At 45.6% G+C, this 576,716-nt stretch overlaps 5 protein-coding genes, 2 long non-coding RNA genes and 1 pseudogene across 13 annotated transcripts in view; 3 read left to right on the forward strand and 5 right to left on the reverse strand.

Annotated features, from left to right (window-relative positions):
- The first annotated feature begins 20,351 nt into the window (after positions 1–20,351).
- TNFSF10 (TNF superfamily member 10) lies at positions 20,352–37,952 on the forward strand. Its single transcript, XM_084769328.1, has 5 exons — positions 20,352–20,694; positions 27,285–27,413; positions 30,226–30,268; positions 35,866–35,970; positions 36,973–37,952. Exons 1-5 carry the CDS (start codon positions 20,548–20,550, stop codon positions 37,416–37,418), a joined length of 870 nt encoding a protein of 289 aa, XP_084625454.1. The 5' UTR covers positions 20,352–20,547; the 3' UTR covers positions 37,419–37,952.
- Positions 37,953–56,857: 18,905 nt separating this feature from the next.
- Positions 56,858–57,103, reverse strand: LOC311590223 (large ribosomal subunit protein eL36-like; the record flags this gene model as incomplete). Its single annotated transcript, XM_084769097.1, has 1 exon — positions 56,858–57,103. One exon carries the CDS (start codon positions 57,101–57,103, stop codon positions 56,858–56,860), a length of 246 nt encoding a protein of 81 aa, XP_084625223.1.
- Positions 57,104–70,174: 13,071 nt separating this feature from the next.
- GHSR (growth hormone secretagogue receptor) lies at positions 70,175–73,519 on the forward strand. Its single transcript, XM_084768826.1, is given in 3 exon segments — positions 70,175–71,024; positions 73,067–73,368; positions 73,372–73,519. Coding segments are annotated over 3 exon segments (1,233 nt in total). The 5' UTR covers positions 70,175–70,234; the 3' UTR covers positions 73,513–73,519.
- A 28,830-nt stretch (positions 73,520–102,349) lies between these two features.
- On the reverse strand, positions 102,350–392,179 carry FNDC3B (fibronectin type III domain containing 3B). 4 transcript variants are annotated; one of them, XM_084769307.1, is made up of 26 exons: positions 391,955–392,179; positions 326,833–326,971; positions 304,319–304,394; positions 241,623–241,699; positions 231,885–232,128; positions 227,988–228,278; positions 191,256–191,314; positions 183,751–183,902; positions 181,093–181,152; positions 173,516–173,654; positions 170,571–170,624; positions 153,504–153,628; positions 152,339–152,513; positions 150,759–150,845; positions 148,850–148,988; positions 146,986–147,057; positions 144,841–144,959; positions 143,035–143,140; positions 141,761–141,933; positions 140,060–140,173; positions 139,577–139,726; positions 135,879–136,159; positions 124,671–124,883; positions 113,881–114,047; positions 111,669–111,796; positions 102,350–105,834 (listed from the first exon to the last, which is right to left on the reverse strand). In XM_084769307.1, the coding sequence occupies exons 2-26, from the start codon at positions 326,941–326,943 to the stop codon at positions 105,523–105,525; spliced, it is 3,624 nt and encodes a 1,207-aa protein (XP_084625433.1). In that variant the 5' UTR covers positions 326,944–326,971; positions 391,955–392,179; the 3' UTR covers positions 102,350–105,522. The 4 variants fall into 4 exon arrangements, with proteins under 4 accessions (XP_084625433.1, XP_084625434.1, XP_084625435.1 ...); XM_084769308.1 differs by lacking the exon at positions 391,955–392,179 and adding an exon at positions 391,171–391,305; XM_084769309.1 differs by lacking the exon at positions 391,955–392,179 and adding an exon at positions 343,513–343,715.
- Positions 115,034–118,421, forward strand: LOC311590395. Its single transcript, XR_014776862.1, has 2 exons — positions 115,034–117,648; positions 118,239–118,421. It is a non-coding gene; the product is annotated as an uncharacterized lncRNA (long non-coding RNA).
- Positions 363,362–363,854, reverse strand: LOC311590657 (NADH dehydrogenase [ubiquinone] iron-sulfur protein 6, mitochondrial-like; annotated as a pseudogene). Its single transcript has one exon. The product of its transcript is annotated as an NADH dehydrogenase [ubiquinone] iron-sulfur protein 6, mitochondrial-like (transcript).
- Positions 392,180–423,770: 31,591 nt separating the features above from the next.
- Positions 423,771–436,895, reverse strand: LOC311590133. The gene is made up of 3 exons (XR_014776777.1): positions 436,407–436,895; positions 434,906–435,353; positions 423,771–425,650 (listed from the first exon to the last, which is right to left on the reverse strand). It is a non-coding gene; the product is annotated as an uncharacterized lncRNA (long non-coding RNA).
- Positions 436,896–554,635: 117,740 nt separating this feature from the next.
- TMEM212 (transmembrane protein 212) overlaps positions 554,636–576,716 on the reverse strand; it is a 34,050-nt gene continuing 11,969 nt past the window's right edge. The window contains exons 3-5 of one of the 3 annotated variants that reach the window (XM_084769329.1): positions 576,270–576,593; positions 561,987–562,060; positions 558,702–559,757 (exon numbers count right to left, since the gene is read on the reverse strand). In XM_084769329.1, coding sequence (XP_084625455.1) covers positions 562,034–562,060; positions 576,270–576,593 — 351 coding nt within the window. In that variant the 3' untranslated portion in view covers positions 558,702–559,757; positions 561,987–562,033. Of the gene's footprint in view, positions 554,751–555,008; positions 555,049–558,701; positions 559,758–561,986; positions 562,061–576,269; positions 576,594–576,716 lie in introns of those variants that run through there. The other 2 variants (XM_084769331.1, XM_084769330.1) reach the window with 2 other exon arrangements.

A 576,716-nucleotide genomic window follows, 5' to 3' on the forward strand; every position in this document is an offset into this window, starting at 1 on the left:
CATGAGCAGGTGACCTTTTCCTGCAAATAATTGTTCTTGTGTCAGAACTCTGCCTGACCCTTGTCTTTATTGTCAGGAGGAAGTCAGCATGTGGGAAGAGGAAATTTCCTTTCTTAGTTCAGTCTCGATAGCAGGCACCACCAAAAATAGCTCAATTTCTAGAATTTTCCAGCTATGTTTATCAGCTCAGAACACCCATGAAAACACTCAATGGTTGAGCTGTTTTTACATTTTGCTTTGATTCGTGGCCTCTGAGGATGACAGTGACACTGACATAACAATGAGATGTTGTTTTTCTCTTTCATCATTTTGCTCTGGACAGAGCTGAGAGACGGCAGGACTCTACTGACTCCCAGGCAGGTGCACCGGACACATTCTCAATAGGTTTGCTCATTTCCTCTGGTCATTCTCCCTAGCCTGAGGTTCTACAGTGAGAGAATTAAGTACTCACTTGGGTACACATTCAGAAAAAGTCATTTTCTCCCTTAACTTGCTAGAATTACTTTCAGCTACTTTTCCATTTATAAACCTTTTGTTCTCCAACCCATGCTGCCTAATGTTTTCCTTTTTCTCTTTTTTTCTTTCCCCTCCCACTAATACGATTGAACTCAGAACCTCATGAGTGCTGGGTAAACTGGACCACTGAGCGGTAACTCCAGCCCTCTTGTCTAAACTTCTGTTTTGTTTCTTAAGGCAGGGTCTCACGGTGTGGCCCTAACCAACCTGTAACTAGCCCTGTGGGCCAGCTGATCTTGAACTTGCAAAGATCCTCCTGTCTCTGCCTCTCTAGTGCTGGGATTAAAGGCATGCATCACCAATGATTGTGCTTGTCAGAATATTTTGCGACAGCAACAGAAAAAGTGAAGGATACAGTATGGCTTACATAACTCTGAAAAGACTCATGATGAGTATCTATTTTTTATTTTATTTTTAATATTTATTATTATTATTTATTTTTTAAAAATATTTTTTATTAATTTATTCATATTACATCTCAATGGTTATCCCATTCCTTGTATCCTCCCATTCCTCCTTCCCTCCCATTTTCCCCTACTTCCCTCCCCTATGACTGTGACTGAGGGGGACCTCCTTCCCCTATATATGCTCATAGGGTATCAAGTCTCTTCTTGGTAGCCTGCTATCCTTCCTCTGAGTGCCACTAGGCCTCCCCATCCAGGGGACATGGTCAAATATGAGGCACCAGAGTTGGTGTGAAAGTCATACCCCACTCTCCACTCAACTGTGAAGAATGCCCTGTCCATTGGCTAGATCTGGGTAGAGGGGTTCAACGTTTACTGCACATATTGTCCTTGACTGGTGCCATAGTTTGAACAGGATCCCTGGGCTCAGATCTGCCCATCATAATGTTCTTCTTGTGGTTTCTAGGACCCTCTGGATCCTTCTATTTCCCCACTCTTCCATGCTTTTCTCACCTAAAGTCCCAATAGGATGTCTTCCCCTCTATCCCAGTTTCCTGGTAAGTGAAGACTTTCATGGGACATATCCCTTGGGCTAGTGCCCAGAAATAAGTGAGTATACACCATTTGACTCTTTCTGCCTCTGGGTTAACTTACTCATTATGATCATTTCTAGTTCAATCCATTTGTCCACAAATTTCTGGAATTGAGTCTCAATTAAAAAAAAAATATTTTGTTGGCATTTAGTGAGACAGAACTTCACTCTGTACCCCAATGGGCAGATTTCAAATTCACTATGTAACCCAGGCTGGCTTTGAACTTGCAACAATCCTGACGCAACCCTCCCAAAGGACTAAGATTACAGATGTATACTGTCACATTCAGCTAAAACATGTATTTTATGTGAACAATCCATTTCTTCTACATTAAGTACCAGGTAACACAAAAGTCCAATACCTAAAGACATAGAAAACAAAGGACTAAGGCTTTGCCACCATTCCTACAGATAAAACAAGACAGGATGACTTGGTACATGTGCTTTCTTCATAAAAGAATGGTGAGCGTTGGGCCAGGCATGGTGGGGCACGCCTTTAATCCCAGAACTCAGGAGGCAGAAGCAGGTGGATTCCTGTGAGTTCGAGGCCAGCTTGGTCTACAAAATGAGTCCAGGACAGTCAAAGCTGCACAGAGAAACCCTGTCTCAAAAAACAAACAAACAAACAAAAACAAAACAAAAAAGGAGGAGGAGGAGGAGGAGACTGGTGAGTGTCCACAGTGCTCAGAGTCTCAGCCAGTCCACGCACCTCCCTGGCCTTCAGCTTTACATAGAGAGCGTGCCTTCATAGCCCGCTCTGCTACTTAGTCAGTTTTTTCATCAACAAAAAAATATTGTCTAATGTTTACCCCAAGCCAGTTAGAAAACTGGAAGGTATTTTTTCCGGGCTTTCATATGTTTATTAAAAATGCTTCAAACTGCAGGGCTTGTTTTAGATACTCATAACGCGAGTGTTTGCATTCCGTACCTCTGAAGCTGAAGCTGCCAGATGGCCTCCTGAGCTGTCTTTACCATTAGGGCCATGGGCGGAGTCTCTGTTGACGTGATTTGAAAGTACGTTAGGAATATCAGCATATTTTCAGACTGAATTACATGTCTCTCACTGGTAAAACACCATGTTAATTGACACTAGATTGAGGCTTCTTTATTCTGTATCTGTGTACAGTGCTGTCCGTGTGCACACTGGTGTTACAGTAGTGCCCATATGCACCTTGGTGTACAGTGCTGCCCACGTGCACATTGGTGTAGGTGCCTGTTTTAGTGTGTGCTTTTAATTGCTAAGACATCTCTCCAGACGCCAAAATAAAAGTTTAAATGAGCTTATTTCTGAGATAAACAGCATAACAATTCAGTATTACTTCTGACATATAACATTGGGTTGCTTGGTTATAGAAAAGGCAAGAACAAATGTGCTTATAAGGCAGAAAGACTTGCGCACGCAAGGGCATTCCACCCCTCTCTCAGTAGTGATTGAACCTGAGGCATCCTGTGCGCTAGGCAGGAAACTGGCCACTGCACTACGCCCCCAGCACCCCTCCTTCCTCTTTGTGAACACAGTCCTGCTGTTTAGCCTAGGCTGGCATGGAATTCATAGAGCCCGTGCTGTTCCCAGACTTATAATTCTCCTGCTCCAGCCTCTTTCCTCCAATATCCCTGTCATAGAGAGCTACCAGTGCTACTGAAAGCACATCCTGTTTCTTAGTGAGATGGGTCAGAGGAACCAGCACCAACTACTGTTGATTTAAAAGAGAAAATAATAGTGAAGATGCTGAGCACCAACACCTTCTATCTTTTATGACATCTGAATAATGTAGTTTTCCTCATTTCAACTCATTTAGTCTTCATAGGATCCCTTAGCTCAAGTTATTATTACCTTCGTCTTACAGGGAGAGAAAGGTGGATTCGGAGCAATTTGGCAAGGACACTTGCCTCAAACGCAAGTCTAGGATTAACTCAGGCTAGCTCTGCAGGCAGCTGCTACCAGCCGCTGAAGAAGGGGACTGTAGCTAAAATGCTCACCCAAATACAGCCCCTGTGACCAACTTAGCATCCCCGCCTTCTCCCAGTAATGCTTCCAGGCTTCTCAGCTTCCTGCTTTGTAAGACCTTCTGAAGAATCCTTCATCGTTACCACGTCAGGAATGCTGAAGTCCCAGGAAGGAGCTCATCAGGGCATTCCACAAAGTCCTTTTCAGAAAAACATACCAAATGATGACATAGCTGAATCTGTGTTTTAAGGAAGCCACGTGTGTTGGGATAAGTCTGGAAGTCGTATCTTTCACCATGTGCTCGATTCTGTAACATGCTTTTGTCCTCTGGAGTGGAGGACGGAGATCAGTTCCATTGGATTTCTCCGCGGTTGGCCTGCTGGGTGTTGGTGCTCAGGGAACAACCAAGAGTTCCCTCCAGTTCAGCCTCTAATCCTACTAGAAAATGCTATCGAAGCCCCCCACAGTGGCTTTTGTTTTTTTTTTTTTTTTTGCTTGTCTGTCATGAGCTTAATTAAGCATGTGTGTAGGAACTCCATCAACCTATTATCAGCCTTTACCGTCTTGCCCCATGCACTGGTCAGCGTGGGTGCGTGCTACCTCCCAGGCTCCCCTAGGCCTGATGGGACACAAGCCTCCTAGGGAAGAGCACCCCTTTGAAACTTTTCCCTCCACTGAGCATATTCCGGCCACCTCGGAACAAGGAGAGCCCTTCCCTAGAGGCCCAGCTCCTCACTCTACTGTCCAGCCACAGAGCCCGTGATGCAGTTACCAAGGACAGGGGACTCAGCAGAGGAATGATGAGGGGACACAGTGGGCAGGACACTGACCTCCATCCATACCAGCATTCAGCTGTGAGTGAAGAAGGGTCAATGACAAGTTTGTGAAAGGCTCCAAATAGAAGCAAAGTGACTTTTCTCTCGAGCAGACGTATGTGTGTGTGTTCTATGATTGCCAAAGCAGTGCAAGAATTATCACAGTCAATTAAATGCAAATTTGTACACAATTATGAGTACATAAAAATTCCCACACCATAGGTGATGCATGTGAGTCAAGTTATCACACAAGTATGTATCTGACTAGCCCTACAAGGACATTTTATTCACTGTGCTCTTGCAGCCTCTTTTTCTCTCTAACCAATACATTGTGATTTTATTCACTCCATTAAATAGTCTTTTACCCCACAATTCTTTAATCCATGAATCTGGTTTATAAATTATGTCCAGTCTATGTAATGCATTTGCTACACAGGCACTGAAGCAGTTGAATATAATCAGTTTTGTGTGCTTCAATCTGATATCTTTTTATTATTGGAGTCTTCAGTTATTTCTATTTTTTAATTTTATGGGCAAGGGTACAATGGATATTTTGCACATAAATCTTTCTGTAAAAGTAATTGTTTTCTTAGGATGAATTTCTGGTAGTTGGAGCTGCTGGTCCAGAGAGGGTGGACATTTTTATGGCTTTGATGCATGATGCCAATTTCCCCTCTGGATAGTGCTGACTTGTAGCTTCTTTCATGTCCTCACTGCTTTCGACTTTAGACTCAGTTATTCTGTTCAGCCAATTTTAGTGTTAACACCATATAATCACGTAAATTTTAGTTACCTCCTTAATAAAGTGTTCAGTTCATATTTTACAAAACATTGTTTTTTTTTAAAAATGTGAACAGCCTTAATACATCCTTAATTAATGTAGTTTCAAGCATAATGTGTGATGCAGTTACCAAGGACGGGGGACTCAGCAGAGGAATGATGAGGGGACACAGTGTGGGTGCGTGGGTGCAGGACTAAGCATGCACACTATATAAGAAAGTCCTGAAACCCACTGTCCTATAGGCAATGATTGCATGTCAAAGAAAAATGACATTCTTCCTAAGGCACAGCATTCTAAAACCATCTCTTAAAACAAAATGACACGAGTCAGCCACAATAGGTCATAAACTTGAAAAATCCTCCTTCCAAGGATTGATTTAAAACCTTATTGTGTTTTGGAAATTAAAGAAAGTGCCATGGTGTTGCTTGACTTGAAAAATGTTATAGAAAATATTTCTTACTGCGAGGCCATCCAGACAGCTTAGAATAGGCATCCTTATGAAGAAAGAAAACAGCTTCAATTTCTCCTCCACACGCTGTCTGGGTCAGTGGTACACAAGTCACTGCTTTCTGAAGTCCTTACCCCCACATGGTATGTGGTCTATCAGCCTCTCGCATCTTGTTTCTCCTGTAGAGCTTATCCAGTAATTGCTAGTTTTATAGCTTGCAATTGCTGTTAAGAAATTACTTTGTGGAGAAAAGACAAGGCTGCTATGATATTTAGACTCAGATAAAACTACTGAGCTTTGAGACTCCTGCAGAAAAGGGTTTACAACAGGACAGAAAATGTACACATAGGATTTACCTTCACAGTCAAAGACAGACATGCTCGTTACCGAATCATCTGGTTGTGGCTCATTGTTTGGGTTAGTAAATAAAATTAAAGGATTATAGTCAAGATAGTCCTTCTCCTTCTGGAAATAAGCTAACTAGCTCATACTAGTTATTTATCTGGTGAAGAAGTTGCATCTGTATCTTTCCATACTAAGCTGTGTGATTGTAAGTGTGAAATAACAAGTGAGTAATGGCAGGAGCAAAGTTTTTGTATGTGCGCATGTGTTCATGCCTGTGTGCATGTATGTGTGGAGGCCAGAGGTCCACACTGGGTGGCATCCTCAGTTGCTCCCCATTTATTTTGAGACAGGTCCTCTCACTGACATCCCAGCTCACTGGCTAGAGTGGCTGTCGCTGCCTCCGCAGCACTGGTAGTGCAGGCTCCACTTTGCCTGGCTTTTTACATGGGCACTAGAGGGCTGGAGCCAGGTCTTCATGGTTGCACAGTAGGCACCTTACCAACAGGACAATCCCTCCACCATGCATTTATAATATAGATGTGCTAAGCAATGCTGAAGCAGTGTTCGTTGGGTCAGGTAAGATGTTCTACACATAATGACGAGACTGACCTTGTGTAAATGCCGCAGACACTGAGCCACAACAGCCGCTCATCTTTTTCTGCTAAAATCAGACTGAAAGCGTGGGCTAGTCAAACATGACTGAAAGGAACTTCAAAATAGGCTTTTAAGGTTGTAAATGTATTTTTATTTATGTGTGTGTGTGTGTGTGTGTGTTTGTGTGAGTTTATACCACATGTGTGCTGGTGCGCAGTGAGGCCCGGAGAGGGTGTCCAGCGCTCCATCTAAAGTTACAGGTAGCTGTGAGTCACCCAACATGGCTGTTTTGGAAGAGCAGCAAGTGCTGTTAACCACTGAGCAAACCAGCCAGTCCCCCAAATGTGCTAGTAATAGACTAATAATTTTTATGTATTTTAGTTCTACTAAATTAAAAGAGTAATTAAGTCTGTGAGAAAATATTTGCCATAATTTTGTTTTGATTGTGGCATTATGTAGGCGCAATCTAATGTCAGAAAAATGGGTAAAACTGTTATATGATAGGATATGATTGTCATAAAATATGTTTAGAGAAATTTTTATAAAATGAAAAATAAAATATTAAATGGGTAAGCAGGATATATAACACAAGTGCTGTACATGTGCAAGCATATGCACTAGTACCTCTCACCATATTGTATGATGCATACAACGAGCATAAAATAATTCTTGAGCGAAGTATTCTTCAGTATGTTCTCAATGAAATGTGAGTCAAACAGGCCATTATTGTTGAGCCATAAAACGCTATCCCAGCATCTTCATCAGCTAAAACTACACAGGTGACAACCAGGAACGCCAGCTCTGCAGGTGGCTCAAGGATGGTCAAGCTGATCCCAAAAGATATATCTCCTTTGAGAGAAAAAGTGAAGTTGCCAGATTTATTTTTCCGTGCTGGGAATTGAGTTCAGGAACTTAACACATGTTAGGCAAGCCCCGCACCACTACATCTCCAGGATGGACTTTTTTTTTTAAACCCTAGAATTGTTAGCATCTCATAAATTCTCCTTAAAGATACACACACACAGAGACACACACACACACACACACACACACACACACATACACACACACACATACACATACACACACACACACACACACACACACACACACACACACACACACACACATGAGCCAGGGTCTCATATAACTCAGGCTGGCCTCAGACTCGCTGTGTAGCTGAGGATAACTGAAGTTTTGATCCTTCTACCTTCATCTCCTGAGTAATGGAATTACAGTTGAGTGACACCATTCCTGGTTTATGCAGTAGTGGGTGTAGAAAGAAGAATTATTCTTTCTATATTAATCAATAAAATAAATTATTAAGGCAATAGTTTTCTTTTTAAAGATTTGTCTGTTTATTTATTTATTATATATATAGTCCTCTGCCTGCATGTACACCTGCACACCAGAAGAGGGCACCAGATCTCAATATAGATGGTTGGGATCCACCATGTGATTGCGGCAAGTTGAACTCAGGACCTTTGGAAGAGCAGTTGGTGCATTTATCCTCACAGCCATCTCTCTAGCCCCAGCAGTAGTTTTTCTTTAAGTAGATAGTTTCCCACTGACTAACAGAGAGATTATGATTTACTTTTAAGCTGTAAGCACTATGCTGGGCAGACTCTGAGATACTCTAATCCTAGTGCCTTTAAAACCCACATAAAAACCAATCATTGCCAATCTGAAGACTACCGGGCGGCTTCTGCTCCATCAGTCTGTTCCTACAGCCTGAGGCTCAGTGCTATCTTCCCCCCCACCCCCCAACTCCCTTTCTCTCTCCTCCTTTACTCCTCTTCCTCTTCCATTCTCTCCTCCCTTGAACACAAGGCCGGGTACCTCAAACTCTACCTCCCTTTCTTCTACCCAGTCATATGGTTCAACATCTTATTTAGCCAATCAGGGATGATGGAGGGATATTCCTTATCATCACATGGTTACAGAAGACAGTTCAACATTCATAATAATGTCCATAGCAAGGCAGTAACTGGATCTCAAGGCACTGAAATCAGCATCTGAAAACACAGTTGGACCTTCCTCCAACAAGTGGCCTTTAAGCCTGGGCTTTTGTGTGTGTGTGTTTGGTGGATAAGCACTGTAGATGCTGAGCTCCGCCCTCAGCCTTCCTTAGAGATTTAATTGAGTTAAATTCTTGGTGGACAATGGAGACAGTTTCAGTGTGTAGTCCTCACATCATTGCTTCCAGAGCAATTCAGTTGAGCCTGACCATGTGACAGTGGTTCTGCTCTCTGTGCAGCAGAGCTGTAATACAGGAAAAGTCAGAGACAGCCCCAAAAAGGGACAAGAAAGTGCAAGAAAGACTCAGAGACTAACAGAGTGGTGATCATACCTTCAACCACAAAGGCCAAAACCATAATTACAGGATGAACAAAACAACCGATCTGGAGTCGTTCCCCCCTCCCCCTTACAGCTCTCAGAATGATTAACCCAACTAAATCAGACACAGTGACCTCCATTAGGTAGTTAAGGGGTGCAAACAGCTCGTGTGTCTTTATTTCCTGGCCAATTATTCTGGCCCACTTCCCTCTGAAATGAACGGGAATGGCCTAAAAGCTTTTCAGGCATCAGTCAGCAAGGTGTCTGGGAAAACAGCTCTTCAAAATTATTTTGTTCTTACATCTCCTTGTGGGGCACATATCCCACAGGCAAGGGGCCCTGCTCTGTAGTGGGGACAAGTGTGGCTTAGCTTCCTCTTCATCATGAGAGAAAATTCAGCTGTGCAATGGTAGTTTCAGCTAGATTTCCTCTTTCACAGAACAGCTATGGAGGGGTGTTGTGGTACCTGATCTAAACAGGCAAATGACTGACAGTTGGGCGGCCTTGAGTAGGATGAGTCAGTGCTTCCAAACTGAGCTGATGCTCAAGACACTGTCTCTGCCTGGTGTTACACATCAGGGGGCCAGACAATAGGTTGTGTGGGATTTCCAACATCACAGTGTCTGATCCTCCTCTGATGCCTCAGTGTCAGGCATCCTCCTCTTTACTGGGTCCAGGTGAGGGCATTGCCTCTTTCCTTGGACTGCAATGCTTGGTAAGTTCTCAAGGGTGTTTTTGACTGGTATGGTTTTAATGGCCCTGTGTACTCACATGGTCCAAAGCTCAGAGGCAGCACCTTTCCCCTGTTATGAATGAGTTGTCACTTTGTGGTGATGAACAGATGATGAAACTATTGTGTTTGCAAGGAGCAGAGTCACGTCACCTCCTCATGAACTGGAGTCAAATGTAGCTTATAAGATGCAATCACTCAAGGAAAGACACAGCCCGAAAGCCACTGTTTTGTACAATCTTAGCCTCCTCTAAACACTCCTTATGGGAACAAATAAGCTAGATACTCCTAACATCGCCCCCGCAGATGACTACAGAGAGGCCTCATAGGCTGAACACAGTCTGGAGAGTGGTCCAGGCTTCTCCCCTCTGCATTACCACACACCAGAAGCCCTGGGACCCGAGCTACTATAGCTTGATGCTGTCTTGAAGCTGGAACTGTGTATGAATGCATCCTTCCACAGACCTAGCTGACGTAGCTGCCTATTCCACCATGTTCACATGGCTTGTAGCAGCACTGTGACTCAGCAGTGAGCCCCAAGCCCTAGCTTCCATTCACAGGATGCGTCATCCTCCAGAACACATGTGGCCGTGCACAGAGTTGAGACTGACACATAGCCAGTGACCTGTGTGCACCTGTGTCTGCACCTGCACCTGCACCTGCACCTGGCTGACAGCTAGCTAGCCGAATATCAACTTATCCCCCAACCCCCAGCCCTCTTTTCATTATTTCTGCTGTCCTGAGGCACTGGGACATACTCAATCCCAGCCCAGTATTCCCCAGGCCCAGTCCTTCCACCTACTAGGGATGTCACAGAGACAGCCATCTCTCAGTGCCCATATACACCTGGTCTTAGTGAAATAATCAGCTAAGAGCAGCTGGTCTAGTGTTGATGGACTCCCCTGTTTTTCTTTTCTTTTTCCATGTCCATATACGTGTGGATATACATGTTTGCACTGGAAGTGCATGTGGGGGCATGTGAAGGCCCTAGGCTGGTATTAGGGATCATTTTTGATCCCTCTATCACTTTAGTCATTGAAGCAGGGTCTCTCAAACAAACCCAGAGTGCACCAACATGGCTAGCCTCAGTAAGGCAGCTTGCTTTGCACATCCCTGGCTCCATCTTCTGGGGATGAAATTCCAGGGGCCACCATGTCCAGCCAGCATAAGATGGATCGTGAGGGTCTGCAGCCCAGTGCTCATGCTAGGACACCAGGGCCTGTGACCACCGAGGCATCTCTCTGGCCCCAGTTTTTGCTTTTCTGAGGAAGACTTTATCTTCATTTCGGAAGGACAGTTTCTCGCTGGCCTGGCGACAGTGCTCTTGGCTGGAGTTTTGTTATTGTTTCAGTACTCTTGACTGTATCAGTCCATTATCTTTTGGTAATTTCCTCCTGAGAAGTCAGCTGGGGGTCAAATGAGGATTCTCTTAAACAAATGTCGATTCGACATTTTTCTTTCTGCCTTTGGAACGCTCTGCCTTTGACAACTTGGGAAAGGTTCTCTTGAGTTGAGTCTAACTAGGATTCTTGGACTTCCGTGGATCTGGCTGCGTGTACCATTCCTGGTTCTTGGCAAGCTTTCATATGCTCTTTTGTTAAATAAACTTTCTGTGCCTCTTTCCTTTTCTTGCCCCCTTTGAGGCTGATCTAAAGGTACCATTTGTTTGCGTGATGCCCCGTGGGGGCGTGTAGGCTTTCTTTATGCATTTTCATCCTGCCCTCACTTTTTCTCCCAGTGGGTAAAATAAAAGACCTGCCTTCTACTTGAGGAATCCATTCCTCTGCTTGGGCCAGCCTGCTGTGCTTTGGAATCTAGAGTGCCCCCCAGAGGCCCCTATGGTAAGGGCTTTTTTTCCCCAGCTCGTAGCACCAAGGAGCAGTGAGGGGAGCCTGTAGAACTTGGGGGCTAGTGGGAGGTGTTAGGTCCCTTGGGATGGTCTGCTGTCCTCCTCTCAGTTTCATGGAGTGAACGGTTCTGTTCCTCTCTGCAGTTTGCCTGATATGCTGTTACATCTGGGCAGAACCAGTAAGAGAAACGAATCGCAGGGCCAACCTTCAAAACCGTGAGCCAAGACAACCCTTGTCTTTAGATGCTCATTAGCCGAGGTAGTCACGGTAACAACATAGGCTAACATGGCACATGTTTCTGGAGAACGCTAACATAGTTCCTATGCTGAAAATGTCACATCTTAGCATGTGTTAATTTCATAGCAATAGAGAGAAAGAAGGGGAGAAGGTTGAGAAGTGAGGAAGAAGCTGTGTATGGTCCCGACTTTCAGATATGAGCTCACCCCACAGCTTCTGGTCTCTGTTGCATAAGTTTAAAGTGAGATGCTACAGGATCAGGTTAAATGATGGAGGAAGTAACGACACTGGAAGGCATATATAGATGGCATGGAATTCCCAGGCTACACTTGCCTTATGCTAGGACCCATACATGAGCAATTCATTCTCCCTGCTGTTTTCTTATTGATTGGCTAACTAGGTACAGTAAGGACTAACAACAAAGAATAGCCCAGTGCTTACTCACTGTGCAATTCTGCCCATAGTGATCTGAAGCCAATATGTCTGACAGGTATCCCACAATGCACTAATGTGCTTCCATGTGTTAGAGTGCAGCAGAAATGCATATATAGTCTCACGCCTTTTCCTAAGAGCAGCTCGGTGGTTTTGAACAGGGTCAGCTGACTAGTACAACACAGAGGGTGTTGTTCAGGGTGTACACAACCATGTTAAGTAAGGTTATTACTATGTTTTTTTCTTTGCTTTTCTTTAGAACATGGATGGAAGCTGTTAGCATGAACTTGAGGTAGATACATAATACATGCATAACTTTAAGCAAAATAGCTTTCCCAGTAGTACATACTTAAATATTGGAGCCAGTGTCTGTGCTGAGTGTAACTTAAAGTATCAAGGGTGGAACATTCAGCTTAAGGTGTGACGGGCACACAGATAGCCTCACACTAAAGTTCAAACTGCCTGCTTGTCCCTTTGTACTCACTGCAGACTATACAATGTCCCCAGAGGAAAAACTGCCACCCACAACTTGATGTACTTTGGAAGGGACGAATACGAAAGCAAATCACATAGTGTGACTCCACCTTGTCTTTAAATAAACGGTCTTACCTTTTCCTTCTTATAGAACATATTGGTTAGTTTGCCCACAAATCTGAATTACTACTGTTTACAGCTTTCAAGTAAAGTCCAGGACTTTATTGGTACAAAGTTTGTGAGAAGAGGTCAGTAGAAGCCTGTTTTACCTTCAGTGGCCACCTCTCCATGCCAGTGCATCACTTTTGCTGGTAAGAACACAGCGTGCTTGGATTTGTCACTGGTAAGCTTTGTTCTGTTTTTCAAGACAGGATTTCTCCGTGTAACCTTGGCTGTCCCGGACTTGCTTTGTAGACCAGGCTGGCCTCAAGCTCACAGCGATCCGCCTGCCTCTGCCTGTCTCTGAGTACTGGGATCACGGGCATGCGCCCCCAACGCCCAGCTGCCACTGGTAATCTTTAATAAAAGTTGTTTTTTAAAAACTGGGATGTTTCTGCTGCTGTCATGAGTTCTGTTTTTGTTTTTGTTTTTGTTTTCAAAACAGGACTCATTTGTGTAACAGCCCTGGATGCCTTGGACTTGAATTCACAGAAATCCACAGGCCTCTGCCTCCCGAAGAGCTGAGATTAAAGGTGTGCACCACCACCGCCTGGCTGTCATGAATTAGTTAACATCTTGTTTATTAGCTCAAGTCCAAAGTCCAGCTTTCCTTAGGTCCTTGTGAGCTCAAATTTTGTTGGCTTCTTCCTTATTACAGAAATCCCATTTCTACACTGTCTGCAAAAACTGCAAACTCTGTTTTAGTATAAGAAGTATTCAGTGGAGAAAGAAGTGATTGTTGGCCCTCACTACGCCCAAGTCAGGAAGCATGTATTATTGATCGTGCCTTTTTCACACAACTTCCTGTTGTAGAGGAAGCGTGTCCAAACACACTTATGGAAAATTGGCAAGGAAAGGCAGGTTCCCGGCGTTACCCACCCTGACAACTATAGCTTTGTCTTCCTGGTGACTAAATAGTCTCTAGAGCTGGGAGGGAAGGAGCCCTAGCAGGCCCTGCAGCCCTTCCAGTTGTGTGGGCTCCCTGGCTTGTCTGGCCTTGGCTAAACGGGCGTAGGGAGGGTGTCCTGAGGCCTCCATTTCAAGGAAGGCAGAAGCCTGGGGGACCCTGCATCTGGTGCTTGGGCCCCTGTGAACCTCAGTCTCACGAGTCACAAATCACCCCCAGCTCTTCCTTGCTCTCTAAGGCAGGCATTTCCTTGGACCAGTTACCATGCAACTCATTTTCTGTGCTGGGTTTTTTGTCCTGTAGGAAGCTCTGCCTCCTTATGATCAGAGCAACTAAAACCATCAGATATTCATTGCTGTCTTCCCTTGAACCTAGGCTCTGTCAATCAAGGGTGGAAACAGAAACATGCAAACAGAAACTAGCAGTGAGCTAGGAAGGCTCATGAGTCACAACAATGAAGCAGACGCTGAGCTGGTTCTGCTCAGGGGTGGGGTGGGGGGGGGGGGAGGTGGGTAGGGTGGCCAGGAGCCACTAGGCTCTATTTCCAGAAAACCAGTATGAGTATGTCTAGGTGACGGACTCTAGACTCATGTGGTGTAGTTTTGCCCATGATAGCCATATCAGAATGGTGTGTGGGCAGATTGTGGTGGTGTTCCTGACAGCTCAAATCTGTTTGTAGTCTCCTCCCTCCCTCCCTCCCAAGATTTCCACAGCCTAATTCAGAACTTGTTGTTTCTGTTTCTATTCGTTTGAATTGCTCTTGGTTTTCTAACTCTGAAACTCCCACTGCGGTTTTGTTGAAGCTATTTTCTACAGAGTTCTCTCTTCACGGGAGATCACTGAGGAAGCCTCCCTCACTAGCGTGTTTCCTGGTTCTAGTTAATGACTTACTTCAAATTACACTTAAGAGAGCACCCTTAGGTGCAGGATGAACTCTCTGACCTACATAAGGGAACTTATGCATAGAGAAGCAAGTAGGATTTTTTTTTACACTTTGCATGAGGGGGCGTAGCAACCCCACATTGGTGACTGTCTGCAGATGACAATGGCTTACCAGGGAAAGCGCCTTAAGGTTCTAGAAAGCATTATGTCTACTCAGCATATACAGTGTGCACGGTGAGCCAGGCTCTGTGAAACAGCTGCCTATGTGAGAAGAAGTCATCCTTTCGTTGCACTAACATCCTTATAGCAAGGTAACCAGGGAGAAGAAGTAGACAAAAGCATAGACAGACTATAGCAATGGAGCACGGTACTGACTTTCGGTAAGCTGACTTACAACAGCAAGTTCTCTCACCCTCACACAGGCCAAGGTCTGAATACTGATGGCCTGAAACCATGCAGTAGACGTTAAATATCCTTCTGTTCCTACCTACACTTCCAACAGGATTTAAATGACTCCCAATATTGAATTTGTTAGTTGATGGTATTATATGATTCAATTAAGTAGTTTGGAAGCCAGTTTGTTTCTCAAATCATGAAGCTGACTGCTTTGGAAAGACTGGATAAATGTAACCTTTAACCCCAAAGCCAGATAAAGTGGGTTAAAACTGGATAAAGGAAACTGAATAAAGCTTGGAAAGACTGACGTGGGCACGGTGGCTCACACCTGTAATCTCAGCACTCAAGGAGGCACGGGCAGGTGGATCTCTGTGAGTTCAAGGCCAGCCTGGTCTACAAAGTGAGCCCAGGAGAGCCAACACTACACAGAGAAGCCCTGTCTCAGAAAACCATAAACAAACAAAACAAATAAACAAACAAATGCTATAGAACATACAGTGTACAGACATTTGTTTGTAATCCCAGAGTTAGGGAAGCTGACGTAGGAGAATTGTAAGTCTGAGCCTAGGCTGGTGTACATAGTGAGACCTTGCCTCAAGAACACAAAATAAAAGGAACATGATGTATGGATGTGTGTGCCTCATTTCCTCAGCGAGTCTGGGAGAAGTGAGCCCCATCAAACCTCCTGTCTCTGCCTTGGTTGGCGCTAGGGCTATAGGCATGTGCAGCATGCCTGACTTGTTACGTGGGTGCTAGGATCTGAACTCAGGCCTTCATAATTGCACAGCAAGCATTCTTAGCTGCGGAGCCATCTTTCCAGCCCCCATCTTTTCTTTTTTAAACTATGATCTTAAACTGAGCGTCCCCAGTATCTTGACCTGAACATGTTCAGGGACATGCCTACATCCCAAGTGGTTTTCTGTGTGAATATGTATGACCTCCCCGCATAAAAACCCCATGCTTTCTTTGTTGAAAAGGACATTGCTTTGGAAGTAAAGCCCATGCCATTCTTGTAGCCAGCAACAACAGACCATTCTCCACTCTTGTCTCTTGGTCATGCTTTTTTTGGCTTTGCATCCACCATGATGCAAACCCATCATAGTTGGCTACAGAGGCCAAGATGCTTGCAACACATAGAGGCACTGCTCAGCATTCTCCATTTAACAGAAGGGTAAGACATAGGCAAAGACCACTTGAGATACTTTCAAATAATTTGAAAGTGCAGCCTAGATCGAGAATAGTGCACATGTGAGTCTCTGTATGAGTTAGTTTAAATTATCCATAGATGCAGTTTCCCTAACAAGGTATTGATACCTACTGGTGTCCTCTGGCAATCTAATTAGAAATGTAATCATTTCTGATCACTCATGTCACATCTACATTTGGAGGTTTTTCTGATTTGCACCAATGAAAGCCAGAAATTGGATTTTCATTGCTAAAATTAATAATTGTCAACAACAAATATTATGAGTGGTACCTGTTCATATTCAACCCAAGTGTTGGCTAAACAAGGTTAGGAGCATCCCCCTTGCTCCCATGAATAGCATGCAACAAGCCAGCAAAATTACTACTCAGGGGCTGACAAACTATCTATAAGGCTCCGTGTAGCAAACAGTTTCTGGCTTTATGGGATCCAAAGCAAAGTTGTCATAACCGCACTGTTAAGACTTGTGGCAAAAGTAGAAGCTGCCTTTTGTACCAGCTCCAACCTGCAGTTTCTGAAATGGTAGATCTTCATAGTGCAAACATGGCTGTCACCATCTGTGCTGTTCTCAACTTCCGGGTAGAGAATCTGTGAAATGGTGGCTAGGCTTAATGCAGAGAGCTATCGCTGGTCAAGGCGTCAAGTGTAAGTAACTCCAGGTGCCCAGCTGTGACGGCAACCTCCTGCCTTCCAAAGGCTTAGAGAACCTTCCAGGAAAAGAGGCCAGAATAAGTGTAAGAACCTGCAGATGGTCATGGTGAGGGCTGTGAAAAGCTGTCGTTTGGTTATGACACGGCAGTAGCATGCATCAGTTCACAGCAGCTATAATTACCTGCAGAAGATCAAGCCAGTCAGCGTTCCAGCAGAGAGGGGGCCGGGCTCTTAAAGTCCCACTTTGTCAGAAAAGCTATTGGCAGTCTGCTGAGGAAGGGGCTTACTCTCCTTTGAGGTTGTGGTTGCTGCCTCATGACCCACTGGATGGCCACATAGTCATGTGCATACGGACAACATTAATTGAACTCAGAGTATTATTGATGAAAAAAAAAACCCACGGTGTGAAGCTGGAAGGGAGGTGGGGGAGGGGGCAGTAGAGTGAGCTACAGAGAGATAGTGGCAGCTGGACGGTCAGTATACCTTGTCTGTCCTAGTTTGCTTTCCTTGCTGAGATCAAACACTGACCAAAAGTAACCCGAGGAGGAAAGGATTCGTCTGGTTTTTGAGTTAAAGTCCATCTCTGAGGAGAGCAAGGGCAGGAGCTGAAGCAGAGGCCATGGAAGGACACCGCCATAGCTTGCTAGGCTTCCTTTCTCAGACAGCCCCTGCCCAGCAGTCCAGGAACGGTAGCGACAACAGCGGTCTAAGTCCTTCCACGTCAGCTAACAATCAAGACAAAGCCCCACAGGTATTCCAAGAGGCTGGCCCAACGGAACCAATTCCTTAACTGAGCTTCTGTCTTTTCAGGTATGTCAAGTTGACAACTGAAACTGACTAGGTCATTATATAAACCGCCAAGGCATAAAATTACTGTTATAAAGAAAAAAGAAACAAAACAACAACAACAACAAAAAAAACATGGCTATTAACACACAAGCAAAGGAATATGATTATTTAGTTTATGTTATTTTTACATGCCATGAAGGTGACTCTTCTGATTTCCTTTCAATAATTAAAAAACGTTAACACCAAAAAGCAAAATGGAAACATCACTTTAAAGGCTGGTGTCATTTCAAACAGAGGCGATGCCTGGGGCTGGAGATGGCTCCAATGGTGAAGTGTTTGGTGTGTAAATATGGAGACCTTAGTTTGGATCCCCAGCACTCACAGGGCGGGGTGGGGGGGGTGGGTGTCACTCTATGGCTGCCATTCCAACACTGGGGAGGCAGAGACAAGAAGATGACTCAGGTGAGCTTTGGATTCAATAAGAGATAGTCTCAGAAAGAAGGTGGAAGCTTAATGACAGTGTTAGTCGCAGGTAGATACCAAGCCCCTGAGGTGTGGCTAGAACTACCAAGGAACTAACTTCTTAGTTTTATTAAATTAAATTTGTTTTTTAGATAGCCATGCGTCACAGGCTTGCTTTGAACTTGCCGTGTAGCCTAGAGCGACCTCAAACTTGTGATTCTCCAGTCTCAATTTTAATTTAAAGTCTCATATTTTATGTGGTTATTGGAATTTTTTTTTGAACGTGCCACAACTAGGAATGAAAAACTGAAAAGTCTAAATGCAGATCAAGTGTTTCTGATGAAGAGTCAGTGTCAAGATTGATGTACATTAAAGTGTAAAATAAGAGCATCTGCTGGCCGTGGTGGCTCACGCCTGTAATCCTAGCATGTGAGAGGCAGAGGCAGGAGGGTCTCTGTGAGTTTAAGGCCAGCCTGGTCTACAAGGCAAATTCTAGGATAGCAAAGGCTACACAGGGAGACCCTGTCTTGAAAGACCAACCAACCAACCAACCAACCAACCAACCAAATTAATTAATGCATACATACATAAATAGATGCACAAATAAATAAAATCCAACACACACACACACACACACACACACACACACACACACAACACACACACACACACACACACACACACACACACACACACACACACATCCCTGTTTTATTTATTTTGTAATGCTTGGGATTGAACCCAGGCCTTCAGGCTACATTCAATGCCCTCACTATTTAAAACACATTGGTTACATGTTGACATTCATAATATTTTGAACATATTAAATTATATATAGTATTAAGATTAATGCTGCTTGTTTCTGGTTACTCTTTCTCTGGTTCTTCCAGGCTCTCATGGGCTATGCTGCATGCTTTTATTATTTAATGTGTGTGTGTGTGTGTGTGTGTGTGTGTGTGTGTGTTTGCAGTTTCGTACATACCACAGAGCATGTGTGGAGGTCAGAGGACAGCTTTTGGGAGCTGGTTCTGTCCTACCCTGCGTTCCACGGATGGGATTTATGTCATTAGGTTTGCATCACAGGGCTTTGGGCAGCTGAGCCATCTCTCCGGCCCCCTGAATAGTTTTTGTCTTTTGTCTGGTCATAGTTTGGGAGTGGGTATAAGCCCTCCAATTCACTCAAATGCATGATTTTGTTTGTTTAAATTTTTTTTAGCCTATCACTGCCCATCAAATAGTAGGTAGGGTTCTTTGCCCAGTTAGTCTGTATTTACTAGTCACATTCTGAGAGCCACTTATGAATTATTCACTCACACCCTTGAAAACACATTTTCTTCTGTGTCAAGGCCTGGGACCAAGGTCCATAGTCTGGCAGAGTGACACTGGGATGGAAAGAGCAAAGTCCTGATCCAAGGAGGCAGACCATGGCTGTGTTTTGCTTGAAACCCAAGCCACAGAGGCCTTTTTTTTTCAGGTGACACTCACCCCTGCTGCATAGGAGTCACATACCTGACGGATGTTATATGGTGCCTAGGAATTGACACTGTTTCTCAAACCTGTGCCAGCCTCAAAGGATCACAGACATTGGGCAGGGAACAGGAGGTGGAATTTTTTTGTTTTATTTTTTGTTTTGTTTTTGTTTTTTGGGGTTTTTTTGTTGTTGTTGTTGTTTTGTTTTGTTTTTTGGCTTCTTGAGACAGGGTTTCTCTATGTAGCCTTGGCTATCTGGCTGGATTCATCTAGTATACCAGGCTGGCATTGAACTCACAGAGATCTGCCTGCCTCTGCCTCTCAAGTGCTGGGATTACAGGCATGTGCTACCATGCCTGGCATGGGAGGTGTTTTTTTTTTTAACTTTTTATTGATTCTTTGGGAGTTTCATACCATGTCCCCGAGTCCCACTCATCTCCCGACCCCTCATATCTGCTCTTCTGCCCTTGTGACCTCCCCTCCCCCACACACAAATAAAAAACACACAAACAGAAAAAATAAACAAAATAAAGCATAGAAAATCATCTCATTGTGGAATCTGCTTTGTGTCACAGCGTGCCCCACACTATGCCCCTCTGTCCACACATCTTCCCTTGTGAATGTTCATTGTGATGGGTCACTGGTCTGGTTCATGGTCTCTGGCTTCTGTGACACCATCAATTTTGGATCCTCACTGGGATTCCTCCCCATTTTCCTGTTGCTGCTCTGTGTCGTGAAGATCCTGCAGCTTTGGATCAGCAGGACCAGCCCTATGTACTGTTCTCCAACAGTACATAGATGATGCAGATTTTGGGGTGAGCCAACTCAAAGCCCCAGATCTGGGCGTGGGTGCTAGCTGAGCTAGTTAGTATACTAGCCCGGGCTTTCCCTTATCTGTACCAGCAGGGAGAGCTCTCTGAATTGGCAGGGTTTTTTTTATGTGCTTACTTCCTCAATCTTTGCCACGGTGGGTGCAGTCTCCATTCTGACTAGCTGTGCTAAAACTTCAGTTTCAGTTTTTCTTTCAACCGTAAAAAGAAACTACATGTGCACTCTGCTTTCTAATTGTGCCCTTCTTGAGCACTTGCTGCCGGGCTTGCAAGGCTGCCCTGGGGAAGCACACCATGGACAGCACCCCCGGGAGCCTGAAGGGTCCCAGCTTCAGTCGGCTCTTCAGGATGGTGGTGATCTACACGGTGCTGCTGCAGCTGCTCCTGCAGGCCCTGTCTATGGCTGTGACTTACGTGTACTTCACCAGCGAGATAAAGCAGGTGAGTAGCTGTGTGGTCTTGGCAGCAGCCCCATCCCTGTCTCTCCTTTGTCTCTCAGCTTGCACCTCTTTGAAACCTCAGCTGTGGATTAAAACATGCCCTTTCCAGTTGCCTGCTGTAACTGCTAATAAGGTCAGGACTTTATAAGATTGTGAGCTTGAAGACTTCCAAGCAGCTTTAGCTACAGAACAGGCTCCCGAGAGCTACCAAGGAATGCAGCACTCTCGGGAAAGCTTGTAACTGTCTTTCAAAAGTGTCTGTACTTTACATGATATAGGCATTGTCACCAGGCACAGATGCGTCCTGTGAAATGCTCTAGAGTTCCTTTTGTGTGTGAGAGACAGAGAGAAAGAGTGAGGGAGGGTGAGAAAGGGAGAGAGAGGAAGAGGGGGAGAAGAGAGAGGGGAAGAGGGAGAGAGGGAGGAAGACAGGATGAAGAGAGGAGAGAGAGGGAAAAGAAAGAGAAAGAAGAGAGAGAGGACAAGGGAGAGAGAGAGAGAGAGAGAGAGAGAGAGAGAGAGAGAGAGAGAGGAAAGAGGAGGAAGAGAGGGGAGAGGGAGACAGGCACGCGGACACACACACACACACACACACACACACACACACACACACACACACACACGGGTGAGGGAGACACACACACAGAGAGAGGGGCAGAGAGAGAGAGAGAGAGAGACAGACAGACAGACAGACAGACAGACAGACAGACAGACAGACAAGCATGTAATGTGGAGGCTAGAGATCACTGTCCGGTGTCCTCCTCAGATACTCTCTACTTAATTTCCTGAGACAGGGTCTCTCACTGCACCTTGAACTCAGTGATTTGCCTAGACTGGCCTTCAAGCAAGCCCACGAAATCTTTCTGCCTTTGCCTCTGCAGTCATCACACAGCAAACCTTTTACTGACTGAGCTATCCCTAGACCCCTGCCCTACACTTGCCTGGCCGCTGAGGTGAGGGAGTGGTGTAGAGAGCGCACCTTGACCAGCTGCGAGTCTCTGGAATAACAGCTGTCCTCTAGAGAAAGGAGTATACCTGAAAAGTTCTCACAGAGACAAGTCATACTTTGAAAAGCTGGCAGCTTGAGTAGCATTTATCTAGACTAAAATTAGGATGGAAGTTTGAAAGATCACATTTCTCAGTCCAATAAGGCTGAAGGTGGACGTAAACATAAATCAGATATTTAAAATATGTTCTGAAATGCCTTTGAGCCTGCTTACCCAGCATGCACCTGTAACCCCAGTGCTGGCAAGGAGGAGACTGAAGAATCCCTAGGGTTTGCTGCCTTAGGGGGCTATCTCATTCTATTGTTGAACTCCAGGCCCCAGTGAGGGGCCCTGCATCAAAAAATGAGGTGTATGGCTTTTGAGGGACAGTCCTGGAGGTGATCCTCTGGAATGCACGCGCATGTGCGTGCACACCCCCCACCACACACACCCCCACACACACCCACACACCTTTATTTATATTTTAAAGAAGTATGTTTTGGTTTCAGCCTGTGGAGTTCCTGTACTGACAATAGTGGGAACACAATGGTCTGGCTTCCTGCCTTTCCTCTGGCTGCAGGCGTCTCTTGACTAAGGAAGACTGTAACTGGGAAAACAGTTGGCCTATATGCCAAGTGGAAGCCAGATACAAATACAGGTGTGAGCACAGAGGACAAGAGTCAGTGTCCTTTTAGCCTGTACATTCCTCAGCTGTGTAAAGCCCCTGGCACTAGGTATGTGAAACCAATAAGAGTAAATCAACTCCACTTTAGGATCCTTATGCCCACTTTGGGCAAGCATGTATTCTAGAGAACCGAGAACCAGAAGGGACTATGAACGCCCCTCTCTCTTGTCTAGAACCTGATGGAGAAATGAATTACCCAGCTCAGCCAGCCTTTGGATTCAGGGTAGGGCTAGTGCCCAGGGCTGTGCTGCCAGGTGCTGCTCTTCCCTCCCTCTCCACCATGCCCCTCACGGACTCTGCACTTGTGCACACTGTCATGCGCAGTAGTACATCATGACAAATCCAACCTGCTGTCTTGCTCAGAAGTGCAAGGCAAGGGAGCTATGTAAATTCACAGAGAAGCAATGGTCGGCTGGGCAATGCAGTTTCTATATCCTGTGGAGTATGAACTTGATTATCCCAATCAGCTAGGGAATTCTCAAAGTGAATGAGGCACCCTCTCCTTTTATTTGAAAATAATTATGAAAATTATGGCTAATAATGATCTCTTTATTATAGGGTTTGCTGACCTAGAGTCTCTCTCTCTCCCTCTCTCTCTCTCTTCCCCCTTCTCTGTCTCTCTGTCTCTGTCTCTGTCTGTCTGTCTGTCTGTCTCTCTCTTTCTCTCTCTCTCTCTCTCTCTCTCTCTCTCTCTCTCTATCTATCTATCTATCTATCTCGCACGCGTGCGCGCGCGCGCGTGTGTGTGTGTGTGTGTGTGTGTGTGTGTGTGCTAACAAATATGCATGTGCATATGTGTGAGGCCAGAAGACAAACTCTGATATCCTTCCTTCCTTCCTTCCTTTTTTCAAGACAGGATTTATTGTTTTATAATTATCTGTATATTTGTATTATCAGCAGGCCAGGCTAGCAATCAATTAAGACACTGACACTTGTTATATTTTTAAATAGCCTCAGTTAACCTGGGGCAGGGTAGACATTAATCCTCTAAACTACTTCCCATAGTGGGGCAGGTTTGGGATCCCTGCCTCAAGCCCATGCCACCTATTTCTAGCAATTTCTATCAAGCTATTTCCCATGCATAATCCCAAATACTTGTTAGTGTTCTTCATCTGAGCCGAATTCCTCATCCATGCTAGCCATGTGCTTCTCCTCCATCTAACCCATGGCGGTCTTCCTCTCCTCCTCGGGTCTTTCTCCTTCCTTTTCGTGGCAGTCTTTCTTCTTCCCAGAATTCCTCTCTCTAAGCCCCACCTATCTCCTTTGCCCTGCTCAGGTGGGATGGCTTTTTATTAAGCAAAAGGTGGGTCACTGAGACAGCAAGTAGTAATTAGCATGAAAGTACATAAAACCATCCCCCAACAAGGGTTTCTCTGTGTAATAGCATTGGCAGTTCTGGAAGTCACTTTGTAGACCAGGCTGGTCTTGAACTCACAGATCTGCCTGTCTCTGTCTCTTGAGTGCTGGGTTACAGGTGTACACCACCAAGCCTGGTTCAGGCCTGACTTTCTTTATGTGGCCTCTCTAGATTAAACTCAAGTCTCAAGTTTGTCTGGCAAGTACTTTCTTGACCAAATCATCTCCCCATCCTAGGTATCTTTATTTAAAAAATATTTTTAAATTATCACTATTTATTTATTTATCTATTTATTTATTTATATGTGTTGGGAGGGTATGTTGTATCATATGGGAGTATCGGAGGACAATTTGGAAGGTTAGTTTTTTCATTCTACCATGTGGGTCCTGGGGCTTGAGCTCAGGTCATCACCAGGTTGGTGACAAGTACTTTGGTCCTTTGACTTGCTGTCCCCAAGTTGGTATATTTCTGAGGAAAAAAGGCACCTCTGTAGCCACTTTCTAGTTGTAAGCTTGCATGAGGTTGGAACACATCTCTGTTTACAGATTGTGGCAGCACACCCTAAAGTTCGTTAACTTTACAGCATAAACAGAGGAAGACTGTCTCCATGCACAGGTGGCTCCAGCAATTTGCGTGGGACAAGTTGGCCTTAGTCTAAGGTTGACCCAATCCTGTTGCCTCATGCAGTTGTCTGATTTTATATAAGATTCTCAAAGTTCTGCTTAAAAACCCAGTAATTTCACATAAAGCTTAGAATCTCCTCATCTAGTCACATGAGCTGAGGCAGAAAGGATGTGGTGGAGTAAGGATGTGGAGGGAGAGAGACAGCCAGCCAAGTGCTCAGCACTAGTCATCCCAGAATAACTGAGCACAATCGCTCACACAATCGCTCGAATGCGTTCTGTGGCCAGCACTGGTTTCACACCTGTTAAAGGTGCTAAAGGTGACAGCGGAGGAGCGTGGGCTGAAGCTGTCCCTCTGCAATGTCATGTCAGGATGGTAGGATAAATTAGACTCTCTTTTTTAAAATTTTCTAAATTACATGAATTTTCTGTAGTGAGTGTCATAAAAATTATCTAAGCTGTCATATATGGTTTTCTTAGAAGTTTGTAGGACTTAGAGTCCAGGGACTTGGGTAAGCAAAGCAAGAGCTCTGCCACTGAGCTGTGCCATTTCCATATAACCATAGGAGAAAACATTCGCAACGGCTCACAGAGTCTGAACTCAACCAAGTACACAGAGGCCAGCCAGAGCTTAGATGGCTGTGGGACTGTTGTTTTCAGTGTAGTATGTTGGTTTTGTCTCAGATTACTGTTCATTGGGGAGTGAATTTGCATTTACTTTTCTGAAAGTGTTCTTTACTTTTCTGTGTTTTCAGAATTGCCCTTGTCTTCTGAATGAATCTAGGCCTCCCTAAGTTTTTATTTTCTTTTTATCTCTACCACTGAGCCACACCCCTAGCGCCACGGCCATATGTGTGATAATTCGAATGCCTTGCCTGTACAGCTTCACTCAGGTCATAACTCAATGGAGCGTCCCCTCCCACCTCATGAAACCCTTGCTGGGAATTCCCAGAAGGCAGCTGGGACACCAGTCTGCTGTTAGATTTCAGTTGGGCTGCCTTACCCTCCTCCTAGGATACTTTGTCCTTCTCCCACTCCACCTCAGTGACAAGGGGACAGTTACACACCTTCTTCTCTGAATGACCACAGGAACAGCAGCTCCTTCGTGTCTTGGGCCCTAGCCTTCCAGGCCCTTAACCCTGTCCCCATGGGATAAGCCATTGCTAGGAAGGAAGGAGACAAAGTCTCTCTTCTGAGAACACTCATGATCCAGTGAGCCACAGGGGTGTCCAAGGCTACTTGTTTGGTTTAAACAGTGAAACGACTGGTAACTCTTTAACTGAGGTTTATACTTTTGCTTGGAGGTACATTGCTGAGGATAGAACTAAGTGTTTCTGGACAGGACCTCTCATGAATAATGGGATTATTTTTCTTAGTGAGATGGTTTGGGCTAGGAGTGTAACTCAGATGGTAGAATGCTTGCCGAGCAAGCCCGAAGCTCTGGTTCAATCCATAGTATCACGTAAAACCAGGAGACTTGTTGAATGCTGCTAATTCTAGAGCTTGGGAGGAGGGAGACAAAAGAATCAGAAATTCAGGGTCATCCTTGGTTATCAGGTGAGGCTGGCCTGGACTGTATGAGAACCGGTCTCAAAATCAATCAATCAATCAATCAATTAATCAATCAGTAGATTGCTTTTCTATAGAAAGTGTGGGTTTTTATATTTACCACTACCTGAATCTTTGCAGTACATCAGGTTTAAACAACAGATAAAAGTATTATATTTGGGCCAGGCATAGCAGCCCACTCCCTCAACCCCAGCATTTAGAGGACAGAGGCAGGTGGACCTCTGTGAGCCCAGCTTGTTCAGCAGTTATCCCAATTAAAGGCAAATCAACAGGTGTTATACAGCAGTGACAGGGATAAGACCAGTGGCTTGACACAGGCTAGACTCTTTATCTTTATTTCTTTTCTTCTGTTTTGTTTTGAGAGAGGGTCTCATTGATTCATGCAGGCTGGCCTTGGATGTATCCTGTACCTTAGGAAACCCTTAAACTTGTGCCCTTCCTGCATCAGCCTCCCAGTTAGCTGAGTTTACAGGCCTACGTCAGAGGCATTGAGAAGTATAAATCCAAGCTGTTAGGAAAACAAAACCAAGGAGGAAAGAAGAAGAAGAAGAAGAAGAAGAAGAAGAAGAAGAAGAAGAAGAAGAAGAAGAAGAAGAAATCTATGAGGAATTCCTCATCCTCCCTCTTTCTTCCTCCTCTCTCCTCCCCTTCCCTTCTCCTGGTTTGGTAACAGCCATAGGTCAGGAGCTTGTTCTGGGTGGCTCATGTGAGCTACGTGGTGAAGGTGATGGTCATGACAGTAAGCAGTGAACGCTGGCAAGGGTAAGGATTTTGGTGGCAGTTATGAGGCCACTATGTTGCCTTCCAGTCCTGACAAGACACCTTCAGTGGTGCTTAAAGTCTCCTTAGACCAGTCCCTCAGCGTTGTGCACAACCAACGAGGCAGGATACAGATTCCCTGTGGTGTCATGGCTCCATCCGGAGCCGAAGGCATGCCAGTAAGAGCTGTCTACTCAGCTGCCGGAGCTGTGGTGAGGGCAGAACATTTCCCACATGCCCTACTTTGTACACAGGTGGGTTTCCAGCTTCAGAGGGACAGCCACACTGTCTCAGAGCTGGTCCTTAGTCATCACCACAAAGGTGTAAGTGGGGGAAAGTAACAGTGACAAAGACTGCTAGAGATGGGACTGAGGCCAGCACTGCAAGCCAGGATGCCTGGCCTAGCCCCGCACCTTGCTACCACACCCAGGGCTTAGTTAATGCCAATGGACAATGGGTAGCATGCCTACTTTTATTCAAACCACAAAGTGCTCATGGTACCCAAACTCCTCTCAGTTTTCATTACTCTTTTTTTTGGCTTTTTTTTTTAACTTCTAAATGGGTAAAAAAGAGAAAGCATGTGCTCATTGCAGTTATATCCTATCTGCCCAGCTGCAGGACAAACACTCCGGAAGTGGAATAGCCTGCTTCTTGACAGAAGACCATGACTCCACTGACAAAGAGATCCTGAACAGATCCTGCTTGCAAGCGAAGAGGCAGCTGCACCAGCTCATTGAAAAGGTAGGGTGCTCTCAACAGCAGGGGCATGACGTCACAGGAGAAAGAATTTGCAAATGAAGAAACCAAGCCCCAGAGTGTTTAGATGGTTTCCCCCAGTGCGCAGCTCTATTTGATAGTAGACAGCAGATAGAGCACTAGCTGGCTGAAGGCCGCTGCCTCCTGTAGCTTAACCTTGGCGTTGACTCTGAACACAGGCACAGACAGGGCATGTGCTCGAAGCTGCCCAGTGGTTTTCTGTTTGTTTGTTTGTTTTTATTTAGAAGACAAAAGAGGTCAAATGATGTTTTTCTATTCTTCCCACATGACTGATCTCTAAAATTAAATACCCACTTATTTTTGTGTGTGTGCATGTAAAGAAGAAATACCTTGAGAAGATGATGGTGAGGTTATCTCAATTCATTGTCAACGAGTGACGACAAGTAAGGACCATGGATCTGGTGATGGAGGTTGCTTTGCCGAGTTCTCTGGCAGGAAGTTCGGTTGTCTAACACTTCACTTTTTTTTTAGATTAAGTCAAATCACTTCCTTCTCTGCCTGCTTCCTTCTGAGGAAGATGGTAGTTACAAATATTTGCCTTCTGTCTTCCTGAAAAGGTCAGATGGAGGGACTGATATTAAAAATACTCTTTAAACAAAGAGGCTCCATGCATGAGATCATAGGCTAAGGACATGGTGGGAAATCCCAGTGTGGGAGGAGGCTCTATGCCAGACACACTTGGGAGTCTACTGCTTGTTCATGGAAACAATGTCCTGATGATCAGGGCTCCAGTGAGTGACTTGAGCAGTGTTCACAGTCATGGCAGAGTCCAGACAGCACCTGGAATGTGGCCTCTATGTCGAATGAATTGGACTTCCATCTGGGCACTGTGTGAGCACTTCCTGCCTGGGTGCCATTACCGACAGCTGTGCAGAAGCAGCTGTGATGGTGGCTGGATCTGAACAGCTCTGGAGGAACCTCAGACACAGGACTTCCAAAGCCTTTGGCTAGATGGGTTTAGTGAGCCATCAGGAAGAGACTTGAGCAAGGGTAGCAATCTGGAGGCAGAGGAGCTGGCAGGTGCAGGGCCAACCAAGGAGAGGATATAAGGGGACAGATGATGGTGGGTTTTTCTATGTCATTTTGTACCAATTCCCTCTCATCCTCCCAGACTCACCCTGGACAACCAGGGTGGACAGAAACTAGAGCATGGGGATGTGGGGGTGTAAGTGACAAGACCTCCATATTCTGCCAGGGCACAATAAGGTCCCTCTTTCCTGTAAACAGCCGCACATTTTGAGCAGTGCCCCATCGACTTCCGAGAGCAGCCCCCAAGGAAGGGATCACCATCATGCATTTAAACACACATTTTCAAACGGATAAAGCTGCTGCAGGTCAGAGCAGCTAAGTAACTTAAGCCTTCTTAAAGAGCCTTAGTGGAGAGGCTTGACTCATGGTCACCTGACCTGCTTGTAGTCACTCATAGAATGACCCTTTCTCTGTCACTGGCTTTCTTCTTTCTTCTATCCCCAGCTCTCTTTCCTTCCCTTCCTCTGTCTCTCTTCTCTCTTTTTAAAAATCTCTTTTCTCCTCCTTTCTTCTTTCCTTCTTGTCCTAGAATATGAGAGAAAGAAAGAGAAACATAGAAAAGAGAGGTAAATGTTCAAATCCACTCTTCGTCCTTGTCTCTCCTCCAGAGCAGATGGGACCAACTCCAGTGACTGTGTCCTCACAACTGGGGGAGGTTACAGCAGAGGAGAGACGGAGAGCTCTGGGTGCAGACTCGCAGCGCCTGCGCTTCTGACATTTGCAGTGATGAGGCAGTGAGTGACGGGATGAGAGAAGAGGTTCAGCAGTCATAATGACTCAAGCCAGGCTCTGCACCCCAAAGAGAAAGACTCAGTGTTCTCTTCTGCACTTATTTTTCAATTGGTTACCACGAAATGGGGTGGGGGGGATCGTGAGATGTTTCGCAATGTATGGAGGTTGCTATCATTTCCTTGGGCATAAACTAAGCATCATCAAAGTAGAGCATAACACGGAGTGCCGAGTTAGACATTTCTAGAGTGAGCATATCTCTGGGCATCATGAGAGTGAGCATTGTGCTTTACTTACACGCTGAGCTTCAGATCTATGTAATCGCTCCAGCTGCTGGGCGCTCTCTCTCTGTCTCTCTCTGTGTGTGTCTCTTTGTCTCTCTCTCTCTCTCTCTGTCTGTATCTCTCTGTCACTTTCTCTCTGTCTCTCTCTCTGTTTCTCTCTCTATGTCTCTCTCTCTGTCTCTCTCTGTCTCCCTCTCTCTGTCTTTCTCTGTCTCTGTCTCTCTGTCTCTTTCTCTCTCTCTCTCTCTCTCTCTCTCTCTCTCTCACACACACACACACACACATGCACACACATATGCACGCACACATGCACACAGGCACTCGAGAATATGCACACGCCCATGCACATGTGTACATGCACACACACACACACACACACACACACACACACACACACACACACGCACGCACACATGCACTCACACATGCGCTCCACACAGAGAGAAGAGACATGGTTATCTTCAGCTTCTTGGAGGCCTGGAGACATGGCTGACCTAAGCGGTAGCTGTGCCCCTCCTTCTCAGCAGCCCCAACCATGCAAACTTTCAGCCTCTCCTTTGATCATGGTATCTCAAGATCCATCCCAGATCCCCGCAGACACCTATGCTTGGACAAAAGAAGTTTTGATTGATTGTAGACACGTCCTGTTCCATGTCAGAAAGAAAATTTACAAGTATGTGTATTCTGCTAAGTGCTTAGAGGCATTAACAGTCTTTATTCAATATTTTTTGTAGGTGACTTGGAGAACCATTGAGGAAAACTTTCCGGCAGTTCAAGGTAATATTATCTTCTTGTATTCTTATTGGCTACTGTCTACTTCACAAGCTGATGAGCTCGCCGGACTCTCCTCACTCCCGAACATATATACCAATAAGGACCTGCTCACTGCCCTAACCTGCTTAGTGTTTCTCTTTCTCTTTGTACCAAGACTGCTTCACGGCTTGCTCAACAGTCAGAACTTTATGCTTTCTTTATCTTATTTTTTTCCACATGAACTTTTTTACTTCATTTTCCTTACTTATTTAATTATTTTGCTTTCCAATATCCTATAAATAAACCATCTTTAACTAGAACTCAGCAGGAAGTAAAATAGATAAAAAAAAATTCCAAAAACTGCCCATCTTCTCTGCCTCTGACCACAAGCCTTTCTTCAGCTCAAAACCCCTTACGGTCAGTATTTCCTCCAACACACTTTCTACATACCCATGATCTCATCTGAGGTTTCTACTGGAGACCACATGCTCGACATCCTGTTAACTGTCAGCAGCCTTTTCTTCACTTACCCCATCCCTGATCTCATGGGATATATCCTTACCCTGGCTCATGTAGCCTTCCATCTGACTCTTCCTTTCCTGGCCCCTCTCACCCTGGCCCCTCTCTCACCCTGGCCCCTCTCACCCTGGCCCCTCTCACCCTGGCCCCTCTCACCCTGGCCCCTCTCACCCTGGCCCCATTCACCCTGGCCCTTCTCTCACCCTGGTCCCTCTCACCCTGGCCCCTCTCACCCTGGCCCCTCTCACCCTGGTCCCTCTCACCCTGGCCCCATTCACCCTAGCCCCATTCACCCTAGCCCCATTCACCCTGGCCCCATTCACCCTAGCCCCTCTCTCTCCCTGCCCCCTCTCACCCTGGCCTCTCTCAGCCTGGCCTCTCTCATGTTGCCATGGCTCTTTTGCTCACAGAAGTCTCCCCAGAGCACATTTCTAAGTAAGCTCTGCTGCATCTTGTTATTTCTAATTCCTTCTAATATATTGTATTTTTATATATAATTTTGTCCACGTGCTGTTTTCTCTTTTACCACACTGAAATAACTATGAAGAGAAAACTTGCCAGTTCTTTTTTTATTTTATTAATTTATTCATATTACATCTCAATGGTTATCCCATCCTTTGTATCTTCCCATTCCTCCCTCCCTCTCATTTTCTCCTTACTCCCCTCCCCTATGACTGTGACTGAGGGGGAACCTCCTCCTCCTATATATGATTATAGGGTATCAAGTATCTTCTTGGTAACCTGCTATCCTTCCTCTGAATGCCACCAGGTCTCCCCATCCAGGGGACGTGGTCAACTATGGGGCACCAGAGTTCGTGTGAAAGTCAGACCCCACTCTCCACTCCACTGTGGAGAATGTCCTGTCCATTGGCTAGATCTGGGTAGGGGAACTTGCCAGTTCTTAATGGCATTCTTCACAGAGGAGAAAAGATGATCTTAAAATTCACATGGAAGCATATAAGATCCCATGCAGTGAAGCCAACCTGCACATAAAGAATGACGTTGGGGACATCACCACACCTGACTTCAGATTGCGCTACAGAACCATAGCAACAGAGAACACCATGGTGCTGATGTAAGAATGGGCAGATAAAAATAGAAGAGAGGACATAGTGATAACCCACAGAGCTACAGACGCCTGACTTTTGAAAAAGATATCAAAAATACACTTTGGATGAAAGTCTCTTCAATGAACGATACACACATCCGCACCTAGAAGAGTGGAACTTGGTAAACAACTTAGGATGGATCCAAGACCTTAATGCAAAACTTGAACCTCTGCAGCTTTCAGAGATAAGAAGACACAAACACAGGTGAGGACTTTCAGAAAAGGACTCCAGTCACACAGATGCCAGAAACTCACAAATGAGACGTCATGAAATGAAAGCACCTCTGCACAGCAAAGGGTATGGTTTACTGAAGGAATAGACAGCCTACAAGAGGGAAAGAAAGCTTTGATAGCTGTACATATGGCAGAGGGTTAATACCTACAATGCACAAAAATATCCACAGCACACAACAAGAACTCACATAATAAATCTATAGTCAGTTCTCGAAAGATGAACCACAATTTCCAATGATACATGAAAGAAATATTCAACACCACTAGCCACTAGAGAGACAAATTAAAACACAGACACTTTATCCCACTCCAGTCAAATGGTAGTTATAGCAATCGCTGGTGAAGATGTGAACACAAGGGAATCCTATACACTACCGATGGAAATGTGGCCAACAGAAACAAGTATGGTGGCCCTGACAACACTGAGAACTAGTCCTCCACTGTGGCCCAATATTCATAAGGGACACTAAATCAAGACATCACAGAGACACTTGCAACGTTGGTGCTTAGTGTAGCTCTGTCTAAAATGGGTTAGTGTGGCACCAATCTCAGTGTCCTGTGACAGAGAAATGGAAGATGAAATATGTTAAACATGCAACGGAATTGTTCAACTGTAAAGAATAAAGTTCCATCGTTTGCAGGAACATGGACAGAAGTAGAAATATTAAGTGAATTAAGTCTGTCTCAGAAAGACAACTATTACATGCTTTCTTTTATGTGTAGATCTTAGATTTTATATAAATACCCAATATTTACGTATGTATATGTGACATGTAATAGAAGTAAAACTATCTCTGGAACAAAGGAGAGAACAGGGGTGGGACAATCTGTTCAATATATAGTGTACATTTGTATAAAAAATGTTCTTATGGAACACAGAACGATTGTACCATGAAAATAAATATTATAATAAGAAAATTAAAGTGTTTGTTCTCAAATATAGGCTCTTCTATAGCCTTGAGATGATCTCATGGAAATAGGATTTGTCTGATTAATATTTAAAAGCAAAGTGTTAAAGGGTTAGGAGCAGGTAAGGCATGAGTCATGTGATGGGGAGGTCAGTGTTGAATGGAGACGTCAACCTTGGCAGCTGAGCATTCTGGGACTAATTGCAATTACTGCAGCCCCACGTCACAGTTAGTCTCTAATATCCTCCCACTGTGCAGCTAATATGCCTACTCCAGCAGCCATGCTGGCATCGGAATGCCTCCACATGCATGCTGCAGAATAAATAAACACCACACACACACACACACACACACACACACACACACACACACACACACACACAGTACTTTAAAAAGCCAAGAATGCAAAGTTACCATAGCTTTAGCCCAAGCATCACACATGTTTGAGAAATGTTCAGTATTTTTAAGAATTCTGAAAGCTGGAAGAAGTGCCACATAACACACAGAGGCAAATCTGTCAGGGTAACCGCCGGCTTTTCATCAGAAACCTTGATGGCCAGCCAGGAGGTCAGAAGTCAGAGTTGATTCTTTTCAAGCCCTGAAATAAAGCAATTGCCTACCAAGACCACTACATCTAAGGCCAAAACCATGGTTCATCTAGTAAAGGTGCTGACAATCTGAGTTGAAACTCTAGAACATACTCGGTGAACCAATTAAAAAATGTGTCCTCTGACCTCTACATGCATGCTGTAGAACACACACACACACACACACACACACACACACACACACACACACACACACACACACACACACACACACACTCACAAGCAGTGCTTAACAGAAGACTACTATTTCTAGCAAAGATGTCCTTTAAATATCAAAGAGAATCTGGGCACTCCTATCACTCATGAGTTGGAAGGAGGAGGACGAGGAGTTCAGAGATGACCTCAGCTACGAAGGAAATGTGAGGCCACCTTTAACTCTATGAGACTCTGCCTCAGGAGAGCTGGAGAGCTGGCTCAGTGGCTAAGAGTGCTCACTGTGCAGGCATGGGGATCGGAACTCCAATACCGGCACTCTCATACGAAGCTGGGCATAGCCACACATTTACCTGTACTATTAAAGGGTGAGTGGAAGAGATAGGCAGCCACCAGCAAGGCTTCAGGCTCCAATGTGAAGAGGTAGACAGAGCAAGACACTTGATGTCCTCCTGTGACCTCTGCACATGGCCACATGATGCATCCTCCGTGTAAACATACACTTCCCTAATCCTCTCTCTCTCTCTCTCTCTCTCTCTCTCTCTCTCTCTCTCTCTCGCCCATCTCTCTCTCTCTCTCTTTTGCCCATTTCTCTCTCTTCCTCTTTCTCTGTCTCTGTCTCTGTCTCTCTGTCTCTCTCTGTCTCTGTCTCTGTCTCTGTCTCTCTCTCTCTCTCTCTCTCTCTCTCTTTCTCTCTCTCACACACACACACAAAGATAAACATCTTCCGTGATTATCTCTCCTCCCTCCAAGTCTGCATGAGTATCTAGTTGATCAAGTTTCTTGGAAGCTCAGGAGGTTTTGTTTTAGGAGGAGAACTTGGCACTTGGCTTCCCAAAGCAGCAAGAACACTAATTGATTCATAACCAATACCAGATAAACCGAAATTATTTCTCCTTCCTCCTTTACTACTCCCTGCTTTTGCTTCCTGACCCACTGAGCCAGAGGACAGACATTGACATCAGTCAGCCTGCAGCACGGCATGTTTCTGCACGCCTTCCAGTGTTAGGTCTTGCACAGGCAACCTAGGTCTGTGTTCTTTGTTTCCTCCAAGTCAGACCTGCACTTCTCCCAGGCTGTCTTCTGCCCTGTGCCTTGGCTTCGGCTCTCTGGAAACACTCTTCCCCCACCACAGACCTGTGGTCAGGTAAAGCCTGGCCATCTTTACTCTCCTTATCTGCACGCCTCTGTTTCTTGTCCCTGGAAGGGTGCCTGGGATAGATGTGTCGGGCACTTTGGCTTACAGGAATAAGTAACTGAACATATTAATGTCATCTCGTCGGCAAACTCCTGACCTCAGCTCTCCAATGAATAAGACTCAGTCCCTCAACTGCTTGTGTGTTACCCCTTACTACTACTTCTCCTAAATATTTATTTCATTTTATAACTGGTATCTCTCATAAAATACAGTAAGCTCCTTGAGGGCTCAGTGGAATCACTGGTTAATCTATACGTTCTATACAGTGTGGTGTGATTTCTTATCCTTGCCAATATTTGTTTGTTGGTAGAATATAATTTATCTTAACCAAATGTAAGTAGAAATGGGGATTTGAAGCTAACTTTTAAAAGACATTATTGTACAGGATTTGTTTTGTGCATGTGTGTGCACATGTGTGTGCAGGCATATGTGCGTGCTTGTACGCATGCTTTGGGAGGCCAGAAGAGGTTGTCATGAGTCTTCCTTTAACAGTGTCTGTCTTATCCCATTAGATATATGGTCTCTCACAGAGAGACGAGGCCGGCAGGAGAGCCCTAGCTAGCTCTCCTCTTGTCCCTTGTCCCACTCCCATCCCCGCTCTCCCCTGGGGACACAGCATGTGGCTGTGGTGGTGGGCTTTTAGGTGGGTGCTGAGAACCCAAACTCAGATCCTCATGTTTGACCTGGAACTGGACTCACAGAATTGTGAGCTGCCATGTGGGCGGTGGGCTCAACCACAGGTCTCTTGCAGAGCAGCCCCTGAGCCACCTCTCGAGCCCCGCTATGCTGTATGGACTGTTTGATGAACAGATCGGGAAGGCCCTGCGCTCCGGACGCCTGTGGGAGAAGTATTTTGGCAAGTGCTGATGTGTCTCTTGTTGCGTGTCTTTTAGAAAAGCAGCTGAGTGCTCCCCTGCCACCCAGAGTTGGAAGGCCGCAGAGAGTGGCGGCCCACATCACCGGGATCAGGCGGAGAAGCACCTCAGCCCTGATTCAAAGTAAGATCACAAGCGTTGGCCAGGGGCTCGCAGCAGGGTGGATGTTGGCCATGAAGCCCAGGATTTGTGAGGCTATGGAATTGTTCTGAGTTTACTGTAATTGCTTACTTTTAGCTTTTATCTGATATATTTCTATAGCTATAAGTGCTCAGTAGTGACCAGCTATTAGCCGACTGTTCTGAAAAGCAAAAGGACATGCCAGGAGCTTGCTAACTCCACCATAGCTGGCCTTGGGAATACTGTGTGTGAGGGAATGTCGCTCCCAGACTCCTTCCGGGCCACATTTGCAGCTGCTGTTGCTGCTTCCTGTATCTCCTCTATCCCTTCCTCTTCCGTTGCAGCAGTGGTTCGCGCGTGGTGCCTAGCCAGGCTTCGAACTCCAGATCCATTTGTCTCAGGCTCACAAGAGTACACTTAAAACAATAACAAAACAAACAAACAAACAAACAAAAAACCTTTTTTCCTTATCTTTAAAGCAATTCTTCCTCCACCTCCCTCCCTCAGTCCCTCCCTCCCTCAGTCTATCCCTCCCTCAGTCCCTTCCTCCCTTCCTCCCTCAGTCCCTCCCACCCTCCCTTCCTCTCTTAGTCCATCCCTCCCTCCCTCAGTCCCTCCCTCCCTCAGTCTGTCCCTCCCTCAGTCTGTCCCTCCCTTTCCATTTATCTCAACTCTTCCAACTCTTCCTTTATTTTCACCACAAGGACAAGGCACTAGAGCTCCTACCACGGGACACTGCACAGCCAACCTTTGGTGTGTGGGGGTGTGGCATAGCTGGCAAGAGAGGTAGTGAAAGGTGAGGCACTCACTGCAGGGCAAAATGGTACAGGAGCCTCCCAATTTTGATGTGACAAGGCTTTGCAATCCATGCCAGATTACAAGGGCAAGAAGTTGGATTTTGGATCTGCATTGTGAGCAAGTGCAAATAAAAATACTGGCTGTGCTGAGGGGCTGAGGGATGTCCTCACTTCGATGTAAACTGTTAACTGTTTCATTTTCATGTAGTCTCCAAGGATGGAAAGACCTTGGGCCAGAAGATAGAGAGTTGGGAGTCATCAAGGAAAGGGCATTCTTTCCTCAACCACGTGCACCTGAGGAACGGAGAGCTGGTCATCCAGGAACAGGGCCTTTATTACATCTACTCCCAAACGTACTTCCGATTTCAGGAGGCTGAAGAAACGTCCCAGACTGTCTCAAAGGACAGAAAGAGAAACAAACAGTTGGTGCAGTACATCTACAAATACACCAACTACCCAGACCCCATAATACTGATGAAGAGTGCCAGGAACAGTTGTTGGTCCAGAGACGCGGAGTACGGTCTCTACTCCATCTATCAAGGGGGACTGTTCGAGCTTAAAGAAAATGACAGGATCTTTGTCTCCGTGACGAATGAGCATCTCATAGACCTGGACCAAGAAGCCAGTTTTTTTGGAGCCTTTTTAATTAACTAAATGACCTGCAAAGATCAGACACTGCTCTCAAATGCCCAGTAATCTAGGTTGAATACACGCCCAGAAAGTGACTGAACTGCTGGGGGGCAGGGCTTGGCTGCAGAAGCCTTAGGACACATGGGACAAAGCAAGGCAGCTAGAATCAAAAGCCCAGCCACAGACACTTTCGGTGTTTATGAAAGGGACCTGACTTATTCCCAAAATGAAACCACTGCGCCCTCTCAGGATTCTACATGATACCTTTTGCAAAGATCTAGATGATGTTCAGTATCTAGGTATTTTGTAATAATTGACCAGTTTTTTTGTCCTTGTTATCTGGTTCGGGGTGTTCAACCCAGTGCTCATGGGCTGTCAGAAGACCTGGATAGCTGTGAACGTGAGCCAGCACAGAAATCATAGAATCTCTCACGAAAACATTAGAGAACGAGAGTATGTGTGTCCATTTGTGTGTGTGACTGGGGTTTTTGTTTGTTTGTGTTCTTTTTTAAATTTTGTTTTGTGTTTGACTTTTTATGACTTATTTTTTAATGCCAACTGACTAAGTGCTTCTTGAGTATGACTTCCGTAGATGACAATATCACATCCCATCATCAGTGGGTTATCTTGCCCACGCAGTGTATGAAAACTCCAGGCAATGAACGAGGGCAGCCCAAGAAAGACGCCTGCAAAGCCAACAAAGCAGGCTCAGATTCTGCCACCACATGCCCTGCCTGCCGGATGGAGGGTTGGGGGAAGTCTTGTGCAGCGGGTCCCAGTGTTTGGTGCCTCTCTCCTCCGTATGCTCCAGTCTTCCTTGGCTTGCTTGTTTGGTTTGAGGCATCACATATCCCAGGCAGCCCTCAAGCCCAATATGTAGCCAAAGATGATCTTTAACTGTGAAACCTTTTGCCTCCAGGCTATGCTACCCTGCCGGTTAGGGCAGAGCTAGGCTTCTTGTATGCCTGGCAACTACTCTACCACAGAGCTATCTCCCAGCCCCAGGCCTCTGCCCATTCCCTTTGCCAAGATGTGTCCTAAACCTTAGCTACAGGGGTGTGTCACAGATGGTCCTTTTACGATGTCTGTGCCTAAAGTTTCATTACAGCAACACAAAACTGACTAAAGCCAAACAGCAACAGACCCCCCAGACTGACCCATATGATGTGATTTAATGAAACAGATGTCCTTCCTTCCTTCCTTTCTTTCTTTCTTTCTTTCCTTCTTTCTCTTTCTTCCTTTAAGGCCTTTTTTGGGTGCTGGAGAAATGGCTCGGATGTAAATAGCACTGGTTGCTTTTCCAAAAGACCTAGGTTCAATTCTCAGCCCTCACATGATAATTAACAATAGTGACTCCAATTCCAGGGGTTCTGACTCCCTCTTCTGGCCTCTGCAGGCAATGCATGCACATGGTGCACAGGCATACATTCAGAGAAGGGATCCAAACACATCAAATAAATGCATCCTTTTAAAAAAGCGTAGTTGAATTTAAGGTTATGGCTAGCTGTCACCTCTGATGTCCCTTCTTACTTTTTATGACTCCACTCAAGGCCTTATAAACTAGCAGGTGGATTTCACTGCTATCGTTTTAAAGTTTGCCGCTTCTAACTAGAATAGAGGCATTGAAATAGTAAAACACATTTAGTCCTGCCTACAACTATACCCCTAGCACTTAGGAAAGTACTTGCTTGTAATGTCTACATAAAATACATTAATGTATAGAAATGTATAGAAATAATAAATAACCATATGGAAATGTTAAAGAGAAATAATAATGGAGAAAAATTGAAAGCTCAAGATGGAAGGTAAAAGCACTTGCCAAAAATCCTGACAACCTGAGTTTGATTCTTGGGAGTTGCACAGTGGAAGGAGAGACCCCACTCTTATAAACTGTCTATGGCCTCACGCATGTGCAGTGGCAGACACACACACACACACACACACACACACATACACACACACACACAGACACACACACACAGACACACACACTGATATAAAAACAGGAAAAGGACTATTTTATGGGGAGGGACAGGACCAGTGGGAGGAGGGGAGAGAGACAGGTGAGTGGAGGGCACTGTACACTCATAAATGAATGTATCATTTAAAAAACCTACTATTTTTCAGACTAAAACACTAACAATAAAATAATATAAACATTGCGCACTGCATGCTGAGCGACAAGATCATAACATCTTGCCATCAGATTGCTCTCTCATATCTGCCACCACAAAACAAATGACAGTGAACTCCTTTAGTCCGGAAGTGGCATTGTTGAGCCAGTTTAACTTTGGGAGAAGGCAAGGATGAGAACTAAATGCAGGGTCATGCCCCCAGTAGGCATGTACCCCACACTGAGCGACACCCCCAGCCTTAACAAAAACAACTGAGCGCTGTTTTAATTCCTGATCTCCAAGTCATCACCAAAGGGAACACTCAGAGCACTTCCTCTCGTTTGCCAGGCTGGCAAATGAAATGCTATCTGATTTCTAATTTTTGTGTTGAACACAGGCAGTCTTTGTTGGCTGTTACCATATGGTCCTCAAGCCAAGGTCCCTGGGGTCACTAGACATCAGAATCTCCTGGGGTGCATTTTATAACACTCATGCATAGACTCACCACAAACCAACAGGATCAGAATCTTGGAGTGATGCCCAGAGATCTTTTTGTGTGTGCATTTTAATTTCCTCAAGTAATTAGCAGGCAGCCTGCAGGACACATATTTAACCAAAATGTCAACTGCTGTGATTTAGAAATTAAATATTTAAGAATGCGACATATCCAGGCAATCGTGATTGGATATTTAAAGATTTAATTCATGTGCAACATGAAACTCCCATGACTTGTTTAAACAAGCATGCCTACATAATTTTTTTCTTCTGCTAAAATCTAAAGGCCATGGTTGCAGGAAGCAACGATGGAGAGAATATTTTAGAATGACAACTTTCTGGATATTGTGAGTCATGTTTTTAAAGACATGAATACTTATCTCTTAGAAAGAATCAAGTAGAGAGGGGGGGGGGGCCTGTCTTTGTTGAGTTCCAGTCCAACAGGCCATCTGACTTGAAGAATAAAGCCAAAGGTGCCACTCTGGCTTAATCAGACTGGGGAACCTGGGCAAAGCATGGTGCTTTAAGCGGCAGTGATCTCTGAGGAGAGGTCAACTCTGCTGTTTTTGGAGCAGAAGTGTCTAGGCAAAAGTGTTTTGTTTTGTTTGTTTTGTTTTCAGACCAAAAGGAGCCACCTTATTGTCACATGTCATGAGTGCCACCAGGTGGCGAGGTTCCCTTAATTTCCTCAGTCTCAAGTCTTTTAAGAGTGTGCACATTAAGTCTTCAAATCCTTCAAAACCTTCAAAGGTTTAAATAAGGCACCAACCAAGGACAATACGTGCAGTCATCATCAAACCCCTACCCAGATCTAGCCAAGGGACAAAACATTCTCCACAGTTGAGTGGAGAGTGGGGACTGACTTTCACACAATCTCTGGTGCCCCATATTTGGCCATGTCCCCTTGTTGGGGAGGCCCAATGGCACTCAGAGGAAGGATAGCAGACTACCAAGAAGAGACTTGATACCCTAGCATCATATTTAGGGGGAGGAGGTCCCCCTCAGTCACAGTCATAGGGAAGGGGAATGGGGTGAAAGCGGGAGGGAGGGAGGAATGGGAGGATGCATGGGATGGGATAGCAAATGAAATGTAATATGAATTATTTTATTTTTCAATAAAAATGTGTTTAAAAAACTAAAAAAATAAAAAACAAAAACAAAAACAAAACCCAAGAAAAGTGGCTTACCTTCGGACCATAGGCAATTGGAGTTACAGGCAAGAAATAAGCTTACATACCTTGTTGGAGCTCCAGGCTAAGGCTGGGTCTGTGAGGAATGGGGTGGTGCTTCGGATAATAAGTTTCCAACCTGGGAAGTGTTTGTTTGTGGTTTTTTTTTTTTTTTTTTTTTGTGAAAGTGTAGCCCCTGACTGTCCTGACACTCACTTTGTAGATCAGGCTGGCCTAGAACTCACAGATTTGCCTGCCCCTGCCTCCAGAGCGCTAGGACTAAAAGTGTGCACCACGCCACTGTGTCTTGTTCTAAATGTTTTTGTGTTGAATTCTAGGTCGTGCTGGCCTTTCTTTTTTAAAAGCCCCTAGAAAGCCGTACTGATGTCATCACTGAAAATGATCTAGTTATAATAGATACAGAGAAAGAAATGGGTTCTGATTCTTCCTACTTTGTGGAAAATGAGTGCACAAAACACCTGATCACAAAATATAACCTTTAGATTTTATATAATAATATTTTGAAGAGAGTTTCAACACAGGCTTCCTACAAGAGTAAGTTTTGTTTCTGTATTAAGAATTTGAGGTGTGGGGTTTGTTTGTTTGTTTCCTTGCTTGCTTTTTTGTTTTTTAAGTGAAACAGAATCTGAGTCAACATTTCTAAATTTTATTTGCTTCCAAGGCTCTGTGAAGTCAGGCGTCTTGACAACACAGCCTTTACCCTGGCTCCTGTTACTATACTCCGTGGCCTTCCCCACCCTATCACTACCTACTTTGCTTCTTTGAGACAAGGTCTCTCCCTAAAGTTAGCATTAGTGGCACCTAACAGTGCCTTGAGATTCTCCTGACACGTGTGGCCATGACAGCTTGTCACGTGGATGCTGGGGATTTGAACCCAGGTTTTCATGCTTGTGCCAAAACCACTCTTACCTGCAACCATCTCCCCAGACCAATCACTGTTGCTCTTTTTTTGGAAAATCAGTTCAGTTCTGCAGTTTCCTTCTAATTACTTTAACTACTTACTATAGTTTGGCATATAATATTTCATTACCAATGTCAGAGAGATGGTGCAGCTTTGGATCTGCAGGACAGGCATTTTCACATGCTCCAGCAGTTTACAGCTGAGGCAGATGTTGGGGTGGCCAACTCAAAGCCCTGGACCTGGGCCTGGGTGATGGCTAAGTTGGTCAGCCACCGGCTCTTCCACACCTACACTGCTAGGGAAAGCTTTCCAGCTCTGCCCCAGCTAGCTCACCCAATGCTGCAGCCGGAGAGGGACAGAGCCATCTCACCTGTGCTTTCTCCATCAGGGCCAGCCCTACTGTGTTGTCCAGGCGAGGTGCAGGGCCCTGTCTCCCAAACGCTGCAGCCAGTGAGGGCCAGGGCCAGCTTTCCCATTCTCATGACCTTGGGTCAAGCTCTCCCAACTGCCTCTGGTCATGAGGAGGGGAGGGTAAGGCTTTAAAAAAAATCTGATAATCCTATCTTACAAGACCAATACTTAAATTCATTTCTCCATATAAGTTTAAATGTTATTAATTTTTAAATCTCTGACTCTCATCTACTTCCCCAAAACAAATGATTTGGTTTTTGTGCACTTCTTGTTTTTCACTGTGGCATCTCTGTATTTCTATTGAAATCATCAATTTTAGTGCAGTTGTTTTGCTATCGGGGGTATTGTTTACTTAGACTTTAATACACGAGTTATTCCTGCAAGCCAGAGCAAAGGATTTCTGCATTGTTCTGGTCTTATGTCACCATGGAGTTCACACTGCAGATTTATTTCACTGAATTCAGAGAGAAAGAAACAACGCTGTGAGATCTTTTTCAAGTCACCTCTCATCTGTGGCCCAGTGTTCTCCTGAAACTGCTCCCCACCTGAGCTCTCATCTGTGACCCAGTGTTCCCTTGAAACTGCTCCCTCAATTGAGCTCTCATCTGTGACCCGAGGTTCTCTGAAACTGCTCCCCACCTGAGCAACCCTTTATCATGAGGAAAGCACCTCATCCTCATGCTGGTTTCTGAATATGGTTCACACCATCAGTTTATTTACTGCCCCTGACACATGGCAGTAGGGACCAGATTAGGAGGCAGAGTCAGGGATCTTAGTTGCTATCTTGTTTGAGATTGTGACTCTAGTTAATGTTCTTTACAAGCTTATTGGTGGACTCAAGAGAGACTATATGTACAAGTTCTTAAAAACAACATTACATAAATGTCTGTGATGCATTACAGAGAGCTATTTCTTTTTCTCTTAAATTTTAAATGGGTAAGAAAATTGGAGAGAAGAAAATGTTAACTATTTCATTATAGCAATTTTGAACTATTTTCAGATGGCAGACTTTAAGGTGAGAGTTATATTCATGACTAAAGTATTAGAAAAATCTTCTTCACTTCCTTCCCTATTTAAAACTGTAATTTGATTTTTTTTTTTTTAACAAATGGACAAAGAATATAACACATGAAGGCCTGGGGACTGGAGACATTCAACACCAGTGCATTTTCCTCTCCTATGTTTCATTGACAACAAACTTCAAAGAGAAAATTGCTACACATATTACTTGTACTTGAACATGAACACAGGCTTTATCAGGAAGATGATAACCAAACCTTCCTCTCCTTATGTTATCTTTTCTAGAACAGGCTGTCTTTATAATCAGGAAGAGGCTTCAAAAGATATAGGACATTCATGCTGTATTAGTTATTTTTTGTTGTTGTTGTTGCTATGATAGGACACCTGTCAAAAGCAATGTAAGAAAGGAAGGGCTTATTTGGGCTGTGAGTTGGAGGATAGGCAAGGAAGTCATGGATTTGCTTGGTTGACCAGTTGTCACATTGAGGCAGGTAGTCACATTGTTCCCAGAGTCAGGAAGAAAGGAGTTACAATGCTCCTCCCTGGAGGGGACGGGTTATATAGCCAATGTTCAGCCATCTTGTCAGAATCTAGGTTCCTATTTCTCCAGCAGTGTGCCATTTACCAGACACCAGCTGACCCTGTCATGGTTCAGTAGTTAGACTAAAGGTAAGATTTAGATGGAGCCACCCTGCTGTAGTTTAACAGTTAGATTAGATAAAGATAGCAAAATATTCTGTGTTGCAGAATGTTGTGACCTGCTTGGAATTCCTTGAGATAGCCTACAGCTGGGTTGCCATAGCAATATGCTTCCCTGCCCTCTGCCTTATAAAAACTCTGTGAAATTTCTCAATGAACGGGGTTTGATCAGAATCCAGACTTGTCCCCTTCTTCATGTCATGTGTTCTGTCCCTATACAGGAAAATTTTCCTCCTCAGCGTTAGTCAAACTCCGGCAGGCCGGGACACCTCCCTTCTTCTTATGCACCCTGGGATTCGAGCCTGTGGAATGGTGCCACCCCACAGGCCACCCTCATTCAGGGTGGACCATCCAACTTAAATTAACTTAATCTGGAAAAATCTTTCACAGCCAAGCTCAGAGATTTGTTTCCAGGGTGATTCTAAATTCTGTCAAATTATCAAGGATTTACCGTCACAGTAATAACGAAAATTTTCTATTTAATTTTAAAAATATAGAATTATTTATGTGCCCTACCTCATGTTCTTTCATTAAGGAACTAAACCAAGTAAGTATAAAAACATACTATATTTTCTAATTCTCCATAAGTTATTACTAAATAAAATGCAGGCAGTGTTTGTTGGGAAATTATGGAAGATGGTTTTCTACATTCTTCAACTTAATGAGATAACGAATACATTATTCTTTATAATAATAATATAATAGAAAATATAGATGTAATAATAGATATATTCTATAAATTATACAGATATAACAGTTTAGGGGTCTCAAAACTCTACTTCAACAACAGAAAATAAATAAATAAAAAGAAACAGTTTTTAATTTGGAGACAGACACTTTTTTTTTTTGAGACAGACACTTTCTATGTGGGTCAGGCAGGGCTTGAACTCACAGTGATCCAGCTCCCTGTTTCTTCCTTTCAAGTGTGGGATTACAGGCATGTGCCACCATGTGCAGCCTAAGCTTTTTTTTTTAAAGAACCTAGAAACTCTCTACCTTTCCCCACTCTTTATAGCATTTGAAAAAATTAACCATCATCATTATTATTACTATTATGACAGATCACAGGCTGTCAGGCAAGCAGGGCGAGCACCTTTGCTCACTGAGTCTCAGCATTAAAGACTTCTTCCTTTCTTTCCTTTCCTTTTCCTTTTTTTTTTTCCCAAGACAGGGTTTCTCTGTGCAGCCTTGGCTGTCCTGGACTCACTTTGTAGACCAAGCTGTCCTCGAACTCACAGAGGATCTGCCTGCCTCTGCCTCCAAGTGCTGGGATCATAGGCTTGCACCACTGCACCCGGCTCATTAAAGACTTAAAGAAAAACATATTAATACTTTAAATATTTTCTGTTTGAGAAGATGAGGCACAAAGAATAAGGCCTTTAGCCAAGTGGTGTGGCGCACGCCTGTAATCCCAGCATTCCGGAGGCAGAGGCAGCCGGATCTCCGAGTTCGAGGCCAGCCTGGTCTACAGAGTGAGTCCAGGACAGTCAAGGATACATAGAGAGACTTTGTCTTGAAAACAAAGCAAAGCAAAGCAAAACAAACAAACAAAGAAAGACTAAGCCATTTTACCTAGAACTTGTTCTGGCACTCCACTTAATTAAATCAAACTAAACAGGTTGGTGGGGAGTGGGCATTGAAACAAAATCTCACGTAACCAAGGCTGTGGTCAAGGGCCTAACCCTTCTACCTCAGAATTCCTCATGGCTTGGACTGTGAATTTGTACCACCGTACCTGACATTTTTAATAATCCTTGGCTCAAGTTCTAAACTGATTTAACAATCTATAGCTAATTTGTGCTAGACGTATAAAACAGCTGGCTTACTCGTTAACCGCATCTGATTCCTTAGTCTGTAGCCACCTGGTCTTCTGTAACATTCCATGGAGTTAGTCCCCTGTGCACACTGTGCATGGAGAGAGGTGGTTAGCGGGGTTGTCAGGGTCAAGGCCTCCCTGCCCCAAGCCTAACAAGCTTAGACCTGCCCTCCCATCCTCAACAGCCAAGGAGACAAGCACTGGAGAATGCAAACGTATTCAGTGTGGCCACTGAAAAGAGGGACAGATGTCTGTCTTTGGGGTCCAGAGAAAGGGTTGGGTTTAATTTAGAGAGCAAGACTTCTGCATAACTAGACAACCCTGGGCAAGCGGAGGTTCTGCGCAGCATCTCGGTCCATGCTCCAGTCTCTCCCGTCAGGTGGTCTGACACATAGTCAGAAAGTGTGAGATTTCTTCCCCAAAGACAAGCTCTTCTTCTGCCTAACTCCAGGCGCCAGTCTCTTCCTTCTCCCAGCATGAGGTTTCTTGGGAAATTCCGCTACCTTGGGGTTCATTGTCTCTATAGTCTGATTGCTAAAAGGTAAGCACAAGTGCCCCTTAGAACCGTTCTCAGTCCTGCCACGGTTGTTACAAAGGTCAGAAGTCAAGGCATCATGCCACACCTCCTGAGCCTGCTTAGACAGGTGGCGAGGCCCAGGTGCCAGCAGCTCCCAGCAGCTTAGGAGTAAGTGCTCAGTGGGTGCTATTCCAGCACACCCAGCAGATGCCTAATTCCATCTGGCACCAATAGCATGGAAAACCGGAGTTAGGACAACTGGCTTCACTATGCTCGCCAGGGCTGAGGCAGGCACTCCTCATCTCCCCATGCACATGACTCTCTCTGCCGGTTTCTGATGACTGGATGATGGCAATTGCTTCCGGAGCCTCCCTACATGAAAAAGGCTCCTTGTATACCCTTTTGGTGAAGGATATACAACTGGAGTTCAGAGTTATGCACATGCCCATTCCTAACCTTTCCTTGCCAAGGAGAGTGAGACGGGCTCACGTGGCTCAAGATGACCCTCCCTCGGGCTGAGGAAGGAGCCGAGCGTGGGTCTAGTGTGCTGACCTGGTTGCATGTCTGGTGTTGCGACAAAACGTACTCATGAAAAGCAACTTGAAAGAGTTTATTATTGCTCACAACTGCAGGTTCCCGTTCATCGTAGCAGGCAAGTCAAGGTGGAACGAACTTAAAACAGTTGAGCGCATCACATCCACAGTCAGGAGCTAAGAGAGTGGACACGGGCGTGCTTGGTACTCAGCTAGATTTCTCTACTCTTATATACTCCAGAGCCTTAAACCAAGGAACGGTGCTGCTCACGCCCGTCTCCTTCACGGTGACCAAGACAGTCCCCACGGACAGACCCACGGGCCAACCTGATCCAGGCCATCTCTAACTGTGACTCCATCCCCAGGAGATTCTAAGTTACACCAAGTCAACGAAACCACCCACCCACAGGTGTGCACTTTCTTAATAAAGGCCAAATTCGGGGCTCTGCTTGCAGGAAGGATGAGTGGATGGGAGTCCCTGCATGACAGGGCTCGGTCAGATGGAAGCCAAAGAAGAAATGGTTCCCGAAACACAGGTGCCCTTCCAGGCATCTGCCTTGTGGAAGAGAATCAAATTAAGAACAATTGTACTTTGTTTTTCCTGCTTTACTACGGCAGCTTTGAGCCCTGCTACATTTTCAAGGAAAGGTTAAACAGGGTTGTGATGCTTCTTAAAAGAGACAGGAAACTCTACCTAGAAGAGGCAGTGCTTCTGTATTAGATGGGTAACTGAAAGCAATTTTGGAGAAAATATAATTAATTGAAGCAACTCAGTGTACTCAGCTTTGATTCACAGAAGGGTCACCTCTGCTGGGTTCATGTAGGACATCGATTCATCATTAGTCACAGGAAGTCCAGAGAGAGTGACAGCTCTTCCATCCCTTGTTCCTACCTCCCTCGGTACTGGTTCCATCTTCAGGTCGGTGGCTGTAGTGACTCCAGTTACCACAACCACTGCCCGCCAAAGGGACAGCCCATTAGAGTGTCAGGACCTTCCCAGCACGCACCTCACTGCTACTGTGATTGCTGACCATTTTCCTTTCATCTCTGAACTCGGTCCATTGAGGTCAGGTGCCAGCAAACGAATCTTGCAGCATGTGAAAATTGTTTTCATCCAAGTATATATTGTTTGTTCACTGTGCTCCCTTTGCTCGCCTCCCTCCCAGCCCATAGTCCCTTTGTTTCCTTAGACATTTTCACGAATGCATGCCCGCGCACACACACACACACGCACGCGCAAGCGAACACACAGTGGGGGCTGAGTGAAGGAGGGAGGGAGAGTTATCTTCAGCATTTCCTTTATTTACCTTTAATTGCCGTCTGAAAACAGATCTTTTGGTTGTATTACTATTGGAGGCAGCCAGTTCTGTATTTATCATCAGTGTGTGAGTAGAGATTTTCCATTTATTTCTCTGGAGCACTTCCACACTGAAGAAGCCTAGTGCACATAGTACAAGATACCTACACAAGCCAAGTCACTCCTCTTTCTCCAACAGATTCATGCTATGTATCTGTTGCTGTGGCAAGTCCAGAGCGGAGAGCACCTGAGAGCACCCGAGAGTATACGAGAGCATCCGAGAGCACACGAGCGCACCCGAGAGTACATGAAAGTACCCGAGAGCACCCGAGACTTGCTGGTGCCGCCTTCCCGCTCTACCATCAGTAACCTCGAGGCACTGTGAAATTGACCACTGTGTACTGAGTAGTTACATCACAAAATAATGTTTTGTTTCTTTTGCATTTGAAGACCCGGTTAATTTGCCAGGATACCATGGCTTTGATGGTTATGAATATATCTTGTACACAGGTTCTGTTGTTTAACTGCATAACAGACACTGTCTGCAAAGCATCACAGCATGATCAAAAAACTTCTAAAGCCTGAAATAAATTTTTAGTCTGAAATGCATCCTTCTGCGAAGTAACCCAATTTAGGTTTCAAATGCTGCAGGGTTTGGTTTACCTCAGTTTCTTTTAGAGGTAAAATATTTATCTCAGATTATAGAGGTGAAATCAATAACAGAAAAACATTTCCCTTTATACTAGCTGAAACCACAGCATATTTATATCACGCAACCTGAGAAAAGCACCTGTATATGAATAGGGCAGGGGTATAGCCATCAGTACAAAAGGCTCCTCTGAGAGGAAGTGACGTATGGGGCTTGGTGAGATGGCTCTGATACCAGAAGGGAATTCTCTTAGTTAACAAGTGTCTATTAAGAGTCTATAAGCCCTAGATACTAATGATGTAAAGCAATACTGATGCCTGGCGACAGATGTAGCTCAGCTGGAAAAGTGTTCACCTAGCATGCTCGAAGCTCTGTGTTCAATCCCCAGCACTACATAAAATGGGCACGACAGCACATGTCTGTAATCCCAGAACCTGGAAGGTGGCGGCAGAACGGTCAAAGTTCAAGGTCATCTTTTCTGCCTAGGAAATTTGAGGCCAGCCTGGGCTACATGAGTCCTTGTCTCAATAAGATAAAATAATTTAATATAGGAAAGATACAGATCACAGAAAGATATTTGAACGTTCAGTTTCGACTTGTGAAGTTAAGTAGGCGGAGAATGTGCTTTGCCAGGGACCAACTGGAACACTTCACCTGGGAGTGAGAGGCGCATGCTTAGGAACGTCAGTAGGTCCAAGATTTGCTTTAGGAATATGAAGATCTGGCAACGACGAGGTGTTTTCCAGGAACAGCAATGCAACAGGTGCGTCAGACCAGATGGATGGTTTGACCGCATCCCTGTGCCATGTGTGGTCCTTGCTGTCTTTCCTCTCTCACCTTCCCACAAGGACTAGTCCATGATTTTCACAAACGGAAATTCTGGTTTCTAAAGCTGCTCTGATTTTATGGAATGAAATGGTTTGAGACACCATCTCAACCTAATATAGAATAATAATTTACACAATAAAATAAAATTGCTTAAGCAGTCATAGTTATGTGGAATTCTTTATCCATTCTGCTAAATAGCGGCTGCATTTTAGAAAAATCTGACAGCCATCACTTTTTAAAGGATGTAAATCTCCATTCTAATGACACTTGTGAGACAATAAATATTTTATAATACTTCCATTAAAATTGCAATCTGTAGCTATAATCTGGGTTGCTCTGTTGACATTCATAAAGAAGCTTATATTTACAAATGTTTTCTGTTTATTAACAACCCATTCTCCGTAGTGCCTTATTGTCAGAGGTTAAAAGCACTGACTGTCTGTCTGTCTGTCCACCTTCATAACTTCTCAACTTGTCTAAGAATTCCATTGCAGCGTTTTGTGAGACACCTCAAGCTTGAAAGACCCAAACATACTACAGATGACTACAAAAGAATAATGCCTCCGCTGCAGATTAGCTTCCGAGGACACCAACTGTCGACGGCGTCTGCGAAGTGGGAGTTTTAATTGGATGGAATGTGTTGTGATTCCATCAGCGAGGCCCTTTCTCTCTGCACCATCTGTTGGGCAGTCTGAAATTGCCTTGCCTACGTAGACAGATGTACTGACTGTATCCACGGAAGCTGTTTACCACTTTAACTTTCCGGATTTGTACTTATTGTTTTTGTGTTTTCAAAGTCATTAAAGATAAACTGATGAGGGAAAAATATGATCCTAAACACCAAAGAAACTCAGTGACAAAACCAGCAACTTGGTTTTTAGAACCGGACAAAGAATTTAAATGAGAATTCTCCAAAAAGCATGTGAATGGCTAACAAGCACCAAAAATATGCTCAATGCCACTAGTCATTATGAAAATGCAAATTAAGACCACAATGTGACACCGTCTCCCACCTGTTTGCATGGCTGTTTTGTTGTTGTTGTTTTGCTTTGTTTTGTTTTGGAGACAAGCAAAATGAAACAAACAACAATAAGACTTTGTGGAGACTGGACACGGCTGTTGGCCGTGTAAAGTTGTCCGCTAAGAAAACCTGCAGGGTGGGTCCTGAAAATTAAAGACCGAGTTTTCTTTTAGTCATTTGGTCTAGCAGTTCCACATCTCAGCCTGTGCTGGAAAGAACTCAAAACAAAAACAAGGATGGACATTTCTGACAGTATTCAGCACAACAGTGTCCACTAAACCAGAGGAAGAAGCACTCTACCATCTAATGACAGCTGGGTACAGACCATGATAAATAATGACAGTTACATGTAGTATGTAGCACATACACTGGTAAATACAGAGAGGTGCTTAGGTGCAGGCTTATAAGCATTTATACTATTTTTAGTGCATTATAGTCAATGCTATTGTATACTAGTGGAAGAGTGCTTTTTCTTCTGCACAGTTAATTCTTGTTACTAAGGATTATTTTTAAATTGTACATATTTTCAAGTAGAGCATGACAATTTAATGTTTGTGTACAATGTGGAATGTCAACTCCCTCTTCCTGTGCATAATTCCCAAGCTTATTGACCCAGGCCACATGTTCCTGTGTAGGAGGCTGGTGAGCACCACAGGAAAGACACTGTCACCTCTTCTGGACTAAGGCCACCATGTCGGCTTGGGCATCACTGCACTCTGGACCACCATCAGCTGCTCTTCAAAATGGAGGAGTCAGGCTTCCATGTGTTCTTAGCTTGTTGTTGGTTTTTTTTTTTTTTACGTATATAATATTTTTATTTATTCTTTGAGAATTTCATGCATGCATACATATTTTTATCACTACCTCCCTCTATGAACTCACATCCAACTTCTTCTGGGCCCACGCCCCCCCCTTCCAACATGTCTTTTCCCCTCATTTTCCCCCAAAGATATTTTAGTGATCACAGGCTCTGCCGGCATGGTTGAACCATAATTTATGCAATAGTTTCCTGTCATTTAACGGGTGAGAATATTTATTACCAACTGCCTTCTGTGTTGTGGGGATTCTATCTCAACACAACCGTGGCTGGCTGGAAGGCTCTCCTCTGTTCTAGACAAGTAAGACTCCAAAGCCTTGTCCTCCAGACACCTTGCAGCTAGAAGAGAGAGAAATTCCTTGTAAATATGAGACACCTACTGCAGAATGCATCAGGGTTGACAGTTCTTCAGACCTAAGGAAGTGAGCTGATGGAGAGGCTGTCAGACCTCAGTGGCAAATGCTGTAGTCACATCAGCTTCCAATGGCCGCCCAGTCACCAATTGAGTGGCAGGTTGGGTGGCCACATTGGTGAGGCCCATGCCAAATTGACTCTGGGGACCCAGTTTTGACCACAGTGCTCCCTCATGCCCTTTCTTTCCTCATTTCTAAACTGGGTTTTCTTCTCTTTCTGGAAATCCTACAAGTTGTTCTTTCTATTGTTTTACTTGACTAAAATTAATGTAAATAATTTAAATTATTTATTATGCTTTAATTAACAATTAAAATTTAATTATTTATTTTATGTCACATGGAGCCTAAGCTGGTGGTGAATTCCTGACCTTTCTGCCTCTACCTCACAAATCCTGGGATTGCAGGTAGTGCCACCACCAGCTTCAGGAATAAATACATTCCCTTTGCCTTAGATTAGCTGCAGTTTTATTTTTTTGTTAAGAATTAAAACCCTGCCAAAAAGAACTGTTGGCAGGTTCTTGGAATTATTATGAATTGTATGGTCATCATCTTTGCATTTTAATGAAAATTCCATTTCCTTGACCTTATTCTCAGACAAATAGCAAATGAAAATTGGAACAACAGCATCAACTGATTGACAAAAAAAAAAAAATGCAGCATAATCTGTAGGCCTCAAAAAGTGCTGAGTTTGAGAGTGACCACCTATGCCAACGAATATGGGATTTGCTTCATTTTACATGTAGTCTAAAATTGTAAAAATATAATTTTTAGTTTCTGAGATGATGATGATGATGATGATTATTATTATTATTATGATGATGATGATGTTTGTTTGTGTAAAGGTCAAGGACAGCTTTCTGGAATTGCTTCTCCTTCCACCTTTTTGTAGGTTCTGGTGGGGGGTCAAACTCATGTTGTCAGGTTTGGCAGCAACATCTGTACAGGCTGGACCCTCACCTGCCCCAAACTACATTGTCTGGTGATTCTCTCACACAGCCGTTTTCTTTACATTCTTCCCAACACTCTCTCAGCACAGTTAGAGAATTTGTCATAGTCTGCCCATGTTGGAGTTTTAGGGAAAAAAAATACAAATACTGCTCATGGATTCCTTCACAATCATGTGTATTCAGCACAATCTGTATGTTGGGTGTGGCTCAGAGGATAGAGTTAGCAGGAGCTAACACAAGACACGCCCTGGTCAGGGAAGGCCATGTGAGTGATACAGACACATGGGAAGCACAGGCTGACTTGACTGAGTCAGAGAAAGCTTCTTTGTGGAGATGGGCACCAAGGCAGGGGTGGGGACAACGGAGGAGAGTGCCTGAGCAATGGGGCCAGGTGATTGGTTGTCCCAGACAGAGGAAATGGCTTTGGCCCAGTGCCAAGAACCTGTCAAGGATTTAAATGACCATCATGCTATGCCATAAGGCCACAAATACAACTGAGACCAGGCGGGTGGCTTCATCTCTTACAGGGCACCGTAAGATTTAAGGTCCTTTCTCTCTTACGAGGCTGATATAGAGCCACCGAGTGTGCTTGGGTTAAGGGGGAGGCCTGACAGGATCAAACTCTTTCTTCCTGCGATGTGTAGAACAAACTGTCAGAGCTGAGCGTGAACACAGGGCCCTGGATGGGGAATGGTGCTGGCTGTGGGCGGAAGAGAGGATGAGGTAGGCAACGCCGAGTGTGAGTCGGGGCCCCAGTCAGCACCTGCTGGTGATGCGCCAGATGTGGCTATGATAACAGAGAAGAGGCGTCAGGCACAAAGAGGAGCTCTTCATCCTCAGCTCGCTCAGCTGGATGGATATTGCTGTCACAGGGAAGACATCACAGTTCGGCCTGGGAGCACGCGGTTTTATGATTTGTGCAGGCCACGAGTTTAGTTTCGGATACGTTGGTGTTTGGGTACCTTTGGGATACACATACGATGGTGTTGAATAGTTTTGATATTATTAGTACTTGGACGAGCTCTAACATACTGCGGGGGCGTTTGTAACGATGGCTTGAGCAAGAGTTTGGTGAGGTTGGGACAGAAGTGAGGTTCGCGGAGTCGGGTTTCAGTAGATTTTGTGGGAAGGGGTGGAATGGATGGGGATTGAAGGGAAAGCCATCTGCTTATTTTTACACTTGAAAGTTCTTTAAATATTTTAAAACATACAGGAAGGATTCCATTGAAAGACAGTGTATCTGCTAGGTGTGTGATGGCAGGCATAATTTAAAAATGAGGGAGGGGTGGGCTATAACAGCTCAGCAGACAAGTGTTTGCCTGTGACCTAAATTTGGTCACAACCTGAGTTCAGTCCCCGAACCCAGGTAAAGGTGGAAGAAAAAGCCCAATTCCACGGAGCTGTCACCTAACCTCCACACACAAGCTATGGCACGTACATACTATAGATGCAAAGTGGTCACCTGCCCCACCAGTTCACCTTCCCAGCCATGAGACATTGTATTCCCTCATAAACTGTAAGCCAAGTAAACCTTTTCAGGTTGATTTTGTCTAGTGTTTTGCCATGGAAAAGAGAAAGATCTTTTAAACATTAAAAAAAAACTTTTTTAAATAAAAGATTTATTTATTTACTATGTATACAATGTTCTTGTATTCTGCCAGAAGAGGGCACTGGATCTCATTATAGATGGGTGTGAGCCACCATGTGGGTGCTGCGGATTGAACTCAGGTCCTCTGGAAGAGCAGACAGTACTCTTAACCTCTGAGCCATTTCTCCAGCCCCTAAAAAGACTTTTTTAAAAAAGTCTTTAATTTAATGTTATTTATTATTAGTGTGTGTGCTATGATGCATGCATGTAAGCACACGCATGTTGTGTGTGTGTGTTTGTGTGTGTGTTAGCAGAAAGTGGGGATCCAGTGGAGAAGCATCACCCTAAAGCCTACTTCTAATCAACCTTCAAAACTAAAGAACTGTATGATCTCTGAAGTGCCAACATATGAACAAGACGTTTCAAAAGAGAGAGGCGAGAAAGTAGAGAGAAGGGCAAATAGCAAAGGCACAATTCAATAAAACTTCCTGGTATGGAAGGACACCAACTGAAAGTCAAAAGAGCATCAAACCACTCAAATGGGAAAAGAACAGGCCAAGGCTCATCTGGAGATGCAGGGACCATCAGAAACACAGCGAACATCCCTGACCTTGGTGATTTTCCTCTGCTCCTCGCCTTACCTGTGTCCACTTCTCTAGCCTCCAGTGTAAATAATTCTAATTAATCTCTTGGATAGAACCTTCCTGTCTGTGTCCATCTTATGCTTTGTTGTCCATTCTGGGCAAAACTACAACCCATTGCATGTTCCTTCGATCCCATTTCCACATCTGTGCAGCCGAACATAAAAACAAAGAAGGAGTCCTACTTATTGATGCTATTTTTAATCCGTGGTCCTTAACTTCAGGTGGGCATTTCCTTCTACCCAGTAATTAGTATCGCTTGTTGGCTACCCTCTATTTCACAGTGTTTTTTATCCCCCAGCAGCCCCCCAGCACAGCCTCAGCTTTTCTCAGCAGAAAACAGAAGCCACCAGAGAGAATTCCCACAGTCCTAATGCCCTGTTTCTACACGCCCCTGTACCTGCGCCACAGAGTCGGTCTCCTATGCCTCAGGATGCACCAGCTCTTTGACAATACTACTGCAACCATCACCATTGGTCCCACTATCAACACCACGCCCTTCTCTGGTCACTATCCCACTGTTGTCTGTGCCCAGTCTTCAAATTGCCTGGCCCTATGCCCATGTGAAATGAGGTTAACTTCCCACAGGCCACCACGATCATCAGTTAACAATCCGCATGTAGCTCTGAAGGTCACCATGCACGTACTGACCTGTAGAAGAATCTGGTCTGACATCTTGTGGGCTGTCTGCTGCCGAGCAATCACACATCATCCAATTGGCTCTTGGCATACCATTTCCTGGGAGACCAGGCAGGACTCTATCCTTTCTGCCACACTCTCCTGGGGTTGGTTCTAATCCTCTGCCTGCTCACTGCCTTTATCTGCATTTTGCGTGTGAGTAGGGTTCAAATCTCAAGGCCTTTGGGCCACTTTTCTTTCCTAACCATACTCACTTGTTAAGTCATCTAAATAGGCATCTTGACATTCACACCTGACCACTCCCTGGTTGAATCTCTAGCTTTGATCTCTGTACCACTATAGACAGCTGCCTTCCCGAGTTCTCTTACCAAGTCTCTAATTTAATGCCTCTGAAATTAGGCTCTTCTACACTTTCCATATTAATGGCAAGTTCATCCTTTGTTGCAAAGGACAAACGACTCACACAATGGGGCAAACACAGCACATCCGTTCTATCCTTCAGATGTACAGACTTTAGTGAATCTCCTCATCACTTCCGTGACACTATCTGAAGTAAGCCATGAAGGCCTCTTAATCACCACAATATCTTGGCTAGGCTTAAAATTGCTTCTTTGAGAGGCCGCGCCCTTCTATACGCTTTCAACCTCTCTAAACCACCACCACAAGAATGCTACAATAGAAGTCAGACTGTGCAACGTTTCTGTCTCTAATCTTCCAGTAACTTTCCCTATCAGTAACAGAGAAACAAAATCATAGCTGGGACCATGGAAACCTATTTGTTCCCATCACCCCTCCTGTCTTAGCTCCTTACCACTTTCTCATTTGATCACCCCACTGAGGCCACACTGGATTTCTTACAGCTTCCTCCCTCACCCCCCCACCCCCACCTCCCCACCCCCGCACAAACATTTATTGAGGGAAGGGGCATCAGTCCTTCTTGGCTGCTGCCTTCCTCATGGCTGCCAGCACGTTGCTAAGCTCCTCTCTCTTCCTCTTGGCCGGGATGTGCGTGCCCACCCTCTTCTTGATGAACTTGAGCCCCTGCTTGTCCCTGGACACCTTGAACAGCTCCATGTCCCACACAAACTTGATGTCCTGTCTCGGCTTGCTGACTTTCTTCGTTACCTTGTGTCCTTTGTTGAGGCCCATGGCCATGGGGTAGTGCAGGGCCATGGCTGCTGCTCTCTGATGGTGGCCGCGACAGGAAGCTGGTGTTAAGCTTTACAAGGTGAGGTCATTGCCATAGAGTCCAGTTTACAGATGCCTTTCCTTTTGCATGTCATGTTAACTCTAAGGCCAACAGGGTGTGTTGGCTCTGTTTCTTAACAATTAAACTTTATTATACAACCCAACTAGCTTACACAAGAAGGAAAAAAGGTTAAAGGGACAAAAGAGTGAACCTTCCGGTATCCGTTCCACGGGACGGGTCCTTAGGTGTCTCTCTGGCCTGCGTGCTGGTCCAGCCTGTTCGCTGCTCCACACTCGCTCAAGCCTGGTCTGAACCTGTTGTTCTCTCCTCCCCACCTGCCTGAGTCACGTGGGAAGGGCGGTCTCCTTCTCCTGTTGAGGGTCAATTAGAAAAACAATAGCCCAAGTGGGGTTCCCAGGTCTGCTTCCAGAATTCCAGACCCAGGATGGCTCCACTCAGTCTGTCACAAGGTATTCATGGGGTGCCCCACGGGTAAAGCCTGCCAAGACTGCTTCCACCTGTGACAAAGCTTAATCTTTGCCCACAGAGTGGGAGTTCAGAAAGCCAGATCTAAGATGGAGAATATTAAATGTAACATTTAATAGTGATTCTCAAGGAGAAGCTAGAATCAAGAACTGACTGGAACCCAGGGTCTTTCTCCAGAGTTGATGGTGACCTCACACACCTCCCACACCCAGCCTTGGACTGGACAAGAAGATGATGCCCTTCCTTATGGAGCCAAATGTGGGTCTAGCTTAGCAGCCCGGGGAAACTGAAGGGGATGTGTGTGTAACAGGACCTGGTGTCAGCTCACAGGGATCTGCCAGCCAATCTGATCTGCTTCTAGGTAGCTTAGCAACCTCTGACATCATCACCTGCCCGCCGCTAGCTGTGTGCCAGGGGCTCAGGATAAAAAGGACAGACCCACTCTACCTCTCTTACTTCTCTTTCTCTGAGAGCCCCTTTTCCCTTTTCTCTCTCTCTGTCTCTCCCACTGTCTCTTCCCCCCCCCCCCCATGGCCCACTCAGGCCCTAACTTCTCTCCAAAAAATAAATCTCTCCATATCAGTCCTACTGTGTGTCTCACTATTTAGTCTTAAGCCCTCATGTCAGCAGAGATGGCCTGTATAGAGCTGTGATAACGGCGTGTACCACCGACCTCCAGAACTTTTTGAGCAAAAGTGACTGCTAATTCACTTGAACACCAGCAATTTTGGACGCATTTCTCCTGTCCAAGCCTATGCAAGGCCCAGAGGAGGAGGCTGTCTGAAAGCAGCTGGCTAAGCCTCCCTTCCCCCCTCAGAGCCTCTCATTTTTTTCTGCCTGGCATGCAAGCAGCCTCCCTCACCACGAGTATTCACATATTCTTCAAGGCTTTCCTGAAAAGCAATCTTTTCTGGCTATTTTTTTAAAAGTTTTTAATTTATCTTCATATTTTCCACTGATGGAACGATTCCTTTGAAAGTCTGTGGAGGAAAGGCTGAGCATGGTGGCAAACACAGTGGAGGCAAGAGATTGCAGGTCTGAAGCCGGCACTTGGTTCTCTCCGCCCCCCCCCCCCCCAGACAGGGTTTCTCTGTGTAGCCTTGGTTGTCCTGAACTCACTTTGTAGACCAGGCTGGCCTCGAACTCACGAACTCACAGCGATCCACCAGCCTCTGCCTCCCAAGTGCTAGGATTAAAGGCATGCACCACCATCTGGCCAGCACTTGGTTCTATGTCCATCCTAGGAATATGGGGAATGGGATTCTCTAGGGAAAATGATGTTTAAACTAAAACTCTGTAACTGTTGTAGACTTTGCCCACCACCTCATTCACTAATAACAATTAATTAATAGCATGAGTGTGAGAGTCCCAGTGGTTGGTGAGGGTTTGCCCATGAGACTGAGCTCTTTACAAAGGGCCTGAATAGCTCCCTTGCCCTCCTCCTGTGGGGACAGCAGGAACACAGGCCTCTCAATGAGGCAGAATTCTGAGAGTAACTTGAGAAAGACACAAAAGGGAATCACTGGGAAGACTAGTGAGTTACCGAGGAAACATCATCCTCGGTACATCAAAGAAAGCAAAAGGTATTTCAAGAACAGAAAATGTGACCACTTTAGAACGAACATGTGGCCTGGATATGCTGAGGCTACAGTGGTGTAAAATGTTGAGGGTGACCCTGACCTCAGAGTTGGAGTTGACAGTGTGGCTGCACTGGCACATGGAGGAAGAGGATGTGTGCACCTGTTCGTGTGTGTACACACATCCATACGGTGTTGCATGGATCAAGTACGCAAAAGAAGTAAAAACTTTTATTTATTTTTATTAGTTTTCTTTCAATAGAAAATAATGAATGAGTCAGCCTCCTTATTTAATAAGCTAGTGTACCTATGTGAAAACCTACTCACGGAATTTAAATATCTATCTTTAGTTTTTGTTTATGTGTCTGGGTGTGAGTGTGCACATAGGTGGGAGTTCCCACAGAGGCCAGAAGAGGGCGTCAGATGACCTGGAGTCGGACTCACAGGTGGTTGGTTGTGACCCACCTAACCCACCTAACTTGGGTGCTGGTAACCAAACTCTGGTTCTCTATGAGAGCAGCAAGGATTCTTAACTGCTGAACCATCTCCCTGGCCATACATGTAGGTTTGGATGGATAACTATTAATAGTGAATCATGGTTATTAGTCAAAGTGTTACCACAATGGTTACTTTTCATGGTCAGTTTACAGGCTTTAGAATCACCCAAGGGACACAGTTCTGGGCATGTCTGTGAGGATCTTTCCAGAGAGGTTTATCTGAGGATGGAAGACCTATGGATGCGTGACAGCTTCTAGGATTCCACATGGAATAAAATAAGAGGGAAAGGAAAAAGCCAGCTAAACCGGTACTCATTTCTCTCCGTTTCCTTGGTGACGCCAGTCACTCTTGGCCCCCTTTCTGCCTTGCTTATTGAAGCAGAATCTCACTCAGCTCACCTGGGCAGCTTGCTTTAGGGATCCTGGCCCCGCCTTCTGAGGCTGGAATTACAGGTTGACCACCACTCACCCTGAACTTGCTTTGGTGCGGGGAATCCAGACTCTAGCCCCCATGCTTGCCCAGTGCTAAAACCGTGGAGCCATCTCCCAGGCTTTAATATGCTCAGATTTTAAGACATATGTTACTCCTCTGATTAGAGAATCATAAATATTTTTAAATGAATTTCTAAATAGTGTAATTAATTATCTAAAATATTTTCTGGTGCTAATATATCTCATTTGCTAAGTAAGAACACTATTTCATGTACTGGAATTAAAAGTTTCTATACATATAATCTTGTATCCATGTAATTGATATTAAATTTGGATTCTTACAGTTTGCTGGGTCTGGAAAAATATGTGGTTTTTTTTTTACTCTAAAATATGTGCATGAGATTATTTAAATGAGGCTATAAGATATGGTAGAGAGAGTACAAGAGGCAAAGCCAAATGTGTTAGTACATTATGTCCAAAGGTTGAATCAAACGTTAAGGCAAATGATGTGTTCTATGTGAGACACAACACTTAAGTTTCCTGAGTTTTCTTCTGTGTCCTATGTCTAAACATGTAATTTAAATAAAATATAAATGTAATCAAATTAGTAAACATTTATTTTTGGTGCGTACTAGATCTCATGGGGCATGTAAATTTCACAGATAATCTTTGCTTTCAAATCATTTGTAATCTGGCTTTGAGAAATGTAGCAAAAAAACTCCACTTGTTTTTTCCAACATTAGAATCCCGTGCCCCTTTAGGCACATACCCCGCCGTAGCATAGGGACTCCAAGTTCCTGGGATATGGCTGTTGTGGATGGCCCCTCACCCAGGTGGGTGCAAGTGATAGAGCACAGTATGATTTCACCAAAGTCTATCCTGGTGAGATAGATGAGTTTACTGGCCTTGTGTACCGAGCAGGGATGAGGTCATGCATACATGAGTGGGTGACCCACCAAGCGGTTTCATCATTGCCAAATCTCACCCCGTGTGGATGGCAACCCCGCTGACGCAGTGTCATAGAGCGCCTCCTTTAATCAACCTCTTCTCCCATATGCCAGTGTTTACCAAGCTCACGTGCAGCTGGGAAGAGACTAGTAGCTGGAATGCCAAGCGAGGGTCTCTTGACCTTCACTGGGAGGGTGAGAGCTTCACCACCATCATCATTGCCAGAGGCCTGGCTAACACTGCTTTGCTGTTCTCTAGTTGCCATGGCCACACACAAGAATGTCTGAGGTGACATCTTGTTATGTTCACTGGAAAAGAGGTCATGCAAAAGCTTCCTAGTCCCCTCTTAGATATGTGGTTGGCTAATGTAATGTAGGGGAGAGATTTGAGTTGGGTTTTTAAGAACACCGTCTATCCCTTCCTCTTCTGCTCCTTCTTGCCCAGAATTTATTTGGATGACTAGACCTCCGAGTATCAACCTTGAGCCACTAAGCAAGCTTGACATTGGAAGCCACTGTCGAGAGCTGGCAGAACAGGAACAAAGGCACCCAGACTTCCTACTATCACCAGGGACAGTCTATGTTCTGCTTGATAAACTTCCGTCTTCTTTCTGCCTCTTTTTAGAATTCATATCCCTAATTAATATGGAATATGATAAATGGGAAGATTAAAAAAACAAATTAAAGAGAATTAGTATTTGGGGGACTGAAGAGATGGCTCAGCAGTTAAGGGGGCTGGCTGCTCTTAAGGAAGACCAAAGTTTGGTTCCTACCTCCCACATTTGGATGGCTCACAACTGTCTGCAACTCCTGCTACAGGAGCTCCTCTTTTAGCTTCTGAAGGCACTTGTGCATGTACACACACACACACACACACACTTAAATAAAAATAAAAATTAAAAAATAAACATAGCAATTGTGCATGTGTGAAAATACATATGGAGAGCAGAGGCCAAAGGGTAGGTATTATTTCTTGGGTTCCATTCACTTGAATTTTTCATTTTGAAAAAAAAATCTCTCATTGACCTGGGGATTACCTATTCGGCTGGACTGGCTGGCCAGTGAGCCCCAGGAATTTGCCTGTCTCTGCATTCCCAGTGCTGGCATTACAAATGTGTGCAACTACGCATGTCTTTTAAAAAGTGGGTTCTAGGCAAGACTGACTGAGCTATTTCTCCAGTCTGCTATTAGCGTTTAGTGGAAGAAATGTTGCCCGAGAACAAACAGTTCACTGAATGTACAAATGAAACCTACAAAGAACCCACGGGTTGAGCTTGGGCTCCGAAAACACATAGAGAAATGTGATATATGACAAAAACACACATCTAATCAACATAGAAAAATGAATGTTTAAATAAGTGATGCTGAAAGAACTGCATAGTCAGTGGGGGGAAAATAAAATTGGATCCATATGACACTTCATATATTAAGGTAAACTGAAAATAAATTGAGGAATGTCAGTGTCAAAAAATAAAACATCAAAACAATAGAATAAACTGGTGGGTTCTTTTTTTATAAATTGACAAAGAAAATAGCTTTCCCAATGTGAATAAAATCCAGGGGCAACAACAAATATGATGAAATAGATATGTCAATAAAAAGTGGGAAAGAATATAAGCAGAACTGAAATAATGAAACAAATAAAAATTTGAGGAAATGTTTTTAACATCCACATTTCCAAGAAGCTCTTCAACACAGCAAACCAAGAAGAACAATGTTCCCCTGGGAAAACAGGCTCGAGTCATTGCCCAGTAGCTCACAGGATAATCGGTATATTTTTCTTAAGTATATGAAATTATGTCCGGTCTCACTAAAAATGAAAGAACACACATTTAAAACACACTGGGAAACCATATCTCCTCTAATGAACCATCAAAAGTTCTAGAGTTGACAATCCTGTGTTCATATCCATCACTAGCAAAGATATAATCTGATACAAATCCAAGGGGAGAAATGCAGAAATGTACACTACAATTGTAGCTAGTTTGCTTTCATCCTGTGATTCAAAGGTCTCACTCCTCAGAGTATAATGTGGCATTCTACCTGTTGCTTTATGCTGAAGTTGCCTCAGTGTTCTTGAAGCTCAGGCACCTCATGTTTTACCTGGCCTTATTTGTACAATTTGAAAGATCACATGCTACCATTTGTCACTGTTGTTAAATTAAACTCTTAATGTCATTTTACTATATCTGTATATGTATAAGCTATCTTATGCAGCAGTAAAAGATTATCAAAAGACACAACATACACCCACACTTGTATATGTGTACTTGGACACTCATGGATACTCATATAATAATAACTGAAATGAAATTTTTAAAAAGAAAACACATCAATAGTAGCCAATAGTAAATAATATATTATTATAGAAAAAGCCCTTTAACTTTCTGTAAATGAAAGTCAACAAACCTGTTTAAAAACAATATAAACATAAGAGATTCTAAGATACAATATTAAGATTAAAAGGACAGCATAAAGGCTACAATATATTGTATATACTCACCCCTCATCCACAAATTTTTTTCAAGACCTCCCATAGCTTAAACTTGTAGATTCTCAAGTACCTTACATATATGGGCACAGAATCTGCTCATAATGTATGTGTACCCTTTCATGCATAGAACATTTTTTCTAGATTACTGACAACATTGAATACAATATAAAATACTATATAAATATTTACTATACTGTATTGTGTTGGGAACATTAAAAAACCTTACACACAGAATGTGATTTTATTTTAAAGAATGGACTGAATCTTCTTATATAAAACTGTAGTGAGAATTTTTATTTAAAAATTCAGTTATGTGACTATGTTTTTGTTTTAATCCCAGGTGTGGGGTATGGAGATACTTCAAATTGTCACAACAGCTGATTATAATTTGACTTGTGCTCTAACAGGAACATGATTTTGCCAGTTTACGTTTGGAATTCTGGGGACTCTTGAGAAGGTATAAATGCACGAGCCCTGAGAGAGCCTGCAGAGGCTGCTGCTGCTGTTCCTGTTGCTGCTGGTTCCTGCTGCTTCTTTTGCTGTGGCTGGGTTGCTGGTTGCTGTTATTTTGACTATGCTGATTGAACTACACCCCTTTCCCCTCTAACTTCCTTACTCCCTTACCTAGTGTTGAAGGGTTGGAGGGATTGGAGAGGAGAAGGATGGTAGCTATAGGAACCAAAATAAAGTAGCCAAAAGGCCCAGCTACAGAAATCTACAGAGATGGAGGCCTGAATGCACTATTTTTTATGTGGCTATACATACACACATACTCAAATATATACCCAAAAGGTGCTCCACCATATCACAAGGACACTTGCTCAGTTCTGTTTATAGCAGCTTTATTCATAATAGCCAGAATATGGAAAACACCTAGATGACCAAAGAATGGATAAAAAGAATGTGGTGCATTTGCACCATGGAGTATTACTCAGTTATTAAAAACAATGACATCATAAAATCTGCAGGCAAATTGATGGAATAATATCATCCTGAGTGAGGTAACCCAGACCTAGAAAGACACACATGGTATATGCTCACTTATACGTGGATACTAGCCATAAAGTACAGGATAACCATGCTACGACCCACAGGCCCAAAGAAGCTAAGTAACAAGGAGGGTCCAGGGAGGGGGGCACTTGAATGTCATTGCAAAGGGGAAATAGGATATACATCAGGCATGGATGAATGGAGGGAACTTGGTGAAGGAGGAGTAAAGAGAGGAGAAGGAGGGATCAAGTGGGAGGAAGACAGAGGGAGAGAGTACTGGGAGAGAGAATTGTGGGGGTGATCATCTCTGGGATGACCTAGAAACCTAGGACAATAGAAATTCCCAGGAATCCTTGAGAGTGACCCTAGCTAAGACTCCTAGCAATGGAGGATATGGAACCTGAATCTGGCATCCCCTATAACCAGGCAAGACTTCCAGTGGAGGGATTGGACACCAACCCAGCCACAAAACTGTCAATCTATGATTTGTCCTGCCTACAAGATGTGCTGGGGTGAGGGGAACAGAAATTGTGGGAGGGACCAACTGGTCCAGCTTGAGACTCATGCCATGAGAGGGAGCCCAAGCCTGACACTGCCAGGACAGAACCAAGACACAGAGGCTGGATATTCCAGAGACCTAAGAGAGAACCACACATCACTGGCTTTAAAAAAGTCAATGAAATGATTCCTAATACTCTTAGGTTGGTGCCTAGCCCAATTGTCATCAGAGAGTCTTCATCCAGCAATTGATAGAAACAGATACAAAGACTCACAGGAAAATATTAGGTGCAGCTTGGGAATCCTGCCAAAGAGGGGGAGAAAGGATTTTAGGAGCCAAAGGGGTCAAGGACACACCCACGCACAAAACAAAGCAAAACAAAATAAACAACAACAACAATAAGCCCTCATAGGGGTTCACAGAGACTGAACCATAACCAGGGAGCCTATGTGGGAATGACGCAGGCCCTCTGCACATAGGTACAGTTGTATAGCTTGATCTCCTTGTGGGTCTCCCAAGAGTAGGAGTGGAGCCTGTCTCTGATGCTTTCTTCCCTATTTTTATTATATTTATTTTTTTACATATACATTTGTATTATTACACATAAATAAAATAAACTACACACAGAAAGAAGAACCACAAATCAATCAGGAATTATATAAATGTTACATTCATAGTGTTTTGGCTAGTTGTACTTGGCAACCTTGAAGAAAATGTCTCTCCTATCTTGCTGAGTCTAAAATTCTGAATGTAAATCAATATTATCTATCTCATCTCTATCAACTTAAAACATCTATCTAGACCTATAAGCATCTCAACCCCTAAACAACTAAGCTTAATTGTATGACTAAACTATCTGGTCTTCAACTCCACCAGAGACTTGAGAAGGAATAAAACTTAATTATCTGAGTAAACTGGAAGTGCAGGTGAGCAGCTTCCAAAACGAAAAAATGACAGAGACAGTTTACTGCCTGAACAGTCATCTTCTGACTCTTCTGTCTGCTTTTGGGACCCTTTTCCTCCTTTTGGGTCTCCTCATCCTGGTCCAGTCTGGGATGAAGGGAAGAACCCAGCCTGGCAATCTGATCTGTGTGTTTGGTTGATATCCATGGGAGGCCTGCCGTCTTTTGAAAGGAAAGGGAGAAGGAGTGGACGAGGAGGGCGCAAAAGGAAGATGGCGGTGGGGGAATGGGGGGGACTGAGTGGAGAAGGATGGGAAACTACAGTCGGCATGTGAAAAAAAAAACACAACAAAATGTGAATGGGTTTTAACAAAGCAAATTTAAAAATTATGTTTATGTTGTTAGATACCAAGCTGTTGAATGATGTAAAATGCAACATCAAAGAAGTATATAATTGCAAATTGAGTTGGGAGTGTCTACACAAACACGGCTTTCAAGTCTCTTATTAGAATATGATTTTAGATAGAGAAAAGCTATAAGATACAAGTAAATACAAGCTATAAATGCGAGTAAAATTAATCTACCATTTTAAAGATTAGTCTTGTGTTTGTGTATGCATGTGTTGTGTGTTTGTGTGGTATATTCACATGGGTGTGCAAGTTTGTACACCTGCCCCCACAGGCATATCCAGGCCAGAGAAGAATGTCTGCCTCATTGCCTTGAGACAAGGCCTCTCACTGAATTACAAGCTTGCCTTATATGCTAGATTTGCTGGTTAGTGACCTCTTAAGATTTGCCTGTATCCACCCCACTCCAGAGCTGGGGTGGGTCACAGACATGTACAAAAGCACCTAGCTTTTCACTTCAATGCTAAGGGTTTGAACTCACGTCTGCATAATTTCTGAGCAATAATTCTTGTCTCCTGAGCCCCAGATTGAATCATCATAAACATTTTACAGTTCTCTGCCTCATCATTTGTTCTATCTATCCATAAATGTGAACCCACACACATGCATGAGTACACACTCACACAGCACACAATTTTCTTAAACAATTGAGAGTGAGTTACATATGTAACAGTTGAGTGTGTACTTCTAAGTATCAAACAATTGTTTGCCATAGTGTTATCAAGCTCAGAAACTTGATGTTGATCTAATAATTCTACTCATCCTCTATTCACATCTAAGTGTGTCAATTGGCACAAGAATTTTCTTTCAGGTAGCTCTGATTCTGTGGCAAAGGAGGAGCAGCATTTAGTCAATTTGCCTCTTTGGAACTTGAGTGCTTTGTAATTCACAACGATGGCCAAGAATGACTTCCTCTTCCTGTGCATGTTTGTTTTGTGTCTACCACTTATGAAATGCTGGCCTTTAGTTTTTATTTGTCTTTAAGGAATTGTTAAATCAATTATTTCTTATTTGGAGTTTGATTCCTTGGGATTACATTTAAGATTTTGCATTTCTGGCTAGAATATCAAACACACACATATATTTATATATATATATCTCAGCAGAAAGTGCCAGTCTATAAAGCTTCAGGGACAATACAAATGACTCTCTCTGTCCAAATAGATCCCCCCATCACAAGTACCAGAGAGTTTCTGGGTACTGTTTCCTTCCCATCACTAAATGCACAAGGTGAGCTCTCACCTGCTGCTGCTGCCCAGCACAACAGAGTTCTCAAAATCTGAGCCATGTAAGAAAGACTCTGGATGAGGGCGAAGGAGAACCTATTGGCACAGCTTTCATGCCAAAAGAAAAAGACCCGTGGTTTCTTCCAGTTCGTTAACCATAAGGATCCATGGCCCATAACATCACTTATCTCCCCATTCCAACACAGCACATTGTGGGGTACTCTTTTAGGTCCAATGTGTTTTGTGCCCCTTTTCTGAACAGTTGAGTAAAATTTGCTTTTCTGAAAGAACTCAGCCCCTTCAAGATTCAATTCGGATGCCTGAACCTCTGAGAAGTCTTTTCACACAATTCTCTTTATTATAGGCTCATTGTAAATGCCTCTTAAACACACCTGCCAATATTATGCTAAGATGGCTTGCCTAACTGTGTTTTCATCTCTATATTAAAGGTTTATACAAACAGAAACTGTCTGGGGTATATCTATTTTGTTATTAGAAGGGTTTGATATGCATTTACAAACAGTCTTATGTAGGTTATGAATAATGAAGAACTGGACCAATTTCAATAAAACCCTCTACTGTTTTCTGATAACACAATCCAGATTTATTTATATGTTGTCTGTTTTTTCATTTATTCATTGGGTGTCACTTGGAGGCCATTCACATGCACAGGTGGGCTCCGAGGCTGAAACTCTGGACATCAGGTTTGGAGGCTAGCCATTTTACCTGCTGAGCTATTTTGTTAGCTCTGGATTTGCCAAAGTCATTTGGTCCAAAGTCTGTAATGCATCAGTGCAACTAAACCACAGTGTGGTGCATTCACAGGCAAAGTGTGAGTTAAACTTCTCTCACACAGCCTCTCTTTCATTGTGAATCTCTTAGGTATGCGTGCATACACCCAGCTTCCTGTCTTGTAGACTTGTGCACTAACAATATAGGTAATACAGAAGGCAGTAAGCCATCTAGCAGACATGCGGTATTGTACTCCGGTATGGAAAAAATAACTCTCTCAATTGTAGTTAATGGATCGTTTTATCCAAGGGTAGAGGAACTTGGTGATACTGGGCCTTAGTAGTTGATCTGTATTTTGGTGGGTGGTCTCCCTCCCTCTTCACCAAGGCCACAGGACTGAGCTGTTGGGAAAGGGTTCAGGCTTAAAGAGGCCAATAAGAGCTTTTTAGCTACAGTCCTGAAGGGCCTGGCGCTGGCCGAGGTGCTGAACAGGTTCCTGTTAGCGCGCGGGAAGCATCCAGAGGAGCTTAGAAGCTCTCCGAGGATCTTCTCAGTTTTTCAGGTGTGGATTCCCAGATCCGGACAGGGGATGCGCAGGAAGTTCTCGGAAGATTCTTCTTGCTAGTACTGGGATGCCCTGAGATCCAGTCCCACTCGATGAAACTTCCCCATCTCACCAGTGACCACGAAGCAACACAGCCCTGATTAATTTATCAAATGGCTCGTGTATCTCTGAAGCTTGGCTTCCACCCCCAATGATCTTCACGCTGTCTACGGTTTTACAAAGAAACAACAGCATACTAAAGTTCTGAAGGTTGAAGCTCTTGCCTGGAAAAAAAAATGGCAGCTTCTAAATAGCTGATCTCTACAAATCAAGCTTTTAAAAAGCTTAAGTTTACTGGTCACCCATGACATGCACCAGCCTCACAGACTTTCCCCTGTGCCGGGTAGAGGGGGGTTAGCTTAGTGGTGCTCTCTCTGGCCCCCAGTTTAGACCAAGTAAAGGTAACTCTTAGCTCATCCAGCATATCCCTTAACCCACACCAAACCAGAGGGTTGGGATTTAGGACAGGGCTTTTGCACACTTGTGGAGTGAACCAGTGAACTTGCTCTGTGACCTTAGTAGGGAACATGCTTCTGGCTTTAAAATCCGCCAGAACCCACGGAGTACTCTGAGATTTCGAGAAACTCTTCCCAGGGGCTCAGTGTCTCCTCTGATTTAAATACAAATAGAAGCGTCTGTTTCCACCCCCCCCCCTTCTTTCTCCACCGAGAGGCACACTTGCGTTTTCTCCCCACTAGGTACGTAACTAATTTGACCCCTTTTGGAGGAAGAGCTTGATCCTGCTGCTGAAGGCAGCCTTCTCTACGATATCCACCCTTTGCTACTCTACTCTAACGACCTATTCTTCGCGGCCACCCTAGTGCCCAAGGCTGGAGAAAGGAGACCGCACACGCCCTCTTTGCAGCGCCTGCCTTCTGCAGAGCCCACGCACTCCACTCGGACGCTGTGGGGAGTACGACGACATGCTGCTGGGGCGAGATCTCCAGTGCCAGGCAGTGCTGGTGGCGCTGCTCCGGTGATAACGGTGACAGGGTGACAGGTAAGTGAGTGCGTGCACGGTCTGAGGCTGATTGGGTGACAGGGGCTGTGGGGAAGAGAGTGGGTAGGAAAAGAAAGAGAGATGGGGAGGGAGGGAGAGAGGGGAGAACGTCAAGGGAATAGGGAGAGCCCAGCAAAGGGTCACTTTCTTCTTCACCACTAACGTCCCCACCCCATTCCACCCTCTTCCTAGGCTTCTCACACCTCTCTTTCCTCACCAAGCATCCTTCCTGGCGCCCATTCCTTCTTCCCACTTTCCCGTGACTAAAAGAACCTCCTGGCGGACCCGATTTCCTCGCTGTTGAGACCTCAGACCTGGCAATATGTGGAACGCGACGCCCAGCGAGGAGCCAGAACCTAACGTCACACAGGACCTGGACTGGGACGCTTTCCCCGCTAACGACTCGCTGACCGACGAGCTGCTACCGCTGTTCCCCGCGCCGCTGCTGGCGGGTGTCACCGCTACCTGCGTGGCGCTCTTCGTAGTGGGCATCTCCGGCAACCTACTCACCATGCTCGTGGTGTCCCGCTTCCGCGAGCTGCGCACCACCACCAACCTCTACCTGTCCAGCATGGCCTTCTCCGACCTGCTCATCTTCCTGTGCATGCCGCTGGACCTCGTCCGTCTTTGGCAGTACCGGCCCTGGAACTTTGGCGACCTGCTCTGCAAACTCTTCCAGTTCGTCAGCGAGAGCTGCACCTACGCCACGGTCCTCAGCATCACCGCGCTGAGCGTCGAGCGCTACTTCGCCATCTGCTTCCCGCTGCGGGCCAAGGTGGTGGTCACCAAGGGCCGCGTGAAGCTGGTCATCCTTGTCATCTGGGCCGTAGCCTTCTGCAGCGCGGGGCCCATCTTCGTGCTGGTGGGCGTGGAGCACGAGAACGGTACAGACCCCCGGGACACCAACGAGTGCCGCGCCACCGAATTCGCGGTGCGCTCTGGGCTGCTGACGGTCATGGTGTGGGTGTCTAGCGTCTTCTTCTTCCTACCGGTCTTCTGCCTCACTGTGCTCTACAGTCTCATCGGGAGGAAGCTGTGGCGGAGGCGCGGCGACGCTGCGGTGGGCGCCTCACTCAGGGACCAGAACCATAAGCAGACAGTGAAGATGCTTGGTGAGTCCTGGCACCAGGCAGCCTTCCTCCCCGGCTTGCCCCTCTCCAGGAGCCTCTATTTCTGTTTCTTGCCTCAGTCTCCCCATGTCTCTCCAGTCTCTCTGTCTCTCTCTGCCCCTCTCGCCTAGGTTCTTGGTATCACCACTTTCCCCTTTCTTCCTCTGTCTCTTCCTCTATCTCTTACAAAAAAGGTTTCTCACGTTGTCAAGTCTTTAAAATAAGTATTATCTGGGAAACTTGCTTCAAGATGGAAACACCTCATCACGGTTTTTTGAGGTGTTTCACATAGAATTTGTGATTATCAAAGTAACATTAAGGCAAGCAGGCAGGCATTTCATTTAGAAATTACTCCATAGTAAATTTAACCACAAATTTGGATCCCTCTGTTGAAGATGATTTATGGATGTATTTTTGTTTGTTTTCAATATTGAGATTTGTTTTCTGCCCTGCATCTTTCTCAGATAATCACATCAACTCTGTTTATTCCATGGCTTTGTAAGGGGGTCGGTGTTAGGGTCTCCAGTGCTGGGTTCAGTGCTTGGTTTCATATCTGCCTCCCCAGTAGCATGGGCAGGGTTGTGTAGAGAAGCCATCTTTTCCTCAAATTGTACCTTGGGAAGCTCTGGGTACAAGGTCACAGCTGGGTGTACTGAATGGTTACTGCATGAAGGCAGCTTCCTTAAAGGCATGTGCTTGCTGCAGTGAGCCAATGAGTCCCGTGCTCATATTCAAGAGGAACATCTGCTCTCACTTTTCCAAGGCAGTTCATGCTTATCAACATGTAATACTTCTTAGGATTTGCAGGATGATTTCCAATTTGCAACTATATTTTTTCTCAAACCCTGCGTATCAAAATAGTAAGGATTTCCCCCAGGTATGTCAAATTTTTGTGTCTGAGACCAGTGATGGCTCTGTGTCCTCCATGGGGCTGTGAGCTCACACTCACCAAAGAGAGGACCTCATTGCTGCTGGGGCATGTCAGTTCTTCCTGTGTGCCTTCCTCCTAATCCACTGTAAGTTACTTACTCTCCCATGGACCTCTTGGTGCCACCAGCCATCCATTGTCTTCTTCCATGAACAATCCCAGGGGAACATGGAAATGGCACAAGGACCAGGACATGTAAGATAACTTTCTTCAGGAATTAAAAAAAAATTAGATTAAGCTTTTAAAATTCAGAAATGAGAGAAAAACAATCTTCCATGTGTAAAATGACAACTAGCATGGGTGGTAATTAATGTTGGCTGGCTTAGCTGCCCCTTACACTTCATTTATATCTATTACAGATGACACAGAATTGTCTTCTCAGTGGTTACTAATTTCAATTGCATATTCAGCCTCCTGTAAAACTTACTTTAAAAATCTGGGCACAGTGGTCCACTAAACAGAACAACGATCTGCCCTTAAAAAAATTAAAAATTAATAAAAAAAAGAGAAAGAAAGAGAAAAGAAGAAGGAAGCTAGGAAAAAGAAAAGACAGGCATCTTTCCCCTTCCTCTCACCTAGAGAATTTAAATTAATGAGTCTATATTATAGGCAATGAATCTGCATTTCTTGAGCATGCCCAAGACTTGCTGGGGCTATCGCTCAGAGGTAGAGTACTTACTGGGCATGCTTGGCCCCAGCATGTTGGAATTCTGATCAGCTGCTGTGGCAGAACACACCCACTTGGCCTCGCTTACATTTGTGTTCTGTGTAGTGCATATAATGAAGGATAATATTTATGAATCATTTAGTTGAGTTATTGTGTCAAGTCAGTCACAAAGCCACGGAGTTATTGAGTTGAAGGACTGGGAAATCGGTGACGATAACCCAGCTGTCAATCTAACAATCTCACTGTGTGCTAGCGTGTCAGAGTGACGGAGGCAGAGCAGTCTGTGTGTGTGCAGTGCAGGACATCATGCTTGCCGCGTTGTTAGAGAGCAAGACACGGTGCCTGTCAGTGGACATGCCACTCATGGAGGAAGCAAAGCCGAGACTTAGCAGTGTAAAGCGGTTTGTGGCGTGCCTTGCGTTGACAGTCTGTCTCGTTCTTGTGCTCTAGCTGTCGTTGTGTTTGCCTTCATCCTCTGCTGGCTGCCCTTCCACGTGGGAAGATACCTGTTTTCCAAGTCCTTCGAGCCTGGTTCTCTGGAGATTGCGCAGATCAGCCAGTACTGCAACCTGGTGTCATTCGTGCTCTTCTACCTCAGCGCCGCCATCAACCCCATTCTGTACAACATCATGTCCAAGAAGTACCGCGTGGCGGTGTTCAAACTCCTAGGATTTGAATCCTTCTCCCAGAGAAAACTTTCCACCCTGAAAGATGAAAGTTCTCGGGCCTGGACAAAGTCAAGCGTCAACACATGACCGATCACATCGCAGCACCCAGTCATCATCGCTTACTACTCCACACCAGAAGCCATAGCCAAGCAGAACTTGGGAGGAAGCAGAAAGTCTGTTTGGGTATTGGAGAGAAAAGAATCTAGACGCAGTTGTGGGCGGGGATAACGCCGGAGGGGCGGGGTCTGTGCAGTTTGACCACGCATTCCTCACAGCGCTCGGGGCGGCCACCCCTGCACGTTTGTGTCTATGGTTTTTGCATTTGGAGCTACAGGCAGCTTTGCTGCTCAGGGGAAGGAGGGGGCAGAGTGGGCAATGGGCTTTCCTTCTTGGTGGGGAACACTAAACCCCATTCGCTTTTCTCATCATAATACAAATGAATTGACATTACAAGCGACAACTTATAACATGACCTTTCCAAGCTAGCGATTCCCACAAAACGCCATCACAAGCACCCCAGGGCACCATAGCGTTAGGCACACATATAACCAACACGAAGCGATTGATGAGAACTTTCCATGGTAATTCTGAAGTCTAGTATGTTCCTTGTACTTGCAGCCACGTTGAAGTTGGACAGTCAGTTTCATTCGTAACATTGGATTCCATGAGAGCATGGAAACAAACATTCAGCAGCTTGAATTTCCATGAGTACACGCAAAGCTTTTACATAAACTACTTTACAGCTTTTTAACATTCAGAATTAAATTGCTTAGTTAAAACAAACAATTCCGTTCTTCAATAGCCAGTGTGGATAGTAATTATTATGCCACGCAGATACTCTAGAGCACACGCAACACCATTATTAATCTCATATAAAACTTTAAAAGATAAGTCCCTATTCCTTTCAAATGTTTTTAATAGTACATCAGTATAGTGGAATTTTAGAGCAGTAAATCCTGAGGTCACACCTCAATGCCCTCTCTTCATGCAGGGAGGAGAGTGGAATACATCTTAAAATCAAGTTTAATAGCACGTATCTATTCAGGAAGTGAAATTAAAAAACCATAACTAGTCACAGACTGCCTTTTTTTAACTTAATATGTAAACTAACTATAAGCCTTTAATTTGTGAACTTAATTATTATTTAATCTGGTCAGCTTATAGCAACCTAAGGAATATTAGAAAGGTTCTAATGGTTACGGCAGGCAGGCTCAGAATTTGCCCCAACATTTCTGCCTATTGCTGTTTAAAACTTTTTTAAAAAATCGCAGCCATGATTTCACCTTGTCTCATTGCTATTCACATGCCACCACGCCCAGCTGTCAACACGGTCAATAGAGCTATAATCGCATTCTTAGCCATAATTATGGACTTGTACATCTTTCAATAAATACTGTTCATTTTGGCTATAAAAATTAAAATTTCATTTATAAAGTCACCACTCTGTCTATATTCAACAGGATGATCTAAACGTGTCAGTCCAAAATGATGGCTTCCCTTCTGTGCTCTGCAGTCAAGTGAGCTGCTCCTGGTGAGAGGGCTGTTTACACCATTAAAGGAAGTTAATGTCATGATTGTTTTGCGCCTACTTAAAGGGAAAGATTGTTATGCTGAAGTGATGGATTACCTATTTACTTTGGAAACACCAAAGGCCAATCGTGACCAGGATTACTTTTAAAAGGAATATTTTTGAAATCCATTTGACATGAAAGTCTATACAGTCAATGTTAACAGACTAACTGTTCAGCTGCTTCTTAGCCATGTGTCAGCAGGCACGCCCAAGCCCTCGGTCCCAGGAGATACTTATGAGACGTTTAGCACCCCTCTCCCAAGTAGTGCTCAGAAAATTAAAAAGAGGTATCCCAGTTTCCTGAGGCTTTAGAGTTTTGTCTACAAATACATCACACTTGAGAGGAAAGAAATGTTTAAGATATAATGCTTATCACTGTTTTGGAGAGAAACAAGCCCAACTTTTAATTAGTTGCTTAATCTCTTCATTGGTCTCGTCTCTTGTGGTCCATGCCAGTAGTCCTGAACTCGCATCCTAAGAATAGATTACAGAGAAAAGGCCTCCCTCTTCCCCTTGGTTAACCTGGGAAGGAAAAGGATGTGTTAAGAGAAAGGAATCTCTAATTTGTCCCCTCCAATCATTGGTTTCTTTTATTGCTTGCAGGATCTTTATGTTATTACATTCCCTGCATTATTTAAGACTCAGGGCAAAAGAAAATTAGGCTGAAGAAAATAATTTGGGAAAGCCTACCTTTCCTCAACAGTTCATATGTGCCCGCTATGTTCTGAGCTCTGAGAAATTAATGAGCCAAAGGTTTTCATTTATTCTTTGGGATCTCACAGTGCTCTGTGTGCTGTGTTGTTGTACATAGTGGATAAAGATGTGTGAATTAGGAAGCAGACATCTCCAATGGGCACTTACGTCAAGTGCCCCCACTCCAGGGCTGCCATGAGCCATTCAGCCCACTAGTGTGTTGTGCTCTTGGTTGTAAATATGTTTGTATGGGTGTCACTGCAATATTTGTAGACAGAGCTAATATGTCTTCAAGTGGGAATCACACTGAGGGGATTCAAAAAGGAAAGAAGGCAGCTTCTCTTTCCCTCCTTGTCTCCATTACTCTGGAAGCCACCAGTCAGGCAGGTTCCTGTCCCAGTTTAGGCAGTCTCAAAGTCAAGGTCATGGTCTCCAAAATAGAAAGTAACTGTTATACGAACAGGGTCTTTTTGAATAATCACTTTAAATGCTCATGCCTATTAATTATTTTACATCGAAAATTGTACCTGGGTATGGTGATACGTGCTTGTGACTCCAGCTATGGGAAAGTGAGGCAGGGGGATTACAAATGCAAGGCCTACCTGAGTTGTGTAGTGTGTTTCACCATAGCCTGGGATGCAGAGTGAGATCCAATTTCAACAAACAAGCAAACCATTAATTTAAAAATCTGTGACAAGGAAATAAACACTTCTAGTACTGTCTAGGCCTAGAAAAATCCCTCTATAGTGACCTTTTAGCTGCAGTGCAGGTGGCTGTGATGAGACTGGACTTACTCTAGTTTTTTTTTCATGCAAATGCTTGTCTTAACTACCTAATATTATTACAATTTTGGATTCAACATGAACAGTTTTAGCTCGTTTTTTCTATTTCATTTATCCACATACTTGAATTTAATATTAAAAAAGAAAAACTGTGAGATTTTGTGCAAGACTGGTGCCTATACTTTTGTCTTTTAAAGAACAGTATGTACCTCTTTTAAAATTGCATAATATTTACATATACAAAATGTTCTTGTCACAATGTGTAAGCTAATAGAGTCATCCTGTTTTCAGAAACACTGTAGCTGGTGTAAATAATGGCATTAAAAGAAAAAGACGAGGTCTTCGAAGATACATCACATTTAACATAATTTTTAGCTACTGACTTCTCTGAAATTTAAACAGTGAGAGTAGCTGGCATGTACAATAGTAAACTGAACGGATGATCAGTAACAAATGGTAGTTTAGTAAATCGGGAACATAATTTTATTTATTTATTTATTTTTTATTTTAACAGAAAACAAACTTCTATTCAAAGTCAACAGAAAGCTACACAGTAGCAACACAGACCCCCAACATTTTGCTCATGCCAGGTCCTCATTCATATTCCTCGGACCCAGCATCTGATTCTTTGCAGTAATATAAACGTGACTTAGTTGGGGAGGGAGGAGGACTCTGATGGGCATGCTCTGTGGGTTGCCCTCTGAATATAAATGTTTTCAGGATCCTGGAAGTTAACTATTTACCGACAACATTGTCACCTTGCTTCTCACTGCTGCCTGTTTATGTCCCTGCTACTATTTGGGCATTAGAGGAATTTCCATTAATGCTTTATGCCTTTATTGTACATACCTTTGCTCAAAAGACTGCTAGCTACTCTCAAAACTTGCAAAAGGGGGGGGGGGGGAAAGTCGGCTTTCAGCAAACATGTCTCAGGAAGATAGCCAGAAAGTTCTGCCAAAATAGTCACAAATACCCTCTCTAGGTTCCTCTTCTCCCCCAGACACAGAGAGAAAGCATGTTGGGGAAAAACATGCTTGAAAGAGTTCCATGGTCTTTCTTAACAATTCAAGCCCAAATCACATATATAGCTCAAACAGTAAATGTTTAAGTCAATGTTTATGTCCTTCACGTTTAGCGTTGTGGGTTTAATGCACTAGAAAACATTTGTCCACGCGAACTTCTCTAAACAATGTAGCTTCATCACCGATACATGGTGTAGCTTGGCACTACTGATCAGTTCATTTGTGTTACCACCATGTGTCAGAAATGTCGTTGGTATTTTGGTTTCTTTCCTTGAAGGTTTTTATTGATTTAACTAGGACTTTGCTACAGCCTTCATGTACCCGTCTCACAATTTGCATTCCTTTTCCTTGAATATAGTAACCAAATAGTTGCTTAATAAATATCTTTTTAAAGCATGCAGTCTGTTTGCTGAGTGAGCAAGTGAGTTACTCTCCTGCCCTCTCTCATCCTGGTTTTAGTCCTGTTTTGTCCTTTGCAATTCTAAGATTGGCAACTTTAAGGAGGTGCCAGCTGCAGTGGGCTGTGTTTCTCTGGGGTCCTCGGGGTTTGGCAAGAGGCCTTGCACCCACTTTCTGTATGAGAAGAGGACCACGTGAAGGGCTGTGACCCCACACACTTTTCAGACTCTTCCACTTGTCCCCCAAAGCCATGTACATGCCAGTGTGGTGGTGGCCTGTGAACCAAAGACCCCAAGCCTTTCCAGCCAGGGACAGAGCATCAGATCCTCTTTCACTGGACAGCTACTCACATATGCTGGTCAGATGGAAATGCAAAGGTTGAATTTGACCCAGCCAGGCCCTGGATTCCAGACATGAGGATTCCAGGGGCCAGGGAACTGAGAGCTACAATTAGAGAATTCATGGTCACCATCAGTCTTCATCTGAGAATTAAAAGGCATTAGTCGCTACCCAGAGAGTGACTTTCTTAGTTTGCGTCTTTCTCCAGAGAAGATGCTAGCGACAAACCTCAAGTGCTAGGGGTCCCTTGCTTCCTGGCTTATAGCTCCTGACTTCGTAGCTAGTTTCCGACAAGAAGCCATAAAATACAACACAGAGCAGTACACAGCACACAGCTCCTAGAACTGCTTGAGGGTATGTATGACAAGACAAGATTCCAAACTGTGCATAGCCCTCTGACAGTCATTTCTCATCAGCACAAGATTGTGGAGAAACACAAAAATTCACTGTAGAGGAAGCATTAGGGAGGAATGAACCTGAGGACCCAGAAAGCCCATCTGTCTGCAAACAGGAATTAATAATGTAGAGCAACGATTAATGCCATTATTTATGGCATACTATGCTAAAGACCTGCATTAATTTTGTCATAATTCCCCCAACATACACAGGAAAAAATCTTCTCTTATCCCTATTAGGAGGAGAAGGGGAGGGTGGTGTGGGTAGTTGTGTACCATGCCTGGGTGCAGTGCAAGCACTCTTAACTGCTGAGGCGTCTCTCAAGCCCAACATTTCCCTCAGTCTAGAGGATTGCATAGACATAGAAAAAAACAATATTGAAGGATAATTTTCACAACATGAGTAAGAATATTATCTTAAAAAAATATGCTTGAAGAACAAAAGTGTTGAAAAATATACCTACATGTTAATAAGTTCTATGAGATTTGGAGAATGTTTTTTCTCTTTTCCTATTATTCCTGACATTTCTTTCTTTTTTATTTTCCCCATCAGAAATGTTCTTACTGGATTTGAATCCCATGAAATAGACAACAAAGCTTAGAAATTAGTAATGGGAACCTATATAATTTCTAACGTATGTATATTAGTCAGGGTTCTCAAGACAAACAGAACACACACACACACACACACACACACACACACACACACACACACACACACACACAGTGTTACAATGGCCTACAGGTTACAGTCTGACTATTCTGACAACGGCTGTCTCCTCATCTCCTGATCCAATACAATAGCTGTTCAGTCCAGGAGGCTGGATGTCTCAGCTCATCTTCAGTATATCCTGGAGTCCCAAAGAATTAGGTTCGGATGCCAGTGAAGTGATGAATTTTCCACTCAGCATCAGAGAAAGCAGGCAAAGAGAGCTTCTTCCGTTTCTTCTTCCGTGCCCTTCATATAAGCTGCCAGCAGAAGGTGTGGCCCAGATCTAAGGTGTATCTTCTCACCTCAAAAGATACAGATTTATGTAGGAGACAGAAGAGACAAGGACTCAAGAAAAACCACAGAGTCAATTAACCTGGGCCTACAGGGGCTCACAGAGACTGAAATGGCAATCATGGAGACTGCCTGGGTCTACCTAGGCCTTCTGCGTATATTTTTTTTAAACTTTTTATTCTTTGTGAATTTAATTTCATGTACCCCCATCCCACTCATCCCCCCATCCCTCCGTATCCACCCTCCTCCCTTGCAACCTCCTGCTCAAAAAAAAAAACAAGAGACAAAAAATAAAAATAAAACCCCAAACAAAACAAAAACCAACCAAACAAAAACTGTCTTGTGGAAGCTAAGGTGTGTCACAGTGTGTCACACAGTACGTCCTTTTGCCCACACAGCTTTACTTGCAAATGTCCATTGCAATGAGTCATTGGCTTAGTTGGAGGCCTCCGGCTTCTCCTACTCTATCAATATTATATCCTCATCAGGGGCTCCTCCCATAGCCTGCTGTTGCCCTGAGTCATGGAGACCTTGCAGCTTTGAATCTGCAGAACTGAGCCCTTCACGGGCTCCATTGGTTCAGAGATGGGGTAGATGTTGGGATGGACCGACTCAAAGACCTGGATCTGTGCTGGGTAGTGGCTGTGTTGTTCACCCCCCAGCTCTCCTGTGTCTGCCCCACCAGGACCAGCACTACTGTACTGGGCAGGCTAGGTGCAGGTCCACTCCCCCGAGTGCTGCAGCAGGTGAGGGGTGGGGCCTCTGCGTACACGGTACAGTCTTCCTGTGAGACTCCTAACAGTGGGAGCAGGAGCTGCCTCTGACTCTTTTACTTGCTTCTGGGACCCCTTTTCCTCCTTCTGGGTTACTTCCCCACCCATTATATGAGAGGAAGAGCCTAGTCTTATTGCAACTTGACATGCCGTGTTTGGTTGACATCCCTGGGAGGCCTGGCCTGTTTTGAAGGGAAACAGAGGAGGTGTGGATGGGGGAGGGGGTGGGACTGGGAGTAGAGAAGGGAGAGGAAACTGCATTTGGGATGTAATATGTGAGAATAAATAAACAGTTAAAAAGAGAGGTAATTTAAAAATGACCTGGATTTAGGGTAGATCTTCTCACCTCAAATTATTCTGTCAAGAAAACTGCCCAGATACTTGTGTTTTAGTTTATTTCAATATGTAGTCAAGTTGACAGCCAAAATAGCAATCACATTATGAATTTTCTTGTGGTTTTATTACAAGATAGTATTCTTATAGGGTCAATTCACCTATATTTTTATTATTTCAAAGCTGCATTTCCCCACACTTTACAAAAGCCAGTAAATATAACACAGTGGCTGATTTATCCAGTACTAGATGCTATGACTTCCCACCTCCAAGAAATCAAAGCTTTTTTCTTCATGAACTAATACTGTGAGGAGGCAAAAACTAACAACAGTACACAGGGGAGGGGCTCAAAAGGGACAACGTGGCATAAACCAAGTGGTTACAGCAGTCGGTTAAATACAGCACCAGGACTCACATGGTCAGACCTGCTGGCACGTCCTGATTCCTCACCAGAGTGGAAGACATCGTCCTAGGTTCTTCACTGGGGTCAGGGATTGCAAGACCTTGGTGGGGAACTACTAGGGCCATTTCATAGATGAACATGAGGAAGCCGTGTATGCGTTGTTCAAGGTTGTGATTGCTAGAGCTAAGCGATGCAGCAGAGATTCGAGCTACTTCTACTCTAAATGCTTTAATTACCCCTTTCCCTGTTACAAACAGGACAGCTTGCCATAGACACCAAAAGAGCAGTCACCAGATACCAGAATGCAAACTCAGGCTATCAGAAGGCACATCTGCCTGCAAGAGTGTGACCAGACATCTGAGCTAATTATCGCTTCCTAGCAAAACACAAAGATAAATCTTTCAACGCCACCCTACCAAGGCACGGAGGCAAAATGTGAGAATAGCCCGGAGGTGTTAAGATTTCGAAGAGATATCCTGACTGCATGGTACCAATGGGCTTCCAGGCTGCTCTTGACCTCATTAGTTGCAGATTTAGTGCTGAATAAAACAGTGCACAAAGATTCAATCTTAGCCCTTTAACTAACAGTGGACAGGAAGGAAGACACACAAAAAGATGTCTTAATATTATATTCTATGGTGGGAATGCTGAGAATGTAGTGTATAGAGGAGGAGAGCTGTCATCTAAAGAGAGTTAAGGTTGTGTCTTTATTTAAAAGTGATCATCTTTATAAAAAGTGATCAGCTCACAGCACAAGTGAGGTCTTAATGAGCTGGTTAGAATTTGGCGGGTAAGGAGAAATAGGCAGAAGACAGAGGGAGCAACACAAGCAGGGATATTGTTGCAGGCACAAGTACTAGTCTACGGCAGTGATAAAGTAAGATGCGCAAGCTGGCCCAGGAAGACTGCAGAAGATCTTACAGTGCTACATAGAGATAGTCTCTTTCCTCCATTGTCACTACTATCATTATTTCACCATCGTCACCACTACCATCATCACCACCACTGTCACCATCATCACCACCACTGTCACCACCACCAACATCATCACCACCATTAACATCATCACCATCACCACCACCATCAACATCACCACCACTGTCACCACCACCAGCATCATTACCATCACCACCACCGTCACCATCACCACCACTATCACTACCACCAACATCATCACCACCACTGTCACCACCATCATCACCATCACCACCTCTGTTACCATCACCATCATCACCACCACTGCCACCACTATAATCAACACCACCACCATCATCACCATCACCACCACTGTCACCACCACCATCATCTGCCATCACTGTCACTGTCACCACCACCAGTCTATTCGTGATGTCTGTTCTGAATGATGGAGTGTCTGGGGCATTTCACAATCTTAACAGTTCTCAATAAAGACATTATTTACTACAATTATTAACTCCAAGCTCTTCTTTAGGAGAAGCATTCATGAGGCAGTTTTGGCAGTGGCTGGTTCCCAGGGGGTATTTTCCCCTAAACCAGTTGCCACAAAGCAGAGATTTCCATTTCATCTCAGGAGCCACAGGTATCAGATAATGCCACCTGTCACCTGTGGGTTTGGTAGTTCCTGGCACTATTTGTTATCATGGCTTGCTTCCCCTATCTTTTTCTCCCTTCCAAGTACTAGCCAGGCCTGACCCTGCTTAGTTTCTGAGATCAGACAAGATTGGCGTGTTCAGGGTGGTATCGCTCTGACTTCCCTACCTTTTTCTATCTTTGTTTCTGTCCCAAGCAGCTTCTAGATATGAAGTCTTGATAGGAGGAGAGAGAGAGAGAGGAGAGAAGAGTGAGAAACTGGCCCTTTTCCCTGGCTCTTCTGAATCAGTGCTGGAGTATAAGAAACCCAGGCTGGCAGGGTCAGCTCTGTTAACCACAAACTTGTAAGAGAGGCATATTACCAGGCTCAACACATCCTCAGGTCTACCAGGATGGGTCCGTCCTTCTGATATTAAGACATAAAGTTGCCACCCACAAATGTGTTAAGGCTACCTTCATAGCTATCCTGGGATGTGTGTAGATTCGACATGCCTAGGTAGCCAGACTCTTGAGGTGGTTTAGCATCCCGTCTTGTTTTCTGTGTTCAGGCACTTCCCACCACTTCACATCAGTACCCATGCCTGTGTGATACATGGTGGCTTCACCGGAAACAGCTCTTCTTCTGAATGTTTGCATTCAAAAATCCCATTTCTAGGACCACAACTTTCTCTCATTCCAGAGCTTTCAATCATCCCTCCTTCAATCTAAACTCCTTTTTGTATATACAGAAGGCTGTACTTAGTTGAACTTTTAGATGATGCTCCAATGACTCTCCTACCTTCTGTGAGAAGCCATCAACAGGCCTACTCTTGTTGAGGGTACTTGATTGCCCATGGGCGATCAATGCTGCACTGACTAAGATGGCAACGGCTGCCGCATGTCCACAGTACAGTGTCTCAGAGGCAGGCTCCACTCTCTCATCCCTTTGAACTCCTACAGTTACCACCTCTCTCCTGACACTTTCTATTTCCCCCTTTCTCATCATTGTTTAAACCTGCTCAGGGCCTCCCACCATAAGAAACGTGTTTAAGGCCAGCTGTGGACTGAGCTGTAACTGTGACACCCACGCCCACCATGTATGAAGTGCTAACGCCCCGTGTCTTGGCATTCAGAAATGTGAGTCTGAAGTGGTAATTACGTTTCGCTGAGGGCATGAGAATGGGCCTCACAGGATGGGGTTAGTGCCATTGGTAAGAAAAGGAACAGGGGATAAAGGCATGTGTTAGTAAGCCTGGGCCTGCATTAAGTCCCTGCACCATCACGGTAGAGGAAGAAAACTGACTCAAAACAAATGTAATTTAGGAAAAAGGAGGAGGAGGAAAGACAAGAGCCCTCCCACCCAAGGTGAGGGGACAGGAGAAAGTGATCATCTATGACTTGAAAGGCGCTCTCATGAGGGCTAGTCACACTGGCATGTGCTCGGGGCCATAGGGCCTCCAGAGTGAGAACCATATTTCTTTGGTTTGGTCCAGACAACTTTGTTATTTATTACATCAGCACATGTTTGCTAGTATAACCCCCAGATCCCTCCAACTTCCAACCAAACTCTCATTACCTTTTATAAATAAACCAGTTGAGATATACATTTTCCTCTGTCACCCCACACACATATAATCCCCCCATACTGTAACATAAAAATAGTCCTGAAGAAAATGTAAGAAAGTTACAGCAGCCATCACAGTCCTATGACTGATGTGGTCTACTGAGGAAAATAATGTCACACAAATAATTGCTGAATAATTTTTTAGTTATAACTGAATTATGTGGCATAATAGAAAAGTGGTAGGGAAATGTTGAGAGAAATGTTTACAGTATCCAGTGTACTGGCTTGTTTTTATATCAACTTAAAACAAGCCAGACCCATCAGAGAGGAGAAAGCCTCAATTAAGAAAATGCCTCCATAAGATCAGGCTGTAGGTAACCTGTGATATATTTTATTAACTAATGATTGATGTCAGAGGGCCCAGCCTATGTGGATGGTGCCATCCCTGGGCTGGAGGTCCTGAGCTCTAAAAGAAAGCAGGCTGAGCAAGCCGGTAAGCAGCGCCCCTCCATGGCTTCTGCATCAGCCCCTGCCTGCAGATCCCTGCCCTGCTGGAGTTCCCGGGATGGACTACAATATGGACTCATAAGCCAGATAGATGCTTCCCTCCCTATGCTTTTGTTCACAGTGTCTCATCACACCAGCAGTAACCTACGACACCCAGCTTGGTTAGAGCTCAAAACAGAGAAGGGACACTCTACCACAATGAGAGCTCTGAACGACTGAGGGCAACTCCAGAATTGACCCACAGTGTGAAAGGCTTGAGTTGGAAGGGGGCGTATTCCTGAGCTGTTGAGAAAGGCTAAGAAGCTGGAGCAAGGCGGGTGTGGACACTACCCCAGAAATGGGCAGAGCCTAAAAGAGAATGCCATCTACTTTGGTGCTCCCCCTTTTTTTGGAAACAGAATCTCACTATGTTCTGGCAGGTCTGGAACTCACTATTTAGGCTGGAGCGATCTACACTTATGGAGATCCTCCTGCCTCTGCCTCCCAAGTGCTGGGATGAGAGTGCTGCTCTGTCCACTATGTTGGGTTCAGTGTAGAGCCAGCTAACAAAGGTTGAGAACAGGAGTCACGCGATAACATTTGCACGTAAGGCTCCCCTCCATCAATGGGGTTCGGTTGAGATAATGGAGCAGGTGATAAAAAGTCTCTTAACAATAATTAGGGACTTCTTTTTAAAAAATATATTTTATTAATTTATTCATATTACATCTCAATTGTTATCCCATCCCTTGTATCCTCCCATTCCTCCCTCCCTCCCATTTTCCCCTTACTCCTCTCCCCTATAACTGAATGAGGGGGACCTCTTCCCCCTGTATATGCTCATAGGGTATCAAGTCTCTTCTTGGTAGCCTGCTATCCTTCCTCTGAGTGCCACCAGACGTCCCCATCCAGGGGACGTAGTCAAATATGGGGCACCAGAGTTCTTATGAAAGTCAGACCCCACTCTCCAATCAACTGTGGAGAATGTGCTGTCTATTGGCTAGATCTGGGTAGGGGTTCGATGTTTACTGCACATATTGTCTTGGCTGGTGCCATAGTTTGAGCAGGATCCCTGGGCCCAGATCCACCTGTCATGATGTTCTTGTAGGTTTCTAGGACCCTCTGGATCCTTCTATTTCCCCATTCTCTCATGCATCTCTCACCTAGAGTCCATTTACACTATGGAATACTACTCAGCTATTAAAAACAAGGAATTCCCGAAATTTGTGGACAAATGGATTGAACTAGAAATTATCATAATGCGTGAGTTAAACCAGAAGTAGAAAGAGTCAAATGGTATATACTCACTTATATCTGGGCACTAGCCCAAGGGGCATATCCCATGAACGTCTTCACTTACCAGGAAAGTGGGACAGAGGGGAGGACATCCAATTAAGGACTTCTTTAAGGAAGTCTTTGAAACAACAAAACCATGATGCATCCACAGATGGTGTGACAGAAGGTTTGGGCAATGGAAGTGATTTAGCAGCCCGAGCTTGCGTACATGACCCCACAGCATGCAGACTGAAAAGTCGCAGCCTTGCTGAAGACAAACGATCAGAGATGCTTCCTCCTTTTGTGCGTCTCTCAATCTGTCTTATGCTGCTGTAAGTGAGTCTCTGGCTTCCTGGGACATCCTTATTGAAGCCTTTCCCCTGGCAGCCACCACAGGAGTCGGCACAGCAGATGGTGGCACACAGACTGCAACAGGAAAGTGGAAGCCTTTCTTTCTGGACCTCCATCAACCAGAAAGCGAAGTTTATACCTTAGAGCAGTGGTTCTCAACCTTCCTACTGCTGCAGCCTTTTAATACAGTTCCTCATGTTACAGTCATCCCTCAACCATAGATTATTTTTGTTGCTACCTCATAATTGTAAGTTTGTTACTGTTATGAGTTGTAGTGCAAATATCTGTGTTTTCTGATGGTCTTAGGTGACCCATGTGAAAAGGTCATATGACCCTGGCAGGGGTCATGACTCATAGGTTGAGAATCACAGCCCAAAAGTCTTAGCTGATCTGAAACCTCACATTAGGAACCTGTGGAACGATGCATGCATATCTTGTTTATTCATGGGTAGCACTGTCACTGTTATCTACCACAGTTATCGTACTGAGAAGTACAGAAAAGCATCCCCCAGCAGTGTGAAATCACATGATGTTCATCATCCACTGTCATCGTAAGCAATGGCTTACTGAAGAAACCCATCCTGGCTACTGAAGAAAGATGTCTGCCTTTATGCTGAGATGCAAGGCAGTGCACATTCACACCTGCTCAGACAGCTTGCACCCCTGACAGGCCAGGCCTTCGTGGAACTGAACCGTGACTTAGTCCTGCATCGACTCTGTACATCTTTCTTTTGCTCATTTACTCATTCATTAAAAAAAAAAAGGTATATTGAGTGAATACTCACCTGGATAGGAATGAAGTTCCTGCTTGTGTAACATGTACATTCTCCTGGGATAGGCAATACACACCAGCCAGTTACACTTACTTTACGTCTGCCTGAAAACCCACCACTGTGAAGGTTCTGTGACCACCATTATAGACATTCGTCTCTAAGCACATTGCTCCTCCACACATACGCTTATATCAATAAAATTGTACATTTGTCCATTTCAACTCAAGAAGTGACTAAAGAAATCTCCCCAGTGCCTGAGGGCTATCAGAAATTAATCTAATGCCAAGCATATTTCTCTCTAATGTGCATGTGAGTCCATTGTCTGTGCTATTAGGTGAGGTAGTCAGGTCTGGGGTGGGTCAGAGAACCTACATTTCTGACAAGAGCCCTGAGCTATTCATGACTGCCAGTAATAGACTATTTGGGAGGTGGTAAGGGTTTCTAGATGGGTAAAATGTTAGATAAATACCTCCAACTCCAGCAACAGCACATGGCCTGGGCCAACTACTTGTTCTTCCATCAAAACAAGAAAAAATTATTTCAGCATTGACTGAGCTGAGGCTGGCCTCTCATGTTGTGTGGTACCAAACTAGCTCCAACCCTCAGCTGTGTGTGCGTGCGTGTGTGTGTGTGTGTGTGTGTGTGTGTGTGTGTGTGTGTGTGTGTGCATCTCTTTCTCTTCTCCATAGCTCCTTGACTTGCTTTCTTTCCTTCACCTCAGAGTTTTCTCTGTCCATTTAAGTGGCTTCTACTCCCAGGGTCAGAGTTTGCGCCTACGTGTCCTTTCCAGAAATGTCCATTTGTAACAAAATCTTATCTGCAACTATAGGTTTCAGCCACAGCCTCACAGCAGTATCACGTGGAGGTGAACGTCTTTGATGCCAGTGTCATGTGCCAAACCAATTAAACTACAATCTCTGAAGGTGGAGCCAGGGCGTAAGTATTTCAAGTTACCCAGGGACTCTCTTACACAATGGAGAGTTCTAATTCTAGCTGGGTCACCAGGTCCAGCCGAAGCATCTCACATATGAACTTCTTTGAAGTTACAAGCCAGTAATATAGAAGTTGATCTATTTTAATTCTCATATAGCTTCCAAGACTACATCAATTTCTTCTTCCTTAAGAAAAAACTAAATAACTAGAAAGTCTGCATGCTAATTTATAAAATCTTAATGCTACCTTATAATTTATGAACTACCATTATATAGTATACATTGAAACAATGCTACATAATTGTACTTAAGTATACAAAAATGAGACAATAATGCTCTTCTTGGGAGATAATTCAATTTTTCTTGCCATACAAAGTAATTCAAATGACACAGTAGAAGCGTATCATAGAGTCTCTACCTGTGTTAAGTGTATAGGTTGCTGTATGCTCACTTGATCTACAAATGCTTATTCTCATCAGGAGGTGGTCATAAGTCATTATTGGTCTTATATAGAGAAAAAATTAGGGGAAACACAGAAATGTTTCTCATTGCCTTTATCTTGCATATTTAGGCAAGGAGATGGGAGCTGAAAAGAAAGAAAGGGAGATTTAGGAACATAAAGGGAGGATAGAACAAAAGCTAGGTGACTGACCTTCTCCTTAACTCAAGGCCTTGTTACTTATAATGAAGGTTATGTCTAAGTCATTGCTATAGAATTTAGTATATTGATAAAAAAAATGGGCATGTCAAACACTTGTCAGATGTTAACACAAGAATATATATCCTAAGTTTAACAGATAGATATGACTCTAATGATATATGATGTAAAGTAGTTGAATAAGGTCATCAAAAGCCTCAGAGACACACAGAATATGGCATTTAAAGTTGTTCTTACAATCCTAAATTTCTTTGACAACAAGACAAGTTAACTCCTGACAACACCCAGCCAACCTCAAAGAAGATGATGAGCATCAAAGAGCCTACTTACGGACATGGCTTCAAAGGTGGCAAAATAACCACTGGGCAAAATGTCCTCATTCCTGCCACAAACAGAATCTGCCTAAAAATGGGCAACTTAGATACAGGCAGAGTCAACAGCCACACTCTGCCAAGTCAGGGTAAGCAAGTCCTCAGTAGTTCCCGCCCTGCAAACAAGTCTGGCAGAAATATTAGGCCAGAAAGCTGAAGATGAGGTTCCAACGTTATAAAGTGTATTGGGTGACTGGTCAGGCAGTAAACTGTCTTAAGTCAATTTGTACATTTTGGAAGCTGCTAACCCACACTGCTGGTTCACTCAGGAATTTAAGTTTTATTCCTTCTCAAGTCTCTGAGGGGCGTTGAAGACAAGATAGTATAGTTTTATAACCAAGGTTAGCTGGTTAGGGGACAAGACTGTTTTAGATCAAGATAAAGAAGTTAAGCTATTAGAGTTGAGATAGGGTAGATATTGAATCTCATTCGGAAATCTAGACCCAACAAGACAGGAAAAACACTAACTTCAAACGAGACGTATGCAGATGGCCAAGTCACTATGAATGTAACCTATATAGAACTCATTATTCTCATGATTGTCACATGGTTCTCCTTGCTGTATGTAGTTTGTTTTATACATGTGTAATAAAATAAAAGTATATAAAAAATAAGAATGGTGCTTCGCACAATGAAAGTGCTTCACCTGTGTTTGTGAAATGTCCCAGGCTGGCTTGAACCTACTATGTAGCCAAAGATAATATTGAATGTCTTGCTCTTTTGTATCTTCCAGAGTTACAGGCTTGCACCATCATGGCTCATATGACACTAATATGGCACTGGGGATTGAACCTATAGTCTCATTCATAGTGGGTAGGCAGCTAGTATCTAGCAACTGAACACACATGCCGAGTCAGGATGTTTAAACAATTCAAAAGTACTATAAGCATCTGCGATAGACCCTGTAGTACAATCCAAGATTGCCTAGTAATGGCTGGCCATCACTGCTGTAACCAAAACCTCATCACGAACGAGTCTCTAGTTTCATCTCTTAATTAAAAATTGAGCGTTGCTACCTACGTCATCCTTTTCACAGCACTGTCAAGCTTCCTCTCTGTTCCACAGTGACCTGGGGAAGCAGGATGCCTCCTTACAGTGAAAGTGACACAGTCTGCTAAGGCAAGGTGACCTACAGGTGTGGAGCCGAGGAGCCGGCTAGCACCCGGGATTAGAGTGCAGCTGTTAAGAAGGGTGCTCATCATCCTGGGTCAGTTCGACAGACTTGGAAGCAGGTTATTCAGGGGGAAACAAGCCCAGGCTAGGAACGAAATCTAGAAACACTCAGGGTAACAGCAAGGGAGGGAGCTGGGGCTACTGCCCTGCCAGGCTTTGCTGCCGACCCCTGTGACTCTTGTCCGCTCCCCACAAAGGAATCAAAAGTTTCTGGTGTCCAGTGCTGTGCGGCAGTCCAAGGCCTCCCAAACTCATAACCCTTGATGACGGTACCTCAGTCCAAAAGCTAGAAATGGAGCGAGTAAGAGGGAGCATTCTCTGTCGACCTGGATCTCAATATTTATAAAGAGAGTTGGTAATTAGATGCATAAATAATATCACACAAGAATCAATGCTCATATATAAATTTACTTAGCTACCGAGTGTCCACTGTGCTCCAGGCCGTGTTCTGAATATAGAACATACAGTGATCAAAAACATGTTTTGTCCCTGCCTTTCCTTTGTGGCACTTCTATTTTATGGGAAAAGATAAAAACACATGTGATGTATAATGCATCCTTAGGTAATTTTATGTGCCATTCATAATGACACTTGCCTGTCATCCTATCGCTTAGAAAGTGGAAGCACAGAGAACTGAGCAGCTGGGTCAGCCTGGGGTCACGGTACACTGCAGCCCAGGCTGGCCTTAAACTCTAGATCCTCCTGCCTCAGCCTTCCACGTAGCAGTATTACAAGGTGGGTGCCACCATGTCTGGCTGCACGGAAATAGGTCATGAAGAAGGAAAAACTGTGAGATTAAAATGACATCATACAAACAAGTTATTACCTATGATGTAATTAATGAGAAGTAAAATCACAGCATGGGAGTTTGAGAAAGCCACAAACCACACCAATGAGATAAAAGGTTCTTAAACAAACACTGGGCAGAAGAAGAGATCACAGAATAATCTAGGAAGTCCTTGGAAAGGAATGAAAATGAAAACACAATCTATGAAGAATTCAAGTTGCATGGAGGCTGCTTTGTATCCCAATGGCAATAAACTAGGAATCGATTGCATAATGCTACCCAGAAATGTCCCAGATATGTGTAACAAAATATATACATCTGAATAACTCATTATTTCAAAGAAGGAAGAAGAACAAAATGTTTTAAACTAAATAAAAATCAAGGCACATTGGATGTAGGAGAGGGGGCCTGGTGGGTAAAGAGCACTTGCTGCTCTTGCAGAAGACCTAGGCTTAGTTCCCCACACCCACACAGCAGCTCAATACCACCTGTAATTCCACTCCTAGGGGCTCTGGTTCCTTCTTTTGGCCTCCATCGGCACCAGGCACATATGTGGTGCACAGAAATACATGCAGGTTAAAGAAAAACCACCCAAACACATAAATAAAAATGGGTAAATATTTTAAAAACATCCAAGGCACGCTTAATGTTACTAGGGTGCCACTATAGCAGTGCCCAGGGGAAAGCTTAAGTCACCGAAATTCACAGGCTAGACCAGCAAATTCGAAATTGTAACCTTTGCTTTAAGAACCAGAACAAAAGGCAAATGAAATCCAAAGTCAGTAGAAGAAATCATACACAAAGATCCCAATGGATGATAATGAGACAGAAATCAGAAAAAAAAAAAAGATAAACCATGAGAAAAAGAAAATAACAAAAAGCTAGAGGCCATGCTGACTAGAAGAAAAGAATCTGAGATAAGAAATTACCAATGTTAAGGACAAGAGAGACGGCACCATTACGGGGGGGGGGGGGTAATAGCAAGGCATTATGGGTGTCTTTATGCCAGTAACTTCATCTTAGATACATTAAACAAAACTCTCAAAGGACATTTCATTTAAGATCACTAGATAAGAAACAAGCAGAACAGACACATCTTTGTTAAAGAAAGCTAGAGTTAAACACCACTGAAGAAGAAATTTGCAGGTACAAATGCTTTCAACTAAATACTCAAGTAATATTTAACAAAAACCATCTTTATGCCGTTTCTTCCAGAGGACAAGAGGACAGGATACTTCTCTGTCATAGTCTGCGCTATTCAATTCTAATGGAAGGCAAAAGCATTTTAAGAGAAAACAGAAGCCCAGTATCTCCCTTGCATATTACTGCTGAGGTCTTGGTTTTCAGCCAGTTGAATCCACCAAGGACAGCTGCAAGCAGGTGGCACCTGTCTGAAGGGATGCTAAGCTGGACTGAGGTTGACAGTGAACCAGTTTTAACCGAGAAACTCTGGGGTGGGTGTGGGAGTACCCACCTTGAATCCCAGCACTCTGAGGCAGAATCAAGGAGTTATTTGTGAGTTTGAGGTGTAAGTTGTGAGTCCCAGATCAGGTAGGGGTCCATAGTGAAACCCATATGAGGGGAGAGAGAGAAAGAGAGACAGAGGCAGGGGGGGCGGAGGGAGAGGGAGACCGTGATCATCTTAACAGACATTAGAAAGATAAAAAGAACTTTATCAACTTTATTACAGAACCTATCTTTGAAAAAACCTATGTATAACTTTAAATGTTTTAGTGAAATATTGATGATTAACCCTCATTATTAGAACAGGGACAGGGCTGTCTTCTCTCATGACATCTTTGGACATCAGTGTCTCAAAACGGCAGCAACATCAACAACAAAACCCCCCAAACACCAAAAATGCACAACTGGGCATGAAAAAGAGACTGTTCAGACTTGAGAGTGTAAATCATGCATTAGTTAAGTCCTCGGGCTGTGTCGTATCAGACACACGGGAGCTGGGAGGGGAGGGCCCCAGGAGGGCCCCCCCCCTCCACGAGCACATATGGGAGCTGGGAGGGCCTCCCCTCCTCCACGCACACACGATGTGAGTTGAAGTTTGGGTACTCTTTCCTAGACACCGCGGTAAGGGCTTTTCAGGCCCCAGCTCACGGTTGCCATGCGAGGAGCTATTATCATTTATCTCTGCCATTGTAATTAGGGTCTGGAAGTGGCCATGAGGCATTAATTAGGGCTCTAATTGTCAGCTGATATCATAAGTGAGCTTCATTGAACCGTGAGCATAATCAGCCAGAGAGCTCGCTGCCATTTACTCAAAACTGTGGGACTGGAGTTTTCATTTGGTCAGTGTCCCCAGATGGGCAAGGGAGCTAAGGACAAACTGCAGACTTTAAAGTAAGAGGAATAATCTAAAATAATCCCATCACCAGTCACAGGATAACAGAACACTACAACTCTCAAGTCGAATGAAGGCTGCAGGAATGGTCCCCTCCGAGCAGCAGTAATGACAAGACCCGCCCCTCTGCCATGACTGACCATGTGTGTAACCCTGGATGCTTGCCCTCTGCCGATCATGAGCCACCAATGGACTTGTGTCTGTCTCAGCTTCTATCGTTACTGTTTTCTGCAACACAACACATGCCTCGGCCTGATGGAGTGTCAAGTACATCTGAACTCACAGAGATCATCAGAGAGTCAACAACCTGCAAGTTTCAGTGGCATGCTAAGATAAAACTTTACTGTTTCCATACAAAAATCCCATTGTTTGTTTTCCATCTCACTGCTGCTTGCTGGCTTTCCTTGAAAAGATAGCACAAAAATGCTGTTTCTGAGAGGAACATTAACCAGCACCCCTTCCTTGTAGCCAACCGTCAGCGAAAGAGCGGTCAATAGGTTTCTGTGTCAAACGTCACTGCCAGACATGGCAGTGATCCATCACTTACCACCTCTGAGTGTCCAGTCTCAGGATTCCAGCTGCTGGCAACATTGCCAGGAAAGCAGCAGCAGGGTTGGTGTGGCCCTCTCTGCCCTAACCCATCTTCCCACGGAACAAAGAGCAGTGTGACTCTGTGCCTGGCCCTTCACTGTCACCCATTCTCCTAAAGCCTCCATTACAGAAGAAAATAGGAAAAAATAGGAAAATGCCTTTGGAGAAATGGAAGCAAGATCAAGAGTGGTCTCAACATAAGTGAAATTTATATGAAAAATAATGCATTATCCTAAGCTCCAGAATTCACATCGTGGTATTCTCTCCCCAGGAAAAGAAGAAATATCAGATGGTACAAATGTGAGGTTTACAATTGTATGGCACCCTGAGACCTGCTTTGTTGATGGTTGCCACATGTGTGCTTGTTATCTTGTAAACTGTGACATGGCTCTGCCAGCCCCTCTGCAAATCTACTATTATCTTCTATTATCTTAGGACCTGATACTGTCTTCTGGCATGCACAGGTACTCACACATGCGGCACATGGACACACAGACACACACCCATTGAGGAAAAAAAAACCAAAAAACAAAAAACCCCAAAAGGTGAGCCGCCAGGTCACACAGCTTTCATGTATCTCGGCTTGGGTTTTTTTTTTTTAAACAAAGTTATTCATTCATATTATTTTTACTTTCACGTATCATGTGTACTTGAGCATGTGTATATGTGTGTTCCATCAGTGCCGTTTGCCTTGGAGTCCAGAGGCAACAGGTAGTTGTGTGCTGCCTGACATGGGTGCTGGAGCCCAAGCTTAGATCAGTACACTCAGCCATCTCTCCAGCTGAGCTGGTTGGTACCCGCTGACCCATTTTGCCAGCCCTTGGGTATTTCTTCCCTGTTGGTATGAGGCTATTCTGCACGAATTTGCTCAAGCATATTCATGTTAGTTACTCTTCCTTATTGCGACAAGATACCAGACAAAGGCAATCTAAGAAAGAATGGTTTTATTTTACCTGAGGATTTGAGCCCAGTGTCAGGGAAGGTGTGGTGGGCGGAGCTAGAGGCAGCTGCTTATATTTTATCCGTACTAGTGACCATCCTTTCTCCTTCCCCCCTGTATTCCACCTGAGCTCTGAGCACATGCAATGGTGCTGCCCATATTCAGGCTAGGTCTGCCCTTCTTAGCTAAACCTCTCTTCAAATGCTATCCCATCCACCATGTCAAGAGGGCTGTGTCTCCTAAGTTATTTTAAATCCAGTCTGGATGACAGAAAAGAGTCGAACTCAAAATGATGCAAAGGAATGACTAAGTAATTTCACTGCTGCTGTGGATTCAAATCTCAGGATGGTCTGAACCTCCCCCCTCAACTGGGGGCACTTCCTCAGGGGTCTGCAATTAGATGCCATAAGCTGGGCTGAACCAGAGGTAGGAGTCACTGTGCACCCATATTTAGGCTGGGCTCCATCATGATGGCCTTAGGTATGCCAAAATTCCCATATGGCAGTTATGAGAGAGCAGTGTCCAACAAAAACCAGGTGGCAGACACATGGCATTTCATGACAGTCTTACAATCAAGAGATATTTCAGACACATTCTATTGGCCAAGGCCACCCACAATGAAGGGTAGGAGAATCTGACTCTGAGAGAGGGTGGGCGGGCCACATAGTACAGGATCCGATAGGAGATGTATCTTTGGAAAATACGAGCCGCAGTGACCTTGAGGAAATGACTTGTCAGGCTGGAGAGATGGCTTAGCTCTTCAAGGTTAGGATCACAACCCAAACACCTGGAGGAGATGACTTCTGTGGACTCAGTTTCCCTGTCTGTACAATGAGAATGACCAAGCTATAAAGGATGGCTATGACAAAGGAAATCATGCTCACAAGAGGCGTGGCCCCATAGGAACGCAACTAGCACCTTCATACCTGCTTGCTATGAACAGTTCTAGGTCTGAGACAGCCTGCTTTTGTTCCTACTGTGTAGGCATGGCATTCAAAATCATGTCAGGTCTGCTTGGAGTCTTCACATTGTATCCCTGACTCCCCTCCTGCATATCTTTCGTTTGTTTGTTTGTTTGTTTTTCCTGCTAATGTTAAACCTGTCACTAAGTCTTGGTCACTCACTCCATCCTGCTTGCCAGCCGCATCTTTGCTAAAGGCTATTGTCATGGCTGATTGGCATGTTGTCAAAGGCTGTATTGCCCTTTCAAAGATGGCGTTTCCTCTTCTAAAACCCTGTCCTCTCTCCCCAAGTCTCAAGCCTTCTGCTGTTCTGGGATGACTCAACAACTCATCCATTCCCCCCTTGGAAGAGCCAAGGCCCTTTAGGGGTGCAATTTCTCATCACTCTCTCCATTTTTGCTAAGCAGTCATTGTTTTCTTCTCATCTATTTCAACAGGACACTGACAGAGTCTTCTCCTGTATCTTCAGTGGCCTCCTCAAGAGTCTACCAATGCCTATTCATTTTGTGGTTTACTGAATAAAGACCAACCAATAACCAACCAACCAACCAACTACTGTATATTTCTTCTCTCACCTAGGGAACACCCAGGGGTTGAGTGTGGTGTGCCTGTGAAGGTATCTTCAAAGAGGTTTGGCTCAGAAAGGGAAGGCTTGCCTTGAATGTGGTAAACCCCACCCTGTAGGCAGGGGTGGGAGGGGCCCAAGTAGCATAGGAAGAGAAAAGGAGAAAGGCCAGGAGTGCTAGCATTCTTCCTTTGCTTCTCAGTCCACTGGGATGAGGGGCCTGGATCACACTCTCCTGCGGCCATGAACTCGACCATGCTAGACCAACCCTTGATCCTACCACAGCCCTTGAGACAAGTCCACAAGCGGGCAAGGTTGAAACTACAGTGTAAGTGATTCTATAATGAAGTCAGGGTCAGCTGAAGATGCAGATGCTTCATTCGTGCGTACATGGGGCAATTGAGAAGGTGCCCCAACACCTTAATTTCTGATATGGAGGTGCAGCCCCATGTAGTTCCAGGGTGTTTAACCACCAAGGGGCGTTCTGACCGTCAGGAGACAGAGCTTCTCCTTTTCTCGGTTATGTCTAACTTTGCTTCTATCTGGATGTATACAGAAAGCATACACTCCTGTGGTTTTATAGATCCACAAGGCATGTTTTTTTTTTCAGAGTGAACAGGTGTATTTATATATTTGTAAATATATGTATATAGACATCTGTATTAAATGTCTATATACAAACAGCAATTAATGTAAAGACTATGAATTTAAAAGAGATCAATGAGGGGTATATTAGCACATTTGGAGGGAGGAAAGCAAATGAAGAAATGATGTAATGATAATTATAATCTTTAAATTTAAAGTTTGATTTTAGTTTTTGTCTTGAGACAGAGTTTCTCTCTATAGCCTTGGCTGTCCTGGATTTGCTTTGTAGACCAGGCTGTCTGGGAACTCAGAGAGATCTCACAAGGCATGTTTTAATCACCCCCAAAGAAGCCATGTACCTGCTTAGCACCCACTCAGTTTGTATCCCCATTTAGCTCCTGGCAACCCATCTTTTTGTTTCTTGAGTTTCCCATTCTAAACATTTCATATGGATGAGATTACAAAATCTGTAGCTTTTTAATCCAGAGTCTTTTATTTAGCACACTGTTTTCAAGATTCAGTGGCACTGTAGCATGTTGGGTATTATGACTGATGAACCTTAGTCTTTTTGTCTATAAATGTATTTTGCATTTATAAATGATCTCGTCCGGAGATATTTGGGTGATAATGATGTGATTGATGCTTTTAAGATTTGTTCAATTATTTTCCAAAGCAATGGCTCTATTCGACACTCCCATTAACAAGGGATGAGGGTACCAGTGCACATTTTCATGAAATTATTGTCTTTTTGAATATTAGTATTCTGGAGCTTTAGCTTATATATGCTAATGTCTTTGATCCACTCTGAATTGATTCTTTTGTGTATGGTATAAGGTATGGATTGAGGTTCTTTTTCAAGGGGCTATCTGGTTGGCCCAACATCATTGAATGCTGTCCTTTCTTTTTGTCTCTTCTTGGCAACCTTACAAAAAGCAATTGAGTTTGATAAACCCTCCATTACACGGTTCATTTCCAGACTCCCGGCTCCATTCCAGGCACCTAAGTTTCTCTTCTTGTGACAGCACCAGGCTGTCCCCATTATTGTATCATGGTAGCAAGTTGTGGAACTAGCAAATGTCACTCTTCCAACTTCACTGGTCTTTTCCAAGATGCTTTTGGCTTCTTTGAGGTTCATGAACATCCAAAGGATTGTAAAAATAGGTTAGCGGTTTTCGATAAGCACCTGGCTTCCTCGAGGGGACTCTGTTTGGATCAGTTTGGAAAGCATCATCACAATTTTTAGGATTCTAGCTTCTGAACAAACATTTCCATACAGCTGTACTCTCTCCCCTCAGTTTTGGGTGCGTTGGTGAAGATATCTTACATTTCTTTTGCCACTATTGTAAATGCATTTATTTCCTTAGCTTCACATTTCTGTATGGCTTATTACTAGCCTGGAGAAAAGAAATTCTTGTCTATCAGTATCATTTTGAAACCCTTGCACAACTTGAGATGATGATGATGATGATGATAATTTTGGTACACTCCTTAAGATTTTTACATTCAAAATTATGTATACTGTCTCTGTATCCCTGCCTCTTCAGTCTGTGCCCTTTTCCTTTTTCTTTTCTTTTTATTGGTGATGCTATGGGTTGAACTCATGCGTGCTAACATGTGCTGTTTACTTCTTTTTGCTGTTTAATCACCTCCTTTAGAACACATGATTTTGAGTAGGAAGGAAGGGTATCCCTGACTTTTTTTGGGAGGGGGAGGGGCTTTCAGTTTTTCTTTTGTACCATGGTTGTTGTGGGTATCAGAGAGATTTTTTTTTAAACCAAGTTAAGTATAAAAGTCTTCTAGCTTGATAAATATTTGAAGTTTTGTCAAATTCTCTGTGCCTGTGGAGGTGACCATATTTTTAAAACAAATAATTCATTCTTATAATATGGCACAGCATTCCTTGGGAGATGTACAAAACCCATCTTCTTCCCTCTGAGACAGGGTTTCTCTGTGTTGTAGCCTTGGCTGTCCTGGACTCACTTTGTAGTCCAGGCTGGCCTCGAACTCACAGGGATCCGACCGCCTCTGCCTCCTGAGTGCTGGGATTAAAGGCGTGCACCACCACATCCAGCTCAAAAGCCATCTATTGACCCTGTGATGGCTGATCTTCTTGTCAAGCTGCTGGGACTTAGGATCCCTGTGGGCACATGTGGAAGGGGTCTCCAGAGAGCTTTTTAAAAAATTTTTAATTTTATTAATTTATTCACATTACAACTCAATTGTTATCCCATCACTTGTATCCTCCCTCCTGTTTTCACCCTATTCCCCTCCCCTAGGTCTATGACTGAGGGGGATTTCCTCCCCCACTATATGGTCACAGATTATTAAGTCTCATCTTGGTAGCCTGCCTATCCTTTCTTTGAGTGCCATCAGGCCTCCCCACCAAGGGGAGGTGGTCAAATTCGGAGCACCAGAGTTTATGTCAGAGTCAGTCCCCGCTCTCCACATAACTGTGGAGAATGTCCTGTCCATTGGCTAGATCAGAGTAGGGGTTCAATGTTTACTACTTTGTGTTAAGGCTTGCCCTGAATGTGGGCAGCACCAGGCCATGGGCCGGAGTCCCTGACTGCATGAAGGGGACAAAGCCAGCCGAGCACCAGCATCCACCTCTGCTTCCTGACTGCAGATGCAAAGTGACCTGCAGCTTCCTGCCTGCTGCCTTGCCTTCCCTGCTACTAGGGAATTCCTCATGCTGTGTGAGCTTAAATAAACCCTTCTTTCACTAGGCTGCTTTTGTTAGGAATTCCATCACAGTAATGAGAAATGTAACTAGTATAAGCAGTTGTTTTCAGTCAAATCTGAAATTACACTAAAAATACTAAAGAAAAAAAAATCCTTTTACTGAAAGACAAACAAAAAACAAACAAGCTCCCCAAATAATAAATACACCATGGCAAGGCAATATAGATTATGTTAGAAAACCGTATGGGCCATGTCAGTGCCATGTAAACTCTTCCTCATCAAATTAAATTCAAGTCAACCCCTTGTGCCTTCTATTACCTGGCCAGATACCAAGCCATGTGCTGCAGATAGCAGGAGACTCCATGCCCTGTGCACTCCTCTCCAGCGCTCAGTGCACCTGCAGCCTCCAGTGGCCATGGATCTCTGACCTTGCTGCCCACATCTCGAAGTCAACGTGTTGGCATTACAGCAATGCCTCTCTGCCTACTGCTAGCTACAGCTTTTAGTTTGCATAAGTCCCAAGGCAAGATATTCTGGAGGCTTGTTTAAAAGTGTCACTTACAGTCACACTGTGGGTGTCGGGGAAATAGGACAGGGTAGGAAAGTGAAAGTTGTATAAATCCATTTATAGCAAAGGCCAGAGCGCCAAGGATGGGCTTTGAGAAGAGGTACAGAGTGGGATCCCACAGGCCTTCTTTCTGCTGTAGTCACTTACAGGGCAGAGCATATGGCTGCAGAGGCTTCCAGGGGAGGCACACTGTGAGCAGCCGGGGGCAGGGGTGGGGTGGGGGAGAGGCCTTCATTTCTAAAGAGCTATCTCCCTACTGTTTAAGGTGGGGCATCCTACAGTCTTGAAGTAGCTGCCAGCAGCATTCTGGGGAAGTCTAAAGCACTCAGGCCCTAATCCCTCTGTGTGGCCATATATTCTGCATTGTTAGGTTTTTCTGGCACTAGAGTTCTGGTATTTCTGGACGCCAGTTAGACGGACGTCGTCTCCCTTGCCACCATTGTGATGAGGGCCTTGTGTCCCACTCTGAAAGAGTGCCTTCACTGCCTCTTCCTCTTTCTGGAGACTGAGATGTGCACCTGGAATGTCTTGGTCTGATCCTTGCTCTATTTTTTTTTTTTGAGGTCTTTAAATTTTCTTTCTCCCTCCTCGAAATTTAATTCCCAAGAACATTTTTCCTACTGTTTTTCAGTTTTTGTTGGTGTTCCTCTTCATTGTGTATCTTTATTTTCTCCTCTCCCTGGAGATAGTAGTTTCGTTTTTCAGTCTTCTCCCTAATTGGTTCTTTGAGTTGCTGTTTTTGGGTTTGCACATGCTACAAGCTTCTATTAACTATCAGGTTGTTCTTGATTAAGACAGAGAGCTAAGCAGGGTGTGGTGGTGCACACCTGTGTTCCCAGCACTCAGGGAGGCAGAGGCCAGCCTGGTGGTCTACAAAGCAAGTCCAGGACAGCCAAGGCTACACAGAGAATCCCTGTCTCAAGAAATCAAAACCAAACTAACCAACCACCCACCCCAGAGAACTAATAAAGCAGACACACCTGGCAGCTGAAATGAGGAAGGCTCCCAGTCTTAGCGCTTTGGGAATCACCTGGTGATGTTGGAAACCACTGGTGCTCCAGCAATGTCACTTTTTCACCTGTGATGGCAGAGGTAGGCTTCCCAGGCAATGGCGTCATGCAGGTAAGATTGAAAAGGCACAAGATCTCCCAGAGATGCTGTCACCCTCCTATATAGCTCTGCTCACCAGATGTCATCTTCCCTTGGAGCTCAGGATTTTTGACTCCAAGTTAGGGAGTTCCAAGTTTAGTGTCCTAGGACACACTTATCGGCTTGGTTGCTAAGGGTGAAGAAGGGGCAGTGTAAAGGGGTGGGGATACTATAGCTCTGGCAGCTTTTAACCCATTCTGTGCTTCACTCTCACTTCCGGGGGACATGCAGCCATCAGCTTTTCAGGCTTCAGAACTTTTCTGCATTGAGAATTCTCACTGATTTTTCCATTGGTGCTCACTTTCCCTCTACACTCCCCAGTCAGGTTTCCAAAATCCTAGCATCAATAACCTTTTTATCTATCTCCGTGTTCTTATGACTAAAAAGTGAAAAAAAAAAATCCTTTACTGTATTTCAGCTGTGTCAGGTCCATGTAAAATGTGATGCTTGTTCAACTTGTCAGTTTTTAGTCATGGCATACAAGGAAGGCAGGTTTGCGTTCCAGACAGCTTCTGTACTTGTACAGTCTCCCCACCCAGGACAGGGAGGATGGATTACCAGTGAAGCAACCCACCCAGGTCGTTGGCAGGAAACACTGGCCCCTGCTCAACCTACAGGTCTATGGTAGCCTCGTCTACCCCGCTGCCTTCTGAAGGAGAAAGACCCAGAGGAGGAAGGAGTTCAAAAGTGCCTGAGTTCATCATGGGATGGGAAGCAGCCAGTGATGGGTGGCAGAGCGATGCCTGCACTCCTGACTTCTGGCAGCACATAACATATCAAACTGAAAAATACACAATATACAGAGATGGACTAGAGGAGCCTGGGAGTGAGTTACTGTAGAACAGCAGGGATGAGGCTGAGGGAGGTGGTCCTGCAAGACGTCAACCAGCATGAGGCCAGTGCCAGCCAGCATCATGTCCTGTGCCACCTGCCTGTCCTCTCAAGACGCTCTACCTGGAACCTTCTGGGGCTGTTCAGTATTTCAAAGGAGCAACAATAAAAGTAATCCTATTCAAGGCTGAAAAACCCTACTGAAGTCAGAAAGAATTAAAACATTTATTGGGCATAAATATATTACATATACACTACAGATATAGTTAGGTATTACATATAGCATAGTATTTGCAAAATCTATACATTAAAATTGATATGGCAGTTTTAATACAATGTATATGAAATAATCTAAAATTTACAAGACAGAAAAACATATGATTATTATTTTTTCTCCTAAAGTTGAAAAGCTTGGAATGTATGTCCAACAGTGAGGTAAAACATTTTGTCTTTCAATTTAAAGAATTGTGCAAGGATAACATTCAAACACATTCTATTAGGGCACTTTTCAATTTTGACACAGATACTGAATGATTGTAGCCGAAGAAACAGGATTAGAAAATGTCAACATCTCAAGTTTGGTAAGAACAAGGCAGACAATATGCAAAATATCCTTTTAAAAAGTTCTCTTTCTAAACATTTTCTCTGAGGACAAAGGGCAGTGTGCTCCAGATGAGTGGTGTTTCTTGTGTCAGGGATGCATCTGACACCCAGAGAAGCATCAGAGCACCAGAAAGCCACTCACTCACGCCTACATATGGCAAAGGGCAGAGAGGGGGTTAATAGAACACTTTATTTTACTGTTCCTTTGTAATGGAAATACATAAGAGAGTTATATATTCATAGCACATATGCAGATTCGTGATAGAGGACAGTGCCATGTGGAGGACTAATGTCTCGACTGAAGAGATTATAACGAATACCAAATAATGCAGGGCAACAGAATGTAGTGCTGTCTGCTTGTGTGTCACACACTTCAACTGTCTGATGGTCATAGAGCTTGAAGTCTCCGGAAGACCAAACGTTTGAAGAGATTTTCACCTGAAATATTATTTCCTTGAAAACAATTCCACCAATTCAGAGAAATCTTTGCAGCGGCAGCGGCAGCAGCAGCAGCAGCAGCAGCAGTGCTGAAGTGTTTCAAAACAAGACTCTCCCCTCAAAGAGCGCTAAACATTATTCCACTGAATTTGCCCTCACCAGCTTACAACTGTCTCAGGGAATGCAGATGTGACGTCACGGTGAGTCAAACGACACACTTCGGTGAAAGGATGAGTTGCTGAAGGCCAGAGCTTTGGCAAAAATATATTTACCTTGATACCATCAGTTTACAAGTCTAATTACACTATTATAGTCAATAACAAAATACAGAACTCTCTAGTACTCGACTACATCAATATAGGCACACAATAATGCATTGATCTTAGCACTCTTCCAAGAGATGATTATGGTTTTCTGGGTACATGTAAACCTTTCAATCACTGATAATGGAATTTTTTTTGGCATTTAATGAGTTAGATGCTCTTATCTTTAAAAACACAAAATGTCAGAAGGCTAATACTACAGATGTTGCCAAGGAACAAAACTGACTTAAAATTACAAAAGTATAAAACACATGAAATATAACATGCTACGAGGGCAAATTAGTACATAAGTACATTTAAAATTTTTTACAATAAATAAAGATTGCACTGTAATTGGCATTTAAAGTACTGTATGCAGAATATAGTATAAATAAACCCAAAACAAAATAATGTTGGTTTCCCCATGACTTTGGTATGGGAATATTATAAGCCAGTACAGGGTACTTACTGCATCATAGACAACATAGACCAAGCACAAAAGAGCTATGATCAAGAAAAACCAAGGAGCAAAAATATACAAAAAAAAAAAAAAACCAAACCAGGAACAGGGGGATCGGCTGTGTCTGTTGCACCCTTTTGGAATACAGTTGCACCTCCAGCTCTTAGTGTCCCTGAGGTACTCGAACGTTGTGGACTTCATTGAGTGATCCAATGACTTTGGGTTAGAACTGATTATCTCCTGACTCTTGAGTGAACCTGGGAGGGGAACACCCCGCACTCCATTAGCACCGATGGAGCCAAGCTCGCAAAGCACTTACAGGTGTTGAATCCCCATTGGGTTTGATTTCTCATGCATGTGAAAACAGGCACAGAGAGGTTACAAAACAAGTGGGTGACAGATCTGGGGAGACAATCTAGTAGGCTCCTTGGCCCCCCAAAATCTTGTGCTTACAGCCAGTTACCACACCCTCTCTACACGCGGCCAGATCAAGTCCCCGGAGACAGAAGGACAGGTGTAGATGGTTCCCTTGTGGGCTTTCTCAGGAAGATTTGTATCTACTGCTACATTAGTACTATGGGCACTGAAATACACTATTGAACTTCATTCACACCACTGATACCCCAAAGAATAGCCAAGGGCAAATCTTTCAAAAACAAGGGCCAACATGTAAGAAGACAGCTCACAACTGTGAGGTACTCAACTGCCATGAGCTCTCATCACATAATTCCGGTCAAACGTAACAGAATATAATAACTCTAGTGATTAGATTAGAAGTAGTTATATACAAAGACAGACAGGCAAAGTTAAAGCAGCTTTTAAAGTAGCTGAACAAGGAAACAACTAACTATTGCACAATGCCCTCTTAAGGTTACTGCTATGGACCAACGTGGAGATCTACAATGCTCCATCATGTACAGGAGCATTTGGTTATGTGGCTTCTTAGACAGGAAACTCATAGTGTTAAAATCATAAGGGATACCGAGTAGTTACACACTTTAGATGAAGGTACACACTTTGACTTATGAGCTAAACACAGTTACATAAGCGAGTGACGACAGCATGGTCTCAGTGGCCGCCGCGGAAGGCGTGCACGTCCTCTGTGTTCTCATGTGGTAACACTCTGACAACACCGGAATCCCAGCCCTGAACTACACACACTGCGATTCTGTTTACAGATATACATGATCAAGAAGTGACTGTGAATATAAATTACTGAACGGTAACAAAAAGATCAAAGGCTTGCAAAAGACATCAGTGGAAACAGAAATAAAAGCATACTGGAAGGCTTGAAAAACGCAAGCTCACTGGGCACACTGGCTCTTGGTGCCTGTGCTTTCCTGCTGCGACCTTCTCCTCTTATTTATTCCTTTATTATTTTTTTTAAAAATCCAGTTTAACCTCTTCCTAGTTTTGCATCTCAAATAGGTGCAGCCAAGCACTGTTTCCCCTCGCTAAATCTGTAATGCAAGAGAAGTATATAAATCAAAGAACAAAACTGCTTAAAAAGGGAAGGATCTGAATAAATGTGTATTAAAATGCGTAGCATTCCACTCCTCCCTCTAGCCTGCTGGATTTACTTCATTAAGAAGTATTGTAATATAAAGGCAAATAAAACGGACAAGGTGGCGAAGCCGAGCACGATGAGGGCGGCGAACTGCTCATCCGTGGGCATCATGCCCTTCATTTTGGCATCGTCCATGCTCCCCATGTCCCCTGTCAGCATGACCTCACGTTGTTGTAGCACAAAAGCCACCGAGGGGCTGAACGCTCCACTGAGCTCCTGAGAGGTGTCCGCACAACGGCGACACGCGCACACGCGGAACCTGTAGTCTGTGTTGCTCTGGAGGCCTGAGATTTGGAAGGTGGCTTCTTCTCCCTTGTACACCTTTGAAAAAGAAAAAGGAGGTCATGGGTGAGTAACTGAGGACCCTGCGGCTGCCACAGGGACGACCAGCACACCTGGAGCCTTATGGACGTTGCTTCAAAGAAACCCAGAACAGCAGCACATTGTTGATATGAAACACCCTGTGAAGTGGATGCAGCTAATGTGTTAAGTAACTCAGAGACACAGAGCTAAATGTCTACAGTGCAGGCTGCCTGCTAGAAGAGGCCCAATACAAATAGGTCTATGGTTTCATCTCCAGGACAGATCAGTGTTTTAAAACTGAAGCAATAACCACTGATACTGGTATAAAACACAAAGTTTCTCATTAACTTAAAAAACAAAAACAAACAAACAAACAAACAAAAACCAACAACTGGCTATCAGGCATACCCAATCGTCTGACACTGTGACATCTTATCTAAGAAATTTATGCTTGAGAACCCTACAGTCAAGCTACAAAAAACAAAACAAAACAAAAAGCCACCCTCCGCCCCCAACTCTTACAATGTATTAAGAAAGTCTGTAAGCTGGTGCTGCACCTCACTCTTGGCTATCCTCAGTTCTGAACCACTGGTTCAATTCATCTGTCACTCACACACACACATGCAATATGGCCCTAGTTAAGACAGCCTACTCCACCCCAAGGTAAGCATCACTTTTGCAACTTGTTCTGCTTGTAGTTAAGTTCACACACACACACACACACACACACACACACACACACACACACACACACACAGAGAGAGAGAGAGAGAGAGAGAGAGAGAGAGACAGAGAGACAGACAGAGAGAGAGAGACACAGAGAGAGAGAGAGAGAGAGAGAGAGAGAGAGAGAGACAGAGACAGAGACAGAGACAGAGACAGAGACAGAGACAGACAGACAGACAGAGAAAGGGGGGGCAGGCAGACAGATGATTCTTTCTTTTCAATTTTCTTTTTCATGGACATTTGGAGGTTTGTACTAGGATGTCATGGACGTGTTTGTGCACACCTCTGAGGACCTTTCTTAGTGAGTGATGGGACATTTTTAAAATTGGGGCAGAGCCCAGCTCAGGTGGGGCAGGAGATCCTGAGTCCTATAAGAAAGCAGGCTGAGCAAGCCATGGGGAGCAAGCCAGTAAGCAGCACCCCTCCATGGCCTCTGCACCAGCTCCTGCCTCCAGATTCCAGCCCTGTTAAGAGTTCCTGTCCTGACTTCCTTTGATGATGAACAGCAGTACAAAAGTGTAAGCCAAATAAACCCTTTCCTCCCCAACTTGCTTTTTGGTCATGGTGTTTGGTTTCAGCAAAACCAAACCAAAGCAACAACAAAACATCCCCTAAGATCCTTACTATTACAGGGATCTGAAACCATCAGGAGCTGACAGGAGTCTGAAGGCAGCCGAGGAAGGTGGCTGTGTGGAGATGCATTCTTGTGGTACTGACTCTTAGAAAACTTCAAGTAATAATACATTCAACGTGTAAAAAAAGTTGTGGTTTGCATTAGATTTAACTACTACAGACAGGGTTAGGGGGTGGATAGCTGTAACTAAATCAGATAAGGAGAGGGTTTTCTAATGGTGATGTACAAAGGGACTTTAGCTGACTTTTCATGAGTGACCTTGTGTCTCTCTGATCTTCGCGAAGGACAATCACTTGCCACAGGGAACTTCAGGGGATCTGGCATATACCACGTGCAGTCATTAGCAGAAAGCTAGCTCACACTGGCTTCAGGTTCACAGCATGTCTGTGGCATCAACCCCAGCCGTTCTTAAGAGCTGCCAGGAAGTCACCAGGGCCTCAGGCTGTGCCTGCTCGGGGTGATTCCCCAAGGGGCTATGAGACTTCACACAGGTGGCACTGGCTGCTTGTGCCTCATGTCCCTTTGTCCTCATTCATTCTGACAGGAGCCCCATTATGGGCCTCTTCTCCTGCCTCAACTCAATTTAAGAGGTGGCGCTCCATTTAAGATTTTCTTATTGAAGTCACCAATCATAATATTGCAAAAATAAGTACACATGTGAAAGTATTTTTTTTAACAAGGTTATTTTTGTTCTTGATTTGGTGCTATGTTTTAAACTCATTTGAAATGTTTACTCCAAACAGGAGGACACAGAGTAATACTCAGACAACTGAAGATCTGAGTCTTATTCCTAGGAATAAGCCGCACAGCTGAAATCTCTTTTAGGGGAGGGGTGTGAGTGCAGTGCATGCTGGGTAGGGGAGGGGCACTGACTGCAGTGCATGCTGGGTTGCCACAGGCTTGCTTCAATACCTTTGCCTATGTTGTTTCTCCTTCATGGTATAGCCATACACTTCCCTATCATGACTGGGTGGATGTGACTGTGTGGATGTGAGGTACACTGTAGCAATCTGAGTTGCCAGGCTGGGCAAAATAAATTAATTCTCTTAAATCCTAGGACCATGGGAGGCAGATCTGCTCTCAAGACATCCTGCAGCTCAGGTAGGAACATGCGAACCTGCAGGCATCGCCTGTGGAGGGAGCAGCAGTGGGTGAACACTGTGCCACTAAGTAGGCGAGGCCCAGCTAGGGTGCTGCGCATTCCCACCTCTTTCCACTCAACAGGCCTAGCAACCGTGGTGACTAATGAGGCACCTCCACAATGCAGAGCTACGAAGGGTGTAGGGTCCCATGTCTGCATTCCAGGAACTCGAAGACAAATTCAGTTCATATGAAAGTCTACGTAGAAGCTTATGCAAGAATTTTTCTTCATGAGACACTAAAAAGGAACTATGAACTTGAAAATTAGTAAAATACACAACAGTTTTGAAAGATTTCTATTTGGCTCTATTTTATTTTTGTTTTGGATTTGAAACATGGTAAGTGATTAAGGCAGCTTCACAGTTATGTGTTCCAAATCATTGAGAAATATGTTGGCTCTAGAATTTGCCTTAAAATGGCCTAGCCAACAGAAGACCCTTCCTCACAATGCCTTTTGTGATATGCTGAAGGATCACTATTTATGCCAGTTCTGTGTTCTGAAGACGACACAAGATAAACACACATTTATAGAGATGTGCTGACTAATTCCCGATGGGCCCCAAAGAGTCCAGGCTGGGCTGAAGGCTTTCTAACTGCAATTAATCTGAGCAACAATTATCAATAGAAAATGTTTTCTTGTAATTTGTCAAGGCTATTCTTGTCTTCAATGTTTATTTCAATACTGTTTGGTAAAGATTACTGATGTCTGAACAAAGATCTTGAATTAATTCTGCTTCATTATTTTTTGTGCTTTGTAAAAAACAAAAACAAGCTCCACGTATATAGAAAAGCATTCAGCCTTTCAAGAATGTTCTGCAGTAACGTCATTTGAAAAAAAACGAAGGCTCTTGAGAAAGTTTGATCTTGTCACGGTCATCAAGTGGCAGAAAAGACAGATATATACACACACTGAATGCAGAGAGAGGAGTTAGGAAAGGCATGGCACCTTGCTAATCAATGCTTGTGTAATTATCAAAACAGGCTGCTTGTTCCACACCATAATGACAACAAACCTAAGTCAGAGCTTCAGGAAAGGCACTGGACTCACCTGCCAGTGGAATCGACGTCACTGTTCTTCCCATGGCAAGGAAACTCAGCCCTGAGCGTGTAAATTACCCAGCCACCTGGCAACTGCCTTCTCCACACAGTGCTTCTAACGAAGCACGGACTGAGTGCCGAACCGCGTGCCAGTCCCAGGAAAAAAAAACCGAATGATCACCCAGGTGCCACCATTAGTGGATCCCGTGAGCAGCGCTGAGACGGAGGGCTGTGCAGTGCAGCGCGGGTTCCTGGCTCTGCGGCGGCTGCTATGCAGCAGCCATTACTTCCCATTTGCTCTGGCTTTGCTGTTACCAATTCAAGCCTGCTGCCTGTCATCCTACACATAATAAAAATGACCTTCCTTCGTTCCCTATCTCACGGTGTCAGGACAAGGGAGGGCAATACTCAAAACATCACATTCAAGTTAATGCTTACTGATTAGAGAAAGGAAAGGGGGAGAGAGTGAAAAACCAACATAAATACCCCAAACCCAGCACAGACTGTCCCTTATCGGCGGTGTCATCTGTGGCTTCTCATGCGTTACTACTGCCCTCACCCATTTCTTGGTAAATGTGGGAAATATGTGGACATCTCTATTTATGAAGCCTGTCCTAAAATGCTCTGTTCTTGATAATAAACGACTGTCTATAGCCATTTATGGTAAGAAAAATGTTCTTTACCAAATTTATGACTGAACATTATATCAGTACTTAGAACTTATATCCATGGGTCTAAATACATAGCACGGAACAGTGGGTTCAAAAAGGCCAATCTGATAAAAATCTAAAATGCTGCATAGATCATCTTTATTTTGACAATGGGGGACGTGTGCAGAAACTGAGCACACAGTGCTTTCTCCATGAAGCTGCACTCACTGCGCTGTGAGAGGCACAGCGTTTTTCCAAGAACAGTTAGAAATGCATGGTTTTAGAAGCACAGCAACGGCCATGTGATGACTATCCTGTTGTTAATATCAGGAGAAAGCGAGCCATTTCCTAGCACCCTCGAAACCATGCGGAATGGGATGAGGCTTCTGACTAAAGCCAGTCAGGGAGACCTCTTTTCTGCTAAGCCGCACAGCGGCACGTGTGAAGTGACTAACTTCTCGAGGGCAGCAGATTAGCGACAGGAGAGGGAAGGCCCGTGCCTGTCCCCTTGTGAGGAGAATGGCAGAGGCTTTGGTGGCGTCACCTGCTCACAGGAATCAATACTGCAGATGCCAGACCTAAGATAAAACTTTCCCAAGACTTGCTTAAAACAATCCAGTCATTATCTGATGCTCTTACTAATAAAGTGTATCAAAACGCCCAATAACTTCCTGGATATTTTATGCACCTTTTGTTTACAGGCATTTAAAAAATTATTACACGAAACACGAGCAAGAAATTTGGGTAAAACTGAGTCATACTTTCTTCCCTTGTATTTGAAGACTTGAAGGCTAAAACAGAATCTTTTACAAACAATGCCAGCATTTCCTAGGACAGGTGACATTGCTCAGCACCCCTACGAGTTCAATACAAATGGATTATGAAGAGTGTCAAGCGAAGGCGGTCTCGCTTTCCTAATGGAATAAACAGTCTTTGGTCCCAATCTCACCAAGCAGGTGCTATGCTCCAGGGGATGTCACAGAAACCCCACGGTCTCTGAATCCATTACTGCCAGTGGCCCGATGAGGGGTTACTCCGGAAGAAATTAAGGATCAAGAGGTATGAAAATGGTTAAAACCAAATTCGTTATCTGGTGATGCAAGGACCGTATCTTCCCTTGAGTAGGTTTAGCTGTGATCTATCTGACACAGTGGCTAGCCCATGTCCCCGGGGGCCTGACTCCCCAGATAACCATCTCAAACCAGAATCTGCACTCTAACAGGCTCCCAGGTGACAGATAGGTATATTAAAGGATGACCAAAAGTAACCAGGAGCTTCTGAGCCACAGGCCTGAAGGGTCGCCGGTCACCTCGCTTATCCTCCCATTGTCACTTCTGTGACAAAGGCAGAGAGGACACAGGCCTTGGTGACTAGGTTAAGATGCCTTCCTCTCTGGGGTCACTTCCGTTTTCAGTCACACAAAGACTGCTAAGTGCAGATTATACACCACCTGAAAGGCTTCACAAGCTTATGCTTGGGGACTGAAAAGCTAGGAAGAATACCAGCAGACAGGAAATGAAATGCAAATGATACAAGCTGGTGTCAGGCTGTGTCAACCACCATCCTAGCAAATACATAGCTCACTGCATCACATATGGCTTTGCTCCGGGCAGGAAGCCAGCCAGATGCCAGAGAGCTGCACATGTGCAGACACTGGTCCTTACCTGCTTGTACTCAGATTCTCTTCCGACCAAGACCTGCAGAATGTAGTTCACAGGGTCGCCTTTCATCGGTGGTACTGTGTCCCACAAGATTTCACACGCATTTCCTTCTAACTGTGTCACTCGAGGTGCTGCAACACAAAACCACACACCCACGCTCAGAATGCAAAGTCTCAACTCAGCAATCTTTATTCTAACACTGTTAGGGAGACCCAGAGAGAGTGTGGTCATGCTTAAGTCCCCCTGAGAGGGAACTTTATTTACCCAGCTTCCTGCTAACCCTGCTCAGTAACCCTCAAGAAAAGGAAGTTATCCTAGTACCAGAAATCCCACTCACGACACATCTTCTCACTAGCTCACTAATGAATAGGTGGCCTGGGTCACAGCTTGCCCATCTATCTGTCCACCCACCCACCCACCCATCCATCCACCCACCCACCCATCCATCCACCCACCTATCCATCCATCCACCACCTGCCAATCCATCCATCCATCTATCCATCCACCCATCCTCTGTCTATCTTTTATGGCTGTTGATCACCTTCTACAAGGTTTAGGGCACTTTCCATGTGGTAGGTACTTAAGGGGTGTGGAAATAAAGATCAAGTCTGTTTCTAAGGACGCTAAAGCTTAGGTAAAGGAAGGGGTCTGCCCACAGTATGGGGTGGGCACAGGGAAGGAGGCATAGGTACTTCCAAGCAAAGACCTGAAGAAACTGAAGGAAGAAATTGAAGAAACTGAAGGAAGAAACACAGGAGGCATAGGTACTTCCAAGCAAAGACCCAAACAACAGGCAGCACTGAGGGGATTAACAGTGCTATTCTATGCTTATATCTTACTTCCCCTATCTGTTGTATTTATCATTCATATTTAAAGCTAATTTATATTAGTCTGCAGTAAGGTACTTAGAACCAAGTCCCTCCAGTGTATGTGTGTATGTGTGTGTGTGTGTGTGTGTGTGTGTGTGTGTGTGTGTGTGTGTGTGTGTATGTGTGTGTGTGTGTGTGTATGTGTGTGTGTGTGTATATGTGTGTGTGTGTGTGTATGTGTGTGTGTGTGTGTGTGTATGTGTGTGTGTGTATGTGCTGGAGATGGAACTTGTGCTAGTGCTAGGCAAGTATCCTGCCAGTGAGCTGCATCCCTGGCCCGTAAGATGCTATGCATTTTAAGAAGGATTTTCTCATATCTTATGTCCTATTTACAGCCTAGCTCAAGGCCTCTTACATTTCCATTTTATAACGAGAATGTCCATTTCCACTCTCCCAATCCACTTCGACTTTAATTTCTAATCATATGCCATTATTTATTTAAAGGCAGTCATTTCTACTTGCCATTCTGTGAGATATGACATTATTTCAGAAAATCAAAAACTTAAAAAAAAAAAAAAACAAGAGCCGCCTATACTGGAACTACTGGGCTAAAACTACAAGCAACTTATGGGAAATTAAATAATCTTACTGGACTAAGCAGATCTCCAGCTGAGGCATCAATTTCCTGAAGCTAAGCGCCAGAGGAAGAGCCTGGTCATGTGGGGTTCAAGGACACGAGGGCAAAGCTCCATATAGACTTAAGGCTGGTAGCGCCTGCCTTGAGTAGAAATGGCTTTCATGACTCCTTTCCTAAAGTGTAGAACACTTGCTAGGCACCCCACAAAATAAGCCATAGCACACTCACGTTCTGTCTTTCTTAAAGCCTGGAGATAATGCTGCACCCAAGGCCTGGCCATTTATTGTTGAAATGGCCCAGCACCACATGCATAAAGGCACATACCATACAGAGAAACAGCTAAGTGGGGCAGGGGAGTTGGGTGAAGGCACGTGCCGGGAAGTAGCCCTGGAAACTGCTGCATCATACCTGGTGGATCCTAGTGACCCCCCCCCCCCACCCACCCAAGGGCCAGGAGGCCAAGTGCAAGCTCTGGCTCCTGTCACTATCAGTCCTGAAATGCATGTCTGCCCCTCACTCATAACTCTGTGACTGGAGACATGGCAGGCTTGGAGGGCTGGCCCGGCAAGATTAGTCTATCTATCCTGCTTGCTGCTGTGAGTTTCCAACAGCGCCCTCCATGGGGGTGGGGGTGGGGGTGGGGGGAGGGTGTGTGCCCACACAGGGAAATGCCGTCGGAGCCAGAATCATCGCTATGTACAAGCGTTCCACTTGTACATTCCCGGCATCTTCCCCCTCGCAGGATGGCACAGCGGGGTCTGCTACGCACCTTTGAGAGGGGGAGGGACACTTTTGGTTGTGCTGAAGGTGTAAGTCTCTGAGAAAGGCCCCTCCCCTGCCTCACTCGCCGCCTGGATTCTGAAGGAGTAGCAGGTGAACTCGGTCAGTCTCTGGACCTTGTAGGTGTGGCTGGGTCCTCTGTAGATTGAAATGAACCTACACAGAGAAAGGAACAGAAGCCATTAGCCACTGAGTGATGCCATCACCAGCCATCTCCTGGTCATGAACTGTGATGCGGACTCCTGGAAAGCTCCGGCTGACTGACGAATGCTTCTGGCGATCGGAAGCAACCGGCTGCTATGTGACGGCTGTCTACTGTTCAAGGAATATTTATACGAAAGAAAACACACAGTGAAGCGCATGCAAAGAGCAGAATGAAGTTTCAGACACACTAGTTTTCATGTTTTTACTAAAAGAAACAGAATTTTCAAAGTGTCATTACGGCCAGTGGTAACTCGCCTTCTGTTATGTATCTGGCAATGGAGTTACTGTTCAGTGGGCACTGATTGCCCAAATCACAGAAATTTAGGAAATCCTTTAAATGCTGCTCTTTATTTATACATGACCTCACAAAGCCCTTTCCTAAGTTAGCAAAAAGGCATCTGTGATTATGCATGTTTGAGAAAATACATAAAAAGACAAAAAGTACCAGGTTGAAAATTAACTGTGAGGTAATTCAAATAAGAGGGGGAAAAAGGCAGTTTTGACTGGCAGATCTGGGGTTCTTTTTACCATTTGGTTCAACATTCTTTAATATTGCTTTACTAGTTAAAATATTTTAAAACTTTAATTTATTATTTGTGTGTGGCCTCATGTGTATGGGGGTGTACACAGACACCAAAGGACAATTTGGCAGTGTTGGTTCTTAAGTCTCCCTCCGTGTGTGTAGGCTCAGCCAGTTTGTCTACCCACAGAGCCGTCCTTCTGACGCTTAACAGTCTTATGAGACATAATTACATAAAGCATGAAGTAAAAAATAATGCCTTGTACTTTAGGTATTTTCTCAGCTTATCTCAAAAACCCCCTTCACCCCAGTGAAACTGGAGTACCTAGAGCTGCAAATACACTTTTATCATTTAATAACGATTAGCTTGAAAACAATGTACTTTCCTGCAAGTTTTTCAGTATTTAAACCTCATTTGACCAAACACATGGTCCTGGTCCACACAGGCCATGCCTGGGTACTCAAGCCTACAGTTGCTCCAGCATCTGAGCAGAAGCCCTGTCTTCAGAAACTACTGGAAGGTGGTCAGTGACAGAATCCACAGTCAAATTGTCCGAGTGGTGTTGGTTTGGTCCAGAAACGGGGAATTCCTGCATTTACTTAGCAGTCACTCTTGACCGTCTGCTGTGCGCTGGGAGGCTCTGTGGATTTGGAGGTGAACCAGGCTCACCCCGAGGGTGCACTGGCCCTGTGTGAGCGTAGGGAGTTCTGGAGGGCAGCTACAGCTTAGCTGTGTGGAACAATCCTGGATGTGGGGTGGGGTGGCTTATGGGCAGTGAAATACGGATAGACTGATTGAACAACTGGACGAGAAAACAAAGTCAGTCAACACCACTCTCCAACACCCAGGCACCCATCAGCCTCTGTAACTGAGTCCCTAAGCTCTGCAGCTCCACTTACTGTTCTTGGTGTTTGCTTCAGGAGCGAGCGCCTCATACCGAAGGCTGAACACCGTTCATTTCAAGGAAAGCCAGAGTCCAGGCTGAAACCCACAAATAACCATGGCAACCTGCTTAGCATGCTCCACACATTACTGCCTTAATGAAGACTCCCAGCTAATGTAGAGGCAAGTGGCTACTTATTAACTCAACTCACCTGGGCTAAACTGGCCAGCGGGAGTAATTGCCCTTAATTGTGTCACAGCTTAAGAAGTGACACGGTTAAATCTCCATCACCTCCATCACTGGGGCCAGCAAGCTCAGTTTGTTTCCAGCCCTCCCTGCTCCAAGGACAGTATTTCCCTTAGACGATCAGTTTTGATACATAGCTGTGCCAATGTTTAACTAGCGGTGCTCAAAGCCACTAAGACATTCACTGAAGCAAATTCAGGCATCTGATTTCATATAACGATCCAAACTGAGTGAGTAGCACACACAACGTCTCAAACACATCAAAACGTGCTGTTTCTAGCCTATTTGGTCCCTTGTGTTTCTTGTATTGCTCGTGTAACCAGCATATTTAACTGTTCTCCAACTTATAAGAAAGCAAGACAGAATGGCTAATAGTGACGACAAGGTGACAAATGTGTTGTTAACGCATCTATTTACTTAGGTTCTGAGACAGTGTAGGGGAAATGACTGCAGACTGAGGAGGGTTTGGAGCCTGGAGTGTCGCAGGTATGACATCGATGCATCTTGCTTGCAGTGATGGCACACTCAGGGAGCCACAAGAGGTCAGTTTGGGACGCCAGCCTTGCTGAGAGGGCGAGTTGGGTTCTGGCAGCCTACAAGTCCCAGTGGAGGAGAGCAGAGAATGTCAGAAAAGCAGCCAGCTCTTCCTTCTTCCAAACTCCAAAACCGACACGCTTCTGGTCAGCCCTGCTTAGCACCACTGCCTACTCTGACAGCAATACACCTCGATTAGCTTGTTTCAGTGAGCGCCATCGCTGCTTTGTCTCATCTTCATCCCCACAAAATGGTAAAGGGTTCTCCTCCTCAGTTTTAAAATGTATATGGGAATGGCTGAACCAGACAGCAACTAGCGCCCAGTAGCTAGTGCCCATGCCACACACTGAACCAGTTACAGAGCGGCTGGTGCCGGAGGCAGATGCCTGACACAGCCCAGGCTTGCTCCGCAGTGAAGTGGGGGATGGCCCAGGGTTTGAGGCAAAACAGACAAACATTAACAGCATTGGGATCAACTGAGGAAGCAGATGTACCCTGTCCTATAGGGACGTGAATCATAAGAGAGACAAACAGATCCAAGGTCAGGAGGCATGGCTAATGAAGCAGGGCGGGGCAGCCAATGCCTTCTGAGGACTCTTCTGCTTAACCTCACTAGGGAGGTATGGCCACATGGGGCCACGTGGTTTTATTTCTTCATACCTCTAGGACTTAGGCACCTGAGAAGATCCAGTTAGTACAGGCTGAGGCAAGAACTGCTCCTGTGCACTATGAAACGCCTGCGTGTCCTGCAGCATCTCTGAGCCCCTGGCTTCTCACCTGCACCAGGTAAGGCCTGAACTTACAGAGCTCCTGTAAGGTCTAAGTGGGTTATGGAAGGCGTTATGCTAGTAGCAACTGTGTGCACACGAATACACATACCACCTACGTGTGCCAGGGGCTGAGGTTGGTGCTCTCTGCTCCTGTCCTCCTGGCTCTTTGGAGCAGGTCACCTCACTGACCCAGAGCTCGTCATTATAGCTAGATGGGCTAAGACGACAGGGGCTTAGTTCTGTTATTTTGAGTCATTTTCTTCTACTGCTGGGACCAAACCTGGGGCCTTCACCACGGAGGTAAAGAGATTTAGAAATGGCTGTTTTACCTCCTAAGAGACCACTTTGTCACTGCGGGCAGCCACAGAATGACTTCCCTTTCTCTGAGTGGAAAGCTGGCTATGTGGGCAGAGAGGAGACTGCAGGCCAGGACACTGTGCTAGCCTCAGACGTGACCGTGGGGCTTCATCGGCGACGCTGTACCTCTCCTCGTGTGCAGGTCTTCTAGAGAACGTGGGCAGGGGCACTGTAACACTGTGGTAGCATTAAACTTGAGCAGCCACATCGAATGACAGTGCCTGACACACATGGGGTCTTGGGTAAGTGGCTCGCTCAGATCCTGAGTGTCTTTCCTGAAACACAGCCGACATGGGTGGACTTATGGTTGCCAGGGTTCCAATGACCTAAAGATGGCTCATCTCTCTGTGCTTAGGGCAATGACACACCTCTGTAATGGTATACTGATGGATGCATGTCCTCGCTATCCAAACTCAAGGATATACGACAGTGAGAGCAAACCCAACAGCAAGCTAGGCTTCCTTGTGGCCTGCCAACTGTAGCCATTGTGGTGGGCTGAAAATGGGGGGCGGGCGGGGGGAGGCTATGGAAGTCAGGAGGGAGGACTTGGGGGATCTCTACACCTTCTCAATTTTACAGGGAACCTAAAACAGTTCTAAAAATAAAGACTACAAAAAAGCACTCTGAGAAAGTTCTCCATTTCTGTGAATATAAACTACCTTTGCTTGTTCTTTTTGTCATAGTCCCTTAGGGACTCAGGGTGGGAGAATGGCAGTTCTGAGAGCACAGAGACATGGAGAAACCATAGCCGAGTACAAAACTGGTGATCTTCAGTGCGGAGGCAGACAAGGTCAAGTTCCAGCCCATCCTAACAATCGTGACTCCTCGACAGGGTTCTTATGCGACCTCAATGGCAGAAACAAGTAAAGTCTGATGGAAACACGCTGTGAGGACAGTGTCAGGACGGCCCAGGGAGAGCTGCCACCCTCATCGCAGTATTTTAGACTTTAACACTCACCGTGAAAGGTGATGTGTTTGCTGCTGATAGAATAAATTTAGCCATATTACACACTGATGTGCTCTTTGACTTTAAATCATTGGTGGGCAAAAGAAAATGATACAGAAATAATTTAGTTTTAAATATTTTCTTAAAACAGTTTTCTTTTGAAAGAATTTTTTCTGAATAACTTAGATCTTAAAGTCTTAGTGGGAAACAAGACAATGTTAGAGGTTTGTTCTTAGCCCTGCTGCACCACAGCTCATGGATATTAACGACTCGACATGACGAACCTGCTGGCCTAACGTGGCCTGCGGTTCACAAAAGGCTTCGAGTGGTCCCTTCAAAACAGGTTTCACAATACCGTAAGTCAACAGCTGTTCACAGATCCAGTACAGCTGTATTTATTAGCATTATATCATCACCTGCCCCCCAGGCTTCATGGAAGGAGGGAGGGCGGCAGGGAGTGTGTGTGTGTGTGTGTGTGTGTGTGTGTGTGTGTGTGTGTGTGTGTGTGTGTGTGTGTGTGTGTGTGTGTGTGTGTGTGTTCGTTCCTATGACACTCAAGTGGTGTTTGGAGATAGAAGATATTAAAAACATGAACAGTAAATGCCCCCGCTGTGGCAGGAACACAAAGTCCCACCATCTCTATGTAGAAGCAGATGGACACAGATGGCACTGCGTGGGGCACCTCAGTCACGGAATCCATTTCCTAGACTAATGCTGCTGTTGCTGGAGTCCCTGCTTATATCAAAGTGCCAGAAGCTATTTCCGAGAGGACTAATAGGAAAAGGGTTAATTAACTTCCTACCTTCTGTTCCTGGTTGTCTACTGTCTTCTGACTTGTGAGTTAATTAGGCTATAACAATTTTTGGTTAGTGAGCTGGGTTTTTATGCTTTCCCCCACGAGAAATAACATTTCATTATACCTAATAGTGTTTTCAACTTCATCTTTTCAGACTTATTTATTGTATGCTTGCTATATGAAGGAATGTGCACTACATCCATGCTTGGTGTCCAGAGTCCAGAAGAGGGCACGAGATCCCCTGGAAGTGGGACTTTGGATGGTTGTGACCTGCCGTGTGGATGCTGAAGTCAAAGCCGGGTCCTCTAGAAGACGAGCTAGTACTTTTAACTGCTGAGCCGCCTTTCAGGCCCCATGCTAGCTAACTTTTTACAAGGAACAAACAGAACCCACGCCTACTTTTTACTGCATTTTAGACACTGATATAGTAAAAAAGAAACTCATTTGCATTCACAGAAAGTGCACCCTCCCTGTTTTTAAGGTTCCTCTGAGACACTTGGAGCTTCCCTGTTTCTATGCATGTTTCAAATATACGGAGTGAATATTGTCTCTGAAGATGAATCCAGAGTTCTCAAGATGTTTGTCCGCTTCCACTGCAGTGGCCTTGCCTCATGCAGGGAAATGCTCTGGATTTATTTCTGAAGTAAATCAGAGGAAAAACCCATTATTAGATTCTACTCCGGGTCCAATTAGATCTCCAGTCATTTACCACCCTCAGCCTAATTGTTTCAAGGCAGTTTGGCCTCAAATTGAGCAAGCTATCAATGATTTTTATTTTTTCTGATCAATCTTTATGCTTTTATTCCAAGACACTGAACTGTCTCTAAAACATTTTTCCTCTATTAATTAGGGAGTGGAGTGCCAGGCAAAGTTGTGTATACTTTGTGGCCTGGGAGACTCGGGCAAAAAGCAGTCCAGGCATACATCTCTGGTCATGCAAGGATTCAATAGCAAGTTTAGGATTGAGAGAAAGATCTGGCCAGGGTGCCGAGAGCGGCAGCTGCCATCTGGGGACTGAAGGGGCACACACAAGCCGTTTCCCCAGCGAGGCTGATCACACATGCCAGAGATGAGACGCAAGGGAACACTGAGAACATGCGCTGGGGTCTTGACCCTCAAAGCCAATCCTTTACATTAGGAATGCATTTTGAGAATGGAAGCAGGAGTTTGCTCCGTGACAGAGAAACACGGAGACAATTCATTTACGCACTCTGGCCCCTTTTTCGTTCCCTACAGTGTATTCTTTTGGAGTTTAAAGAAACCCCGAAGCTAAAAGATACGTGTGTGCGTGTGTGCGTAGCACCAGAAGCAGAAGTGCCACAGAGCTCCGCAGTGCCCCTAGCTGCTGAGGCAAAGTGCCACAGATACGAAGGCTGACGAGGGGAGCAAGCAGTGACTCATCGTCCCATTCGCTAGCTCTCCTCAGGCCCAATCTCTCTGGAGCCTCACTCTGGGAACACTCACTGTCTGATCAAAACCCTGAGCAACAGATTAGCCATAAATACATTCCCGGAATGTACTGTGCCTCAGTACCGTGCACAGCTACCAAGAACACGGACCTACGAGGGTCAGGCTCAACATTCACTCCAATTCCATTACAGCAGGCAACATTTCATTTCAGAAACACAGACAAATGCATCTTCTGCATTGTCAGCCCAGCGCTATGACCTGGAGCCGACGAGCTGTTCCTGTGCCTACTGTGTGTATTAGGTTAGCTCGGCTTTATGAGAATGTTTACGCAGGATGGTTTTTTTTTTCCTCTTTTCTTTTCCTTGCCTAATGTGGGAACCAGAAACATTCACATCGTCTCTGCTGGATCTGTTAAGAATAATAGATCTAATCATTGCAAGGCCAACCTAATCTAATCTTTGCTTTTCTGCTGAAATTAAAATCTCTTGTACTGTCTGTCCACTGTTTAGAGCTAATTCGTTTTCTCAGCAAGATGAGCTCTTCCGATATGCCACATACCTCAAGAGGCCTAGCACACAGTCATAAGTCAAGACACACGTTTGCTAGTTGAATAATCATAATCCAAACACTAGGTATAAACTTGGTCCTCCAGACACAAGGCAGTGCTGTAAGGCTGTTTCCGGGATATGGACTGGGAATCTTGCACCCCAAAGGCGTGAATCCACAGGAAAGAAATGCCCTACCTGAGACAAATAGACTTTCAACATAGTAAGTCAGGCGAGCTGCATGGACTCTTGATGTTTCTTTAGGAGGCAAAGGGTTTATCATTTGGGCCAAGCTGACCTGCAGGATTCGTACTGTTTACAAGAAAGAAGCCCACATGGGGAGTAGGAAAGTGGGGGGGAGGGGGGGTGAAGGGGACTGAGGGGACATACTAACCTATTTCACTTTCCAGTCAAAGAACTACATGTAAGCGAAGTTCCTAGTGCCTGCCACTTTGCTCTCAATACACAGATTTTTCCTTCAGAGAGCTTAAAATATATTTGAGTCCCTGGGTCATTTGACATGTACATGCATGTCTGTGTATGTGCGTGCTTACGTGTATGTGTGCGCGCGTATGTGTATGTGTGCACGTTGGTACAGGTGTATGTGTGGAGGCCAGGAGTCAACACTGGCTCTGTGCTCAGGACGGCTGCCAGCCTTCTTGCTTCGCCGCAGGGCCTGTCACTGGGACCTGATGATGCTAGACTTGCCAGGTAGTGAGCTCAAGAGACTTTCCTGTCTCTACCTCCTCAGTGCTGCACGAAGCCAAGTGCGCACAGTCCTAGAATCTCAGCTCTTGGGAGGTTGAAACAGGAGGATTCAGAATTTTAGGGTCATCCTTGGCCACACAGTGGGATCAACCTGGGATACATGGAACTATCTTAAAGACAAAGAGGGGCAGAGAGGAAAAAAGGGGGGGGGGCCAGGGAGGCAGACGAACAATGCTAACAGGGCTGTGACATATTCAAGCCCAGTGTTTTCTCCTTGATCAGGAGTCAAGAGCTGAGGTTGATGGCTTGGCTTCAAAGGACTGTTCATGGGCTCTTACTTCCAGATACTGAGGAAGGTCATCTTCAAACCAAAGTCAGGCTGTCCTCATCCTGTAAAATCCCAGGAAAACTTCCACAAATAGAATAAGAATGCATTACGCTCAGGACTCACATCACTTTAATAACTTTCTGAGAGCACTGACAAATTTAATTTAGAAAAGATAAATCTGGACTCCAGCTCATAAAATTAAGAAAAATATTGTTCCTAATGTCAAATTTCTTAAATTGCCAGCTCTATTTAGGCAAGTGATTTATTTGATGAACAAGGCGAGCCTTAGTATCTCTGCCTCCCTCCCTCCCTCTGCCTGCCCCTCTGTCTTCTCTCAAAGGAGCAAGCACACACTGACTCCTAGCTCAGGCACTACTTCCTGTCATATCTGAACTTCTCATGACAGCCACACTCACTTGTACAAATGCTTCTAGAACTTTTGCTCCATCCAGAGGAGCCACTCTCAATGACGGCAAGGCCACCATATACAGTTCTCCACGAGGCACCCTTGGGGGCTGTACCAACAGGACAGGGCTGCAGAAGAACAGGGAGCCTCACTGTGCAGGCGCTCCAGCATTAGGAACATGTGATGTGACAGCATTGCCCCTTCTGTGCTTTGTGTTTAGAGAGAACTAGAAAATATCCCCAAGGAAGGTTTGTTCTAGTCCCAAGAGAAACAAAGGCCCGGAAGAGAGTGTAAAGGCTGGGAAGATCCCCTACTCCTGGCTCTCAAGCGTATCATGACTTTTGCTAGTTCAGAATGCTTATTCTTGCTGGTCCTCTGTGGCTGAGAACTTCCTCCCAGGAAGAACGATGATCCAAAGACAGGATGGATGCTTTTGCATATAAAAGATGTCTTTGATCTCCAACACACTGGCAAGGGTCCCCACAGGATAATGGGCGCTTTATTTTCGTCCCACCTGGTTGCCCAGGCCAGTCAAGGTCAAGTTCAAACAGGATCACCCCTGAGAAAGCTGGTTTGTGTGCACATGGTGCAAACTCCCAGAACATGGCCCCTGTGCACTGAATTGGAGGATTTTCCATGGTTACTACTATGTACTAGTGAGTTTTCCCTCTCTCCTTCACTTCTTTCTATGAATATTGTGTTTACTTCCACTCAGACATCAACAAAACAGCTGTAACTCTTGATGTTCGGTCCCTACCTGCTGCAGGCGTGGCTGGCATACCCTGCCCTCTACCCTGAACCCTCCAGCCCCGAGGCAGGGATTCCCCTCTCCCAGAGGCTTTTCACTATAAAATCCAGACATTTTGGTTCCCTCCCTCTCTCCTCCTCCCCCACTGCTCCCAATAAACCTGCATTTCTATAACTTTGTCTTGCCATTAGCTTATTCCGTTATAACCTATGACTTAACCTTTAAAAACAAACATCAACAATATTTTTTTTCTTTGTCATTAAAAGCTGACAAAAGCACCCGGTGCCTTTCTGTGCCCCTCCTGGCAGCCCCGCATATTAGATGCACATGGCAGCATTTGCCCCTCGGAATCTCAGAGTCTGCTGGTCCAGCTTTGGTGGTTTTCCTCAGCCCAGTACTCACTCAGTGCCTATCTGGTTGTCACTGGGCCTGATACTGTTTCCACAGAGCCCAGTGGATCGCTATGCTGCCTTCTCCCTGGTGTTTCTCTGGACTTTGGTCTCCACGGAAGGCCAACAGAACTCAACTGCAGGAAAGCCAGTCTACCCTCCTGACTACAGGGTGAGCCAAGAATGTGTGCGGGGTGGGGGTGGGGTGGGGGGGCTGGGAAAGCCCATGCACTGGAACAGAATGTGGTAATGCACACTGGGATACCACACTCTGTGTAGTTCAGGTGTGCCCATCCTGCAGCATACACACATCCCGTGGTAGCTATGAATGTGGCTCAACACACGTGTACACCAGCATCATGTCACACTGTCAACAGGCTGCACACACCTGTAGTCATCACTGGCTTGGTTTTATAATATTCCCCACTTCTACCCAATTCTGATCAGAACCTTTGCTAATAACTTCCACTGAGCTCCTAATTATTCCTAGATACCACTGGCTCCTGTCACCTGATTAGCCATTTTCTAAGGAAATCAAGTTAGGTTAAGTAAACACGATGTGGAAGCTTGGATTTGATTTCTACATCTCCAAGTGTCTCTGATTTGATCTGGTTCATTTGATATCACAGCACCCATAGTTAGAGAGCACAGTTGCCATCTGTGCATCACCCACGGCGGTGGCGACGGCAGGCTGGTAAACATGCCTGCCTTGGTGGTTACTGAATATTTAAAGAGGCACCATTTCTCCGAGGTCCTATTTTCCTTTGCACTCGTGACTAATATCATGTTATTATACAGTGGGGACTGGAATCTGACAATGGTTTGTTTTGATAATTTCTCTCCATCATCTGACTTTAAAAAGGGGGAAACGCGTATCCATCCTCACATCAGGGTTTTGCGAATGCTTAAGAACTCCCGAAGGGGGAGGTTTCCGAGCAGGAGTGAGGCAGAGTGAGCCCAGAAGCTGTGACACGAGTGTCCTCCTCACCTCTTGTTCCTGTCCTCCCACTGCAGCGTGTACACGATGTCATCGGCCGTGTGCGTCTTGGAGTTGCCGTCTCCCCACTTTAACTTCAGGCTCTGAGGACCAGACGCCGCACACTCCAGCCTGGGAGGCAAGGGCGGCAGCGGCCGAGTTTTTACTTTAATGAACTGACTAAATGGTCCGACTCCAATGTCATTGACAGCCTGGATTCTGATCCTAGAGACGGGGAGAGAAAGACAATGCAGGTTTAAGTTGAATTTCCTCTATTCAAAAGGAACATTTGCTGGACTATTTTCTTCCTGCCCCTAAAACAAAGCTTTAGAAGAACAAGTGAGCACTGGGCCGCACAGAGGAGAAGTTATGTGCTGTTTCTAAACAGAGTGAAACGGCGGATTAACAAATACTCCTTAGGATTCCACCTGGGAAAAAGTAAGTTTTTGTCTGAAGGACTTGGGCAAACAAGGTCACTCTGGTCCAGCCATTGACAAGTAACTTAAAGCCAGCTTTGGAATTAGACGATGAGTAAAGAATTTATTAAAAACAAACAAACAAACAAATTCCCACAATCCTTCAACAGGACATCTGGACTCTCCCCTCAGCAGTAACTCTGCAAATCCTTAGCTGGAGCTGAAAAAGCACCTGCTGGCAGTGGCAAGTGTACGTAGGTGTACTAAACTCTCAGCTGGGTGCTGACTGTGTGCAGTAAAGACGTATCCACCCTGCCCCCCACGACTAGGAACTTAAAATCTAGTAGATTATCTCCATATACTCTGAGGACACTGTTCCTGTTGTCCTTTTCCTTCTAAGTCCCAACTGTCCATGATCCACAGCTTGCTAATCACCTGGTGCTGCATGCCCTGCCCTGCACACCCACCTCTCCCCACCGCAGAGGCATTTCTCCTCTGACGTTCTGAACACATGACTTCCCTTCTCCTTTCTTCTACATGAAACAAGTGTCTACTGCAATGCCACTTGATGAACAGAACTCTCAAGATAACCTCATGTGTGCCCAGCTTCTCCACGATGCCCTACAGAGCTCCAGCGGGACCCTCTCTCGGGATCCCTCCAGGAATCTGAACTCAAAAATCACTGGGTTTGCTGAACTGTTAACAGCTCAAAGAGTTTCAATAGTTAAACTTGACTTGAATTTACAACATAGCTTTTCAAAACAGACGGAACTGAAGAAGGTAGTCCAAGAAGAACTATCATTTTTATACATTTCTAGGATTTACTTTTATGTGATTCTCACGTATAGTTTTTAGTGCTCATACTTAAGCAGAAAGTACCACATAAGCATCACAATAGTAAAGCATAACGCACGAGGCAAAGTCTTTAACCCTAAGGAGTGCACAGGTCAACCTAGAGTAGCTGCAATTTTAGAAAAGAAAGGTTCCTTCTGCGCGAGACAGGGCACAACCCCTGCTCCCCTCATTCCTCTTGAGCAAAAGGCCTCTGAGAGGTAAGGCCCAGCTGGCAGAGGGCAGGAAGTCCAGATGGACTTCTCACAAACCAACAGTGAGGTTTTATTTTCCCCTTTATCATTCCAGGGGCTGAACTAAGGTTAGGCACGGGCCTCCGTGTGGGAAGAGCTGCAGAGATGGCCAGTTCCCAGGGCGTGCATGGCTCAGAGTGGGCAGGAAATCTCCTTTCTCCATGCCCTCATTGCCTACACACCTTCAGCAACACAACCTTGCTTCCAGCCTACAACAGAAAAAGCAGATGATTATATTGATTGATCATACTGATTGATCATACTGATTGACCTAACAACCCAGTGCCTACTTGCAGGCAAAACGCTCTACAAACTAGGAGCACAGAGCCTCTTTGGTCTGAAAAGGGAACTCTAAGGAAAAGGTCCATAGCTACCACGAGTGACCGAGGACATACTTTCCCTTTAAGACTGGGAGCCAGATTAGCAAGGCCAGACCACAGCAAGGGCGAGCCTGCTGCTCTCACCCTCCTATTTAGCAGCATTTGTTAGGAATACCAACCAGCGCTGCTAACAAAGCCACAGAGATTTAAAAAAAAAAAAAAAAGACTCCACAAGATGGTGCTGAAGAGAGTACAGAGCGCCTACTGAATGGAGACAAAAAGCAGCCACGAAAGGGAGGAGTCACAGGAACAGTGGCCGCTCTGCCAGAACTGGCTACAGGCATGACGTAATCCCGGCACTGGGGAAGCGGAAGCAGGGGGAATGAGCACTCAAGGCCAGCCTGGGCCGCCATGTAAGGTTTTGTATCCAAAACTAAATAAATACATACAAGAAGAAATCAACAAGTCCCGGCAGGGTTCTTAGGAGGTAAAGACGAGCTAATTCTAAAGTTATATGGAAAGGCAGTGACCTAGGCCACACCAATGTGAAAAACAGAGGAAATGCGGAAGAACAGGGCCACCTGACTGCAGGAGTGACTATAAGCTCCAGTATGAGGACAGTGCCGGAGGGACAGAGGCCTAGATCAATGGGACAGAATAGGGGCTCCAGAAATAGACCTACACAAATACGGCCAATTGATTTTTGGCAAAGGTGTGAAGGCAACTCAATGGAAGAAGGACAGTCTTCTCAACAACTGGCTCTGGTAGCAATTGGATGGCAACGGGGAAAAAATAAAAATGTCAACTTAAACGTCACAACCTTAAAAAAAAAAAAAAACTTGGCACAGACATTGACCTAAGATCTAAATGTAGAATATAAACTTTTAGAAAATAAAACACTGGAGAAGATTTCCTTTACCTAGAACTGGAAAAAGGTTTTCATATGTGACATGAAAGTCATGTGTGTGACAAGAGAGAGAGAGAAAATAACATCTGGGTTTTATTTGGATTTAAACCATTTTCCATGTTAAGAGATTGAAGGCGAGTTAAAGACTGGGAGAGAAGACCCCACATTGGGCATTTGACAAAGAATTTGTATTCAGAATACACAGTGTCCTCTTCAGAGCTCAAAAGGGTGGATGATGTACTTCAGGGTGGAGACCCAGAAGCTCACATTCATCCCCCCGCCCCATCCCCCACCCCCCGCCCCATCCATCCACACACACAGACTAGGGAGCTAGGGAGGGAGATGTTGGGAGGAGCAGAAAGAAGAGAGAGGGAGAGGAAAGGAGGGAGGGAGGAAGGGAGGGAAGAGAGATAGAGAGAGAGGGGAGAGAGGGGGAGGGGGTGAGAGAGAAAGAGAGAGAGAGACAGAGACAGAGAGACACAGAAAGACCCAGAGAGAAAGGGGTGGGGGAGAACATCATTAAACGAGCAAGGAAATGCTCCATACTTGTCATTAGAAAACATGTGAATTAAAAACCCCATGATATCATTATAATTTTCTTATTTATACTTACATGTATGTACATTTGTGTATATATAAAATTTGTACATGAATGAAACAAGCTACACTGCTTCTTAAAAACTCCAAACACATGTCAAACATCTGTTCTACTCTGAGGTATTCACTCTAGAGAAATTAATGCCAACAGTCCACGCAGATGCTCACACCAGCTTTATCCATAACACCTGAAATTAAATACTTATCCTCAGTAGATGACAAAAAGGCCATCAGCTATCACGAAGAGCCTTACTTTCCCTATTTGTCCCCCTCCCCTTTTTTTGAGACAGGGTTTATCTGTGTAGAGTCAGCTGTCCTGAACTCGCTTTGTAGACCAGGCTGGCCTCGAACTCACAGAGATCTGCCTGCCTCTGCCTCCCAAGTGCTGGGATTACCGGTGTGCACCACCATGCCCAGCTTACTTTTCCTACTTCTATTGTACAAGGAGAGTCACCTAAAACAACAATGAAAGGCTAAAACTTCTTTGCCTCACACAGGAGCCTTAGAAACGGTTCACTGTACTCACAGCGGACCCCTTCTCCACACCCAGGTCTAAAGGGCGACAAATGCCTTCACAACCAGAGAGGGGAAATCCTCAGAAAGCAAACCAACATGGTGCTGCAGCAACAATGACCCATCTCCTCTCAGCAGAGGGGAAGCCAGAAAGTAAACCTACCTCTTCATCAACGGCACAACCAACATCTTCACCTACAAGACTGGATGGTCTTTGCAGTGACTAAGCCAGCATCTCTTCCCATCATTTAGGACGGGGTACACCTCCAGCCTCAGGCCAGGATGCTTCCTGCCACTGCTTGTCCACAGCTCTTACCTTGTGTCCCAGGAGGCCCTTCGTGTGCTCTATGCAGCCCAGCAGTCCTCAATATCCGCATTGTGCTACTTAGGACTGCTGCTCTGCTGTGCTCAATACCACAGGATGAGGAGAAACAAAACCTCGGGGATGGAGTTATTTGTAAGAATAAATGACAACAACAACAACAAAAATCCAAGTTTTAGACAGTTTAATTAAATTCATTTATGTCCCCAAAGGCTCAAGAGCAGCGTTTCTCATGGTGGTTTTTGACTGCCCCCCCCCATGACCTTTTCACAGGGGTTGCATATCAGATATTTACATTACGATTTATAACAGTAGCAAAATTACAGTTATGAAGTAGCAATGAAAATCAATTTATGGCCGGGGTCACTGCAACATAAGAAACACAGCACCAGGAAGGTTGGGAACCACTGCCCTATAGTATTTAGGTGCGGCTGGGCTCTTGACATCTCTGAGCCTATGGCTCTTTATCTGGCTACATTTGCTGGCACTTTATCTTTTACGTGGTATTGTAGCATCAGCCACCAATGTCAGCAAGAATCCTGTGGTGCCACAGCTCCATCCTTTTGCAGGCTCTTTAGAGGTCATCAACACCTTTAAGCAACAGTTTCCTCATTGATGAGGATGGTACCACCTTTGCTGAACTGACAAATGGAACAACTAAGTAAGATGAAGGAATTGGGGCATATTTAGAATTTTCAATATCTGTCAGTCTGATTCAATCAGGAAAGAATTTGAAGTGGCCAAAAGCATGTTGGTGAACTCCAAAATGATGCTTTATGGAGTTCTTGAGCGGTTACAAAGGCAGAGGCAGGGCCTCACATCACGGTACCAGGTCGCATTTCTAACCACAAGGCCAGAACGGTTGTCTACCAGACAGTGGAGGGACCTGGAGCCCAGCTCTGTTCAGTGGGTCACGCTGGCCTGCATGTGGAACGAGCTCAGATGCGAGAGAGAGTGCACTGCGTTCCTTTTGGGTCAGACTCTTCCTGCATTCTTACACTCTGTGTTTTCTTATCAAAGCTTGGACCTAACATGGCTGTGAATCCATTTGAGGAATGATTTTTATTTAAATCACAGCCAGGTCTCTAACTGTTCTCTGCCAGTCAGAGCCAACAATTTTATTTTCACTTTATTCAGCATTTGATTCTGAAACCATAGAGTTAGACTTGAGAACCCTCGCTCCGACTATCCCTCACCTTTACAAACACACACTGTCTCAGTGACAGCAGCTATCCGTGCCACCGAGGCATGGAGCAAACACTAATTAGTGCTAATGACAAAATAACACTTGATGTTGAAACTGAGCTGAGAGCTGGTAACACAAAGCTGTCTTACTCGCTAGGAGAATTGCAGATCTGGAGCAGAGGAGGTTCGGAGGGCTGGAGAGGACTAAGGGGAGTAATTCCCAATTTCTAAGTCTCTGTGACAGGGACAGAATGGTGAACAGGACACACTAACCCGAATAACAACTAGGAATCCACTTCAGAGAATAAAAAAGAAAAACAAGCCGTTTCATTAAAGTATTACGATCTGTTCCAATTCTTAAGTTGAAATATTTCCTCTTTAGCTGAAGTACATATTGACCCTAAAACTCAGGTAGGATCTATACATTTATCCTTAAAACACGTGCATTATATCAGTTTTTGAAATGTAAAGGAATTCAACTGAAATACAAGGGAAGCAGAATATTGTTTTCAACTTAAGAAAGTGATGTAATCCTGAGCTAAGAATATCTTGGCCAGATTACTGTGAAAAAAAAAAAATTTAACTTTCCACAAGTTCTGCAATATTCATCAGTATGCTAATATTACTGATTGAGTCTAACCGGGAAGTGTGCCTTTCAGTCTGGATAGGAAATCCACTATTATAATATCTTTCTTCTAGATGCCGAGTATTTTTTTGCTTCAGAAGGTCACACATCCTTCCACAGTGTATTTTCTACGTACACAGTCAAACTTCCGATAGTAACTGGATTAAAAGAATGACAGTCAAAACAAATTGTCCTGCAGGGAGTGTCCTTAATAGGTCACCACCTCGTGCTGCTGTGAGCAGGATGAGGTGACTGAGGTCCGGACCCAGGAAGGCTTGCTTCCCCTACCACCTACCCTCTAACTAAGAAACAAAGACTACGGCTAGAGAGAATCTTCTGGAAAGGAACAAGAGAGTAAATGTGGAAAGTTCCTTTTATGAGAAAAAATGCTCAGAGGCAGCTGTTTGGTGAGCTCTCTCTTGTATAGAAGATAGACTAGCCTAAGCCAAGCCTCTCCTGGGTGACAGCAATGCCACAAGCCCACCTGTGACACCATAACTGCCTGGTTCCTGGGCTCAACTACTTCCTACCAAAACCATGAACAGCCAGTAACGTACTGTATGCGTATGCGTCTAACCCAAGGATGTAGTTGAAACCTCAGGCTTGCTAACACAGGAAACTGGGTGATTGGCAACTTTAGCCCCATTTCACAGATGAGGCAACAGAGGCATGGAGACAGTGAGCTGCCTCCACAGGTGGCAGAGACGCAAGCGAGGGGCTGAGCCAGGAGTAATGACTCAGAACTTGGCTCTTCCTACCAACCGCACCGAATCTCACTATGGCGAGGTGGTCTATGATTCATTCCAGCAGCAAACAGGGCGCTTATTACATAGTAAGAACTCAATAAACGTTATTTTCACCCCTCTTTTACTTAGCGGATGTGGGCCTAAGTGAGCGCAACAAACAAAGCTATTTTAATTTTTTTGTTGTTGGGAAGCTCATGTGAGTCAGACACGTAATGAGGCTGTGATCGTAGGTGACCTCGGTAACAGAGCAAGATGGAGAGAGGCCGAGGGAGCCGCACTGTCAGAGAGGGGAAGGGGAAGTCTCGCTAGGCAGGCGTAAGATGACAGGGTGCTGTGGCTCCCCAAGGGCACCTAAGCCACAGCTCACAGAAGTGTGTGCGCTGATATTCCAGGACAGGGTTTCACACGTGACATGCTTCTCCTGGAAGGCTAATTAAACTAGGGCTCCACGTCCCACCCGGGACTGTTTCTTTTTAAACAGGATATTGTTGTCAATAATACCTGCCACCAAGTGTCACCCATGACCCACCACCAACCAGTCCTGAGACCTGAGTTTGCCATAAAGGGTTGTACGACAGGGGAGTTTCTGCACGTGGGAGAAAGGAGGGTGGGTTTCAGTTTCAAGTCAGCTTCTGCCTCCTGCAGCCAGGGGTCTGTGATGACAACAAGGCCACTTACTCTGCAGACTCCAAATGATGGCGTTCCGATTCAGCTCCAAAGCCTCAGGACTAAGACATTTTTCTCTCTCCTTATACTGTTTTATCTAAATAATTGTTACCTTTATTTATCACTCTGTGTGTGTGTGTGTGTGTGTGTGTGTGTTTGCAAACGTGCTTTGGTAGAGGTCAGAGGGCCATTGACTAGTGTCGGGTCCCTTCTCCCCCCATGTCACTTCTGGGGCTCGAGCTCAGGTCGGCAGCCTTGGCAGCAGGCATTTTTACTTGTTGAGCCATATTGCTGGCCCTAAGTTTTATTTGCAATTCTTAACTTGCGAGTGTATGTGTGTATGCCGTATGCCTGAGGGGGCATGCAGAGGGCAGAAGAGCACATCGGATCCTCTACGACTGAATCCTACAGGACAACTGGTGGGGAGCCAAGCATGTGGGTGCTGGACCTGAGCTTCAGTCCTTTGCAAGAGTAGTATATACTGTATCTATTGTTGCGGAGTCATTTCTTGAGCATGGTAAAATATTTTACTTTGATTGTTTGTTTTAGGCCCTGCCTGGTCTGGAGGTTGCTGTGTAGACCACACCGGCCTATAAGTCACAGAGATCCACTTGTCTCTACCTCTAGACTTCAGGGATAAAAGGCATGTGCTATCCTGCCTAGCCTTTTTTTTTTTTTTTTTTTTTTTGGCATGCAAAGTAGCAGGTTTCCTGTGGCATTTTCATGTACACTTACTATTGCTTGACCCTGACTCCATCTCCTTCCCACGAACTTTTGTATTCCCAGTGTCTTCCCTTGCACTTTTATCACGGATCCTATTTCCTTCCGTGATAAGGCTACTTTCCCCTTTTATCATCGGCTCCTTTCTACCGTCCTGGCATCTACCCACTCACTCCCATGTAAAAATTAGAAGCTAAGATCCACACACGAGTGATTGAGAGTGTCCTGTATTTACTTTTTAAAGCCTGGGGCACCTCCTTTACTTCTGAGGTCTGGAGGCGAGGAGGCCTGATCCTTTGCCTCTTCTGATGTAAGCCTCCAGGGGGCACTAGTGCTGCTACAACTTGGGAAGGCACTCTGAGAGGACTGCTTTGAAAGCCCCAGAGGTTTTGACAAAGCTCTAGGATGCTCTGGACTGCCTGGAGAGCCAAAGCTGGACCACTGCCCTGGCCATGGAGCTGCTCAGGCCTGAGACAGCACGGGTGATCCCAGGTGGCCAAGCTTCTCCCAGCTTTCCGACTGGGACTCTACTTGGCAGGGTATGTGTAAAGGAAAGCCTGTTCCGTTTTTCTCTTCCATCCAAAACACAAATTTAATTTCAGACAGAGTTCTAAGCTTAAATGTAATACTTTTAAAAATTGCTTTTTAATTCCAGTCAAAATTCAAATGCAGGTTGTGCCAGCAAACCCTTAATGGGTAGTTCTGACAACACCAATGGGGAAAAGACAGATCTGTTGAAATTCCTCTGTCAGGCCGGTTTACTACAGACATACATCTAGTCCAGCAAAAATACTGTGTAACTCCTATACTAAACAAACAGAATAAAGAGGGTTGAAGGGGTGCCTTATGGTTAAGAGCACTCACTGCTCTTCCAAAGGACCGAGGTTCAATTCTTTGCACCTACACGGAGGGCTACACAGTCTGAATTTGCAGGGGGATATTTGGGCACTCCGTGCACATGGTATACAAACATACATGCAAGCAAAACATTAAATGAAAATATTAAAACCATTAAAGACACAAGTTCTTTAGCTAGGACTCATAGATGGTGGTCTTTTTTACTGGTATTTTAACTAATTTATGGGGCAGGAAAAGGTGAGGTACAAGTTAACCAGACTAAAATTAGGTCCCGAGATTTTTTTGGAAGCAGCCATTCCCAGGCCTCACTGTAACTGCTACACTTGTTTCTGGAACATAAAATCACAAAGCCACCTTTGACTAGATTTCTCTACACAGTATTCAAATGTACCCCAGAGGTAAGCGCTTTCAGCTGAGCCTTCTCACAGCCATATCCTCCTCCATCAGTTCTGACTTGAGGTCCTACTGTGTGTCTACGGATTAAGCATGGGGCCCATGGCTGCATGCATGCTAAGCAAGGACTCCATCCGAGTTCATGGGTACTACCTATTCAATTATTGTGACTCTACTTCCTCTTTCAAACTCCAGGCAGTCTTTGTGTACAACGCCCCTTTCACTGCCAGTCACCTGATCTCCAAAGTTGTCACATCAGAGTCCTTGACATCTTCGAGAGCTCTCTAAACCTGCCAGGCAGACTGTGGCTAAGAGGATGCACAATACAATGAAAGTATATAAAATGAACAAGGAAAATTCTTGTCCAAATACAGAGAAGTATTTGGAAAAAGAGAGATGGGCAACATGGAGGCGAGCATGGCACGCCTGGACCTCACAGCTGCTGAGCACCCTCTTCCTCGGCATCTGGGGATGAGAGGTAGACTGGGGTGTGCTCAGCAAACGGCTTGCTCTGTCCACATGAGAATGAGCGTTCCCAAGTGTATGGCACGATCTTGTAATCCCAGCAATGGGGAGGCGGGGAAAGGAGTGGACTTGGAGGCAGTCTAGACTAAGTAGCCAGCCCCAGACCAGGGGGAGGAGGCCTTTAATCCCAGCAGCTGTGAATTCAAAGCCAGTCGGGTCTGCACATTGAAGCCAGGCCAGCTAGGACTATATAGTCTCAAACCAAACCAAACCAACCAAAACCAAAGCAACAATAACAACAACAACAACAACAAAAATAAACCAACCAACAACCAACTAAACAAAAACCCAAGGCAGAGATCACTGAGGAAAAACAACATCAAAGGTCCCTCTGGTTTCTATAAGCATGTACACACTATGAACACATGCACACACACAGACACACACAGACACACACACACACTTGGTCTAGGAAATGAGAAAGCATTGCAGAAAACATGAAGGAAATGACAGTTTGTAAAGCAGCAATCCTGTCTGCTTTCCTTTCAGCAGCCCCAGCCTGGCCCCAGCCCTAGGAAGTGTAAGTTTTGTTGGAAGAGGATTTTGACATAACCAGATTGTTGGAACTTGTTGTTACTGCTGCTCAGTTATAAGTACTGATACTTACTTAATCCTTACTAGATACCTGCCTAGGAAATCATCTTGTTTTCCTCTTTTACCTGCATGTAACAAGTAGCAGAGCCCAAGCTGATGTTCCCCAAACCCAAAAGTGTACAGACACACTGATGTACACGCTGAAAACTGCACCGGGCGCTGGGTCACACCAGATTATCAAGAGATGCTTTTCGTCTTTCCCTGGGAACTGTCCTACTGGCTGCGGGCCTTTTAGCTTTGCCTGTGTTATGGTGACTTGGAGAGAGAGTGAACTGCTTTTCAAGTCTGAAGGGCCAAGTAGCACAAACAGGTGTGCACAGTGGAAGGGGCCCAGATGAGGCTGTCTGAGGGAGAAGACATCACCCAGGCTAGCTGTGCTTACCTGGTGGTAAGTGATGTCACTTTTCTCTGTGCTATTGTGAAATCTTGAAGGAAATGATGTCCTGTGACCCCTGTACCTGGCTCTGGGGGAATCACCAGAATGAAGGGGTCCTGCTCTGAGGCTGTTAGGTATATGGCATGGATAGAGCATGTAGTGAAAGGAATCTCAGAGAAAATACATGAAGAAAAAGGGAAGAGCAAGGTATGGGAGGGAAAGAGCCAAGTATTAAGCTATATTTCATTTAGTATATTTAAATATGTTTAAAAAAAAAAAAGGAATGACTAGACTACAGTAACCTAGGAAGCACTTTTCAGCCTTGGAACTGACACTGTAGACCAGTTTTTGACACCAGCTTTGTGCACTCACCGGTATGTCGTTTCTGGAAGGAGGTCCTTCATCACGTGAGTGGTAATATTGCCCACAGTCATGCTAGTGTCTCCGAGGTCGATGTTGTAAGCAACGATTTCAGATCCATTATTGCACGGCTCTTCCCAGTTCAGTACAAGGCACACAGACGGTGAGTCCGGGTGGGCTCCGAGGGGCTCCTCCTCCAAAACACACAGAGTGGAGACAGGGTCGGGGGCAGAGGCTGGCGTCTGGCAATGGACAAGCTCACTATATGGTCCTGCACCTGCTGGATTAAAGGCCTGAAAAACAGAGGAGTGGGGCCAAGTCAGACCACGCCATCAGTACATGCTAGGAACGCCAAAAATAGCAAATGTTAAGGTTTTTTTTTTTTAAATGTGTGTACATGTACATCACAGTGACGTAAAGAAATAAGATACAGTGGCAGCCAGGGGTTCTCTCGGCAGGGAAGGGAAGGAAGATGGCTTTTAGAGTGAGAATTCAGCTCGGGTCTTAAATGCACCATTTACCAGGTACATTCGCCGTGCCAGCCCGTTCCCTCAGTGATCATGGGTTAGTGACGCTGAGCCACTGAATGGCTGTCCAGACTGTACCGGTTAACAGGCAAAGTATTGGTAAAGCTGCACAGACCGACAGTAGGCACCTAAACTCCCAACTGGGAAAACCGTAAACAGAACAGCAGTTCCCCAACTTTTTCTAAACTATTTCGAGCTCGTTTTAGATTCACAGAAGAGCTACAGGAAAAGTAAGCGCCCCCTAATACGCACATTTCATATGCCCAAGCATAATGATAAACCGGGGCTGGGAAGACTGGCTGCACTTCCAGAGGACCCGGGTTCAACTGCCAGGCTCCCTGGGGCAGCTCGCAACCATCCGTAACTAGAGTCCCTCTGCACGCCTGTGTGGGTGCTGCATGCACATGGTACAGACAGGCGTTCAGGAAAATACCCATGCACACAAGATAAAATACAATAAAATCTAAAAAGAAAAAAGTTAAAAAACAGAAATAACCCGGGAAGTATCCTGGGTATCGTATATGAGTCACATGAGACCTAATTCAAATCTTGCCCTGTTTCCCAGAAATGTTCTTTTTGCATCCCAGGATTCTGTCCACTGCCCCACTTCCCTCTGCAGGCTTGGTGGTCGAAAAAACTCTCAATTTATACATTTCTAACTCAGAGTTTTCAAGGGAAACTTAAAAGTATCCTTTACTAAGCAATACTATTATCTATTATATACAAATGCCTCTTGCAAATACTTACTCTGGTAATTCTTTTGTGTGTGTCCATGGTCAGGGGAGGCCGGGGATTGAACCCAAGGACTAGAGGGGTTATTTCTACCACTGACCTATGACACGTCTTATTAAACTATCCCAAGAAACAAGAACACACTCTCTGAGCAAAACAAGGAATGTTTTAAACCACCTTTTAGAAAAGAGTAAAGTTATAAAAGTGAATTATTATTATTATTATTTTTTTTTTTATTTTATTTTATTTTATTTTTTTTGGAATCTCAAATATTCAGAAGACTATTCAGGGTTGGCTTGGCCACAAAGTAATGTCAAGTGTCCACAATCTGCAATTTCTATGTAGTCCAGGAGTACCAAGAAGTCAGGGGGGATGGAAGAGACTGGCAGCATTTCTTCAGTGCGGTGGTGATGGTATGAGAGGTGCTGACCTCGTGTCAAAGGGTCTGATTCATTTCATGACAAGCACAGACGTTAAAAAAACACTTAAAAAACAAAACAACAACAAAAAAACCCCACTTTCTACCCCTGACTGCCAACACAGAGAAACAGGGCTATTGTATTGCAGGCTCTACTCTGACCCACTGTGTCTTTTAAAACAGTCTGGGGAAGCCAACCCTGAGGGACAACATACACGTTACAGGAAAAAACGGAGGCAGAGGACATATTAACAAGGCAGCAGAGAGTAAGAAGCACAGGGCAGGAAGCTCGGATGGGACAGCAGGCAGCTGTGTTAGAATCCCGCCCTGCTCCACAAGTCGTGTGACACTCAAAGTGTCCCTGATTCCAGTGACTCAGCCTCCCTGACAGAGATCAGATAATGTGCATTGACAAAGGGCTAATGACATGGTGAGTGGCCCATTCACAAAGGGAGGGCACTGCCCAACAAAGGCATTTAATGAGACATGCTGAAGATATAGCAGGCTCCCAAATGCAAGAGAAAAGGCTTTGGTTAATCTGGGAAGTTACTTTTCGAAGGGATTATCTGTGTAACAAGGCTGGGATGTCACGTGCACTTCTACAGCAGCGCTCGCTGCAGGGCTGAGCACAGCCTGACACCTGCGCTGGGCAGCTTTGCTTCTTTACCTGCTGGAATCTAAATGCACTGGAAGACAGGCTGCCTCCGGGCAGCAAGTGCAGCTCAGGAGCCTTCTCTCTCTCCTGAGCATCCTTCCACCCCAAGGAAAACAGTGGGAAGAAACGGAGACTAAGGGCTCTGGAGTCTCAGTATGTTGAGCGTTTATAAAGCAAAGTTGATAAAGCAAAGGAAAGCAGTGGTGATTGGTATTCGTGGGGCCAAGCTATGAAACAGTGCTCCTGATGTTACTGTTCGTGCTTGCAACAGGAGCTCAAAGGTGAGCAGCCTCCTATGGCCTTGATATGATGGTTAGGGTCAACTGTCTACCTCACCTGGGAAGTGGCCTCTGGGCATGTCTATGAGGATTGTCTGGATTTGTGGTAAGGAGGTGGGAGACCTGGGTGGTGCTATCCCCTGGCTGGGATCTTAGACTGTGGGAGTGGAGAAAGGGAACAGACCGTCAGCGTGCACCCATTGCCGTCAGCTCTCTGACGGCCATGTGATAAGACAGTGGCTTTAAGGTCCTTCATTGCCTGCCACACTGCACTCCCTGTATCTTTAAAGTATGAGCCAGAAGAAGCCCTTTCCCCTTACACTGCCTTAAACACTTTTTAAAAAGCAGTTGCTTTTATTAGAGTATTCTGTCACAGGAACAGGAAAGAAACTAAGGCACCAACCTTCAGTCAATGACTGAAATATTTGACTTTTGGTTTTAGTGCAGTTTAATAGCTGGTATGTGAATTTCCTTTGCGCCAGTTCCAAGCTGCTTTCCACAGAAGTGGAATTAGAACGCATCTTTCCTAAGGAGTCGACAGACCTTCCCCTTGAGCCTAGCCACTTGTCCAGTGCTCCGGAAAACAATACGAAATATACTACTGCTGGAAAGAGCTGGGCAGAGCCTGGCTTTGCTCATACAAGCTATGACCTCTTAGAATCGTCAACGGTAAAACACCAAAGCAAGCACCGTGTGTGTGTGTGTGTGTGTGTGTGTGTGTGTGTGTGTGTGTGTGTGTGACACAGGTCAACACCTTTTCCTCTGTTCTCCATCTTATTTTCAAAGACAAAGCCTTTCAGTGAAGGTGGATCTCACCAGTTTGGCCCCTAGCTGCCCAACAAGCTCTCTGGAACCCACCTGCATATATACTACCCACCCCCAATGCTGGGCTTACAGACCAGAGCTAGAGCACCCGGCTGTTATGTGTCTGCTTTGAGTCAGAAGTCAGGTCTTCTTGTTTGTGAAATAAACACTGTTCCAAGGGAGCCATCTCATCTCTCCAGCCGCACAGAGGAGTCTTTTTCCTCGTGATCCCTCCTCTACAGCCGTCAGCTGCTTTTCTGAAGTGCCTGTCAGGCTTAGCCTGAATATTCACCTACCTGTAGTCTGCAGCAGTACTGGGCAGCAGGTAACAGATCCCGTATCTCAAAGCAGGTGTCTGGACCGTGATAAATAAGGTCTAAGGATTCTTCATCTTCTCCCCACTCCAACCTGTACTCGGAGATGTCGGCACCGGGGCTTTCAGGGCTCTGCAGGGCAGACGCCTGTAGTTAGTCATTTCACTAAGACGTGGGTAGCATGCTCCAGGCTTTGCCCAGCACGGAGAGGCAAAAGGGTGACATCCAGCCTCCTCTAACTCTGACATCTCCACAACGGGAAATGATACAATCATTTAAAGGGAGATTTCCTTACACACAGACAAAAAGTCAGCCACGCACATACATGCATGCATGACGCAGGCATGCATGACACAGACCCGTCAGCACGTAGGTACGCAAGGCACACGGGCTTTGTGGCATCCACACAGCTTGTACTTGAGCATAAAGGAACAGAACTGGGTGGACAGCATGTACGCAACTCACCTCCCAACCCACCAAGACGCATCCGTCAGGCGTGAAGGAAACACATGGTGCTCTGCACTGCCCAGGGGGCCCTGCAGCAGTGGTGATTTCTGACACATCAGAGTATGGACCGTACTGAAAGAGAAGAACATGTGTTTGCATGCCCGCATGTGTGTGAATATAAAAGCTTATCATTAAAGGTGAGGTCAACAGTATCATTAATATAACTGAATATCTGGTCTAGTTGCTGGCAGGTCCCCCACGCTTGACCCTTTGAGACAGTATCTTGGCACGGAGCCTATGTTAGCCTTGAATCCACGATGCTCCTGCCTCAGTCTCCTGACGTTGGGAGTTATAGGTCCCTCCACCATACCCAGCTAGTTACTTGTTTCCATTTTGAAAACTAACACCTAGGTAACATATTTTCAGAATGTTCTTGAGCCTCACAGGACATGTCTTTCCTTTATATTGTCAACTGGCTTTTGTTTTCTTCTTTTTAAAATAAATCTCATCAAGTAGTGAAATGTAGTAATTTTCAGGGAACTTATCTATACAAACCCCTGGGCTCCAGGAGACTTTGGCATTAGCGTGTTCTATGTTTCTGCCCACCTCTGACACTCTTTGAGGCCACCCTGTCCTCACTTCCAACCTCTTGCATATATATATATATCCCTTAAAATCCATGCCACTCTACCAAGTCAAACAACAACAACAACAACAACAACATACACACACACACAAACAGAAAACAATGAGCAATCCCTCTGTGAATCTAATATCAACACTTGTCTTCCCAACTTCTGACTGTCCTCTAGATACCAGACAAGGAAGAAAGAGTCAGAGACCTGCAGAATTTTCAGATGACTCGAACAAAAACCAAGCGGCCTCCTCCTCAGCCCCACCCTACTTGTCTGAAACAAAGCAGCCTGAGGCACAGATAACAAGCTACAATACTTTTGGGGGGGTGTGTGCATTCATGCATGTACACAGGTGTGTGCACATGTGTGTACATGTGGAAGACGGAAGACCACCTCTGTTTCTCAGCCCCTTTCCACCTCTTTTCTGAGACAGGGCTGGGCCATACTAAATAGACTAGGCTGGCTGGCCTAGCAGCCCCAGGGACCCTCCTGTCTCTACCATCCCAGGGCTGAGAGATGACAAGTGGGTTGCCCCATGTCTAGCTTTTTAAAACGTAGGCGTTGGGCTCTAACGCAGAGTGCTTTCTTGACTCATGCAGTCCCATCCTCTAGAGAACTTTTACTAGGACTAATAAAAAGCCTTAATTCTTACAACTGTTGAAATTACTGGGAACAGGAAATTCTTTCATGAATTATCTGAAGCAAACTCGCGCGTGCGTCCATGCGCGCACGCACACACACAACAAACACACCACATACACAACACACATCACACACACACAAACACATACCACATATATACATACAAGCAACATACACACACACACACACACACACACACACACACACACACACACACACACAAACACACACACCCCAGGCTACCTTCATGGAAAAAAGAAAAAGAGATGTGAAACTTCATAGTGCTGGGCCTACAGAAAATCATGACAGCACTGATTAACAATTAGGGCTTTACTGTATATGCTTTAATGGTTGTCATGATGGGGCTCACACAACTTAGGAATTTCAGCAGGACTGAAGAAGGCACCTTGCACTCTAATCATGTGGGTAACCTCGTACTCACCCCTCCGTCATTCAGAGCCCGCACCCTGAAGCGATACACCGTTCCAGGAAGCAGGTTGCCGACAGTGCACTCCAGCCCGGGCCCATGGTACACCTCAGAAGCTACATCCTCCGGTTCTGTCATCTCCACACTGTACTCTGAGACCTCACAGCCACTTTCAGAGGCAGGGACATCTGAGGATGTAAAAATGTTTTCATTTTGAGCATTTATTTTAGATTTCTTTTTATTTTATTTTACTTTTATTTGGGTACATGAGTGTACGGGCCTGTGTACCACGACTGTACCATGTGTAGAGGTAAAGAGGGCACTGACAGTCCTGAGACAGGAGTTATAGATGGCCATGAGACACCGTGTAGGTGCTGGGAACCGAACCTGGGCCCTCTGCAATAGCAGCAAGTGCTCTTAACCACAGAGCCACCTCTCCAGCTCTCATTCTCTGGATGTCTAGTTGACTGAGTTACACTTGATTTCCTGTTGTTATTTTCCAAAATGCGTAGGTGGTGTGCCCTGTAGTTTCTACTACAAGAGGAGCTTCCCAGTCAGCAATGTAAAAAAGCTCCTGAGTCATCTAAACTATCCAAAGCAAATACATTTCAACATGTCTGATTGTGTAAGTAAAATAGTTAAAAATAGTTCAGGAAAAATAGGAGCACTGGGCAAACATTCACATTCCAACAGAGTAAAGGGAAGGAAGGAGGGAAGGAAAAAAAAAATCACCTTAAAGTCAGACATCGTGCTAAGTCTACATGACCATGGGCTGGCACAGTGTGTCCTTACACTGTTGGTCTAAGTGATGGCCTGCTCTACACATCTGCACTGCAATGTGCACACTGGAGGCTGTTGGCCCAACTGGAAGCAGTGGAAGGCAATTCAATGAAAATACCAGAACCCGCTGAGACAAGGCACGAGGGAGGCTACACATGGAGGAGGAATTTGATGCTACCCTTTCTTGGTTTAATCTCTAAATTATGCACATGTTTTCTTCACATGTTTAACAGTCCCTGGACAAGGCAGGCTATTCTGGAATCTTCTCTAGAAACATGACCTCTAAAGAGAGTGCAGCAGTGGAATGTGCAGCACCCTCAGGGATGGGGTCATGCGCAGTAGAAGGCTGTGGGATCAGAGAAACCCACGGTGCCAGGTTATGGAGAACACAGACATGGCAACGGGGCGGCCCAGCCTCTGCAGGAAGCCCTGGAGCCGAGGACAAAGCACTGTCTTAATCTCCTCCCATTTGTCCTGGTCTACGCCAACATGAAGATTTGTTCACTCACCCCACTCTAAGTGGACTTCTTTGTGCTTTGGTCTACCCAAAACCCTCGGTGGTCGGCACTGACCTGGCGCAAGGCTTAGTGTGCGAACAGGGAGACTTTCAGAACACTGTAGGAGAAACACCGGAGAGACCGTTGCTTAGTTACTGTGAAGTGCTCACACCTTATCTATCAGGCTAAGTCTATCCCACAACAGTAAATGGGACCAAAAGGGAGTTACACACTAGCTATGTGTGCCTGTCACGTACTAAGCTCTTCAGGAGGTTCCATGCCTGTCTGCATATGTAAGTGTGGGCTCTCTCTGACGTCAGACCTGTATTGATATCTGTGGGTTCCCACTGCATACAATGTCTGTTCTAACAGGAGCGGCTCTCTCTGAGGTCGGGTTACTAGAGCTGAGAACTGTCCGCTCTAAGCACACTTATTTTCCTTTATGGCAACACTAGAAAGACCCTTCACAAGGATGGGAGAGGACACAAAACAACAGCTGGATCACAACAGTAAGCATGATACGCTGAATGGCCAGCCAGCCACAGAAACAGCAGAACGGCAGGTAAAGGGACCATCTACCCACCAAGCCTGACTCTTACAGAGGCTCTGGTAGTGCTCAAGTAACTAGGCCTCCTTTCTGTGGGATCTGAGTGTGCGAGGCTGCTGGTGTGAAAGTTGACCATCTTAACAAGGTGGAGCTTGACAGCCCCAGTCCTTCTAGAGCATTGATGTGCAGGAAATGGTCTGTATGCTTCAGCTAATGCACACACAGCCTTGCACAACCCCTCATGGGAGGTTGCACAACCCCTCATGGGAAGTACCAAGGATGCTCTACGGCCGTGATCTGGGTATACTCCAAAAGGAGACATTCCAGCGGCCCCTGAGACTTTGTAAGACTATAACTGGACCATTACGTGTGTGTGTGTGTGTGTGTGTGTGTGTGTGTGTGTGTGTGTATGTGTGTTTGTCTAGACTTAACACTGCACAGTAAAGAACTGCTATGATACACATGGGCAGAGTATGTGTGCACATGTGTAAAATTTTGGAAAATGTTAGAAACTGCAAGCATTATATTTAATAATCGATCTGCTACTGGGTCACTAGGTACCATCCCTAGCTCGCTCTCTTCATCATTAATGGCTTCATGTAATCTACAGTGAGAACACTTTTATCACCATGCCTCTCTCATGATGTCAACATGACACCAGACTCTTCTTCTGGAGTACTTTCCATGCATTTATTAGACAAACTGAGCCTGGGAGCACTGTGTGTGGTAGAAACTGAGTCTCCTGACATGCAACCCGGCTGGTCTGCAGTCCATAGGAGAAGCCATGGCTGCTGCCTGCAGACCCTACACTGGGGGTTACTCAACTGCAGAAGTTAGACTGTTTTTACAACAGTCTGCCAGCAGGTGGCAGTAAAGGACCTTCAGAGTTGTGCTACCATGCCAGCACACCCATGCAGGTCTTATCTTGACTCTACACTTTTCCCTCCTTGAAATGACTGACGTCTCCCTTAGTTAGTGCAAATCCTAACCAGTTTCCTCTCCCACGTGTAACAATATCAAAGTCGTCTATGGGATGAATCAGTGACAAGTAACTTAAACACATCAGGATGCTGCCGAGTATGATTTGGGCCTATCGCTTCTGCCCTGTTTGTATAAATCAAATGACGATTTTTCATCTCCAGATATGATACTAAGGCAGGCTGACTCGACAAGATACACTGAAAAACTGCAACACATTCTCCTGCTAGCAACACGGCACTTCCCGATCGGCTCGAGAGGCCCGCTGTCATGTCACGCACTGATGAACCAACCTGACTGTGCCCACCGGTACTGATGCAGCACGCACGCAGTTTGTACAAAGTGCCTGGTTTCAAGTGGGTAAAGACATACTCCGTAGCTGATCCACTGTAGGCCACTTCCCACTGACTGGCTGCAAGATGAGATGTGTAAGTTTAAGCCTTTTGTAACAGCACACGCAGCCCCCATTAGAAACATATCTGAGGCAAACACACCAGGTGGCTTCCACAGAACCCGGGCGTAACCACTGATGCGCCACTGACTATGAGGGTGAGATGTGGGAGCCACACGGCATCGGTTGGCATAGGAGGAGGCTGTTGAACAGCTGTGCGATGCCGTGGTGAGGCTGCCACACGGCCAGCTGTGCAGGCGCAGTGCACACGGCACAGGCTTCTGGAAAGTCTGGGTGATGCTAAGGGTGGCAGGGAGTCACACTGTCCCTTGACAGACCAAGATCTTTTGGTAAAGGCCTGCTGTCTTCAGGATGTGCCTGCTGTGGAGAAGCCACCACTGCTGGCTTGGTCACCAGGCTGCAGGGATACTGTCTCTGCTTTGTTCCCACTAATGCGGTTTCCACGTAACCGCTCCACATAAGCCTTTTCCCAGTCCTAGTTACAAAGTGACTTCCACAGATCCCGTCACCTGTCTGTTATGCTGATATGTGGCTCTGCACCTTACTGGGTCAGAGTTAGGTTATAGCTCCACAGGACCTGGGAACGCAGACAGTAGTGCTTGTATTATGGGCAGACAACGTATACAACCAGGACAATGACAGAGGAAATAATTCTAAGAATTACACCCATTCACTGGCCAAGGTATAATGTAAAATAGCGCCTACTCTTGCACTGCCTCAGGACCTGGGAGAGCCAGGACGTCTCAAAGCGGACTTACACCTCCTCAGTAAGCACCAGGGAGGTGCTAACTTCATCCCTAGCCTTAACTTAAACACTAACTAAGCCCTTTAGCTGTGCCCATCTCAAAGAATTCTCCTATTTTCAGCCTATACAAAAGCACAAAGACAAAATACCCAACTCCAGGTGGTTGTGGCGTACAGAGCAAAAGCCAAAACAAAGACCATCACCACTTGCTCCCAGCGACTCTCTCTTTTGCCATATGATGCACACTTTTAAAAAAAAAGGGCAACTATTGCAGCAGCCATATTAGTAAAAGTAGGTTATGCTTTAAAGTTTTGATGACTGTACCTTTTTCTACTGAAGCCCAGTGAGTTTTTTTAGAATGATGCTCACTTCTCACACCACCCTGCTGTGTGTGTGCTGAGGGTGCGCGTGCACATTCATGTATGCCACAGCACACATAGGGCGATCAGAGGACCACTTTGCAGTGTTGGCTCTCTCCATCCGTTTTCACATGGGTTTCAGGAACTGAACTCAGACCACTAGACCTGGTGGCAAGCCCCGTGGCCCCACTTTAGACCTTGCAGTGTCACTACTGATAAGAGCTCTAACTCAGGAGTCACGATGGAGACCAATGTGTTCTGAAAGTCTGACCCTTGTCCCTCGCCACACTATGATGTGGCTGTCACTGGGCTCGGGAAGGATGCCAGGCAGACTGCTCCTGACATGCTGCTTACCATTTCCAGAGAAACAGCAGCAGGTTAGAGGAGACTGACTCAAATTTAATGACCTTATTAATGAGTGACCATGGTTTCAAAATTGACATAGAAAATAGAAGAAAAAAAAACACACACAAAAAAAACCCAAAAAACAAACTACCCAAACAAAACAAAACAACAACAACAAAAACCCCAACACGTCAAAAATGGGCACCTCAAAAGCAAAATGAACTGTGGTGTCTGAAAGAGAAAAACTGTACTCAGGGTACAGTCTGGTGTAGAGAGCTTGCCGAGGGCGCTTAAGAGAGACCTAACTGAAGATCAAAGTCCAGTGAGAGGGAGGAAAAGGGAGGGAGGGAGGGAGGGAGGAAGGGAAGGAGGGAGGGGGAGGGAGGAACGATAAATAGACTGACAGACAGACAGACAGACAGACAGACATGCCAATGCTTGGTTGGCTTGGCCACACCACTAGCTCTGTCGTTGGAACTGGTGGCCACCTGCTGCCGTTACTACAAAGCGTGTGGCTACGTCAGGGTTGGGTACTCAGGACAGCATGCATGGTGCAAAAGAGGTTCCAAAGTGTCACCTTCAGAAGTTCCTTCTGTGATCTCCAGCAGGTACTTCAGGATTTCTGAGCCGCCGTTGTCCCGTGGAGCATCTGAAGAGCAGGCAAACATTAGTGAGGACAGGGCTGGGGGTGACAGGGGACATCACTGCAGAGTGCAAAGGAACGTCCACTATAAGGCCCCTTACGTGTTCCCAACATCAAGAAAGTGTCAGTTTGTCAGGCTGCTATTTAAGGGTGTTGAAATGCAAGAGTTGCATTTATTTAGTGAAACATGCACAGAACTTGGCAAATGCAATGGTTTCCATAAAAAAACGACATTATACTGGGAAATTCTGAAGCGGCTCTTTTAAGAACTGGTGATTTTTGTGCAAAGTTGAAATATTCAGGTATTTATCTTGTTTACTATTTTCACTTCATCTATTTTATAAGCAACTAGATTATTTTGGAAAAATGAGAGGGGAAAGAAAAATGCATTGACAAAATAAATAAAATGTTGGAATGGGATAAATTCACCCCACCTCAGTTTTCTCCCAAGTAAGCCTTACAACCCTGTGAACTGGAAGCCACACCACGTGCACCAGGCAGCTTGGGGGAGGGAGGGCTCTGTCTACTACTGAGCCCCTACGCCACCTACTGAGCCCCTACGCCACCTACTGAGCCCCCACGCCACCTACTGAGCCCCGATGCCACCTACTGAGCCCCTACGCCCCCTACTGAGCCCCTACGCCACCTACTGAGCCCCTTCGCCACCTACTGAGCCCCTATGCCACTGTGGAAAAATGGTCCACAGACATCTCTGCCTGTAAGAGCTTTGTTTTGTGAGTATGAAAACACCAGGCAGAATCATTTTGCCAAATTGTGAAGAACTCATGTCTGCCAGCAGCCTCTGTATCCTTGCACAGGAAGGGACTTTCCAAGGACACGTGGACACAGGAAACTAACTTTCCCAGGTCTCTGCGGAGCCACAGACACTTCGGTGGTGACATTTACAATAATAACTGTAAGGACAGATACAGCATAGAGCTGAGGGGACAAGGATGGGACTCAGGGGTCTCCTGAGAGGCAGGCTGCCGGAAGGACCCATAAGCGGGCCGAGACTCCCCCACTTTCTCTTGACTATGCCCGCCAGGGAAACAGGCCTCAGAACTCTTTGATGACTCGATGCAGCGTGCTTGAGCTTGGTTTCCAGCCACAACCCAGGCTTTAAACTGCACCCCACATACATTACCTTTACAACTCTAAAACTTTTCTGTTTTTGCCTTTCACTTGCTATTTATATGCATTCTTACATGACATTAGTGCAGAACACACAGGTCTTTCTTAACAACTTTACATGTAATATGCATTTCCCTGTAATGGCCTGCACGGGGGGGGGGGGGGGGGGGGCTGAACATCAATGTCCTCCCAGGTGACCTAGGCCCCATGTGAAAACACTGCAGCTCAGGGCGGGGCCACAAAAAACAGCACAAAAACCAAAGCTCCCCTACTTTATTACAACTTAAACACTTTGCAGGTTAAAAAAAGATCTACTTAGGATTACATATCTAACTTTAAAACCCAACCTCAATATTAATTTTAAAATATTTTCTACTAAATTTCATTAAAAATTTAAAAGTAAGCCATAAACTCAAACTCAAACTAACAAAGCATCTAAAATAAAGGAGGAAATGTAATACACAAAAATTACAAGATAAATGAGATATTCTTACAATTGTCCACTAAACTCTGAAAGTCTAAAATTCTCAGGCTGCTTGCTACTCACACATGTCTAACAAATGCACAAAGCCCTCACAGAGGACACTGTACACGTGTGTCTGGTTTGTCACTACTGAAGTCAAATTCAGTCGAAAAAGAAACAGCAGTAGCAGACCAGGAGACCTACCCCACTTGACACTGAAGCCGTGAGATGTGACTGGTCCTTTAATGAGGGGTCTGGTCGGAGGCCCAGGTCTGTCAGGACTGGTTGTACAAACTAGCACTTCACTTGGGCAGCTCTTCCCTTCCATATTAGAAGCAGTCAGCTGCAGTACAACAGAGCACACGTTAGTTAGGGAGCGATTAAGTCGACAGTGACTTTTGTAACATTGCAAGGTCAGACCTGTACAGACGGACACATAGCCACCCTGTCACGTGTGTCCTTTCTTCACACTGTTGCTTTAAGGGGTTGTGATCACTTACTTTGCTTACATTTTGGTTATTTACAATTAAAAATAAAACCATAAGGTAAGTGTCAGCTAAATATATTTGTTTATCCGTACAAGAAGAAATACAAGCCTAGGACTGCGGTGAGTTTGAGACCATCCCAGCATATGCAGCAAGTCCCAGGCAATCCTGGAATAGAGAGTAAGACCGTGTTTCAATGAAGGAGGAGGAGGAGGAGGAGGCTGCACTGGCATTACATGTAAAATCAGTATGTTTCCATTGATTCTGTGTTCATTGATGAAAACAGGGATAAACCAGATGAAAATGACATTTGGAGGAGTCAGACAGTGCCACCTTGTGGAGAACATCAGCAATACAGCTATGCTCTGGGAACCAAGAGCAGTATTTTTAGCATACCAGAAAACAATTATATTCCTCAAATAGTCAGTCACAACATTCTGCTTGATAATTTGACAAATGCTGGCGAGACTAAGTGCCAAATTAAATTACTTCACCCTGAAATTAGATAAGGGAGGGCAGAGAGCCCGCAGGGCACATGTAGAAGTAGGGTGCCACGCACCGGGCCCACTGAGACTGAGAACGCTGCAGCGGCACAGCAGGCGGCACTGACAGAGCTACACAGAGCAGTAGCTTTCACCTGTGTAGCTGCGACAGAGATCCTGTTCACAAACAAAGCCAGCGGTTCTCAGCCCGTTGGAGATCAAACGACCCATTTAGAAGGGGTCTCCTAAGACCACCAGAAAACTCAGATACGTATAATTCATAACAGTAGCAAAATTATAGTTATGAAGTAGCACTGAAACTAATTTTATGGTTCGAGGTCGCCACAACATGACGAACTGCATTAAAGGGCGGCGGCATCAGGAAGGTTGAGAGCCACTGGCCTAAGAATAAAATAGAAGCCGTCGAGGAAAGCCAGAGCATGGGATGAGAAGGAGCCCAGTGGAGCAGTGAATCACCAGTGAGAGCAGGGACCCAGGGCATCAGCTTAGGGCCTTGCCAGCGGGCAGTGAGAGCAGGGACGCAGGGCATCAGCTCAGCGGGCAGTGAGAGCAGGGACCCAGGGCATCAGCTTAGGGCCTTGCCAGCGGGCAGTGAGAACAGGGACCCAGGGCATCAGCTCAGCGGGCAGTGAGAGCAGGGACTCAGGGCATCAGCTCAGCGGGCAGTGAGAGCAGGGACTCAGGGCATCAGCTCAGCGGGCAGTGAGAGCAGGGACTCAGGGCATCAGCCCAGCGGGCAGTGAGAGCAGGGACACAGGGCATCAGCTCAGCGGGCAGTGAGAGCAGGGACACAGGGCATCAGCTCAGAGGGCAGTGAGAGCAGGGACACAGGGCATCAGCTCAGCGGGCAGTGAGAGCAGGGACACAGGGCATCAGCTTAGGGCTTTGCCAGCGGGCAGTGAGAGCAGGGACGCAGGGCATCAGCTTAGGGCCTTGCCAGCGGGGCACTGGCCCTTGCTGTAAGGCAACCCATTACAGCATCTTCTTACATGCCCTTCTGCTTACAAACTACGGTGGGTACTTGAAAGTGCTGTCCGTTTTAGCATCTTTATGGTCTGCAGACGCCACTTGAAAGGTGGAAAGGCATGGAAGGGTGGGCATAAGCACTCGCATGGTAAGACTCACCCTGAATTTATACTGTGTGCTTCTTTTGAGATTCTTCACAGTGCAGGTTAAGTCCTCTCCAGTGTATTTTGGGTGGAAATGGTTATCCTGAAAAGGCAAAGCCAGAAGGAGGCATCAGAATCATATAGTCTGGGCCTCACATTCCTAAGGACCCAGGGCTTTCTACTGGGGTCCTGCTTCTCCCAAGAGAGCCAGGAGTCTGGCAGGCACGTATCGGGGGCCCATGGTGCCTTGCGCAGCACTCAAGCTGCAATGCTGGTGTCACTCTTCATGCTGCAGTTTAGCCTGACTCTGGTCAACTGCGCTATGACAAAGCAGTAAGCACTTTCAATATTTTTATTTAACAATAAAACTGTCATGTCAGGCAAAGCCTGTTGACTAGGAAGCTGACACATTCCAACAGAGCTGTGTGACAGTGGAACAGGCAAGGTTCCTGAGTTCACAGTGCCTCTTCTGGTTGAGGGAGAAAGGACAGGTTGGATGGGGATGGACATACTCCTTTAAGGGTGGACCTTACCTTTCTGGTGAACACACTGAATTCACTCCATAGTGTTCTCTACCCTCCCTCCCTCCCTCCCTCCCTCCCTCCCTCCTCCAAGGCAACCTTCTGTGCATCAGCTTCCCACAGGCTCAAGAGAACCACCCCCACTAAAAGACACATAGGGTCTGGTTCACAAGATGCTTACAGGCAATTTAACAAAGGAAACCCCGCCCATGACAGAAGGTGTGCCTGTGGTGGTGTGGGCTGTAAGCGCAGGTGAAGGCAAGAGGCAGGCTGGCGGAGGGCGCCTAAGGGCCAGTCACAGCAGCATGGGCTGATGAAATACAGCAGACATGCGTGGCTCTGGGGAGTCGAAGTTAATCACTTAAAAACTCAGCGCCTTAGGTCAGCAGCCGCCTTAGGTCAGCAGCCATATCTCAAACGCTCACAGCCACACGTCCAGCATGAACTATAGGCCATGTCTACCACCCTAGAGAATCCTACGTGACAGAGATGGTCCAGAGTGGCCGGGAAAGGGCTGTCCTAGGGGGACGTTTGCTGAGATGAGAGAGGAGAGCCAAAGGAAACCCAGGAAGCGAGAACGGTCTCTTCATGGACCTTCTTGCCGGAGGCCATTGGAAAGGCGCACCCACAAGGCCAAGCAGAGTGGTCCAAGCAACAAGACCCAAACGTGTGGGGCCCAAGTGGAGTGGGGAAGGCATTACAAGAGTTGTGAGTCCCCTGCAAGGTGGAGGGGTGACAGAGGCTCTATGACAGTGTGGCTGGGATCACACCCCAGCACACTACGGTTGGTTGCATTAGGGACATGGATGACGGGCCACTGCACTCATTCAAGGCAAGAGGAATGTGGTGCCTAAGAGGCCGCCTTAGCTGTGCGAAGGTGAAAGTTCGTTAGCTTCTTGGGTAATTTTGAATGAGGGCTTTAAAAGTTTTGCTGTTTGGTTGTATCTAGGGGGTCAATGGATGAAGCCATTTGCTGAGATTGGGAGGGGCAGTTTGACATGGGCAGTGACAGGTACAGAGAGTGGTCTTGAATGTAGGTAGTTAGTAAGAGGCCACGGTGCTCCACAAGACTCACGTTTTCATCCTCCTGAATGTCCAGGGTGTAGGTGATCACTTCCTCAGGCGAGCAGCCTTCCGGCCTGTTCCACTGCAGTGTGACCCAGGTGACGCCAGCTCGGACAAGCCTGGGTGCCGACGGCATCTGTGGGATATTTCCCAGAGTATAGCACACCACCTCCTGGCTGTAACCGCTGCAGAGAAATGAACCCGGGAGACATTGGAGGACCAAGTCAGGAGTGCTGGCATTTTACAAAAGGAAAGGTATGTGTCTACCCAGCCCCACTGGTGTGTGGCAGGAAAGGGTCCTACACACAGGGCGTTTCCCACCAGTCTTCAACTACTCTATTGGGCCCCTATAGTTTGTACTTGCAAGAGCACACCAGGTTATAAAGGAATCGACTTGTGATTTTATTTCCCTCAAAAGCACAGCATGGCACCATATTTGTCAAGGTGAGGGCAGTGGCTACCAAGAGACTTCAAATGAATGTGGGTGCCAACAAGTAACTCTGTTGATGGAACGTGAGTTTTACAAATAGTTTTCCAAGTCTGTGGGTGCTTCTAACTCACTGAACAATTCCTGAGCCACAGCCACCTTTACCATTTTCCTGGCTTCCAGGCACCAGGGAGGGAGGCAGCTGTAGAGCTCTGTGATGTTTCACAGTAGGTTGCTCTCCAGGTGTGGGCCGCTGAAGGCCTTCTGTCTCTAAGGTATGTCATGAAAGGAAGAGGTTTCTCTCCTGATCAACAGGCTCCTTGGTTGGGAGTGGTTTCCGCAGCCTAGAGAGTCAGCCAGGCTTTCCCTGGCTCTATGACTTGCTGAGAATGGCTGCTGAGCAGCCACACAAATGCAAAAGAAAAGGCCCATTAAAGTAATACAGAATAAGGAAGAGGTGCTGGAGACGGGGTGCGGGTGGGGTGGGAGAGGCAGGCTTCCTTTTCTTTACAAAGCTCTACTGCCACCTTCCTCTGGTGCCCAGGACCTCTAGTTAGTGTCCCAGCACAGCTGTGAGGCTGAGAAAAGACCAGAGTGGCGTGTCACCTCAGAGGCCTCCTCCCTCCTTAGGACTTCCTGTTTGAGGATTGCTCTGTGTGGAGGCAGCTTCCTCAGACCTTCAGGCAACGTGAGAGGCAAAAATCATGCCAGGAAGGTTGGAGGGCAGGAAGAAAAGGAGATGCCGTACCTGGTGCCAATGTCATTGCGAGCAGCAAGCCTAAACGTGTAGCCCATGGCCGGACAGAGCTTTGTCAACTTGCAGTGCTTCTGGCTCCCAAAGAAGCATTGTCTGAAACCGCTGTTTCTCTTCCCCTGGAAGTACAGAGACATTTATTCATGCAGCTGGCTCACGTGCACACTGCACCCTGACATTTCCTCTTTATGCTCGTTAGGCTTAGTAAATGGGGGGTTGCAGTGACATTTCCAAATGGACCCAATTGTAAAAAAACAAACAAACAAACAAACAAAAAAACAGGTTACCGTAAGAAAAGGAAAAAGCATTTTACACAACGGCTGTACTTTCTAGTTTGGATGAACTGACACAACAGAAGGAAGGCGTCTAGAGAGGGACCCGCGCCGAACACAGGGAAGCCTCATCCTGACCACAGAAGCCACGCAGATCTGCAGCCTAGGCCAGAGCCCTCTGGACTTGCATTTCTAAGAGGGTTTTAGTTGACGATATAGGAAAGGTCCTTTCAGACACAGGGCGGTGTGGCTAAGAACTGTGATGACCTGGGGTGGGCGGTCATGGGCAGCTGAGCATGGGAGAGTCTGAGTGAGCCAAGCATCACCTCAGCAGTGGCCTGGCCTTTCTCAGGAATCCTCGTCCAGCCCCAGGACCCATGCATGCAGCTCAACACCAAGCAGGTGGTTCTCATCTCTCCTGTCACCGTGGGCCCAAACCCTGATACGTGCACCACAGCGATGGTGAGCTGTTTGTCTACAGATTCCTAAAGACTGGTCACAAGCCTTTGAGTCACCCTGTCCACATCTGTTTTCTTCCCAAAGGAGCTCAGCCAGTGCATGTGGACTTGAGCTTCGTTGTTTGGATAAACCTTGGAACATTGGTTGAATGCTTATATTAACACCCTGCCCCCCTTCACACCCGGACCCAGACCCACAGCAGACAGACAAACAGACACAGCATTCATTCTGTTTCGTAGGAAGGTTTCAAGTTCTTCTATGTCAAAAGAAAAGCACTCGTGGAGGGGGTCTGTCCGTCTGTCTGTCTTTTGTCCTGGGGTCTGAACCCAGGTTTTCATACATTATACGTACACATTCTAATTGCTGACTCACTTCCAGCCCCCTCACACGACTGTATTTAAGACAAGCTCGCCATAGCTCCCCAAGCCGGCCTTGAACTTGTGATTCTGCCTCAGCAGGCTCCCGAGCATCTGGGTTACAGTCTGAGGCACTATGCTCAGTCCTGGGGGGGTCTCATAGTTTTACATTTAAGGGGAAAGACCATTTAAGTGGGGCCATCTTCAGGGACATCAACTTTTAGATAAGCAGTTTGCTGGACACTCTTTCCACTCCAAATGTATATTATCTTATTAATCAATTATTAAAACAAACAAGCACACACACCAGCCAGGCGCGGTGGTGCACACCCGCAATTCCAGCCCCCATGAGGCACAGGCAAGATGATCACCATAAATCTGGGTCCAACCAGTCTGGTCTACATATTGAGTTTGAGGCCAGCTAGGGCTACGCAGTAAGACCCGTTTAAAACAAAACTGAACTACCTCACGTCTTAACTAACAAAGCCACAACAGGGTGGATGTTCTTGTCAGGCCCAGGGACTCCAGGAGTATGTTTGAATCTCTCAAATTACTTCCTAAAGCAGGAAGCTAGCAGTTTTCTTCTAAGCCAATTTAAGCATCTCTTTTCTGTAAGCCGGCTCTCAATACAGACTGCTAGAACACATTCCAGGTGACATGTAATTAAAAGCAAACACACTGGGGTAGACAGACTAAACACAAACACACAGTATCCCAAAAGGGTAAACCCAGCTAACCCTACTGCCGGGGCCCCCCCCGCCCCAACCCTGGCCAGGTGGCAAGGTCTTCAATGATAGACTTCCCTCCCCACTCCCCCGCCCCCAGCTAGGTGGCTCGGTCTTCAATGGCAGACTTTAAGATTCAAAGTTATTTTCTGATGGTCTTAAAGATTCAGAGTTCATTTTGTCAAGGGTTCAAAGTACCTTCAGGTGCAACTACAGACAGGTGGAGGGTAAAAAGCTGAGTATTTTCCATCCTGACAGAGAAAAGTCATTGTGTGGCTGGTACACTGCTGATATAGATTTATTTATTCATAGGAGAACTGTGCAAATATGTGCACAGTTGCAGCCAGAGTCTGATTACCCTACACACGCATCCTGCTGTGTCTGTGTCCACTTCAGCAGTAGTGAAGTCTGCCTTTCTTCCCTCCATTTCTGAACTCAGTGTGAGAAAGGTACTCCCTGCCCATGAAGCTCTCCTCCCTTCCAGACCTGTCTTGGCCCCCTTCAGTGCTCCGTTTTCCCTCCTCCTGTGTTTGGCCTCCAGTGCCCATTTCTGCTCCTTAGAACTACAGCCAGTAAATGAAAGTCCGACTTCCCCTTACTTTACTTTAATGTGTAGAAGCCACACTGCCTGATGTAGGGTGGAGCGGAGAGTAACAACGGCAGAAGGTAGAGTCCTCTTTCCAGAGGCGGGGCAGGCATGGGGCTTGCTGGAGAACTGGAGATGGGAACACTCCAGCTCCTACAAGACATCTCTCAGGCTTTAAAGAGCAGCAACTCAGCCTCTTTAGACACAGTATCCAAACTTTCCTTCTTGTTTTTCCCTTTCTGCCTGTTTGTGTGTATGTTTGTGACGGTGGGCTTGTGTATGAATGCACTTCTTGTTAATGCCAGAAGAGGGCGACAGATCTCCTGGGACAGGAGTTAGAAGCAGATGTGAGGCATCTGTGTGGGTGCCGGGACTCAAACTCAGGTCTTCTGCAAGAGCTCTTACCTGCTGAGCTTTCTCTTCCCCACCCCCTGCTCCCTCCCTCTTTCCCCCCAACCTTTCTTTTATAAGAAACCCTGAGATGTGCTATGATGTAGGTAGAACATAGGACTTTGTAGAAAGATTGAGAGCTGGCTGAACCTTGGAACTAAATTTTAGAAACAGTATTTGTTGAGTTTGATGAGGTAATTAAGCTTTTCAGGGTTAAAGAACTAAAGGTTTTTAGAAGTCACTGAGTGTAAGGCAATCCAAGAGTAGACAGGCTATCAAAATATTTCAGACAATAGAAAAGTTTTTGAATAAAAGAAAATATTCATACACAACAGGCTTCGGATTAGGGAGGTATTGGAAAGGAAAAAAATGTCATTTAGAAAAGCTCCTGCAGTTCCAAAAGAGAGCACAGCTGAGAGGTTAGGGAGCACAGCTGAGAGGTTAGGGAGCACAGCTGAGAGGTTAGGGAGCACAGCTGAGTGGGTAGGGAGCACAGCTGAGGGGGTAGGGAGCACAGCTTAGAGCTCAGGGAGCACTGAGAGGGTATAGAGCACCACTGAGAGGATAGGGAGCACAGATGAGAGGTTAGGAAGCACAGCCGAGACAGTAGGGAGCACAGCTGACTAACTGCAGTGACATGCAGGTCCTGCTGGCCTGTCCACCCTGGCGGCTCCAGGTGGCTTCCATGCACAAGAAGTGGAGTAAGAAATGCTGAAAAGTGTAGGAGATGAAGCAAAATAATAAATGGCATTCATAAAGCCCTTCCCTCCAAAAGTATATAGAAAGTTTGGGGATGTTTATAAGTCAAGTAGGGCCTCGGTTAGTAACAAGTAGCATCTACAAGTCAAATATTCCTATTTTCTGTTGGCAGGCAGAGGGGATAAAAACAAAGCAAAACAGAACAGCTGATGCTTTGGACAGAAGATTGGCAGGTTCCCACGAACTGACAGGAATGAAAATATGAATGCCTATATATTTTTTTGTTTTGTTTTGTTTTGTTTTTTCAGACAGGGTTTCTCTGTGTAACCTTGGCTGTCCTGGACTCGCTTTGTAGACCAGGCTGGCCTTGAACTCACAGCGATCCACCTGCCTCTGCCTCCTGAGTGCTGGGATTAAAGGTGTGCGCCACCACGCCTGGTGAATGTCTATAATTTTAAAATCAGAAATTATATATGTACAAGCTTTCACTGTCAGTGAAGGCTTATATAGTGTAGCTCATGGCTTCATTTAATAGAAATGCTGAGAGATAAAAGCTATGCCGTGTTCTAACTAACTAAAGTGACGTATGTAGGTTGCTGAGTGTTTTACCTAGACAACTTGTGTTCATATATGTCGAGCTGCACATATGTGAATGTGAGCGTACCTATAGAGCCAGCGGGTAGCCTTAGGCACCGCCCACCTGTTTTTCAGACAGTTTCTCACTGGGCCTAGGTCTCACTGATTTGACAAGGTTCTCCACCTGCCTATGCCGGGAATGTGTAAGTCATGTTTTTAACAATCATTTTAGGGAGTTGAACTCACGTCCTTACAGCAACCACTTAACATCTTTGGCCCAGAAAACTTTTTTTTTTCTTTTTCGTAACTAAAGTTAGCTTACACAAAGTTCTCTGCTAAAACAGCCTTAACAGAAATGGGTAACGTCCCTAGGTATCTTAGCCCTGCCTTCATCAATAATCTGGTCAATCATAGGCAGCAGGGCAGCTGCGGCCAGGCCTAGTTCTGATCTGGGCCAGCTGTGGTGTGCTGCGCAGAGGAGCATCAAGGAGACAGCCCACAGCACCACTGGACCTGAGGTATGGGGCGCCAGCTACGATGAACATGTAATCTGGACCAGCAGACTTGAAGACAGGCTCTGTCCTGTTCAGGTTAAAAGTGAAAGATGAGTGAATGTATTTGCATTGGAGAAATGACTAGGAGGAGCCAAGCCCACATCCCTGGTCATTTCTGAGGCAGACCTGGCTATTAGGCTGCTGACCTACTTTGACATGAACTAAAATAACCCTGCCATGTCCTGACAGGGCCCGTGAGTCAATAAGAAAGGCTGTCTTTCAGGGTTCACACTGGCTTGCTTCCGTTCGTAAGCCTGGGCATGCTCCACGCTTGCTTCCACAGCTCACTCCGAGTTCATCTGAGGGCAGCGCTAATCTTTACTAGAATGTGAAACAGTCTCGGCGTGCAAGCTGTGCAGGCCAGCCTTGAGGTGCTTTGCTTGGCTCAGGGCAGGACATGCCACGCCTGGCCTGCGGCTTCCTCTTCCACGGTTCAGGGTTCCCGCGCCTTCTAGACCAATGGTACCAATTCATCACCCCAGGACCTGTTCTCCAAGCAGGGCCCAGGTGCTGCCCCCGCCCCACAAACTCCTGGTCAAAACCGCTCTCGAGGAAAAGGATGTGGACCTGCCAGCTGGCTGGCTCGTGGTCATGGCATCGTGGGACCTTTCTAATCCTGAGATACCATCCATAGCACTCGGTTAACCCTCTCAAGCCTGCAGTGTGCTTTTAGAAGCCTGGTCACCACGAGGGCATCTGCGTGGCTCACCTGGCCTGTGCTGCACACCTTGCTATCTGAATCCCGGCAAGCAATTGCTTCTCTCTGTTTCTGCATCCCCATTCTAAAGGAGCCACCACCTTTGGGAGCACAGCATTACCTCTTGCATTTGCTTGCAAGTCTTGATGGTGGTGTGCGGTTACGCTGTGTTCTATGGGGCTCCTGCTCTCTGAGGAATGCAGCCTTTCCTGGCCTGTAAAAGGGCTCAAGTAGGCAAAGGTAGGGGTGAGGGAAGGGAACTCAAGGAGGGTACAATGTGGCCAGCAAGCAGGGTCTACTTCCGCAAGTCAGATGTGATGGTTGCTCTGGGGACAAAGATTTTTCTCTCCAGAGAGTACAATTGCCTTACTATGCACTTTAACTTAAAATGAAATTTGGGGGGTAAATTACACATGAAAAAGATTTTATGAATTGTATTACACTTTTCCCTCTTACTCCTTTACTGTCTATTTAAATATTTCAATCTTTCTAATTTATAGTTGAAAATTAAAGTTGGTTATTAAGAAAGTTTATCCCTTTAGAATTTATTCTTCCTCCAAATGAGAAGAAAAAAACAAAACATCCTCACTTTGCAGAACTGTGCCAAGCAATCTGAGGGAGGCGCCACAGGGCCCCGCTTCCCTGAGACAGCAGAGTGGCAGAACCTGGCTCCCCCAGAGAAAAGACAGCGTGCCTTCCTTCCTGGGGACTGAGAAGAACCACAGAGGGAGGGAGGGAGAGCCCTGGTCTTGTTCCTCCAGCTGAGCTGCGCTGTGGATCATGTCTGGGGCCCGCCCTCTTACCCAGTCCACCCTTCCCTCTTCTCCCGTCTCTTCCTGGCAGCATGGGTGCCCTCCCTGCTTTCTGGGTTCTCTGACTATATTTCTGATACTTCTTTCTCCTGTTCCTCCTGCTCCCCCAAATACACAACAGAAAAGCAGGAGTAGAAAAACCATTTGGTGTTGGAAAGTCTGTGATCCTGTGTCTAACATCTGAGGGCATAGTAGGAAACTTCTGGTGGTGTTTGTCAAGACTCACAGCGGTCAGGAAGCCTAGGACACAAGGGAGGGATTTTGGACATGGAATTCTTTCATTCCCTACCTGTGGAAAAAGTCATTCTCAAGGCCTTAGCTGCACACAGGCTCACGCCTCTTGAAAACCAAGGTGAAGGAGTGACAGACGAGGCTGCTGCAGTGATGACAGACTGTCTGTCTCTTTCCTGGAAAATCCACTTTGCAATCATGAGCCCTCCCAACTGAAACTCAGGATTTCACAGTGCTGCCTAGCCATCCCCAAGCCAGTCCACCCTACTGCAGGGCCCATGAACAGAAGGAAGTGACTGAGCGCTCAAAAGACCTAGGTCTGATGCCCAGCCCTAGAGAAACGGAGAATTCCCACCCATCTGTGACCCCTGCATATGGAGGCGAAGGCAAGAAGACCAGGAGTTTAAAGACAAATGTGAGGCCGGCTTGTGACACATGGGTTGGTGTCTCTCTCCCTCCCCGCTGCCTCTCAAAAATAGACCGCTAAAACATGTGATTACTGCAAGCCATTGTCGGCATCATCTGGTCTATAATTTCACACTCATCCATTTGATATTCCTTGCTTAACTTCAGGAAGCTTTCAGCATCTCTGTGCACCACCCAGATAGAACGCCTGCAGAAGACCGCAGGACTCACACAACAGGTGCTTGAGCCGAAGGTCCTGCTCTTGTATGCCCTAGCTACGTGCATTTCCGCTCAAAGTCATATAATAAAGGACCTTTCTAATGGCTTTCAAAAAATTACTGCAGATACTAAAAACATAGCCAAACTTCTAGACAATAATAATTAATCCAAACTGCCTGTAGTTACTTCATCTTACAGAATTACAATTTAGACCAAGTAAAAATTTTGCTTTGTTTATTATTATTATTATTATTATTATTATTATTATTATTATTATTATTGTTCTGAGGATGGAAACCAGAGGCTTACACAATATAGACAAACACTGTATTACTGAGCTACACCCCCAGTCCCTGGGTTAAGACTTTGTGGCATGCCATTCCAAGGTTTGGGCACAAATAAAACAGCTTTTCCCAGGACCTCCATTCCCAAGCAGGCTTCTAGCTTTTAGAGAGCACACAGTGGAGAAGAGTTCCAGGAGAAAAGCCAAATTATAGGAGGGTCAGCCTGCTCAAAAGCTGGTAGGGAGGTTCATTTAAAAAAAAAAAAAAAGAACTTGATCCTGTTTATAGGACCTGACTAATTTTTAAAGTTAAAAAATGTGTTTAAAAACAGCATATTACTGTTTGTGTTAATTTGACAAAGAATGTAACAGAAAGATTGAAAACAGTGAAAGATACTTTTTCAAGTAGGTTTTCCTCTACTGCACCTCCTTGGAGCAGCTGTCCTCAGTACGTGAGAAGACGGACCTTCTAGAAGAGCTGGCTTCTGCTGCAGGAACTTAACACTGCTGGGCTAACTCCACACGCACACTTCGAGGGCTTTCCAATTAATTCTGGCTGGTGTTTGCTGCCAGAGTGATTCTGTACACTGCGGGGGCTGTGCTGCCCTGGCTAACCCTCCCCACTAGCTTGGCACTGGCAATGCTGGAAGACAGTATGCCCAACGAAACTGGCACCGGCAGATGAAGCTGGCTGGTATTTTCAACTGCCTCAAAATTAATAGATTAGAAATGTCCCCGTGTTTATTTTCCACAGCATCTTCGTTCTTGGCACACAGGAATGGAGTGGGGGGGGGGCGGCGAGTTGGTAAAGTGCCTGCCATGCAAGCATGAGGCCCAGAGCTGTGTCTCAGGATCCATGTAGGAACACAGGGTGTGGTGGCACATACTTTCTATCCCAGAGATTTCCCAGGACTGCCTGGCCTAACTTGTCTCAAAAACACAAAACAAAACAACAAGGCAGATAGTGCCCGAGGAATGCCACTTCCTCCACACACACCCATATGAACAACACAACCAAGAATGGCCAAGCTGAAGGCGCTAGACCCTGTGGTGAACGAGCTCTCTCTGGGCCACGTGCTTGCATCCTTTCTCCCTCTCCACTATCCTGACTGCAGTTTCCAGGGTGGCTAACTGCCCTCTATGTAAGGTACCTGAAGGTGACTGTAGAGTGTCACCTACTTCGGACTATGGCTATTGGGTACAGATACGGGTGAAGTTAAGTGGGCTGGGCACTTTCTGCAGCAGCACAGCTTCATGTGATAAAATACAATAGAAAATCCAAGAAGAAATAAGGGCTGCACCGGCCAAATGAACTGCTGCCAGGGTCTATGCTATGGTTTAGTCTGCTCATGCATCTATATTTAGACGTCCTTCCAGTACTGGCTGACCCTAGGCAACATCAAAGGCAAAGACTGGCTTGAGATGTGCTCAGCAAGCTGTAGAGTATGTGAGGCTCATAAGGGGGAGCAGCAGACACTCCACATCGGGGCAGATTTGTAGTTTCCAGTGCCAGGCGGCCCCATTCTACCCTTATATTGGCACAGGGTGTGTAGAGGCGGGGTGTGTAGTGGTGGGGTGGCTTGAGGCTGCACACACAGAATAAACACAGCATCCCTTTCCACCTCGGGGACACTAGATGCCTGTTTTACATGAGAGGTGTGGTTACCTGCTATGGGCAGGGATGGTCACAGGGCCTTGGTTTAGAGAAGCTGACATGGCTTTGCTACAGAGTCCTCCAGATACCGGCATGCACCTGAGGTCCAGGGCTTTGACGAGTGCTGGAAACGTGCTGAGAATGTTTCAGCGAAAGAAGAAGGGAAGGAGCAGAGGCAGCTGCCCGAAGCTGGGAACGGCGCGTCCTAGAGCTCTTCAGCGGTAGCATGTGCCTGGAATACCAGTGCTGGGGAGGTGGGGCAGGGACTGCCTGGGGCACGCTCAAGTCCAGAGAGCTAATGGCTCAAAAAGTAAGGTGAAGAGGATCAAGGAAGATATTTGGTATCAACCTCTGGCCTCCATATGCTTAACACACATGCACGCACGCACGCACGCACGCACACGGGGCGGGGCCAGGGACAGAGACAGACAGACAGAAGGAAGTTGTCTGTGTACCTGACAGATGAACTGAAAGGTGAACTGTCAGGCGTACAGTGGCTGCCTTCCACCTGACAACCAGTAAGCACAACTGATACATATTGATAAAGCAGCTGCTAGGGACTGCGATGAATAGCTGTGATTTCAGACAGAGACTTCACCAAGTCTGAGTCTCAATCCACGGCCCCAGTCTGTACATGCAACATATAAAGAGAGAATTCGCTTCTGGTACCCAGGTCCTAAAAGAGGGGCTCCCATGCTCCTGAGTTCTTAAGGCCTCTGTGCTGGCTAGTCTCATGTCAACCTGACACAGGCTAAAGTCATTTGAGAGGAGGGAAGCCTCGATTGAGAAAATGTCTCCCGAAGATCCAGCATCCAGCATTTTCTTAATTAGTAGTTGGTGGGGAAGAGCCCAGCCCCTTTGAGTGGTACCAATCCTAGGCTGGTGGTCCTGAGTTCTGTAAGAGTAGAGGGTGAGCAAGACAGTAAGCAGCACTCCTCCATGGCCTCTGCATCAGTTCCTGCCTCCAGGTTCCTGCCCTGCGTGAGTTCCTGTCCTGACTTCCTTTGAGGATGAACTGTGTGACCTCGAGGCCTAAGCCAAATAAACCCTTTTCCTCCCCAAGTAGCTTTGTTCAAGGTGTTTCAACAAAGCAACACTAACAGTAAGGCAGCCTCCTTGGCTGGGTTGCCCTCATCTGCATCCCTGGCTGGGGGCAGGCTGGATGCACTCCCAGGCTCTCTGACAGCTCAAGCACTCGTGACATGGTGAAACACTGCCACTTCACCAGGTGAGGTCCAGCTACCACACGAGGCTAAAGATGAACTCGGACGGATGCATGCCACACGGGCACACAACCCCATGCCATCTCCACAGGCACAGCCCGAGGAATGACCCGCAATCACGCGGGCTTGGACAAGCAGAGCCTTCCCTTGACATTGTAGCTGGGTGATAGAATGTGTGTGTGTGTGTGTGTGTGTGTGTGTGAGAGAGAGAGAGAGAGAGAGAAAGAGAGAGAGAGAGAGAGAGAGAGAGAGAGAGAGAGAGAGAGAGAATGAATAAATGAGTGAATATGACTATGAATGAATGAATGAATGAATGAATGAATGAATGAATGTGAGTATCAAGACCTTTATGATTACACTAGGAAGCCGAGAGAGCTAGACCAGACCCACGGGTAAGGTACAACCTTCGAAGGTTCAGCACCTATGTCCACCAGCTAGGCCCTGCAGCCTGGCTCCACAGCCTTAGCCTCACCATAAGTGGGAGACGCAGTGTTCAAAACAGCAGCCTGTGGAGGCCACAGATTCAAACCATAAGCTCTCCTCATGGGTTCTGTAGAACTCAGCCAGTCGCTCTGCCCGGTGGTGCATTCCTGTGATAGTTGTCATGCCCAGAAGAGTCACATTCAAATTCATTCATGACAAGCGGCACGCTGAGCCACACAAGACACTGGCTGACCACAGAGAAGTTACCAAACTCCTTCTGTGGCGCCATCTCAATCCTTCAGTGAGCTGGGGGCTGCTCCGACCCGCCATGCTGAAGAGCCGCTCTGTGGGTCTGGACACACCCCAGGTGGTTAGTGCAACGTGACTGTGGGCACAGCATGGCTCACGGCCCTACCTGCTGCCAGCAGCTTCTGCTCTCTTGCCTTAGTGCTACGTGTCCCTGGGTGTCTGAGCCGGGTCCATTCTTAGTTTCAGAGCTGGGGAGGCTCCTTAGTCACTGGCACCCCAGATGTGAGCTTCCTTTCTCAGCCAGCTCAGTCACATGTGAGGAAGAATCTTGTCAACTTCAGTCATTTCAACTGACAGAACTGTTATTCTGGTTGTTGTTCATTTATTGCCTACAAGTCCCAGGCAGAAGCTACGCTAACAGCACTTGAGCATGCGTCTATGCATGGCCCGACAGCGGGATCCTATTGACATGCCCGGCAGGAGATGGTACGTTCCCTCTCATCCAGTCCTCCTCACTGCTGGCTTTCCTTCTTGGATCCCCAAATCAGCTAAGAGCTTCCATTAACATGGAGGGATCAGGAGCCTGAACTGGATAAGTCACCTTATCCAATCATAACGTATCAGTGCTGTGAGATAACAGATATTATCTTTCCTGGGCAGACACTGAGGCTCAGGGACACAGTGCTTGCGAGGTACCATGAGCCACAATCAGGCGACACAGACCATAAAACATCTCTATCCAGGGCACTACCTTCTCGTTGGCAAACACGGCCACAGCAATCTTAGGAGATGAGCAATTGCTCTGGTAGCCAGCACATGGGCAGTGTCTAACAGTAGACATTAGAAGCTAAGTTTCCATTGGTGTTTCCTCTACAGAACTCTTTCTGAAGTAGAAGAAGATTTTATTTAACACAAAATATACAACTGGGCCTTTAAAGAAAAGGCCAGATCTCTGTCCATTTAGAAACCTTAAGGTTGAGAAGGCATGCACCGAGTTTGAATCCAAAGGCTCTCAGTGTTGTGTTCTCTAACCCAGAGACCTCTGTGATATATTACTCTATAGTCGGTTACTCTGCCTGGGTTTAAACTTACGGAGTACTCTTGTTAGCTATCTGTGGATAGATGCAGACTACCACGGCTAAGTCTGTCCTGGACCAATTCTAGGGAACTTCCTCCCACCTCTACTACAGGATGCTGGGAACTCCTCAAGCAGGAAACCGCAGGAGCCCAAGGAGCATGGATGGGCACAGGACGTCACAAATTACAGTGATTCACCTGGGGAGGCCAAAGGAACTGCAAACCTAGCACTACCTCCCCTCTGCCACCGTGCAGAGAAAGCTTTGTGCTGACAGAACCAACGCTCTGCCTGCTGTTTAATACATAGGCTGAGGGACCTGAGGAGATGGCTCAGTAGGTGAAATACCTATCGTACAAGCATGAGGACCTGAGTCAGGATTCCCGAAACCACGTGAAAATCCAGGTGCTGGCCTGGGAAGAGGTGCAAGGGAAAGCAATCGGCAGGTCTTGGAAGCTCGTCGCCAACCATCCAATAGAAACCTGCCTTGAAAATGACCTTCTGCCTTCACAGTCCTGACGGGGAGTCCCTGAGGTGGATGGAGTCTCTGGCCATACATTTGTCTGTCAAGCCTCAGAGGTCACATAAACCACAGTGGCAGGGACCCTTGTTTGGTCAGGAGGCACAACAGCACTTCAAGTAATGACAACCAACCTGTGTCAAGTGAAAAACTGGTCTCATAGCTAGAAGACAAGGATTCCAGAAGATTCCGTTCTTAGTGCTCCTTTCTCATTGCATAGTTGGTTACTCCACATGGGTTTAAAAACTAAGGAGTTAGCAAGTTAGTCCCTCAGAAAAGCCCCACGAGTTACTTTCAAGTGAACCATACGCAGCAAGAAGGGGACGGCCTCAGGCTTGAAGGTGAGCTGTCTGTCAGAGGCTCTGTTCTGTTTCTGCTCCTCACTGGAGCCTTCCCCAGCACTGTGGACCCAGCAGAGCCAAAAACCTGACATGTTTTTCAGGAAGAGGTCCTGCACTTGAAATTCACCAGCACTTTTAAACTGTTACATCCATCACCTTACTGGACTGGAGATTAGGAACTCAGTTTCCTAGAGCAGGAACCACTGCTACAGTGCCCTGTCTTAGAGCCTGGGGCTCTAGAGGACAGCCAGAAACATGGTTACAACCTCCCTTCGAAGTTATGACCCTCGGCCCCGGGGGTCGGGGGGTGGGGGCAGACATGTAGGGAGGGCGCTTTTCCTCGGCTCAGCCTTCTTTGAGCCTCTTGCATTTGCTGTGGCTCTGGTGTATATCTCTGAGAGTATGGCATATGGAAAGCAGAGGACGCACTGAGGGACTCACTTTTCTCCTTCTACCTGCGGGATCCAGGGATTGAGTTCCCATCTTCAGGCTGGGCAGAATAACTTTACTCCTCGCTACCTTAATTTTCTATCTTTCTTTCTTTTTCCTGTTTTTTTTTTTTAATAACATTTTTCATTCATCTTATTCAAGGGCAGTGATCTATTCCTCCACATTCCCCACAAGTTTCCTGGACCCAGGTTTATTTCTGCAGTCCCTGGACAGCCAGGAGGTTCTGGGTGTATGGCCGAGGCAGACAAGTGTGGAGAAGTGATGGGAGGTACTGTTCAGGGGCAGCCTCAGTAGGCAGTGGCTCAGCATGAAGTACTAGGGCAGAGTCGAGAACAGGCGCTGCACTAGGAGCACTGGCTCTAGGAACTGAAGAAGGTTTCAGAGCAGCACCCAGGGCTTCCCGTGTTCTCACTTCCTACAGGCCAGATGCTGGGATCTCTCTGTGAACACCTGCCTGGGCAACATGGGAATACAGACTCAAGTGAACTGCACAGAGGGGCTGCTAATTCTTTGGTCCCGTTTAGAAACAAAACGACTAGATTAATTTGCTCAAAATCTCACTTATAAAATGACAAGCTGGGCAAGAATGAACTAGTTACTATTGCATGTAGTCTCACCGTCACGAACCCTATGGAACCACTTTTTTAACCTTTTTAGGTGAATCGAAAGTGAAAGAAGTGGGGTATAAAACAAAGACCTGGATGGAAAAATAGGAAGCGCTCATGACCAGCGTTGCTTCATTTGCATATTGTTTGCATATGTTCAAAAAAGCCATATGGAGAAACATCATAAGCCTGTTGAGCTACCATGGAGGAGGGCGCTAGCTTACTTATCATTCTTCCCTCATAGGACAGTATTCCATGGATGCAGTCAGGGGGGTGCACCAAGAATACTTAAGTAATAAATGAATACATCAAGTAATACTGAGAACAATGCCGAAACACTCTGATCAGAGGTGAGCACCGATTTCTGTGACAGCGTGGATGCTTGCAAGCTGCTGGCTGTCCTTGCTGCCACATCACAGATGGGAAAACCGAAGAGCTGCAAGGTACACTGCATAGTATAAAGTTGGGACAGAGACTTCACCTCCTAATCTGGCTGCTTTTTATGATCCTCGGCTGCCAGGGATTCTGACAGCCGTTCAAGGCAACTAGTAAGCTGCGGGGCACAAGAACCACCCTTTGTTGGCTTGTAGGTAAGAGGCAGCCTGGCATCTCCAGTAGGAGTCACAGAGTCGGCACCAGCTGGAGTCTGAAAGTGGGAGAGGAGAGACAAAGAAGCTGGAAGGCAAGCTGGGTGTGGTGGCACACGCCTTTAATCCCAGCACTCGGGGGCACAGGCAGGTGGCCAGCCTGGTCTACAAAGTGAGTCTAAGACAGCCATGACTATATAGAGAAATCCTGTCTTGAAGAAAGAAGAAAGAAGAAAGAAGAAGAAGAAGAAGAAGAGGAAGAAGAGGAGGAGGAGGAGGAGGAAGAGGAGGAGGAGGAGGAGGAGGAGGAGGAGGAAGAAGAAGAAGAAGAAGAAGAAGAAGAAGAAGAAGAAGAAGAAGAAGAAGAAGAAGAAGAAGAAGCAGCAGCAGCAGCAGCAGCAGCAGCAGCAGCAGCAGCTCGAAGGCAGTAAAGGAACAGGGAGAGAAAAAGCCAGAAGGAGATGGAGACCACGAAGGGAAGCACAAGGGCCCAGGCTGACCACTCAGATCCTCATGTTGCCTGGTCCAGGTGGGTGCCACACCTACACGCTCCTAAATCAATCCTACAAGGAGCTGCCCTTCCACTCTGGCTCCCACTGCAACACTAAGTTTCTTTGAATTTTCTGACCCAAGAAGACAAGCAACAGAAAGCACAGGACCAAAACCCACGCTTGGGGCTCAGGAGACAGCTGAGTTGGTACAGTGCTTCCAGCATAACCATGAAGACCTAAGTTTGATCACCAGAACTCACATAAAAAACCCGCCACAGTGGTACAGGCTTGCAATCTCAGCACTGGGGAGGCGGAGCAGCTGGTCCCTGGGGTTGAGGGCCATCGATTTAGCCCTTGGTAAGCCCAAGACAGTGAGATGACCTGTCTGTAAAAGCAGGGCGGACAGTCCCTGAGGAACAGCACCTGAGGTTGGTGTAGTCTCAGCTGGCACACAGTTGCACATACACACATGAACATGTATGCAAACACACACACACAAATTAGACACATACACACAGATGCAGACAGACACGCAAATTAGACACATACACACAGGTACAGACACACACATGCAACACACACAAATTAGACATACACAGATGCAGTAACACACAGACATATACAAACAAATGCAGACATACACATGCACACACACATATTAGACACACACAGATGCAGACACACACATGCACACACACAAATTAGATACACACAGATGCAGTAACATACAATTAGACATATACACACAAATGCAGACATACACACGCACACACAAATTAGACACATACACACAGATACTGACACACATACACACAGAGAGATATTAGCCACATACAACAGACACAGACACACACACACACCCTCTGAGATCCTAAACGACGCTCAGTAAAGCCCTACTTCCTCTCAGGGGCTCCACTGACCACTAGCACCGTTCAATCTCTGCTGTGTGTAGGATGCATTCTTGGGGGTTCTAAAGCCATTGTGGTGGTTGTCTTTGGCTACTCAAAGCTGTTAAGATGCAACCCAAGAGGAAATACACTCTGCAGAAAGCAGCGAAGGCCCACCTGCCACTTCAAAATTTCAAGGTGAACTATTTCAATCACGTAAAATGTTTCATTTTTAACAGTTTCCATACCTGACAAGTCATGTTTTTGCTTATAAACACATTCTGAATTTTTTAAATTTTTAAAAAATTTATTTTCTTTTTTTTCTTTTCTTTTCTTTTTTTTAAATTTTATTTTATGTGCATTGGTATGGGGGCAAGGAGGTCAGATTCCTTGGAACTGGAATCACAGACAGTTGTGAGCTGCCATGTGGGTGCTGGGAATTGAACCCAGGTCCTCTGGAAGAGCAGACAGTGCTCTTAACCACTGAGCCATCTCTCCAGCCTCCTTTATTTTATTTTCATTCTGAACTTTTTTAACCTCTTTAAATTTGTGTCACAGAGATTAGTTAACGTGAACTAGTGCCCAATTTTTTACACCTTGTATTTTTTTTTTTTTACATCCTTAGCCCCTTTTCCCAGCCAGAAAACAGGAGAATAAAGCAATGACTGATTGAATGCAGCGGAGATGTACAGGTACAAAAGGCACAGGAACCCGCTCCGCACAGCGCATCCTCCACGAGGTGCTGGGTGTGGGTGTGTGCATGAGGACAGCTGCCAGAGCAGCCCTGAGGACAGGCTCACTCCGCCATGGGCACTGTCCCCGTCCCGGGATGGGCTAATCCACAGGGACGCATGCATGGCATGAACGAGACGCCACATGCCACCCCATGTGCTGCCTGCTCCCCGACAACCACAAAGCAGCCCACCACATAATACGTCAAAAAAGAAAGACATGCTTCCCCACCACCAGGCTTTGCCTTATCAAAACCACGTACGCAGTGGTCATAGGACAGCAACCCACTCCTGACACGCATGAACTTAGCTTGGGGAGGCGGTGGGACGCGGGATAGATAAAGCTGTCTGTTCTCAGCAGCACTGCTTGCATGTCAGCAGGCAAATCTATATTAAATCACACAACTCACTGCACTACCTCACTCCAACTGCGTTTCCACAGTTAACAGCCACTGAGTTTACATGTGTGTACTCGAGTATTTCCCGTGTTTGGTACTTCTCAGGAAAGACCAGCATCTTTGGAATGCCGGTTTAGATGGGCGGATATAGAAAGGAGCTTACCTCGTCCCATTCTAAAAGGTAGCCGGTGATTTTTGAACCATTGTCAATGGGAGCCTAAAAAAGAAGATAATGAAATGAGGTTGGAGAAAGCTGTTCAGTGACAAGCTAGCACTCTGATTAAAGACAGAGGTTGCCATGGCTCTGGGCTGTCCCCTTAAGAGTGGGAACCAGCAGCGGATACAGGGCCTTGGTAGACACATTTACCTATTGATTTTATACAACTCAGCTTTAGAGAGGCCTCGCCACTGGCAGGCCTCCCTCTTCCACCTCTGCCCACACCCCTGCCCTGTGCGTCCCCCACTTCCTCAGGGGGAAAACGCTGAACAGTCACTTTAAGTTCAGGTACAGCAGGAGACAAAAGAGCTGCTGGGGCTGGGGGCAGCCACAATCAAGTCTGCCTTTCACTTCCTCTCCCAGCTTTGGGTTGTTGTTTTGTTCTACTTTTTCCTTCAGGGACTTCTTCAGATTAGAAAGCCAGCTATGGCTTTACTCCACCCCACCCACCCCATCCAGCTCCCCATCCTATCCCTAACTCCCCAGTCTACCTTACCCTTTATATGCTGAAAAATAATTGAAAAAAAAATAAACAAGAAAAAATTCCATCCTCTGGGTAGACTACCAGAGGGTATCAGCCATTTACATGTCAGCAACAGGAGGCTTTTATCTTGTCCTGGTCTCATAAAAGAAAGCTCTACCAATGCCACTGAGCAGACGGGATCAACAAGGCAAGGAGGAAGTTTCTAGAAAAGAGCCCTCTACTGAACCTGAGCTATGAGAAGGGGAGACCCAGTGGAGTTACTGGTAGAAAGTTCTAGAAAGACAGAGGAAACATGAGGCAAGTAGTAGGAGCCTATCTTGTCTCAAAATATGCTTGGGTTCAGTTCTTCCTTGGAGAGAGATAGAGAGGAGGCCAGAGAACTGCACTGCAGCCAGGCAGACAGAAACTCTGATTCCCACAGTTGCAAACGAATCGCAGCATCACCCTAGCCAATGGTCTGTTGCCAGCTGTTTAACTTCAACATGGAATTTCTTATTCCAAGAAGGAAGACACAGGAGGGAGAACTGGGAGACTGTATGTAAATCACCCATTAAACTCCCCAGTTTTATAAGAAGCACTCAGCAGACAGCACCTATTGCTTTATCATACTAATAACTAGTACAACATCATCACAGTCTTGTAAGTGCCACAGCCCTGTCTTTCCCTCCCTCTCTCCCTCCCTCTCTCCCTCCCTCTCTCCCTCCCTGCTGCTGGGCCTCCTGCAGGTGAGTGCTGTAAGTGGAGACCTTTTGAGCTTTGCTGGGTCTGGGCTGAAGAGCAGGCTACAGCTGGACGCACATGAACGGTTAGGTAACTGGGAAAGCGCTCAGGACAATCCAGCTCCATAGAACTCTTTTCATAAAAAGAGCCACATGGACCACAGCTCACAATGTCTGCTGTGTCCTTCCTCAGGCTACCCACCATTGCTCCCCCAACCCCAGGGTGGAGTCTGGGGCCATTGCTTACTCATAGGAGGCCAGAAAGCCTTTGGCTCTCTCAGTTTCTTTGTGGAATCCAGGAGCGCCAAGAGGCAGGGGCGGTCTCTAGCGCATACGCCTTTACCCCGTGTGCTACCAAGGAGCCTGTACCAGCACATTTAAATGCAAGCTGAGCTGATCTTCATGGGCTTACAGGCAGCTGAATGGAACAAGTGGGTATTTCTGGTCCCCAAGTGACCCCTCTCAAAGCTGCTGGTCCACCTGAGACCTGAATGCCACCCACGCACAGGGTGGAGACATATCAGTGATTCCCAACTTTAACTTTGTAAGACCCCAGGGACCTTCTGGTAAGCTTCAGTTTTGTTGTATTTTACCAAAAGCAACATATTTTAATTCTTTCCTTTGGAAAAGAAAGATTTATATTAGCTTAAGTGAACTGATTTTTGAAATGGATATATATCTTCCAAGGAACTAACCAATGATGAGCAGTTGGTGCTAAAACTCTGAAAAGGTGGGAAGTCACTGACCTGTATTATCCCTGGAAGCCAGGAAGGAAAATAAAAAAGTTCAGATTCTAAGCCAGTTGTAACTTTGCCTTTTGTCCCAGTAACACAGTCAGCCACTGACTATGAGTACCTGGCTCCATCCACCAGGGCGGAGTGCAGAGAGAAGCCTCACTGCACTCTGAAGTCACTAGCTCCGCTCCCCCAAGCCCTCTCACCCCTCCACAGCTGGAACTCTAAGCTGCCATCACCTCCTCCTACTTGATACTTTCTTGCTGCACTGAACCTAGACAATAGACATAGAAACAGTGACTGTAGACTGTGCCCATGATCAGCTTCTTGAAAACATGAAACTGGGAGTAACAGGTTCATGGCACAGTACACAGCAGGAATGCGTCCTAGGCTCGACTGCAGGGCAATGGTTATTTTTAGACAGTATGCTGCATCTTATACCTTATGGAAATTACTACATGGAGTTCGGGCTGCTAAAAATAGGAATCCTGATTGAGCTAATGACTAATTAGTGAAAATTAATCAAGTCTAATTAGAGCATAGAGCACACTCTATTCTGCAAAGCTTTAGCTATTAAGTATTTCAGCTTTACGTAGGAAGAAGCCAAAAGAACACAAACATGCTTTATCTCTACCCCTTCAATCTATGTGCTCAAGTTTATAAATGTGTACACAAGTGAACCAAGCTGGTAGAAAGTGATGAAACTGAGGTATTTTAAGTATTCATATCACTTATGATGCATCGGGACATTTGCCAAGTTCTGGAGAAAGTGCTCACACTGGATCTGGCAGGCCCTGCCCCCACCTCTGTCTGACTTTCTTATGGATACATCGTAACTGGGTCCACATAGTTGTTACACAGGAAGCCACCCCACTGCAAAAGAGAATACTTGACATGGCCACTGACTGTCTCGGCATGAATGTGAACTTGTTGTTGGAGCTTTGAGCTACCCACCTTCCACTGCAAGGTTAGCGAACTTTTGCTCCTGTGTGCCAGCTTGGGAGGGAAGGGGCACTCGGGTGCACAGCTGTGGGTGGTGAAGCTAACTGGCTCGGAGCAGGAGCCCTTGACGGAATTGTACATGGCGTACACCCTGCAAAGGAAACAGACAGAGAGTGAGCACCGGCAGCTGGGACCCCAGAGCAAGCTTCTCGTCCCCACTTCATCCATGGCCTTCAAAGCTGAGCACAATGCCTCCCCAAGAGAACACTGTGCTCCCGCCCTGCCCTAGCCCTCCTCAGCAATGCCAGGGACAACCATCTCATCAGGCATTCTGTTCAGTGAGGCCTCCTCGCTCAGCCCCACTGCAATAGGCATAACTCTACTGACTGGAGAAGAGCATTCTACACAAGAAAGTGGTCCCTCGCTCCCAGAACGGCCTCCATCGCTATGGTCTAAAAACCAGCAGGCTTGACTTGGCTGCCTAGGAAAAGGTGCAAAGTACAGTAGCGAGGAGTTAGTGGAAAGGGGTGTGATGCGGCGATCGGAGTTCACAGGCTGCACAGAGTGTACAAAAGACCAATAGGGTAGACGCCACCTCAGATCTACTCAGAGCATGGTGTATATTTAGCTAAAAATATGGATGCTTTACCTTAGAAACCTGCTGGCTACTGCCAAACGCACCTTTTCCCAATTCAGTAAAGACAGTTTCCCAGCACAGTCCATCCACATGCACATTTAATGCCTACATACAGCACCAAGATTAATGACTTTCTCCCTGCACTCTGGAGCACTTGGCTCAGCATTCAACATGTGCGCCTGATTTTAGGATATGTAGATCAAAGTATTAAGCCCCAATGCACTCTGTCCTGCAAGGCTTCCTAAGAAGCCATCTTATATTTGTGTTATTTACCGTCGGGGAGGACGTGATAACATCTGAGGCAAACAAATGGTTGAGAGGATGCTCCCTGCTCAAGCCAGCTGAGAGACGGCTCCTCTGTGCACATAGTACAAGGAGGAATGTGATGACACAAAACCAGATGACAGCGAGCTGGCAAGATCACGTCTGTGTGTCAGGATGGACTGGAGTGAGCCGTACACGGTCAGGCTCAAGCTCAGTTATCATTATCAGATTTAAGGGTCGCACCTAGACCAGGATACATGCGTGCTGGGGGAAGCCACCTCTCAAGCTGGGTTCTAGACTCCCAGCATCACAGAAGGAGACAATCAGACGCTGGGTACCCCCAAGGGTCCAGGCCAGAACACTACAGTGCACGCCTGTGATTCTCGCACGGAGAAGGCAGAAGGAGGACTGAGCGAGTCTGAAGGCTGCTGTCCTAGTCACTTTTTTTTTTGTCAACTTAACACAAGCTAGAGTCACATTCATAGAGAAAATCCTAGCATCAGACTGACCTGCAGACAAGCCTGCGGGGTTATTTGCTTGGTTGAAGACTGTGGGAGAATCCCAATAAGTAATAATGAAGGTTGCATGGCAGTGCCATGTCTGGGCTGCTGAGTCCCTACGTGGGTATAAGAAACAGGCGGAGCAAGCCAGGAGGTGCAACCCGTAAGCGGCCCTCATCCATGGCCTCTGCATCAGTGCCTGACTCCAGGTTGCTGCCATGAGTTCCTGCCTTGACTTCTCTCAGTGATGGAGGGACCTAAGAGTTGTAAGCTTGAAGCAGGTGTGGTAGTGCCCACCTTTTTCGCCAGCGCTAGGGAGCCAGAGGTAGGCAGACGTTCCTAGTTCAATGCCAAGTTCCAGGACAGCTGGGTCTACACAGAAAAACACTATCTTGACTTACCCTCCTCCCCCCTAAAAAAGATGTAAACTGAAACAAACTCTTTCCTTTCCGAGTTGCCTTTGGACCATGCCATTATCTATGACCCTAAGTGTAGAGCTGATGACACATCAGTGCCATGTCCCTGGACATTCAGAGGACAGGGACATATATTAAGCAATCCAAGAAGGCTCTGCCACCTAAAGTGACAAGTATGGAACACTCCACAGGACAGAAAAAATGATCCCAATAATACGCAGTCCTGACAAGGCTGGATAGGCTAGGGTAGGTGGTAGGAGAGGAGGGCTCCCCCTTTCTGAGCTCTAGGGAAGGGGGACAGAGGGGAAGAGGAATGTAAAGTGAATACAAATTTAAAAATAAATTTAATTAATATAAAAAATGAAGCACTAAAGGAAAACCTGTGGAGTTAAAAAAATTTAAGAGACGTTAACCAAATAGCATATTCAGGGTACATTTGAATTTCCATAACAATGAACTGTAGGGGGAAACCCTTCATGTTTAGGACAACTGAGGAAAAGAGAAAAGTCTCTGAATTTTGAAGACGTTAAGAATTACCATAGTGTATTAGGGAGCCTGTAATGATGGTAACGTTATTTCAAAGTGAAATGTATAATATTTTAACTTGACTTCAGGATCTTTGCTAGAACAGAGTCTGGCAGAGTTTGGTGGGCGTAAACGTCTGAGGTAGTCATCTGAGCCATGCGGAGCCATGTTGCTCATCTTTAATTGTGGAGGCTGTTAAGTTTGGAGGGGGTGTAACTTGGAGGTAGAGCATGCACTCAGCCTACAAGGCCCTGGGTTTACTCTCCAGCAAACCCCTTTCCAGCAAGTTGGTCAGCAAGGAAAACTAGGTTAAATTTCAAGCGTACTATAAATGTGCTGTCAATGGTAAAATTTGATGCATTATCCAATCACACCAGGATTATTTATTAACCAAAACTGTTCAGTAGATAAATAACAACTAATTCTAATTGTAACCATGGAACCCTGGAACTCATTCCTGCAACTTGTCCTCTGATCTCCATACGCAACCTTCCTCAAATCAATCAATCAATCAACCAATCAATCAGGTAATCCAGAGTTTCCCACAGGAGGTGATGAGTTTGCCTTAAGACCCTGTTCCGAGAAGAGCTACAGCATAGGGCCATTTTCCTCGGTTAAATTAATCAGTTGATTTTGTTCTGCATGGATCTCCTCACAGCAGAACATTTTCCTGCATAGTTAATTTTGTGTTGGGGTTCCACATCGGTTTCCATGTCACTACCAGCTAGACACTCAGGAAGCAGGTACTCCAAAAATGGCATCAAAAGGCTTGCAACTCCTCCCCACATGTTGGGGACATCCCAGGGCCACAGTCCAGGAAGCATCAGCTATTTTATAACCGCACCCTGGACTGGTCAACTGGGGTTTTGGAAATGGATCAGTACATCATTTTTTTTCTGGGAAATGTCATTCCGTGATGTCACTTCTGGGCACCACCGCTTATGTTAGTGACTGGAAAAGTGCCGCTAAGTCTGTCTCAGGCTTGTGGGCCACTACGTCACTTAAGTCTCAGCGGGACCACTCCTGATACAAATAGCAGCTCTTGTGTTTTTTAAAGAAAAGTGAGAATTTTTTTTTAAAGAGGTTTTAATATACACTGAAGCACAGGCATTAAGAAAGGGTCAAGGACAGTGATGACAACAGTCCACAGCCCTAGAGTGGACACACTCTTAAGAGCCAGTCTCTTCGGTCTAAGTCCCGGGCTCCCAAACTGAACAGTCATCTTAATACCATTGTTAACTTTATAAAACTGGCAAATAAAGGAGGAAGACACTTCTCTGAGAAATGCCTGAAAAATGTAAATATGTAAATATTTATATAGAGAACTATGTATCTATATAGTTAAGTATAAGTATTTAAAAGGTATGAATTTATATGATGTACATTCCTTTAAATAATTTGTGTGTGGCTGAGGCATGTGTGCATGTGTGCAGGTGCATGTGTGTGGGTATGTGTGTAGAGGCTAGCACAAACTTTGGCGTCTTTCCTCTGGACCTCGATCTCCCTTATCTTTGAGACAGCCTCCCGCCGGCCTGGCACTCACCATTGGGCTAGGCTGGCTGCCAGTGAGCCCCAGGGATGCTGTCAGAGCCTTCTCAGTCCTGGGATCGGAGCATGTGCTATGGCTGCTGGTTTTGCAATGTGTCTTCTGGGGTCACACTGAGGACCTTCCTCACTGAACCATCTCAGATTATTTCCTCTCACTCCAACATAATCTCAGTGCCTTTGTTTCCCCTTCTCCTCAGCTTCCCTCAGTAACTATTCTAGATTTCATTTTAATGGTTTTATACAACACACAACATTATATCCCTAGTGCAAGTACTAATTATACTTTGATAATTATAAATTGATTGTTTTTAAACATTACTTCAGTTAATTAAAAATCTAAGAAAAGACCTAAATGTTACAAATCAATGCATGTATTATACATAGAAGCATTTTTGCTTCAATCACATAACAATATGGTGGAAAAGATCTGTGGAATAGAAATAACCACATGTGTGTGTATAGGAAAAAAATAAAGAAGAAGAAATAGTCTTTTAAAATTGAGATGACTCTGGACATAATACTCCACACAGCATATGGCAGATGTGAGTAAAAACAGCTACAGGCGCATGATCAATAGCACTGCCTACAGGACGCCCTGGTCTCAGTAAACCCCACTGATTTGAGGTAAGAGCAAAAAAGTCAAGAGCGAGGCAGGCAAGCACGGCCACGCAGCAGGCAGTTTTTGCTGGGGCTCCCCGAAGAGGAGCTTGCTACTTACAAAAATAGGTTTGCTGCTTCCTATCAGTAGATTCACATATTACTAACACAACAGGGGGGGGGGGGCTCATGCAAAGCTATCAGACAATCTGCGGATAGGATAAAAGGAAGTCCGAGGCAGGGGAACACTGAGACGAGTGGGGAACCAGGGAAGGGAACAGAACTGAATATGAACAAAGTACAGTGATGGATGAGTGAAAATATCACAGCAAAGCATGTTCCTCTGCATGCTAACTAAAGGAAATTCAGTCACTAAAAACACAGTAACTAGAAAGCCTACATGTGACTTCAGTATATAGTTTAAGAAGGAAATCGTTAAGTGCCAAGATTTCTTTCCGTAGGTCTCAATCAAATCATGAAATACTGAGAATTTGAAGGGGGCTGAGGTGTAGTTTAGTAGTGCTCGCCTGGCCCTGCCTAAGCCAGGATGGTGGCACACACTTGGAATCCCAGCATTTGCGAGGCAGAGGCTGGAAGACCACTCCTGGCTACAGAGACCCTTTCTCCAAAAAACTGACACAAAAGAGAACAACAGAAAGAGAAGATCGTGGCTTATTTTGTGCTCCTAAAAGAAACATCCTGGTTGCCTCAGCTCTGTGGGCTTGTAGCAGGGTGCCATTTCAAATTCTTAATTAAAGGGGCAGTGGGCTTCGCTGCCCTTTTTGTGGCTGCTGGGTGGCTCTGGTCTTCCATAGCAAATGGTGTTTCCACACAGCCCCCTGCAGCCTCACTGATGACTAGTGAATCTGTGATTAACTCTTACATTCCCAGAACGTTGAAAGTTCTCTGTATAATTCCAGAGCATCACAGAACACCACAACTCATCAAAATGCTGAGAAGAGATCAGGCGATGCCTAGGCCCAGCTGACACATCTACAACAGAGCTCCTGAACCTAAGGGCAGGGGTCAGGTCGGAAGGGCAGGGTGGGGCCAGCATAAGAGCCAACTGGACAGGGAGTTTCCCATGAGACTGTCTCCTCAAAAAGTCAGGAAAGCTACACACCTGCACTCACCACAGGACTGCATGAGCAAGGATGACACCGACAGACATGCTAGTGTGGAAGCGGGAAAGTTCAAGCCACATCAACCCTGGACAAAGACCTACAGGCAGCTGAAAAGGAGCGCAGAGAACTGGGGAACCAGCCTGCCATCCCATTCGTTAATATGCAATTAAAGAAAAAGAGGCCAGGTACAGGAGGGACTGGAAGGTAGAAGTGGAAGGGAGAAATGATGTGATTATAATAATAATAATAAAAAAATACTATTATAAAAAGATCCAGCAACCAAACAATCTCAAAGCTTCCACTGTATTAAGGAATCAAGAGACAAGATGGCAAGAGAGAAAGGGCAGATTTGTCACGACATCCAACTTTCTTGAGATGAGACTTAAGGGAACAGGAAATTAACAAAGTACCCCTTTGTAAAGCACTGACAATAAACGGTTACAACACAGAGCAAAGGAAACGTGTTCACCAAGAAATGGGCTGCATTTCTGAGGCTGCTCAGATGTTGAACATCTGAGGAGACTGGTTAAGTGAGTTCTGCTATCGTCTTAGCTTACAAATTACCTACACTTGTGTGACGCTTAAAGTATCTGAGTGGAAGCAGCATGACTCACATCCACAAGGTTCTGGTTTAAACAAGAGCAGCTCATTGCAGTAGATGAATCTGCACCATCACACTGCCAGACAGATGTTCACTACGATGATGTAAAATAACCAAGTTTAGAGCACACGCAGCACTGATGAGCGAGCACACTGCAGCCGCAACTCAAACGCTTCCCACCTTTTCCCATGGGAAATGGGGTCTCATGCCAGGCTGGCCTCCAGCTCCCTGTATCTATCGCCCAGGATGCCCTGACTTCCTCTTTCCCCTCTACCTATACTTCTTAAGTGCTGGCATTGCACGTGTGTAACATAGTGCTTCCCCTCTTTATGTTTTCACATTTAATTAATTAACTCATTAGTCTCCTTGTATACGAGTGCTCACATGCACATGCACCTGCGTGGGAGTCAGGTCCCTTCTCCTTCCAGCCTGTGGGACTGAATTCAGGTTGTCACGCTTGGCGGTAAGTGGTCCCCTGGATGACCACATTCACAAAATTTTTGTTCGCAAAGAAGCTCTGGAGTAGAACTTTTACTGATGCTCAAATGCAAACAGCCAACTTACGGCAAAACTAAACTATGGTGTGTATGTTGTGTGTGCAGGTTGTGTGTATGGGGGGCATGCACAGGGTGTGTGGGGTGTTGAGTGTGTGTGTGTGTGTGTGTGTACTGTGTAAGGGTGCATGTTGCATGTGCGCCGGGTGTGAGTGTGTGTGTGTATGGGTTGTATGTTATGTGTGTTTGTGTGTATGTCTGTGCTGTGTATGGTGTGTGTTGGGTGTGTGTATGGATTGTGTATATGTGTATGTGGTATGTGCTGTGTCAGTGTGGTGTGTGTGTGTATGTGTATGCTGTGTATGGGTGTGTGGGATGTGAGTATGTGGCTCTGAGTGAGTGTGTCTGTGAATGAGTGTGTGAGTAAGTGTGCATGCACATCCCCAGAGATGCTGCTCCACCATCCTGAGACAAGGTAGTTCCCTCAACCTGGAGCATGCCCACTGAGCCTGAAGTACACAGATCCATCTGGACTGGCCTGTCAGCAAGGCCTAGGATCCTCCTGGCCCTACCTCGCTGCACTGGGATTACAGGCGCCTGCCATCTCCCATGTCACTTTACTGACTGAGCTGTCTCCCTAGCCCTAGAAATTATACTTTAAAATAAAAGGCTGTCATGACACCTCCTTTTCGGTCCCAGAAGCAGTTTCTGGTCGTTAAAATTGCTATTCCCTGCACACAGAATGTGATCGGATGGCCATGGCTCTGGGGCCACAGCTTCTGAGAGGGAAGTATCACTCCACACCGGCTTTTGAAAGGAGCTGTGACACAGAGGGCAGTGTCCCCAGGTTTGCAGCTACTTCCACGGCTGAGTTCTAACTCACCTCACGTGGTAGTCAGTGGCAGGCCTGAGATCTTTCAGGTTACACTCCAACTCTTCTCCACTGAAAAGACAAAGTGTTTGTTAGTTTAAGACTGCTGTCGAAGGCAAAGCAGCTTTGGGGCTGGGTTTCTCAGTTATTCGCCAATAGTAACTCAAATACTACTATGTCTGTACTCACGAAAACTCAGACATAAACTTGATTTTGGTGGGCTTTTGTTTTGTTTTGTTTGTTTGTTTTAAATTGAAAAACTGACTCCTTTGAATGACAGCATTCAGAGCTAAAAAACAGAGTCAAATAAAATTTTAAAGATATACACTGTCTTAGGCCTTCCTAAACCAAGACATTAAAGCAGATACATATGTGAACAAGTAGATCTGTAGGAAAACACACCATCTGTGTGACAGAGGTGGACCCCAATCCTACCCTGGTAGGAGCCCCAATATCCTCAGCACAGGACTCCCCTAATGAACCTGCAGTCCATGCCAGGCCACCAAGAAACAGCTCTCTGACATAAAGGAAAACCACTTCCATGAGCAGAAGGAGAAACTGAGCCTCAGCCTCAGAGGTAAAGAAACAAGCCATCCAAAGCGAGATACACTGTTTGGCCACGACAAAGAGGCATCCAGAACTCGGGGTGCCGAGGTAGGATTACTTCAAGTTCGAGGACAGGCAGGAGGACTTCATGGACAGACCCTGACTTCATTTTGATTAAAGATAGAGGATATGCGTGTCCATAACTTGTTTCCCATTCTTCAAAATTATCAAATGACACATTGAAGAGACCAAAGTCAGTGCATTACCTCACCCTACCCGGAAGGGATAAAAGAACCACCACACTTGTCTTCAAAACAAGAGACATAGTCTTCAAAATAAGAGACTCATCAGGTCAGTTTGCAATGCTAGAGTCAGGACAATGCGGTACATGAAAGTTCTGTGGCTTCCATGCGGCTATTTACAAAAACATCCTTGTGCGCAGAAAGCATATCGCAACAGTGGTAAGGGACTATAAAGTATAAAACTTATGAAATAAATACATGCAGAAAAAGACACGGCCAGCAAGATAACAGGGTAAAAGGTCAGTGACAGAAGATGATGTACAGCCTACACCTGCAATCGCAGCTATACCAGATGTTTGGTATGTTGGAACTTCTCCCAAAGGACGTTGATGTAGATTTCAAACCAGAAACTATGTCCACACCTAGCCCACAGCTGCACAGCTTGGCCTGCATTGCAACTTAAAGTATTTTGTTATCTGTTAAACTAGGCTGATATAGGAAGACAGCATAGTCATTGAGAGTTTTAGTATTTCTTGGAGAAAACCCTGCTCCCTGAAGTTGAGGGGCAGTCATCCCTGTAGGTCAGGCTTCTGGCTGTGGGCAGCAGGGTATCGCTGACCGAGCAGCCTCAGGCAGTGCTGCACACCTGTACTGAGGTGTGGGGGTACTTGAGGACCACATGAAGTCTTGGCCTGCCTGGCAACAAAGCCACACCCCCTCCCATCTCTAAGGCGTGGAAACTCCATATTTTCCCAATCTATCTCTAATTGTTGGGGTTTTTTCCCCTCCAAAATAGAGTAAAATAATTAAGAGCCAGAGCACCAAGTTGAAGATTTATTCCATGCCCACGAGGCAATCTCTTGCACAGGAGTGATGACATGGCCTCTGGTGTGGCTCTGCAGTGAAGTGCTTTGATGGGGCCAGGTGAGAGCACTGGAAAGTCAGGGGACACAGTGGGGAGCAGAGTGGGAGGGAAGAGGAGGACCCACATTGGTGTGGTTCTTCTCTTAGATCTTTTTTTCTTTACTAGCCCATAAATCCACTGCCTGGGGCAGCACAGCAGGACAGTAGGACAGAAGTGGGCAGAGTTGGGGAGGTGAGAACAGCGGGGCTCCTGGGAGCGAGTTGCCCTGCTGTGACCAGTCAGTCCATCCAACAAGTAGTCAAGGACCCTGGCGTTCTGATTCTCACTCTGTAAATGTGAGCTGTACGAAGGAGAAAGGACTTGACCCGAATGCTTTTAGCACACTTCGAAAACAGGTGTAAGTCACCCCACCAACTGATACATGGGACTCCATAAAACGGAGGGGCTAATCTTCCTCTGTGCCCTGAACTCAGAGCTGTTTAATAAGGCCCCATAGGGAAATGTAAAGTAGCCTTCTGTATGGGATAGAGGGCAAGAGGTAGAGTGAAGTGGAAACAAAAAATATTGTAGCTTTCAAAACAGGCTGAGGAAAAGGATCTGCTCTAGCATAATTCACTCTACAGCACTTAATATATGTAGCCACTGAGACATTTAGTCACATCCGGGCCTGAAAGACCTTGGTGGAAATTTTTTATTAATACTATATTGATAACTAGCATATAATTGAGAGGTTTGTTTTACCAAATAGTCCTATATTACTAATTTATGATTAATAATTACTTGGACAAAATTAATTAATTCCTGACTTTACAATTTCTAACACCCCCTCTTCCCGCACTACTGAGAATTAAACCCAGAGCCTCCAGCACGCTAGATGAGTGCTCTGCCCTGGGCTAGCTCAGCAACTTTTAAAATTAGTAACTTTTAAAAGGAGATTAGCATAGTGTGAATTCCCCATTTTTTTCTCTTCAGTGATGCAGTTTAGTAGCAGAGAGGCCCCGTGTGGAGACACACTACCTGTAAATGGTCTTGTACTTCCCGTCACGCCCCTTGTCGGATAAAGCGACCTCGTAGCTGTAAGGGAAGGAGAGACCGCCATGGGGGCCACAGGACAGTCCAACAGGGGGTGCCCACGACAGCACAACTGCTCTCGCCTGGATATTAGATACCTGAAAAGAGAAGGGGGTGGGGTCAGAAGTGTCCACCTGCATCCCATGGGGGTTCAGGCTCAGCAGCCTTGGGTCATGGCATTTTCATCAACAGAGGTGACATAAAAGTTAATCCAAGGCAGTTTCGATTTTAACAAGAGGTTCTCTCTAATGCTTTCTAGGAAGGCATGATGTCCGAGGACACGGCTCTTGTAGCACCATCCTCAATGCCCAGGCTAAGTCTGACCACACTCAGGCTTCTCTGCGCCTGGCAATTTCAAAGTAAACACAGGTACTTCCTAGAAGCTTTGCTGGGTGTTGAGTCACCCCACCAAGACCCGGAAGTCCTGTGGATTCCGAGGGGAAGCAATGGGCAGGAAAAGAGAAGCCAGGAGCAGGCTGACGGGAGGTGCCACATCCCCACTGTCCGGGCACAGCAAGAGCCCCATCTCTCCACTCACTCTCCTCCCACTGCTGGGTCTGCTACGTGCTCTCCTTGGGTACCTGGATCCTCCCTGCTGCCATAGCATTCATCTGCTCATTTTAAAATAGGTCTAGCCTTGGCTTCCTGCCCTGCCTGGCGTCAGCTGCCCCTCTACCTGAGGCTCTCTAAGTCATCTGGCCCACGTAACATCTCTGTTTTAGAGCCTGTTCCTGAGAAACCCAACCTGACGCACAAGGCTTAATCCTTTAAGACAAACCTAACCTTCTTTCAAAAAGCTTTCTTGAAAAAGCTTGCAAACTAACTTTCTAAAGACTACTTATTGCAACCTGGTTCCTGGTGTGGATAACTCGTTAAAATGAACAACGGAGTAAGACTCAATCCAAGTGCTGAAGCTTAGTGTTCATAGACCGCACAGTTGACTGTGTCACCTCTAGGAGGAAATACAGACCCATTAAGTCCCTGTTGCTTTCTCCTATTTTTGGCACTATCTGATCAAGATAGATTATGGACATCTATATGTTCAAAATAACTTAAAAGCACAAATGATTAATAGAAACAAATTAAATTTTTTTTATTTTATGCACATCGGTGTTTAGCTTGCATGTATGCCTTTGTGTGGATATCAGATTCCCTGAAACTGGAGTTCCAGACAGCTCTGAGCTGCCATGTGGGTGCTGGGAATAGAACCCAGGACCTCTGGAAGAGTAGCCAGTGCTTTTAACCACTGAGCCATCTCTCCAGCCCCTGGGACATAAATGTTGAGCATCTTTTTTACTCTGACACTTATATCAATTTTTTGAGGTATTTCCTTCATATAATTTCTGTTTTATATAGATAAAGCACGGTGACACATTTAGCCAGACTCCTATTCATCCTTCAAGACCTCAGATGGACCTCACCTCTCTACTACCTCAAAGTTTCAGAAGTGGCCCGCTCACCGTCACACCTCTGTGCTCTATGGTACCTAGAGGGGATTGCTACCACTATTAATCTCAGTCGTGCCCTTTGTCTGGGACCTCTGACAGACTGTGGCACTCCATAAGAGCACAACCAAAGTCATATTCAAGGATAAGCAGTGGCTGCTAAATAAATGTTAAACAAAAGCTAAATCAGAGGTAATATGGTACATTCCATTTTGGTAGAGGCAGCAGGAGTAGAGATGTCCCGCCTAGGTAGACACAGGAGAGATTGTCAGAGGACCAATCTCCAGCCCTCCAGCTGGGGCTACACACTGGCAGCTCCGCTTGGGCTATGCTGTCATTTAATGGGCAAGAACGCAGGACCAAGAACCACTCAGCCCTCTCTTACCTGCCAACTGACCATCCACACCTCAAAAGGGGACAGACCCATCTCCTGCCCAGAGCCTTAGGGCTTTCCCACTGCCTACGGCTTAACAGACTTCTGATGCCGGCCAAATGCTGCCTTTGTAGGGGCTTTGGGTAGAGATAAGGACACAGTTTCCAGGCTCACGGGGCCTGAGGAGTGTACAGTTAACACAGATTATGAATGTGACAGGGTCTATGGTCATCAAAGGGACAAACAAGCCTCTGGAACATTCATGAAGGATTGTCTAGGTCATGTTCACCGAGGTGACAAGTCCTCCCTGAATATGGGCGGCACGAGTCAATGGGCTGAGGTCCTAGACTGCACAAAAATGAGAAATAAGCCAAGTGCCAGCACCTCTCCTTGCTTTCTGACTGGGACAGCACTGTGACCAGGAGCCTCACTTCTCCTGGCCCCTCCATGTCCCACCCTGATAGACTAAAGTACTTCAAACTCTTCCTCCCTATGTCACCTTTGCCAGGTTACTTTGTCACAGCCACAAGACAAGGAACTAATACGAGGATCACACAGAGCACCAGGGACGGACCAGGAACAGGCTACAGCTGGCCTCCCAGGTCTGCTGATCAGCCCCGAGGGCGCTCCGGTCACATTTTCGCTGCTGGGCGTCAATCCCTTGGTTTGTTTCTCTGATCAGCTTCTCAGACAGTTTCTCATGCAGGCCAGAGTATACGCTGAATTCTTGCACACACCTGCGTGAGTAATCCTGCGCTCCTGAGTATTTTATATGGTTTTAATTTCAAAGATTCTGTTTTGCTATTAAAACGGGAGGCTGCCTGCCCTGGGAGACCTCTGCTGGGGTGATGAGCAGCTGCCTGGCACCATTCCAAGACCCAAGTGGGTAGTGACACTGAGTCCATGATTGGTGGTGTGAGCTAGCACGTCTCAGAATAGCCCAGTGAAAGCCTGTGCTCCAGATACCAAGCACATGCCAGAAATTCACACCCTTCCAACTTTACCTTTTCTAGCAACTTCCACAAACAGCCTGAGTTGTTTAAATGAGCAGCCGTGTATGATGCTAGAAGCGGCCGCTAAACTGGTGCTTACTTCCCCTCTAGACTGTGAGGTTGGCTGGAGGAGACGTAGGCAGCCGTGGAGGTGCGTTCCTGCCAAGGACCTTCCCGACACAAGTGCACCCTGGGAACACAGCACTGTTTCCCAAGGGCAGACGTCCCTGTGAACTCCTCCCTTAAGCTCTGATGGCAGCTGGCTTCCGGCTTCCATTCTTTAGCCCCTGGCATCCTGTGGGAAAGAGTGCTGGACCTCTTTTTGGACTCGGAAGTCACTTCCACCTCAGGGTGGACTCCAGCGAACTATAATAGATCTCTGAGGACTATGCCACCCAGGGGGTGGTCAATCCTCAAGCCCAGACACTTCAAGTGGGTCAGGGGACGAGTCTGTAAGGTTAGGCTGGAACTGTGGGATCAGGTCCACCTCTAAGTGACAGCACATGTGCACCTGAACCTCACATTGGGACTTCTCTCGCTAAGCCCAAACTTTCTCACCATGCTGATGAGTGATAGCCTAAGACGCAGCTCCTCTGTTCACTACAGTGACCACCATGGCTAGACAAATCTCAAAGCACACTGCTTTATGGCTGTGTAAGGGATCTGTCACCACTGAAGCAGACACCCTTAGAACGGGTGACAAGTGATGTCCAGGTCTCAGCCAGAAGGCAGGGTACCATCTGGCATCGCTAGCGCTGGTTTAAAGGGGTCTTTGGAAAGTGTATGAGCACAGGAATTAGTAACTGGTTAAAAGCACCAGCCAAGGACAATACAGGCCGTAAACTTCTAACCCCTACCCAGATCTAGCCAATGGACAGGACATTCTCCACAGCTGAGTGGAGAGTGGGGTATGACTTTCACACGTACTCTGGTGCCTCATATTTGACCACGTCCCCTGAATGGGGAGACCTGGTGGCACTCAGAGGAAGGATAGCAGGCTACCAAGAAGAGACTTGATACCCTATGAGCATATACAGGGGGAGGAAGTCCCCCTCAGTCACAGTCATAGGGGAGGGGAGTAAGGGGAAAATGGGAGGGAGGGAGGAATGGGAGGATACAAGGGAGGGGATAACCATTTAGATGTAATATGAATAAATTAATAAAATAAAATAAAATGCCTTGGGGGCCTATAAAACTACTATCTACTTTTAATGCCCACACACAATGCTTAGAACTCAGTCTTTCCTAAGTATTTAAAAGTACAGATCCCAACTCGAGAGCAGCTGTGTGTGTGGAGAGTAAAGTTTATTAGCTTGCAGCAATCCTTATTCCCGTTCTCTCTGCCCGTTCCATCCAGTGTTTGAACTAGCCTGTAAAACTGTACTCATTTATTTTTGTATTCTCAGAATTTAGGCCCATGGGAGGCTCATCAGTCTGATGAAGGAATATGCTAAGGAAATATCACCATAGAAGTATTGGCTTAACTTCTACAGTGGTCTTCATGATGAATAACCCAAAAGAAAAAGACACAGGAAAGGAGGGTGAAAGACGGACACGTAAGTCCACAGCTTGAGGCTCATCTGTTTTCCCAGCTCCTGATGTGCTGCAAGTGTCTGCTCTATCACCTGACACCAGGCCATGCATCTCTCAAGGAAGTTCTTCCTACCACGGGTCCTTCTGCCCAGGTTGTTCCTGCTGACAAATCAACTGTTTCTGCAAACTAAATGCTGGCGACGCACAAGCACAGCTCCAGTTTACGTGTCTCTATCCAGAAAGCAGGCAGCCCACCAGGTCATGGGAAGCTGTGTTGGGCACCGCCATCCAAGGGGCTCCGGAGCAAGGCTGTGAATTCCCAAGTCACAGAGGGCAGCTCTTGAGCTCCTGCAGTGGGCAGAGCAGTGGCCTTGTCAGCCAAGTCCCTCTGGCGCATCGTTCCAGGACACTGACCTAGTCTTTGGAACTCTTTTAGGGAACAGGAAATGAGTTATACTCAGTTTGGGGTGCTCAAGGTTACAGGGAGATGACTGGGATCCACAACCTTAGATAGCACTTCTGCACTTGAACCATTAGCAGAAATCCCAAAGAAAAATCACTGCTGCTAATTTAGAGTTGGTATAAAATGCAGTTGAAGGGGAAAGGAGTGAGGAGTTGCCCTTCCCAACTACGCGCCCAGTGTTCTTCTGCAGCTCGGGTGCAGCCCCTGGAGGGCAGCCTGGTGTGCCTCCTCATGCCTGCACCTACTATGGGGCTGCCTCTCGCTTAACGCCACACTACAAACTAAGGGAGGTCTCTTCAAAGTATTCTCACAAAGCATGTGACTCTCTCCTCAGATCCCCATGTAGTTTTTGTTGCACTAACCTTCAAAGACGCCGAGGCATCTCAATGTATACCAGGGAAGAGCTGCCACTGGCCCACCTAACCACCACGCCCTCCCAGCTGCTGCCTGGCACTCCACATCCTCTGCCTCTGCCTTCCTCCATGCTGGCCAGTCTGTGGGCATCTGTCCTACCTACCCTCCAGAATCCAGATATGTCTGTCAGACAATTTGTCAGCAAACATTTGCTAAGGGTTCAGTTATGCGTCAAGGACAGTCATAGCTAGGTCTTGGGGACAGAAAGACTATGGGATAGATGTGCACAAGAACTTTAGGAAGAAGGGAAGAGGAAGAGGAAGAGGAAGAGGAAGAGGAAGGGAGAGAGAACACTATGCAAACGACTGACTGGGCTGGGAAAATGACTGACTATTACCAGGCAGAGGAGGTTTAGCAGGAATAAGGTAAGTGTGAGTGCAGAATGTGTCCCTCCTCAGTCCGGGAAGCCACCTGGGACTCTGCAAGAGCAGCAAGTACCCTTCATGGCTCAGCCATATCTCCAGCCCTTACCTTATTTTTCTGAGACAGGATCGCTCACTGAGTCGAGAGCTTACTGTTCAGTTATGTGTATTAGTCTGCCAGCTCTGGGAACCCATCTCTGTTGCTCTGTGTTTGAGCTCCATCACCCGTGTCTTCTGCTTTTTAGGTGGGTGCTGAGATCCAAGCCCAGGTCCTCCTGCTTGCACATCAGGCGTTTACCTACCGAGTTGTCTCGCAGCCCCTCGCCCTTTCTCAGTCTCTCCCTGTACTTGGCCTCGAGTCCTCCAGTCTGCTGTCGTGTCTACAACGTGAACTTTCATTTCGATGCTCAGCCTCCCACTCCTGCTCTTGGTCCCTCCCCTTTGCACAGCACTGAGGCTACCACACACTTCCAACTGTGTGCCATCCTTATTTTTCTGGATGCTCTGCGAGTGAAACAGACTTGATATGTCTAGGAATGGCCATGAAGACACAAAAAGAGCCTAAAATGAACTTACCCTAAAGGAATTAGAGGCAACTGGAAGAGACCTTCCGAGACACCCTTGAGTGCACCGTGCTATGAGCAACAGCAGGATGCACGCAGGCCAAGATGGCGCTGGCAGAGGTCTCCTGCAGCCCAAGAGGGGCAGCCACCTAGTGGCTCAGGCAGCCCACTCAACAGTCTGGAAGCTGTTGGATTGAATGTTCTGAAGCTAAAAGTCCAGCTACCCAAGCTGGGTAATAATTTAGTCAATTTATCTTTAGAATGGGACTAGTATCCAGCCATCCTTGCCATATTGGACACAGGCACTCCTGTGCCTGCTCATGTGGTGACCAAGTGTGGGAGAGTTTTAACACCCTCCTCTAAAACCGTACAGACTTTCTATGTCCATCCCAGCTCTGACTAAGGACATGGAGACATATTTATTTACAAGAGCTTTAGGCCTTAACTTATTGTTGCTCCCAACTAGCTCTTACAACCAATGTTAATGTGTTTATATTAACTTATGTTTTGCCATGTGGTTCTTTACCTCTCCTCAGTTTCTTATGTTGGACTTCCTCCATGTCTCATAGGTGACTTTTTTCATGCTTCTTTCTTTCTCACAGTGCCTATCTTTCCTATAGGTGGTCAGCTCTTTATTCAACCAATCAGAAGGTGATGGAGAACAGTGTTTACAAAACACTGAGACAAGAGCCCTTTGATTTTATCCAATTGTGTTGCTGAGGTCTAGTTGGGAGTCTGCTGCTTTGTAACACTCGAAGAATCAAGATTTTTAAATTCAGCCAGAAAAGCATTCCACCAAACTTTGGCTCTCTAATCTCAAACAAAAGGTTGAATTAACATTATGAATTTCTAGCTGAATTTCAAAACACCTGGCAAACGAAACTGAAATTCCACAACATAACCGCTCTAACCCTCCTTTTCTTGCCATGGTGCACACAAACCTCTCGTATATAAATGCTGTTCTGAAATCTACCTACCTGGGATTTCTGAGGTTTTCAGAATGTATTCTTCCTCTATTTACAAAGGTAACAAGGAATGACCAAGAACAAACTGCTCTGTGTACCCAAGAAAAGTCTAGATGCATCTAAGTACATTCAGAATATCTGCACAAAGGTGGCGTTTCAGGGGTGACTATACAGAATCGCTTTCTAAATCTTCATGGTCCATTAATAACTAACTACCATCCCATAGTTTATTACAGTCTGTAATGGGATAAGGCCCTCCTGCTTACCGATGGTGTGGCAAACGAAAAGCACATCAGGAAGACAGGAACATGGTGTTCCTGCAGAGGGGTCCGGAGACATACCTGTGGTTTCTCTATTCCCGAAAGAATGTCTTGCACTCGCTTTACTTCCAACTCATACTCTGCATTGAAAAGACAAGAAAAAGGAAAAACAAACCTGTTAGAAGGAAGTAAGGTGGTCAGTTTCTTTCCCCAATGCCCTCGTGCAGGAGATCCAGTCAGTCAGCTGCCTGTTACTATGCATGGTGCTACCACTGGGCTAGGGTCTCAGTGTGGTCCTGCTGCCGTGCCAGGGTATGGCTCTACGTACTCACTGGCCAGCTAGACTCAGTCCTACTCCATTCGACACAGTAGGGTACGATGGTCATAAGGGCAAGCAGGGGACCCTAGGTACCAGAGGTGCACATAATACCTAAGGTGAGATGAAGTGAGCTAGCACACAGCTGTAATCCCAGCACTCGGGAGGCAGAGGCAGACAGATCACTGTGGGTTGAAGGCCAGCCTGGTCTACAAAGTGAGTCCAGGACAGCCAGGGCTACACAGAGAGACCCCACTTCAAAAAACAAGCAAGCAAGCAAACAAACAAGTAAAAACAAAAGAAAGAACAAAAAGGAAAGATGAAGTCGAGTGACAATGACTAGTGAGTTCAAAATTTTCTTCTGTATGTGTGTGTGTGTGTGTGTGTGTGTGTGTGTGTGTGTATGTATGCATGTATGCATGTATGTATATACAGGTGTAGCCATGTATTCACTTATAGTTTGGGTGTTACATCTGAACTGCAGTATTTACGAGGGAGGCCTTACACAACTTAGCTGGGTTTGAAGAGACATCAGACTTTGCATGAATAAGGCACATAAGGGTGGTGCGTGCGGTAAGCTCCACATCAGTACACATCAGCTCCACTACCGCAGCACTGGGAAGGACAGAGCTGCCTTTGGCTACAGCCGCTGGTGAATGGTGGGAACATGAGTGGGAGGCACAGGTGCTACAGAATTGGATGTGATGCACAGTGAGGGAGCAGGGCTAAGTCTAGTCTTCATGTGAAGGATGATGGTGCCTTTAATAACAAGGAAAGGGACATTTTCACAGGGTAGTAAAACCTGCACTTTAGAAATGCAAGGAGAGAGAAAAAAAATCTTGGCATGTAGGAAGGCTATAGAGCCAAATAAAAATAAATAAGTACTGTATTTTTTGGACCATAGGATGCATTTCCCCCCAAAGTGGGGGGTGGGGATTAGGGTGTGCCTTATAGTCCGATTGCTGGTTTTGCTGTTATTTCTTGTTTTATTGCTGTAAAAACTAGGTGTGTCTTATGGTCAGGTACATCTTATAGTCCCCAAAATATGGTAAACAGAATTCAATCTGCTTCTTTTGGAGTGGCCATGGAATCGAACTCTGAGTTGTGGTGGATTCCATAACTGTTTATCCTGATTTATAAGCGTAATATTAGAGAGGTGATTGCCAAGGCAGGAGTCCTTGTCCCCAAGTTATTTACAGGTTAGTGGGGAGAAGGATGGCAGAAAATCCAACACTATTGCAACATCAGAGGCTAAAGCTGTCCTCACGGCTCTCCACGCAAGAGCAAGCTGAGGCCTTAGGGCAGCAGATATGTGCAGACAAAACTGGAGGCAATGGTGGGCTAGCAAGCTCTGCACTTCACACGGCTGCGTGCTCCCTCCCGGGCTGGTCCTAGTCAGCTGCTCACGGCTGTCTGCTAGCTCCGACTCTTGTCACTCAGATCCCACGGCTTTGTTTTATCTAAGGCATCTGGACAGTTGCCCTGCAGACTTCTGTCCACGTTCTTGTTTGGTCTTTCCTCCTACAGTGTGTCTGGAAGGCACCAATACTACAGGCCTAGAGTATGGAGTTTATTTCTTATAAAGAACAAACAAACAAAACCCAGATATCCGGCCACGGCGATGCACACCTGCAATCTCAACACTCAGGAGGTGGAGAGATGAGAACCTGGAGTTTCGGGCTAGCCTTGGCTACACAGCACAAGCAAACGGGAGTTTCGGGCTAGCCTCAATTACACAGCACAAGAAAACATGCTCCTGACTGAGAACACAAACAGCTGACTGAAATAAAGAAAGCGATGCCAGATATGAGTGGTGGTGAGGGAAGGATGGGGGCGGGTAGGCGTAGAGGGACACGGGAAAAAAAACCAATGTGAAATGCTGGAAACGGAGACACAGGAGTCTAGCAAAAGCTCCACGGGATGTCTCAGTGACAGACCAGATCAAGGAGAGGGCAGGAGATCGGAGAGCAGAGACAAGGTGGAGGAACAAGATAATCAAGGGCACAGCAGGCAAAGTAAGACGGTGCCAGTGGGAACCTCAAGTGTGGCACTCTGGGAAGACCAAACCTATTACTAAAAGATACAAAAGGAAAAGGAACTAATTTTAAAAGCACAGAAACATCTTCATGGAATCACAACAGATACTTTTGTTGTTGTTTTGTCGAGGTAAGTCTCACCTTCCCTAGAGCATCTCCCTTCCCAAGAACATCTTTAGCAAAGGGAAGGTTACAATAGAAACATACAACCATACAATAAAGTGAAGTATTAAAAAAAAAAAAAGACCACCCCACCCACAGAAGGAGTGCGTGTTATGTGAAATTTTAAAACATTCCATAAATAACGGCTGTCAGGTTTGCTCCAAAAATTGGGAGTTCAGACTGTTTCAATAACTGTATGAGCTAACCTAATTTAAACATCCCCTATATAAACACAATTTACTCTTTGGTTTGTTTCACCTTTTTTTCCACGCTCAGCTGTAGCTGTGGAGCGTTTGTGTTGTCCCAGCACTGTCACGGCAGCAGGAGACCAACGTCAGCACCGGCTCCCCCCACACTCCTCCCTCCCAGCCCAGCTCGTGCGCAGACGCAACTCTGGACATCAGAGTCCTCCTGGTTTGCCAAGGGGCTGGTATGGCTGACCTTTACATAAGCTATGCCTATTGAAAATATAGGGTTTAATTATGTCCATTTAAGGGCTAATAATCTAAGAACTAGATGAACAAACATTTTTGGATGAAAAGAAAATTATTCATCAATAATAAGAGTAAACTACACAGGCCTGTAATCCCAGCACTCAGGCAAGCAGAGGCAGGTGGATCTCTGTGAGTTCGAGACCACCCTATATAAAAAAATAAAAAAAAAAAAAGGTAAACTACACACCTAGTAGAGGTCTGCTAATCCCTATGACAAAAGAAAATACTATAATGCTCACAGATAATTATTTATGTATAAAGTCAAACTAGCCATTAGCAACTTAAAAATATTACTTGTAAGAGAAAAAACAGGACAAGTACATAAAAAAAAGTTATTTATCTAAGGACTGCCATACAGTGGTTAGGTTTTCCAGGTCGTGGTCTTAGGTATGCATACTGAGGCTGGTGCTCCAGCCCTCTTTAGTGCTTGGAGACAACGCTGTTAGTGCATACTGCCAGGCATGTGGGCTCGAGTTCCAATCCTAGCACCCGCATAAAAGACAGTATGCATCTCATGTACCCATCATAGAGGTGGGTGGAAACAGGAGCATTGCGGGGGCTTGCTGGCTGCCAGCCTAGGCCCCCAAAATACAAGGGGGAGCCCTTGCTTCAGCAGAGACCAGATCTCAAAGGAAAAGACAGAGAGTGGTAAAAAGGGCACCCAATCCCTTCATCTGGCCTCCACGCATGTGCACACAAACATGTGTACATAACACACACATACACACACACACACACACACACATACGCTAAGTAAGATACTGAAGAACAAACACATGTCCATAATATAAGGAGAGCAGAGTTAAACCCTACAGAGCATCCTTGAGGTGGTTGCGGAGAGAACACAGTGCGTAATGTGCTTGCCTTAGGACCTAAGTCTAAGTTCCCAGCAACCATGGAGACGCTGGGCACAGCAGTGTGTAATCCCAGTGCTAGGGAAGTGGTCTGGCTGGGTCGGTGAGCTCTAGTTCAGTGGGTTACCCTGTCTCAAAAACATAAGGAGAATGATTGAGGAAGACATCAAACGCAGCCTCCGGCCTTCGCCCATGCACCCCACATATGCATGTGCGCACATGTGAACATGGGTGGGCACACGTTTGTCATCCACAATATTGTCATCAAATATTTTGATACAAAAAGTGCAAGACAGAAATCTCTCTAAGTATTTAGTTGAGAAAATTAGAAATTCTGAAAGAAGGACGAACACTAGTCCATAAACAACAATAACAAAAAAGGAAAAAGAAAAAAACACGCCATCAAGTTTTATTCCAGGATATGAGAAGTTGTATTTTGGTCTAGGAAAGTATTTTCTAGGGTAGACTGGGTTCCAGGTAGATTCTGGAACCTGAGAGGAAAAGGGAAGGAGAGACGAGGTCCCCCGTGCAGGTGGTGCGCCCAGCTGGCCGGGAGGCCTAGCCACAGAATGCAGGTGGGATGGCAGGACCTAGTTTCCTCTTAGCGTCAGCTGCCATTTGTGTAGTTCAGGAGGAAGAACAGTTTCCTTTGCTGGAGCAAGCTCTGAGACAAAGTCCTTCCAGAAACTGTGACACTGATCTACCCTCAAGCCAATGGGCCCCTTTCTGCAAAAACTGCACCCCTGTGGAATCAGAGGAGCGACGTGCAGGGCTGGGCTTGGGTCTTTAATGAGAAGCTGGGGAACAGGAAGTACCAGATAGCCTTTTGCACCTAAACGCTACACATGCCATGCAAGTGTCTGTTGCCAAGTAAATCGCACCCTGCCTGCCTATCAGACGATTCTATTTGCACGTCTGTCTAATTCTCTAAGAAATAAACCTGTGTTTCTTCTCAGAGAACCCTATGTACGCACACAACCACACAGAAGCAACTCGCATTTCTAAGTACCTCAGATTGAGCAGCAACAAAAATCTCACAAAAGTGGATAAAGGTACCAGATAACTGCATGCCTGGTGAGCTAACTCTACCACCAGCCGTTGTCCCTATGTCCCTGTGCATGGCCAAACTCTTACAGTGGGCTGAGCCTGCCCTGTGCCCCATGTAGGTCATATTTGGGGGGAAGCCTAAACTCCATGTTTACCCAGCCAGGCTGTTGCCCTTGCTTTGGACATGTGACAGGAAGGGAGTTGCTTAAGTGCAGGACAGAACTTAGGTACTAAGGGTTAGCTGCACTTTTGACAGCAGCATCTAGAAGCTTCCCTCACATGATTTTTCATTAAGACTTACTTGGTGGGACGCAAATAAAGGTTTTCAATTAGCTTAGTTGGTACTTCAGCAAAACCAAGGATGGACGGGCAGAATTCACACCGCACAGCTCTTTAATAAAACAATCCAAGAAAGATTGCCAATAATTGCATTATTTACACAGCAAACTTTGAGCTGTTTTACAGCAGCATTTCCTTAATTATGTCTCATATAGTTAATTTATGTGGGGATAAGGCTAGACATTCAGTCTGCTGCTCAAACACAAGCTCAGCCGCTGCTCTGGGATCTCAGGGGTCGGATCTACAGAAGCGGCAGAGTCTAGCACATCGAGAGCTTTCACACTCTAGAGGACGCACCATCTCGCTCAGGACATCGCCCAGCATGACAGGGCAACTTCCCCCAGTCGCCAGCAGGGCCATGAGCAATGTGAGGAAGAGGAAGGAAAGAACTGGACGCGCTGCAATGGGGGAGCTGGCGTACACGGTGCACATGGCGTACTCATGGAGTAACCACCTGGATTCTCACTGTTCCCAGAGAATATGAAAACGCAATGTCTAATAGGAAATTGCCCAAATGTGTAACAATATATACATGAACAGCAGTGTGAGGACAGGGTAGCAAGGTGTGCTCCAGGAAGCAGGAAGCTACGTGAGGACAGGGTAGCAAGGTAAGCTCCAGGAAGCAGGAAGCTGTGTGAGGACAGGGTAGCAAGGTGAGCTCCAGGAAGCAGGAAGCTGTGTCAGGACAGGGTTGCAAGGTGAGCTCCAGGAAGTAGGAAGCTACGTGAGGACAGGGTTGCAAGGTGAGCTCCAGGAAGCAGGAAGCTGCGTGAGGACAGAGTAGCAAGGTGAGCTCCAGGAAGCAGGAAGCTACGTGAGGACAGGTTGCAAGGTGAGCTCCAGGAAGCAGGAAGCTACGTGAGGACAGGGTAGCAAGGTGAGCTCCAGGAAGCAGGAAGCTGCGTGAGGACAGAGTAGCAAGGTGAGCTCCAGGAAGCAGGAAGCTGTGTGAGGACAGGGTAGCAAGGTGAGCTCCAGGAAGCAGGAAGCTACGTGAGGACAGGGTAGCAAGGTGAGCTCCAGGAAGCAGGAAGCTGTGTGAGGACAGGGTAGCAAGCTGTACTCTAGGAAGCAGGAAGCTGCGTGAGGACAGGGTAGCAAGCTGTACTCTAGGAAGCAGGAAGCTGCGTGAGGACAGGGTAGCAAGCTGTACTCCAGGAAGCAGGAAGCTGCGTGAGGACAGGGTAGTAAGGTGTGCTCCAGGAAGCAGGAAACTGCGTGAAGACAGGATAGCAAGGTGTGCTCCAGGAAGTAGGAAGCTGTGTCAGGACAGGGTAGCAAGGTGAGCTCCAGGAAGCAGGAAGCTGTGTCAGGACAGGGTAGCAAGGTGAGCTCCAGGAAGCAGGAAGCTGTGTCAGGACAGGGTAGCAAAGTGAGCTCCAGGAAGCAGGAAGCTGTGTCAGGACAGGGTAGCAAAGTGAGCTCCAGGAAGCAGGAAGCTGTGTGAGGACAGGGCAGCAAGGTGTGCTCCAGGAAGCAGGAAGTTGTGTGAGGACAGGGTAGCAAGGTGTGCTCCAGGAAGCAGGAAGCCAGACACTGAATCTGCCCACACCTGGACCCTGGGCTTTCCAGCCTACACAACTTTCACAGTAAAAGTTAGTTCTTTCAGCCTCCTGGGTTGTGATGGTTTTGTTTTGTGTGCATGTGGAGGACAAATTTCAAACCTGGTTATCACTGCTCAGGGTGCTACTCTCCTTTTTTCTTTCTTCCTTCCTTCCTTCCTTCCTTCCTTCCTTCCTTCCTTTTTTCTTTTTTGAGGCAACATGTCTCAGTGGCCTGGCTCACCTATAAACATGGCTGACCAGAGTCCCCGAGATCTGCCTGTTTATGCAGCCCCAGGGCTGGGGTTCCATGTACCAGTGTATACCACCATATCTAGTTTTTTTTCATGGGTGCTGGGGGCCAAACTTGGGTGCTCATGGATGCTGCATCACTTCGCACCCTGAGCTCCCTCTTCGGCCTCATATCTTCTCCTTTAACTATGCTTGCAGTGAACAAGGATGAGACTCGCTGGACTGTGATGTTACGTCGGTGCCTCCTGGGACTCCAACCACCTATGTGAATGGGCAGTTCTTTTCCTTCTTAAAGTATCAATGAGTTCAGATGCTTTATTTTAATTTCAATTTTAAAATCTGCTTTCTTAGCATACACAATTATTAGGTCTCCTGGCAGCATTTTCAAGCTAGGTTTGTTGTTTCTGTGGGTTTCCCTCACCCTCTTTCTCTAAAGAATTCAGCCAGCCAGAGTTAGCAGAATGTAGCCATGCTAAACCTTTATTAAATATCTACGCCAAGCTGAGACAAGTTAAAAAAATTTTTTCCACTGCTGCACCCCATTGCTTCTGCCCTACCCTACTTGGAACCTGCTAGCTCAAGATAGTTCCTAGAATAACCACACCTCCATGCCCACCTCTATCTCACCCTGACATATGCTAAGGCCAATGGCCTCTGGGCTGCCCACCTCCCCTCTAGGCTGCTCCCTCACTCCTTCCCGTGCTCCATGCAATCTATGCAATGCCCTTAGAGGTTACTTTTGTTAGTCAGTTAGGTTTGTACTAATTGCTGTTGCTGAATTATGCTTCTGTAAAGGGTATTTAAACCCACTGCTTTGGCTACTAAGGGTCCCTCGACTCTTCTGAGCTCAGTGGATCCCGTGGCGTAGGCTCAATTAAAATTCCTTTGCTTTTACATCGACTCTGGACTCTGACTCTCAGTGGGTTTCCAGGAACAGACTCTGAGGACCTGAGACTAGCACCTCCTTCTCCCTAAGCCCCTTGAGCCCTTCTCCTCCTGCGCTGTCAGCTTGCGCACTTTCCCTCACCTGTGCATCCTACTGACGTCTTCCTCAACGCCTCTTTTCCACTCCTGCACTTTCCTTTCTGGTTTCATAGTCTGTACCCACAACTGCCCCCACTTACACAACATGAACATTAGAAGTGAGGCTGTGCATTTGAGAGAGACTTTTTACTTTCTGTTTCTGCCTCCCTTAAATAGGACACGTCTCAGAACATAGCTTTTAAAGTCAGTGTGTTCATGCCGGGCATGGCTGCACAGGCCTTTAATCCCAGCACTCAGGAGGCAGAGGCAGGTAGATCTCTGTAAACTCGAGGCCAGCCTAGTCTACAAAGTCGGTCCCGGACAGCCAAGGTTACACAGAGAAACCCTGTCCGATTGAAAACAAAAAACAAAAAACAAAAAACAAAACCTTGGTGTGTTCAAACTGGCAGCATTCCATCAGCATCATTAATCTTTGAGGTGATAAATTTGCCACCTAGTCTCTGGTCTTCGTTGTCCCGTGCTAATGGCCTTTACTGTGGAGCACTGTTAACACTCTGGTTTAACATGAAGTGACCCGCACACTACAAAATAAAAATGCCACCAGACCAGGGCTGTTCAAAGCTTTTCTATTCACGAAGCCTTTCAAAAGACTCACGCCTGCAGGCATACAAATCAAACACAAACATACTAATTCACAGAGCAATGTCTTTGAACACAATTCAAAAAAACCCCAGCTTTTACTACTTACTAATCAAGAAAGCAAAATTGTATACTAATAAGATGGCTACATAAAGAATTAAAGCTAGCTGACTATTGCATGCGGCAGGACAAGCACACCTTAAGTGCTTTTCATAGTTCATCACTATTTTTATTTTACAATCATCAATGTTGAGAATGCTGATTTGCCTAAATTCATAGTATAAAATGGCAGAAGTATATGTTTAGAGTCATTTCAGAAATTTTATCTTCATCCCAAATCAAATTTCACGGAATGATTTTTTTTTTTTAAAGAAAATGAAATGCCAAGTCAGCACTCATGTAGTCACCTTTAAAGTCAAGCATTCTAAATCAGAGCCCAGCCCAGAGATATATTCCTTTGTAACTTACATGGAGAGGAATAGCAAGGGCATGTGAAGAGTCTGTTTTCTCTAAATAAACCATCGTATTTGCATGGGAGCAGATGAAGTTTACACGGCACAGTGCAGTCTCCAGGCTGAGCTCAGACACTCCAGGCAGCAGTGGCTCTTGTGGTGCAGCAGGACAGCACCGGCAATGCAAACTGTGCTCAGAATGAAGGAGCTACAGCCGGATGTGGTGGCACTCACCAACTGGATCTTTGTGAGTTCGAGGCCAGCCTGGTCTATAAATTAAGTCAAGGCTACATGGAGAAACCCTGTCTGGAAAAACCAAACCAAACCAAACCAAACAAGAAGGAAGGAGCCACGAAATCACACAATGCAACACAGTCAGCTCTGCTAGGCACACCTCAGATTCATTATGAGTTTAACTTTGAATTAGCTAATGGCTAGTTGTTGAGTGCTGTTGAGTCCCTTACTGTTGACACACTTTATCTGACTCCCACATCCAGTTATATGACCGGTCATGTGGGCACTAGACTACAGATGAGCCACTTCAATGGCACAAACCTGAGCGTACCCAAGCATTTTGATTTGTCAAAAGCCACTCCTATTTAACTGTGATTACAAAGAAAATCTTCAACAGTAAATGTTTCCCCTGTTTTTTCACAGTACTGGGATTAAGCCTCAAGCTTCATACATGAGGGGCAAACATCCTACTACTAAGTTAGACCCCAGCCCGAGCGCCATCGGAGCACCCTGAGTTACACCCCAGCCCAAGAGCCATCATGGTAGCCTTAGTTACACCCCAACCTGAGCACCATCTAAGCACCCTGAGTTACACCCCAGCCCGAGAGCCATCCGGGCACCCCTGAGTTATACCCCAGCCTGAAAGCCATCCAGGCACGCTTGAGTTACACGCCATCCCAAGAGCCATCCAGGTACCAGCCCAAGAGCCATCATGGCAGCCTGAGTAACACCCCAACCCAAGAGCCATCAGGGCACCCCTGAGTTATACCCCAGCCCAAAAGCCATCCGGGCACCCCTGAGTTACAACTCAGCCCGAAAGCCATCGGGCACCCCTGAGTTACACCCCAGTCCAAGAGCCATCCAGGCACCCCTGCCTCCAGACCTTTTAGAAAACAAAGTTGGGGCTGGAGAGATGGCTCAGAGGTTAAGAGCACTGACTGCTCTTCCAAAGGTCCTGAGTTCAATTCCCAGCAACCACATGGTGGCTCACACCCATCTATAAAGAGATCTGGTGGTGCCCTCTTCTGGTGGGCAGGTGTACACGCAGGCAAACACTGTATACATAATAAATAAATAAATCTTAAAAAAAAAAAAAAAGAAAAGAAAAAGAAAACAAAGTTGAAAGTAAATAAACTAATAACCCAAACTCCACCACAAGTGACATGTTGGGATATGCCAAGCTCCAACTCCTGGCCCTCAGATAGGAACTAGACTTTTCTTCACGTAGACAACACGGAGCACATGCAGTTGTTCTCATGTGGTTCCATTTCCGCTTCACCGGCTTGTGCTTCCTAATCAACATCTTTTTAAGAAAAAGATAATCAAAAGAGACAGCGCCACCTGCCTCACACCCAAGTGAAAATGGACCATCTTCTGAAAGCACTGAAGCGGAAAAATGAAGGAAAATGAAGTTAAGCTTTGCCTAGCAGGAAGGGATGTCCACACACACAGTGCTAACGAGAGAGCTGGGTCCAGGGTAGCACCACCATGTGCAGCAGAAGCCCCTTCTCTTATGGTTTTCCAAAATAGATGAGATAGAGACACCTGCAAATCCAAGTTACCATGAAAGATGTGGTGACTTGTTCTCAACCTCCTCCTCTCCTCCGCCTTCTCCTCCTCCTCCACATCCACCACCTCCTCCTCCTACTCCATTTACTGCCTCCTCCTCCACCACCTCCTCTCCCTCCTCCACCTCCTCCTCATCCACCTCCTCCTCCATCTCCTCCTCTCCCTCCTCCACCTCCTCCTCATCATCATCCACCTCCTCCTCCTTCACCTCCTCCTCCATCTCCTCCTCTCCCTCCTCCACCTCCTCCTCTCCCTCCTCCACCTCTTCCATATCATTCCTGCTGTCTCATTCTACATTTATCATAAAAGCAAGTTACTTGGAACTTGGCTTTCTATATAAAGGATTCATCCTGACTTATGGAGACAGATCTCTGATGCCTAAACGGGGTGCTCTTGTTGTTTGAAAACATAATAGATGGCAAAATTTTTCATTTACATACACATCCAATCCCATGACCAAGACAATAGCATGCTGCTAAGATACCCAAGAACTGAATACAACATTTTAACTCCATATCCACCACATAATTGGCATCATCTACATTAGCCACATGTTACAGTTTACAGATGCTGAGCCACATACATTTGGTCACTGTATCCTAATAATGGAGGTAGCTGCATCCTGCACTCACTAGATCTAAAGGGTCCTCACAAGCACAGATACTATTTGGACCACAGCCTAGGCTGGATGAGAAGTAAAAATGTCAAAGAGGAAAATACCAAAGGTAAGATAGAAAAGTATGAAAGGATGCCCTCAAGGTGGGCGAGAGCAGGGAGAAATGGGAATGGTTGACAGATGAAGTTTCAAAATATAGCTCTCAATGACTATCCTAAACCAACAACCTCTAAAACAGGTTATTTAATTAACTTTAAAATAATTTCTTTGGGTCTAATATCCAAAATATATAAAGAACTCAAGAAATTAAACACCACGAAACCAAATAACTCAATTGAGAAATGAGGCTCAGAACTAAAGAGAGAATTCTCAACAGAGGAATATCAAATGGCTGAGAAACACTTAAAGAAATGCTCAATGTCATCAGAGAAATGCAAATCGAAATGACTCTGATCTTACACCCATCAGAATGGCTAAGATCAAAAATTAAAGTGACAGCACATGCTGGTGAGGATGTGGAGAAAGAGGAACACTCCTTCATTGCTGGTGGGAATGCAAACTTGTACAACCACTTTGGAAATCTATCTGGCGCTTTCTCAGAAAACTGGGAATAGGGCTTCCTCAAGACCAAGCTATTCCACTCCTTGGAATATACCCAGAAAATGCTCCACCACACAACATGGATATATGCTCAACCACATTTATAGCAGCCTTACTCATAATAGCCAGAATCTGGAAACAGCCTAAATGTCCCTCAGCTGAAGAATGGATAAAGAAACTGTGGTACATTTACACTATGGAATCCTACTCAGCTATTAAAAACAAGGAAATCCCAAAATTTGTGGACAAATGGATGGAACTAGAAATGAACATACTGAGTGAGTTAACCCAGAAGCAGAAAGACTCACATGGTATATACTCACTTATAATTGGACACTAGCCCAAAAGGCATGTCCCATGAAAGTCTTCACTTACCAGGAGATTGGAATAGAGGTGAGGACATCCTACTGGGACTCTAGGTAAGAGAAATATAGGAAATGGGAAAATAGAAGGATACAGAGGGTCCTAGAAACCTACAAGAAAAACATCGTGAAGGGTGGATCTGGGCCCAGGGGGCTCTGCTCAAACTACTGTACTAACCAAGGACAATACAAGCAGTAAACATCGAACCCCTACTCTGATCTACCCAATGGACAGGACATTCTCCACAGTTATGTGGAGAGCGGGGTCCAACTATGACATGAACTCTGGTGCCCCATATTTGACTACCTCCCCTTGGTGGGGAGGCCTGATAACACTCAAAGAAAGAATCAGCAGGCTACCAAGATGAGACTTGGTAGCCTATGACCATATAGGGGGGAGGAGGTCACCCTCAGTCATAGACCTAGGGGAGGGGAATAGGGTGAAAGCGGGAGGGAAGGAGGAATGGGAGGATACAAGTGATGGGATAACAATTGAGTTGTAATCTGAATAAATTAATTGAATTTAAAAAAGAATTTTTATTTTTAACGCATTTTTATTATTAATATAAAACTGCACAAAACAAAAGGCAACAGACACACTTCAAATTAACTAGGGTAGAGGACAGTGTAGAGTGTGAATTTAGGGTAACTGCCTCTCCTCTCCTACCATAGTGGAACCTGCCCCTATCACACAGCTCACAGCTCTGACAAATGTCAGTGCTCCCAGAAAGCACTGCCCTTAGCTGAAGGGCTACAGTGGCCCTGTCTGTAGGTGTCCTCTAACATTGTCTTCCTCTCCTCACATTAATATGCATCACCCTTGTATTTCACCTCCTTTTCCAGAGCAATCTTCTAGCCCTCCAGTGAATTCAAGCTTCATGAGTGTAGTCATTAAATCTCTTCTGCAGATCACTAGCTCCCCAGGTCCTAATTGAGCGTTTGGCACAGGAATTCTAAACAAAACTCCCAACGCAGACACTGAACTTTATTTTCTCATTGTAAGTAAACAAGCATGTGATGGAGTAAGCTGTAAAGGAACGGACCTGAGGAAATCACGACATTGCATCAAATATCACTCAGATAGAACTGTTCTAGAAATCTACAGATCTACACTGTCACACGAGATACAAGCACGCACCATCTGAATATATCCAGTAGCAATCTTAGATTTCATGCAGACCACAAACATTTCCCCAGCCAAGGCGAAGTCCCTCCAAGGCCACCATGCCTGCCATCACGCTAGAAGGCTAGAATGTAATTTGGGGAATTACTGATGTAATGGAGAATCCCCACATCTCTAGGACCCCTAGCCTAAGAGAGGACAGCCTCTTAAAACTGTGGGTTACAACCACAGCTGAGGTTGCATAACCGAATGCGGGTGCTTTGAAAAATAGGACCACAGTAAAAGTTTCTGATTCAGTAATGGCCAAAACTTAACTCAAGATCCAGCTAGCAACTGCTCTGAAGGTACATCTGGCGGTGCTGCCCTCTGCTGCCTCACGTGACTTCATGTTAGCCCCGTGCTGAACACACACGGACGGCCCCACAGGCTTGGGTGCCTGAGCATCCTGTCTCCAGCTGGTGACTGCTTTAGAAGGCTGTGGAGTCTTTAGCAAGCAGACCCTGGAGGGAAGAGCCTGGTGGGAGTGGTGGGGGCAGGAAGGTTTTATAACCTCGCCCCACTTCCTGTGCACGCTCTGCTTTCTAATTGCAGATGCAATGTGACCAGCGTCCTCACACTTCTGCCACCACCCTTCCCTTCCACAATGACTGTATCCCATCCAACTGTAAGCCAAAATAAATCTTTCACATCTGAGGTTACTTCTTGTCAGGCATTTGATCACATCGAGGCATTGAGAAAGGTAACTCACTCTCTCTCTTCCTCTCTCTCTCTCTCTCTCTCTCTCTCTCTCTCTCTCACACACACACACACACACACACACACACACACACACACATATTTCACATGCTTAGAACTGATTGGCCTCCTACCATTCACTACCAATAAACACCTCAGCCTGACACTATGAACTATTTGCTTGTTTGTTTATTGGTTTTTAACTGTGGGTACATAGTTTTCTGCTCTTACAGAAATAATGGCAACATTATGAAAAACAGATGCTCCATTTTCCCACTTTCATTTTTTCATTTTTCACCATGTAAATATCAAATTAGTATATCTTTAGGTTGTATTATGTCAAAATGTTCGATTTAAAATTTTTATTTTTGAGTTGCTGACCAGAAATGATTTTTGGCTTGGGATAAAGACAGGATGACTTACAATTTCTGAAATGGTCCTAAAATATATTTCAGCCATTCTGTACTAAGTATTTACGCAAAGTGCTGTTCTTAGCATTGATTGTTAGAAAATTGAAATATTGAACAGTTGTGAAAAATAAAGATGTCCTATATCCCACAGTATAACAGCTACCAAGATTTGATTTTTTACATGAAAATTAAAAACATATCTGCCTCATGTGTATGCAAATATACATTTGATTTTATTAAATGGTACAATCTTATTTCCTGAAGAATTGCACTAAAAGTCTTTATCATTTGTTATTATTGGATACATTTGACTTATAAGTCTATTTTTACATACCTATATATCTGGGACTGTACAAAAATGTCTCAGAAGAAAAAGGGTCAAGGGACAGAAACAACTTAAGAAGCCCCCTGCTCTAGCGACTATCCTGGTCAGGCTGGAGAGATGGCTCAGTGGATAAGAGCAACGGCTACTCTTCCAGAGAACCTGGGTTCAATTCCCAGCAACTATCCAGAGCGCTAGTTCCAGGGGACCCAATACCCTCACAAGGATATACAAGCAAGCAAAACACCAATGCACCTAAAATAAAAACAAATAAATCACTTTTAATAAATGAAAAGAGAGCCAGTCATGGTGGCACATGCCTGTAATCCCAGGATTTTGGGAAACAGAGGGAAGGGGATCTTTGTTAAGTTCGAGGCCAGCCTGGTCTACAAAGTGAGTCCAGGGTAGCCAAGGCTACACAGAGAAACACTGTCTCAGGGAAAAAGAGAGAGAGAATATCCTGGGAAGACTGGAACATTTAACTAGATATAGGTAAAATATTATTTATATATGCACATTATATATACACACAAATAATTTTCTTATATGGCACTGTGTTATACAAGGACATTATCATATAAACATACTATATATTGAGTACATTTTAAATTGGCTATGTGGGAGTCATATTTTAGAAAGTTAATTTACAATATAGAGTTGTTCTGAGACGCTAACGATCCTATTTAACAACGGGGAACTCAGACAAGATTTCAAGCCTATGAAATAGTGTCCCTGTTGCCGCCCTCACGCCTGTGGATACTGGCCTGGCTGCCTTCCTCTCTCCTCCTTAGTGGATGTGACAGATGGTGTGGTGCCCTTGCTCCCACTGACAGCAGGCTCCAGCCTGTAACCCTGATGAGTGTAAAGGTTCACCGGCTTCATTCAGAGGTGTCGGTTCCCCATTTCCCTACTCCAGACCCGCCAACGTTCTACCCGACTTGGCGTTGGGACCCAAGTGAGACCTTTAGCGTAACACCCAGCAGCCCGTTCAGTACAGAATATTTACAGCAGGAGTTAAAGCATGTTTGCACTGTTCTTGTGCCACATTCAATTACAGAAGCTCAACTTAGAAATTCACACAGAATCTATCTAAACTTACTTCAAAAGCTGGTTGCCAAAAAGACCATTTCCTGGGATAATTCTGCCCAGCATTTTGTGCTAATGTGCTGGAAACACAGTATTCTTCCCTTCAAGCATAGAAATATATGACAGCCAGAAGCTAGAGCACTCAGTGTCGGGCAATACTTGCATGTTAGAGTGTTTTTGCAGCTGACTGTGGGTTGAGAAAAAAGTGCACACTGGTTCCAACAGAACAGAAAGTTGGTTGGCCATAAACTACAGTGTTTGGTGTGCTGTGTTGCCCAGAATGCCCTAGTGTTCTTTTCTTGAGCAGCGAGCACAGAGTGTATCAGAACTACACAATTTATTTATGACCCCAGCTGTTTTCCTGCATTTTCAGACACTTAACATGTGCATAAGAGAGCAGCTATTTCTATGAAGTCTTTCAGCAAAGACAAAGGAAGGAAAAAGCCACGTAGCAGACTGATTCTGTTCTTATGGAAAACACCAGCCATCAAAATAGGAATTAATCTACATTATTCCTAAGGTGACCTCAGCAGCTGCTGGGCATTAGTTTTTCTGTGGAGAAAACACAAACATCACACTTGACCCAGGCCTCTGCTTTTGAGGATGCAAATAGTTGTTGTGTGTCAACTCAAAGGCACATGTCATTTCAGGTCAGAACCCAGAAGGCAATGCGGAAGTGGGGGCATACCAGGGGGAGGCAAGGCACACAGGGAAAAGGGAGCCTGGGATGTGGCAGCAAAGCCACTGCAGTGGCCTGTGTATGCAGCACTGCCCTTAGCAGACAGGCACACACAGCTGGAGTCAGGGATGGAAGGCAGCACTCAGAACAACAGGCCGAAAGGTCTAGCTATAGCTAACTAGTCTCTACTTCCAAACTTGAAAAAGGCACCTCTTCGTTTGGAATGAAGCGTAAAAGTCTTACTTTCGTTTCCCTACCTTCTGTAGGATTAGCACGTTATCAAGAATTCGCTACCAAGTTGCGATTCTGAGCAGGGAACTCCATCAATTATAACACTGTGGCCCAACTGAAAGACCTGCTAAGATTTATCACATCCAGCAATGTGAAGATCACACAGGACCAATCAGGGTTACACTCCAGCAGAAGCAAGTGGAACAACCTGAAGGAGATGCTCAGAACCTCTGAGCACAAATCCGACCACCTTCAGCAGACACGGTGCAGGCCGTCCATCTGCTCACCAGCTGCGGGTCCTAATTCCCTCTACTAACTTGGGTTTGCGCAAGGCCAGGGGAATCAAGATGTCTTCCAATTTCATTTCACATTGGTTGCCAGGATTGATTTTTTAGGCACCCGCCTCCAGTAGAAAGCAGCGTAAACTAGATGTGAGCAGCAGGTGTTAATTTTTGGAACAGTGAAAGGAAACAAGAAGACCGCCTAGGTCGGGAGAAAGGAACAAAGAGGCTGCAAGATGACCCAGGCTTTGTAGGGGACATGGCTCTTTAGCGGAGGCCCAGAGGCTTCGATTTAAAAAAAAAAAAAAAAAAAGGCCCCCTCCCTGAAATACAAAAATAAAATTTACCTAGGTAAAAAACAGCCTTTGCAGTTAAAAGGTGCTGTCTCATTGTGTCTAGCAGGAGGCTATGTCCCCTCCCGCGTGTCCCCTCTGCTGTGTTGGAGCTCTGAGGACACACACACATTCCAGCCCTGTCCTCCGAGATGCTCAGTTTCCAACGCTTAAGTTTACAGTACCTGCTTTCTCAGTAAACATATTTGTATTTGTTTACTTACTTTTAGTTTCAAGCTCTTGTACTTTTAGTTTATACTGCTAGGATTTTTTTTTTCCCCCAAAGACAGAATTACAAGTCTCTGTTTAAAGCCAGTGCTGGCCTAGGCCCAGTGACAACACATAAGCACAGGCCACAGGCCTCGCTTCTGCTCAGATGTACGCACTCAGAAGCAAGCTTACAGGCCAGGCTGCAGCTCTCTCAAGTTTCCTCTTCCTAGATGTTATTGTCGAAGGGATGTCTGCACTGAGATGACAGAGTCGCTCCTCTCAAAACACCATGCACACACTGACCGGGTGGAGACTGCTTTCTCAGAGTTTCCATAAATTATTCTGCTTCTTGCACTCTTGCTAACATCTGGAAGGTGATGGCTCCCCATTTTTACTGCTGGCTTAGAGGTAACCTTTACTTTGTGAACACTCTCGTAAGGACGGAGTGACCAGTTATGCTGCCCTCGCCAGCAGAGCCAAATAGGCAGAGACTCTAGTGTTAGGACGAAGTAACACTCTCCAGATTCTCTGTGGGTAGAAGCTAATGGTGCTGGGAGAAACAATACTGGGCAACCAGAAGTAACCACGGCCACCAAGGGAGCCTCATTCTTCCTTAGAAAACGCAAAGGACTGGTGATGAAAATGTGCCACGTTCATTTAGCGAAAGAAAATGCAAGGCTTATAGGAGGGAAGGCCACCGTCCATGGGAAGGGATCATGTCACCAAGGGAAGGCCGCTGTCCATGGGGAGGGAAGGTCACCATCCACAGGGAGGAAAGGTCACCATCCATAGGGAGGGAAGGTCGCCATCCATGGGGAGGGAAGGCCGCTGTCCATGGGGAGGGAAGGCCGCCGTCCATGGGGAGGGAAGGCCGCCGTCCATGGGAAGGGAAGGCCGCTGTCCATGGGGAGGGAAGGCCGCCGTCCATGGGGAGGGAAGACTGCTGTCCATGGGGAGGGAAGGCCGCTGTCCATGGGGAGGGAAGGCCGCCGTCCATGGGGAGGGAAGACTGCTGTCCATGGGGAAGGAAGGCCACCGTCCATGGGGAGGGAAGGCCGCCGTCCATGGGGAGGGAAGGCCACCGTCTATGGGGAGGGAAGGCCGCTGTCCACGAGGAGGGATCAGGCTTAACATTGAACTTTTACCCAGCATTCAGTTTGTCAAGAAAGTCCATTTCATCTCGGCTGTCCCTTGTGCCGCTCAATCTTGGTGTTTGGATTGATAAGCTAACTGATGATTCTTCCCAGCTACAATGGAATCCTGTATTTTAATCCCAGCTTTATAAACTGAAAAGCAACACTCTAAATAAATAGCAAATTCAGCAATTTACAGTATCTGTAAAAGATGTTTGGCAGTGCCCTTGGGTGAGCTTTGCTCTTGAACTCTGGCCAGCTCAGTCTGCTGAAGGACTGTAGGCAACATGCACATAGACAAGGGCAGCTGGGGCGGGAGTCAGGAAGGTCACATGGCTGGAGGGTTTGGTCTAAGAGAGGAAGGTCAAACCCCACCCCACCCCCCCAAAAAAACCAAACCAACCAACAACAACAAAAAAAACACCAAACCAAACAAACAAACAAAAAGAAAGCACTGAACAAAGAAGTGTAGGGACTGTCAAGCAAAGAGAAAGGCACAGGGCAGCATGGGTGGGTGGTAAGGGGAGGATTGCAGGGGTGAGGGGGTGAGGGGTGGAGGCCCACAGAGTTCCCTGTTGGGAAGAGGTGTCCTTTATGCTAAGTTTGAAAGGAAAATATGGGAGCGGGCTTAAGCAAGCTCTCTCTGGCTGCTGTGTGTAGAATAAATTAGCAGCGGAGAGACTGACTGGATGAGAAAAATAACAATTCCATTTATACATGTAAGCTCTACACACACACACACACACACACACACACACACACACACACACACACACACACACACGTCCAAAACAAAGACAGTAAGAAAAATTTAGGAAAAGTCCCATTTTCTGAAGTACGTTTTGGATATCTAGAAACTTGTTACTTGCTTAACAGTAATGACATTTCAGCATCTAAGTTTTCATATGTGGTAGTAATAGACAGGAAGACCCTCGAGAGTGTAATGTCTGATGAAATGTTCTGGGAAAGAGCACGAAGGAGCTGCAGAAGGAGCGAAGGTGGGCCTAGCCGACCAGCTCCTGCCACCGCAGGCTCAAACCGTTCTTGTTTCTACTGCTGACAGTCAGCAAGACCCCAGAGCAGAACATCCCGCCCGACAGCAGGCAACACCAAAGGCAGTAAACCATACTGCCTACATTAAGATTTCAACATATTTCCACAAATGTGGCCCACAAGAAAAGGCAAATTCTACTAAATGGAAAATACGTTTCTGTCTCCAAAGTTGCGCTCAAATAGGAAAATGACTTACCAGACACACTTACAGTTTTCTCCAACGCCCTTTATTTCTCTCTCATCTAAATTGGTTCCAAAAGGCACTGGCAGGGCATCATATATGCCGTGATTGATGTTCTTCTGGAAAGAACATGCTAAGTACCAAAAACTACAGGCTCACAGGGAGGGAGGAGCACAACAGCTTAGACGGAGCTCTAGGTTCATGGAAATGCTATTCCAGAGGGGCCACAGGGTGCGATGGCCCAGCTGTTCCTCCCCTTCTGCTTTCTCTAAGGTGCTAGCAGCATCCTAAGCAACCCAGTGGGCTGACCTGGAGCTGGGCTGCAGCGGCCTCAGGACTGTGCTTTCTCCTTCCCCACTGCAGACAGCCATGGTTATGTAGCTGCAGACCCGACACTATCTGTCATGGCTGGTAACCGTACAATCTAGCTGAGTCCTCAGGTCTGGTCAAAACCTTTTCCTCCAGATAGTTGCTTCTTGCCTGATTTGCACAATCCTGGCTCTGCAAGGACCTCCATCACCCTCCTCAACCTCTCGTTTTCGAACGCTCTGTAGTTCTGCAGACTCCCATAGAAGAGAGCACTGGCTAACTTGATTACCCATTTGATGATGCAGAGACAATATACTGATACCTGCCAGACAGTAATGTGTATGTACAGACCCAAGCACATTTACGCATACACACACATCCCTCCAAATGAGACATATTTATATAACTCTGGAAGAAAGAGGTGTAACAGGTATCAAATACTCCCTCGTATAGTGTAAAGATTTCTGTTTTTCCATATTAGGCAAAATACCTGCCAAGTGGTGAAAAGTGAAAGTCTGTGAGGCCTAAGATCATTTTAATAAACAATAATTATTAAAACCACCAGCATCCACAAGACTCAAGTATACTGCCCAGATGACACTTAAAGCCTGAGGGGCTGATAACGCTCTTACAAGATCAGGACAAATAGCTGTTTTGTAGGTGGCAGTTGTCATGGAGAAGACACCAGGACCCATTCATAATGTCACCAAGACTAAGCAGCTGTGGGTTGTCTAGAAAGTATTAAACATGTAACAACTATTAGATCACTAAGCACTTAAGAAAAACTATAGTGAGTCTTGTGCTAAGTGAAAACAGATTTAGCTCCTTTTAAAAGAGAATGTATATCCCAAATTCGACAGATTTGTCACTTCTTGAGAAACGGCATTAATTACATCTGCTGCTGCACTGTCTCCCGGCTGACCCGAGGTGAGCAGCTTTCCCAGGCTGCAGCCTTCAACACGTGGCTTCTGCTTTCCCTGGGCCTGACAGCGGCAGAGCCCGCTGATCCTGGACTGAAACCCAGGGCCAAACCAGACCTTCCTCCTTTTTCAATTGCTTCTCTCAGGTAATAAATGCTGACCATAAAAATACCCAAGGGGAAAGTGTTGCCTGTGCACGGCTTTCCCTAAGGCACTGCCTCCCTCAGGGAGGAGAGCTCTGCCAATGGCTCCTGGCCTGTGTTGGCACTACATATTATACCTCAAATCCTACAGCCAATGCTGAGAGAGTGAATTTATCAATCAGACCTAGAGAGAACATGAGGTCAAGAGGTCATTCTGGTTCAGCTCTTAACGCAGAGATGCTGGAAGTAACCTGGGGTGGGTTGAAATGGCCTCTGAAAGAATGTCCAGAAACTAACCCTCCAAATGCATGGGTTAGCTGACATGGTCCTGTCTGGGGAACGTGATGAGGGGTTTTCAGATGAGAACACTTCCCTGGGCTTTCTTGGTGGACCCTAGATAAAACCACATGCATGATTTCAAGGAGGGAGCAGAGAGAGACTCCATACACAGGAGAAAAAGCTACATGAAGGCAGAGCTGGAGACCAGAAGATGGCTGTGATGAAGATGCCCATGAAGATGCCCGTGATGAAGATGACCATGAAGATGCCCGTGATGAAGATGCCTGTGATGAAGATGCCTGTGATGCGGCTATTCTCCCACCTGTGGCTAGAAAAGGTGAGCACCTGTTTCTTCCACTGAGCTTCAGGAGGGAGCCTGGCCCTACAAGCTGGCTGGCTGCAGTCTAATGATACAACCTAGGACCTCCAATCTCTCAAGTGTAATCCACAAGTTCTCAGCACAAGGAAATAAGGCTGGCTTCCTGTTGCTTTAAGCCATCAGCTTTGCAGTGATTTGCTAGTCACAGGAAACCAACAACATACCCATTTGTGATCTATTGTGTTAAAGTTCTCTGTGGATGGTAGCCAGCATAATTTGACAGGAGGCAGCAGAGAAAACTGGGCCCAGGAAAAGTGAGGGGGCTCGGGTCTGCCGTGACTGCATAGAGTTTCTCTCTACCTCATTCGCCCACCTGGACAGAACTCAGATTTGCTCTTTAATGCTGTGCATCTGGTAACAGCAGAGAGGTGCTCAGAATTACCCAAAATCAAGGCGGTGCCAACATTCATTAATTTTGAGTGGCCCTCTTTGCTATTGCCAGGTGCTCAACATTAAATGGCACACCTGAGTTCTGTCCAGGTGGGGACTTCCTAACTCAAAGGAGACACTGCTGCCTTCAAGCAGGAGATCATAGCGGTCAGAGGTTGAAATACTACAACAGTGCTTTGCATGCACGTGATCCCTCTCTGAGCTGAAAACACCATCTTCAAATCAAATGGCAGCCTGCAAACTTGAGACATCGTCCGTGGTGTAAGTGATAAATACTGTAAATTATACTTAAAATACACTTCAAAAAAACAAACAGCTTGATGGTTTAATAACTCAGGCACCAATAGCCCCCATTTCACTTAAGTGACTTAATTTTCTCAAGAGAGTACCTAAGAGATCCTGATCTCTTATGAGGCTCTTCGGCGTAATACTGCACCAAAGGAAAATCTCCCCAAAGGACTACATATTAATTTTTAAAATGTGCTTGGCAAGGCGCTCAAATAGTTTTGAGGAACTCAGTGAGCCTAAACTATGGCAGTCTCCCTAGCCCTCTTGGTCTAAGAATCTTACTGTTCCGTCTCATTTGTCTTTTCAAGCACTGGGGAAGAGGTGAATGGAAGTTCACCATGTGAATGAGGTCATAAATGCACTTATGAAAGACTGTTTGAGAAATCATTGGTTGATCTGGGTCTTTCACGCAGCTTTCACGTGTCCTTTCATGGGGTGGTTCTGATAAATCTACAAAGCAAGAATGGGGGTTCACAGAAGTACTACACACATTCTTTGCACTCTACGTAGAGGTGACCTGAGAGTGACTTCAGTTTGTCAGAGTAATCTTAAGAGAGTGACACCAACTAAGGACGGAGAGTGTGTCTAAGAAGAGGCGAACCGCCCAGAAGTAAAGGCGATCTGGCCACTCCCTCTCCCTTAAGTCTAATTTTCAACTTAAAACCAGAAATTAGAAAACTTCTGATTCTAGATTTTAAACATATCAGGACTCTAGAACAGGATGGAAACAATGGGGAGGGGGCGAGGGGGGGGAGAATGCCGCTCTGGCGCGCTGCTCCTCTGCTAAGTTCTGCTGAAGGATTGGCTATTTCTTTGGGACCGGGTCTCAGCAGTCCAGTCTGGCTCTTAACTCACTACATATCTAATCTTAAACTTCTGCTCTCGCCATGTCTGCCTGAGAGCTGGGCTACAGGCATACACCCCCATGCTCCCCTAATGCTGGGGCTCCAACCAAGAGCATCAGGCGCGCTAATTTGATGTGCAGCTCCCGCCCTAAGAACTGATTGTGAATTTGATTGTGAAATCAATGTGAGCTGGAACTCAAAACAGCCAGGAAAGCCCAGGAGAGACACGAAGGAGTGTCCCAAGGAAACTTTCTGGTAAAAGGCTCTTGGGTTAGACCGGGCCAAAAGGTCTCCCACTATCTTCCCAGCCTACCCCACCCCTCAGTGGGAAGAAGGAACACACAACACAGCATGGGACTATAAAAACTCTAGTCCAAAGCACGTTTTCTCCACACTCTAACCTTCCGGCCACTCCCACTTGCAGAACTTCCTCTCGGTTCAACTGTGCTGCTCTGGGGCCGGGCCCTCTCCTTCCTCCTGAGTCAGCCATTTTCTTTTGTGCTTAGGACACACCATGCCCACCACAATCAACACATGATTATCTCCAAGACAAATCCTCCAAGACTGGAAAGCCCCGCTCTTCTGGAGCAGCTACGGGAGAAGCAATTCCAGAGCAACTGAGACAGCTCAGCGATGTACCTGCCTTGGGCTTTACTGGAGCTTGCGTTGAATCACTAGGGTACACATCACACACAAAAATGCAGCTAATGGCCCACGCTTGAAGTGCCAGAACTGGGGAGCCAGAGCTATGCAGACTCCTGGAGCCTGTCTAGCCAAAGCAGTGAGTTCTGGGCCTGTGGGAGACCCTGTCACAACAAAGCAAACACACCCCAAAAGTTTAACAAAAACAAAAGTAGATAGCCGGATGACACTTGAGAAACAGCACCCAAGGCTGCGCTCTGTCCTCTACCAGCATATGTATGCCTGTGTGCGTACACACACACACACACACACACACACACACACACACACACACACACACACACACACACACACGCAGTTACTACCTAGAAGGATTGAGGGGAAAGAAAGGTGCACTTCTAAAATGCAAGTTTCAAACCAAAGGGAAAACTGGAGATTCTAGTGTCAAACTGCTGGGCCTCAGAACTCTTCACTTTGCAAAATTCACACATTAAGGGTGCACTGCTGTTGTTTTTCAGAGACCCCTTCTAAGCTGATACCTTGTGTTGTCTAACTTCATGGAATTTTAAGGCCTTACTACAGCACCAAAACTTGAGGCAAAGTAACACAGCCTGCTTGCACTGCACGTCTGGCTGGACAAATTCAATTTAAGACGAAAGCCAAGGCTGATGACGGCAGGAAACGTGACTCCCAGGGCATATCTACAATATTCACGGCAGTTGTCGCATTGTGATACTCATCATCAACATGCGGCCTTTTCAGTGGGCTGAGCTTCTGTGGTGATCCCACAGCACCACACAATGCAAGGATCCAGTGACAATGACACTGTTGGCTAACACTGGAAACCTGCCAGAATGCCGAGACTGCTTCACAAGAGGTAGTAATATGAACAGCTTCTGGGTCTACATGGAACATGCTCCTCAGCCTTCATGGCACTGCACCCCACCTGTGTAGGCCCCACCCACGGTGCACTCCACCTGTGCAGGCCCCACCCATGGTGCTCCCTACCTGTGCAGGCCCCACCCACAGTGCGCCCCACCTGTGCAGGCCCTACCCACGGCGCTCCCCACCTGTGCAGGCTCCACCCATGGCACACCCCACCTGTGCAGGCCCCACCCACGGTGCTCCCCACCTGTGCAGGCCCCACCCATGGCACACCCCACCTGTGCAGGCCCCACCCACGGCGCTCCCCACCTGTGCAGGCCCCACCCACGGTGCTCCCCACCTGTGCAGGCCCCACCCATGGCACACCCCACCTGTGCAGGCCCCACCCACGGCGCTCCCCACCTGTGCAGGCCCCACCCATGGCACACCCCACCTGTGCAGGCCCCACCCACGGCGCTCCCCACCTGTGCAGGCCCCACCCACGGTGCTCCCCACCTGTGCAGGCCCCACCCATGGCACACCCCACCTGTGCAGGCCCCACCCACGGCGCTCCCCACCTGTGCAGGCCCCACCCACGGTGCTCCCCACCTGTGCAGGCCCCACCCATGGCGCACCCCACCTGTGTAGGTCCCACCCACAGCGCACTCAGAAGTTGCTACTGCAGAATGTCAAGTCGCCTTTGAGATTTAACTATCCGGTTACCTTATGGCCCTAGAGCCTCTCAGGTGCCACAGCCATATGCTCAACTGCACTAGAGGGACTAAAGGAGAGGTGCTGTCTACTCAGGTCCCCGCCTGTTAACCGTCCTTCCAGCATGTCCAAGAAAACAGCAAAGTCATCTAGAGTGTTCAACAGGCTGAGTGTACTTAAACACAGAGTCCAAGTGGCCTGGCCTAGCTCACTGCTCAGGCCCCAGGCAAGCCAGATAGTCAGGAAGCACACGTCAGAGGAAGGGTCTGGAGTGTTAACCACCGTCTGGGCCGTGCGTGATGCCCCTGGGGATCTCTTCCCCTCACTAGGCCTTGACCCTCCCTCTCATATCACCCTGACCCAGACAGCAGGAGGCCTGGCCCCTCCATTTGCTGACAAGGAGCAGTTCTCACAGCCAGGAAAATGTCATGGTCTTTCTTCCATAATACTTAAACATTTCCAAGCCCTTGCTAAGTGTCTACAGTCACACAGAGATGTGACAGCCCTCTGAGCTGCTGCTGTCACTCACTGAGAAGAAAATGAAGCCACCAGAGATCAGTTTACGTGCTCAAAGGTCCATGGCTCGCACGTGACAGTGACGGGCGGTGAAAATCTTCGGCATACCAACGGTGAGCGACTCTGCTTCCAGGTATAGCACACTGATGACGGTGACGACTCAGAGTTTACTTTAGCAGAAGAAATGCTTTAGGCAGTCACACTGAATGCTGTACGGGTACCAGAAACATACCATAGCACTGCAGCATCTTCGTGCTGTTTAAAGAGCTCTTGGGAATGACACACACTTTGCCAAAGCGGGCTGTGACATCACCTGAATGCTGCGCTGCTCAGTGCCCACGGAAGCACAAAGGCAGAGGAAATAACACAGGCCTGCAGGGCTAAGTACTATGTGCAGGGCTCTCTGGCCTACACTTCTGCAAACTCTGGCTTCTAAAGAAAAATCAGAGTCTCTTTTGCATCCTGTCTTCCTGTACTTACGTTAAAAACTGTCAAGCTCCAAGCATGGTCTAAGGGTCATGCTTCTGAAAGTGACATGACAAAGATTGAGAGTCACATGCTGAGGATCTTGACACTTTTACTCGCTATAACAAAAATACAGGGAGGAGGCTGATGGCAGAGGGACAGGATACAGTGTGACAAGGACAACACGCTGGTCCTCTTCCCTGAGCTGCCAAGACTGTCTCTACAGCAGCGAAGAAACACCACAGTGAGGGGTGGGGGAGGGCATGCGGCAGCCTTACAAAGTTCTTCACAGTTTTGATTCCTCTGCTCTTAGAACTCAGAGACGAGCAGCCAATTAGAGAGCTCACAGCTACGCTGTGTGAGCGTCCTCTGTCCCCCAGTCTTCTCCCCCACCCCACAAAGATGAGGCCTAAGTCAGCCTGGCCCCCACCACAGTCTCTCAGGGGCAGCCCGGGCTGAGTAGCTAGAGCTGGCAGCCACGCTGGATGGAAGTGGGGGTGTTAACTGCCTGGTTTCCTGCCAAGGACAATGCCTTTCACCTTCTGATCCAGGGGCCCACACTGTCCTCTGAAAAACTAAAACTATACACCAGCTTCTTCGGACCATTTTCACCTTCCAGACTGTACTTGGCAGAAGGAATGGGTGAATTCCAGGGACTTGAGCTCACTTTTAGTGGTTTTTTTTTTCCTCCGTGTTTTCTTGATATTTTTGCCATGTTCAAGATTTCCAGGCAGCAGAAGGCAAGCAAACAACGCAGGATTTAGAGCTATGCATGAAGCAATGCTAAAAAGCTCTAATACCAATCCAGAGGGGCCCCTGCCCTGCATTCAAGGTCTCCTGCCTCCCAGGTGCCCGGGCTGGACATGGCTACGAGGGTGTGTGGTCAAAAGACAGAAAAGTCTTTGAGAAAAGAAGAAATGAGCCACCAGAGAGGTGCGCGAGCTCCGCTAACTTTTCCACTTGAAATAGAAGGCGCCAGAATTACCTCTTACAGGGGACAAGCACAGACATCCCAGAACTTACTAAGTCAGGTACGGTGTCCATGCAACAGAGGAGGTCACTGTACATCCTCACGAGAGGGTGTCGCCAGGCCCTGCAGAATCTATGCCATTCAGCAAAAGGACAGATTCAAGGACCCACAGGTGTGTGAGATTTTCCATGCCAAGTGGAAAGAAAGTCATGACAAACTTCACAGCAACTACCCCACCCACCCCTGGTCTCTTTCTCTCCTCTCCTCCCACCGTGCGTGTGTGTGTGTGTGTGTGTGTGTGTGTGTGTGTGTGTGTGTGTGTGTGTGTGTTACACATGTGTATGTACATCCACATGTATAGAGGAGGCCCAAGGCTAACATTAATGCCTTCCTCAGTTGTTCTCTATTTTCTGTCTTGAGGAAGTGTTTCTCAGTTGAGCCCAGAGCTCACAGGCTGGTCTACTAGTCCTCTTGGGAAAGCCGGTCTCTGTCCCCTCACCTCCCACTGTAGCTCTGAGCTGACAGGTGGCAGCCGCACATGTCTGACTTTTTTCACATGGTGTCTGGAAACAAACTTCTGCAGCAAGTACCTTATCTGCTGAGCCATTCTTCCTGCCCTTGATAAAATAAAATACTTGCTATTATGAATCAACTTTCATGGTAATTGAGGTTTCCCCTCTCCTTGCCACCCCTGGTGTGTGTGTGTGTGTGTGTGTGTGTGTGTGTGTGTGTGTGTGTGTATGTGTATGGAGGGAGAGAGAGAAACACAGAGAAAGAGAGAAAGAAACACAGGGAGAGAGCGGGAGAGAGAGGGAGAGGGAGGGAGAGGGAGGGAGAGAGGGAGAGATGGAGACACAGAGACAGACTTCATTTGAGACAGGCTCTCTTGCTGTCCATCTCTGTGCATGCCCGGCTAGCTGGTCCATGAGCTTCTGGAGATGCTTCTGCTATAGCTGAGTCCCAGGCAAGTGTTACTCTACCCAGATTCCAACGGGTTCTAACAACTTGACTTCAGGTGCTCACACTTACTTGGCAAGTGCATGTACCCACTGAGCCATCTCTCAGCCCTTATATTACTTTCTGAGCAGTGATTTCAAAAAAATAGGAAAAGAAAAAAGTCTCAAAGAGGATTCCCCACTAAACAGTTGAAATCTCAGCAGTAGGTAATTGGGGTGGGGGTGGGGGGTACTGTGGGTCAGAAGGCCTGTGTCATTGCTGAAGGAGGAAGGCCTTGGTGTTCCATGGTACCTCAGAAGCCAGCACACACACACACACACACACACACACTCACTCTCTCTCTCCCCCTCTCTCCCTCTCCTTCTCCTTTCTGTCTCCCCTCCCTCTCTCTCTCTCTCTCTCTCTCTCTCTCTCTCCCTCCTTCCTCCCCCTCTGGTGGAATCTGCTCTGAAGTGTGGCTGAGTCTTTGGATTCTTAACTATTCCAAAGTTCAGATGCCAAAAGCATAAGGCCTGTGGTTTTACTCCTATATTTGGAATTCTTACCATTGTGTCTCAGTCTTCCCCAGAGACACTGTAAGTGCTAGAGGTCACAGTGTCAGCTGCCACTTCTACATCAGCAACACAAAAGGCACTCTCCCCACCAGTGCATCATTGAGGCTGGATCATTACACAGAACATATTTCGGTTCAAGCCAGGAATTTTAACTGAAAGCCTCCCACCTGTCTCACCTAATCCCCACTTTCCTACCCTCACCACTTAAAAAAAAAATCATGATTCAAACTCAGATGGCATTCAAAAGGCTACTGCTTGTCAAATGCTGCAGTGCTGACTGTCACTGGGAGTGTCCACCAAGCACAGTGAGGCCAAGGGCAGGTGACCACTGGTGCAGTCTACATACTGAGTTCCAGACAGCCAGGGAGGGCTACATAATATAAGACCCTATACAAAAGGGAAGGTGCACTGGTAAGAGCTACCGTCATACCCTACCCTCACTACCGCACACTCTGCCACACAAGAGACACCACACTTGGCATCGCCTTCCATTTTTCTTTCTGATTACCTCCTTCCTACTCAGCTGTGCTGGAATTATTTTTTTAAATTATGGGTATCTATTTTTATGTATGCAAGAGTTCTTCTGCATGTATGTGCATCATATGTATGCAGTGCCCACAGAGGCTATAAGTCGGTGCTGGATGCCCTACAACGCGATTTACAGGGAGTTGTGAGTGCTGGAAACTGAACCTGGGACCCCTGGCAAGAGTAGCGAGTGTTTTTACCCACTGAGCCACTTTTCCAGCCCCCACAATTTTTTTTTAAAGACAAAGCTGGCCTTGAATAGGCAACTGTCCTGTCACAACCTTATTAGTCTTGGGATTAGAAAGAGATGCCCAAACCTGGTGGGTATTTTTATGTCATTGATGCCAGATCTACATCAATGCTTTAGCTTTTTACTTTATTTTTATTTGTCTTTGTTTGCTTGGTTTTTTGTTTGTTTGTTTGTATGTTTTGGTATGGGCTTGCCTACATGTGTGTCTGTGCAGCACCCATACAGGCAGGAAGAGGGAGTTTTATCCTCCCAGAACTGGAGTTACAGATGTCTGTGAGCCATTATATGGGTGATGGGGAATCAAGCCTGGGTTCTCTAAAAGAGTAACCAATGCTTTTAACCACTGAGTCCAAAGCTTTTATTTTTTTAACTGTTAATTTGCAGAATCACTCCTAGACCCACCCAAGTAGATCCCCTTGCTTTGGAAGGACACACACCAACCCTGGCTGTGAACTGACTCCCACTGGGAAGCAGCTCAATATCTTAATGCATCACTCTTGCTTCCAGCTTCTGCTGGGAACGCAATGGGTAGAATGGGGCTACGCTCACTGAAGAGGGAGCAGCCGCGACTGCTACAGCAGGCTCAAGGCCCTCACTCTCTCACAACAGCCTGCACAGAAGAGCAAACTTTTCCTACTCTTACTCTTGAAGATCTGTAGTCAGCATCCAAGCACCAAGCTAAAATCAAATGCTGGAAGAAGAGAAAAGGGGGAGGCAACGTAGCCCTGTGCTGTTTGTTTTTACTAATCTAGCTGCCACCTCAGCCCCTGAGAAGAGAGGCTTCACACTAACTTACCTGCCACCTGCCACCTTGACCAGAGAGGCTTCACACTAAAGCATCTGCTACCTCAGCCCCTGAGAAGAGAGGCTTCACACTAACTTACCTGCTGCCTGCCACCTCGACTAGAGAGGCTTCACACTAAAGCATCTGCTACCTCAGCCCCTGAGGAGAGAGGCTTCACACTAACTTACCTGCTGCCTGCCACCTCGACTAGAGAGGCTTCACACTAAAGCATCTGCTACCTAAGCCCCTGAGGAGAGAGGCTTCACACTAAAGCATCTGCTACCTAAGCCCCTGAGGAGAGAGGCTTCACACAGAAGGGGATGTCTGAGCTGGTTCTGAAGGACTGAGCGGGACTGTACTAGCTAGAGGAGCTTGAAAACAGGGCAGAAAAGGATTGTGAAGCACATCCATGGAATGGGATAAAGCACAGGGTGTCTATGGGACGCTACACATAACAGGGACTGCACTTCAGGCCGTTTAGACACTGCAGACAATGAGGGTGCCCCAGAAGCTCAGGAGGGAAACACATGCTCAGCTCTGATTTACTGCAGCCATTCAAGGAGATTGAGACAACCAAGACCTTAAGATGGGAGGGATCCCTTCTGAACAGAAGGAGACAGAAGAATCCTAAGTGAAGCTTAAGAAACACGCGCGCGCACGGCACTGGAGAGATGGCTCAGAGGTTAGGAGCACTGACTGCTCTTCCAGAGGTCCTGAGTTCAATTCCCAGCAATTCCCAGCAATATCGGTGGCTCACAACCATCGATAATGAGATCTGATGCCCTCTTCTGGCCTGCAGATGTACATGCAGGCAGAGCACTGTACACATAATAAATAAATAAATCAATCAATCAATCAATCAATCAATCAATCAATCTTTAAAAAAAAAACATATCCAGAAACCCCAAGGACAGGGCATACGAGAAAAGAGGTCAAGAGTTATTCAAACTAAGACCCACGAGATACTTACAAGTCTTCCTACCATCTCTACCACTGGCCCGAGGGCGTGGGGTGGGGGGCGCTTCTCTACCCCAGCAGCAATGTCTTAGGACAGCCTGGAAGCAAGTTTTAGGGTGAGCCCCCCAATAGCAAGGGTGCAAGCTAAGGCCATTCCCCAGTCACAGGATGCAAGGGAGGAGATGCGGAGAGGGAAACGGAGCTAAAGATCAGCTGGCAGAGAGCCTGCCTAGCAGACATGACGATCTGGGCTCAATGTCTAGCACCCCACAAACCGGGAGCCAGGACGCCCATCTGCAATCTTAGTATTGCAGAGGCAGGGTAGAAGGATCGGGAATTGGAGAGAGGAGTTGGAGGGAAAGATCATCAGAGAAGGTGGCGGCAAACACGCCTTGATGAAAGGTGATCTTATGAAATAAAGGGTCCTGAGCATGTGGGGAAAATGAGCACTTAGGCCCTAAGAGCTACCGTTATGGAGGTGACAAACTCTGAGTCAGGCTATTTTTAACTCATGGGAATTAAAGTATCCATTGTACAGATGAGGGCAGAGAAACGCTGGGAATGCTAAGGGAAACAATTAGTGAGTGACCAGAAAGCCTAGCACGTCTAATGCTAACGTCACAACTGTTCTCTGCTCAAGTCAGACATCAGCTCCAAGGACTGCAAGGAAACAGGATCTGACAGTCTCTGAAGGTATGATGGCTTAGGGACCACTGAACTGTTTTCCTGCTGGCAAAGTCAAAGGCCGGAGGATGAATTCATGAGCTCAGAGTGATCCGTGAGCAGGGCAGCAATTAGGTTCAGGAAAGGGAAATAAATGGTTGTAGGGCTGCACCTGACCAAAGAGAAGCTCGCTCTGAAGAACAAAGCTCAGAGCTCCGAGTTCTTTTACAAAAATGTGAACTTACACTGGCTGCCTTCTATGAGCTAAGCACAGTGCTGGCCAGGAGGGAAATGAAGCAGACAAGGATGCTCCCACAGGCCGCATTTACGTGGTGAGATGCCTGTTCTCTAGCAGTCCCGCACATGACAACTGCTGCTGTCTGTATTGACGAGTATTAGCCCGATTTGAAATGGGGTCCGGGCAGCTCTGGTTCCAGGTCCTGTTGGTGCTTCTGGAACAGTTATCTGAGAACCTGGCTGCCTGCAGCTGGTGTTTGCTACTCTGTGGATTGCTCTTTCTTCCACTCCCTTCACGCCTTTTCTTCTCCCCTTTCTACTCCCTAACACTAGATATGAGAGAAGAAAGGATAACAAAGAAAGGAAAGGAATCTCTGAATAAAGTCAGAGGTCGGAAAGGGGACAATGTTATTGTTAGATTCTACTGTCTGCTGACTAGGGGCAGCAAGCTCCTTGTGGGGAAGGTTGATCTTTGCCATCAGGAGATCTAATTTCTCCTTTGTGCACAGCTACTTAACAGACTTCAGTCAACAACAACCAACAACCCAGCACACACACTCCACTTGGGGTCAGGGCAGCATTTATATAATCTTCTGATATCACACAATCACAGAAACTATGTGCAGCGGGCAAAACTATGCCTCTGCTAGAGCACGAGGCAAGTCATAGTCAGCTGCTGCAAAGCAGCCCATGTCCCCACCTGGGATTAAAGCAAAAAAAACAAAAAACAAAAAACAAAAAAAACACTTTTATAATATTTCTATTTCTAAGGAAGCCAAAATCCCAAAACTCTCACTACAGCTGCCAGCCACCTCCATGTGTTTTTATGGCAATACCAGTTGTTAATGTTTTAGGGGTAGTTTCAATTGCACAAATTGAAATTTTACCCCTCTCATTGTTACCCTGCTCCAGTTCTAAGACTGAACTGGGGCCATAAGCATGCTTAGGCACACACTCTGCTGCTGAGTTACACCCTAGTTCCTATCCACCCCTTTCAAATCCACTTGTGCACTGACAGCAGCAGCCAAGAGGCAAATGACGAAAGCTGTCTCCCTGAAGACTGAGAAAACTGTGGTATCTGGCAATGCAGACAACACAAAGAGAAGCAGAGTATGAAAAGACACCACAACCCATGTGCTGAGAGTAGGGACACATCCTGGTCTTGAGTGAGCCACATATGTAAATCATAACCATATTAACATAATTTAATATTAATTAGGTGGTGCTGAGAGCTTAAGAGTGATCAATAACACTCATGGTGGGATTACCTGCTGAGCCATCTCACCAGCCCCATCTGATTTTTATTTCATGGTTTAACCATGTGCAGAGAAGGACTGGGTGACTCTGAAGGCAAAAATAAAAGTGATGAGCAAAGGCTAACTAAACAGAACAAGTGTACTGACCTCATTCTGACTCTCTGCCTTGTGAAGCACTGGGTTCCTCAGGTCCAGAGCCAACGTGAGCTCACCACCACCTCATACGCCAGACAAGGCCTTATGCCTCCCGAAGCTCTACCCTCCTTCTCTCATATGAGGTCAAACATGAGAACACCTGAAGACCCAGGCATGTCTGTTGCTAGTCATGTCACTGATGTGCCATTAAAATAAAGCACAGAGAACACACTTAGGTACGTGAGTTCCAAAACGGCCGCGCACAGAGGACAGCTGTTTGTTTTGCTTAAGTGCATGGGCAGCTGCATTCATTTTGAGCTAACTCCAGCACGGCTTCACCTGATCCACCTTCCTGTGGAACCTCTGCCCATGACCCTTCCTTGCATTTACTTTATTTGCTACATTACTGGCCTTAAGTACAGACAACATGAACATTCCTTTTTCGTATCTGGGTGGAAAATCTCCCTTTGAATAATCTATGCCTAAACAAACATAAACACACACACACACGGGGGTGGGGGGACAAAACTCCAATATTGCTAATAAAATCCTCCTTCTTATACTCAGTATGACACATCACGTCACAAGAATGACCAAATAACGTGTCAATCAAAACACAAAATATTTTAAGTAGAAACCAATTTCAAACAGCCACTGTGTGTGATTTGACTGAAATCCTTTTTACACAGTTGTCTGAGCATAATACCAGAAACCTGAGTGAAGGAGGTGGGAAGAGAGCTTATGCCGTAGGCGATCCAAGTACTGCTTGAGCAACGTGGGAAGACCCGTACCTCAGAGAAAAAGATGCTTCTCCGCCAGACACAGCACCTCTCAGCTCTGCTTCTCTTTCGCACACTATCTGCTTTGCTTAACAACTGTCAGAGTGCAAAGACTGCATGAAATAGGGAAGAAATAACAGGGCGACAAAGGACGAAATCAAAAGAAGCCACCATACCATCACATGTCACTGTTTCACCGCTGCCCTTTCTTACGCTACAATCTGCCAACTGCAAATGGCCTGCTGGGAAATGATGCCTACGGGATTTCTTCCTGGCAAATGCCAGTCTTCCACAGACACGCACATATGCACAGCTTCTACCTTCCTCACTCACAAGTGTTGCCAAAGCCAGAGGCACTATTTTATGAACCGTAACAAGGAATGCTTGGGGCTGGAAAGATAAGTTGAGTGCAGCGGTTCTCAACCTGAGGGCGGATCGACCCTTCCACAGGAATTGTCTAAGACCATCGAAAATCACAGATACTTATAAGTCATTATAGTAGCAAAATTATGCAGTTATGAGGTAGCAATGAAAATAATGCTGTAGTTGAGGGTCACCACAGTCTGATGAAGTGTGGTGAAGGGTCACAGCACTACACTGGGTGAATCTGAGTCCAGGTATCTCCATAAAAAGACAGGCACGGGCAGACATGAACAGATGGACACAAACACACACATACACCTAACTCCAGCTCTGTTGAGAATGGGGACAAGAGAGATGTCACTGGGACTTCCTGGCTGCCAAGCTAGCCCCTGGTGGAGGGAACGGCCCTCTCTGAAAGGACTAAGGTAGAGAGAGAGGACACTCAATATCCTCCTCGGCCTCCGTATGCAGTTACAGAAGCAAGCAGCCACATTGACATGACACATATTCTGACCTCCCCCACCACACTCACAAACATGTACACACAAGTCCCCTCCACACATACACACAAAAGGCTGGGTGTCAAGTCAGTAATCTGCGTCTGATGCTTGTTCTTTGCCTGCCAGCATATATTTCTACTTATAAATTCATAAGTATAAACTCATACACCTTTTATATGTCTATGTTTTTTAGCCACACATATGCATGTCTATATGTCTACAGGAAAAACCTTTTTTCTCCTGTTGCAGTGAAAATGACTTCCTCTAAGATTCACCTACAAATGTAATTAGAAGTAGGCATGCCCCTCCCCCCACATCTCTCCTCACAAGATTAAGCTACAAAGTGCACACACCCTTCTGAGCTGCTGTCTCTGCTAATGGCGAGCCTGATTCTGCACCTCATTTCGGTCTGTGAAAGGCTCAGCGAGGACGCCAAAGGACATCCAGGGACACCCTTACGTGACACTCAACAAGAATGTTCTCCTGCCATGCATGGTCAACTTCGCTACAGCATCAAATAACTACTGCTGCTTTGTGTAATTACTTGGAGTTAGAATTAGCCCATGCTTGCTAGAAAGAGATTCAATTTGATTTCTTCCATCTCTCTCAACATAGCATGAAACAGCAGAAGCAGGCCAATGTGAAAACAATTTCCAATACTGTTTCTGAGATGAAGTCAAAAGTTGCATGGCAGAGTAATTTTTAAAAAAAAAATCACATAAAAAATAAACACTACAGTAGTCTTTACTTACTAAGAAAGGGTTAAGGTTCCACCTGTTCCCAGAAAAAAACTACCCGCCATGAAATAAAGGTAGCCCATGAAAAATGGCGCCCTCAAAATGCCCGTGTCTGCAATTACCTTGCAAGTCCGAATCACTGGACTTTGGGCTGCTTCTTGCTCTTCGCTCGGCCTTCTTGATCCCGGGCCCGCCGCCGCTGCCACCTCCCCCTCCTCCACTGCTCCCGGCACTGTGGCCTTTTCCATAGCCATTGTACACTGTGGCACAGTTGCTCTTGTAGATGGTAGAAGGTGGGCTGTTGAGGCGGTTCTGACGGTCAAGCTGGCGGTCCTTGAGTTTTTTGTGTGGTGGTTTGTTATACTGGTCTTCTCGCGTGATGTAGCTCGACATTCCGTACAGTGGGATAATTTCTAGAGTGAACATGTGTGATAAATACAAGCTCAGTCTATATCCACCATAGTGAGGGACCGAAAGGTCAAATAACCTGACCCCAGGAGGAAGCAACGCAAAGCATTATTGCATACATTATAAAACATGCTTTAAACATTGCTGGATACATTATGTTTTTATAGTATTTGTATTCCTTTCCAACTATTCAAGAGGATATATTAAAAACAGTGCAGTGTGTTTAGAATTTCCTGTACGTTGTGGAGAAAAAATGAAGACCAGGTTATGCGAATACTTTATGGGCTGGTGAATTTGTAACTAAATCTGATCTTGTCTTTCTCAGTGTCTTTAGTAGGTGCAATACATCTAAGGGAACAAGTGAAATACCCTTTGCATGTATGCATAGACTCAAAACATTTAAAAGCAAGCTGTGCTTGGAGATACAGCAATGTTTCTATTGCAAAGTCCAGAGGTAACCATGGTCTAAAGAACTTATTTGGGGCATTAAAAAAACAGCAACAATTGGAGAGAAGTATTAAAGAAAATAAAATGATATAATGTGGCTAAATGTAACCAGACACAAAATGAGAGGAGAAGGGCTGTAACAAAGAACAACCATCTCAGGCTGGAGAGATGGCTCAGTGGTTTAGAGCACCGCCTGCGCCTCCAGAGGTCATGAGTTCAATTCCTAGCAACCACATGGTGGCTCACAACCATCTATAATGTGATCTGATGCCCTCTTCTGTAGATAAAGCGCTCATATACAATAAATAATAAATAAATAAATCTTTAAAAAAAAAAGAACAACCATCTTTGAGTCTGGAGCTAAACTAACAGCTATCATTTTAAACTTTTCTCTTAGAGGGACAGGTGGAGGACAAAAGTGAGTGGCTTTCTGCTTCACTGTGTGCACTTCAAACAAGCAAAGGAGAAGAGAGGAAACTCAACATTTCTTATGGTCTTAGGGAAGCCATTTTATTTTACTCAGATAAATTTGTAAAAATTTTTATGCTTACTAGCATTTTGCCTGCACATATGTTTGTGCACCACATGTGTGCCAATGGGGTCCAGAAGATTGTTGGGCCCCTGGAACTGGAAGTACAGACAACTGGTGAGTTACCACTCAGGTGATGGGAAGCAACTCTAGGGCCTTTAGAAGAGCAGCCAGCTCTCTTTCCCTTACTGGGTTTTTAAAAGATGCATTTACTTTTGTGTGTGCCGCCTGTGTGCCACAAGAGGCCAGGAGACAGTGCTGGACCACTGGAACTTACCCCAGTGAAGAACCTGGGAACTAAACTCTGGTCCTCTGTGAGAGCAGGAAGTGCACTTAACCACTGAGCCTCCTTCCAGCCAAGAAACTTAAGTGTGATCATTTCAAAAAGATTATAGAACATTACATATTACATAAAACATAACTTATATAATATAAAAATAATATTTAAAATAAATAATTCCTTATAACTATATTTAGGCATCAGTAATAGGACTTCTCAAATATTCAGTAACTGTATAAGTTTTATGTCACTTGTGAGCATAAAAACGAGAGGAATAACTATAATTTCTAAGGATGAGCAACCTAAGGCAAGACAGTGCCTGGCAGGAAAGCATAGGAAACTATATAATTTACCTAATAATCAATTCTTCAAACATAAAACCCCACTATTCATTTCCTTTCTGTCCACACAGCTCATTTACATTTCTACAAGACAGCCAGTGCGGACTAGGGAATGTGAGAAAACAAGTACAGCCATACTCAGAAAGGACGCGATTAAATGACTACGCTAACATATGTCGGCAGCTAGCAAGCACTCAAGCAGCACAAGGCTTGAGAGTTACAGCAGTCACCATGGACACGAATATAAGAACCATTTAAGGCATGGTGAGAATTTTCTAAACTTTCATGGTTCCAGGAGTTAATGTCTAATTGCTTTTAGGTACAGAAATCAGGAGGAGACTCAACAGATGTTTCTGGAAAATGCAAATTTTGTTTTATTACAACCATTACTTTGAAGCAAAAGATGGCACGTTCATTATTTGTATGTTACCGACCAGTGTCATTTTAATGAGATTGGATAAAATACACTACACTGTCAAGGGAAGAGTGAACAATGCTTATTTAATTCTAATGATGGTTTGAGTCACAGTTTTACGTGCCGTAAGACTACAAAGGCCATCACTTAGACAGGAGTACCGTCTAGGCATCCCAGAGAATGACTGCTAAAATAAGGCAGGTCGGAGAACATCATCAGACTGTGAGTCAGGAGCCAGAACTGTCAGGGCCATCACAGCCAACCAGACACTCTGTCCAACTCTCAAGTACTTAATATGGATTCTGCTCAGCACTAAATACATTTTCACAAATTAATTAACTGACTGGGATACATGCCTATAATCTCAACACCTGGGAGGAAGAGGCAGGAATTTAAGATACTTTACATTTAAGATGAATCTGGGCTCCACAGTGAGACCATATCTCAAAAAAACAAAACAAAACAAACCCCCCCCCAAAACAAAAAGAAACATTTTTTCTATTTGTCTTTATATGATGCTTGATGGGGGGGGGGGTGCTTATGTCACTAAGATGAAAAAAGATATCAAATTAATAAATGATTGACGTGGCTGGTGATATTAACTCATGTTTTCCTATGACCCTCCCACGTCCTTTTATGAAAGCATGTTAAATTTCTTATGACTATCAAAACAAACAAAATAATAAAATTGTATTCCTATGTTACAATAGGATACTTCATTTAAAATATTCATCTCTGATTTCTCTTTTGTTAATGAGAAAAAAAAAAGACAGGGAGAAAGGAGAAGTAAAAAGAAACAAGTGGGAAACTCACACAGAAACCCTGTAGGAATTCCTCCGAGCCAGTGTAATAAACGTTTACAGCAGTAAAAAGCTGCACTTGAGAGTGAGAAGTGCCTTCTGCAAAGACTGAGCTGAAGGCTAGCCCACCTCACTCACTACCTGGCTTCCGAGCATCCACTCGGATAGTCAAGAACTTCAGGCTAAACCAACACCAAGGTCAGAACGTTAAAACACCGCGCCAAGAACCCTGAGAGTCTCTTCCTTTCTAGGTGAGTATTTGTCTAACAACCAGTGACACTGTGGCTAAAGTAATGGCTGGCTCAAACTAAACACCGCTGCAGGAGGGCCACACCATGGCAAGATGACTGTTGAGCTCTGCCAAGATGGATCTTTTGGAAACCCTGAAGGGCACTGAGACTTCATAATCTTCTAACGTTTGAAAGGGGCCACAAATCATTTCAATTTCCCTTCTCCTGGCAGACCGTAATGGTGCCAAAGAAATAATGGGCCCAGCTCTGCCTCGGGCCACTGTTACATAAACACATATCAACGGGCATAGGAACACAGGGCAAATGGCTGTCTCGCTTCTAGAACAAAGATGAGCTATGCTATGGCTTGCTCTTGGTGAGGTGGAAGCAGGAAGTGCCATTACCCACCCACGATGCCAAAGGATTCCTAGGGGGCAGAATCCAAGATGACGGATGGTTCCAGTTAGGTCGCTTTCCACCTCGCTTTTTCCACAGGAGATAAAGGGGAGAGGGAGGGCTCCCGAATTCCTGCAGGGTAGCCAGTTACAACACATTTGTAACCTACTCACCTTGCTCACTATATATGGTGGGGGGCAGGTGATGCTGAGGGAAGAACTGTGGTGGCATATCTCCAGGCACGGTGACAGGTGGATAGTAAGCTGTGTGCGAGTTCTGAATGAAGTGCGGGTGATGAGTCAGGTAAGGGGGCAGGTGGTGAGTTGGAGACATGGCTGAGGGATAGCTCGGTGGGTAACACTCAGGAGACTGGGGTGTGACCACCACCCGGCGGACTCCGGTACTGTCTTCAATCACCTGCGGAAGGAAGCAAAAGGATTGGCCATAGCATATCCTATTAGCAAGAACACCCATGGATACCAAAGTATTACAACTTCCCTGTTAACTATACAGAGGAATTAGTAACTTGCCCATTGATTGAATGATTGTGACTCCATGAAACATTTTGGAAAACCATTATCTTGCTAGTAAATCTTGGATTTGTCATTAAATTTTTATGGCCATAAAAATTTTACTGGACAAGTAAATTGAATATGTGTTTAAACTGATGGTGGGAGTAACTTTGTATATAACCATAAACTCAGTGGTTTTGCAGAGAGAGACGCTAGGGGTCATGTAATGCTTCCAGGGCTGGCCTTCAAGACCTGTCTGACATTTACTCTATTTCTGCCTTTGTCCACACAAGTCCGTGGATATTAGAAAACAAAGGGAACGCTGATGTCAAAAGCTACTGAAGTACCATTTACATGGACTATGAATGTGGACAAAATGAAAGGCTTCTGACCAGTGAAAACTTGAGCAATCTCAAGTCAAGATGGTCAAATTTGTACCAGGTTGTCCTCATTTCAACCAAGAACCCTGGCGTAGATAGTAACAGGCAGGACAACATGTCCAATCAAACCTCTCGCCTGTGCTTTTCCGAAACACTGGGCAGTTCTCTCAAGGAAGGCAAACAGGACAGAACAATGCGATAGTTAGTGCTCGCCTGGCCAAACAGCCTTAATACACAGAAGCAAAGACACAGTGCAAATGGTGGACACCACAGTGAAAAGCAAAGCTGTGAGGTGCTGTACAAAGTGAAAGCGTGTGACAGGGATACAGGGGCTTCAGAGAACTGCAGCACTGAAACGGCTGATGGGATGGGCTCTAGGTTGGGGGCCTGTGAGGAAGCAGACCATAGAATAAACTAAGGAGGCAGAGGGTGTGGCTCAGTTGTAGAGGAAAGGGGCCTGGCTTTGGTCAAATTAAAGAGAAGCACATACTCTCCCATATACACGTTAAACCAGGGACCCAGGACCAGGCTCACCAGGGACCCAGGACCAGGCTCACCAGGGACCCAGGACCAGGCTCACCAGGGACCCAGGACCAGGCTTACTAGGGACCCAGGACCAGGCTCACCAGGAACCCAGGACCAGGCTCACCAGGGATGCAGGACCAGGCTCATCAGGGACCCAGGACCAGGATCACCAGGGACCCAGGACCAGGATCACCAAAACTTGGTTGAGCCAATCATTTAAGACAATGAGGCACACATTCTGACAGGCTTTATTTTTGGTTTCTTTTTCTTTTGAATGCTTGGAATTGAATCTATATATTGATAATAATTATTTTCATTGCATTTCGGGAGGTTGATAACAGGACAAAATAAAATAATTTGTCTCTAACAAAAACATACCCTAAGTTTAGTTTCATTAAGACAAACAAAAACCAGTATTGCTAAAACCAAACTGGCAAGTCTAAAGGTATTCTGACTTGAATTAACAGCCATTGGTTAATTTTTTAAAAAACGGGGCTGGAGAGACAGCCCGGTGGTTAAGAGCACTGGCTGCTCTTCCAGAGGATCCACATGGCAGCCAACAACAGCCCAGACCTCCAGCTCCAGGGATTCAATGCTGTCCGTGAACCCTGTGGGCAACCTACACACATGATGAACATAAACACACATAGGTGTGCATAAATTAACATAAAATCCTCTACTGTGCTAACATGTCATCACACTCAGCATTCGGTCCCTGAAATGAAGGCTCTGACTCATCCTCCCACCTCACCTCAGGGCGACCTGCCCTGCCCTGAGGTCTGGAATAAAGGTAACCGCTTCTGGGGCTCGGCCAGCTGATCGTGTAAGCGCCTTATGAACCTGCAGCTGGTGTTTACAAGCAGTACAGCAGGGTTTGGAGCAGGCGCAGACTGAGGGTGTCTCCCCGTCTGTCTCACACTTGGGGCATGAGCACACTTGCCTAGAGCACGCTTCCTACAACTGCAACCGGATGCTGCAGATGCTTCTTAGCAGTGACACAGAAATGGCTACCCCAGTGCTCTCCTTCCCTCTCTGCCTTCTACAAGCTAGGAGACAAAAGGAAGGCAGAGTCCAGGTGCTCCAGCTTCCTAAGACGTTCTTTCCACCTACAAGGTCCAGAGAGGCAAAGAATTCCCGGAGGGAGGTTCTTCTACTCTTCCCCCAGGAGCAGCAATGTGGACGTCACTGATGGAATAGAGGAGACAGGGGGCCCTTACCAAGAATGACACGCTCGACAGTGGTAGTTGTAATTTAAATAATTTATTCTCATTTATTATAATTTCTGGCTTGATGTAAGCATATTACTTTTTTAAAGTTCATCAAAAAAACTCTAACAGAAGTAATCCTAATGGGCAAACAAAAATAAATGACACACAGAGCTAAAAAACTGTCTTCCTATTCCCGTTATAAGAACATCTGTCCTTTGAAAATTGTTTCTAATAATTTATAAAATAAATTTACACTAAAGAATAAATTATCTTTATATATACACAACAGGTTTCTAGCCAAAAAATAAGTAGTGTTATAAAGCCTCAAACTGATGCATATATTAAAAAGTGCCTGAAGCCTATTCTAATTATCCTGAATTATTCTGTGGTAGTTGTGAAAGATATTTACATGTACACACAGTGTAAGACACCTTCAGAAACCCACTCTTGCCCAAACCAAGCCTGTCTTTCATCCTCCCAAAAGGAAGTATTAATTCTAAAGTAAGTATAAAAAACAAAACTACATAATGATAATTCCCTTACTGCTGTCTTATTACACAAATTACAGCACACTTTGCTAATCAAATTCAGTCACGAACTCTACCTAAGGAAATGCTTCTCAAGTTTCCCTAAAGAATAAGCAAAGGCAGAGGAGCTTAGTGAGAAGGCAACTTCAGAAATGGTGCTAGTATCGTCTCTGTTTAATAAAAGTAATTCAGAAATGCATATATCATCCTAGTAGAAGAAATCAAACATCTGAGAGAATTTAGCTCAAAATTCCCAAGGCAAGAAAATATACCTTCAATCTCCTTAGATAACTCCTGAAAAACAGTCCTTTCCTTTTGGGGTGAATGAAATTACAGCGATGTCTGGAGGCAGACAAGCACATATTCAAGTCAATGCCAACTTGCTGATGCTGCCGCTGCTAAAGCTAAATATGCAAAGGTGAAGGAAGAACTAGCCTGGGTTTCAGGAAGTACTACTACAAAACCCTAAATAGGATGACGCGAGAAAGCAAAGAGTGCTTCATCCAAACTTATCCCCAACTCTGTGGCTCAGCATCTCTAGGGACGCACAGAACTCTGGGAAAGGTGATTATGCCCTCAGATGACCACATACCATGAGCTGCCCTGTGCACCCCTCCAAGGCCCCTCTCAAGTTCCTACACTTAGGTGTCAAGGCTCAAGGCCTCAGATTGTGTGTGCAGGTGGACTCGAACCCAAAGCGAGATGAGGACACAAGGCCGACCTCAGATGTGACCTAAGGATACACTCATTTATTGGGCAGAAACAGGTGCCTTGGAAAACATTCTGCCACCAGCCAGAGCATTGGTGGCTACTTTGGCATTGTTACTTATCAAAGCCTGTATGTTCCCATATCATAACAGTGTTGCAGAAATATTAACTATATTTAGGCTCAACACAACTACAAAGCGATTCTGGTGAACGGTACCATACTCACATTGTTATTGAATTTGTTGAGACGGCAACAGAACTTAGGAAATCATTGTTTTAAAAAAATGCCTGGCCCTTCTATTTTGGAATAGCTTGTCTTCATATCTGCAAGTCTTATATTTTGCATTTTAAAATGCTTCAGCACACTGCCAACACATTCCTTAGCTCATGAAGTGGTTGAGATCCCTCAGGGGCTAGTGAGATGGCTCGGCAGGAAAAGGAGTCTGAGGATCTCAACGGCAGACGGAGAAAACGGACTCCCATGGGCTGCCCTACGGTCTCCACACACATGCCACACGTAAGTGTACACTGCTTAAGAAATCCACTCTGGGACGTATCCCTTGGACTAATGTCTCGATATCAGTGAGTATATACCATTTGTCTCTTTTTGCTTCTGGGTGAACTCACTTACTATGATAATTTCTAGTTCAATCCATTTGTCCACAAATTTCAAGAATTCCTTGTTTTTAATAGCTGAGTAGTATTCCATAGTGTAAATGTACCACAGTTTCTTAGTCCATTCTTCTACTGAGGGACACTTAGGCTGTTTCCATGTTCTGGCTATTATGAATAAAGCAGCTATGAACATGGTTGAGCATATGTCCCTGTTGTGTGGTAGGGCATTTTCTGGGTATATTCCAAGGAGTGGGATAGCTAGATCTTGAGGAAGCCCTATTCCCAGTTTTCTGAGAAAGCATCAGATAGCTTTCCAAAGTGGTTGTACTAGTTTGCATTCCCACCAGCAATGAAGGAGTGTTCCTCTCTCTCCACATCCTCGCCAACATGTGGTGTCACATGAGTTTTGGAAAGTGGATCAGAGGAGAGGGCATCCTATTGAGACTTTAGGTGAGAGTAGCATGGAAGGATCCACAGGGTCCTGGAAACCTACAAGAAGAACTTTATGACAGGCAGATCTGGGTCGTGGGGTCCTCCTCAAACTAAGGCACCAGCCAAGGTGAATATAGGCAGTAAACTTCGAACCCCTACCCAGACCCAGCCAATGAAAGGGATATTCTCCACCGTTGAGTGGAGAGTGAGATCTGACTCTCACACAAACTCTGATGCCCCTTTTCTGACCACGTCCCCTGGAAGGGGAAACCTCGCAGCACTCAGAAGAAGGATAGCAAGCTACCAAGAAGAACTCGATACTCTAAGAGCATATATAGGGGGAGGAGGTCTCCCTCAATCACAGACATAGGGGAGGGGAGAAGAGGGGAAGTGGGAGGGAGGGAGGAATAGGAGGATACAAGGGAAGGGCTAACAATTGAGATGTAATATGAATAAATTAATGAAAAAATGAAAAAAAATCCACTCTGATGCTACTCAGTCAACACCTATCACATACTAAGGTCAGTATAGGTCATGGACGTCTGTTCATGAAACCAGCTTCAAAGACTGTGTAAAACAAGAGTCTCTTTAACTATCAAATATTGTAACTCAAAAGGTTGAGGAAGTTTATTTTTTTCCTTTAAAAAATTATCAGATGAGCTGTGGAGACGGCTTGGTGGTTAAGAACATGTGCTGCTCTTCCCAGAGGACCAGGATTTGATTGCCATCGAGCACACAGCATCTCACAATCATCTCATTCTAGTTCCAGGACACCTGATGCCCTCTTACGGCCTCTGCGGGCACTTGACAGATAAGCAAGGACACACTGGTACACATAAGTAAAAATAATTTTTAAAAAACAAAGTGATGTTATTACTTTGTAAATAAATGCTGTATCAACTAATAAAGTCAAATGTACTGAGCACAGTGTAGATCAAATACTTGAGAAACCATTTCTGGATGTAACACTGTTCCAATTCTACCATGAACATGAACCATCGCTCTTGTATGTAAGTGAAGAACAGGATTCTAACCAAGAGAATAGTCAATGCCAAACGGCTGGGCCCTGTTGTAGCTTAGGATGGCTTTGGAGATGTAATCACATCACATCGTGGTAACGTACAAAACCAACAGAATTGCCTGGTCTGGATTAGAATAGACTCAAGAGGCCCTCAAGTTCCTTCCTTCCTCTGTAAGATAGAAGTGGCCCCACCATGCAGCAAGTGTTGATAAACGCCTGTGATGTGCCAGGCCCCTTTCAGAGAACTGGGCAGCAATCCACTGATGAACGGTAACGGAAATGCCCCACCTCTATTGAGCTCCAGTGTTAAAACACAGCAATGGCTCATATTCTGACAAGAGATGCGCCCAAATAAATAACCGGCTGGCACAGGGCTCCTCCACCTGGGTCTGTGTGCCCTCCTGCTGACCCCGTATTCTGTAATCCGATGATGCCACCACCACAGAAACTAAACCAAGAATACTGACCAAAACATTGTAAGGTGTGCCTGTTACTGACAAAGCTGCCTCCCCAGCCCCAAATTTCATTTATACACTCATTAAGAACTTTGTGTATACCAGCTAATATACTATGTGTTAAAATACAATTCACACAATGTAATGACAGCTCTTGGGGATACATATGAGATGTTTTATCTTCTGTGACAGAGACAGGACAAAGCACCCTTTGGTGTTGGAATAACAGAATGGCTATTTTCGATTGGCCATTCTTAAAGGACTGCCTCTACCAGGGCGGCCATGGAGCAGAAAGAGTGGCTGAACTGGAAGATAGACAGGAGCTCTGAGTATTTCAAATGGCAAAATAAGGGTACAAATACACCCGAGAAAAGTTATTTTCTAGAAACAAATCTTTGCCATGCTGAAACGTGGTTGACCGAACAGCATGAAGGTGAGCAAGGCTCATGACAATGCTTCACCCACAAGCTACACGACTCTACTTGTAAGTGAACTATGGACCCAAGTAAGAGACGCATGTGTGCTTCAGGGCTGGACACTGGGGAGGAAACGGAACTGACCGGTTCTAAGCACTCCTGACAAGCATCCAGTGGAACTGAGGCTTCTCTTTTGTTTTTAAGGTTGTGGTTCTTTCTGGACTGGCTGGTCTTATACCAATTGACACACAAACTAGGGTTATCTGAAAGGAGGGAGCCCCAACTGAGAAAATGCTTCCATAAGATCTGGCTGTAAGGCATGTTCTTAATGGGGGGGGGGCCATTGTGGGTGGGATCACCCCTGGCCTGGCAGTCCTGGGTTCTATAAGAAGCAGGCTGAGCAAGCCAGTAAGCAGCACCCCTCTATGGCCTCTGCATCAGCTCCTGCCTCCAGGTTCCTGTCCTGTTTGAGTTCCTGCCCTGACCTCCTTCAATGATGAACAGTGCTAAGGAAGTGTAAGCCAAATAAACCTCTCCCTCCCCAACTTGTTTTTGGTCATGGTGTTTCAATACAGCAATAGTAACCATAACATTTTCTTTCCACAACTTCATGGCAACTATGTTTCTTGCTCCTTAGATAGCTTAGTCATGACAAACTTCCCTAGACCTTCTTCACTGGGTTCCAGCTTTGAACTGTGAAATTTGTACAGCCCTAGAAGAGTCACATGCATTCTACTGCCTTCTAAATTCAATTACATATTAACTTATTTTCTCAGACACTTCACTGTGATATTTTGTTAGGTACAATCTGTTAGATGGCCACGGGGATGCACATCTTTTAATCTCAGCACTTGGGAGGCAGAGGAAGGAGGAGGACTGAGTTCGAGGCCAGCCTCGTCCACAAAGTGAGTCCAGGATAGCCAGAGAAACCCTGTCTCAAAAAATAAACAAACAAACAAAAAAGATACAATCTATTGCTGAAGGTTAGTAAAGGCTCAAGCCCACCCTGTGCTCTACAGCCCACCTGAAACAGAGCTTCAGGCTGAGGAGGAAGTCAGGGACAGAGACTTGCCCTTGCTGGCTTCCACTCCTAGCCCAGAAAGGTCATCTACCAAACACAGGTGGCCACAGCCTCATAGATTGCTTCCTCAGAGTCCCTTTTCAATTCTAAATCAAGTACTCCGTTCCTCCTATACACTTACGGATGCTCTATCCCTTTCTAGCAGGACTGTCTGTCACCTGGGAAGGACTGAGAGTGTGCTTCAATCATGAGGGTACAGCTCTCTACTTAAAAATTTTAATAAGAATTCTTTCAGAATCAGAAATATCCTAAGGTAGAAAGTTCCTCCCCCCTCCCCCTCCCCACCCCCAGGACTACCAATAAATGCTCTGTGTTTAATATAACAACAGCAACACCACTAGCAAGAGGCACAGCTTTGCCCCCATTAGAGTGTCCAATTTTAACTGGTATTCCTTAATGGCCTTTAGCATAAAGGGAGGTGTTATTTTTGCTGTCATAATGGTGAGAACCATACTGTGTTCAATGGAACGAAACACTTTCCCAAAATCAATGAGCATGGGACAGAGCAGAGCTCTGACCTCCCTTGTTCCTTTCTCTTAACTGACTGGTGACAGGAATGCCCTCCATCTCCTTCCCCACCTCACCACCGCCCGCCCCATCCCCCTCACGCCCCTCCCATCAGGAACCTGGTCTGTACCTTTCTTTTCCTCTAGTGATTCTTACATACAAGGACTTGTGTGAAACAAGTCACTTATTTACAACAGCTGGAAAACTGGCCAACAATCTGGCAACTCAAAAATGTCAAATTGGCTCACATGAAAGTAAGGGTGGAAAAAAGATGAAATTATAGTGTTTGCAGTATGCCTTGCATGGTGAAGAAATGGCTCTGTTTTTCACATCAAAGGAAGAGAAATCTTTGTTGATTCTTGCCTGAGCTTCAACAATTTTCCTAAGTAGGTGCCAATTTTTTCTTTCTATAAAAAACAATAACAAAACAAAACCCCAAACCCCAAAAACATTAATAAAAGAAAACTGATTTTTCAGTACTTTTAAGATATAGGCAGAGGTGCCAAGAAAAAAAATTTCAAAGGAGGGCAGTTTGGGGTATGACCTAAAAAATACTAATAGTGATTATCATGGTGTTATCACAAAATTAAGCACTGTAATGGGTTTTTTTTCCTGCCCTTCTGAGGTTTTTCTCCCAATTTTCCCAATGCATGTATGATGTCATTGCAGTTGGAGAACAACCAGTCAATGAAGAAGGAAGAAACTTAATTAGTGAGAGATGACAAGGTGTAAGGATTGGCTGAGCCTTGGGCAAAAATTCAGACCATGCAGATATCCCCTAAATCTCAGGCACCCCAACCCTGGCTCCAACTGACTGCCTCTTATCCAGGCACCTATGTAAGATTTCCCCTTTAAAATTTTATCTTGAGCTGAATGTGGCAACGGGTCCCTGGAACCCAACATTTAAGAGATAGACACAAGAGGATCTGGCTACATGACGTGTTTGATGCCAACATGAGATATTTGAGTCATAGGACAGATGTGAGGAGCAGAACTGATCCTGGCACTTCAGTTTGCAAGACCTGGGAAGCATCAAGCAGCATCATAAACATGACAGCAATCTCTCCTGGTCATACTTATAGTCAACTGACACACTGAGAGTAGAGGATTTCAGCTGAAGACGTGCGGCCATCAGATGGCCCATGGCATGTCTGATTACTGACTGATACAGGAGGGCCCAGCTCACTGGGAGGCACCAAGCACTAAGTAGGCAGGCCTGAGATACATAAGAAAGGCAGGTGAGTGTGAGACAGGAAGCAAGCCAGTAAGCAGCATGCTGTGCTTCTGCTGTAGTCCCTTCAACTCCATGACAGACTGTAAGAACTTTTAGGCTAAAATAAACCTTTTCTTTGCCAAGTTGCTTTGGGCGGTGTTTTTGATGGCAACGGAAAGCAAACAAGGACACAGTCCTAGTGCTAGGGTAACCACATTAGCTCCTGAAGGATGTTTGTTAAGCCTTGACATATGTTTTGCTGGAACACTAACAGTGTATTGGTGAGGAGAGATGCCAGTCACATGTCATACCTGTGAGATATAACCTGGAGGCACATGGATGGGAGGAATGGACCCATTGGGTGACATCATGGGAACTTCAGCAGGCCCTGAAAGATAGAAGAGCAAAATATTAATAGATAAGAGACATGCATCATTCAACATAATTACTGGGGTATTTAATATGTGCAGTCTCTCTGCAATAATTGACATGCCATAACTACCTGAAGCCATGGGTGAAAAATCTTCCTGACTATACAACTCAAGGAAACAAAGAAAACACATACAAAAACACCAGCAACAAGAAGGTTATAACGACCTCTAGTAATATTTAACAACTCCCTATGGCCACAAATTCCATGAACCAAAAGTATGTTGTTGAAGCCAGCCTAACAGAATGGAACTGAAGCTTTTATTCCCCCTTTTAACAGTAAAAAAATATATCAGAATAGTTCAAACCTCTTTCTAACAAACTTCAACTCTACTTTTAAAAAATGAGTGTTATAATTATATATATAAACAAAATTTGAAATGAACACTCTTCAGGTTCAAATAGTTCCTATAAGCTTTGGATTTAAGGTTTTATAGCTATTTAATATAAATTATATATTATTTTTATTTTCAATAATTTATTAGAACATACCATTAATGTAAAAGGTATATCATCTTTAAGACACTCCAAACAAGCTAGATCGGTTATGCAGTCCTTTAATCCCAGCTAACTGAGAAGCTAAGTCTGGAACATCTCAAATTCAAGGCCTGTCTGGGCAGCTTTATAAAACCCTACTTCAAAATAAAAGGTTGGGGTGTTTTTAAAACGCTTTGGGGTTTAGCTCAGTGGTAGAACACTTGTTTAATATGTACAAGATCCTAGGTTCAATCCCCAATATCATAAATAAAAATAAAACAAAGTCAACCAGCTGTTTGGTCTGTCTCTCATTAACTAGGGAGAAAAATACATCATCTGCTAAAGTTAGGCATCAATAAGAATACTCATGCTAAATTAATTTCTACTTTTTCAAAGTAAAGCATTAAACTAACAGGAGTTAATTCATGAATGCATTTTCACTGTTGTTGTAGTTGCCCACCTACCCACCCTACTGGCTTTGGAAACAGGGTCTCATATAGTCCAGGGCCAGTCTGGGGCTCCCACCATGTCCAGGGCTTTGTGCCCTCTACAATGAATGCTAATCACATGAGCAAGGCAAACTAAGCAATGGCAAGGCTAACAGTCACCTGCAATATAGTTTGAGTTAATATTTCACTACAGAGTAACTGTCATATACCAACAACAGGCTCTACAGTTCAACAAATTTCCATACAAGTGGAGGAAACTTTGAACTTGCCTTCAGTAGCTCCTTCACAAAGAGTTACAGCCCACCCCCATGTCAGCCTAAAGCTGTGGGTTTCAATGAGAGATGTGACTTCCTGGCTCCAGGCACCATGCTGTTTGTTTGCTTTCTCCTGATGGGTGTTGTGTTGCAGGCAGTAAAACTGCCCAGCTGGAACCAAACCCAAGAGAAACACACCAGTTCACTTGGCAGAAGAAGACAGACTCTGTCACCCAGGCACTGCACTTACAAGTAAGCATAATACACTTTTCACATCACAGTGTGGCAACCTTGATAGGAGAGGGCGCAGTGGGGGGTGGGGGGTTGGCCTGACCGTGAATGAGCAGGCCTCCAAGTTTACAAAAAAACAGCACAAGCGCAGAAAGGGTGCAGAACATGAAGGAAAATTCCAAACGAGAGTTCCCTGCAACTTCATGGACAACACATCAAGTCACTGAACTAACTGACCACCTTGACACTTACAAACCAGTGACCTGATGTGGGTATGTAATCAAAATCAAAAAGTGTGACACACATCGCAGCTCAGTGTGGCAGCACAGACAGGGCTTTGCATTTTCTACTGTGCCCCCCTTACCAATACGGCGGGTCATTGCATGACACCTATTTATTTTTAAGTAGAGTTAAACTTACATGCCAACCACTAAAGATGTTGGTTTCCAAGTCCATGTTCCTCATCGGCTTGGGCATCTTTTTGCTTTGTTTTGTTTTGTTTTTGTTTTTTGTTTGTTTGTTTGTTTTTCAAGACAGGGTTTCTCTGTGTAGCCTTTGCTGTCCTGGACTCACTTTGTAGACCAGGCTGGCCTCGAACTCACAGCGATCCGCCTGCCTCTGCCTCCCAAGTGCTGGGATTAAAGGCGTGCGCCACCACGCCCGGCTCGGCTTGGGCATCTTTAACAAAGCCACATCTTTAGCAAGACAAACATGCATTTCCTTTATATCCTTACTTGATTCACTTAAAAAGAAACGTACTGTCTTTGAAATCCAAAACTCAGTGCACTCCCCAGTCTCATACCTCTGTGCACCCTTGAACAATGAACTTATTTAGTCTCTCTGAGCCTCACTTCTCGACAGTTGAAGGTGAAAATTAAAATGCCTACTTCATAAGGTCAGGCTTGGAGATTAAAGTCATGAATACCTGCCAAAGTGGCATGCGCACAATGAGCATTACTCTACAATGCTTTTGATCATCTTAACACCTTTGTTATTTTATATGTATAGGTGTTTTGTCTACATCTAAGACTGTGTACTATGTGTACATAAGGAGGGCAGAAGAGAGTATAATCTGCTAGGTCTCAAGTTACAGTTAGCTAACATGTAGACACTGGGACTTGAACCTGGGTCTTCTAGAAGAGCAACCAGTGCTTTTAACGACTAAGCCACCTCTCCAGCCCCAATACTCTTCTTGGTTGCTATTTGTTGCATTCTCTTTTTTGTTGTAATTATGCTATAAGGAATATGTTTTAAAAATACCATATACTCTTAGAATACATAAAGTCAACATGCGTACACAACACACACTATGTACTTAATGGGCAACCCTTCCTCAACACGTAAAATATCAAGTATTTCATGGCACAGGGAGTCAATGAAGTATGACTTTTTACTTATCAAAATGTATACAAAGCTAATACAAATACAAAGTCTCTTCATCCCAAGTATGACTGTAAAAACTGTTAAGGCCGTTTATGTAAAATGCTTTAAGGAGTGTGGGGCAAGCAAATGCTTTACAGCTGGGAATGTCTTCCTCCAGGCCTTGATCTCAAAGCGCTGCTAAAGGACAGACTCCGCATGCTTGGTTATCACCGTCATCAGAGCCATTTCAGCTTCTGAAACTCAACTGTGCTGCGCAACCTCAAGGTTGTTCTAGCTGCTGAAGTAAAACTGGCTCCCACAGGCTCTCTGGAGTTCACAAGCTAAGGAAACAAGGCCGCCTGCCTTCCTCACTAGTCCCCAGGGAGTGAGCTTTCCCTTCATCATCTAGGGATGCACTTCCCCTACTATGGCATATACATGCTCACCAAAACAAAACCCAAAGGGTTAGGGTTAGGGAGGAGTGGGGGTGAGGGGACTGGTCAAGCCACCAACACTGGCTAAATCCATAGTGGGGACATGGCTTTCAAACAAACTGACTTGTCTCTTGCCTATATAGGGAAATCATTAACCTATGAGACCTTTCAAATATTTTGAAACAATCTTGTAAAATGTCTGAAGTCTTACTTAAACACACTGGTTATATGCAGGTGGGTCTATGCAGTCATACAGAGATATGCACACATAAAATAAGGCAGAAGCTTACACAGTACAGCAAGGCTTTGGTTTGTTTGTAAGAACCGAGAAGTCTAGCTAGAGAGACAGAAACTATAACGCAGACAAATGGAAGCTGTCACACGTACAGCGTCTAGAACTGGAACCAGAATGTTTATTGAACCAAGCAGCTACATTTAAAAACAAAAACAAAAGCAAACCTTTGGGAAATCTGATAGAGTTCAGGGTTAGGCTGCGACTTCAGGAGCAAAAGTTCTTTATTCTCACTGAGTATCATGAGCTCTCAGATTGGTTTCAAAGCACTGTAGCTTCTAACTTCGCCAAAGCACTACCTCATCTGAGTGCTTCAACGTCGGCCATCGTTTGTTAATGAGTTCTCACTTATGTGTAGCAAACCTTGACACTGAAAAGTTAGAGAACAGCTTAGCTACCCACTCGGCTTAGCTACCCACTCGTATCACAGAAACTAAAGAAAGGCTCCAGCTCCAATACCCCTTCAGGGGCAACCCAACCACGGAGAGCTCCAGAGCTCCCCTCCAAGAACTTAGCACCACTGACTCCATGGCGGCAGTACCACTCAGCACACAGCACCGCCTGCCAAAACTAAAGCAAAGGCCTGATCCATCAAAGTCCATAGTTCTGGGAAAGTCTCTAAGTGTACCAGCCTTGCTTTTTAGTTCTGGTATTTCTGCTTCTGGCTAACTCTTCCGGTTGACTTTAGTATGTCAGCCCAGGACATGAGTTTTGTGCTTAAAAGCTCACCCTGCCTCAAACACCCAGTACAGTCACCAGGTAACTAATAAAGACTTTCTATTGGCTTAGACCCCTGGGCAAGCAGTCTTCTCTGGTGATTGCTTGACACTATCTTCAGAAGCCCCAGCTCTGAAGGAAGTAAACATAGCTCTTCTGACCATCCTAGTGACACTGAGGAATTCAGTAAAGGGAACTCTTGGACGAATCACTACTCAAATCAGCCTCAGATAAAATCAGTCATAAACAAATTACTTGTACGGATTTTGAGTCAAGTGGTCACCTTATATAAGTACCAAACATCTCACTGTTGTACTTTTCTCTAAATTGGTACTTGGACTTCCATATGACTATTTATGAATAATAGGGATACTACATGTGACAGTTATTCTTGGCTGTCAGCCCGACTACACTTTTAATTAACTAAAACCCAAAAATGTGCACTTGCTAGTTTTATGCCAACTTGACACAAACTAAAGTTACTGGAAAGGAGGAAGCCTCAATTGAAAAAATACCTCCCTAAGATTGGACTGCAGGCTATAGGGCATTTTCTTAATTAGTTATTGACAGGGGAGGACATAAACCCTGGTGGGTGGCACCACCCCTGGGCGGTGGTCCTGGGTTCTATGAGAAGCAGGCTGAGCAAGCCAGTAAGGAAGCAGCACCCTCCATGGCCTCTGCATCAGCTCCTGCCTCCAGCTTCCTGTCCTGCTTGATTCCCACCCTGACTTCAGGATGTGGAAGTGCAAGCCTTTCGTCCTCAACGTGCTCTTGGTCATGGTGTTTGAACACAGTATTAGTCACCTTAACTGAGAGAGAGGGTAGGTGCTAAAAATGCCTTAAGGAAATGTGTTGTTCTGTATGGGACTTTAAAAAAATTTAAACACAAAAAAGTCCAAGAATTGCACACCCATGCATGGTAGCGGCTAATACCCAGCCCTTGGGCAGAGGCAGTGGTGGGATGGCTGGACTACTCCAAGCTCCAGAACACCCTGGTTTACACAACGAGTTACCGCCAACCACAGCTACCTAGCATGACTGTCCCAGGAGAGAAAATCTAAAAACCTCAAAGAGGCAAGAAGAATAAACTTGGGCTTCTGTGTGAGATCATATGTAATGATCGACTTAAAACTGGACACAGATGTAAATAGATTCATGGAGGAAAACGGAAGTTCATCTTCATGACACTGCACGTGGTGAGAGAGACAAGTACAAGGAATACAAGAAAACCTGGACTCCATCAAAATTAAGACCTTTCTGCATTAATGCCATTGCTAAAGAAAAGAAAAAGCAAAGCAAAGCAAAACAAAACAAACAAACAAAAAAAACACACTGAGAGGACAAAGTGCAAATCCCATCTGATAAGAAACTTCTATCTAGAACATAAAGACTTCTTATACTTCAACAAAAAGGGGGAAAAAATACCTAATTTAAAGATGGACAAGGGATCAAACAGACATTTCTCAGAAGAATAGATCAAAAGAGTCCTAAGCAGCTCCCCAGAACAGCTCCACATCAAGTCAGGGGGAGATGGGAATTGAACCTATGGCCCAGGAGAAGAGCTACTGAGGCAGAGAAGGTGTGTGTCGGTAAGGACAGGGAGAAACTGGAGCTTTGTATATTGCCGTGAGGACTGGAAAACTATTTCCTCATGCTGTTGAACACAATACTATCTTATGGAACTGATGTTTATTTGAGGCTGACTTGGTTTATATGTGGTGAGTTCCAAGCCAGCCAGAGGGGCTAACATGTCTATGGATTCCACTATCGAGTATATATCCCAAAAGAATGGAAGCAGGCACTCAAATAAATGCATGCGTGGGCATGCTCACTTCCTCACTGTTCACAACCAAAATATCCCCTAGAGGATGAATAGGCCAGCAAATGTGCTGTGTACAAATAACGCAACAGTGTAATCCATAACAGCGAACACAGCGCAGACATGCTATGGCGGATCAACCTCAGAAATATCACACTGAATTCACCACCGTCACTCTACCTGTGATTCTACTCACATGAAGCAGTAGGAAGGAAGCCAATCCATAGAGGGCCATTGGTTGTAGTTCAGTGGGTGACCGCTGGCTGACCAGGTGTGAACCTCTGGGTGTGATCCCAGTACGTAAGAACAGAACACTAATAATTAATCCACACAGGCAGAACAGATGGGAGCGGAAAGGGACTGTAGCTTAGAGAACACCTGCTCTTCTCGGGTCATGAAAACGCTCTAACACTAGATGGGGATGGTGGTTACACAACCCAGTAAATGCCAAGAATCTAACAACAACTTGCAAATGCATTCACTTCACTGAATAAAGGAGGAATAATAATGACGATGATGATGATACATTATGAATATAACCTGTGAACAGTAAGACAACAGACCTCAACATTAAAGACCTAGTGTACATTGGGACAATGTTATCTCCAAACATTTGTATGCAGAGCTCAGTAGACGCACTCCATCTGCAAGCAGCTACGGTTTTAACAGAGGGATACAGATATGCAAACACGGCCTCCAGGGGTCACTTCAGGTGCTAGGCACTAAGCATATCCCTTGGGTCCTGGCAAAATGAGGAAGGACATCCTGCTCTCTCTCCAAACTATGATTTCTCCCCCAAAGACTAAAAGGCGGCTTGAAGGACACAGCCCTGTCCTCACAGGAGCCTAGGTTTGCATTGGGCCACGGCTAGCGCAGTTACTGACGAGAGGAGCACAGGCTAATTACAAGGGTTGCTCAGAGGAAGGCATGGTGGGACACACACAGATTGACATTTTCCAACAGCACCTCCTCACCATGGACTCGATGACTTTAACCTTCCCTCTGAGAGAGAGAGGAATGATGGGAAGGAAGAGATCCCAGCAGAACCACTGGCCAGAGAGTCCAGAGAGCAGGAACCTGTTTTGCCCCCCCCACGGTCTTTTCTCCCAATATTTCTATCTTTTAGCTGCAAAATTCTACCCTGTTTTTAATTATACAAAATATACAAATATATAAGTTACAATTTACACAACAAGAAATGAAAAAAGGAAGCAGCAGTTTTCCTTTCGTTTACCATCTACTCCTGTGGGACTCTGCTGGATGACATTGAAGCCTGCCATCTCCGGAAAGCCATTTTGTGCTCCATCTCTGAAGGCAGACTCCCTTTTCTCGGGGGTGGGGGTCCTCTCTCCACCTGACCTGGTAATCCCAGCTCTTACAAAGAGTGCCACACAGCCCTCAAGAGACATTACAGGCCCGACCCTTTCCTGATTAAGAACTTCTACAAGCACAGGGGAAGTATCCCTCCCTATGCTGAGATCTTAACCTCCTGAAAATAACCTTTAATTGTACCTGGAAGTCATCCCCACAGAATGGTCGTTGCACATAGGTGTTGGGTAGTCAGGGCAGCAATGGCAAAACTGCCTTTGAATCTGCTGGAGCCTTGTCCACCACTGCTGCTAGCTCAGTGCTGACCCCCAGTGTGCCTGGGAAACTGGTCTAGCACCTAGGTGATGGGCCTCACCCTAAAGTGCTCTGGCTGCCCCTGAGCAAGAAACAGGCCCTTGGGACCTTTGATCCCTCTGTTGTCCTGTGGAGGCAAGCAGCACCTGGACCAACCCACTGGATGCAGAACCCAGGCCAAGCCACCAGGCACTGAACGACAATCCCCACATCCCTAATCTTCTCTCTCCAAATTCCTTTTTCACAGGCCAGTTTCTAGGAAACCTCAAACGTTGAGTACGCCTAACTTTCTCAGTGTGCTGGGACAGCAGATGTCAAAGCACCAGCCCTTGCTCAGAGTAGGTCTCCGATATTGGACACTGGCTTTAGTACCAGAATTTCTAGTATGGCCCAACCATTGCTCTTAAAAGCACATGACCCTAATAATGAAGCCTTCTAGAAGCATAGGCCTAAAGTGAACCAAGAACCAAAGCTGAGTCGGACAGAGATTTCAAAAACAGCCTACTGCCACCTTCTAATTTCAGAAGTTAGGGCTCAGGATCTGTCTGCCCCATCAGTTTAAAATGTAAGTTTTCTTCCAAGGCGCTTCTCTAAGAACTGAATTGCAAAACAAGTCAAAAGGTAACAAAAGCCCAGGGTTTCGTTCTCACGTAAGACCTGAAGCTGAAATCTCAACTTCCTTTAGTTTAAATAAACTCAAGACATCTACGTAAATAATCTACTGTCAAGTGGCCTTAGATTTCAATGTTTTAGAGCTAGCTACATAGTGACTGTGTGATTATATAGTGCTATAATATAATACATTACTTCATATTTTATTGATTTCAATTGAATAAGCATCTATTATGCAAGATGTGGAGAGAAATGAAAAATTACCAGGATTTCACAACAGATCCATAAAAACAACCATGTACCACATAGGGCCCAGCAATTTTTTAAAAGAGGCAAATGGCTTTGGGCTACATGTAGCAATTACTTTTATGGTACTTAAGGAATATTTAAACCCTTCACACTGGCAGTGAATGATAAAGGAATTGGTGAGCCACTCGCTGCATGCACACTGTGCTAGCACAGGTTTGAAAGAATTGGATTTATATTCAGAACTACGGATGCAAGCTTTGAAACTGTCAAAGAGAACAGGCCCCAGGCAGGAGCCTGTAAGTGAAATCTTGAACTCCAGTTTTTAAAACTCTTAGTTGCTGCTCTGCTGAACTCAACACACCTTTGTTATAACCAGTGTGGGCGTCAGACTGTGCAGGAAGCCAAGGACGCAGTGACATTACAGAGAAAAACCGCAAAATAGCAGTGCATCGGTGCCAGGAGCCATGCAAGGAGGGAGATGCCTTTATCCTGAGGCTTCTGACAGATGCTGTGTCTCATCATAGACTCGGGCTAACAGTGTAGGTTTCTCAAGCAGCATAGGTTCTTGGTGTGTCTCGTCAACAGAAATGACAGAAGAGTGAGGTAGAAAAGCCATGTGAACAGATACAGGTCGATTTTTGGAAACATGAAAGACAAGGAGTTCCTTCTCACTTCCAATCTGAAGCTCAAGTTGGTTTCTGAGATCTCGGGGCTCTGCCCTTCATACTCTCAGAATCCAAGTTAGGAACACGATTTCCCCCGCACTATACATGAAAAATATCTGGCAACACCCTGTCAGCGATGGTTGTCAATAATCCTCACATTCAGACTTCCTGGGTTGGTCTTCCACGTTAGACTAGGGATGGCATATGCATGGATGCACCTGTTCGCACATGAGCCAGGACCCCGTAAGTGTCAAATCTCTAATGAGCAACACGAACACAACGCTGTAGTACTGAGCAAGGGTTTCTGATGGCTACTTCACGTCTAAATCCCCAGGAGTAGCAACTGTACTGTAGACAAAAGCACTGAGCGAACACTAGGGTTTCAAGGCCGTGCGCATGCGCATCCATCTGCTTTTGCATGGGGTGTGTGCATATAGTAGTGCACACGGCTATGTGGGCACACACATGTGGAGGCTGGAGACTGTCGTTACGTGCATTCCCTAATCACCCTCCACCTTACATACTGAGTCATGGTCTCTCATAATCAGTTATGGTTGATTTGGCTAGTCTAGCTTGACATGGAATTCCCTAACTCTACTGTGGGACCCTCATGGTAAGTATCCGACAAGCCTCAGAGTAAAATCTAGTTCTTCCCAAGGTGTTCTGTCGGGTCCCTATTTGGGAGTCAGTAGATAGATGCTCCCAATACCTCATGTAGTATAGATGACCATTCAATGCTCAGTCAATAGCAAACTCAAGGGAGGATTCTAGGAAAGGTGGGAAGAAACTGGTGCCCATAATTCCTAGTGCAACTCTCTAGTGGTCTTACACAATGTAAAATACACCCCAACATTGTCCCTACTAAATAAGGGTATTTAAATTACATTTGAGTCACACCTTGAGATAAAATGCAACAATAAAAACACTTAAAGAATACTGTTCAAGTTTATAATTTGTGTAGTAATGAGTCAAAAAGTTGATTGTTCCTCATAGGGCAACTCAAGAAAGCTGAGGCAGACCATCCTGGCAGCAGAATTCACCACGGCTCTGAGTGTTTGGGGACGTTGAGGGAGTTAGGTGTCACACTCTCTCACCAGCTTTCTCCACTCTCAGGGCTTGTGGCTCACGTGGCAGAGTGCTTGCCTAGCCCGCAAGAAGCAACTGAGTTTGACCCCAGTGCTGCAAATACAAGGCATAGTGGCCCATACCTGTAGTCTCACAACTCACGAGGTAGAGGCAAGAAGGTTAGGAGTTCAAGGTTACCCTTGACTACATACTAAGTTCCAGGTGAGCAAGGGTTATAGGAAACTTTGTATCCAAAGAGAGAGGGAAAGAGGATGAGAGGAAGGGAGAGAAGGAGGGGGAGCGAAAGGCAGAGAAAGAAGAGGATAAAGAATTGGTGCCATTTTAAACCATAACTGCTCTTCCTGGCTAGACTCCTGTGCCCGCCCTGCCCCGACACTTGATTGTTCATGAAGCCCCCTTCTTTCAAGATGAGCAGAGACATGAGCAAAAGCTGGGATATCTGGAAGCCTTGGGGTGCATGTGCATTGGGCTACTTTTTCCATGGTCATGACCCAGGGGTCAAGTTTGAAAATAGTACCGAAATTATTAGCTAGAAAGCAACATGTGATTGCGTTCCTTGTTCCACATTACTTATCTATGGCGAATGAAAGAAAATTAAAACCATCACCCATCTGAAAGGAAATTATTATAACGTATAGCTTTGCCAAGACATCATTCCCTCAGTGTGTAACCCAACTTTCATGAGGTTACAAAGCAAACCACACAGGCTTGCTAACAAAAATTCTCTGTGCAGCACCGGATGAGAATGGACGAGGGAGTGATGACGCAGCCAGCAAGAAAATAATAGTCAGACCATGTTTACTCTGAGTGTGCAGAGGGTGGCAGAAGGCACCAGAAGACCCAGAAGTCTGTGTCAGAATTTGAGGCCTTTAGAAAATGTTGACTAGCAGACATCTGGGTCTGCTCCCTCTTTTCCATAAATTACCCATCTATGCCTTCACCCCACCATGACCACAGGTTCTACTCGTTCTGCTGAAGATGGTCCTGCACCAAGGAAGGCAACAAAGAAAAACACAATGAACTACAGACAGCTTGGTGGGTACAGTGCTTTCCCGACGACACAGGTCTGGATTCTCTGGCACCTGTAGCAAGAGCATCTGTACTCCCAGAGCTCTGGAGGGAAATGTAAGGCAGAGGCAGGAGAGACTCTAGAGCTTTGGGGCTAGACAGCCTGGCTGAGGTGATGGCCAAAAACCTTGTCCCCAAACAAGGTGGAATGGTGAAAGCCGACACCTGGAAGATGTCCTCAGGCCTACACACATTATTATAGAATATATACCCACACACTTGCATATCACACACATAACAATGCACACACAAAAGAACAACAAACACATACATATTATAGAAAAAAGAAGCACATTCAAGACCCTTTGAGTACAGTTTATTTGTAGTTTAAGCCAATAAGCTGAGGCTTAATTTCAGTATAATATTTTAAAACAGGAAAAAGTAGTAAGACATTAGCAGAGTGCCATATATTTAATTGAATATACTTCAACTGACAGAGATGAGTAAAATTTGTCTAAAAATAGTGCTCCACCTTTTCTCATCATCATAGCAACAGAGTGATCATAGGATTTTATATAATACAGAATAATAAGCACTATATTAAGAAGCAGTTTATATAATAATTGCATTTCCATTATTATTAGCTCCTTGTGACAGTTTATACAAAATACTATGTGCCTAAGTGCCTAACAAACAGGTGATAAAATCTTTCAGAAAACTATCCGTGCATGTATGAACATGCATGTCTGTAGGATGTATGATATACTCATGTGGTTCTGTTTACAAGCACGTGTGCTCCTACAGATGCCAGTTAATCATCCGGAGTCTCTTTCTCCATTGCTTACATCTGAATTTCTGAAAAAGTGTATCATGGAACTTGATGATCTCCAACTGGCTGGATCAGCAAGCCAGCGAGTTTCAGGAATCCTGCTGTTGTCAATCCACAGGCATATGTCACAAACCTTGGCTATTATGGAGTGCTGAGGACGTGAACACAGTCTTTTATGCTTATAAGACAGGGACTTTACTAAGTCTTGCAAGTACTGGATCAGTTAATAGAATCATGATAAATATTGTTCTGTCAATAGCCAAGAACTCACATAGAAGTCTCTCGGGGAACACATGGCCATCCAGACAAGTCCCATTTAAAAGTGTAAACTGTTGAACAGACTCTCCAGTCAACACTTCAGACTACTTCAGGTAATGCCAAGGTCGATCTCTCAAAATGCAAAAAATTCCATTGTTTAATAATCCAAATTTCCTTTTTAAAAAGCAGCAATCTGAAACTCTAACAGGCATGCAAACTATCGGGTACTTCCGTCACATAAAGCAAGCCTTCAGCTTCCTGGGCAGCTGGAGCCTACAAAGAGGCAGCAATGAAACTGCTTAGGACATCTTTCTTCCCACCTTCCATGATGTGGCTGGCACTGTGGGCATCCTCATGGGCATATCCAATAATCTGCATGACTTCTGAAACTGGGTTCTAAAAATATCGCACACTGTCAATCCCTGTATGTTCAATATATGAGGAATCATTACAGCCCTGGTGTCTCAAACTTAAGTTGGATCAAAAGCAAACCCACCAGTGTCTTTGCCACACAATCGCTACCTGGCCACTGAGAAATAAAACACTGCTTCCAGTTCTGGGCTCGTGAACCACTGCAGCTGATAACTCAGTCTATTTCAGAGTTAGACCCTGGCAACATGATCCTCTGACTCCAGAGCAAAGGAGACCATATTATGTACTATTGCTTCCTCCCAAATTAGATCTCAGGTCTGTGGTATTCAAATTAAAGCCTTTTCTGGGGGCTGGAGAAATGGCTCAGTAATTAAGAGCACTGACTGCTCTTCCAGAGGACCCTGGTTCAATTCCCAGCACACACATGGAAGCTCACAACTGCCTATATTGTAACTCCTGTTCCAGGGGATCTGACACCCTCACACAGACATAGATAAAGTCAAACACCACTGTACATTTTTTTAAATTAAGCCTTTTTTGAGTAAATATCTACATATATTTTTAAGTAATTCAATAATTCCATGCACAATCCTTAAAATATTATATCTATGTTCCAGAAAATTACTAAATTATTTTCAAAATAATTCCTTTATCATAAATCTAGTCCAGTGGCAGAATAATACGGCTTTAAATGACAGGTTTTTTAAAAATAAAATAGTACTATTAAGAAAAATTTAATTATTCATTGTACCAAAATATGTCAATAACTTGATCAGTGTTATCCACAACTTGCCTAAGGACAAGAAAAAGAATGTGATAGGAGCTTATGACGTGGAAAGTATATATAGAATAAACAATTCAGAGAACTTTTACATTTCCTCTTTATATCTCAGTCAAGTTTCATGACTTTGGTTTCAAAGGCTTTTCTTAGAAATGCTTGCTTCTAGATGACCTTTCATTTATTACAATTGTTTCCTCTTGTTGTCCTACTCTGCAGGTTCTTTATGGGGATAGCCGTGGTAGAATCCTGTTGCTCGACATTTCTCAATTAATAATGTTCCCAGAAGGATTAACATTGAAAGAAGAAAGAAAGAAAGAAAGAAAGAAAGAAAGAAAGAAAGAAAGAAAGAAAGAAGGAAGGAAAAAAAAAACAGGGGTCATTTGTGTTTATTAGGAAGATCCACAGCCCCAAAAAAATCCTCTTGTGTTCCAACAGAAGACAAGAAGCTTAGGCATATGTGTGTGCACATGCATGAATAGTGTTCATTTGTATGTACCTACTCCTACCACAACTTAACTATTTCCATAGGCCAGAGACTGGCCAGTTAACTACACTAGACTTACTCTGCTCTAGTAGTGAGGTTGACCAGTTGTCCATCTTCCCAGTTTAGGCTGGCATGCTCACCTGAAATATCACTGTGTTCCTACGGTAGTCAAAGGACAAACTGTAAAGAGTCCAAATTCTTGCTCTCCATCTACTATGTGGAACCTAGGGAATTGAACTCACATTGCGAGACTCGGTCTTTACTTTCCATATCCAAGACCAATCAACATATATTTTGGTTAGGTCTATCTCTCCACCAGTCCTCAGATTTCCCTGGAAGTCACAATAGTGCACAGGCTGGGCTGGAGTAGCACGACAGCACTACATGCAGCCCAGCTCTCACGACCCTACTCTCCGATGAGAACTAGAAGTTACACTCACTATGGCTCCTGCTACAATTAACTTCCTAGGGTTGTACACCAGCCAATCTGGACTGCTCCACTTCCCCACAACATGAATTAAACACTCAAGAGCTACACACACAGAGGGGGGAAACGACATCATCATCTGAATATAGGAAGACATCCTTACCCTATGTGGTCCACTGACTTAACTTTCTGGTGGTACTCTACCTGTAGCCCAGCCCATTTGCCCTCTTCCAGTGTACTCAATAAGAAAAACATTTTTTTTTCATTTAAAATTAAAAGAACAAATGCTACCTAACTGGACCCAAATGACAATTATTGTGTGTAACTCAATTTGAAAGATGCCACAATAGGAGTAGAAGTATGTCATTCAGAATTCTTGAAATACAGTGTGTATTTTTAGAAGAAGAAGAAGAAGAAGAAGAAGAAGAAGAAGAAGAAGAAGAAGAAGAAGAAGAAGAGAGGGAGAAGGACAGAGTCCCAGTCTGTACATAATGCCCATGGGGCCAGTGAAGACTAGTGGGCATCCAAAGATACTGTAGATAGTCACCAAATGCTCATTACTTGGGGCTACAAAGATGGGTTAGCAGTTAAGGGCATTTGGTGCTCTTGTATACGACCTGGATTCAGATCCCAGTACTCCCGTGGTGGCTCACAATCATTATTGACTCTAGCTCCAGGAGATCCCACACCCTCTTCTGACTTCCACAGGTACCAAACATATACACGGTGCACAGACAGACAGACAGACAGACAGACAGACCGACACAAAGCACTCATACACATTAAACAAACAAAAAAACAAACAAACAAAAGAGTAAACAAACAGGCAATAAAACAAAACAAAACAATAAATTTAAGTCCCCATTACCAAACCAGTGAGGAACTGTTTTCAGGCCCAGCATTAGGTCTTACACATTAGAAACTATGTCCACTTTCTATTACAACCCTGAAGAGAACCAGAAGAGATTAAAGAAGGGTACCCTACTCCCTCCCTCACAGAACCTCAAGCTCTGAATTCAGTGTTGCCATAATCCTGACATGGTCTCACTTTAGTTAAACCTAATACAAAGCATTCTGAAATTAAGCCTTTTGACTTCCCTTGGAAACATTTAGAATTTATAAAAGCCAGGCCCCGTATCCCTAAACAAGCCTCGAAACTGCAGGCAAGAGTAGCTTCTTCATATCCTGAAAGCACACACAGCTTCTCTTACCACAATTACTTGGCAAAAGAGGCTGATACCTCTGGATAGATTAGGTGCAAATAATGTTGGGAAAATAGGTTTCCCCCAGGAGCCTGCAATAGGCCCAACTAGCAACAAAAATGTTGAAAAGAGTTAGTTACACTATGATCATGAATGTTTTCTCCTCTCCTCCCTCCCTCCTTCCCTCCCTCCCTATCCCCCCCCCTCTCACACACACACACACACACACACACACACACACACACACACATACACACACACACTGACTTAGTATACTCTCAGACACTTTATAATGATTAACTGAAGTTCTAATCAAGCTGCCAATTAGCTCTGAGCAAAATGAAATGGAGAGCTTTACCTATCAGACAACACAATTCATTAATTGTGTTAACAAAAGACCAAAAATGAGTTAAGCAGGAAACTTATTTCCATAATAAAAACAGATCGTTTTTATTGTTTCATGTACTGAACACAGTATTTAAAGTTATCTTAGCTTCATAGATGTTGGATTTTAAGTATTACCGGGTGCTTCTACTACAAACCTCTAATGTGATACACACTCCAAGAAACTAGGAGAGAAGGAATAAACTCCAGAGAAAGAAAACTCCAGTCCCCCACTGCACAGCCACACCAGAGATGTCGAGACTGCATCCCTACAAATTTTACTGCAAACTCCACCAGTTACAGGCTATGTGATCCAAGCATGTTACTAACCCTCTCTGTGTGCCTCAGTCTCCCCTTAAAATGAAGAAATGGACACAGGCTGAGTATACCTAATCCAAAGGGTTCTGAAATCTAAAATGCTCCAAATTTGAACATGTGTGAGCAGTGATGGTGCTTTCAAAGCCCTGGCTTTTCTATTTTCAGATTAGGGGTACTCAGTTAATAAAGTGTACACAAATACTTAACATTCAGACATTTAAACACTATGGTCCCGGGCATTTTGGATGAATATCCCAGCTGTAGTATAAGCCTCACAAGATTGGTGCTGATGGATGGAATGTGTTGGCATGCATCAAATGCTCACAAGAGGGCCTCGCGGATGCTTAGCTGGCCGGATAAGCTGGTGACGTCATCATGGCACCACAGCCAGAGCTGCCCTTAACTCCTGGTCTAAATGGTGTAGTCCAGATGTGAACCGTCAGGATTTTGGAACTGCACATTTCCAGGTACAGATGTACTAGATGAGTGTTAAGACAGACAAACAAGAAAGTAAATACTGCATCTACGGAGTGAGCCAAGAACTCATTTACAGCAGCGGGGCTCCTCAACAGCGCGGACTCGCTGATGAGGACCAGGCACTATATTTTATTGCTGAATGACACTCTCCCCTTCAACTCACACAACCATTGGGCTCTAGCAGTCAATTGTGTATTTTCTCCACAATGCCAAGCAAAGCTTGCATGGTATATAACAGGTACTTACTAGCCTATTCTGGTCAAAATAAGTAAGCAGCTTGCTATATGTTTCCAGAGACAGTCTATAAATGGGATGGTTGCTCCCTCCAAACTCAACAAAGACCTTTCAACATTAAAACCCAGAACAATGATTAAACCATCAGGGATGGCTACATTTTCCCACAAACCAAGATCTCAACGTATATAAGCAAACTCTAGACTTCGCCAGAACATACAATTAACAGACTTCAGTACAGACAATTTATTTTTTTGTCACTCTTTTGTATACTATAAGTTTGGAACTCTAAAGTATAAAGGAGGAATTTACAAAGCAACAGGAACTCCCGCACATCAGTTAACCTTGAGAATTATTCAGGCGTGAAGAATCCCTATCGCCTACACAGCAGTACATTGTGAGCGTGCTCCACGCTGCCGTAGGGTACTACTGTACCTTGAGGTGCGCACTTGATACGAGTGGGCGGAAGTGTACTATCCCATGGAAGATCCCTGAAGGAAGTTTTATTTTACTTAGGAGAAATTGGGAGGATTCTCACAATTCTATTTGCCAAAAGAGCCTGTTTATTTCCAAAAGCTGGTTACAGGGGGGCTAGAAGAAAGGCCTTTCAATGGAGCTGTCTCTCCTGTCTGCCTCCCCGTCCACTCCTTTCTCACTGCCCTTGAGAAGAGCCTCTGCTCCATGTTTGCCTTCTGAGAACCTGGTAAGACCCTAGATGCTACAGTGAATGCCGAGGCCTGAAAGAAATATTTCTCTCTCCCTCTCTTTGAGTCAGAAATTCTCAACACAAGAGGATCCATTCAAGGCGTGATGGAGTGCCTCACAGAGGCGGCAATATGTTCCCAGTTGGCAAACAGAGAGCTGTTTGGACAGTGAGCACAGCCATCCACTCAGCAAACATCAGCTCCCCGAGAGCTCACAGGAGAAAGCGGGAAGCACTGTAGGCCCCTTTCTTCACACTCCGGCTCCAATTTGGGACAATCTTTCTAAACAAAGTGTCTTTGTTCTCAAAGGCACAATTCAGCGGGTCCCAATTGCTTTCCTAGAAACCACGGCCATCTATCACAACTGCATTTGAGCCAAAAAATCATTTGTAAAGACCTGAAAGTCCAGGAAAGGGATGGGAAACACCCGATTTCCATGTCTAATCATAGACAAGAATGACAACACCGTGCTGTATCAGTCAGCTAGCTTGGCAGCTAGACAAGAAGACAGCACAGTGGCTTCTCAGGAGCTATCTGGCCCTGTATCGTGCTTTTCAGAGCAGAGGTGCTGCTACCGCCACATCTGAAAAACATGAGCAAAGATCCTGCAAAGGTCAGAGTGAAAACTGAGTAAGTGAAGGCCTGGTCAGGTTATGTTCCTCTGTGGATGGAATTCCTCTCTCTCCATAGGATTTCAGAAGAAAATGTTACATGGTTTCATTAAAATGGTCACTTTTGAAAGGTAGCAACACTGAGTACCCAACACTGAACAGCAACACTGTTCAGCCAATTCCTTCTTTATCTTTTTATTTACTTATTTAGTATTTTTTGTTTTATTTATTTTTTTTTTTTTGAGACAGGGTATCTCTGTGTAGCCTTGGCTATCCTGGACTTACTTTGTAGACCAGGCTGGCCTCAAACTCAAAGTAATCCTCCTGTCTCTGCCTCATTGAGTTCTGGATTATAGGCGTGTGTCACCACACCTAGCTTATTCAGCCAAATTTTTACCCAAGTCTCCATGACACAGGAAATGAACATAGAGCAGACATGCTTGCCTTGGCTGTCTCTGCTCTCTGGGCATGACTTGCTACCATGACCAATGTACTCAATGACAGAAATCTGCCACAAAGACATTTTGTTACCATAAATGCAAGATCTGAGTACACCAGACTACCTGACCTGTTAGCATCCGGGATCCAGGGACTCTCCTGTCTCTGCCTCCCATCTACCTGTACAAGCCCTGAGATACAACTTTTGTGGGGGCCCTGGGATTTCAAACTCTGTCCTCTATAAATGCAGTCAAATATTTTTACCCACTGAAGTAGCTCTTCACCCTGAACAGTCACCATTTTAGAAGCTAATCATATATATGTGTGTATACATATGTATGTATGTATGCATGTATGAAATTCTAAATGTAACTTCTAGCTAAGAAACTAAATCATAAAAAGACTTAGGGAGGGCGACCAGACACAAGACAGGTCATACCCAGGTGCCACCAAGCTTCCAATACAGTACAACTAATTCACACCAGGATGTTCAAAACACTACATGAGAAATACACTAAAATGATAGACAGATTGGATAGATAGATAGATAGATAGATAGATAGATAGATAGATAGATAGATAGGCAGATAGATAGATACTTATAAATATGAATGTCAACTTTATCTGGGCATTTTGTGAATTTGTTGGCTAAATCTGGCACCTCTACCACAGACACAAAAAGGACATCAACATCTGTTAAACAGCTGCCAGCACACAGCACTCCCTAGACAGTAGGGTGAGAGACTTTGAAGAAAGAGACAGCTCATGTCATCAGAACTTTGTGCAGAGAATAGTACAGCGTGAGTGTCCATGACCCAGGTGGAGGTTATTGCTGCCCACTCACAGGGAGGGAAGGAGGCCAGAGCAGAGGATGCTGAGCAGGGGAGGAGTCACTCAAGGACAGCTGTTCCTTTCTGTGAGGTTACTTACAAGATAACAGTGAAGCGAAGGGCCCACCCATTGCATACCTTCTAAGCTGTCTTTATCCCTAGTATGGCTAAGTGTGGGTATTAGTAGGTGTTCTTTTCTTCTCTTTTCTTTTCAGAGAAAAAGAAAAGAGGGTTGGGAGATGGCTTGGTCAGTAAAGTACCTGCCTCGCAAGCCTGGGGCTCTAGATTGAACCCCCAGAAATTACGGTAAAGTCTCTGTGGTGATATACGATTGTTATCCCAGGGCTCAGAAGATGAGGGCGGGCAGGTTGGCCTTGAAGTTGCTACATAACCAAGAATGATCTGATGATCATCCTGCCTCTATCTGTCAAGTGTCAGGATCACAGAACTGTGACAAAGCACTTGTCTAAAATGTGAGTTTTTATGCATATGTACATCTGTGATTGTACAAGGAACATCGCAGTCAACTGGTTATCCAGCGCCGAACAATCACATATGGTGTGCGTGCGTGCGTGCGTGCGTGCGTGCGTGCGTGCGTGCGTGCATGCATGTGTCTGTTACGTCATATGGATTCAACAGGTTACATTTGAGAATATATATGTATATACATACAGTAATAATGGGTTAAAAAAAAGCCATGAATTTGAAGGAAAGCAGGAAGGGGTATATGAGGAGGTTTGGAGAAAAGAAAGGGAAGTGAGAAATGTTGTGATTAAAAATAAACTACGGGGGTAGGGGGGAGAGCGTCGATTTTTAAAAAGTACTCAACCCTACTCGCTCTGTGTCTTAGGTACAACCCAGATGAGTGTCTGGTATACTTACCGCCAACCTTGGTTCCCAGTTCCTACAGACATCAAGGATTCCTGAGAGAGTGGCCACCTCAGGGACAGGACAGTGAACAAACAAAAAGGTCTAACATCAGAGCAGAGGCCAACAGGCCGTCTAGGTGGCACTCTGACTTCACCCACAGGAAAATGGATGGTGCAGAGAGGCCAAGCTTACAGCTCCCACCTCTTCACCCAGTTCTGAAATCGCAAAGATGCCATGGGACAAGTGGAAATGCGACATGAGGAACTGAAAATAAATAGAGAGGTAGGAGACAGTGCCATGAAGCTTGGCAACTGGGGTCTGACCTCCAGCGCCAAGCGATGGAAGAAAGAACTGAATCCCACAGGCTGGCCTCTGACCTCCACATGCCACACGCATCCCCGACAAAATAAATAAGTGTAGTTGTTTTATTTTTAAAGAACTGTTTCTCAAAATATAAGTCATTGACCATAACCAACTTCAATACATGTGTGGGCATTAGGAGAAAGCCGGCAGAGATCTAAGTAACAATTATAAGCTGTCTGAAGCAACCTCGGAACCCTTCATTTGCTTACGAGCAGTGCAGAGCCCTGGAAACCTAGAGTGGCAGCATCTGCCTTCGCAGAAACCTTCTGCCATAGTGCTGATGTAGGGAAAGCCAGGCCCTTCGCAGCAGAAGTCTTAGTCTAAAGTCACGCTTGGCACAGGAACAATAAGAAGGAAACACTGAGCAGCGCAGCATTTGTTCCCTTCAGAGGGCTGAATCATTTCATACAGACTGATATCAACTGACAGGAGTAATGTTGCACTTTCTTCCTCGCCACTTTTATCTGAACATTTCTCTGTGTACCCCAAATGTGCTGCCAAGAGCCACTAATAAAAGCAGACTGTGGGGGCGGGGAACACACAAGGCTCTGCACACAAGTCATTGGAACTTATCACTCGCAAGAATGGCTTTGTCTTGTGTAGCACAACTCTTCTATCACTGTGAGTCATAATTTGACTTAAAATAACTTGGACCTTGCTTTATGTCAGTTTTCCCCAAACTAAGGTTGGTTTCTCTTCCTGAATATAATTTATTTGTGACCTGGGAAACAAATTCTGTAAGGGTCTTCATAGCTCTGATTAACAGCCACCCAGCTAAGGAGTCTAAAGAAACCATTACTTCACCAAGGCAACTTGATAGCATTAAACAGGTCTCTTAGCAACAAGGTAGTCACAGAAACCATTCACCATGGTGTAAGAATTAGGTTACCCACTCTGAGTTGAGGCCAGAGTAATATTTCAAACCCATTAAATCTATAAGCTCAAGGTAGCCCCGGAACTGGCAGCGTTCCACACGCTCCATCTATGAGTTTACGCTGTTCCCTGATGCATGGATGCACGCTTAGCTGAGCGTCTGCAAACAGTTCTAGTTCCCCCAAATGTTCCTAGCACCGTTCTCTTAACATGAAGCCAGGTCTAAAGTTATATTCCCTCCAATAAAGTATTTCCTCCTACAAGTTCCAAGTACCACAGATAATTTGGATGCGAGGGCTTTCTAGAACCTGGGAGGCATCCTTCACACACACACAAAATCTTTAAGATGTGTACCAAGGACTCTAAATTCCATTTCACAAGTCAGTTTAAAAAAAAAAAGTTTCAAATTCCCTCCAAACACCTGGGAAACAAAAGAATGGCAATTTGTTATGAAGACAAATCTGTAGAGGCATTTGTTTACATATTACAGAAGACTAGTAAATGTCCTCTGTTAAAAAAAAAAAAAACACACAAATCCAGAATTTGTATAAGCGACAGTGCCCAAAATAAACAGCACATATTGAGTGAGCTCAAAAACATGTATTTTTTCATTTCGATCAGGAGTTATATGAGCTGTGGGCCTAGCACAGCTCCGGGACCGAGCACTTGCCATCCCCACCATAGCTAAAAGGAAATGCAAGAAGGGGGCTAAATATCATGAGATCTATAATTCATAAAAACACTGTTTCCACGAACGTTACTATTTCGGGCCGGGAGCTTCTCAGTCGCATCCCACACTGTGACATAATATTCCTAAGGACGGACAGGACTGATGAGTCACGGTGACCATCATCATCTTGTGTGCCGCCACCCCTGCCCGTGCCTTCCTGCTTGAAGTTAAGCCTGCTGAGACAGGAACTCACATTACATTTACATTACTCTTACATGGTTCTCCAGTAGCCTCTGGAGCGCCTGGCAAACCATGACCCTTCAGCAATGGCTGCTGGTTACTTAGACAGAAGTCTGATGCCATAATGAAACCCATTATTTTATATGCTAAGTAAAGATAAAAAAAAAAAAAACAATTTACAGAGTAACACAGAGAATTTCCGAGCCTAACTTATGAGAAACTAGGCTGTCCTGCTGACATGATGGGGACAAGGATGCTGATGGTGTCACATCTGATGATGATTAGTGAAGACAACGAAGTCCTCCCCAGACAGAACAAATGTTAGATATGCACTGATACTAGCTAAACTAAAAACAAGCCCCTACTCTCCCTCCCTCCTTTTCCACCCCCGCCACCCCCCCACCCCCGTCTCTTTGACAGAGGCTCCAAGTCTCCCTCGGACGAGTCATCTGGCTTCCCCTGGCCTTTTCTCCCTCAACCTTGAGCACAGGGACAGCTGGTTTTACTCTAAGGTGTCATTGTCATCTCAGGCCAGATGGCACCTTAGGTACCTCGAGATAATCTGTGGTAAAAGCTATAAATTCACCAACAGCTTTCTTACACTAAAGAAGCAAGGGTTAATCAAACCAGAGCAAGGCTGTAAATATTCTCACCAGCCCCTCCCTCTCGGATGCCACACTAGACAAGCTTTCACTGTTCCTGGTGAACTAAATTGTCTATTTCTACGTTTACCAGCACAAGGTTTGAAAACAGACACACGGTGAGAGGAGAGCATCCCTCTGGAACCTGTGAAGACCCTGCAGCAGGCACATTCCCACTGTCTGGGAGACTGACTGACTTCCCTCACCCTCTGAGCGCTCCCCTAAGACTGACCAGTATGCAGTCTGCACTAGGAACACTGAACCGATGGACAAATGGCTGGTTGACTGTTGGCATTTCTACCTTGTGTACTCCTTCCATACCAGCATGGTGGTCATCTACATGGGCATGTATCTTATAATCCCCTTTTTGAAGGGTCAGAAATTCTCAGAGCTGGGCCTCCTCAGAGGAGTCTGTCCTAACAAGATTGACAGGAAGGGGGGCACCGTTTAATGTGGCGACCTAAAAGCGGGTCAGTGGCATGATTTAACTTGGCTGCCCAAAGGTGGGATGGTGTCATGATTTAATACGGGGACTTAAAGCCAGGACAGAAGAGCGGCACAGTTTAACACAGGGACCCAATGGCAGGCTGCCTGGTCAGACTTCAATCCTCGTCGCTGCAAGCTCTGACAACCGGTTCAAGCTACTTAGCTTGACTACGTTTTCTCCCTGCACTGCAGGAGTACAGCTAGTGAACAGAGCTCAGACCACCACTTAGTCGTGTTTGTGAACAACGAAAAGATTCCAACCGTCAGGAACAGAAGTGTAGTGCAGCAGTGTTAGAGAAGCAAAGAAAAAAAATGAATCTTCAAAGCTCTGGTTTTTCTGGAACTATCACTTATTATTAGGGACAAGAAGGCACTATTTTCATGCTCCAAAAATAGAAGAGAGTGTCTTGTTGCCATGGTGATCACTGGTGAAGATAAGAGCACCCTGCCATTGAACATTTGGAATGGAAAGCAGCCAATTACCTGTGAAGGGCATTGCAGGGGACAGAGCCGAGCTGGAAGCCCCTTCCAACTTTATCGCAAGTACAAAGCATTTCTTCCTCATCCTGAAAACTAAATACTGTTACCATGACAATATTGGAATTAAACATTTCTGCAGGATAAAGTAAATTATGTTTAAAAAATTAGAAACAACTGTGAACATCATGTTGTTATGTCCAAATGTAGTATTTAGATGAGGTCACTGTTTCTCCAGAGCAAGTATTAGTGTTGTGGGAAAGACGGCGTTTCCCCAGCTGTAAAGCACTATGAATGTGTTCTAAACACTTCCCTGTTCTGCACGGCCCTCACTCCTGAGGTCGCTCTTCCAGTAGGCAAGGAAAACACGCAGCAGAGAAACAGTGGTAAATAGAATAAAACCATGTGAGAAAGCAAAGGAGCACTCTGTTCAAAGTGTTGTGATGGAAGGAGGTGTGCGAAGACTTTCACACTAAGAGGATGCACTGGACATACGGGATTGAGAACGTATGCCTGAGGGCAAACTACCTTCGTCCAGGCATGTCTAGGGATATATCTCCATACCAAAGCTCATCAGAGTCAACTGAAGAATTATAAAAAGTCTTCATTTAACCAAGAATCACTGTTGTTTCTATGATAGTATACTTGAGAGAGCCAGCCAGTGCTAGTTAACATCCACTTCTCTATCATTTACCTATGCCTGAGTGTGCCAAACACAGCACACAACATCCCTACTCAAGTGAGCCTCAATATGCTCGTGAATAAAGCAATTCTTTTATGCATATTATCAATGCTGACTGCACATTGAGAGGTCGAGTTCTCTGTAACACATTTTCACTTTTCAGAAGGATTTTTAAATAAGAAAAACATGACCCAGTTTTCTGAGTATGTCTAGCCAGGACTGGAGTACAGTGCTAGTGCACATCTTTCATCCCAGGACCAGACGGGGCTGAGGCAGGAACGTGGGATGCTCTGAACACAGAATAAGACTCTGTCTTAGATAAAATAAAGTAGAATCGCAGTACTGATTACTTTCCCAAGAAGACATTTATAAATTGATAAACACAGGAACATGCAACAACTTCAGGACTGACGCTGTTCATAAGATGTACGAACAAGAAGGCAGGCCTGGGTTCCCGCTTTTTGCCACGGTTGTCTGTTACAGCTGACACCAGCTCTAGGCAGGGCTATCTCAGTGGCAAGCCAGGGGCAGGGCCAATGCTCCTGGAAGGGTTCTCTGCATGGGGGCAGGTGCCACACCTGGACTCCCTAAGTGACAAGGCCTACGTTTCACTGCCCCTCTCCCTGCTCTGCTAGAAGCTGGGCCGAATGTGCTTGAAGATCAGGTCACAGAAGCTGGTGACTTGATCCACTCTAGTCACTGACACTGAAAAGCCACAGCCAAGTGCTGATTAGGAAGATGCATCATCTCTACTGTGACCCACTCACAGGAAGTGAGAGGACAGGACAGGGGAAGCTGCAGAGATGCAGACTTGTGCACCTCAGCCCACTCCACCTTCCCTGAGGAAGAAGCAATGTACAGAGGATGACACTGGACTTTGCGCTCATTCCCCGGACTTCTTAGTCTCTCGCTAGTGTAGGATTGAAGGCCAGGAAACATCATGTTCCCAAACAAAGATCAGGAAAGAGGGGCAAAGGCATCCTCCCCTACGGTCAGGCCTCACGCACCTTGCCAGGCCTTTGCAAGGCTATCAGGGCAGCCAAGGCGTCTGGGGACAGTTTCCTGTGAGGTCACTCCGCATGTATCCTACCCATAAATCTTTAAATTCTTAACCGAACCAATAAGATGAATATTTGGGATGTTTTTATAAGGATGTCATCAACAGCTCAAATTCCAAATTTGGAGGGTTTTGTTTTGTTTTGTTTTTAAAGTGTTATCATGACAGTGACAAGAAAAGCACTTCAATCTCCGATTTACTTGGATCGAAAAAGACACAGACTCAATTGTTTACTTTTTGCAGTTTCCATAAACAAACAAAGCAAACTGACTCTGTACCTCAAGAGAAATCACTGCCCTTTTGGGAAGGGAAGAAGGAACAAGATGAAGTAATTTCAAGAATGCTAAAGGCATGTTAATTCTTTAAGCTCTCCCAACCCTTACACTTCAGCTTTCACTTCTTCCACTCCTAGTGTTTCACCTGAGATGTATATAAGATGTACAATCTTTTTTTATACCAATTATTTGTCCTCTCCCTCCCTCCCTAGCACCCCCCCTTCTCTCTCTCTCTCTCTCTCTCTCTCTCTCTCTCTCTCTCTCTCTCTCCTTTTCACATCTTAGTTCCCAGGTGAAATAAAAGGCATGCATGTCAAAACAGTTCCATATATGTTTATGCCTTAAATTTTTGAGAATCAAAGACAAGAAATTCCTACTAAATTCACCTAGTATGATATTTTCCTTATAAATTAAAACATAAAAATACACTGAATGGGCTGCCTTTGTAAATAAATAAATCAAAGCTCATAAACTCTTTTGTTCCTTTGCATAACAATTGTTAAATTTTCTCATAACTAGGATAAATATGTTCAAAGTAAAAGTGATACTATAAACTCAAGGAATTAAGTTTTGTTTATAAGTTGTTAATAGGAATGCATTCCTTTTCAAATCTCAATTAAAAGTAAAAAACACAGATCACCACAAAAAGATCTAAATCTCTAAATACTTGAAAACAGGTAAATAAACTTTGCAGCTCTGAGTGTCTCTAGCTTCTCAACAGAAGAAGTTAGGTTTACAATAATACTGTTTAAAACACAAATGACTTCAGAGGTGAGGCCCGCTGAAGGAGAGGGTACCTTCCACGTCTATGTGGACTGTTTGTCTCTAATCAATCGAAGTTATCTTTCCAATTAATGGATATGGTACAGGAAAGGTGAAAGGTGGAAAGAGGTGAGGATAGTTTTTGGAAAAGAATAGTACATTCTTTCTTCAGCCTGTTAAGAATGAAAAAGTTGTAGGCTGTGTGAACATTTTACAAAACCTTGTGGAGAGCGAGGGAGCTGATGGAGTTCTGTGCTCAAATAATGGCCATGACAGGGTCCTGGATGAAATCTCACACAGTCTACCACCTTCTCATCCGCCCGCCTGTGTGTGTGTGTGTGTGTGTGTGTGTGTGTGTGTGTGTGTGTGAGAGAGAGAGAGAGAGAGAGAGAGAGAGAGAGAGAGAGAGAGAGAGAGAGAAAGAGAGAGAGAGAGAGACAGACACAGGGACAGACAGAACAGACAGAGACACACAGAGAGAGACAGAGAGAGAGAATATGTGTGGGCAATGTATACAGCCATGCATATGTACAAGCCTATGCACATGAGTAGAAGTCAAAGGAGGAAGTTGGGTAGGCCACTCCAGTATTCCTTGCTTAAACAATTTTCTTAGGCCTTGTCTAACTTGGCAGCTGCCAGGCTACAGGGAATTCCTCTGTTTTCCACAGCTTTAGGGGTTCAGGCTCACGGTCACACTAGACTTTCTAACATGGGTACTGGGGCCCAAGCTTAGACAGAAAGCACTCTTACACATTAATTCTCCATCTCTCCAGGCTCCTGTGTTTGAATTTTGAGTATTTAAGTATTTTCTAAAGGAAAGAAAATAGCCACATGAAAATTCTTCACAATTGCTACCTGACAGACTGGTTTATAACTCATGAATCCTGGCATGCTAGTGCTCCCTCAGGAATCCTGGCATGCTAGTGCTCCCACCATCTACACTTTCAGCTCTAGGCCCCCACCAGTCAGCTGAGAATACTACCTGTGAGTCATTCCATCAATTAGTTCGTTGAGTTTTCCAGCTGGCCTTCTTTTTGCTAGTAAAGACATCATTAGAAGTACAATGTGAAATAATACAGGTCTTGGCTTAGGGTTGTCTTTTCCTTTAGATTTTATAATTGATTTATTTTTAATTATGTCTGTGTGCACATGAAGGTGGGGGAGGAGGGGCAGGCAGGGTGCCTGCTGAGCCAAGAGACATAAAATCCCCTTGATCTGGAGTTGGAGGCAGCTGTGAATTGCCTGACATGGATGCTAGGGACCAATATCTCTGCAATAGCAGCAAGAGTTCTTAGTCATCAGGATTTTTAGATCATGGTTTCAAAGGATTTGGTCCATAGCTGCTTAGCACCAAGTGATTGTTTGGCATCTGTGCACTTGAGAACACCGTGCTGGAGAGATGTGGAGGGGCTCTGTTCACCTTGTGGCAGACAGGAGTCAGGGAGACACAGGAAGTGAGTGAGCATCATAGACCTTTCAGGTTCCCACCACCAGCACCATGACCTATTTCTTCAATCTAGGCCCCATTTCCATTTCCAGTACTACCAGGTGGGAAGGAAACATCAGTAGACGACATTTCATATCCAAATCTGCCTCCATTAAAGGAAATTACCACCAATATCTAATGACAAAACATTGATTCTATTTTCTTATAAAGCAAGTGAGCAGAAGAAGGCTGAAATATTTCCAAGGAAAAGGAAATGTGGGTTGAAGTCTCTCTCTCTCTCTCTCTCTCTCTCTCTCTCTCTCTCTCTCACACACACACACACACACACACACAGTTGCTTCTCTTTTTTCTCTCTTTCTCTTTCTATCATTAAACATAATTAAGCAAAGTAAGTCACCTTAATTGTACAGAATAAAAACTAGTCTTTTCATATATTCATAAAGTAGAGGAGAAGTTACAAATTTTCATGCATGGTAAACATAAAACTCTAATACTGAAAGAGAAAAAGATGTTGATGCTCTTTTTAAAAACTGTTTTCTTGGGGGCATTGAAGCCTCTATCACCCTTCCATCAACCCTTTAACCATGGATAGTGAGGAGAGAGAGCACAGACCCCTTTACTTCTCCTGGCTGTTTAGGGTCAATGAGCTCTTTGGGGGCAATACCAATCTCTGCCAACAGCAAATGCACCAAGCAGTCTCCTCTGAACTGCTGCATTAAAATGTTTCTCTCCGTCTATCTCCAAGTCACCATATCAACTGCCTCTGGTCTCCCTAAACTGCTACACACCACAGGCCACCACCGCATACCACACTTTCTCTCTCCAGGCTCTCCTATTTATCTCCCTCAGAGTCCTAGACCACACTCCTCTCTGTCTCGCAGGCAAAGACCATGCCCTGCAGGAGGCAGCTCTCAGTTGTGGACAAACTAAAGCCCAAACTAAAATCCCACACCTGGAATTAAAACAAAAACATAATTACATAACACTGCTGAGGTTCTAAAGAAACCAAAACTCCCATTACAAAAAGAGAGCACTTTCTGTTGTCTATTTCATAAGAAATTATCCATTAAAATTTATATATGAAAGCAAGTCTTTCACACAGCCAAACTTTAGAGTTCCCTAGCAGGAGTGGTGATTCATAGAGCAGAATGTCTTACTTCTTAAAAGGCAAAAAGTACAGGGATGACTTGGTTCTGTGCACACAAATTCCAGAGAACGGCCGCCCCAGGCTTCTGACTCCTTACTCTGGAGCCTTCCTGTCACATACATGACAGCATTCAAGGACACTCATCCTGCAGCTGCTGTTACTCGCTTTAACTTGTCAAATCAAACACAAGATCAACTTCCTATAATTCCCAACTGCTAGGCAGGCAAAAGGGCTGTGTTCTCTAGCAGGAAGTTTTGTGCAAAGTTCAGAGTTCCTTTTCAATTCGTTTTCCAAACTAACTAAACACAGCATCTCCATTTCTCCTTTACATTGTCCCCTCCCTTCTTTTTTTTTTTTAAACTTAGTTTTTGTTTTTGTCAGCTTCATACTTGCATGTAATGCACTATGGAAACTGTTTTAGGATTTTGTTGTTGTTTTAGTGGTATTGGGAATTGAACTCAAAGCCCCACAGTTGCTGGTCAAGCACTCTACCACTGAGCTTGACATATGGTTAGCTCATTACAGTCCAATGCCAAATCAAACAGACTTTCCTGTAAGAACAGTGAAAGAACACTACAAATATCACATTTTTACTTCTACTAGCATGAAAGGCATGGATGGAAATCTAAAGTGGAGAAACCCGTTCAAATTCCATGTTGGACTGCCCTGCCCACAGCGAGTTCTTGGGTTTGTTCATGGCCACAATGGAAGAGCTCTGCTGGACTGAGTACTATGTCAAAGCCAAATGCATTCATGCTAGAAATGTCAGGGCAAGTGTGAGCAGTGCGGCTGCCACAGCCCTTGCAGGGATGACACCGTGGATGAGGAGTGAGGCATCTTCTGCTAAGGTCTGTCCTCAAATCCAACAAGAGCTCAGGAGCTTCCTGACCCCAAGGACCACGCAGAGGCTCACTGAAGCACAAGTGCCTCAAACAGTGTATGCAGGGCCCAGAACCTTAAGAGCCCGTATCTGGAAAGCTTGTGGCCAGCTGGACAGACCACATGATCATGATACGGACAATGGGATAATAACCACTAGAGTACCCATTTCCCAACTCCAAAGACTGAATCTCTACATCTATACCAACAAGAAGAGAAAGGAGTGAAATGGTTCCAAATGTCAACAAGTAAGATTTGGTCTGGCCAGGGTGACAACAGAACTACCATATTTTTCAGACCATAAGACACACCCAGTTTTTAGAGCAGTTAAACAAGAAAAAAATATTCTGAACCAAATTAGTACTATTATAATAAAATATTTATTAAAATATAACAAAGTATTTCCCCATTTTCCCATACTTCTCTCACCTAGAGTCCCAATAGAATGTCCTCACATCTCTTCCAATCACCTGGTAAGACTCTGACATGAACTCTGGTGCTCCATATTGGATCACGTCCCCTTGGTGGAGAGACCCGGTGGCACTCAGAGGAAGGATAAGCAGGCTACCAAGATGAGACTTGATACCCTATGACCATATAGTGGGAGAGGAGGTCCCCCTCAGTCACATACATAGGGGAGGGGAATAGGGCGAAAGTGGGAGGGAGAGAGGGAGGGAGGAACGAGAGGATACAAGGAATGGGATAACAACTGAGATGTAATCTGAATAAATTAATTAAATAAAAAATAAAATAAAAATATATAAAATACAGTAATATTAAATAGTGTCAATTCAACAAGAGGAAAGAGTTAGAGACTCAAGTACTTTTCTAGTTTTCTGGAAACCCCAAAAACTTATCATCACGATTTCCTCCTTCACTGACTGTCATGATGTTTTAACTCATTCACAACCTTGAGTGACAGTGGGCCTCTTCATTCGTCCTGTTGGAGTCAGATGATGATTCCCAGCAGCCATCCATTTGTTCCACTCTTCTCTCATAAAGACTTTAAATGGTTTGTTGATTTGAACATTGAGAGGTTGCAACTGGCTGGTAGACCTCCCAGGAATTACAGCTAGATGAGTCTTTGCCTCTTTAAATCTGTTTTTTTGTTTTGCTAATATGTGCTTTGAACTGGTCAAGCACTAACAAAGCAGATTTTTTTCAGAAGCCCTCCAGGACGTTTAGACCACACTTTTTCAATCCATCTGTCTTCTCACATATGCAGAATGAACAATTTCATCTTCTCCCATACGCCCAGTAATGATTTCTGCATAGCAATGTGGGCCCACTGGAGTCAAGGAAAGACAAACAGTAGCTGGAGCTTCCTTATTCCTACACATTTTACTGCACTCACCCTGCCCCACTCCCTGCAGCAACCTAGCACACGCCTGCTTACCCGGCAGCTTAAGATCTGCATTCAGCTCAGACCATCATGATGGAGGAAGGGACACCAAGCTCTGTGTGAGAAGGGATTTCAGCGATACTGCCCATGCCTCTTCCTGTTCCCTCAGACACACTGAGCCCTGCGTTCGTTCCTCGGCTAGCACACTGAACACACTGGTGATGCCCGATGGAAAACAATCAGACTATAAGGCACACCCTAATTCTACCCACACACTTTTGGGGGTAAAAAGTGCACTTTATGGTTCGAAAAATATGGTATGCAGGAAGACTGCAAAATCGAAAAACCACATAGTTATGTGCAGAGATAGCAAATCAAAGCCAAGCAAGTACAATTTCCTGTTTCAATTATTGAAAATAAGAGTGAGTGGTGTGTGTGTGTGTGTGTGTGTGTGTGTGTGTGTGTGTGCGCGCGCGCGCAGCGTGTATGCGTGCGTGCTTGCATGCGTGTGTGTAGCAAGAAGGCATATATGACAGGAGACATAGTGTTCCAATTCAAGCCAGCTATGCTGCAAAATTGAAAGGACCATTTTGGGATCACATGCTATGTCACACACCTTTAATCCCAGAACTAGAAAAGCAGGCAGGTGGAACTCAATGAGTTCAAGGCCACTCTGGTCTACATAGCAAGTTCCAGGCCAGTCAGAGCTATATAGTGTGATCCTGTCTTATACATACATACATACATACATACATACATACATACATACATACATACATACTGCATACTTGCGTACAGTGCATATTTGAAGATTCAGGACATACTGCAGAAGTCAGGTCTCTCCATCTGACAACAGGCATGTTACCCACTCAGCCACCTCACTGTCCCCTCCAGTGGATGACTTAATTTACTGTCCTTCCTGCACATCCTCCCCATGCTATACTCACCTTGGTCACCAGGGCTATGCAGAGCTTCTGTGTCAACTTACTGTACAGAAGAGTGTTAACACAAGGAGAAACTTCTCAAAGCCATATACTGGAAGACCATCTGACTCTCTGGTCAATATGGTGTTAATGTTTGGCCACAAGGCAAAAGTAGGACAAAAAAAAAAAAAAAACCCAAGTGTGTTCTCACTGACAAATGAAACTCAATAAGCTAAAGGCTGGTTGAAAGAAGAGACTGAAGGTATTCTTCACTGCTGCGGCTATAGGCTGCAGTGCTTTGCCAAAGCTGGCCTTCCTCAGGCACACAATGGCCTCTTTCTAATAATTTGCCTTTCAGCAACGGAGAACAGCATCCAAGTGCAAGCAAAACAAAGACACAAAGGATGAAAAGAATAATTAAGCATTTCCCTGTAATATTTCCTCTACCACCCATGATGCAAGGGGCTGCAGAGTCCTGAAGAAGTCATTTAAACGAGCAGCTTGGACATGTTTCACAGAAGAAACCTTCCACTCCACAGTCTGGGGCCCAAGGACCAGTAGGCATCCTGTACAGCTGTGCTGGGACCATCAGCTATGTGACAACAAGTGGCAGCGGGGGACAAGAACTCCAGGCTGTCCATCCCCTAAAGTGAGAAAGCAAGGCAGTGGTAGGTAAGACAGCAAAAGGTGACAAGGAGTCTAGCAGCTGGACACCACACCCACCCTGCCTCCATGAGGAAGGATGGGCAGAGAGGATGGGGAGGAATGAGGGAGGCGCCTGGGGTCCAGGAAAGATCAGCAATTTGGCTGAAGCACAGTATGAAGGGTTAGGAATTAACTAGAAACTCAAGAGTTCGCTGCTCACCACACCAGCTAGATAAACACGGGCTTGAGAGACTGCTCAGCCACAACCAAACCATCTGTCTTCATTCCTCACCCTCCCCAAGGTGCCTGGATGAGTGCTTGCTTGTCTGTCTGTCTGTCTGTCTGTCTGTCTGTCTGTCTGTCTGTCTGTCCATCCGTCTGTCTGTCCGTCCATCTGTCTACCTGAAGAGCACAATCTCCCATCACAAGACTGATGTGTGAGCGGGACAGATAAGCCCCTATGCTCTTGCTAAAACTCCTTCATGTTCTGAGATTCCAGACACCCATATACACGTACTCAGGAGCCAGCTGTTGCAATTAGCAAACTGTTTAGATTTTTCTCTTCCTTTGGCTTCAAATTCTAGAAGGAATCTCAAGCAAGAGGAAATTACCATTTAGACTTGGGAGTTGGTAAATAAATTGAGTTTTTGTGTTTCTAAGGCTAAAAATAATAGTCTGCACATTCAACTCCATGCTGCATAAGTAAGCATCAATTCACAAGACTCTGCCATGTGGGGTCTGAGAGGCAGCAGAAAATACAGCTATGACAGGACTGTTTCTGGAATAAGGCTCAGTGTTTGGGGGACCTCTGGTGTTGAGAGCCCCCCAGGAGAAAAAAAGGTACAGTCTTCCAAACTCACTCCAGGGCTCTGGATGCTGTGGTTGCGGAAAAAGGGCACCATTCTGCGCCCTGGAGTGTGAACGTGGCACCTTGCTCCCAGCTCCCAGCCAGAGGAGCCCACATTCCTCTGGTCTGAGGAGGTGCCTAAGTGTGGAAACATTTCCCCAATGGGCATCTTCTACTGCACCATGAATGGATGCTCAGTTCGCTGGTGGATTCCACATTTCGAGGGTAAATAACACATTCCTGAGACTTACTAGATCAACAGGCTTCACCGGAGGCTCCGCCCAAGCTGTTTCAGCTCTCCTGCCACAGAAAGGGCCTCTAGTCTAGACTGACGGGGCAAGGGGGGCACCTAAGCCTTTCTAACATAACTCAAATGGAAGCTCCAATAACTATGCAGCACCTTCTCCCAGAAGCAGTGAAACAGCTCATCCGAAAACGAGCACTGATGCTTACCTCTTAGAAGTTTTGAGACTGTCTCAGTATGTAGTCCTGGTTGCCTAAAACACAGAGATCTGCTGCTTCTGCCTCCCCACTGCTGGGATTAAAGGTGCGTGCTGCCCTGCCCTGCCCTGCCCTCTAATGTCACCTGTGGACTTTAATTTTAAACAGTCATAATCAAATTTAAAGAAAAGAGAAACAGAAAAAGTAACTGGAGAAACAAGGCTGGCTTCTAGAAGACAGCAGCAGATGACACGTTGAACAGAAAAGAGAATTCTACAACGTCCTTCAACCTATGCCAAACAACAAGCCCCGCCCACCTATTACTAATTTTATTTATTTATTTATTACTACTTTTAGCTTCTTTTTCCCTCACCTCTGAAAAAGAGAATGGAAAATTCTTCAACTCCCTCAGAAATGCTTTTCTGTAAGTGGTCTTACTGGAATTCTCTCTAAACAGCTTAAAGAATATTATATAGACAAGAAACATGGGCCTAAGATTACTAGGCAGAGGAGATGAAGTAGAAAGCTGGGGGAAAGGCCAGACAAAGACGACCCCTCTAGAGGAAGTGGGAAGTGGAGATGGGCGTGAGAGCATCCTTTGACCTACACATGCATACACAGGCACACACACATAGCGCTCATTCACAGATGCACGCGTGTATGTGCAGTCCATATGTGCATAAACATTGCACAAACACACAAGATAAACTATACCCATAGTAAAACTTGTATTACTCAGAACAGAAAACATACTCATCAACTTCTGAACTTTATCTTTTGTTGGAGAATATCTGAAGGGGGGTGGTTTAGGTTTCTTACACTTAAATTGTGACCAATTGGAAAGCCATGATAGCATGGCGAACATGTGACACAGACTATGTACTGTAATCCACCCAGGGCACAGGAGCCAGCCTGCATCTACAGCAAGCTGCCTCCCCTGAAGGGTTCAAATGGTCTGAGGATTCTCCAGAGAAGTTCTTGAGAACAATTTTTCACCGTGTTTTCCTCAATACAAATTCTTCATCATTTCTTCCTCCAGATCAATCAGAAATGTTCCTTCCCTCAGGAAAATATATTGCTTTGGATAACATCATCATCAACGGCATCAAGGACAACACTCCTCCTCCTCCCCCTCCACTTCCCCCCTCCCCTCCCCCTCACCTTCCTATGCTTCTTCGGTTTGTCATTTCAGAGAGGAAATCCTTACTTCATCAAACAAAAAAATTCCATAAATTGATATAGCTAATTCTAGATCTACTTTTGGGGGAAGGATGTATGTGAGGTTGTGTGTCTGTCTGACTGTCTGTCTGACTGTCTGTGTGTATCCTCAATCACTCTCTACCTTCTTTTGGGGACAGGGTATCGAACTGACCCTGGAACTCCTAATCTTGTTAGGCTGGCCGGCCAGCGAATCCTCCCTCTGTTTATACCGTGGTTCTGGTAACTGAACTCAGGCCCTTGTGCACTGCAACAGCTGAGCCACCTCCCCAGCCAGCCCTACTTCTAATATTAGCTATTCCTTACTTTGTCTCCATAAAAAGAAAAATCCAGAACTTGACATCTAAGTGATTCGGGGCCATGATAAAGGATAGATACACTTTAAAAAATAAAATAAATGAAGCTCTCCTTTAAGCAAGAAAAGGAAGATGCCACTAAGATCTGCTCAGTGGCATGGGTTGCCAAGGTCAGAACACTGAGAGCAGACCACGTGTTTGCAGGCACACCGAGTTTCCTTTTATGAGAAGTTAAGGAGAAGGCACGCAATGGCTGACGGAGCACAAAGGCTCTCTTAAAAAAAAAAAGTAAACCCTAAATGCTTCTTGTTGACCACAACACACCTACTATGCTACAACCGAGCCTGTTTCACCACAGGTGCTCACTTTCATTAGCATCTGGGTAAAATGGCACCACAGCACCAGGCAGACATGGGTAAGACCACCACATATACTTGGTGCTCGTGGGTGAAATCTCTCTGTGGGGTTTCCTTTTCTTTTTTGATTTTCTAGTCCTTTCATTAGTACATAACAATCTGTTTTCTACTGGCTAATTGTCAGAAAGACAAAAGTCATGCCTGCTCACAAGTATGCCAAGCTATTTGTACTGAGCTGCAAGAGCAGGCACTGTGAGTCTGAGAAGATGCCCTATGCTTTGGGAAAAAATTAATACATCTGTTTTCCTTTAGGTGTCAAAAGAATTCAATTCCCAATTCCTCCTTTTAGGCCTCCCCCAAAGCCACCTCGCCATGACGGCATCGCTTGTCTATGGTGACGTATCAACAAACTGTGACAAAGCTACTTTTATTCTCTAATAAAACGCATGAGAAGAGGAATGTTGTCAGCACCAAAGTTTCCATTCCCAATGTGTGTCACATCTAAAACCAAAGACAACGGAGGGGAATGTTCTGTTGAGTCGGCAATATGACAAAGCCCGGCTAATGCCAGAGACGATGAAGCTGAGAGTCTGAACCAGGTGGGTTTGAAGTGTCCATCAGCGCCTTCTAGGCATATCTTAAAATAATTAGCCAGCCTGTCTGTGTTCTTGTCCAGGGTTGTTTCTTAATAAAGAAGTAGCTTCATTGTGCACTTGGTGCCCCACTTAGGGTCCATCCCCTCAGCCTCTGCAGGGTGACAGAGATACATCTACTTCCTCCAAGGACCCCAAGGACCCCCTTTCTTCTCTGACTGCCCACCAAGGTTTTATCTCACAGTGAACAGAGAAGACATTTAACACTGGAGTAACACTATAGCTGGGGTGCTGTAAATCGGCCCCCAAATTTGCATAACAAACTCCTAATGTCTTTGTTTGAACTCAAAAACTAGCTCTTTAGCAAAAGAAACGAGTGGGGAAGAGGCTCGGTGGGTAAAAATAGGGATCTGAGCTTGAATTCCCAGCCCCCTTGTGAAAAAGTGTCCTTGGGGGGTGGGGGGCAGCGTCATGGGAGGAGCCCTAGGCTCTGTGGCCAGCTCTCACTGTAGCCCAGTCAGCAGGTAAGGGACTCCTGTCTCAAAAAAAAAAAAAGGGAAGAGAGCAATGGACCACTAACCTACATACAAACATGCACATGCACCCCATGACACTTGTGAGCACAGACAGGAACAGGAACACACACGCACATGCACATACACACAGAGCACACACATGTGAGAGTGCCTGCAAAATGATGGATCTGGGCTCTTTCACAGGCCTCTTGAGAAACTAACAAAAGGCAGTAGATGAAAGGACCAGAAGCCACAGGAAGCTCCTTCTGTGTGATGTGTGTGGCTCCGGGGCTTCACGTTCTCCAAGCTTACATGGATAAGGGAAGGGTCCATAAACTAGGAACCTCTCCTTCCCCCTCCCCATCAGTTTGGGGGATCCTAGCAGGGAAAGAAGGCCAGGGCAAACAAGAAACAACTCATCCATAAGCAATGAGTCCCATCGTGGCTTGATTCTCTGACTCAGCCACTGCCACAGCACAGGCAACTTTTAGTACTTGCCCTGCCCACTGAGCACCTCTGTTCTATGTCCAGGCAAGAGAAAGGCCGGGAAGAAGCCACAAGCACCCAGTTCATCAGCGACCGCAGCTTGTACACCCACTTAGATGACAGAGAAGTGCTGAAAGGTCCCAGGAAGGACAACCTGTAAATCCTTACAGGAATCAGAAATAATTCTGTCCCCATGGGCATGGGGGGGGGGGTGTGGAGAGACCCTTGCTAATGGGTTACAGGAATCAGAAATGATTCTGTCCCCATGGGGAGGGCAGGGGGACCCTTGCTAACAGGTTTTAATGTATCATTTAAGTAACTGATAAATGAAATTTAAATTTAAAAACTGAGATCTGAATGTTAGGAGCTCTACCTGGAGTAAAGAAGACGGCAAACCGTGGTATGCAGCCAGGCCCGTTGGAAGCAGCAAAGGGACAGGGCTGAAAGGGCAGGTGCAGTGGCTTCACCGATGTGTGAGAACTAGCAGGGCTCTGCAGTTACCTCGGTTTGGTTTTGCTTGTTTTGTTGCTGTTGCTTTCATGTGCTGGGGATTAAACCAAAAGACAAATGCTCTACCACTAGGCTACATCCCAACACCCGCCCCCTTCAGTTTCTAAAACTCCCACTTGGAGTGTAGTTAAGTAATGAATCTCCTTCTTTGTGGTAAGAAAAAAAACAAAAAAAACAACCTTATGCACTATTTAAGTGAAATTTCAGTGGAAGAACAAGGTAGGACATTTTTAACTGTCCCCTACAGGCTCAACATTTGGTCCCCAGATGGCAGTGCTGCTTTGCAAAGCCATGGACCATTTAGGAGGTGGGACATTGCTGGAGGAAGTAGGTCACTGGGTGCGGGTCTACTTCCTGATCCACTGAAGTGTGAGCAAGCGGTCACCATCAGAGCAGCTTGTCACTTCTATCATCACACAATCCTCATGCCCACCACGGTGGACTGTTTACCCTTCAACTGGGAGCCACCACCTCCCAGCAACTGGTTCACCCGGGTATTTTTATCCCAGGGATGAAGGAAGTAACTAATACAGTTAGTCACACAGCAGGGCACCCACTGCACACATTCTGTGATCCTCATCCACCGGTGGCACATGCCCCAGGGAACCCAGAGGCCGCAGAGAGCTTTTCTGGCTGGTGGTCTTATCTATGTAATGTTTTCTAAGTATTTGATATTAGCTCAACAGCCAGGAAACTTATGAGTCATCTCCACTGTTCTCAGTGTTGTTCTCCCACTTAGTTACCCAATCCCTGAAGTAAACAGAATGGGCCTGCTGGAAAACGGCCTCTTAGAAGCAGTTAACCCAGAGTCATTTTAACTACTACTTTCCCACCCTGCCACCGCCAAGTTACCAGATGGTTTGACTCCACAGGCAGGCCTGGTTCTGGGTACTGATCCTCCAACAGATCACTGCATAGCATATCAAACCCTGTGCAGGCAACCCCAATGCGGCTGCCCCAAAGGCCTATGGGACATCAGCACAATATTTTATAACTCCAAGGCTGCAAGATATCGGTGGAGCGGAACAACCTGGTGTGCGGACAGGCCTGCCGACAGTGATACTTCTAAGGTTCTATGTGAGAACACGATGTCCATAAGCCACTAAACCAAGACAGACGCGCAAAGCCGAGCAGTCTATCCTGACTGCTACAGTGAGAAAAGCACCAAATCATATCGGCAAATGGACCTAAGTTATCACATGCTGTTATCAGCTATACACATGAGCAAACAGTAGCCAGCTAACCAGAACAGGAGCGAGGGGCCACACCTTTACTCTCAAAAGCAATCCTGGCTTCCTGAAGAATAAAAATCTAAAATTTATGCTAGAATTTTTTTTTAAAGGAAGGTTATAAAATTATGCTAGAACTGTCTGTATACAGATAACTGAGTATTACAAGTCACCTTTTAAGTCAGTTTTTAAAAAAAAAAAAAAAAAAGGACACTGGGTTATCACTGGGTTGTTGTTGTTGTTTTGTTTTGTTTTGTTTTTAAGCTGTATAAGCTTGAAAAACAACTAAAGGCTCACCACACGCCGAGTTTCATTTGGTTCTTTGCTAAAGCATGTCTGTCGCTGAACTTTTTCTCCCTCACTGTTCTCTTCCTATCTCCTAGCTATTTTGTCGCTGCTCCCCTGTCTTGTTATTTCGTCCCTCTGCTCGAAGCAGATACTGTAAACAGAAGATGGTAAGATTCAACCCGCCCCACCGAGCACATGGCGGTAAGTAACACCAGCTCTGCAGGGAGATGGGATGCGGAGGGATGGCTTCACAGGTGACAGCGTTCACTGGTTTCCTTGGTACAAACATTTCCACTCAAGCCACTTCCTGCCATCAGCATGACATCACTAATCACAAGAAAAAAGCAAATGGCACTAAGATTTTCAACCCTTTTTTAAAATTTCTCTGATAAATTTGTCTAGAAAGAAGACCAGATACCCTGAGCGCTGAACCACCTGACACACGTAAGACTTGTACAGAAACTGCCAGGAGTTCTGGACTCCGATTCTTCAGCTACTATCTTTGACAGCCATTGTTATTTTTACCAGAAAAATGGACATAAGATCCCATGGACCAAGGTCCCAGAGAGGCTGGATAAAGCCAGCACATGCATATTTCGCATGTGTCATTTCTAAACACGATGACAAGGGTCAATGGCAGAAGGCCAACACCACCACATGTCACATTTGCTGTCAAACAGTCCCATAAGAATGAACGGTCACTCACTCGCTCATTCATCCACTGCATGAACTCATGCTGTTATCGTAGCACAAAGGCCAGAGCCCTGTGAAGCCCTTTACAGAAAGCTATTACCTCCTAGCCGGAAGAACAGAATCTACCTCCGGGTGGAAACATGCCACTGCTGCCTCCTTACGAATTAATCCAGTTGGCCCAGCCAATCATCTGGACAAGGCACCACCCCTTAGGAATATGGATTCACCTAATATCATGCAAAATAATTGGAAACAATAATTATCCTTTTATTATGATGTGTTTACATTTCCTTCTGCAGTCCTCCGCCCTCTGTGCACCAGGTTATGGAGCCCAGCCATGTAGCTGTGCTAAGCCTGTCCACTGTCTCTTTCCTAAGCATGCTTTCCTGACACTTGGGAGCTTCCTCACTCTTTCTCTGAAGGCTCCCACCTCACACCTCTTGCCTGCCCTGCAACTGCTTGCCTGCCATGCAGCCGACTACTATAAAGGAACACAAAACACAAACACCACTGACCACCAACAGCATGGCTTCCTCACTTCCTCTTCCCCATCCTCCTCATCTGAGCAGCTGCCAACATTACAGCTTGCCTGCCATGGGAGCCTTTCCTTCAAACTTTAATACAACCGTCTTTGAGCTTTCTTCTGAGCCTGTTATGAAATTTTATGAGACTAAGAACTCTGAGAGCCAATCCCAAAACTGCTGGTAACAGTTCCCTAAAACTCAGGGGGGCAGATCTTACCTAAGGCATTAGGAACTGTAACAGCAAACAGAATCGTCCGGCATACAGTGGAAGAGCCTGGAGATTCGCAAACTGAGACCTGACTGCTCATGTAATGTCACAACAAAATGGGCAGCTTTGTGATGACCTTTTCCACTGAGGTGAAACACATTTGGAAAGACTCTTCTTTACGTTAGAAAATGTGAGTGCTAGAGAGATGACTCCGAGGTGAAAGACACTGCCTGCTCCTCTAGAGGACCTGGGTTCAAATCCCACCACCCACATGGTAGCTCGCAACTGTCCGTAACTCCAAACTCTGACACTTTCACATAGACATGCACATGGACAAAAGGCAAAAAAGGCAAAAACATCAACGCACATAAAATAAAGGTAAATACATTTTGGGGGGGAAAAAGCCAGGTGCATAACTTTAATCCCAGCACTTGGGAGGCAGAAGCAAGTGGATGTCCGAGTTTGAGGCCACCCTGATCTACAGAGAGTGTTCTCGGAAAAAAAAAAAACAGAGGGGGAGGGGGGCAGAGGGAGAGAGAAAGGGGGGGGGAGAGAAGGGAGGAGTGAGTGAGTGAGCGAGTGAGTGGGTGGCTGGGAGTTTCCTAAAGTGTCAATATGTTTATTAACAGAAATCAAAGTTGTTTGCTTATGTTTCCCCTGAAACCAATATTCTTGACATTCATAGTATTCACACACCAACGATACAGAAAGAGCCCTAAAGAACAAACACCAGAGTTCCTTAAAGGGACAGAATGAGGGCCTGGAGAGATGGCTCAGCAGTTAAGTGCACTGTTTGCTCCTCCAGAGGTCCTGAGTTCAATTCCCAGTAACCACATGGTGGCTCACAACCATCTATAAAGGGAACTGATGCCCTCTTCTGACCTGCAGGTGTACAAGAAGACAACACTCATATACATAAACTAAATACAATCTTTAAACTTAAAAAAAGGGGGGGGGTGGCACAGAATAAAACAATCTGTCCTGCTAACTGAGGTCTCTCTAGCTGATGTGCTTGTATGGTGGAGACCCCTGGGTTTTTGGACCTCAAGCAATTCATGAAACTACAGCAAAACTTGGGTTAGCAACCACCCGGATAAGGAAGCAGCATCTCAAGGTCCTCTTGATTTCCAACTATCACGCATCACTTTACAATACAGACAACTGTCAGAAACCATCATTAAAATGATGGAGAAGACACCTAGCGAGTTTCTGTGATCTTAGAACTGAAATTTAATCTTTGTATGCACGTATTTATTTTGAGTATGCATGGGGGACAATCAGGGAGGGAGTGTGCCATGACACGTGTGCAGACCAGAACTTACGAGCGTCATTTTTTTCCTTCAGCCCTGTGGGATGAAGGGAGCAAGCCCAAGTCATCGAGTTGGTGGCAATGCACCTGCACCTGCTGGGCCATTCTGCTGGCCCCAAACTGCAATTCAATGCAACAAAAGTAAGAGATTTACCTTTCCACACAGCACAGTACAACACAATAAAACTCAATTTACAATTAAGTTTATAAGACACTGCAATTATATTTATAAGGAAGCAAACCATACATAATTTGATATGAAACATTCAAATACAGAAACAAAACAGTGTAACACTATTCAACAGGTTCACGTTACATTTCCAGTATCAACTGTAGACTCTTCTGCCACCTTCCTCTTTGACATCGCTCACCTCTGAATGAAGTAAATAATTCACAGAATTCACTCAGAGGGTCGATATCCTTATAGCAACTAAAGAGTAAATAGTCCTGTGATAGCAATAAAGCCCTAACTACCAAGAGCCGGGCAGGCCAACCCTCTGAGCTGGAGACTCTAATGGACAGTTATCATCCTTGGGAGACAGAATACATAGCCCACCACAGCTCTCCCCCAGAACCAAAAGCAAAGGCAGTAAGTGATCTGTTCATTTTCAACTCTTAAATAACATTACAATAGTAGATTAGGGTTAAAACAAAGGCCAACGGCTCACCTAGCAAGAGGGGTTTGATTCTCCATGCAACAAATCAATAAGTAAATGGCAAATAAATAAATGAATAAATGAATCCAAATGTGAAAATATGGCTACCCTTAATTATGTTAGGCCTATCCTAATTAAAAACCAATAAGTGTGTTTAAGTAATAATTTGCTACTGTGTGGCTTAGCATTTAAAACTGAGTAAAAATAACCCAGAGCAAACATGATAAAAAACAAAAGCTCTGCAGGGTGTGGTGGCTCACGCCTTTAATCCCAGCACTCGGGAGGCAGAGGCAGGTGAATCGATGTGAGTTCAAGGCCAGCCTGGTCTACAAAGTGACTCTAGGACAGCCAGGGATACACAGAGAAACCCTGTCTCAAAAAAACCAAAAAAAAAAAAAAAAAAAAAGCCAACCCCCAAACAAAACAAAAGCTCAAATTTATTCTTTACAGGTAATGAAGATAGTTTTAGACAGTTCTGTAGACTTTCCAGTCAATCCTGCTGCACACTGTGCATCAGCCATCTGATGGGGGGATGGGGAATCCTGATTCTTCACTGGCCTTTCCAGTTCCTTCTACGGGACAGCTAGAAGGATGTGACCACTAGCAGTAAATGTGGAGGGCAGCTTTCCTGCCTTCTGTGCTTAGTATCTCCTCTATAGGTTTTCCTGACTTGTTAGAGGTGAGCTCTGCTGTCTAGAAGATGCTAAAGTGAACTACAGTAAGGAGCTATTGGTGGTACTGAAGATGGTTAAAGCCTTAGGTACAAGAGCCAGCACTGCAAAGCCAGCCCCCAGGTGGGTGGGAGTCACGGAGGGCCAAGCCTTCTCCATCAGATGACTAACTACAGACTCAGTGACTGCATCCGGTCTGACTCCAGCACGGACCTACGACTACCAGGTCTTCTACAGGAGAACCGATGGGGTGCGATTATGTGCAGTAAGGGGTTGAGCACTAGAGAGGCACCCTGCTCAGCTTGGTTTCTGGATCATGGTATATGAAAAGAGTAATAGCAGGCTTATGGGAAGGCAGAAGGCCGGCAGTCTCCTTCACTACTGCCCATCCCCCCAACTCCACTTTGGTCTACCACATCAGTGGTAGAAGCTTTGCTTAGAAAAGTTCAGCCCTTAGGTTCAATGTGAAGAGTGGAAGGAGGCAGGAAGAGGAAGATGGAAAGAAAAAAATGTTTATTTTTTAAGAGTGAGTGTGTGTGTGTGTGTGTGTGTGTGTGTGTGTGTGTGTGTGTGTGTGTGTAGGCCATAGGACAACTTGCAAGAGCTCTCTTTTTTTAAAAGATTTATTATGTATACAGTGCTATGCCTGCATGTACTCCTGCAAGCCAGAAGAGGGCACCATATCACATTACAGATGGTTGTGAGCCACCTTGTGGTTGCTGGGAATTGAACTCAGGACCTCTGGAAGAGCAGTCAGTGCTCTTAACCGCTGAGCCATCTCTCCAGCCCCAGTTCTCCTCTTACAACATGGGTCCCAAGGATAAAACTTAGGCTGTCGGTTGTGGAGAGCGCACCCACCCCCACTCTTGCCAGCTTTGATACTTCTTTTGGTATTTCTTCACACTTCACTGGCAGCGCGGGTAGTTCAACACAGGTGCCTTGTGGAACGCCACAGATGTGAAGCAACTCTGTACAAGCTGCTTGTAAATGGACTTTTCTTGTTTGTGGACAAAATAGCACCGACAGGTAAGAGCACTGTTATAAGAGCAATGGCGAAGCCTCCGGGTAGGCTACTGAGCACAAGTGAACGTTTTATAGTCTATAATCTGATGAAATATACCTATAAAGGATAAGCAAACACTCTATGAGGGAAAGTGCTTTGACCCAGATTTTGATAGGGTTCATTTCCCTATCAAGATCAAACAGATTAATTAACTGCTTTTTAACCAAATGAATTCCAGTTTGCTCTGTAGTGTGAGCACCTCAGAAAAGCTTCAAACGGCGACCAAGCCACTTTTCTGTAGATCTGTGCACAGTCGGGCCCTCCCTCCCTATGTGGAAACAAGAAGACAAAGAAATCTTCCTTTGGTTGGCAGTCTGAAGCCCTCGGGCCTACCTGCAATCCTCTAGCATATTAACGGAAATTCTTGTGCCCAACTCTTGCCAGCCAACAGAAGGCCACAGCTATCCTTGGGGACAATGATTTGCCTACAACATTCTGCGCTCAGCTCTAACTTCCGGCTTGCCTTCAACCAAAACCAGGATGAACTGCTGCTGGGCAGCCAGAGGGAGGGCGGCACTTGGAATGAGCTACACCTAATGCTGGGAACAGAACTTCTGGACCAGCCTTGGTCAAACTGCATTTGAGAGAAAAGAAAAACAATTTTAAAGCAAACCAAACAAACGATGCCCTAAGTTCCTTTATGCAAAACAATTGTATTCGTTTATTCAATTGATGATGGGAAAACATATGAAACCAATAAAAAACGTTTTTAAAAAACGTAAGGCCAAGAGATGCAGTAATGTGGCTAAGGGAGGGCTCTGAAGTTTCATTTCAACAAAGAGTCCCCTAAAAAGTCTGCAATGCAGAAATTATCTCATTAACATTACACAAAAGAATGGCCACCCTCCACAGCTGCGGCTTCCTACTCACAGCTGCACTGGAAAAAGAGATGCACCAAGAACACTTGGGGAAAAAAAGAGTCTCAAGGCATTTTTCTTCCAGTATGAGTTCAGAAAATAAAGAGGGGGGGACAGGGTAGCACCTCTGCCACTGAGAAAGGAATACCAAACGAGGCCACTGCTCCCCTCCTAACCAGCACGAAGTACAGCCGCTTCTCCAACGACAACACAGCATTAAAAAATAACAACAGATTTGTGTTGAGTCACACATGTGAAAGTTATTCAACATCTTCCTGAAAATGTAATTAGACCAACTACTGCCCGTTTCCAATCTCACTCTCCTCATCTCATTACTATTTTTCAGGATTTTGCTGAAATTTTGATGTGCATGTGTGTGTTGCACATACATGGGCAAGTGCATGCTTCCACGTGTAGAGCACAGCACAGCCTTGAGTGTTGTTCCTCTGGCACACTCTCCTCCTCTTCCTTTCCTTTCTTTCTTTTTTGTTTCTTTTTTTTTTTTTTTTTTTTTTTTTTTTAGAGAGGATCTAAAGCTAAGCGAGTAGACTAGACTGGCTGGCCAGGAAACCCCAGGGATCAATTTGTCTCTAGCTCCCCAGGCCTGAGATTGCACCATATCTATTTTTCTTTCTTTCTTTTTTTTTTAAACACAGGGTCTCATTCCATAACTCAGGCTAGACTGAAATTCACTATGAAGACCAAGCTGGCCCAGAACCCAGAGAGAGCCGTGTCCTTCTGCCTGTGAGTGCTAGCGTTAGAAATGTGTGTTGCCACAGCTGGCCCAGTCCCTACCTTCTTATGTGGATTCTAGTCAGGTGCTCTTGCTTGTAAGGCCTTTTACAGGGCTGGTCCCCCAGCCCTGGAATTTGATTTCTACAAATAGGCTTCTGTCGCCTAAGAGAGAGTGTGATGTGGAGAGCAACAGAGGAAAATGGCTGACAGACAAGGGGAAACACTGGACGCTCTGGTCACTATGAACCACGTCTCAAGTCTAGCTGTACAAACCCAGAAATGTTGCAGTGGGAGGTGCTCTGCCCTCGAAAGCCCTGTCTGATGGCCTGCACTGCCCTCCCTCAGCCCTCCCTCCTCCCTCTCTCTTGTCTAGGTACAAATGCACTGCCATTTCCTAGAAAGGTTCCGATTCAATTTCTGTAATGTCTTCCTTTCTTTTGGGGTGGGGGTGGGGGGAGGGCTTCACAATGCTATCTGTGCTGGGCTGGAACTCACAGAGCTCCTCCTGCCTCTGCCTCTTGAGTGCAGAGATTGCAGGGTGTGCTCCACCACAGCCAGCATCAGTCATAATTTCAAAGTACTGATGGCTCTTCCTCTCAGATATTCACCTTCACTGTTTATATTTGTATGTGTGTGAATTATGTTGATGTGTGTGCATGCATGTGGAGGCCAGAGGCTGACATCAGCTTCTTCCTCAAGATCATTTTCCACTTTTTTTTTTTTTTAAAGACAGCATCTCTCACTGAACCTGAAGCTCACTGTATCGGTAAACTCAGCTAGGTAGCAATCTTCAGGGAAGAAGTGCACATGTGCGTGCGTGCGCGCACACACACAAACACACACACACACACACACACACACACACACACACACACACACACGCCCGCCCTCGCACTCCACCTCACGCCCAGTTCTAGAGTGACCTGCGCATTGCTGCATCGGCTTGTCCCATGAGTATTGTGGACTGGAAGCTATGCTCACATCATGTTTGCACTGCAAGCACCTTAGTGACTGGGCTGTCTCCCCAGTCTCTTCATCTCAAACCCTGGGTTCCTGAAAACATCGAGATGGTTCTCTCTGTTCTGAACCACACTATGCCAAAACTGTGCCAGAGAATCTACAAAGCTTTCAGTCTGAGGCCCACAGAAGTCACTGCAATAGTATATGACCCTGCCCAGGCAGTCATCTCACCCGCAAGACGAAAAAAAAGTGGCTCACACCAGTAGTTTCCCAGTATTGTAGGCTGTGAGCTCGGGAGAGAAATGCCACAGGTCACCACAGGAGCAAGAGAAGCAGGGTAACCTCAGGGCCCCCAAGCGTCCAGCTAGACCTTCCACGGGCATCAGGGTGAGAGCAACTGAAGAAAAGAGCTCCGTATTAGCTCTCTATAAACAGAGGAAACCAGACAAAGAATTATCACTGGATTTGTTCAAATAAACATAGTCGAAGGTATTAAAGGACAGCCGAAACAAAAGGACGTAAAAAGCAGTTAATTGGAAGCTGCTGCCATGCATGGAGAAGGCACGCCAAGAGACCTGCGCCTCTGCGGTTTCTGAATCCTCCACGAGACCTGCGCCTGCGCGGTTTCTGAATCCTCCACGAGACCTGCGCCTCTGCGGTTTCTGAATCCTCCACGAGACCTGCGCCTGCGCGGTTTCTGATCCTCCCCTTGAGTTCTACTAACCAAGACACAAACTTCATTTGTTAGCTTTGCTGTGTGTTCATCTACTTTGTTAGCCTCTTCTTTTCTTTCTTCCTCCAGTATCTGTCTGCACACTGTCTGTAGGGAATGGCTGAGCACTCCGACGGACTCGGTCGGCCTCAGCAATGTAGCTTTCTGTGGCATCTCTCGGGGCCGACTGGGTATCACCCCATCCCGGAAGTTTGCTGCTACTGATAAGAACCCTCCCTAGAGCCGAACAAATCACAGATTCTTGTGGCAGCCTTTACCCCTCTCCAGAGTTTCTCCCTCCTCCTCCCTTCCTATAAGAAAGGTGTCTTTCAAGTCTATCTACAGGGAAACCTGAACAGTTAGGCGCTTTCCTCTCCCTGTTTGCTCCTTGTCCGGCTGGAGACGCCCACCTTCCTGGCTCCCTGCTCAGCACACTGAGATGCTCTGTTCTGCTCAGTGGCAGGAGGCCACGTCAGCAGGAAACGGCATTGGCTGCCAGGTCACATTCAAGGCTGTCTGGAGCAGGGCAGCCCGCAGCCTAGGACAGAGGCCGCCTCTGTGGACTATCTCCAGCCTGGAGAAAGGCAGCCTTGGAACACTACAGTGACAAGAGCTTAAGGGAGACACCAGACACCTTCGTTCTGTCTCCCCATTTCTAAATGTTCCCCCAAATAGCTGTAGTTACAGTAATCCTCGCCCCCCCCCCACCCCTTTCTCAGAGTACACACTGCGCTGCTTCCAAATTCATATTTGGAAAAGGCTGCCACAAGCCAAATCAAACTTCATCGTGGCTTTCTGGCTCCTGAGTGGGACAGAGGAAATTCTACAAGCCCAACCAACCAATCTCAGCAGCCCTGATAGGCATGAGTCAGGCCGGAAAACTTGACCTAAGGGGCTGATGCAGAACAGTGGTCAGTACGGGTCTTTTTTTTTTTTCTTTCTTCTGAACTCACACAGTAAATACAGTATACAAAGAAGCTATGTCAGATGCCAGGTGACACCTCACAGGATGGATTCATTACAGGCAGCAAGTAAGCCTGGGTGTTCAGACATCCTGAACCAAGGACAATCCTGCATTCATGAAGCTGCCTCACCAAACGCAAAATCAAACCCATCTGTGCTGACCAACACGATGGAGGCTAGTGTGTGCTAGAAGCAGCAGATGCAGAGGAGAGCAACGTTAGTCTCTGCAAGTTTTAAAACAAAAAGGTTTTACCTAGCGTTTTCATAAAACCACAGAAAAGCCTGATCTTGAAAAATGAAAAGGGTTGACAAAAAGGCTACATGAAACAGGATACAACAGTAATACTGGCCAACATGCACACTCACATATATAGTGCACTAAGTGACGTTGTGACTATATGCCAACAGGCACGCATCCATACACTTATAAAACAGTAAGACTCCTGGGGCTGGAGAGATGACTCCGTGAGTAAACTACCTACTGTGCAAGCATGAGGGCCTGTGTTCAGATCCCTAACATTCACAGAAAAGGCTTGGCTTGCAGTGTATGTCTCCCTCCAGGGCAGAGTGGGAGGGACACAGGCACCTATCAATTCCTCAGGCTCTGTGGTTTACTCAATGGGACTCTACCTCAAGAAACGAGGTGGAAAGCAAGAAAGGATGTCACCGAGAGTATGCCCATGGATGCATGATGCACGCACACACAAGCACACAGACACACAGGCACTCACACACGCATGTACACTAAGCATTTTGACAAGAGACAGACTAGTGAGAAGCCAAAGCTAACAAAGACCGGCATCGGGTTGTGATTTCTGACCTTCTAGCATGTATGCCAATTTGATGACGTTTATACACACCAGTCCTATTTCCCCAACGTAATGGAGAAAGAATCAAAAACAATTCTAAATTTCTTTTACAAATACATGCACGTGAAATGGCAATGCAAACACTAAATTAGGAAAAGACACACACCACTTGTGACTTCTGAGGTCTAACCAAATGTAGGTGAGAAACTGAAAACCAACTAGCTTATTTTCTTGACACCAAGGAATCATTCTTCTCGGTTTCACATCCTCTGCGAGGGACGCTTACTACAGGCGATGGCTGGTCAACAGCTGGTCTTCTGTCCTTAATGGTGTAGAAGGGTTGCTTGGTTTGGTTTGGCTTGGGTTTTTCAAGATACGGTTTTTCTGGACAGTTCAGGTTGTCCTGGAACTTGCTCTGTGGAGCAGGCTGGCCTTGAACTCACAGAGATCTACCTGCCTCTGCTTCCCAAGTGCTGGGATTAAAGGCATGCACCGCCGCTGCCACCACACTGCAGTGGTGTGTTTTTAAATCAGTGGCATGCTGGATTTGCTGAAACAATCCTATGGAATCAAACAGGAAAGAGACAATGGCATGTCCTATTCTACAGATGAGGCACAGATGGTAAACTAATCCAGCCTAAAACAAGAGTTGACAAGAGGACATATATTCCTACTCTTGGCATTTAGGAAGGTACCACTTCATGCCACAGTTCTTAAAAGACATAAAAATAAAATCCACTATTTTTTGAGGTACAATATAAATTAAATATATGTGGCAATACTATCTAAAAATACATGTGGGCAGGGGACAGAAAGATGGCTCAGGAGATAGGCATCTGCTGAGCAAGAACACCAGGATTTGGATCCCATAACCCATATAAACACCAGCTCGGCTTCATTACCATGTGTACACCACACACACACACACACATGCACGCACACACTACATACACATGCGTGCACACACATACATAGATGCGTGCGCCCATATCCATGTACAAAGAGAAGAAAATAAAGATAATTTAAAATATAATATCCATATCTACTAGGTACAAATTACACGCAATTTCTCAGACAGTGAGCCTCAGCATTCGGTACTGTCTTGTGTTGTTTTGTGGATTTGTGTGTGTGTGTGTGTGTGTGTGTGTGTGTGTGTGTGTGTGTGTGTGTGTATTTGTGTGTATGTGTTTGTGTACACATATGTGGAGGCCAAAGGTGAACATCAGGTGTGATTCTTCAGGAACTGTCCAGGAATTCTCCTAATAGGCTAAGAAGGCTGGCTGGCTGGCGGGCCCCAGAGAGCTGCCTATATCCACCTCCCAGGTCTGTCCACCACGCCCACCTTCTACGGGTGATTCAAACCTACAGCTGGAACGGATGGTAAGTGGCATAGAGCTGTGAGGTGGGGTAGGGAGAAAACTGCCATGAGAAACTGTAGGCTAACTAAAAACTAGACACTGAAGAAAAATACTGGGTTTGCTTTATTTCTGCTACTAGTCCAGGTTAAATACATTAATACAAGTTCAGAGAAATGCATTTATTACCAAAAACAGGAGTCTCAAGCAATAACTGAATCCCAAATAGAAAAAAGCATTTGAGCCTTGAGATCAGCCCACATTAGAACTTATTCAAACTGTAAGATTTTTATGAAAGCAAAAAATTTTAAAGTAGGAGTAGAAAGATAAGTAGGTGATTAGCAGAATATGAAAAATCAACCGGCTGGCTCCCTCACTGCACTGTGGGGAATTGTCCAGGGCCAATCTGGTCAGGACAGAAGTCAGCCCGGCCTGAGAGGACCCAACTGCCTCTCCCGGGGAGCTGCAAGTTTGTGTTTTCTTATTTTTTATAAAAAAGATCTGTTTATTTTGTATATATGAGTGCTCTATCTGCATGTACACCTACATCCCAGAAGAGGCATAAAATCCCAGTTTAGATGGTTGTGAGCCACCATATGGTTTCTGGGAACTGAACTCAGGACCTTTGGAAGAGCAGACAGTGCTCTTAGCCACTGAGCCATCTCTCTAACCCCTGTGTTTTCTTATTTAAAAGGAAGGAGAAAATTATAACTATAATCAACTGATTTTTATGGCATGAGTTCAAGTCCAATGACCTTTGATGTAAATCTGTCTTTAAAAAAAAAAACCTGCACAAAGCAGAGAAGGTGGAAGGTCCACAGTTTGCAAGATTTGTGGCGATAAAGGGAAATTGCCTGGCTGCTTCGCTTTCCTGCTGAACCACTTCCTCTCTCTCATCCATATGGTTTCCAAAGCTGCTTTTCAGCACTCTGGCTCCAATTCTATAGACTCTAATTTTCCCTCAGTCTGTCCTCTAGTGAATTACTTGCCTGCCGATTGCTCCGGAGAGCGCCAAGAAGCAGGTAGAACACACCTGTTGTTCTCTGGTTACAACTGAGCTGGAGGCTGGCTTTTTCTGGGTTTCTGAAGAACGTTAATTGCGGATACCAGCATGGCAGGTACAATAAGAAGTCGAAAAATGATCAATAAACTCCAATCAAAAAGCAGCCAGAAAACATCCCCCGCCCCTTCCCCTACACACACCCTGCTTCCCCACCCCCACCGCTGAGCTCATCTGACTGGGGACTCTCCTTGGTGGGTTGATTATTGTACACAGCTGCGCTGGAAATAAACAAGTTGAGCCTGAAACAGGTCGTTAAAAGTAGGCCCAGCGGTCTACATTTCTACAATGGCCCTCTGTCTACCTCCTGTGATCCATGCTACCCCAGAGCCCCCCCCCATCAACCAGCCCCTCACAGGCTGCTCCCCTCTCCTGCAGCCAGTGCTCTGAGATGCAGAGTCCTGCCTCTTCTCACTTCCTTTCCCCCTACTTTTATGCACGAATCCTTTCCTGTTTCTTTAGACAATTTTCTATGTCAGACCTCCTACTTTTGAGTCTCCCCTCTGGGGGTTTCCTGAACTGTGACCAGCTGGTTGAGACCTGTACTTGCTTCTTACAAACATTCGGACTGTGTTTCGTATCTGTTACCTACTTCCTATCTCAGAAATCTCAAAATACTAGGGTTTAAAATATCACTAGACTGTCTTTTCTAATCCTATTTATTCTCATTAATAAAAGTGGGAACTGAGGCAGAGAAGAAAAGTACATCTCCAAAGGAACAAATGAGCTAAACAGACTGAACAACAAAGCCTTCCAAACCTGAATCCTGGTTCAAACTTCAGTTCGCTAGAACTAAATAAAATATGAGAAAGGAAGAATTCAGACACACAAACAGAAAGCAAGTCTTAAGAAATCTGGGTGTGCACGAGCGTAGTAAGGCATGTGTATGTATGTGACTGAGTGTGCAGGTGCATGCAAGTACACACATGCATGTGCGTGCATGTGGATGCCAGAGGTTGACACTGGATGTTTTCCTTATTAGTTCTTTAAGATTTAGTCTTCTTTTTATTTATATATATATGTATGAGAGATTGCGGAGGGAGGGGCAGTTACCCATGAAGGCACGAAGAGGGTATTGGATTGCCTGAAGCTGGGGTTACAGTTGCTTGTGGGAGTCCCAGCAAGGGCTCTAGGAGCTAACCTCCCTAGCCTTCTGTAAAAACAGCAAGCACTGTTAACTGCTGAGCCGTCTCCCGTGCCCCTACCTTAGTTTTGAGACACGGTCTCTCATGAATCTGAGGCTTACCAATTAATTAGCCTGACTTGACAGTGATGTTCAGGGAGCTGCCTCTGATGGCCTCTCAGTGTTGGATGTGTGTGCATGTACCCGCAAGCCTGGCTTTCCTATTTCAAATTGCAAGTACAGGAGTCAAGTATTTTATATTTTTAAAATAATTAAGCAAACCTACGAGCCGGGAAGCTAACTATGACAGACAGCTGGGTAATGTGGCGCTGTTTGCTCTTTTGAGCCGCCTGACACGGGAGGATCTGTGATATTTAAGCACTCCGAACAGCAGTGCCACCTTCAGAGGTGACATTTTAATTGCTGACTAGCAAGCATGAGAAGCAGGAGGGTTCGGAAGGTGAGCGCCTGTTGTGTAATTTTTTGGCACATCGTTTTGAAGTGTTAGGGCTAAAATGTGAAAGCGTCAAAACAGATCCCCGTAACTCAAGTGTGTTCTCTGTAATGACGTAGCGCACGGAGCAATGATGGCGAAAGGCTGTTCAGCGCCTACTCATGACCTGGAGTTCAAATGCCCTCATTTCTGGTGGTCTCACTGTTACTCAAAAGCTGTTTTCTTTTTTCTTTTCTTTCTCACGGGAAGTGCACGTGATGTGAGTGCTTGCAAGTGTTCCTGTTCACAGGTGTGTGGCACGCAACGTGAGGAAGCCAGGGGTGTTTCCTCTGTCACTTTTCACCTCAATTTTTTGAGACAGTGGCTCTCATTGAACCTGGAGTTCACCGATACTGTACAATCTGTAACAAACTTCCTTTTAATACTTTTTTATTTTTAATTACACACACACACACACACACACACACACACACACACGGAGGCACGCCATGTAGGTACATGAACATCAGCTCCCTGGACACGCCAGATGAGAATGTCATATTCCCAACAGATGGACTCATCAGTGTGGCCCGTTTGCATGGCTGCTGGGACCGGGAATTTGGTACCTGCTGACGCATCTCTCCAGGCCCCACGAAGAGGTTTCTAAGGCAGGCAATATCACTTCAGAACCTTCCCAATTACTCATTACTGTAATTTTCATTGTCAACACTGATTGACCTTAGAATCACCCAGGAGACACAGCACTGGGTCCGTCTATTAGAATATTTCCAGACAGGGTCACCCTAAATGTGGATAAAAAGAAGAAAGCAGGCCGAACCCCAGCACTGTCTGCTGACTGCAGGTGCATTATAACCAACCTCAACGCTCCCCTGCTACAACTTCCTGCCATGGCATTGATGGACTTCCAACCGTTCTCATGGTATGAGCCAACATCAACTCCTCTTTCCTTAAATGGCTTTTGTGACATGTGTAAGGAAAACATAATGCAAGAACAAGACATATTATATTAAATAAAGATGTCAGGACCTATAAGAGGGCTGGAGAGATGGCTCAGCGGTTAAGAGCACTGACTGCTCTTCCAGAGGTCCTGAGTTCAATTCCCTGCAACCACAAGGTGGCTCACAGCCATCTATAATGTGATCTGATGCCCTCTTCTGGCCTGCAGATGTACATGCAGGCAGAGCATTGTATACATAATAATAAATAAGTTAATCTTAAAAACAAAAAACAAAAAGACTCTAAGAGTTGATGCCAATACCTACGGATGAGGGGGCACACTGAAAAAAAAACCTGATTTCTCAGGTGTAATAAGAGGTTCTAAAAGCCTGTGTGTAGATGGCTGCCCAGGCTTTCTGTGAGACTGAACAGCTATGTGCAAAAAAAGAACAACACCCAAGGCTCCAAGAAGAGCTACTTTGCATGGGAACAACAGGGAGCTCGCTGTGCTCCATACAAGCCTGTAGCTGCGCAGTGTGCACGGGCCTGTGAGGCGGCAGCAGGAAGCTGTCAGCAGGTGCCATCATTAGCAAGTGCAGAGAAGCAAGCCTATTGTAAAACAAGCAGAGAATCGGAGGCTGGGCCTTCACTTGATTTCCACAGTTGGACAGTAAGTCACTCTCAACAATAAATCATACAGATACTTTAAGAAAACAATTAACACTGTGTATATTACTAGATAATAATGATGGCAATGATGATGACAACGATGGTGATATGTCAATAGTCATAACCTGATCATAGCACTTATAACCAATTCTCTCACTATCCTGTCAGAGAGTCACAATCACTGGCCACATGTTCAGCCACTAGGCACTAGGTATCTCCACTGGGAGGGACTCAACATCTGCCCGGGAAGGTATCAGGCGCTAGAACCCAGTCCTGGGGTATCACTTAGTCCCCATGTTGCAACATGGAGCAACATGCACAATCATCTCTCTTGTCGCCCAGTCCACACACTGGACTAGCTGCTCTGCATCCCTTGGTATGTGCCAGCCATGAGAGGAGCCCCTGCTAGTGAGTTTTCAGCTGCAAAGCAGAAAGCCAGTTGCTCTGCAGGAGTGTATCAATCAGGTCTGCATACGGGAGGCATGTGGCAAGGACAGCTGTGCATGAGCCACTCCATGTTTAGACACGAGGCTCCATGAAGTATAAAATAAAGCTAGGGAGCATCTCAGGAATATGGTGTGCTTCAACACTGAAGCTGGGTTTTTCTATTTCATGAGAACATACACATCTAAGACAGAAGAAGAAAGAAGGAGGAGGAGGGGAGGAGGAGGAGGAGGAGGAAGAGGAGGAGGAGGAGGAGGAGGAGGAGGAGGAGGAGGAGGAGAAGAAGAAGAAGAAGAAGAAGAAGAAGAAGAAGAAGAAGAAGAAGAAGAAGAAGAAAGAGGAGGAGGAGGAGGAAGAAGAAGAACTAGAAAAGCAAACCCACAAACAAGTGAAAGAATAATTTGTCATGAGGCTGGCATTTAAGTCGCAGGAGTTATGGTGGTACAGCGGGGAGGTGGAGTATTGACCTGGCTCCCTTGAGCGTGGGTCTGATACCCACTGTAGCCCATTCCCCTGAGAGCTCAGCTCATCTTGGCTTGGACTCTCCCTGGAGGAATGAATACATTCTCATGAATGACAGCTCTAGGTCATTCAGAAAGATGGCAAGGCATTGGGGCTAGCCTGGGCAAAGGACCTACGTGTTTCAATGGAAAGATTTTCAGATCACAGAATACTTCAGCTGATTAGAAATCCCTTACCAAGAAAGAAGCTCTCATGTAGAAAACTGGGCCCCTCTGCCTAACCCTAGATAGAATCATTTCTAATACGGGGTACTTCACAAATAGTGAAATACCACCAAATAATCAACATAATGAAATAGGTGGAAGTACTAGGTATACTCGCGCTCCACGGTCAACCCAAAAATGTGGGTTCAGGTGGGCCCAGACAAAGTTCACTTTTAAAGCACTAAAGGGAGATTGTTCTCTTTCTTGGGTTTGAAGTTAGTCAGAGAACAGTATCTTGTTCCTGCACAGTTAACATTTAAGAAGTGGAAATTATAGTCTGGCCAGCTTGTGAAACCCAGCTATACACTGTTCATAGCAGGAGGCAACCTGAGTTCCTTGGAACACCATGAAGTTGTCGGGGAAAGTGACAGCCACTGTTTCCATCCATCCAAATCTAACAACAACACGGAAAGGACAAAATGGTTTTCAAGAACATTGGGCAGCCTGTGCCATTCTGCGTGCGGGATCACATGCTGGGGGAAGGGGACAAACGAGGAAATTCAACATGAATTCCTCTCAATGGTGTCATTCACAGAGCTATGGAGCAGAAGGCAGTGTCCATCAATAACGCAGCCCCCACACTCTCTGCTTAAGGAGGAGAATGACACAGAGCTAAGGCAGGAAGAACAAGAGAGAACAGAAGTTGCACACTGTACGGGAGTCAACACCTCAATATCTTGGTGTAGCTCTAGTTAGGTCTCATGTGTCCTTCCACGTGCTGCTGTCATTTCAGAGCCTTGATCCACTTAACACAAGGGAGCTGAATAATGCTGCTGTAAAAAGAGATGGGAGTTATTCTGGGCCAAATCATTAGCCTTGGGGTGCCTTTAGATAGTGTATTTATAAAAAAAAAATAATAATGTTTTTCAAGAAATTCAATCTGGTTTTGCTCCAACTGTCATGATATTCGCCTATTTTTTTCAGGTCTTAAAACTTTTTTTTTTTTTTTAAAGCATCATTAACAGAGGGTCATTGTAACAGTTCTTCCAAGTTTAAAGCTGCTTCGTTGGGAATGTTGGTCAATGGCAGAGTGTTTGTGTAAATAGATTCAAGGCCCAATCCCCATAGACATCGGATCAGGAAGGCGGGGATGGAGAGGGGGAAAGGTGCAGGAGAGGCAAAGAAGAAACACTCAGGAGTGATAAAGGATGAGGAAGAAGTGACTCAATGTTTCTTCTCTGAAGCAAGCGAGTAGCTTCAAGTATCAGTGTGACTGAAATCTTAAAATTCTGGGGAGATTTCTGCGAGCGCGGAGGGTTTGTTAACTCACATCATTAAGCTCCTCACTAAAGTGGCCAAATGTAAAGGAATCACACTTGGCACAGCAGACTAGCGTGAGTCTGCTGGGGAGCCAAGCTGCCCCGCTGGCAGCAGGGCGGAGGGCGCTGCTTCCTGTCTCTGCTGACTTCCTAGTCTCACCCAAGGGCTAGAGAAGGGTTCCTTCCCAAACCAACGTGCCAGCGTGGGAGGTGCTCCCTCCACCTGCTCCTCCCCAGCCCAGAGCAAAGGCAAGGTGGACAGGCAGTGCTCCAGAAGGCCTCTAGGAACAGACAGGCCTGAGGCCTTCCGGGAGGCAGGGTGTTTGCTTTGGCAGGAGGTGCCTCCGCAGCAAGCAAAGAAATGGCCCAGATAAAGCGATGGCATGTGTGGACGGGAAGGAAGGCTTACCCTGCCAGCGCCCCGGCTCAGACAGGGACACGAAAATAATGAGGCCCGTACTGGCCTCTATTAATCCCTGACTGTAAGCAGCGGCCAAAATTCATATTGATTACTAAGACCTGTTCTTCTACAATTCTGTCTGGCCAAAGAAGGAAGAATCTTTGGTCCCTGCCGCACCAGGCACAGTACAGGCTCCAAGTGACTGAACCGCTGTGCTCTTTCGTTGGTGGCTCCTCCAACACTTAATGATTCATATTCCAGAGAAACTATTAAGAAATACTCCATCAGAAATGAATCTGCTTTCACAGCATATTGTATGTTTCCTCTGTTTTTCTTCCTTCATTATCACTAAGAACATTCCCATAAAAACCAATTTTTTTTCCAAAGCCACCATATTCTTCAACATTCGTCTGCTCTCAACTTCCAAGCTGCTGTGTAATGGCATCATGCTGGGCTTCTGGGGTCTTCTTCAGTGACGCCATAATGACGCCATAATGATGTACAGTTGAAAGTCATGTGGCAAACCAATTAAAGAACAAACAAAAGGGCTGACCGCAGCTTCACTTCAAAGTTTCCAGAAAGGGCCAGCAAGCTAGTCTAGTTTTTTTTTCATCACTAAGAAGCACAGAGGTTCACACTCAATCCTCGAACCCACATTGAAAAGCAAGGTGCTGTCGTATGCACCGCACCTGAAAGCCCAGTGTTAGGAGAAGACCTTAGCTCCCTGGGGCTCACCTGAAAGACAGCCTAGCCTACCAGGAAGCTCCAGGATGACAAGGTGAAGAGTGCCTGCAGCTCACCTGAGCTTGTCCCAATGCCTCTCAACAGTCGCACACACAGCCACCCACAGGAATATGCAAACATGTAAACACACACACACTCACTCACAGATGATGGGAAACCTGTCCCTCCTTGCTCCCAGTACACTGTTACTGTACCCCTCTTTTCTCAGTAATGAGAGAAAAGTACCAACTTGGAACCCAAGTCTAATTGTGAGACTGGGCAAAATAATTTCAGTTCTAGACCAGTATTTCGCCTTCACATCATGTGCTTGTCCTGAACCAATAGGTGCACCATGGTTCCGCTAGCAAAGTGACAATCTTCAGCTCTGCAAAGTGGCTCTGCCTCATCCTGTCCCAAGTCCTTCTCCTCCTGGATAACCCTTGTAACGTGCCTGACAGAAAACCGTAAAGCAGGACGATGAAGAAGTCAGGCTACAGAGTTGGCATCACCAGGGATGACGAGCCGACTTCGGCGATCTCAGGACAGCACCTCTCGGAATATGAAGCAGCTGCCATGGGCCTCCACTTCCTCACGTGTCTGCCACACTCACTAAAGGAGACTGTGCACACAGTACAGCCCAAGAATGGAATAAACGTCACAGCGACAGGTACGAAATCACGGTGAATGGAAGGAAACCCTGTGCCAGAAGTTGTAATGGACAGCCAGTCCCCATATCCGACACGAGGTGGGGGGGAAACAGTTCACGGTGGCACTCGGGTGAAGGCTGTTGACGTTTCTGCCTGGGTGCACGCCTGAGCTGCCTTAGCGCTGGACCTGGGGGAGGCTTATGGTTCTGCCTGGCAGCAACTTTCCTTCCAGTTTCTACAGGCCCAGAGCTGCCCTGCCCTCCTGCAAACCCTAGCACAGCATGTGGTTCCTGCAATTAACTGGGCCAGGGACCACCATGCCTCAAAGGCAGATAAGGGTAGAGTCTGGACTCGAGTGAAGAGCAAAGACTAGGAAGGCTGAGGCGGCCAAGGATAAACAGAGTCCATCCTGCTGCTTCAGTCAGAGGCATTTCTAAGTCGCTGGGAGGGTGTCCCTACCACTTGTCGCCAAGAAGCATCATGACTAAAGACAAAAGTCCCTTTGTACAGAGCAATATACTTGCAGTGCAGCCCTTGGAGTGCACCAGTTACTGACATGGACTCAGACTCTTTCAGGAAAAGGTCACCTCCATGAATATGCATGTGCATGTCCGTGCACAAACACTACACAGACACATTCATGTCCACACAACACGCATTCCTCTGAAATAAACTACAAGGATCTACGGCCATCCATACAGCAATTTGCTTTTACATTCTCAGTGGTGAGGTGGACGCTGGCGTTCTGAAGCTTCATGGGGCTCCAGTGAGAACCAAAACCAGAAAGTCAATTGCTCTGTTGTTTACTTGAGATGGAACTTCACTGTAGCCCAGGCTGGCCTTAAGTTCTTACTATATAGCTGAGGGATGACCTTATCTCCAAAACTTCCTGGCTCCACCTCCCAACTTTGGCGATTCTAAACTGCTTCTTCCTGAACTGCAAATCTCACTCCAAGAAGCGAGTTTCCATAGATCTCCTTTTTGATTTTCAACTGCAGACAAGGACCCTTCCTGACAGTACTGTAGGCAGGGAGAAGACCCTACGCCCCCCACCATCCCCAAATGTTTAGCTCTCTTCTCTCTTCCTTGACCTGAAGTTTCATTCTACTTTTTGTCAACAAGACTAAGTCTATAATGCTAAATATAATTCCAACAGCAACGGCTAGAAGTACAGTCAGCAAAAAGTCATTTATAAAATCATTAAACTAGTCCAGCTTCGTTCCTATTAAAATTCATTAGGCTTAAATCTTTAACATATGCTCAGTTTTTAAGATGCAAATTATTGTTCTTACAGATCCGAGGCAGTCTTGAATGACAAAGCAGTCTGCTGGTTTCTCACAATGAAATACAAAAGGCAACGGTTTCTAGGAAGCCCTTTGCAGTAGAGCAAAACTGACATGCATTTCCTCTCACTGATATGTGTTGGTAAACATGGTAATAAGTCTTCTGATTAGATTGCAGTCTAACCAATAGCCTAACACTGGCCTCAACCGCACCGCAATTTACCTTGTCCCACAATCCCAGTCACTAACAAGAACTGTCCGTGACTTACACCTTCCAACACTGCAATGTTCACAGACCAGGTGCAGGTCTGACGTCACCATTCCAACACAGACCTCCACAGGGGACAGGCGCCTGAGACAGCTCTCTCCAGAGACCCCCTGCGGGAGGTGTCTTTCAAAGCCCAGCAGGAGCCAGGGCCATCTTAGCCATAGTGCTTTAAGACCTGTCTCCACTGTGTCTCACTCATATGTGGAACTTGTTTAGAGACAAGACTGACAGTATTCTGGATTCTGTAGAAAGTGTATTAGGGTAAGCCTTTTGGAGAGCCTGGGAGGAGCCTTTGACCTGTGCAAAAGGGATGAGCCATCAGTGGTAAACACTGCTTGGCAGCTGCCACCTATATCCCTAACCATGATGCCCCTTCTGAAGTGGACGGGAGGGACTTCTGACTCGCCCTTACCTTCAAGTTGGTCACTCTAAGGAAGCTAGCTGCCATGCAGGTCCCCCAGCACATCTGCACAGAGAGGCCCATGTAACAAGGAAGCGGGAAATGTTCTGCCAGTAGTCTTTCAAAACCAAATGTCACTAACAGCCATCTGAGTGTCCCTGGATGTATTCCTAGCCCTGCGAGAGGACTAAGAGGAGGCTGCAGCGAAACCTCTCCCTGGTCCACAGAGCCAGAGGTTATGACTGTGCTGTACTGAGCCAGGCAGCAATGGGTAGCTCGCAGGTATCCAATACAAAAGACTACTGAAATTGTATAGTGAGAATGTGAAGAGAACCACCATTTATATTTGACACCATATGACAGAAAAAACAAAGAGAAGATATATTTGCTTCAAGAAAACTGTATGTAAACACAAGGGAGAAACTTACTTCCCTCATAAGGAAGAGGAAATCCTTTAATTAGAATGTTTACCAAGAAGCTTCCTTACCTTGGATGCACTGCAGTGTCCCGTCCTCAGCTCTTATGGTAAAGGTCTCACCTGGGTTAACTTGAACAAGAATAACCTGTGAGAGAATGGAGACTTCCAGTTAAACCAACGCACTGGGCATCCTGACTCCTTCCTAATGAGAGAGAGGCTCTGGACTGGGCAGGAAGCACATGACACCAAATCTTGTATCAGCATAAAATTAGCAAATACAGGAATGTGCCTAGTGTACTGTCCCATATTGTTTATATAACTTAAAAACTCGACTGTACTACACTTTTTATTTGGAAAACACAATATCCTTTTCTCTTTCATGAGTTTAAACACCAACTTAAATTAGAAAAACAATGCACACACACACACACAAAGAACCTTACAAAGAAAAGCTGCTCAATAAATAAATATTTAACCTACCACTATTGGGAGATGTGACTATATTAAGGAACAATAGAAGGCAATTATAAAATTAAAAAGGTTGGAAAAGAATATCTGCATGTAAACCCTTAAAGTAATAATAAATAAAGCTCAGCAAACACTCCTATGTTTCAATATACAACCTAGAATTAGTGTTTTCTTCACGTCTACAGAGGTTTAATATTAAGATAACTTTCAAAACACAAATTGGGAGGCAGCTGTGAAGCAAGCTCCCTTCAACTGCTTTAGCTGAATTTAGTTCTAATCAAAGGATAACAAAAAGGAAATCGCCGATTTAAAACTAAGTATTTAACTGCAGCTGACTGACAGCAGGGAGAAGACCAGGCCTGTCTGCAGACAAGATGCACTGTCCTTCCTCCTGGTCCCTGCAACTCTATCACCCTCTAAGCACGCTGCCTCTTCTCCCGCGAGATCTGTCCTCCACACACAACTGTGCTTCTGCTAAGAGCTAGCATCCACTCCTCTCTAGAACTTACAACTGCAATTAATTAATTACATCAATCCTTGTTTTTAGTGGTCATTTTCTTCTTTAGCTGAGGAGCATAAGACTAAGATCTGACTGTCTAACCCCCACCCCCATGCCTGACAGTACTTTTACTAATGGCAGGAAAACTGCCTCACGACATTATTTTAGCTCAAGAATCAATATTACCTAAGATTAGAGACTGGAGAGACAACTCAGTGTTTAAGAGCTTACTGTTTTTGCTGAGGGACCTGAGTTCAGTTCCCAGCACCCACATAGTGGTTCAGAACCTCCTGCAACTCCACTCCCAGGGGGCCCAACGCCCTTTTCTTGCCTCTGCGGAAACATGTGGCACAATACATTCATGCAGGACCACACACAAACACATAAATTAAAAAATACTTTTTAAGAGAGCTCCTGAGATGCAATTTAGATACCAACTTCTTTATCTGCTTTGTAACACTATCAGATCAAAGGCATGTCATTTATAGTATAAATCTTTAACATCCACATATTTTTTTTCCAAATACTAACTCACAGCAGGGGAGGCATAAATTTCATTTAATTAGGAGATGCATTCACTGAAGAACCACGAGCATCACTCAGGGGAAAGTAGTCTAAGCCCCATCTCAGATGCTTCACATTATGTGTGGGAGAGACAATATGCTACACACACACACACACACACACACACACACACACACACACACAAAATAACCATGATAATCCTTCAGGCTTCCTCGGTCCATTTCTCACCAATGTGAAGATGGCAAGCCATTTTAAGAACTGAAAAGGAAATCCCTTTAGATCTCCAGAGTGATTAAAGCATCCCCATAGCCGTCGCCAGCTGGAGGTCTTAGTCATCCCTTTAACGCGGAAATCGTCTGAGTCAGCTTTGTTTTTACATAAACATACATCACAGCGCTATTACACTACACCCAGGAAAACAGTACTTCAATAAAGAAGGGGGGGAAACGAACCCAAGGGGGGAGGGACAGCGAACTTAAGTGTAATGAAGGCGAAAGGGGGAATATTAGGGAGGGAGGCCTAAGTGGGGAGAAGGTTGGGAAGATGAAGACCATGGAGGACGGAAGGATAGACACAGTAAGGATGATAAAGAAAGCCGTGTGGAAATCTAGAACTTTATAAGCTTCCGAAATTTTTGTTTATATACAAGAGTTTAATTGGAGTTACCCTACACAGGGGATAATGTTTACCCCAGAAGCACAGGTTGACAAATGAAAACTCAGTGTTGGGTGTGAGGTAATCTCCCCTGGAATTGTTGGACAGGGCTCCCCGCCTCAGAACAATACAAGCTACTGCCATTGCTCTGGATTGCCCACTACACGGTTCAGACCCTATTGCTAAAGACACCACAAACTCTGGTCACAGAACACAGAGAAATCAAGTTGGTACTGCCTCAAAAGCTTCCTCACTGCTGGCGAACTGTCATAGTACCACAAGATGCAGTCCACATCAGCTGCTGGAGGGGAATGTCATCACCAGTCTTACTGAACCATGAACCCAGTGAGCCACAATGACAACTAGCATGACAAAACAGATATGCCCACTGCTGCAACGCTGGTACAAATGTCATCGGAGTAACCAACCACGTTCTAATTCGGAAAGTATTTGTCTTGCCTGGGACTTTCCATAATACAGCTGCTGGGTTGTATTCTCAGGACCATGGCTGATGACTGTATAGAAGAAGAGAGGCCATGAATCTGAGGTTGTCAAAGAAAACCAAGGAGGCAGAGTCTGGGTGTCCACTGACTTTTTTTCTCTGCCCTAACTGTGCAGGCATACATTATAAGCTTATCCTTAGAGGTTTAAACCTAAAGCAGCTGATTTTGATTCCATCACAGTGATGCTAAAATTTGTCTAAGGACTTATAAAAATAAAATTATCACTCTCTTTTTTAAAAATACTTTTATTTTTGCAACTTTTAAAATGTCGTGTGACGGTGTCAGTGCCATTGGATCTAGAGTTACAGACAGTTACTCTTAACTGCTGAGCCATCTCCCCAGGCCCTTTGTGAGACTTCTATACATATACAATGTATTTGATCACATTCATTCCTCACTAACTCCTCCTAGACCCACGGATCACTTCCCTGCCCTCCAAGAATATACTGTGCTGCCCGACTACTAATGGGTGTGAGAGCATCCATACACTGGAGGATGCTCAACATACCAGAGGCCACAGACTCCTCTAACTGCCATTGGCTATCACTAGATCTTCAACTAGAGGGACATGGTGAGCCTCTTCTCTTTTTAGGCAAGAATGTTCACTGGCTTGATCTTATATAGACATCCACAGCTGCTGTGAGCACATGAGTGTGGTTCTGCCATGGCCAAAAGATGCTGTGTCAGTCCAGTCCTCCCTGACCTCGGCTTGTAGCATCTTGCTGCCCCATCATCTAGCATGGGCCCCAAACCTTGGGGGAGAGGAAGTGTGATAGTCGTCCCACTTACGTACAGAGACTTACAGTCTACATCTTGAATGGTTGTGAGCTTGCTAACCGCCATCCACTGCTCATAAAAGCTTCTCTGATGAGGTCTGCACACTAATCGGTAAAGAGGGCTTTTTGATACTATGTCCATTTAGCAAAATACAGTAGTAGATTTTCCCCCCTGGGAAGCCTCTCAACTAAGGATTCTTGGTCAGAATTTATAGTATCAGGCATGTGTTTGCTTATGGAGTAAACCTTACTCCTCCTTGACAACTTCAAAACCATATACTGTCTTCTCCCACACAATTTTCAGCAGTGGCCCTGAAAATACCACCCAGCGATATTATGGAATGTCCCAGGCAAGAAAAAGGATTTCTGAATTGATGTCACACTCTCGGCCTACAACACTACGTGAAAAGAGTCTGTGACAGTCTTCTGTATTCAAAGCACAGTCTGGAAGCACCCACCTCCTCCAAAGTCTATGTGTAAAGTGTGCATGCCTTGTGTGTACGTACACACACACACACACACACACACACACACACACACACACACACACACCAGCTTTCACAGTTCAATTCCTAATCCATTCTACCTCATTTCTTCAAGGAGAAAGATGATAGATAAATAGCTTTTAAGCACCATACCAACACACCTCTCATCAAATGTTTAGTCCATGCAATTTTCACTGCTGCTAAGTTGCTATGGAAACCAGATTGTAATCTATCAAGCTACCTTAGAAAAAGCAATCTGTCTTCTCATAAGCGCAAAAGTCACAACTGGAACAAACTAGACCAAACAGGTATTTTTAGGAAAAAGCATTTTATTTTACTGGGAGAAACTGACCACTGCGCTGCGGTCACTATCAATGACAGAGATAAAAATAAAGCTTTTGCCGCAGCAGTCCAGCGGCCTGTCCTGACAACAGGCATGAATGAGCCGCCAGCACCAGGCTTTGCATCACACAGCCTGGAGGGGCGTGAGTCACATCCTGGCAGATGGAGGGCACTGAACCTTCTGTACCATGCAAGTCCGTTCTCCTCTGCCTCCCCACAACATAGCTGCTATGAGTTCCCTTTAGGACACCATGTCCACTGAGCAAAAAACAGTAGTAGATTCACCCCTGGCCGGCCTCTCAGCCCCATCATTTTCTGTTCGTTCACTGGCCATTTTCTGCTTTTCAAAGTTAACATTAAAACAAATTCATGATGTGCTGTCCCCTGTCAAATTGGAAAAAAGAAGGGTCTTAATCGCAGATGTTTCTTTCCCAGAGATACCGACACAGAGCCAAGCTGTCCCAGCAGGAAGCAGGCCTGCTTCAAACGTCAGGCCAGGCTAGCTCACATCATCAGATCTGCTTCAGCTGAGCCAAGAAGCCTGAATGAAGTAAGCGTGAGGCAGGTGAGCGAGGTGCAATGAAAGAAACTGACCACTCTACCTAATGTGGAAGAAGCAGAAAACAGGACTCAGAATACAACTGGGCCAAAGTAAACGCAGCAGCACTGGAGAAACAGTGCTTCAGGACTGGAGCCAGGCACTGCAGCTCTTTCTTCATGGGGTAACTCTGCACCTAACTGTTCCTTACTCATTAGCAAAGAAAAGGGACAGCAAGTAGCCAAGGCTAGCTCTAGGCAATTCTGTCCCACAGGCTAGCTCCTGTTCACATCTCAGATGAAGAACAGCATCAGAAGGAGGCAAACTGCTTTGGGTTTGGGGACAACCAGGTCTCTAGAGCCAAGTTCCAGGCTTGCTGGGCTACACTGGGAGACTCTGCCTCAGAAATAAATTCATAACATAAAGAAAACTAAAAGCAGTGAGCCTGGGGTGGTGGCTCAGCGGGTAAAGTGTTGCCCTTGCAAGCCCAAAAAACCTGAGTAGAATCCTCAGAGCTCAAGTCTATGAAAAAGTCTAGGTGTGGTGGTGTATGCTTGTAAGAGGTGTGGGGGGGGGGGGGGCGCACGTCAAGTACATGCCGAGTAGATGTGGCAAATGCCAGGCCAATGAGTGACACTGCCTCAAAAAGAAGGGGTGGGGGTAGGGGAATAAAAGAAAGGGATCGGGAGAGGTGGACGATGCTTGGGGCCTAACACCAAGCTTTTCTACTAACATACCACCCCACCATCACCTAAGCAAATTCCTGCAGAGAATCAGTCCCTTGGGAGAAGCTTCTGTGGGAGAGCAGTCCTGCCTGACCAAAGATGAACATTAATTACCTCTGCAGCTTCCTGCAAGCTCCGTTTGGTACCCAGAAGATCAAGAGCCAAAGCAGGAGAGGAGGCCCTCTGCCACTTGTGCAGCGGTTCTCCACTCAGCACACGGCGAGACCTGCTTGGCTCTGAGCCAACAGTTCTAACTGCCCAATGGTTACCTCGAGGGAGACACAGAAAGCCTGAGAGCTGCAGACGGGTTCCCCGTGAACAGTGCTCTGTAGCCTAAGAGCATTTTTCCCATTTCATTTGACCTTTTCATGGTGCTAAGGATTGAACCCAGGGCCTCAGATAAACCAAGCAAGCACACTACCACCACACCAACCTCTAGCACCATAAAAGTGCTTAAAACTAACCATTGACTGCATGAAGGGAGCAGCAGCTTCTATTCCTGCAAGTTTTTTTCATGATTACACACTTGTGCTTGTATGCATGTGCACCCGTGTACATATATGTACACATAGATAGCCCCCACACCTGTTTGTATATATAACTGCATTTGCACAACATAAATACACACCTGTACACATTCATGCCTCCCACACCTATACATACACAGTTGTACACTTACAACACACATACACTTTTATACACATACACACGCCTGAATATGCACATACACAGTACACACACACCACACACCTGTACACACACACCAACCCCTTCAGACTCTCAAAACTCATACCTTTCGATACACATCTGTGACACACACATGTCTCTGGCACAGAGCACAACAGCCCTTGGGTATAACTGAAATGCCCACATCTGTTTACTGAGTCCAGTTTCTTTCTCCACAAAGGAAGTAATGGTTTGCAATGACCGAAACTCACCTTCTTGGTAACAATCACTCAAAGAAAACATCCCCAAGGTAACGAAGCAAGCAAGTAAACCTCAGAGATGCCACAGGGAAGACCAGGGCACACCCCTGACCTTACCCTGGTGGCCAATGCTCCCTGCAGCCCGATTCCAAAGCTGACAGGCGTGTAAGCAAGCGCTAAGGAAGGCAGGTGGGGGCTGCAACGCTGGCTCACACAGCGGTGACGACAGCACAGCTGGCAGGACCACATTCCTACTCGGTTTCTTCCTTAGGACTCTTTGCAAAGGGCCCTAGATAGTTTAATATCTGATTTCTTCCAAAGATCAGCGGTTCACATGGCTGACAAAGCAGTTCAGCAGTTAGAGCGCTTGCTGCTCCTGCCAAGAAAGCGTTACAATTCAGTTCCCAGCACCCACACCGGTTGGCTCACAACTGCCTGTACCTCCAGCTCTAGGGAACCAGATGCACTCCTCTGGCCATTGCTAGTACTCACATACACGTGCTTACTAACATGCACACAAATATAAAATAAAAATAAATCCTTAACAAAATAAGAGATGGAAAGCTCTCTCAACAGTCTATTTAACATCTGTAAAGTTAATTTCATGTGATGCAGGCTACTTCAGCAACATCTTGTCCTAGATTATTTTTCCTTACAGTGACTCTAAAGAGTTAACTATTTATCAAGCCCATATGGTATTCCAAGTAGGAATTATTAACTGAATTTTATAGATGAGAAACTGAAGCTTAAAGAACACAAGAGAAACTGGTCCAGTGTCGCCTGAGCTAGGCTGGAATTCAGCTCGATCAGGACAAAGTGTATGTATGCCTTACTCAGTGACACCACTGCCACGTCCACCTCCAAGGAGCATGGACGGCACAGTCTCTCTGCAGCGCCACTTCCCTGCTTGCTGTCACTAACTCTGCCATCAATAAGGCATCTTCCTTTCTACTGCTACTGCTCATGTGCATCTGCAGGTGCCGCCGCCTCCTGCTGCCATAGCTGCCTAGTGTGCACCTGCCTCCTCCTGCTGCCACTGCTGCCACAGCTGCCAAGTGTGCACCCGCCTCCTCCTGCTGCCACAGCTGCCGAGTGTGCACCCGCCACCTCCTGCTGCCACAGCTGCCATGTGTGCACCCAATGCGCCCTTCATCTAGACTTTTTCTCTTTTTTATTTCTTTGGATTCCTGGCTTATGCTCTAAAAAAACTGGCCAGAAAAGCCCTCAGCAGTCACAGGGACAATCTCTGTACTACTACTTCTGTGCAGACCCAAAAGAAAAGATTTATTGGGAAACAAACCTAACTATGAATCTAAGGGGAATCATCACACTGTTTCTTCTGTCCAAAGTTAGTCATATCTCTAGAAAATCTACTTTGATTCCAAAATAATTTCATTTTAAACTAGTTAGGTGACTTTGCTTTCTCATTTCTTGACATTATAATTTTACCTTTATCATATTATACATACTCAAAACGGTCTTTAAAAAAATAGGAATCCAAATTACATATAAGAAGCATCTCCTAAGCGGAGAAACACACACACACACACACACACACACACACACACACACACACACACACACACACACACATCACAGTGGTGGGAGGATATCTCAAAACTCAATCTTCCAACTGAAAATTAAAAATAACCTAAAAACAAGCTCTCACGAACATAAGGTTCATCGCTTGTAGGTGGGGCCCAGGCCAGGACTGCTTTCCAAGGGGAATTTTAGGATGTAAATATCGAGTTGTTAGGCCAGACTCTGCAACCTAGTGGTTTTCCTCTGAGCTGCTCAAAAACCAACCTAGAGATAGTCATGTGTCAAAGCATACCAGGATACAGTGAAATGAGCCAGTGTAAAAGATGGAGGCTTCGTCCAAAGCAGGAGGCTCTGCCAGGTGGCCCACTTGACCTCCAAGTCTGTATCTCCTCCTTATAAAAAGCAGAAACAGGCCTTATCTGGTTAGTAGCCATAATAATACTTCTTACCACCCACAAGTGTGTGTTACGTGAGGGAGACCAAAAAAAAAAAACACCCCAAATTTGCCATGTTTCACATTCTCCACAAAACCTAAACCCAGCAGCTCCTCACTTGGACCGTTTCTACTCAGTCACTCTGGCTCTCAAGGGGGCACCTCTTATGCATGCGCATTCCAGGCTCTGTTCAGCCTCAATGGATCCTGGCAACTGGTGATCTGGAATCCACTTGCAGGTTCTGAAATCTAAGCTCCTTAGAGTGTTGAAACAATGCCACCTGCCTGGAAACAATTCTAATTAAGAGTGTCATAATCTTGTGAACTGTGAATCCAAGAGAGGGTCCTGTCTGGATGTTCTGTGTTAGAGTTCTTAATTTCAGATATTTGCTATTCTTATCGTTATTGAGATTTAAGCAACATGCCACAGAGTTGGTTCATGAACATGAAGTAATTTTGGTATATCCACATAGCTGGTACCCGGGACACAGAACATAATAGGAAATTTCAATGCCCCGTCCTCACTCCCATCCTCACTCAGTTCCTCTGATGTGCTTCTGCCCTGTGATTGGCTCATGATGGGCAAAAGTAATAAAGACAAAAAACTACAATGAGAGTGAATCCTTTCAATTAGCAAACGCTTGTCCTGGCTGTCTATGCCATCTCTTGTCACTAATTCATCCTTTCCTTTTCTTTCTTCTAAGTAATATTCCATTTCTGAATGCAGTACATTTGGTTCATCTATCAGTTAATTCACTGTTGACTTGTCTCTAAAACTCTTGACTGTTTTGCATCATCATGCTCTGAATATTTATAGTCAAGTTTCTGTGAGAAACTCACTCCTGTTTCACACATACATACATACATACATACATACATACACATACACACACATACATACACACACACACATACACACACACACATACATACATACATACACACACATATACATACATACATACATACACACACACATACATACATACACACACACTCAGGAGTAAAATTTCTAGATAACATGATAAGTCTAAAATTATTTTTTTTTTTTTTTGTGGAAGAACTCATACAGGCAAAGCTCATTCTGGGTGTTTTCTCACCCAAAAAGCCTTCCTTTCAAAGCACACTGAAGCTGTAAACTCAAGACAGATCGCTCAGGATGCTTCAAGTGTTTGGCTTTCTAGATACGTACACAACTCATTGTAGCTTACCCACCACGCACAGATGAAATGGCTAAACGGCTGCACAAATGGATAATCCAGAGCAAAACGCTACACAAATAGGTACTCAGGACCATTACAAAGTTTCAGGCAATTGTCTTCCTTCACAGCATCAAGGCAAAACGACTGGAAGCTATCTTCAAAACTGTCAGGCCTTGGGGAGAACAGCCAGGCACGCATGCTGCCAAGTCCAGCACTTGGAAGGTGGAGGCAGGACCAGGAGGCAGTCAAAGGCAGCCTTGGCTACAAAGTGAGTTTAAAGCTAGACTGTGCTACATGAAACCCTGTTGGAGACAGGGAGAGGGAGAGAAATACTTGGTCTTACAAAACAAAAAAGAGGTAACACTTTGAGAATGAGGATATGCCTTAGCAGTTGAAATTCATTCAACAGGTTCAAGCCTGTCACCGTAGGGGTGGGGGTGGATAGAATACTTTCCAGTTTTCCCGTTTGTATCCGCGTGCAGGAGCCGCTTACTAAGAACTGCTGGAGAGGCAGCCGTAGCTCGCTCCTAGCCTCAGAAGAGCAGGGACCTTGAGCTCAGGCAAATGCCAATTTCTACGTCACCGGCCCTTCCCGTTCTTCCCTCTTTCTGCACTAAGGCCAAATTCAGGACAGACACTAGTCCCTGCAGAGCGCAAAGGGAAAAAAAAATGTGACAAAGATTTTCCAGCCTGCCCTGCCCCTCCTCCCTACAAGGCCTCGGTGCATGCGCGCACACAGCTGAATCTCTGCACATCTACTTTGGAGCCAGCTGATGCACCATGACATCAGTGCGGTAGAGGGAGCCAAGTCTAAACTCCATCTGGGACAAATAACGTCCAGGCACACTGTGACTTCTTTTGTTTACATACACTGACTTAACTATGTCTTGGTGGTAAATGAACTAACTCTGGAGATTTCTTTCCCAGGGCCTCCAGAACAATATTCTGCACCCTGAAGCAACTCCTTGCTCAGAGTTCTTTCCAAGGCTATGCGTAAGTGATTTTTAACAGAACACGTGACTGGGGAACATGCAATTAACATCTTGAAGGAAGTCAAAGTCCCAGCATCCCTTTCTCAACCTGGAACAAAGAAAAGGAGGAACTCGCTGGCAAGTGGGTGTGGTTGGGAGAGCACTGTTCACTCAAACCGTGCAAGACACCCAAACCTACCCTTCTTGGAAGACCTGTGACCTCCCTCAAGACCAGTGAAAGCTTTAAGATGTGACCTAGTGGCTGAAGAGCCATTTTCCTTCCTTCTGAAGAGTAAAACCCAGTTTGTGTTTTTTTTTTTTACCCTGGCATTATATAAGAGAAATAATTACAAATTCAGAAAGAAAAACAAACCACTAAATGGCTTCAAGTCTTTAAGAGACGGGAGGTGTGGGGCTCAGAACAGAAGACAGGGTTTCTTTGTGTAGCCCTGACTGTCCTGGAACTCCGCAGACCAGGCTGGCCTCGAACTCAGACATCTGCCAAAAACCTGACCTGTTGCATGTCTTACAACATGGCTTTTTGTGTCCAAACATCTGCCTCTGTAGTGATGTAGCTTTTGAATAGAGATGAAGGGTGGTTTGGAAGGGAAGGAGCGTCAAGAAGCCCTCGCCTACTCTCCACATCTCCACAAGGAAGAATCCCAGCTACCCCTCTCTGTTCATCAGAACTCTCACCGGTACTGACCCCAGAACGGAACTGCTGCCCATCTCAGGGGAAGAGTCGGACTCCTGGGACCTAGGCTGGGATCTGAAAAACTTGACTCCAAAGGAAAATCAGACCTCCAAACACCCCATTGTCACCTGGTTCTCACGGCTCTGAGGCAGTCACTTGCCAAGCTTTGCAAATAATATGGGAATTGTAATCACAAACTAGTGATGGGGGAAGGGGGTGTGTGCATGCGTGCGCGCACACGTGTGTGTGTGTGTGTGTGTGTGTGTGTGTGTGTGTGTTTGAAGAGGGAGAGAGAATACTCTCTTTGCACACATACACTTGTGAAGACCAGAAGTCAGTATAGTAGGTGCCTTCCTCTACTGTGTTCTACCTTATTTTTTGAGATAGGGTCTCTCCCTGAACCCAGAGCTCACCAACTGGACAGCACAGCAAGCCAACAAGCTCTATAGATCCACTTATTTCAACTCCCCAACTCCCAAATACGAGCACTGCCGATGTGACCATGCCTGTGGAGAGATTATGAGCATTGCAGATGTGACCATGCCTGTGAAGAGATTATTACGAGCATTGCAGATGTGACCATGCCTGTGGAGAGATTATTACGAGCATTGCAGATGTGGCCATGCCTGTGGAGAGATTTTGAGCATTGCAGATGTGACCATGCCTGTGGAGAGATTATTACGAGCATTGCAGATGTGGCCATGCCTGTGGAGAGATTATTACGAGCACTGCAGATGTGGCCATGCCTGTGGAGTGAAACAAGTCCTCACGCTTGTGGGACACAGCCAGTGTTCTACTCACTGAGCCACCTCCCCAGCCCCAAGAGGAACAATCCTGTGTGTAACCTGTGTAATGTACTACCATGCAGAATTCGCCCTAACTGCCTATCTGCACACTGCAAACAAAGAAAGGCCCAAGCCAGGCAAGTCTACCTTCTCAGAAGAAGCAAAGAAAGCAAACTTTGAACTAAAATCCATTCTTTCCAACAGTTCACCTCACTGTCCACAAGTAACCATGGAACTAAAAGGTGCTGAGGCTACAAGTTTCCCAGTGACTTGCTAGCTTAGGGGATCACACTTTACCTTGAAGGAAAATCAAAAGTCTAGTCAAACACATCTGACTTTTACCTTCTCTGCTACATTGTTAAAGCAAGGAAATATAATGTGAGAGTCAAAGTCACTGTTTGTCCTAAATATCCCGAGGGTATAGAGTAACCCACCCAGAACCAGCCACTGTCCCCACTCTAGAAAGTGTTCACTCCTGGTGAGATACCGTCCTCAGGACACGTTCACTGAGGGGCTGAAGGAGCATGGGGTGGAAGGGCAGTTATTTTAAGCAGCAGGGTTCGAAGCACGTTACAAATACAGACGAGTATAAGAAGGAAAGTGAGTAAGAGTACCCACAATTGGTGAAAAGTGTCCTCCACCATCCCAGCCTGCACCCCACCAACAGCTGGGGTCCTCCAAAAAAATGCCATAGCTTATATAAGGCTTATAAAAATGTAACTATATCTACCAATAGATATAATTTGCAGACAGGTGCTAGGAAAATACGCTGTCTGGTTCCTTTACTTCTGGTGTAGAGGATGGCAAGGCTACAGTACTTGGACAGTGAACGGGAGACAGAAAAAAAAAACAAACAAGAGATAACTGTAGTCTCGTTTCAGGCAGAGGTTGGCCTGTATCTATGCCACATGCTATTAGATAGCCCCATTCCTAACATCTTCAATCAATCAGTCAATGGAAATCAATGTTGTGTGCCAGACATCAGACTTTAAGAATGGGACTAGTGCAATCAAAGAAATAGGCTGTGTGGATCCTACCATTGTGTGTGTGGGGGGGGGGGAGCTTTTTGAATGTGTAAGTAAGTTAACCCCAAGATCAGACCACAATTGCTTCTGGATTTTTTGTGGTGTGCATTTGCCCAATTATTTGCAAAGCAGAAGACCTTCTAAGGTCTGTCCATTTTATCTAAAGATCTCCGTAATCCATGCCCGGAGGTGGGAACAGGCAGCCCAGAGCAGGGCTAGGGAGACAGGAGACTGCTCGGGTGAACAGACAGCATGTCCCCTCTTTCTGATAATCTGATCTGATGGTTGTCACTTGAAAAAAATAAATAAAAACCTGGAGGCTGAGAAGCAATGACCAGCAGGCAAGAGGGCCGAAACAGGACAGAATTCTGCTGCTCGAGGGGTCCTCAAGTTTTAACACTACGGCTGAGAGGGAAATGACTAGAGGCCAATGGCAGCTTAACCAGGGCAAGTGGTGTAACCCGAAAGGAGCTGAACCCAGTTACATGGATGTAGATGGTATGTTAGCGCATCCTCCTTAGAAGGCTGCACTTTACATCTGGACATGCAGAAGGATGGAAGGAAGATGAATCTCTACATTTGGAGTGTGGCTTGCTTGCTACGGTCATGTCTGGCATACAACAGATCTATTTACATAGTCAGATTTTTATGTCAATCACGTAGCCACTAAATGCCTACCAGAAACAATGATGTACTAGCATACTGTCTTAAAATATTCTGTATATAGGAAGTCTCATCTTCCAGCACATATAAAATTATTTTTACTATATGATGATACATCAAAAGCCATTATATCACATCCAACATGACAAATAGGTATTTTCAAAACAAAAGGATTAGAGGTCAGAAATCTAGTGTACCCTATGCTGTTCAAAGAAACACAAACATGTGTGTGGTGGTTAGTGTTCTTAACCTGGCATGATTTAGAGCATCTGGGGGCCCGGCCTCTGGGCATGCCGGGGGTGGAGGACAGGAGGGGCACGGGAGTGGGGGAGGGGTTACGCTGCTTACACTAACTGATCTCAGAAGACCCACCCTGTGTCTGGAGCATTCCCTACACTGGGACCATGTAATGTGTAAGTGGAGCCCACAAGCTGAGCCCTTGTATGTGTTCACCCCACTGTTCTCCGACTGGGGATGCCACGTGACGGGTGCTTCCCGCGCCTGCTGTCTGGACTTCCCGGCCATGGTGGGCAGCACCACAAACTGTGAGCTAAGGCAGAGCCTTTCTCCCTTCAGGTGCTTCTGTCAGACTATCTCACCACCACGACAGGAAAACTAAGGCACGCGGGCCACGGAAAAAAGCTTCATCTAGGCAATAGCAGAAGGTTTACTTGTTGAAAGACTCCCAATGAAGATCTCACATCTTTTCCTGTGGAACAACTGAACCGTTATGGAGAGCTGTGAGGTGCCGCCAAACTGTTCGCTGTCCCCCAGCTGGACAGTTAACAGAAGAACCACTTCATCAGGCAGGTCTGGTAAGTGCTCAGTACAGAAGCTCACATTATTCATTGGTAGGGGCCAAAACCAATACATGAGCCCTAGCTTCCTCCAAAGCCAGTCACCCCAGGCCTCCTGATTCACAACCTACATCACCAAGCGAGTCCAACAGGGAGAGGCTACACCTGTGTGTGCACAGTAAGTGTGCCTAAGAATGGGAGCGAGCTGGGAGTGCTGGGAGCGCTGCCACACATCTTTGGTCCCAGCACTCGGGAAGCAGAGGCAGGCAGGTCTCTATGAGTTCAAGACCAGGCTGCTCTACAAATCAAGTTCCAGGACAGCTAAAGCTTCACAGAGAAGCCCTGTCTCAAAAAATAACAAAAATAAAACAACAAGAAATGAGGCCAGGTGTGGTGGCACACAACTTTAATCCCAGCACTCAGGAGGCAGAGGCAGATGGATCTCAGTGAGTTTGAGGGCAGCCTGTTTTACAAAGCGAGGCCAGGCCAGCCAAGGCTACACAGAGAAACCCTGTCTCAAAAAAAAAAAAAAAGAACAAAAAAAATGTGTGTTGTGTTCACGGTCATTCTCAGTCACAGGCTAGTGGGGAGTACATAAGATCCTGTCCTGAAAAGCCAAAACAAACAACAGAAGACAAAAGGTTGTATCTGCATATAACCTTGGTACATATTCCTGAAGACTTTGCAACATCTCTAGATGCAAATGCTATGTAAATATATTACATTATATTATTACTTAGACTGTGATGACAAAGGAAAGTGTGCAGTGCAGACAGCACTTGCCTTCATTTCTGCAAATATTTTAAATCCTCAGCAGTTAGGTGAATCTGAGAGTAAGAGACCCGAGGATAAAGGAGGCCAACCATTTGGCAAATTAATCTCTTTTTCTTTCTTTTAACTATTACCCAAGAGGTAATAGAAATAATAACAACATAATAATGAAAGAGGTCAGTGAAATGGCACAGCAGGTAAAGGTGTTTGCCACCCAACTCAACAACCTGAGCTCAGTTCTTGTCACCACAAACCTAACAACCTGAGCTCAGTTCCTGTCACTACAAATCTAACAACCTGAGTTCACTTCCTGTCACCACAAACCTAACAACCTGAGTTCACTTCCTGTCACCACAAACCTAACAACCTGAGTTCACTTCCTGTCACCACAAACCTAACAACCTGAGCTCAGTTCCTGTCACCACAAACCTAACAACCTGAGCTCACTTCCTATTACCATAACCCTAACAACTTGAGCTCAGTTCCCGTCACTCAAACCTAACAACCTGAGCTCAGTGCCTGCCACCACATAAAACTGGAGGAGGAACTGGCTTCACAGGAGTTGTACTCCATACACACTCAAGACATGCATGCACCACACACGTATGCACATGCACACATATACAGAGAGGGGGGAATAAATAAAGGGTTTTATTTTTAAAGGCTTATGGCAAATTTGTACAGTGGTCAGTTTTTCAAACTCTGTTCTAAATGAATTAAATTTGTTCACTTCTCTCATCCTCCATCCATTCAAGAAGATCTCCTTCATGCAACCAGATGTGGGCCACAGCACGGACAAGAGAGACAGGATTCCTTTCTCCCTAACAGAATGAAATCGGGTGAAGACTGCAGGCAGTAAGTTGCAAACACTGGCGATGCTGGAACTGTCACAGGGCCCCGCCCTGCCTCTGCTGTGTGAGTAGTGCAGCCCGGCCAGGTCAGTGGTTTTCCTTCATCCCCTCTTTTTTGAAGGTGGCTCACGTGCTTCACTTGCAGGTTACTGAGACTACTGTTGCCTTTGGCTAATTCAATTCTAAAGTGTCTCTCAAGCCAGACAGCTCAGAACTGTTATAATAACATGCTGTGTGCCCTAATTACTGTGGGTGCTACATATAACAACGCCCTCACATAATACACATCAACATTTGCCTTCTTGAGGCTGAGAGTCTGCTCTGGCGGGGCCTTCGCAGTGAGAAGAACTGGCAATCCTAACGTAAAAGGGCTGAGATATCAGACCAAAGACTGGATAAACTCACACCTTTTTTAAGGATCCAAGGAGGTCCCGGCAGTAAAGGGTGGCTACCCTGCAGCTGGGGAACCGCTCTGACTGAGGGATGCTTGCTATCCGCAATCCCATGGAGTCAGAGATGGCAGGACAGACACACAGCACAGCGCCAAGGGGGACCAACCACCAGACCAGACTCAAACACTGAGGGTCAAGCAGAACTCCTAACAACAATAACAACACCTGAAAGCAAAGGCTGGAGGAAAGATATCAGATATTTTTGTGGGGGCGAGGAGGACGTGCTGCTCAGTGGGTATAGGCACTTGCCTTTGAAAGCACAAAGACCTGACTTCAATCCCTATAATCAACTAAAAGTTGCCCTGGAGTGATGGGGGAAAAGAGGATCCCTGGGGCTCACTGAGCATCCAGCCTAGCCTAACAGGTAAGCTCCAAGCCAGTAAGAGATCATTTCAAAGAATTAGGCAGTGTTCTTGGGGTAACATGTAAAATGTCAGCCTCCATGTGCACATGCACAGATGTGTACTTGGCACACAAACTTGCATACAAGAGCACTCACCAATGAGAAACGAAAATCTACTCAGAAGAGATTTGCTCATGGCGAACGTAAAACACTACCTCTCCCCTGAACAGACAATCCTTACACAGCCATCTCACAGTCGATGAGACTGAAGCTGGTCACCGGGCTCGAAAAGCCCAGGAGCCAGAGGCTACAGGGAAGCTCTCGGGCAAGGCCAGCATCCCCAGTGCCCAGCTCGCTGGTCCCATTCCTCAGCCCCTCCTCTATGCTCTGGTGCATCTTCTAAGCACCAGTGTAGTCTGCATCCCAAGCTTATGCGGCTCAACGTGTGAGTAAATACAGCATATGGGGTTATATTTATCTAACTAAACTGCTCATTCCTTTCAGGCAAGGGCTGCATTTATTCATCTTCGTGTCTCCAGCCCCTAAGATGGTGCTGCCACAGCAGACACTTGTAAATACTTATTAAAATGAATGTACCTATTAGCCAGTCAATCCATACGCCATCCCATAAATTCTGCCCTCTAACTCCTTGCCACTCCCAGCCTCCACAGAGAGCAATCTCTCCGAACTTGAATAGCAGAAAGATGCTGGGTCAAATGTTAAACATCTGCACCAGCTGTGCATTTCTTATGCATCAGGATGCTGGAGACTGTGAGTTCCAGCCTAAGACCCAGGTTGAAAGGTACATGTGGTGTTATTCACCAACAAGGCAGCAGCCTCACTCTACTGGCTGGTCTCGTTCTCATCTGAATAAGCAAAAGATGTTGATGCATTTGTATCCACTGCATTAGTTATAAGACTTCCTTTCCCCTGGATTTTAAGTAGAAAAAGACCCATTGTATATGTACGACTCTGCGTGAGGCCAAACCTGTGCTATACGAGGCTGTAAGTGCTGGAAGCAGGAAGAAAGGTGCCAGGGGAATGCTGTTAAGAACATCTCAAACAAAAGGAAAGGTCACGGAACTAGAAGAGAGCAGTAGATATCAGAGACGCTGGTGGTTGAGTGCCGTGGGAAACACGGGAAGTTCTCAGCCTGACGTGCGCGTACAAGTGAGTATTCAAAAGAATGTCAGGAAAACTCAGGCTAGACAATCTGTCCTAGGGAAACAGAGTTCAAAAATCAAACAGGAAAATCAGAAGAGAAGTTCATTCTCGATAAAATGGAGAGCTACAGGCCAGCCCTCGGGAATGAACCAAGTCAAGAGAAACAGTATGAGGTCTTGCCGGGCACGGTGGCGCGCGCCTTTAGTCCCAGCACTCGGGAGGCAGAGGCAGGTGGATCGATGCTCTGAGTTCCAGGCCAGACTGCTCGACAGAGCGAGTTCCAGGCCAGCCAGGGCTACAGGGAGAAACCCTGTTTTGAAAAAACAAACAAGCAAACAACATCAAGAAAAAGGCAAGGAGGAAAAACAAAAGAAATGAGGTCTCTTTAGTAGCTTAGAGCCAGAGCACGTCAGAAGGCGGGTTACCCTGGACGGCTAGACTCACGCAGTTCTTTTTACATCTCAGAAGATTAACTTCTTGAAAAAGCTTTTGAAAAAATGAAATTTGGGGGGGAACTGCTTAAAATGAAGGAATATTCTAAAAGTTTAAAAAGGAAACTGAAAAGAAGGCAGAGATAAGATGTGTGATAGACAAACAGCCACATGCGCTGTGCCCAGCGGCACACAATGTAAAGGCTATGCAGTCCGGATCCTGCCCCCCAGGGACTGACCCTCAATGAAACCATGGATCTGCAGCCATCACCTTCTCTACAGGTGTACGTCATAGGTTCTGAAGACACCTTAGCAAGTGTGTGCATATATACACATACATACATATATGTGTACATACGTACGTATGTATGTATGAGGGGGTTGTGAGATCCCCTGGAACTTGAGTTACAGACAGTTGTGAGCTGTGAGCTGCCATGTAGGTGCTGGGAATTGAACTCAGGACCTATGGAAGAACAGCCAGTGCTCTTAACCACTGAGCCATCTCTCCAGCCCCTTGAGCCATTTCTTAAGAGACACCTTTGTTTCTTGTCTACTTAAGTGACATTGCTGTGCTCCCAGATCCTAATCATCTGGTATTTCTGTGCCACCCTTGGCTTCTCTGGCTCCTTCAGTCTGTGCTTTCATTTGCACCTTAGCTTACGTCAAACACCCAGGATCCAGGATTCTGCTCTTCTCACCCAGCCCAACACAGAAGTAAGGACTGAAAGGAAGGAGCCCAGGCTCAAGGGAGAAGGAAGCACAGGCCGGGGATGTTCAGGACACAAGAGGAAAGAAAACTGGCCATGGAGGCCACTGCCTGCAATGAGCCTCAGTGAGAGATGGAGACGCAACATCCAGGTGCGGTATGTCTTTGTCTGAACCTCATGAATAAAATATCTCAAACTGTCTCCAACAGGGTGTACACTGAACCATGCTCACACCAAATCGTTAACTGCAAAATGTCAATGCTTCCAGAAAAATCTAAGTTAGGTTTAAAAAACAGAAATACTCTGTATCATATTGTGTGCATGCATATGCAGATGTTTATGCACGTGCATGTGTGTGAGCACATGTACATATGCATGTTCATACATACACACATGTGGGAGGTGTGCACATGTCTACACATGCATGTGAAGGTCAGGTCAACCTCTGCTGCTATTACTCAGACCCAGGCAATTTTACTTTGAGACAGTCTTTCCTGGCTTGGAACTGGCCAGGACGCCCCCTAGATCCTCCCGTCCCACCACTCCAGTGTTGGGATCACAAGCACACACACCCATTCCTGTATTTTACATGGGTTCTGGGGATTGAACTGAAGCTCCTCCTAACTCCCATCCCAACCCCTGTGGTATTTTTTAAGCACAGCCTCCATTTGGAAAAAGCTTGGTATCTACAGATAAAATAGACAAATTAGTAAATTTTCCACTTTTAGCTTTATAGAACGCTTCCCAATGGACCATTTACTGAGGCAACTTCTACTTAGAGACTAGTCAAAGGCACAGGGTAGGGAAATGCCATGTGGCCTTCCGGGAACACCCAGTCTTTTCAGTCATGGTTTCTCTGCAAAGGAGTTCACTTTCGAAGGGAAGACTGGAAAATTCTGGAACTGAGGGCTCTTTATGCTGCTAATAAGCTACAAAGGGCTGCTCTGGGCAAATTGAATCACAGAAACAAGGACAAAATCACCAAAACACAAAACTGCGACGCAGCGACAAGGAAAGGTGGCTTCGGGAAGCCTGGCTACATGAGCCAATGGGAGTCACATTTCAATACCTTGGATTTTACAATTCTTTAATTAGCTAAAAGAAAAGGAAAGACAGCATTTTGCAACCTGAAACCTCTCACAACCTTACCAGAGCTTTCCACAAACAGCTGAGGCGGGGAGAGAAAGGGCTGTGAGGCAGGCTTTGAACCAGGTGCTATGGGGGTGGGGTGGGGGGCTTTGAGAGAGAGATGAGCATCAAACAGTTTATATTTGGGAAGATAGCTCCGGTTTCTGTATGGAGAACTGGTGGAGGGTTGGGGGACCGGGGAGCAGAGGCAGACAGACACCAGTGAAAACAACCACCAGGCACTGACAAGGCATAGGCATGGGGCCCAGGTCGTCACAGAAGTGAAACAGACCTGGCAAGTTATGAACCCAGCAGGCACTGCCAACGGAAAGCCCGCAGGACAGAATGAAATACCAGAAGTGGACGGTGAGAAGACAGCTGTGGTGACTGCATAGCTGAAGACCAGGAAGGGGGTGGGGAGTGTCGCCCAACAGATGTCAGCTAGAAGGAGGAGAGGAGGTGGATGGAGAAGAGGGCAGCAGAGAGCCAGCCTTGTATGGCTGGCTGGGGTGTGGCTGTTTAACTATATAAAACAGAAGATGCTGCGCGGCATAATGGAGTCCAAACCAGACAGAAAGAGACACCACAACAGAGGTGGGAAGGGTTAACTCTACCCAACCAGCCAGTGCTTATAAGCCACTGTATACGGAAAAGGCTTTTTGTTTTTTAAGATTTGGTTCATTTGTATTTGATGTTAGTAGGGGTGTGCGTGTGTGCGTGCGTGCGTGCGTGCGTGCGTGCGTGCGTGCGTGCATGCGTGCGTGCGTGCGTGTACGTACACTCATATGCAGTACCCATGAAGGCCAGATGAGGGTGGTAGAGTCCCCATAACTGGAGTAACAGGTAGCTCATCCTCTATGGCTGTTAGGAATCAAATGGTAGATAAACGGTACAAGAGCAGCAAACGCTCTTACTGGCTGAGCCATCTCTCCAGCCCCAGTTAGATATATTTTGTCCTTAAGAGACTCACAATCTAATACAGAAGGAAATACTAAGTGATTGCGCAGCAATGTCAGACGCACCAGCAGTACACACAGACTGCCTCTGTTACATCCCTGACAGGGTGCCAGTGGCAGATCGTGCTATGGAGAGGAGGCATCTATTCCTGTAAGATGACTGTCCAACTTACTTCAATTATTAATATATTCTGGATAACTACTTTTCAGTTATCCAGTTTAAAGTAATTACCCCCAACTCTACTATTTAAAAATCAAGCACGCTTATGCTGCTTAAGAAACCTATAGTTAGCTGGGCGGTGTTGGAGAACACCTTTAATCCCAGCACTCGGCCAACAGAGGCAGGAGGATCGCTGTGAGTTTGAGGCCAGCCTGGTCTACAAAATAAAGTAAGTTTAGGACAGCCAAGGCTACACAGAGAAACCCTCTCTCGAAAAACCAATAAAACAAGACAAAACAAAACAAAAAGAAAACCTATACTTACGAGATAAAACAAACACCATTTTGTAGTCACTTTTTGGAAAACGTAATGTTATTAGGGATAATTCCATCCCAGTAATATAAACAAAGTAACCCCTACAGTTTAGTCTTCCTTTATGTGTTACAGTCGACTCTCCAAGTGGCTACTGTATGTCCTGATGGTACCTGTGAGTGACACAGGAGTGGCTGCTGTGTGTGGTGACGGTACCTGTGAGTGACACAGGAGTGGCTGCTGTGTGTGGTGACGGTACCTGTGAGTGACACAGGAGTGGCTGCTGTGTGTGGTGACGGTACCTGTGAGTGACACAGGAGTGGCTGCTGTGTGTGGTGACGGTACCTGTGAGTGACACAGGAGTGGCATCTGAGAGTGCCCTCATAAGGAAATCTTCTGAGTTCCATGGAAAGTAAGTTTACCTTGACTTGGGAAGCCTCTTATCAAAGCCACATAGATTTGCAGAGCACAGAGATGAATGAATGAATGAATGAATGAATGAATGAACGGTCTCACAATGAACCACTCTTAAGCTTATTTCTTGATTTTTTTTTTAAGCATACTAGCTGAATAGGGTAAGAGTTTCTTGATCCCCCCCCAAAAAAAATGCTTTCAGGTATTTTAAAAATAATACAGTAATTGTACAACAACAACAAAAAAGAACCTATAGAACAACAAAGTTCAGAAAGCAAAGGCCTCATATCCTCAAATAAATCAAACATTCAGCTGTTTCCCATGGGACGAGGGCCACCGACCTGCTGAGCTGCGTCTCCATTCACCAAGTGGGGCATCATGGCCACCTCCCCATTGAGCAGGGGTGGCAGCTCCAGGGGAATCTGGTCGGTCATCATCATGGTGACGTACATTCATGGAGAACTGCCCTCAACTGGCTTCCTGCAAGAGAAACACCGTGTTTACAAAAAGACAAGTGACCCATAACAACAGAAGCTACATAGCGTGGGCGATCGAAGCGTTCCGCCCTGCTGAAGCCTGTCTGACTCTCCTCACAGAGAACGTGACTCAGAACTCACGGACCAAAACCAGGCTCCAAGCATTTGAGTAACGATAACCACCCCACCCCAGGAATCTGAGGGTAAAATGAGATTGCATTTCCTAAAATAATGGTTTATGAGCAGGTCACATGGGTGCGGGTACCCACAGAGGCCAAGAGTCTCAGATCCAATGAAGCTGGGGCTAGAGGCAATATGGGTGCTGGGAACTGCACCCAGGTCCTCTGCGAAAGCAACAAGTGCCTTTAACAACTGAGCCGTCTCTCCAGGATCCTGAGATCACGCTTTGAGTTGGCAAAAACAATGAATAGAAACTAGGGTGGTCATATTTAAAGCAATGACCAAGGCCAAAGATAAATCACGGAAGAACTACATGTGCCACTCATTAAAATCAAAATAAGACTTGGAAGCACTTAACACAAGAAGCAAACATAGATGAATGCATACACCAGTCTCCGACTTAGCCATTAACTTGATAATCATTGTGGTGGTTTAAATAGGCCAGCCTGGTCTACAAAGAGAGTTCCAGGACAGTCAGGGCTATTACACAGAGAAACTCTGTGAAGAAAGAAAGAAAGAAAGAAAGAAAGAAAGAAAGAAAGAAAGAAAGAAAGAAAGAAAGGAGGGAGGGAGGGAGGGAGGGAGGGAGGGAGGGAGGGAGGGAGGGAGGGAGAGAGAGAAAAAGAGGATGCTATCAACACCATTAAGTAGCATTCTTACACCCAAAATAGAGTTAGATTCCAAGTTCACCAAGAATGGGATAAGGTACAGACCACAAAGCAACTCCTGCAAGATGTCCTCCAACCTCCACATGTCCGGGGAGGGGAGGGAGAGAGGGGGAGAGGGAGAGATCTCATACATAAAACATACGATTTTAGAAAAAATATCAGACTATCAACAGAATATAAGGTAGCAAATTGATGTAGATGAGGCATCCATGCACCCAACATTTAAATAGCCATTTCTGTGCTCTGTGAGCATACACAGGACACTGCTCATTTGATCAGAATGCAAGGGAAATGCAGAAACGGCAGCCAGTCATCTCCAGCAACCACCTATCAAGTTGTCCCTAAAACAGAAATAGCCTCACACCATAAACCAGAGATAAAGAGAGAGGTGAGTAGGGGCTGGAAAGGAGGGAAAGCATAGGTATGAACAGAAAAGATGGGGGCACTCAGTGGCATCTCTGTGGTGGAAGGATGCTACCCAGCAGGAGTAACTTGGATTTGAGGTGGGAATTACGGATTCTTTTTATTACACAGAGAGCAGATCATACACTGTTGAATAAAATGGATCTAGAGCCATTGTTTACAGCAGTAAGCTGAGCCAGAAGCCTCCCTAGAAGTTCCTGTAGCATTCTGGTCTTTGGTACCCAAAGACACTCATCTCTGCTTTGAGGTGTTTTGTTAGTTTGTTACTCTGTCTGTCCGTCCGCCCATCCGTCTTATATAGATGGATTCTGGCTATGTAGCTAGCACAAGCTGGCCCAAACTGTGAATTACAAACATTCAACTTAGCTCCTTTGAGTTATACACCCAGTCTCTCTGTGCCCTACATCCCAGGCCCACTCTCCTTTACACACACACACTGCAAACCCAACTGTCCCTTACCTTACATATATAAAGGAGGAATGGTCACTGGATGAGGCCTCAGAAACTCCCTTATAGACCTTAAAACCCCATCTTTCTCAGCCAGTGCTCCCTTATCAGCGTCAAGAGCAGCTAAGGGCCAACGTGCACTCTCTGGGTAAAGCAGCTAGGATGATGTACACCTCAGTGAAGAGTCTGAGGAGCAGCCACACTGAGGAAGCACTCTGTTACTTGGCCTTCTGCCCAAGAGATGTGGATCTGAGCTAGGCAAATCTACCTCAGGTCTCACGGGTTGGAGACAGAGGCACCACCTCCATAGGATGTGTCCACAGGAGAACCCACAGTCCATGAGACCATTCGCTTTCACCGGCTACAAAACCAACCAGATAAATAAACACAATGGATCGGGTGTGCAGTTCGCTCTTCTGGTCTGCTCAAGTCACCCCACAGGCACTCACAGCTCCCGAAGCTTCCTTCCTGCACTGTACTCTTTATCTAGACTTCCAGCTCTAAGAATCTGGTAACAGCCACAGGCTCCCACAAACTCCCCGTGACCACACATGAAAACACTGAAGTTGCAGGTGCTTTGTCCCCAACTAGTTCTGTTCTGGATGAGAGGGGCAGATGCCACAAAAGCCCTTGTGGCTCACAGCCGTTCTCCACTGAGCGCAAATCCCTGGTTCACTGCTGGCCATTAGCTCCTGAGCTACAAGACCAGAGTGGGGGAGGAGGGAGGAGGTATTCTAGAAATGAAAGGAGAAGATCTCCACTATTAATTAATTTCTTTTTTTAAAAAAGAACTTATTTTAAAATAATCTCAAAAAGGGGGAGCCAGTCTCTCCATCTCTGTAAGCATTTGGTTTGGTACGTGCATCAGTCCCTCCATCACTGTACACATTTGGTTTGGTACTTGCATCAGTCTCTCCATCTCTGTAAGCATTTGGTTTGGTACGTGCATCAGTCCCTCTATCTCTGTACATATTTGGTTTGGTACTTGCATCAGTCCCTCCATCACTGTACACATTTGGTTTGGTACGTGCATCAGTCTCTCCATCTCTGTAAGCATTTGGTTTGGTACGTGCATCAGTCCCTCCATCTCTGTACATATTTGGTTTAGTACTTTTACTTCTTTCTTTGCTTGCCTTCCTCCAAGTCTGGAAAGATAGTTTGGCCCTGGCCTATTCTCTGAAACATCTGACTTGCAGGCAAAAACTGCTGATCCATCTCCAGAGGCCAGAGGAGAGCAGCTATATACTAGAAAGAATGTCCTTCTCAGAAGCCAAGGCCCTAATCACTGCAGAGTTCTTACGTCTGTGAACCTGGCCTTCAACTTAGTAACAAAATGTCCTGATCCTCCCTCGGCAAGCCAATGACCCAAATTTCCTTGCATTAATTCAAGATGTGACTTAGCTGTACAGTACACAAATTAGTTTCAGATGACAAGAGAAGGAGCAACAGGATGGCACCAAAAGGAACGAAGCAAGCCCATCAGAACCCCAGAAGCAGGGAACATTAAAAGACACGAATGAGCTAGCACAGCCCAGCAAAGGCTCAGGCCCCAACGCTCGCCTCACCAACATCCACAGTGGGCACAGTACACGAACCAGACGTCTATGCCAGGGAGTACGGGGCAGCTAAGAATCACACGTCAGTCTGAACGTTTGCTTTCACAGCCCAATTTAAATGCATTTCTTTGCATTGTAAATGCATGTGTGATGTATGTGCATGTGTGAATACATGTGTGTAGGCACACATGTACAAGTGCATGTACACGTGTGTAGGTTGTACGGAGGCTATTTATTGAGTCAGGGTTTCTTACTGAACATGTAGCTTGAGTATTCCAGCTAGTCTATCTAGCCAAGTTACCCGAGGCATGCCGCCGGTCTCCCCACCCCACAAACGCATTTTCTAAACCCGTCAAGCACCGGGACCTAAGAGGAACTTGCAAATAATCTCAAAGTTGGTCCTTCAAACGTCAATAATGCTGGCCTAGAGTCCACACAACCCACAGAGCCTTTTCCAATCAAAACAGATTAGCTAGCACTGAGACAAGCTAAACAGCATGAGAATGCTTGAATTCTACACGCTTGTTCTGTAGTCTAAAACAGATATTGCCATGGACTGGCTGGAAAACTCCCAGCGTGATTCGGGTTTCAGGAAAGCCACCTTCTCTGCTAACACCACCAACCGAAGCCAAGTGAGGGGGTACGCGCCTGCAGTCCCAGCCACTCGGTAACAGCCAGCACACTGGTACAGAATTTACAACAAACAAACAAACCAGTTTCTAATAGTGAGACTAGCGCAGGTCAAATTTCTGAAAACTATTAATGCTATACCAGAAAAAAAAAAAACATTCTGGCTATTCAACACTAAAAGTGGCTTTTCTAGTGGTTCTGGGAAATCAGAAGAAGCATACATAGAGTCAAATGACACTTGGAAACTGTGACGTCATCAGAAGCTGGGGAGAGGGTTGTACCATGGGGGTGGGGGAGGGCTGTGCCATGGGGGATGGGGGAGGGCTGTGCCATGGGGGATGGGGGAGGGCTGTGCCATGAGGGATGGGGGAAGGCTATGCCAGGGGGTGGGGGAGGGCTGTGCCATGGGGGATGGGGGAAGGCTATGCCAGGGGGTGGGGGAGGGCTGTGCCATGGGGGATGGGGGAAGGCTATGCCATGGGGGATGGGGGAAGGCTATGCCAGGGGATGGGGGAGGGCTGTGCCATGGGGGATGGGGGAAGGCTATGCCAGGGGGTGGGGGAGGGCTGTGCCATGGGGGATGGGGGAAGGCTATGCCAAGGGGTAGGGGAGGGCTGTGCCATGAGGGATGGGGGAAGGCTATGCCAGGGGGTAGGGGAGGGCTGTGCCATGAGGGATGGGGGAAGGCTATGCCAGGGGGTGGGGGAGGGCTATGCCAGGGGGTGGGGGAGGGTTGTGCCATGGGAGGTGAGGGAGTTCTGTGCTGTTGGGATGGGGGAGGGCTGTGCTGTTGCTGGTGGAGATGTTATTAAGGAATTACTATATTGTGTACTTTCTTTTAAACTAATTTAACCAGGAGATGGCCGAGGTTTTTACAAGGGATTGCAAGACTGGCCTCTAAATCATTTCTAACAGAAAAAAGCAAAACCTAATAAAACCTGAGTTATGACAGACATTTGTGCAGCTGATTTATGTGTTTGTGTTGTAGTTGTAGTAAAAAAGAAAAAGAAAAAAAAAACCTGACAGAATCACATGGCAGAGAGTAAAGAAAAGGCTGCACCCGAAAGCCTCCCCCACCCAGCTGGCCACTCCTGCTGTCAGTCACAAAGACTGACAGCTTCCTAAGAGCACACTTCCTTCCTCCTCTTTATTAGCAAGCTTCAGAAAGAAGGTGGCCAGCAAACCAGCAAGACAGCCCACCGGGAGCGCGTGAGCAAGTGGTCCTGCAAGAGATGCTATTAGGCACTGTCTGCTACTCCACTTCCCTCTTCCCTCCTCTCCCTGATACTGGTTTTGAAAAGCAGCCCCTGGACTGCTAATTCCAAACCATCAGTAGTAGCTAGCCTTAGCAGCAAAGCTAACCAGAATTTTAGGGGTGTGGTTTTTTTATGTTATGAGTGTTTTGTCTGCGTGTATGTTTGTGTGCCACGTGTGCCTGGTGCCTGAAGGAGGGCAGAAGAGGGCAGAACTGGGTTTTGAATGGCCATGAGCCAGCATATGGTTGCTGGGAATAAAAATCGGGTCTTCTGCAAGCACAGGTGCTCTTAATCACCAAGCCACCTCGCCAATCCCCTAACCAGCGTTTTTTAGTGTAACAACTATGGAAACAGCAACAGAACTGATGGAGAGAAAGAGGGATCAAAACAACATGGAAACAAACCGAAATTCCCATTACCTCCCAAATCCTAAGAAAATTGCTCATCCATGCGCACACAGCTGTTTTGTCCACTGCCCTGCAACTGTAAAAATGGGGCTGTTCTACTTTGGGGGGCTGCTTTTTGAGACAGGGTTTCTCTGTGTAGCCTTAACTGTCCTGGACTCGCTTTGCAGACCAGGTTGCCCTCGAACTCACAATGATCCACCTGCCTCGGCCTCCCAAGTGCTAGGATTACAGGCACGCTGGGCACCACCACGCTCAGCTAAAAATGGGGTTTTTCACTCCCTTTCCAGGAACACTACACTCTATCAGCACTGTGGCCACCGTGAGCTTGATGTGCAGACACAGCCATTGAATATAAAAGCTGGGGGGGGGGGTGTTAGGTGAATTTCCTTGCACTAAATCTCTCCTGTACACTTAGTGTGACCATGAGGAAAGGTACTTGGTACAGGTAAATGTACCCTTTGCTGTTTCAGGAACCAAATTACATAGCTGGAGGGAAGGGCGGAGGGAGGGAGGGAAGGAGGGGAAGGGAGACCTGCTGGAGAGGCTGCCCCAACCCTGACTACTAGAAAATATGAGTTCTAATCTGGGGCTTATCAGTAACTGACTCTAAAGGTGAGCAAATATATAAATATATATATACATACATACATACACATATATATACATACATATATATATACACACACAGAATTTGAGATGAGCCTTCACATTCCTTTCTGTTCTTAAGAGATTGTTTTTTAAACATCAGTTCCCTACCATGTTTGCTTAATACAGATTAAACTTACTGTCTCTCTTACTCGTTTGGGAGTGGCTCCAGCCTCCTTATTAAGAGGGAGAAGAACTCCAGTAGAGTAATGAAAAACCAAACCGCACTGAGCACATTGTGCTGGCGGATGCTGTGTTTTTATGCCAATGAAATCTAATTTTACAGCTGGGCTCTACGCGGTGCAAGAAAGACACTTGCCATGGCTTGCCACCTGAATGAACGAAGGGAGGTGATAATTGTTCATGCAGAAAAGCCTCCTGAGACATGAGCAGCACCTTGAGGTATGTGCCCAGCTGGCTGGTGGAGGCAGCACGGATGGTCTGGAATTCGCCTCCTTGTCTGATATGTGCTCAGTGAAGTCAAATCACAGCTGTCTGGGAAAAATCTGAACCTTAGAAACATTCTGGATGCTTTTTGCATCCAATTAGAAGCACAGGAGTTTTTGACAGAAATCCTGTGAGGTGCAGTTCTTTCCACTAACAATAACGCTATAGCATATCAGAATGAATGTCAAGCCCCAGAGGATGGCCCTCTATGCTGCTGAGAGAAACGGAGGGAAACCAGCTAGCTGGCTGTGCAGGCCCTGCCTCCCACAGCTCCTCAGGTGTGGGCTTCAGACAGAGCCTAACAGGCTCAATGTCCTGGGTCCAAGCCTGGGCACTGAGCGGTCAAGACAGTGTCCACAGGTGCTTTCTTGTAACTTCACTTTAAATACTTCTACGCAACTTGGATTAAATCATTCACAGTGTAGTCATGGGAGAATCCATAGAGTTACTTGAAAAGCATTACTTTCAGGAGGAAAAATAGGCCAAAAAGAAGTCTCCATTAATATTCAGAGGTGACACTCATAGCACCCTGCACACACCAAACCTTTACAGAACAAAAGGAAAAAATGACATCACTATAAACACACAGTAAGTATCAACGCAGTTCTGCAAATATTAACTGAAAGGGGGCAAGGAAGGGGCTTATCTACAGAAAAAGTTTACAAAGGTTTGTTTATTTTATTCGTTGTTCTTGAACAGTGTTTAAGCAAGGATGCTGGGTATTGGAACACCTAGATTCCAGGGCTCCTCGGGCCACAGTGAAGTCTCACACGCCTCCTGGACATCCTGAGGATGACAGATAGCCTAGCATCACAAGAGAACAATCCAGAACTGTGAGCCCTCCATGCATGCATGCTCTGAGCCAGCCTTGTTGCATACTTTTTCTAAGGGTGACAGTAACTGAAAACATGAATTTTCAGTGAAATGTGAAATTTCATGCTTATGTCCTTACACTCTCTTCCAGGGTCAGTGTAAGGAAAGGCAAATGAAGGCAGTCTGAGAGCCACTTCAGGGGGAGGGGGGTTAAGAACCTCTGCATTACCTCCCAGGCCCCAGCACATGGCCTAGCCAGCCTGTAGACCCAGCATTCCCGGCACCCTGAAGGCAGCCCCCACTGTATTTCAGATCTGAGTACTTCTCCACAGGTTTGGTTTTTTGAGACAGGGTTTCTCTGTGTAGCCTTGGTTGTCCTGGACCTCCCTCTGTAGACCAGGCTGGCCTCGAACTCACAACGATTCACCCACCTCCACCTCCCAAGAGCTGGGATTAAAGGTATGCGCCACTACCGCCTGGCTTTTTAACTTTTTTATGAATGAAGCCCGCGTGTAAATCATCTCTGTCTTCCTGGGTACTGCCGACCAAACACAGCATCCTTTCACAGGGACGGAAGGTCCCTTGTGAGCACCACTGCAAGGGCCCCTCGGCCTGCTGTCTGAGCACCTCTCCCTCTAGTTCCACGGGGCCTCACCACACCGAAGTGAACGGTGAGCATCACTGACTGACAACTGCATCCTGGCCAGGAGGAGCAGATGAAGTACAAGCAGCACAGAGCCAGGGCTCGCAGGGCACTCTGGGAACACTGACAAAACTGATGTGCAGATGGCAGAATGTGTAGGCTGCTGAGTATGGACAATAAGATGAAATGAGCCCAGAACACAAAAAGGGGTGTCAAAGGTAAACCCCAAGGAGGCCCTCAGAGAGCCCGAGCATCTCCACCCAGACACACCCTATCTTCTAGTACAGCAAATGACTTTCAGACTTGGTGAACCTTACTAAGACAGATTTTATAGGTTCATGTCACACTTTAAGACACCTGAAGGAAAGTTAAGCAACTCCATCACAGGATTGATCACTCAGCCCCGGTGGCTGCGATGTAGAGCAGAAGATGGAGAGAAAGGACTCAAGGCTAAGGTACCTGTCTTTACCTGAAGTCAATCCCTACGACCAACACGGAGGAAGGAGAGAGGGAGGACCAAATCTAACCTCTGTCTCACACACACACACACACACACACACACACACACACACACACACTCACACACACACACACACACACACACTCACACACCACACACACAAACACTCACACCACACAGCACACTCACACACACTCATACACACACTCACAACACACCCACCTACTTGCACATTCACACACACACACTCATACACTCACACACAAAATAAAATGTAATAAAACTTTTAAAAACTTAAGAGCAGAAAAAATAAAAGGCAGAAATCAATTATAAGGGACTACAGTGGCCCCTGTGCTGAGCAGCAAGTGAGCTGTCATTAAACACAGAAGTGAACTGACTTCAAGGAGGGGGCAGCTTGGCCAGTAACTGCCTGCCGGGGATGGTTGTCAGAGCTCTGCTACAGCAGTTTTCCAAGATTCTGTTATTTTTTAAGACCTTTTATCTAGAACATAAAATTTAAAAAATTAAAAATAAAAACCTTTGGATGCTTCTCTCTGTAATAAACAAACAAAATACTAACCATATTCCAAAAAGAACTCAGCCAAAAAGCACACTCTAACATAACACCAGTGAGCCTGACCGAAGACAATGAGGCAGTGCTGAACGCGCACCACTGTGTGCCAGGCCCTGCTGCAGGAGTCTAAAATAAAGGCAAGAGGTAAAAAGGCTTTATGGTGAAACACTATATGGGATTAGGTAGGAGCAAATCCATGCTAGACACTTCTGGCAAAAATCCACGCATGCCTGCAGCCCTCCACTCTGTCTCAGGCCTTTCGTCTGTAAGCCCCATTGTCTAAATTTGGCATCCCAGCTGTGGCCTCTTTACTATCTTTGAAATTTGACAGGTGGTGAAAAGGTAAATGTCTTTAGAACATGCCCCTGCCTTAATCTTCACTTTAAAATAATATTTATTATTTGTAAGTGTGTGTGTGTGTGTGTGTGTGTGTGTGTGTGTGTGTGTGTGTGTGTGTTCGGATGTGTGCACATGAGCACTAGTGCCTGTGACTTTGGGTCTTCTGGAGTTGAAGGAGGTGAGCCACTCCACATGGGCGCTGGGAACTGAACTCGGGTCCTCCTCAGGACCACTGTGTACTCTTAACCACTGAGGCATCTCTCCCTCTGGCACCACAGAAACCACTGTTCAGTGGGGCCCAACTTCAGCCCCACAGCGTTTGCACCCACCAGCCTGGCTAATGAGGCTCCCATCCCTCACCACAGAGGCTTCTTTTGCAGCAGATTGGGGCCACTACAGAGAGCCACAACTGGTCAGGCTGGAGAGCGCTTGTGGAGTGCTCAAGCTCAGCTGGTCCATCCACAAACTCCGATCCCTATCCCCTGCCCCCTCCATCACCTCGCCTGCCATTAAAAGCAAAGATCACCATCAGGATGTCAAGACAATCAATATCGTGTGATCATGCCTAGGTCGGAGCCTCACCTGGTCGATCACTGTGCCCTCGCCAGCTGTTCACTTGAGCCCATGTGAAATCCCACAGTGATTTCATTAAACATTGTCTAGGGTCACTCTTCTATTTATATCTTTCAAGAACAAAAAAAAAAATTTTTTTTCCCCTGAGGCATAAAGAGAACACTTCAGACCAGAACCTCAAGCTTCAAACACAGACAGAGTGATCAGGAAGACACTGAAATTCACTTCCTAAAGCAGTGAACTAACAAAATCAAAATACACCACGGCAAACAGACTTGCATTCAGCGAACGCACTGGGGACGAGAGACTTCCCTTTCATTTTTAAAAATAGATTTAACAGGCATATTCATTTTCCACTGGCCACTATAAATAAGTGGAACTCCAAAATATCTGTCTTTGCAAGGGGCTTCTGGCCAGCCACTGTGAACAGCCTGACCCCAAGTGGAATGCGTATTTACGTTGCCAGAGGCTGCAGCATTGTGAGCTGTGGGAACCACTTGTCACAGGCATCCCCATTCAGAGGAGGGCCGGCTCCACAATAGGTGCTCACACAGGAAGCAGGCCTCGGCCCAGGGCACCTCTGCAGTGCCACAGAACTTCTCAAGGTCGCCAAGATGGTGAGCCACTCCAAATGCCATGTTCACAGGCCCCGGCTGCCTACACTGCCGGGGCCAACAAAGCTGGTGTTGTTCGCTGCAGTTCTCCGGAATCCCTCCCAAGGTGAAAGCAAAACTGTTAAAAAGGTTCCGTTTCATCTTTCTAGATAAATCTCTCAAGGCATCATTTTGCTTAATTGCACACACATGCACGCACGCACGCGCACACACACACACCAGACCTAGTAAGATAACTCAGTCAATAAAATGCTTGCCTTGCAAGTATAAGGACCTAGGCTCCATCCCAGTGGCTACTCTAGTTAGTGAGTTGTAAGCAATGAGAGACCTTGTCTCAAAGAAGGTGGACAGCCTCTGAGGGACATCACCCAAGGTCACCTCAGGCTTCCACGTGCATGTGCACACGAACAGGCACAAAAATTAAAATAAAATTTAATTTAGAAATTAAAGTCCTAAGCCATGAAATTAGTTTCTCAAATACAACAAATAGAACACTCTCAAGAAGCTATTCCTTTTCAGAAATGTTTCAACAAGTAATATGAAGTTTCAAAAACAGGATAGGGACGACTGAGAAGTGTGGCCTCGCAAGCCCTGGCCACCACTATTTGACTGCCCAGCAAAAATAACAAACATCACGTTACAAACATAGTGTTACTTCAGGGAGGAAAGCACATGTTTTCAGTAATATCAACAGAACTAATGATAACGGTGGCCACGCAAACATAACCATCCAATGGATGTACCAGTTGGTGAGAAAACAAACAACTAGTAAATCCGGTTAGTTTGTGTGAAATTGCCAGCCGCTGTCACGACTCTTCCCTCTACACAGGCAAGCAAACAGTCTCCTTCTGTAAGAAACATTTTGATTCCACTCTCCATACCTCAATTTCTCAATCTCCAAAGGAGAAGTAATGGCCACTCCCTAACAGTAACATTCTGAGGCCACTAGGCAAAGGACAGTCCATCTGGCTTCCTTTTCTCACTTCTCAAATTAAAGCACTGGATTGCTTGCCAGCCTCAATAAACGACAGTCCTAGGAGAGCAACCAGATCACAATTAGCACACACATAGCTGCCATATTTTATAGAAAACTGCTTCCGGACACTGCTCTATTCGTGTCAATCAGAAATCATGCCTCTGTGTGTGTGTCTGTATATATATGCACATAAACGAGTGTGTGTGTGTATGTGTATGTGTGTGTGTGTGTGTGTGTGTGTGTGTGTGTGTGTGTGTGTGTGTGTGTGTGTGTACACATCCAGGTAGACCAAGGGACAACCTATGGTGTCCCTCTTTAGGTGCAATCCACCTGGAGTCAGGACTGACTGGCCTTGACTGGGTGGCCTGGTGGCCCCCCAAAGCTCCACCCACCTCTGCCTCCCAGGACTGGGATTTCAGGCACACCCACCACTTCCTGCTTTGCTTATGTGAGTTCTGGAGCTCAAACTCTGGCTTTTAAGCTGCGCGCCCAGTACTTTACCAATAGACCCATCTCTCCAGCCCAGAAATCCGACCTCTATTGTGCAACGGGAAGAAAGCAAACCAGAAACGTCATGAGGAGGTGCTCAGAGTGCAATGCTCAGGGAGCTGCACAGGGTCAGTTATAGAGATTATGTAAAACACCAAATGGAATTAGAACCAAACGATGTGCTAGCCTATTGGCTAATGCAGCAATAAATGAGGTAGGGTTTCCTTTTCTAGTTAACTTTTAAAATAACCTATAATGCATATCTATAATTTATATAACGATAAAAACTTAACTCTGAAAAACCCACAAAAGTCAAGTACTTTCTACCAGGTGACTGTTGGAATTTTAGGAATAAAATACTCGGAAACTATCATAGCACAGAAAGACCCGAAGGATCTCACAGAACTAATTGCCACCATTCAACTCTGACTGTGGGACCCAACAACGGCAGAACATCTGTGGTTAAGTAATAGCTTGGAAACAGTCACAAAACCAGCCCTTGGGTCATCTTGCTGAGTAATGCCTAGATTAGGCATGCTCACTAGGACCCGCCCAAACATCTAAAAAAGGGGAGGGGGGGAGCCTGTTCCCCAGGCTTACTTTTTTTAGATAACCTGCCCCATAAAAGCCTCCTCTTTTTGCCAAAATAAAGCAGACTTTTTGGGTGGAGTACACTCTGTCAATCACGTGAGCACCAGCTAGGGCAAACCTAAGAATAGAAGCAGCCGCATACTTTAGGGGCAGCAACTATGCCGGTCCCTAACTGGCACAGACGTGTTCAAAAGCTCTGGCTGAGAGACACACAAGGGTGGGGTCAGAGACGCACCTGAAGTAGAGTAGTCCTAGTCTCCCAACACTCAAGAAGCCACTACCCACGCCGTTCTCAGCAGGTCCACTCCACCCCACCAGCCCTCTTTCAAAGCCTTGTGAAGTATTTGTCCCACATTTTAGTCCCGTGTTCCCGTATGGTGTAACAGAAAATAGCGGTTCGATCTTCAAATAAAGGAACATATGAAGGATGTAACTGTTCATAACCACACACTCAGAAACAGTCCCAACTAAAATGATGACGTGAGCAAGTCACTCTGGTGTGTGTGTCTGTCTGTCTGTCTGTCTGTCTGTGTCTGTGTGTCTGTGTGTGTGTGTGTGCGTGTTTGTCTGTCTGCATCTGTGTGTGTCTGTGTGTGTGTCTGTCTGTGTCTGTGTGTCTATGTGTGTGTCTGTCTGTGTGTCTGTGTGTGTGTGTCTGTCTGTGTGTCTGTGTGTGTCTGTATCTGTGGTCCATGCCCATTAGTGTGGAAGTACATGCACATGCACACATATATAATACAAGCATATAGAGTAAAAGCAAGCAGTCTGTGCCTTCCGCCATTGCTCCCGACCTTACCACCCACATATAGAGCATCTCACTGACGTGAGCCCCGCCTTTTTGACTACACTGGCTAAGCAGCTCCAGTCCCCGATGCTAGGGTTACAGGCACATGTACCCATGCCTGGCTTTCAACATGGGTGCTAGGACCTTGAACTTAGGGTTCATATGCTTGCATAGTAAGTGCTCTTACCCATTAGGCCTACTCTTCAACCTGTGTCTTTTATTTTTGATGCTTATGATAACAACAGTGACAACATTTGAAAACTAAGATGGAGCTCAGTTTGTGGGATACTTGCCCCGCAGGAACAAAGCCCGGGTCCACCCTTACCACCATTTACACCAGGCGAGGTGGGGCATGGATGCAGTCCCAGCACTCAGAAGGTAGAGGCAAGATCATTGCAAGGACATCCTTGCCTACACACTGAGTTTAAGGGCAGTCTAGACTCCAAGAGACTCTGTCTTTCAAAAAAAAAAAAAAAGACCTAAGCAGGTACTGGTTCCTAATCTTGACAGAAAAATGGAAGACAAAAGTAGGAAAACAGATAATAGTCTGACAGACCCTACCCCCTCCCCAACACCCCCCCCCCAAGTGCACACTAAAAGACATGCTTGTTTTCTTTGGAAAAGATACTCCACTGGAATGCCACAGCACTCAGATGTATGCATCTCTTAAAGAGAATTATGAATGAACTCTGAATTAATTAGAATACAATTATGCATCTATCTGTGTCTATCATGTATGCAAGTTTCTAGAAAGCCAAAAGGTTTCTTCACAACCTCTCTAGAGCAAAAAAAAAAAAGGGCATTTCTCACTGTCCACACCCCCTTCACAACCAGCACATACCAACAACCAAACGCAAGGACACTTGGCCCAAAAACACTTAACATTGAGCAACTAGGTATAATCTTGCCAGTAAAATTAATAGAGAACCAGGCTGGCAAAATGCATGGCGTGACTCCAAATACCTTGTGTGTATAAAGGAAAACACGTAGGCTAAACAACTGGAAGCTGGGGGTGGGGGGGCAGGGACACTTCACCCATGCAATGAAACACTACGGCAACTGGGAGGGCTGTAGAAAGGCATCTGCTACCGTGGCACAGCCGTTCCGGGACGGGTGGCTCAGCTGTGCAAAAGAGTGAGAACGCTTCTGACTTTCTCGTGGAATGCGGGAAGGACACTAGGGAGGGTGACTCCACACCTACGGTCCCATCACCTTAGATGTACAAGCAGAGGGCCACAAGGTCTCGGTCAGCCTGAACATGTAAGGACACCCTGTCGGGAAATCAAAGAGGTTAGAAGAGAGGAAGAAACAAACAAGAGTCGGGGGGCTGTGGGCGGGGGGAGGGGGGGAACAAAGAGGAGGAGGAAATGAAACAGGAATAGGTAAGTCTTCACACTGAGGGAGTAGGTGGAGTGATGCTCTCTGACCTACACTAATGCTTCCTGTTCTCTTCCTTACAGCACCAGGGCACCTAGGGCCTCCGCACGCCACAGAGCCAGATTCTCAGCCATGGAAACAGGGTACCAAACCAGATCCTCAGCCCTCTTTTGACTTTTCATTTTGAAACAGGGTCTCCATTCAGTCGCCCAGGCTAAGCTGGAACTCACATTTCAGCCAAGGCAGGCCTTGAACTTGTGATCCTCTTGTCTCAATGTCCTAAGTAGCTGCATATCCTTACCACATCCAGCTTTAAATTTAAAAGGGGGTGTGGGGGGGCTCAGTAATTAAGAGCACTTATCGTTGGAAAGCCCTGAGTTCCATTTCCAGCAACCGCATGTTGGTACACCACCCCCTAGGGCACTAGGCACGCAAGTGGTACACTGATGTTCATGCAGGCAAAAAACTCACATGCATAAAATAATGAAAATCTTGTTTTAATGTAAATAATAATGAAATAAAATAGGAAAAGTTTTCAATGGTACTTTGTAGGAAGAGGAAGAGAATACACTGCTCAGCCAAGGCAACACTCTGAGAAACTGGTCCCTATACAGCATTGTGCTTTGGTCACAGTGCACTCACACAAACCCAGGTAGCACAACTGACTTTATATAACCACACAGAAACAAACCTGGATAGCTCATCCCTGGACCGACTGCTATGGGCAATTCAGACACACTGGTAAATACCTGTTTTCTGTTATTTTGTGGTGTTTGTTTGTTTGTTTTGGGTAATCTGAGAGAGTTTTGTACAGGGGCAGGGCAGGTGTCTGTCCTTACCTTCCCTCTTGTTTGAGACAAGAGTCTCCTGTTCCTAATTTGCATCTGCAAGTCTAACTGGCTGGTGAGCTTCTGGGGAGCTCCATCTCAACACAGGAACCCGGGGGTAACGGCTGCATGCCAGCACAGCTAGCTTGCCTGCCACGGGTCCTAGAAATTCAAATCTCAGGGCCTTGTGTTTGTGTTTTCCCAACAAGCACCTGTCTTACTTACTGAGCCACCTCTCCAGCCAAGCATTGCTTCTAACGTATCTAGCCTAGCATATCTAGCGACAAGAAAAGGGAACTGAAAATACAGTAGGAAAAGAGTGAAACCTGGACAGCTGTTTGGAACAGTGGCCATGCATTGAGCTTCCAGACCAGACGCTGCTCAAGAGTGTACCAGATGGAGGCAGAAGTGATGGCTCAGCATCCATGTGCACTGTGGCTCGCAGTAAGCAGGGCCATGAAGTAGCACACATATTAGCTGCAGCTCCGAGTGAGCAGGTCCATGCTGGTAGTTCACTTAGCTTTTTCCCCTTTCCTCAGTAAATTAACTCGAGTTTAGTACAAATTTTTACTTTACAGTGTCTTTAAGTTTCTACTCTTTTGTCATAATAGCATAAAATACAAGCGTATTAGCCACTGTACAAAAACCATGCTGTGACCACAGCACAATAGGAGAGTACTTCGCTAACAACTGTCAGGCCCTGGGTTCAATCCCTAGTTCTGCCACAAAACAAAACAGGGTTTTCTTTCTTCATACCCTTATCTTGTTTTAAAATCCATTTGAACTTAACTTTTTTGTTCAGGGTACCAGGAACAAAGGTACTTACTCGTGACTACTGAGCCAGCCAGCACTTCTCATCTTCAAGTTTTTGTTAAAATTTAGGTCACAAGCACGCCTAGCCCCCTAGGCCCACACAGGGCCTGGATCAGCAATAACACCATCATCTACTTCTACGTTTCCCAGCAGGGCAGGGGACCTTCGGGGCAGTAAGCCTCCCAGGACTGTCCTCTCCTGGGACGAAATGGTCTTCTGGAACAACTCTAGAATGATCGTATGGGTTTGTTTACATCTCATCACCATGGAAAGTGTTTGCCATTCCGGTGGCTCACGGATCTCTAGGCAGTAGGAATTGTCCCGTGAAATGTTCTGGTGAAAAGGTGAGAAGTGAAGAACAGACATCCAGGGAAAGACAGCCCTATTACAAAAACCAGCCCCACAACTCCCAATACCAAGCCACTGGCTATGACAGCCCACCTCCCTCACAGCCCACCTCCCACACTGCCCAACTCCCACACAGCCCACCTCCCTCACAGCCCACCTCCCACACAGCCCACCTCCCCACACAGCCCACCTCCCACACAGCCCACCTCCCACATAGTCCAACATCCCACAGAGTCTACCTCCCCACATACCCTACACAGCCCACCTTGCCACACAACCCATCATCCCACAGAGCCCACTGCTGTTGGTGAGACAGCTCACCGGGGAAGAGGAGGATATAAGAGGAATACGCAGCACTTCACTGCAGGGTAACCTGAACAACCAGGCAAAGACCAAGGGGTTTGTGAACCTCCAAAAACTACTTTAAATTTCAAAACACACCACAAAATCCAGTCTAAAAAGGAACTCTGCAAATTTCAGTTCTGACTCAGACTTGCAGGATATATAAACATCCCCCATACACCAGAGCTTCAAAATATCACGACCCAGAATTTTCTTTTATTACAGCACATCCTCCAGTTAGTTAGCCCAGGATTTCCTTTCTCGGATAGTAAAATGTACTTACATGGAATAACAGGAAGATGGGACTAGTTACGGTCAGAATTAGAACTGTGCCTGAGTCAATGAGGAGCAGAGACTGGCGGGTGGTTTTAAGTCAGGCTTGCTGGACAGAGTCTTGCTTTGAAGCCGTGTGTCTACTCAACTCCTTCCTTCCCAGCACAGGACCACTTTATCCTATCTACTGTCTCTCCATCCTTCCCCTTTGGCCCACTTTGTCCAGCAAAATGCAGGGCATGTAACTCCTTTCCAGAACGTTCCCGCACTGAGCTCTCCACACTCACTGAGACTGGGAAGTCAGAAGAGCACCGTGGGGGATGGAGCTGCTGAGGACAGAGTTCCACAACACAACTATTTTGGCTGGGGTCTGTCCAGGTATGATACTGGGTCTGTCACCAACCGAACCAAAGATGGCTGCCGGTTTGAAATGCAGACCGGGTATTCTAAGAGGTGCCCTAAGTCCCTCGCAGTCCCTATCCCTCCACAAACAGCACACGGTTAGTAAAACAGCTATTCCTGGAAAGGTGACTAGGCACCACACAACACGGAAAATGTGTGGCTGTTCTCATCAAAATATATAAGATATATAATCCTAGCGTTCACAAGGCAGAGGCAGGTACATAGCTGTAAGTTTATGTTTATGACCAGCCTGGTCTACACAGCCAGATCTACACAGAAAGACCATCCTTCTCCCTGGCCAAAAACACGCACATTTGACATTAAATGAATATTTAAATATTTCCTACTAATGAAATTTTTTGAAGAAATTGATGCTTGTATACTAAATTTCAGATACAAATATGTTTTCTTATATTCCCAGCACCTCAGCCACAGAACAAATATACACTAGCGCACATATGCGCATATGCATATACTGAAGTATGTGCTTACTGTACTGTGCACTAAAATACCCATTTCTTAATCAGTTCTACACATCTGATTTTTATAATCCCTTGTCACAAATGACCAGGACCCTCTAGAGGGGTGTTTGACTTTAGAGTTTTCCCAGAATATTTCCGTCAATTTTGCCAATTAAGCATCCCTAACTGAAAATATGTAACCGAAAATGTTCCAAAATCATCATTTTTGGGAGTATGAGACAAGCACTTCAAAGTCACAGGTTCCAGAATGACTTGGATTCCCTGGATGGGGCTACTCAGCTGGGAATTGTGGGAAATTCTGCCTATCGGAGCGTGGCAGCTCTTTCACAGCTTACCATTCGTGCACTAATCTTGGTAATTCATGTGATTTAAAGGAAGCAGCAGCCAAAACAACTTAACACAGCCAAAGCTTTGAAGAGTCAAAGAAACTCCTATGCGCTGCACCAGCAAAGACAGAGCAGGCCTTACAGCATTGTTATTTAACAACAAATCCTTCCAACGCTGCCGTACCCATCTGCCTCTGTTGCTCTCGAGGCAGCCTTCTCCTTCTCACAGGCCAGGAAGACCTCTGAGGTGACAGCTTAGCTTAGTTGTGTAACGTCAGTACCAGATCCTACAGAGAACAACAGCATCATGTAAGCTGGAGCCCAGGCAAGGCTATCAATTCAGTCCACCCTTACAACCTCATCCTGCTACAAGACCAAGCAAAAGGATGCACAGCCCTCGTGGGGAAAGAAGGATGCCTTCATCTCTGGGATCCCACCAGGAACTCCTTCTGGGTTCCCCAGCGCCATCCAGAACCTGCTTCCTAGCACGCACTGTTTGGTGACTGCCCTAGGTTTTCCCTCACACGTCCAGACCTATCGATCGGGTGCTCGCCCGGAGTGCAATGTTGCAAAAGATTAACTGCCCCAGTTCAGCGGTCATCAGAGATGACTGTCCAAGGTCATGGGATTAAAGAGCACTGAGATCCATGTCATCTTATCCAGTAGTGTGAAAACACTGTCTGTCCTTGGAGTCAACCCCGCTGGAGCTGACACGGGCACACAACGCTGAACGAGTCACACTCACAGAGTGTCAGCCTCCACTTTGGATTATTTGACACTGAATCCAAAAATGCCTTAAAATTTTTGAAAGCATCTGATAATTAAGGTACTAGAACTGCATCTGGGAGACAGAGCTTGGTTGCTAGAATGCTGGCCTCGCTTGCATAAAGCCCTGGGTTTGCTTCTCAGCATAAAATTAGGTGTGGAATACATGCCTGCCATCCTAGCACTATGGAACTCAGGGTCATCCTTGGCTATATAGGAAATTTAACACCAGCCTGGGCTACATGAGACCCTGTCTCCAAAACAAATTAGATATTGATAGATGGATGGTGGGTGGGTGGGGGGATGGATGATAGATAGATAGATAGACAGACAGACAGACAATAGATACTAAGATATATGGTAGACACAGACAGAAGAGATAGTTCATCTAACAGACACCACATCTAAGAGCTGTCACACTGACAACAGTGATACAAATATATAATAAATGCTGAAATTATACTTGTAACTGAAGTCTAAGGGATGAGATGGCTGACCTGTGAATTCATCCCTCTGTTGTTCAAACACCCACTGTGCAGACCCTGGAAATCCAGCTTTGCATTATGAGCAGTAGCAGTGCTTTAAAGCTAAGACTTGAAGAGACCCTGAAAGAACTCATCCAAACTAGGATTCGTGAAAGTCTCAACCCCTTGACTTCACAGAACAGCCCTATTGAGATCTTTGTTTTCAATGTTCCAGGACCCTCTATGCAAGATTAAGCCAGTGCTGTGCCCGCCGCTACTGCTTAATACGTCCATACTGTGGAGGGCGTGATAAAGCTCTCATTCAAATTGTGTGTGGCACAAACTCTGTTCTCTCTGTCAATACCTACTCTACCCCGTAAGAAAGATAATGTCCTTACCACTTAAGGCACTGAGTACCATCTGCCCACTATCTATACATCTTCAGGTTTTGATTAATTAAATCATTACTTTTTCTATCTTCAGTACAGGCTTATCACCTTCGATTAGCACACACATCATAGTACACTGCTAGCACAAACAAGGTCACACAGAAGCCACTTTCCTAGAGTTATTTTTAAAGTGCTTCTTAGCAATCAATTACACTTCTAAACATAATTGTGATGAAACAGGCTTCAGCAATCAACCGAATAGGAACAATACCTAAACTGAAAAGAGACAATTCTCCACAGTTCCAAGCGCAGGCCTTGTTGCTTGAGTCGATCCACCTGATGCTGAGGAAGAAGTGGCAAGCTTGAGATCCCAGCTGGATCTGAGTTCTGCCCTGAATGGCTCAATTGCTTAGACCTCCATTTGTGTGCAGCCCAGGTGATAGACAGAGTCCCTCTTACTGTGGGGGTCTGGGATTAGAATCACCAAGAAAGGAAAAACTCTCCCTACAAAGGACCTCAGCTAGACATGTACTAAAGAAAAGTGTAGGATTGCCCCGCAACCATTGCTCAGGTCACACCTTACAAAATAAGGATTTCTGAACTGCCAGCTGTTCTGGGGACAAGACATGGCAAGCAGTTTCCTGGTTGTAAGTCTTTCTTTACTCTCTCAGAGGTGTCAGGGTTGGGCGGAGTCAGGGGTGGGCGGGGTCATAGTGAGGGAGTGGTCAGGGGGTGGGGTCAGGTGGGTGGGGTCAGGGTGGGCGGGGTCAGGGTAGGCAGGGAGTGAGAGATCCCCGCAGAGCCCCACACTCTGCTCTCTCGCTTATTTTACTAACTAGGCTGGCCCTGCTACCCATGTCTAATTGTTTTGAGGGAGGGGGCTCCTGGATTTCCTCTGTGTGACACAGGAACCCTTTGGAATACCAGAGATCTCAAGTCATATTTTCACGTCGCCACCACCGTTCTACCACAGGGTGTGACTCCCCTCTTCCAGCACATTACTACCGGCGCTAATTTGTAACTTCAGCGTTGAAAATTTGCAATGGAAATTTTAAAAATATTCCTTCATCAGTAACCCCTTAGGGATCGTCTGTACGCTGCTTCTCATTTTTAAGGATAAATGACAAGGAAAGGCCTCCTGCTTCTCAGATCACTTTGCACTTATAAATATTCCATCTAAGTCTATAAAATTTCTATTTTCCACACAATGAAGCTATGATCTCTTTATAACGCCCACTCCACTATAGACTCATGTTACTTACCAAACTCCCCAGATGACACCCCATGACAGCCCAGCTTCTGCAGGCAGCGTCCTAACATGGCAGCCAGTGCAAAGACTCACTTCGGTTCTACCTGAATGACAGCAGCTCCCCAGGAGCAGCAGAGCCAGCCACAGCTACGGAAAGCTAGGTACCCCACCCACAAGCTGGAGGACAACAACGCCTTTCAACATAGCATCTTCTGGACCCCAAATAAAGACTCCATAATAATCCTCTCCATTCTGTCTGGATTCTACGCTAAGTTAATCATGTTGCCAAAAGTACATCCCTGAGAGTGTGCTAAAGAAATCTCACTATAAACCCAGATTAACGGTAAGGAAAACAGCTGGGCAGTGGTGCGTGCCTTTACTCCCAGCACTTGAGAAGCAGAGCGAGATGGAGAGGCAGAGGCAGGAGGATCTCTGTGAGGAAGCCAGCATGGTCTACATAGTAAGTTCCAGAACAGCCAGGGCTACACAAAGAAACCCTGTCTTTAAAAAAAAAAAAAATTAAGCAAAACAAAGAAAACGGTACGCAGACCAAGAGTGTAGTACAGGTGTTTTCTTTTTTCTCCTGATTCCATCGAGGTGAAAACTGTCAATGGGCTATGGGACAAATACAGTCAACTACATCCCACGTGAAAAGGAATCCCATTAGCAAGTCAGCTGAGACACGGCAGAAGGTTCCTGAACACTAGGCCTGCACAGAGAACTACCTCAGGACTGAACACTGCCGAGTATAAACATGCCTCATGCCCCAGTGTTCACAGGAGAATGTTCTGGATAATGGTGATCTACAACAGTGTAAATCTCTATTTTCCTAATGAAATCTAAATGTTATAGAGACTATAAGATATATAAGATGTCACTAGCACGTCACCTACATTATCCCCTCAAGTAAGAACTTTGTTCAATCTTCAGGTAAAGAGCTGAATAAAATTGGCTCTGCTAGCTAAGCCCGTAATTAAGTACGCAGTCCATGGCGCTAAAGGAATCGTCGTATACGTGGTATATGTCACATTCATGCAGTTACTATCAGCATATAAGGCACTGCAGTTTCTACTTCAGCACAGTTTGAAACCCCCCAATCTAGCACACCCTGGGAACTACTGCCATTTATACTGACCAGGAAACTGAACTCCAACATCAAGATTTCAAGGCAATGACAAATCTAACTGTTCATCCTGATAAACTTTCACTTGCCTAAGCCATTGTTTTTAAGCGTTTGCATTTCATAGCACCACTACACATAGGAATACTGACTGTCCGTCCAACAAGAGGTATGTGTTACACCGTTAGGGAGTCTGAAGTGTTATATCTGGCTGCCACCCGATGCAGCCACGCCCTTTTAACACCTAAACTCACTGTTCATTAACAGTTACCAAGGACGATCTTTCCGAGAGAGAGCACTGAGGTGGTCTCCTTTAGGTGACTGTCTCTTGCCTTTGCATACCACCAGCAATCCAAACCACACACTGCAAAAGGACGGAGCGCTCAGTTATGCAGGGCACATATACACCAAGTGTTGTGGGGCTCACGCGCCTGCCATGACCTCCGTCATAAAGTCTACCTTCACTGTTCACCCTTCGCAAAGGATGTCTAGACAGGTAGTTTGCTACAGCTAATCGTTTAGTCAAAAGATTACATGGTGGCAAAAATACACTTACAAACGCTTACGTCATTTTCCAGAGTAAAGAGAGATGGGACTGTGCCACACCAAGCAACGGCCCTTTCTGAACACCAGCCCTACAGCTTCACTGCCATGGAAACAGGTGACAGGGCCAGTCTCTCAGTTTCTCAAAAGAAACTAGAAATCTTTTCCACAGATTCTCCTAAGTACTTAAATGCCACTTGCAATTTTCCATAACCCAAACCAAATCTGTAGGTTCCCTCTTGTCATGCAAGGTTGTAAGTTCCACCTCAGAAGCCGGTGAGGCAATCCAGGGTATCCAAAGACATCCAAGGCCTGGCTCAGGGCTGAGGGCATGATCTAAGATGGGTCTTGTCGCCCTGCGGCAGCACGTAGACGCAGCACACCGAGCTGCAGAACCAGCCAACAAGCAGCAGGATGCATGCTGCTGGCACAGGCACGGAAGAAAGGACCAAGCCCGCCCATTCGCACGGAGCTCAGATCCTGGTACGAGTTAATGATTAAAGAAATAACTAAATCATGAAGATACAAGGAAGTAACACGTAAGATTCAAAACCAAACGGGGTCAGTGGAATAGTGAATTCTTCATACATAGGCTCCTGCTTTTCTAAGATTTGTTTTATTTGGGGAATGCTGTATGTATGAGAGACGAGGGGAGGGGAGAAGCACAGAGGCCAGAGAAGGCGTCAGGTCCCCTGGAGCTGGAGTCGCAGGTGATTTCTAAGCCACCTGGCACAGGTGCGGGGAACGACGCCAGCTCATATAGTAGAGAAGTGTCACTTGAGGAAAGGCTCTGTGCGCCAGGCATCTGCTTCATAAGCATGAAGATTCCCAGAGCCCACATCAAAAGCCTGGCAGGAGTGGTGGCCCAACCTTAATCCAAGCTCTGGAGATGGCGACAAGAAATCCCCAGGGCAAATAGGCTAGATGGATGCGCTGAGTCAGCGAGCCCCAGCTCAGCTCCGGTTCAGCAAGAGACTCAGAAAATAAAGTGGAGAGAGGCTGAAGACACCAGATGCCAACCTCTGGCCACCACACACGTGTGCACAGGTGCATCTACACCTGGGTGAACACATATATGCACTGAAGACACCAGATGCCAACCTCTGGCCGCCACACACCTGTGCACAGGTGCATCCACACACCAGTGAACATGTATACACACCACAAACATGCAAAAAGCACATAAATGACAAAAACAAAGTTTTATCTGAGCAAAAGGTGTTTTTAAAAGATAAGCAGCTAGGGCTGCAGAGACGGCTCAGCAGATTAGAGCAGTGGCTGCTCAGCCAAAAATCTTGGGTTCAATTCCCAGCACTCATGTGGCAGGTCAGAACCATCTGAACCTCCAGTTCCAGAGGGTCTGACACCCTCTTCTGGTTTCTACAGACACTACACATATGTGGTACACAAAAATACATGCAGGCCAAACACTTCAACACATAAAATAAGTAAATAAAAAAAGAAGAGGAGGAGGAGGAGCCTAACTTGTCAACTGTACTGGTAAGTAATTAACTTGTACGATCCTCAGTTGTTCTAACCACAAGGTATACTGGTGCCTGGCCTACGTAACCCTTCCTATCCTCAAGAAAACCACCCCAGTGAGTAGAATGTTTGGAGTGTTTTTGTGGTAAATCTCAGCATTCTTCGTGACTGTCCTGGGGCCTTGTGGACCCTGACTTTGCCCAAGCAAGGAGCAGCCACTGCGATCAGCGCCCTTCCCCCCCGCCCCTCCACTGTGCCCTCCATGCTCACACACACAGAAGCCTTGGTGGCAAGGACAGGGCCTGCCTTTCCTACCTCTACTCTAAAAATATTTTTATAAAGAATATGAAGAAATTTCATACTTTAAAAACAAAAAAGGTCATAATATGCTTGAGAAACAGTCAACCAAATGTGTGCATCCAAAGGGCTGTTTTAACTTCACAAAAAGATGAGTATATGTTAACTTTTAGTGTTATATGACCACCTCCTGAGGTTATAGTAATGCCAATTTATGGAGGGAAAAAAAATCAAGCGAACGTCTTTGCATTTTCCTTCCATTTCCAATCTTCAGAGTATCCAACATTTAAACTCTCTATGGGATCTGCTTCTCAATAGTCGCCCGACCTTTTCTCACTATAAAGTTGCTGGTACTATTGTACTTGCTCATCTCTTTCTCTTTTAAAACTTCTTGTATTACATTTTGTGCGCATGTGCATTCCCTTAGAGCAAGAAGCACCCTTACCTACTAACCATGCTATAAAAGCAGAGAGGTCCCCAAGTTCACCATTGCTGGTCACAAACTCAGTGGTGGGTGAGATGAAGCCATCTGGATAACTCTCACCATCCCATGGAGACCAATGTGCAAGGACTAACCAATGTGCTGATGTGTATCTTATCTGGCAACTCAAGCAATAAGGTCCTCTCCCCATGAGGCACTAGTTGCTCCGCTTCTACAGGACTGTGGACCACCAGAAACCACAGTCCCCGGACAAGACAGAACAAAACCCAAGACTCAAGGTGGAGCTAAAGGAGCACATATTTGCGCGGAAACATCCACCTATCTTTACAAGGTCATGTGCATTTGTCAAGCTCTCAGGCCTAATGGCACGCCTAACTTCTTATGTATTTTATCATCAGAACATCACCATAAGTAATACACATATGATGAAATCTCTCACTCCGCATTAAGTTTCAGAGACAATTATGACACTCCAATGGAATCCAGCTGTCCCAAACCCATCACCTCACATATAAACAAGGAGCTAGAGGCTACATTCCTGCTTGTGAATCCTGCACTGCCAACCAAGTCTTCCAGCCTGTCTCCCTTAGCACAGAAGACTTCAGCAAAAAGCACTGCAAGTTCTAGGCAGAGACCTAAAAGTGCAGCCAAATGAAGCCAAACTTTTCTGGGCCTGCCTGACTCTGCGTTCCCACGTCACAAGAAAGCCAGGGCAGAGGGAACCTCTGTGTGTCTCCCCAGTTGTAATGCCGACACCCCGAGTGCATCTATCCATGAGGGGAGCGTTCCTACCGCTTTGTTCACTGCTGAAGTGGTTTATGAAGTGCGGCCCCGCTGAAAGGCTGGAGAATGAACGAGATGTCCTCTCAGGATGCCTCGCGGCCCGACAATCCCATGATGTGCTCATAATGGAATTTGGCTGTTCTCATAATTAGAAATGGAGCTTGCTAGTCACACATCTGGATCAGATAAAGCCGCACAAATAGCATTTCACCAGAAGCAAAAATGCCAAGCACTCAGCAGCTGCGCTGCTACATCAGCCTCACAAATAACAAGGAATACTATGTATCCATGGAAAGGCAACAATCAGGAAAGGCCAGTATAGAGCTGAGTTTACTCAAGACTATTTTTGTGCAAGAAAAATGTTTATAAAAGAAAAATATGTGGTAGACCAATTTTCATATTAACTCATATAAAAAAAAATTCCCATGCATAAAGGGCCCCAAATACCAAAATACTTTTTATTTCCTGTACTCTTAGTGAATAGTGAGTCTCTACACAAGCTATGAACTGGCTGTGATGAACTAGGATCAAAGCGTTATGTGCACTCAAGAAGTATTCACACCCATGTGCCATGGGCTGCAAGTAACAGCATCACTGACCCAGGATGAATGAAAAAACTGCTGCACTAAACAGAACAAAAGTTCTTCTCAGCTAATCAGGTGGCCACCTTAAAGCACAGCTCTGAAGTCTGGACACTTAATGCCCTAATCTACTTGCTCTGAGAAATAGTGACAAAAAAGGTATGAATGGGGAAGTTGTCACCTATTGGTACCCTCACCTCCACAGTCACTGGGCCTTCTGATTTACAAGGCTGTTCATTTAATTTTGGGTTCCCTGCATGCACTCACGGTAGTTTTAAGATGAAAGAAACTTATACCAAGTCAACTCTGTATTTTAAAAATCTATGTGTGGAATAAGATGTTTTATTATAAATGTACATGTATGTGTGACGTGCCTTCATGTATATATGGGCACCTCATGATTGCTTCGTGCCCTCGGAAGCCAGAAGAGGGTGTCAGATTCCCTGGAACTGAAGTTATGGGAGATCGTGGAACATCATGGGGGTTCTGAAAGTTGAACCTGGGTTCTTGAAAGAGTAGCAAACACTCGTAACTACTGTGCCTTCTCTCCAGCCCTAAACATTAGGGATTTTAACCTATAACCATTTTTGACCTATAAAATCCTAGGAGGCGGGGTGCAGTATCTTGGTAGAGACCACATAGTAAGCATATCCAAGACCTTTGGCTCATCCTCGGGGGAGGAGTACCTGGTTCCATCCTGGGGAAGGGGCACCTATAGAGTCTGTATATACAGTACAAATGGAAAAATCCTGAACAATCATAATTACCCAGAACTGGAGACTTCTAGATCTAGGTTAATAATTTTTGTACAGTGGCAAGAAAGCGGAAAATGGGGAGCTTGCTATGGCTGGGCGGTAGAGTGCTTGCTTAGCATGAGTAAGACCCAGGTTCAACTCTCAGCACTGAAAAAGAGGAGGGGGGAAAGAGCACAAACGGTAAAATGCCAATGAGAAAGACCACAGGGGTTCAACTACTGATTGATGAAAAAAATAACTACTCTTACCCAAGACAGAAAAGCAAAACAGAGGTAAATGTCTATGGTCGCTACATAGGAGAGCCCGAAAGGTAATTAAAACCTCATTTCACGCATCCTACAAGCACTGGGAAGGATCAAGGTCTCAGCCAATTCTAAAAGGACACAAGAGGAAACAGTAAACAGGCCCGATACCTCTGAGAAACAGAGCAAATGAGCCGGTTCCAGTCTTTACATCTCAAGTTTTAAATGAACAGATCGTTGACTCAAATGGCCCCCTGATGATCAGCTTATCAGTTTGCAAAGGAACATTAATTATTCCCAAGTGCTGGGAAACCACGTAAGCAGTGGCGTTCTTAGCTGCCGTACTCAGGAGGGCGAGTTGGTCAGGCCCTTCAAAAGATCCAACACCCAGATTCGAGGACTCTAACTAATGCCAACCTTGTGTAGCACGTGAGGTGCCCTAAATACATGCAAACAATGGACTCACCACCTGTATGCTCCTTGGGGGTGAGCAGGTTTCTATTTAAATGAACTTCTGAAGCCATGATATGCCAATGCGTCTATCAAATTACAGGGGAGAGCTGGACTCTCAGCTCCATCCCAGAATGAGCTCCAGACGCACAGCTCTGCTCCACTCAAGCTAGCCACAATCCCAGATCCCAAGATTTGAAGGGATGTTTTCATCCTGAAAACTCCCAAGGTAGTTACTGGCAAACTTCCAAGAGTCACCCCCACGGGTGTCCTCAGCCTCCTCCTGAAGCTCTGGGTGACCGACCAGGGACCCCCCTACTTTAGCAAGTTCACTAGGGACATAAGTGTGAAGTCGCAGCATTCTATAAAGTAATTCTTATTCTTCTGCTTTGAGTTTGTACATGAATGCTCTTTTCCTGATAAGGACCAACTCCTCGATGGCACCTGAGAATCCTCACAGCCACAGGCCAAGCAGAGGACCGACTGCGGGAGTGATGCTCTGCTTTCCTGCTGCTCCCTGCTAGGAGCCATAGCATCCGTGATGAGTAGACACTGGCCAAACGAGACAAGAGCACTCAGAAACCAGCCTGACTCCTCCCCACACCCAGCATCTTCCTGAAAGGGCACTGGCAATTTCTCAGCTTATGGTCATCTAGGAATTATTTCTCAGCTCCAGGAAGCCCATGTGAAAAACCTGAGCACCAAGTGAGACCTCCCCAAAACAAGCAACACTGGTTAAAAAACAAAGAGGCTTCCACACAGGCCCTTTCCATCACACACACACACACACACACACACACACTCTCTCTCTCTCTCTCTCTCTCTCTCTCTCTCTCTCTCTCTCTCTCTCACACACACACACACACACACACACACACACACACACACACACACATTCTCACAAACTCCCTACCTATGGAAAAGGGCACAGCCTATTCAGGATGTTAACAAGCAAGAGGACCACGGAGACTCCTAGAACCCTCATCTATTTCCCACTTCTCTTCAGTTAGAAGATGCTTGCGGAGTCTGTGCTGACTGCACAACTTCTGTCCAGTCCTTAAAAGAATCCACAAATTCCTATTTTTAAGGCCATGGCTTCTCGATTCTGGTATAAAACTGACTTAGCAAGATACAAACTGGGTCAACCCACACAGATCAATTCCTCCCCCCAAAACCTGGGAAATGCTGATGTTTCTGTAAGTGCGAGTGAATTGCCACCCTTGTCACACATTAGCAGAACAAATACTAGAAAGAGCAGTGCTCCCCATCACCTGTATCAGTGTCAACCAAGCACTGGCCATCACAACCATGTGGCTCTTCTTTAAAAAGCTGTTTGGCAGGACCTAATGCCATCCACCACACAACTCCCGTTTCAGAACTGGCCCTCAAATCAATGAAAATCAGGAGGCCTCCCTGGGTGGCAGCCAAAAGACACCTACCACTAAAGGCCTAAGTGTTTAGCACGCACTTCCCTCAGCCATGGACAATGTTTTCATGTAAAGCAACCCAAATAGTCCCATACATTTACTCAGCAGGCAGCCTGCTCATGTCATATGTGCCAGGATAAAAGGCAGAGGTCAGCTTTGTCACACGCTGACACTAACGCTTCCAAACAAACAAAAAGGAGCATGACACACGCGGTCCACTGGTCAGGTGCTCACCCCACCTCCAACAGATTCAGAGATCCACATTCCATTGCCAGAAGCACCAGCCTGCAGCGGCCTCCTGAACTCCGAGACTCTAGAGACACTGGCAGGTTATCATATAGTGACTTCCGTCTAGTAAACCACGGGGAAGATGCATTTTAAAACTGAAAAAAACAAGTTAGTGGGGATGCCTGAGCTCCTGTGGAGGGGTATGGTTTATTCATGGGGCACGCGTATGTGCACATGTCTGTGCACACTGGGGCCCACCTCAGGGGTCTTCCTTGTCACCTTACTCCTTGAGGCAATGGTCTCTCAGTCAGCTGTACGGCTTCCAATCCAGCAGCTTGCTCTAGGCACCTCACCTCTACCACCCAGGTGCTGTGATTACAGGTGGCCATGACACCCACCTGGCATCTTCACAGGTGCCAAGCCCCACCTGAAGGGACCCTGCTCCTCAAGTTTTCATTGTAAGTGCCTTATCCACTGAGCTATCTCCCAAGCCCAAAGAATAAACTCTTTATGAAAACTGTTCCAAAGAAAATTTAAATTTTGTTAAAAAAAAAATGTTAAGAAGTTGAGAATATGACCTCTTTCTTGGGCATTCATTCTACTTCTCTGTATGTGTTATTTTAGATAATATTTCTGGTTTGCTTCAAAACAAAAAGCATGACACCGTACAGAGATTGCAGTATCTTCTGCCCACATTCCATTTCAGTCCATCTTCATGGACTTAAACTGCTAGGCAACTTAACCTACTCATGTTGTGGACTTTCACTCACAATACCACAACAGTATGGCTGCCTAAACAAGACCAGGACAAGTGCAACACAATAGACAGGCTACTTGTAAGGGGGAAATCTCACAGGGCCATAGACGCGCACACGCGCACACACACACACACACACACATTTTTTTTTAAGTATTCAAGTTTCCTTCTTTGGTAGGGGGAGTCAAATATTTCTGTAGTGAGGCCCTTTCTTTCTCCATGAGATCACAGAAAAGAATTCACTAATTTTCTCTCAGGAACCACACAGGAGGCCAAAGTCTTTGTTCCCGGGAGGGAGTGTGTGCTCCTGAGTTAAGCCCAGTGGTGTGGCTAACCCTGATGTAAGCTGCTCTCTGTTAACTTGGGCTAGAGAGCTGTAATTGATAGCTGCATCCTTCAGAATAAGGGAAAAACATGGCCTTGTGTGATAAGCACGACTCCAGGATGATGTCTGCACTCCTGGACGACACGACCACCCCTATGGCATACAGCCACAGCTAGCTTCCCACGCCCCTGTGTCATCGAAACAGCAGTTACTCCTGTCTGCTATGACAAAAAATTCCTAATGTGAGAACTTTTCAAAAGATGTAAGATTCAGATAATTTTTTAGAGATAAAGAAACTGCAACTTCTCCTACGCAGATGTTTAGGGTGTACCAGATTTCTTAAATTACCTTCCTAAAACAACCATGGCCGTTTTGTTTCATTTGACTATTTTCTTTTAGCCAGTCAAATGTTAGACCTTTGGTTATTCTTTCATGTCCACTTGTCCATAGTCGCCCTAAGGTTGTACGGGCTCTCTGTGGATTTGACCAGTGCTGTAGATAGTTTTACATGTACAGATTTTGTTTTCTAACTCAGGTGTACCCTTTAAAGATAGGGACATCATCATTTATTTAATCCGTCTGTTACAACTTCTTTCCAGTACAACAGATATTTTTAAAGTAATTTCAACCTCTAAGACTCTCACTGGCTCAAATCTACTCCAGGACAGTTAGAATTTGTTTTCGAAGGACATGTCATGTTCCCAAAGAGCTAAAGACTATCTTGCTGTCCCTGGGACCCAATTTATAAGGAAAAAAAAAAAAATACCTCCTTCTAGCAAACTCCACAGGAAACAACCCACCAACTTCCATGAAACCAACAACCACCATGTAACATTCATATTATTCGATACTCTCAGCTATACTGTATGTTTTCAATGTCCACCTAGTCCTATAATTCCCTTTAGAAAGAAAGCACAAACTAAATTGCCATGGTTTACGACAATCTTTCTCTCTTCCTCCTAATCCACTTAGTAAGAAGAAACCCACAAGTCTCCTAAATACAAGGATGAGGGAAAGACGGTATCTTGGCATTCAGGAGCTCCGGCTCACTCGCTGGCACTTGTCTGGCACCACACAGGCCTGGGGTTCCGCGCAGGCATGGCACTGGGAAGGGGGCAGGGGTGCTGGGGGGAGGGGGCACGGGTGCTGGGGGGAGGGGGCACGGGTGTTGATTGCATCGTGTTCTAAACTGCAGTTAGTTCTACACAAGGAAAGCAAGAAATTGTTGTTTCTGGAAGGAAGTTGGCAGAATGGGATGGGCGACAACATCAATTATGCCAGATGCAGTTCTGCACGAAGCTAAGCATGGGTCCCCAACTGGCCGTCAAGCCTGTGACTGTGACCACTAATGAGCTTAGGGCCTGCCAGGCGTCATGTGACTGATGGTTATGAAATCGTTTCCTTTCCATGTGTCTCAAAACAGACTTAAAATTACCTTGTTTTTTAGCCTTAAAAGCATGACCAGTGCTACAAAATAGCAAGCTAAGATACCCACAGCCACCGTGAAATCATGCTCTACATCCAGACGGTTCCATAGTGCAAGCAGCAGATAGGGCTGGCTGTAGAACACGTTATGACATACAAACATGAAGTATCAATTTGTTCTGAACTGCAGCCAGCTAAGGTCTTAGGGACAGATTTAACCTTACGCTATTTCCTTTCCTTTTTAAAAAAAAAACGGTCAAGGCTGGGGAGTTGGCTCAGGAGATAAATTTCTTGCCTCAGAAGCTTAAGAACCAAAATTCAGACATACAGAACCTATGTCGAAGCCAGGTGAGCGTGGCAGCCTGGAATCCCAGCAGTCAGTAAGCAGAGAGACAGAGGAGAGAGAGGCATCAGGCACAAGCTGGCCAGATACACTACCCAAACCAGAACATGGCAATCAGCCAGAGACCTTGCCTCCAGAAACAAAGTATAACACATGCACACGTGTGAATGAATACAACATGTGAAAAAATGTAAGTAATGCAATTTAATAAAAAAAAAAATCAAGGATCAAAAGTCATTATGAATCCTTGTCCGATGTATTTATGGGAGGGGTTGATCTCATGTGACCACTCGAATGTGAGTCTGCTTGGCACCTCAGTGATGGAAGCCACAGACCCTGCAAAGAGAACCGTGGTTTTCACTTCGTGCCTGGTGGGAAACATCTAGAAGGTCCCCTCAGAAGCAATCACAATGGCCACAAGGCAGAGTGTGCATAAACACCTCCCTCGGGGCAGAAGTACCCTTTCCACTAGCTGACTGCAAAGATGATGTCTAATGGGGTTGAGTCCATCCACGGGCCACTTCCAGCTAATGTTCCCAAGGTCAAAACCAAAGCCATCCATGCGATATGCCTCCTGCTTGAAGAGATCCTCAACAGTCACAAGAATTCATGTCAGAAGCCCTGGCTTTCAAGAAAAGAACAGTTCTAAAAGGCAGAGTAATGGAGGAAGACTCAAGAGTCCAAGAGGGAAAAAACACACAGTAGAAAAGAAATTTTGTTTGTTCACTCACTCCCCATGTTTGGAGAGAAACAAGTTCTCTGTTAAAGGAAAAAAGAACTTTCAAAGCAAAATTCTAGACCCTAGGCTGAACACATGAGTGGGAAGGGCACCTGGCTAGGGTACTCACGGCTAATGTTACAGTTCAACCCCGTGACATAAAGTGTCTGTGCTAGCACTGCTAAAGGAGGGGACTGGGGGCATGTCTAAGTTCAGTCAGCCGAGGGCTAGCATCCAAAACCCACCACCATCTGGGGCTCTGCCGGCCTCAGAGCTCCACCACGGCCAGTGGCACAACCACCCAGGCCCTTTTCATCAGCATGGAGAACAGATTAAAATCATCAGAGTTAAGTGCCTCATAAAGCTGAGACGAGAGTGCATTATAAGCAGCTCCGTCCATAGTTAATGTGATCGTATTTGAAAGAATACGAGGCTTCATTACCAACAAATTACCTGGTGCACCTCCATGGGCAGGAACTTGGTCAACATGATGCTGCAGAGGGAAGACACACCGCACACGCCAGCTTTGGGGGGGGGGGGGGGGCGGGATGCCGTTAGCCCACAGAGTCAGCTTTAGTGTCTTATCATGATCAGTCATTTTTGTCAAGCTTGACCCAAATGCTCAACTCCTTACAAAGTGAGCACTGCTCTACAAGGCTGGAAAGGATAAAGAAGTGCCAAAGCAACTTTCACTGAGCCACAAAGGAATTAATGAGGGGACACTTCCAGATGTTGGAGGCTGGCAATCTCTGATGTGAGTGATCAAACAGAATTTACTTCTGAGGCATTATCACTTCAAACATTCAATTATCTCATTTGTAAACCCCTCATCACTCTCATTAACATCACTACTATGTAATCATACAATCGCAGACTACGCTAATAAGGCCAATACACTGACAGTCCCAAAATCACCCAGATATGGCCATCACCCCAAGAAAGGACACAGTCTACACAGTCTTCTAGGCTCCACTCTAAACTCTGCCTGTCAAGTTTAAAAGTTCATTGAGACTAAATGTAATCTTCCAATCTGTTGCTGGGCCTCAGTAGCCACACGGCAAGTGCTCTGTGGCCGTGGGTGACCAGTTTTATTAGATAAAACAGACTTGGGTATTCCATGATTTCAGAGGGTCTACTCGGCACCCAACGCTGTGGCTGCCATGGGTCTTTGCTTGGTTTGGCTGATGGTCCTGTTCTGACAGAGGGTGCTATGTGGGCCCAGGCTGGCCTCACACTCCCCACGTGACCAAAGATGCTCTTGCTCCTCTGTCCCTCCTCTGCCACCTCAATGCCGGGACTCCAGGCGCGATGATCATAGCCGGTCTGGGAAGCGCGAGAGAAGAAGCCAGAGTGCCTGCATGCCAGGAGAGCACTCTGAGCTACCTCAGACCCAATGCCATGCTCTCACTAAACAGAGCACCAGATGACTTCCTATGGGGTGAAATGTGAGTATTTCACCATATAGGCAAGTGAGGCACTGCAGCAGAGCTGTTACTGATAAATCCTCACCCCTGCTCAGCCACTTCCGTTAGACCAATGGGATTAGGGCCAGTGACTTCCGCTTCTAACCCTCAGTTGCTGACTCTGAAACAAAGGCAATTAAGAGACCTATCTACATTTGGCCAACAAACTGGCTTATCAGTAAAGAGGCTTGCCACTCAGCTGGATGACATTAATTCAAGAGAAATTCTGGATTCCTACGGCTTATCTCCTGACCTTCATTAGAATATACTGGCTTACATGAGCATCTACCTTGCACTACCAAAACCACTACACATAGTAAATAAAACGATACTTTTTTAAAAGACTTACTCTCAAGGTACTGTGAATGAATTCATTAACACACTTTTTTTTTCTTTTTGGTTATTTTTCATTTTTCAAGACAGGGTTTTTCTGCATAGCCTTGACTGTCCTGGATCGCTTTGTAGACCAGGCTGGCCTTGAGCTCACAGAGATCCACCTGCCTCTGCTTCCCGAGTGCTGGCATTGAAGGTGTGCACCACCACCGCCGGGCAACATTAATCTGCTTAATGTCTACTTCTTTACTGTTATTGTGGGTTAGGTGGAGATCAGAAGGCAAATAACTTCACAAAGTCGGTTCTCTCCTCCCACCTTCGGGACTCAGATGCCCCAGGCTTACATGGCGAGTGCTTCTACCCACAGCCGCCTCTCACCAGGCACCTGTGCCCTTACTCCACAGTAAGTTCTCAAAGCCTTTTAAAGACGCACACACCCTCTTCTACCTACTAACTGCTCCTTCTTAGACATGCACCTACTGTGACAGCAACTCTCCGTGGATTCCAACAGACCTTCAGGAAAAACTCCAGATTCCTTATCCAAAGCTAAGGAGACTATTTGATTAGCACCTCTGAGGCCCTGGGGCTGGACCCCAGCAGGAGTCACTAGCCAACATTGCCCCCCCCCAAGCCTGATGACTTTTCACAAATTACATTTTTCACCAAGAACGAGGAAAAAAACAAAAACCTCAACTCTGATTTTATTATTTTATTATTTAGAATAAGCCGGGTAGGCACTCTTTTAATCCCAGCACTTGGGGTGCAGAAGCAAGTAGATCTCCAAGAGTTCAAGGCCAGGCTGGTCTATGAAGTGAGTCCAGGACAGCCAGGGCTCTGTTACACAGAGAAACCCTGTGTCAAAAGAAACCAAAAAACAAACAAAAGGACTGCAACCCAGGCATGAGGGAAAGTTAAGGCCAAAGGATCAAGAGCTCAAGGCTTAGGCTATAGACCACACAAGACCCTGTCTTTAAAAAAAGTAAGTTTTTAATGAATCACTTAATTAATTAAATGCATATATAAAGTTACAGCATTAGTTTTTTTTTCAAAGCAGCCTAAACTCACAGCATTCAAATATACTTTTTCTTTTTCTTTTTTTTTTTTCCCATGGCGGCAGCATCCTTTATTCATAACAAGGGACACCATCCACAGAGCAGTGATCTCACACCAAAACACCAATGTGGAGATGCTCCACGGACGTCAGAGGACCAGGACACAGCCCACACTAGTGATGGTGCTGCTTGAATTGCAGGCCACAGTAGCCACATGTCCCTGTTTTTGTTTCTTTGTCCAAGTTTATGTACACCTTGGGGTGGCCCAGGGCACCACCCCCGCCATCACAGGATATGATCCGATGGTCCACCTTATTCACTGGCTGTTCTGCTATCAAATCAATGGCAAAGTTCTCATTCACCTCTTTCTGACGATCTACAAACCGAATCCTCCTGTAGTCTTTTTCATCATAAACCCGGCCGGTGTGGGTGACCTTTTCCCCGGACGGCGACACTCGCACCCCGAAACCCCGTGCAGCCCTGGGGAGAGCCAGCAGCCGGCGGAAGGTCAGCGCCACCGCCATCTTGCCCCAAATATACTTTTTCTTGTTAGCTGTCTATTTTATATATACATTTGTCACATACATATGCATGTGTTTCTGTGTGCACATATAGCTCCATGGAGCATTTCCTGTCTGTTTTATATATATGTACATCACATACATGTGCATATGTGTCTCTGTGTGTGCATGTAGGTGCAGGAAGCATTTCCTTAAATCCTACAAATACCTACTTCAGTGAAAAGTGTAGTAGAGCTTATGTTCAACTTACTAACTCTTTAAAGTGAGTGTAGTCTGAACAGACAACAGTGTGCACTTCAGGGACACCCTAGGGGATCCATGAAAACAGCTGGGACACGTCAGTACCGTAAATATCTAAGTCTGCAGAGCATTATGGTCCTGCGCAACAGTTGAAAACTTTATAAACCATATTTTTTTTTCAATAAAAATGACAAGTCTCAGAAGTCCTCACACTCAGTCTTCCTCAGCAATCCATCTACCAGCTGGGACAAGAGGGTGAACATGATGCCCACATGACCTTAAAGCCCAAAGGAGTGGACATTCTTTCATGTGACTTGGTTTGGGATTTTCATCTCACTCTTCACCAATTCCAAAGTAAACCACAGAGTAAATTAGCTAACCCAGTACACAAATAGTTAAGGGTCTTGCTTTGATATCGTAATTCCTGCATTCATTCAGAATGTGCCCTTTTTGCTCAAAAAACAAACAAGAAAAAAACAAACAAACAAACAAAAAACTCGGGTTGAGGTGGCAGACCCAGTTTGGCACTAGAACATCTGACAGTTACAGCTATGTGGCCTCCCTCCTGGGTTTTTAACTGCTGTCCCACTTATAAAGATGTCAATATACTCTATTGACAGTCAGGAAAGTGTCAGCAGGCTGAAACATTTCCACCTATGTCAAACAAAGTAGAAGCTATGTGCCTACACAGTTTCAGTTACAGATTAGCAATTTCAAGACATTGTGTCCTAGAAAGAAAAGGAGTGGGGACTTAAAACTGTTTTGTTGCTCAATGTCCCCTTCTGTGTTTTACGGGAAGGGCACGCTCTCTCAGACTGGTTTTTCTTACCTGTTAACTGGGACAACAATAACTACTTTGTTTACTTCAGAGAGTCGCCATGAGAACACAACACGTAATATACAGGAAACTGTGTTGTAAACAGTGTCACTGCGGCATCAGGCATCAATGCGCAAGCTCCTTTAGTGGCCTCTCTGGAAATGGTTTGAGGCCAGTCTCTTATTTCCATTCAAAAAGAAGAAAATAGCCTGTGTGGACATTGTCAGCAGATGCCAGGACTCTTCATGGAGACAATGACATAAAAGCCACTTGGCCAATACATCGCTAATGTCCCTTGAGAAATCAGCCTGCAGAGTTGGGCCTTACAAGAGCTGGGAGGCAGGACACAACCATGAGGCCGAGGCATCCAACAGTGATTCGCACAATCCACTGATGGAGCAAGGTGCTCGTTCTAGTCACACGGAAGACAGCAAACATTTCCCAAGATTCTTTCTATCAAACTAAACTAAGCAAACACCCAAGAGCCTCTGAGTGGATCACATGATGTTCGATGCAGGGGCCCATGTGGTACAAGGAGACCATCGACCCCCTCAGGCTATCCTCTGACCTCCATGGGCACTGGTTTTGGCATGGGTACACCCCACACTCTCGCTCGCGCGCGCGCGCGCGCACACACACACACACACACACACACACACAATCAATAAGGAAAAATATGGCTTAAAAAAAGATCTTAAACAAGGGCTAGAAATACAGTTAGGTGGCAGACATTTGCCCAGCAGGTATGCAGCTCGTAGGTTCATTCTCTTAGTTCCCCGACAACAATTAAAAAGGATACTCAAAACTGTCTCCTGCAATGATGGGAACAGGACCATCTCCTGCAGTGCACTGCGCTCACTTCCCCTCCCTCTCCCCCACATCCTCTGGCCAAGGCAGAATGGACACATCTCACGGGGCAGTGACCCGGTCAAAGAAGCCGGCAGTAACGTGCTATAGCAACAGTCCAAGGAGCTGACCCAAACCACCACATTTAACAAGGAAATGTGCAACAGAACAGGTTCACAGAGGAAGAGACCGTGCGGTGTCCCATCTCACACCGTCAGGAGCCCACCTCCACTCTGTAAACAACTAGTGCTGGCCTCAGGCAAGGTAGCCCAGAGCTTGGGTTTCTCTACTCACCAGGTGGAGGTGACGAGGACAAGCGCCTGGTGAAGCTGTGACCGTTCCACACAGAGCACTTAGAACCTGGTAGGTCCTAAAAAGCACCCCCAGCCGCGCTGTTACTAAGGTCCCCCACAAAACACTCTTATGCTTGTATAAACTACTACTCTGCAAACAAAACTTTTACAGTAGGTTCTGGTCCAAACACTTGGTCAGCAGTTCTAAAGAAAACACATTAATTCAAGATAGCGTCTCAGGACATGAGGCTGATAGTCAGGGAGCTGGCTTTGTGTCTGTCTCTTGTTTTGTTTTCCCCTTTCTTCTCTGTGTTCAGCATTACATCCTACAACAAATGGCCATGGTCCTGGGAATATAAAAGGAACCCTACATTCCCTCTGAAGGAGCCCAGCATCAAGACACTAGTGGGAGCTAAGACACCTTCTAACAAATGACAACCACCTGAAGGACAAAAGAGGAGGCCCTGAAAATGCTATGGGGGCTGTTACATCTTGGGTTTGAAACCCATTCAAAGGCTTTGTCTCTGGTCTGTGGTGCTACTGGCAAGTGACAGATCACCCAAGCCAACAGGGGCCTGTGAAGATGGGGTCACTGGGCTCCTCCCACAAACATCCCTTTCCTTTCTAGTCCAGGATGGGATGTGCACCTTTGCTACTCTGACCTGCTGCGATCCCAGAAACAATAAAGCCACTGCTACTGACATGCCACAGGCCCAGAAGAAACCACAGAGCCCCCAGAACGTGGTAACACCTCTGATCTGGAAGCCAAATAAATCTCTCCCGCTTTAAATTTCTTTCCTATAAGTACTGTCACAATGAGGCAGAAAGCTAAGAGGAGGGGCACAGGGTGACTTCCATCATATGGTCCTGGAAGCGAGGACTTGAACACAGAAACTAAGGCAACAGCCCTGCGACCAAAGAGGAAGAGCTGAGCAGACATCCTGGACAGCACTGTAGGCGGCAAGCTGTCTGTGATCAGGAAGGCCACAAAAAGGTAGCAAGATGCCCTAATTACTGTGTTTGGGGGGGAGGGGGGACAAGAATCCTGGACCACCAATTCCAGGAATTCTATTCAAAACAAACAGAACAGGAAAAGGGAGAGAGCTACTCACAGCAGTAAGGGAGTAAAGGGTCCCCCCTCCAGACTCTAATGGGCCTATCAGTAACTTTGTTTCAAGGATGATGATGTCACATTCTATGAACGCAAGAAAGAACAAAAAGTATACCAAAAATCACACCACAGACTTTGTCTCCAAGGATACACTGTCCTTGAAACTACACCTCTGACTCACAGTAGTAGTTTGTCTTTTTTTCTAAATACATTTTTAAAAATTTAAGGAAACGTTCCTTTCGCTTTAGTCTTTTTATAATGTTTCATTCATAATTACAATACAGTAACAAGAAAGAAAACAGCCTGACTCTGGTGCCATTATGGAGACAAACTGATTAGACTGACAAACTCACCTCTACTGTCTTTTCTCATTCTCATCAAAAAGGGACTGGGGAGGGGGGGGGCAGGGGAGGAGGGGATACTTTCAAAAAGTATACAGGGCAGCTCCTCCTACAGTTTAGAACTTAGACCCAGAAGAATTCAAGAACTAATTCTGAGGCCAGGTATTGGGCACAAAGCTGCCAGAACGGGACACAAATGGTGCAAGGTGTGACAAGTGAAGCAGAGCACTAATGGCTCCAGGCTAGCTATGAAGGAGTAGTGAGCTTAGGACGGGTGCCCACCTAGGAAAGTGCTCTGTCCAGAGCAGAAACCCAAGGAAGAGGAAAGGGGAGCTGGTTCAAATCCCAAGAGCCCAGAGGATCTTGTGTCTGTTACGTGGCAACCACAACATAGCTCGGGACACTTTTCAGTAACGGCGTGTCACGCTTCAAAGCAGCACCCCCACCCCGGACCTTTGCAATCTCTTCAAGGAAATAGTCAAACGGCTGTTTAAAAAAAAAAAAAGTTATCTAAGTATCTATCAAAATCTCAAGCACGATAAACACTGTTGTCTGAAGTATGCAATATACCATCCCCTCCCCCATCAGCCGCTGTTTCTTCGAAAACACTAAACGGTGTTAATGGTTTTCAACCTCCCCAGGTTACTCAATAACCGCAGAAGTGGCTGAAAGCTGCTGGAGCAACAGATCAGTCTGGAACTTAATTGGGGTCTTGTGACCAAGCTTTACTTAAAAGGCTCGACTCGGGAGAGCCTCGTGTTTCATGAACCTGTGGCAGCCCACCTGAATGAACGGAACCTTCCACGGTTTCACCAAGGCTGAATGAGGGCAGGTGCAGGGAGGTCCCCAGGCCTTAGCCCAGGTAGATGCTATGCCCTGAGTCTCACCGTTCCCATCCGCAAAGTAAGAATCACAATGCTCCCCCTCTAGGGCTAATGAGAAGGACTGTAGCTGGGCGGTGGTGGCGCACGCCTTTACACCCAGCACTCAGGAGGCAGAGGCAGGTGGATCTCTGAGTTCGAGGCCAGCCTGGTCTACAGTGAGTTTCAACATGGCCAGGGCAACACAGAGAACTGGTTTTTCAGTTTCAAAAACCAAAAAAAGAAAAAAAAAAGAAAAAGAGGAGGGGAAGGAGGAAGAGGAGGAGAGGGAGATAAAACAAAGAGTTAGATGCACTTTTTAATTTTTAGGCTAGTGTTTTGTTACAGTATTTTTTTAAGGATATATTTATTTTATGTATAAGTGCTCTATCTGCAAGTACACCTGTATGCCAAAAGAGGGCATCAGATCCCAGTACAGATGGTTGTAAGCTACCATGTAGGCGCTGGGAATTGAACTCAGGACCTCTGGAAGAGCAAACAGTGCTCTTAACCACTGAGCCATCTCAGTGTTATAGTATTTTCATACTTCAATGTGATTAAAGGAAGTTCTTGTGCCTAGAACAGCAAATAGTGGTGACCACTGCATAGTGAGTGCCCTGACCCCTTGCACTGTTCATCTCCCAAGACTACAGCAAAACTTCATCGTTGCCATAGTGACCACAGAATCCTTCGGAAACAAGAGAGATGAAGTACAGAAAAACTACCTAATAACCAGGGGGAGCTAAGAGTCCGCCTATCAGAGCAGCACCAGCAACCGCAATGAAGCTTCCTACACCTCTACTAGAGCAGCGAGCAGCAGTGGTCTAGCTCCAAATTCCAAATCTTGGAGCATTGTAAATATGCAACCACTAAAGACAGAGAATGCATATTAGCCATACACCACACTGCCACCCCACTTTCACCAAGAATGAAGGTATCTGGACTGTTAGATTCCCGAAGCCCACAGCCACAGTTTGCCCTCTGGTGGGGGGGGGGTGTCTTGTGCAGCAGGAGAGAGCAGGAAGGCAGTGGTGTTTTCATATAAACACGACCAGCCCAGGTCCAGCGCTGCAATACACTTTTTGACTTTAGTCTTTTCTGACCATCTGGAGCTACTCCAGGCACAGTGCCAAAACTTCATAATTCCTTTGCAAAGTAAATGACAGGTCAGTAACTGCCACGTCTCCAGCAGCAGCCAACGAGAGCGCCTCATATCCTCTGTGCTCCCTGGAGCTTCATACATGTAGTAAAAACAACGTGCTTCCAGCCAGACCTGTGAGCAGTGCAGCCACAGTGATACTTCGAACAAAGACGACATTTTGTGTGTGTTTATTACACCACTGCATAGACAGAAGTAGGACATTTGTGAGTTTTACTGAAAAGGGCCACCTCTGAACTACACTGGTACCCTGTGGGGACCAAGCATCACAGTCAGGCGGGTCACAGGACACACCAGGCAACAGTGGTGACCTTTGGGGTTGATGGTAACCTGTATGTACATTGGCAGGAACTTCTTTCTAAACCCAGAGGTCAACAACATCCCTTTCTTCACCAGGGTAGCAAATGATCAGCCATCATGTGCCAGGCACAGGAACCAAGATGAATCAAACAACAGTGCTCATGACCTCAGCGCATAGACGTAAGTCTGCAACATCCAGCCAGTGTCATGGTCTATGCCAGTGACAGGCACCTGAACGGCCCAGAGTTTCAACTTGATAATCAACACTAGGAGGTACCTCAGGAGGTGCTTGCCCCTGAACATGATGCTGGGTCACAACGTGCATTAAAAATATTACATAGAGAGCCGGGCGTGGTGGCGCACGCCTTTAATCCCAGCACTCGGGAGGCAGAGGCAGGCGGATCGCTGTGAGTTCGAGGCCAGCCTGGTCTACAAAGCGAGTCCAGGACAGCCAAGGCTACACAGAGAGACCCTGTCTCGAAAAAAAAAAAATATATTACATAGAAAATCAACTCTGCCAAAATTACCGGGTTGTGGTAAAATCACCAGATTCTGCCTAGAATCACCAGGGACGAATGAAAATGGAGCTTTCAAGGAGAAAAGTAGCTGACAGCTGGGGTACAGGAGGCAGGCATGGACACAGGTGGGGACAGGGGAAGCTACTTGTCAGCCTTAGAAAAGGAAAGTGGCTGATGTGTCAACAGCCTTCAAGAGGACTTGGGCAAGGACAGTGTAGAGCTGACCCCTTCAGGACCAGGCTGCCAGGAACCAGCATCAGGCCATCTTCACCCCCACAGGAGTCACACCCCACTTCTCAGTATCCCTACCCAGGTGGGGACCATGCTGACGAGGTCACACTCTAGCACACATCCCGGTGCCATGGATCACGCTCACGGGGAACTGAAAGGTTAACGCTGCAGAAGCAGCAGAGGTCTCCCTGGCTCTCTGCCCTGCCTTCGGTACGATTGTGCAACTTGTACAAATAGAACCATTTCCTGTCCGCTGCACAAAGCAGCTAATGGACTGGCACAATCTGGGGGATGACTTAACGGAAGAACTCAGCCCGGGGGTGTCTTGCTGCACTCCGCTTTAAACAGGAACAAAGGGAAAGGACAGCTCTGGTCACCAGTGTCTGGCCAAACAGCGCTCTGCCCCTCTTTCTGTTGTCTTCCCACACAGACTGCAAATGGCAAAGCCAAAAGAAAACAGACATGAAGCATCAGCCGTCCTTCAACATTCATTAGTAACAATATACATTATAAGCAATGTACAGCCGGGCGTGGCAGAGCTCGTCTTAAATCCCAGCACTCGAAAGGCAGAAGCAGGCAGATCTCTGTGAGTTTGAGGCCAACCTGGTCTACAAAGTGAGTCCAGGATAGCCAAGGCTACAGAGAGAAACCCTGTCTCAAAAAAACCAAAAAAGTTATATACAGGATTGGCAGGCCTGGCTCAGCAGGTAAAGGCACTTGGCTGTACAGACCTGATGACCCAAGTTCAATCCCCAGACCCCCACATGGTGGGAGGACAGAACCAGCTCCCCGGCTGCCACATGAACGAACATTATGTATATGAGCACCCACACCTAATACCCACACAATAATAATACAATTTTTTATTTTTAATGTAATACACAAACCAGGTCATTTTGGATGGAAAAAGTGAAACTTGACCTAGCTGTAGCTTGGTGGTAGCTTAGCTGGTAGAGTGCTTGCCCAGCATGCATGAAGGCCTGGGGTTGGAAACCTGTAGCCCATAAGACATGTACATGCCTATACACCTAGCGTTTGGGAGGCTGAAACAGGAGGATGAGAAATCCAAAGTCATCCTCTGCTACACAGTGAGTTCAAGGCCAGCCTGGACTACATAAGGCCTTGGCTCTAAAAACACCTGATACAACTTAGCTTTACAAGTTCAGGGGCATCCAGTCCCCACATGGTATAAATCTAATTCTAAAGGACAGGAAGAAAAGGAAGAAGGGGGCAGGAAGAGGGAACACAGCCTGGGCTCCCTCCAGCAAGCAAAGCCCTTCGGAGTTAGCTAGGTGGAGGGCGATTTATTATCTGCAAACACAATAAACTTTGCCTGAACATACAATTCTTTCTATTTGTACACACATTCAAGGAGCAGAGTTGCCCTCTTTAGTTGAAATTCTCTTCTAGTTCCAAGAATACAGAACTAGAACACCGCTTTCAAGTGAACTCTAACAGAAGTGTCCTACCGGTTCAAACGGCGGCCCTATGTCAAAACAACAGATGTGTAGTCCGTTGGTTATTAAGTCTCTCATTCAATAAGCACTGACGGGGCATTCATTGTTTGCCAGACACTATGTATACAGGCACAAGAAACACACTACGTGCCTTCAATGAATTCATCTTCTCAGGGGAAGCTATTAAGAAGGAGGAAGCAGAAGTCTGTTCCATCCCCGACACGGCCTTGTCACACTCAAGAACCTGAGCAGACAACAGACACCCTGGACATCAGGTCAGGCCATGTGACTCATCTGCTCCTGTCATCTTCCTCCTCTTTCAAAGAGCAAATGGAGTGCATGGTGTGGACCACAGTTAAAGCTGTTCTCCCCACTGCGGGGGAAATCAGCTTTATAAAGGGTACAGAGGAAAACCTAAAAAATGAGTTCAGGAGTATCCAGCATCCAGGCAGACAGGGGCTTACGGAAGATTTGGGGTGGGACTGGCTGACAAAAGGCTTCACCACTGCCCTAGCACCAGCACCCCAAAAAGCAAAGGGACTGACTCCCAGAAGACAATGCCCCTGGCCTGAATGGAAATCCCATCTGGAACTGGAGAGATAGCTCAGCAGCGAAGAGCACAGACTGCTCCTGCAGAAGACCCATGCCTGGGTCCCAGCAGCTCAATCGGGAGGCTCACAACGGCAGTAACTCCAGTTCCAAGTGACCTCTCCCCCTCTTCTGGCTGCCACAGGCACCTGGACTCTCACAACTTAAAAAACAAAAACAAACCAACAAAACCCTTTTCTAAAAGTCTCCATCTGTCAGTCATACCTTTTGGGGGGCCTACCATAAGACTGAGTCATAAGTATTTCAAGAAAGAAAATTCAAGAAATATCAGTTGGTCTCACTGTCCACTGTGGGTATCTTTCATGATGGTAATAATTCTACAGAAATGAGGCATTTACTAAGAAGGAGACACTGGTCATTTAGAACAAAGACCTCTTACTCTCTCTAGCAAGTGACCACCTGGCTAAATTGCCATTCCTAGAAAAACAAAATATAAACTCCCTAAACGCTAAAGATCACAGGATGGCTAATTGGTTTGAAACACTCCTAAATGAAGGTTCTTAATAGTCAAATACATCAAAAGGACAGGAATATTTGCTAAATAGCTTTGACTGACTGGACGATAAACATCCTTCTGTGTAAGCATTACGTCTGAATCCTGGAAAAAAAAAAAACATAAGACGGCATTATGCTCAGGGTTAAGCAAGTTTATACAAGTTATCAAGTAAAACGTGTTCAATGATTGCTTTTCCATGGCAAAACGATTTGCATTATAGACTAAGAAAAAATAAACAACCCCACCTAAGCTGTATCTGTAATTTCTTGCCACACCAAAGTACATTAGATACAATCAAATACATGCATCACTCTACCCTGTCCAGAGTTAATCCATACATCCACTATTAAGCAAAAATACTCCACCAAGTAAGTTTTCAAATCCAAAATTCTACTCCCAAATCTTTGGCTAGCAAGAGAAAAAATGCTAAAGCCTTTGTAACTCTCTTGCTATGTAGAAATCTCAACGTCTCCATGTCATGGGCTGTAATTAGTCAAGAGTTCTGAGAACTGATGGCCGAGATACCAAAGTGGTCTGTGGGCCTGTGGTCCCTGGTATGGGAAAGTCACAAAGGAAGCCTGAGCATCTTATAAATGAAATGTAAAATGTGGAGGTGGATAGAGAAGCCCTTCCTCTGCCATCACATCAGGTGCTATCATCCAACGCAGACGGCCATGATGCTGGGCAGGCATTTGACTTCTTGTATGCACTTGTACTAAATGAGGCAAATAAGCATGGAAAACACGGGCAGCCGTGACACCTGTAACAGCATTAATTAACTCGAACAACTTGTCAAAGGTACAGGGGCCAACAGTGTACGCAGCCTTGTACCCAACGCTTTATTAGCTAAGACAAATGGAAGAAAACTGCAGACCAAACAAACCACCCTCAGTCCACGCTGGAAGGTCCTTGCTTTCCAATGTACCACCTCAGAAAGCAACATAAAGCTCTGGGTGAACGGATGCCCTGAGCTACAGTGCTAGCACAAGGTTTTCTGCAGTGTGAACTCCAGAGCCATCTCCTGTTGACAGCAGCAGCTGCGCGTTCTAGTGGGTTTCCTCATGATTTTAGTCATGAGTCCTTGTGGCCCAAGAGCTTCCTCTGGTGAGGTTATTTCATAGATACCAAGTGTCCCAGGATGAATTAGACAACTGTGAAGCCATAATAAAACGGCTCAATAAATTAAAGAATCTATCAAAATAGCAATAAGGAATCTCTTGGCTTATAAGTAAAGCCAAGATTTAAAAAACAGTTATCAAACTAAAAGAAAAAAAAAATCTTCTTAAACACAGCACATATAATCAGTGGATACAGATCCCAAGTCACCCATGAGACTAACCCTCAAGGCAGCATGGCGGCCACATGTGACAATAGGTGCTATCTTTTTTCTTGTTACTGAAACCACAAAGGAACAGCTTGCCCTAATGAATATGCAGATTGTCTGCAACATCAATGTTGTGCACTCGCACACGACTGTGAAAGGGTCTGTGAAAGGGTCTCATGTAACCCAGGCTGACCTCAGCCTCAGTCCGCAGCCTGAGGATGGCCTTGAACTCTTAAGCCCTCGGCTGAGAAATCAGATGTGTCCTACCATGGCCGTTCAATGTAGTGTGGAGATGCAAGCCAGGGTCTCATGCATGCGCCCCAAGCACCCTACCAGCTGAGCCACTTCCCCCACCAGGAGGGCGGCTTTAAATCTGCAAAGTGATCTCTGAGAAGTAGGGTGCCAACTATAAGAGTAACCTGGAGCCAAGAGGCGACTTGCAAATAAGATTGGGGGGGTGGGGGGGGGAGAAAAGGCAAGAAAAAAAAAATAAGAAAAGCCAGCCAGCCAGCAAATTGGGTCATTTCTGACACACATCGGGAAAGGCTGTCTACACACCTACCTTGCACATAAACCTGTTCATGATTTCCATGTGGGAGAGGGCCTAATGTCCCAATAATTAAAAGGAAAAACTTTCAATTTTTAAAATGACTCCTCTTTCTCTAACAGTGAGTCTCTGTAGTATGCTGTTGAGTTGGGTTCCCCCCCCCCCCCCACTTTTTCTTCTTCCTCCTTGCAAGTCAGAAAATTAAATTTTCTTCATTTCCAGCCAGGGGCCACTCAAACAGATGTAATGGGTGTAGACAGCACTTCCTGCCTACTGTAAGAAAATAATGGGATTGCCATTATTAACATGGCCTCGGGCTTGCACTGAGGTGGGGCTCGGGAGAAACTGACCTTTCATTTTCATCAGTTTGCCTGAACGACTTTCTGGCTTTAAAAGGAAAAGGGGATGTTATTTTTTCCCCAGCAGGAAAGGCTAACGCTAGCTTGCTCACCCTCCTGAAGCAAGGCAGGCTCCAGCCCCTCCCAGGCTTCCCAGTTCTGGGTGTTTCTGTCTATGGAAGACCCTGCCGGAAACAGCTAGCTGGGACAGAGTGCCATTTTCATCTTTTACTTTTGTGAAGCCAAGTTTCTCATTTCCAAGAGGACAGTGAGGATTAGGCGCCTCGCACACCTGAAGCTACTCTAGGTTAGTCACAAGCACACACTGTGTCTATCATCATCATCATCATCATCGTGAGTGTGTGTGTGCACGTTCCCATGCGTGTGACAGTGCACATGTGTCGGTCAGATGACAACCAGCTAGATTCAGCTCTCTTGTACATCTGGTGATAAACGGAGGTTGCCAGGCCTGCACTGAGACTACCTTTAACCTGCTGAGCCATCTTGCAGTCCCTCTGGGTCACTTTAATAAAAAGGACATCCATACACAAGTAGCCAGAAACAACAAAACCAAAAAAAAAAAAGGTGGCGAAGTTACTTCCATGTCTTCGCTGTTTCTTGCCAAGGTATTCTGATGCTAGAGAGAGAGAGAGACAGAGACAGACACAGAGAGAATCTGAGGTGTTAACTCAGAGATGAAAGGCCGATTCTGGGATTCCCCACAGTTTCACCCACTCAAGTCAAAGCTGGATCTGTCTTTAAAAATGAAAAGACATCCACAAAAAGGCAGGAAGGCAGGAGAGAGGGCTTTTCTCTCAAATGTCCTTTGATCCTGGATTGGGAAGAAGAGGAAGCTGACCGGCCATATATATCTACTTAAAAAGGAACAACCTCTCTACATAGCAGCAGGAGAAAGAAAGATGCTAGAAACCAAGCCATCCTCAGCAACCCGTGGCCATCAGCAATGCCCTCCCAATGTACCCCACCCCATGCCCAGAGCATCATATGTGCTCTGTGTCAGGAGTGAGTGCAGCTCCTTGAACAGGGCCACTGGGGGGGGGGGGGGGAGTCAGAGTTCAGAGGCAGGCTGATCACAGACTAAACTGCATAAGTAACTATCACCCCATATTGAAATGCACCTCACCAATCTCTGAGGGCCCAGAAGACAGCAATGAAATAATAAGATGGCAGCCATCACTTTCTGAGCAGGTGACAGTCTGAAGGCATCCTCCTGACAGATGAGACACATACAGGCTGGACAAAACAGGACCTCAAGCCCAAATCCTCCAGGGCAAACTCAAGCTCAGCCAGACCACAAATCGTATAGGTTGGGGCTTCTCTTCTTACCAAAGCATGAATTCCAAACTAAGTGAGTAATTTCACATGGCCCCCAAGTATGAAAACTATGTGATAATCAGCCATTATTTATGCACTAGGGCTCAAGAATGCCAAAGAAATGGTTTCCTTAAATCTAACAGAGCCTAGAATTTAACTTTCTAGAAAATCATTCTGTATTTTCCTTAATGAAAAAAAAAAAATATATATATATATATATATATTAGCTGTGATTTCTTGAAAAATGCTATAAAAGATACTTCTCGGCTAGAAATAAAAAGTACTGAAGACATAACAAAAACCTCCATCAGTTTCATTGTTTCATTTTGTTTTAAGGAAGGGAGGGGGGAGTTCTTCCTCAGTCTTCTAAGAACTTGTCACAGGAGGGCAGGACTGTCACTCTACCAAACTGACCCATGACTCAGGGGATGGAAAGATTAGTCATCCCACAGGAAATGCAATAGGAACAAACTCACTCACCTTGCTCAAGTGCCTGCCCACCCACCAGTCCTTGCCACCAGTCCTCTGGAATAGTAGGCAGGGCTCTTAACTGCTGAGCCGTCTATCCAGCCCTTAAGTAAGCTCTTAAGAAGCATCAAGTAATTTAAAAGAATTAGCTGGTAATACATAAATAGAAAGCACCACTGCTTCCATGTTAACCTTGAATCTAAAAAGCAAGTGAAAAAAAATTAGAATAGTTGCATTCTAAGATCTCTCAAATGTCCACAGGTACCACTAGAATCTAAGGACAAAAAATGGATAACAGAACAGGTTAAAATCATGTCCAAAAATCTAATAAACCTGTAAGTAACTGCCAGGGCTGCTGCTGGTTGTTGGTGCATCCTTCATGCCATAAGGAAGATAAGTTATGAAATGTTGTGGGGATTTTAAAATACTGTTAAATATAGTCTGAAATAAAACTTTGTACATTTCTTCCACCATCATCACAGACCAGCCCTTACCAAAAAAATAAAAATAAATAAAATAAAAGATTTCTAAGAATGAATTTACTTCCTAAAAGAATAATAAATTCCTCAGATATAAGTGTAGAGGGCAGAGTGCTGTGGTATAGACCTGTAATCGCCACACTTCAAGACTCAAGACAATCACCAGAACTTGAAGCCAGCCTGGTCTACACAGTGAGTTGAAGGGCTACACAGCCAGCCTTGGTTCAAAACAAGGGGTGGGGAGTTGGGAGGAGAGTCAGAAAAAAATCCTGGTGACCCTTATCCAAAATTAATTAACTAAATCTCCACTTTAGTGATGGTGGTAAAGTGTTTGAGAATCAAGTCCAAGTGATTAAACACACAAACAAATAGAACTGGAGAGAAGGCTCAGTGGGGAAGAGTGCTTTCCACGCAAGCCTGAGGCCTTGAGTTCAAATCCCCAGACCCACTTAAAAAGCTGGCACCACCGCATGCTCCTGTTACCACAGCACAGTGTGAAGTGAGACAGGAGGACTGTTGGGGCTGTGGCTGCCAAGCTAGTTCTGGGTTCAGGGAGGGACCCCCGCTGTCTCAAGAGAACAGGGCAGTGACAGAATAGGCTCTGGCTTCCACACCTGAACACACATGTGTGCGCACATTCACAAAGGAAACATTCAACCCCTAAAGTTAACATGTATTTCTTGTCTTTGTATCTTTCAGGTAAAATGCTTTTTACAAATTTAACACTCTTACACATAACTTATCTTCCTGATGGCATGAAAGATGCACCAACAACCAGCAGCCCTGGCAGCTAGGACGAGGGCCCTCTGAGGAGGGGACACGAAGGCAACATGGCTTTAGGGACTACTTCTGTGGGGAGCTGCCTGTCTCAACCATACTCAGCCAAACAGGAAGGTGATCTGAACCACTCACACCAGTCCAAGGAGTCAGCACGGATGTCCTTTTGAGCCATGACCACATTACTGTGAAGGGCACAAAAATGCCCTTGTGCAGTGGTGGTCATTAGGACATCTTTACATGTTCTCTTTGTCCACACAAACTTTACCAGGATGGAAACCTGTGAGGCCTCTCTTCAGACACTGTCCTTAACTCACCTTGAAGGACCTCACTTTCTAAAGACAGAATAGAAAGCTAAGTGACTTCTAACAAGGAAGCTCTTATGGGTGCCAGCTAGCCAGGGTTAGCCTCGGCTGGCCAGAAAGGCGCAGGCTCCAGGCTCCTCCGAATCTTGAGGTCATTTTTAATTAACTGCAGAAGCCTCTCTCCAGCAATAAGGAGCCCTGTATGTCTCAGACCTGTGGCTGCTTTGGTACAACTGACCCTAGCACACAGCTCGCTGTGAAAACAGAGACAGGCCAGTCATCGGAATGTGTTTGCTTTTCCAGGTGCAAATTAGAGGGAGAACGTCTCACTCCACAAAGCAGTTTAATGCAAAGACACAGAGATGAACTTCCTCAGTGAAGCATCTCTCTGGGGTAGCATGCAACATGTCTGTATTCTGCGATGCTTCGCCATCGCCTAAGCATCAGCCTCACATCTTCCCCATGTGCCACATTCAGCGTCTTACACATTGCCTTCTGGAACTCACCCTAACTTAAGTCAGTATTACAGAAAACAATCCAGGAAAAAAAATTTCCCTCTTGGGATAGTTCCAGAATATTATTATTGTATAAAATAAAATAAAATTTAGACAAGTTAAGCACATGAGAGGCATTCAATTTCGCTTGACCTTAATATTCAGCTACCTGAGAATACAAGCATGCGTTATTCCAAGCCCATAATAACATGCAAGATACTGAATGTGAGGCCAAGCATTTACAATGATGCACTGGCACATCCTGATGATAGGCACAGAATGGCACATCATTTCCCCTTCATCGTTCTGTAAGCAGAGCGTGGCTGTTGTTCACACTCTTCCTCAACACGAGACCATGACCTTTCCTATCGCTTGGGAATTAAATCAGCTCTCCTCTTGAAAAGGAAGGTCACAAAGAGGACCGACCATGACATAAACACTCACATAGTGGCATTTTGCCAAGTAACTTTACACATATGGTAAAATTTATAACTATATACATAGAATATACAATGGGTAGCCATCCACGGTTGTAGTCAAAAGAAAATATACCCCACGTAGAGAATACACATGCAAACTCCTGCCACATCCATACAGGGTCACTATTTCCCAAAAGTCAGGAATATATGGAAAATGCCTTCTGGCTTTGTGTGTGTGTGTGTGTGTGTGTGTGTGTGTGTGTGTGTGTGTGTGAGAGAGAGGGGGGGGGTGAGAGGAGACAGGGTCTCTCTGTGTTAGCCTTGGCTGTCCTGGACTTTGTAGATCAGGCTGGCCTCGAACTCACAGCGATCCGCCTGCCTCTGCCTCCCGAGTGCTGGGCTTGCAGGCGTGCGCCACACACCTGGCTTCCACTGGCATTTTCATGTGTCAGTTCCAGCATCTCAGGCGTGTGATGTACCCACGGTGCTCAGGCTTCTCCTCCCATCACTTAAGAGACGACTTCCAATAGGACTATAAGCGCCTTGGATTCGCTCTCCTAGACAGAAATCCCGACACGCTGCTTACAAGCAGAGTGTTAAGGGTCCAACAGTGGAACTGCACATCTAGTTCCAACTTCTCCATGGCTCACCATGCATGTCAGAAAAGACATGTTCTTGCACACAAACAGGCTACCTGATTCAGGTAAGCACTAAGGAGGCGGCTTTCACCTTCAGAGATCTACAACTTTTATACCACTTCTTCTTTACTTGAAGCCAGTTAAAAGTGAGAAAATACACCTTTAAAAGGGGAAAGGGAGCTGGGAGTGTTGCGCTGGTAGAGCTTGCCTAGCACGCAGACACCCTGCAGAAACCCTGGGTTTGATCGCTAGCCCCACATAAAACGCGACGCCTGTGAATCCTGAAAGCAGGAGGAGCAGAAGGACAGGGGCATCCTGAGCTACACAGCGAGCTAGAGGCTAGCCTAGGCTACCTAGATGAAAGAAGAGTCTGCTGTACCAGAACACATCTTCAATTTTTCTCACACCAAATACAATTAACAAGTCCACAGTTTAATCGCGTTTAAGCATGCAATTTCATAGGGTAACGTACACTCACAGCGGCAACCATCATCACTACGCACTTTTAGTTTCCGCCATTCCAAACACAGACTCTCTGGATAGATCCATCCCACACTACCTCCCCCGGGACCCCTGCCACTTTGGCTCTCCAACCTTACTATTATTGGCACTTTGTACAAGTAGGAACTTATGTTCGTTTACATTAGATACTTAGGTTCGCTGGTTTGAATGAGAAACCTCTCCCCAGCTGTGGTGCAGTTTGGGAAGGTTGTAGAACATTTAGGTGGTGGACCTTTGCTAGAGGAAATGCGTCACTAGATGCGGGCTTTGAAGGTTTATGGCCTTGCCCACTTCCTGTTCCCTCCTCCCTCCTCCTCTCTTCACTGCTCTCCTTCCTCCCTCCTCCTCTCTTCACTGCTCTCCCTCCTCCCTCCTCCTCTCTTCACTGCTCTCCCTCCTCCCCCCTCCTCTCTTCACTGCTCTCCCTCCCCCCCACCCTCCTCTCTTCACTGCTCGCTCTCCTGCCTCCACTACTTTTGCTTTCTCCGTATGGATGAGAATGTGATCTGCCAGCTTCTCTCTCCAGCCTGTGGCTGCACCTTCCCCACCATGAAGGACTTTTATCCGTCTGGGCCCAGAAGCCAAAATACGCTCCTCATTCCCTGAGTTGCTGTCTTCAGGCACCTGCTCACAGCAGCGACTACACTATCCTCCTGTCTTTCAAAGTCCATCTATGTTATAGGTAGCATGTCGCCCCTTCTCCTGCCTGCATACTCACGGAAAACACCATACTTGTTTACTCGTTCATCTGGAGATGGACATGGATTATGTCAAGTTCTGGCCTGCTTTGAATAATGCTATCGTAACCCATGGCTTAAACATAGCTGAGGCCCCACTTTCTTCTGGGCCCAAAACTTCAGAATGAAGGTAATTCAGGTTGAATATCTTTACGAACTACCAAACTTTTCCACAGAAAATATAGCATTTTACAAGCCCAGTAGCAACACACAAGTGTTCTAATTCAATGTATTTTTAGGTATTTTCCAATTCAATAATGCAGACTGTTACTCTAAAGCAGAATTATTTTTCCTGGGATAAGAAAATAGAAAATAAACTGGGTGTGGTGCCTTTAATCCCAGCACTCAGGAGGCAGAGGCAGGTAGATCCCTGTGAGTTCAAGGCCAGCCTGGTCTACAAAGCAAGTCTAGGACAGCCAGGGATACACACAGAGAGAAAATAGAAAATAGAAAAAAAAAAAGAGACAGCAATATTTATCACGTTCATTCCTTTCCTCAATTGATTTAAACAACAGAGGGCTACCAGTTGGCTTTCACTGTTGTCTGCGATTAAGTGCCGTGCAGGAATTCAAACCAAGAGCCTTGGACACTAGGCAAGTGCTGTGTCTTACATGTCCTCCACGAACCCCCAGAAAACCTTTTAAAACCTGAGAGAAAATGGAGTACAGATCCTAAGGACGCATTAAAGGTTTTACACTACTGTAAAGAGTTGGCAAATCTCATGTGGCTTCACCACTAGTGGAAGAGCGATTGGCAGCTGGTGGCTGCGGGAAGGGTCAGGTGGCTGCGGGAGTGTGGTCACTAGTGAGTTCCTCACACCCGGCGGTGACAGCATGACATGCACATGGAGACAGGAAGAGCAAATTCAGTGGGTTAAATACACAATAAATGATTTGGGTTTTTTTGTTGTTGTTGTTTTTTGAGACAGAGTTCTCTGTGTAGCCCTGGCTACCCTGGAACTCACTCTGGAGACCAGGCTAACCTAGAACTCAGAGATCTGCCTGCCTCTGCCTCCGGAGTGCTGAGACTAAAAGAGTGAGCCACCAACTCGCAGCAAATAAATAATTGTTTTAAGTTGATAAATCTAGCTCTGCAGTCGTCATGTCCTAACACACCTTCATGCCTGAGCAATGGGGTGTATTACAATTTGCTTTTTGTTACTATTATAGAACACTGACTAAAACCAAGTTATGGAGGAAAGGGGTTATTTAACTTGCAGGTTACAGTCTATCGTGGAGAAGCCAAGGCAGGAGCAGCGAAGACAAGACCTGAAACACGGAAGACTGCTGCTCACTGGCGTGCTTCCTACGCAGGCCGGGATGACCAGCCTAGGGAATGGTACCACCTACAGTGGGCTGGGCCCACCTACATCAATTATCAATCAAGAAAATGCCTCATTAGATGAAGGTAATTCTTCAACTGGCGTCCCTCTTGCCAGGTGTGTCAAGTTGACACCCAAGATCGGTCGTCGCAGACATGTTGACGATACTTATTTCTGGGAAGTTCCTCCTGTTACTAAGCGTGTCCTCCTTTAATAGAAATATGAACAGAATGCATGCCTAACCTATCTAAATACATAATTCATGAACTCTTACAACTAAGCCCAAAGGCAGAGGTACCAGCTCAAAACAACAGTCGAGTTAGAGAGGCAGCTCAGTTAGCTGATGCCCGCTTAGCAAATGTAAGGCTAGCACATACCTACAATTCCAGCACACTACCCGAGGCCTCAGTCTCAGCACCTGGGAGGCACAGGCAGAAGGAGCAGGCATCAAGGCATCTGCAGCTCGGAGTGATGGAGGTCAGCCTGCGCTAAATGAGACCCTGGTTAAAAGAAACAGACACAGCAAGATCCCTAAAGCCTTTAGGGGCCGGCAAGATGGCTCAGCCCTGGAAAGGTGCTTGCCAGGCCCACTTTTGTGACCTGAGTTCAAACCCCAGAATCCATAGAAAGACAGAAGAACCAACCCCACAAATTTATAGTCTGCCCTCACACACGAATAGGAGTGCACAGGTGGGCGGGCGGGCGGGCGGGCGTGAGCGCCCATACACGATTTTTTTAAAGGCTGGAATTCTTCATCTTACCAATGTATCATCAAGTACTTACACATGAGAAGAGAAATTAACAAAGGCAAAACAAATGTCACCAGATGTTCCAAAACAAAGAAGCTGGCAGAGTTGTGCTCAACTTGAGAGAGACAGGGAAGCTGCAACTGTGGCCAGGGTACTGGGTCAAGTTCACGGAGAGCACGGAGAAGGAAGCAGCCAGTCTGTGGCATCCACAGCAGCACCGAGAAGAAAGCATTCTCGGACCACGGCGCGCTCTCAGGCTGTTTTTATGGACACTCGTTTTCCCATCATGCTACAGTGGTTTCTTCTCTTCATTAGATAAATATTTCTCCACTGATGGATTTAAACTTTTTGATATTTATACTCAACCCTTCTTAAACATTCTTTTCTTGAGGGGAGGACTTGCACGTGCCACTGCATGTTTGGAGGTCAGAGACTGTTACAGGAGTCCGCTCACACTTTCCACCAGGCAGGCCCTGAGGTTCAAATTGCGGGCATAAGGCTTGGCAGCAAGTGCCTTTACCTGATGAGCCCTTTTGATGACCCTAGAACTTTTTCATTGGCAACAGGAGGCCAATCGTCACTCTAACTTGGCCTGGAATAGTTAAAAACGTCTAAGTAGTTATGCCTAGAACAGCGATCTCTTTCTGGGACCACGGAGAGCCCAAGCTCCTAACAGATAAATAAGTTGTTTCCTAGGGTTTTACTGTGTAAGAATGTTGGGGGGTCTACACTGGGTGTCTTCCTCAAGCACTCTCCCCCTTATTTTTTGAGACACTGTGAGGGTCTCACAGTGAACCTGGAGCCTGTGGCTTCAGCTGACCTGGATGACCAGTGAGCCAGTGGGACCCTCTCATCTGCGCCTGCAGCTCTGGAGTTAGCGCACGTGCCCGACCCTGCTCAGCTTTTCACACGCATGCTAGGATCAGAACTCGGGTTCTCAGGCTCGCACCACAAGCACGTTACTGAGTCACCCCAAGTCCCTAAACTTACTAAGCTGAAGGTACCCCCCGTCTAGCTATTTTTCAAATTTTGAAAGGCAGAGAAGAACTGGGGTGACCACTGCCTGCTCTAGGGGTTACAGTGTTCCCTACACTCTCTAAAACTGTGAGCCAAGTAATTTAGCATGTGAAAGGAAAAAACGCTTGGCCTTTATCCAAAGAAACAACAACCACAACAAAAAAGCAGAACATTCCAGTAACAAAGGGCCTAGTCTGGATGCCAATGCCTTCTCCATCAATAAGGGTATGACGTAAAATTACACTCTCCGCTCGGGCACAGCCATTTAACGCAAGACACACTAAACACTGGCGCCAATTCAACCCACACTGTCTTTAGCTCAACATCATCTCACAACACCCAACACCCACAACCCACACACACACACCCCACACACTCACATCACACAACACACACACACACACACATACATATACACCACACCACACCCCACACAACACACACATATATACCACACACACACAAAACACACCACACACACATACATACCATACACCACACACACACACACACACACACACACACACACACACACTTAAAAGTCACAGGGAGGTTAAATGACACTACAATCATGAGATATAATTGAGCTCCGATTAGGAACTGTGCTCAATTTGACAGTATTGCCAAGACCATTGGAACTTACAAATGCAAAGCTGGGGCAAAGAAAAGAAATTCAAAGATTGATCTAAGTTCACAGGAGGAAATGTCCTCCCTAGCAGATGGCTGCCTAGGGGATCTCAGAGAATGTTAAAAGTTGTACTTTTAAAGCTCCTCCCCCTCGTATCTGCAACTCCCGCCCCACATACCTCTGGGTCTCCAAGGACTGATCCTTGTTACTAAAGCTACTACCAACAACTGTCCCCAGGTGAGCCGGGACTTGGAGCTGGCTTCTTTTTCCTTGGCTGGACCTCGCAAAGGGCTCAGGTAATCCCAAGCCACCCTCCCATGTGCATCTGTGCTCAGTCTGATGAAGTGGCCCTTCCTAGCCACCAGGACCCACGCCATGTTCCGCCTGCCCAAAAACAGAGCACACCACCTCCTTCAGACCTGAAGCTAAGCATATGTTTATGGGCGTGTCACTGCTCAAATAGCATCCAGGTAAGCTGAGGAAAAAAGCTGCTCCTCCACCACCCACAAGCGTTCCCGACAACAGGGAGCTAAGCTTTACCTGGAAATGAAGTTAGTTCTACCAGGAAACACTCTCCAGTTCCAGGACACTGACACCAACATGAAAAGCAACAGCAGGGACTCCAGCGAGGAAGGCAGGGGGCTGCAAAGATCGGCCTGCACTGAAAACAGGACTCTGCCCTCAGCCTCAAGTGTTGAAAGCTCAAAGAATGGGCTCAGATAACAGAAGGGTAAAGCCCTGCCTATCGGTTAGTAGTGGAAGCTCTTCTCAGAAACTGCACTTCCCGCTTCATCTGGACAATGACCCTGAACCGAGAAAGCCACACTAGCCTGGCCATGCAGGCGACCTGCTGCTGGCCCAGCCGAAGCCCAACCTGACCAACAGGCACAGAGAGAGTGACTCAGGGCAGGGACCAGCTTTGGAGGCATCCCTTATCGGCAACTCCGTCCGGAATGAGGAGTAAATAAGGAAACATCTAAAGCTGTATTTACTGACCACAAAAAGAAAACTAAATGATTTCTCAAACCAGCGCAGCACAGGTGTAAGGTCTCTAAAGCATGCAAGTCCCACAGGACCAGCTCCAGGGGAGACTCTGATATAATCAACTGCTGAGTTTACAGAAAGCTTTGTCAAAGCCTTTTAAAGACACAGACTAATGCCTATGATAACCGTTTAAAAAAAGATTCACGTGACTTTTATTAAGATGGGGAAACCCAGGTTAGGAGAGGTTCAAAAGTTTACCAGAGACACACAGCTGAAAAGGAAAATGATTCCTTGACAAACTAGGTTTGCTGACACCAAACTGACGCTAAGATTTAGCCCTCAACCTTTGCCTGCCACCCAACATCTTTAAGATTACAGTCAGTCTCTAACTTGTACCTTGATGTCCTAACAAATTGAACTGTGCATATATCATGGTTAAATCTTGTTTTCATATTTGGCACGCTCCTTAGGACGTTGTATTTCTATTTATAACAGTTCTTACCCTGCTCCTGTGAAAATGGTGTGATGCTCCTCACGGCCAGGAATGAGTATGAAAAAGACATCTGAACGCCTCAATGTTCCCCCCTAACCAATGCCTTACCTGTGGCTGAATTTATAACGCCCCATAGCTAGAGGCAATGTGATTTACATCCACATTAAATTAATACCGCAATTTAAGACTGATTCCTTGACAAGCATCTTTGGGATTCTACTGTTCTGTTCTGGATTATAATTATAACCTGTGATTTTCCCTGTGACTTTGAAGGATACAGATCCAGGTGTCTTTATACTGAACATGGAAACTTTCTTTCTTTTTTAAGAATTATTTATTAGGTATACAGTGTTCTGCCTGCATGTACACCTCCACACCAGAAGAGGACACGAGATCTTTTTACAACGGTTGTGAGCCACCATGTGGTTGCTGGGAACTGAACTCAGGACCTTTAGGAAAGCAGCCAGTGCTCTTAACCTCTGAGTCATCTCTCCACCTGGAGGTTGTTTCTTAAAATTCCTAGTAAAGTGTGGGCTGGAAAGTTGTCTGGGCAACTAGGAGCTTGTACTGTTCCTGCAGAAAGGCTGAGTTCAGTTCCCAGCACTAACATGAGACAGCTCTCAGCTCCAGGGGACCCGGCCTCCAAGAGCACCCCCATTCACAGGCACATACCCACAAACGTACACACATAATTAGAAGTAAATTTTCTTTTAAATCCTAATAAAAAGACATTCTTTCTCCTTTCTCTTTTCCTGAAGTGTTTGAGAATCAAGTCCAAGTGATTAAACACACAAACAAATAGAACTGGAGAGAAGGCTCAGTGGGGAAGAGAGCTTTTCACGCAAGCCTGAGGCCTTGAGTTCAAATCCCCAGACCCACTTAAAAAGCTGGCACCACCGTATGCTCCTGTTACCACAGCACAGTGTGAAGTGGGACAGGAGGACTGTTGGGGCTGTGGCTGCCAAGCTAGTTCTGGGTTCAGGGAGGGACGCCCCTGTCTTAAGAGAACAGGGCAGTGACAGAATAGGCTCTGGCTTCCACACCTGAACACACATGTGTGCGCACACTCACAAAGGAAACATTCAACCCCTAAAGTTAACATGTGTTTCTTGTCTTTATATCTTTCGGGGAAAATACTTTTTACAAATTAAACCCTCTTCCACATTAGTTTATCTTCCTGCTATCCTGAAGTATAAAGACACTCACTCCCACCTTCAACCCTCCTCCCCTCCTCAAAACAAAAAACAAAAGGTATTGGGTTCTGAGATATCTGCAGATAGAATCTAGTCGGATGAATGATCTTGGATTTCCACTACTGGGAAGTTTTTGGAATTTCTTTTACCAAATCAAACTCCAAAAGTGCAGCAGATATAAATTAAATCATCTTATCAAAAAATAAAAAGTCTCTAACCATTTTCTCGTTGCTATACAAAGGGTCATTCCTGCTGTTTTAGTCTAACACAATTTGTGACTAAATCTATTGTTTGGTAGCTGGGGGGGGGGGGGAGGGGGAATAGTGTCTTACTATACAGCCTTGGCTGGAGCTCCATATATAGACCAGGTTTGCCTCAAACTTAGAGATCCACTTGCCTCCTGAGTGCAGGCCTAAAGGCATGGGCCACTGCACCCTGCTTGATTGCTTAATTTTACAATTTGAGTAATAAGACTACTTAAATTCTTCAGGCAGTTGCCGCAACTCCATAAAGACTAACTCAGAAAGTCACTTTAAGAGAGCTGCTCTGTGAGCAGGTGGTGTGGGCGTGAGAAGCGTGGTTTTGTTTCTTCCAACTCTATGAAGGGCTTTCATCTTCCTTTCTAATATTTACGATCTTTGGGGGAGGGAGGAGTAAGACACGCTGTCTGCGCAGACAAACTGATCTGGCTTCACTATGTAAGCCAGGCTAGCATCAAACTCACCTGATCTTCCTGCCTCTGCCTCCTGAATGCCAGGATTACAGGTGTGCGCCACCATGCCTGGCTATGCTAGCTTATTACAACAAAATGTAAGAATTGGGCAGTTTACCAGCAATTCCTATACACAATCATCCCAACTCAACTAGTTAAAGATCTGCCCACAGTTTTGACTATGACAGATATGTTTTTAAAATGTAAGTAGCTATTTTTCCACTTATTGGAAAGGCGGACCGTGGTACCCCCATCCCAGTCCTTAGACCATGAATTCCAGCACCATGGTAGAACATTTGCCTCTAGCACACACACAAGGCCCTAGGTTCAATCCCGAGGTGGGCGGAGCTAAAGCATCTGTGGCTATAAAGAAAGAAAGAACACTTGACTTGGTGACTCAAAAGCAACACAGCTCAGTTGAAGCCAACAGACTTCAGAGTCTGAGAGTTCTGTGTTTCACATGGAAGTTCAAAATCATTTCCAGAAAATGAAGTTCAAAAGACAGTTCTTGAGCCACACAGCCACATCTCAGACAGTTAATTCCACGTGCCTCCAGCCTGCAGTAGGACCATCTCTATCCCTGGAGAACTCTGTTGGACGTTATTCAGAATTAGTAAAACCATGGTTTCTGTGAACTTAGATGTCCTTGTTTGTAAAATGTACTTTTACTATATAACCTAAATTGAAATACTCACATTTTAATCAAGTAATGTATAAGATGCAGAAATAGTGTTTATCTAAGAAGGAACAAACTTCTAATACGATCTTGAACAGGCATGATGGTTCCTAACTCTCATCTAGTGTCTAGAATGCAAGGCTGGGGGGACAGCTCTGAGAGGCCAGCCTGGACCAGAGAACAAGAGCCTGTCTCAAAATATCATACACCCAAAAAGTGTGTAAGTGCAATCCTCTGTTTTGGTCTGCGACAGTAAACCTTAACCTATGGATCACAGAAGGTTTAAGAGTCGAGCACCGAGGTCCATGGAATAAACACACAGCCCAGCTCCTGGTGGTAGCCCCCAGCATTGCCTCAGAAGACCCAGCAAACCGGCTCCCCAACACAGCTCTGGCTCTGATGACAGCTATTTTTAAAGGGTCTTAAAAGACTGCCAGAACGTCATTCTGAAACTGTATATACTGTCATGAGCTACTGCAGCCCCACCCCCACAAGATCTCAACGTGTTAACAGAGCCTAAAGGAACCTTATCTCAGACACGTGATTGTTTTCTCTCACAAACATTCAAACCAAAATGCTTGAAGAGCACGTGTGAGTTTAAAATTATCAGGACAGCAATTCAAAAAAGAAATATATATATCAACTATGCCTCCTCCTTTAGCCCGGCTGCCAGTGTATTTCCAGGGTCTCACCAAGTTAAGAACTGCTGTTAAGAACTGAGCCCTCCAGGGCAGAGCCTGCCTAGTCTTTACCCTTTTCAACAGCTGCCCCTAGGGAGCCAGGAAATTTACTGAGAGCAGTCTTTACTGCGTCAGCCTCCAAAGAGGAGTGAACCAACAGCCCCCACAAGTCACAAAACCAGGTCAGAGTTGCCATGGGCTGTGTACCATAAACCCAAGTTCCCAGGGTCCCAGCCTAACCAGGAGGTTCGAGAGAGCCAGGGACTCAAATCTCAACAGCTGAGTGACATTTAGGACTCAAATCTCAACAGAGCAGTGACATTTTGCCCCCAAAACCTGACTTTTTAAATTCTTGTTGCTCTTGTTGTTTAAAAAAAAAAATAAAAGAAGAAGAATGGTATTCCAATTCGGATTCCTTTTCTTCCGGGTCTGTCTGCTCCCTACTGACTCTGCCACAACCACGGTGCCTCCCCTTTTCCAATGCCCCACCTCTTGCCACATTTATAAAAAAGAAAAAAGAAAAAAAAGAACGAAAAAGAAAAGTCTCCTCTAGCTTTTCCTAGTAAGGCCTGGAAACTGGAGGAAATTCAAATCAAATTAGTTGCACATTAAAAAATAAACAGACAAGCAATCAAGGGTGCCCACCCAACAAAAGCCCTCACCAGTTCCAAAATATGATTAAGCCTGGGAGGGAAGAGGGGGAGGGGGGGTCTAACCGGGATGGAGATAAACGTGTGCATTTTTGGCCCCAGAGTCAGCCTCATCGCGGCCAAATTCTACATTTTGTTTAAAGAAAACGCCGGGCCTGAGAGAAAAGAAAATAAAAAGTTGTAACTTTTAAGGAAGTCTGCAATCCGCACTGTCTGGATAAAATGCCAGCGCTTCCTTCGTCTGGGACCGCTGGGTAGGAGCAGAGATTCGAAAAATCTCCAACCCAAGCCGCTCACTCCGGGAAGGCGCCCGGCCAGCGGCGCCGCCCGGCGGCCCAGCCAGGTCTCCCGGGACGCTCAGAGTCCCCTGGGCTCCCGCGGCCCAGCGCTGGGGACGCTAGGCGGGCACAGCCCCGGGCTCCGCTTTCCGTGAGGAATGACAGGCCCTTCCCACGGCTGCCCGTCCCTGCCTGCCATCCGAACCAGACGGTCCCCGCGGCCCGCCCGGCCCGCCCGCCGCCTCGGGGCGCGGATTCCACCCGCCCGGTCTCCCGGCCGCCCCACCCCCGGCAGGGGCGCCCCTCGAAGCTGACCGACTGACCCGCGCTCCGCTGGCCCACACGCACGGGGTCCTCCTCTGCTTCCCGCCGCGCCCCGCTCCCCCGCCCGAGGCTGCAGCCGCCTGGCTCGCCCAGTCCAGCCGCGGCCGCCGGTTCCCGCCCCCAGCCCGGGGGGAGCCCAGGGGGCAGGACAGGGAGGGAGGACGTGGCGCGCAGAGGTGGCCAGCGGCGGGCGGGGAGTGTCCCCAAGAGGCCCTGGCGGGGGCAGGGGCGGCCGGCCGCCGGGGGACCCTCCCCGCGAGCATCCAGGGTCCGGGGTCGCAGCCCGGAGCCCCCGAGGGGGCAGAGGCAGTCCAGACTCCCAGCTCCGCGCGCACGCACGCCCTCCTCCCTCCACCATATGGAAATCTACAGCCTCCTAAAGTGACACGTCGAAGATTCCTCGGCCTGGCCGCGCGCCCTCCCACCCCCCCTCCCGGGCAGCGGTCCTGCCGCGGGGATCTGGGCGGGGGAGCGGATTCCTCCGAGCGACCGGCCGGGGAGGAGGGGAGCCCGGAGCCCCGCATCCTCCGCTTTCTTCCCGGGCGAGCGGGGCAGGCGGGGCCGCCCCCTACCCGGCCGAGAGCTTCGGGTAGCCGAGCGGTCGCGGGGCGACCGGGACTCCTCAGCCAAGTTTTCCTCTAGCATCCCCGAGTGCTCCGGGGCCCCGAGCGCACTCGGGAAGACTCGGTGTCCCGCCCGGGCTCCGAAGCGCGGGGACCCGAGGGCTACGGTGGGTGGCACGTCCCCCCCCCCCGGGTACCCCGCCGCGCTCGCACGCCTTACCTCCCCTCGGGCTGAAACGGGGCTCCGGGCGCCCGCAATCCGGGTCGCCCACGCCGTCCCAGCCAGCCGCCCGCGGGATCCCCGCCGCCTCCTGCGCTGCTCCCGCCGCTCCCGCCGCCGCACTCCGCCGCCTCCTCGGGCCGCCGCTGCTGCTCAAATAACTACCAGGAGGGTTTGATGGGGGATTCCGCCATGTCAATGATGTCGGGACCACATGGGGACTCGGGGCCCGCCCACTGCCGTAAGCCTCCCAGTACACGCGCAGCCACAAATGCAAGCTCACTGTAGCTTGGCGAGGCCTCCCTTTTCCAGAAGTCAGGCCTGGCTACACCTAACTCTGGTTCAGTGGGACGTCTCTGACCTGAACTAGAGGGAACTAGAAGAGGCTGAACGAGATGCTAATGGCAGAAACATCACTATAAATACACTATATGCTCAGTAATTATTAAGGCGGACTTGTTATTTTTCACTTATAACACATATTTCCTTTTCCAGTTGTAATCCCCAGAGGAATCCTCTAGTGATTCTGTTGCTCCTGTCGCTCCTTTAACCTCCCACAACATTTTCTTCACACAGCTACTAAAGCATGAACAGATTGTGTCATACCAAAATGTAAATGCCTGTTTTCTCTTTCAGTACCGGTTAAGTGCCTTTACTCTTAAGAAACTGGGTCCTTTTAGTTTTTATTAACACTTAGTTTGGGCATACTTTATTTCTGTTGTATTGTGAATATCTATCTGTATGTATATGTGTGTGTGGCTTCAGGTACATACATGCCATGGCTTTTGTGTGATTAAGAATCTTGAAAGTCCTGTCTACCTTACATGGCGTTTATCTGGATTTTATGTGTCAAATGCAAATGGACCCCACTAACTGTCGATTGTGTTTGAATTAAATATGTAATATATTTACATATTGCACAAGCTCTGTCAAAGGGTAAGGGGCTGTGGCATTTTGCCCTGGAAGCAGGGCCTTTAGTTAGCTCAGACATGCAAGTATCCTCTGTGACTCGGAAGTTCTGGATAACTCCACCCAGCATCTACCAAAAAGGATGTAATCTCTCATTGTCTTAAAAAAAAAAAAAAGAAATACTACTTTATTAAAACTCAAGGAAGCAGGACTGGAGAGATGGCACAGAGGTTAACAGCACTGACTGCTCTTCCAGAGGTCCTGAGTTCAATTCCCAGCAACCACATGGTGGCTCATAACCATCTGTAATGAGATCTGGTGTCCTCTTCTGGCCTGCAGGTGTACATGCAGGCAGAGCATCTATACATAATAATAATAAATAAATAAATAAATGTTTTTTAAAAACTCAAGGAAACATATGAACCCTAAGAAACAGCTCTTTGCCTTGTCGAATTTGCAGTTAAGATAGAATAAGCAAGCTGCACCTTTTCTCCTAAGTGACTAATTTCACATCGGCAACCCCAAAGGGCCCTTGAGCCCATCTTTATAAACTACACCTCTCCCCTATGCTGTAAAAGCAGTGCTTTCCCCAGAGCCCACAGAGCTCAGTGCCAACGTGTCAAGCTCTGGCCATGCATTCAGAGTTTGGGCCAATGCCTTCGCCATCTTCCCTTAGCCATGCCATTCAGCCCAGTTTAGCTCCCCAGGCTCCCAGAGACATTTCTGACCGAGTCAGTGCATGCCTTCTTCTTCCTCTTTGTCCAAGGCCATCTCACTCATCCTGGAGTTCCAACCAAAAGCCCTTGGCCCTGCCACCCTCCAGCCCACGGCTCTTTTCTCCAGAATTTCAGTTCTCATGTTGCTCAGAAGTTGTTGTTTATCTCTTCTACTAGGCTGAGCCGTGTTCGTTTCTTCCTCTCGCTATCAACCTAGAACTGTCCTTTGAATATAGATTTCCCCCTTTTGTTTGTTGAATATATTGATTATAAAGTATGTGGGAGAGCTTGAAGGATTGGATAAATGTGCAAACCTCAGCAAGAAAGGTTGAAAGACATGCTTGGCAAAGATCAGAAGACAAGAAAAATTAAGAGGACAGACTTATTTCTTCCCGCAGACCTACTGGATTGCTCTTCCTTAGGAAGAGTCAACATAGCCAGGTGTGGTGGCACCTTCCGGGTTACCCAGCCCTGTGGAGGCTGATGGAAGAGCATCAGTTCAGGGCCAGCTAGAGAAAAAGGGCTTGTCTCCAGTCTCACCTCTCAAGAAAGGTCAATGGATACGTGATGCCTTTAGTCATCCTCTCAGCCCAACCTCTGAGACCAGTTCAGTATGAGGGAAAAAACAAACACAGTAAATGCTTGCAAACTGTAGCAAATACACGGGATAGGGAAGAGCAGAGGCATTGTAACTTCGCACAAGTCACCAAAGTCCCCTGAGCCTGAATTTTCTTATAAAATTATGCTATTGTTTCATGCTGAAATCACAGTCGGAAGCACCTAGTACTCAATAAGCAAATAAAAATTCCCCCATGAGGGGTGAATGAACGGCTGGGGGAATGAAGTTGTCTCTCCTCGAGGTATTAATGAGACAGAAAATTAGGAGCTTCAAAGAAAAAGAGGGACTTTTGATCAAGGCTCCCGGCTACTGGGACTTAGCTTTCCTACAGTGGGAAACATTGGGGTTATTGAGGCATGAACTGAGTGAAATGGGTTTCAAGCTTGATTGTTTCCACAGTGGGATACAGAACAAAGCCTGAGGCAGAGAGGCATATTCTGCACCTAGTTGGGCAAGTTGGGAAATGATGAAGGCCGGGCCCAGAGTCGTGTTTCTAGAAATGGGAAGAAAGGCCTCAGTCTAGGGATGCTCTCCACTGCCCAGTGTCAGCCGTCTGGACCACTGGCCACCCTGCATCCAAAGTCAGGAAGCCGCCATGCTTACAATTAAACTCCCAGAGAGTTTAGATTTTAGTTAAATCCAAAAATAACATCCAAATGAAGACGGTTCAAATTAATGATGATAACACAGTACAAAGACTGCAAAACATCCTGTTACCCATGGGGAGTGCTGGGGACCTGGCACAAAGCGAAAGGAAGTAAAGTTAAGACTTCTCTGATCTGGATTTACAAAGTAACGAATGGAAGGCAACACTAACACAAACTGGTGGGGCCCTGCAGTTTAGTAATCTGCAGCATATGGGTCTGGGAGGCTTTCAAAAGTGTATGTGGTTAGTGTGCAAAGCTTCCACAAGCTTCCACTGTTGCCCAGCCTCGGCTCCTTCCTTCCACAGTAGCCCAGGCTACCCTGTGCATAGACAGGCACAGGCCTTGTTCTAATTTTCAAACCTAATCTTAACTTTAAATCGAAAACATTGGCTCTTCCCTTCTACAATTTATTGTGGTGTTGACTTTTGGATGAATGCTGACCAAATACTGATTAATCTTTTTTGAAGAATTTACGAGAAGACTGACTAAAGAACGCTCGGCTGGGTTCACTGTACAACCTAAGAGGAACACCACAACTCCAGCGAAGCAGATCCCTCAAGGACAATTTAGCTAGGTGAAGCTGTGGTTCCACCTTCTTTCCTGTTGTTCAAGGCAAAACATGGACAAATTTTAGACAAATGTTAAAAGAGAAAGAAAGAATAAACAAAACGTCTCCAAAGTGATCTGCCGCCTTAAATCCCAGCACTCGGGAGGCAGAGGCAGACTGCTTGAGTTTCAGGCCAGCCTGGTCTATACCGCTGAGTCCAGGACTGCCAAAGCTACACAGAGGAACCCTGTCTTGAAAAAACAAAAAAAAGGAAGAAGCAAAATTGTTGCCAGGTCTCACGGTTTTGAGCCCAGAGTTAGCCTCCTCAGGAATTACCCATATTGTTTTATGACAGGTTCTCTCAACGGCCTAGAACTTCCCAAGTAGGCCAGGCTGGCGGGCCGCTGAGTCCCAGGCATCTTCCTGTCTCTTCCTTCCCTGAACTAGGATGACAAATATACACCATCAAACACAGCTTTCTGTGCTAGGGTGCTAGAGACCAAGCCCAGCTTTTCACAATACAGGGCAAACTCGTTATCAAGTGAGTTATCTCTCTCCCCAGCCCTCAGGCCTTCCTCTCCGTCCCAAAGCAACATCTTTTCACCCACATCCTATGACCTGAGAAGCCAGCCTAGGACCAAATACCACCAAAGAAAAGGAAAGTGCTTCTTGAGACAGCAGCTCTCATCATCAGCTCCAAAGGAGGCTGCTAAAGCCAGGTCTCTGCAGTGCCCCTCCTGGTTCTGCCCCGGGTGGGCACCGGTCTCTGCAGCACCCCTCCTGCTTCTGCCCCCAGTGGGCACACTGACAAGACTCACCTTCCACCCACCTGCCATTATGCCCAAATCATTAGTCTCCTAAATACATATCTGGGACACACAGAAGTTTTCAAAAACTTCAAAGTTTCCGGGGACCCACTTGTTCACTTCTGAAAGTTCAGTGTCCGGTTTCTGTTCTTCATATTTCAGGCATGATCAGAATATATCCATGAATAGTGGCTTCTATTCTGGCCCAAGTTTGGACAAAAACATCACATATGATGTTAATTTTGTTAGTAAATGTCTCATCCTAGTAACTCAGGTTTTTGTGCCACAAAACGTGTCAAGATATATATTGTATATTCAACTGATATGTCCTTAATGTTAACTTGCTAATTGAGGAGGTACTTAATTGTATTGTATTTATGTTGCATCCTCCCATTTCAGCTAATAAAGACTTTTGGAGTCCAGCCACATAATGGCTGCCGCTAGTTATCAACTTGACAGAATGTGGAATCACCTGAGAGATGCCTCTTATCCCGATTATGTTAACTGACCAGGGAAAATCTGTCTTTACTGTGGGTGGGATCTTTTCCTGGGTAGAGGATCCCAAATCCTACAAAACACAGAAAGCAAGCTGACTCTAACAAGCATCCATTGCTCTGGTTTTTAACTGAGGGAGCCCTGCAAGTAGCTGCCGCAAGCTCCTGCTGCGCTCGCTTTCCTGCCATGACGGGTTACCCTTGAACTGTGAGCCAAAACAAGCTGCATTTGTTAGGGTATTTTATCCCAGCAACAGACACAGAAATGAAGGCAACCAGCAAACATCCTTTCTTAGTGTTTCGACATTGCTCAACATGAGAGGAATGCTTTCCGTGTGGCCATCCAAGTCACTGACAAGATCACAAGGTCGAGGACCCACGAGGACAAATTGTTTCGGTATTTTAAGAATCTGACTGCATCCATCATGATGACTTGCTCTGAGCTGTATCACCTCAGGAAAGCAGGTTGGTTCAATCCTGTCTGCACGGTGATTGGCATCTTTCCTGCCCATCTGCTTTGCTGCTATAGTCATTTTCTCTTCCTACAGAATCCAGCTACTAAATGGCATGTCTATACATTCCTCCCCAGCTGGTGTGGACTCAGAATGCTTTGGGAGAGAGGGAGCCCACTCTGATAGTCTGTAAAAGAATACCATCCACTGGGCGGCTTTCCACATCAGCAATGGATCTCTGCCAGCCATGAATGCAGAATCCAACATCACTGTACTGACTTAACTTCTGTAGGGTGAAGACTGGACTCCAACTTGTGTCCAATGAGAGGAAGGGAAGGAGGGCACATCATATCAATGGAAGTTCTTCATGCTCGTGAACTAATCACCTGTACGCCCCACCTCCAAGTCCTGTCACGTGAGAGACTGAGATTTGGGGGGGAGACACAAACATTTAGTCCCTTCACAGAGAAATTTTTAAAAAGAGAGAGGGAAGTATTTAGTTCAAGCCATATGGCTCTAATCTAAATGGTTTTTGTCAAGGAAAGAGTCTGAGATTTGACCTGAAAACAACAAACTGAACTGCAGAGACAACTGGGCTACTCTGGCTTGTGAAGGGTAGGAAACAATAGTTAACCATTGTTAAAATGGTTTCTTGTCTTTTAAGAAAATTGTTTATTTTGTTGTTGTTGTTGTTGTTGTTGTATGTATGTATGTATGTGTGATGTATGCACATGAGTGTTTGAGGGGTGGAGGATGCAGGTGCCCCACAGTGGACAAAGCTCAGAGGGCAGTCATGAGAAAGATCAAGCTTGGCTGCCTGTGCCTTTATGCACCCATCTTGCAAGGCTCTTCATCTTTTGTGTAGTCACTACAATATTTCTCTTAGTTCTTATAAGGATAGACTCTGATATCTCCTAATAATTCCTGTGTCTCCAATCTTACAAACCAGGATGCTAAGTTGAACAGATTAACACCAGTAAATAATCTTTCTCTGATTTAGTAACTACCATTATTATAGAACTTTAGAAGTACTACAAGAATTTCCCAATTCTTTCTAGAAGTTTCTCGTGTGTTCATGGGCAACCTTTTCAGTTCACTGATGCCTGAGAAATAGTATAAGATGATTTAGGAGTCCATCCAGAGGTCTCTTCCACATTGCTCGATGGGGTCACACCATCTTCTGACATACTCATTTCTCCATGCCATGTTTAGTTATACTGATAACCAATGAAAGAGCCCTGGGCTTCAGATGTCTGTGGCCACTGTTCATTAACTCACTGAGCACCCCCACAATGCAGATGCTACTTACGGATTGTGGCTATAAGCTGGGTCCCTACCACTAAGTCTTATGGTCCTAGAGAGACAATACGTCAACAAATGTGTAACTCCAATTGAGAAAAAGAACTACAAGAGAAGAGAACTAGGAAAGGGCAGGAAACTGCTTAGACAGAAAACTCTCTCCATAGAAATTATGCATAAGCTAAAACCTGTCAAAGTGGAGAAAGATGAGGTAGATCTGACACTCAAGCAAGTGCAAAGTAAAAGCAGAAAGCAGTGCAGAACGAAGGAAGAGGTTGAAGTGGAGAACTTAGCAGTTATACACCTTGAATTCTATCAGCTCTCAGATTGGTGACATTGGACTGCTGAACAGAAGAGATGATGTAAGGCTTTGCAGTACAGGGTGGAGGCTCAAGTGCTCTCAGAAAAGCAAGCGCACATGTTGCCTGCTTGCTTGCTTGTTGCTTGCTTGCTTGTTGCCTGCTTGCTTGCTTGCTTGCTTGCTTGTGTTTGAAGCAGTCTCATGTAGCTCAGGCTAGCCTTGAACTCACTACATAGATGAAGATGACATTGAACTTCTGACCCTCCCACCTCCACCTCTCAAATGCTAGGCAAGCACTGTGACAGCTAAGCTACACTCCTAGCTCCCAAGGTAGATTTTAGAAAGGTGCGTCACATGACTTGACTTACTACTACAAAATTATTGCTCTGCCCAGGCACCTGGACACCAGGCAGAGTTTCACATCGAACCAAGTAAGAGATGACCTCTCAGTTTGGACTAAGGCAGTTGTGCTAAAGATAGACAGGGATAAATGAACTAGGGATAGCTGACAGGCTAGACCTAAACTCACTGGTTTGTTATTGGAGGTGAAAGACATGTGAATAAATTACTCTTTCGAGTTTCCTTGGAATGTAGACACTAATTCCTGAAAGCTAAATAGATAAAGAACAGTCCAAGCTGTGGCATAACCCCAGCCACGCCTCCCTTCTCAGACCGTGATCCATGACTGATAAGGACAGCTGTGATTCACTCCACCACAGTGTCCCGTAGGCTCTCAGCACATGGAGCATCTGGAGGGACAGGACTGTTCACCATCTTTTCAGAGACCCTCCACACCAACCTTCCAAAGGCCTTCAGACATTCGACCCCAACCTTAGACCCAGTCAGTCCTCCGAACAAATGCCAAACAAACGCCAAACACACACAAGCGTTCCCACTTGCATTCCATCCTAGTTAGAGAAAAACTTGATACTGTTAATCTTATCAAGTGGAAAGGGCACTGGCAGACAGTCCAGCAGCTTAGCTGTTGCCATAACAACCTTATTTCTGTGCCACACAGACTGTATCTGCTATGTCTGCCGAGCTGAACATCAGAAGTCATTTGCTTCTAATGTCTGGGATCCTATGGGTGAGTGGATGAGCTTCTTCGGTAGCCCAAACATGTCTGTATTTTGTCCTTAAAGATATAAGACTTATCTCTTGAGCGTTCTCCTACCTCAGTAACACTATCAGTTGGATGAACCTGATATCTGAGGGGACTTGCTGAGTATATGTGGCCCTAGTGACTCATTCTCCTCTGTCCCTGCAGAATGACAACTATTCACAAGTTTTCAAGTGGTACAGGAGATTACTACACTGCTGGCCCGATGTCACTGAATCCTATGATATTTTAAAGATGACATTTCTCTCATCAAGAATCATTCTCTTGTATCCGAGTTCACCATTGTCAGGGGTTAGCCTATGGGATGACCAGGGAGTCAAATAATTTGGCCATCTTCGGTTTATAGTCATGGGGTCATGGAATCAACATTGAAGGCACAGTCTTATTAAGACATTATATTCAACGTGGTGACAGATTTGTGAGCTGGTTATAAATTGCTGTTGATGTCTGTCATGTAGAGAGGCTAGTCTTAATAGAGACACTGACAAAGTTCAGTAAATATTACATTCTCTCAATGATCCTTAGGAAGCAGTCCCTACCAACTTACTTTGTTCTCTGAAGTTTGGTTCAGGAAACAGTTTCTTTCCTGATGAAGTGACATGCTCTCTTCATTGAACAGGAATAAGGTAATTGTTTTGCTTCCTTTTTTGTCTTGGCAGCTAAGAAATCCAGAGATGAGATGAATTTTGTTCCCCAATTACAGCAATTATCCTTAGCTTTGGGTTTCTGGAGAGACCACTCTTCCTCAGTCTTTATAACATAATTCCTAGCCATTCTTATTCATTGGCTCTTTGTTTTAATAAACTGCTTTATCTCAGTGTGTGTTGTTCTATCCTTAGGAGAAGTAGGTATATTACTGTGGGCTATTTTGGTTTCAAGGGGAAAGAATCTATTTCAAAGAAAGGCCAAATAAACTTAAATTGTGTGTGTGTATGGTTGTGTGTGTATGTACACGTGCATATGTGTGTGTAACATGCTATGCTAAGCCTGGCTTAGAACTCCTGAGTCATAACAACATGATACTACAAGAAACTAATTGTAGTCATTTTTAAAGTTCTTTAGTTTATATATAAAAGTATATATTGTATATTTTTACTTTATTGTTGAGGTTATAATATAATTACATTTCTTCCTTCCCTGTCCTCACTCCAAGCCCTCTTGTGTATCACTACACACTCTTCTACAAATTCATGGCCTCTTTTTTCACTAATGATTATTGCATGCAAATAAGTGTATACATATAGATTCCCAATATTCCTAAATTAGGACTAATCCTAATTCCTAAATAGAGCCTGCTCAGTCCATATATTGTTACTTCTACGCATGCCTTCAGGGCTGACCATTTGCTACTAGACAGCCAGTCGGTGTGTTCTTCCCTGCAGAAGGCCACTCTTTGGCTCGCAGCTTTCCTCAGTTGCCTATAGGTCTTTGTGTAAGGTTGAGGCCTTGTGGCCTTTGGTCTGTCATTGGTGTTGTCATTGTTCAGCTCCGTTTTGAGCAGTCAGGGAGGTGACACTTTCTAGGAGACACAATCTCACAGCGACCTCCCTCATCCATCTTCCCAAATGTCCCCTGAGCCTTAGTGTCGGGAGTGTTCTGTCAGTATATTGAGGAGGAGCTCCAGTATCTCAAGCAGACCTTGCCTCTTTATATAGCCACAGATGATCACGTACTTCTTATTCTCCCGACTCCACCTCCCAGGTGCTGATGCTACAGGTGGGTCACACTACACCTGCCCTGCTGGAGCGGAAATCCAGGGCCATGTGCACTCCACCAACTGAGCTGCCTCCCAGGCCCCAGCTCCATCATTTATACCATCAATTCTTTTTGTCTGTTTTTGGTTTTCTTTTCTTTTTTTTTTTTTTTCCCCAAGACAGGGTTTCTCTGTGTAGCCTTGGCTGGCCTGGACTCACTTTGTAGACCAGGCTGGCCTCGAACTCACAGCAATCCGCCTGCCTATGCCTCCCGAGTGCTGGGATTAAAGGCGTGTGCCACCACGCCCAGCTGTTTTTGTTTTTCAAGAGAAGGTTTCTCTGTGTAGGCCTGGCTGTCCTGACGGTCTCTATGTAGACCAGGCCAGTCTCAAATTCACAGAGATCTGCCTGCCTCTACCTCCTGAGTTAGGCGTGCACCACCACTGCCTGCCTGGCTATTTATTATTAGGGTAATGTTTACTTATTTGGCATACCTAACTTGCTGGCATACCAGCATTTACTCCCTGGCCTTACGGACATTGTCTCAAAGAAGAATAAACTTCAACACTATGTTTCTCATCGGGTAATTTGTAACCTAAGTAAGATTATCTTGAAGATTGTATTGAAAAGTAAATATAAAGTTTGATCATGTGCTATATTCAGGGTCTTCAGAATCGACTAACAGTACATGTTGAAAGAATGACAGAGCATGAGGAGAGATTTTTTAAAAAGATATATTTATTTATTGCATATATAGTGTTCTGCCTGCATTTATCCCTGCATGCCAGAAGATCTCATTATAGGTGGTTGTAAGCCACCATGTGGTTCCTGGGAATTGAACTCAGCACCTTTGGAAAAGCAGCCAATGCTCTTAACCTCTGAGCCGTCTCTCCAGCCCAAGGGGAGAGACTATTAAGACATAAATAAACACAAGCCATAGAAGAGCATAGCAGGCTGGAGCCCCAGAGAAGCCTCAAGTCTCAACTGCAGAGACAGTTCATGGAAATCCTTCTGTGAGGAGAGCAGCCTTTTCTGGTGAGTTCAGCTGAGTGAATGGCGCTCACTTACGTTGTGTAGGGCAAGCTGCTCTACTCAGAGTACTGATTTAAATGTTAATGTGATCGGAAGAAAGATCTGAGGGCCTCCGTACTGCGTTCCTTCCTTCCTAGGAAAAAAAAAACCCTACTTCAGAGAACAGAGCTCTCATTAATCATTTCAACCAGTACCCAGGGGCTGGCTTACCTGGACCCCCTCCCCCTCCCGTCAACACACACACACACACACACACACACACACACACACACACCTTGTCTCTCCTCCCTCATGAGTAATAGGAATCAACCAGTTGCCAGGTATGAGACTGTATCAACCATCTCCCCCTAGAGATGAAAACTCCACAGCTTACCTTAAAGCCAGTGCTTGCTTGACTTACAGGAATCTCTCAGGAGACTGGTGTACCACCATCACAGCTCTGTTGGCTCACCAAATAAATCCTTGTCCTTGTCTCAATAACTGATCCTTGGTTCACTGGGCCTTTTTTTCAAGCAGTTAATGGACTCGGTCTCCTTGGTAGCGGTTTCAGAGAGTTCTACACTCTTCATGGTTTCAGTTTGTACTGCACTCTTACCACTTGAACCTAGGGACTTGAACCTAGCTACAAGGCTAGAAGCAAAGAAGCGTGTTAGCATTGCCTTGCATAGTAATTGACTCATGGGAGGCCACTGCTGTTTCCTCAACAACGTAGGGCTAGCAGCTTTAGCTATGGCAGGAAAACACTATTCCTTGAGTGGAAAGAATACTTATACTGAGAATTTCTCCAAAGAAATCAGTTAATGTGATTCTGAAAGCTGCAAAAGACATCCTATCTGCAGCAGGAAGCTGGGAAGCAGGTAGCTCCAAGGCTGAGGCCCAGGAGAGCTGAAGGGATGTCTCTGTCATGTCGCATCGTTACCTGTTGTTGTACTTTATACTATGAACATATATTCAACATACAAAATGCTGAGTTTCTCTCTGACATTTTCATATAACTGTATCCTGTGCCGTGAGCACTTCCATCCCTCTGTCCTCTGAGGTACATTTTAATGTAAAAGGAAGAGCTGCTGTACCAGTTCGAGTGTGAAGGCAGGAGACCGATAGCAATAGGCCTTTTTATACAGGCTGACTGTAGGGTAATCTCCTTTGTCCCATCTATAGATTCTTACTCATCTCATCCAAAAACACCCTCATGGACACTCACAGAGTAATACTATGAGCAATACCAATACAGAGCAATACCAATATTGAATACTTGGATAGCTTGTGGCCATGTAGTGTTCTTAAGTCCTCATCTGGTCAAGACTATGTAAAGGGATCAGGAAGAGCATCCACTTCTTACCCTAGCTGCTCCACCCCTGGTAGCAAAATGCTCTAGGAACTCCAATCTTAAATATTTGTATCGAGTTGCCTGTGGAAGGAAAGTGGCTTCTGGTAGGCTAGGATAAAAAGCCTGGAGGTATCTATTTTCCAGAAGCCTTGGTCAGCCTTTGGCTGGGTGTGACTCTGCTACATGGAAGTTTCTAGGCCAACTGTAGTCACTCTGGTGAAGAGGTGCAGTGACTCCCTTAGCCCAGCTAGACCTATCTCTGAAGTGTGGCGCAGGGTCAAACTACACCAGGGATAAATGAGAGGGGAGACCCTTCTCGAAGAAAACCTAGGAATGCATTTCCAGAGCAGAGTAGGTGACAAGGGGTATTGGGCTCAGGAGAATGTGGAGGGGACCATGGTGACAGGTAACTGTGAAGACAGCACTACTGTGGGGATGGGAGCAAAGACCCAGGTAGACCTATTGTCCTCATACAGAGGCACTTTCCACACAGAGAGCCATGGTCTTTCTTTCTGGGAGGGTGGCAGCTGTGAGATTGCTCAGGGGTTAACAGCGCTTGCAACCAAGCCTGGTCCCCTGAGTCTAGTCCCTAGATGCCACATGATAGAAGGAGAGACCTGACCCCTGCAAGTTATCCTCTGACCTCCACACACAGGATGTGACATAATAAGTTTCCATTGCGTAGCAGCGATTGAGTAATCACCTAACACATGATGTAGCGCGCGCGCACACACACACACACAGAAACATAGACATAAAAATAAAAAAACAACTCCAGACATTTTCCAATCCCCGCCCCCGCCCCCACAAAACAAACAAACAACCAAAACAACACAGTGTGCTCTTAGAGCCATGGCCTCCAGGGTCTCCACCCTTCTCAGACTCGATTTGCTACCACCAGGCTTACCTTCTTTGACCAGTGAATGCAAATCTCTTTAGCCAGCCAAGGCAGTCCAGAAGGCAGGGGATGTTTTAGCAGGGGAGCCTTAGGGGTGGGCATGGGTGAGAATGCACAGACAGGGGTGGGCATGGGTGAGGATGCACAGGCAGGGGTGGGCATGGGTGAGGATGCACAGGCAGGGGTGGGCATGGGTGAGGATGCACAGACAGGGGTGGGCATGGGTGAGGATGCACAGGCAGGGGTGGGCATGGGTGAGGATGCACAGACAGGGGTGGGCATGGTGAGGATGCACAGGCAGGGGTGGGCATGGTGAGGATGCACACGCAGGGGTGGGCATGGTGAGGATGCACAGGCAGGGGTGGGTATGGGTGAGGATGCACAGACAGGGGTGGGCATGGGTGAGGATGCACAGACAGGGGTGGGCATGGGTGAGGATGCACAGACAGGGGTGGGCATGGGTGAGGATGCACAGACAGGGGTGGGCATGGGTGAGGATGCACAGGCAGGGGTGGGCATGGGTGAGGATGCACAGACAGGGGTGGGCATGGTGAGGATGCACAGGCAGGGGTGGGCATGGTGAGGATGCACACGCAGGGGTGGGCATGGTGAGGATGCACAGACAGGGGTGGGTATGGGTGAGGATGCACAGACAGGGGTGGGCATGGGTGAGGATGCACACACAGGGGTGGGCATGGGTGAGGATGCACAGGCAGGGGTGGGCATGGGTGAGGATGCACAGACAGGGGTGGGCATGGTGAGGATGCACAGGCAGGGGTGGGCATGGTGAGGATGCACAGGCAGGGGTGGGCATGGGTGAGGATGCACAGACAGGGGTGGGCATGGGTGAGGATGCACAGGCAGGGGTGGGCATGGGTGAGGATGCACAGGCAGGGGTGGGCATGGGTGAGGATGCACAGACAGGGGTGGGCATGGGTGAGGATGCACAGACAGGGGTGGGCATGGGTGAGGATGCACAGACAGGGGTGGGCATGGGTGAGGATGCACAGACAGGGGTGGGCATGGGTGAGGATGCACAAGAACAGTGATTTGCACAGCAGCCAGTGACTGGCTGAGTTTGAGCAACTGGGGTAGGGGTTGAGAACATTAAAGGTGGGAGGGGCAGGGGGAGGTGGCTCACACCTTTAATCCCATCACTCAGTAGGCATAGGCAAGTTCCAGGCTGCCTCCTCTACATAGTGAGACCTGGTCTCAAAATAAATAAATAAAGGAGCCACTAAATACTATAGGGTATTTTATTTACTTACAATTAACAAGCAATGCTTTCCCACACTTAAAATACTTATGTGTTATAAGGCATGTAAGTCCTCGATTTTGCTGAGCCCATCCACAAATCCTTCCCAAAGCTCTGCTGCTTTGTGGTGTCTGATGATATGCATCCGAACTCTTTCTCAAACTCACTCTTTGCTCCCTCAATTTCACTCTCATCTGTTGGTTTTTCTACCTACCATGTGCAGGGAATGGCACCGAAAAGTTAAAATCCACCTGAACAGGCACACTCCAGTCATGCTCCAATACCCCAAACCCGTCCCACCTGGGACTACTTGACAAACATACCTAAGGAGGAGGGGTTTATTTTGGCTCACAGTTGCAGGGGATATAGTCGGTCGTGGTAGGAATGTCAGGGAGCTGGTCCCCTTACACCCACAGTCAGGAGGCAGAAACGAACAGCTGGTGCTGTAATAAATGCTCCTTATAAAACTGTTGGAAAAACTTGAAGCACTTTACAGAAGAGAAAAAGGACTGTGCTAAGCCTTATATACAGAAACAACCACAGACGGCTTAGTGGTTAAGAGCACTGACTGCTCTTCCAAAGGACCTGGGTTCAATTCCCAGCACCATCATGGCTGCTCATAACTGTCTATAACTCCAAGATCTGACACCCTCACACAGACATACATGCAGGCAAAACACTAATGCACAAAAAATTATTTAAAGAAGAAGCCCAGTTTTTTGGCTTTTGGTTTTTTAATTTTTTGAGACAGAGTTTCTCTGTGTAGCCTTGACTGTCCTGGACTCGCTTTGCAGACCAGGCTGACCTCGAAGAAGCCCAGTTTTGTTTTGTTTTTGTTTGTTTGTTTTTGTTTTTTGTTGTTGGTTTGTGTTTGTTTGTTTGTTTTGGTTTTTTGAGACAGGGTTTCTCTGCATAGCCTTGGATGTCCTGGACTCACTTTGTAGACCAGGCTGGCCTTGAACTCACAGAGATCTGCCTGCCTCTGCCTCCCGAGTGCTAGGATTAAAGGTGTGTGCCACTACCGCACAGCATAGAAGGCCAGTTTTTAATGGCTATAATGTTGCTTTCTTTCCAGAAATATAATTTAAATGGTTTAAGTTAATGTAAAAAATAATGAACGTCATCGTGGCATTTTCTGTATTTCGTGCCTCTCCTCTTCTCCCCAGCACGGATCTTCCAAAAGTTTATTTTATCTTTCTCTCAAAAATAACCCTGTCAGAGCTGGAGACGGAGTGTGTGGGTTAGGTTCCCTCGGCTCCCTGCACTCACACCGGGTGACCCCAGCTCCACGGGATCTGACATCCTCTTCCAGCCTCCATAGGCACGTAAATATGCATGCGTGCCCCACCCCCAACACAGAGAGAAATGGGGGAAAAATTGAAAGTAACTATGTTGGCTTTTGGTACAAAGTTCCAGAATTGGTCTTTGCATGTGCTAAGTGAGATTCTATCAACTTGTTTCATCAATGGGCTCATATTGCCATACTGCTGCATTGATTCTTGGACGTCTCGTGACTTTCATTAATGAATCTATCCCAATCCCAAAGCCTTTTTTTTTCTCACTCTCAAACCTTTCATCACACTCCTAGTCAATTTTATTTTCTTAATACATTTTTCCCCCGTCTGGTGCCTCCTGTCCGTATGTAAGTTGAACCAGACTATCTGCTCCAAGGTGACCAGGTCAAAAATACAGACCCACCTAAATACCTGCTTCCATTCTGGGTTGAGTCTCCCCAAAGGCTTGATCTTCCCCTCTTACACGTGCACACTTGAGCTCCACAGCTTTCCCCCTGCACCATAAACTCACATCTACATTTTTTTTTGCTATATAATTTCATCTTTTAAAAAAACTTGGCAGTTTATTTCCAACTATGTTTCATTAAGCTGCACAAACTTTTACATCCTTCCCACCCAGACCATTGACTCTGCTAGCCACAGGCCCTGAAGCAATTTCCAGTTTGCATTTGTTTTGTTATTTTGTTCTACAACTTATTCTGCATTAGTTTAACAGTGTTTTTGGCCAATCTAGATGGGCAGAACAATTTAACAGATACTTAAGGAGAGAAACTGAGACTTTCTATGCGCTGCCTGGAATGCACTAAAAAAGATTCACTGTTTCAACTTCATTGCCTTCTTCCTGCTGTTTATCCTTAAAATGTAAACAACCCGAGGCAGAGTAACACATCGCTGAGCAATGCTGTAGTGAAGAGGTTTGCTCGAATTAGGTTAATTAATAACTTCATTTATAGAGAGCCGCCACCTTCATCAGAGTGGCTGTGGACTCCTGGCCAGACCCGTGACACCAGGACTGTATACTGCAGACATCCCACAGAGAAGAAAGGGAAGGGGAGGGTCACTGGACCCTCACCTGGGAATCCAGCCGCTCTGTCCCGGACCTCCCAGCCAGCTGTTTGTAATTCTGCCCTAAGTGCAAGTGGTGGCATGGTCTGGGGTAGGGGTGGCGTGTGGGGGCAGGGAGGAGGGTAGGGCAGGGTTGGGGTGGGGGGGGATAGCATCGAGGGTGGGAGGTTAACTGGAAAGGGACTCCATTTGTGCAGCTATGGGGAGTCAACATCCACACCCGGGTGTGACTTTTCCATGGTCTGGCTGCTTTGGGCTCACCTATGCTTTTGCAAGTAACCCCCACCCACGCTCTGTCAGTAGACACAAGAAACTCATTTGTTCCCCCAGTTTGATGTTGCTGGAATCCTGCTTTTGTTTGTATTTTGGTGCCCTTTAAGGGTGGTGTTGCTTTGCTTCTGTCTCCCCAGGGAAAGAGTTTTCAGACACACTCCACAGGACCATTCCGAATAGACTAGCACAAGTTGGAAGGGGTCTGCCCAGAAAAGTGGGAGCAGAACTGGCTGGACGGAATGCTGGCTTTTGCACGGTGCTTTCTAATTAGCCTTGCTGTAGGTTCAGAGTTAGGAGTTCCGACTGAGCTTCTCTCCTCGCCTTGGAGAGCTTCTGTCATACCCGGAAGACACTGACAATCAGTAAAAAGCACAGTAAGTGGACAATGTACTGCATTAGAAGGTGAAGCGTTCTAAAAAAACTAAGAGGACACTTTTTAAATCAAAGGCAAATTTACCTGCAGGTGGAATCCTTCCTCTCTTCCCTTCTAAGTGGTCTTATGTAGTCCAGGCCTTGAGCTCTTGAATTTCAGATCCCCCTGCCTCCACTTCCTAAATGCTTGGATTACAGGGCCATGTCACCACACCTGCTTAGATGTAGCATAGGGGCTCAAACCCAGGACCTCAGGCATGCTAGGCTGGTAATCTGCCTACTGAGCTAGAGTCCCAGCCCTATGGTGCCCAGTCATTGTAGTGCACCGACTGGGCAACGTCCCCCACGGGCTTGGGCATTTGAACACTTGGTTCCTAGGTGGTGGTGCTGTTTGAAGAGGTTCTGGAACCCCTAGGAGGTCCAGTCTTGCTACCGGAAGTACGTACTGGTGATACGGTTTGAGAGTGTATAGCCTGCCCCACTTCCAGTTCACTCTCTGTTTTCTGTGCGTGGTCTCAGCTACCAGCTTGGGAGACCTACTGCCGTGCCTCCCCTGCCGTTATGAACCGGCAGCAAAAGGAAACCCTCTCTTCCGTAAGTCACGTTTGAGCATGGTGTTTATCACAGCAACGGAAGGCAACTCATGCACGCGGCGAGGCTGCAGCACTTCGGGAAAGTGGAGGCCTGCGGCAAGGACGGCCACAAGTGGCTTAACTTAGAAGTGGTCACACCGGATGCTGCCTGGAAAAGAGGAGAGCGGGAGATGCTGGCACATTCTGGGAGTCACATGAGGGCACCCTGGACAAGTATGGCCACAGAGCATGGTGGGAAGTGGCGGGGTTGCAGATTCAATCTGAAGCTAGAGTAAAGAGGACGACCAACCTATTAGACGGGGTGGGGGAGGGGGTGCGGGGGGACCCCAGAACAAGGGAGTGAGCACCTGAGGAGCTGCTCAGCCAGGCCGGGAGCCATGGAGGAGCAGCTGGAGGAGCTGGAGGAGCTGGAGGAGCTGCTCAGCCGGGGAGCCACGGAGGAGTAGGCTGGGACAACAGGAATCTATGGGGTCCTGGGCTCACATGTTGAGTGTGAGACACACTCTTCTTGTGATCTGAGAGACACCACTTAGCTTCTTTAGACGTCCGTAAAGTGAGATGTTGGCATTAGATGCACTACAAGTTTACTTTCATTATTTTTTACTATTTTGTTTTGTGTTCAGACAGTGTTTCATTATGTAGCCCACACTAGCCTTAAACCAGTAATAGTCTGGCTCAGCCTAGTAAGATTACAAGTTTGTTCTACCATGTCCAGGCCTTGAAGTTTTTTGTTCAGCTTTTTTCAGTGTGTGTGTGTATGTATGTATGTATGTTATGTGTGTGCTATGTGTGTATGTGTTATATGTTTGTGTGTTATGTTAGGTATGTATATGTGTGCTATGTTTATGTGTGTTATGTATATATATGTTACGTGTGTATGTATGTATTTGTGGTAAGTGTATATATGTGTATGCATGTATATATACATGCATGTTTGTGTGTATATTTATGTTGTGTGTGTATGCATGTGTGTTATGTGTGTGTTCATATGTGAGTGTTATATGATGTGTATTTTATATGTGAGTGTTCTTTTTTGAGACAAGGTCCCTCATTCACTCCACATGGAGCCTTTCCACTTGGCTGGCTGGCCAGCAAGCTTGGAGGCCACCTGTCTGTGCCCCCATCACTGGTGTCAGAAGTGCTCACAAGCATTTCACATTGATAACAAGGTTCTACATTCAGATCCCAATGCTCGCCCAGCCAGCACTTTCCACACAGCACTGTCTCTCTAGCCAGCTCAGTTACTTGGGGTTGATACACAAGGTGACTCACTCCTTTACTAAGAGGGTGGCACATGTAGGCTGCTTTGAGAAGATGACATTTAAAGAATGGAGACAAGGAAGTAAAGGATTGAGTGCCTCAGGCAGAGAAAAGAAAATAGTCAAAGCCTGGAGAAAGCCGACTTGTGACTTGTTCTCGTAACAGGCCCATTTGATATGTGTGGGTTACCCACAAGTGGGTAAACATGCAAAGAGAAACAACATTACAAAGGTTTAAAGATTTAAAACCCAGTAGATCACCAAATAGCTTTTGTAAAACTGTTTGATGATGCAGGCACAAATAAGTCAGAAATGTAAGAATTTTTTCCCCCTAAATTTCTATGGTCAGGCATAAAATTCTTGGCAAATATGCCTTGGAAAGCTTTTTAATGTTTTTCTCTTCTTCAACAAGTCAGAATTTGTAAATTTCAAATTGCAGCATTGTAAACATTCTAAAAGTTGGGCATTTATGAAATAACATTTCAAACTAGTGCTGGGGTAGGAGGCGGGACATCTGCAAAGGAAGGTCAGTTGTCAGAGTGCTTGCCCAGGGTGCACAAGGCACTGGCTTCGTCCCCAGCACTGTACAAAACCAGTGTGGGGCTCCACACTTGTATTTTTAGAACTCTAAAGGAAGGAGGAAGAGAATCAAGAATTCAAAGAATTTCAAAGTCAGCCTGGGCTAGAATACTAACTCAAAATCAAAATAATAATAATAATAATAATAATAATAACAAAAATAATAATAACAACAACAACAACAATATAATTGGATAATTGAGTAATATTGAAATAATGAGTGGTCTGTGAGAAAAATAAAGATCATGGTACAAGAAAGGTATGTGTATGTGTGTGTGAGATTATGAGTTTTTATCTATATGTGTGAATGTGTATATGTGTGTATATATTATATGTGTATGTTTGTGAGTGTAACAATATGTATATATGAATGTGAGTGCATATGTATGTTTATGCGTGTGAGTGTATGTATGTGTGTGTGTGAATGTGACTGTATATGTACCTGTGTGAGAGTGTGAGTGTGTATGTGAGAGTGCGTGTCTATGCATTTGTATGTGTGTGTGTGAGAATGTGTATGAGTGGGTGAGAGTGTACATATGTGTGCTTCTGTGGATAGAACACAGAGAAAGCACAGAACTTTTAGACTATGGTAGGAGTTTAAACATTAAAGGAAAGCAAGTTTCCTTACGAAACCAGCAAAACCCTTTTCAGGTTTTGGTGTCTTCCAGGATTCTCGCATGTGCTACGGTTTGAGACAGACCACGTGTAATCTCTTCTTTTCAACTGCCCTAACTGGAATCTGTCCCGTCTGACAACACTGGAACACTGCGATAGCTAAGCCAGAAACTTAGAAAAAGAAGAGAACTTTTCTGCTAGCCCTGGGCTGAAAAAGCACAGTGTAAAGTGGGAAAGAACCGAGGAGGAGTCTGGTTGGGAGGAGGGAAGACGGATGGCACGTGTGGAATGCAAGCGGAAGGCTGTTGTCCAAGAAGGTAGATTAGCGAGTCTCCCTCTCCTCAAAAACCTCTGCGACCTTTACTCTGAGCCGAGAAACACATTCACTCCCAAGAAACAACATCTGTACCGTACCCGATGAGTCACACCGGTAGCATCTCACTGGTCAGGAGGGCTTTAGATGACAGAATTCTTTAAGGCCATAAAGAAGACTTTTCTCCCCTCGTGCAAAGCACTTCTTATTCTAATGCTGTGTGGAAGTTTGCAAGACTTTTCCCTTCCTCCTTGAGTAAATAGTAGGGAACTCTTGACACCGAAAGGGTCCCACATGGCTTAATCACCACAGTGAGGCCTGAAACCAACTGTTGCTCTCCCGTTATAGCTGAAAAAGAGGTTCAGAGAAAAAGTGCGTCGTTGAATCTAAATCAAATACTGGCCACGGATTGTTAGGACAGCCAACAGGAAGAGGCCACAAGAGCTAAGGAAACAGTCAAAGGTGTTGCAAAGACACTGTGCTTACAGAACACAGCATATCCAAAAAAGGAAACTGAGTCAAGGACAGTGGTGCAGTTCAGGTACTGCTTTTGTTGCACAGGGCAAAGTTAATCAAGGGACATTCTCGGGCTTAACAGCAGGAGGCTGGCCTAGTCCAGGTCACATTCTGTCTTGCACAGTAATTGACAGGGGATAAATTTTTTCCTGTGGTCTCAGTGGCCTGTCCTGTGTGTGACTCCGTTTACTTGAGTTTCTTTTCGCTTGGGCCACTCAGCCTCGCCATAGCCTCTGAGGTTTGGGAACTCTACAACCCTTCCGGATCTTGGCTCCCTGCTGTAAAGCACGTAGCTTTAACAGCTCTGCTTATCGGCAGTGGAAAGACACCCTCTCCACCCCCCCACCCCACCCCCACCCCACCCCACCCCATCCACCCCATGGAAGGCTGAAGAGCTGGCAATGTTTAACCCAGAGCCAAGGAGACTTTGGTGGGGGTGGGCGGGTGAAGGCCACCATTGATAGAGACCTCTTCAAATATTTGGAGAGCTGGGCAAATGAAAGAAAGCCATGACTGAGGAGCACAGGCGGGGCTGGGTGGGGGTGGAGGGGCGGAGGGATGGGGGTAAAAAAGAAAATCAAGAGAGAGAAAGAGGGAGGGAGGAAGAGAGGGGGAGAGAGAGAGAGGCTAGGGCACGCAATCAGTTCTAAGCATCTTTTCCCAAATTATTCCTGTCTCTGCAACTTTTAAAAAGCAATGAAGGCAGGTGAGATGGCTCTGAGTAAACGTGCCTGTCCCCAAGCCTGGTGACCCAATTTCGTGATGACCTGCAACCTACAAAGTGGAAGAAGAAAACTGTCTCTCGAAAGTTGTCCTCTTACCTTACATGGTGTGCATACGTAAGCGCACAAGTCACCACTCACCCCTCCACACCCACACAGAGTCACACACAAATAGCTAGTTTAAAAAAGCAACTTTATAAGCAATAAAGTGCATGTCTTTTACATTTTCATAAACTCTGCCAAAGGGTGTGATCAGCCAGCTGTGCCATCTTCGTCACTTTACAGAGTTCCACGGCAGCAGTCCCACCTCTAGCCAGACTGCTGTTCTGACTTGGGCCTTGGTTGGTTGGTTTGTTTTTGTTTTTTTGAGACAGGGTCTCTCTATGCAGCCTTGGCTGTCCTGGACTCACTTTGTAGACCAGGCTGGCCTCGAACTCACAGAGATTCGCCTGCCTCTGCCTCCTGAGTGCTGGGATTAAAGGCATGTGCCAACCAAGTCCCCCTTCTGACTTGGGCCTTGGAAGATTACTGTGGGCTTTTCCCAGTCTCCATGCATTCTGCAGCTGCTTCCTTCCCATTGCTGGTATTGCTGAGTCCATCTCTGTTAAGGAGCGCACCAGTCCTAGTCTGTCTGTCTGTCTGTCTGTCTGTCTGTCTGTCTGTCTGTCTGTCCAGTGGTTGCCCGTTGAATAGAGATGACAGATCTTCTTCTTACTCTTTCATTTGCGGATGAGTACTTGGCTTGTCCCAAGTTCTTACCATGTTTTTTGTTTGTTTGTTTGTTTGTTTGTTTTAATTGTTAGCCAGGCATCGTGGTGCATGCCTTTAATCCCAGCACTCGGGAGGCAGAGGCAGGCGAATCTCTGAGTTCGAGGCCAGCCAGGTCTACAAAGCGAGTCCAGGACAGCCAAGGTTACACAGAGAGACCCTGTCTCAAAAGACAAAAACAAGAACAAAACAAAACAAAAAACCCACAACAACAACAGCAAAAAAAAAAAAATTGCTAAAATTACTATGTGTTAGTTCCTTATTTCCTTTGAGCGTGGATGGGGAGGCACAGTGCCGTAGTCTAGGTGCAGCGGTCAGGGGGCAGCTTTTAAGAGCTGGTACACTCTTCACCACATGAGTTGTGGGATTGAATCAGATCATCAGGTTTAGCGCTGTCTTTACTCGCTGAGCCACAGCAGCACTGGCCCATCTGTATTTTCTCGAGTCTCCCAGCATAACCCAGAACAGACCACCAGGTCCCCCGCCCAGCCACACCTAGCTTGAGATAAAGCTTTTTTTTTTTTAAGATTTATTTATTTATTTATTATGTATATAGTGTTCTGCTCACATGTGTGCCTGCACACCAGAAGAGGGTATCAGACCACATTAGAGATGGCTGTGAGCCACCATGTGGTTGCTTGGAATTGAACTCAGGACCTCTGGAAGAGCAGCCAGTGGTCTTTTTTTTTTTCCCCCTCTGAGCCATCTCTCCTCTCTGTGAGATTCAGTGTAATCCATTGTTTCCTCTTAATGGTTTGTGCTTTTTTAATTTAGTAAGCCAAAAGCTGCTAACTAAGTGTCACAAGGAGTAATTTATTGATTTTTAGAATTTTATATAAGCTTTTATACTTAGGCTAGATCTATTTGGAAGTAAATGTATTCATTTAGTTGTGTGTGGGGTGTGTGTGTGTGTATGTGTATGTGTGTGCATGTACATGTATACGTGTATATGTGTACACATGTGCCACCTGTGCGTGTAAAGGTCATGAAACAACATTTTTGGAAGTCAAGCCTCACCTTTCACCTTGTTTTGAATTGGAGTCTCTCCTCTTTTCCTCATGCTCTCAATCCTCCGGGTTAGCTGACAGGCCAGCTTCCCACTGCCTCTCTTCCCACTATGGGAATGCTGAGATCACATATGCATTTGTGTGTCCTCCTAGACGGAAACTCAGGCAATTAAGCTTGTTTGGCTGGTGATTTTACCTGCTGAGCCATTTCTCCAACCTAGAACTAAAATATGGCATAAAGTTGACACTTGCTTCCTCTCTCTGTCTGTCCCTCTGTCTCTCTCTGTGTCTCTGACCCTATCTATCTATCTATCTATCTATCTATCTATCTATCTTTTCACAGGGACTCATGCAGCCCAGGCTGGCTTTGAACCTGTGATCTTCCTGCTTCTATCTCCCAAGTGCTGGGGTTAGGATTATAAGCCTATGTTGTACCTCTTTTTTGTTTCTTTTCCTTTTCTTTTTTTAATTTGATGCTTGTGTTGAACCCAAGACTTCATGTGTGTAGGCAAGTATCTACCAACTAGCTACACTCCCAAACCCTGCAATTCATTGTTTCATCCTTTTTTTGGAAATACTATTATTGAGTTTTGTTGGTACCTTTTTCAAATTCCATTGCTAGCCTGTGTTTGGTTTCTCTGGGCTCTACATCAAACACTTGATCAGTATTTCTATCCTGACACAGCCATTTGATTAGTGTAGACTAAACCAACTAAACCAGAAATTAATTAATTAATTAATTCTTTCTTTCTTTCTTTCTTTATTTTTGGTTTTTTGAGACAGGGTTTCTCTGTGTAGCCTTGGCTGTCCTGGACTCACTCTATAGACCAGGCTGGCCTGGAACACACAGCCATCCACCTGCCTCTGCCTCCAGAGTGCTGGGATTAAAGGCCTGGGCCACAATACCCAGCAACTAAACCAATTCTTGGAAATAGCAAGCACAGCTTGTGGGCAGGGTGATGCACAAGGCAGAGGACTTGTGAGTTCGAGGCCAGCCTGGTCTACAAAGTGAGTCCAGGACAGTCAGGGATACAAAGAGAGACCCTGTCTCAAAAAACAAAAGCCAAGCAAACAAATAAAAGAAAGAAAATAGGAAGCACGCGTCCCTCAACTTTTTTTTCTTTTTCAATACTGGAGTCTTTGTAGTTTTCGTAAATTTTATAATGGTATTGTCAAGCTTAACAAAAACAACAAAAGCCTCCTGAGGTTTTATTGGTATTGGTATTATGTTACGGAGGTTAACTTAGTGAAAATTGACATCCTTCAACAATGTTAAACACATAAATTCTTAATTTTTTTCAGTAGCCTTTGTAAGATTAATGTACTTTTTTGTCAAAATTATCATTTTATGTTATTTTGATGCCACTGTTAATGATGTTTAATTTCTAATCATTTCTAGTATAAATATCAATTTACTTCTTAGATCTGATTGTAGCTTTGGGGATTTCTAACACTTTCTGTGTATGTTATCACGTCCTCTTTTAATAAAGATAGGTTTACATTTTCTTTTGAAATTTGCCCACTTTTATTTCTTTTCCTTGTTTTATTCTACTAATTAGTATTTCCAGAACAACAGTGAGGGCCAGTGACAGTAAGTGAAACCTTATATGTTTTATCCAGACTTAAGGGGAAAGCATTCCACCATCCACTCCACCATCCACATCAGCCATAGTTGGTGCTAGCAATAGTGTTTTGATTTGTTCGTTTACATTCTAGCAGTAGGGATTTATGGGTAATCTTTTCAAAGACAGTTTTAAATGTCATTGTTTTTTTTTTGAAAGTATCATTTATTTCATCTCTAAGATTTATCACTTATCCTTTTTATTTCTAATTGAATTACTTCTTTCTCTAGTTTCCCAAAGTAATCTTATATTTGAGCATTTTAAAGCTGTAAGTTTCCTTCTGAATACTTCATTAGCTGCTCTCCCTAAATTTCAACATGTTGTTCTCAGAAACAAAAACTAAAAAGAGGTTTTATTATGTACATTGTATTACTATACACAAAATAAAGTGTGTTTTACATGGTTTTTAAGGTGCCGAGTGAAAGAACCTCAACACAAAAGGCCATGCGCTATATGTCTCCATTTACATGAAAATACAGAATTCGTAACTGAGGAAGCCTGACGCAGTGTGGCAGCTGGCGGCGGCTGGACAAAGGGTGGGTGGTGGGGAACTCTCGGACAGGTAGGAACTCTCGGACAGGTAGGGGTTTGTTTGGGGGTGGTAAGCACTCAGAGCGTGGTACAGGCAATTGTCCATCAGTCGTGTGAACTTTGTCACCCATGTACTACCTCACCTCAGCGTGCTTAATTTGAGGGCCTGTGAGATGGTTTATTGGGTACAGGTGACGGCTGTGCAAGCCTGGGGACCTGAGCTTGTTCCCTGGCACTCACATAAAGGTAGAGAGGTGACTCCACAAAGCTGTCCTCTGGCCTGCACAGCCATGCTGCTGGAAGTACATCCATACACGCGCACACACACACACACACACACACACATACACACACACACACCTGTGCTGCTGGAAGTACACCCATACACACATGCACACATACACCCATACACACACACACCCATACACACACACACACACATGCTGCTGGAAGTACACCCATACACACATGCACACACACCCCCATATACACACACACCCGCGCACACACACACCCATGCTGCTGGAAGTATACCCATACAGCGCGCGCGTGCACACACACACACACACACACACACTTCATGTTTTTTGTAAGGGCCCAGTAGTGGATATTCTGAGAAAGTTGTAAGAAGAACCATAATCTAACAAAAACACCCCCCATTACTCTTCACCTGTGAAATAAGTAAGAAACAGTGCTACCTTAAAGTGTTAAGAACAAGGCTGCAGATACGGCCCAGAATGACGCTCTTATGTTTCCCTCATGGTCCTTCTGTAAATTGCAGGACTATTATGGACTCTACCGTCAAAGTCTATGAGCTTTGTGTAATAGTTGTATTAAATCAATTCATATAATATAAACTCAAGATCTCTTATCAAACTACATCCCCTCACAGCAAACCAAAAGCTTTCCCAGGAAAATCTCCTCCCTCTCCTCAGTTTTATTAAAAGTAAATTGAAATTCTACTATAGTTTTCCTTCTTTTTACATTTATTTAAATTATATTTATTTAATGGGTGTTTGTGTATGGGGGGGGGGTGAGTGCACAGGTGTGCCCTGTGGATTGAACTCAGGTGGCCAGGCTTAGAGGCAAGAGACTGACTTCACCTGGATGCGGCAGCTTGTCAGCCTCTTCCCCTCCCCTCTCTCCCTCTGACAAGTTCTCACGAAGATGTAGGCCAGGCTGTGCTCGAACTTACTCTCCCCTACCACAGATTCCCAGGAACTGGGATTACAGGCACGTTGCTGTGTCCTTGCTGTGATAAAGCATTCAGATAGAAAACAGTTGGAAAAGGAGAGGATTTGTTTGGCTCACATTTCCCCACTACAGCCCATCAGTGAGGGAAGCAGGCAGGAACTCAAAGCAACAACCTGAAGTCAGAAACCGAAGCACAGGCCATGGAAGAATGCTGCTTACTGGCTTGCTCTCCATGGCTACCTGAGCTTGCTTTTTTTTTTTTTTTTTTTGGTTTTTCGAGACAGGGTTTCTCTATGTAGCCTTGGCTGTCCTGGACTCGCTTTGTAGACCAGGCTGGCCTCGAACTCACATCGATCCGCCTGCCTCTGCCTCCTGAGTGCTGGGATTAAAGGCGTGCGCCACCACGCCCAGCTCCTGAGCTTGCTTTTGAATACACCTCTGGACCACCTGGCTAGGGGTGGTGCCACTCACAATGGGCTATGCCCCGCCCTCTTCAATCATTAATCAAGACAATGTCCCATAGACTTGCCTACAGGGCAATCTGATGGCAGTATATATCTCTTCCTAGATAACCCTGACTTGTGTCAAGGTGACAAAAACCTAACAAAACGTTTATAACACTATGCCCAGCTCCGTCTTGAGAAAGACCTTAAGAAAAGGGAAGCAGAATTTAAAATCACACACACATACAATACATACATACACATGCACACATATTCATTAATGCATATCATTATGTTTGTCCAAGTTGAAGCATTACAATTTTACATAAATAAAATATAGGTACATACACCAAGGAAACAACAAAACCGATAGAAAAGGGTGTGTCCGTGTTGCTCTCATTCAGCAATCATGTGTGTGTGTGTGTGTGTGTATGTGTGTCCTTTCTGGCCTCAGGAGGGATGACAAAGGAAGATGAAGTGGTCCTTAGCTGGTAGAGTGTGAGTGGGCAAGGGTGGCAGGAATCTTTCCTGCTGCCTCCAGGGTACCATTAGCGTGGTGACAACCCTTGGGTAGGCACCAGCCCTGGACTGTCGTGACTTGAGGGAAACTGGACTGAGAATAAAAGTGCAAGTGGTCAAGAAAGAGGAGTAAAGCCAGCATTCGGAACAGGTCAGCGCTGCTGGGTGACCTAGAATGCCCACCTGAATAGAAAGACATTAAGAAGAAAGAAACTGATGCAGGAGCCAACACAGAAGATGTTCTGGGTTAAAAAGAATACAGAATTTTTTTTTTCTGAGACAGGGTCTCTCTGTGTAGCCTTGGCTGTCCTGGACTCACTTTGTAGATCAGGCTGGCCTGGAACTCACAGCGATCCACCTGCCTCTGCTTCCAGAGTGCTGGGATTAAAGGTGTGTGGCACCACACCTGGCTAAATGTTACATTTTTAAATTTACCACTAGATAGGTAGATGATGGATAGATAGATAGATAGATAGATAGATAGATAGATAGATAGATAAAGGCTAAGATTAAGACACAACTAAGAGACTGGACACTGGCCAGAGAAGTATTCCAAGGCCTGGGGTCATGGTTCAGTTAGCAGAGTGCTTGGCTAGTATGCACAAAGCATCCTGGGTTCAATTTCCAGTATGGCGTAAAATGGGCGTGGAGGTGCACACCTGTAATTTAGGGCTCTGCAGGTGGAGGCTGGAGGATAAGACGTTCTAGGTAATCCTGAGCCACAAAGTGATTTGGAGGCCTGCCTGAGCTACCAAACAGCCCATCTCCACAAAATAAAAATAACAGTAATTTTAAAACCTTGGAACAGTAAAAAAAAAAAAAAAAAAAAGGGGGGGGGCGGGGATGCCATAGGAAGCAACACGGAGCGATGCGTGGAGGTTTAAGAGAACAGATGTGGGCATCCATAGGAGCTCTACAAGGAGAAACGGTGCTGGCCAGGAGAATGAGAATAGATACACACATATTTAATACACAGATTTTGAAATTCCAGAGATTAAAAAACAAAATTATATTCTTTCTGCATAGCCACTCACAAAAAAAAAAAAAGCATTACTTCCGCCCTGGAATTCATCTTTTCAGTGTCGGCGCCAAGAACACTGTGACTTGTATTTTCAACTAAGATTTGCTTTTCTTACTGGGGTGAAGAAGGTGTTTGCATCTCTGTAAGGATTCAGTGCGGTGACACGCCTGCCCTGCGTGGACAGCAGACTACTTGAAAATTCTTTCTCTCTAGAAAGAATAACAAACGCAACAGATGTAAAGAGACGGCGAGGAGGATGTCAAGGCGGGCGACAGATGTTTGTAAGGCTGAGTTGGGGGACACAGCTGAAGGAAGACACAGGAGTAGGAGGCCTGGGAGAGGAAGCGTTTAATCACGCCTGGAATGTGAAGAGCTACCTAGCTCAGCTGACGTGTGGCGGGGGAGGGGCAGGAGAAGAAAGGAGGCCCAAACTGCCCCAGGCTGCATCTCTTAGGAGAAGAGGGAGGAGGGAAGGACCATGAATGTCTCTTCTTCGGATGGGCGGGCACTGTGCGCTGTGGGTGGACGGAGTAATGAAAGCTCTCACTGGGGGAAAGTGGATGTCTCGTTTTCATGTAATAATAGGGAAATTCTCCATTTGATTACATAGGAGAACTGGTAAAGGGTGGGCAACAATAAAATGTGAAAGAACAGCAGAATCTCAGGGGCCATGTGGTGCTGCTAAGAATGTAGAGCAGCAAATAACCAAAAAAAAAAAAAAAAAAAAAAAAAAAGAATTCCGAACCCGGCAGGCCAGCCAGCAAGACTCTGACAGTAGCCAGCAAGCCTGGTGAAGGGACCAACCAGAAGTTCAAAACCAGGAGCCCTCATGGTAGAAACAGAGAAAGCACTCTTCAACAGTAGTTGTCCAATAACCACCACATGAACACTGTGGTATGACAGAGCGTGTGTGTGTGTGTGTGTGTGTGTGTGTGTGTGTGTGTGTGTGTAAGAGAGACAGAGAGACAGAGAGACAGAGAGGTGTATGAACACAGAATTTAAGCTTAAAAGCTGTAAACCAAAAAAAGAGGGACGCTACTAATACAAATAATGATCGGTGAAGGAAATAGAAGTCATAAGATTTTCCCTTTTCGTGCATACAAATTAATAGCAGAACAAAGTTTTAAATTATATTTTTAACTATATTTAAACTATATTTAAATTTATTAAAACTATAACTTTTAGGGCTAGAGACACAGCTCTCAGGATAGGGCCTCTCAGGCCCTGGTTCTGCCCTCAGCCACTGTGTAAACCAGAGATGGTGATACATGCTGTCATCCCAGTTCCTGAGAGCTGGAGGCAGGAGGATCAGAAGTTCAGGGTCGTTACACAGTGAGTTGGAGGCCTTAGTTTCCAATCACCTGACAACTTTCTCTGATATAAGGCGTTTTCTTTCCCTTCGTTGTCGTCGGTGCTTTCGCATTTTGATACTGGTCAGTGCGTCACTTCCGGCCTGCCTCTCACTCACTCGCTTTCCACATGGAGCTTTTGGCCTCCATTCATTGCTGTTACCATGGTTGCACAATACCGATACCCAGCTGCCTTAGCGGTTGACGTCACGCCACAAGAAAGAACTTTCTTATCTAGTTTATTAACGTCCAGTGTGGACTAAGAGTTACTCGGGGAACACAATCCTTTTGTGTTGTTACTTACTTCATATCTACCTTGGCTCATGGAGGGCCTAAAACTTTGTTTCTGAGTTCCTTTTTGTACGTCTCTTTCTCTCTCTCTATGGTCATATTGTTATACAGTGTCACACGTAGCAAGGCGGGCCACATTTATCCTTTACTTTTTCAGTCTGGCCTTGAGATCAACTGTATTAGTTGAGATTCCCTAAAGCAGCGCTTCTAAAACCTCTATCTCAAAAGATATTTACATTACCCTTCACAACAGTCATAACAGTAGCAAAATTACAGTTGTAAAGTAGCAATGAAGATAATTTTATGTTTGCTGGTCACCACAGCACGGACTGTGTTAAAGGGTCGCGGCGTTAGACAGGTTGAGAACCGCTCGCTGCTCCAGAGCTACAGAAACAACGCAAGAAGAGTAGAAAGCTGCGAGGCTGCCTGGGAAGTCCAACAGTGGTTATCCACCTGCACACGAAAGAGAACCCAGCAACCACCCAGTCAAAGACATGGAAGCCCCAGGAAAGCGGGGAGCCCTAGCCAGCTGTGGAAGGACAGCTGGAGAGCTCCCCGTGAGACAGACTAGAAATTGGAAAATGCTGCCTCAGAGGAATCCGTAAGCGCAGATGCTGACCACTGGCTTTTTTCTTCTTTCACCTTTGTTCTGTCCAAGTTCCCAGCTTATTGGATGGTAGGTACTGCCCACACTCAGAGCACATCTTTCCTCATCAGTCCTGTTGTTCCCATGCATCAGTTATCCTGGAAACGCCCTCACAGATGCACACCCAGAACTAGATTAGCGACAACGGAGGAGCGCAGATCCAGGGCTTTCTCTCATCTCCTGGACAGATCTGCCTCAGCTGACAAGCAGCATTCCTGATTGACCACTCTCCCGCCATGTCACTAAGGACCTCGTCTTTGCTTAAGAGAAAGTGCATTTAGAAACCAAGATGAGGAGGTCCCCCTGGGTCATAGACAGAGGGGAGGGGAATAGGGTGAAAGTGGGAGGGAGAACCGGGAGGATACAAGTGATAGGATAACAATTGAGTAGTAATCTGAATAAATTAGTTAAATAAAAAGAAAGAAAGAAACAAAGAAACAAAGAAACCAACATGGGTGGGCTGGAACTCAGTTGGGAGAGGGCTTGGTGAGCTTTCACAGGGAACCCACTGGGTTGGCAGCACCAGGAACCCAGCACTCACTGTGGAGGTGGAGTTGGGAGGAGCAGAAGTTCAAGGTCATCCTAGGCAACGAATCTCATTTGAGGCCAGCCTGCACACAAGAGACTATGTTTTGAAGATGAAAGAGAAGACCCTTAAGCCTGGTGAGGCCGGCCTGAGCCACAGAAACACTATATGCCCAAAATAAAAAGAGGAAGGGAGGAAGAAAAAAGGGAGAATGGAGAGGAAGGAAGAGCAAAGAAGGAAGTGTAGGGAAGCCCATCCAGGTTCCTGGAGTGCTGTTTACTATTAAGGTGTCACAGTTTCCTGGCTCTCTATGTAGACAGAGCTAGAAATATATGTAATTTAAAATTACAAGAAGTACCTCAGGCTCGTTAGCATAACTATGGGGAGACAGAACGAACACTCCAGCAATGCCAATACCAGTGTGTTCTCACTTCAGAAAACTGCTTGGCAGCATTTAGAAAGGTTAGACACACAACGTCCACGTGACCCAGTGACTCCCCTTTTAAATCCATATCTAAAAGAAGTAAAGTGTCCACGTGACATCTTGGATTTGGGAATGTTCAGGGAAGGATTATTGTTATAGTTGAAACAACTCAGATGTCCAGGAGGTCAACATAAACAAAGTGTGGCATCGCCATACAATGGAATGTTATTTGGTGCCGAAGAGTAATGCAACACTGATGCACGCTTAAGCATAGATAAATGGCTGTGATGGATTGACTGGCAGCCGCCCACAAGATGCTCCATACCGTAGTTTCTAGAATGTGTTAAAGTCACTCTACTTGGAAAAAATAGTCTTTGCAGGTGTAAGTCAGTGATGGATGCTGCAAGGAGATTGGCCTAGACTGTCAAGGCTGGACCAGTCTTCCTTCATTATTTGCTATTATAGGGCTAAAAGGAATCTGGGGGAAAGGGTTTGTTCAGCTTGTGGGTTAGAGTCCATCACTAAGGGAAGCCAGAGCAGGGCTGCCCTGCACCATCCCGGAGTCAGGAACTAAGTCAGCCGGTGGAGAAGTGCTGCTTCTGGGCTTGTTTTTTCCAGCTTGTTCAGCTGCCATTCTTATTCTTCCTCAGACAGCCCACCTGACCCAGGGTGATGCTGACCAGAGTGGCCGTGCACCCCTCATCAGTTAGCAATTGGGAAAAGGCCTCAAAGACACAACCACAGGTTCATCTGACCCGGCCCCGGGCCGTTCTTCAGTGGAGAATCCTTCTTCCCAGATGACTTCAGTTTGCATCACGTTGACAAAATTAACCAGCCCAGGCTGTGAATGCAGCAGTCAGCATCCATGTAAGGGAAAGGTGTGCAGGTGGAGACGTGAGAGGCAGACGAGGGAAGGAGACGGGAGACGTCCTTGTGATGTGACTGCTGTCCTGGTTTCCTTTCCTGTTCCTGTGATAAGAGATGTAACAGTTGGGGCCAAAGAGGCGGCACAGCACGTAAAGCACTCTTACTGCTCTTGCAGAGGACCCAAGTTCAGTTCCGAGCACCCACACACTGGCTCACAACTGCCCACGTTCTAGCCTTCTTCTGGCTTCCACAGACTGGTGGTGTACATAAACCCATGCAGGTATACATAGACACAAATATATAATAACAAAAGTCTTTTAAAAAAATACCCTGACCAAAGCAGCTTAGGGGAGAAAAGGCTGACTTGGGCCACAAGTCCAGATTCTAGTCCATCACAGCAGGAAAGTCACAGCGGCAGGAGTCCGGAGCAATGACTCATATCCACAGTCAAGAGCAGAGAGTACATGCGTGCTTATGCTCAGCTAGCGCCCGACTCTTATGCAGTTCCTAACCAGAACTCAGCGAGGAGTGTCACTCACTTTTAGGCTGGGTCTCCCCACAGGGTAAGACAACTCCTTAAGACGTTCCTGCGGGCCAAGTCAACCCAAGTAGTTCTTCACCAATGGTGACAGGAGAGGAACCATCCGCCCTCAGGCCTCCAGGGAATGTCACCCAGTGGCACCTCAAGTCTGGCCTCTGTCTTCCAGAGAATCATACAGTACATGTCTGTTCTTTCAGCCACTCAGCTTTGAGAATACGCTGTGATCCTGTCAGAAAACAAATACAACTTTAAAACATTAATCTAGGAGAATAAAGCTGGACACCGAAAGCTGTATATTAAATTGCATACAAGGTGGACTAAAGTGTCGGAAGGGAACACGGTGGGTATTGGAGAGTCTTTAAAAAACCTTGTGAGAAACATTCACTCTACATTTGCATTGAGGTGTTTTGTGGGGAGTGTGTTCCACATCAATGTGATTATAAAAGTTAATATTCAAGATATACAGCAGTTTGCTTGACAAAAATCCCAAGAACTTCCGTAAAAAACTGTAAAATAATCTTTTTTTGGGTATAGGTAATATAAAAATGGAAGGCATTCTTTACTAAGGAAATCCTTATGTGATAGTATTTATTAAATATGGACACATATACCTAAAAGCTAAATAGCTTTTATAGCCAAAATACCATAAACAAGTTCCATTTCAAAAGTAGTCTATTTGAGGAAACCTTTTCAGATGACAAAATATACCTAATACTATTACATCTCATATTACTAGGGTCTTTAAACAGCAACAAGAAAAATGACAGGAAGCAGATAAGAAAAATATGAGGAGTATGAAGAGCAAAGACAACTGAGAGAAAATAAATTTTTGGATTTACCAACCAACACATCCTGAAAGGATGTAAGCATCCAAGAAGCAGTGAAAAGGTTAAGGGAAGAAAGGGTCCACTGTGTCTCTCCAGTCCAGGGTACAGCACACTGCAGTTGACTCATCCGACTAAGCGGAACAGCCGTTGAGCAATAACATTTACTGTTGGTGAGAATGAGGTTGGGGACCAAGGATGATTTCATAATTCCTGTAGAAATGTGTGTGCTATTATCAGCCAATTTGAAAAGATATTTTTTAAAACATGCTTATGTGCAGTGTGTGTGTGTGTGTGTGTGTGTGTGTGTGTGTGTGTGTGTGTGTGCGCGTGCGCGTGCTCATGTGTGTCCAAGGAATCTGGAAGAGGACACCAAATATCCTGTTCTATCACTCTCCACTGTATTGAGACAGAGTCTCTCTCTGGACTCTCAGCTAGGCTGGCCAGCAGTGATATTCTGGGATCTTTTTGTCTCTACCCATCCCATTAAGGGGGCTATAGGCAATCCTGGACATGCCCTGCTTTTTCTGTGGGTCATGGAGGAGTTGAATTCAAATCCTCAGGTTTGTACAGCTAGTGCTCTTACATACTGACCCATGCCCCCGGCTCTTGAAAAGCAATCTTGTGATATGTACTAATATTGTAATATGTACTAATATCAGTGGCATACATACATTGGATCTACTCTTGAATGCCAAGAGTCAGCCGGTGTATCATATTTGCAAGAATGATTATTTCATATTATCATCCACAGAGGCAGCAAGTTGGGTTGGGAAATGGCTGGATCAATGCTGTACCCATTACCATATGCCATGCGGTGTGCCAATGCTGTACCCACTACCGTATGCCATGCGGTGTGTCAATGCTGTATTTATTACCATAGGATGTTGTTCAGTATTTAAGTGGTTAGAATTAAAGGTATGGTGGTACACGCCTTTTATCCTAGTACCCAGAGGCAGGTGGATCACTGTGAGCTCGAGGCCAGCCTGGTCTACAAAGTGAGTCTGGGACAGCCAAGGCTACACAGAGAAACCTTGTCTTGAAAAAAATAAATATAAATATAAATAAATAAATAAATGCTTAGAATTATCTAGCTGACTCAAAAGTCCTACAGGTTCTATTGCACTAGGACTGCAAGTTTCAGGGAAGTATATCCTCATATGTGTGTGTACGAACGGGTGTGTCTTCTGTAATCCTCTACTGTTACGGCTCTGTCACCCTTTGTAGCTAACAAGCCACCTACGGATTGCCTTCCTGAAGTCAAATCAGCATTTTGTTCCCCAGTTACCTTCCATACTGTGAGCCCCCACCAAAGATCCTGGCCCAAACCAAGTCCTTGAGTGGTGGTCCTGGAAGAGTCTTTTTCTTATTTAAAATAAACTCTATTGAAGGCTAGCCAAACATTTCTAAAACTCCCGTTTATTCACAGCAAGCTTCAAGGGCTGCTCGATCTACAGTAGAGATAGACTTCCTTTCTCTTTAACTTGCCCTATAGGCTAAAAATAAAGAGGCTTACCTCATGCCTGCTCGTTTTCACCCAGCCAACTGAATACGGCTGGCATTTTTTTTTCCTTTGAGATGATCTTACAATTGGGAGGAAACATATTAGTGAAAGAGACAAGTAAATTGTTCTTACGTTTTTGGCAACTGCATCAGTGGTATAGATTAATAAAACCAGAATAAAATTATTCATCTTCTCTACCATTTCTGCAGTTGACAGTTGCTTTTTGAAGTTTCTGCCAAAGTTAGCTGTGAGTAGTATTTTTCTGAGTACAGCATTAAAAAAAAAAGTCTGTCTCTATAAAATAAATTAAGAAACTTCACAATACTGCACTTTATTTTTTCTTTTTTTTATTAATTTATTCATATTACATCTCAATTGTTAGCCCTTCCCTTGTATCCTCCTATTCCTCCCTCCCTCCCGCTTCCCAATACTGCACTTTTAAAAACTGTTTTTTTATGTAAACTACTTGGACTCTGAAAATAAGCTAGATCCTTTTGAGTATAGGGGACTAAAAATACAAATTGTTCTTAGCTCACATTGCGTTGTCGAAAGTTGCTTTTTGTTAAGCCCACCACAGGCTGAAGGTTGGGTTCTATGGTAGAGCAGGCCTGGCTTGTATAAGGCTGTGGTTCTGAGGTAGAGCAGGCCTGGCTTGTATAAGGCTATAGTTCTGAGGTAGAGCAGGCCTGGCTTGTATAAGGCTATAGTTCTGAGGTAGAGCAGGCCTGGCTTGTATAAGGCTATAGTTCTGAGGTAGAGCAGGCCTGGCTTGTATGAGGCTGTGGTTCTGAGGTAGAGCAGGCCTGGCTTGTATGAGGCCGTCATCCAATTCTGAGACAGGACTTTGTTCCAGGGATGATGATGATGAAGCTCCACAGCTCCATTCAAGACTGAACTGGGAAGAATCAAGCAAGTGAATCTTTTGCTGGAAAACGGAATAAAAGCCGAACAAATCCTGCACTGCCCCATTCAGAGTTGCTGGAGAAGTAGTATGGACACTCATAGTGACCTACATTTTCAGGATTCTATCAATGAAAGCATACAGTTTAAAAGTCAGGGTTTGAGGCTTTGAATATAGTGCACTCACCTGACACACAGGAGGCCTCTGGGGGCTTGGTTCCCAACACTGAACAAAAAGACGTGTAAATCTTAAGCAGAAGGTTCCCCCACTTTAGTCTATGCAGAGTTATTTTCATATTATGACATCCTTCACCCCCCCCCCCAATTTATCTCTACCTGAAACTGATGGTAATTCTAGGTTTATAAAGTTATATAAAGCAAAAGCTTCATTCATATATCATGATATTTTAGCTAAAATGAAGATGGGTTGTGGTCCCTACTCTGTTGTGTGGTAACTGTCCTAGGCTGTGGGATTCTACACTGCTACACTGTAAAAAGATGCCGTGTGTGTGTGTGTGTGTGTGTGTGTGTGTGTGTGTGTGTGTATGTGTATGTGTGTGTGTAATCTCTTTTCTTGTTTAAAATTCCATATTGTTAGGCCAGCAATGCCTCTGTACCTAACAAAAATGGAGTTCTTCATTCATCCATTGAGACATGTGTACCAGACCCAATCATGTGTCTAGTGTTGTTCTAGACTCAGGGAACACAGTAAGTACCAGCTCCAATATGGAAGAAGGAAAGATCTAGCTTGCGTCAATGTCATCCACATTCTTTCTTGTGTTAGGCTTGTCCACAGAATTCTCTTGCCTTGTAATCTATATACGGCTGCTCCTCATCAGTTCATAGTTTCACCACCTTGACTTGTCAGCAGTGTGTGACCTAGTTCATTTCATCGTCCTTCGAGGTCAGGTTTCTTGGTGGCTACAACAGCCCCACTGTCTTAGTGGCTGCATCTTTTCCATCTTACAAATTCCTGGCATTTGCTAATTTGTAAATGCCAGAGGGGCTCCGAAACGTCACTCTTGGGTCTCTTGCATTCCCTTTCTACTCCTGGTGCCATTTATGTAGGTCTATGGCTTTGAGATTTGCTGCCACTCCCAAATTCCTCTCTTGAGCTCCACTCCTTCCCAGAATTCCAGAGTCACGTGCCACCCTCTCCTTTGCTCCTGCGCAGGCCCTGGTCCTTGCTGAGATTTACTGCTGATGGACGAGAAGAACAGCAGAGAGCAATGGAAACTGAACCATAGCTGTGGTCAAAGTGGAGGTTTGGCTGGCCAACCAATCAGCTACGGTGTTGAGGGAACCCTCACAATCATTGCAGTTGAGGCTAGAGAGATCTCCATCTGTGTGAACCAGTTTTATGGATGCATGCTTCCCTCAGAGAGGGGGAAGCCTCAGGTAACGTAGCTCCCTTCCATGGAGAACAACTCCTAGCTAAGATCCAGTTGGGAGCTCTTGGCAGACATTTGTAGCCTCTCACCCTGCGGGGTCATCCAGGTGACACCACAAAGCTTCTGCTGCCACCCAGTATCAGCTAGCAGCTACCATTCCCTTATTTACATAGTTTCCCCTTCAAAGTATATATTTCTTGTCTAGTTATTGATTTGCTTTTCGTTTCTTTCTAGAATGTAGCAGCACATGAGGACAGACACTTCCCCTCTTTCAATTTGTTTTATGTAACCAGCACCTGCGGATACTAGCCAAGACGTAGCAAATGAGCATTCTCCAATATACTGTGTGCTTACTAAATGCTAGGAGCTATTTTACATTCAAGGAAGGTGGAAACAAACCAGACAAAGACTCTGTCCTCATGGAGCTGAGGTTCAAGCAGAAGCAAGTTGCATACACAGCACATGGGGCAAAGGAGTGCATCTATACTGCACAGTGTAAAGTGGGGTCGTGGGGTCTGAGCATGTGTCTCAGTGGGGAGAGCACTCGCAAAGCATGCCCAAAGCCCTGGGTTCCATCCCCGGCACCGTGTAAACCCAGCACAGTGGCATGCACCTGTGATGCCAGCACATGGGAGGTAGAGGCAAGAGGACCAGAAGTTCAAAGGTCATTCTTGAGTGTATAGTGAGTTTGGGGGCAGCCTAAGATACGCAAAAATCTCATCTCAAACAAAACATGGAATTCCAGCTAAATTAGGCTGGTTAGTATTTCACTAACCTGTCTCCATTAAGCAGTCTGCCATGCAAAATCTTTCACTGAGTTTCAGGAAAGCAGTGCAGACTAGACTTAAGAGTTATTTATTTGCTTGGAAAAAAAAAATCCCATATCACTGGGATATGTGTGTTTTGCCTAGCTTAAGAGTAAAGCATGTGTGTGGGGGGGAATAAGAGACCCCAGTCTTAGTCCCCCCAAAACAAAAAGAAATGCTTACTTAACTGGAATTTTTATCAGTCCACATTCCTTTCCTTGCACTAAAGAGCAAGGCTGTAATTACATTTGAATAGATAAGGGATAAAGTGTTTTTTGCACTGAATGGATAATTTACGGTTACTTTGCACATACAAATATAATTTTTCCATTACTTTAGTTTCAGTGACAGTTAAGATGTAATAAAGACCAGGAAATAACACTTTAGCTTTTATGTCATTATCATTGAGCCACAGATGCGTCTTTTAATAGCAGCCATCTCTTTAAAAGCTGTGTTTTCTATGGCATGTTTGATCTGATCCAGAGCCAACTGGAGTTTCGCATTACAGAGCTTTGGTGGGACAGTGGCTTCCCCCTTGCCTATTTGCCAACAACGTGAGCATCTCTCACTGTATTTTCTCTGTGACAGTGAACGCGACCACCAACATTATTGTCAAAGGCACGCAAACTAGTCGGGGAGAGAGAATTTCCCATCTCTGCCTTCTACAAATCATTTCAGCCTAGCAATGAAGGAAGCGTGGGGAAGGCCCAAGAATATTTACATCAGGGCCAGCAAGATGGCTCAGTGGGCAAAGGCACTTGCCTCCATGTCGGGTTACCCGAGATCAATCCTCAGACCCACCTGCTGGGAGGAGAAAACTGACTCCTGTAACTTGTCCTCAGATTTATATGCAAATGGGATGTGTGTCTGCTCACCAGTGCAAAATGAATAGAAAACTGTAAAAGAAGGTTGAAAAGATTGTCCGCCATTCATCAGGGTCTCAAAGGGTCAGTGCTAACTGTCAGCTTTGTGGGATCTATGGTCCCTTCCGGGGTGGTTCTCTGGGCCTGCCTGTGAGGGTTATCTGGATTGCATTAATTCACGTGGGAAGGCCCCACTTAACTGTGGGCAAGAACAGCTCCTGGACAGAGACCCTGAGCTGCAGAGAACCAAGCAGGCTGGTGGTGTATGCAGTCATTGGTCCCTGCTTCCTGAAGGCGGGTGTTATGTGGTGAGCAGCTGCTTCGCGTCCCAGCTGCCCTGACTTCCCCACCACAAAGGACTTGATGTACCTTGAACTGTGAGCCAAAATGAACCTGTTCTTTCTTAAGGTTTGTTTAAAGGGCGTGTGTGTCAGTTTTTGTTTGTTTTTGAGACAAGGTTTCTCTGTGTAGCTCCAAGAATGTCAAAATGAAAACTGGAAAAAAAAAAGACTAGATTTTTTGTGTGTGTGTTTTCATATGTGTACACATGTACATGGATATGCTTTCCTGTGTGCATGTGTGGAGGCAGGAAGTTGAGTTTGATTATCTTTTTCTATTGCTCTCGACCTTACTATTTTCCTACGGGGTCTCTGATTGAGCTTAAGTATGCTGAGTAGTCTGAACGCACTGGTTGTCAAGCCTTCGGGAGCTAGCGCTCTCTGCACATTGGGGCATGAGTTACAGCACACACTACCGCCCCCGGCTTTTTATGTTGATGCTCGGGACCCAAACTCGAGCCTTCAAACTTGAGCAGAAAACGCTTTAACCACTTAGTCATAGCAAAAGCAATAGGCTAGCCCCTCTCCTCTCCCTCCCTTCCTGGCCCCCAAGTTTCACTTTTAACAATGTGAAGTAATGAAGTCACTGGGTCACACTGTTCTCTACTTAAGCGGCTCTGTTCCTTTACACAGATAACTCTTTTTTTTTTTTGGTTTTTTGAGACAGAGTTTCTCTGTTTAGCCTTGGCTGTCCTGGACTCGCTTTGTAGGCCAGGGTGGCCTCGAACTCACAGCGATCCTCCTGCCTCTGCCTCCCAAGTGCTGGGATTACAGGCGTGCGCCACCACGCCCGGCTTACACAGATAACTCTTACTTTTCTAGTGAATACCAATACCAAGTCAACATTAATTGGCTGTGAGGTCACTTCCATTTTCGATTTCCAAGGCAAGGTCTTAGATATTGCAGCTTGCCTAAATCTCACTAAGTAGACTCCGTACGTAGCAGAGGATGACCCTAGGACAGCTCATCCTCCTGTCTCCATCTCCTGAGTGCTGGAATTACAGGCGTGTGCTGCGCATCTTGCCACCGGATGGTTAGGAGCAGTTTCTCAGCCCTGGGAACAACCGTTTTGGATGCTGATTCCCACAGTTGTGTCCTCTGCTGCTTCTCTGTGCTTGCTGTGTGAGCTGTGCAGCACCATCACAAGCCCATGCAATGTAAATGGTGGCTGGGGCATTGCTCTCAAGTTGCTCTGGCCTCACATGATGCTTCTCCACTGCACTCTCACACAACCTCTGGGTTGTATGCATGTTTTTGAAAATAATTTTATTTATTCTTTGAAATTTCACCAACCGGTGGTGAAAATTCAGGCCTTTAATCCCAGCATTTGGGGATCAGAGGCAAGCAGATCGTTGAGTTTTGAGACCAGGCTGGTCGATAAAGTGAGTTCCAGGATAGCTAGGGTTATATAAAGAAACCCTGTTTTGAAAAACAAAACACAATTTTTTTATACATGTATACAATGTTTCTTGATTCTATCTACCCCACTTACTCTGTCTCTCCAGATCCCTCTGGGATTCCACAAACACATATCCCTTCCAACGTCATGTCATTGTTATTATTGTTGTTGTTGTTGTTGTTTTTATTAACTATAACTATGATAATACCAATGCACTGTAGTTCATCAGATAGCTCCTCAACTAGGGGCGGGGCCTCAGTAGACCCTCCCCAATCCCTGCTGGAATTTGTACTTAGTTTCATTTTTTTGTAGCTTCCCAGGCCTGGCTAGCAAGGCTAGTTTTGCTATGCACTAAGACAGATAAAGACAAAAAGACAGGTAATTAAGCTGAGCTAAGAGTTAATTGTTCATATTGATTGATCTATTGTTACATAAGAAATCCCTCTCTCCTCTACCTAAGCAACTTTAAACAAATACAATGTCCCGGTGTCTGAGGGCTGGGAATGCAGGGTAGCTAGGCTGACTAAAGGTCTCGCCTGAGGTCATGGTCAAGCTTTTTGCAGTGAGGTCTTTGGAGCTGTGACTGGACCTCCAAAGCTCATGGAGATGACCGTTGAAAAGAGGTTTTATTTCCTTGCAAGGTACCTTTTCATAGGTCTGTCCATGACAAGGATTTCCCCAGAGCAAGTGACCAAAGGGCAGTGATCAAGATAGCTACGATCCTTCAAAAATTAATCTGGGACATCACATATCATTCCTTGTGGTCACCCAGACCAGCTTTAGTGTACAGTGTGAGGGAACTCACACAGATCGAAGCACCCGGTTGTGAGGATGGTGGAGCGCCATCTTGAAGGCTGTTTATCATATTGTCTGTCAGTGTCTTTAGGAAGAACAGCATGGCCATGAGCTCAGGACTCCCACCGACCTTGTTGGACATTTCACACTGCTGCCCAGGGTTCCTCCGTCACCACTTTCCTATGTACCTTCATCCCTGCTTGCTTTACACATGATTCAGAAATACCTTGGCTGGAGACTAATGCAAATTTAAGGTCAGTTTATATTTTCAAAGACATTAAAACCTATGGTTTGAAGTCACTAAAGGCTGACTGTCCTGTAATATGGAGGGTTGAAGTCACTAAAGGTGTCCCATAACATGAAGGGTTGGAGTTGTAGCTAGGAAACGAACTTTGTCCCACTTCTATCACTCCTTAGCAAAGGCCTGGAGCCACTGAAGGTGTTAACGCTTCACCTTCTGTGAATGGGGGATGGGGGATGGTATTTCCTGCTTCGTTTGACCTCCTAAGAGTCAAGGTTCTCCAATAAAGTTGGGCCAATAATCTGGAGAAAGATGTTGGACCCATATATGAGCTCGCTCCTTCCAAAACACTTGAGTCCCCGGCCCTAGAGGCACAACATTTCTGCTGGAAAGGCCACAGAGGCCACTGAACCCTTTTACCTTAAGTGATGAGCCAGGTCTTTCGTAGGACTTCTGGACTGTGTTGTGGGGCCATCTATGAATTCCTCTGCCTCGCGGCCTTCCTGGATTGCTGGACAAGGTCTGGCTTTCCCGGGATGACCGCTTCTTCTTATCACTGCTGTGTTTTGGCATTACTTTGCTTTGACCCAGACCTGTGTTCCCTACTCTTCCGGGTCATATTCATTTTTCCTTTGGGAAGGGGGAACATCCCAGCTACCACATTCCTCTGGACATTGTCTCCACTTCCCTGATGTCTGGTTCTCTCCAGAATATGGTGATTCCTCTCAGCTTTGATTTTTGTTACTGTTGCATACGTTGTCTTTATTTTGAGACAGGGTCACATTTAATGGCAGCTGGTCTTGGACTCATTGTACATAGCCAAGTGTGCTGGCTGGTCTTATGGCAACTTGACACAAGTTAGAGTTATCTGAAAAGGAGGGAGCCTCAGTTGAGAAAGTGCTGCCATAAAATCAAGCTGTGATTGATGGGGGAGGGCCCAGCCCATTGTGTGTGTGTTTGTGTGTGTGTGTGCGTGTGTGTTGTCACTATTGGGCTGGTGGTCTTGAGTTCTATAAGAAAGCAAGATGAGCAAACCATGGGGAGCAAGCCAGTAAGCAGCATCCCTCCACAGCCTCTGCATCAGCTCCTGCCTCCAGGTTCCAGCCCAGTTTGGTTTTCTGTCCTTACGTCTTTAGATGATGAACAGTGATATGGAAGTGTAAGCCAAATAAACTTTAGTCTCCTGTTCCAAAAAAGTGCTTTTTGGTTATGGTATTTCTGTGGCAGCAATAGAAATCCTAACTAAGACACCAAGGATGACCTTGGCCTTCTGAGCCTTTGGCCTCTACCTCCTAAGTGCTGGGAGTATACATGTGTACCTGTGGTGATACCCAGATGATGAAGTGCTAGGGCCCCGAGCCAGGCCCTCATGCGAGCGAGGCTGGCACCCCACTGACTGAGCGGTATCCCCAGCACTTTCTGCAGCTTTGTCTTTCCATCAGAACTTCTAGAGGAACCCTTCTGCTCACAATGGCCTTCCTTCCCTACGCTTCCTGTTCGGGGAGTTGGAGAAATACAACTTTCCTTGGGAAAGGGTGTGGCCATTACTTTCCTTTTACCGAAGAGATCAGCAGCACGGAAGGACTCTAGTTTCCTGTCTTCATTTGTTGTAAGATTTTTTTTCCTCTACTTTATTCCTTGATGCTTGCTCATCCTTTCTCTCAGATGACCTTTACCTGATTCACAAGCAAGCCACAGATAAGAGTACATGTAATTTCCTCTCTACCCTGTCTACCCCCTTCCTGTCTCTGCATCTAGGTTTATCTTGCCCATGACTAGGTCTGATGAATTAGGCTTCCTTGGGTTTTTTTCCAATACCAACCCCTCTGTCTTAGTTAGGGTTTCTCTTACTGTGATGAAACACCAAAATGAAAAGCAAGTTTGGGCGGTGGGGGGGTGGGGGTGGGGTCATTTGACTTACACTTCCATTTCACTTCATTACCAAAGGAAGTCAGGACAGGAACTCAAACACGGCTGGAACCAGGAAGGAGGAGCTGGTGCAGAGGACAGGGAGAGGGAGTGGTGCTGCTTACTGGCTTGATTTCCATGCTTGCTCAGCCTACTTTCTTCTAGAACCCAGGATAATGCTAGCTTGTGTTAAGTTGACATAAAACTAGCCAGCAGACCCTTTATTTTATACTTTAATCTCTACATCTCCCCTAGTCCTTTCTTATCTCAGTACGCTCAAGAGTCTTTTATGTTGAGACATCTTTCCTCCACATCTATACTACAGCTCATGAACACCCCGCACAAGGCCAGCTTGATGGAAAAACTGTCCACATTCTCACTGGCTTCCTAATTTCCTGACTCTACTAACTACAGTCACATTTTGGTCATACAACTAGTTACAAACTGCTTTCTTCTGGTCAGCAACTGTCCTCATCCTGGTCACCAACTGTCCTCATCACCAACTATCCTTATCACCAACTGTCCTCATCCTGGTTAGCAATTGGCCTCATCCTCATCACTAACTGTCCTTATCACCAACTGTCCTCATCCTGGTCACCAACTGTCCTCCTCACCAACTGTCATCCTGGCCAGCAACTGTCTTCATCTAACTGGAAGCAGTAAAGTTTCTTTTTCTTTCTTTTTTTTAATTTTTTTATTTTTTTAGTTTTAGGGGTGTGTGTGTGTGTGTGTGTGTGTGTGTGTGTGTGTGTGTGTGTGTGTGTGTGTGTGTGTGTTTCAACACAGGGCTCATCTGTGTAGCCTTGGCTGTCCTGGACTCACTTTGTAGACCATTTGTTGAACTCACGTTGATCCTCCTGCCTCTGCCTCCCTGTGTGCTAGGATTACAGGTGTGCTCCCCCTCACAGACTCCCCTTCTTTGCATCACAAGCTGTTTGTAGCTCAGTCTCTAATGCAGTTTTTTTTTTTTACTCTTCTGAGCACCTGGCAGGGCTTCGTGTTGCCCTGTCTTTCTGCTTGCTCTCTGCAGTTTCCTGGTGTCCCTGTACCCTGGCTGACTCCTCTCTTTTCTTTTCTTTTTTCTTTTTTAAAGATTTCTTTATTTATTATGTATACAGTTTCCTGCCTGCAAGCCAGAAGAGGACACCAGATCTCATTATAGATGGTTGTGAGCCACCATGTGGTTGCTGGGAATTGAACTCATAACCTTTGGAAGAGCAATCGGCGCTCTTAACCTCTGAGCCATCTCTCAGCGCCCAACTCATCTCTTTTCTGATAGCTCTCTTCTGCCCTTCTGTATAACCCACTGCTCTCAGTATCTGACCTTGTCTGTCTTCCTCTGTGCACACTCTCTAGGTGACCTTATCCATTTCCCTGAGTACAACTTATGTTCATGCACCCATCACGCTGGAAAATGTGCCATAGCCTGAGCTTTGGTCTTGGAGTTCTACAGCTCTCCCACATGGCTGCACCTAGAGGCACCACAGAAAGGTGGCGCGCTGGGCAGCATTGGCACTCTCCTCTTTGTTCTCCCAGGAGCCCATCCTCTCTCCTGGGCATCTTTCTGCCCTGACTCCTGTGTCCAGTCAGTGACCAGCCCTGGAAGGCCACAACTCTCTTACCTCTTGTACCTCTAAGGGTTTACCTCTGCTTACACCTGCCTTAACTTAGCTGCCATTTTCAGATCGCTGCCATGGTTCTCAGTATGCCTCTAGGTTTCTGATTTTATGAACCACACAGTGATCTTTCTCAAGCCCCAGTCATGTCCCTCCCATTGCCCCATTCGCTCTTGCGGGCAGGGCATAAGACTTTGCAGTGAAGTGGTCCCTAGGCATCCCTCTCTTTTACCTCCCATTTACCATTCCACTTCCTGGAACTACTTGAACTTCTATAAAGCTGTCTACTGGGTCTCACTCTTGGACTCTTGAATATGCTTTAAAACTTTTTCCTTCCTTCTCTGTAACTTGCTTCATTTATCATTCCCAACATGTCCTCCCAATTTCTTGTCATCTTTCTCTATTTTCTTTCTTTTAATCTCACTAAGCCCAATGGTGCTATCCATATGTGCATGGGTGTAGGGCCATCCACCAGGGCACAGGCAACTTACCGGTAGAAGAATTCCCCCACAGAAGAACTCTCCCCTGGCTCCAGTAGCTAAAAACTGCTAATTATTTCTCTGTTAGGGGTGGGGCTTCCCTGGCTCCTCCCACACCATGCTGGAATTTTGGCTGAGTTGATCTTGCTCAGATGTTATGGAGGTAACCACAGATGCTGTTAGTTCATGACTATGGCCGCCACGTCACGTCCATACCACAGCGTTTCACTCCTCCACATCCTCCAAGCCCCCTTAACATGTGTCTTAGCTACTAGTAAGTTGCTAGGAAGAGGCACCATGACCAAGGCAACTCTTATAAATAAATATAAACGAGCATCGCTTACAGTATCAGAGGGTTAGTGCATTATCGTCATGGTGAGAAGCACACAGGCATGGCACTGGAGCAGCAGCTGAGATCACTACATCCTGATCCACAGGCCTAAGGCAGAGAAAGAGAATGGGTCTTGCATGGGCATATGAAACTCTAAAGCCCACCCTCAGCGACATGTCTCCTCCAACAAGGCCATTTCCGCTTTACTATGGCCACACCTCCTAATCCTTCTAGTCCTATCAAAGAGTTCCACACATTCAAATCTATGAGCCAATGGGAGCTGTTCTCATTTCAAACCACCGCAGCATGGTGCTCCCCAAAGCTCCTTTCTTGTTTCCTGGCTTTCACTTGTACTCCACCCTAAGTACAGGAAGCAAAAGACTTGAAGCAAGGAAAACTCTTTTTTTGCCCCCCGCCGAGACAGGGTTTCTCTGTGTAGCCTTGGCTGTCCTGGACTCACTCGGTAGACCAGGCTGGCCTCGAACTCACAGTGATCCGCCTGCCTCTGCTCTGAGTGCTGGGAGCAAAGCTACCATGCCCGGCTTTGCAAAGAAAACTTATATCAGAAAATATACAGTACTTGTCTTTGTGCTCTGGGGTTCCTGCACTCAGTATAAAATTCCCAGCTCCATGCATTTTCCTGTAACAGATAAATAATATTCCATTGTGCATATGCACCACACTTTTCATATCAGTTCATCTGTTGATGGACATCTAGGTTGACAGCGTTTCCTAGCAACCATGAAGAAAGTATTAATGAACAGGGATGTGGCAGTGTCTCTGTAGTAGAATATGCTCCTACAGGCACTGTATGAGAGATTTGAGACCGTCTCATGTGTTCCAGGCTGGCCTCCAATATGGAGCTGAGAACGACCTTGAACTCCTGATCCTCCTGAGTCTGCCTCCTAAGTGCTAGGATTACAGGGAGGAGTCATCGTGCTCAGTGTACGGCATGCTCAGTGTATGGCGTGCAAGCTAGGCAAGCACTCTACCAACTGAGCTAAGCCACCTGCCCCATGTGGTACCTTGTTAAAGCTGCTTCATCAGAGCAAGATTATATGATGTTGTTTTAACAAATGCCCAAAAATGTGGAAGCAGCTGTGGAGCAGGGAGATAGGTAAAACTTTGAGGTACATGGAGAGAAACCTGCAGGCTGTCACAAATGGGAGTCTAAGCCCTATTCTAAGAGTATGGGATGACTTGGTGGCTCAAGGGAGGAACAATTATTATTGGTTTTTGAATACTTTTTTTTTTTGAGACAAGTTTTCTCTGTGTAGCCCTTGCTGTTCTGGACTCACTTTGTAGACCAAGCTGGCCTCGTACTCACAGAGATCTGCCTGCCTCTGCCTCTCAGAGTGGGATTACAGGCTTGTGCTGCCCCATCTGGCTGGAATAGTATTTTTTATAAGGCTGAGAGAAGGCTCAGTGATTAAGACCACTTGCTGCTCTTGCAGAGAACTTGAACTTGGTTTTTTAACACCCACATGCTGGCTCACAACCATTTGTAACTCCGGTTCCAGGGTATCCAATGCCTTCTTCTGGCTTCTGTGTCCACTAAGCTTGTACATGGTGCACATGCATGCATGCTGACAAAATACCCCTTACGTAGAATAAAATCAATCTTTATATATATTAATTTATTCATTGGAAATATTATACATTTACACAGCATTATTAAACCCACCCACCATTATGTCCTTTCGACTCCTTCTAGTACTTTCGACCCTCCCTCCCAACTATATTTCTTCTTTTCTTTGTTGTTATAAATAACCCCCAAAATCCAATCAGTGCTCCGCATGTGCACATGAGGGTGGGACCATCCACTGGGACATGGCAGCCTATCAGCCACATCCCCAAGGAGAGTGACTCTTCCTCCCTCAGCATCCATTAGCTACCTAAAGCTCCTCTGCCAAGGGTAGGACCTCTGTTCTCCAGTGCACTGGGGAATGTTGGCTGGTTTGATATTGTACAGGTCTTATTCAGGTAACCACACTGGTGTAAGTTGATGTGAGCAACAGTCATGTCATACACAGAAGTTAGCATTTCAACTCTTCTCCTCATCTTCCAGCTCTTTCCAGCTTCTTTCTGCCCATTCCTGATGGCGTCTCCTGAGTTTTGGATGGGGGAGGTTAACGTAGATGATGAACCAGAGATGAGCACTTGCAGTTACTTATACTTGACTATGACCACTTCTGCCTTTCTGCATTAATTGCTACTGACTGGGAAAAAAGGGAGGGGGGGTTTCTCTGATTAAAGTTGAGAGCAGCACCACATTGGGAGTATAAACATATTTAGAAAATATGTTGACACCGTGACCATTTGCATAACAATAACAGTAGGTTCCCCCTAGTGCCTATGTTCTCTTCAGCCATAAGCTTTGCACTAGGTTAATGGTACCAGGCATGAAATCCTTCCCATTCTATAAGCCTCATATTCAATCTGAAATTGGTTACGCTGATAACTATACATGTCGCTATTGCACTAGCAGACACATAGGACCAGGCAAGTTGATACTGTAGTAGGAAAGGTGCAGCTTTGGGTGAGGTCAGTCATGTTTTATCTCTATCAGAGCAGCCTGCAATGTATCTCCCTGCCATATGTAAGCTAGCCAGCACTGAGAGAATTTCTTGGTCAGTCAAGGTCTTCTGTCCAAGGAACTGGTACCTACATTGTGCCAACTATTGCATCAAATGCTTTGTGTACATCATTGGTCAGTCTCTCAAACAAGGAGACCACCTGCATGGTGAAAAGCATAGCTCAATAGATTAATTTGTCTTCCAAGTTTCAGGACAGTTTCACCAAACCAACTATCCTTTTTTTTTTCTTCTTCTTCTTTTTTGCAAGCTGGCCATCTTCCCCAACCCCACTTCTTTCTTAACTAAAATGTTTTTTTCCCCCTCAACACCAAGAAAAGTATGAGGGAGCCAGGATGTGCATTGTAAAACATTTAATGATTAAATGATTTTGACCTTAATATTTTGTTTTCATGTCCCTGCACAGTTCATGCTAGCAGATCCTGTAATTGAGTCCTGGGAACAAAATGATCGCTTTAAACATTTGCATGTGAAGAACACATTCTTTTTGCTGTAAATAAACCTCAAGCGTCTCTCCCCAGTGGCCCGACTTCACAGGTGTACATCCGGAGAACCGAGAACAGCTGGGTGAGGACAGGGGAGCTCTCCAGTGCTCCAGCCCCACAAAGTATGCCTTAAGAGAGAAAAGTGAGAGAAAGCACTAAGAACAGCCAAGGCCTTCTGCCCAGAGAACTCCCTGGTGGGATGAGGGAAAAGTCTGGAACTGAGGTTTCCCTGGGGCTGGAAGTGTTATTGGCCTCAAGGCTTGAACTAATAACATGTCTCCAATGGGTGTGGGTTCCAAAGAGCAGCGCCTGCCAAATCCAGGATTCCTCTCCCTAGCCCCGAAGACAAACCAGATAGAAAGGAAATCTGCTGGAGAGCTGGGGTGCTGTGGAAAGTACATGTTGCTGTGACCAAAAGAGATTGTTTCTGTTTATTTTTGAATACCAGGCTGGCTTTTCATTGGCGTTCCTTGGATTCTTGCATAATGGTGTTTCTGTAACTAGTATGTGGGTATGAGCAGCAATAGGGCATTTCTTCTTCATAAATAAGGCAGATGAAAGACATGAGCCTAGAGGTGTCAATTCTCTCTCTCTCTCTCTCTCTCTCTCTCTCTCTCTCTCTCTCTCTCTCTCTCTCTCCCCCCCCCTCTCTCTCTTCTCATAACTTTCAAGCTTTCAAGACAAAACTGTTTGTTTATAGATATTCACCACTTGAAAAAAAAAAAAGAAAGTCCTAAACACTACATAATTCTTAACCTTCTCCCCAGGAGACTGTCACTCATCCATCATATACACAGGCTGCCATAGTTCCTAGGCTGGCCTCACTCGTGCTCAGTTTGTAGTCTGGAATGACCTTCCCTTCCCTGCCTCCTGAGGACTTAGATTAGAGATGTGCACTAGCACATCTGGTTTACGCAGTACTGGTTGTGGGGATGTGGGGACTGAACCCAGGGCATGGCACATTGTAGATAAGTTCTCCACAAATTGAGCTACATCCCCCATGGTATTGTTTTTTAAGCATTAGTGTGTGTGTGTGTGTGTGTGTGTGTGTGTGTGTGTATGGCATATTTTGCTTCCACATATGTCTGCTCCCCACACGTGTGACTGCTGACCACAGAGACCAGAAGAAGGAATCAGATTGTTTGGTATTGAAGATATCAGATGGTTCTGGGCCATCATGTTGGTCCTAGGAATTGAGCCCAGGGCCTCTGGAAGAGCTCTTAACTACTGAGCCATCTCTCCAGCATCTCCATCTCATTTTAAAAGAGCATTTTCTGATCTTATCTTGGGTCTTTTATTTATGCACCTATATTATGAAAGGAGAAGCAGACTTTCTTCCTGGCCCATCCTTTGTGTTCAATGCCGTCTTTGAAAGGACAACTCCAAGATCAGAGTGTATTTCTCTAGAGTGGAAGATGCCTTTTCCCTGCCAAGGACACAGAGTGAGGAGAAGGGAACATCTGGTCTTCTGGCTCCAGCATATAATGGAAAGAGGAAACTGGTGAGCTTTTTGTAAATTCACGTCTTATCTCTGAACATTCCCTCCACCTAAAGGTCATATTTGACTAGTACCGACACACACAGCCTATTCCTTGTCTGCAATAAAGTCATTCCTTCTCTTAAGAAATAGCCACTGAAGCTATACTGTCAGGCTGCCTTCTGGATGTTTTCTACCCTCAGAACTGAGCTGGCTCATCTTGGTCAGAGAAGTCTTGGTCAGCTCTAGTGGGCAGCAGTCAAGGTAGAAGCTTGCAATTAGTCAAAGTTCTGTGCAGGGACCGGGAGCACTCGGCTCTAAATGAGTCACCTATATCCTCACCCCGAAAGGATGAGGGAATACTACAGAAGAGGGAGATGGGCGGAGTACATAGGCTGAAGGGTGGGGAGGGGGGCTGTGAAGTGCAGTCTTTTGGTGTGCTTCTACAGTAGGGTTCCCATGCCCATGCATATATGGGTAGCACTAACTTGACTTGGTGGATTATAAGGCAATCAAACAAAAAATTTTTAAAAATAAAAATAAATAAATACATAAATAAATGACTGGATAAATTGTAGACAGAATTAACGTGGGGGCAGTTGGAGAAGGGGATGATAGGAAATATCGAATTTATGTAAGAGAAACAAACACACACACCCGAAAAAACAAAAACAAAAACAAAAACAAAACCCAGGGGCCAGGGAAGTGTCTTAGTCATTAATAAACTTCCTAAACAATCATGAGGACCTGAGCTGGGGTCCTAACGCTCATATAAAGTCAAGCATAGCAGTGCAGACCTGTACTTCCAGGGCTAGCGACGTGGTGACAGGAGGGTCCCTGAAGCTCGCTGGCCAGGCAGTCTAGCCAATCCTGAGCTCTGCAGTCAGTGAAAGGCTCTGTCTCAAAGGAAGGATGTAAAGAGCAGTGGGGGGCGGGGGGGAGGGGGGAGGGAGGAAGACCTCTGTTATCCATGCCCAGTGTTCTGCTCTAGTCGCCACATGCATGTGCACACATGCCACACACAAGAACATGCATGAACGTGGACACACACACACAAACAAAACAATGTGCCACAGACTTAGAGGTTTATAAATACATATTTCTTTTCAGCTGTCGTAGCCCATATCAAGAACCAGCACAGTCAGCGTCAGTCACAGGCCTCTGCTGGATTGTAGAATGTTATCCTGTTGCTCCCTCACTTAGTACAACAATCTCAAGAAAGCACTTTGTACTGGTGAAGGTGCCGATAATGTCTGCGGAGTGCGCAGCTGTAAGACCATATTCCTTCCTCTCCCTTAAGGCTTAGGGATCATCAAGGAAGAAGGAGAAGAAAGAATGTGTAAGCCAGAGGTCACGGAGGACCAGAAGAAAACAGTGACTTCTGGACATGACAGAACTCATGAATTCCAGGCAGCTATGGTTGCCTGCATAAGTCCTGGACAAAACCAAGTCAGTCAGCCTTCCGTCATGGAGAGGGAGGGGTCGGGAGCCCCACTTCTATCTGAGGACTTATGAACTGGTGACTTCTGAGAGAAGGAAAGTCAGTTTTCTTTAAGGATGTGGCCCCTGGAGGTTGAGTAGTGGATGGCCCCACACCCATGAGCATATGGGCAGCGCGAAGTAGACTTGGTGGATTATAAAAAAAAAATGGCACGAAGTTGGGAGGATTTTGGGGGTCGGAGCTGAATGTGGGAGAAGGTGTGCACAGGCAATGTTGGGGAAATGATGAAAATACATTGTAGGCACTTTACCCACCAAGTCATCTGCCCATTCTGAGACATGACTCTTCTCAACCACTCTTTGAATAGTATTTTGTACCACCAGGTCTTTATATGGTCCTTGTCCACTTGCTGCTTTATGTTAATTTGGTTGGAAGTTTGACAAAGACTGACAATGGGGTTTGACAACGACAATGGAGGTTCGGTTTGACTTTTTTTTTTTCTGAGAATGTTTCCAGATAGGAGGCCTTTTCTTTTATGTGGTAGTTTCAGGATCCTGGCAGGCTAGGGTAACAGTTCAGTTGGAGAACTGAGTTCCATCCCCAGGGTCCCTGTATAAAGCCAGGAATAATGGTGCATAGTTGTAATGCCTGCCCTGGAGAGGAATGGACAAGCGGACCCCTGGGCTCACTGGCTGTCAGCCTAGCCAGGTCAGCAAGTTCCAGGCCGGTGAAAGGCCTGTCTCAGGAAGAAAAAAAAAAAGGAATGACATCTGTGGTTGTCTATGACCTCCATACATACATGCACATAACCACCTGTACACACACAGCACACACACACACACACACACACACACACACACACAGACACAGACACACAGACACACACTTGCAGGGACGGTATGGCAAAGAAGAGGGGAAGGGGGGAGGGAGAGAGGGAGAGCATTTCAAGGGCCCCTGGAAGGATGCACCTTTAAGATGCATCTTTAAATGGCAACATACGAATCCAAGACTTGGCAAGGATACACATTCCCACACACAAAGATTCCAAGATTTAAAATACTTCTTAAGAAGGGGCAGTGCATTTGTGTCTCGGGATTATATTAAAAGCAGACAGGAAAGGTGGGTTTTCAATCCAATAAGCAAGGAGGGGCAAGTCCCAAGAAGAAACTGCCTTGGGGAACTGAGCCAGATGGAAGGATTTGAGACAAATTTCTGAGAACTAACCATGTAATATTCGGAGTATTCGGAACGTGAGTGTCAAACAGCAAAACGGTGGAGTCAGGAGGTAGGCCTAAGTAATCGGCCTTTTTCTGCTTCTGACAATGTCCTGGTTCCACCTGAGGAGGTCTTCTTGGAGGAGGCAGGCCTTGCACAGTCATGACGAGAAGGGCAACAGCGGAGAGCCCTTGCTTTAGACATGTGAACACGGGAGCGGTGTGCATCTGTGTCCTAGGCAGAACTTTGTAGAAGCATCTGCTTTCAAGCCCGGGCGGGGAGTGGGTACGTGCAGGATGCTGATGTGGGCACCTTTCCCAGTTCTAGGTAGTCTGTCTGCATGGCTCACACCCCCCTGCCGGGTTCTAGAGTGAGGCTATGGGAATGCTGTCTGCCAGGGAGGTGTCTCTTCTTAGGACTTCCTGGGCCCTAGTTGGAGTAACCGCAATGGTTGAGAGCCATGCTGTTCTGCCCGATCCTGTGTTTTTCTCGGAGAACTGTGTTCTGCATGCGATTTGCATGATCCCAACAATGAGCTTTCCCCCTTCCTTACGTGTGTGTGTGTGTGTGTGTGTGTGTGTGTGTGTGTGTGCGCGTGTGTGTTTGCACTTGTCTATGTATAGAATTGCCTTTGTCAGTCCCACCTGAAAAATGCCAGTTTCCTCTAGGTAAGGGCTCTAGTCACCTGTTAGGTTACCGATGACACAAAGATCAAAATAAACTGTCTGCCCCAGGCTGGGGAAGGCCTCCTGGTGCACTCCTGCCAAGCACATATGTTTTAACCGTGATGAAATTACATCTTTCAGATGCGCCTTCTTTCTCCCATGATGAAGAAATTTCATTATATTCTTAAAGCAACTTGACATGAAATTTTTTTTTCTTCAAAAGTCTCCTCTTAATGTCAATTCACAACCTAAATTAAAATGGATTGGTGAGTGATTACACAGCTCTTCTAGAAATGACTATTACTGGATTAGGCAGTAGCAAGTATTTTATAGAAGAGTCAATATGTGCTGTGTGTTTTCAGACTTGCCATCTGGTTCTTGTGTCTGTTTGGCAACAGGGTTTTATACGTGGCTTGGTTCGTGCAGCCAAGAAGCCTCTCATACTTTGCAATTTGCCACTCTTTTCAAAGACCTACTTAGAGTCTCAAGCTTATAGGAGAGGCTGCCGGATTTAGGTGTCTTAAGTTAGACTCTCAGAGCCCGAAATATCTCTTGTACCCACACATTTCCTGGTAGGCCAAACTTCACAAAATAAACACAGATGACCTCTCTCCCATCCAGGCTTCCGGAAAGTTTAGAAATGATGCAACCACTTGGCAATATGATATGACACATTGCTTTGCTAGCGCCGAATGTGACCCTCTTCCATCCTGCACTGGCGTGGACAAACAAGCTACTTTGGCCTTGCTGGGGACTCAGGATCTCACGGACTCCAACAAAGCTGGGTGCGGAGTAAAGGATCTCTGCTTGGCATAGAAGGAACCAGTCTGTGGCCACAGGGGAAGTCTCCTGCTCGCTTCAAGGCAGATGAGAAAATAAAACTTAGTTTCCCCAACAGTACCTCAGTTTCCCTTCCTGTCTCCACCTCCCTGTGTGCAGGAATAAATGTCTGGAGTTTATTTAGGGTTCTTTATTCAGAGTGGCTGAGAGGGTGTTTCCACACGTGGTGCTGCCTTTGCTTTTACTCTTTGCAGGAGTATGAGCTCTGGCATTTCTGCCTTGTCCCATACCTGTCCTGCTGTCATTCTGCCATTAACTGGGCTCTCAGCCCAACTTTCTCCCCAAGGTGATTTATTCTGATTTCTCTCATTCAATAAGTGTAAATAGATGCCTGAGTGCTGATTGGCGTGTTCTGTGTCTGTTCTAATCCCTTTTGATGAGTCCATATGTTATTTTCAGGTTCCCAGTTGGAGTACATAGGCCTTTACTTATTTCCTTGAAGTTTTGTTTTATTTTCATTAGGATTGTCTTTTTGCTTCAGCTTCCATCTTCTCTAGGCTCCAAAAGGCAATTCATACTTGTAAGTATTAAAACACTCAGCTATAGACCTAGGCATACCCTAATTAAGGATGCTTAAGCATTAATGATAAAGATGGGTTGTTGTGGTTTGTACCTGAAGTGCCACCCACAGCCTGAAGCTTTGGATGCCTGTCTCCTGTCTCCGTTTTGAAGGTTATGGAGGGCGGATAGCAGTTGTTGAACGTTAGGGTTGGGCCTTTGAAACCTATGCCTGCCATGTTTTCCAGCCGTGCTCTCTGCTTGCCGGCCTGTTGCATGAGCAGCCACAAGCAGCATGGACTGAGACGTGATCTTACCATGATGCACTGAGAGCCCCTGAAACGAGGGGCTATAAAAAAATCTTTACTCTCTTGTTTCTGTCTGAAATGTTGGTCAGAGCAACAAGACAAGTGACTGACCTTGAGCGCTTGTTAGAGAAGTGGGGACACTGCTGAGTTTGTGGTTCTTGGGCCTGGAGACCTGGTTGACAGAAGGGCTGGGGAGGAGCTGGAATGGAGGCAAGAGAAGACCTAGGCTCTCGTAAGCAGAGCTTAACGAGCCGTTCTGATGGGTGTTTGGAAGACCACAATGCCAGTAGGAAGGTGGCCAGGAAAGATTGGGACCATAAGGTGTCAGCATGAGGTCAAAGCAAAACAGAACAAAACAAAGAAAAACTGTCTCAGGGGCTGCACTAGAAGCCGTTGGTGTTATGTTCTGGAAAAAAAAAAGAGCTTGTGTACTCTCTGCTGTCCTCAAGATGTGAGCGGTGCGGAATGAATTTGGTGGGAGAAATTTCAAGATAGCATGGCGCGCAGGCTTTGAAATTTATTGTGTGATGCTTTCAGTCAGATTTACAGTGAGAAATGGGGGGCAAAGAATGACGCAGAAGGTGTGTGTGTGTGTGTGTGTGTGTGTGTGTGTGTAGTTTAGAGTGCTGGTGAGATGGTTCAGCAGGTAAAGGCAGTTGTTGACTAGTTGAGTTGAGTTTGCTCCTTACAACCCACATAAAGGAGGGAAAGGAGAACAGACTCTGAAAAGTTGTCCTCTGACCTGGACATGTGTGCTGTGTCACCATAGTCCCTTATATGCACACCTCCTGCACATACATACTAATACTCTATAAATGTTTTTAAATGCTCAGTTTAGAGATAAAAGGAATGCACCCCTGGTTAAAGTTAGTGACAAAACAAATCTGGACAATTCCTAAAGAGATTAGTGTTATTAAAACTACAAAGGACCCCATGGGACAGTAGGAAGGGCGTCTTGAAGGACAGACCCAACCTAAGGGCTCCAAAGCATAAAAGCACAAACCCATTTCAAAATGTTCACTTCAAAGAAACAGCTGAAGGCTTCCCTGATGGACAATGACAAGCTAAGGAAATCTTTTCTCGGATTTGTCACACAGACACTCAGTCTAGTGCAGCAGCAGTGCAGGGGCTGTGAGCTAGCCGCGGAACCTGGCATCATTTATATGGTGGTGGTCCACAGATGTGCTGATTCATGGAGTCCTTGAGACTTGTATCAAGGTTCCCAAGGTCCAGCGGAAAAGCCGGGCAATGTGCAAATCGGTCAGAGTGCTTGCAGGGCACCACCTGATAGAGCTATGCACGGAAGCTAAGAAAGTGATGCCTGCATGACAACGGAGGCTGGAGATGCCAGGGAAGTCTGCCGATGGCACTGATAGCACTTGCTGCCACAGGTGGGTCTTTAGGGGCAGAGCTTTGAGGCTCTAACCTGTCTCTCACTGTAGCCTCTGTTCTCTCCTTCTTCCTCTGCACATGTGAACTGCTGTCACCACATCCCCCCACTGCCACAGACGGAGTCTCTCCCACCACCATGCCCTCTCCATCATGAGGACGCAGTCTCTCTAGAACTGACAGCCAAAAGAACGCCCCACCACCTCCCCCCAAGTCTAACCTTTTGTCCACAGCAGTGAGAAAGGTAACAACATAAGACCCCAAAGTTTTTTTTTTAAATTAAGGTCTTCAATGTAGTTTTCCAGCTTGATGCTCTGGAGTATATTTCATTTGATTCTCAAGCCATAAAAAGTAAAGAGCCAGCTCTTCATTTGTGCTTTGCCAAGTTCCCTTTGTGGTCCTACTGTGCGTGTCTAGTAGCTACATTACCAGAAGCTTTGTGTGGTTCTTACTCTGTCGTACGTGTCCAGCTGCCGGTGTTTCCGTGCTCGTCCTCAGCTTTTCTTCTTATATGGTCAACAGAATGTTGCAAACAAGCCATAGTCCACTGGCCCTAGGGCTCTGTCTTTATCAGATTGTCACTGTTTTCAGCAAAACTGTTACTGCTTCTGAGCTTTGTCCCACCGAGCTCCCTCAGCCTGTGTCTCAAATCCTTTTCTTGTCTTTTGTGAGTCCTTAACTTTTTTTTTTTTAGAAATATTTTACCTAACGTACTCTTGGCAATTCACAGTGTAAATGCTGGGGATTTAGTACCTCCATAGTGTTCAGCAAGTGTCCCCAGTATGTTCTAGAATGTTCTAGAACATATCTGTCATCCACTTAACAATGATTGTATCCTTCGGCTGTCATTTCCCTTCCCTTTCTTTCCTGGGTCACTGCAAGGCTGTCATTTTAGCCCTCATGGATTTCCCCATTTTGGATACTTCATGACAATGAAATCATTTATAGTGGTCTTTTGTGATAGCATAGCACTTTCAAGGTTGATCCATTAGCTCATGTCACTTTTAATTCCTTTTGTGGATGAATAGTAATCCATTGTATGGACAAGCTACTTTTTTCAAGTGGCACTGCTAGCAACTTGTACCTACTTTAAAATGCCATTAAATAAGGAACATGATTTAGCATGTTGCTTATGCCTTCTGTTTTCTTAATTTCTAGAAGTAGTTTTTTTTTCTTTTCTTTTTCTCTTTTTCCTTTTTTTCTTCCAAGACAGGCTTTCTTTGTGTAGCCCTGGCTGTCCTGGACTTGCTCTGTAGACCAAGCTGGCCTCGAACTCATAGAGATCTGCCTGCCTCTGCCTCTCAAGTGCTGGGATTAAAGGTATGGGCCACCACACCCAGCCTAGAAATAGTTTTTAAGCGGACAGATATTTAATAAAGTGGAAATGTTCCCAAGTAATACTACTTAAAAACATTTTATTATTGTGTGTTTTTGTTCATGTGTGCATATGTGCACAAAAGCAGTGTAAGTGCTGTACCCTGTGTGCAGGTCAGAGGCCAAGTGTTGGGAGTTGCTCCTCACCTTCCAACTTGCTGAGGTCAGGCCTCTTGTTTTGTTCCTAAGCTACCGTCATCGGGACAGCTTCAGGGCGGAGCCTGTCTCCCCTCCCATCTGCCAGAGATGTGCATAGCAATGTCCAACTTTCCGGGTTCTGAGTGTCCACATTCAAGTCATAAGGTTTGTGACGCTTTTACCCTCAGGGCTGTCTCTCTGGCCCAGTGCATTTCTTTCACATGACCAGTCTCTAGTCTCTGTGTATGCTTCTCCCAGGCATATACAGTGAGTCAGGCTGCACCATACTGTACACCATGATTGACTTTTTGAGACATTCACTCTGTTTTCTAAAGAGGCTGCACATTCCTGCTGGCAGTGTGTGAGGCTTTAATCTTTACATCCTTGTCAACATTTTTCCTTGTAAAGAAAAAATATACCCTGCAATCCCAGAATTTAAAGGATGAGGACTTGGAGGAGTTTAGGAGTTCAAGGCCAGCCTCTGCCACCTAGTCAGTTTCAAACAAGCCTAAGTTACCTGAGACACCGCCTTCATAAAACTGAACCAGGAGCTGGAGAGGTGGCTCTGCTGTTAAGAACACAGGCTCCTCTTCCAGATGACCTGGGTTCGATTCCCAGGACACACATAGTAGCTTACAACTCTCTGCAATTCCAATTCCAGGGGCTCTGAGTCTCCTGGCCTCTGTGCATACCAGGCATGTATGAGGTGTATGGATACATGTGCAGAAAAAAACACTCAGACATATAAAATAAAAATAAAATGAAAAACACATGAAAGCAAAAAGCAAGCCATAGTTATTTAAGTGGGTTAGAGAAATATTTTTCTTCTCTGACACTTTCTTCTCTCAAAGCAAATCAATATACTCGTCCTTTCTGCTCTTAGCAGAACGTGCAGTCAGGGACTATAGAGGCTTTGCTTTTCTGAGGATTTATGCTACACTCAGTACATATGTCAGATACTCATGCTATGTGCTTTACATGTGAGGCATCGGATCTACATATTGTCTTTGAGAGGCTGGTGTTAACATCTTGACTTGACAGTGAGGGCACAGAGAAACAAACTGTCTAAATCAGGCATCCACAGAAGCCATGGCTGGGATCGGAACTCCCAGGCAAGCCTCTGACCCCAGAGGTACTATTCTTTCCAAAATGGTTATGAGTGTTTTGCCTGCATGTATGTCTATGGACTGCATGTGTGCCGGGTGCCAGAGGAGGCCAGGAAAGGGCATCAGAGTCCTGAGACTGGAGTTGTAGCCAGTCGTGAGCTGCCACTGGCACTGGGTGAACCCACGTCCCTGCAAGTGCAGCCAGTGTTCTTAACCACCAAGCCTCTCTCCAGCTTTCAATGCCACCATTCTTTTTTTGTTTCTTTGTTTGTTTTTGATTATATTTCTTTTTTTTTTACATGTACATTGACATTACTACACATAAATAAAATAAACTACATGTGGCAAGAAGAACCAAGAAAAAATCAGGAATTATATAAATGTTACAGTCATAGCAATTTGGTTATTTGTATTTGGAAACCTTGAAGAAAACATCTTACCTATCTTGGTGAGTCTAAAATTCTGAATCTAAATCAGTATCTATGATATTCTATGATATATCTATCAATTTAAGATATCTATCTAGGCCTAAACACATCTTAACCCCTAAACAACTGAACTTAATTGTAAGACTAAACTATCTGGTCTTCAACTCCATCAGAGACTTGAGAAGGAATAAAACTTAGTTATCTGAGTGAATTGGAAGTACAGGTTAGCAGCTTCCCAAATGAAAAAATGACAGAGATGGTTAGCTGCCTGAGCAGTCACCTGAAACTCAGTATAATGTTGGAGCATCATCTTCAGCCTTCTGGCCCAATATATCTAACAGACATATTTGTGAGGCAGGAACCATTGAGGACTTGCTTACTCTGTTTTGTCAGAGTTTGGCCATCGACTCCACCTGCATCTAAGCTTGCCCATTTTTAGGCAGAATTCTGTCTGTGGTAGGAACAAGGACATTTTTTCCCAGTAGCTTGTTTGCCACATTTGAAGCCATCTCCATAAGGAGGCTCTTTGATGCTCATCATCTTCTAAGGTAGTCTGGGTGTTGTCAGGAGTTAACCTGTCTTGTTGTCAAAGAATCTTTTACAATTCTTCACACACATTATATATACTTCTACTCTAATATGAGGTTTTGTACCCATACAACTCAATTATAATACAAGGTTTACTTCCAGTACCTTGAAAGTGCTATTGCAGGCTGTTTAGGATAATTAAGTTATACAAGCTAATTGTTCGTTGATCAAGTCACGATCATGTCAACTACTAGTCTATATTTTATCACAAGAATATACATCCTAGGTTTAACAGATAAGTCTATAGATCTACAAGGTAAAATAGTTAGATAATATCTTCCAAAGCCTCAGAGACCTACACAATATGGCACTTAAAGATGTTTTTAATTATTCCAAAGCAACTACTCTTAAGCTTCAGGTTTTCAGTAAACAGAAGCCATTGGTACTGGCATCTCACTAACTGGCCTCTTGTGTGGTGATGGGCACTGTTTCATGCCTGGAGACTGAGTGGGCTCTTACCCTTGATTCACTTCAGAATGTTGATGAGACACTCGGGCAGTGGTTCTAATGGTTTCCTTTGGATGTGCCCGAGCTTCAGCAGAGTGTCCTGGAACCCACCTCTTCCACAGCATTAAAAACTCACAACAATTTCATTTGCTTCTCTTCAGACCCCGACAGGTCCTGACTAGGAAGGGGTGTGCCCATTGCCTCTGTGTTTGAGTTTCGTCACGAAGGAAAGCATTTAGAATTCACATGTGTCTTTATTTGCATCTCTTCCATTGCTGTGCGCGATGAAGGCTTTCTCTTCTCTCTGTTGATTTCCTCATTCCCTTTGGCAAATGAGAAGATCCAAGTCCCCTCTGCTAGGAAACATTGCCATTTCTATCCTAGCTCTTTCATAACATCGCAGCCCCAGTTATTATCTTACTGGGTGTCTGCCTATACATCGGCACAGGCTGTACCATTCGTTAGTGCTGTGTCTTAGGCCAGTTTAATCTCTCTATACATCATTTCTAATCTGTAGGATGGGGTAGTAAAACACGTGTAACATTAGGGTGATAACTGCAAGAAGTATCTGTAGCTGTAGATAAATGTGTGTTTTCAAAGTAATAAAAAAGATAAATGGTAAAAATTAATTCTGCAATAAAGATCTGGGTTTTTTGTTTTTTGTTTTTTTTTAAACCAGAACATTTATTTTATGGCTGATCACTGAAATCCTCAAGATGAATAGAAAGAATGCTGCAGCTCCGCCCTTGTGGTTCAGCTTCTTTCACGGAAGCCACATCTGAACCAGAGACAGTTTTTAGGTGCCACACACACTGGCCTTGTCCTGGCAATGGTTCACCTCTTACCCTTAGTTCCCCAGTTATACCTTCCTGGGGGCCTTGGCAGGACAGCCACATTTAGCACAGGTCATTGACTTCTGCAGGCCTTGGAGCCACAGCATGGCCCAAGGTGTATGTAGCACAGCCATGCATTCCAGGTGATGATGGTCACGCATCTTCTGCTCTGAGGCCAGAGCTATTTAAATAACTGAGGACAGAATGCTTCCTCCCCACATTTTAAAAAACAACACTTCTATAAATAATTGAGGAGTCTGTGTAATGCAGTCTTCCCTCCCCCAGCCTTTGTCATCCTGGTGACACATTCCCAGAAGGAGTTAATCACTTCCTCCTCCTTCCTGCTTAGGCCTCTGTGTCAGGGCTTTGAGGATGCTGTATTGTAATTTATTTGTTTACTTGTCTTCCTTTCTTGGAGGTAAAGCCCTGTCTTATTTATCTTCATTTCTCCAATGTGATGCTTAAAAACTAACAAGGACCTGCTCCTGCCTTTGGCAAGAGAGTGCTACCTGGAGCTTCCTGCACAGAAACCAGGAAAATTCAAAAACAAAAACAAAAACCAAACAAAGAGCAGCAAATACCAAATGAAACAGCAACAAGCAAACCAACCAAAATGAACCAACCAAAAACCAAAACAAAACAAAACAAGGAAATCCCTCAGAAAACAAAATCAACCAAACAACATCCACCCACCCTACCCCCCAAAAAACCCCAAACCAAAAGCCCTAAATCAAAACTCATCACTTGGCATCAGGATTGCAAATCTACAGCTGAGTGTGCTGAGGGTCCTTGTGAGCCTCAGACTGGGGCTGCTGGCCAGGCAAATCTCCTGGGATTTATTTGAAGGCTCTGGTGTCAGTATAACTTCAAAAAAAGATGGTATCATGCCATCCCTGTGGATACTTTAAAAAAAAAGTTGTGCTGTAATGCTGCATTTACTTCCCATCCCTTGATCTAACAGCTGCTCCAGATTGCTTATTCTGGTTCTGCATAGAGCTGGGCAAAAGTGGGTTGGATGCCATCTGTCTTACATCCCCAGCTAGCAGTCCTAACATGGCATGCTTTCTTCAGGCTGCGTTCTGTTCTCCTGTTTCTCCTAGCTCTCTGGTAGCTTATCTCTACTTCGTGTGTGGTGGCTTATCTCTACTTTGAGTGTGTGTGTGTGTGTGTGTGTGTGTGTGTGTGTGTGTGTGTTTGTTTTGTTCTGTGACAGGGTTTCTCTGTGTAGCCTTGGCTGTCCTGGACTCACTTTGCAGACCAGGCTGGCCTCGAACTCACAGAGATCTGCGTGCCTCTGCCTCCCGAGTGCTGGGATTACAGGCATGCACCACCGCTCCTGGCTTCCTTATTTTCATTTCAGTGTTGGATACTGTTCCAGTTTCATTTCTGTTATTGTAATAACATTTCCTCACGAAAAGCAACTTAGAGGAGAAAAGCTTTTCCAGTTTATAATCCTAGCTTCAAGTCTATCACTGCAGGGAAGTCAAGGTAGCAGCAACTGGAAACAGCTGGTCATACCAGGTTCAAGGGGAAGGGAAGGAGGGAAGGGAAGGAGGGAGGGAGGGAGGGAGGGAGGGAGAGAGAGAGAGAGAGAGAGAGAGAGAGAGAGAGAGAGAGAGAGAGAGAGAGAGAGAACCGCTTGCTTGTTTGTGCTCAGTTTGGTTTCTTGGCTCTTTTTTTAAAAAAAGTTGTTTCCTTTTATTATTTCCTTTTTTTCTTTAACTTTGTATTGATTCTTTCTGAGTTTTACACCATGCAACCCAATCCCAGTCAACACTCCATTCTTTCTTCTCAGCCCTCTGTCCTTGCAACTTCCAAAAAACAAAATTGTGGAAGCTGTAGTGTGTCACACAGTATAACCTTTTGTCCACACATCTTTACTTGCAAATGTTCATTGCAATGAGTCATTGGTCTGTCCCGAGGCCTCTGGCTTCTACTACACTCTTTATACTACATCTTCACAAGGACTCCTCTCAGACAGTCTGCTGTTGCCCTGTGTCATGGAGTTCTTGCAGCTTTGGATCAGCAGGACCAGCCCTTTCGTGAATTCCAGCAGATTGTAGATAGAGATGTTGGGGTGAGCCAACTCAAAGCCCTGAGCCTGGGCCTGAGAGGTACTAAGTTGATCAGCTATCAGCTCAGCTGGGCCCACACCACCAAGATGAGCTCTCCAGCACTGTCCCAGCTACCTCACCCAATGCTGCAGCCAGGAAGGGGCAGGGTCAGCTCTCCTGCTCTCATGGCCTGGGGCCAGTTTACCTACTCCCCTTCCCCTCCTGTTAGAGTCAGCTCTACTGTACTTCTCAGGCAAGGGGCAGGCTCAGTATGATGCCAGGGAGGGGCAGGGCCAGCTCAGCACATACCTCAGGTGGAAGTCCAGACCAGGGACATCTGCATGGCCTTTCATGGGAACATGGGGCCTGGAACATCAACACAGACCCTTGCTGCCATAGAACCACAGACTCAGACATGGCCCTGGCACTAACCAGGCCTCAGGTGGTAGTGCATCCACTCAGATTAGCATGCCCCTCCTTGGCAGCATAGCCCTCAGACATCCACATGGCTTCTGGTGGCAGCTCAGACCTCAGACAATGGCTTTGGTTTTGATGGTAACTTGGGCCACAGTTGGTAACACAGACCCCAGCTGCACCACAGGCATGGCCCCTGGTGGTAGCCCACGGCCTCCTCATATCTGTCTGTTCCTCACCTCTGTCCAGTCTCCAGTGCCACCTTTCTCCACAGTGTACAAATGTCTGGGCTTTGCTTTCTCTTCCATCTCTCTACAGCTTGCTACGTCTTTCCCATCTCTCCATTACACACACATCCCTTATAGTGGCACCCACGGCAGGTGCTTGGGTGTCTTCCTTCCCACTGTCTGGGTCGGTGTGGCCAGGGTGGACACTTAGGTGTCTTTCTTCCAGGTACTGCAGGCTGAAGTGGGTGACATTTCTTCACCCTTAGTTCAGGACTCCTGTCTTGGGAACAGAGCCACTCAGTTGTAATTTCACATGCATTAACTTAATTAAGATAATCCCTCAGCAGGGTGTGGTGCTGCACATCTGTAATCCCAGCACTCAGAGAGGTAGAGGCAGGCGGATCTATCTGTAAAGAGAGTCCAGGACAGCCAAGGCTACATAGAGAAACCCTGTCTCAGAAAAAACCCAAAAAACTAAACCAAAAACCTTTTTCTTGAGTTGTGTTCTTCATAGGGGATGACAGTAGCCTTTGGTGACCTGGATAGTTGGTTTGTTTTTTGAGACAGTGATTTATTGCTCTTGTTGTTGTTGTTGTTGTTGTTGTTGTTGTTGTTTGTTTGTTTGTGTGTGTGTGTGTGTGTATGTGTGTGTGTGTGTGTGTGTAGCCCTGGTTGTCCTGGAACTCCCAGACATCTGCCTGCCTCTGCCTCCCAAGTGCTGAGATTAAAGTGTGCACCACCATGCCCCGCTGGTAGACTGCTTACAGCCTGGGCTACAATGTGAGAACCTGCCTCAAAACAATCAGTCACTTAAAAAAAAAAAAGCTAAAAAAGAAAAAATAAATAAACAAGGCTATTTCACTGAAGAAATTGATTTTTCTTAGGTTTCACAGGACATTCAAAGCTGAATTCAGAAACCAGATTTCCTGTCCTGTTTCCACCCATTTTCACCAGTGGCTGTCTTTTTATTGTTATTGCTGAGGTTTAGAGCTTTGCCCTCGGCAATGCACTGGAGAGGGAAGCATGGAGTTCTTCTTCCACAAGCCTGGATAAGCTGTGAGGACCCTTCAAGTCAGACCCAGAATCTGTCCACAGGATAGGCAAAGAGCAGGAAAGGATGGGGTCCCATCTTCCAGGGTGGACCAGCCTTCCTGAGCAGGCCTTTCTCTGGCCAGGCCTTAAGAGTAGGCAGGAGGTGACTTCACCTTTCTCTGGACATCTGTGGTTGGTTCAGAGGAGACGGCCACTCCTTGGGGAGCAGGTTGAAGGGCCAGGATGTGGAAAGGGTGAGTCAGCAGGTCACAGGATTCCTCCTGGCCTTCTCCGCCCTGCAGAACCATGCGCGAAGCTTCTTCCCTCCCTGACGTGATACAGACGCGAGAATGAAAACTCCCAGCTGCTCTCCTACGTCCTCAAGATGGGCTCTGTGCTGTGTGCTTCGGGAGAAAACTATCATCTCCCGATTCACACAAACTTTATGAACTGGATTGTTGTGGTTTTGGCTTTGGGCGTGTGAGTGTGCAGGGGTACCTGTGTGAGGACACACACACACACACACACACACACACACACACACACACACACCTGTGTGTAGAGACCAGAAGCCAAGCTCACCTTGTGCCTTGAGACTGGGCGCTCTTCCTAAGCTGCACTGGATGTGCACCGAGCCACCGGGTCCTCCTGTCTCTGCCTCCGAAGAGCTGGGATTACACATTCGTTCCACCGCACACGCCTTTTTATATGCACACCAGGACTTGAACTCACATCCGAATCCTTGTGCTCCAGGCAGGCACTTGACCCACTGCACCATCTCCCGAGGCGCTTTTCTTTTTTAATGATAAAGATTAGAAATGACACACAGGCGACCTTGATTTCAACCCCCGCAGTAGAGGAGCTACACCTTAGCATCCCGACATCCTGTATGGTCTGTTGTCAGCTTCAGATTTCAGGACACAAGGCTGAGATCCACTTTCTGGGTGTAGGGATTTTTGAGATAAATCTCTTTTTGGACTTCCTTGTTATCCTCGGGATAAATAAGCATGTAAATACAATGTTTTGACTGAAACTTTAATAGAACGTGATATCTGAAACAGAATAAAATCAAACGTGAATTGATTTTTTTTTTTTCCTTCCCTACTTGGCACTTGCATCCTAAAAACTGAAATGTTGAAACATATTCTCAAGTCTGTTTTTTTTTCCATGCCCAGAAGATATTTTTAGGACAAACACTGACACACAAATTACATGGTTAAATCCCCTCCCCTTCACATTGGTTTCTTAAAAGTCAGACTGCAAAGACAGAGAGATATCATTGCGCTGAACATTTGGAGAAGGCAAAAGCCGGGTGGTTCAGAAGCTACTGGGTCTTTAACAAAAACAAAAAGCCAAAACAACAACAACAACAACCAGAACCACAACAGCAACGGCCACCCCATACCTGTAGCTGAGAACAGTCCAGACAGCTAACTCCTGTGCACACATACCACGGTGCCTTTTGGACTTTACCATGGAGATGGCTTAGAATTAATGACATAGATGGGGAAGAACAAAGAGAAGGGAAAAGAGTTTTCTGAGATGCCAGGAGGTCCCTCCTCCTGGCTGTCTCCCAACAACTTGTCAGGGGCTCCCCAACCCCAGGGGGGGCATGAGGGGTGTGGTTGTCCTGAAGCTGAGTTTCCCACAGATGAGCAGGCAGTCACTTGGGGCTCCCTCCTTCTGGGAAATCCTAGGTTGTAATCAGAACCAGCTAGGGCGTGGGGTACACCTGCAGTTGGTGACCCCAGGAGGACAGCTCTGGCTTGACACTGCCTGCCTGTAACTGAGCAGTTTGGCATTCCAGAAGTTCAGTCAGTCCCCTGCTTTGGAAGCAATGTTGGGGCCAACAAGATGGCTCAGCCAGTAAAGGCACTTGTCACCAAGCCTGATGACCTGAGTTCAACTCCTGGTATTTCGATAGTAAAATGAACAAGGCAATTTTCAAAAGTTGTCCTCTGATCTTTATGGGCTCACCTTGATATGTGCATGTGCGTGCGTGCAAGCACGCACACACACACACACACACACACACACACACACACACACACACATACATATGCACACACAGTACACACACATATATGATTTTTAAAATTAAATATTTATCACTTATATACATATATAAGTATTTTGTCTGCAACTATGTCTGTGCACCACACATTTTCCTCGAGCACTTGGTGTGTATAGAAGGCTGGAAGTCAACCTCGGGTGTTGGTCCTCTGGAGCCATCCACTTTGTTTTTTGCCTGAGTCGGTTGGCTATCAAGCCCTGGAGATCTACCTGTCTCCATCTCTGCAGCCCGGAGATTATAAACATAAGCCACTACATCTGGCTTTTTAGGTGATTTTGAGGGATCACACTCAGATGTTCACATTCCGTGCAGCAAATGCTTTATCAGCAAAGTCATTCCCCCAGTCCCCGTTTAGTGCTTTGGTCTCTAGGACCTGACACAACAGCCATGCCAGCCCACTGTCAGCCTCCAGAGCATAGACTCTCATCCTGGACCGAACTGTTCCAGTAAAATACTCAGTTAACTCACATTTGGAGACCATTCAACTGCCAGGCACCTTAGCCTCCTCCTGACACATTAAACAATTTGTACTGAGATGCTTATTATAGTAGTGGGATTAATTTCTTCTATAAGGCTTTGAACTCCCTGAAGACAGACTGTATCCATTTCTCTCTGGATTTTTCATCAGCTATACTAGTCTTGGCAAAGACACAGTTATTCAAGAGAGGTGTACCAACTACTCTGGACCCTATGCAACCTTCTGTAGTCCTGGGAGAAATAAACAAGATGAGGCAACACCCCAGGGAGTGGTCCAGGCAAAGCCTGTCAGCTCTCCTAATTGCTCTACTTGGGAAGGAGGAGGGCTTACCGAAATTGACAGCAGGGAGTTAAGAGAAGAGGGACCCATACCTTCACCTATATTCCTCAGGGTCTCACAGAAACTGGGCTCTGTAGAGGAATTTTAATTCAGAACATGGCTTCTCTGGCAAGAGATCACATCCAAAGACGTTCTAGGTCTGTGTGATCTGGCTGGAATACAGACACACCTTCAATCCCAGGAGACAGGGGCAAGCAGATCTGAGTTCTAGTCAGTTCTGTTCAGGAAGTTCCATTGAGTCAGGGCAGGGCAGCGGAGTTGAGTTCATGGCAGTTTAGTTTGTGGGATTCAGAGGCAGTTTTACCAGGAGAGTTTTACAGAGACAGGTAGAAGAAAGAACAAGCCAGATACAGGTGAAGACAGAACAAGCCAGAGACTGGGAAGGAGCCAGAAGATTAGAACAGATTGCTACAGTTAGTTTGAGGCCAAACTGAACAATTCAGTCATAAGCTGAGAGAGAAGCCAGATTGGATCAGTCAGCTTGGAGAGGAGTTTGAGCCAGAACAGCTGAGTTGAGCCAGCCAGCCAGAGTTCAGAAAGAACTAGAAAGAGTGAGCTTACTCAGCAGTAAGTCTCAGAGGCGGAAAGCATAATTCTAGGCCTACACTAGATTGTACAGAGGCTAAAAGTTTTCAAGACTAGGCCTCAGTTAGCTGACAGAGGCAGTAAGTCTCCAAAGATGACAATTACCTCAGGTGAATAAAAGTTCCTCTTCCAGGGTTTATCTAGTTTATCCCGTGACTGTGAGAGTTCCTCCCTTGCTGTTCTGCGGTGGATTTCCTGTCAGTAAGCCATCACGTGGCACTTGGCAGTGCTCTGCAAGCTGAGGTAGGCCCCAGGTTGAGTTATATCATGCCCTGAATAGTTTTCTTTTCTTTTCAAGACAGGGTTTCCTCTGTGTAGCCTTGGCTGTCCTGGAATCAGTTTGTCGACCAGGCTGGCCTTGAACTCACAGAGATCCCCTTGCCTCTGCCTCCAAGAGTGTTGGGATTACAGGCCTGTGTCACTGTGACATGCTTGCCCTGAAGGCTTTAAAAATAATCTGTGTGTGTGTGTGTGTGTGTGCGCGCGTGCATGTTCTGGGGCCCAAAGGTTGTCAAACTTCGCACAATTGCCTTTCCCTGCTGAACCCTATCACTGGCTCCACTCACAATGTATGTTTAAAACCTAACTTTTTTTTTTTTTTAGCTAAGAATGTAATCTTATGCGGAAACGGGTTCATTACACAGGCAATCAAGTTATAAGCTCCCATCTTATACAGCTAGTTCCTGATAAAAGAGGGAATTTGACACAGAGACAATCGGTATACTCAGGGAAGCTGAGAAGGAGACACCAAGAGAGAAGGTGACCATAACACAGGGGGAAGGCGTCTGTGAGCCAGCGCTGCTGAGAATCGCTGCCAAGAGCATCGACTAGAGGAGGCAAGAGAGCGTTCTCCCCAAGAGTGGACAGAGAGCCAGGTCCTGCCAGGGTTGTGATGTCGGATCTCCACTTCTAGAGTTACGAGGTAACAAGTCTCTGTAGCTGTAAAGAACCTGCTCTTTTGATGGTTTATTACAGCAGCCTTAAGGAAGAGAAACGGCTGAGCCCACTGCCAGTCCAAGTACTGAGCAGGTTCCATCCTGATTAGCTTCTGAGGGCAGCGGATTGGCCTGCCTATGTTGCCACTGTGATGACTGCAGCTGAGTTTTGTTGGACGGATGTGTGGTGGTGGTGGTGGTGGTGATGGTGGTGTGGTGATGGTAGTGGTGGTGGTGGAGTGTTGTTGTGGTTGTTGTTGTGGTGTGGTGTGGTGTTGTTTTGTTGTTGTTGTTGTTGTGTTGTTGTTGGGGTGGTGTTGGTGTAGTGGTGGTGGTGGAGTGTTGTTGTTGTTGTTGGTGGTGGTGGTGGTTGTGGTGTTAGTACGGTGGTGGTGGTGAGTGGTGGTCGTATGGTGGTGGTGGGGTGTTGTAGTCATTGTTGTTGTTGGTGGTGGTGGTGAAGGTGGTGGGGTGGTTAGTAGTGTTGGTATTTGTTTTTAGAAGGGAATTTACCTCAGGGCAGGCCACATGTATCACATCTGTTTGTTGTAAAAGACCTATAGTCATCATTAACAACCTCTTTCTTTTCTGGCTTTGCCTTGTGGCAGTGAAAATCTTCCCCGCCCTCACTCCATCCCTGTATGGCCTCCTTCAGAAGGGGCATTTTATTCAGGGGTTTACTTAGAAATGTTAGCATTACAGTGTGGTTGGAGAGCGCTCTGAGTGAGGAGACTTACCAAAGCCTCCAGCTTGGGGGCTGTTTGGGGAGGCTCAACCCCAGCTGGGTGGCACCAGTGAAAGGAAGCCAAGCCCGGTGAACTGTGCCTCCCTTCAGTGTGTAGGTCCTTGTGACACGGGCATAATGGATGCTGTATAAGAAGTGTGCTGAGTTCTCCCCTCTGGAATCTCTCAGGCGCCTGACATAGCCCTCACCATCCGCAGGGTGGGGGGCCGAGGGCCAAGGGGCCCCCTCTGTGCCTCTGTTCCAGCTTTCTGCTGCATCTGGGTTGGGGCTGCCTGCTCTCAATGAAGGATTGTTCTCTTGCCGTCAGTGGCCAGCAGAGCCGCCAACTCCAACATTAAAAACAGCACCGCTTTTTAAAGTAGAGCAGAAGGGCGCGGAATCAAGGATGCAGGGGTTCCTTCTTAAACACACTACAGGTCTGTCCTGCCTCTCCCTCAGAAAGGAAGCTTCCAGAAGGCTGAGTCCCTCAGGCTCCACCTCCAGACTAAAAGAAAGTGGGCGTCTCCCGCCTGGGTTCTGGAACAGAGTTTGCATTGGGCAGGCTCAAGGCTCAATCTTTTCTTTCCCAACAGCACACCCTGAAAGCTGTATTTGACCCACTGCCTGCAAAAGGCACCGTGTGGACATCTGGGATGTCCTCCCATGGAGGGTTCCAGAAGAAATGGCAGGGAACCTTGCACAGGGGACTGAGGAGATGGCTTGGCTAGGAAGTACAAGCCTGGTGACTTGATTTGATCCCTGGAAGGAGACCACAGATTTCTTGAGACCTACACACAAATGCCTGGTCATGCGTGTTCCCTCCCACTCCAATCATGCATGAACACACAATAGTAAGAAACATTTAAAGCATGTAGAAATTATACACATACATCTTCCTATTAAGATGAAATTAAGTACCTGGTCAAATACTCACATTTAATTGTTGGGAAGAAACTCTTTAAGAAGAAAGTATTAAAATATTTTTCACATAGTGCCATGTAGGAAAACCTAAGGAATTAATTTGCTACAAGCAGCAATTAAAGAAAGGAAGGGAAGAAGGAAGAAAGGAGGGAAGGAAGGAGGGAGGGAGGAAGAGGGGGAGGGAGGAACGGAAGGAGGGAGGGAGGGAGAGGGGGAGGGAAGGCAGGCATCAAAATTCCAAAGCCTTTTGAGTAACTGGAGAATTATCAATATAGCTCTGCTCTAAAGCTGAGGTTAACACTACTGGCCGTGGGCTGCTTCAGAAGGTCATGACTGCTTGGATACAGAGAAAATAGAGATTAAAAGAAAAATCACATTTTCTGTTGGCATGAGGAGGAGGTGAAATGGGACAGCTTCTGGTGGTCTCTGGTGATTCAGACGAATCATTTTTATTTGAAAAACAAACAACAAAAAAACGAAAGCATTTCTCTTTCTTTGCCTTCGTGAAGTGCTTGGGAGGGTTCCCCGTGTTTGGAGCCCACCTCTTCTGACTACTGTTAACATGTCTTCCTTGAAATAGCTTCAAACACAAGAATGTCTCTTTTGTCAGCCTGGAGGGCAAATAAATTGAATATAGATACAATAACTATATGGTCTTTCTAGATGAACCCCCAGAGGGATTAAAAATAGCAATCACAGCACGGAAGGGTCTGGAAAAGGCAAACTGGTAAGACCACAGGTACACACTTTTGAAAAGAAGGGCAGCCCCTCGGCTCCTGCAAGGCAAACTGGTAAGACCACAGGTACACACTTTTGAAAAGAAGGGCAGCCCCTCGGCTCCTGCCGGATCCTGGAGTGTAATAGCTAGTGGGTCTGCAAAGGAAAGGCTTCAAAACTTGCTTTATTTGGACCTTGGTTTAAAAGGCCACCTGTCTAGTTTACCAAATAAGTATACTTACCCATCTCTTTTACAAGATCAAGCCCCGATGCTCTGATGCAGGAATCTGAGACTTGAGTTTGCTGTTAAAAAAAAAAAACCAACAACAACAACAAACAAAAACCTGATTGATTTGCCATTTTCTTCCATTATCCAATTAGAAAGGGGGCAACAATAGGATTTCAAATCCAGTTCTCATTGTTTTATTGATTGTATTTGAAAACTGACTGTGTTTTCACTAAAGAAACAATGTTATGTTCTCAGAGTCTTAGAATGGGCCAGCCAGATTACCTAATCAAATCTATAGCAGGAAGCTCAGAGCTGAACAATGTGCTAGCTGCTGTGTTTTGACTCTGCTGTCTCCATGGTAATAAGCATGAACAAATTAAGGAAAATATGAACAATTTGTCTTAGGGTTAGGACTTTGTCAGAGCTTATTTAGTTTAATTAAATTTTAAATTAACGATACTTCAACTGATTAAAATGTTTTTTCCCCAGAAATTCTCATGCAAAAATCTATTATATTTACTGACTTTGTTACAATTGAATGGATGAGTTGTTAGGGTAGACTGGCTATAGAGTGAGAATTATAAACTTCCCTAAAATAAAGTGACAAGCAATTTGACAAAAGCTATGTTGGTAAGAAGTCAGAACAGCTGCAAAACATTAAGACCTTTAGATTATTAAACAAACTGTACATCATGCTTCTTTTTAGGTTTATTTTTTATTTTATGCAAGTAAGTGTTTTCTCTGTATGTATACTGGCCTCATGCCTGCAGAGTCAGAAGAGGATATTGAATTCTCTAGAACTGGAACCTGAGTCCTCTGCAAGAGCACCAAGTGTGCTTAGTGGCTGAGCCACTTATAGATGCACACATTACCAAGACGGGTGCTGTTGAAGACGTTAGCTATGCAGTTTTATATGTAATCTTTACCTTAGTGGAGAGAAAAGACTGGGAAAGAAAGAACTCAGCATTTTAAGTGGACTTAAAGACTCTATAGCTCTAAATCACATTTTTAAAAAGCGTATGCGCTGCCAGGCAGTAGTGACACACACCTTTAGTCCCAACACTGGGGAGGCAGAGGCAGGGGGATCTCTCTGAGTTCGAGGCCAGCCTGGTCTACAGGATGAGTTCCAGGACAGCCAGAGCTACACAGAGAATCCCTGCCTCACAGAGCAAAACAAAACAACCATAACACACACACACACACACACAGACACACACACACACACACACAGACACACACACACACACTTTTTAAGAAAAGGTTTCTCTGTGCAACACAGTTTGATCTCAGACCTGACATCCTTTTGTCTCAGACTCCTTAAAAGCCATGTGCCTCCATACACAACTTAAATACGTTAAAAAATTATAAGAGTGTGTGTGTGTGTGTGTGTTGTTACAGTATTTTGTATCTGTTCGGTCTGCAAAGCAAATAACTGACACAGAGAGACTAAACCGTACTTTAAAGCAGCCAGCATTTCGCCGGGCAGAGTCTGAACTGATTCTAATCTACTCGTAAACTAAAGAAACTACTTTAAACCTTATAACACATATATTCCAATCACTTGCCACTATGACCCCTGGGCCGGTCCACGTCCAGTTCCCACCGTCCTCCTCCAACCGTCCAAAAATCCTCTCCTCTCTCCAACCATCAAACTTTTCTCCTCCCTTCCAGGAAGTCCCGCCTTCCACTTCCTGTCCTTCTGCCCAGCTGATTGGCTAAACAGCACTTTATTGATGGTTGATACATTGACTTAGCATTGTGTGTGTGTGTGTGTGTGTGTGTGTGTGTGTGTGGGTGTGCGCGCGCGCGCACGTGCATGTATGTGAAGGTACCTTGGAGGTCAGAAGGGCATGTCAGATGCCCTGGAGCTGGAGTTACAGGTGGCTGTGGACTTCTTGATGTGAGTTCTGGGATCTGGACTCCAATTTGCTGCAAGATCTGCAAATGCTCTGAACAAATGAATTAAGCTTAACTACTAAACTAAGATTACCTCCTCCAGCACCATTAACTATATTTTCAATGCAGATTATTTTTAGAGGTAGGGCCTATATCCTGTTCTAGTCTGACTGTGTTCTCAGGACGAAGCAAAGCACAACGGAGGAAAGCTTCTGGAGCCTAGGGGGACATGAAAAGGGACCCCAGATATGCCAAAGTACAAGGGGCTCCCAGTTCACATTAAATCCACAATATTAGAAATCACTGTCTCCTACAGAAGACCAGAGAGACAGTTCTCACTTTGATGCCTCCAAGAGGCCGCAGAATGCATCAGGAAACAACCGGGCCAGGCCGTAGCTCAGTTGGGAGGATCTCGCCTGGCACACACAGATGCTTGGGTCCCATGCCGCCTGCTGCACCAACCCAATGTGGCGGCTCACTCTTGTAATACAAGCACTTTGGGAGGTGGAGCTGGATGGTCAGGAGTTCAAAGTCATCACCGACTACATGGCCACCTTGAGCTATGTGACACTGTCTTAACGACAGTAGCAGCCAGACATAGTGGTGCACGCCTTTAATCCCAGCACTCAGGGAGGTAGGCGGCTTGCTGTGAGTTCGAGTCCAGGACAGCCAAGGCTACACATAAAGACCATGTCTTGAAAAATAGAAGAAAAACGACAGTAGCAGTGGCGACAGTGGTGGCAGGAGCATGCTTTCTTTGTCCTTTTAGGGTTATTTCAAGAGTGGCTTCTAGATAAAGAGGTTTGTGTGGTTGTTTTTTTTTTTCCTTTCTTTCTTTCTTTTTTTTTCTTTTCATGAAAAGCCTGAGCTTTGTGCACCTGCATACAGGTCACAAGAGCTCTCTCTGCCATAGTGTTAAATAACTTAACACAAGGGAGCAATTGATCTTTCTTCATCCCACAGAAGGGGCGACAGACAACACAGATCCATGGGATGGAGCAGGGAAATGTGCAGGGGAGGAAGAGTGGGAGAGGAAAGGGCTGGAGATCCTAGTGAACACGTGTGTTTTGTTATCATTTTCCTTCTGGCTTCCCTTTCCTCTCTCTCTCTCTCCTGTTGTGCTCTTCCCCTTCATGCCCCCGTGTGTGTGTGTGTGTGTGTGTGTGTGTGTGTGTGTGTGTGTGTGTGTTTACAAATCATATCTGTAACATACTGCATTACCAGGAAAACTTTATAAGGTTCCGAATTTTGGAACAGTATTGTTGGGGAGGACGCAGCTGATCCAGGAGGCCAATTGACAATTAGTCATCACCCCACACAGACTGAAAATTAATGAAGCGACATTGTGCTGCCCTCTTTTTGATTTTCTGAGAAAGAATTTCGCCATGTCGTCCAGTCTGGACGGGAGCTTACCATGTAGGCTTGTGATCTTTCTGTCTCTAGCCCTTGAGTGTTGGGACCACAGGCCTGTGTGGCACCCAGAGGTACAACAATCTCTTTTGCCTTGGGTTGTGTCTGAGGACATTGCCTGATATGCTGACCTTGGGCTTGGTGGCCTTTCAGAGAAGATTCACAGTCTGAACTGAAATGGCCTTCATTGGCAGAGGGACGGATGTTCACATTGTGTTATATTTATGTATCGGAGAACTATCCAACCATTCAAAGAGAAGAAATGCGCCTCTGACACATGCTGAGCATTTATTTTCCCCACAACCTCTTATGGTCCAAATAGTCAGAGACAAACTTTAGCAGGAGACAGAACTGTGAGTCTTCGAGGGCTGGGGATGGACGGGAGGAGGAAGAGGGTGCTCAGGAGTGACGCTGTGTTGATAGCAGCTCTGGAGTGATGGATTCGTAGGTGTGCACATTTTCAAGCTGAGTGCAACAGAACACTCCATCTGCACATTTTTAATACGTAAAACCTGCATGTATTTTATGTGTACATTTTACCTTAGTGGAGAGATAAGGCCGGGAAAGAAAGAACTCAATATTTTAAATGGACTTGTCTTTCTGCATGATTGTAGTTGATGAATCGAAGGCCATAATGAGCCTTGAGTAGGAGGCAGAGCAACAGACCCAACTCTAATTAATAGGGTAGGTCTATTCTTCAGCCTGTCCTGAAGAAAGAAGAGCCACCCAGCATTTACTGGTTAGATGAGAGACAAAATGGCAACAGGTTAGTCAATTTGTGACAATATGGACCTCAGGCCCAAGTTCAACTGGGTGGGACCAAAGCTACACTGTGCAGATTAAGTTTCAGTAGGGAAACCTCGTGTCAAGTTGATGGACTGAAACGGCTACCCTTTCCTCAGAGCCGGATCTCCCAGGCCTCCTCACAGAGTCGATTTTTCTACACGAGGTGAAGAAGGTGAGCTGCCTGCTTTGTTTCTGCACCCTCAGCGGGTTGGAAGCAGCAAATTAGCAACTGGAAACAGGCAACGAAATAGCTTGAGGCCAGCCACTTAGAAGGCAAGCGACAGATCACAGCAGGCAGACTGATGAAAGGCGGGGAGACTAGGAGAAAGCGAACTAAGCACCCAAGAACCCAGGGCGGGAGATGGTACTCTGTGCATGCAGCATTCCACAGGCCAGTCTCTTTCATGCCTCTAAAGAACCTGGTGCTGAATAGCATGCATTCTGCATTGTTGAAGAGGTCACAGAAATGTGATATTCCCCGGCGGCCCCCTCCCCAAATGTTAATGCAGTAGGATTAGGATAATAGTTCAGGATTTCTTGATCTGAGAGATAAACTTTATTAATCTAAGTTAAAAAAAAAAAAACTCCAACAGGTCAGAGATATAGCTCGCTGGGTTAGAGGCATTTGTTGAGAGAGTCTGGCAACAAGACTTTGGCTCCTGGTGCTGCCATAAAGGTGGGCAGAGAGCACCGATTCTTGCAAATTGTCCTCTGGGCTCCAGGTGTACAGCATGGTGTGTGAGCCCCAGCCCCACGTTAGTGACAGAAGAAATAAAACATGTGTTCCCTAACAACACTAAATAGTGGATTTTCAGTTTTAAAGGATTCCTGGGGAAGATTGGCTCATCAAGACAATATATTAGGGGCGAGGGAGATGACTGAGGGCCTGAGTTTGATTTCTAGAATGCAGGAGAAAAAAGCTGGGCACAGTAGGATGAGTTTGTAATCCTAGCTCAGGGGAGGCGAAGGCAGCAGATCCCTGGGGCTCACTCAACAGCCAGCCCAGCCTACTTGGAGAGCTCTAGATAAAGGGCTTCTCCACCCATGCTTGCACACACACACACACACACACACACACACACACACACACACACATGACTGTATGCTAGAGCTTGTGTGCACACACACATACACACACACATGCACACACATATGCCTGTATGCTAGAGCTTTCGTGCACACACAGACACATAGACACACACACAATCCTGCATGCTAGAGCATGCATGCACACACACACACACACACACATTCCTGCATGCTAGAGCGTGCATGCATACACACACACACATAAACACACACACATGCCTGTGTGCTAGAGCGTGAACACATACACACATGACTGCATGCTAAAGCATACATGCATATACACACCTGCATGAGAGTGTACACACACACACACACACACACACACACACACACACACACACACATGACTTTTTTTTAAAGGGAAAATAGAATGGTAACAGCCGCTCTATTGATAGAACCCTTTGCTTGCACTTTGCTTTCTAGAAATTTATGGAATGTCATCCTCACTGTACTCCGAGGGCTTCTGGTGTTGAGAAGTGCTGTGGAATTCCTTTCCTCTAGACTTTTATCAGATCAGACCGAGTTGATTTTGAGCATTTGTGTCATATTTTCCTGAGTGCAGTAACAGAGTCAGCACAGCCAGTCACCAGACTCATTGTAGCATTCCTCCCAACTCCATGTTCTGTGACTTCCAGTCATCAGCTGTAGACAGAGCCTGATGGCATAAAAACCCCAAACCTTGTAGGTCATGGCTCCTCTCTTTTCTTAGAAAGCACACGCCTTGGGGGTGCATCAGACGCCATGAAGACACTGGACAGTCTTAGATTCAGTTACCAGTATCTGAGCCTCTCCCTTCAACGAGAAATTCCGACTTAGTGACTGTTGGGCCATTCTCAGCCCAACCCTATTTTCTAAGTCAGACTTTGTTAGGTTCCAGATAATCTAGTCCAATTATTAGGTTGTTCAAGTATCAATGACAAATAGATGGGAACTTGCAGAATAAAAAAGAAAATAAATACTGAGGGTCAGTACTGTCATAAAATATGACCCTAGTAATACTTAGGTTAAAAAAAATTAAAACATTATGTGTGATGTTATGTATGCATGTGCATAACCACACATGAGTATGGAGGCCAGAGGTCAGTGTCAGATGTCTTGCTCAGTTACTATCCACCTTACTTATTGAGACATGATCTTCTCTGACCTTGGAGCTGGCAAGTTTTCCTAGTCTGACTGGCCAACCCTCTCCAGGGATCCTTTGTGCCCGCCTCCCCAGTGCCGGGGCTCCAGGTGTGTGCCACTGCACCCAGCTGTTTCTGTGGGTTCAGGAGATTGAGCTCAGGCCCACAGCTTATCGTGCCTGTACTGTGAGCACTTTATGGCGCTGCCCTGAGGCTCCTCACCTTGTCCCTCTGACCCGACCCCACCCCCGGCCCCAGCCCTGTGTCACAGGTCTTAGAAGAAACTGACAAGCCACACAAGTAAACCCTTCCCCTACCGTAGGCTCCATGGTGATTTGAACACTGAAAATGTCCTCCTCCATAGGTTCTGATGTCTGAATGCTTGGTTCCCGGTGGGTGGGGCTGTAGAGGTGTGACATTGCTGGAGGAAGTAAGTCACCGGTAGAAGGCTGCGAAGTTTCCAGTCATTCCTGGTTCACTATCTCTGCTTCCTGTTGGTGATGTAAGTTGTGAGTGCTCAGCTTGCTAGTCTACCAACAATATCAATTGACTACTGCCGTGCTCCCCACTGTGATGTCAAATAGACTCTTGTTCTTTTCTTAAAGATTTATTAGTATGCCCACAATACTGTGCTTGCAAGTACACCTGCAGGCCAGTAGAGGGCACCAGATCTCATTGTAGATGGTTGTGAGCCACCATGTGGTTGCTGAGAATTGAATTCAGGACCTTTGGAAGAGGAGCCAGTGCTCTTAACCTCTGAGGCATCTCTCCAGCCTCATTGGGTTTCTCTGTAGCCCTGGCTGTCCCGGAACTAGTTCTGTAGACCAGGCTGGCCTCGAACTCACAGAGACCCACCTGCCTCTGCCTTCCCAGTGCTGGGATTACAGGCTGGTAGACTCTTAACAGTCTGGAATCATCAGTCCAAAGGCCTTCTGACCGTGAGATAGTCCGTTCATATCTTTGGAGTTGAAAATGTTTGGAACTTATTACTAAATTATAAAATGGTAAGTTTCAGCCCTGCACTGTGTGTGAAGGCCCTGAAGATGAGGAAGATAACTTTCATTGCAGTCACTTTCAGCATAGCTCTTGGCTCATGATAGTCACTCAATGAGCATTTACGAATTCACGCTTCTGGTGAATTATTCAGAAAACCTGGTAAATTGACTGCATAAGGAAATAATAGAGTTTACTAGAAAAGTACTTATTTTTTAAGTCTCAAGTCCTCTTGCTTTGTGGCATTAAATATAAAACTGGTTGAGGAGACAACCCATCCTTTTGAAAGCATGCATGTACTACTCTGCAGCCTTCCAGAAGAAGTATGTAATAGTTTTTGAGCATTCTAACCTTGTCATGAGGGCTCTGGCTTATGTGAGTGTTCACAGTTGTAAGAAAGCAAAAAAAAAAAAAAAAAAACAAAAAAACAAAAAACAAAACAAAAAACAAAACAAAAAAACCCAAAACCAAACCAAAACCAAAACAACAACAACAACAACAACAACAAACAAACCAAAACAAACAAACAAAACCTTCATGAAAACTGTGTAGTGACTACAGGATGGCACCTGTCCCTGCTGAAATCCCCAATAGGCTCTTAAGAACTATGGGTTTAGATTTAAATAAGCAATGAAATTCCCTAAAATCACAAGTATTTCCCACTAGTTGTAGTGTACACACCTTTATTCTCACTAGTTGTAGTGTTCGCACCTGTACTCTCACTAATTGTAGTGTTCGCACCTTTATCCACAGCTTGGGAGACAGAGGTCAGGCGGATCTGTTTAGATATGGGCAAGAAAAGGGAATTCTGACTTTCGTATAGGTATTTCAATCATTTGCCAAATTTCTTTAAATTGCAGAATTAGCCGAGAATGGAAGGTAGGGTAAAAAGGCAACACATATTAAATCAAGAAAAACACTGGATGAATCCCCCAAAACTCAGCTTGCAAATTTGTCAGGACATTTTGAAAATAAACATGTGCGTCTTAGTCTGTATCTAGTGTGGTTCCTTTAACTCCAGCCCAACAGCTGTCACCAAAAGCACAAGGACAAAATCTTGAACCACAGTTGACCAGAAGGCAAAAGACCTTTTCCAGTCTTAGCGTTTCCCTTGCCCCAGCCTCCTCCCCCATCTCCACTTTTGTTCCCACCCCTCTTCCATCCTTGTCAAAATAAAACAAAACAAAAAATACTGGGGCAGCCCCTATGGACTGACCTGCTTTTGGTACTTGACAATTTTTGACAAATGACGTCACCTCACCCCCTTTAGGCCTAACCTTGCACCTGACTTTCCCATCACAGTTTTTAGGAGCCTCAAACAACGTGGTGTATGAGACCAGTGAAGTGGTAAACTCTGCAAGTACAGCTATTGCTTACTTTCACATGCTGTACTCCCAAGCATCTTCACAAACGCTTGGGCTGCCGGGAGAGCGGCTCAGTGGGCAGAAGGGCTTGCTGTACAATTCTGAGGACCTGAGTTCAGATCCCAGCACGTAAAAAACCTGGTACGATCGGATGCCCCTGTAGACCTAGCACTACCTAGAAGGACTAGGAGCCAGGAGGATCACTAGGGTTTGTGAGCACAGCCCAGCTCCAGGTTCAGTGAGAGACACTCTCAAGGGAATAAGGTGGACAGTGATAGGGTGGGACACCGGATGGGGTCCTCTGGACTCCACACGCAGAGACACATGAACTCCTGCAAACATGTCCTACCTCCCCCACCTCCAAACACACAAGGAAAAAAATAAAGTTGGGTTTGTGAACTTGCAGGGTTGCAGGCTCCTTTCTCTTGGCTGTAGGGAAGTTCCAAAATTGCCCAGGCAGGCTTCTCTGAGCCACCAGTGACATTACCTCATTAAGGAAAAGGCTGAGTGGATTAGTGGTTTGTATGGCAAAATACTTCCTGTGTTCTTATCTGACTTGGCCATTGTGTGGTTATGGCCCCAGGGAGCAGCTTAATGCCTTAATTTGCTGTAAAAACAACTGCATATCGGGGATTTTCACTTGGAAAGGGGTCATGAGGCACGGTGGATCCAGAGCTTGCTGAGCAAATTTTGTCCTCTGGAACCAACTTTATTTTCAAAAGCAATTATATATTGTGTATTCAAAATCGAGAGGAAGGGAACTACTTTGGATCCAGGTTTTCCGTCCTCTGGAGCCCTGTGTGCACCTTCTCCTTCTGCCCCTGTGAGTTGTAAGGCATTTGACATCAGGCTGGTTTGAGATCCCCGCCTTTGGGAAACAGCAGAACGCGAACTTCCTTTTCTCTGCTGGGAAGTTCTTACTCCACGTACTGGACCAGTATTCCTCAGCGAGTGTATCATGTAGGATCTAGTTACAAACACAAATGTTCTGAACCTGCTCACCGACTCAGCTGCGTTTTAACAGGATACACACATTCAACTTTGAGAATCTTGTACCAGATCTGCCATGTGGCTTCCTGGGTTGCTGACACAATGCTGAACTATTCTTGAAATAGCCCCAAACAGCCACACACATCAATCACCAGAAAGTCCCAGGTGAAGCAGGCTACTACTTTTCTTTAACTGGCTTATTCTAACACTATTACCTCTTCGTAAAGTGATATCATTCGTTTCATGTGATGTTTTTATGTTCTAAAGTATACATTTTATGAGCCAGGAACCAGTCATATTCACCTGTGAATTCTTTGTGGCTATAGCTGAGATAATGTTTGAGTGTGTGTATAAGAAAGTGATTCTGAATCACAGAAAATGGAGGGAGCAACATAAATATTAACATATAAAAGAAGCTAGTTAGCAGCCTGGACCAGAAGCCCTTCTCCTCCTGGGCTTCCTTGAAAAGAAAAGGGGGGGAAAAACCCAAACCAAACCAAAACAAACCTGAGCATGCTCAAGAAAAGCCTTTGTGCCCTCTGGGGAGAAAACTTATCAACAGTCCTTTGTAGCTGTATGTAAATCCTGTGACCTACAATAAAAACCGGCCTGGCAAGATATGCCCAATGGTGCACCAGTGGCACTAATATCTTGGGAGTAACCAACAGCTGTCTGATTGGACCCATGGTCTGCTCAGTAGAGAGGTCATAGATTCTAGAGAAGAACGTACTATGATGCTTCTGCTATGTTGATGTGGTAGCCAACTAACTGTCTTTAAGATAACCGGTCTACCTGTAGATTACTACAATTCTCATCCTCCATCAAAGGGTCTTTGTGTAGCAGACAAGTTGTTGCAGAGGTTCCCAACTTGTTAAAATGAGGAGAGCAAGTGACTCTGGAGAGCGTGGTACAAAATCTAGCACACATAATACAACCCCTTACCCAAGAGGAAGGGAGCATCGTGGAAGAGGGCCAATAAGAATGTAAGAGCCAGAGAGGGTTTGGAGGATTGCCGCAAAGTAGTGTCTTCTGGGCTTGACAGGGAGGCCGCCCCCAGGAATTATCAACAGCTATGGGTGTCTACATAAGGCTTGCCCAAGACCAAGTCAACATTCTGCATGGATAGTGGGAGGGCTCACAAGGCTCTGCTCCTAGGTGAGGAGTGTTGGGCAGGGCTGCTGGAGGAGGAAGAGCCCACCACCCAGTGGCCTTTCCCCAAACATTTAAGTTAAAGAGGAAAACCAAGTAACTAAACAACCAAAAAGCAAGAGAACCCAAATGTGATGCTGAACCTTCACTTTGAGCTTGATTGGATTTGGAGTCACTGAAGAATGACACTCTCTGCGTGTGCCCAAAGTATTTCCTAAAAGACCTAACTGAAACAGAGAAAAGCACCCTGAACGTGGGTGACACCATGCCATGGACTGGCGTCCCAGAATAAAGAAAATGGAAAGCAAAACAAAACAAAAACACACAAAAAAACTCAAAAACAGAAGACAGTTGAGCACATCTCTGTGGGTCACTGTTTCCTGGCTTCAGACACAGTGTGATCTGTGGCTATCTGCCCTAGCCACCATGGCTTCCCAGCCCTAATGGCTTGCATTCCCTTAGAACTGATGGGCTAAGTTTAATTCTTCCTTCCTTAGGTTGCTTCTTGACATGCATTTTGCCATATCAATGAAAAAAAAATACCTAATATAACAAAGAAAAATGAGGTAAACATATAGTTTATGAATGCCTTTTTTTTTAAAGACAGGGTTTCTCTGTGAAACAGCTCTGAGACTCGCTCTGTAGACCAGGCTGGCCTCAAACTCACAGAGATCTGCTCCCTCTGCCTCTCAAGGGCTGTGATTAGAAGCATGTGCCAGCACCGCCTGGCTTGGCAGGATTTCTTAATCTGGTAGCTCTGATGTGTTTTTGTTTTTGTTTTTGTTTTGTTTTTTGTTTTGGATCCTCTGGAAAAGACTCTGATTTAGGCAGTTGTATATAAAACTACTTTCATTTCTGGAAGTGGGAGATCTAAACATGAGGCATTCCTTGAGACACTCTTCGCGTTGTCTCGAGGCACAGCTGGGAAGTGTGTCACGACTCTTGTAAACATTTCAGTGTAAAGCTGAGTCTACCCTGACTGCCATGTGCTGGTTGTTAACTTTGATTACCAACTTGATTAGAATGGGAAATAACCTAAAAAAAAAAAAAAAAAAGATCATCAGTGCAGCACACCTCTGGTACACCTGGTAGAGTGTTTCCTGAGGTGATCAACTGAAGATGAGCCCTCAAAGTGGGTTGTACCATCCCCAAGGCTGGAGGCCTGAGTGGAAGCAGAGGGGAAAGAGGTCAACTCCTTGGCCCCCGAGTCCTGCTTCTTTCTGTCAGCCACGAAGAGAGCAGCCCCTGCCACGTCCTCCCATCGCTACGATGCTCGGCTCAGAGTTAAGAGAACCAAAGACTATAGAGGCGGAAACCCTGAGCCTTGCACCCTTCCTCCTGTAAGTCCTTTGTCAGATGTTCTCAAAAGCACAATGAATATGTGGTCGCTTCTGTCATTCCCTGCGCACCTGAGTGGATGAAAGAGGTGATGTTAGAGACAAACTCAGGAAATTTCTCACAACCAAGGGTTTAACTGTCTCTGCGATAGCTCTGAAGTCTGGGTGCGGCCATAGCATTGTATAGTGAACGCCATTTCTATGCGTGTTCTAGAGTTAACAGGGTGGGTCTGGGGACTCAAGTTTCCCTATGTGACTTTCATGGGTTGTTGAAGATAGAAATAGTCTTGTAAGGCAATCCAAGACTGAAGATAGGAAATATTTTCCATTGGTGTCTGAGGATTTGGTGACTGTGGTTTTTCTCCACTACTATTAAAGAGGTGGCTTTTAAATTATTTTGACTGAATTGCAGAAAGAAATACATCATTATAAGTATTCATGAGACTGAGACGAGGAAAATTGCTTACTTGGTAGAATGCTTGCCATGCATGCATGAGGCCCAACTTCTCACCACCAAGAAAGAAAGAAAGGAAGAAAGAAAGAAAGAAAGAAAGAAGTGAATCATGGTATGCAGATGTGTGTATGTAAACACACACACATATACTATTTACAACTATAAAGATTTAATATTATATAATAATATAAATTAAACTTAAAAGTTCACAAGATTATAATTATTCTTGCTTTGTTTTAATTTTGTTTTTTTGAGCTAGGGTTTCTCTGTGTCACCTTGGCAGTCTTGGACTTGCTTTGTAGACCAGGCTGGCCTCACATTCACAGAGATCTGCTTGACTCTGCCCTCCTGAGTGTTGGTATAGGCGTGTGCCGCTGTACCTGGCTACAAACACTGTAATTATTCTTACTGTTTGTAACTCACTAAAAAGCTCTATTCTAGCTTTTTAAAGCACTGCATACAACCTAAATTGATTTCATGTCCATTGATATGTTGCAAACCAGAAGACATTGCTTCAGAGTATCCATCTTTCAACCTTGAGCAGTTTAGTGTCCAGTAGTGGAAAGAGAGCACTCTAGTGTCCTTTTCATGGACGGGCAGAGGGCTCTGGCCTGCAGAGCAAACCAGCTGCCTCAGAAGCAGAACAGAACAAAGCCGCTGTGTCTTGTGAATTGTATTAAGCATATAGCCAGCTAAGCTGCTGCATAGCTGTTCACAAACATGCTGTCTTGTTTTGTACATTTTAAAATCACTTTGCCATGGTGTTGACCGGCCCACAGAGATAGAAGCCTTAAGTTATCACTGCACTGTCTCAGTTCCCTAGAGTGTTAGCTACCCCTTGGCTGTATCTTTCATATTATTCTCCTCTGGCATCTGAGAAAGTTCAGTGTGAGGGCGCCTGAACTTCTTCAAACTTCCCTTGTCTCTTTTTGCATTGAAGGAATTCCAAATTGTAGCCTAAAAGCTTTGTTTTTGAGTTTTAAAAATTTCAAATTCTACATCAACAAGCCAGGTTTTTAATGTGGTAAATATTTTTTCTTTTACTGCTGATATGTCTATACACACACACACACACACACACACACACACACACACACACACACACACACACACCCCAAACAAATCTAAAAAAACCTTCCTCTCAATTTTAATTTTTGGTGATGTTAACTGTTCTGATTACACTTTTCTTAAACAATAAAAAATAAGGAAAGGAAAAAAGAAGCACCACTTCTGTTTATTCAAAGTAAGTGTGTTTCTTTTCTGGTAGTTCCTTTAAAATCTGTTCTGAGACGAGCCTGTGCTGCCATATACCTGTCACAAGGGTGACCTGAGAGAGGAAAACACTTCCAGGCCTCACAGGGAGCTGAATCACTTTCTATGAATGCAACAAAGAGTTTTAGGGGGACAAAGCAACTAGGGTGTTGGGGCAGGGCCCAGGTCAAACTTCAGTGTATTTCGTAATTGTTTGCCATCTTATTTTGAGACAGTGTGAGACAAGGGTCTCACAGGACCCATAGCTTGCTGGTTGTTAGAGCACACAGGTGCCCGGTGAGGCCAGAAGGTGTCACACCGTGGAACTGGCATTCTGGGCAGTCATGAGCCCCTCACTGTGGGGCTTCTGGGATGCAAACTCTCTGATCCTGTATAAAAGCAGCAAGCACTCTTAATTGATGAGCTATTTCTCAGTCTTAAAGCACTCTTTTATTTTGTTTGTTTCTTAGGTTTGTTTGTTTTTTGAGACAGGGTTTTCTCCTTTGTGTAACCTTGGCTGTCCTGGACTCGCTTTGTAGACCAGGCTGGCTTCGAACTCACAGCGATCTGCCTGCCTCTGCCTCCTGAGTGCTGGGATGACAGGTGTGTACCACCATCGGACTTGAGGCCCTCTTTCAAACCAATATCTGAGGGTAGAAATACCTCAGTGTGTGAAAAGATAAGTTATTGCTTGCATATGATTACTTTCTCACTTCTCTGATAACCATAGAGATGATTCCAAGGTTTGAGTGTATGAAAGGCTAACTAGATCTAGTCTCAGGTGGAATAAATCAAGAACGATAATCTGAGCAGGAATTTGAAACAAGCTTGATCCAGACTGTAGAGTCTATCTCAGTCTGCCTGTGGTTGAATTCCCATGGTCAGTAAGTGAGTGCGCACCAGGGACAGGATGAACCTCGGAGGAGACTCTCTATCCTACTGGTTTGGTATGGCTGTGACTTGTCTCCTAAAGAGTCATGTGTTGGAAGCTTGGTTCACAGAACAATGGCACTGACAGGTGGTGGACCTCTTAAAAGGTGAGGCTCAGGGCAAGCTAACTTATCCTAAGGATATATTATTGTTTGTTTGTGGTGTAATTTTACTTTCAGGAGCATTGAGTTGTTATAAAAGAACAAGCAGGCCCCTAGCTTTCCGCTTCAGACCTCCAGCCTCCCCATGTACTCTCTCCTAGGCTCGCCCTGATATATGCAGTGTCAAGACGCTGAGGAGGTCCCTCCTGGGGCTCAGAGTGATGAGCTCGCCCAATCGTCAGTCTCCCAAGCTGTAAGGTAAATAAAGTTCTTCTCAGCGTGCGCCATCTTGGGTGGATTGGTAAGGTCATTAGTTACAACTCCAGGTGACAAAACACCTGACAACAGCAATTTAAAGAACGAAGACCTTCTTGTGACTCACAGTCCGTGGAGACACCGTCTAGCAGAGAAGGGAAAGCATTATGGCAGGCCCACAGGCAGGGGGTTCCATTGTGTGCAGTTGGGAAGCCCAGAGCAGTGAGTGCTGGTACTCGGTTTCCCCCTTCTGTTTATTCAATCTAGGACAGTAGAATTTCTCACCTCGATTAATCTAATCTAGGAACTACCCACAGACATAGAAGTGATTCTACATCCTGTCTGGTTGGTAATATTAACCACCATAGTTCAGCAGCAGCAGCAGCACCATCACCACCACCAGATTAAAACGCCCAGAGTCAATCACTCCCCAAGTAGCATCTGGGTTGCTGAAGCTCTACGCTGGCACACCTAGTGGCTGTCAAAAATTATGTGTCCACTGTTTGTGCTACACACACACACACACACACACACACACACAGAGAGAGAGAGAGAGAGAGAGAGAGAGAGAGAGAGAGAGAGAGAGAGAGAGAGGGGTGGGAATGAGATCTGCCTTTTAAATTTTTAAAATGATTTTTAATTTTCATCTTATATATTTTATGTATTTCTGGGTGAAGCTATCACTTGGAGCTGAAGCTACAGACAGTTTTGCACCACCATGTCTTTGCTGGGAATTGAACCTGGGTCCTCTGTAAGAGCAGCCAGTGCTCTTAACCATTGAGCCATCTCTCCAGCCCTGAGTGCTGCCTTTTAAAAATTTGTCTATATTCAAAGTTTAGCGGTGTTCTCAGCCTTAATCAGAGAAGCTTAATTTTACGGTGGGCAGCGGTTAGTGGAGGGGTTCAGAGCTGGTCGCAGGAGACGGAGTAACTAACTGAGTGTTCAGCCCCAAATCGGACGTCTGTATTACTCCCTCCAAAGCTTCGGAAACATTGGCAAGGGAGCAGAAAAAGCAGAAAAAGCGAGATACCGTCTTCCGTACGACATGGCTGTTACACTCAAGGATCCACAGCAGCCGTGGCTGGCTGCGCAAGACTAGGCCAGACACCATTCTTTCAAGAAGGGGAAAGGGGACCTGAGGTCCTCTCTCTCTGGGGACCCTGAGATCCTCTCTCTCTGAGGAGCCAGAGGCAGCTAGAGGTTGCGGAAGGTGAGGAGTCCTCATGGCTCAGTGGTGTAGACACAGGTAAGTTACCCCTGCTCACATAAATAAGCCCCACCCCCATGCTCATGCAAGCAACTCTAATTAAATGCAGGGTGGGGGTGGGGTGAGGGTGAGGGCGGGGGTGGGGGGTGGAGTGGGGGTGAGGGTGGGATGGGGCACACATTCAATAGACCTGAGAAGGAAAGGGGTTTTAGTGGGAGAAGGGTAAAGGCAGGCAAGATCAAAGAACATTAGTGAAAGAATAACTAAAAATACAGGTTTTAAAGAAGGAAACGGAGTATTGCTGCATCTGGAGCACAGTCTGATTCATACGCATACAGTGTCATCTGTTAACAGAAAAAGGAGAGGCAGTCGGTTCATCTGCCTGCATTAAAAATCGCCGTGCTCGCTTCTAGGCGAATGTATGCAATCCTAACCCGAAGTATCTCCCAGGCGCCATGTGAAGGAGAAATGCTTCTATAATGACACATAAGCAGTTTCTTCTCTAAAAACTTGTTTCAGAAGTGTGGGCTAAGCTGCTTTCCATGGGTGAGCTGGGTGTCTTATGTATTTACATATTATTCTCATCAAGAGGAGAGAAAAACTTTAGGTTATAGACCTGTAAACGGTGACCTGGAAAATACTCTTCCAGGGTAGAAAATGACACCAATTAGAGCCCTTTAATTAGTTTTAAAATAACATTGAATTGAGCTACAGGTTATAAGTTTGTGGAACCTTGTGAGCATTTGTAATTCTTTCCTCACTAGCTCCTTAGTGACAATTAAAAGAAGTTCACTCAGAGTTCAGCAGTCAGGACATTTTAAAAATTATTATTGTGCAATCTCTATGCTATCATAGCTGAAGGAAATAAGAGAAATAAAAAGATTGTCTCCAGTTTCTTTCTCTCCCTCCCTCCCTCCCTCCTTTCCTCTTCCTTCCTTCCTTCCTTCCTTCCTTCCTTCCTTCCTTCCAGAAGAGCTGAAACTCAAGTCCTCACCGGTGACAGCCTTGAGAAAGAAATGGGGCAGATATTGCGCATGCACCAGGCCCTGCCTTCAACTGCTAGCTTGGAATACAGCAGCTGTGAAGCCTCACGCCTGTTTCCCAGTGCTGGAGGGGTGGGGCTCTGGGTTGTCCTCACACAGTGAGTTTGAGGCCAGCCTGGCTGACTTGAGACCTTGTCTCAGAAAGAAGACAAAAGAAAAGATAAGACAAAGAAATAAACAGAAGACTAACACAGGGCCTAGCTACAGAGAGGCAGACCTGTGCTTGTGACTTGGAAATTTTAGGGAAGTCTCTGTAAGGATAAAAATCGTGAGTCTTAGCTGGACATGGTGGCACACGCCTGTGATCCCAGGACTTGAGGAGACAGAGGCAGGTGGATCTCTGTGAGTTCGAGGCCAGCCTGGTCTACAAGCGAGTCTAGGATAGCCAATGCTAACAGAGAAACCCCATCTCAAAAACAAAACAAAAAGTGAGTCTTCTTCTGGATAAATATGTTCATTAGTAAAGATTAGACTTTAAAAATGTCAAAGGGGCATTAGGCATGTGGCTCAGTTCAAACAGGGTTTGCTGCACAAGCTCAAGGGACAGAGTTCAAGGCTTGGAGCCCACATACAAACTAAAACAAACACATGGGTGACAGGCCCTGTGCCCTTGTGCTCTCTGTGCAGAGAGGTGGGCAGAGAAAGATCCCTGAGGCTTACTGGCCAGCCAGTCAAGTCTACTTGGTGAGCTTCAAGTTGGTGAGAGACCCTGTCCCAAACAAAACACAAGGTGATCATCACCTTAGGGACAGACGGAATGACACCAGAGGTTGTCCCTCAGGCTTTTATATGCATGCCAACATATGCCCATACACTATAGCACCACACACACACACACACACACACACACACACACACACACACACACACACAGGCACACACACAAGATAAGGGCATAGGGCAGACCTTACCACATGTAGAACCGGGCATCTGGACTCTCTCTCTCTCTCTCTCTCTCTCTCTCTCTCTCTCTCTCTCTCTCTCTCTCTGTGTGTGTGTGTGTGTGTGTGTGTGTGTGTGTAGCTTATCCTTGTTGCCAGAGAGGAAAACATGCTTGTCTGTCTTACTCAAGAGAAATTATTCCTTTTACACCTACTTCACTTAGGAACATGTGCTATGTCCGAATAGCATCCAAAAGTCCAGAAACTGCAGCCAATGGGTGGGGGCAGGGAGGAGGAGAAGAACTGGATGAGGAAAGAAAACTCAGATTGACAGAAACGTCAGTTGAAGAACTTGTCTGTGCCAACCTTGGCCTCGAATATACTCCACCCTCTTGAAGTTGCTCACTGGCTGCCACCACCTCCCCAGACAAATGGGTCCTCTCACCACCAGCCACAGGAAACTTCTAGATGCGCATTCACTTGCAAACTTCTGTGAACACTGGACACATGTTCCTATGTACTGAGGCCAGGCCCATGGGCTGTCACTTGCTGTGTAATTTGAAAGAAACCAGGAAGATTAGGTTTCCTCTGAGTGACAGTTTAAGGGAATAAACCCAATGGCTCTCGGCTTAGTCACTCCTTTATAGGAAGGATTACCTCTTCCCATCTTAGATTGTTTTAACAGGAGAATGGCACTGGCAAGATGACTCATTAAGGGTTCTAGTGTTCTTGCTGTTGCTGTGATGAAATACTGAGCCAAAACCAAAACCAAACCAAACCAAACCAACCAACCAACCAACAAAAAAACCAGAAACACTTCCTGGTCACAGTCCATCAGTGAGGGAACTCCGGGCAGGAACACTGCCCCAGGCTGAAGGACACAGCTTGGAAGGAAGGAAAGAAAACTCAGTAGCTGGAGATGAACTATGGCGACCACCAACAGCTTGTGGGGTTTGTTTAGCTCAGTCTTGGAGGAGAATCTGGACCAATGATTACCCACCCACATGGTTGCATGAATGCACACATGTACACACGCATGCTCTGGAATCTCAATTTGTACATCAATTCACATCTGATCTTGCCAGGCTTTCTACCACAGATTTCTGCACTGCGCTTCTGATGGTCTCTTCACTGTCAGCTTGACAGGGTTCAGAGTAGTTCTCACCCCGTGAGTGGATACGCCTTCGGGGTCTCATTGCAGATCAGATATTTACATTATGATTAATAATAGCAGCAACATTACAGTTATGAAGTAGCAACAAGATAATTTTATGGTTGGGGTCACAACCATACTATTGCATTAGATGTATTTAAGAGTCACAGCAGTAAGGAAGACTGAGAACCCCCTAAACCCAATTCTGGGCCTGTCTTTGAGGGAGTTTTAGTGGTTTTGACTGAACATGGGGGAGCCACGCTGCATGTGGGTGATTTCATCCCCATGGGCTGTGTATTGGACTGAGTAACTAGAAGGAAGCAATATGAGCACCAGCAGTCACTTCTTTCTGCTTCCTAACTGAGGATGCAATGTGACCAGCTGCCTAATGCTGCTGCTGACATGCCTTTCCAGTCATGATGGACTGTGCCCTTAAGAGCACCCCCCCACCAAACGAATAAACAAATCAAAGCCCAACCCCCACTGACATTGTTCTGTCACAGCAACAAGAAAAATCACTGATACAGTACTCAGTGTGTCATTCCAGGGATGAGTGAGGACTTTTGAAGATCTTCTAGAACATTCCATAAATTCAGAATCTGTGAATCTGTGTAGAGAAAGCATTTGGTACTATTCCTGTTCCTCCAGGCTCCTCCGCTATTTTCTGGTGATGCGTTATCTGTCCTTTCTTTACAATGATACTTTTCTCTCTCACCCTCCCATGCCCGCTCCCACAATCTTGAGACCCTCTTCTCAATGTGCTTTATCCTTATCCCATCTCGCCCTGAACTTCCTTCCAATTCATCCCCAGAGACAATATTATTATGACAGTACCTTGACACTTGCGATTACAAATACATAGTCAGTTGCATTGCGCCCAAACAACCTGTCAGGATGATTTCATCCTCCTAATTTACCATAGTAACAAGTGCAAGGCTTGGAGCTTCATTGGTTTGTTGAGTGTTGTGGGCTCCACCATCACCCTGACAGGCAATGTGACTGCCCGGGCTGTGCCTTTCTTCCTGACTCAGTGTACTCAGGCTTCCCCGAAGGCCAAAGGCCTCAAAGAGGTGAGAGAAAGAGACTTTGTTAGATCCTACTTTTGAGGTTAAGAAAGAGCAATTCTTTGGGAACTATGCAAATGAGGCAATGGTTCTTAGAATGTTTCATCGCTTTTTTTTTCCTTCCCAAGATAGCCTTACTCTGTTAGCAATATGTCCCCTGCCATAATTTTTATGTCTGTTTATTAGAGAAGCTCATGTCTGGACAAAGTCTTATTCCCCCATTGGGAGAAGTACCTCCTTGGATGAGTTCACACTAGAGAAGGAGAAAGATCTCCTGGGAGCTGGTGTCAGGGAGGGAGATTGAATAAGAAGGATGAAGAATCCTAGGGTTTGTTCCTGCCAGAGCTCCTAGGGCAGAGAGGATCCAGCTGGAGGGTGGTGATTTTCACAAGTGATTCCATGAGGCAGGAGCGTACTGGTTCTGGGCCCAGCTGGTGAGCTGTGAGGGCGAAGAGCAGGAAGACAAGCATCCCATGTGAGAGAACAGCTCCAGGTGTGGCAGAAAAACCTGAAAGGAGTCCAGTTGCTGTGTGCCTTTGAGTGAGGCAGCACAAGGTAAGTGAAAGCAGCTCTCTCCTAGGCAGCCAAGGCACAGCTCTACGTTCTAGAAGCCTGAGAAGAAGAGGGCTCTCAGGAAACAGTAGATGCATGCTGGCCTCCCACAAAACACCTGGGGCACTTGGGCTGTCGGGGAAGGCCTTGCATTTGGCAAGCTCTTGGGAGGCAGAGCTACAAATGCTGAAAACTCTGAATGTAAGCAGTGTGCAGTTCTGGCGTTGAGGCATGGAGGCTGAGCTCAGTGATTAGAGAGTGCTTGTCAAGGATGCATGAAGGCGTGGCTTCTATCGCCAGCACCACAGAAACTAGGTGTCGTGGCACATGCCTGTGATCCTAGCGCTTTGGGAGGTAGAGGCAGAAAGAGCAGAAGCTCACAACCATCCTCAGTTTGAGATTAGCCTAGGCCAGAGACCCTGTCTCCAAAGAGAGGGAAAAAGAAAATTGTCTTAAAGGGAGGAATTGTGGTATAATAAAGGAAAACAATGAACATATAAAATATTCCCACTTTCAAATGGTTAGTTTGGGAATAGAGTATTTGAAACTGTGCACAGTGGTTCACCCCATAAATGCCAGGTCTTGTTGGTCTAATGCAAACATTATTGTGAGTTCTAGGGGAGTCTAGAATGAGACTCTGTGAAGAGGCGGTAAAAGTAAGAAAAGGAAGGGGGAAAGGAATGAAAGAAAAAGAGAAAAAGAAAGAATTGTTCCTCAGAACTATTCACTGAGGCCCTAGCCCATCAGGCCACGCCCAGGTCTGCGACAGTAGATGGCTCATGTGACGAGTCAGCTCCACCAGCCACCATCTCTGCCCCAGGCCCAGGAACGTCCGACAGAGTCTTCTGTAAAACGGAGGCTTGTAGGCAGGAGGTAAAAATTGGATCATTCTATAAGAATTGAGGCAAAGAAGAAAATGAAGGGAAGTGTTCTTTCCTTGTCCATTTTTTCATTATTTTCTTCCATGGTAAGTATATATTGAACCCAAAGTCTTAGTTAAATGAGAGGGCAGAGCCATGGGGCACATTGAGTTGAACCTCAGTTCAGGCTATGTAAGACTTTGGACAAGTCTCATCAGTACTGTGGAGGAGTGACTGGTAGACCAGATGGCACTAACTGTGGAAGATAGGGGTCACATTGCAACCAGGAACACTGCCTTTGGGCTGTCTAGATGCAAGTCCCTTCTGGGAATATTCTATAACCTCTTTGAACCTCAGTTTTCTTGTCAATGGAATTACAAGGATAGTACTGGTCCCTAACTAGTATGAGAATGAAGCTAAAAATACCTAAGACTCAAACCCCCTGGTGGAAGTTATCTTTCAGTAATAGGGCCTCTTGCATGCTAGGCAAGCACTCTATCAATGGAACTACATCTCTACTTTGTGATATTTTTTATACATTTATTCCACTTTTTACTTAGGGTTAGAAATCTGCTTTTCACTTGTTTTTTTAATTGACATATGTTATAGGTACAGTTGTTTTAATCTGTATGTATGTCTGTGTACCAGATGTATTCGATACCCAAGGAGGCCAGAAGAGGGTGTTGGATCCCTGTGGACTAGAGTTATAGACAATTGTGAGCCACCATGTGGTACCAGGAATTGAATCTGGGTTCCCTGAAAGATCAGTTAGTGCTCTCAACTAATGAGACATCTCTCCAGCCAGAGTCTCTGTTTTATAGGGTTTTTTTTAATAGATGCTTCTATTAGAATGCTTAATATATTTTTATTGTTATTTGTATTTTCTCTTGTTTCTTTCATCAAATTCCAGATGGAGGTCTATAGCTCTTTCCCCAGGGCCTAGCAGATAAATGACCTTTACTAAATACTCGGAGGTGAACTCAAGTGTTATTAGACTTCCTTCCTTAAGAGATATTTTTATGAAAAATGAGATAAAGGTTTTTAACTCTTCCCTTGCCATGCACATTAGAAGAAGAATCCTTATAGCTAGTTAGAAGGCTAAAATCCAAGAAACCTGGTCTATGTTTTGATTGGGTCTTTCTGGAGTGTATGTGCCTGTGTGGGTGTATGCATGTGTGTATGCCTGTTCATATGTGTAAGGGTGAGTGTGTATAGATGTGTGTATAGCAGTATTATAGGCCAGAGGAGAATGAGGAGCTATGTTCACAAGAGTTGGGGGAACAGGAGGGGAGAGGGCTGGAATGGGGTGAGATTGAGCTTAACTCCTTCCTTTGCCTTTTTCTTTCAGGTAACTTTACAGTTCACCCAGTTCTCTGTTCTCATAATCCCAGATGTAGTTTAATTTCTTAAAGTTTACTGTTTGAGTTACATAATGGGTCAGCTTACAGGTCTCTTCCATTCTTCTCTTCACGGTGCTTTTTGGTTGAGTGTTCTAGAACGCAGGACTGCTTTGTGCCTTGCTCCCTCCACTCTTTGTCATGACACGTAGTCTACCATGTTGTCTTTGTCAGTGTTGCATTGCTGTGAAGATCAGGTTCTATGATAAAGAGTGGTTTTCTGCTTTCATTCTTTTACTCTCATTCACTCTCTCCTCACAGCTTTTACAACACGTGAATCTAGGGACACATACTCCCCAAGGCAGAATGGGTGCGAATCCTGGTCCTCAAGGACCTTACAGCTCTTATTCCAATAGAAGCATGCTAAACATTTAAAAGGAAATGAGGCAGATGAGCTGATGGTTAGAGAGCCAGGGATGAGAGGAAAGCCACCTGAAGCTGAGATAGGAGTTTGGGCTCCTGTCTCACAGGGAGGGCTAAATTGGTGCACTGGAGGTAGAAGCAATGTTTTATTTTATTGCAGGTCTGTGGTTTCCTGAGTCAGTATCTTACAGCATTTTTCATCACAGAGTCTAGCCTGATGTCCAAATATAGTAGCGTTAACAAGTATTTGACTGTGTTAATATAATTTGAAAATGATAGTTTTCTTTTAAGAAGCCTTAAAAACTAAAAGAAGGCTTTGTAGTTTGGAGATCCTTATATTAGGACCTGTAGTAAAATAATCTTGTCTTGGGCTGGAGAGATGGCTCAGCCGTTAAGAGCACCACCTGCTCTTCCAAAGGTCCTGAGTTCAATTCCCAGCAACCTCATGGTGGCTCACAACCATCTATAATATAACCTGGTACCCTCTTCTGGCCTGCATGTAAACAAGCAGACAACACTGTATACATAATAATAAAATAAATCTTTAAAAAAATCTTGTCTCTACCAAAAGGTAGTATGCAGTCTTTCTTTAGACCTGCTTTTCTCTCTGTTAACTGCTGTGGTGGTTTGAATAGATTTGGCCCCCATAGACTCATGAATTTGGATGCAATGCTTGGTCCATAGGGAGTAGCGCCATTAGGAGAAGTGGCTTTATTGGAGAACATGTGGCCTTGTCAGAGGAAAGGAACCGGCTAAAGGAATGTGGCTACTTTTTAACCTTGTCTGCCTGAGGCTAAAATGATGAGGTTTAGATTAATTGCACTACAAAGAAAATCTCAAAACAGCCTAGCATAGACTCTGTCCTGTGGTTCACTCTTATGAAGAGTGTTCTGATGAAAGAGAGCAAGCTAAGCAAGGAAAAATGCAAAATGTATGGTTCAAGGATTAAAGGGGCACCAGGAAGTGTGATGGAGCTAAATCCTGTGTTCAAGGAGATAAAGAGACTGAAGATGTTAAATGGAATTAAGGGAGTGGTGACCTTGGGAGGGGAGGGGGGATCTCACCCATCTAAGCTTCCATCTTGTGAAAAGGATGTTAAAAAGGGGACGTTGTCACCTATTCTAAATTTACACTGTTTTTGCAGTTGTACAAGGGATAGTTATATCATGTTAGGAGTTATTATGACCTAGTTATTGTTTGCAACTGGACATAGAGAGATATGATTGTGTGCCAAGTTGACAAGTGGTGGATTATTATTATCATGGCTGTACTTGGCTGTCAACTTGACTACATCTGGAATGAACTATAATCCAGGAATGGAGATTATACCTGTGATTCTGATCTTGAGGCAAGAAGACAATATGCCTTTGAATCTGGGTCTTGAGGCTGGATGGCGCATGCTTTTGATGCAGATTGACACGTGCCTTTAGTTTAGATCTTGAAGCATACTGGCCATGCTTATAAACATCTATAATGCCAGGTGTGGTGGTTATATGCCTTTAATCCCAGAACTAAGGAGACAGGGGCATATAGATTTCTGACTTCAAGGCCAGTCTGGTCTATAGAGAAAGTTCCAGAACAGCCATGGTTAGGTAGTGAAGAAAACCATTGAAAACAGAAAGCTGGTAACTGAACAAGAGGACAGGGGAGGGGGCATGTTCCAGCCTCAAAGAGCAGCAGAACTTGGGAGCTTTGGCCACATGGTTCTGGCTTTAGAACCAAGGATAGAATTTCTGTCTGCAATTAAGAAAAGCCTCTGAGGCCATGAGTATGAGATGGCCAAGGTTGTATCTTGTGTTTGCAGCTGGGTTTGGTAACATGTAAGAGTTACTCAGGTTGTACTGGTTTTGAAGGCATGAGGGGACATGGAGAACAACTGATGCTTGGCACTGTGAGAGGCTGTGAGAGGCCAGGAGAGGCGACTGGTGAACGTGCAGCCTCATGCCATTTGTAGGCCCAAGACTGGAAAGAAGTTGAGGCTAGCACCATGAAGAGAGCTTATGAGAGGGTACTGGTGAACGTGCAGCCCAATTGCAGCAGAAGACCTCATTATTTGGAGATGCCAGTACCATGGGGGTGATCACAAAGAACAGCAGCAGCAGAAGCTGTCTTGCAGAAGCTGTGAAGCTGAAGTTGCCTTGGCGACCCCGTGAGGTTAGAGATGCCAGGGCCATGGAAGACCTGCCGAGGAAAGCTTACAGAAAGTGGAACCAGCCCAAGAGAAGTGTGCTGCAGTCAACAAAGCTGAAAGGAGTTGGAGCTCTGAAGAGCACTTTGACATCAGACATAGAGATGTTATGTTTCTCTTGGGGCTGGGGAAAGATGGCTCAGCAGTGAAGAGCACCTGCTCTTAGAGAGGACTCCATTTTCATGTCCAGCACCCACATCACTCACTGCCGTCTGTAACTCCGGCTGCAGGGAGTTTGAAACCCTTTTCTGGCCTCTGTGGGCAGCTCTCCCACCCCAACATATGCACAAATTTAAAAAAAAAGGATTTTTTTTTAAAAAAATAAAAAAATTAATTCAAATGGCTCTGGTCTTTTCTAAGTACATCTTTCAGATGTCTTCTAATTGGTCACGTGATTACTTCTGCGTGGACAGGATGCCAAGCCCACACAGCTGTCAGTACTTGGCTCTTGCTTGTTCCTTGAGTTCCAAGGTGGCCATATTTTTCTTCCCAGAAAGCATTCTCCTTCTGAAGCATTTTTTTTTCCTCCTAATGGGAACCAAGCTTTCCTGAATGTTCTGCGATTTTAATCTTAAAAACTTCCTCCCACCAAACTTTTTTTTTTTACTGAAATAGTTTTCAAATTTGCTCTTAATAGTCTTTCTCCTTTCCTTTGACTCACAATAGACATTTCTCCAGAATCACTGTCATATAATGGAGATTGAGGGAAGGCATCTCCAAAGCAGGCAGCCATCTCCTGAGCTGAAGGTGCGTGCCACCAAAACTAACAACTGATTTGATCCTTGGGACCCACACGTGGCAGCGGAGAGTTGACTCCAAAGGTTGTCCTCTGACCTTCCCGTGTTTGCCATGGCATAAGTGAACCTGCTCCATCCATCCACCCTCCATCCACTCACACAGTAAATCAAAGTGTAATAGTTCTTTTTTTTTTTTTTTTCCTTCCAGAGCTGCCTTCCTTCTTCCATCAGATTTCCCTGATTGGTCCACCTAGAGACATGTTTCCATTGTTAGGTGACTCTTCCTTCTTTAGTCAAATCCTTCGGGAAATATTCTCCTACGTCCACCCAGAGATGTGCTTCCGCGGACAACCAAGATTAACCTCTGAAGTCTCTTTGAATACGAGTGCCCAGCTTGACTCTAACTAAGCAACTATAGGCATGTCTCCCCAGCATGGTGGCTTATGCCAGGAAACCCACCCATTGGAGTGCTGAGGCAGGAGGATTGCTACAAGTTCAAGGCAAGTTTGAATTATAGTGAATTCTCTGCCAGGCTGGATTATAAACTGAGACTGTTTCAAAAACAAGCAGAGCGGTACCTTAAATGTATCCTGCTGAAGCAGGCAGCATCCGCACTGTGGAATGCGGACTCATCCTAGCAGTGTTTTCAGGCTATTCAAGTTTAGGAAGTCAGGTATGACGGGTTCGTGCAGAACACCTGAACTGACATTAAAGGGCTATTGGCTTTGTGTTGTTGTTGTTTTAAATAATAAAATTGATTAGTGAGATGAAAATGTGTTTTGACCGCAATCTAGCTTTTATGTTTTTTCCTTAATTGCGTAAAGAAGGACAAATTTCAGATGTGTACCGTTGATCCAGTCTGCTCAAAAAATTAGCAAAAATAAATAAACAAACAAATAAAAGGTCTCAAAATAAAATAAAATAGAAGTTCTCATTCATGTTTCCAAGTGTCTAAAAGGGCCTGGTATTGTACTGCCAAGAAATCTGCAAATCTCCATAAATCACCTTAGAAACAGAAGTTAGGACAGAGCTCACAAAGTGTTCAAGCCGTGGAGGGACGAAGCGGGGGAGACACATTCGCCTGTTGTCATTTCATGTATGTGCATGTGTGCCTGCATTTATGTATGTACAGCATGTGGCAGTGGATGTAAGAGGAAATACAGACTGCCGAGAGCTGCCTTGTGGGTCCTGGGAATTGAACCTGGGTCCTTACCAGCTGAGCCATCTCTCCATCCTCAGGAAAAAAATTTTTTTTTGAGACAGGGTCTCTCTGTATAGCCTTGGCTGTCCTGGACTCGCTTTGTAGACCAGGCTGGCCTCGAACTCAGTGATCCTTCTGCCTCTGCCTCCCAAGTGCTGGGATTAAAGGCGTGCGCCAGAAAATGTTTTTTATGGCCACCATGGTTCAAGCTTGGGAGCTCCCTGGACACAGTGCCTCCAAGGCTCCATCTGCACACTAAAGACTTTATAGTTGTGAGCACGTTTTCCTGAGCCCCGCTGGCTTTCTGTTGTGGTTTTACTGCTAAATCTTGTTAACTGCGAATGCATTATGATATAAATCCCTTCTTAGTCTAGAACACATTTAATATTCTTGCTTTGGCATGACATTGCATAACAAGTCACTTTTAGAAAGTGACTTGGTAAAAGGGTCCATAGAAAAGCCTTTATAGGATTCATAGGTGTTTATTCCTTTAAATGTCATTATGTCAGATCACATAAAGAAAACCTCATAATTGCTCAAATGAGCCCACTTAGAGTCTTCACTTTTATTATTTAATGTAAGTAAGTACCATGGAAATTAAAAAAAAAGATAAATAAGATGAACATTAACTTTAAATGTCAAAATTCAAAATTTTCATTTTATAAAAAAGCATTACTAATTATAGAATATTTAGAAAAAGTTAGAAGATAGTAGCAAGAAAACAAGCCACGAACTCTATGATTTCAATCTGAAGTCAATCACTGGAAGAATTCTGGGGGTATTTTCTCCATAATTATCTTTTCATGTTTATAACATGTATTATATACCAATACATAATCATATTTTATAATAGTTTTATGTGCCTTTATGTTTTTCTTAACTGAATTTTATTAGTCCTTTTGTCTCTATAGTTTAGAAGCTATAATCATATTTATTTCTAATAGTGATTTTAAAATCTTTTTTCTTTTTTTTTTAGAATTATGTATTTTTTTTTTGTATGTGTGCATGTTTGCCTTCATGTGTGTGCACTGTGTGCTTGCCTAGTGTCCTCAGAGGTCAGAAGAGGACATCTGATCCCCTGGATGGGAGTTGTGGGCTGTAATGTGGGTTCTGGGAATTGAACCCAGTTCCACTACAAGAGCAAGTCTGGGGCTGGAGAGATGGCTTGGTGGTTAAGAGCGGTTATTCTCTCAGAAGACCCGGATTTGATTCTAAGCCCCCACACAGTGGCTGACAACCATCTATAGTTCCAGTAACAGGAGATCTGGTGCCATCTTTTGATCGCCAAGGGCACCAGGCATGCATATGGTACTGATATACATGCAAGTGAAACATCCATGCACATAAAATACAATAAATAAACAAATATAAAAGGGCGAAGGAACAAGCGCTTGTACTCGCTGAGCTGCCTCTCCAGCTTCAACCTTTAGTGGTTTTGTTGTTGTTAAAAAAAATTCTTAAATTCAGCTGGGCCGTGGTGGTGCACGCCTTTAACGTCACCACTCGGGAGGCAGAGGCAGGCAGATCTCTGAGTTCAAGGCCAGGTTGGTCTACAGAGTGAGGTCCAGGACAACCAAGGCTACACAGAGAAACCAAATCTTGAAAAACCAAGCCAAACTAAACTAAACCAACCAAACCAAACCAAACCAAACCAAACCAAACCAAACCAAACCAAGCTAAACCAACCCGACCCAACCGACCAACCAAGCAAAACAAACAAACAAACAAAACAAAAACAAAGAAATACCAAGAACAAAAACAAAACTTAAATTCTTAAAAGATTTTTAAAATACTTTTTTATTTTGAGTGTACTGGTGGTTTGCCTTCATGTACGTCTTTTACCTCACAGGCACAATAGTTATAGACATCAGAAAAGGATGTGACATTCCCCCCGGAACGGAGTTACTGACCAGTATGAACAGCCATGTGGGTTCTGGGAATCAAACCCAGGTCCTCAGTAATGGCACCCACTGTTCTTAACCAATGAGCCATCTCCCCAGCTCCCCTTTTCCCCCATCATAATATTTTTATTAATTATTAAGGAATATCATACAATGTACCCCCATTAACTCGATTTCCACTCCTCCCAGGTCCACCCTCCCACCCTTGTGCTCCCTCAGCCCCCCCACCCCCCAAATAGAAAACCAACAGAAAAACCCACCAAGTCCTGCTGTGTTGCCCATTTACTCATAGGAGCATGGTCAATCTCTCAGTTGCGCTCAAAACAAAACATGTTTACATCCATTACACCGAGTGGCCAGCACCTTAAAGAAAACTAGAGCCAGGGTGGTTGTGCGGTTGGTCAGTGCGTCTGGGAGCAGGCCCTGCTGGAGCTCCCATAAATATATACAGCTTTATTTCTGTGCCTCTGGCTAGTCTCAGACTCACAGGGATTTTCTTGTCTGCCTCTACGAACTGGTTCTGGGATTAAAGTCCAGCACCTGGCAAGAGAATTTTGAAATGCTGTTTTATCTCTGCTAATCAAAATGAAGACTATATTTGTTGTATCTGTAAAATGAAGATCTTTCTGAATTTTACTGTGCTTACTGTCTCTTCCTGCTTAATTCTGACTGACTTAATTTGAGATTCAGACCCAAGTTGCTTTAGTTTTATTTTTGACACTAAGTTTTTGTAATTATATTAATGACCCAGTGTTCTTAATTATATTAATTACTTACATATTACTTATATTTATTAATCAAATATATTAATGGCCAGTGTTAAATGGTTTAACTTGTCTCCATTGCTTTCTTTTTTAGATGTCGATTTTTATTTTATTTTTACCTGTCTGATTGTTTTGCCTGTATGCATGAGTGTACGCTACGGTGTACTCAGTTAGAACAGAGGTCACATGCCCTGAACCTGGACTTATGATAGGTTGTGAGCCGCCAGCCCCATGGGTGCTGAGCACCAAACCTAGAACTGAACTCTGCAAGGTCAGAGCGTGCTTTTAATCCCTGAACAGCCACTGCAGCCCTTCTCCACTGCTTCTAATAGTTCTTTGTTCCTGGCACCCCGTTCTTGGATTCTTAATTTTCCCCATTGTTACTTACTTGGGCTGTACTGTGTCCTTAACCTGGGAGCATGGCACTGGCTCTGAGTGTGGTACTTTTTGAGTAATGTCTTGAGTGTGGTCACTTCTGAGTACTGGCCCGAGTGTAGTACTTTCTGAGTACTGTCTTGAGTGCGGTACTTTCTGTGTACTGGTCTGAGTGTGGTACTTTCTGAGTGCTGTCTTGAGTGTAGTCACTTCTGAGTACTGGCCCGAGTGTGGTACTGAGTACTGCTCTGAGTGTGGTACTTTCTGTGTCCTGGCCTGAGTGTGGTACTTTCTGTGTACCAGCTTGGAGGAGAATGTTGGGTTTTCCTACAAATGACCTGTTGACTTAAGTACATGTTTTTTTTCCCCCTCCCTAGATTGGACAAAATTCTCCCCTGACTGATGCTGTTTGGGTTTCTGGAAACGTCTATGTTTTTTATTTCCTCGAGGCAATGGTGTTCCAAGTCTGGCTGCACATTTAAATTACGAAGGGAATGTTTTTTAGAAATGTCTGTGCCTGAGATCCAACTCACAATGATTCTAAGATGGGGCCTGGACACTGCTGTTACTTTTTACCAGGCTTACCATGTGATTTCAATGCAAAACCAGAGTTGAGAACCGGTACTAAGAAATGACTTAAGATACCTGCCCGAAGCTCCCAGAACTGTTTACACACTCCTTTACTCTTGAAAACCTCAGACAGGGTTTGCCAAGGTGCCGAGATCTCACCATAAAGTCTACCAGATGTTTTCTGATTCTATAAACTCATGGGTTCTCTAATTTGGTTTAGAGTGTTGCGTAGTCCATATTTACTCCATAATCTCGTATTGTTACGTCATGTTGGTTGGATAAGCTACTCCATCCGGGCTGCTGTGACGCATGTAATAAGCTGTGTGGCTTATTAAGAAGGGAAATTATTTCTTAAATTACAGAGGCTGGTAAGTCCAAGGTTAAAATATCACGCATGGGGCTTCCTCCTTGCTCATGGTCAGCTGACTGCTTCCTCATGCAGCAGGACGAACAGTGTTCTTTCTGGAGCTTTCTCCATAGGGATTTTAATCTCAGGAAGGCTTTGTCCTCTTGATTGCTGACACCCCAACTCTCCACTTCCTAAGACCATCACTTGAATTAAGTTTTTTAAAAAATTTATTTACTTATTCATTTATTTTTACATCTCTCTCCCTCTCTTCTCTCTCTCTCTCTCTCTCTCTCTCTCTCTCTCTCTCTCTCTCTTTGTGTGTTTGTGTGTGTGTGTGTGTGTGTGTGTGTGTGTGTGTGTGTGTGTGTGTAGGCAAGAACAGACGTCAGATCCTTTGGTGCTGGAGTTACGGGTGGTCATGAACCATTTGACAGGGGTCCTAGGAACTGAACTCCCGACCTCTGCAAGAGCTGTCATTGCTCTTAACCACTGAGCTGTCTCCCCAGGCCTCCAGCTGTATTATTGCTGCCTGGGAAATCTTTCTGTAGTCTGGACTTGAGTCCTTCACCAGTTACATCTGTTGAGATCTTTCTTTGTTTGTTTTTCTCAGTTCAATCAAATTCAAAAGTTCAACCTTCCCTTTTCAGAAGAATGTTTTGGTGCCTTATGTGAGATATTGCACCCAAGCAAAGACCACAAAGAGGGCTGTTTCCCAGTGAGCCCCCTTGGCTCATGTCTCTCATGAGCGTCAGAGATCCGTCTCAAATTAATTCCAATGATTTACGTAAAGAGGCCAATTGTTTTGGAAATATATTTACCTAAACTTCACCTTTAGGGTTTTTGTTTGTTTGTTTGTTTGTAGACTCACTGTGTCGTATAGCTAGAGCTGGCCTGAACTCAGCTCTCTCTGTGCATGTAGCTGTGGAAGACGTCATCCTGAACTTCTGATCCCCCTTCGTCAGGGTCCTAAGTGCTGGCAAGGCAGGCATGGACACTAGTCTGGGTCTTTGCTGCACAAGGAATCAAACATTGCGTGGGCTCTGCAAGCATTGGTGGTGGGCTTCCTGTGCTGGGCATCCCAGCTCACTGCTGGTGTATCTTATACCGAGCTTCCGGGCTATGGTCTCTGGTCAGGTGTCCGTGGCATCACCCAAGATGGCTGCTGTTACCAATAGCACAAGTGTCTTTCTTTTGCTCAGCTCTACTGAGACTGCAAAACTCTCTGGGCCTAGAGGAGCCAAAAAAATTCAAGTTCTGCTGCCAAGGCCAGGTTTCTGCTGCAAATGCTTGCCCTGCATGCCAACCTGGCCACCTTCTGAAGAGCCTGAGGAATCAGATGGACCCTGCTGTCGGCGTCCTGTCTCTGTGCGGGCTGTGCAGTTAGTCCTGGTTGCTCTTCTTTAATCTGGCCCCAACTGCAAAGGATTTCAAAGAAATTCTTTGAAGTTCTTGGCAGTTGTATGGCTTCCTTCCTTAGCTTATATGCCCAATTCAGGGTTTTACATATTTTAAAATTTTTTTCTGGGTCATTTCGGATGGAACATGGAAGCAGGTGGTTCAAATATGTGCCTTCAGCCTCCACTGTTTGCGGTGGAAGTCAGAATGTTGCTTTTAGTATCAGCTTTATGAGGATGGTCTAGAGAAAAATAGTGCTGTTATTGATAGTGAAGATTACTTACTAGTACTAATGACATTTATTGTTTACTTACAAACTTGTTTATTATATGCATTTTTAGTACTTTAGCCTTTTTAGAGAAAGCTTTGAAATGTAATCGAGATCTTGTTTATATCAAGTTTTGTGTTACATATAAAACTTGTTATTGACATATAAACACATAAAACAGTCATTCATATGATTGATACTTTAGGAAAAACATATTTAAGTTCAATGTAAAAACATGCATATGCTATGTGTGGCGGTAGATGACTGTAATCCCGGCACTTAAGAGGTAACAGAGGGTAGATTTCTGTGAGGTCTAGGCAATCTAGATCGATCAGTCTACACAGTGGATTCTCGGTCACCCAGGACTACGTGGTGAGATCCTGTTTCAAAAATGAAAATCTAGTATGTATGCATAGAAATATGTACATTATTCAGACAAAGGAAACATTATGGAAAGACATATCAGGCATAGGCGAGTGGTGCCTGGACTTGAGGTACAGGCCGTAAAGAGCCATTTCTAGTACCACAGACTCCTATACTGCTATCATCGTTACCACAAAATGCTTTCCACATAAAAATGCCATTAGTTTCTTTAGTTCCTTTTTTTTCTGGTTAAGGCTGGGTAACCGAGTTAGGCCTGAAACCCAACAGGTATCCCAGACTGGCCTCCGTACTTGTGGCAATCCCCTTGTCTCATGCCCTGAAGTTCTGAATTATACAGATAAAGCACTGTGCCTAGCTTTTTAAAAATTCAATTGTTATATCATATTTTTCAGTGTTTCTTTTTTTTTACTTTTATCAATTCCTTGTGAGTTGCACATCACGCACCCAGTTGCATTTATCTTCCCGTCCCCTTGCATCTGCTTTGCCCTTGCAGTGCCCCCCCCCCCCCGCCCCTGCGGCCATAACAGTGAACAAGCAGACAAAAGAAAGCATGAAAAACATCTAATCGTAGAAGCTGCAGTGTGCCACAGTGTGTCCCACAGTATACCCCTCTGTCCACACATCTTCATGTGCAAATGTCCATTGCCATGGTTACTGGTCTGGTCTAAGGTCTTTGGCTCCTGTGACACCGTCAATATTGGATCTTCACTGGGATTTCCCCTGGTTATCCTGTGGTTGCCCTGTGCCATGGAGTTCCTGCAGCTTTGGATCAGCAGGACGGGTCCTTTCACTCGCTCTAACAGTTCACACATGATGCAGATTTGAGGTGGGCCAACTCAAAGGCCTGGATCTGCGTCTAGGTAGCAGCTGAGCCCATGAGCCTGCCAGCTCTCCTGACTCCCCAAGGCAAGCTCTCCACCCAAAGCCGCCATGGGCAGCAGACAGGGTCAGCACGCCTGCTCTCATACCCCACCACGCCCCCTGCAACCCGAGCCACTGTGCTGCCCAGTTGAGGCAAGTGACCTAATCTCCTGAGTGGGGCAGCAGCAAGTGAGGGGCTGGGCTAGCCCTCTGGCTCTCACGCCCTCTCATACCCTCAGGGCCAGCTCCACTGTGTAGCCCTGTTGAGGTTCAAGGCCCTGCTCCCCTGTAGCACTGGGGTGCTACAGCTAGTGAGGGGCAAGGACAGCGCTCTCTCAGGCTTATGACCTTGGAACCCGTCTATTGCAGGTAAGGGGAGGGAGGGGGACTGCATCACCCTTGCTCCCATGGCCACTTCATGGCAGATGAGTGGTGCGGTCAGCTTTCCCACACTCATGGCCTTGGGTTGGCTCACCTGGGCCCTCACCAACTTTATTGTGCTGCTCAGGAGAGGTGCAGAGCCCACCTCCTCTGGTGAGAGGTGGGGCCAGCTCTGCACAGCCCTTGGACGTACACGTGGTTCCAGGCAGCTGCCCAGACCAGGGACATTCCCATGGTCTCTAGTTGTAAAATGAGCCACGGTCATCAACACTGACCCCTGCCACTGCATGGCCACGGACCCAGACAAGGCCTTCAGTGGCAGCATGGGCCAGGACTTCACTATGGCCTTAGGGGGCAGGGGCTACTCACACCAACCTCGTCCTCTCCATCCTCAACTCTACTTCCATTGCCCTTCACAATGCTCAAACTGTTCCACTTCTTTTTCTCTCCCATTTGCCCACCACATACTTATACAGTATAGTGGCTCCCACTATGGGCTGGCCACATAGCTGATGCCCTTTCTGCCGTGGCTGTTCGTGGAAGCAAGCAGGCCTCTGTGTGTCTATGGCTCACCCATGTTGTGCAGCCGAGGGCAGGTCTCTGGGCATCTTTCCCTGTCCGCCTTGAGTGGCATCCTGGTAAGGAGCTGTACAGCTCCCACAGGAAGACGCTGTTATATCATAGTTTTAATGAATATTATGTGACATATTTAGAGACAATTTCTATTTTTCTAAAATTGTGTGTTAGTAAAATTATCCACACATTTGTTTACTACTGTTGTAATTTATTTTTTGATGTAGAACTACTCAAAAGGAACATCACGAGCCAAATGCTTAATCATTTTCCAAAGCATATTTTTACTTTTTCTTTTACCAGTAGAATATAACATTGTCCATTTGTTTAAATTATAATTAGGTTTGGCAGCTTATAATACCTTTTTTTTAAAGCTTTTATTATTACTTATTAGTTTCAGGTTTTGTACAATGTGTTTTGATCACAATCACCCCCCGAGTTCTTCTCAGACTCACCCCCACTTCCCTATCCACCCAAATTTGTCCCTGGCCCTTTAAAAAAAAAAACCTTTCAAGACCAATCCGTGATACCCAAATATTATTGGATGTGTGTGTGTAGTGAGAATTTTGGTTTATTTAAAACACATAGCAACATTATAAGACTATGTTTTCCTTTAATCCTAGGTGTGGGGATATGGAGCTTCTTTGCAGCAGCTGACTATGATTTGCCTTGTGCTCTGTCAGGGGAGTGGTTTTTCCAGCTGCAGGTAGTTTCTGCAATAGTGTGATGTTTGGAATTCTGGGGACTTTTGAGAGGATATATAAATGTTAGGGCCCCATGGGGTGTGGCTGGTTGCTGGTTGGCTGCTGCTGGCTACTGTTGGTTGTGGTTTGTCAAGCAGTCCTGTGGATAGAGATGAGAAGAAGAAATGAGGCATCCTGACAGCAAAGTTCAAACTTGCCCCAAGGAAGTCGACACCCCTCACCAGCAGGAAGTAATCTAAGAATAATGACACCCTCTTCCCCTTTGTCCCTTTTTCTCTCCTATCTAGTGTTGGGGGTTGAAAGGGAGGTGGGAAGGTGGAGAAGGGTACAAGAGAGAAAGGAAGCCAGAAAGTTGTAAAAGTCTGGCTACCTGTGTGCTCTTCCCATTGGAGTACAATAATTTGTTTTAAAGACGGTCTCCCCTGTAGCCCAGGCTGGTCTCTCGGTCTCTGTGTTAGTTATTTCCCATTGCTGTGAGGAGAAACAATGGCCAGAGAAACCTGTAAAAGAAAACATTTTGGGGGCGTGTGCTTCCAGAGGGCCAGAGTCCATCATTGTCCTGGTGAGGACCACGGTGACAGGCAGGCAGGCATGGCACTGGAGCAGGAGCTGAGAGCTACATTCTGATCTGTAACTCGGAGGCTGAGAGAAAGCTAACGGGGGATGGATGGCACAGGATTTTGAAACTGCAAAGTCCACCACCCTCAGTGACACACCTCCTCCAACAAGGCCAAACAGTTCTGCCAAGTGGGGACCAAGTATTCCAATATAAGAGTCTATGGGGGAATCGTTCCCATTCCCAGGCAAACCACCACAGTAGCTGAGAATGACCTTAAAGTCCCCATCTTCCTGTTTCTACTTCCCAAGTGGCGGCCTCCATTCCCTCTGGCTCTTGCACTCTTTCTGCCTCCTCTGCCTAGGGGTCCCAACTTAGGACTAAGTGTCCCAAGGTCTCTCTCTCCCTCTCTCTCTCTAGTGTCTGGCTGTGGGTCTCTCTATTTGTTCTCACTGCTGCAGGAGGAAGCTTCTCTGATGATGGCTGAATAAGGCCGTCGTCGGTGAATGTAGCAGGATTTCATTAGGAGTAATTTTATCACTTTTTTAAAATTTGTTTTGTATTTTTAAGACCAGTGCTATTTGGTTTTAATCTAGATCCCTGAGCTATCTAGTCTCTAGTTCTTGCTCACCCAAGTGGTGTTGGGTACTGGTTCTATCTCATGGAGTGGTTGTTACTGACTGGTTGCTCTCATAAGCTTTATGCCACAATTACCCTAGCGTATCTTGCAGACATTTCAGATCAAAGGGTGTGTGGCTGGATTGGTGTTTACTTTTCTCTTTTGGTAGTTTGCAAATACCTTCTTGTATCAAAGCTGCTAGAACAAAGGGATGAAGGCTCTGCACGGGTGCCATTCAACAGTTCCACATCCAATGAGTTGTGTAGGTGTTTTATTCAGCAGTGGGACCTAGCTCTTTCTTGAAAGTCCAATTGAATTCTGTGCTATAACCGTCTAGCTTTGGGCTTTTGTTTGTTTGTTGGGAGAAGTTTTAATGATTGCTTCTATTTCACTAGGGGTTATTGGTTTCCTTAAATTGTTTCCCTAATCTTGATTCAACTTTGGTAAGTGGTGTGTATAGAAAAAAATTTATTTTAGATTTTATAGTTTGAAGGGGTACAGGTTTTTAAAAAATATGTCCTCATGATGCTGAACTTCCTTGGTGTTTGTTGTTGTAGCCCCCTTTTTAGTTCTGCTTTCAATAATTTGGATATTCTTTCTCTATCTTTTACTTAATTTCAATAATGGTTTGTCAATTTTACTGATTTTCTCGAAGAACCAACTCTGTTTCATTGTTGGGTTTTTTTTTTTTTTTGTATTTGTTTTCTTTTTATTTTATTGATTTCAGCCCTGAGTTTATTTCTTGCTCTCTACTCCTTTTGGGTATTATTTCTTCTTCTTCTTCCTTTCCCTAACGCTTTCAGTGTGCTTGTTAGTTGCTAGGATGAGCTCTCACCCATGTTTTTAAATGTAGGTACTTAGTGCTGTGAACTTGCCACTTGGAACCACCTTCATTGTGTTGCATAAGTTTGGGTGTGTTGTGTATTCATTTTTATTCAATTCTAGAAAGTCTTAACTTCTTGCTTCATTTCTGTCTTGATCCATTTTTTATTCAGTAGAGAATTGTTCAGAGTCCATGAGTTTGTAAGCTTCTGTTGTTTTTGTTGTTATTAGCCAGTTTTAATTCATGATGAGCACATAGGATGGAGCAGAGGGTGTTGTGTCTCTTTTCTTCTATCTGTTGAGATTTCCTTTGTGTGTGAGCACATGGTCACTTTTGGAGAAGGTTCAATGAGGTGCTGAGAAGAAGGTATATACTTTTGTTTCGTGAAATGTTCTGTACATATGTTAGGTTCATTTGTTTTATAACTTCACTTAGCTCCAGATATTTTCTGTTTAGTTTTTGTCTGGATGGCCTGTCTATTGGTGAAAGTGGGGTACTGAATTCTCCCACTATTGCTGTATGAAGATCAATATGTGACTTAGGCCATCATAGTGTTTCTTTTACACACTTGGGTGTCTTTCTGTTTAGGGCATATATGTTAAGAATTGAAATTTCAACTTGGTGGATTTTTCCTTTGATGACTACATTTCCTTCCATATCTCTTCGGATTAGTTTTTGGTTTGAAGTCTATATTGTCAGATATTAAAATGGCTTCATTTTAGGCCCATTTGGTTGGAATACCATTTACCAACCCTTTACTCTGAGGTGATGTCTATCCTTGATATTAAGATGTATTTCTTGGATGCAGCTAAAGGATGGATCCTGTTTTCCTATCCATTTTCTTAGTCTGTGTCTTTTTAATTTGATAATTGAGACTATTGATGTTGAGCAATATCAATAATCAATTATTGCTGATTCTTATAATTTTGTTGTTATTGCTGGTGGTGGTGGTGGTGGTGGTGGTGGTGGTGGTGGTGTGTGTGTGTGTGTGTGTGTGTGTGTGTGTGTGTGTTCTGGGATTAATTATTCCCTCTTTCTTTCTGTCTTTCTTACTGTCTTTCTTTCTTTCTTTCTTTCTTTCTTTGAATGTAGTTAACCTCTTTACATTGGAGTTTAACTTCTAGCACCTTCTTTAGGGCTAAATTTGTTGATAGATTTTTTTTAAAATTATGAAATGACTTACTTTTTATCTATGGTGATTGAAAGTTTTTCTGGGTATAGTAGTCTGGGTTGACATCTGTGTTCTCTTAGTGCTGTAGCACATCTGTCCAGACCCTTCTGGCTTTTAGAGTCCATTGATAAGTCAGGTGTTATTCTGATAGGTCTGCCTTTATATGTTACTTGGTCTTTTTCACCTTGTAGCTTTTAATATTCTTTCTCATGTACGTTTAGATTTTTTTTTTTATTATTATGTGGCAGAGGAACTTTGTTTTTTCTGGTCTGGTCTATTTGGTGTTCTGTATCTTCTTGATCTTTGATAACTATCCCCTTCTTTAGGTTAGGGAAATTTTCTTCTATGATTTTGTTGAAAATATTTTCTGTGCCTTTGACCAGTGTTTCTTCTTCTTCCTATATTCCTATTATTCTTAGATTTGGTTTTTTTCATCGTGTTCCAGATTTCCCAAATGTTCTACGCCAGGAGATTTTAGATTTAACATTTTCTTTGACTAATGTATTTGGTTCTTCACTGCGTCTTCAATGTCTGAGAATCTCTCTTCTATCTCTTATATATGTGCTTCCTGTTTGAGTTCCTAATTTTATTTATTTATTTATTTATTTCCAGGTATAACTCAGTTTGGGATTTCTTTATTGATTCTATTTCTACTTTCAGGTCTTAAATGCTTTTACTCACTTTCTTCCACTGTTTGTGTTTTCATAGATTTCTTCAATGGACTCATTAATTCTTGGTTATGGAGCTCTATCATAGCCATAAAGCCTGTTTTAAGGTCTCTTTCTTGTGTTTCAACTATGTTGGAATGTTCGGGGCCTGATGTTTTAAGGTTGCTGGGCTTTAGAGGAGAGTTATTTTTCCTGCTGTTATTGGTTGTATTTTTATGTCAAAGTCTGTGCATCTGGGGTTGGGAAGATTGCTGTTCTCTTTGCTGGGCAGGTGTTCTGTTCCTTGATTTCTGTTTCCTCTCTAGCTCTCAGCAGACTGTGGTAGCTGTGTATAGCCTCATAGGAAATGCTTTGGGGATCCTAATAAGTGTGACCACTGGAGGGTTCAGGCAAAACGTGTTTCTGGGTATCTGGAGCTGACACTTAGGAATGATGATGGGCTGGAAGGGTAGAGGAGATTTATAGGAGAAAGAAATACAAGTGCTCGCCAGGATCTGCTTCAAGAGGCCTCTGGGAATGGTAGCCCCGATTGAGGAGAGGCCATAGCAGAAGGCCTGCTGCAGAGTTGAGGATAAGTCTGGGCCACCGGACTTAGAGGACTAGAAGGAGAGGTGAACATCTGCAGATAACCTACCTGCTTTCCTGGCCAGAGGGGCTGTGGCTTCCCAGGAAGGGTTTCCTGGAGTTGGGGCTGCGGCAAAGCAATGGGTACATGTGTGTGGTGGGGGTGGGGGGGTGGGGGTTGGGGGGGTGGGGCAGGAGTGGGGCAAGCTTGAAGGGGAATATCCGTTAGGGATGGGTGTAGAAGGGGAGCAGAGGCTGAAGCAGGTTTTCTGCTGCAGGACTGAGGATGAGACCTGGGCATTGGATTTGTAAGAGCAGAGAGGGAAGTGGAGATCTGCAAGCAGCCTGCCTGCTTCCTTGTCCAGGGTGGCCTGTGGGTTCCCAGGGAGTACCTCCTGGAGATGAGGGGGTGGACAAAACAAAGAGCTGGAGTAGGAGGGTTAGGAGGGGCAGATCTTTGGGGTCTGCTAGAAATGGGGGGCTGCCCCAAGTTTCCTGTTGGAGAGCTGGGGATGAGACTGGGGCGGGGGTGGGGGTGGGGACTAGAGTTGGGAGAGCAGAGGGAAAGGTGAGGATGTATAGTCAGCGTTCCTGCTCCCCTGGCCTCACCCATGTTTCTCAGCTATTGACACAGCTATGTAGTTGGTGAGCAATGCTTACAATTGAATAGATTATTAGCTCTTGAATAAATAGTTGATTTAATGACATTTGTTACTAACATTAATGACTGTTAATGGTAATACAAGATAACTGGTACACTGATTTGTAAATATCATGCCTAGGTTCTAGAGAGATGAGTCGGTGGTTAAGAGAACTTACTGCTCTGGTGGAGAACCAGAGCAACCATGCCTGGCCAGTGCCTCACGTCTGCCTGTCACTCCAGCTCTAGGGAACCCAACAACTCTTTTCTGGCTTCCACCCATACTTACATGCATATACCCTCTCCCACACTAACATATACATAGTTAAAAAATAAAGTAAATATTTAAAAAGTATTAAGAAGTCTCATGCCTAAACTCCCTTGCAAATTCTAAGAGAAAAATCATTTCCTTTTAAAAATTAATTTATTTATTCATTCACTTTACATCCTGGTTGTAGCCCTTCCCAGTACCATGCTCCCTCCCTCTTCCCCCTCCCCCTCCTTATTCCTCAGAAAAGGGGAGCCCCCCCATACCAACCCACCACAGCACATCTAGTTGTATCAGGACTTGGCACATCCTCTTCCACTGGGGCCAGGCAAGGCAGTCCTGCCAGGGGGGAAGTTATCAACAGAGTTTATGTCAAAGATAGCCCCACTCACCTTATGAGGGGACCCACATGAAGACTAAGCTGCCCATTGGCTACGTACGCGTAGGGGGCCTAGGTCTAGTCCATGCATGGTCCTTGGTTGATGTTTCAGTCCCCTTAGGCCACCTTGGGCCCAGGTTAGTTGACTCTCTTGGTCTTCTTGTGAAGTTCTTGTCCCCTCTGGGTACTTCTATCCTTCTCCCCGCACCTCCCCAAGACTCCCTGAGCTCTGCCTAATGTTTGGCTGTGAGTCTCAGCATCTGTTTAGATCAATGCTGAGTGGAGCCACTCAGAGGACAGCTGTGCTAGGCTCCCATCTACAAGCATAGCAGAGTTAGGGGCTGACTGTCTCCCCTGGGGTGATTCTCAGGTTGGGCCAGGCATCGGTTAGATGTTCCCTCAAACTCTGCTCTATGTTTATCTCTGCATATTTTTTAGGCAGGGCAAATTTTGGGTTTACGTTTTTGTGGGTGAGTTGGTGTTGTTGTTCTTTTACTAGAAGTCCTGTCTGGCTAGCAGGTGACCACTTCCATCTCCATGATCCCTGCTACTAGCAGTTTTAGCTAATCATCCTATGTCTTCCCAGGAAGATACCCTGTTGTATGTCTCCAGCTAGTCTTAGAGATTTCTCCACCCTGGCTTTCTATTTTCTCTCCAAGCCCTCTGACTTCCTGCACCCACTCTCCTGACATCTGATCCCCATCCTCATTTCCCTCTGCGCTCCCTCTCCTATCTGTTCCCTATAGGGGAAGTTTTGGTTGGTTATGTTATGTAAACATATTTCTGTATTGATCTCAAGTGTATGATATGAAACTGCTTTTAGCTTATCCATAGCTGATAACAGCCTCATGAGAGGGCACATGGTCTTTGTCAGCTGGGAACTGCCTCGTGTGGGGGCTGTGCTCTTTGTCAGCTGGAAAACATCCTTGTGCAGGCTCTGAGAGGGTATAAATAAGAGAAGAGAAGAGAAGAGAAGAGAAGAGAAGAGAAGAGAAGAGAAAGAGAGAGAGAGAGAGAGAGAGAGAGAGAGAGAGATTGCTTTGAGACACTCTTAGAGAGAAATGCTCCAGCGAACATGTCAAGAGGGCTGCTGCCATTCCCTCTTCCTACTAACCTTCTTTCTCTCCTACCTAGGGTCAGTGGGTTGGAAGGGAGGTAGAAGCATTAAGGAACCCTAAATAACATAGGATTTAAAAAAATCAAAGCCTACAGTTCCCTCTCATGAAATTTGCAGGCAAATGGATGGAACTAGAGAATATCATCTTGAGTGAGGTAACCCAGACCCAGAAGGACAGACATGATATATACTCACTTATAAGTGGCCACTAGCCATATAGTACAGGATAAACATACTACAATCCATAGACTCAAGGAAATAAGGACTCTAAGGAAATGATGAGCGATCATGAGAGAGCAGTCAGAGAGAGCACTTGGTCAATACTGACAAACTCACAGGAAACACAAGCTGAAAAAGCTGACACAGGAAAAAAACAGAAAACCTAAAGAAACTTATAACTAACAAAGGGAGTGACTTGGTAATAAGACCTTTCACCAAAAAAAGACCCCAGAGTCCCCTGGCTTCCTCGGTGAGTTCCAGCAAGGATTTAAAGGAGAATTACTGTAAATCCTGCATGGACGCACTCAGAACCTTGAGGAGGAAGGACCACTCCTCAACTTAGTCTATAAAGCTGGTCATACCCAGATACCAAAACTAGATAAAGTCCTTACAAGGAATGAAGCTAAACCTCAGTACCCTTAATGCATATAGAGCAAAAACTCTCAGCAGAATTCCAGCAAACTAAACTCAGTGACACTGAAGAGGAAGCTATACGTGACCAAAAAAAGGTTCTGTGCCAGAAATGGAGTTTGACCCAACACATGAAAATTTCATGTACAAATGAGGACAGAACCGTAGAATTTGTACCAAGAAGCACAAAAACATTTGACAAAAAAAACTAACATATTTCATTAAAGCAAAAACAGCACCCAAAGAACTAGGTATAGCTGTGGATAATTACCTTGAGAGACATCATCAACAGAAAACCCACAGTCTGCATGGAGGGGAAGGGCTGAAATTTCCCTTCCAGAGCTCAGAAATAAGATAAGGGCCTCTTCTTATTCAGTGACATACTGAAGTCTCAAGCGAGGGGGTGGAGGGAGAAACCAGCTCACTTTGCAGCTGAACCTGTATGTGGAGAGTCCCACAGGGAGCACAAAGCAATCAGTCAGAATAGCCAGGCTAATTAACAGCACTAGGATCTTAACAGCGTAGACCATTGACACACAAGGACACACCGCCTTCCTGTGCGTTGGCAATAAAATATCTGAAAATGAGCTTAAGAAACCGGTTTCATTTACAACAACATCAAGCAGAAAAGCACTCAAAAAGAAATTTATCAAGAGAAATGAAAGAGTTTTTCACTGAGACCTTGGAACAACACTGAAATTAACTAAAGGCAATCTAAATAAACAGAAACAAGCCCAAATTTTGTCAGGACAATAATCCTCAAACTAATCTACACTCATTCAATCACTATCAAATTTCCAGCTCCCCCTCCCTACATTTTTTTCCCCTGGATATATTAGTACTGACCTAAGGGTGGGCAACAGGATAAGACTGAAGGGTCAGAAAGAAACCATTATATTTATAGCCAATTAATTATGACATTGTCAAGATAACCCAATGGAGACTGAAAGGTCTTTCCAGTGAGTGGCCTGAGACAACAGGAGTCCACATGTGAAAGACTGAAGTTGGATTCTTTGGTCTCATCACAAACACCAATAATATAAAAAGTAGATTGAAGACTTAAATTCCAAGACAAATCCATGAACACCGTGCATGTGTGTCACCTCTCATCACTGTGACAGAAGTTCTGACAGACAGGCATAAGGGAGGAAGGACTGGTGCTGTGCTCAGGGAGCACAGCCTGTCATGGTGGGGCAGCATGGTATTGCTGCATAGCCTTTGGTACCTGGAGCTTGAGCTGTCACTTGTCCACATCTTGGTGGATCAGGAAGCACAGAGAGAGCTTGAGATGGGTCCCAAAGAGGTTATCATCTTCAGGATGAACTCTGCTTCAAGACTGACTCACTTCTGTTAGCCCACAGTCCCAAAGGTCCCACAGCATCGGTAAGTAGCATCACCAGCCAGAGACCAAGTGCTCATAACACAAGCCTATGAGATGCAGCTCCTGTTACACTATAACAGGATGAATCTATTTATGTAACATGTCCAAAATAGTTAAGTTCACAGACCTAAGGGAGCTTAGTGATTGCTTCTGGCCGGGCACAGAGGAGCCGGGTGCAGAGTGTCTTACTGGAAAGTGAGAATGCCTTGGATTAGATAGGAGTGAGGTTTGCACACCTTTGAGACTATCCTTAAAAACATACACTTTAGTTTAAATGAGTAATGATTCTTGGCTGAAATGGTGACATGTACCTGTAACCCCAGAACTCAGAAGGCCCAGTCAAGTGGATCTCTGTGAGTTTGAGGCCAGCCAGGGATACATAATGAGACTATATAAAAATAAATAAAAATAAGAAAGAGGGGGGAAAAGTAAATCTTGTGGGATGACAATTTATTGGAGTTATAACAAGAGTATATATCTAGGTGTTGAGAAAGTCATTCAGGAAAATCCCTTCCACAAGCACCATGGAGAAGAATCCCAATGAGATTTGAAAATGACTCAGAAATGAACACTAGAAAGGCTTCTTTAGAAATGATAATCTCAGGCCACTTGTCACTTCAAAGGTTTTGTTTCTTTGTTTGGTTTTAACCCTACAGTAAAGCATACATCATATATATAGATCAAACAAACTTACAAATGTCCTTTTTGGGATAGCTCTCTGATAACAGGAGAGAAAGTGGTCAGTAAGTCTATAGGTCCTGTTCTACTTGCAGAAATGGTTGGTCAAATAAAAATGCCTGCTTAAAAGTTCAAGTTGGAAAGAAGATTCATTAAGCTGAGTAGAAACCGTGGGTCTAAGGTCTCTGCAGGTTCCTGTAGGTTCAGAATGAAGGCCAGGGCACATGAGTACTGTGTCTAAGTAGATTTATAACAGACAATGCTTTGTCGCTGACATGCCCTTGGGTAGAATCTAGAAGGTGAAAGTTGACGAAAGGTAAAGACAAAGACACAAAAGGCCACATCCAAGTATTAATATGAAGGTCTATTTTCAGGGTTTATTTCTGAGTAAATCTTTGTAGGCTATAAGAGCTACAGAGAAGACTTTTCTATTTAATGTGGTTTTGATTAGGTGGCATTGTTCTAAGAATTACTCATCTTTCAGCTTTGAGGACACCTGTCACATAATCACAAAGAGAATGGGGAGTCATGTCTCTACTTGATCTTGGCAGAGGGGGAAGTATTGGGAACAGAACCTCTGAAGACCAACCTGGGTCACCGCCAAGACAGCAAGCCTCTGGTTTTCATTTTAGGGGCCTCTGGGGAGGTCCTGAGAGGCAGGCTCCTGGGGGTTCCTGTCCTGCGGTGGCAAGACAGTCACAGCGCAGGCATTAGGGTGACAACATGAACAGTGACTCTCCTGGGGAAGAACTGAAGGGCCACAGTTATAGGAGAAGGAGGGAGTGGAGAGGGGCTCCCAAGGCAAAAACAGCGTGGCCAGCATCTGTGGGATGCGCCTAGATGGAGCTGTACAAGAGATTTCCTGTATCTGAGCTCTGGAAACAATTATAGGGAACATTCTCGGTTTTATCTTACTTTGTATTTTTGAGCACTCAATGAACACATTGAGTACAAAAGTAAAAAGCTACCCAGAATGAGAGGAAACAGCCTTCTCCTGCCCTCCACCAGCTCCGGCCAGCAGCTGCCTCACGCCTCTCCAACCTCCAGCCCTGTATAGAGTGAGGCACCCCGAGCCTAGCCTCGCTGGTGCTGCGCAAGAGAGAGGTGAGGTGCAGAAGCCAACAGTAGCTTTGAGCATCTGATCCCTCCTCCAAGGCCAGCTTGGAAATGGGAGGGTATTTTGGGCCGTCCAGAAGCTTGGGCCATGCTGTGCACCGAGGGACACACCGAGGGTGAGAGCAGTGTTGTCTTGATACTAGCATCACATGAAGCCCATCTCTGGGTACCAGGAGGTTCCAGTGTAAGCTGATCTTTGCAAGAGGTTAGTCCTGAGGGAAGCTTCCATCCTGTTCATATAATGATGGAGGCGAGGGGCTAAAGAGACGGCTTAGCAGTTAGGAGCGCTTATTTTGGAATCCGCACGGTTGTACTAGCATCCATGGACACTGCAGGCATGGTGCAAAAACACTTACACACATAACATAGAAATAAACCAATCTTTAGGGAGATGGAGGCAACATGCAAACACAGATCCAATCAGGAGCCACCGTGTGTCCACAAACGTGAGCAAACAAGAAGCCCTTCAAAGCTGTAAGAACTGAAAAGCATTTTTTTTCCTGTAAGTTTTGCATTTATTTGGCCCTCTGGGCCCTTTCTCTGTCCGTCCACTTCCTTCCATCTGCTCCTTCACCCCACTAGTGTGTTAGGTCAACACGGTACTTCCTTCATTACTGTAGCGTTTATCTTCATCCTAAGAAGAGCAGCGTCATCATAGATGAGAGGCCTCACATTTGATCCCCTAATGATACAGTTTTGTGACTATTTAAGGCAAGTCATTTAACCTTCCTGAACCTCAATCCCCACATCTGTGAAACTGATGACTACCCAAATGTTCCCCAGGCTTGCTGAGTAAAGCAATTATAAAACTACTCAGCAAAAATAAAATAAAATAATGGAGAAAGGTTAGCTTATCAGGCTGCTCGCCGCACTTCAAAAGCCTTTACAGCCGGGCGGTGGTGGCGCACGCCTTTAATCCCAGCACTCGGGAGGCAGAGGCAGGCGGATCGCTGTGAGTTCGAGGCCAGCCTGGTCTACAAAGTGAGTTCAGGACAGCCAAGGCTACACAGAGAGACTCTGTCTCGAAAAACCAAAAAAAAAAAAAAAAAAAAAAAAGCCTTTACACTGAGAAAGGAGATGGCTCTTTCTGTGGCTGACATGGGTGTTGCTGTATGGAGGAGGGAGGGACGGGGGAGAGGAGGGAGGGAGGAGGAGAAGAGGTAGGGAGGAGGAGAGGAGGGAAGGAGGGGGAGAGGAGGGAGGGATGGGGGAGAGGAGGGAGGGAGGGGGGAGAGGAGGGAGGGAGGGGGGAGAGGAGGGAGGGAGAGGGGAGAGGAGGGAGGGAGGGGGAGAGGAGGGAGGGAGGGGGGAGAGGAGGGAGGGAGGAGGAGAAGAGGGAGGGATGGGGGAGAGGAGGGAGGGAGGGGGGAGAGGAGGGAGGGAGAGGGGAGAGAAGGGAGGGGGGAGAGGAGGGAGGGAGGAGGAGAAGAGGGAGGGAGGGGGAGAGGAGGGAGGGAGGGGGGAGAGGAGGGAGGGAGAGGGGAGAGGAGGGAGGGAGAGGGGATAGGAGGGAGGGAGGGGGGAGAGGAGGGAGGGAGGGGGGAGAGGAGGGAGGGAGGAGGAGAAGAGGGAGGGAGGAGGAGAGGAGGGAAGGAGGGGGAGAGGAGGGAGGGATGGGGGAGAGGAGGGAGGGAGAGGGGAGAGGAGGGAGGGAGGGGGAGAGGAGGGAGGGAGGGGGGAGAGGAGGGAGGGAGGAGGAGAAGAGGGAGGGAGGAGGAGAGGAGGGAAGGAGGGGGAGAGGAGGGAGGGATGGGGAGAGGAGGGAGGGAGAGGGGAGAGGAGGGAGGGAGGGGGAGAGGAGGGAGGGAGGGGGGAGAGGAGGGAGGGAGGAGGAGAAGAGGGAGGGAGGAGGAGAGGAGGGAAGGAGGGGGAGAGGAGGGAGGGATGGGGGAGAGGAGGGAGGGATGGGGGAGAGGAGGGAGGGAGGGGGGAGAGGAGGGAGAGGGGAGAGGAGGGAGGGAGGGGGAGAGGAGGGAGGGAGGGGGAGAGGAGGGAGGGAGGGAGGGAGGGGGAGAGGAGGGAGGGAGGGGGGAGAGGAGGGAGGGAGGGGGGAGAGGAGGGAGGGAGGGGGAGAGGAGGGAGGGAGGGGGAAGAGGAGGGAGGGAGGGGGAGAGGAGGGAGGGAGGGGGGAGAGGAGGGAGGGAGGGGGAGAGGAGGGAGGGAGGGGGAGAGGAGGGAGGGAGGGGGGAGAGGAGGGAGGGAGGGGGAGAGGAGGGAGGGAGAGGGAAGAGGAGGGAGGGAGGGGGAGAGGAGGGAGGGAGAGGGAAGAGGAGGGAGGGAGGGGGAGAGGAGGGAGGGAGGGGGGAGAGGAGGGAGGGAGGGGGAGAGGAGGGAGGGAGGGGGGAGAGGAGGGAGGGAGGGGGAGAGGAGGGAGGGAGAGGGAAGAGGAGGGAGGGAGGGGGAGAGGAGGGAGGGAGGGGGAGAGGAGGGAGGGAGGGGGAAGAGGAGGGAGGGAGGGGGAGAGGAGGGAGGGAGGGGGGAGAGGAGGGAGGGAGGGGGGAGAGGAGGGAGGGAGGGGGAGAGGAGGGAGGGAGGGGGAGAGGAGGGAGGGAGAGGGGAGAGGAGGGAGGTAGGGGGGAAAGGAGGGAGGGAGGGGGAACAAGAACAAAAGGAAGGAACTGAGCTAGGGACTCCCTGAAGGACAGAGTAGTCTCAGAGTGGCTGCCGGTGGCACCAACTGCTAACCAGAGGTTGGGATTTGGTTATGCTTCCAGGTGAGGACAAGGTGCCTGAGCCTCTGTGATGCTCCAAGAATCCCATACAATCAAATGACCTTTCAGGTGGTAACAGTGCACTCGTCCATCTGCGATATAGGAAACAACATGAAGAAAGGTTTATGCTGCCTGTAGTCTGGGAGGTTGAAGGTCTAAGATGAGATGACACCAGCTGCTCCATCTATGACGAGAACTGCCTTGGTGGTGTTTGTCGTGTGTGATGGGAAAGCAGAGGAAAAGGTAAATGTGTGGATTGTCCCTGTCCCTTTATAACAACGGACTCTGTCGAAAATGACTCAACTCTGACTTGAATCCTTCTGAGGCTGGGCCCCACAGAGACTTGACCATCTTTCATGACCTGCAGTGAGCTAGCCGTCTTTGACGGCCTCAGTGAACTGGTCAACTCCAATCTCTAGTGAGCTGACCACCTTCCATGGCCCAAGTAAACAAATCACCTTTCATGATGCCCAGTGACCCAATCACTTTCCTTTGGATCCTCCCCTATTTTTTAATGCTTTTGTTTAACAAATGTTAACATAGAACAAAGAGATCATTGACTTTTCATATAAGGATATAATGTATTTTTATCATTTTCCTCCCATTACCCTCACATCTTCCTCCCATCCTTACTGGTCTTCCTCCTCTTTCAAACCAGTTTTCCACTGCTTTCATGTCTTTTGCTCTTAATTTTTGATGGCCCTGTGAAGTTCATTAAGGTTATTACAAGAACATGGATGAGGGATTATTTACAGAAGTATGGGCACCTTCCCACTGGAAAGAGGTGTCCCTGTGAACCCCGTCTCCATTTTTAGCAGTATGTCGCAGGATCTGATCTTGTCTTGGCCTTGTGTTATAAGTAATACAGAAGCTGTGAGTTCAAAGAGTCATGGCCACGTCATGCACAGAACATAACACTCCAACCCCCTCCAGCCCTAATGCTCAGTCTACCCTCTCCTTAGCAATGTTCCTGAGCCTTGGAGGCATGTAGGCATCCTGATTATGGCTAGACATTCCACAATCACATGTTCTCAGCACATTGCCAATTATAAGTCTGTAGTTATGGCTACATCGGCCCCACCTCTTAACACTCTACCATCTTTGAAGCCTCCACACAGGAGATCAAGGTCCCAGCACACGAACGCTTGGCAAACAGATGACATCCAAACTCAGGGTAGCATAAAAATCAAAGTAAAAGAATGAAAGAAATCAAAACTGCATGTTTGTACATCAAATTTTATGTGTAGATTTTTATTTCTTTTTATTTCAATGTTCTATAGTTTCTACATTTATTTATATAATCATAAAGATGAGTTTAAATAATAATTTTAGATGGGAACAATCTAATAGCCCCAAATAGGCATGATAAAAATAATCGTAGCACTTTGGAAGCCAACTAAAAAGCATAGAATGAAGATTGTGAAAGTCAACACTAAAATATATATATAAGGAATGGCTTTGTTTTGTGGCAAGTATAATAAAAGACAGGTGTATTTATGTAAATCATGATTAAAATGCTTTAGAATATGAATACTAGAAGGAAATATACAAAATAATAAATTGTTCTTTGGAAAATTGAAACCATAAGCCATTGTAAATTGTTCTCTAACTTGGAAGCTTTTTAAAAAACATAGTTTTACTATTTTAAAACCTTTGAGACATAATAAAAATGTATCATATTTTTTCAGATTATTTTTTAAAACCTTTTATTGATTTTTTTTATGGATTTCACATCATGCACCTCAATCACATTCCCCTCCCCCTCCCTTCGTATCTACCCCTGCCTTTGCAACCTCCCTGTAAAGGAAAATAAAAAATAAAATAAATAATTTAAAAAACACAACAGAACCAAAAAAAAATCATCTCATTGTGGAAGCTACAGTATGTCACAGTGTGACCCATCCTTTCATCCAAACAGCTTTACTGCCAAATGTTCATTGCAATGATTCACGGGTCTCATTAGAGGCCTCTGGCTTCTGCTACACTGTCAGTACCGGATCCTCACTGAGACTCCTCTCCAATATCCTGTTGTTGGGCCGAATCATGGAGATCCTGCAGGTTTGGACCTGCCTCTTCATGTACTGCAGCAGTTCATAGGTGGGAGAGAAGTTGGGGTGGGCCAACTCAAAGCCCTGGATCTGGGCCTGGGTGGGAACTGAGCTGGGCAGCCCACCAGCTCTTCTGCACCCACACCACCAAGGCCAGCTCTCGAGCACTGACCTGGCTAGCTCATCCAAGTGCTGCCCCTGGCAAAAGGTGGGATCAGCTCTCCCACTCTCACACCCTGAGGCCAGCTCACCAGCACCTTTGCTGCTGTACTGTCCAGGTGAGGTGTAGGAACCACTCTCCCGAGTGCTGCAGGCAGTGAGGGACGAGGCCAGCTTTGCCCAGCCCTTGGATGTCAACATGGTTCCAGGCAGCAGCCCAGGCCAGGGACGTCTGCGTGGCCTTTGGTGGTAACACGGGCTACAGACATCGACACAGACCCCTGCTATTTCAGGGCTAAGGACTCAGACATGGCCCTCAGCAGCAGCATGGGTCCGGCCTTCACCATGACCTCACCATGACCTCAGGCAGCAGGTTGGCACCCACATCAGGCGGTTCCTCACCACCCTTGAGTCTCCAGCTCCACCTCCCTTCATAGTGCACACACCGTTCTGCTTCTATTTCTCCCCCGTGTCGCACCACACACTTGCATATTGTAGTGGCTCCTGCTGCATGCTGGTGGCAGGGAGGTCCTTTTTTTTTTTTCTGTGTATCAGCCCTGACTCTCCTGGAACTTGCTTCATAGACTAGACTAGGCTAGCCTCAAACTTATAGAGATTCGGCTGCCTCTGCCTCCCAAGTGCTGGGATTAAAGGGCTGCACACCATGCCCAGCCAAGGATTCTTAAAAGGAGCACACAGAATAAAGCAAAACTTAAATGCATAGTCTTCCCATGGAGTGGCTCTGGGCTGGAGCCATTAGGGATGGCTTTGCCACATGAAAAGCACTGAAAGCTGAGGACGAGAGGCAAGAGCCACTCGCACGTGTTTCTCTGAGCTCTGGGTCTGCAGGTCACTCACCTTCATGTTGCTTGCTCTCCAGGTAGATTCGCTTTCTATAATCCCAAGGAAACTCTGGTTTAAGCCCACTGGCCTCAGGCCGGGAATGGAGCTAAACTAAGTGGGCAGAACACTTACCTGCGATGCACAAAGCCCTATGTGTGAGCAGTATTAGCAGGGAGGCGAAAGAGGAGGAGGAGGAGAAGGAGGAGGAGGAGGAGGAGGAGGAGGAGGCGTTCATGGCCATACTTGGCTACATAAGGAACTTAATTCTACTTACAAGACCTACAGACGCTTTCAAAAACATAAAAAACCACTGGCCTCATTTATGTTTTCTGGGGGGGGATCAAATCACAGAATATCGCAGCCACATGTGGAAATGTCCCATGGAACCCCCTCACTTTGTGTAATTAGCATGCACTTAAAGAACAACCAGACTAGGAGACCCCAGAAGCCACTCTTGGGAGACTCACATTGCCCAAGGAGCCTGGAGAAGATGAGTCTCAGAGAAATCAGGGGTTCTTGGCTCAGTCGCTGCTTCTCTGGCGCAAAGCAGTGAGTTCCTAGGGAAAACCAGGAAACTGTGCGGCTTACCTTTGCTTTGGCGGGAGGGCATTTCCCATTGGCTGTAAGGTAGCTGAGGATGGTGGGAATCCGTGCCCAGAGCATCGTCTGAAGTTGCCAGCTGTGTGGTTGCTGTGTGCTCAGCATTCCCTGCCTTTTGGTTGTGTCCCATTTCAAAATGAAACCCAACCCATGAGGTACAGACACAGTCCTTTCTATAGGAGGTGGAGGAGGGTGGCAACAGTTCTGTGATAAAGCACTTGCCACACTAGCAGGCCCTCACTGTCCTTGTGATAATCAGATGCACCGGTGTGTACATACCTTGCTGGACATAGGTATGTGGTGATGAGGGCCAGATGGAGGATCCCCAAGCTTCGCTGGCTAGTCTGTCTAGCCAAAATGGTGAGCTCCAGGTTTAGGGAGAGACCCTTGCTCAAGTAATAACTGCTCAGCCATGCCCATGCAAGTAAGCCTTATTAAATGCAAGAAGAAAGGAAGGGAGGAAGGAAGGAAGGAAAAAGAAACAAAAGGGGGAGTTTCTGGAAAACAGTTTGGTGGGACTGGAAATAGAATACGAAAGATAAGGAGGATAATAAAAGTAAATGTGATCAAAGTGTGAGTGTGTGTGTATGTGTATCCAAAGTAATTATATGTACATATGTGTACACACACACACACACACACACACACACACACACACAGTGTAACATTGATCTCTGGCATTTGTATGCACACACGTAGCCACACACGTATGAGAAAATAAAATAAAACAAGTGATGATGAAGACTCCCCAGTTCAGGGTTAGTCTTAGCTATGGCTTTCCCAACCTTGGTTCTCACCAAGGCCAGCATCACTGCCTCTGAAACAGTGCTCCATCCACCCTCCTCCATCCATGCCAGCGCCTTATCCATGACTTTATTGTCTCGGACTGCTAGAGCCTGAGAATTGATTTCTACACATGCCCTCTTAGGAACTCCATCCCACAGAACCAAAGTGCTATTTTAAAACATAATTGTGTCACCAACCCTACATTTGACAAAGGTCTAATATCCAAAATATATAAAGAACTCAAGAAATTAAACGCCACTAAACCAAATAACCCATTGAGAAATGGGGCTTGGAACTAAACAGAGAATTCTCAACAGAGGAATATCAAATGGCTGAGAAACACTTAAAGAGATGCTCAACCTCCTTAGTCATCAGGGAAATGCAAATCAAAACAACTCTGAGATTCCATCTTACACCCATCAGAATGGCTAAGATCAAAAATTCAAGTGACACCACATGCTGGTGAGGATGTGGGGAGAGAGGAACACTCCTTCATTGCTGGTGGGAATGCAAACTAGTACAGCCACTTTGGAAATCTATCTGGTGCTATCTCAGAAGACTGGGAACAGGGCTCCCTCAAGACCAGCTATTCCACTCCTTGGAATATACCCAGAAGATGCTCCAGCACACAGCAAGAACATTTGCTCAACCATGTTCATAGCAGCCTTATTCATAATAGCCAGATCATGGAAACAGCCTAAGTGTCCCTCAGTAGAAGAATGGATAAAGAAACTGTGGTACATATACACTATGGAATACTACTCAGCTATTAAAAACAAGGAATTCCCGAAATTTGTGGACAAATGGATTGAGCTAGAAATGATCATAATGAGTGAGTTAAGCCAGAAGCAGAAAGACTCAAATGGTATATACTCACTTATATCTGCATACTAGCCCAAGGGGCATGTCCCACGAAAACCTTCACTTACCAGGAAACTGGGACAGAGGGGAGGACATCCCATTGAGACTCTGGAGGAGAGAAGCATGGGAGAATAGCAAAGTAGAAGGATCCAGAGGGTTCTAGAAACCTACAAGTAGAACATTGTGATAGGCAGATTTGGGCACAGGGGTCCAGCTCAAACTAAGGCACCAGCCAAGGACAATACAGGCTGTAAACTTTAAACCCCTACCCAGATCTAGCCAATGGTCAGAACAGCCACCACACTTGAGTGGAGAGTGGGATATGACTTTCTCATGTACTCTGGTGCCTCACATTTGACCATGTCCCCTGGAAGGAGAGACCTGGTGGCACTCAGAGGAAGGACAGCAGGTTACCGAGAAGAGACTTGATACCCTATGAGCATATACAGGGGGAGGTAATCCCCCTCAGGAACAGTCATAGGGGAGGGGAATAAGGGGAAAATGAGAGGGAGGGAAGAATGGGAGGATACAAGGGATGGAATAACCATCGAGATGTAACAAGAATAAATTAATAAAATATAAAAAATTTAAAAACATAATTGTGATTATTTAACTCTCATATTTAAGACTCTCGGTGGTTTTTTTTTTTTCATTGATACCAGGTATAATATAATAATTTTCTTTTTCTTTTCATTGATTCTTTTTCTTTCTTTTCTTTCTCTTCTTTCTTTCTTTCTCTTCTTTCTTTCTTTCTTTCTTTCTTTCTTTCTTTTTTCTTTTTTGAGATGGAATCATTTGCCCAGGCTTACCTTGAACCTCGAACCCACGATATAGCCGAGGATGCCCTTGAGTTGCCCTCACCTCCGAAGTGCTGGGAGTCTAAGCAGGCACCATACATGCCAACAAACAGGCAAGCCAGGTTTCTTTGCCTGCAATGTAAGACTGTTGCTATGCCAGCCATCTGTCTGACATGGCTGGGTACTCCGGCCATCTTCTCCTCACTACCATCCTGCTCAGGGGTGTTTCTGCACAACTCCTTTTTGACCACCACCACCTCTCCCTTCTTTCTTTCCTTTTTTTTTTTCTTCTTGAGACAGGGTTTCTCTGCGTAGCCCTGGCTGTCCTGGAACTCACTTTCTAGACCAGGTTGGCCTTGAACTCAGAGATCCACCTGTCTCTGCCTTCCACCACTCCCATTTTCTCTTTTCTTTCCTGTTTTCTCTTCTCATTTTTATTTGTTACAATAGAAGAAACAACAAGAAGACTTTGTCAGAGGATGCAGAGTGTCTGGTGTGTTTAAGGTCCAGCATTCAACACAGGAAATAAAAAGGAAAGAATTAAAAAATGACAACTATAATTACTTCGATGGCATTTGCTGATATTTTATTATCTCTTTTTGTACGTAAATGTCAATTCTGGGTTATAGACATTGTATTACCTCTTGTAATGGCAAAGTAAAGGTTCAGAGAAATCAAGATATGTTTTTTCTTCCTTCCTTCCTTCCTTCCTTCCTTCCTTCCTTCTTTCTTTCCTTCCTTATTTTCTTCCTTCCCTCCCAGACTTTATCTATAGTTTTAATGACACTTCAAAGGTACAGAATTGTTCTTTGCTCCTCTCACTTCTATTTGACTTTGGTTATTGCTTTTTCCTTTCAGGTTCTATTTACCTGGTATAGTGGGAACAACTGCTGTCAGTTCAGCACACTCCCCACTCTCCCTGGGTGGCACAAGGCCTCCAGTGTCACCTAGCCATGTGCACATCTGCCTGGATGCTTTCATTCTGTCTCTTGAATGCTGTTTCATGACAGCTGCTTAACCGAGGCCCTCCCCCTCACCTGTGTCCAGGGTTTCCCAGTACACATGGGGACCATGGTGTCAACCCTCACACCATGGAAGAGTTGAGAGAACTGTCATGAGGCGCTTACCAGTGGCCATGCTGCCTCCACTCAGAGATGTCACTTCACCCCAGAATGTGGCCTAGGGAGGAAGCCATGACCCCTTTCTGGTACTTACCATGTCATTTTCTCTGTGCTCCTCTGCCTCTTCTTTTCTGATATTGTCTGGATCTGTAGAACTCAGAAATAGGAGATGATTCCTTTTTCTGCTTGATGCTGTCCCAGCTTCTTCACAAGACGACACGGAAAGAAGAGGTAAGGACAAAGAAAACATGTGGGAGAGGCTGGTAACATCTGACAAATATCCTCTGACACACTGGCATAGGTAACATTCTGTCCTCTAGTCTGGGGCTGTCCTGATGTGAGTGGTCTGTGTTACCACCAAAGACCACGTGGATGTTTGTCATCTGAGCTGCTGCCTGGAGCCCTGTTGATGTCTGTGGGCCATGCAGATGAGGGGTGTGGTGATATGAGTAGGTAGGGGGCCCACAGAGAGCAGTACTGTCAGGAAGTGTGGCTTTGCTGAAGTGTGTCGTTGTAGGAGGCAGGCTTTGAAGACTCATATGCTCAAGTTACGCCCAGTGTGGCCCACAGTCTCCTCCTGCTGGCTGAAGATCAAGATGTAGAACTCTCAGCTCCTCTAGCACCATGTCTGCCTGCATACCACCATGTTTCCTGCTGTGAGGATAATGTACTAAACCTCTGAACTGTAAGCCAGCCCCAATTAAATATTTTCTTTAAGAGTTGCCATGGACACGGTGACTTTTTGCAGCAATAATCCCTAAGACAAGGGGAAACATGCTGATGTGAGTGGCCTGTGCAGCCACCTGAGGCCATGTTGGTGTCTGTGGTCCATGCTGCCGTCAAGGGCCATATTGATGCTCATGGTCCCTACTCCAGCTCCATCCGTGTCTATGTCCATGATCCATCCATGTTACCAATGAAGGCTCTGTGGATGTCTGTGATTTGTACCGCAGTCCAAAGCCATGTTGATGTCCATGGGCTACCATGTCAGTGTGTGTGGCCCGTGTTGCCCTGGAGGCCATGTTCCTGTCAGTGGCCTGTACTGCTGCTGAGGGCCATGAGGGTGTCCACAGTCTGTGCTGCTGATGGAGGAGGCTATGTTGATGGTCATGTCTTATGCTGCTGCCTAAATCCAAGGGCTGGGCTGCCACTGGGAGCCATATTGATGTCTGTGGCCCATGACCTGGAAGCCATGTTGAGGTCCATGGTCTGTACTGATGCCATTGGCTGAGTGAATGTCAGTGGTCCGTGATGTCACCAAAAACTATGTGTAAGTTCACGATCCATGCTTCTGTTGACTATAAAGGGCAAAGGAGCTCCATTTGCAGTGGTGCCAATGACCTTGGACTCACAGTTAAGATAGAGAGCCATACAAGGCTTCTGTGACAACTCCTACTCATCCCCCTTCAAAGTAACAGCCCAGACAGGAAGCCATTGAAGAGAACTCTTAAAAATGGTGAAAAGGATGGTGAAGTGTTGGCTCTGTTTTTAACAATTAGACTTTATTATACAGTCCAACTATCCTATACAAGAGGGGTAAAAGGGTTAAAGGGAAAAAAGAGTAAACCTTCCGGTGTCTGTTCCACGGGACGGGTCCCCAGGTGTCTCTGGCCTGCACGCTGGTCTGGGCTTGTAAGCTGGTCTCCCCAATCCATGTATGGTCATGCTCCAAAAACTTCAGCCTCTTCCTCTCTCCTCTGCCTGCATCTCTCTCCGTCGTGCAATCGCCAGTCTCCGTCAGGATCTCTCCCTCCATCGATGTTCGATTAGAAACACAATGCATCCATGGTGTTTCCCAAAGGCAAAGCCTGCCAAGACTGCTTTCACCTGGGACGAAGCCTACAGTCCTTCCACAGTGACGTGTAGCTCTTCACAGTTGATGGCTTCTAGTGGGGGTGGGGGTGCAAAAAGACTCAGTTTTCTCTAAGGAGCTGGCCACTGGGAGTTTGACCATGCTCCATTGAGTATATGGGCAACACAAATTAGACTTGGCTTTTTGTTTGTTTATTCCTTTTTGAGGGGTCACAACGGTAGGAGGGCAGACCTAAAAGGATGGGGAAGTGAGTGTGATGGGGGCACATTATGTGGAATTTCCAAAGAGTCAATATGAATAGTATGTTGGGAAAAATTCTGCCCTGTATTTCTTTATTGATGATAAGTGTTTCCAAATGTCATTACTTAATCCTTAGAACCAGACATTTCAATACTTGCCTGGTAATAGGTCACTTAAATTTCATGAGGGCACCATGCTCTGTTATGGGAACCATTTATGGCTAGAAATAATGGGCTGGCCTCTTAGAGTATGCTCTGCTTCAAAGGCGAATTTAGGACGCTCCACAGCTGTGTTGGTTATGGTTTTATAGCTGTGGAGAGACACCACGACCACGGCAACGCTTCTCAAGGACAATGTTGAACCTGGCTGCCCTACAGTTCAGTGGCTCATCACGGCGGGAAGCATGGCAGTGTGCAGGCAGACATGGCGAAGGAGCTGAGAACTCTACATCTAGCTCTGCTCTGCAGGCAGCAGGAAGTGAACTGGCTTGACCTTTTGAGGCCTCAAAGCCATCTGTAGCTAGGCCCCTCCTCCAAAAAAAACAAAACAAAACAAAACAAAACCGTACCTTCTCCAAGGCCACACCTCCTAATAGTGCTACTCTCTATGGGCCTATGGGGGCTATTTTCTTTCAAATCAGCACAGCAGCCTCCTTTTCTAAAGCAGACCCTCATGTAGTCCAGGCTAGCCTTAACCCCGACAATGACTCTGAGGATGACCTTGTATTCGTGGTCTTTCCGCCTCCACTCCCCTGATGCTGGGGTTCCTGCAGTACCACAGTTCATTTGGTACAGAGGATTGACCCCAGGGCCTCACGCATGCTAAAACACTCTATCAATAGAGTACAAGTTGCTTCTTTTTACTGCTGTTAGAAATACACAACCTTTATTTTATTCACATATAATATGACACAGTACAAAGCACTATTGCTTCTAGAATTGTTGCTCAGATGACAAACTCGTTAAAGAGGAAGCAGCTGGGGGTATGGCTCAATTGGTATTGCTTTCCTAGCATGCCGAGGTCCTGGATTGGAACCCTAGCACCACATAAGGCCAAGCATGATGGAATATACTGTCATTTCAGTGCTTGGGGGGTACAGGCAAACTCATCAGCTCGAGGTCACCTTCACTTACTTCGCAAGCTTAAGAGTTGCCTGGGCTACCTGAGACTGCCTCAAAAAGTAAGAGTAAGAGGCTTAGGTCTTCACAAGACACACACACTTGCACTGCGTGTTTGGATAATGGGCGTTGGGTTGTGTAGGAAGCCAGGATGCAGCCCTGATATCAAGCACAGGCTTGAAGGACCAGGCAGATGTGAGCAGCTGCTTGAACCGGGAGCTTTTTTATTTTATCAAAGCGGCTGTTCTGTTCCATGGGAGTCTTGCTAACCGCCTCGGCCTGCTGAGGGTGTCCCGAGCTCAGACGCTGTGAAGCAGTCAGTGGTTGGTATTCAGTAGAGGAGCTATTCTGGTGTCCTTGTTGCCTTGTGTGCAGCAACAGGGTGACAGGGGAAAGATAAGGTTATAGAAACAAAGCCAGTCTCAACACCACCAAGGCCTCACTTACCCTGTCCTGACTGTCCTTTTTGGAGTCTTAAAAGCTGACCTACTTGATGTCCTCATGCCCCCTTCCCCAGTCCCCCACAGTGTATTGTGTGACACGATTATTGAACTGAATGATTTCACTTCAATCGACTTCAGAATTTTGTTAATACCCTTTGCGCTATTGAAGACCCTCTGGGGAGTTACAAAACCAGGATTAAGATTTCCTTTAAAATATTAACAAAAAGAGGGTGAAAAAAAAAAGTCTGTCTTCTTGACACAGGCAGAGCCAAGATAACATCTATTAAAAAGCTGGCTTTCTACAGAGGCTGTAAATAGAGTGCGGTCCTCCCCTCCCCCTCTTCTCAATCTTAGTCCTCCACCCGGGTCAGTCCTCCCCCCAATAAGCAATGAAAATAAAAAGCTGCAACCGGATCCCCAAACAATTGTCTTATTGCATAGATAGGAGCTTCAGGGAGAAAGAACAGGACTTGAGTCAGCATTGAGTAAGTGCTCTGTGGCATCAGGTATAGCTCTGGTTGGGGGAGGTGGGGGTGGGGTGGGGAGGTGGAAGGATGGGGGGGGAGTGGGGGGGTGAGGGGAGAAAGGTTTGTGAAGATACTGGACTTGGGAGAGAAAAAAGGATAACAGTGTGTTCAATGCAGGTCTTCCTCCTGATGGCTTCAGGGCGTCAGCCTCACAGAGCTCATCCTCCATGCGTCCTCACAAGCAGTCTCTAGCCTAACCACCAGCTCTTGCACACCTGACACACGTGTCCTCACCACCTTGGGCTGTCACTAATGATCTAGGAAAGGCTGAGGGAATTCTCTCCCCGGTTTTGACCCCAGTGCCTCGGTTTGTATTCTTTTCGTTAAACAAATATTTGTGTAGCTCTTACCAGAAGCCACGGACTGTGATCAGCTCTGATGGTAAAGAGAACAAAAGAGGCACACAGCCTTTGACTTTGTGACGCTTGTGGTGCAGGGAAGGGAGATTAAGAGCAACCCGTAAACCACGTCACTGTAAGTGAACGCTGGGGAGGGAGCAGCATTGTCAGGTGAGGAGGCTGGCAAGAGGTAGGCGTGAGATAGGGGTGACAGTGCAGACCAGAGGGAACAGCCTGCAGGGGAGCTGGGGAGGTCTCACAGTAGGCACAGTAGGGTCGGGCTGCGGAGGAGCCTCGTAGGCCTGGCATGGTCAGACTCTGGGTTCCAATTGAAGAGAAGGAAAGGCTCGTGGGAGAAAGGAAGTCAGGCCTGGAAGACCCACAGATGGCTAATGAAATCTTCATGCTCCTGTCTGTTCACAAAGTCTATCACTTTGTGGGTTGTTGTTGTTGTGTGAATAAACACATGTTCAAATGTGTGTGTGTATATAGGTGTATGTGTGTGCATATGTGTGTGTATGTGTGTATGTATGTGTGTGTATGTGTGTGTGTGTGCATATGTGTGTGTATGTGTGTATGTATGTGTGTGTATGTGTGTACGTATGTGTGTATGTATGTGTATGTGTGCATGTGCGTGCATGTGTGTGTGTGTGTGTGTGTGTGTATGTGTATGTATGTGTATGTGTGCATGTGTGTGTGTGTGTGTGTGTGTGTGTGTGTGCGCGCCCCAGAGATTTACCCGAGAGCCCTTCCTCAAGTGCCGTACATCTTGTTTCTTGAGACAGAGTTTCTCACTAGCTTGGAACTCACCACACTGTCAGGCCACACAGCTCTAGGGATCTGCCTATGCCTGCCTCCCCAGCACCGAGATTTGCAAGCACGTGCCACACGATCAGCTGAGTTTTGTAGGGTCAAAGTCAGCACTTTACCAGCCAAGCTATATGTCCCCAGCTCCCACATCCTATCCTTTTGACCATCCCTTCCAAGAACTAACTGCCGAGTCATCCACTTAGTATGAGGCGACCTGCCCCAGCCTGAAAAACTGTCCTACAGTAAGAACATCCCTTCTTGGTCGCCTGAAATGGTCTGTGGAACATCCCCATAGTGACGTTTCTTGGCATCCCCCTCCAAGTCTCTTGTCCCTTACTGACACCTGACAATCATCTCCCTGCATGCCCGGGCTGTCAGCTGACCCAAGCTCTTAGCTTTAGTGTGCAAAGCTGTGGTGTTTCTCCGGGGAATTGTTCAGCTCCTTGTCAAAGAAGAAAGGATCCAGCAAGCGTCTGTGCTGTGTCCTGCGTCCCTCATTGAGATAAAGCTACCCTCCACAATTTATGGCCTTGTGGGCATCCTAAGCCCCTCAGGCTTAAGGATTTTAGGATCCAGTGAGACTCAGCGAATCCCACATGTCCGGGAACCGGGACCTTGAGGTTGGCCTTGAAGCAGTTTAGCTCACGGCATCTGAGCAAGGGACAGGTAGGTCTAAGATGCAGTTTCTTTTATTTTTTAATATAGTTTATTAATTTATTCATATTACATCTCAATTGTTATCCCATCCCTTGTATCCTCCCTAAGATGCACTTTCTTATAGAAGTCTACCTAATTTCTTCCTTATGCCTTCATTTAGTATCGTAGTGAATCTCAGCTCAGGTGTGGGCTTTGTGGTTTTCGGCTTGATAGGAGGAAGGAAAAAAGGAAAGGTCTATGTTTAGATTTTATGTGGAAGGGATGGTGGTGGGGTGTCTGAAACCAACCTCTCTCAGTGGCTGAAAAATAATTTGAGGATTTAGAATCACCTCTTTTGACCAGAGGTCTGTAAATGCCACAGAATCCAACTTTTTCACACAAGAAAGAGCTCATGAGTAGGCCAGTAAAAATAGGCAGAGTGGGTGCTCAGAGCACCAAATTTAAGACAAAATTTTCTTTATATTATTATTGTTGTTGTTATTACTATTATTTTATTACTGCTATTGTTGTTGTTCTTATTATTATTACTATTATTTTATTACTGTTATTGTTGTTGTTACTATTATTGCTGTTGTTGTTGTCTGAGACAGGGTCTCAGGCTGTAGCTCAGGCTGGCTTCCTGACTATGTGGTCATGGAACAGTCTGCACATCTGCGTTCCTTCCTCACCCACCGGAGTGCCGGAACTACAGGTAGATACCATCATTCCTTACGTGGTGCTGGCAGTTCTGGGAGTTGAACACAGGGCTATGTGCTTGCTAAGCAAGTGCTTTGCTAAGGGAGGAACTGTATCCTTGGCCTAGTGCAGCCCTTTAACTTTTTTTCCTGGTGGCAGTTTGAGGATGGAGTGCAGAAGGCAGCCTACACAGCATAGACGACCTGCCTTCTCTGCCGACCATGGAAAAATCAACTGAAGAGCTCTCTTCATTGGGATTTCCTGTGGTCTGGACAGTTTGAATGGCAGTGTTCAATGGGGAGGCCTGGTGGCACTCAGAGGAAGGACAGCAGGCTACCAAGAAGAGACTTGATACCCTATGAGCATATACAGGGGGAGGAGGTCCTCCTCAGTCACAGTCATAGGGGAGGGGAGTAAGGGGAAAATGGGAGGGAGGGAGGAATGGGAGGATTCAAGGGATGGGCTAACAATTGAGATGTAATATGAATAAATTAATTTAAAAAAAAAGAAATTGGACGGTTTAGAAATCAGACAGTTAAGTATCTCCCCAGAGCAGCAGCTATACTTTCTCAGGGTGGTGACGGTGGGGGGATGAGCTGCAAGAATAGACCCTTGCTATTTCTCTGCTGTTTGCTTTCTAAACCTTCCCTGTAGAATCCTGCCCTGTTGGGCGTCATTTAACAGATTTCAGGCCCCTCAGACTTATCTGTTAGTTTTTCTTTTTTCTTTTGTTTCTTCTTCCAGAACGTTGAGTCCTCCTAGCGAAGTCTTTACAATCATTTTCCTTGAACCTGTAAGGACCTTGCTTGCTGTGTGGTACAGTGGAAACCAAACATTTGTGTAGTGTCTGTCTGCCCACGAGATAAAGCTGCTCTCCCGTTAAGGTCCTGGAAGACATCAATAGCCTCCTGTGTTTTAGGTGGTTCAAGTGTTCAAGTGAGGGAGGATGGGGTGGGGGGAGGGGGTCTGGGGGAGGGTAGGTTGCAAAAGAGGCGGGGTGGGGGGAGGGGAGACTGGGGAGAGAAGAGAGAAAAGAATAGAGAGAGGACAGAAGGGAGAGGCAGGGGAGAAAGAAGAAGAGGAGGAGAAAAAGGAAGGGAAGCAAGATGAAAGGAAAAGTCTAGATGTACAGAGAATCTCAACTTCTTGCAGTTAAAAAAATTGCATGTACTTGGACAAATAAGTTTTTTGCTTTTTGTTTTTTTTTGTTTTTGTTTTTTTCAGACAATGCCTGAGGTAGCCTAGGCTGATCTGAAACTCCTGATGTAGCCAAGGCTGGCCTTGAACTCCTGACCCTCATGCCCTTGCAAGACTGGCGTTCTAAGCACAAGCCACCATTCCCTACAGAAAAGCAATGTTTTTTTTGTTTTTTTGGTGGGGGAAGACTGATTCAGAAGCAAACATGTAGGCTATATTTATTCTTCAGGAGCAGCAGCAGAACAAAATTTCTTTCAAGTAGTTTTTGGCCAGGCCTTTAAAATAAAAAGTGCTGCCCTATCTAATGACACCACCTCGTGATTTTACTTGTTTTAGTTTTAGGTACTGGGCATGTATTGAATTTTATAGATAATTAACAGAAAGAAAACTTCAGTTTATTTTGGCTGTGTTCATATGTCCAGGAACATGTGTGTTCACAGGTGCATGTGCATATGTGTCCATGTGCAACTGATGTCATTCTTCAGTTGCCTCCATCCATCTTTTCTTGGTGGGGAGACATTATCCTGGAGCTATAGACTAGGCTCAGCTGCCGGGCTATTGTGCCCCAGGTTGCTCCTTACTGTGCCTCTTCAGTTCAGAGGTTACAATTGCACACCACCACACAAAGCTTTTTTTAGTTTTATTTCATAATGTGGGAGCTTGGGGAGCAAACTCACTTCACTAACTGAGGTACCACACTAGCCCAGACTCTAACTTACAATAACATCATTAGTTATGCCAAAGATTAGAGAAATGAACAGGCCTAACGCTGGATGTCAATAGATTATTTCTCCAAGTATCATAAACACAAGGCTAAAATTCAATTTTAAAAGCTTCTTGAACAGATTGTATTGTTCTACACTTCTTCAATCAGGAATTCAAGTTCCTCTAAGACTACAAAGCACACCTGAGGTACATCTGAATTTCATAAAATTCTGTTTCAAAATCCAAAACCCAAATCAAAGCCCAAAACAACAACAAAAACCAACCAATGCCCCAAACCAACCAACCAGCCAAAACCAACCAACCAACCAACCAACCAACCAACCAACCAACCAAAAACCCAACAATAAAACCCTTCCCTCCAGAATTAGTCAGGCCACTTTGTAAACTATCATCAAAATCAAAACTTACTTAGGTGATACAAATGTGGAAGCAAAGGATACATTTTGGGGAAAGTCCTGCATTAAAGAACACAGTCATCAAAACAAAGTGATTGTAAACATGGCTCATCTACTGTTTGAGAAATTCTAGATTTCTGTTATTTTAGGAATAAATTTGTTTCTTCATCTAATGGTAGAATCATCTGTACCAACACATGTGTTTGTGGATGTGTTCATGTGTGTGTTATGAGAGGTGAGGGAGAATGATTGGGCAGATTTGATATGGTCAATAAGGTTTATGTAATTTGTTTTAGTTGAAATCAAAAGAGCACACACCAGCCCAGGAGACAGTCAGGAAGAACAAAGCTGCTCCTCAGTTATTTTCCTGTTTTCGGTAAACAAACAAACAAACAAACAAATAAATAACAAAAACCAAAAAACACCCAACAAAAGCAATGCACAGAAAGAAGAACTTATGTGGACCTCAGCGTTTGTGGGTGTATAGTGAGTGCGTCACACTGGGGAAGGCATGGTTGGAGGAGTGTGAGGCCTCTGGTCACATGGTAGCCACAGGCAGGAAGCAGGAACAGGGATGCTGGCTTTCACTCACTTTCTTCTTATTCAGTCCAGAATCCTGGCCCATGGCATGGGATTTTTGCTCACAGGGTGCATCTTGCCATCAAACTATCTAGAAACTTCTTCCCAGGCATGACTAGAGATTTGCCTCCCACATGATTTTAGATCTTGTCAAATTAATAAGCAATATCAACCATCAGAACTCCAGTATTTAATTGCCTAGGAAGTACTTGACCACTGTTTTGCCTAGTTGGTATGTTGTTGTTTTGTTTATCAGCGTGACACAACCGAGAGGTTTGTTTTGAGAAACAAGCCTCAATTGAGAGCATGCCCCCAACAGATGGTCCTGTAGGCAAGCTTTTCAGGCATTTTCTGGAATGACATGGAAGGGCCCAGCCCATTGTGGGTTGTGCCCTGGTCAGGTGTACAGAAAGAAAGCAAGATGAGCAAGCTGTGGTCCCTGCCTCACTTTCTGCCTTCGGTTCCTGCCTTGACGTCCCTCAGTGATGGAGTGTGACCTGAGAGTTTTACGCTGAAGCAAATGTTTCTCCCCAGGTTGCTTTTGGTCATGGTGCTTATCACTGCCATGGAAACCCCAGCTAGGACAGCTGTTGTTTACACACTTAAGATGACATGAATCTCAACAGCTAGTTCAGACCCTTGAGCCACTTTTTTGGCAGTATCCCTGTTTTTAGTGCACCACAGAGTCAGACAGACTCTACAGTATATGCAGCTGTTCTGCTGCCATGCATTGAATTTGAAACTCAATCTGGTGCTGTTAGCACGTTACCCAAACATTTCATAAATAATTTGAGTGGCTGAACTTTTATCAATTTGATTGGATTTGTAATAAAGTAAGAGACATGTTTTTGTATAGGTCCATGAAGGTATTTATAAAAATGACTAACAGAGGGGGAAAGACCCTCTGACAGAGTGGGCAGTACCTTCCAGTGGTAGCCTAGGTATGAAGAGGGCTGAGGGGAAATCAATGATACTTTTGCCTGTCCACCTTCACTCTTTGCTGAGAAGTGCATCTACTCTGTTGCTGTTGTTGCTGCTACCACCATCCTTCACTGTCAGTGGAATGCAACCAGATATGTAATACCTCAGATAACAACAATAACAACAATAACCTACAATGACTTTCAGGGTTCAAGATGTATGCACCCAGCCTTGAATTTGACTTAGCACTGCATCCACTGGGTGTGTTGACACATACCTATAATTCCACCACTTAGGAGGTGGAGACAGCAGGATCAGAAGTTAAAGGTCATCTTTGGCTACATACTGAGTTTGAGGTCACTATGTAGGCTACATAAAACCCTGTCCCAAACACAGGACAATCGAAAACAATGAAAGTTGATTAAATCTGAGCATTTAAGTTCTGATTTCTACTCAGGATAAGTGAGGGGTTTCAGGTGAACTTGCTTCAAGTAGCATCAAGGATATACTGGCTGGGAAGCGGAGAGGCTGGGAATGGTAGGTTGCCCTAGGCTTGTGTTGGAAGAGCATGAACTTAGAGCCTTTTGAGCTCTTTTGTTTGTAATGTTCCTTGGTTTCAAGACCTAAACACCCTGCAGTCTTCAGTAACAGCCTCAAGAGGTTTTCCCCACAGTGCATCAGGACACTTGAAGTGATCTGTTCCTAAGGTAACTCAGGCTGAGAGAAAGGAGGAAATGGGGAGGAGAGAAGAAAGGGGGAAGAGAAATAGAAAGGGGGAGGAGAGACAGAAGGGGAGGAGAGAGAGAAAGGGAGAGGAAAGAGAGGAAGGGGGAGGAGAGAGAGAAAGAGGGAGGAGAGAGAGAAAGAGGGAGGAGAGAGAGAAAGGGGGGAGAGAGAGGAAGGGGGAGGAGAGAGAGAGGAAGGGGGAGGAGAGAGAGGAAGGGGGAGGAGAGAGAGGAAGGGGGAGGAGAGAGAGAGAAAGGGGGAGGAGAGAGAGAAAGGGGGGAGGAGAGAGAGGAAGGGGGAGGAGAGAGAGAGGAAGGGGGAGGAGAGAGAGAGGAAGGGGGAGGAGAGAGAGAAAGGGGGAGGAGAGAGAGAAAGGGGGAGGAGAGAGAGGAAGGGGGAGGAGAGAGAGAGAAAGGGGGAGGAGAGAGAAAGGGGGGAGAGAGAGGAAGGGGGAGGAGAGAGAGAAAGGGGGGAGAGAGAGGGAAGGGGGAGGAGAGAGAGAGGAAGGGGGAGGAGAGAGAGGAAGGGGGAGGAGAGAGAGAGGAAGGGGGGGAGAGAGAGAAAGGGGGAGGAGAGAGAGGAAGGGGGAGGAGAGAGAGAAAGGGGGAGGAGAGAGAGAAAGGGGGAGGAGAGAGAGGAAGGGGGAGGAGAGAGAGGAAGGGGGGGAGAGAGAGAAAGGGGGGGAGAGAGAGGAAGGGGGGAGAGAGAGAAAGGGGGGGGAGAGAGAGGAAGGGGGGGAGAGAGAGAAAAGGGGGGGAGAGAGAGGAAGGGAGGGGCAGAAGATAGAGATGAACAGGAACAGAAATGCATTTAGTATTTAACGGTCAGAAGTACTTAACTTTGAACACTGACTGCTCTCTATCTCTTTGTGTGTGTGTGTGTGTGTGTGTGAGAGAGAGAGAAAGAGAGAGAGAGAGAGAGAGAGAGAGAGAGAGAGAGAGAGAGAGAGAGAGAGAGAGACAGAGTGACAGAGGACGAGAAATATTTTTAACTTTAATCATTTCATTTGTATCAACCAGTTATCTTTTTAAAAATTTAGATGCGTTTATTTTATTATGTGGGGATGGGTGAAAAGGGGTGTTTGTGTGCATTTGCCACACTATGAGTGTGGAGGTCTGAAGACATCGCGCAGGAGATGGAACAAGTCACCTGACAGTGGCCTTTAACCTGCTGAGCTGCCTCGGTGGACTGTTCCCGTCCCATCTTCAAATGCATTCTGCAGACAATGCTCCTGTTTATCACCCACTTACCCACCACCCCCTACTCCCCTCTTCTCCGGCTCTGTCTCCATCTCCCTCTCCTGCCACCTTCCCACACAGACCCACCAAGACCTTTTGCTTAGCTCCTCATTCTTGGGTTGTTCTTAGAGAACTTTCTTGCCCATTGTGTCCCCGCCTTTCCACTTAGCATTGAACCAGTCATTTGGTATATATCAGTGACAGCCTGGCGATGCCATTTCCTTGTCCCATGTATGTGTCTTATCTGTCCAATTAGAATTCAGAGCTCTTAAGGGAAAGTGCTGTTTCTTATCTTTTGTCTTGGATTTTTGCTATTTAAAAAAAAATGTATCTGACACAAAGAGCTTAGCACAAAGCTTTACATGTGGTAGTCGCTGACTGCTGGTTAATTAAACAGTAGAATATATTTTGTCTGGCTGCTTTTCAGGACTTTTAATCTTTTTCACTGCATATTAAGTGTACATGGTACTGTGCTCACGGGGATATTTTAATACAAGCACATGACATGCATGCCTTGATATGTCACCGCAGTGACCTCTCCTCCTTTCTTTACCCACTTCCCCATCAGGCCCCAAGTTTCCACTAGATAGCTTCATTTTTTTTCTTCTTTTTATTTTTTATTTCTTTAAAAAATTATTTTTTATATTTTTAAAAATATATCTTATTAATTTATTCATATTACATCTCAATTGTTAGCCCATCCCTTGTATCCTCCCATTCCTCCCTCCCTCCCATTTTCCCCTTACTCCCCTCCCCTATGACTGTGACTGAGGGGGACCTCTTCCCCCTGTATATGGTTATTTTATATTTTTTAAGACAGAGTCTCACTGGGTAGCCCTAGCTGGCCTGGAACTCACTATATAGAGTAGGCTGGACTCAAACTCAGAGATCTGCCTGCTTCTACCTCTCAGGTGTTGGTGTCACCACATCATGGGAATGTGTCCATATGAAATCTAGGAACTACATATGAAAGAAAATAGTATTGCTTTTCTGAAACCTTAATTCACTTAACATGATTATAACTAGTTTTTGTGTGAATGATTTTTTGTGTGAACAATTTCATTATTTATTAAAATATCTGTATATGTACTTCACATTTTCTTCATCCATCTCGTTGGACACCTGGGCCAGGGGACATATCTTTTAAAGACCATCTTGTAGGGCTGGAGAGATGGCTCAGTGATTAAGAGCACTGACTGCTCTTCCAGAGGTCCTGAGTTCAATTCCCAGCAACTACATGGTGGCTCACAATCATCTGTAATGTGATATGGCACCCTCTTCTGGCCTGCAGGAGTACATGCAGGCAGAGCACTGTATACATAATAATAAATAAATAAATCTTAAAAAAAAAAAAAGACCATCTTGTTAGTTAAAGAGTTACAGCTAGTTTACCCTGAAAGTACACAGAGTGGACTTTTCTACACGGAACCTTTCAACTTTGCTGACTTTGGCTGAAAGGGAGGCCCAAGTCTGCTCTTGCAGAAAACCTCACAATGAATAGAAAAACAACAAAAACAAAAGCGCGCCCAAACTCGGTGTACCTGTAGCTTCCATTTCACCTTTCCCATTTAAACAAAAGGGACAATTCAAGGAGGTCAGCTGTGTGGAGCTGCAGGGGAGGAAAGAGAGCAGCTGTTTGCAGGGGTGGAACACTCGGCGCCCTCATTTGCCCCTCCACCTGTCAGAATGTCTTGCTTTCCCCTTCTCCTCAGAAGCACCATTTTATCATAGTGGTCACGGGCCTATTTGAGACTAATGTCCTTCTCTCCCTGACTTTTGCTCAGGGCACACTGTTTAGTTTAGAGCTTGGTTTGTTTGCTTGCTTGCTTGCCTTTTAGATTCTACATGTTCTGAAGCCAGTCAGGACAGCAAGTGGGACGCAGGCATTGAGTGTTTCTTTTCAGTGCTTGGCAGCCTCTCACAGTCAGCCTGCGGCACTGTTCCGCGGCTGCGCACTGCTCGTCTTCTGATGGAGGAGGGGCCCACAGGTTCCGTAACCCGCCAGATGTGTAATAGTATATACTAATAGCCCCGCTATACTAATGCCCCCAACACCCAAGTGAAGAATGCTCTTTGTATTTCCTTTCTAATTTTGAAAAGTAGAATCCTAGCTCCTGCCCCGAGCTGCTGTTCTGCTCTTGGTCTGTGGTTTTCATTGGTCAGGAGATCAGATCCTTTCACAGAATAGAACTGATTGAAGACCTTTACAGTGAGTGACTATCGAGATCCCTACGGCACAGAGGGATCTACCAAGCTGCAATTCAGCTTTCTTGCCGCGGCAGCCAAAGAGTGTAGACTTCAGTTACAAACTAACAACAGGGGCTGGAGAGATGGCTCAGCCGTGAAGAGCACTGGCTGCTCTTTCAGAGGTCCCGAGCAACCTACGCGGTGGCTCGCAACCACCTGTAATAGAATCCGAATCCGTCTTCTAGGTGTGCATGAAGGCAGAAGGCTCATATACATGAAATAAATACGGAGAATTGGCTATGCCTATAATTGACTTTTCCCGAGATAATCGCTACTTCTGCTCACGTGCATCCGGTTTGCAGCTGTACCCTCCCTGCGTGTAGAAGACGGACACAGAACTCTGACAGAAGCAAAAAGGAAGAAGTAGCAATCCAACCGCCTGCTTGGTATTTAAGCTCACACACACACTGCTTTCACAGTCACTTACTGGGAATCACCCTGTCCAGGCTTTAAGGAGAGCTCTTCTTTCCTCGGGCTTTTTATTTTATATTTTTTAAATTTAAATAATTTATTCAGATTACATCTAAATTGTTATCCCCTCACTTGTATCTTCCTGTTCCCCCTCCCTCCCTCTTTCACCTTATTCCCTTCCCCTAGGCCTGTGACAGAAGGGGACCTCCTCCCCCAACTATAAGATCACAGCCTATCAGGTCTCATTCTGGTAGCCTGCTTACTTCTTCTCTGAGTGCCACCAGGTCTCCCCTCCAAGGGGAAGTGGTCAAATAGGAGGCACCAGAGTTCATGTCAGAGTCAGTCACCGCTCTCCACACAACTGTGGAGAATGTGCTGTCCATTGACTAGATCTGAATATGGGTTCTAGGTTTACGGCATGCATTGTCCTTGGTTGGCACAGTAGTTTGTGCAGGCCCTCTGGGTCCAGATCCGTGAAGTGGTCTTCTTGTGGGGCTCCTGGACCCACTGGGTCCTTCTATTCCCCCATTCTCCCATACCTCTCTCACCTGGAGTCCCAATAGGAAGTCCCAGCATCTGTCCCAATCCCCCACGGAGTGAAGACGCTCAGAGGACATCCTTGCTGGGGTAGTGCCCGATTATAAGTGAGTCTATACCATGTGTGTCTTTCTGGGTCTGCGTTAACTCACTCGGGATGATCATTTCTAGTTCCATTTATCTGCACACTTCAAGATTTCCCTGTTTTTAATAGCTGAGTAGTATTCCATAGGGTAAATGTACCTACTCTATCTATTGAGACATGGTTTTATTCTAAGGTAGGAGGGGCAGAGCATTTGTAATGCCTGTGTGAGACCCTGGACTGGATCCCTAGCACAACAAAAACAAATGAAGTAACCAACAGAGCTCATGGGAAATGTGTTTAGAAGAAGGCTGCACCTTGCCCTGCAGGCTGTAACAATTCGTATGTATTTGGGAGAACTGAATTGTGGAAGAAGCCACAAATAGATTCATTCAAATATGACTTTCAGGGGAATGTTTTTCTTATTTGAAGTGGTCAATCTCATTCTTTGAGATAAGAGCTTTGCCTACATGAGGCAAATAAAGTCACAGTAATTCTTGGAATTTATAAGAAAAGGAAGACGTTTATGGAAGAAAATGTAAGGAGATGGCTTCAACCCTTTCTCACAGATGTTTTCTTCTCACATCTGCATGCAGCCAAGTCTTTAGAAATATGGTCTTTCGTCATTGTTAATACATCAATTACTGGTGAAATAATTTTGTAATCTTAATGTTGACTTATTATAATTAACTATATATTTTTTTCTTCTACTATATTATTAAAAGCTTGTTAAGTTAGAAAGGCCTTTCCTACCCCAGGAGATACAAAACCAAGTAAAAAAGTCATTTTGGAAATGAAGCCCCAAGCAAGGAGAAAGGAGTCACAGAACCACAGAACCACAGAACTACAGAATGAAACCAACAGAATGGAACCATAAGGCAGAACCACTGAACCAACAGAACCATAGAACCAACAGAACCACAGAACCAACAGAACCACAGAACCAACAGAACCAACAGAACCACAGAACCAACAGAACCACAGAACGGTACCAACAGAATGGAACCATTAGGCAGAACCACAGAATAGAACTACAGAACAGAGCCCCAGAATGATGGAGTAGAATGGAATCACAGGCCACAACCACAGAACGCAACACAAGCTAGCCTTGGCTACATAGTGAAATAGGCCACTATGGGCTCTGTGGAACACTGTCTCAAAAAACAAAAACAAAAACACCAAAGCATTCAAACAGAAAGGCAAACAGACTCAAACCAGCAAACAAACAAAACCAAAAACAACCCACCCTGTGATACTTGGGCACGTGGTGCTCACCAGAAATTCCAGTACTTGAGAGTTGGAGGCAGGAGAAGACAGAGGCTAGCATTGGCAGTGCAGTGAGTTCAAGGACAGCCTGGGCTACGTGAGACCTTCTCAAAACCAAAACCAAACACACACACACACACACACACACACACACACACAGAGAGAGAGAGAGAGAGAGAGAGAGAGAGAGAGAGAGAGAGAGGAGAGGGGGGAGAGAGAAACAAAAACAAACAAAAAACTAAAACAAAAATAAAATCCCACCTCAAACAAAGAAAAACAAAAAAAGTCAAGCCTGGTGGTCAGCACACCTTTAAGGAAAGCTCTGGGCAGCGGAGGAAGCAAGATCATCAGTGCAAGTTAGAGGCCAGCAAAGTCCATACTGTGAGCTGCAGATCTGTCACAGCTGTAAAACCAGACACTGACTCAAACCACAACAGCAAACACACACACACACACACACACACACACACACACACACACAGATTCAGGCTTCACATTACATTACAAAAGCAATTACACATGACTTATAAAACTGAATCCGAGGGCTGGGTGATCGCTCAGTGGGTAAAAGCACTTGCCACACAGGCCCAAAGACCTGATTTCAAATCCCAGAACATATGTAAAAAGTCAAATATGCTGGGTATAGTGGGACACACCTTTAATTCCAGCACCCAGGGGGCAGAAGCAGACAGATCTCTGTGAGTTCCAGGCCAGTCTGATCTGCAGAGTGAGTTCCAGGCCAGGCCAACTACACAGGGAGACTCTGTCTAAGAACAAGTCAGATGCAGTGACGTTGCGTCGATAGTCCTAGCACTCTGACTGCAGCAACATAAGAGAGCTGGAAACAGGATTGCTGTGGGCCAGCTGGCTTGCCGTACACAGCACAGCAGTGGAAACAAGAGAGACCTTGCTTTAACAAGATGGAATCTGAGAAAGTTACAGCCCATCAAATGAGCCCAAATTAGAGTCGTTTAGTAGCCTGTGACTGAGAGCAGGCCTTTGTCCCTAAGAACTGTTGACAACAAAGCTCAGGGGTACTGTGTGTATAAAGGTAAAAACCACAATGACATCATTGTCAGGGGTAGGTCAGGGGAACCTGGCGACATTTGTTTTGGCTATACATTCAGCAGTTGTTTTGGTTATGTGTCTGGGCTGGTCCAGGTTCATGGGAAGTTCTGAATGTGATACCAAGAAGGACGTGACCGTTTGAGGGTTAAGGGCTGAAAGGCATCTGAGCAGACACAAACGGAGTCAGGGTAGGATCAGGAAAAGATGGTTTTACCTCAGCCATTTCAAGAACCAACTTCTGAACTTTGTGCTCTTATCTCCACACGTGTGATAATACAAGCCTGCCCCCTGACTGCTCCATGTACACACACACACACACACACACACACACACACACACACACACAAATACATACAACATCAAACTCACAAAACCAAAGCCCTGAATGTAAAAACAATTCAATTCTCGAACTTAATACAAAGAAATAGCGTTGTTACTTGGGAGTGCAGAGGCAGTTATTCAACAAAACACACACAGAAGAGATGCCAACCAAGGATGAGGTTGACACATGGAAACTTCGGCAAAATTAATCGTCTCTATCATCAAAAGACAACATTGAGATTAAAAAGACAAACCACAAAAGTGAGAGAATGCATTGTATGCACAGAGGACTTGTGGCCAGGGTACTTAAAAAACCACCAATCAATAGGGAGAAGACAGAAGACTTTGGCAAGTAGTTGAGGCTGGCTGGCCAGCCAGTGAGCCCCAGGGCTCTATGTACCTGCCTCTACTTCCCCTGCACTAGAACTGTAAGCCTGCTACTGTGTCATATTTTTAAAAGTGGGTTTTGGATCTTAAACTCAGATTTTCACGCTTGTAGGACAAGCATTTGATGTTTGAGGCATCTCCCAAACCCTTGCTTTTAGATTTGATTGGCTAAAGTAAGTCATAGCATTGCTGCATGGCTGTATCCAAGAAGGCTGGCAGAGTACAATCTACCATACACTGAGAGAGAAGAGATTAAGTTACAGAAAAAGTTACGTAGCGTCTAACACAGGTTTGCTCTAATGAAAGAGCAGCTATTGTAGGAGAAGAAAGGAATACTGTTGACAATGAAGGCATAACAAAAGTCAAGATGTGGGAGGGTAGGGGTATGGGTCAAGCAGAGAGAGACAAACATGGGTGAGTGGGAGGAAGATCAGGATAAAAGACACAGGTGAGTTCACTAATAGAACATTTTAAGATGAAACCTTTTGGCTTATAAGATGGGGTGAGCATTTGTGTGGGCATTGGCCATGTGTTTTCAGTGTGAAGGTTCAGATAAAATGACAAGTTGGAGCTGATGGGATAAAGGTGGGTAAAGGTGGTTATGGCCAAGACTGAGAACTTGAGTCTGATACTTGCCTCCCATGGTGGAAGGACATCACCCAATGAGAGACCACACACACACACACACACACAAAGACTCAAGATTGATTTTGGAGAACATCAATATTTAGACATGTGCAGGCTAGTTTCTTATTTGCTTGTTGCCAATTTGATACAAGCTAGAGTCATTTTGGAAGACAAACTTCAAATGAGAAGTGTTCCCACTAGACTGGCCCGTGGTCAAGTCCATGGTTTATTTTTTAAGTCAGTAATTGTTGTGGGAAGGGCCAGCCCATTAAACATGGTGCCATCCCTGACCTGGTGACCCTGGATTGTTAAAGCTAATTTTTATAAAGCTGTGTTTGTTTCTCAGTTTCTCTCTTAAGCTAGTTGTCACACAAAAAAAATTGAGACTCTAGTATATTGTTTTTAACAAGCTTTACAGCACAAGAACTGAGCAGTTATTACTCTGTTCTTAACCTTCTATGCTAGCTAATTTGGCTTCCTCCTAGTGTACATCCCAGATATGCTTGCACTTTGTAGCTTTTCCTTGTTCCAGCTCTCTCTGCTGATGTCTTTTGAACCTGTTTTGTGGCTGAATCCATCCCTTACTTCCTCTTCTAACTCTTCCTCCTCTGGCTAGCAGGAAGTCCAGGCCTCTTAATCTCTCCTGCTCAGCGATTGGCTGTAAGCTGCTTTATTAACATATCAGGGGACAATTGGGGAGCAGTGTCTATACAACATTGAGACAGGAGATTCTCAGAACAAGGATTGCACCCAGATATTGGGGTGGTGGTGGTACAGAAATCAGCATTTGAATTACACTGGAACTGAAAGAAATCAGACTGACTGAGCAATGAGGAGTAAGCCAGTGACCAGCACCCTCCCACTGTCTCTGCATCACACAGGGAAGGACTTAAATGTGGGATTAGAGACAAGGAAGATTAGAGTGGGATGGTGGGGGTGGGGCAGGGTGGGGTGGAGGGTGGGGTGGGGTGGGGTGGGGTGGGGTTCAACATCTAGGAAGCAGAGAGGAAAAATACAAGTAAGGGTAGGAGCCAAGTATCTCTGCTCCTCACTGTGTTCAAAGCTAGGAAGACCTCAGTTCCGACTTCTCTATTATGGAAGCTGGGTAGTTTCCCTTCTTATTAAAATGAGTTTGAGTTAGTAACCTGCCATTAAATAAAATTATTTGGAGTCAGGGTCTCATGTAGCCCAGGTTAGTAGCTAAGGACGACTTTGAATTCTTAATCCTCTTGCTTCTGGCTCCCTAGTGCTGTGATTATAGGCATGTACTACCACACATAGTATATGCAGTATAGGTGATTGTATCTGGGGCCTTGTGGTGTTTTAAATGAAATTGGGCCTACAGGCTCAAAGGGAATGGCATTGTTTGAAAGGCTTAGGACTAGTGGCTGTGTTGGAGTAGGTGTGGCCTTTTGGGAGGAAGTGTGTCACTTAGGGGGCTGGCTTTGAGGTTTCAGAATTTCAAGCCAGGCCTAGTGGCTCTCTCTCTTCCTGCTGCCTGGTCTATCCAGTTGGTGAACTCTCAGCTCCTTCTCCATCACCATGCACACCACCATGATAACAAATGACTAAACCTCTGAAACTGTACGTCAGCCCCCAATTAAATGTTTTCCTCTATAACAGTTGCCCTGGTCATGGTGTCTGTTCACAGCAATAAGACACTAAGACAGGCCTTGTGTGCGCCAAGAGCCACATCCTCAGCATCTCTTTTACTTTCTTTTTATGGCACCACTTCGAGTTGCGTATACTGAGTGCCTTCCACATCACTGTGAGACTTTCAGGCCCTGAAGACCATTTCCTGAAACTACCAGGCCCAGGGCTGACAAGGACAATGTTCAAAATGGAGCTGAAAGTTGAATGCAACACTTCCCTTAAACTGTCGTGTGGGGAGCAAAAGTGTTGCAGCGGGCGAGCAGCCTCTGAGTCCCCTGTGCTGCTTTCTTGGAGATATAATTATAGGCAGCATTTGCGAGTTGGGTTATTTAGTTGTTTTCCTCAAATGGAATTATTTGAGAAGCACAGTCACTGAAGCCGACAAAAGGATCCTATCTTTGATCTTCTTAAGGGAAATAGTTTCCATCTTTATACTGTAATTGGGAGGTCAGGGGACCCGGCCTGTTCCCACACACGCCGCCTGCCATAGACTTGCTTATTTGTGTTTGGATCCTGTCCCAGTTGGCATCCGACACAACAACAAGCCCCTTTTTCCTCTGTGTGCTATCTAGCAGGGTCAGCTTGGGAGTTGTAAATACCCAAATTCTCTCTAAAAGATTCACCTGAAGTTGCCCTGGGGCCAAGGGGTGAGAAATTGCTTAGAATTCCTCCTAGGTTGAAATCTAACCATTCAGAAGGAGCAGGAAGCAGCCTGGCCACCATAAATCACCAGGAAGCAAGTGTTCGGAGGAGGAGGCCAGGCTTGGTGTTAATAGAGGCTGAGTTTTGTTCTTGCAGCAGGAAAGACTTTTCATTGTGTTGGGCACGGACAGCCTTCAAATCCTGGGATTCGAAAAACCATTCTTGTTTTATGTACTTGAGCGCCTTGCTTCCTCTAATTGGAAGCTAGTTGCATTCAAATGGCCCAATTATGTGCAGCGTTTGTAAGCACCACACATGTAAGGCCACCCAGTTTACTTTTTGTTTATATCTCAAGGCCTTTGGCTAATTCAGCTTTTATTCAATGGAAATAAAAATGTAGCATGTCAAAGAGCTAGTGTTTGGACCCTGCATAGAAAGGTCCTTTCTTTTACTTATCTTTCTCCTCCTCCTTCTTCTCTTCTTCTTTTTGCCCACCAGCCCCTTTTCTCTGCCTGCCTCTCCTCATCTCCTTCCTCCTCTTTTTTGACTTTCCTTGAGACAGGAACTTCACTGTGTAGCTCAGACTCACCTCATACTCAGTGATTTTTCTGCTTCAGCCTCCTAAGTGCTGGGCTTACAGATGTGCAGCACAGCTGGCTCTGCAGATATTTTCCTAATAGTATCACTCATAAGACAAGAGGAGGCAGAGGTGTGGGGGCCAGAGAGTTAACTCTCAATCTCCCTCTATGGCTTCCTGTGATGACTTAGGGTAGATGAGTGCAGCTCTGTGGCTCGGTTTCCTCAGTACTTACAGGAGGGATCGGGGCTCAGGACCTATCTAGCATTTAGCTGATGTCCAGGCTTCTATAGCTAAATAACTATTACACCAAATTTGTTGGCCTAAAAAGACAATCGTTTCTCCCATACCATCAGATTCAGTGGGCCAAATACCCACACAGGTCTCAGCTGAACAAATCTTTGGCTTCTTGGGACCAAATGTATGTTACTCAGAGGTGTACAGCCAGCCGATGAGCTCGGCTGAAGAGATCAAGGCAACTTCACGCATAGCAGAGCCAGAGATGGATTTGTCTGCTGACTGGAGTGCCTGACTATTGCCTGGCCCTTGTAGTGGTCTCTCTAGCTGTTTTCTTCCCTTGTCTGGCCTGTGACATGGCTTCTCACAGGTGAACAACCCAAAGGAACTGGATACTTCTGACTTAGTCTTGGAAGTCGAAGTTCCCTTCTCACTGCCTGAGCTCACTAACTAATCTTGGTGTTTCATTTAGAGACCATTTCCCCATTCTGTTCAATTGCGTATAGCAGTCATCGGATTTGATGGCTGAGGACTATAGATCAACCGGTTGAGGGCTCGCATGCTGTATTCAAAGCTCTAGACATACTGCATAAACGAGGCACGGCTCACACACACACCTGTAGTCCTAGCACTCAGGAGGCAGAGGCAAGAAGCTCAGAAGGTCAAGTTCATTCTCAGGTACACAGTAAGTTTGAGGCCAACTTGAGCTCCATGAGGCTCTGTCTCAAAGTAGCAATAAATGAACAAGTACATAAACAAAGTGATACTGAAATTATTTTAATTGACTAATTTTTATGAACATTTGGGGTTTGGCCTACATGTATGTCTGTGTGAGGGTATCAGATCCTCTGGAACTGGAGTGACAGACAGTGGTGATCTGCCATGTGAGTGCTAGGAATTGAACCTAGGTCCTCTGGAAGAGCAGCCACTGCTCTTATCCACTGAGCCATCTCTCTAGCCCTAATGCTGAGATTATAAAAGCTTATTTTAGACATTTATGATATGTATGATTATATTTATATAAAATTTGTGAAATGACAAAGTTATAAAATTGGGAATGGATAAAAGATTCCAGGAATTTGCAGGGACTAAAAGAAGAAAGCAAATGTATAAGACCACAGAGGGCAACAGGAGGAATCCTGCCTAAGATAGACAAGGTCATCATTTTGATTGTCAATGTCTAGGAACTGGTTATAAATTTGTGGTATGGTTTTGCCAGATGGCAGCACTGAGGAGAACCTGGTGAAGACTTCACAGGAGTCCCCATGTGACTTCTTACAGTGGTCTCTAAAACAAACAAGCAAAGACAACCCACATAAACCTCATGTGTCCAGTATTTAGTTATGCTGGAAGGGAAGTGACTAAGCATGCTGTCTGAGATTCATTTTGATTAAATATCCCGACAGAAAGGAACTCTGGGGAGAAAACATGTTAAATCACAAGACCATACTAGCAGGAAGTTGAGGCTGGTAGGAGCTTAAACTAACTAGTCATATCCACAGTCAGGAACAGAAAGAAGCCAAAGCATGCATAATCAGTTGCCAGCCCACCTGCTCATTTTATACAGCTAAGAACACAAGCGCAGGGAATGGTGCCACCCACAGTGGGCTGGGTCTCCCTACATCGACTAACGTAATAGAGACAATTTCCCACAGACATGTTCACAGGCTACCCTGATCTAGCCAACCTCTTACTGGGCCCCTGTTCCCAGGTGACTCTAAATTGTCACATTGACAATAGGAGCTACCCATCACTTAGTATAACTTAGTGCGACATCTTGCCAATCAGTGTTTCCACTTATGCATAGTTTTCTGTGTCGTGCATTGTTTCACTGGAAGAGAATGCAGAAGTTGTCCATCGGTGTGCCCTGTGGAGCCAAAGAGAATCGATAGATTTAAAGAGCATAGCAATTAAAGCTGCCAGGAGCCTCAGGAGATGAATGAGCCCAGGTCCCTTATTCCCCAAAGGAGGAAACTGAGGCTCAAGTGCATACTGTTGCTCTTGGACCTCATAATGTTGAACACTGGTAGTCTACATGGATTAAAGGAGTTTAATGGCTCTCCTCCAGACAGCTGTGTTCCACACACACCTGCTGGGTCTCTGTCCCAGCTTAGTGAGCACACGGCTATTCATACTGTGGATGACACCATCCATCTATCTTAGAAGTCAGTGTTTGCCCCACAAGTTCTCAGGGGTTGCTAACAGCGTCTGTTGATTTCACCCACCTCAGTGTGTCTTTGCTCCTTGACCTTTAAGGCTCCCTGGTGCCAGAGTGTCTGCAGCCTGAGGATCAAAGACCCTCGGAGAAGTAACCTCATGCTTAAACAAGATGAAGACGACCGGGTGAATTATTAGGAAAAGCCACCTAGGTACCCCAGAGCCCTTCCTCATCTGGACAAATGCCTGAACCGTATCCCAAGAATAAACATAAGCCCAAGCCCTAAACATAGGATGAGTCAGAGGCAGCGCCGATATTAAAAGCTCATACCTCCCTCCTGCTGTTCCAGGCTCACACGCCATCTGCCCTTCAAAAGGTCTCGGTGTGCCTGACACAGAGGGCTCAATCAATATCTGAGAAACAGACAGGAGAATGAGAGCAAGAATGCAAGATGCAGGAGGCTGCACAGAAAAGAAAGAGCTGGATACATGGGTCCTGGAATTAAAGCTCGGTGCTCTTTCAGCTTCCTGGCAGGCATGGCAACAAGAGCAATGCCCCGCACTTACAGCTTCCGTGTAAGAGAACCCAGCGGGCGAAGCAGTGTGTTCTTTCTTTCTATTTTTCTCTAGGAGAACTGAGTCTGCTGGAACACCCTGAATACCAAAGCATCCTTATATCTTGAGGACAGCTGAGGCTTATTCTTTGGTTCATGGTCAAAGTGCTTTTTTTTTCTAAGCATGACGTCCCCCTCCCAAGTGCTGGCGGGGTGGTAGTCTACTTAAAGAGGATAAATCCATTTTGATTCTCATCCTGTCTGCTTGCAACTGCCCTCTCTGTACAATCTCCAGCCAGGCCCCACTGCAGAGGCTCAACCTCAGAGCATTCTTTGAATATTTCCTAAGCCCTCTCTGGTTACCCAGGCCCTTCCCTCCCTATCTTACGGAGCTAGTCGCTAGGATATTTTTTGCAATCTTCTACACTCAGCGGGGTACATAATCCTTGTCCGTGTTATCTCAGGCGCCCCCGTAAGAGTCCCTTGACAAATAAAGTAACCTGAGTCAAATCAAATCCTCGTTGATTGATTGGCCTAAGCGAGGTGCTCTCAGCCTGATTTTGCCCCACCATTCTGTGCCTTAGCTCCCTGCCCAGGCTGCTGGTTGCAAAACAGCATTCTTTCCCATCTGTGGCCAACCTCCATATTTTCCTTCTTGTTCCCTTGGTCTGTGAGAGCATCCGCTTCCCTGTCTGAAGTCATAATTCCACTGAGCTTATCTTCTGCATGAAGTTTGCCAAACAAAGCATGTGAGGGCTCAGCATTTTACACTAGCACATGGATTTTTAAGTCCCAGGATTCTGGACACGGCAGCTAATTTTGGCTCCTTTGTTTCATGTGTGGGAAAGCAAAAACCCCCTCAAAGGGGAAAGGGTTTGCTTTTCAGTCCCTTTATTAATATATAACTTGTTCAAACTTTTTTTATGCTTTACTTTCTGTATCACCTGTGTATTGTGGCCTGTTTTTTTTTTTATTTACTTGTGTATGGGTGTGTGGCATGTGCACATGTATGTGTATGCCACAGCATGTGTGGAGGTCAGAGGACAACTTGCCACTTAGGAGTCATGTCCCAGAGATGGAACATAGGTCGCTGAACGACTTGCTGGCCCCTGAGCTGAGATATTTACAAATCATTGTGTCATAATAAGAATATACAATATGGTATCCTGAGTATCCTCAATCAATAATAATTTCTGAGCTAATCAAAACCAGTTATCATTATTTACTTTATATTTGCCTTCAGTCTGAAAGGCATTCATTACTTAGTAAGCCAGAGTCACTTTAAAAAAACAAAACAATGCAAACCACTAGCCACTTGGGAATTTCATGGCAGAACGGTTAATAGGTAAGCTGCTTTTTGTTGTTCAACATCAGTCTCATCAGATCAAAGCATTTCAAATGCCTTTTCTCACCTGTCAAGCCCTGCAGTGCTCGTCACTGCTTTAACACCATGAATCTTTAAAGTTTGAAGGAGCTGGCACTGGAACTGTAGCCAGCACTGCAAAGTAAAAACTCTACCCACGAGGGCGAATCCCCTCTTGCTAAGATGCCAAGTGAGCGATGAGCGCTTGTGTATAGGAAGGAGGTTTATAGAACAGAGAAACAAAGGGGTGGGGGAGTGTGGGGTGGTATCTGAGCTTCTACAAACAGGAGATGGGTGAAGTGTTTGGAACAAAGCAGGGGTCATCCTGGGAAAACACCAGCAGCTTTGATCTTTCTGCTTGTCTAGAGCAAGGTGAAAGGGTATTCTCCAATGAGCCCGATCTGTGTGTTTAAGTTAAACAACACTTCCAACGTGTATGAACAAGCATGAGGGTTAGTCAAACGGTAAAAAACAAAACAAAAAAAAAACAAAAACCAACAACAAAAAAAACCCAAGCCCTCGATTTTGTGATCCAAAAATAAACTCCCTCTCCCTATCTGGTTAACTGTAGACATCTCAGTGACTTAAAGGGAGTGGGCAGAAAGTCTAAGAATGCCAATTGCCAATTTGGTAGAAAAAGAAAACCTCAGCAATTGTGGGCATTTTGTATAAGGTCTATCTGTCTCTCTAGGTTTGAAGTGCTCCCTGGCTGTACAACAGCTGGAGCAATCAATAAATCTTGGGAATAGAGACTCATTTAAAGAAGGCCCACCCCCAGGAGAATGAGGGAGAGGTGGGGGGGAGGGGAGAAGGGAGGGTGTTGAGCCATCCTGGGGTGGGTGTACCTCTCAGCTATGTGTGATTTTTTTTTTTTTTTTTTTTTTTTACCAGAGAGCACATGTGTCTCTGTACGGTTCCCACCAGTAACTGTGAAATCACTTCCTGAGACCCAGCTTAGAGGGCCCATGTAACTGGTCCTGTTCAGCTGCTGCTAGAGGTGGTCAGGTGCGGCTGGGATGGTCCTAGCTGAGCACCATCCATCAAAGAGGCTAGGAAGTGCCACTGTAAAAGTGACCTATGGCTAATTGCTTTTGAAGTGTTTATTAAAAGGGCCCAGGAGCTGTGGTCTTCTGCCTCACGTGTAGTCGTTGTTTGGTGGCTTCTGCTAGCTTCTAGGAGAAGCTAAGTGGGGAGAATAAAGAAAAATAACAGAAGTTCTAAGACTGTCCTTCTTAGCCAATATGCAGTCCCTACCGGGATATGACGTAGGGGGATGGACACTGGTTAAAGCAAGCAACCATCCAGCCAGTTCTCCAAACCCCACCTACTGGGCTAGAGGTGGGACAATTGGGCCCTCTGCTGCAGCCTGTGTATTAGCCAGAGCCCTCAGGTCATTGCCTTGATTCAGGGCTGGGTGAGCTGGATGGGATCCAGGTCAGACGCTGCCACTGGGAAGGCTAGGAGCACCGCTGCAGTTGTGCACACTGTGCAAGAGCAAGCCGAGGGCTGTTGCTCACCACGCCAAGGAGCCACCTATGACCTGCGTTGGTGCATGGCGGACATCGTTGTTTTCAATTCGGAAAACGGAGCTCTTATGTTTTGGGGGGCTGCCCACCCATGAGGTTACTGTGCCCAAATCTCATAATCAGGCAAATCCTCACACTTAGACTTCTGGGTATATCCCTCAGGGAGGGTAACCACACACTCATAGGGCTACTTAGGAAAGTCATTCATTCAACCCCATGCCCCAGCTTTCACAGATGCTTCCGGTGTACTGAAACGGTCCCTCTTAGGAAGGGCAGGGTGGCTCAAGAGACTCACAGGAAAGTCCTGAGTCTCAGGAGAGCACACAAGATTCAAAGCCCCTCTAGAGCTTATATAGGTGAACGGTTGCTGAGGAGAGAAGACGTCCGTGGAGGTGACTGGCAAGCTGTTACAGGGCACCCCGCGGCACCGTTTCTTTGGTCTGCTATTACCCTCTGTATTTGGGTGAATAGGCCTTTCTGTGCACGTTTCCAGGAAAGTCAGTGCCGTACAGAGGCCCCTATCACTGCCAGGAGATGGTTGTTTGAGTCAGAAAAGGGTAGACTTAGCCGTGCACCAGGATTGGCCGTTGCACACGGAAGCAGGTTTTAATCGTCTACCTTCGCCTTGGACCAGGCACAGACTGTGAGTAAATAGAAGTGGGCCAGGTCTTAGATCTAGAGAAAGCCCTGGCCATTCTCTCTCCAGTTCACGTTCTGTCTCTCATTCACTCGCCTCCCTTTTCCCTCACTCTCCTTCACTGTGCTGCCATACTTGTAGTTTCTTCCCTCTCCTTCTCCCCCCTGCACTTTTTTCTCCCAAGCCCTCTTACCCTCTCTTCTGAGATGCTCTACCAAGGAGGCTAACAAAGAGGCAAGAGCTGAGCTAGGCAGGTTCTTCCTCTGCAAATTCGGAGCCTCACTGTGCTTGCCAGGCTGCTCCAGCTCTCTAGTCCTGTTTTCACTCACACACACACACACACACACACACACACACACACACACACACACTGCCACTTCATGGAATTGTCATTGCTTCATTGCATTGCCAGAAAATGAAGTCATAGCATGCGACCCTGGTACGTTTCCTGGCGTTTAACCTGAGTCTTCAGACCTTTCTCAGCTGTCCTGCTCCTGGAGAAAATGAAACACACTGAAATGTACAGGTCAGCAAACCTCAGAATGGCCTCTGAGCCTCCAGGATGGGCTACCTTCTGCAGCCTCATCTGGGTGTCACATCTGGCACATGGCAAGGACCCCCTGTCTGTAATATGGAGAGGAAATAGGCTTTGGGTTGTGCCTGCAATTTCCTGGCAGGATTCCTTCTTCCCTTAAACTGGGCTTAATTACTAGTGACAATGTTTGGTGTAATTCAGCCTCCTCCCATAGTTTTTGCTCTGGATTTTGTATTAAGTTTGTGCAAAAAGTTAATATTACTCACTGCACTTGTCTCAGGACTTGTGAGACCCCAGCCTGAGTGACATTATGGAATTATTGCCTGGAATGTCAAAGGCTGGAATTGCCCTGTCAAGAATGACTCTGTTCTTTCAGGGTTGTAGCGAGCCAGGCTCAGACTGGATGGTTGCTCTGCCAGGAAACCAGCGCTCTCAGATCATTTGCATACAGCCAATGAGAGCCATCAGCTGCTCAACGGAGGTCTTGGGGATTGTATGACGACATCCTGGAAACATCTCAGCTGGGGAAAGGCGACTTTTCCCCCTTTCCCTCAGGCCCATCTTAAATAGCTTCCTTCCCACAGCCCATGTGTCCACAGTCAAAGTAACCCAGCCCAACACGCCCCCCTACGCCCCCCTCCCCCAGCCCTGTCCCTAGCTCAGGAATCTCGACAGCCACACAAAACTGGAAACTGCCTGTTTAAGGAAGGTGCCATATTCGTTCCAGTCTGTAAACTGGACAGCTTTCTGGCACACAGCAGGGGAGAATTAACCCTTTTGTTTCTCCCACGCAAGGGCACAGTAAAACGCCTGCTCTTTTCTTTGTGGCCAGAATGGCTAGCGCTAACCTGTTGACACCCTGTGTAATGCTTAACGTTACGAGTGGGGTTCTGGTTGACCCAAGGCATATGCCATTGTGCTGTTTCACGTGATGCCACAAGAACTGGATATAGTTCAGGGTTCTCAGATTGTGCACGTTTCCCCGGGTTTCCTCCTCTCAAATCTAGAAAGCGACTACTGGACTGTCCAGGACTTAGAGGGAGGGGTAGCATTCAGAGACCTGGCTTGTTCATAAGATGCCCAATGGGTACCTTAAGTTATTTCAGCACAGAGTGGGGCATAAATAAGAAAGCAAGCTGGAGGTACACGAATAAGTATGGTGCCCAGTTCTAAGGGGGAAGCGCATGTTATTAACTTGGTCACTATACTGCCGAAGTCCCTAAGCCCCTACGTATGCGATCACCAGACCCATGCCTACAAATCTTGTCATTCCATTATGGGGCAGATAACAGTATGTTGATGGAAGACCTGGGGCCTCGGAGGCGTGTGCTGGATTGCTAGATGCAACATGTCAGCTCTGTGCCCTTGAACAAGTCACGAAGCCTCTCTCAATGGCAGATATTGCCTCTGTGAAATGGAGGTGTTTATGTCTTATGTCTAAAGTGTTATGTCTAAAATGCTTACTCTGAACTTGTCCATTTCGAAATGAGTGGAATCCATATTGACAGATGTTTGAAGACATCTACTAAATGTACTATATAAAGCTCAAACCCTTGAACTTACTCTTAAATTGTGGTGTGTGTGTGTGTGTGTGTGTGTGTGTGTGTGTGTGTGATGTATACAGGCATGCATGTGCCACAGTGCATATGTGGAAGTCACAGAACAACTTTATGGAGTTATTTCTCTCTTTCCCCATTAAATAGGTTCTAGGAGTAGATATCAGATCAACAAAATTGATCTCTGAGCAATCTCCCGGGCCCTGGCTGTTTAGGGACTCGAGCTGTGTTGAGCTTTCTGATGTGCACTTTACTATTGGAATTTCATTGCTTTCTCGCAGCAAGACTCTGATGTAGCTACTCTGATTATCCCTATTTGACCACGAGGAAACTGATGCCTGTCCTAGAATGGAAGAGGAGGAAGCTTCCCCGCGCAGGTGCTTTTCTTTCCAAAGCCCTGCGGAGTTTACGTTACGGAACCCGGTGTGTTCCAAACTGGACTGTGGACAGCAGCGTCCTCACGGGACGACTTCCTGGAGCTGATGCCTGTGAGCTGGCTATCCCCAGTTGGCACAGCTTCCCAAGCTTGCCAATGTGGTCCGTGATTCAACGCCACCACACTGAAATGTTAAGAGCCGCAGATCCAGGACCAAGACGTAGTGCATCTAAGAAGCATCTGTCTGATCCAACTAAGAAAGAGTGTCTTGATTGTAGCCAGCCAACAGCTGCATGGACTGCCTTCTCGGGAATGGCTGTACTGTGAGGGGGCAATATAGATCTTGGAGCTTTATTGAGAAACCGGCCTACCATGTACCAAAGGTTCTGTCTAACTACAATGTGTGTTTGTTTGTTTGTAGACTACATGTGGTAGCTAGTTCTCTCCTTCCACTATGTGGGTCCCAGGGATTGGTGTGGGTTGTCAGGCTTGGTAGCAACTTGGTTTGCTGGTTGAGTTGTCTTGCAGGTCTACTGACTGGACTTTTAAGAAAGGGTCTCATGTAGTTCAGGCTAACCTCAAACTCACTATGTAGCAGAAAGTGTTGTTGAGCTGTGTGTGTCAAGTGTGTGTGTGTGTGTGTGTGTGTGTGTGTGTGTGTGTGTGTGTTGATCTCAACACAGCTTGAGTCCCTAAACAGCCAGGGCCCAGGAGATAGCTCAAAGATCAATTCTGTTGATTTGATACCTACTCCCAGAACCTATTTAATGGGAAAGGAGAGAAATGACTCCATAAAGTTGTTCTGTGACTTCTACACATGCACTGTGGCACATGCATGCCTGTACACATCACACACACACATGCACACGCACACACACACACACACACACACACACACACAATTTAAGAGTAAGTTCAAGGGTTTGGGGCTTATACATTTAGTAGATGTGTTCAAGCATCTGTCAATATGGATTCCACTCATTTGAAAACGGACAAGTTCAGAGTAAGCATTTTAGACATAACACTTCAGCAGAAAGTGTTCCTGCCTCCACCTGCCAAGTGCTGGAATGACAGGTGCCACCCTCACACCCAGTTTTATGGAGTGCTAGGGATCAAACCCAGGCCTCACCAATGCCATAGGTAAAGCATCCTACCAGCAAAGGTCCACCCTTAGCTCTTCAGAGGTTTGCTACTGGTGTCAAACCCAAGAACGAGAAGAGAGATGCTGGAAGGGAGGATGATGATCCCCACACAGGTTACAATTCCGTGTTTTAATTATGTCTTGGAGATTTAGAATCACGTTGGTGGTAGCAATGAAGAAAAACTGAGAGGAACATCCGTTAATTTATGCAATATAGAGTTGCCATCAAACGAAACTCCACTGATGAAACAAAAAGAAAACCAAAAACAGATCACTCATTGGCTACAAATTTATACTGTAAATTTTCATATCTCTATGGCAACAATAATATTTCAATTTCTACATCATAATAGCTACATTTTAAAGTGTCAGTGAAAGGACAAAAATATATAATTGTTTCCATCTTATTTTGTAAGAACATAGAAGGGGGGAAAGTTTAAAGAACAAAATTACTTTGTAAATATTTCGAAATAATGACCACAAATAAGGACAATTTAAGGGGAACGCAACTCCAAATTTATTGTCCATTCTTTTGACCCTAGGAAGGGGGAAAAAAGAGAAGTATTTATTTGTACAGTTTATCAAAGAAAATACAGCGTCTCTTCTGACATTTAATTTAGCTGTTTTATGTCCCCAAACCACTGAAGGATGACTCAAATAACAGCGTCATGGAATCACTTAAGAACTTAGGAGGCACCAACAGAGAGAGCCATATTGGTGATGGTGGTGAAGGGGGTGTCGGAAAGAAATAAAAAAGAAATACATGTGCAATAAAGGCTGACGGGACCACAGCACAGGCAGGGCATTGCCTTGGGGCAAGGGCTGAGTGAGGAAGTGGGGCACTTGGCACTGAACACTTCTTCTGGTCATTTGCTGTTTGTTTTGTCTGGCTTGGCTTGGTTTGGGCTTTTCAAAAAATAACGGGAGATTAAAGGGAACTTTCGGAAATCTTTAATTGGGAGCCAAGAACTTAGATTTGATTAGAAGTGAGGGAAGGAAGCAAACATTTCTTAAGCACTTCTACAGGCCCGTGCTGGTCTCCTTTGCTCTCTTATTAAGATGACGTCATTCCTCAGTGGATGAGGATGGGACTGGCTCCACTTTCCAGAGGGGGAAATTTGAAGCTCAGAGGATTTGATTCGGATTTTCTTAAAGCAGCCCAAATGCCCGATGGGAAGGGTTAGAGGAGAGACTAAATGTCAAGGTGCCAATGAAGGGCTGGGCTCAGTCGGTAACAATTCTTGCTCCACAAACACGAGGACCTCAGTTTGAATCCTCAACATCCGTGTAAAATGTCAGGCAAGGCTGCAGGTGTCTGTAAGCCTGGCATTATGGGGTGGTAACAAATAAATCCTAGGCCTTACAGGCCTACAAGCCTAGCCAAAACAGGAATCAACGTTCAGTGAGAGACAGACACCTGAAATGGTCTCTATCTTCTGGAGCACACACATGCGCACACGCACACACACACATACATGCAAACACAGACACATATATACACATGCATATACACATGCACACATACACAAACACACATGCACACACATGTATGTATGCATACAGTCATGCATGCACACACAAACACACATATACACATGCATGCACTCATGCATGCACACACATGCACACATACAAACACAGACATATACACACAGTCATATACACACGCACACATATACAAACACATATATGCACACACTCATGCATGTACACACACATACACACAGGCATGCATGCACTCATGCTTGCACACACACACACACACACACACACATGCACATAGACACCTCTGTGTACCCATTACCATCCACATACAGTGCCACAGAGTGTTGACTTCTCCATGCACCCTTATAATGCTAAAGCAGCTCTGCAGACAGCCACTGTCCCTTAGGTAGAAGTCTCAATCCTGGAGATTTTTCTTGACTGCATGGCCATAGTAAATTCCCTGTAACAGGCGAATATGGCTGTTGTAGACTTAGGTAAGATGCTAGCTGTATCTGGGAAGACATGAAGATGAAATTTAACATTGCTTCCTGCTCTCCTGGCTTGCATTTCTGGCTCCATTGTTGTTGTTTGTTTGCTTTGATAACCACCTTTAAATACACTATTTTATTTTTTTAAATGATGTATGTTATTTATTCTCTGTCTCTCGGGCTTTAAGGTAGACTTTTTGTTTGCTTGCTTTTGGTTTTGTTTCGTTTTGCTTGTCAAGTGCTTAAAAGAGGGACCAGCAGATTTCTCTGCAAGAAGCCAGAAGCTGCATATTTCAGGTTGAACTCATCATGTGAGCTCCATCCCTGGTGCTCACCTTTGCCACCACAGGGCACCCTCAGACAGGGGGCAGCTGCCTTCCAGCAAGATGTTGTCTATGGATAAATTTGTGTATGACAGAATGTTCAAGTGTCACGAAATTTTGATTTTTTCCCCCCTCCAACCATTTAAAACCTATAAGAAACTTTCTTGCTAAGCAGTGTGTTAAGATTATAAAAAACAGCATTATGCCTTGGATTTTGTAATAACAAACACTGAACTCCAAAGACTGGGATGTGTCTTTTTAAATGTCCAGTGCCTTAACATTTGTTGAGATATGTCTTTAAAACTTTAAAGGAAAGTTGAAAATTAAGTATGTGTTTTGCATTTATTTAGTGTATGTGTGGAGGTAGAGGTCAGAGGACAACTTTTGGAAGTTGGTCTCTCCTGTCATGTGGGTCTTCGGGATTGAACTCAGGTCAGTGGCAGCAGTCTTTACCTAATCAACCTTCTCTTTGGCCCAGAAATTAAATTTGAGTGTTAACTTTCTTTAACATAATCAGTGATGATGATGATAACGATGATGTTTATAATAATAACAACTATTCTTAGCTTTAAATTCCTAACTCCCTAAAAAGCAATTTGTTAGCTCTAGCCTATCAGCTACAGTTTGCCAGATCCTGGTCTAGAAAACTGTGTCTGGAACATAGCTGCTCAGAAAATGGAACATAGTGCATCGTGCTAGTGCTAAACCGTAATCCCCATGTGGTTCCTGTACGTTCCTCCATCACAAAGAGCAACAACCAAGACAGTAGGCACGCCATACTGCTCTCCAGCTCTGGACAGCAGGCAGAACCCTGAATGCCAGTGTGAGCCGGAAAAGACCCCTCACACACCCCTCAAACTGAGGGGACCTTCAACAATGTCGTCTACAAAGAAACCATTGCATCATTAATTCGTTTGAATGTCTAGCTCAGTTCCATCTACAACATTGGCAATATGAGTATGTGTTTTGGCGGGATTATGGTGGGCAAGCCTGTGAAGCCAGGGCCGAGGAGGCAGAAGCAAGCCAATCTCCACGTGCTTGAGGCTACCCTAGGCTAGTAAAAGGCTTGGTTCTGAGCTGCATTAAAAAGGCTCTGTCTCATCCACAACAAACCAATTATTATACATTTTAAATAGAATTGTTCATGTGTTGTAGCGATAGCTAGCTCAGTTGGTAAAATGCTTACTTGTAATCCTGAGGACATGGGTTCAGTCTCTATAATGCACATGAAAACAAAAAGCTGTGTCTGGTGGCGCTTGGCCGCCACAGAGCTGGGGAGGCAGAGACAGGGAGATGCCTAAGCTGCTAGCCAGCCAGACTGGAGTGCTGGATGAATGCCAGGACAGTGAAAGACCCTGTCTCAAGAAACATCATGGAAGGTACCTGCGAATGACACCTACGGTTGTCCTTCGGTCTTTACATACATGCGCACACACATGAACATGTACACACATGAAGACGTATACACATGAAGGCACAAGCAAAGACATGTGCACAGAGAAAGAGTTGTTTGTTTCATTTCCTCTGTATATTTGTGCTGCAACTGTTTAAACTACCATCTATTTTAATTATTTCCTTGTTGTAATTGATATAACTAGAATACTCTTTGGAAAAAGAAAGATGGAATAAGAAATTAAATGCCAAAAATCCGAGTAAAAAAGTGTTAAAATGGTGATCATTCTGACAATATGCCTCAAGCTTACATTTTTTTCCTAGCTAACATACTAAGGAGGCCATCAGGTCACATACTTCTGCATTAAAAAGAAAATAGTTAATGAAGACTACAGGTTTTTGCTCAAAGCCAAACAAATGTGGCAAGATAAACAACGTGTTATTTGCATCGATGTGCCCATGAATATTAATTTGATAGTTTTCTAATATTTTTATTTCTTTATAAAACACGTAGACAGGTACGGCAGGGCACACCTGCAACTTAGCACTCGGGAGGTAGAGGCAGGGGGATTAGAAGTTCAAAATCAGCCCCAACTACAGGGGCTCTGGCTCAAAACAGCAACAGCAACAGCAGCACAAATCCCACTCCCTTCGTACCTAAGGAGCAACAATATAACCTAGTAACAAATAATAAGTAGCCTGGCAAAACCTTAAAACATATGGCAGCTTCAGGTGACATTTAAGTATAACACACATTTAAATGTCATCCTGAATTTTAGCCTACTTGAGTCTCCAGAATAAAAACAATATGCAATCACTACAAAACTTCCCCCAAACACGTTTCCAACCAATATTCAATGTAATATTAGTGAAGGAGAATGTAATGTTATGCTCGGCACTTGCCATGTGACGAATGTAAACACTTGCCTAATATCCTATGCATTATTATACCAAAGTTATTTTTGATGTAATCTTACATAATTTAACCTATAATAAGTTGAGACTCTTAACTTCTTATAAATTCTTTTACTTTACTTTTTAATGCTATGGTTTTAGGGAGATTAATCATTGTTGTGAAAGGACTTTAGCTGACCCTCTAGTTTATTTCCTTTCCTAGAGAAGAGGAAGAGGAGGCCTCACAAAGGGAGTGCTAGCTGATTAGAAAGAAGCCTAGGTTTCTTGGAAGTCAGCTTAGGTGGTAGAGCACTTGCCTCACAAGACAAGGACAGGCATTTAATCACCAGAACCCTTGTCTGAATTCAGAGCTCCTGCGCATTGGAGAGGTGGACGCAGGAGGATCCCTGGGGCTCACTGACCAGTCTAACCTATTTGCTGAGCTCTGGGTGAGTGAGGGACCTTGTCTTAAAGGCTGGCGTTCCTGAGGATGATACCCAATGTGGTCCTCTGATCTTCACTTACACATGCACACAGAGAAAGATGCACATACAGACATTAATTAAAAAAAAAACTATAGGTTTGCTGACCAACTGGCAAGAAATAACTAGAAGGAGACAGTTATCCTGTTGTGTTACCATTGATGAAGATGTCAAGAAGACAGCCTGCCAAGAAAGAATAAAATCCTTGTCGTTAAATCTTGTCATTTCGCTTGGGCATTTTCTTGAACTAGTATTGTTGATGTTGTTTTACTCGTCTGATTGCCTCTCTTCCTTTCTCTCCCACTTTCTTCCCCTCCCTCTCCTTCTCTAGACTAAGCCTTGCTATAAATGCGAGGCTGGCCCCAAACTCAGAACAGGTCCAGGGTCTCTCAGCCTTCAAGTTCTAGGAGTGTAGCTTATACCACTACATACAACTGGAAAGGTTTTGAAGAAAGATTTTATTTTATGTGCATGCATGTATGTCTATGGACCATGCGTACAACAGAATGCCTGTGGAGGCCAGACATGGGCATTAGAGCCCCTGAAACTGGAGATACAGACAGTTGTTAGCTGCCATGTTGGTGCTGGGAGTGAAACTCGGGTCCTCTTGAACAGCAGCCAATGCTCGTGACCACTGAGCCATCTCTGCAGTCCCTAACTTGAAGTTTTTAACAAGCATTCATCCCTTGGAAGCCCAGAAGGTTGACTCTAAGGCTGCCCCTGGACACAAAAGTCTGTGCCACTCAAGGCCCAATATAAAATGACAGTGCTTCTGCCAGATTTTGGATGTAAGATCGATTGACCATGGGAATTTGGAACCTACACCGGTGAGGGCCAACTCTGTTATTTGCAAGATCAGCAGGCTGTCGATAATATTTTCAAAACAAGGCCCAGATGAGAAAAATCAATAGGAGGAGATTATCATTTCAATTAACAATTCTCCAAAGTGGGGTCTTTTTAAAAATACAGTTTCAATATCAGATATTATCAAGGGAGTGGGAAATTGGAAATAAATCAGAGTTGAACTGCCATGGCCTCTGCCATAAAAGTCTGAAGTCTGTCAGGAGGCAAACCAGCGAGGAGATGCTAAAGGCGCGTCACTGGGGATCTGGCTGGGAGGAAAAACAACTCATAGGCTCAGGCCTCAATGGGCTGAGTCACACCTCAAGTCTAGGGACCAGAAGGGAAGAGGGTTGGAAAAATAGTAAGAGGTGAAAGTCAAAGAGGGCTGGCTGCTGTGAAAGTGTCTTCTGGACATGACCGGGCCTTGGCCCTCGGGCGCTCAAGGCAGCTGTGGCTGCCCAAACAGGACCAAGCCAGATACAAGACGGACATGCAGCCAGTCAACATCCCTGCATGGATGTGAGAGCTCACGCAGGCCCAGCGCTTGCCGGGAGTTATTGGCAGTTGAGTCTCTGGGGGAGAGAGAGTCAGTTTTCTGCAAGGGTGTTTCCTATGCTAGGTAACCCAAGCTCCAGTGGGCAGCCCAATGTCCGTGTGTATACAGGCTGTACTAGGTAGACACAGGGAGGGGAGGAGGAGGAGGGGGAGGAGGAATGAAATTGAAAGGGGCCTAGGAGGAAGTGGAGTGGGGAGCAGAGGGTACATATGATATAGACACATTGTATTCACATATGAAGTTTAAAAAGAATTTAAAAAAATACCAACCCAAAACTTGTACAAAGGGTAACAGACAGCCCTTCCCTCCAAGAAGCTCCTGGACTTGGAGAAGAGGATGAAGGGGGTGGCATTGAGGAATATTGTCCTAGTCAGTGTTCTTTCCACTGCTGTGAAGGGACACCATGACCATGGATTTTTTTTTTCCGAGACAGGGTTTCTCTGTGTAGCCTTGGCTATCCAGGACTCACTTTGTAGACCAGGCTGGCCTCGACCTCACAGAGATCCGCCTGCCTCTGCCTCCCAAATGCTGGGATTACAGGCGTGCGCCACCACACGATGACCACAACTCTTATAAAAGAAAGCATTTAATTGGGGCTGCCTTACAGTTCAAAGGTTTAGTCCACTAGCATCATGGCAGGAAGCATGGGAGCAAGCTTGCAGACATGGTGCTGGAGAGGAGCCGGGAGTACGGCATCCAAATCTGCAGGCATCAGGAAGAGAGACACTTTGGGCTTGGAATGTTTTTGTTTTTATTTTTTTTGTCTTTATGGAACCTCAAAACCCCACCCCAAGTGACATACTTTCTCCAAAAAGGCCACACTTTCTAATCCTTTTAAATGGTGCCACTCATTCATGACTAAGTATTCAAATCTATGAGCCTGTGGTGGCTGTTATCATCCAAACTACCACAGGTATAAAGCCTGGGAGGGATAAAAAGCAGCTTTGAACTTGGTAAAGATCATTCTAGAACCCAGTGAAAGGATACAGAGAGGATGGAGTGCAGAACCTCACCTGGCACTCAGCACTGAGGGAAGGGGACCACGGTGTCTTCTTCAGGCTCAGGTGTCAGGCATGAGTGCTGGGAACTGCACTGGAGATTAAGGAAGAGGAGTGGGAACTGGAGAGAGACACACCCCCCCCCAGCCCCACCAACACCTCGGTGATGGGCCTGTGAACACCTAGGGGAAGTCCCAGGAAACAGACAATAGTGTGGGTCGTTAGAACAGGAGAGGGGACTCCCGTATAAAAATGGCGGTGTGAGACTGACCTACCTTAAGGGGGTAAGGAGGCACAGTCCTAAGGGGTTAATTTAAATAAAAGGGGGGACATTGGGAAGAAAAGAGGAAGTGTGGGATGACGCAAGGGAATCAGAGGGGAGGGGCTCCATGCAGAAAGTGGGGAAGGGCTCTATGCAGAAAGTGGTTAACAGCTTCAAAGGTGGGGACAGGGTCAAGGAGCAGGAATAGCCTCTGGCCACCTTTGAGTCCTTAACTGAGCTCTTTATCACCTGAGAGAGGAAATTGATAACTGTGGTGGCTACTATTACTACTATTAATGGGTCTAGAAGCGCCCAGAAGACAGACCTCTGGGATCATGAGGGAGATTCTAGATTGGGCTAACTGAGATGGGAAGACCCACTCTCAATGTGGGTGACATCACTTCATGGGCAATGACTCTGCACTGAGTAAAAAGGTCAGTGAGAGTTGCCCAACGCAGTGACAGTCCCTGCCCCCCCCCCCACTTCCTGACTGCAGGCACAGTGTGGCCAACCACTGGGCTTGCTATGCCCTCCCCACCACACCCTCAAACTGTGAGCCCAAACAAGCTCTTCCTTCCTTAAGTTGCTCTTGTCAGGCACTCTGTCATAGCAACAGGAAAAGAAACAAATACATAAATCATTACCTAATACTGACTTAAATTAAAGCTCTTATGGACCATGGCATTGAACACTAAATTTATTATGAGTTCAAGGGCAAGGCCCCATTTGTATGGACTATGTAAACAACTTAAGTCTAGAATATTCCAGACCCCTTTGGCTGGACGTGCTGGGCCCTGCTTTCTCTTTAGTGCTCACAATGGCTTTTTATTAATGGTGAGATATTTGAAACTGAGTACTTTACCCTTTTAAGAATATGACTCACATTAAATTCAGCCTCATCTCCCATGATTCTTTTGCTTCTGTGTGCACCTCCCTGATCTCCATGGCAACTGCTGCCGAGCCCTCTACGTTCTATCTTCTGAAAACTCTATGATGCTCAGTCTTGGTTGCCAACTTGACTGGATAGAAAGCCTTCCAGAAGATTGACAAATCACACTTCTGGGCACAGCCATGAAAGTGTTTCCAAGAGAACTGGCATACAAATCAGGGAATCTAAGGGGAAAGACCTGCCTTGAGGGTGGCAGTACCAGCCATTGGGCTAGGGGTATAGGCAGAACCAAGAGGTGGCCTTATCACTGCTGTCATTGGGCTGCAAGTTTTCGAACCCTTGAACATGACTTTGGCTGCTGACTCTCTGTGGGGCCAGCAGACCTTCAGCCTTGTTGGTCTCCTTTGGTTCTGAGGCTTCTAGCTGCATGGACTCAGCAGCTATAGGTTTCTCTGGCTCTCCAGCCTCCGGCAGTCACTGTAGGGCTGGATTACTCAGTATGTCAGTATTGATCTTGTCAATCCATCTTAACCTGATGTGTAGAGCCTGTTGGCCTTGCTCCTCTAGAGAACCCTGCGGAACGCAATTCCTAAGATGTGTGTTCTTTTCCCTAGTTCCCCAATGGTCCTTAAATCAGCTCCTGCTGGTCCTCACCTGGCCTCTTGCTCCCAAGGCTTCTGTCTCTTTCATCTTTGTTAGTCACTAGACAGCAAGGACATCTTCTATTTCTTTCTCTCCCTCTAGATTTATTGTAATCTATGGAGAATGGATACTGGGGAGGAAGTGTGAATGATGACTATCTGAAGTCATACTTTGAGTTTATGGATGTGCATATTTCATAGGAAAGCTGTCTTCAGAAGGCAAGTAGAAGACTGTCTTGTCAAAGAGGCTCTGCTTTAGCCAGTCCTGATGCCACAGCCCCCTCCTCCACTTGTGACATGAGGCTACTGTAAAGTACAATAGAGGAAAGGGACACTCTGTTGTTTTCATTTTTATATTGTAGGTATCTTAGGGTATTGAACATTTATTTTGGAGCGTAAAAAGATAAACACATATGCACATGCACATGTGTGCATACATGTATATTTGTGTATAGGCATGTGTGTGTATCTGTCTGCATCCTGGTACTTGAATAACTGGGCAGTTGTGAGCTGCCTGATGTGGGTAGTGGGAACTGAACTCAGGCCCTCTGGGAGAATTGAAAGTAATCTTGATTGTTGATCCCTCTCTCTGGCCTTCATTTTTAATTTTTAAGGACAAAGTTTGACTATGTACAGCAGACTGACTCAAACTCATGATCCTTCTGCATCCGAATCCTGCTTACTGGGGTGACAAGCATGCATCACGTGGGTAAGAGAAATATTATACACACACACACACACACACACACACACACACACACACACACACACACATGCACATACACTTAAATTTAAATCTAGATTCTACATATGAAAAAAAATGCAGCATCTCTTTCTGTGGCTCATTTCGCCTAGCTTGATGACAGTCCTCTCCATTATTGCAAAGGCTATGACTTTGTTGTTGTTGTTGTTTTTTTAAGAGTTGAATGCCAGTACAACACCGTGTGACTGTGCACCACCATATTTTCCTTATCAATGTATCTGCTGATGGGCATCTGGGCTGATTCCTTAACTCGCCGGTGTGTGGTGCATCAGGGAGTCTGCACAGGTGACCCTCTGCTGATTTCACACCCTTCAGGTTTATACCCAGGATGGCACAGCTGGCCCATATGGTGGCTCTGGTTTTGGATTTGGGGAGACTCCATGCGGGTTTCCATAGTGCTACTTTAATTTACAGCCCCACCAGCAGTACGGGGCTCCTTGTTCTCTGCATCCTCACCAGCCTGTTGCTGTTGTCTTTTGGTGATAGCCATTCTGAGTGGGCTGAGACAGAATCGCAGAAACAGCCTAAATTCATATTTGTTCAATGGCTAATGACACTCAGTTCCTTTTCAAATATTTAGTGCATATCTGTATCTTTTCTATTGGATGCTGTCAATACAGTTCATTGGCCTATTCATTGATTACTTTTTTTTTTTTTGCACTTCTTTCTATATTCTAATAATTCCTTGTTTGGTGCATAGTGGGCAAAAATTCTTTGCCATTCTATAGGCTGTCTCTTTCTGTTGATTATGTAGGGAAATATTTTTAAACAATTTTCTCCTCCTCCTCCTCTTTCTCTTCCTCCTCCTTCCTTTTCTTCAACTAGAGACATATCCCCTTTCTATTCAATAATACAGTAGAAAGTCATTTTCCCAGACAGCCAACACAAACATTTTTGTCACTTTGATATGACAGAGTGAATATTAGGTAAAGAAAAGTTTTGCTCTGAAGTGAAGTAAAAATTAAAAAAAAAAAAGAAAGTGGCTATAGAGATCTGAGGGATGTGAGTTGACATGTACTTCTCATGTGGGTACTGTTCCTAGCATGTACTGTGTCATGGTCTGATGCTGTCATCAGCATTATGATGTAACTTAGGGACACATCGGTGACTTCAAACAGGGAAAGAGCCATGCACTCCCTGAAATCCAAAACAAACAAAACCTCTTTCTCCACTTGCTTTCACATACTGCTCCTTTCTGAGATCTCAGAATATTATGTCGGAATAATGTGTCAGGAGAAATGAAATGTTTATTTCAAAGTCATAGACTGTGAGAGATCTGGAAAAGATCCCTGGAGGCTGCCCGTCTAGAGCCTTGTGTCCTTAGGATGGGGCAACATAGTCCTTAGATGACTGATGTGTGCATAAAGAACAGTGTGGTTCCCACAGTGCCCACATCCTCAGGCCAGCGAGTGGGGAAGCCACAGCATCACCCCTCCTGCCTGTGCTCCTGTTCCCACAGTACTTATCTCTCTGAGTTTCTCCTTCTTTGGCTTCAGGGAGCATGTTTCTTTAATGTAGCAAGCTCACATTGGTACCTTTGACTGGGATTGGGTCCCCTCCACCCCCACCTCATATACCTTTATACTTGCTAGGGAATCTCTGTAAATGTAACGGCAGTGTTCTTTGAATTCTTTCATGGTTCTAGAGAATCGAGGCCTTTGAATTCTCAAATCAAGAGTCTACCTTATGATATGAGTGTATTATAGGTACATGTGAGTGAGAGTGTGTGCAGAGTGAGAGTACAGAAATGAACATCTGCCTGTGTGTACAAGAGGTAAGGAGGCCTACCTGTGCAGGTCAGAGGTAAGGCACTGGGTGTCTGAGGTAAGGCACTGGGTGTCTGAGGTAAGGCGCTGGGTGTCTGAGGTAAGGCACTGGGTGTCTGAGGTAAGGCACTGGGTGTCTGAGGTAAGGCACTGGGTGTCTGAGGTAAGGCACTGGGTGTGAGGTAAGGCACTGGGTGTCTGAGGTAAGGCACTGGGTGTGAGGTAAGGCACTGGGTGTCTGAGGTAAGGCGCTGGGTGTCTGAGGTAAGGCACTGGGTGTCTGAGGTAAGGCACTGGGTGTCTGAGGTAAGGCACTGGGTGTCTGAGGTAAGGCACTGGGTGTGAGGTAAGGCACTGGGTGTCTGAGGTAAGGCACTGGGTGTGAGGTAAGGCACTGGGTGTCTGAGGTAAGGCGCTGGGTGTCTGAGGTAAGGCACTGGGTGTCTGAGGTAAGGCACTGGGTGTCTGAGGTAAGGCACTGGGTGTCTGAGGTAAGGCACTGGTGTCTGAGGAAAGGCACTGGGTGTCTGAGGAAAGGCACTGGGTGTCTGAGGAAAGGCACTGGGTGTCTGAGGTAAGGCACTGGGTGTCTGAGGTAAGGCACTGGGTGTCTGAGGAAAGGCACTGGGTGTCTGAGGTAAGGCACTGGGTGTCTGAGGAAAGGCACTGGGTGTCTGAGGAAAGGCACTGGGTGTCTGAGGAAAGGCACTGGGTGTCTGAGGTAAGGCACTGGGTGTCTGAGGAAAGGCACTGGGTGTCTGAGGAAAGGCACTGGGTGTCTGAGGTAAGGCACTGGGTGTCTGAGGAAAGGCACTGGGTGTCTGAGGTAAGGCACTGGGTGTCTGAGGAAAGGCACTGGGTGTCTGAGGTAAGGCACTGGGTGTCTGAGGAAAGGCACTGGGTGTCTGAGGTAAGGCACTGGGTGTCTGAGGAAAGGCACTGGGTGTCTGAGGAAAGGCACTGGGTGTCTGAGGAAAGGCACTGGGTGTCTGAGGTAAGGCACTGGGTGTCTGAGGAAAGGCACTGGGTGTCTGAGGAAAGGCACTGGGTGTCTGAGGTAAGGCACTGGGTGTCTGAGGAAAGGCACTGGGTGTCTGAGGTAAGGCACTGGGTGTCTGAGGAAAGGCACTGGGTGTCTGAGGAAAGGCACTGGGTGTCTGAGGAAAGGCACTGGGTGTCTGAGGTAAGGCACTGGGTGTCTGAGGAAAGGCACTGGGTGTCTGAGGTAAGGCACTGGGTGTCTGAGGCAAGGCACTGGGTGTCTGAGGTAAGGCACTGGGTATCTGAGGTAAGGCCCTGGGTGTCTGAGGTAAGGCACTGGGTATCTGAGGAAAGGCACTGGGTGTCTGAGGTAAGGCACTGGGTGTCTGAGGTAAGGGACTGGGTGTCTGAGGTAAGGCACTGGGTGTTTTCCTCGATCGTTCTCTACCAACTTGTCAGTTCAGCCAGGCTGGCAGGCCAGTGGGCTGCAGAAATATGTCTCCTGCCCAGTGCCAGGTGGGTGCAGCTGTGTACTGCTGCACCGGTCTCCTGCCCAGTGCTGGTGGGTAGAGATGTGTATTGCACCCAAATCTTACAGAGGTGCTGGGGACCAGAATTCAGCTTCTTAGTTTACATGGCAAGCACAGTACTGACTGGGCCATCTACCCACTTCCCAAAGTTCTACTTTTGAATAAAACAAAAAACCTATTGTTTTAAATATTTTCTTTTCTCCCTTTCTCCTCCTCCTCGCCCCCTTCTCTTCCTTCCATTCTTATACTCAGAATTGAACCTAGGGCCTCACACATGCTGGGCAAACAATCTACAGGCCTATCTCCCCAGGTTTCTAGTCACTTTTTTGAAACTTTAAAGCAGGCCTTCACTAAGCTGCCCAGGCTGGCCTTGAACCCACTTTGTAGCCTTGTACTGCTTTACTCCCCCCAACCCCCATGTAGCTGCCAACAGGCCTTGCCTATTTTTTTAAAAAATGTGCTTAATATCTATTTAAACATGTATTTATTGATATTTTAGATTATGATTTGGAGGGAAGGAAAAACCAAGCCCACCAGGATATTCATGTTAAAAGGTGAAACTGTGGGTGTGGCAACAGGCTGAAGTTTAAGATGGTTTGTAACGTGAAAACCAAGCAAGTGCAGCGCCCTCTCGTCCTCCCACTGGAGTTCCCTACAAGAACCACAGTCATCTCTGGTCCCCTCACAAGCTGCTGGTGTCCTGGGTGTGACCCACTAACATAGACTGTTCACCAGGGGGAAGCCTCAGAAAGACTATCACCCAAGAGCCAGAGAAGCATGCCTCTGCAAGGTCACAGAGTGGTAGCATTGGTGACACCCTACCTGACAGGGTACAGTGGCCAGGGGCCTGCATTCCAGACTGGGTAAGAGTGTATGGGGACGCCTCAGTGTCCTCACCTTTGAAATGGACACACAGACTTCTGAGTACTGAGGGACAGAGAAGCAAAGCACCTGTAGCTAGTCCCTCCAGCTAGTGAGTACCTGCAGCTAGTCCCTCCAGCTAGTTAGTACCCGTAGCTAGTACCTACAGCTGGTTAGTATCTGCAGCTACCTAGTACCTATAGTTAGTACCTGCAGCTAGCTAGTATCTGCAGCTAGTTAGTGCCTACAGCTAGTACCTATACCAGGTTAGTACCTTCAGCAAGTACCTGTAGGTAGTTAGTACCTGCAGCTAGCTAGTAACTACAGCTAATACTTGCAGCTAGTGACTACAGCTAGTCATTGGTTGGTAAACAGCACCTATTACTCTCCTACAACCAGGCTTCATGTTGCTGCTCTCTCACAGAACTTGAGATTGCAGAAGTGGGAATACCTCCATCATCATCATATTCAACCCCCCCCACCTCTCTCTCCCTCCCTCCCTCCCTCCCTCTCTCCCTCCCTCCCTCCCTCCCTCCTCTTCCCGTCACGCTCTCTTGGTGTCTCTGATTTCTCTGTCTCTTCTCTCTCCCTGTCTTTCTTTTCTCTCTCCTCCTCCCTCCCCCCTCTCTGTTTTTTCTCTCTCCTCTCTCTTTCTCTGTCTGTCTCTGTCTCTCTGTCTCTCTGTCTCTGTCTGTCTGTCTGTCTGTCTGTCTGTCTGTCTGTCTCTCTCTCTCTCTCTCTCTCTCTCTCCTCCCCACTGCGGTGTGTGTGTGCCATGCATGTACAAGTGTGCACATGTAGAGGCCGGAGGCTGACGTCAGCTAGCTTCTTCTATGTCTCGCCACCTTATTCTTTGAGACAGGTCTCTCACTGAATGTGGAGCTCCCTGTTTCAGCTGCGCTGGCTGGCCCATGAGCCCCAGCAACCCGCCTGTCTTCCTGTAAGTGCTTCACCCGAGCCATCCGCCCAGCCCTGTTGATTGTCATCCTAGATTCTGATTTTTCTGCTGACTAATCTGAAGACAACACACTAGACTACCAGAGACATACAGGGGACTCTGACTGTTACAGGGGCCTTTGTCAACCCTACTGTGTCTGCTTAAGGGGATTTAGTTCCCAGTATTTCTATAAAGATCTTATTGGAGTTCAACTTGAGGCCTCAGGCTGGGGCCTAATACAAAGGAGTACAGCTGAAACTGCTTTCTCACCCACGTAAGCAAACCCAGGTAAACTCATCAGGCCAAGACAAGAACCAAAGACAGGAAGCAGATGTGGGGCTGGCTGGGAAGAGGAAGGGGGCTAGTGGGAGGGGACCAGAGAGGGGATGGGGGTGAGCAAGATCAGAGTGGGCTTCACACAGGCACGGAAGCATGACAACAAGATCCAATCTTGTTTGTAATTGCTGTATATTAATGACAATTTAACAATCCATCTTAAAGTAGAGTTACGGAAGCTGGGTGTGGCTGACCATATCTGTCACCCCAGCATATCACAGGCAGAGACAAGAGGGTTTGGAAAATTTCACACTGGCCCCATCTACATAGTGAGACCCTGTCTCAAAAGTACCTCCCCGATACATATATATTGGCAATGACGCAGGAAATCAATTCTACTCAAGGTGTGGGCCATCACATGGCAGCTTGTTTGTCTTCTACTATGGGAAAGAGCTGCCCACTAATAAATCCTTTGCTCAAGTGTCTTTGAATTGAACTTGGAGGGTTTACCAGCATCTTTTATGTGAAGCAAATTATCTCCATTCATTAGAAAAAATAAAACCACCACCTCACATGACAAGGGGGAAGATGTTTTCCTTCCCCTTTTCATTAAGAAAAAAGCCCCAAAACATAACAAAAAAAATAATGAAAAGAAAATAAAAGGAGCCATCCCATCTGGTGGGGGAGGGCAGAGCAGTCGCAGGGAATGGCTGCAGGGTGACGAAAATCCTAACTCTGATTTTCTTACAACTCCATTACTTGCTGGGCCAAGAATGGCGACATTTGTGGTGCTTGTGTTTCCGGTTTTGGTGTCCTACCTAGGCTGTGTGAGGCAGGTGCTCCGTGCTGTGTCTGCAGTCCATCCCACCTGGGCCCTGAAGTCAGAAAGCCTATAGTCTTTGTGCTTCTGAGTCATCAAATGCTCCACCCTCCTCCAAGCATTCCTCAGTGTGACTTGGTTGGGGGATTGGCCTGCCCTTTCTCAGCATGACCTGTAACAAGATGACCTCAATCTACCGAAGACAATTGGGGGTGGTGATGCATGTCCTAAGGAGTGCCCAGCTCATTTCTGAAAACATGAATTTACAGGGAAAAAAAACCCTCAGAAGAATGTCACACTGGTTACTACAACTAATACACAGGGGCCATGCCACCGTGAGTCCCTCCTATTGTGCTTCAAGCCTTACTGTTTTCTTTACCTTCCTTTGTTTTTCTTTTTTTTGAAAAAAGATGTATTTATTTATATATTTTATGTACATGAGTGCTCTGTCTGTATGAATATCAGAAGAGGGCATCAGATCACATTATAGATGGTTGTGGGCCACCATGTGGTAGCTGAGATTTGAACCCAGGACCTCTGGAAGAGCAGCTGAGCCATCTCTCCAGCCCCTTTCTTTGTCTTCCAAGTGTAATTATTATTTCTTCAGGAACTGTGTACATGTTTACAGTGTATTTTGACCATTGTTTTCTCTTTTTAAAAAGCAAATCCTCCGGACCCTCACATTTGGTGACAGTTCTGTTCTGCTGCATTTTTGAAGTGACACTTAAAATTGCTATTTTATAGACAATTATCACTGTTTTATGTGCAGGTACCATCCAGGGGCGTGCTTTAAAATATGTATCATGGTTTAAATGAAAACTTAGGGTATAATTAGGAAAAAAGAAAACCAAAACAAAAAAATTACTGTCACTTTCCTTATGTAGAGAATCTGGCAACACAGGGTGGTGAGATGGCTCTGGGGGTAAGTGTGCTCGCTGCCAAGCCTGAAGACAAGTTTCATTCCCAGAATCCACACGGTGTCCTGAAAGGTGTCCTCTGACCTCCGTGTACACACCCTGGCACAAGCACTCCCCCACCCCCATATGTAAATGTAATAAAGGGAGAAATCCAGCATTATAATTGCTGGTGGGCTCATCGCAGGTAGAAACACTGTGGAGAAGTCTGAACCTGCATAGAGTTACTGTTTTCTTCTAAAAAAACGCTCATGTTTTCTAAAATTTTGATAAGTAATATACTAACTTCATTGCTGCAAATTGTGTTCGGTATTTCGAGGTGTCTGTGTGGGGACAGGCTTGGTTGCGCTATTCAAAGGTGGGCTAGTGGGCAGGGCCATATGAGTTAGTGTAGGCCTTCTGGTCACATTGTGTCAGCCCCCATAGCTGCTAATGAAACATGATCTGCTGCCATTGTCAATTAACCCATATCAAGTCATCCAAAAACACACTCAAGGGAAGACACTGAGTAAGTTTATGTCGGTGCTTAGGTGAATTGGTGCGGCATCGTAGTCAGAGAAGTGGGGAACAGAGAACTAAGGTGTGAGGGGCTCAGGATGTGGCTCAGTTGGTAGAGTGCTTGCTTAGCGTGCATGACACTGTGGCTTCAATTCCCAGCCCTTCATGACCCAGGTGTAGTGGCTCACACTTGCAATCCCAGCACTTGAGAGGTAGAGGCAGAAAGGTCACAAGTTCAAGGTTAGCCTTGGTTATGTGGCAAGTTCAAGGCTAGCCTGGGTTATGTGATATAACCTGTCTTTAAAAGGGAGAATGGAGGGGGCAGGAAGGGAAGAAACAAGTCATAATGTCAATTCATTGACTTCTGTGGTCACTGGAATTTCCCAGTATGTGTGTCATAAATGCACATTGTCTACTCCTCGGGAGTTTGAGATGGCAAGGCTCAAGTGAGGTCCAGAAAATTGTTTTAATAAGAAGCCAGGCACGTTAGAGCCTGTTTGCAATCCCAGTGCCTTGGAGGTGAAGGCAGAGGATCAGGAGTCCAAGGTCATCCTCAGCTCTGCAGTGAGTTTGAGGCTAGCCTGGGCTACAGGAGACACTACCTCAAAACAAACAACGAACAATGGTCTAAGCTGCCCGAGTGCTTCTGACGGCTGCTGCCATCTGCTCCGAGAAGCACATTGCCACTGGGGTGGTAGCCATAGGCTGAGAAGATGCACGGGAAGGGAAGGAGCTACGTCCACTTGGAGCACCCACCTTCTGGCTCAGTGGCTCTCAACCTTCCTAAAGCTGTGACCCCTTAATATAGATCCTCATGCAGTGGTGACCCCCAACCAGAAAATCAATTTTATTGCTACTTCATAACTGTAACTTTGATACTGTTATAAATTGTAATGCAAATATCTGTGTTTTCCAATGGTCTTAGGTGACCCCTATGTAGGGGTTGAGACCCACAGGTAACTCCTGCTTTCTGTTCGTTTTCTACCTCTCCAGGGACTTCAGGTAGCCTCCTGGCATAGTCTCTGCAGCTCACTCATCAAACTCGGCGTTCAGTTTTGCCTATCTTTTTCCTTGCCTTCCATCTTGGTAAATGTAGGTGCTATAAGCATCGTGCAGGAGGTGGGGTTGGGGGCGGCCATATGCTCCGGGAATGCCCTTGGTGGGCATTATGGTGGCCAGCACTTCACTGGGTCTCTTGGCCATTGGTTCCTCCTAACAAAGAACTCTAGAAAACGTGGGCTGTTGACTACCTGGGAGAAGTTTCAAATCCTAAATTTCCAGATGCCCTGGGAGTGCGGGGTGGGAGGGAATGTGGGTTGGCTTGCCTCTGCTTGGCAGGCCTCCCTGTAAAAATCAGCTCCGTTCCTAGGAATGTACAGGATTTCCTCTGCAGACTTAAGGAGGAGCCGAAGAGGACAGGGCTGACCACAAAAGGCACCACGAGTGCCAACTTCCTGTATCCCAGCTTTGCTGGCTGGGGTAGATAGCTGTGAACTGGAAGGAAAAAAAAAAGCTGACTAACTCTCCCGAGATTCTCTTGACCCCGACAGGTAGAAACGTGAGCCACAGAAGCAGAGTTTGCAGGGAGAGCTTCCCTTTGTAGAGATGCTCGTTGCTCTCCAGAGAGCAGCGGAGGACGAACAGCCATGCCTCAGAGATTCAGGAGCCACTGTGCCCTTCCGGCTTCAGTTCTGTGACAGTGCAGCTGGGTCTAAGGCCAGCAGGCCCACAGTAGGAACAAGGAAGGGGCAAGGCAAGCTGAATGGATCTAGCTTGGTCAGAAGCGGCTCGGGGTTCAGAATTGTGCCCCTTAACTGAGTGATCTGAGACAAATTCAATCCTCTCCCCCCCCCCCCAAGTTGTTTGAAGCCTGGGTCTTACGTGCCTGCTATGCTCGATATACAGCCAAGGTCGATTTTGCACACCTGAAGCTCTTGCTTCTGCCTCCCAAGAGCTGAGATTACAGATGGGTGCAAACCATAACTTTTTCTTTGTGGTGGTTGCCGTGGAGCTTTGTGCATACCAGATAAGCACTTTCCCCACCCCCTCCCCCCCAGCACTTAAACAAAGGCATTGGTATTACTAGCCCTCTTGGGAAAAGCTAGGACGTCCAGCTTGGTTTGCGATATACTAACTTCTCTACCATAGTCCAAACAGAACTACTGGGGGACCTTTTTCTGTATACTGTTTAGCAACAGCGTGAACACCCTTTGGAATCCATGGGGTAACGCCAAATGAAAGCATCTGTATCTGACTAGTATTGAAAGCAGAAAGGATGTACATACAATCAGTTTCTACAAAGCTTCCGGTGTTTCCTGTTAGAAAAAAAGTTTTTATATGGCAATGCTTAATATGGTAAAATGAAGAAAGTGATTAACTTTATTCTAACCCCAAGAGGAATTACAAATGGTCGTGACAAAGCATGATGTGAATTTAAAACGATTTTGATTTGTGGCCGGCCAGATGCCCAGCAGCCAAGATTACTGGTTGCTCCCTGTACCCAAGTGACAGCTTACAACCATCGGTTACCCCAGTTCCAAGGACCTCACACCGTCTTTGGCCTCCGTGGGCACTGCATGTATAGGCTCTATAGGCATACACGCAAGCAAAACACCCATGCACATAAAACAAAAGTTAAAAAAAAACATGTTTGAGAGCCAGGTGTGGTGAGGTACACCTGTAATTCCAGCACGTGGGAGTCTAGGATTGCCAAGAGTTCAAGGCCAGCCTAGGCTACATAGTGAGCTCCGCACACCTTTATAAGTAAATGCTGACTTTTCTCAGATTTGTTGACGCAAACTTGGTAAGTAATAGTGTCTAAGAGGAACACTGCAATGTGTTCTCTGTCATCGGTCATCTCTCATGTTACTGTGTGTGTGTGTGTATGGACCTGCATGGTGAGAACACTAAAGACTTTCTGCTTAAGGGACCTGGAGTGAAGACTCAGTAGGTATGAGCACTTGCTGTGAGAACATAAGGACGTGGGCACCCACATAAAGGCTGGTAAGTTTGGGAGTCAGTGAGAGCCCCTGCCTCAGAGGAGTAAAGTGGAGAGCAACAGAGGAGGACACTTGACAGCCTCCTCTGGGTTCCACAGGCACAAATGGTCACGTGCACCCCCGAGTCACACATGCACATGTATACAAGGTTTACTTCCACGGACTGGAAATCCTAGCATTTGGAAAGCTGAGAGATGAGGACACAGAGTGAGGCCAGTCTGGGCTGTATAGTGAGACACTGTAGTGTGTTTCTTATGAAATCTTATGGATGTGATGTAGTATTGTTATCTATAGTCTCATGATATGCATTATACCCTCAAAAACTATTTGCTTACAACTGAAATTTTATATTTTTTGACCAAAATTTCCCCATTTCGTGAACCCGTCCAGCCTCTGTCAATAACTACATTATGCTCTCTGTTCTATTACTTTGACTTTTCAGATTCCGTATAAGTAGATTGTATAGTGTTTGCCTTTGCATTTCCCTATTGACTAGGACACCTCAGTGAAACCTATTGGTCGAAAGGAGCTTATGCATGCACATACACTTGTCAAAACACAACCACACACAGTCACTCACACACATCACACCACACACACATGCACACACACTCACATCCACACCACACATACAAAACCAAACAGGTATACACACACACACACACACGCATACAAAGTAGAAGGGAAACTAGTAATGGAAAAGGAGCTCAGTGGAAGAAAAAGGGGTAGGGGAAGAGAAGGTAATTGAGGTACACATGATCGAATTCAATATATACACGTATGAATTTGTCATTTAATTTAAAAATTAAAAAAAATACTAAAGATGTGGGAGTATGTACCATTGTGTATTCCTAGACCCAGCTTTAAAATTCTAGGTTGAGATAAAAATTGGCAAGTGGTACGCACAGCTAAACCAGTTATTCCCTCAACATCCGTCCATCTATTCATCCAAAATCAATTGTGGAGTACACGTGACATGCTGGATGCCTGTTACCTCTCCAGGTAGCTAGTCCTGAGCTAGAGGGAGGGCGCTCAGGACTCCCTGCTGTCCACCCCTTTACCATTCAGGACTGAGCAAGCCACGCCCACCATACAGGAATGAGCAAGCCACGCCCACCATTCAAGACTGAGCAAGCCACGCCCACCTTTGTTGAAACTCACATTCAAGTTTCCGTTCTGCATCAGTCTTGCAGAGAGCTTGATGAACACTGCCAAGGACACACAGAACAGGAGGAAGCTCAGGCACAGGTCCAGGGCCTGAAGTGCCAGGTGAAACTCCTCATAGTGGAGCGGCTCCACACAGACTGACGGGAACTTCATGTACGGGAAAGGAAAGCTAACTGCGTAACCAAGGTAATTGGTTCCCGCAACCCCTGAAAAGGAGTAGAAGCAGTATGGGCCGAGGAGGGCCGATTCCAAGGCTATTGCAAAGTGGAGTGGACATCCCATCATGCTCAGAAGTACGAAGGTGAAAACAGCTTCCCACTGAAAGTAAGCAGAAACAAACCGTTATTGGAGAAAAAGTAGTGGCCATGAATTTCCTCTACGAGGAAGAGTAGAGGAACAAAAAACCTTCATTTCTCTCCTCATCTACTTTGCAGACAGGGT

This window comes from Acomys minous, assembly GCF_964271855.1.
Source record: "Acomys minous genome assembly, chromosome: 19".
NCBI lineage: Eukaryota > Metazoa > Chordata > Mammalia > Rodentia > Muridae > Acomys > Acomys minous.

Coding starts and splice junctions, on each gene's coding strand:
- FNDC3B (XM_084769307.1), bottom strand. CDS start 326,943: ATGTACGTCACCATGATGATGACCGACCAGATTCCCCTGGAGCTGCCA. Junction 181,153..183,750: donor AAGTACAAGACCATTTACAG/GTAGTGTGTCTC, acceptor TTGTCTTTTCAG/TGGAGAAGAGTTGGAGTGTA. Junction 111,797..113,880: donor TGTCCCTCCCCCTCTCAAAG/GTGCGTAGCAGA, acceptor TTTGTGTTGCAG/CACCTCGAGTGACACAGTTA.
- TNFSF10 (XM_084769328.1), top strand. CDS start 20,548: ATGGACAGCACCCCCGGGAGCCTGAAGGGTCCCAGCTTCAGTCGGCTC. Junction 20,695..27,284: donor TCACCAGCGAGATAAAGCAG/GTGAGTAGCTGT, acceptor CTATCTGCCCAG/CTGCAGGACAAACACTCCGG. Junction 30,269..35,865: donor AAACTTTCCGGCAGTTCAAG/GTAATATTATCT, acceptor CGTGTCTTTTAG/AAAAGCAGCTGAGTGCTCCC.